Here is a 576716-nt window from a genome sequence, read left to right as displayed (position 1 = left end):
GCCTTATGTTCTTTATATTTAAAGATGTATCAAAGCATTCTTAACAGGAGTCCTATTCAGCGGAAAGGGTGAATGTGCAGAGAAATCGTCCAGGTATTCCCTTTGGAAAAGCTATTCCTTTGGATACTTGTTCTTATCCATTTCCCATTCTATTGGGTCTAAGTTTCCCTTAGTTTCCCTTCCGTTTTGGATCATTATAATTGATGTTAATTCTCTCCCATTTGCTTCAATAGAACTTTCGGGAAAAAGTTGCATTAACCTCTTTATATTTATAGCTGGTTCAAAGGTTCCGTAACAGCAATCCTTTTCAGTCTAAAAAGTTTTTCTCCAAAGCAATGTTCCGGCTATTTCCTTTTGAAGAAATAATTCCCTTACTTACTTGTTTTCCTCTATGTCACATTCTATTGAGTCTAATTTTCCCTTTGTTTCTTTTGTAGTTTGGGATATTATAGTTGATATCAATTCTCTGGCATTTGCTTCAATAGAATTTTTGTGCACAATGCATTATCTTCTTTATATTTAAAGCTGTTTCACAGGATTCTTAACAGGAGTCCTATTCAGCAGAAAGGGTGAAAGTGCTGAGAAATCTTCCAGGTATTCCCTATTGAAAACTCCATTCCTTTGAATACATGTTCCTCTCCATTTCCCATTCTATTGGGTCTAGGTTTCCCTTAGTTTCCCTTCCATTTCCAGTCATTATAATTGATGTTAATTCTCTCCCATTTGCTTCAATGGAACTTTCTTTACAAGTTTCATCAAATTCTTTATATTTAAAGCTTGATCAAAGGTTACGTAACAGCAATCCTTTTCAGTCTAAAAAGTTTAAGTTTAAAGAAATGATCCAGTTATTTCCTTTCAAAAAACAATTCCTTTTCTTCCTTGTTCTTCGCTATTTCACATTCCATTGAGTCTAGTTTTCCCTTTTTTCCTTTTGCAGTTTGGGATATTATAGTTGATATCAATTCTCTCATATTTGGTTCAATGAAACTTTCTGTGCACAATGTATTATCTTCTTTATATTTAAGCTGGATCAAAGGCTTTTTAACAGGAGTCCTATTAAGTGGAAAGAGTTAATTGCAGAAAAATCTTCCAGTTATTCCCTTTTGAATAATCCATTCCTTTGGATACTTGTTCTTCTCCATTTCCCATTCTGTTGGGTCTAGTTTTCCCTTAGTTTCCCTTCCATTTCGGATCATGATGTTAATTCTCTCCCATTTGCTTCAATGGAACTTTCTGTACAAGTTACATCAACTTCTTTATATTTAAAGCTTGATCAAAGGTTACATAACAGTAATCCTTTTCAGTCTAAAAAGTTTAAGTTTAAAGAAAAGATCCAGTTATTCCCTTTCAAAAAACAATTCCTTTTCTTCCTTGTTCTTTGCTATTTCACATTCCATTGAGTCTAGTTATCCCTTTTTTCCTTTTGCAGTTTGGGATATTATAGTTGATATCAATTCTCTCATATTTGCTTCAATTAAACTTTCTGTGCACAATGTATTATCTTCTTTACATTTAAGCTGGATCAAACGCTTTTTAACAGGAGTCCTATTAAGTGGAAAGAGTGAATTGCAGAAAAATCTTCCAGTTGTTTCCTTTTGAAAAATCCATTCCTCTGGATACTTGTTCTTCTCCATTTCCCATTCTATGGGGTCTAGGTTGCCCTTACTTTCCCTTGCATTTTGGATCATTATAATTGATGTTAATTCGCTCCCATATGCTTCAGTGGAACTTTCCATACAAGTTGCATTAACCTCTTTATATTTAAAGCTTCATCAAGGGTTTTGTAACAGCAATCCTTTTCAGTCTAAAAATTTTTTGTCCAAAGCAATGATCCGGTTATTCCCTTATGAAAAAACAATTCCTTTTCTTACTTGTGCTTGCCTACTTCACATTCTATTGAGTCTAGTTTTCCTTTGTTTAGTTTGCAGTTTGGGATGTGAGAGTTGATACCAATTGTCTCGTATTTTCATCAATGGAACTTTTTTGGAACAATGCATTACCTTCTTTATATTTAATGCTAGATCAAAGGATTCTTAACAGAATCCTATTCAGTGGAAAGAAAGAATTGGAGACAAGTCCTCCAGTTATTCCCTTTTGAAAAATTCAGGCTTTTGGATACTTGTTCTCTATTTCCCCCTCTATTGAGTCGTTTTCCCTTTGATTCCTGTGCATTTTCAATCCTTATACTTGATGTTAATCCTCTCCCATTTTATTCAGTGGAACTTTTTGTAAATGATTCATTATCTTCTTTATATTTAAAGCTTGATCAAAGGTTTTGTAACTGCAATCCTTTTCAGTCTAAAAAGTTTCTGTCCAAAGCAATGTTCTGGTTATTCCCATACTAAGAAACAATTCAGTTTCTTAGATGTTCTTCTCTACTCCACATTCTATTGAGTCTAGATTTAAATTGTTTCTTTTGCAGTTTGAGATGTTAGAGTTGATACCAATTCTCTTGTATTTTCATCAATGGAACTTTTTTGGTACAATGCATTACCTTCTTTATATTTAATGCTAGATCAAAGGAATCTTAACAGAATCCTCTTTAGCAGAAAGAGTGAATTGCAGACAAATCTTCCAGTTATTCCCTTTTCAAAAATCCATGCCTTTGGATACTTGTTCTTCTTTATTTCCCCTTCTATTGAGTAAACTTTTCCCGTTGATTCCTGTGCATTTTGGATCATTATAGCTGATATTAATTCTCTACCATTTGATTCAGTGGATCTTTCTCTACAAGGTGCATTATCTTTTTTATATTTAAAGCTTGATCAAAGGTTTTGTAACAGCAATCCTTTTCAGTCTAAAAAGTTTTTGTCCAAAGCAATATTCCGGTTATTCCCTTACAAAAAAACAATTAATTTTCTTACTTGTGCTTGCCTACTTCACATTGTATTGAGTCTAGTTTTCCCTCTGTTTCTTTTGCAGTTTGGCATATTAGAGTTGATCAATTCTCTCGTATTTTCATCAATGGAACATTTTTGGTACAATGCATTACCTTCTTTATATTTAATGCTGGATCATAGGATTCTTAACAGAATGCTATTCAGCGGAAAGAGTGAATTGCAGACAAATCTTCCAGTTATTCCCTTTTGAAAAATCCATTCCTTTGGATACTTTTTCTTTTCTATTTCCCCTTCTATGTAGTGAAGTTTTCCCTTTGATGTTAATTCTCTCCCATTTGCTTCAATGGAACGTTCTGTACAAGTTGCATTAACTTCTTTATATTTAAAACTTGATCAAAGGTTTCATAACAGCAATCATTTTCAGGCTAAAAATTTTTGTCCAAAGCAATCTTTCGGTTATTTCCTTTTGAATAAAAAATTCCCTTACTTACTTGTTCTTCTCTATTTCACATTCCATTGAGTCTAATTTTCCCTTGGTTTCTTTTTCAGTTTGGGATATTATAGTTGATATCAATTCTCTCGCATTTGCTTCAATAAAAATTTTTTGCACAATGCATTATCTTCTTTATATTTAAAGCTGTATCAAAGGATTATTAACAGGACTCCAATTCAGCGGAACTTGTGAATGTGCAGAGCAGTCCTCCAGTTATTCCCTTCTGAAAAATCCATTCATTTGCTTACTTGTTCTTCTCTATTACCCATTCTATTGAGTCTAGGTTTCACTTTGCATCCCTTGCATTTGGGATCTTATAAGTGATGTTAATTCTCTCCCATTTGCTTCAGTTGAACTTTCTGTACAAGTTGCATTATCTTCTTTATACTTAAAGCTTGATCACAAGTTTCATAACAGCAATCGTTTTCAGTCTAAATACTTTACGTCCAAAGAAATGATCCAATTATTCCCTTTCGAAAAAACAATTCCTTTTCTTACTTGTTCTTCTCTATTTCACAATCTATTGATTCTAGTTTTGCCTTTGTTTTTTTTTTTTTTTTTTTTTTTTTTTTTTTAACATTTTAGGATATTATTCTTGATATCAATTCTCTCGTGTTTGCTTCAATGAAACTTTTTGTGCACAATGCATTATCTTCTTTATATTGAAGCTCGATCAAATGTGTCTTAACAGGAATCCTTTTAAGTGGAAAGAGTGAATTGCAGAGAAATCTTCCAGTTATTTCCTTTTAAAAAATCCATTCCTTTTGATACTTGTTCTTCTCTATTTCCCCTTCTATGTAGTCAAGTTTTCCCTTTGATGTAAATTCTCTCCCATTTGATTCAATGGAACTTTCCATACAAGATGCATTAACCTCTTTATATTTAAAGCTTGATCAAAGGTTTTGCAAAAGCAATCCTTTTCAGTCTAAAAAGTTTTTGTCCAAAGCAATGTTCCAGTTATTTCCTTTTGAAGAAAAAATTCACTTACTTACTTGTTCTCCTCTAAGTCAACTTCTATTGAGGCTAATTTTCCCTTTGTTTCTTTTGCAGTTTGGGATATTATAGTTGATATAAATTCTCTGGCATTTCTTTCAATAGAATTTTTGTGCACAATGTATTACCTTCTTAATATTTAATGCCATATCAAAGGATTCTTATTCAGCAGAAAGGGTGAATGTGCAGAGAAATCTTATAGTTATTTCCTTTTGAAAAATCCATTCGTTTGGATACTTGTTCTTCTCTATTTCCCCTTCTATGTAGTCAAGTTTTCCCTTTGATGTAAATTCTCACCCATTTGCTTCAGTTGAACTTTCTGTACAAGTTGCATTATCTTCTTTATATTTAAAGCTTTATCAAAGCTTTCATAACAGCAATCCTTTTCAGTCTAAAAATTTTTTGTCCAAAGCAATGTTGCGGTTATTTCCTTTTGAAGAATAAATTCTCTTACTTACTTGTTCTTCTCTATTTCACATTCTATTGAGGCTAATTTTCCCTTTGTTTCTTTTGCAGTTTGGGATATTATAGTTGTTATCTCTCGCATTTGCTTCAATAGAATTTTTGTGCACAATGCATTATCTTCTTTATATTTAAAGCTGTATGAAAGGATTCCTAACAGGGTCTTATTAAGCGGAAAGGGTGAATGTGCAGAGAAATCTTCCCGGTATTCCCTTTTGAAAAATCCATTCCTTTGGATACTTGTTCTTCTCCATTTCCCATTCTATTGGGTCTAGGTTTCCCTTAGTTTCCCTTCTATTTTGGATCACTATAATTGAGGCTAATTCCCTCCCTTTTGCTTCAATGGAACTTTCTTTACAAGTTGCATTAACTTCTTTATATTTAAAGCTTGATCAAAGGTTTCTCAACAGCAATCCTTTTCAGGCTAAAATTTTTTGTCGAAAGCAATGTTCTGGTGATTTCCTTTTGAAGAAAAAATTCCCTTACTTACTTGTTCTCTTCTATGTCACATTATATTGATGTTAATTCTCTCCCATTTGCTTCAATGGAACTTTTTTGGTACAATGCATTACCTTCTTTATATTTAATGCTAGATCAAAGGAATCTTAACACAATCCTATTCAGTGGAAAGAGTGAATAGCAGACAAAACTTCCAGTTATTCGCTTTTGAAAAATCCATGCCTTTGGATACTAATGCTTCTCTATTTCCCCTTCTGTTGTGTCAACTTTTCCCTTTGATTCCTGTGTATTTTGGATCAATATAGTTGATGTTAATTCTCTCCCATTTGATTCAGTGGAACTTTCTATACAAGGTGCATTATCTTTTATATATTTGAAGCTTGATCAAAGTTTTTGTAAAAGCAATCCTTTGCAGTCTAAAAAGTTTTTGTCCAAAGCAATGATCCGGTTATTCCCTTATGAAAAAAACAATTCCTTTTCTTACTGTTTCTCTATTTCACATTCTATTGAGTCTAGTTTTCCCTTTTTTTCTTTTACAGTTGGGGATATTAGAGTTGATCTCATTTCTCTCGTATTTGCATCAATGGAACTTTTTTGGTACAATGCATTACCTTCTTTATATTTAATGCTGGATCAAAGGATTCTTAACAGAATGCTATTCAGTGGAAAGAGTCAATTGCAGACAAATCTTCCAGTTATTCCCTTTTGAAAATTTTATGTTTTTAGACAATTGGTCTTCTCTACTTCCCCTTCTATTGAGTCAACTTTTCCCTTTGATTCCTGTGCATTTTGGATCCTTATAGTTGATGTTAATTCTCTCCCATTTGATTCAGTGGATCTTTCTATACAAGGTGCATTATCTTTTTTTATATTTTAAGCTTCATCAAAGATTTTGTAACAGCAATCCTTTGCAGTCCTAAACAGTTATTGTGTAAAGCAATGATCCGGTTATTCTCTTATGAAAAAACAATTCCTTTTCTTACTTACATTCTATTGAGTCTAGTTTTCCCTTTTTTTCTTTTACAGTTGGGGATATTAGAGTTGATCTCATTTCTCTCGTATTTGCATCAATGGAATTTTTTTGGTACAATGCATTACCTTCTTTATATTTAATGCTGGATCAAAAGGATTCTTAACAGAATGCTATTCAGCGGAAACAGTCAATTGCAGACAAATCTTCCAGTTATTCCCTTTTGAAAATTTTATGCCTTTACACAAGGTGCATTATCTTTTTTATATTTAAAGCTTCAGCAAAGGTTTTGTAACAGCAATCCTTTGCAGTCTAAACAGTTTTTGTGCAAAGCAATGATCCGGTTATTCTCTTATGAAAAAACAATTCCTTTTCTTACTCACTTTCTATTGAGTCTAGTTTTCCCTTTTTTTCTTTTACAGTTGGGGATATTAGAGTTGATCTCAATTCTCTCGTATTTGCATCAATGGAAGTTTTTTGGTACAATGCATTACCTTCTTTATATTTAATGCTGGATCAAAGGATTCTTAACAGAATGCTATTCAGCGGAAACAGTCAATTGCAGACAAATCTTCCAGTTATTCCCTTTTGAAAATTTTATGCCTTTACACAATTGGTCTTCTCTACTTCCCCTTCTATTGAGTCAACTTTTCCCTTTGATTCCTGAATATTTTGGATCCTTATAATTGATGTTAATTCTCTCCCATTTGATTCAGTGGATCTTTCTATACAAGGTGTATTATCTTTTTTATATTTTAAGCTTCATCAAAGGTTTTGTAACAGCAATCCTTTGCAGTCTAAAAAGTTTTTGTCCAAAGCAATGATCCGGTTATTCCCTTACGAAAAAACAATTCCTTTTTTTACTTGTCCTTCTCTACTTCACATTCTATTGAGTGTAGTTTTCCTTTGTTCTTTTGCAGTTCGGGATGTTAGAGTTGATACCAATTCTCTCTTATTTTCATCAATGGAACTTTTTTGGTACAATGCATTACCTTCTTTATATTTAATGGTAGATCAAAGGAATCTTAACAGAATCCTATTCAGCGGAAAGAGTGAATTGCAGACAAATCTTCCAGTTATTCCCTTTTGAAAAATCGATGCTTTTGGATACTTGTTCTCTATTTCCCCCTCTATTGAGTCGTTTTCCCTTTGATTTCTGTGCATTTTGGATCCTTATAGTTGATGTTAATCTTCTGCCATTCGATTTAGTGGAACTTTCTGTAAATGATTCATTATCTTCTTTATATTTACAGCTTGATGAAAGGTTTTGTAACAGCAATCCTGTTCAGTCTAAAAAGTGTCTGTCCAAAGCAATCTTCCGGTGATTCCCATATGAAAAAAACCATTCTTTTTCTTCTTTGTTCTTCTCTATTTCACATTCTATTGAGACTAGTTTTCCTTTGTTTCTTTTGCAGTTTGGGATGTTAGAGTTGATACCAATTCTCTTGGATTATCATCAATGGAACTTTTTTGGTACAATGCATTACCATCTTTATATTTAATGCTAGATCCAAGGAATCTTAACAGAATCCTATTCAGCAGAAAGAGTGAATTGCAGACAAATCTTCCAGTTATTCCCTTTTGAAAAATCCATGCCTTTGGATACTTGTTCTTCTCTACTTCTGCATCTATTGAGTCAGAGTTTCCCTTTGATTCCTGTGCATTTTGCATCCGTATAGTTGATGTTACTTCTCTCCCAATTGATTCAGTTGAACTTTCTATACAAGCTGCATTATCTTTTTTATATTTAAAGCTTTATCAAAGGTTTTGTAACAGCAATCCTTTCAGTCTAAAAAGTTTTTCTCCAAAGCAATGTTCTTGTGATTCCCTTACGAAAAAAAAAAAAAACAATTCCTTTTCTTAGTTATTCTTCTCTATTTCACATTCTATTGAGTCTAGTTTTCCCTTTGTTTCTTTTGCAGTTTGGGATATTGTAGTTGATACCAATTCTCTTGTATTTACTTCATTGGAACTTTTTTGGTACAATGCATTACCTTCTTTATATTTAATGCTAGATCAAAGGAATCTTAACAGAATCCAATTCACTGGGGGTGTAGCCGACATAGGCAATCCAGGCTTTTACCTCGGGGTAGTTAAGAGATTGAAGAGTGGGCGGGGTGGTAACTCATAGTGCCTGGCTCAGCTGGCTGAAGGCTGTGGAACAGAAGTCCCAGAGAAGCGGAACCTTTGAACTAGGGACCTCGGTTTCTGGCAGACACTTCCCAGTTTAAGCGCAGGGGATTTTCACGTCACCTGCTGCTGACATCTACGCCCGACCGGGAGGCATAGGCAAGGCTTTGAGTCGCCTTTACTGTTCAGTCTCAACCTCAGGGAAGCCGCTAAAACACAGCGCCCTCAGGGCACAGCAGTGCTGATCACCTCTGAGGCACTTCCAGGGAGGGAGTGGGGAACTCTCTCCCAGAGCTCTCTCTTAGCTCAGGCCAGGGGCCCCTGCATCCATCTGGTCTAGGAGGAAGCTGGTAAAGAAATAAATAAATAATTTCCTACCCCAGGGACAGACCCCAAAAGATTTTTTAAGTATGAGCAAGAAGGCCAAAAAAACCATAGATTCCTTCTACACAGAGAAAGAGTGGGTATCCAACCACGAGGAAGTTAACAGCAGAGAGTCAGCAGATAACAACCTAAAGGGGAAGGATTCCTGCCCCCCATCACATAACTATCTCCTTGAAGAGACTATTAAAAAGTTAAGAGAGTTTGAAGAAAAATGGGGAAAGGAAAGGGAAGCTATGATAGAGAATAACAACGTCCTGAAATTGGAGTTGGAAAAAATAAAGAATTCACAGGAGATGCAGGGAAACAAAATTAGTGAATTAGAAAAGGTAAAAAAATCACAGGAAAGTAGGATTTCTCAATTGGAGAAGATAAAAAAGTCTCAAGAAAATAGGATTTCTGAATTGGAGAAGATAAAAAAGTCCCAAGAAAATAGGATATCTGAATTGAAAGAAGAAAATAATTTTCAAAAAAAAAATTAGGGAAATGGAAAAAAATTCAATAGAGCAAAATAGCTCATTTAAAAACGAAATTGGGCATTTACAAAAAGAACTAAAAACTGTGAATGAAGAAAATAACTCCTTAAAATTCAGGATGGAACAAATAGAAATGAATGATTCATTGAGAACCCAAGAATCAGTCAAACAAAACAAAAAAAAAAAAAAAAATGAAAAGCTGGAGAATAACGTCAAATACTTACTGGGAAAATCTATAGACCTGGAAAATAGATCTAGGAGAGATAATCTGCAGATCATTGGACTTCCCGAAAACTATGACCAAAAAAAGAGCCTAGATTCTATTTTACAGGAAATTATCAAAGAGAACTGTCCAGAGATAATAGAAACAGAGGGGAAAGTAGATGTTGAAAGAATTCGTCGAACTCCTTCTGAAATAGACCCTAAAAAAAGAACACCACGGAATATTGTGGCTAAACTGCAGAATTACCACACAAAGGAGAAAATCTTGCAAGCAGCTAGAAAAAAAAACAATTTAAATACCAAGGTGCCACAATAAGGGTCACACAAGATCTGGCTGCCTCCACATTAAAAGATAGAAGGGCCTGGAACCTGATATTCCAAAAAGCAAAAGATCAAGGATTGCAACCAAGCATAAACTACTCAGCTAAGTTTATCATCTTTTTCCATGGAAGAAGATGGTCATTCAATGAAATAGAGGAATTCCATTTTTTTCTAAGAAAAAAACCAGACTTAAACAAAAAATTTGATCTACATCCACAAGACTGAAGAGAAACAGAAAAAGGTACACAGAACCCTTGAGAATTATATCTCTGTTGTGGGTATATAGAAAGTAAGCATGGATAATTTGATTTTACTGATATAAAAGAAAAAAAAAGAAGGGGGTGTAGTAAAGGGAAGGGGGTAGTATCAGAAAAAGGGGAGGGAGTGAAAAAAAGAGGGAAACTACATCCCAGGAAGAGGCATAGAAAATACACCATATCTGAGGGAATTTAGAGAGGGGGAGAATCATTGTGTAAATCTTACTCTCATCAGAAGAGGCTCAAAGAGTAAATAATTGTCATATTTGTTTTTCAGAGAATTCTCTCTCATCTCATTAAAAGGGGGGAGAGGAAAAGGGAAAAGGAAAAGGAGAATAAGGGAAGGGACGTGCAGGGAGGGGGGAGGTATACTAAAAAAAAAAAAAAAGGGAGGGCTGCGCATCACAAGGGGGGGTCTATAAATTGAATATTGGGGAAGGGGTTTAGGGGGGTCAAGGAAAAAAGCATAATCTGGGGATATGATGGCAGGAAATACAGAATTAGTAATTTTAACTGTAAATGTGAATGGGATGAACGCTCCCATCAAACGGAGATGGATAGCAGACTGGATCAAAAACAAGACTTTTCTAGATTCCTTTCTAGAGCCTCATGCTAGAAAAAAGTTTTCCTAGGCTCTTTTCTGGATCCTCTTTCTAGGAAAAACCCTTTTCAAGATTCTTTTCTAGAGCCTCAATCTAAAAAAACGTTCTTTTCTAGAATGTTTTATGGATCATTTCTTCTAAAATCATGGTTTTTTTTTTTTTTTTTTTTTGTTAGATTCTTTTCTGGAGCCTCATTCAAGAAAAAAAATTTTAAATACGTTTCTAGTTATTCCCTTTAGAAAAGACACTTTTCTAGATTCTTTTTGAAAACCTCAATTTCAATAAACTTTTCTGCATCCTCTCTCTAGAAAGAATTCTTTACTAGACCTTTTCTAGAGCCTCACTTAGAAAACATTGTTTTTCAGATCTTTTATCTAGAAACCAGTGTTTTCTAGATTCTTTGCTAGAACCTCATGCTAGAAAATTTTTTGCTGGATTCTTTTGTGGAACTTCACTCTAGAAACAACTCTTTTCTAAATTATTTTCTAGAGCCTCAATCTAAAAAAAAACCGTTCTTTTCTAGATTCTTTTATGGATAATTTCTTCTGAAATCATTTTTTTTTTTTTGTTAGAGTCTTTCCTGGAGTCTCATTCAAGAAAACATTTTTTAGATACTTTTCTAGTTATTCCCTTTAGAAAAGACACTTTTCTAGATTCTTTTCGAAAACCTGAATTTCTAAAATAATCTTTTCTAGGAACTTTTCTAGATACTTTCTCTAGAAAAAATTCTTTTCGAGATAATTTTCTAGAGCCTCAATCTAGAAAACATTTTTTTGTGGATCCTCTCTCTAGAAAAAAACACTTTTTTAGATTCTTTTCTAGAGTCTCAACCTAAAAACGTTCCTTTCTAGATTCTTTTATGGATAACTCTCTTAAAAGAAAGTTTTTTAGATTCTTTTTTGGAGCCTCATTCTAGAAAATTTTTTTCTAGATACGTTTCTAGTTCTTCTCTCTAGAAACATGTCTTTTCTAGATGATTTTCTAGAACTTCAATCTAGAGAAAAATCTTTTGTAGAAACTTTTTTGCATCCTCCTTCTAGAAAGAATTCTTTACTAGATCCTTTTCTAGAGCCTCAACTTTGAAAACATAGTTTTCTAGATCTATCTAGAAACAAGTCTTTTCTAGATTCCTTTCTAGAGCCTCATGGTAGAAAAAAGTTTTTCTAGGCTCTTTTCTGGATCCTCTTTCTAGGAAAAACTCTTTTCAAGATTCTTTTCTAGAGCCTCAATCTTAAAAAACGTTCTTTTCTAGAATGTTTTATGGATCATTTCTTCTGAAATCATGTTTTTTTTGTTAGATTCTTTTCTGGAGCCTCATTCCAGAAAAAAAAATTAAAATACTTTTCTACTTATTCTCTTTTTAAACAGATACATTTCTAGAATTTTTTCAAAAACCTCAATCTAGAAAAAAAAATCTTTTCTTGGAAATTTTCTCTATCCTCTCTCGTGAAGCAATTCTTTTCTAGATGCTTTTCTAGAGCCTCAATCTAGAAAACATTTTTTCTGGATCCTCTCTCTAGAAAAAACACTTTTCTAGATTCTTTTCTAGAGTCTCTATTTAAAAAAAGTTGTTTTCTAGATTCTTTTATGGATAACTCTCTTAGAAGAAAGATCTGTAGATTCCTTTATAGAGCCTCATTCTAGAAAATGTTTTTTTCTAGATATGTTTCTAGTTGTCTCTAGAAACATGTCTTTTCTAAATGATTTTCTAGAACTTCAATCTAGAGAAAAATCTTTTGTAGAAACTTTTCTGCATCCTCCTTCTAGAAAGAATTCCTTACTAGATCCTTTTCTAGAGCCTCAACATTGAAAACATAGTTTTCTAGATCTTCTATCTAGAAACAAGTCTTTTCTAGATTCCTTTCTAGAGCCTCATGCTAGAAAAAGGTTTTCTAGGCTCTTTTCTGGATCCTCTTTCTAGGAAAAACTCTTTTCAAGATTCTTTTCTAGAGCCTCAATCTTAAAAAACGTTCTTTTCTAGAATGTTTTATGGATCATTTCTTCTGAAATCATGTTTTTTTTGTTAGATTCTTTTCTGGAGCCTCATTCCAGAAAAAAAAAAATAAAATACTTTTCTACTTATTTATTCTCTTTTTAAACAGATACATTTCTAGAATTTTTTCAAAAACCTCAATCTAGAAAAAAAAATCTTTTCTTGGAAATTTTCTCTATCCTCTCTCGTGAAGCAATTCTTTTCTAGATGCTTTTCTAGAGCCTCAATCTAGAAAACATTTTTTCTGGATCCTCTCTCTAGAAAAAACACTTTTCTAGATTCTTTTCTAGAGTCTCTATTTAAAAAAAGTTGTTTTCTAGATTCTTTTATGGATAACTCTCTTAGAAGAAAGATCTGTAGATTCCTTTATAGAGCCTCATTCTAGAAAATGTTTTTTTCTAGATATGTTTCTAGTTGTCTCTAGAAACATGTCTTTTCTAAATGATTTTCTAGAACTTCAATCTAGAGAAAAATATTTTGTAGAAACTTTTCTGCATCCTCCTTCTAGAAAGAATTCCTTACTAGATCCTTTTCTAGAGCCTCAACTTTGAAAACATAGTTTTCTAGATCTTCTATCTAGAAACAAGTCTTTTCTAGATTCCTTTCTAGAGCCTCATGCTAGAAAAAGGTTTTCTAGGCTCTTTTCTGGATCCTCTTTCTAGGAAAAACCCTTTTCAAGATTCTTTTCTAGAGCCTCAATCTGAAAAAACGTTCTTTTCTAGAATGTTTTATGGATCATTTCTTCTGAAATCATGGTTTTTTTTTTTTTTTTTTTTTTTTTTTTTTTTTTTTTTTTTTTTGTTAGATTCTTTTCTGGAGCCTCATTCCAGAAAAAAAATTTAAATACTTTTCTACTTATTCTCTTTTTAAACAGATACATTTCTAGAATTTTTTTCAAAAACCTCAATCTAGAAAAAAAAAAATCTTTTCTTGGAAATTTTCTCTATCCTCTCTCGTGAAACAATTCTTTTCTAGATCCTTTTCTAGAGCCTCAATCTAGAAAACAATTTTTCTGGATCCTCTCTCTAGAAAAAACACTTTTCTAGATTCTTTTCTAGAATATCTTCCTAAAAAAAACGTTCTTTTCTAGGTTCTTTTATGGATAACTCTCTTAGAAGAAAGATCTGTAGATTTCTTTTTAGAGCCTCATTCTAGCAAAATTTTTTCTAGATACGTTTCTAGTTCTCTCTAGAAACATGTCTTTTCTTGATGATTTTCTAGAACTTCAATCTAGAGAAAAATCTTTTGTAGAAACTTTTCTGCATCCTCCCTCTAGTAAGAATTCTTTACTAGATCCTTTTCTAGAGCCTCAACTTTGAAAACAAAGTTTTCTAGATCTTCTATCTAGAAACAAGTCTTTTCTAGATTCTTTTCTAGAGACTTATGCTAGAAAAACTTTTTTCTAGGCTCTTTTCTGGATCCTCTGTCTAGAAAAAACTCTTTTCTAGATTTTTTCTAGAGCCTCAATCTAAAAAACGTTATTTTCTGGATTCTTTTATGGATCATTTCTTCTGAAAAAATGTTTTATTTATTTTTTGCTGTTAGATTCTTTTCTGGAGCCTCATTCATGAAAACATTTTTAGATGCTTTTAAAGAGTTTTTCCTAGGAAGAGGACCCAGAAAAGAGCCTAGAAAAACTTTTTTCTAGCATGAGGCTCTAGAAAGGAATCTAGAAAAGACTTGTTTCTTGATAGATCTAGAAAACTATGTTTTCAAAGTTGAGGCTCTAGAAAAGGATCTAGTAAAGAATGTTTTTTAGAAGGAGGATGCAGAAAAGTTTCTACAAAAGATATTTCTCTAGATTGAAGTTCTAGAAAATCATCTAGAAAAGACATGTTTCTAGAGAGAAGAACTAGAAATGTATCTAGAAAAAAATTTTCTGGGATGAGGCTCTCAAAAAGAATCTACAAATCTTTCTTTTAAGAGAGTTATCCATAAAAGAATCTAGAAAGGAACGTTTTTAGGTTGAGAGTCTAGAAAAGAATCTAGAAAAGTGTTTTTTCTAGAGAGAGAATCCAGAAAAAAATGTTTTCTACATTGAGGCTCTAGAAAATGATCTAGAAAAGAATTGTTTCTAGAGAAAGTATCTAGAAAAGTTCCTAGAAAAGATTTTTTTCGAAATTGAGGTTTTCGAAAAGAATCTAGAAAAGTGTCTTTTCTAAAGAGAATAACTAGAAAAGTATCTAAAAATGTTTTCTTGAATGAGCCTCCAGAAAAGAATCTAACAGTAAAAAATAAATAAAACATTTTTTCAGAAGAAATGATCCATAAATGAATCTAGAAAAGAGTTTTTCTTAGACAGAGAATCCAGAAAAGAGCCTAGAAAAACCTTTTTCTAGGATAAGTCTCTAGAAAAGAATCTAGAAAAGACTTGTTTCTAGATAGAAGATCTAGAAAAATATGTTTTCAAAGTTGAGGCTCTAGAAAAGTACCTAGTAAAGAATTTTTACTAGAGGTAGGATGCAGAAATGTTTCTACAAAAGATTTTTCTCTAGATTGAAATTCTAGAAAATCATCTAGAAAAGACATGTTTCTAGAGAGAACTAGAAATGTATCTAGAAAAAATTTTTCTAGAATGAGGCTCTAAAAAGGAATCTACAGATCTTTCTTCTAAGAGTTATCCATAAAAGAATCTAGAAAAGAACGTTTTTTTAGGAAGAGACTCTAGAAAAGAATCTAGAAAAGTGTTTTTTCTAGAGAGAGGATCCAGAAAAAATGTTTTCTAGGATCTGTTTAAAAAGAGAATATGTAGAAAAGTATTTAAAATTTTTTTCTTGAATGAGGCTCCAGAAAAGAATCTAACAACAACAACAAAAAAACCCCCATGATTTCAGAAGAAATGATCCATAAAACATTCTAGAACAGAACGTTTTTTTGGATTGAGGCTCAAGAAAAGAATCTTGAAAAGGGTTTTTCCTAGAAAGAGGATCCAGAAAAGAACCTAGAAAAACTTTTTTCTAGCATGAGGCTCTAGAAAGGAATCTAGAAAAGACTTGTTTCTAGATAGAAGATCTAGAAAACTATGTTTTCAAAGTTGAGGCTCTAGAAAAGGATCTAGTAAGGAATTCTTTCTAGAAGGAGGATGCAGAAAAGTTTCTACAAAAGATTTTTCTCTAGATTGAAGTTCTAGAAAATCATTTAGAAAAGACATGTTTCTCGAGAGAACTAGAAACGTATCTAGAAAAAAAAATTTTTGAATGAGGCTCTAAAAAGGAATCTACAGATCTTTCTTCTAAGAGAGTTATCCATAAACGAATCTAGAAAAGAACTTTTTTTAAATAGAGACTCTAGAAAAGAATCTAGAAAAGTGTTTTTTCTAGAGAGAGGATCCAGAAAAAATGTTTTCTAGATTGTGGCTCTAGAAAAGCATCTAGAAAAGAATTTCTTCACGAGAGAGGATAGAGAAAATTTCCAAGAAAAGATTTTTTTTTCTAGATTGAGGTTTTTGAAAAAATTCTAGAAATGTATCTATTTAAAAAGAGAATAAATAAGTAGAAAAGTATTTAATTTTTTTTTCTGGAATGAGGCTCCAGAAAAGAATCTAACAAAAAAAACATGATTTCAGAAGAAATGATCCATAAAACATTCTAGAAAAGAATGTTTTTTTTAGATTGAGGCTCTAGAAAAGAATCTTGAAAAGAGTTTTTCCTAGAAAGAGAATCCAGAAAAGAGCCTAATAAAACTTTTTTCTAGCATGAGGCTATAGAAAGGAATCTAGAAAAGACTTGTTTCTAGATAGAAGATCTAGAAAACTATGTTTTCAAAGTTGAGGCTCTAGAAAAGGATCTAGTAAAGAATTCTTTCTAGAAGGAGGATGCAAAAAAGTTTCTACAAAAGATTTTTCTCTAGATTGAAGTTCTAGAAAATCATCTAGAAAAGACATGTTTCTAAAGAGAAGAACTAGAAACGTATCTAGAAAAAAATTTTCTAGAATGAGGCTCCAAAAAAGAATCTACAAATCTTTTTTTTAAGAGAGTTATCCATAAAAGAATCTAGAAAGGAACGTTTTTAGCTTGAGACTCTAGAAAAGAATCTAGAAAAGTGTTTTTTCTAGAGAGAGGATCCAGAAAAAAATGTTTTCTAGATTGAGGCTCTAGAAAATGATCTAGAAAAGGATTGTTTCTAGAGAAAGTATCTAGAAAAGTTCCTAGAAAAGATTTTTTTCGAAATTGAGGTTTTCGAAAAGAATCTAGAAATGTGTCTTTTCTAAAGGGAATAACTAGAAAAGTATCTTAAAAATGTTTTCTTGAATGAGACTCCAGGAAAGAATCTAACAAAAAAAAAAAAAAAAAAAAAAAACATGATTTTAGAAGAAATCATCCATAAAAGAATCTAGAAAAGAACGTTTTTTTTTTTAGATTGAGGCTCTAAAAAAGAATCTAGAAAAGAGTTGTTTCTAGAGAGAAGTTCCACAAAAGAATCCAGCAAAAAATTTTCTTGCTGAGAAAGAGATTCAAGGAATTAGAGTAGGAAATGAAGAAATCAAATTGTCACTTTTTGCAGATGACATGATGGTATACTTAGAGAACCCCAAAGACTCTGCTAAAAAGCTATTAAAAATAATTCAGAATATTAGCAAAGTTGCAGGATACAAAATAAATCCACATAAATCCTCAGGATTTTTATACATTACCAACTCAATCCAACAGCAAGAGATACAAAGAGAAATTCCATTCAAAATAACAGTCGATAGTATAAAATATTTGGGAATATATCTACCAAAGGACAGTCAGGAATTATATGAGCAAAATTACAAAACACTTGCCACAAAAATAAAGTCAGATTTAAATAATTTGAAAGACATTCAGTGTTCTTGGATAGGCCGAGCAAATATAATAAAGATGACAATACTCCCCAAACTAATCTATTTATTTAGTGCTATACCAATCAGACTCCTAAGAAACTATTTTAATGACCTAGAAAAAATAACAACAAAATTCATATGGAAGAATAAAAGGTGGAGGGAACTAATGGGAACTAATGAAAAAAAAGTCAGAGGAAGGTGGTCTAAGTGTACCTGATTTAAAGCTATATTATAAAGCAACAGTCACCAAAACCACTTGGTATTGGCTAAGAAATAGACTAGTTGATCAGTGGCATAGGTTCACAGGGCAAGATAAAAATAGCAATCTAATCTTTGACAAACCCAAAGATCCCAAATTTTGGGATAAGAATTCATTATTTGACAAAAACTGCTGGGAAAACTGGAAATTAGTATAGCAGAAAGTAGGCATGGACCCACATTTAACACCACATACTAAGATTAGATCAAAATGGGTCCAAGATTTAGGCATAAAGAACGAAAGCCTAAATAAATTGGAGGAACATGGGATGGTTTACCTCTCAGACTTCTGGAGGAGGAAGGAGTTTGGGTCCAATGGATTATTTCTTTGGACGTAAAGTTTTTAAGCTGACAACGATTGCTGTTACCAATCCTTTCATCAAGCTTTAAATATTGCAGAAATTAATGCAACTTGTACCGAAAGTACCACTGAAGCAAATTGGAGAGAATTAACACCACAGGGAAAACTGCACTATATAGAAGGGGAAAAAGAGAAGAACAAGTTTCCAAAGGAATGGATTTTTCAAAAGGAAATAACTGGAGGATTTCTCTGAAATTCACTCTTTCCACTTAATAGGACGCCTCTTATGAAGCCTTTGATCCAGCTTAAATATAAAGAAGATAATGCATTGTGCACAAAATGTTTCATTGAAGCAAATATGAGCGAATTAATATCAACTATAATATCCCAAAATGCAAAAGTAACAAAGGGAAAACCATAATCAATAGAATGTGAAATAGAGAAGAATAAGTACGAAATGGAATTGTTTATTCGAAAGGGAATAACTGGATCATTTCTTTGAACGTAAATTTCATGACTTAAAAGGATGGCTGTTACAAAAGCTTTGATCCAGCTTTAAATATAAAGAAGTTAATGCAACTTGTACAGAAAGTTCCATTGAATAAATTTGAGAGAATTAACATCGAAAAGAAAACTTGATTACATAGAAAAGGAAATAGAGAAGAACAAGTATCCAAAAGAAATGTTTTTTTCAAAAGGAAATGCCTGGAAGATTTCTCTGCAATTCACTCTTTACACTTAATAGGACGCCTTTTATGAAGCCTTTGATCAAGCTTAAATATAAAGAAGATAAGGCATTGTGCACAAAAATTTCTATTGAAGCAAATGCCAGATAATTGATATCAACAATAATATCACAAAATGGAAAAGAAGCAAAGGGAAAACTAGACTCAATAGAATGAGAAATAGAGAAGAACAAGTAAGAAAAGGAATTGTTTTTTCGCAAGGGAATAACTGGATCATTTCTTTGAACTTAAATTTTATCACTTAAAAGGATTGCTGTTTCAAAACATTTGATGAAGCTTTAAATATAGAGAAGTTAATGCCACTTGTATAGAAAGTTCCATTGAATCAAATTTGAGAGAATTAACATCAAGTATAATGATCCCAAATGCAAGGGAAACAAAGCGAAACCTAGACCCAATAGAATGGGTAATAGGGAAGAACAAGTAAGCAAAGGAATGGACTTTTCAAAAGTCAACAACTGGAAGACTACTCTGCACATTCACCCTTTCCGCTGAATAAGATTCCTTTGACACAGCTTTAAATATAAAGTAGTTAATGAATTGTGTACAAAAATTCTATTGAAGCAAATGCCAGATAATTGATATCAAAAATAATATCCCAAAATGGAAAAGAAGCAAAGGGAAAACTAGACTCAATAGAAAGTGAAATAGAGAAGAACAAGTAAGAAAAGGAATTGTTTTTTCACAAGGGAATAACAGGATCATTTCTTTAGACGTAAATTTTATGACTTAAAAGGATTGCTGTTACAAAACCTTTGATCAAGCTTTAAATATAAAGAATTTAATGCAACTTGTACAGAAAGTTCCATTGAATCAAATTTGAGAGAATTAACATCAAAGGGGAAAGTTGACTACATAGAAAAGGAAATAGAGAAGAACAAGTATCCAAAAGGAATGGATTTTTCAAAAGGAAATAATTGGAAGATTTCTCTGCAATTCACTATTTCCACTTAATAGGACGGCTTTTATGAAGCCTTTAATCCAGCTTAAATATAAAGAAGATAATGCATTGTGCACAAAAAGTTCTATTGAAGCAAATACGAGAGAATTGATATCAACAATAATATCCCAAAATGGAAAAAAAGCAAAGGGAAAACTAGACTCAATAGAATGTGAAATAGAGAAGAACAAGTAAGAAAAGGAATTGATTTTTCCAAAGGGAATAACTGGATCATTTCTTTAGACGTAAATTTTATGGCTTAAAAGGATTGCTGTTACAAAACCTTTGATCAAGCTTTAAATATAAAGAATTTAATGCAACTTGTACAGAAAGTTCCATTGAATCAAATTTGAGAGAATTAACATCAAAGGGAAAAGTTTACTACATAGAAAAGGAAATAGAGAAGAACAAGTATCCAAAAGGAATGTTTTTTTCAAAAGGGAATGACTGGAAGATTTCTCTGAAATTCACTATTTCCACTTAATAGGACGCCTCTTATGAAGCCTTTAATCCAGCTTAAATATAAAGAAGATAATGCATTGTGCACAAAAAGTTCTCTTGAAGCAAATACGAGAGAATTGATAGCAACAATAATATCCCAAAATGGAAAAGAAGCAGAGAAAACAAGACTCAAGAGAATGTGAAATAGAGAAGAACAAGTAAGAAAAAGGAATTGTTTCTTTGAAAGGGAATAACTGGATCATTTCTTTGAACGTAAATTTTATGACTTAAAAGGATTGCTGTTACAAAACCTTTGATCAAGTTTTAAATATAAGGAAGTTAATGCAACTTGTACAGAAAGTTCCATTGAATCAAATTTGAGAGAATTAACATCAAAGGGAAAACTTGACTACATAGAAAAGGAAATAGAGAAGAACAAGTATGCAAAAGGAATGGATTTTTCAAAAGGAAATAACTGGAAGATTTTTCTGCAATTAACTCTTTCCACTTAATAGGACGCCTGTTATGAAGCCTTTGATCCAGCTTAAATATAAAGAAGATAATGCATTGTGCACAAAATGTTCTATTGAAGCAAATACGAGAAAATTGATACCAACAATAATATCCTAAAATGGAAAAGAAGCAAAGGGAAAACTAGACTCAATAGAATGTGAACTAGAGAAGAACAAGTAAGAAAAGGAATTGTTTTTTCCAAAGGGAATAACTGGATCATTTCTTTGGACGTAAAGTATTTAGACTGAAAACGATTGCTGTTATGAAACTTATGATCAAGCTTTAAATATGAAGAAGATAATGCAACTTGGACAAAAAGTTCTACTGAAACAAATGGGAGAGAATTAACATCACTTACAATGATCCCAAATGCAAGGGAAACAAAAGGAAACCTAGACTCAATAAAATGGGTAATAGAGAAAAACAAGTAAGCAAAGGAATGGATTTCTCAAAAGGGAATAACTGGAGGACTGCTCTGCACATTCACAATTTCCGCCGAATTGGAGCCCTGTTAATAATCCTTTGATACAACTTTAAATATAAAGAAGTTAATGGAACTTGTATAGAAAGTTCCACTGAAGCAAATGGGAGAGAATTTACATCAAAGGGAAAACGTGACTATATAGAAGGGGAAAAAGAGAAGAACAAGTATCCAAAGGAATGGATTTTTCAAAAGGAAATAACTGGAAGATTTCTCTGCAATTCACTCTTTCCACTTAATAGGACGCCTGTTATGAAGCCTTTGATCCAGCTAAAATATAAAGAAGATAATGCATTGTGCACAAAATGTTTCCTTGAAGCAAATATAAGAGAATTGATATCAACTATAATATCCCAAACTGCAAAAGGAACAAAGGGAAAACTAGACTCAATAGAAAGTGAAATAGAGAAGAACAAGTAAGCAAAGGAATTGTTTTGTCGAAAGGGAATAACTGGATAATTTCTTTGAACGTAAATTTTATGACTGAAAAGGATTGCTGTTACAAAACCTTTGATCAAGCTTTAAATATAAAGAAGTTATTGTAACTTGTACAGAAAGTTCCACTGAATCAAATTTGAGAGAATTAACATCAAAGGGAAAACTGAACTACATAGAAAAGGAAATAGAGAAGAAAAAGTATCCAAAAGGAATGGATTTTTTAAAAGGAAATACCTGGAAGATTTCTCTGCAATTCACTCTTTCCACTTAATAGGACGCCTGTTATGAAGCCTTTGATCCAGCTAAAATATAAAGAAGATAATGCATTGTGCACAAAATGTTTCCTTGAAGCAAATATGAGAGAATTGATATCAACTATAATATCCCAAAATGCAAAGGGAACAAAGGGAAAACTAGACTCAATAGAATGTGAAATAGAGAAGAACAAGTGAGAAAAGAAATTGTTTCTTTGAAAGGGAATAACTGGATCATTTCTTTGAACGTAAATTTTATGACTTAAAAGGATTGCTGTTACAAAACCTTTGATCAAGCTTTACATATAAAGAAGTTATTGTAACTTGTACAGAAAGTTCCACTGAATCAAATTTGAGAGAATTAACATCAAAGGGAAAACTGAACTACATAGAAAAGGAAATAGAGAAGAACAAGTATGCAAAAGGAATGGATTTTTCAAAAGGAAATAACTGGAAGATTTCTCTGCAATTCACTCTTTCCACTTAATAGGACGCCTGTAATGAAGCCTTTGATCCAGCTAAAATATAAAGAAGATAATGCATTGTGCACAAAATGGTTCATTGAAACAAATATGAGAGAATTGATATCAACTATAATATCCCCAAATGCAAAAGGAACAAAGGGAAAACTAGACTCAATAGAATATGAAATAGAGAAGAACAAGTAAGCAAAGGAATTGTTTCTTTGAAAGGGAATAACTGGATCATTTCTTTGAACGTAAATTTTATGACTGAAAAGGATTGCTGTTACAAAACCTTTGATCAAGCTTTACATATAAAGAAGTTATTGTAACTTGTACGGAAAGTTCCATTGAATCAAATTTGAGAGAATTAACATCAAAGGGAAAACTTAACTACATAGAAAAGGAAATAGAGAAGAACAAGTATCCAAAGGAATGGATCTTTCAATAGGGAATAATTCAAAGATTTCTCAACCCAGTCACCCTTTCCACTGTATAGGATTGTTGTTAAGAATCCTTTGGTACAGTTTGAATATAAGGAAGATAATGCATTGTGTACAAAACTTCTATTGAAGGAAATGCGAGAGAATTGATATCAACTATAATATCCCAATCTGCAAAAGAAACAAAGGGAAAACTAGACTCAGAATCTGAAATAGAGAAGAACAAGTAAGAAAAGGAATTGTTTTTTCATACAGGAATAACAGGAACCTCGCTTTGGACAAAACATTTTCAGACTGAAAAGGATTGCTGTTATGAATCCTTTAATCAATCTTTAAATATAAAGAAGATTATGCAACTTTTAAAGAAAGTTCCATTGAAGCAAATGGGAGAGAATTTAAATCAATTACAATGATCTGAAATGCAAGGGAAACAAAGGGAAACCTAGATTCAATAGAATGGGAAATAGAGAAGAACACATATCCAAAGGAATGGAATTTTCAATAGGAAATAACTTGAAGATTTCTCAACCCAGTCACCCTTTCCACTGTATAGGATTGTTGTTAAGAATCCTTTGGTACAGTTAGAATATAAGGAAGATAATGCATTGTGTACAAAACTTCTATTGAAGGAAATGCGAGAGAATTGATATAAATTATAATATCAAAAAAACAGTAAAAGAAGCAAAGGGAAAACTAGACTCAGAATGTGAAAAAGTAAAGAACAAGTAAGAAAAGGGATTGTTTTTTCATACAAGAATAACAGGAACATTGCTTTGGACAAAACATTTTCAGACGGAAATAGATTGCTGTCACGAATCCTTTGATCAATCTTTAAACATAATGAAGATGATGCAATTTGAACAGAAAGTTTCACTGAAGGAAATGGCAGAGAATTTACATCAAGTATAATGATCCCAAATGCAAGAGAAACAACGGGAAACCCAGACTCAATAGAATGGGAAAAAAAGAACAAGAATCCAAAGGAATGGATTTTTCAATAGGGAATAACTGGAAGATTTCTCTACCCATTCACCCTTTCCACTGTATAGGACTCCTATTAAGAATCCTTTCATGCAGTTTAAATATAAAGAAGATAATGCATTGTGCACAAAACTTCTAGTGAAGGAAATGCGAGAGAATTGATATCAACTATATTTTCCCAAACTGCAAAAGAAACAAAGGGAAAACTAGACTCAGAATGTGAAATAGAGAAGAACAAGTAAAAACACCAATTGTTTTTTGGTACTGGAATAACCGGAACATTCTTTTGGACAAAACCTTTTTCAGACTGAAAAGGATTGCTGTTACGAATCCTTTGATCAATCTTAAAATATAAAGAAGATTATGCAAATTGTAAAGAAAGTTCCATTGAAGCAAATGGGAGAGAATTTAAACCAATTACAATCATTTGAAATGCAAGGCAAACAAAGTGAAACCTAATAGAATGGGAAAATAGACAACAAATATCCAAAGGAATGGAATTTTCAATAGGAAATAAATTGAAGATTTCTCAACCCAGTCACCCTGTCCACTGTATAGGACTGTTGTTAAGAATCCTTTGGTACAGTTTGAATATAAGGAAGATAATGCATTGTGTACAAAACTTCTATTGAAGGAAATGCGAGAGAATTGATATCAACTATAATATCCCAAACAGTAAAAGAAGCAATTGGAAAACTGGACTCAGAATGTGAATTAGTAAAGAACAAGTAAGAAAAGGAATTGTTTTTTCATACAGGAATAACAGGAACATTGCTTTGGTCTAAATATTTTCAGACTGAAAAGGATTGCTGTTACGAACCCTTTAATCAATCTTTAAATATAATGAAGATGATGCAATTTGAACAGAAAGTTTCACTGAAGGAAATGGCAGAGAATTTACATCAAGTATAATGATCCCAAATGCAAGAGAAACAAAGGGAAAACTAGACTCAATAGAATGGGAAATAGAGAAGAACAAGTATCCAAAGGAATGGATTTTTCAATAGGGAATAACTGGAAGATTTCTCAACCCAATCACCCTTTACACTGAATAGGACTCCTATTAATAATCCTTTCATGCAGTTTAAATATAAAGAAGATAATGCATTGTGCACAAAACTTCCATTGAAGCAAATGGAGAAAATTGATATCAACTATAATTTCCCAAATTGCAAAAGAAACAAAGGGAAAACTAGACTCAATAATATGTGAAAATAGAGAAGAACAAGTAAGAAAACCAATTGTTTGTTGGTACTGGAATAAACGGAACATTCCTTTGGACAAAACCTTTTTCAGACTGAAAAGGATTGCTGTTACGAATCTTTTGATCAATCTTTAAATATAAAGAAGATTATGCAACTTGTAAAGAAAGTTCCATTGAAGCAAATGGGAGAGAATTTAATCAATTACAATGATCTGAAATGCAAGGGAAAAAAACTGAAACCTAGACTCAATAAAATGGGAAATAGAGAAGAAAAAGTATCCAAAGGAATGGATTTATCAAAAGGGAATAACTGGAAGATTTCTGTACCCATTCACCCTTTCCACTGTATAGTACTCCTATTAAGAAACCTTTCATACAATTTAAATATAAAGAAGATAATGCATTGTGCACAAAACTTCTAGTGAAGGAAATGCGAGAGAATTGATATCAAGTATAATATCCCAAACTGCAAAAGAAACAAGGGGAAAACTAGACTCAGAATGTGAAATAGAGAAGAACAAGTAAGAAAACCAATTGTTTTTTGGTACTGGAATAACCGGAACATTCCTTTGGACAAAACCTTTTTCAGACTGAAAAGGATTGCTCTTACGAATCCTTTGATCAGTCTTTAAATATAAAGAAGATTATGCAACTTGTAAAGAAAGTTCCATTGAAGCAAATGGGAGAGATTTTAAATCAATTACAATGATCTGAAATGCAAGGGAAACAAAGGGAAACCTAGACTCAATAGAATTGGAAATAGAGCAGAACACATATCCAAAGGAATGGAATTTTCAATAGGAAATAACTTGAAGATTTCTCTACCCAGTCACCCTTTCCACTGTATAGGACTGTTGTTAAGAATCCTTTGGTGCAGTTAGAATATAAGGAAGATAATGCATTGTGTACAAAACTTCTATTGAAGGAAATGCGAGAGAATTGATATAAATTATAATATCAAAAAAAGAGTAAAAGAAGCAAATGGAAAACTAGACTCAGAATGTGAAATAGTAAAGAACAAGTAAGAAAAGGAATTGTTTTTTCATACAAGAATAACAGGAACATTGCTTTGGACAAAACATTTTCAGACGGAAAAGGATTGCTGTTACGAATCCTTTGATCAATCTTTAAACATAATGAAGATGATGCAATTTGAACAGAAAGTTTCACTGAAGGAAATGGCAGAGAATTTACATCAAGTATAATGATCCCAAATGCAAGAGAAACAACGGGAAACCCAGACTCAATAGAATGGGAAAAAAAGAAGAACAAGAATCCAAAGGAATGGATTTTTCAATAGGGAATAACTGGAAGATTTCTCTACCCATTCACCCTTTCCACTGTATAGGACTCCTATTAAGAATCCTTTCATGCAGTTTAAATATAAAGAAGATAATGCATTGTGCACAAAACTTCTAGTGAAGGAAATGCGAGAGAATTGATATCAACTATATTTTCCCAAACTGCAAAAGAAACAAAGGGAAAACTAGACTCAGAATGTGAAATAGAGAAGAACAAGTAAAAACACCAATTGTTTTTTGGTACTGGAATAACCGGAACATTCTTTTGGACAAAACCTTTTTCAGACTGAAAAGGATTGCTGTTACGAATCCTTTGATCAATCTTAAAATATAAAGAAGATTATGCAAATTGTAAAGAAAGTTCCATTGAAGCAAATGGGAGAGAATTTAAACCAATTACAATCATTTGAAATGCAAGGCAAACAAAGTGAAACCTAATAGAATGGGAAAATAGACAACAAATATCCAAAGGAATGGAATTTTCAATAGGAAATAAATTGAAGATTTCTCAACCCAGTCACCCTGTCCACTGTATAGGACTGTTGTTAAGAATCCTTTGGTACAGTTTGAATATAAGGAAGATAATGCATTGTGTACAAAACTTCTATTGAAGGAAATGCGAGAGAATTGATATCAACTATAATATCCCAAACAGTAAAAGAAGCAATTGGAAAACTGGACTCAGAATGTGAATTAGTAAAGAACAAGTAAGAAAAGGAATTGTTTTTTCATACAGGAATAACAGGAACATTGCTTTGGTCTAAATATTTTCAGACTGAAAAGGATTGCTGTTACGAACCCTTTAATCAATCTTTAAATATAATGAAGATGATGCAATTTGAACAGAAAGTTTCACTGAAGGAAATGGCAGAGAATTTACATCAAGTATAATGATCCCAAATGCAAGAGAAACAAAGGGAAAACTAGACTCAATAGAATGGGAAATAGAGAAGAACAAGTATCCAAAGGAATGGATTTTTCAATAGGGAATAACTGGAAGATTTCTCAACCCAATCACCCTTTACACTGAATAGGACTCCTATTAATAATCCTTTCATGCAGTTTAAATATAAAGAAGATAATGCATTGTGCACAAAACTTCCATTGAAGCAAATGGAGAAAATTGATATCAACTATAATTTCCCAAATTGCAAAAGAAACAAAGGGAAAACTAGACTCAATAATATGTGAAAATAGAGAAGAACAAGTAAGAAAACCAATTGTTTGTTGGTACTGGAATAAACGGAACATTCCTTTGGACAAAACCTTTTTCAGACTGAAAAGGATTGCTGTTACGAATCTTTTGATCAATCTTTAAATATAAAGAAGATTATGCAACTTGTAAAGAAAGTTCCATTGAAGCAAATGGGAGAGAATTTAATCAATTACAATGATCTGAAATGCAAGGGAAAAAAACTGAAACCTAGACTCAATAAAATGGGAAATAGAGAAGAAAAAGTATCCAAAGGAATGGATTTATCAAAAGGGAATAACTGGAAGATTTCTGTACCCATTCACCCTTTCCACTGTATAGTACTCCTATTAAGAAACCTTTCATACAATTTAAATATAAAGAAGATAATGCATTGTGCACAAAACTTCTAGTGAAGGAAATGCGAGAGAATTGATATCAAGTATAATATCCCAAACTGCAAAAGAAACAAGGGGAAAACTAGACTCAGAATGTGAAATAGAGAAGAACAAGTAAGAAAACCAATTGTTTTTTGGTACTGGAATAACCGGAACATTCCTTTGGACAAAACCTTTTTCAGACTGAAAAGGATTGCTCTTACGAATCCTTTGATCAGTCTTTAAATATAAAGAAGATTATGCAACTTGTAAAGAAAGTTCCATTGAAGCAAATGGGAGAGATTTTAAATCAATTACAATGATCTGAAATGCAAGGGAAACAAAGGGAAACCTAGACTCAATAGAATTGGAAATAGAGCAGAACACATATCCAAAGGAATGGAATTTTCAATAGGAAATAACTTGAAGATTTCTCTACCCAGTCACCCTTTCCACTGTATAGGACTGTTGTTAAGAATCCTTTGGTGCAGTTAGAATATAAGGAAGATAATGCATTGTGTACAAAACTTCTATTGAAGGAAATGCGAGAGAATTGATATAAATTATAATATCAAAAAAAGAGTAAAAGAAGCAAATGGAAAACTAGACTCAGAATGTGAAATAGTAAAGAACAAGTAAGAAAAGGAATTGTTTTTTCATACAAGAATAACAGGAACATTGCTTTGGACAAAACATTTTCAGACGGAAAAGGATTGCTGTTACGAATCCTTTGATCAATCTTTAAACATAATGAAGATGATGCAATTTGAACAGAAAGTTTCACTGAAGGAAATGGCAGAGAATTTACATCAAGTATAATGATCCCAAATGCAAGAGAAACAACGGGAAACCCAGACTCAATAGAATGGGAAAAAAAGAAGAACAAGAATCCAAAGGAATGGATTTTTCAATAGGGAATAACTGGAAGATTTCTCTACCCATTCACCCTTTCCACTGTATAGGACTCCTATTAAGAATCCTTTCATGCAGTTTAAATATAAAGAAGATAATGCATTGTGCACAAAACTTCTAGTGAAGGAAATGCGAGAGAATTGATATCAACTATATTTTCCCAAACTGCAAAAGAAACAAAGGGAAAACTAGACTCAGAATGTGAAATAGAGAAGAACAAGTAAAAACACCAATTGTTTTTTGGTACTGGAATAACCGGAACATTCCTTTGGACAAAACCTTTTTCAGACTGAAAAGGATTGCTGTTACGAATCCTTTGATCAATCTTAAAATATAAAGAAGATTATGCAAATTGTAAAGAAAGTTCCATTGAAGCAAATGGGAGAGAATTTAAACCAATTACAATCATTTGAAATGCAAGGCAAACAAAATGAAACCTAATAGAATGGGAAAATAGACAACAAATATCCAAAGGAATGGAATTTTCAATAGGAAATAAATTGAAGATTTCTCAACCCAGTCACCCTGTCCACTGTATAGGACTGTTGTTAAGAATCCTTTGGTACAGTTTGAATATAAGGAAGATAATGCATTGTGTACAAAACTTCTATTGAAGGAAATGCGAGAGAATTGATATCAACTATAATATCCCAAACAGTAAAAGAAGCAATTGGAAAACTGGACTCAGAATGTGAATTAGTAAAGAACAAGTAAGAAAAGGAATTGTTTTTTCATACAGGAATAACAGGAACATTGCTTTGGTCTAAATATTTTCAGACTGAAAAGGATTGCTGTTACGAACCCTTTGATCAATCTTTAAATATAATGAAGATGATGCAATTTGAACAGAAAGTTTCACTGAAGGAAATGGCAGAGAATTTACATCAAGTATAATGATCCCAAATGCAAGAGAAACAAAGGGAAAACTAGACTCAATAGAATGGGAAATAGAGAAGAACAAGTATCCAAAGGAATGGATTTTTCAATAGGGAATAACTGGAAGATTTCTCAACCCAATCACCCTTTACACTGAATAGGACTCCTATTAATAATCCTTTCATGCAGTTTAAATATAAAGAAGATAATGCATTGTGCACAAAACTTCCATTGAAGCAAATGGAGAAAATTGATATCAACTATAATTTCCCAAATTGCAAAAGAAACAAAGGGAAAACTAGACTCAATAATATGTGAAAATAGAGAAGAACAAGTAAGAAAACCAATTGTTTGTTGGTACTGGAATAAACGGAACATTCCTTTGGACAAAACCTTTTTCAGACTGAAAAGGATTGCTGTTACGAATCTTTTGATCAATCTTTAAATATAAAGAAGATTATGCAACTTGTAAAGAAAGTTCCATTGAAGCAAATGGGAGAGAATTTAATCAATTACAATGATCTGAAATGCAAGGGAAAAAAACTGAAACCTAGACTCAATAAAATGGGAAATAGAGAAGAAAAAGTATCCAAAGGAATGGATTTATCAAAAGGGAATAACTGGAAGATTTCTGTACCCATTCACCCTTTCCACTGTATAGTACTCCTATTAAGAAACCTTTCATACAATTTAAATATAAAGAAGATAATGCATTGTGCACAAAACTTCTAGTGAAGGAAATGCGAGAGAATTGATATCAAGTATAATATCCCAAACTGCAAAAGAAACAAGGGGAAAACTAGACTCAGAATGTGAAATAGAGAAGAACAAGTAAGAAAACCAATTGTTTTTTGGTACTGGAATAACCGGAACATTCCTTTGGACAAAACCTTTTTCAGACTGAAAAGGATTGCTCTTACGAATCCTTTGATCAGTCTTTAAATATAAAGAAGATTATGCAACTTGTAAAGAAAGTTCCATTGAAGCAAATGGGAGAGATTTTAAATCAATTACAATGATCTGAAATGCAAGGGAAACAAAGGGAAACCTAGACTCAATAGAATTGGAAATAGAGCAGAACACATATCCAAAGGAATGGAATTTTCAATAGGAAATAACTTGAAGATTTCTCTACCCAGTCACCCTTTCCACTGTATAGGACTGTTGTTAAGAATCCTTTGGTGCAGTTAGAATATAAGGAAGATAATGCATTGTGTACAAAACTTCTATTGAAGGAAATGCGAGAGAATTGATATAAATTATAATATCAAAAAAAGAGTAAAAGAAGCAAATGGAAAACTAGACTCAGAATGTGAAATAGTAAAGAACAAGTAAGAAAAGGAATTGTTTTTTCATACAAGAATAACAGGAACATTGCTTTGGACAAAACATTTTCAGACGGAAAAGGATTGCTGTTACGAATCCTTTGATCAATCTTTAAACATAATGAAGATGATGCAATTTGAACAGAAAGTTTCACTGAAGGAAATGGCAGAGAATTTACATCAAGTATAATGATCCCAAATGCAAGAGAAACAACGGGAAACCCAGACTCAATAGAATGGGAAAAAAAGAAGAACAAGAATCCAAAGGAATGGATTTTTCAATAGGGAATAACTGGAAGATTTCTCTACCCATTCACCCTTTCCACTGTATAGGACTCCTATTAAGAATCCTTTCATGCAGTTTAAATATAAAGAAGATAATGCATTGTGCACAAAACTTCTAGTGAAGGAAATGCGAGAGAATTGATATCAACTATATTTTCCCAAACTGCAAAAGAAACAAAGGGAAAACTAGACTCAGAATGTGAAATAGAGAAGAACAAGTAAAAACACCAATTGTTTTTTGGTACTGGAATAACCGGAACATTCCTTTGGACAAAACCTTTTTCAGACTGAAAAGGATTGCTGTTACGAATCCTTTGATCAATCTTAAAATATAAAGAAGATTATGCAAATTGTAAAGAAAGTTCCATTGAAGCAAATGGGAGAGAATTTAAACCAATTACAATCATTTGAAATGCAAGGCAAACAAAATGAAACCTAATAGAATGGGAAAATAGACAACAAATATCCAAAGGAATGGAATTTTCAATAGGAAATAAATTGAAGATTTCTCAACCCAGTCACCCTGTCCACTGTATAGGACTGTTGTTAAGAATCCTTTGGTACAGTTTGAATATAAGGAAGATAATGCATTGTGTACAAAACTTCTATTGAAGGAAATGCGAGAGAATTGATATCAACTATAATATCCCAAACAGTAAAAGAAGCAATTGGAAAACTGGACTCAGAATGTGAATTAGTAAAGAACAAGTAAGAAAAGGAATTGTTTTTTCATACAGGAATAACAGGAACATTGCTTTGGTCTAAATATTTTCAGACTGAAAAGGATTGCTGTTACGAACCCTTTGATCAATCTTTAAATATAATGAAGATGATGCAACTTGTAACAGAAAGTTTCACTGAAGGAAATGGCAGAGAATTTACATCAAGTATAATGATCCCAAATGCAAGAGAAACAAAGGGAAAACTAGACTCAATAGAATGGGAAATAGAGAAGAACAAGTATCCAAAGGAATGGATTTTTCAATAGGGAATAACTGGAAGATTTCTCAACCCAATCACCCTTTACACTGAATAGGACTCCTATTAATAATCCTTTCATGCAGTTTAAATATAAAGAAGATAATGCATTGTGCACAAAACTTCCATTGAAGCAAATGGAGAAAATTGATATCAACTATAATTTCCCAAATTGCAAAAGAAACAAAGGGAAAACTAGACTCAATAATATGTGAAAATAGAGAAGAACAAGTAAGAAAACCAATTGTTTGTTGGTACTGGAATAAACGGAACATTCCTTTGGACAAAACCTTTTTCAGACTGAAAAGGATTGCTGTTACGAATCTTTTGATCAATCTTTAAATATAAAGAAGATTATGCAACTTGTAAAGAAAGTTCCATTGAAGCAAATGGGAGAGAATTTAATCAATTACAATGATCTGAAATGCAAGGGAAAAAAACTGAAACCTAGACTCAATAAAATGGGAAATAGAGAAGAAAAAGTATCCAAAGGAATGGATTTATCAAAAGGGAATAACTGGAAGATTTCTGTACCCATTCACCCTTTCCACTGTATAGTACTCCTATTAAGAAACCTTTCATACAATTTAAATATAAAGAAGATAATGCATTGTGCACAAATATTCTAGTGAAGGAAATGCGAGAGAATTGATATCAAGTATAATATCCCAAACTGCAAAAGAAACAAGGGGAAAACTAGACTCAATAGAATTGGAAATAGAGCAGAACACATATCCAAAGGAATGGAATTTTCAATAGGAAATAACTTGAAGATTTCTCTACCCAGTCACCCTTTCCACTGTATAGGACTGTTGTTAAGAATCCTTTGGTACAGTTAGAATATAAGGAAGATAATGCATTGTGTACAAAACTTCTATTGAAGGAAATGCGAGAGAATTGATATCAACTATGATATCCCAAACAGTAAAAGAAGCAAATGGAAAACTAGACTCAGAATGTAAATAGTAAAGAACAAGTAAAAAAAGGAATTGTTTTTTCAAACAGGAATAACAGGAACATTGCTTTGGCCTAAATATTTTCAGACTGAAAAGGATTGCTGTTACGAACCCTTTGAACAATCTTTAAATATAATGAAGATGATGCAACTTGTACAGAACGTTCCATTGAAGCAAATGGGAGGCAATTTACATCAAGTATAATGATCCCAAATGCAAGAGAAACAAAGGGAAACCCAGACTCAATAGAATGGGAAATAGAGAAGAACAAGATATCCAAAGGAATGGATTTTTCAATAGGGAATAACTGGAAGATTTCTCTACCCATTCACCCTTTCCACTGTATAGGACTCCTAATAAGAATCCTTTCATACAATTTTAATATAAAGAAGATAAAGCATTGTGCACAAAACTTCCATTGAAGCAAATGGAGTAAATTGATATCAACTATAATATCTCAAACTGCAAAAGAAACAAGGGGAAAACTAGACTCAGAATGTGAAATAGAGAAGAACAAGTAAGAAAACCAATTGTTTTTTGGTACTGGAATAACCGGAACATTCCTTTGGACAAAACCTTTTTCAGACTGAAAAATATTGCTGTTACGAATCCTTTGATCAATCTTTAAATATAATGAAGATGATGCAACTTGTACAGAACGTTCCATTGAAGCAAATGGGAGGCAATTTACATCAAGTATAATGATCCCAAATGCAAGGGAAACAAAGTGAAACCTAGACTCAATAGAATGGGAAATAGAGAAGAACAAATATCCAAAGGAATGGAATTTTCAATATGAAATAACTTGAAGATTTCGCAACACAGTCACCCTTTCCAATGTATAGGACTGTTGTTTAGAATCCTTTGGTACAGTTTGAATATAAGGAAGATAAAGCATTGTGTACAAAACTTCTATTGAAGGAAATTTGAGAGAATTCATATCAACTATAATATCCCAAACAGTAAAAGAAGCAAATGGAAAACTAGACTCAGAATGTGATAAGAGTAAAGAACAAGTAAGAAAAGGAATTGTTTTTTCATACAGGAATAACAGGAACATCGGTTTGGACAAAATATTTTCAGACTCAAAAGGATTGCTGTTACGAAACCTTTGAACAATCTTTAAATATAATGAAGATGATGCAACTTGTACAGAACGTTCCATTGAAGCAAATGGGAGGCAATTTACATCAAGTATAATGATCCCAAATGCAAGAGAAACAAAGGGAAACCCAGACTCAATAGAATGGGAAATAAAGAAGAACAAGAATCCAAAGGAATGGATTTTTCATTAGGGAATAACTGGAATATTTCTCTACCCATTCACCCTTTCCACTGTATAGGACTCCTAATAAGAATCCTTTCATACAATTTTAATATAAAGAAGATAAAGCATTGTGCACAAAACTTCCATTGAAGCAAATGGAGAAAATAGATATCAACTATAATATCTCAAACTGAAAAAGAAACAAGGGGAAAACTAGACTCAGAATGTGAAATACAGAAGAACAAGTAAGAAAACCAATTGTTTTTTGGTACTGGAATAACCGGAACATTCCTTTGGACAAAAACTTTTTCAGACTGAAAAGGATTGCAGTTAAGAATCCTTTGATCAATCTTTAAGTATAAAGAAGATTATGCAACTTGTAAAGAAAGTTCCATTGAAGCAAATGGGAGAGAATTTAAATCAATTACAATGATCTGAAATGCAAGGGAAACAAAGTGAAACCTAGACTCAATAGAATGGGAAATAGAGAGAACAAATATCCAAAGGAATGGAATTTTCAATAGGAAATAACTTGAAGATTTCCCAACCCAGTCACCCTTTCCACTGTATAGGACTGTTGTTAAGAATCCTTTGGTACAGTTTGAATATAAGGAAGATAATGCATTGTGTACAAAACTTCTATTGAAGGAAATGCGAGAGAATTGATATCAACTATAATATTCCAAACAGTAAAAGAAGCAAATGGAAAACTAGACTCAGAATGTGAGTAAAGAACAAGTAAGAAAAGGAATTGTTTTTTCATACAGGAATAACAGGAACATCGGTTTGGACAAAATATTTTCAGACTGAAAAGCATTGCTGTTACGAATCCTTTGATCAATCTTTAAATATAATGAAGATGATGCAACTTGAACAGAAAGTTTCACTGAAGGAAATGGAGAGAATTTACATCAAGTATAATGATCCCAAATGCAAGAGAAACAAAGGGAAACCCAGACTCAATAGAATGGGAAATAAAGAAGAACAAGAATCCAAAGGAATGGATTTTTCAATAGGGAATAACTGGAAGATTTCTCTACCCATTCACCCTTTCCACTGTATAGGACTCCTAATAAGAATCCTTTCATACAATTTTAATATAAAGAAGATAAAGCATTGTGCACAAAACTTCCATTGAAGCAAATGGAGAAAATTGATATCAACTATAATATCTCAAACTGCAAAAGAAACAAATGGAAAACTAGACTCAGTAGAATGTAAAATAGTGAAGAACAAGTAAGAAAACCAATTGTTTTTTGGTACTGGAATAACCGAAACATTCCTTTGGACAAAACCTTTTTCAGACTGAAAAGGATTGCTGTTACGAATCCTTTGATCAATCTTTAAATATAAAGAAGATTATGCAACTTGTAAAGAAAGTTCCATTGAAGCAAATGGGAGAGAATTTAAATCAATTACAGTGATCTGAAATGCAAGGGAAACAAAGGGAAACCTAGACTCAATACAATGGGAAATTGAAAAGAACACATATCCAAAGGAATGGATTTTCAATAGGAAATAACTTGAAGATTTCTCTACCCAGTCACCCTTTCCACTGTATAGGACAGTTGTTAAGAATCCTTTGGTACAGTTAGAATATAAGGAAGATAATGCATTGTGTACAAAACTTCTATTGAAGGAAATGCGAGAGAATTGATATAAATTATAATATCAAAAAAAGAGTAAAAGAAGCAAATGGAAAACTAGACTCAGAATGTAAATTAGTAAAGAACAAGTAAGAAAAGGAATTGTTTTTTCATACAAGAATAACAGGAACATTGCTTTGGACAAAATATTTTCAGACGGAAAAGGATTGCTGTTACGAATCCTTTGATCAATCTTTAAATATAAGGAAGATGATGAAACTTGAACAGAAAGTTTCACTGAAGGAAATGGCAGAGAATTTACATCAAGTATAATGATCCCAAATGCAAGAGAAACAAAGGGAAACCCAGACTCAATAGAATGGGAAATAAAGAAGAACAAGAATCCAAAGGAATGGATTTTTCAATAGGGAATAACTGGAATATTTCTCTACCCATTCACCCTTTCCACTGTATAGGACTCCTAATAAGAATCCTTTCATACAATTTTAATATAAAGAAGATAAAGCATTGTGCACAAAACTTCCATTGAAGCAAATGGAGAAAATAGATATCAACTATAATATCTCAAACTGAAAAAGAAACAAGGGGAAAACTAGACTCAGAATGTGAAATACAGAAGAACAAGTAAGAAAACCAATTGTTTTTTGGTACTGGAATAACCGGAACATTCCTTTGGACAAAAACTTTTTCAGACTGAAAAGGATTGCAGTTAAGAATCCTTTGATCAATCTTTAAGTATAAAGAAGATTATGCAACTTGTAAAGAAAGTTCCATTGAAGCAAATGGGAGAGAATTTAAATCAATTACAATGATCTGAAATGCAAGGGAAACAAAGTGAAACCTAGACTCAATAGAATGGGAAATAGAGCAGAACAAATATCCAAAGGAATGGAATTTTCAATAGGAAATAACTTGAAGATTTCCCAACCCAGTCACCCTTTCCACTGTATAGGACTGTTGTTAAGAATCCTTTGGTACAGTTTGAATATAAGGAAGATAATGCATTGTGTACAAAACTTCTATTGAAGGAAATGCGAGAGAATTGATATCAACTATAATATTCCAAACAGTAAAAGAAGCAAATGGAAAACTAGACTCAGAATGTGATAGAGTAAAGAACAAGTAAGAAAAGGAATTGTTTTTTCATACAGGAATAACAGGAACATCGGTTTGGACAAAATATTTTCAGACTGAAAAGCATTGCTGTTACGAATCCTTTGATCAATCTTTAAATATAATGAAGATGATGCAACTTGAACAGAAAGTTTCACTGAAGGAAATGGCAGAGAATTTACATCAAGTATAATGATCCCAAATGCAAGAGAAACAAAGGGAAACCCAGACTCAATAGAATGGGAAATAAAGAAGAACAAGAATCCAAAGGAATGGATTTTTCAATAGGGAATAACTGGAAGATTTCTCTACCCATTCACCCTTTCCACTGTATAGGAATCCTAATAAGAATCCTTTCATACAATTTTAATATAAAGAAGATAAAGCATTGTGCACAAAACTTCCATTGAAGCAAATGGAGAAAATTGATATCAACTATAATATCTCAAACTGCAAAAGAAACAAATGGAAAACTAGACTCAGTAGAATGTAAAATAGTGAAGAACAAGTAAGAAAACCAATTGTTTTTTGGTACTGGAATAACCGGAACATTCCTTTGGACAAAACCTTTTTCAGACTGAAAAGGATTGCTGTTACGAATCCTTTGATCAATCTTTAAATATAAAGAAGATTATGCAACTTGTAAAGAAAGTTCCATTGAAGCAAATGGGAGAGAATTTAAATCAATTACAGTGATCTGAAATGCAAGGGAAACAAAGGGAAACCTAGACTCAATACAATGGGAAATTGAAAAGAACACATATCCAAAGGAATGGATTTTCAATAGGAAATAACTTGAAGATTTCTCTACCCAGTCACCCTTTCCACTGTATAGGACAGTTGTTAAGAATCCTTTGGTACAGTTAGAATATAAGGAAGTTAATGCATTGTGTACAAAACTTCTATTGAAGGAAATGCGAGAGAATTGATATAAATTATAATATCAAAAAAAGAGTAAAAGAAGCAAATGGAAAACTAGACTCAGAATGTAAATTAGTAAAGAACAAGTAAGAAAAGGAATTGTTTTTTCATACAAGAATAACAGGAACATTGCTTTGGACAAAATATTTTCAGACGGAAAAGGATTGCTGTTACGAATCCTTTGATCAATCTTTAAATATAAGGAAGATGATGAAACTTGAACAGAAAGTTTCACTGAAGGAAATGGCAGAGAATTTACATCAAGTATAATGATCCCAAATGCAAGAGAAACAAAGGGAAACCCAGACTCAATAGAATGGGAAATAAAGAAGAACAAGAATCCAAAGGAATGGATTTTTCAATAGGGAATAACTGGAAGATTTCTCTACCCATTCACCCTTTCCACTGTATAGGACTCCTAATAAGAATCCTTTCATACAATTTTAATATAAAGAAGATAAAGCATTGTGCACAAAACTTCCATTGAAGCAAATGGAGAAAATTGATATCAACTATAATATCTCAAACTGCAAAAGAAACAAATGGAAAACTAGACTCAGTAGAATGTAAAATAGAGAAGAACAAGTAAGAAAACCAATTGTTTTTTGGTACTGGAATAACCGGAACATTCCTTTGGACAAAACCTTTTTCAGACTGAAAAGGATTGCTGTTACGAATCCTTTGATCAATCTTTAAATATAAAGAAGATTATGCAACTTGTAAAGAAAGTTCCATTGAAGCAAATGGGAGAGAATTTAAATCAATTACAGTGATCTGAAATGCAAGGGAAACAAAGGGAAACCTAGACTCAATACAATGGGAAATTGAAAAGAACACATATCCAAAGGAATGGATTTTCAATAGGAAATAACTTGAAGATTTCTCTACCCAGTCACCCTTTCCACTGTATAGGACAGTTGTTAAGAATCCTTTGGTACAGTTAGAATATAAGGAAGTTAATGCATTGTGTACAAAACTTCTATTGAAGGAAATGCGAGAGAATTGATATAAATTATAATATCAAAAAAAGAGTAAAAGAAGCAAATGGAAAACTAGACTCAGAATGTAAATTAGTAAAGAACAAGTAAGAAAAGGAATTGTTTTTTCATACAGGAATAACAGGAACATTGCTTTGGACAAAACATTTTCAGACGGAAAAGGATTGCTGTTACGAATCCTTTGATCAATCTTTAAATATAAGGAAGATGATGAAACTTGTACAGAAATTTCCATTGAAGCAAGTGGGAGGAAATTTACATCAAGTATAATGATCCCAAATGCAAGGGAAACAAAGTGAAACCTAAACTCAATAGAATGGGAAATAGAGAATCCAAAGGAATGGAATTTTCAATACGAAATAACTTGAAGATTTCGCAACACAGTCACCCTTTCCACTGTATAGGACTGTTGTTAAGAATCCTTTGGTACAGTTTGAATATAAGGAAGATAATGCATTGTGTACAAAACTTCTATTGAAGGAAATTTGAGAGAATTGATATCAACTATAATATCCCAAACAGTAAAAGAAGCAAATGGAAAACTAGACTCAGAATGTGATAAGAGTAAAGAACAAGTAAGAAAAGGAATTGTTTTTTCATACAGGAATAACAGGAACATCGGTTTGGACAAAATATTTTCAGACTGAAAAGGATTGCTGTTACGAACCCTTTGAAAAATCTTTAAATATAATGAAGATGATGCAACTTGTACAGAACGTTCCATTGAAGCAAATGGGAGGCAATTTACATCAAGTATAATGATCCCAAATGTAAGAGAAACAAAGGGAAACCCAGACTCAATAGAATGGGAAATAAAGAAGAACAAGAATCCAAAGGAATGGATTTTTCATTAGGGAATAACTGGAAGATTTCTCTACCCATTCACCCTTTCCACTGTATAGGACTCCTAATAAGAATCCTTTCATACAATTTTAATATAAAGAAGATAAAGCATTGTGCACAAAACTTCCATTGAAGCAAATGGAGAAAATAGATATCAACTATAATATCTCAAACTGAAAAAGAAACAAGGGGAAAACTAGACTCAGAATGTGAAATACAGAAGAACAAGTAAGAAAACCAATTGTTTTTTGGTACTGGAATAACCGGAACATTCCTTTGGACAAAAACTTTTTCAGACTGAAAAGGATTGCAGTTAAGAATCCTTTGATCAATCTTGAAGTATAAAGAAGATTATGCAACTTGTAAAGAAAGTTCCATTGAAGCAAATGGGAGAGAATTTAAATCAATTACAATGATCTGAAATGCAAGGGAAACAAAGTGAAACCTAGACTCAATAGAATGGGAAATAGAGCAGAACAAATATCCAAAGGAATGGAATTTTCAATAGGAAATAACTTGAAGATTTCCCAACCCAGTCACCCTTTCCACTGTATAGGACTGTTGTTAAGAATCCTTTGGTACAGTTTGAATATAAGGAAGATAATGCATTGTGTACAAAACTTCTATTGAAGGAAATGCGAGAGAATTGATATCAACTATAATATTCCAAACAGTAAAAGAAGCAAATGGAAAACTAGACTCAGAATGTGATAGAGTAAAGAACAAGTAAGAAAAGGAATTGTTTTTTCATACAGGAATAACAGGAACATCGGTTTGGACAAAATATTTTCAGACTGAAAAGCATTGCTGTTACGAATCCTTTGATCAATCTTTAAATATAATGAAGATGATGCAACTTGAACAGAAAGTTTCACTGAAGGAAATGGCAGAGAATTTACATCAAGTATAATGATCCCAAATGCAAGAGAAACAAAGGGAAACCCAGACTCAATAGAATGGGAAATAAAGAAGAACAAGAATCCAAAGGAATGGATTTTTCAATAGGGAATAACTGGAAGATTTCTCTACCCATTCACCCTTTCCACTGTATAGGACTCCTAATAAGAATCCTTTCATACAATTTTAATATAAAGAAGATAAAGCATTGTGCACAAAACTTCCATTGAAGCAAATGGAGAAAATTGATATCAACTATAATATCTCAAACTGCAAAAGAAACAAATGGAAAACTAGACTCAGTAGAATGTAAAATAGAGAAGAACAAGTAAGAAAACCAATTGTTTTTTGGTACTGGAATAACCGGAACATTCCTTTGGACAAAACCTTTTTCAGACTGAAAAGGATTGCTGTTACGAATCCTTTGATCAATCTTTAAATATAAAGAAGATTATGCAACTTGTAAAGAAAGTTCCATTGAAGCAAATGGGAGAGAATTTAAATCAATTACAGTGATCTGAAATGCAAGGGAAACAAAGGGAAACCTAGACTCAATACAATGGGAAATTGAAAAGAACACATATCCAAAGGAATGGATTTTCAATAGGAAATAACTTGAAGATTTCTCTACCCAGTCACCCTTTCCACTGTATAGGACAGTTGTTAAGAATCCTTTGGTACAGTTAGAATATAAGGAAGTTAATGCATTGTGTACAAAACTTCTATTGAAGGAAATGCGAGAGAATTGATATAAATTATAATATCAAAAAAAGAGTAAAAGAAGCAAATGGAAAACTAGACTCAGAATGTAAATTAGTAAAGAACAAGTAAGAAAAGGAATTGTTTTTTCATACAAGAATAACAGGAACATTGCTTTGGACAAAATATTTTCAGACGGAAAAGGATTGCTGTTACGAATCCTTTGATCAATCTTTAAATATAAGGAAGATGATGAAACTTGAACAGAAAGTTTCACTGAAGGAAATGGCAGAGAATTTACATCAAGTATAATGATCCCAAATGCAAGAGAAACAAAGGGAAACCCAGACTTAATAGAATGGGAAATAAAGAAGAACAAGAATCCAAAGGAATGGATTTTTCAATAGGGAATAACTGGAAGATTTCTCTACCCATTCACCCTTTCCACTGTATAGGACTCCTAATAAGAATCCTTTCATACAATTTTAATATAAAGAAGATAAAGCATTGTGCACAAAACTTCCATTGAAGCAAATGGAGAAAATTGATATCAACTATAATATCTCAAACTGCAAAAGAAACAAATGGAAAACTAGACTCAGTAGAATGTAAAATAGAGAAGAACAAGTAAGAAAACCAATTGTTTTTTGGTACTGGAATAACCGAAACATTCCTTTGGACAAAACCTTTTTCAGACTGAAAAGGATTGCTGTTACGAATCCTTTGATCAATCTTTAAATATAAAGAAGATTATGCAACTTGTAAAGAAAGTTCCATTGAAGCAAATGGGAGAGAATTTAAATCAATTACAGTGATCTGAAATGCAAGGGAAACAAAGGGAAACCTAGACTCAATACATTGGGAAATTGAAAAGAACACATATCCAAAGGAATGGATTTTCAATAGGAAATAACTTGAAGATTTCTCTACCCAGTCACCCTTTCCACTGTATAGGACAGTTGTTAAGAATCCTTTGGTACAGTTAGAATATAAGGAAGATAATGCATTGTGTACAAAACTTCTATTGAAGGAAATGCGAGAGAATTGATATAAATTATAATATCAAAAAAAGAGTAAAAGAAGCAAATGGAAAACTAGACTCAGAATGTAAATTAGTAAAGAACAAGTAAGAAAAGGAATTGTTTTTTCATACAAGAATAACAGGAACATTGCTTTGGACAAAATATTTTCAGACGGAAAAGGATTGCTGTTACGAATCCTTTGATCAATCTTTAAATATAAGGAAGATGATGAAACTTGTACAGAAATTTCCTTTGAAGCAAGTGGGAGGCAATTTACATCAAGTATAATGATCCCAAATGCAAGGGAAACAAAGTGAAACCTAAACTCAATAGAATGGGAAATAGAGAATCCAAAGGAATGGAATTTTCAATACAAAATAACTTGAAGATTTCGCAACACAGTCACCCTTTCCACTGTATAGGACTGTTGTTAAGAATCCTTTGGTACAGTTTGAATATAAGGAAGATAATGCATTGTGTACAAAACTTCTATTGAAGGAAATGCGAGAGAATTGATATCAACTATGATATCCCAAACAATAAAAGAAGCAAATGGAAAACTAGACTCAGAATGTAAATTAGTAAAGAACAAGTAAAAAAAGGAATTGTTTTTTCAAACAGGAATAACAGGAACATTGCTTTGGCCTAAATATTTTCAGACTGAAAAGGATTGCTGTTACGAACCCTTTGATCAATCTTTAAATATAATGAAGATGATGCAACTTGTACAGAACATTCCATTGAAGCAAATGAGAGGCAATTTACATCAAGTATAATGATCCCAAATGCAAGGGAAACAAAGTGAAACCTAGACTCAATAGAATGGGAAATAGAGAAGAACAAATATCCAAAGGAATGGAATTTTCAATAAGAAATAACTTGACGATTTCGCAACACAGTCACCCTTTCCAATGTATATGACTGTTGTTAAGAATCCTTTGGTACAGTGTGAATATAAGGAAGATAAAGCATTGTGTACAAAACTTCAATTGAAGGAAATTTGAGAGAATTGATATCAACTATAATATCCCAAACAGTAAAAGAAGCAAATGGAAAACTAGACTCAGAATGTGATAAGAGTAAAGAACAAGTAAGAAAAGGAATTGTTTTTTCATACAGGAATAACAGGAACATCGGTTTGGACAAAATATTTTCAGACTGAAAAGCATTGCTGTTACGAACCCTTTGAAAAATCTTTAAATATAATGAAGATGATGCAACTTGTACAGAACGTTCCATTGAAGCAAATGGGAGGCAATTTACATCAAGTATAATGATCCCAAATGTAAGAGAAACAAAGGGAAACCCAGACTCAATAGAATGGGAAATAAAGAAGAACAAGAATCAAAAGGAATGGATTTTTCATTAGGGAATAACTGGAAGATTTCTCTACCCATTCACCCTTTCCACTGTATAGGACTCCTAATAAGAATCCTTTCATACAATTTTAATATAAAGAAGATAAAGCATTGTGCACAAAACTTCCATTGAAGCAAATGGAGAAAATTGATATCAACTATAATATCTCAAACTGCAAAAGAAACAAATGGAAAACTAGACTCAGTAGAATGTGAAATAGAGAAGAACAAGTAAGAAAACCAATTGTTTTTTGGTACTGGAATAACCGAAACATTCCTTTGGACAAAACCTTTTTCAGACTGAAAAGGATTGCTGTTACGAATCCTTTGATCAATCTTTAAATATAAAGAAGATTATGCAACTTGTAAAGAAAGTTCCATTGAAGCAAATGGGAGAGAATTTAAATCAATTACAATGATCTGAAATGCAAGGGAAACAAAGGGAAACCTAGACTCAATAGAATGGGAAATTGAAAAGAACACATATCCAAAGGAATGGATTTTCAATAGGAAATAACTTGAAGATTTCTCTACCCAGTCACCCTTTCCACTGTATAGGACTGTTGTTTAGAATCCTTTGGTACAGTTTGAATATAAGGAAGATAAAGCATTGTGTACAAAACTTCTATTGAAGGAAATTTGAGAGAATTGATATCAACTATAATATCCCAAACAGTAAATAAGCAAATGGAAAACTAGACTCAGAATGTGATAGAGTAAAGAACAAGTAAGAAAAGGAATTGTTTTTTCATACAGGAATAACAGGAACATCGGTTTGGACAAAATATTTTCAGACTGAAAAGCATTGCTGTTACGAATCCTTTGATCAATCTTTAAATATAATGAAGATGATGCAACTTGAACAGAAAATTTCACTGAAGGAAATGGCAGAGAATTTACATCAAGTATAATGATCCCAAATGCAAGGGAAACAAAGTGAAACCTAGACTCAATAGAATGGGAAATAGAGCAGAACAAATATACAAAGGAATGGAATTTTCAATATGAAATAACTTGAAGATTTCTCTACCCAGTCACCCTTTCCACTGTATAGGACTGTTGTTTAGAATCCTTTGGTACAGTTTGAATATAAGGAAGATAAAGCATTGTGTACAAAACTTCTATTGAAGGAAATTTGAGAGAATTGATATCAACTATAATATCCCAAACAGTAAATAAGCAAATGGAAAACTAGACTCAGAATGTGATAGAGTAAAGAACAAGTAAGAAAAGGAATTGTTTTTTCATACAGGAATAACAGGAACATCGGTTTGGACAAAATATTTTCAGACTGAAAAGCATTGCTTTTACGAATCCTTTGATCAATCTTTAAATATAATGAAGATGATGCAACTTGAACAGAAAGTTTCACTGAAGGAAATGGCAGAGAATTTACATCAAGTATAATGATCCCAAATGCAAGAGAAACAAAGGGAAACCCAGACTCAATAGAATGGGAAATAAAGAAGAACAAGAATCCAAAGGAATGGATTTTTCAATAGGGAATAACTGGAAGATTTCTCTACCCATTCACCCTTTCCACTGTATAGGACTCCTAATAAGAATCCTTTCATACAATTTTAATATAAAGAAGATAAAGCATTGTGCACAAAACTTCCATTGAAGCAAATGGAGAAAATTGATATCAACTATAATATCTCAAACTGCAAAAGAAACAAATGGAAAACTAGACTCAGTAGAATGTGAAATAGAGAAGAATAAGTAAGACAACCAATTGTTTTTTGGTACTGGAATAACCGAAACATTCCTTTGGACAAAACCTTTTTCAGACTGAAAAGGATTGCTGTTACGAATCCTTTGATCAATCTTTAAATATAAAGAAGAATATGCAACTTGTAAAGAAAGTTCCATTGAAGCAAATGGGAGAGAATTTAAATCAATTACAATGATCTGAAATGCAAGGGAAACAAAGGGAAACCTAGACTCAATAGAATGGGAAATTGAAAAGAACACATATCCAAAGGAATGGAATTATGAATAGGAAATAACTTGAAGATTTCTCTACCCAGTCACCCATTCCACTGTATAGGACTGTTGTTTAGAATCCTTTGGTACAGTTTGAATATAAGGAAGATAAAGCATTGTGTACAAAACTTCTATTGAAGGAAATTTGAGAGAATTGATATCAACTATAATATCCCAAACAGTAAATAAGCAAATGGAAAACTAGACTCAGAATGTGATAGAGTAAAGAACAAGTAAGAAAAGGAATTGTTTTTTCATACAGGAATAACAGGAACATCGGTTTGGACAAAATATTTTCAGACTGAAAAGCATTGCTGTTACGAATCCTTTGATCAATCTTTAAATATAATGAAGATGATGCAACTTGAACAGAAAGTTTCACTGAAGGAAATGGCAGAGAATTTACATCAAGTATAATGATCCCAAATGCAAGGGAAACAAAGTGAAACCCAGACTCAATAGAATGGAAAATAAAGAACAAGAATCCAAATGAATGGATTTTTCAATAGGGAATAACTGGAATATTTCTCTACCCATTCACCCTTTCCACTGTATAGGACTCCTAATAAGAATCCTTTCATACAATTTTAATATAAAGAAGATAAAGCATTGTGCACAAAACTTCCATTGAAGCAAATGGAGAAAATTGATATCAACTATAATATCTCAAACTGCAAAAGAAACAAGGGGAAAACTAGACTCAGAATGTGAAATAGAGAAGAACAAGTAAGAAAACCAATTGTTTTTTGGTACTGGAATAACCGGAACATTCCTTTGGACAAAACCTTTTTCAGACTGAAAAATATTGCTGTTATGAATCCTTTGATCAATCTTTAAATATAATGAAGATGATGCAACTTGTACAGAACGTTCCATTGAAGCAAATGGGAGGCAATTTACATCAAGTATAATGATCCCAAATGCAAGGGAAACAAAGTGAAACCTAGACTCAATAGAATGGGAAATAGAGAAGAACAAATATCCAAAGGAATGGAATTTTCAATATGAAATAACTTGAAGATTTCGCAACACAGTCACCCTTTCCAATGTATAGGACTGTTGTTTAGAATCCTTTGGTACAGTTTGAATATAAGGAAGATAAAGCATTGTGTACAAAACTTCTATTGAAGGAAATTTGAGAGAATTGATATCAACTATAATATCCCAAACAGTAAATAAGCAAATGGAAAACTAGACTCAGAATGTGATAGAGTAAAGAACAAGTAAGAAAAGGAATTGTTTTTTCATACAGGAATAACAGGAACATCGGTTTGGACAAAATATTTTCAGACTGAAAAGCATTGCTGTTACGAATCCTTTGATCAATCTTTAAATATAATGAAGATGATGCAACTTGAACAGAAAGTTTCACTGAAGGAAATGGCAGAGAATTTACATCAAGTATAATGATCCCAAATGCAAGAGAAACAAAGGGAAACCCAGACTCAATAGAATGGGAAATAAAGAAGAACAAGAATCCAAAGGAATGGATTTTTCAATAGGGAATAACTGGAAGATTTCTCTACCCATTCACCCTTTCCACTGTGTAGGACTCCTAATAAGAATCCTTTCATACAATTTTAATATAAAGAAGATAAAGCATTGTGCACAAAACTTCCATTGAAGCAAATGGAGAAAATTGATATCAACTATAATATCTCAAACTGCAAAAGAAACAAATGGAAAACTAGACTCAGTAGAATGTGAAATAGAGAAGAATAAGTAAGAAAACCAATTGTTTTTTGGTACTGGAATAACCGAAACATTCCTTTGGACAAAACCTTTTTCAGACTGAAAAGGATTGCTGTTACGAATCCTTTGATCAATCTTTAAATATAAAGAAGATTATGCAACTTGTAAAGAAAGTTCCATTGAAGCAAATGGGAGAGAATTTAAATCAATTACAATGATCTGAAATGCAAGGGAAACAAAGGGAAACCTAGACTCAATAGAATGGGAAATTGAAAAGAACACATATCCAAAGGAATGGAATTATCAATAGGAAATAACTTGAAGATTTCTCTACCCAGTCACCCTTTCCACTGTATAGGACTGTTGTTAAGAATCCTTTGGTACAGTTAGAATATAAGGAAGATAATGCATTGTGTACAAAACTTCTATTGAAGGAAATGCGAGAGAATTGATATCAACTATAATATCCCAAACAGTAAAAGAAGCAAATGGAAAACTAGACTCAGAATGTAAATTAGTAAAGAACAAGTAAGAAAAGGAATTGTTTTTTCATACAGGAATAACAGGAACATCGGTTTGGACAAAATATTTTCAGACTGAAAAGGATTGCTGTTACGAACTCTTTGAACAATCTTTAAATATAATGAAGATGATGCAACTTGTACAGAACGTTCCATTGAAGCAAATGGGAGGCAATTTACATCAAGTATAATGATCCCAAATGTAAGAGAAACAAAGGGAAACCCAGACTCAATAGAATGGGAAATAAAGAACAAGAATCCAAATGAATGGATTTTTCAATAGGGAATAACTGGAATATTTCTCTACCCATTCACCCTTTCCACTGTATAGGACTCCTAATAAGAATCCTTTCATACAATTTTAATATAAAGAAGATAAAGCATTGTGCACAAAACTTCCATTGAAGCAAATGGAGAAAATTGATATCAACTATAATATCTCAAACTGCAAAAGAAACAAGGGGAAAACTAGACTCAGAATGTGAAATAGAGAAGAACAAGTAAGAAAACCAATTGTTTTTTGGTACTGGAATAACCGGAACATTCCTTTGGACAAAACCTTTTTCAGACTGAAAAATATTGCTGTTACGAATCCTTTGATCAATCTTTAAATATAATGAAGATGATGCAACTTGTACAGAACGTTCCATTGAAGCAAATGGGAGGCAATTTACATCAAGTATAATGATCCCAAATGCAAGGGAAACAAAGTGAAACCTAGACTCAATAGAATGGGAAATAGAGAAGAACAAATATCCAAAGGAATGGAATTTTCAATATGAAATAACTTGAAGATTTCGCAACACAGTCACCCTTTCCAATGTATAGGACTGTTGTTTAGAATCCTTTGGTACAGTTTGAATATAAGGAAGATAAAGCATTGTGTACAAAACTTCTATTGAAGGAAATTTGAGAGAATTGATATCAACTATAATATCCCAAACAGTAAATAAGCAAATGGAAAACTAGACTCAGAATGTGATAGAGTAAAGAACAAGTAAGAAAAGGAATTGTTTTTTCATACAGGAATAACAGGAACATCGGTTTGGACAAAATATTTTCAGACTGAAAAGCATTGCTGTTACGAATCCTTTGATCAATCTTTAAATATAATGAAGATGATGCAACTTGAACAGAAAGTTTCACTGAAGGAAATGGCAGAGAATTTACATCAAGTATAATGATCCCAAATGCAAGAGAAACAAAGGGAAACCCAGACTCAATAGAATGGGAAATAAAGAAGAACAAGAATCCAAAGGAATGGATTTTTCAATAGGGAATAACTGGAAGATTTCTCTACCCATTCACCCTTTCCACTGTGTAGGACTCCTAATAAGAATCCTTTCATACAATTTTAATATAAAGAAGATAAAGCATTGTGCACAAAACTTCCATTGAAGCAAATGGAGAAAATTGATATCAACTATAATATCTCAAACTGCAAAAGAAACAAATGGAAAACTAGACTCAGTAGAATGTGAAATAGAGAAGAATAAGTAAGAAAACCAATTGTTTTTTGGTACTGGAATAACCGAAACATTCCTTTGGACAAAACCTTTTTCAGACTGAAAAGGATTGCTGTTACGAATCCTTTGATCAATCTTTAAATATAAAGAAGATTATGCAACTTGTAAAGAAAGTTCCATTGAAGCAAATGGGAGAGAATTTAAATCAATTACAATGATCTGAAATGCAAGGGAAACAAAGGGAAACCTAGACTCAATAGAATGGGAAATTGAAAAGAACACATATCCAAAGGAATGGAATTATGAATAGGAAATAACTTGAAGATTTCTCTACCCAGTCACCCTTTCCACTGTATAGGACTGTTGTTAAGAATCCTTTGGTACAGTTAGAATATAAGGAAGATAATGCATTGTGTACAAAACTTCTATTGAAGGAAATGCGAGAGAATTGATATCAACTATGATATTCCAAACAGTAAAAGAAGCAAATGGAAAACTAGACTCAGAATGTAAATTAGTAAAGAACAAGTAAAAAAAGGAATTGTTATTTCAAACAGGAATAACAGGAACATTGCTTTGGCCTAAATATTTTCAGACTGAAAAGGATTGCTGTTACGAACCCTTTGAACAATCTTTAAATATAATGAAGATGATGCAACTTGTACAGAATGTTCCATTGAAGCAAATGGGAGGCAATTTACATCAAGTATAATGATCCCAAATGCAAGAGAAACAAAGGGAAACCCAGACTCAATAGAATGGGAAATAAAGAAGAACAAGAATCCAAAGGAATGGATTTTTCAATAGGGAATAACTGGAAGATTTCTCTACCCATTCACCCTTTCCACTTTATAGGACTCCTAATAAGAATCCTTTCATACAATTTTAATATAAGGAAGATAATGCATTGTGTACAAAACTTCTATTGAAGGAAATGCGAGAGAATTGATATCAACTATGATATCCCAAACAGTAAAAGAAGCAAATGGAAAACTAGACTCAGAATGTAAATTAGTAAAAAACAAGTAAAAAAAGGAATTGTTTTTTCAAACAGGAATAACAGGAACATTGCTTTGGCCTAAATATTTTCAGACTGAAAAGGATTGCTGTTACGAACCCTTTGATCAATCTTTAAATATAATGAAGATGATGCAACTTGTACAGAACATTCCATTGAAGCATATGGGAGGCAATTTACATCAAGTATAATGATCCCAAATGCAAGGGAAACAAAGTGAAACCTAGACTCAATAGAATGGGAAATAGAGCAGAACAAATATCCAAAGGAATGGAATTTTCAATAGGAAATAACTTGAAGATTTCCCAACCCAGTCACCCTTTCCAATGTATATGACTGTTGTTAAGAATCCTTTGGTACAGTGTGAATATAAGGAAGATAAAGCATTGTGTACAAAACTTCAATTGAAGGAAATTTGAGAGAATTGATATCAACTATAATATCCCAAACAGTAAAAGAAGCAAATGGAAAACTAGACTCAGAATGTGATAAGAGTAAAGAACAAGTAAGAAAAGTTATTGTTTTTTCATACAGGAATAACAGGAACATCGGTTTGGACAAAATATTTTCAGACTGAAAAGGATTGCTGTTACGAACCCTTTGAAAAATCTTTAAATATAATGAAGATGATGCAACTTGTACAGAACTTTCCATTGAAGCAAATGGGAGGCAATTTACATCAAGTATAATGATCCCAAATGCAAGAGAAACAAAGGGAAACCCAGACTCAATAGAATGGGAAATAAAGAACAAGAATCCAAAGGAATGGATTTTTCATTAGGGAATAACTGGAAGATTTCTCTACCCATTCACCCTTTCCACTGTATAGGACTCCTAATAAGAATCCTTTCATACAATTTTAATATAAAGAAGATAAAGCATTGTGCACAAAACTTCCATTGAAGCAAATGGAGAAAATTGATATCAACTATAATATCTCAAACTGCAAAAGAAACAAATGGAAAACTAGACTCAGAATGTGAAATACAGAAGAACAAGTAAGAAAACCAATTGTTTTTTGGTACTGGAACAACCGGAACATACAATTTTAATATAAGGAAGATAATGCATTGTGTACAAAACTTCTATTGAAGGAAATGCGAGAGAATTGATATCAACTATGATATCCCAAACAGTAAAAGAAGCAAATGGAAAACTAGACTCAGAATGTAAATTAGTAAAAAACAAGTAAAAAAAGGAATTGTTTTTTCAAACAGGAATAACAGGAACATTGCTTTGGCCTAAATATTTTCAGACTGAAAAGGATTGCTGTTACGAACCCTTTGATCAATCTTTAAATATAATGAAGATGATGCAACTTGTACAGAACATTCCATTGAAGCATATGGGAGGCAATTTACATCAAGTATAATGATCCCAAATGCAAGGGAAACAAAGTGAAACCTAGACTCAATAGAATGGGAAATAGAGAAGAACAAATATCCAAAGGAATGGAATTTTCAATATGAAATAACTTGAAGATTTCGCAACACAGTCACCCTTTCCAATGTATATGACTGTTGTTAAGAATCCTTTGGTACAGTGTGAATATAAGGAAGATAAAGCATTGTGTACAAAACTTCAATTGAAGGAAATTTGAGAGAATTGATATCAACTATAATATCCCAAACAGTAAAAGAAGCAAATGGAAAACTAGACTCAGAATGTGATAAGAGTAAAGAACAAGTAAGAAAAGTTATTGTTTTTTCATACAGGAATAACAGGAACATCGGTTTGGACAAAATATTTTCAGACTGAAAAGGATTGCTGTTACGAACCCTTTGAAAAATCTTTAAATATAATGAAGATGATGCAACTTGTACAGAACTTTCCATTGAAGCAAATGGGAGGCAATTTACATCAAGTATAATGATCCCAAATGCAAGAGAAACAAAGGGAAACCCAGACTCAATAGAATGGGAAATAAAGAACAAGAATCCAAAGGAATGGATTTTTCATTAGGGAATAACTGGAAGATTTCTCTACCCATTCACCCTTTCCACTGTATAGGACTCCTAATAAGAATCCTTTCATACAATTTTAATATAAAGAAGATAAAGCATTGTGCACAAAACTTCCATTGAAGCAAATGGAGAAAATAGATATCAACTATAATATCTCAAACTGAAAAAGAAACAAGGGGAAAACTAGACTCAGAATGTGAAATACAGAAGAACAAGTAAGAAAACCAATTGTTTTTTGGTACTGGAACAACCGGAACATTCCTTTGGACAAAACCTTTTTCAGACTGAAAAATATTGCTGTTACGAATCCTTTGATCAATCTTTAAATATAATGAAGATGATGCAACTTGTACAGAACGTTCCATTGAAGCAAATGGGAGAGAATTTAAATCAATTACAATGATCTGAAATGCAAGGGAAACAAAGGGAAACCTAGACTCAATAGAATGGGAAATTGAAAAGAACACATATCCAAAGGAATGGAATTATCAATAGGAAATAACTTGAAGATTTCTCTACCCAGTCACCCTTTCCACTGTATAGGACTGTTGTTAAGAATCCTTTGGTACAGTTAGAATATAAGGATGATAATGCATTGTGTACAAAACTTCTATTGAAGGAAATGCGAGAGAATTGATATCAACTATGATATCCCAAACAGTAAAAGAAGCAAATGGAAAACTAGACTCAGAATGTAAATTAGTAAAGAACAAGTAAAAAAAGGAATTGTTTTTTCAAACAGGAATAACAGGAACATTGCTTTGGCCTAAATATTTTCAGACTGAAAAGGATTGCTGTTACGAACCCTTTGAACAATCTTTAAATATAATGAAGATGATGCAACTTGTACAGAACGTTCCATTGAAGCAAATGGGAGGCAATTTACATCAAGTATAATGATCCCAAATGCAAGAGAAACAAAGGGAAACCCAGACTCAATAGAATGGGAAATAAAGAAGAACAAGAATCCAAAGGAATGGATTTTTCAATAGGGAATAACTGGAAGATTTCTCTACCCATTCACCCTTTCCACTGTATAGGACTCCTAATAAGAATCCTTTCATACAATTTTAATATAAAGAAGATAAAGCATTGTGCACAAAACTTCCATTGAAGCAAATGGAGTAAATTGATATCAACTATAATATCTCAAACTGCAAAAGAAACAAGGGGAAAACTAGACTCAGAATGTGAAATAGAGAAGAACAAGTAAGAAAACCAATTGTTTTTTGGTACTGGAATAACCGGAACATTCCTTTGGACAAAACCTTTTTCAGACTGAAAAATATTGCTGTTACGAATCCTTTGATCAATCTTTAAATATAATGAAGATGATGCAACTTGTACAGAACGTTCCATTGAAGCAAATGGGAGGCAATTTACATCAAGTATAATGATCCCAAATGCAAGGGAAACAAAGTGAAACCTAGACTCAATAGAATGGGAAATAGAGAAGAACAAATATCCAAAGGAATGGAATTTTCAATATGAAATAACTTGAAGATTTCGCAACACAGTCACCCTTTCCAATGTATAGGACTGTTGTTTAGAATCCTTTGGTACAGTTTGAATATAAGGAAGATAAAGCATTGTGTACAAAACTTCTATTGAAGGAAATTTGAGAGAATTCATATCAACTATAATATCCCAAACAGTAAAAGAAGCAAATGGAAAACTAGACTCAGAATGTAAATTAGTAAAGAACAAGTAAAAAAAGGAATTGTTTTTTCAAACAGGAATAACAGGAACATTGCTTTGGCCTAAATATTTTCAGACTGAAAAGGATTGCTGTTACGAACCCTTTGAACAATCTTTAAATATAATGAAGATGATGCAACTTGTACAGAACGTTCCATTGAAGCAAATGGGAGGCAATTTACATCAAGTATAATGATCCCAAATGCAAGAGAAACAAAGGGAAACCCAGACTCAATAGAATGGGAAATAAAGAAGAACAAGAATCCAAAGGAATGGATTTTTCAATAGGGAATAACTGGAAGATTTCTCTACCCATTCACCCTTTCCACTGTATAGGATTCCTAATAAGAATCTTTCATACAATTTTAATATAAAGAAGATAAAGCATTGTGCACAAAACTTCCATTGAAGCAAATGGAGAAAATTGATATCAACTATAATATCTCAAACTGCAAAAGAAACAAGGGGAAAACTAGACTCAGAATGTGAAATAGAGAAGAACAAGTAAGAAAACCAATTGTTTTTTGGTACTGGAATAACCGGAACATTCCTTTGGACAAAACCTTTTTCAGACTGAAAAATATTGCTGTTACGAATCCTTTGATCAATCTTTAAATATAATGAAGATGATGCAACTTGTACAGAACGTTCCATTGAAGCAAATGGGAGGCAATTTACATCAAGTATAATGATCCCAAATGCAAGGGAAACAAAGTGAAACCTAGACTCAATAGAATGGGAAATAGAGAAGAACAAATATCCAAAGGAATGGAATTTTCAATATGAAATAACTTTAAGATTTCGCAACACAGTCACCCTTTCCAATGTATAGGACTGTTGTTTAGAATCCTTTGGTACAGTTTGAATATAAGGAAGATAAAGCATTGTGTACAAAACTTCTATTGAAGGAAATTTGAGAGAATTGATATCAACTATAATATCCCAAACAGTAAATAAGCAAATGGAAAACTAGACTCAGAATGTGATAAAGAACAAGTAAGAAAAGGAATTGTTTTTTCATACAGGAATAACAGGAACATCGGTTTGGACAAAATATTTTCAGACTGAAAAGCATTGCTGTTACGAATCCTTTGATCAATCTTCAAATATAATGAAGATGATGCAACTTGAACAGAAAGTTTCACTGAAGGAAATGGCAGAGAATTTACATCAAGTATAATGATCCCAAATGCAAGAGAAACAAAGGGAAACCCAGACTCAATAGAATGGGAAATAAAGAAGAACAAGAATCCAAAGGAATGGATTTTTCAATAGGGAATAACTGGAAGATTTCTCTACCCATTCACCCTTTCCACTGTATAGGACTCCTAATAAGAATCCTTTCATACAATTTTAATATAAAGAAGATAAAGCATTGTGCACAAAACTTCCATTGAAGCAAATGGAGAAAATTGATATCAACTATAATATCTCAAACTGCAAAAGAAACAAGGGGAAAACTAGACTCAGAATGTGAAATAGAGAAGAACAAGTAAGAAAACCAATTGTTTTTTGGTACTGGAACAACCGGAACATTCCTTTGGACAAAACCTTTTTCAGACTGAAAAATATTGCTGTTACGAATCCTTTGATCAATCTTTAAATATAATGAAGATGATGCAACTTGAACAGAAAGTTTCACTGAAGGAAATGGCAGAGAATTTACATCAAGTATAATGATCCCAAATGCAAGAGAAACAAAGGGAAACCCAGACTCAATAGAATGGGAAATAAAGAAGAACAAGAATCCAAAGGAATGGATTTTTCAATAGGGAATAACTGGAAGATTTCTCTACCCATTCATCCTTTCCACTGTATAGGACTCCTAATAAGAATCCTTTCATACAATTTTAATATAAAGAAGATAAAGCATTGTGCACAAAACTTCCATTGAAGCAAATGGAGAAAATTGATATCAACTATAATATCTCAAACTGCAAAAGAAACAAATGGAAAACTAGACTCAGTAGAATGTGAAATAGAGAAGAATAAGTAAGAAAACCAATTGTTTTTTGGTACTGGAATAACCGAAACATTCCTTTGGACAAAACCTTTTTCAGACTGAAAAGGATTGCTGTTACGAATCCTTTGATCAATCTTTAAATATAAAGAAGATTATGCAACTTGTAAAGAAAGTTCCATTGAAGCAAATGGGAGAGAATTTAAATCAATTACAATGATCTGAAATGCAAGGGAAACAAAGGGAAACCTAGACTCAATAGAATGGGAAATTGAAAAGAACACATATCCAAAGGAATGGAATTATCAATAGGAAATAACTTGAAGATTTCTCTACCCAGTCACCCTTTCCACTGTATAGGACTGTTGTTAAGAATCCTTTGGTACAGTTAGAATATAAGGAAGATAATGCATTGTGTACAAAACTTCTATTGAAGGAAATGCGAGAGAATTGATATCAACTATGATATCCCAAACAGTAAAAGAAGCAAATGGAAAACTAGACTCAGAATGTAAATTAGTAAAGAACAAGTAAAAAAAGGAATTGTTTTTTCAAACAGGAATAACAGGAACATTGCTTTGGCCTAAATATTTTCAGACTGAAAAGGATTGCTGTTACGAACCCTTTGAGCAATCTTTAAATATAATGAAGATGATGCAACTTGTACAGAACGTTCCATTGAAGCAAATGGGAGGCAATTTACATCAAGTATAATGATCCCAAATGCAAGAGAAACAAAGGGAAACCCAGACTCAATAGAATGGGAAATAAAGAAGAACAAGAATCCAAAGGAATGGATTTTTCAATAGGGAATAACTGGAAGATTTCTCTACCCATTCACCCTTTCCACTGTATAGGACTCCTAATAAGAATCCTTTCATACAATTTTAATATAAAGAAGATAAAGCATTGTGCACAAAACTTCCATTGAAGCAAATGGAGTAAATTGATATCAACTATAATATCTCAAACTGCAAAAGAAACAAGGGGAAAACTAGACTCAGAATGTGAAATAGAGAAGAACAAGTAAGAAAACCAATTGTTTTTTGGTACTGGAATAACCGGAACATTCCTTTGGACAAAACCTTTTTCAGACTGAAAAATATTGCTGTTACGAATCCTTTGATCAATCTTTAAATATAATGAAGATGATGCAACTTGTACAGAACGTTCCATTGAAGCAAATGGGAGGCAATTTACATCAAGTATAATGATCCCAAATGCAAGGGAAACAAAGTGAAACCTAGACTCAATAGAATGGGAAATAGAGAAGAACAAATATCCAAAGGAATGGAATTTTCAATATGAAATAACTTTAAGATTTCGCAACACAGTCACCCTTTCCAATGTATAGGACTGTTGTTTAGAATCCTTTGGTACAGTTTGAATATAAGGAAGATAAAGCATTGTGTACAAAACTTCTATTGAAGGAAATTTGAGAGAATTGATATCAACTATAATATCCCAAACAGTAAATAAGCAAATGGAAAACTAGACTCAGAATGTGATAAAGAACAAGTAAGAAAAGGAATTGTTTTTTCATACAGGAATAACAGGAACATCGGTTTGGACAAAATATTTTCAGACTGAAAAGCATTGCTGTTACGAATCCTTTGATCAATCTTCAAATATAATGAAGATGATGCAACTTGAACAGAAAGTTTCACTGAAGGAAATGGCAGAGAATTTACATCAAGTATAATGATCCCAAATGCAAGAGAAACAAAGGGAAACCCAGACTCAATAGAATGGGAAATAAAGAAGAACAAGAATCCAAAGGAATGGATTTTTCAATAGGGAATAACTGGAAGATTTCTCTACCCATTCACCCTTTCCACTGTATAGGACTCCTAATAAGAATCCTTTCATACAATTTTAATATAAAGAAGATAAAGCATTGTGCACAAAACTTCCATTGAAGCAAATGGAGAAAATTGATATCAACTATAATATCTCAAACTGCAAAAGAAACAAGGGGAAAACTAGACTCAGAATGTGAAATAGAGAAGAACAAGTAAGAAAACCAATTGTTTTTTGGTACTGGAACAACCGGAACATTCCTTTGGACAAAACCTTTTTCAGACTGAAAAATATTGCTGTTACGAATCCTTTGATCAATCTTTAAATATAATGAAGATGATGCAACTTGAACAGAAAGTTTCACTGAAGGAAATGGCAGAGAATTTACATCAAGTATAATGATCCCAAATGCAAGAGAAACAAAGGGAAACCCAGACTCAATAGAATGGGAAATAAAGAAGAACAAGAATCCAAAGGAATGGATTTTTCAATAGGGAATAACTGGAAGATTTCTCTACCCATTCATCCTTTCCACTGTATAGGACTCCTAATAAGAATCCTTTCATACAATTTTAATATAAAGAAGATAAAGCATTGTGCACAAAACTTCCATTGAAGCAAATGGAGAAAATTGATATCAACTATAATATCTCAAACTGCAAAAGAAACAAATGGAAAACTAGACTCAGTAGAATGTGAAATAGAGAAGAATAAGTAAGAAAACCAATTGTTTTTTGGTACTGGAATAACCGAAACATTCCTTTGGACAAAACCTTTTTCAGACTGAAAAGGATTGCTGTTACGAATCCTTTGATCAATCTTTAAATATAAAGAAGATTATGCAACTTGTAAAGAAAGTTCCATTGAAGCAAATGGGAGAGAATTTAAATCAATTACAATGATCTGAAATGCAAGGGAAACAAAGGGAAACCTAGACTCAATAGAATGGGAAATTGAAAAGAACACATATCCAAAGGAATGGAATTATCAATAGGAAATAACTTGAAGATTTCTCTACCCAGTCACCCTTTCCACTGTATAGGACTGTTGTTAAGAATCCTTTGGTACAGTTAGAATATAAGGAAGATAATGCATTGTGTACAAAACTTCTATTGAAGGAAATGCGAGAGAATTGATATCAACTATGATATCCCAAACAGTAAAAGAAGCAAATGGAAAACTAGACTCAGAATGTAAATTAGTAAAGAACAAGTAAAAAAAGGAATTGTTTTTTCAAACAGGAATAACAGGAACATTGCTTTGGCCTAAATATTTTCAGACTGAAAAGGATTGCTGTTACGAACCCTTTGAGCAATCTTTAAATATAATGAAGATGATGCAACTTGTACAGAACGTTCCATTGAAGCAAATGGGAGGCAATTTACATCAAGTATAATGATCCCAAATGCAAGAGAAACAAAGGGAAACCCAGACTCAATAGAATGGGAAATAAAGAAGAACAAGAATCCAAAGGAATGGATTTTTCAATAGGGAATAACTGGAAGATTTCTCTACCCATTCACCCTTTCCACTGTATAGGACTCCTAATAAGAATCCTTTCATACAATTTTAATATAAAGAAGATAAAGCATTGTGCACAAAACTTCCATTGAAGCAAATGGAGTAAATTGATATCAACTATAATATCTCAAACTGCAAAAGAAACAAGGGGAAAACTAGACTCAGAATGTGAAATAGAGAAGAACAAGTAAGAAAACCAATTGTTTTTTGGTACTGGAATAACCGGAACATTCCTTTGGACAAAACCTTTTTCAGACTGAAAAATATTGCTGTTACGAATCCTTTGATCAATCTTTAAATATAATGAAGATGATGCAACTTGTACAGAACGTTCCATTGAAGCAAATGGGAGGCAATTTACATCAAGTATAATGATCCCAAATGCAAGGGAAACAAAGTGAAACCTAGACTCAATAGAATGGGAAATAGAGAAGAACAAATATCCAAAGGAATGGAATTTTCAATATGAAATAACTTGAAGATTTCGCAACACAGTCACCCTTTCCAATGTATAGGACTGTTGTTTAGAATCCTTTGGTACAGTTTGAATATAAGGAAGATAAAGCATTGTGTACAAAACTTCTATTGAAGGAAATTTGAGAGAATTCATATCAACTATAATATCCCAAACAGTAAATAAGCAAATGGAAAACTAGACTCAGAATGTGATAAAGAACAAGTAAGAAAAGGAATTGTTTTTTCATACAGGAATAACAGGAACATCGGTTTGGACAAAATATTTTCAGACTGAAAAGCATTGCTGTTACGAATCCTTTGATCAATCTTCAAATATAATGAAGATGATGCAACTTGAACAGAAAGTTTCACTGAAGGAAATGGCAGAGAATTTACATCAAGTATAATGATCCCAAATGCAAGAGAAACAAAGGGAAACCCAGACTCAATAGAATGGGAAATAAAGAAGAACAAGAATCCAAAGGAATGGATTTTTCAATAGGGAATAACTGGAAGATTTCTCTACCCATTCACCCTTTCCACTGTATAGGACTCCTAATAAGAATCCTTTCATACAATTTTAATATAAAGAAGATAAAGCATTGTGCACAAAACTTCCATTGAAGCAAATGGAGAAAATTGATATCAACTATAATATCTCAAACTGCAAAAGAAACAAATGGAAAACTAGACTCAGTAGAATGTGAAATAGAGAAGAATAAGTAAGAAAACCAATTGTTTTTTGGTACTGGAATAACCGAAACATTCCTTTGGACAAAACCTTTTTCAGACTGAAAAGGATTGCTGTTACGAATCCTTTGATCAATCTTTAAATATAAAGAAGATTATGCAACTTGTAAAGAAAGTTCCATTGAAGCAAATGGGAGAGAATTTAAATCAATTACAATGATCTGAAATGCAAGGGAAACAAAGGGAAACCTAGACTCAATAGAATGGGAAATTGAAAAGAACACATATCCAAAGGAATGGAATTATCAATAGGAAATAACTTGAAGATTTCTCTACCCAGTCACCCTTTCCACTGTATAGGACTGTTGTTAAGAATCCTTTGGTACAGTTAGAATATAAGGAAGATAATGCATTGTGTACAAAACTTCTATTGAAGGAAATGCGAGAGAATTGATATCAACTATGATATCCCAAACAGTAAAAGAAGCAAATGGAAAACTAGACTCAGAATGTAAATTAGTAAAGAACAAGTAAAAAAAGGAATTGTTTTTTCAAACAGGAATAACAGGAACATTGCTTTGGCCTAAATATTTTCAGACTGAAAAGGATTGCTGTTACGAACCCTTTGAACAATCTTTAAATATAATGAAGATGATGCAACTTGTACAGAACGTTCCATTGAAGCAAATGGGAGGCAATTTACATCAAGTATAATGATCCCAAATGCAAGAGAAACAAAGGGAAACCCAGACTCAATAGAATGGGAAATAAAGAAGAACAAGAATCCAAAGGAATGGATTTTTCAATAGGGAATAACTGGAAGATTTCTCTACCCATTCACCCTTTCCACTGTATAGGACTCCTAATAAGAATCTTTCATACAATTTTAATATAAAGAAGATAAAGCATTGTGCACAAAACTTCCATTGAAGCAAATGGAGTAAATTGATATCAACTATAATATCTCAAACTGCAAAAGAAACAAGGGGAAAACTAGACTCAGAATGTGAAATAGAGAAGAACAAGTAAGAAAACCAATTGTTTTTTGGTACTGGAATAACCGGAACATTCCTTTGGACAAAACCTTTTTCAGACTGAAAAATATTGCTGTTACGAATCCTTTGATCAATCTTTAAATATAATGAAGATGATGCAACTTGTACAGAACGTTCCATTGAAGCAAATGGGAGGCAATTTACATCAAGTATAATGATCCCAAATGCAAGGGAAACAAAGTGAAACCTAGACTCAATAGAATGGGAAATAGAGAAGAACAAATATCCAAAGGAATGGAATTTTCAATATGAAATAACTTGAAGATTTCGCAACACAGTCACCCTTTCCAATGTATAGGACTGTTGTTTAGAATCCTTTGGTACAGTTTGAATATAAGGAAGATAAAGCATTGTGTACAAAACTTCTATTGAAGGAAATTTGAGAGAATTGATATCAACTATAATATCCCAAACAGTAAATAAGCAAATGGAAAACTAGACTCAGAATGTGATAAAGAACAAGTAAGAAAAGGAATTGTTTTTTCATACAGGAATAACAGGAACATCGGTTTGGACAAAATATTTTCAGACTGAAAAGCATTGCTGTTACGAATCCTTTGATCAATCTTTAAATATAATGAAGATGATGCAACTTGAACAGAAAGTTTCACTGAAGGAAATGGCAGAGAATTTACATCAAGTATAATGATCCCAAATGCAAGAGAAACAAAGGGAAACCCAGACTCAATAGAATGGGAAATAAAGAAGAACAAGAATCCAAAGGAATGGATTTTTCAATAGGGAATAACTGGAAGATTTCTCTACCCATTCACCCTTTCCACTGTATAGGACTCCTAATAAGAATCCTTTCATACAATTTTATTATAAAGAAGATAAAGCATTGTGCACAAAACTTCCATTGAAGCAAATGGAGTAAATTGATATCAACTATAATATCTCAAACTGCAAAAGAAACAAGGGGAAAACTAGACTCAGAATGTGAAATAGAGAAGAACAAGTAAGAAAACCAATTGTTTTTTGGTACTGGAATAACCGGAACATTCCTTTGGACAAAACCTTTTTCAGACTGAAAAATATTGCTGTTACGAATCCTTTGATCAATCTTTAAATATAATGAAGATGATGCAACTTGTACAGAACGTTCCATTGAAGCAAATGGGAGGCAATTTACATCAAGTATAATGATCCCAAATGCAAGGGAAACAAAGTGAAACCTAGACTCAATAGAATGGGAAATAGAGAAGAACAAATATCCAAAGGAATGGAATTTTCAATATGAAATAACTTGAAGATTTCGCAACACAGTCACCCTTTCCAATGTATAGGACTGTTGTTTAGAATCCTTTGGTACAGTTTGAATATAAGGAAGATAAAGCATTGTGTACAAAACTTCTATTGAAGGAAATTTGAGAGAATTCATATCAACTATAATATCCCAAACAGTAAATAAGCAAATGGAAAACTAGACTCAGAATGTGATAAAGAACAAGTAAGAAAAGGAATTGTTTTTTCATACAGGAATAAAGGGAACATCGGTTTGGACAAAATATTTTCAGACTGAAAAGCATTGCTGTTACGAATCCTTTGATCAATCTTCAAATATAATGAAGATGATGCAACTTGAACAGAAAGTTTCACTGAAGGAAATGGCAGAGAATTTACATCAAGTATAATGATCCCAAATGCAAGAGAAACAAAGGGAAACCCAGACTCAATAGAATGGGAAATAAAGAAGAACAAGAATCCAAAGGAATGGATTTTTCAATAGGGAATAACTGGAAGATTTCTCTACCCATTCACCCTTTCCACTGTATAGGACTCCTAATAAGAATCCTTTCATACAATTTTAATATAAAGAAGATAAAGCATTGTGCACAAAACTTCCATTGAAGCAAATGGAGAAAATTGATATCAACTATAATATCTCAAACTGCAAAAGAAACAAATGGAAAACTAGACTCAGTAGAATGTGAAATAGAGAAGAATAAGTAAGAAAACCAATTGTTTTTTGGTACTGGAATAACCGAAACATTCCTTTGGACAAAACCTTTTTCAGACTGAAAAGGATTGCTGTTACGAATCCTTTGATCAATCTTTAAATATAAAGAAGATTATGCAACTTGTAAAGAAAGTTCCATTGAAGCAAATGGGAGAGAATTTAAATCAATTACAATGATCTGAAATGCAAGGGAAACAAAGGGAAACCTAGACTCAATAGAATGGGAAATTGAAAAGAACACATATCCAAAGGAATGGAATTATCAATAGGAAATAACTTGAAGATTTCTCTACCCAGTCACCCTTTCCACTGTATAGGACTGTTGTTAAGAATCCTTTGGTACAGTTAGAATATAAGGAAGATAATGCATTGTGTACAAAACTTCTATTGAAGGAAATGCGAGAGAATTGATATCAACTATGATATCCCAAACAGTAAAAGAAGCAAATGGAAAACTAGACTCAGAATGTAAATTAGTAAAGAACAAGTAAAAAAAGGAATTGTTTTTTCAAACAGGAATAACAGGAACATTGCTTTGGCCTAAATATTTTCAGACTGAAAAGGATTGCTGTTACGAACCCTTTGAACAATCTTTAAATATAATGAAGATGATGCAACTTGTACAGAACGTTCCATTGAAGCAAATGGGAGGCAATTTACATCAAGTATAATGATCCCAAATGCAAGAGAAACAAAGGGAAACCCAGACTCAATAGAATGGGAAATAAAGAAGAACAAGAATCCAAAGGAATGGATTTTTCAATAGGGAATAACTGGAAGATTTCTCTACCCATTCACCCTTTCCACTGTATAGGACTCCTAATAAGAATCTTTCATACAATTTTAATATAAAGAAGATAAAGCATTGTGCACAAAACTTCCATTGAAGCAAATGGAGTAAATTGATATCAACTATAATATCTCAAACTGCAAAAGAAACAAGGGGAAAACTAGACTCAGAATGTGAAATAGAGAAGAACAAGTAAGAAAACCAATTGTTTTTTGGTACTGGAATAACCGGAACATTCCTTTGGACAAAACCTTTTTCAGACTGAAAAATATTGCTGTTACGAATCCTTTGATCAATCTTTAAATATAATGAAGATGATGCAACTTGTACAGAACGTTCCATTGAAGCAAATGGGAGGCAATTTACATCAAGTATAATGATCCCAAATGCAAGGGAAACAAAGTGAAACCTAGACTCAATAGAATGGGAAATAGAGAAGAACAAATATCCAAAGGAATGGAATTTTCAATATGAAATAACTTTAAGATTTCGCAACACAGTCACCCTTTCCAATGTATAGGACTGTTGTTTAGAATCCTTTGGTACAGTTTGAATATAAGGAAGATAAAGCATTGTGTACAAAACTTCTATTGAAGGAAATTTGAGAGAATTGATATCAACTATAATATCCCAAACAGTAAATAAGCAAATGGAAAACTAGACTCAGAATGTGATAAAGAACAAGTAAGAAAAGGAATTGTTTTTTCATACAGGAATAACAGGAACATCGGTTTGGACAAAATATTTTCAGACTGAAAAGCATTGCTGTTACGAATCCTTTGATCAATCTTTAAATATAATGAAGATGATGCAACTTGAACAGAAAGTTTCACTGAAGGAAATGGCAGAGAATTTACATCAAGTATAATGATCCCAAATGCAAGAGAAACAAAGGGAAACCCAGACTCAATAGAATGGGAAATAAAGAAGAACAAGAATCCAAAGGAATGGATTTTTCAATAGGGAATAACTGGAAGATTTCTCTACCCATTCACCCTTTCCACTGTATAGGACTCCTAATAAGAATCTTTCATACAATTTTAATATAAAGAAGATAAAGCATTGTGCACAAAACTTCCATTGAAGCAAATGGAGTAAATTGATATCAACTATAATATCTCAAACTGCAAAAGAAACAAGGGGAAAACTAGACTCAGAATGTGAAATAGAGAAGAACAAGTAAGAAAACCAATTGTTTTTTGGTACTGGAATAACCGGAACATTCCTTTGGACAAAACCTTTTTCAGACTGAAAAATATTGCTGTTACGAATCCTTTGATCAATCTTTAAATATAATGAAGATGATGCAACTTGTACAGAACGTTCCATTGAAGCAAATGGGAGGCAATTTACATCAAGTATAATGATCCCAAATGCAAGGGAAACAAAGTGAAACCTAGACTCAATAGAATGGGAAATAGAGAAGAACAAATATCCAAAGGAATGGAATTTTCAATATGAAATAACTTGAAGATTTCGCAACACAGTCACCCTTTCCAATGTATAGGACTGTTGTTTAGAATCCTTTGGTACAGTTTGAATATAAGGAAGATAAAGCATTGTGTACAAAACTTCTATTGAAGGAAATTTGAGAGAATTGATATCAACTATAATATCCCAAACAGTAAATAAGCAAATGGAAAACTAGACTCAGAATGTGATAAAGAACAAGTAAGAAAAGGAATTGTTTTTTCATACAGGAATAACAGGAACATCGGTTTGGACAAAATATTTTCAGACTGAAAAGCATTGCTGTTACGAATCCTTTGATCAATCTTCAAATATAATGAAGATGATGCAACTTGAACAGAAAGTTTCACTGAAGGAAATGGCAGAGAATTTACATCAAGTATAATGATCCCAAATGCAAGAGAAACAAAGGGAAACCCAGACTCAATAGAATGGGAAATAAAGAAGAACAAGAATCCAAAGGAATGGATTTTTCAATAGGGAATAACTGGAAGATTTCTCTACCCATTCACCCTTTCCACTGTATAGGACTCCTAATAAGAATCCTTTCATACAATTTTAATATAAAGAAGATAAAGCATTGTGCACAAAACTTCCATTGAAGCAAATGGAGAAAATTGATATCAACTATAATATCTCAAACTGCAAAAGAAACAAGGGGAAAACTAGACTCAGAATGTGAAATAGAGAAGAACAAGTAAGAAAACCAATTGTTTTTTGGTACTGGAATAACCGGAACATTCCTTTGGACAAAACCTTTTTCAGACTGAAAAGGATTGCTGTTACGAATCCTTTGATCAATCTTTAAATATAATGAAGATGATGCAACTTGAACAGAAAGTTTCACTGAAGGAAATGGCAGAGAATTTACATCAAGTATAATGATCCCAAATGCAAGAGAAACAAAGGGAAACCCAGACTCAATAGAATGGGAAATAAAGAACAAGAATCCAAAGGAATGGATTTTCCAATAAGGAATAACTGGAAGATTTCTCTACCCATTCATCCTTTCCACTGTATAGGACTCCTAATAAGAATCCTTTCATACAATTTTAATATAAAGAAGATAAAGCATTGTGCACAAAACTTCCATTGAAGCAAATGGAGAAAATAGATATCAACTATAATATCTCAAACTGCAAAAGAAACAAATGGAAAACTAGACTCAGTAGAATGTGAAATAGAGAAGTATAAGTAAGAAAACAAATTTTTTTTTGGTACTGGAATAACCGAAACATTCCTTTGGACAAAACCTTTTTCAGACTGAAAAGGATTGCTGTTACGAATCCTTTGATCAATCTTTAAATATAAAGAAGATTATGCAACTTGTAAAGAAAGTTCCATTGAAGCAAATGGGAGAGAATTTAAATCAATTACAATGATCTGAAATGCAAGGGAAACAAAGGGAAACCTAGACTCAATAGAATGGGAAATTGAAAAGAACACATATCCAAAGGAATGGAATTATCAATAGGAAATAACTTGAAGATTTCTCTACCCAGTCACCCTTTCCACTGTATAGGACTGTTGTTTAGAATCCTTTGGTACAGTTTGAATATAAGGAAGATAAAGCATTGTGTACAAAACTTCTATTGAAGGAAATTTGAGAGAATTGATATCAACTATAATATCCCAAACAGTAAATAAGCAAATGGAAAACTAGACTCAGAATGTGATAGAGTAAAGAACAAGTAAGAAAAGGAATTGTTTTTTCATACAGGAATAACAGGAACATCGGTTTGGACAAAATATTTTCAGACTGAAAAGCATTGCTGTTACGAATCCTTTGATCAATCTTCAAATATAATGAAGATGATGCAACTTGAACAGAAAGTTTCACTGAAGGAAATGGCAGAGAATTTACATCAAGTATAATGATCCCAAATGCAAGAGAAACAAAGGGAAACCCAGACTCAATAGAATGGGAAATAAAGAAGAACAAGAATCCAAAGGAATGGATTTTTCAATAGGGAATAACTGGAAGATTTCTCTACCCATTCACCCTTTCCACTGTATAGGACTCCTAATAAGAATCCTTTCATACAATTTTAATATAAAGAAGATAAAGCATTGTGCACAAAACTTCCATTGAAGCAAATGGAGAAAATTGATATCAACTATAATATCTCAAACTGCAAAAGAAACAAATGGAAAACTAGACTCAGTAGAATGTGAAATAGAGAAGAATAAGTAAGAAAACCAATTGTTTTTTGGTACTGGAATAACCGAAACATTCCTTTGGACAAAACCTTTTTCAGACTGAAAAGGATTGCTGTTACGAATCCTTTGATCAATCTTTAAATATAAAGAAGATTATGCAACTTGTAAAGAAAGTTCCATTGAAGCAAATGGGAGAGAATTTAAATCAATTACAATGATCTGAAATGCAAGGGAAACAAAGGGAAACCTAGACTCAATAGAATGGGAAATTGAAAAGAACACATATCCAAAGGAATGGAATTATCAATAGGAAATAACTTGAAGATTTCTCTACCCAGTCACCCTTTCCACTGTATAGGACTGTTGTTAAGAATCCTTTGGTACAGTTAGAATATAAGGATGATAATGCATTGTGTACAAAACTTCTATTGAAGGAAATGCGAGAGAATTGATATCAACTATGATATCCCAAACAGTAAAAGAAGCAAATGGAAAACTAGACTCAGAATGTAAATTAGTAAAGAACAAGTAAAAAAAGGAATTGTTTTTTCAAACAGGAATAACAGGAACATTGCTTTGGCCTAAATATTTTAAGACTGAAAAGGATTGCTGTTACGAACCCTTTGAACAATCTTTAAATATAATGAAGATGATGCAACTTGTACAGAACGTTCCATTGAAGCAAATGGGAGGCAATTTACATCAAGTATAATGATCCCAAATGCAAGAGAAACAAAGGGAAACCCAGACTCAATAGAATGGGAAATAAAGAAGAACAAGAATCCAAAGGAATGGATTTTTCAATAGGGAATAACTGGAAGATTTCTCTACCCATTCACCCTTTCCACTGTATAGGACTCCTAATAAGAATCCTTTCATACAATTTTAATATAAAGAAGATAAAGCATTGTGCACAAAACTTCCATTGAAGCAAATGGAGTAAATTGATATCAACTATAATATCTCAAACTGCAAAAGAAACAAGGGGAAAACTAGACTCAGAATGTGAAATAGAGAAGAACAAGTAAGAAAACCAATTGTTTTTTGGTACTGGAATAACCGGAACATTCCTTTGGACAAAACCTTTTTCAGACTGAAAAATATTGCTGTTACGAATCCTTTGATCAATCTTTAAATATAAAGAAGATTATGCAACTTGTAAAGAAAGTTCCATTGAAGCAAATGGGAGGCAATTTACATCAAGTATAATGATCCCAAATGCAAGGGAAACAAAGTGAAACCTAGACTCAATAGAATGGGAAATAGAGAAGAACAAATATCCAAAGGAATGGAATTTTCAATATGAAATAACTTGAAGATTTCGCAACACAGTCACCCTTTCCAATGTATAGGACTGTTGTTTAGAATCCTTTGGTACAGTTTGAATATAAGGAAGATAAAGCATTGTGTACAAAACTTCTATTGAAGGAAATTTGAGAGAATTGATATCAACTATAATATCCCAAACAGTAAATAAGCAAATGGAAAACTAGACTCAGAATGTGATAGAGTAAAGAACAAGTAAGAAAAGGAATTGTTTTTTCATACAGGAATAACAGGAACATCGGTTTGGACAAAATATTTTCAGACTGAAAAGCATTGCTGTTACGAATCCTTTGATCAATCTTCAAATATAATGAAGATGATGCAACTTGAACAGAAAGTTTCACTGAAGGAAATGGCAGAGAATTTACATCAAGTATAATGATCCCAAATGCAAGAGAAACAAAGGGAAACCCAGACTCAATAGAATGGGAAATAAAGAAGAACAAGAATCCAAAGGAATGGATTTTTCAATAGGGAATAACTGGAAGATTTCTCTACCCATTCACCCTTTCCACTGTATAGGACTCCTAATAAGAATCCTTTCATACAATTTTAATATAAAGAAGATAAAGCATTGTGCACAAAACTTCCATTGAAGCAAATGGAGAAAATTGATATCAACTATAATATCTCAAACTGCAAAAGAAACAAATGGAAAACTAGACTCAGTAGAATGTGAAATAGAGAATAAGTAAGAAAACCAATTGTTTTTTGGTACTGGAATAACCGAAACATTCCTTTGGACAAAACCTTTTTCAGACTGAAAAGGATTGCTGTTACGAATCCTTTGATCAATCTTTAAATATAAAGAAGATTATGCAACTTGTACAGAACGTTCCATTGAAGCAAATGGGAGAGAATTTAAATCAATTACAATGATCTGAAATGCAAGGGAAACAAAGGGAAACCTAGACTCAATAGAATGGGAAATTGAAAAGAACACATATCCAAAGGAATGGAATTATCAATAGGAAATAACTTGAAGATTTCTCTACCCAGTCACCCTTTCCACTGTATAGGACTGTTAAGAATCCTTTGGTACAGTTAGAATATAAGGAAGATAATGCATTGTGTACAAAACTTCTATTGAAGGAAATGCGAGAGAATTGATATCAACTATGATATCCCAAACAGTAAAAGAAGCAAATGGAAAACTAGACTCAGAATGTAAATTAGTAAAGAACAAGTAAAAAAAGGAATTGTTTTTTCAAACAGGAATAACAGGAACATTGCTTTGGCCTAAATATTTTCAGACTGAAAAGGATTGCTGTTACGAACCCTTTGAACAATCTTTAAATATAATGAAGATGATGCAACTTGTACAGAACGTTCCATTGAAGCAAATGGGAGGCAATTTACATCAAGTATAATGATCCCAAATGCAAGAGAAACAAAGGGAAACCCAGACTCAATAGAATGGGAAATAAAGAAGAACAAGAATCCAAAGGAATGGATTTTTCAATAGGGAATAACTGGAAGATTTCTCTACCCATTCACCCTTTCCACTGTATAGGACTCCTAATAAGAATCCTTTCATACAATTTTAATATAAAGAAGATAAAGCATTGTGCACAAAACTTCCATTGAAGCAAATGGAGAAAATTGATATCAACTATAATATCTCAAACTGCAAAAGAAACAAGGGGAAAACTAGACTCAGAATGTGAAATAGAGAAGAACAAGTAAGAAAACCAATTGTTTTTTGGTACTGGAATAACCGGAACATTCCTTTGGACAAAACCTTTTTCAGACTGAAAAATATTGCTGTTACGAATCCTTTGATCAATCTTTAAATATAATGAAGATGATGCAACTTGTACAGAACGTTCCATTGAAGCAAATGGGAGGCAATTTACATCAAGTATAATGATCCCAAATGCAAGGGAAACAAAGTGAAACCTAGACTCAATAGAATGGGAAATAGAGAAGAACAAATATCCAAAGGAATGGAATTTTCAATATGAAATAACTTGAAGATTTCGCAACACAGTCACCCTTTCCAATGTATAGGACTGTTGTTTAGAATCCTTTGGTACAGTTTGAATATAAGGAAGATAAAGCATTGTGTACAAAACTTCTATTGAAGGAAATTTGAGAGAATTGATATCAACTATAATATCCCAAACAGTAAATAAGCAAATGGAAAACTAGACTCAGAATGTGATAGAGTAAAGAACAAGTAAGAAAAGGAATTGTTTTTTCATACAGGAATAACAGGAACATCGGTTTGGACAAAATATTTTCAGACTGAAAAGCATTGCTGTTACGAATCCTTTGATCAATCTTCAAATATAATGAAGATGATGCAACTTGAACAGAAAGTTTCACTGAAGGAAATGGCAGAGAATTTACATCAAGTATAATGATCCCAAATGCAAGAGAAACAAAGGGAAACCCAGACTCAATAGAATGGGAAATAAAGAAGAACAAGAATCCAAAGGAATGGATTTTTCAATAGGGAATAACTGGAAGATTTCTCTACCCATTCACCCTTTCCACTGTATAGGACTCCTAATAAGAATCCTTTCATACAATTTTAATATAAAGAAGATAAAGCATTGTGCACAAAACTTCCATTGAAGCAAATGGAGAAAATTGATATCAACTATAATATCTCAAACTGCAAAAGAAACAAATGGAAAACTAGACTCAGTAGAATGTGAAATAGAGAAGAATAAGTAAGAAAACCAATTGTTTTTTGGTACTGGAATAACCGAAACATTCCTTTGGACAAAACCTTTTTCAGACTGAAAAGGATTGCTGTTACGAATCCTTTGATCAATCTTTAAATATAAAGAAGATTATGCAACTTGTACAGAACGTTCCATTGAAGCAAATGGGAGAGAATTTAAATCAATTACAATGATCTGAAATGCAAGGGAAACAAAGGGAAACCTAGACTCAATAGAATGGGAAATTGAAAAGAACACATATCCAAAGGAATGGAATTATCAATAGGAAATAACTTGAAGATTTCTCTACCCAGTCACCCTTTCCACTGTATAGGACTGTTAAGAATCCTTTGGTACAGTTAGAATATAAGGAAGATAATGCATTGTGTACAAAACTTCTATTGAAGGAAATGCGAGAGAATTGATATCAACTATGATATCCCAAACAGTAAAAGAAGCAAATGGAAAACTAGACTCAGAATGTAAATTAGTAAAGAACAAGTAAAAAAAGGAATTGTTTTTTCAAACAGGAATAACAGGAACATTGCTTTGGCCTAAATATTTTCAGACTGAAAAGGATTGCTGTTACGAACCCTTTGAACAATCTTTAAATATAATGAAGATGATGCAACTTGTACAGAACGTTCCATTGAAGCAAATGGGAGGCAATTTACATCAAGTATAATGATCCCAAATGCAAGAGAAACAAAGGGAAACCCAGACTCAATAGAATGGGAAATAAAGAAGAACAAGAATCCAAAGGAATGGATTTTTCAATAGGGAATAACTGGAAGATTTCTCTACCCATTCACCCTTTCCACTGTATAGGACTCCTAATAAGAATCCTTTCATACAATTTTAATATAAAGAAGATAAAGCATTGTGCACAAAACTTCCATTGAAGCAAATGGAGAAAATTGATATCAACTATAATATCTCAAACTGCAAAAGAAACAAGGGGAAAACTAGACTCAGAATGTGAAATAGAGAAGAACAAGTAAGAAAACCAATTGTTTTTTGGTACTGGAATAACCGGAACATTCCTTTGGACAAAACCTTTTTCAGACTGAAAAATATTGCTGTTACGAATCCTTTGATCAATCTTTAAATATAATGAAGATGATGCAACTTGTACAGAACGTTCCATTGAAGCAAATGGGAGGCAATTTACATCAAGTATAATGATCCCAAATGCAAGGGAAACAAAGTGAAACCTAGACTCAATAGAATGGGAAATAGAGAAGAACAAATATCCAAAGGAATGGAATTTTCAATATGAAATAACTTGAAGATTTCGCAACACAGTCACCCTTTCCAATGTATAGGACTGTTGTTTAGAATCCTTTGGTACAGTTTGAATATAAGGAAGATAAAGCATTGTGTACAAAACTTCTATTGAAGGAAATTTGAGAGAATTGATATCAACTATAATATCCCAAACAGTAAATAAGCAAATGGAAAACTAGACTCAGAATGTGATAGAGTAAAGAACAAGTAAGAAAAGGAATTGTTTTTTCATACAGGAATAACAGGAACATCGGTTTGGACAAAATATTTTCAGACTGAAAAGCATTGCTGTTACGAATCCTTTGATCAATCTTCAAATATAATGAAGATGATGCAACTTGAACAGAAAGTTTCACTGAAGGAAATGGCAGAGAATTTACATCAAGTATAATGATCCCAAATGCAAGAGAAACAAAGGGAAACCCAGACTCAATAGAATGGGAAATAAAGAAGAACAAGAATCCAAAGGAATGGATTTTTCAATAGGGAATAACTGGAAGATTTCTCTACCCATTCACACTTTCCACTGTATAGGACTCCTAATAAGAATCCTTTCATACAATTTTAATATAAAGAAGATAAAGCATTGTGCACAAAACTTCCATTGAAGCAAATGGAGAAAATTGATATCAACTATAATATCTCAAACTGCAAAAGAAACAAATGGAAAACTAGACTCAGTAGAATGTGAAATAGAGAAGAATAAGTAAGAAAACCAATTGTTTTTTGGTACTGGAATAACCGAAACATTCCTTTGGACAAAACCTTTTTCAGACTGAAAAGGATTGCTGTTACGAATCCTTTGATCAATCTTTAAATATAAAGAAGATTATGCAACTTGTACAGAACGTTCCATTGAAGCAAATGGGAGAGAATTTAAATCAATTACAATGATCTGAAATGCAAGGGAAACAAAGGGAAACCTAGACTCAATAGAATGGGAAATTGAAAAGAACACATATCCAAAGGAATGGAATTATCAATAGGAAATAACTTGAAGATTTCTCTACCCAGTCACCCTTTCCACTGTATAGGACTGTTAAGAATCCTTTGGTACAGTTAGAATATAAGGAAGATAATGCATTGTGTACAAAACTTCTATTGAAGGAAATGCGAGAGAATTGATATCAACTATGATATCCCAAACAGTAAAAGAAGCAAATGGAAAACTAGACTCAGAATGTAAATTAGTAAAGAACAAGTAAAAAAAGGAATTGTTTTTTCAAACAGGAATAACAGGAACATTGCTTTGGCCTAAATATTTTCAGACTGAAAAGGATTGCTGTTACGAACCCTTTGAACAATCTTTAAATATAATGAAGATGATGCAACTTGTACAGAACGTTCCATTGAAGCAAATGGGAGGCAATTTACATCAAGTATAATGATCCCAAATGCAAGAGAAACAAAGGGAAACCCAGACTCAATAGAATGGGAAATAAAGAAGAACAAGAATCCAAAGGAATGGATTTTTCAATAGGGAATAACTGGAAGATTTCTCTACCCATTCACCCTTTCCACTGTATAGGACTCCTAATAAGAATCCTTTCATACAATTTTAATATAAAGAAGATAAAGCATTGTGCACAAAACTTCCATTGAAGCAAATGGAGAAAATTGATATCAACTATAATATCTCAAACTGCAAAAGAAACAAGGGGAAAACTAGACTCAGAATGTGAAATAGAGAAGAACAAGTAAGAAAACCAATTGTTTTTTGGTACTGGAATAACCGGAACATTCCTTTGGACAAAACCTTTTTCAGACTGAAAAATATTGCTGTTACGAATCCTTTGATCAATCTTTAAATATAATGAAGATGATGCAACTTGTACAGAACGTTCCATTGAAGCAAATGGGAGGCAATTTACATCAAGTATAATGATCCCAAATGCAAGGGAAACAAAGTGAAACCTAGACTCAATAGAATGGGAAATAGAGAAGAACAAATATCCAAAGGAATGGAATTTTCAATATGAAATAACTTGAAGATTTCGCAACACAGTCACCCTTTCCAATGTATAGGACTGTTGTTTAGAATCCTTTGGTACAGTTTGAATGTAAGGAAGATAAAGCATTGTGTACAAAACTTCTATTGAAGGAAATTTGAGAGAATTGATATCAACTATAATATCCCAAACAGTAAATAAGCAAATGGAAAACTAGACTCAGAATGTGATAGAGTAAAGAACAAGTAAGAAAAGGAATTGTTTTTTCATACAGGAATAACAGGAACATCGGTTTGGACAAAATATTTTCAGACTGAAAAGCATTGCTGTTACGAACTCTTTGATCAATCTTCAAATATAATGAAGATGATGCAACTTGAACAGAAAGTTTCACTGAAGGAAATGGCAGAGAATTTACATCAAGTATAATGATCCCAAATGCAAGAGAAACAAAGGAAAACCCAGACTCAATAGAATGGGAAATAAAGAAGAACAAGAATCCAAAGGAATGGATTTTTCAATAGGGAATAACTGGAAGATTTCTCTACCCATTCACCCTTTCCACTGTATAGGACTCCTAATAAGAATCCTTTCATACAATTTTAATATAAAGAAGATAAAGCATTGTGCACAAAACTTCCATTGAAGCAAATGGAGAAAATTGATATCAACTATAATATCTCAAACTGCAAAAGAAACAAATGGAAAACTAGACTCAGTAGAATGTGAAATAGAGAAGAATAAGTAAGAAAACCAATTGTTTTTTGGTACTGGAATAACCGAAACATTCCTTTGGACAAAACCTTTTTCAGACTGAAAAGGATTGCTGTTACGAATCCTTTGATCAATCTTTAAATATAAAGAAGATTATGCAACTTGTAAAGAAAGTTCCATTGAAGCAAATGGGAGAGAATTTAAATCAATTACAATGATCTGAAATGCAAGGGAAACAAAGGGAAACCTAGACTCAATAGAATGGGAAATTGAAAAGAACACATATCCAAAGGAATGGAATTATCAATAGGAAATAACTTGAAGATTTCTCTACCCAGTCACCCTTTCCACTGTATAGGACTGTTGTTAAGAATCCTTTGGTACAGTTAGAATATAAGGATGATAATGCATTGTGTACAAAACTTCTATTGAAGGAAATGCGAGAGAATTGATATCAACTATGATATCCCAAACAGTAAAAGAAGCAAATGGAAAACTAGACTCAGAATGTAAATTAGTAAAGAACAAGTAAAAAAAGGAATTGTTTTTTCAAACAGGAATAACAGGAACATTGCTTTGGCCTAAATATTTTAAGACTGAAAAGGATTGCTGTTACGAACCCTTTGAACAATCTTTAAATATAATGAAGATGATGCAACTTGTACAGAACGTTCCATTGAAGCAAATGGGAGGCAATTTACATCAAGTATAATGATCCCAAATGCAAGAGAAACAAAGGGAAACCCAGACTCAATAGAATGGGAAATAAAGAAGAACAAGAATCCAAAGGAATGGATTTTTCAATAGGGAATAACTGGAAGATTTCTCTACCCATTCACCCTTTCCACTGTATAGGACTCCTAATAAGAATCCTTTCATACAATTTTAATATAAAGAAGATAAAGCATTGTGCACAAAACTTCCATTGAAGCAAATGGAGTAAATTGATATCAACTATAATATCTCAAACTGCAAAAGAAACAAGGGGAAAACTAGACTCAGAATGTGAAATAGAGAAGAACAAGTAAGAAAACCAATTGTTTTTTGGTACTGGAATAACCGGAACATTCCTTTGGACAAAACCTTTTTCAGACTGAAAAATATTGCTGTTACGAATCCTTTGATCAATCTTTAAATATAATGAAGATGATGCAACTTGTACAGAACGTTCCATTGAAGCAAATGGGAGGCAATTTACATCAAGTATAATGATCCCAAATGCAAGGGAAACAAAGTGAAACCTAGACTCAATAGAATGGGAAATAGAGAAGAACAAATATCCAAAGGAATGGAATTTTCAATATGAAATAACTTGAAGATTTCGCAACACAGTCACCCTTTCCAATGTATAGGACTGTTGTTTAGAATCCTTTGGTACAGTTTGAATATAAGGAAGATAAAGCATTGTGTACAAAACTTCTATTGAAGGAAATTTGAGAGAATTGATATCAACTATAATATCCCAAACAGTAAATAAGCAAATGGAAAACTAGACTCAGAATGTGATAAAGAACAAGTAAGAAAAGGAATTGTTTTTTCATACAGGAATAACAGGAACATCGGTTTGGACAAAATATTTTCAGACTGAAAAGCATTGCTGTTACGAATCCTTTGATCAATCTTTAAATATAATGAAGATGATGCAACTTGAACAGAAAGTTTCACTGAAGGAAATGGCAGAGAATTTACATCAAGTATAATGATCCCAAATGCAAGAGAAACAAAGGGAAACCCAGACTCAATAGAATGGGAAATAAAGAAGAACAAGAATCCAAAGGAATGGATTTTTCAATAGGGAATAACTGGAAGATTTCTCTACCCATTCACCCTTTCCACTGTATAGGACTCCTAATAAGAATCCTTTCATACAATTTTAATATAAAGAAGATAAAGCATTGTGCACAAAACTTCCATTGAAGCAAATGGAGAAAATTGATATCAACTATAATATCTCAAACTGCAAAAGAAACAAATGGAAAACTAGACTCAGTAGAATGTGTAATAGAGAAGAATAAGTAAGAAAACCAATTGTTTTTTGGTACTGGAATAACCGAAACATTCCTTTGGACAAAACCTTTTTCAGACTGAAAAGGATTGCTGTTACGAATCCTTTGATCAATCTTTAAATATAAAGAAGATTATGCAACTTGTAAAGAAAGTTCCATTGAAGCAAATGGGAGAGAATTTAAATCAATTACAATGATCTGAAATGCAAGGGAAACAAAGGGAAACCTAGACTCAATAGAATGGGAAATTGAAAAGAACACATATCCAAAGGAATGGAATTATCAACAGGAAATAACTTGAAGATTTCTCTACCCAGTCACCCTTTCCACTGTATAGGACTGTTGTTAAGAATCCTTTGGTACAGTTAGAATATAAGGAAGATAATGCATTGTGTACAAAACTTCTATTGAAGGAAATGCGAGAGAATTGATATCAACTATAATATCCCAAACAGTAAAAGAAGCAAATGGAAAACTAGACTCAGAATGTAAATTAGTAAAGAACAAGTAAGAAAAGGAATTGTTTTTTCATACAGGAATAACAGGAACATCGGTTTGGACAAAATAGTTTCAGACTGAAAAGGATTGCTGTTACGAACTCTTTGAACAATTTTTAAATATAATGAAGATGATGCAACTTGTACAGAACGTTCCATTGAAGCAAATGGGAGGCAATTTACATCAAGTATAATGATCCCAAATGTAAGAGAAACAAAGAGAAACCCAGACTCAATAGAATGGGAAATAAAGAACAAGAATCCAAAGGAATGGATTTTTCAATAGGGAATAACTGGAAGATTTCTCTACCCATTCACCCTTTCCACTGTATAGGACTCCTAATAAGAATCCTTTCATACAATTTTAATATAAAGAAGATAAAGCATTGTGCACAAAACTTCCATTGAAGCAAATGGAGAAAATTGATATCAACTATAATATCTCAAACTGCAAAAGAAACAAGGGGAAAACTAGACTCAGAATGTGAAATAGAGAAGAACAAGTAAGAAAACCAATTGTTTTTTGGTACTGGAATAACCGGAACATTCCTTTGGACAAAACCTTTTTCAGACTGAAAAATATTGCTGTTACGAATCCTTTGATCAATCTTTAAATATAATGAAGATGATGCAACTTGTACAGAACGTTCCATTGAAGCAAATGGGAGGCAATTTACATCAAGTATAATGATCCCAAATGCAAGGGAAACAAAGTGAAACCTAGACTCAATAGAATGGGAAATAGAGAAGAACAAATATCCAAAGGAATGGAATTTTCAATATGAAATAACTTGAAGATTTCGCAACACAGTCACCCTTTCCAATGTATAGGACTGTTGTTTAGAATCCTTTGGTACAGTTTGAATATAAGGAAGATAAAGCATTGTGTACAAAACTTCTATTGAAGGAAATTTGAGAGAATTGATATCAACTATAATATCCCAAACAGTAAATAAGCAAATGGAAAACTAGACTCAGAATGTGATAAAGAACAAGTAAGAAAAGGAATTGTTTTTTCATACAGGAATAACAGGAACATCGGTTTGGACAAAATATTTTCAGACTGAAAAGCATTGCTGTTACGAATCCTTTGATCAATCTTCAAATATAATGAAGATGATGCAACTTGAACAGAAAGTTTCACTGAAGGAAATGGCAGAGAATTTACATCAAGTATAATGATCCCAAATGCAAGAGAAACAAAGGGAAACCCAGACACAATAGAATGGGAAATAAAGAAGAACAAGAATCCAAAGGAATGGATTTTTCAATAGGGAATAACTGGAAGATTTCTCTACCCATTCACCCTTTCCACTGTATAGGACTCCTAATAAGAATCCTTTCATACAATTTTAATATAAAGAAGATAAAGCATTGTGCACAAAACTTCCATTGAAGCAAATGGAGAAAATTGATATCAACTATAATATCTCAAACTGCAAAAGAAACAAGGGGAAAACTAGACTCAGAATGTGAAATAGAGAAGAACAAGTAAGAAAACCAATTGTTTTTTGGTACTGGAACAACCGGAACATTCCTTTGGACAAAACCTTTTTCAGACTGAAAAATATTGCTGTTACGAATCCTTTGATCAATCTTTAAATATAATGAAGATGATGCAACTTGAACAGAAAGTTTCACTGAAGGAAATGGCAGAGAATTTACATCAAGTATAATGATCCCAAATGCAAGAGAAACAAAGGGAAACCCAGACTCAATAGAATGGGAAATAAAGAAGAATAAGAATCCAAAGGAATGGATTTTTCAATAGGGAATAACTGGAAGATTTCTCTACCCATTCATCCTTTCCACTGTATAGGACTCCTAATAAGAATCCTTTCATACAATTTTAATATAAAGAAGATAAAGCATTGTGCACAAAACTTCCATTGAAGCAAATGGAGAAAATTGATATCAACTATAATATCTCAAACTGCAAAAGAAACAAATGGAAAACTAGACTCAGTAGAATGTGAAATAGAGAAGAATAAGTAAGAAAACCAATTGTTTTTTGGTACTGGAATAACCGAAACATTCCTTTGGACAAAACCTTTTTCAGACTGAAAAGGATTGCTGTTACGAATCCTTTGATCAATCTTTAAATATAAAGAAGATTATGCAACTTGTAAAGAAAGTTCCATTGAAGCAAATGGGAGAGAATTTAAATCAATTACAATGATCTGAAATGCAAGGGAAACAAAGGGAAACCTAGACTCAATAGAATGGGAAATTGAAAAGAACACATATCCAAAGGAATGGAATTATCAATAGGAAATAACTTGAAGATTTCTCTACCCAGTCACCCTTTCCACTGTATAGGACTGTTGTTAAGAATCCTTTGGTACAGTTAGAATATAAGGAAGATAATGCATTGTGTACAAAACTTCTATTGAAGGAAATGCGAGAGAATTGATATCAACTATGATATCCCAAACAGTAAAAGAAGCAAATGGAAAACTAGACTCAGAATGTAAATTAGTAAAGAACAAGTAAAAAAAGGAATTGTTTTTTCAAACAGGAATAACAGGAACATTGCTTTGGCCTAAATATTTTCAGACTGAAAAGGATTGCTGTTACGAACCCTTTGAACAATCTTTAAATATAATGAAGATGATGCAACTTGTACAGAACGTTCCATTGAAGCAAATGGGAGGCAATTTACATCAAGTATAATGATCCCAAATGCAAGAGAAACAAAGGGAAACCCAGACTCAATAGAATGGGAAATAAAGAAGAACAAGAATCCAAAGGAATGGATTTTTCAATAGGGAATAACTGGAAGATTTCTCTACCCATTCACCCTTTCCACTGTATAGGACTCCTAATAAGAATCCTTTCATACAATTTTAATATAAAGAAGATAAAGCATTGTGCACAAAACTTCCATTGAAGCAAATGGAGTAAATTGATATCAACTATAATATCTCAAACTGCAAAAGAAACAAGGGGAAAACTAGACTCAGAATGTGAAATAGAGAAGAACAAGTAAGAAAACCAATTGTTTTTTGGTACTGGAATAACCGGAACATTCCTTTGGACAAAACCTTTTTCAGACTGAAAAATATTGCTGTTACGAATCCTTTGATCAATCTTTAAATATAATGAAGATGATGCAACTTGTACAGAACGTTCCATTGAAGCAAATGGGAGGCAATTTACATCAAGTATAATGATCCCAAATGCAAGGGAAACAAAGTGAAACCTAGACTCAATAGAATGGGAAATAGAGAAGAACAAATATCCAAAGGAATGGAATTTTCAATATGAAATAACTTGAAGATTTCGCAACACAGTCACCCTTTCCAATGTATAGGACTGTTGTTTAGAATCCTTTGGTACAGTTTGAATATAAGGAAGATAAAGCATTGTGTACAAAACTTCTATTGAAGGAAATTTGAGAGAATTGATATCAACTATAATATCCCAAACAGTAAATAAGCAAATGGAAAACTAGACTCAGAATGTGATAAAGAACAAGTAAGAAAAGGAATTGTTTTTTCATACAGGAATAACAGGAACATCGGTTTGGACAAAATATTTTCAGACTGAAAAGCATTGCTGTTACGAATCCTTTGATCAATCTTCAAATATAATGAAGATGATGCAACTTGAACAGAAAGTTTCACTGAAGGAAATGGCAGAGAATTTACATCAAGTATAATGATCCCAAATGCAAGAGAAACAAAGGGAAACCCAGACTCAATAGAATGGGAAATAAAGAAGAACAAGAATCCAAAGGAATGGATTTTTCAATAGGGAATAACTGGAAGATTTCTCTACCCATTCACCCTTTCCACTGTATAGGACTCCTAATAAGAATCCTTTCATACAATTTTAATATAAAGAAGATAAAGCATTGTGCACAAAACTTCCATTGAAGCAAATGGAGAAAATTGATATCAACTATAATATCTCAAACTGCAAAAGAAACAAATGGAAAACTAGACTCAGTAGAATGTGAAATAGAGAAGTATAAGTAAGAAAACCAATTTTTTTTTGGTACTGGAATAACCGAAACATTCCTTTGGACAAAACCTTTTTCAGACTGAAAAGGATTGCTGTTACGAATCCTTTGATCAATCTTTAAATATAAAGAAGATTATGCAACTTGTAAAGAAAGTTCCATTGAAGCAAATGGGAGAGAATTTAAATCAATTACAATGATCTGAAATGCAAGGGAAACAAAGGGAAACCTAGACTCAATAGAATGGGAAATTGAAAAGAACACATATCCAAAGGAATGGAATTATCAATAGGAAATAACTTGAAGATTTCTCTACCCAGTCACCCTTTCCACTGTATAGGACTGTTGTTAAGAATCCTTTGGTACAGTTAGAATATAAGGAAGATAATGCATTGTGTACAAAACTTCTATTGAAGGAAATGCGAGAGAATTGATATCAACTATGATATCCCAAACAGTAAAAGAAGCAAATGGAAAACTAGACTCAGAATGTAAATTAGTAAAGAACAAGTAAAAAAAGGAATTGTTTTTTCAAACAGGAATAACAGGAACATTGCTTTGGCCTAAATATTTTCAGACTGAAAAGGATTGCTGTTACGAACCCTTTGAACAATCTTTAAATATAATGAAGATGATGCAACTTGTACAGAACGTTCCATTGAAGCAAATGGGAGGCAATTTACATCAAGTATAATGATCCCAAATGCAAGAGAAACAAAGGGAAACCCAGACTCAATAGAATGGGAAATAAAGAAGAACAAGAATCCAAAGGAATGGATTTTTCAATAGGGAATAACTGGAAGATTTCTCTACCCATTCACCCTTTCCACTGTATAGGACTCCTAATAAGAATCCTTTCATACAATTTTAATATAAAGAAGATAAAGCATTGTGCACAAAACTTCCATTGAAGCAAATGGAGTAAATTGATATCAACTATAATATCTCAAACTGCAAAAGAAACAAGGGGAAAACTAGACTCAGAATGTGAAATAGAGAAGAACAAGTAAGAAAACCAATTGTTTTTTGGTACTGGAATAACCGGAACATTCCTTTGGACAAAACCTTTTTCAGACTGAAAAATATTGCTGTTACGAATCCTTTGATCAATCTTTAAATATAATGAAGATGATGCAACTTGTACAGAACGTTCCATTGAAGCAAATGGGAGGCAATTTACATCAAGTATAATGATCCCAAATGCAAGGGAAACAAAGTGAAACCTAGACTCAATAGAATGGGAAATAGAGAAGAACAAATATCCAAAGGAATGGAATTTTCAATATGAAATAACTTGAAGATTTCGCAACACAGTCACCCTTTCCAATGTATAGGACTGTTGTTTAGAATCCTTTGGTACAGTTTGAATATAAGGAAGATAAAGCATTGTGTACAAAACTTCTATTGAAGGAAATTTGAGAGAATTCATATCAACTATAATATCCCAAACAGTAAATAAGCAAATGGAAAACTAGACTCAGAATGTGATAAAGAACAAGTAAGAAAAGGAATTGTTTTTTCATACAGGAATAACAGGAACATCGGTTTGGACAAAATATTTTCAGACTGAAAAGCATTGCTGTTACGAATCCTTTGATCAATCTTCAAATATAATGAAGATGATGCAACTTGAACAGAAAGTTTCACTGAAGGAAATGGCAGAGAATTTACATCAAGTATAATGATCCCAAATGCAAGAGAAACAAAGGGAAACCCAGACTCAATAGAATGGGAAATAAAGAAGAACAAGAATCCAAAGGAATGGATTTTTCAATAGGGAATAACTGGAAGATTTCTCTACCCATTCACCCTTTCCACTGTATAGGACTCCTAATAAGAATCCTTTCATACAATTTTAATATAAAGAAGATAAAGCATTGTGCACAAAACTTCCATTGAAGCAAATGGAGAAAATTGATATCAACTATAATATCTCAAACTGCAAAAGAAACAAATGGAAAACTAGACTCAGTAGAATGTGAAATAGAGAAGAATAAGTAAGAAAACCAATTGTTTTTTGGTACTGGAATAACCGAAACATTCCTTTGGACAAAACCTTTTTCAGACTGAAAAGGATTGCTGTTACGAATCCTTTGATCAATCTTTAAATATAAAGAAGATTATGCAACTTGTAAAGAAAGTTCCATTGAAGCAAATGGGAGAGAATTTAAATCAATTACAATGATCTGAAATGCAAGGGAAACAAAGGGAAACCTAGACTCAATAGAATGGGAAATTGAAAAGAACACATATCCAAAGGAATGGAATTATCAATAGGAAATAACTTGAAGATTTCTCTACCCAGTCACCCTTTCCACTGTATAGGACTGTTGTTAAGAATCCTTTGGTACAGTTAGAATATAAGGAAGATAATGCATTGTGTACAAAACTTCTATTGAAGGAAATGCGAGAGAATTGATATCAACTATGATATCCCAAACAGTAAAAGAAGCAAATGGAAAACTAGACTCAGAATGTAAATTAGTAAAGAACAAGTAAAAAAAGGAATTGTTTTTTCAAACAGGAATAACAGGAACATTGCTTTGGCCTAAATATTTTCAGACTGAAAAGGATTGCTGTTACGAACCCTTTGAACAATCTTTAAATATAATGAAGATGATGCAACTTGTACAGAACGTTCCATTGAAGCAAATGGGAGGCAATTTACATCAAGTATAATGATCCCAAATGCAAGAGAAACAAAGGGAAACCCAGACTCAATAGAATGGGAAATAAAGAAGAACAAGAATCCAAAGGAATGGATTTTTCAATAGGGAATAACTGGAAGATTTCTCTACCCATTCACCCTTTCCACTGTATAGGACTCCTAATAAGAATCCTTTCATACAATTTTAATATAAAGAAGATAAAGCATTGTGCACAAAACTTCCATTGAAGCAAATGGAGAAAATTGATATCAACTATAATATCTCAAACTGCAAAAGAAACAAGGGGAAAACTAGACTCAGAATGTGAAATAGAGAAGAACAAGTAAGAAAACCAATTGTTTTTTGGTACTGGAATAACCGAAACATTCCTTTGGACAAAACCTTTTTCAGACTGAAAAATATTGCTGTTACGAATCCTTTGATCAATCTTTAAATATAATGAAGATGATGCAACTTGAACAGAACGTTCCATTGAAGCAAATGGGAGGCAATTTACATCAAGTATAATGATCCCAAATGCAAGAGAAACAAAGGGAAACCCAGACTCAATAGAATGGGAAATAAAGAACAAGAATCCAAAGGAATGGATTTTCCAATAGGGAATAACTGGAAGATTTCTCTACCCAGTCACCCTTTCCACTGTATAGGACTGTTGTTAAGAATCCTTTGGTACAGTTAGAATATAAGGAAGATAATGCATTGTGTACAAAACTTCTATTGAAGGAAATGCGAGAGAATTGATATCAACTATAATATCCCAAACAGTAAAAGAAGCAAATGGAAAACTAGACTCAGAATGTAAATTAGTAAAGAACAAGTAAGAAAAGGAATTGTTTTTTCATACAGGAATAACAGGAACATCGGTTTGGACAAAATATTTTCAGACTGAAAAGGATTGCTGTTACGAACTCTTTGAACAATCTTTAAATATAATGAAAATGATGCAACTTGTACAGAACGTTCCATTGAAGCAAATGGGAGGCAATTTACATCAAGTATAATGATCCCAAATGTAAGAGAAACAAAGGGAAACCCAGACTCAATAGAATGGGAAATAAAGAACAAGAATCCAAATGAATGGATTTTTCAATAGGGAATAACTGGAAGATTTCTCTACCCATTCACCCTTTCCACTGTATAGGACTCCTAATAAGAATCCTTTCATACAATTTTAATATAAAGAAGATAAAGCATTGTGCACAAAACTTCCATTGAAGCAAATGGAGAAAATTGATATCAACTATAATATCTCAAACTGCAAAAGAAACAAGGGGAAAACTAGACTCAGAATGTGAAATAGAGAAGAACAAGTAAGAAAACCAATTGCTTTTTGGTACTGGAATAACCGGAACATTCCTTTGGACAAAACCTTTTTCAGACTGAAAAATATTGCTGTTACGAATCCTTTGATCAATCTTTAAATATAATGAAGATGATGCAACTTGTACAGAACGTTCCATTGAAGCAAATGGGAGGCAATTTACATCAAGTATAATGATCCCAAATGCAAGGGAAACAAAGTGAAACCTAGACTCAATAGAATGGGAAATAGAGCAGAACAAATATCCAAAGGAATGGAATTTTCAATATGAAATAACTTGAAGATTTCGCAACAGAGTCACCCTTTCCACTGTATAGGACTGTTGTTTAGAATCCTTTGGTACAGTTTGAATATAAGGAAGATAAAGCATTGTGTACAAAACTTCTATTGAAGAAAATTTGAGAGAATTGATATCAACTATGATATCCCAAACAGTAAAAGAAGCAAATGGAAAACTAGACTCAGAATGTGATAAAGAACAAGTAAGAAAAGGAATTGTTTTTTCATACAGGAATAACAGGAACATCGGTTTGGACAAAATATTTTCAGACTGAAAAGCATTGCTGTTACGAATCCTTTGATCAATCTTTAAATATAATGAAGATGATGCAACTTGAACAGAAAGTTTCACTGAAGGAAATGGCAGAGAATTTACATCAAGTATAATGATCCCAAATGCAAGAGAAACAAAGGGAAACCCAGACTCAATAGAATGGGAAATAAAGAAGAACAAGAATCCAAAGGAATGGATTTTTCAATAGGGAATAACTGGAAGATTTCTCTACCCATTCACCCTTTCCACTGTATAGGACTCCTAATAAGAATCCTTTCATACAATTTTAATATAAAGAAGATAAAGCATTGTGCACAAAACTTCCATTGAAGCAAATGGAGAAAATTGATATCAACTATAATATCTCAAACTGCAAAAGAAACAAGGGGAAAACTAGACTCAGAATGTGAAATAGAGAAGAACAAGTAAGAAAACCAATTGTTTTTTGGTACTGGAATAACCGGAACATTCCTTTGGACAAAACCTTTTTCAGACTGAAAAATATTGCTGTTACGAATCCTTTGATCAATCTTTAAATATAATGAAGATGATGCAACTTGTACAGAACGTTCCATTGAAGCAAATGGGAGGCAATTTACATCAAGTATAATGATCCCAAATGCAAGGGAAACAAAGTGAAACCTAGACTCAATAGAATGGGAAATAGAGCAGAACAAATATCCAAAGGAATGGAATTTTCAATATGAAATAACTTGAAGATTTCGCAACAGAGTCACCCTTTCCACTGTATAGGACTGTTGTTTAGAATCCTTTGGTACAGTTTGAATATAAGGAAGATAAAGCATTGTGTACAAAACTTCTATTGAAGAAAATTTGAGAGAATTGATATCAACTATGATATCCCAAACAGTAAAAGAAGCAAATGGAAAACTAGACTCAGAATGTGATAAAGAACAAGTAAGAAAAGGAATTGTTTTTTCATACAGGAATAACAGGAACATCGGTTTGGACAAAATATTTTCAGACTGAAAAGCATTGCTGTTACGAATCCTTTGATCAATCTTTAAATATAATGAAGATGATGCAACTTGAACAGAAAGTTTCACTGAAGGAAATGGCAGAGAATTTACATCAAGTATAATGATCCCAAATGCAAGAGAAACAAAGGGAAACCCAGACTCAATAGAATGGGAAATAAAGAAGAACAAGAATCCAAAGGAATGGATTTTTCAATAGGGAATAACTGGAAGATTTCTCTACCCATTCACCCTTTCCACTGTATAGGACTCCTAATAAGAATCCTTTCATACAATTTTAATATAAAGAAGATAAAGCATTGTGCACAAAACTTCCATTGAAGCAAATGGAGAAAATTGATATCAACTATAATATCTCAAACTGCAAAAGAAACAAGGGGAAAACTAGACTCAGAATGTGAAATAGAGAAGAACAAGTAAGAAAACCAATTGTTTTTTGGTACTGGAATAACCGGAACATTCCTTTGGACAAAACCTTTTTCAGACTGAAAAATATTGCTGTTACGAATCCTTTGATCAATCTTTAAATATAATGAAGATGATGCAACTTGTACAGAACGTTCCATTGAAGCAAATGGGAGGCAATTTACATCAAGTATAATGATCCCAAATGCAAAGAAACAAAGTGAAACCTAGACTCAATAGAATGGGAAATAGAGAAGAACAAATATCCAAAGGAATGGAATTTTCAATATGAAATAACTTGAAGATTTCTCTACCCAGTCACCCTTTCCACTGTATAGGACTGTTGTTAAGAATCCTTTGGTACAGTTAGAATATAAGGAAGATAATGCATTGTGTACAAAACTTCTATTGAAGGAAATGCGAGAGAATTGATATCAACTATGATATCCCAAACAGTAAAAGAAGCAAATGGAAAACTAGACTCAGAATGTAAATTAGTAAAGAACAAGTAAAAAAAGGAATTGTTTTTTCAAACAGGAATAACAGGAACATTGCTTTGGCCTAAATATTTTCAGACTGAAAAGGATTGCTGTTACGAACCCTTTGAACAATCTTTAAATATAATGAAGATGATGCAACTTGTACAGAACGTTCCATTGAAGCAAATGGGAGGCAATTTACATCAAGTATAATGATCCCAAATGCAAGAGAAACAAAGGGAAACCCAGACTCAATAGAATGGGAAATAAAGAAGAACAAGAATCCAAAGGAATGGATTTTTCAATAGGGAATAACTGGAAGATTTCTCTACCCATTCACCCTTTCCACTGTATAGGACTCCTAATAAGAATCCTTTCATACAATTTTAATATAAAGAAGATAAAGCATTGTGCACAAAACTTCCATTGAAGCAAATGGAGAAAATTGATATCAACTATAATATCTCAAACTGCAAAAGAAACAAGGGGAAAACTAGACTCAGAATGTGAAATAGAGAAGAACAAGTAAGAAAACCAATTGTTTTTTGGTACTGGAATAACCGAAACATTCCTTTGGACAAAACCTTTTTCAGACTGAAAAATATTGCTGTTACGAATCCTTTGATCAATCTTTAAATATAATGAAGATGATGCAACTTGAACAGAACGTTCCATTGAAGCAAATGGGAGGCAATTTACATCAAGTATAATGATCCCAAATGCAAGAGAAACAAAGGGAAACCCAGACTCAATAGAATGGGAAATAAAGAACAAGAATCCAAAGGAATGGATTTTCCAATAGGGAATAACTGGAAGATTTCTCTACCCAGTCACCCTTTCCACTGTATAGGACTGTTGTTAAGAATCCTTTGGTACAGTTAGAATATAAGGAAGATAATGCATTGTGTACAAAACTTCTATTGAAGGAAATGCGAGAGAATTGATATCAACTATAATATCCCAAACAGTAAAAGAAGCAAATGGAAAACTAGACTCAGAATGTAAATTAGTAAAGAACAAGTAAGAAAAGGAATTGTTTTTTCATACAGGAATAACAGGAACATCGGTTTGGACAAAATATTTTCAGACTGAAAAGGATTGCTGTTACGAACTCTTTGAACAATCTTTAAATATAATGAAAATGATGCAACTTGTACAGAACGTTCCATTGAAGCAAATGGGAGGCAATTTACATCAAGTATAATGATCCCAAATGTAAGAGAAACAAAGGGAAACCCAGACTCAATAGAATGGGAAATAAAGAACAAGAATCCAAATGAATGGATTTTTCAATAGGGAATAACTGGAAGATTTCTCTACCCATTCACCCTTTCCACTGTATAGGACTCCTAATAAGAATCCTTTCATACAATTTTAATATAAAGAAGATAAAGCATTGTGCACAAAACTTCCATTGAAGCAAATGGAGAAAATTGATATCAACTATAATATCTCAAACTGCAAAAGAAACAAGGGGAAAACTAGACTCAGAATGTGAAATAGAGAAGAACAAGTAAGAAAACCAATTGCTTTTTGGTACTGGAATAACCGGAACATTCCTTTGGACAAAACCTTTTTCAGACTGAAAAATATTGCTGTTACGAATCCTTTGATCAATCTTTAAATATAATGAAGATGATGCAACTTGTACAGAACGTTCCATTGAAGCAAATGGGAGGCAATTTACATCAAGTATAATGATCCCAAATGCAAGGGAAACAAAGTGAAACCTAGACTCAATAGAATGGGAAATAGAGCAGAACAAATATCCAAAGGAATGGAATTTTCAATATGAAATAACTTGAAGATTTCGCAACAGAGTCACCCTTTCCACTGTATAGGACTGTTGTTTAGAATCCTTTGGTACAGTTTGAATATAAGGAAGATAAAGCATTGTGTACAAAACTTCTATTGAAGAAAATTTGAGAGAATTGATATCAACTATGATATCCCAAACAGTAAAAGAAGCAAATGGAAAACTAGACTCAGAATGTGATAAAGAACAAGTAAGAAAAGGAATTGTTTTTTCATACAGGAATAACAGGAACATCGGTTTGGACAAAATATTTTCAGACTGAAAAGCATTGCTGTTACGAATCCTTTGATCAATCTTTAAATATAATGAAGATGATGCAACTTGAACAGAAAGTTTCACTGAAGGAAATGGCAGAGAATTTACATCAAGTATAATGATCCCAAATGCAAGAGAAACAAAGGGAAACCCAGACTCAATAGAATGGGAAATAAAGAAGAACAAGAATCCAAAGGAATGGATTTTTCAATAGGGAATAACTGGAAGATTTCTCTACCCATTCACCCTTTCCACTGTATAGGACTCCTAATAAGAATCCTTTCATACAATTTTAATATAAAGAAGATAAAGCATTGTGCACAAAACTTCCATTGAAGCAAATGGAGAAAATTGATATCAACTATAATATCTCAAACTGCAAAAGAAACAAGGGGAAAACTAGACTCAGAATGTGAAATAGAGAAGAACAAGTAAGAAAACCAATTGTTTTTTGGTACTGGAATAACCGGAACATTCCTTTGGACAAAACCTTTTTCAGACTGAAAAATATTGCTGTTACGAATCCTTTGATCAATCTTTAAATATAATGAAGATGATGCAACTTGTACAGAACGTTCCATTGAAGCAAATGGGAGGCAATTTACATCAAGTATAATGATCCCAAATGCAAGGGAAACAAAGTGAAACCTAGACTCAATAGAATGGGAAATAGAGCAGAACAAATATCCAAAGGAATGGAATTTTCAATATGAAATAACTTGAAGATTTCGCAACAGAGTCACCCTTTCCACTGTATAGGACTGTTGTTTAGAATCCTTTGGTACAGTTTGAATATAAGGAAGATAAAGCATTGTGTACAAAACTTCTATTGAAGAAAATTTGAGAGAATTGATATCAACTATGATATCCCAAACAGTAAAAGAAGCAAATGGAAAACTAGACTCAGAATGTGATAAAGAACAAGTAAGAAAAGGAATTGTTTTTTCATACAGGAATAACAGGAACATCGGTTTGGACAAAATATTTTCAGACTGAAAAGCATTGCTGTTACGAATCCTTTGATCAATCTTTAAATATAATGAAGATGATGCAACTTGAACAGAAAGTTTCACTGAAGGAAATGGCAGAGAATTTACATCAAGTATAATGATCCCAAATGCAAGAGAAACAAAGGGAAACCCAGACTCAATAGAATGGGAAATAAAGAAGAACAAGAATCCAAAGGAATGGATTTTTCAATAGGGAATAACTGGAAGATTTCTCTACCCATTCACCCTTTCCACTGTATAGGACTCCTAATAAGAATCCTTTCATACAATTTTAATATAAAGAAGATAAAGCATTGTGCACAAAACTTCCATTGAAGCAAATGGAGAAAATTGATATCAACTATAATATCTCAAACTGCAAAAGAAACAAGGGGAAAACTAGACTCAGAATGTGAAATAGAGAAGAACAAGTAAGAAAACCAATTGTTTTTTGGTACTGGAATAACCGGAACATTCCTTTGGACAAAACCTTTTTCAGACTGAAAAATATTGCTGTTACGAATCCTTTGATCAATCTTTAAATATAATGAAGATGATGCAACTTGTACAGAACGTTCCATTGAAGCAAATGGGAGGCAATTTACATCAAGTATAATGATCCCAAATGCAAAGAAACAAAGTGAAACCTAGACTCAATAGAATGGGAAATAGAGAAGAACAAATATCCAAAGGAATGGAATTTTCAATATGAAATAACTTGAAGATTTCGCAACACAGTCACCCCTTCCAATGTATAGGACTGTTGTTTAGAATCCTTTGGTACAGTTTGAATATAAGGAAGATAAAGCATTGTGTACAAAACTTCTATTGAAGGAAATTTGAGAGAATTGATATCAACTATAATATCCCAAACAGTAAATAAGCAAATGGAAAACTAGACTCAGAATGTGATAAAGAACAAGTAAGAAAAGGAATTGTTTTTTCATACAGGAATAACAGGAACATCGGTTTGGACAAAATATTTTCAGACTGAAAAGCATTGCTGTTACGAATCCTTTGATCAATCTTTAAATATAATGAAGATGATGCAACTTGAACAGAAAGTTTCACTGAAGGAAATCGCAGAGAATTTACATCAAGTATAATGATCCCAAATGCAAGAGAAACAAAGGGAAACCCAGACTCAATAGAATGGGAAATAAAGAAGAATATATATGTATAGGACTCCTAATAAGAATCCTTTCATACAATTTTAATATAAAGAAGATAAAGCATTGTGCACAAAACTTCCATTGAAGCAAATGGAGAAAATTGATATCAACTATAATATCTCAAACTGCAAAAGAAACAAATGGAAAACTAGACTCAGTAGAATGTGAAATAGAGAAGTATAAGTAAGAAAACCAATTTTTTTTTGGTACTGGAATAACCGAAACATTCCTTTGGACAAAACCTTTTTCAGACTGAAAAGGATTGCTGTTACGAATCCTTTGATCAATCTTTAAATATAAAGAAGATTATGCAACTTGAAAGAAAGTTCCATTGAAGCAAATGGGAGAGAATTTAAATCAATTACAATGATCTGAAATGCAAGGGAAACAAAGGGAAACCTAGACTCAATAGAATGGGAAATTGAAAAGAACACATATCCAAAGGAATGGAATTATCAATAGGAAATAACTTGAAGATTTCTCTACCCAGTCACCCTTTCCACTGTATAGGACTGTTGTTAAGAATCCTTTGGTACAGTTAGAATATAAGGAAGATAATGCATTGTGTACAAAACTTCTATTGAAGGAAATGCGAGAGAATTGATATCAACTATAATATCCCAAACAGTAAAAGAAGCAAATGGAAAACTAGACTCAGAATGTAAATTAGTAAAGAACAAGTAAGAAAAGGAATTGTTTTTTCATACAGGAATAACAGGAACATCGGTTTGGACAAAATATTTTCAGACTGAAAAGGATTGCTGTTACGAACTCTTTGAACAATCTTTAAATATAATGAAAATGATGCAACTTGTACAGAACGTTCCATTGAAGCAAATGGGAGGCAATTTACATCAAGTATAATGATCCCAAATGTAAGAGAAACAAAGGGAAACCCAGACTCAATAGAATGGGAAATAAAGAACAAGAATCCAAATGAATGGATTTTTCAATAGGGAATAACTGGAAGATTTCTCTACCCATTCACCCTTTCCACTGTATAGGACTCCTAATAAGAATCCTTTCATACAATTTTAATATAAAGAAGATAAAGCATTGTGCACAAAACTTCCATTGAAGCAAATGGAGAAAATTGATATCAACTATAATATCTAAAACTGCAAAAGAAACAAGGGGAAAACTAGACTCAGAATGTGAAATAGAGAAGAACAAGTAAGAAAACCAATTGTTTTTTGGTACTGGAATAACCGGAACATTCCTTTGGACAAAACCTTTTTCAGACTGAAAAATATTGCTGTTACGAATCCTTTGATCAATCTTTAAATATAATGAAGATGATGCAACTTGTACAGAACGTTCCATTGAAGCAAATGGGAGGCAATTTACATCAAGTATAATGATCCCAAATGCAAGGGAAACAAAGTGAAACCTAGACTCAATAGAATGGGAAATAGAGCAGAACAAATATCCAAAGGAATGGAATTTTCAATATGAAATAACTTGAAGATTTCGCAACAGAGTCACCCTTTCCACTGTATAGGACTGTTGTTTAGAATCCTTTGGTACAGTTTGAATATAAGGAAGATAAAGCATTGTGTACAAAACTTCTATTGAAGAAAATTTGAGAGAATTGATATCAACTATGATATCCCAAACAGTAAAAGAAGCAAATGGAAAACTAGACTCAGAATGTGATAAAGAACAAGTAAGAAAAGGAATTGTTTTTTCATACAGGAATAACAGGAACATCGGTTTGGACAAAATATTTTCAGACTGAAAAGCATTGCTGTTACGAATCCTTTGATCAATCTTTAAATATAATGAAGATGATGCAACTTGAACAGAAAGTTTCACTGAAGGAAATGGCAGAGAATTTACATCAAGTATAATGATCCCAAATGCAAGAGAAACAAAGGGAAACCCAGACTCAATAGAATGGGAAATAAAGAAGAACAAGAATCCAAAGGAATGGATTTTTCAATAGGGAATAACTGGAAGATTTCTCTACCCATTCACCCTTTCCACTGTATAGGACTCCTAATAAGAATCCTTTCATACAATTTTAATATAAAGAAGATAAAGCATTGTGCACAAAACTTCCATTGAAGCAAATGGAGAAAATTGATATCAACTATAATATCTCAAACTGCAAAAGAAACAAGGGGAAAACTAGACTCAGAATGTGAAATAGAGAAGAACAAGTAAGAAAACCAATTGTTTTTTGGTACTGGAATAACCGGAACATTCCTTTGGACAAAACCTTTTTCAGACTGAAAAATATTGCTGTTACGAATCCTTTGATCAATCTTTAAATATAATGAAGATGATGCAACTTGTACAGAAAACGTTCATTGAAGCAAATGGGAGGCAATTTACATCAAGTATAATGATCCCAAATGCAAGGGAAACAAAGTGAAACCTAGACTCAATAGAATGGGAAATAGAGCAGAACAAATATCCAAAGGAATGGAATTTTCAATATGAAATAACTTGAAGATTTCGCAACAGAGTCACCCTTTCCACTGTATAGGACTGTTGTTTAGAATCCTTTGGTACAGTTTGAATATAAGGAAGATAAAGCATTGTGTACAAAACTTCTATTGAAGGAAATTTGAGAGAATTGATATCAACTATGATATCCCAAACAGTAAAAGAAGCAAATGGAAAACTAGACTCAGAATGTGATAAAGAACAAGTAAGAAAAGGAATTGTTTTTTCATACAGGAATAACAGGAACATCGGTTTGGACAAAATATTTTCAGACTGAAAAGCATTGCTGTTACGAATCCTTTGATCAATCTTTAAATATAATGAAGATGATGCAACTTGAACAGAAAGTTTCACTGAAGGAAATGGCAGAGAATTTACATCAAGTATAATGATCCCAAATGCAAGAGAAACAAAGGGAAACCCAGACTCAATAGAATGGGAAATAAAGAAGAAAAAGAATCCAAAGGAATGGATTTTTCAATAGGGAATAACTGGAAGATTTCTCTACCCATTCACCCTTTCCACTGTATAGGACTCCTAATAAGAATCCTTTCATACAATTTTAATATAAAGAAGATAAAGCATTGTGCACAAAACTTCCATTGAAGCAAATGGAGAAAATTGATATCAACTATAATATCTCAAACTGCAAAAGAAACAAGGGGAAAACTAGACTCAGAATGTGAAATAGAGAAGAACAAGTAAGAAAACCAATTGTTTTTTGGTACTGGAATAACCGGAACATTCCTTTGGACAAAACCTTTTTCAGACTGAAAAATATTGCTGTTACGAATCCTTTGATCAATCTTTAAATATAATGAAGATGATGCAACTTGTACAGAACGTTCCATTGAAGCAAATGGGAGGCAATTTACATCAAGTATAATGATCCCAAATGCAAGGGAAACAAAGTGAAACCTAGACTCAATAGAATGGGAAATAGAGCAGAACAAATATCCAAAGGAATGGAATTTTCAATATGAAATAACTTGAAGATTTCGCAACAGAGTCACCCTTTCCACTGTATAGGACTGTTGTTTAGAATCCTTTGGTACAGTTTGAATATAAGGAAGATAAAGCATTGTGTACAAAACTTCTATTGAAGAAAATTTGAGAGAATTGATATCAACTATGATATCCCAAACAGTAAAAGAAGCAAATGGAAAACTAGACTCAGAATGTGATAAAGAACAAGTAAGAAAAGGAATTGTTTTTTCATACAGGAATAACAGGAACATCGGTTTGGACAAAATATTTTCAGACTGAAAAGCATTGCTGTTACGAATCCTTTGATCAATCTTTAAATATAATGAAGATGATGCAACTTGAACAGAAAGTTTCACTGAAGGAAATGGCAGAGAATTTACATCAAGTATAATGATCCCAAATGCAAGAGAAACAAAGGGAAACCCAGACTCAATAGAATGGGAAATAAAGAAGAACAAGAATCCAAAGGAATGGATTTTTCAATAGGGAATAACTGGAAGATTTCTCTACCCATTCACCCTTTCCACTGTATAGGACTCCTAATAAGAATCCTTTCATACAATTTTAATATAAAGAAGATAAAGCATTGTGCACAAAACTTCCATTGAAGCAAATGGAGAAAATTGATATCAACTATAATATCTCAAACTGCAAAAGAAACAAGGGGAAAACTAGACTCAGAATGTGAAATAGAGAAGAACAAGTAAGAAAACCAATTGTTTTTTGGTACTGGAATAACCGGAACATTCCTTTGGACAAAACCTTTTTCAGACTGAAAAATATTGCTGTTACGAATCCTTTGATCAATCTTTAAATATAATGAAGATGATGCAACTTGTACAGAACGTTCCATTGAAGCAAATGGGAGGCAATTTACATCAAGTATAATGATCCCAAATGCAAAGAAACAAAGTGAAACCTAGACTCAATAGAATGGGAAATAGAGAAGAACAAATATCCAAAGGAATGGAATTTTCAATATGAAATAACTTGAAGATTTCGCAACACAGTCACCCCTTCCAATGTATAGGACTGTTGTTTAGAATCCTTTGGTACAGTTTGAATATAAGGAAGATAAAGCATTGTGTACAAAACTTCTATTGAAGGAAATTTGAGAGAATTGATATCAACTATAATATCCCAAACAGTAAATAAGCAAATGGAAAACTAGACTCAGAATGTGATAAAGAACAAGTAAGAAAAGGAATTGTTTTTTCATACAGGAATAACAGGAACATCGGTTTGGACAAAATATTTTCAGACTGAAAAGCATTGCTGTTACGAATCCTTTGATCAATCTTTAAATATAATGAAGATGATGCAACTTGAACAGAAAGTTTCACTGAAGGAAATCGCAGAGAATTTACATCAAGTATAATGATCCCAAATGCAAGAGAAACAAAGGGAAACCCAGACTCAATAGAATGGGAAATAAAGAAGAATATATATGTATAGGACTCCTAATAAGAATCCTTTCATACAATTTTAATATAAAGAAGATAAAGCATTGTGCACAAAACTTCCATTGAAGCAAATGGAGAAAATTGATATCAACTATAATATCTCAAACTGCAAAAGAAACAAGGGGAAAACTAGACTCAGAATGTGAAATAGAGAAGAACAAGTAAGAAAACCAATTGTTTTTTGGTACTGGAATAACCGGAACATTCCTTTGGACAAAACCTTTTTCAGACTGAAAAATATTGCTGTTACGAATCCTTTGATCAATCTTTAAATATAATGAAGATGATGCAACTTGTACAGAAAACGTTCATTGAAGCAAATGGGAGGCAATTTACATCAAGTATAATGATCCCAAATGCAAGGGAAACAAAGTGAAACCTAGACTCAATAGAATGGGAAATAGAGCAGAACAAATATCCAAAGGAATGGAATTTTCAATATGAAATAACTTGAAGATTTCGCAACAGAGTCACCCTTTCCACTGTATAGGACTGTTGTTTAGAATCCTTTGGTACAGTTTGAATATAAGGAAGATAAAGCATTGTGTACAAAACTTCTATTGAAGGAAATTTGAGAGAATTGATATCAACTATGATATCCGAAACAGTAAAAGAAGCAAATGGAAAACTAGACTCAGAATGTGATAAAGAACAAGTAAGAAAAGGAATTGTTTTTTCATACAGGAATAACAGGAACATCGGTTTGGACAAAATATTTTCAGACTGAAAAGGATTGCTGTTACGAACTCTTTGAACAATCTTTAAATATAATGAAGATGATGCAACTTGTACAGAACGTTCCATTGAAGCAAATGGGAGGCAATTTACATCAAGTATAATGATCCCAAATGTAAGAGAAACAAAGGGAAACCCAGACTCAATAGAATGGGAAATAAAGAACAAGAATCCAAATGAATGGATTTTTCAATAGGGAATAACTGGAAGATTTCTCTACCCATTCACCCTTTCCACTGTATAGGACTCCTAATAAGAATCCTTTCATACAATTTTAATATAAAGAAGATAAAGCATTGTGCACAAAACTTCCATTGAAGCAAATGGAGAAAATTGATATCAACTATAATATCTCAAACTGCAAAAGAAACAAGGGGAAAACTAGACTCAGAATGTGAAATAGAGAAGAACAAGTAAGAAAACCAATTGTTTTTTGGTACTGGAATAACCGGAACATTCCTTTGGACAAAACCTTTTTCAGACTGAAAAATATTGCTGTTACGAATCCTTTGATCAATCTTTAAATATAATGAAGATGATGCAACTTGTACAGAACGTTCCATTGAAGCAAATGGGAGGCAATTTACATCAAGTATAATGATCCCAAATGCAAGGGAAACAAAGTGAAACCTAGACTCAATAGAATGGGAAATAGAGCAGAACAAATATCCAAAGGAATGGAATTTTCAATATGAAATAACTTGAAGATTTCGCAACAGAGTCACCCTTTCCACTGTATAGGACTGTTGTTTAGAATCCTTTGGTACAGTTTGAATATAAGGAAGATAAAGCATTGTGTACAAAACTTCTATTGAAGAAAATTTGAGAGAATTGATATCAACTATGATATCCCAAACAGTAAAAGAAGCAAATGGAAAACTAGACTCAGAATGTGATAAAGAACAAGTAAGAAAAGGAATTGTTTTTTCATACAGGAATAACAGGAACATCGGTTTGGACAAAATATTTTCAGACTGAAAAGCATTGCTGTTACGAATCCTTTGATCAATCTTTAAATATAATGAAGATGATGCAACTTGAACAGAAAGTTTCACTGAAGGAAATGGCAGAGAATTTACATCAAGTATAATGATCCCAAATGCAAGAGAAACAAAGGGAAACCCAGACTCAATAGAATGGGAAATAAAGAAGAACAAGAATCCAAAGGAATGGATTTTTCAATAGGGAATAACTGGAAGATTTCTCTACCCATTCACCCTTTCCACTGTATAGGACTCCTAATAAGAATCCTTTCATACAATTTTAATATAAAGAAGATAAAGCATTGTGCACAAAACTTCCATTGAAGCAAATGGAGAAAATTGATATCAACTATAATATCTCAAACTGCAAAAGAAACAAGGGGAAAACTAGACTCAGAATGTGAAATAGAGAAGAACAAGTAAGAAAACCAATTGTTTTTTGGTACTGGAATAACCGGAACATTCCTTTGGACAAAACCTTTTTCAGACTGAAAAATATTGCTGTTACGAATCCTTTGATCAATCTTTAAATATAATGAAGATGATGCAACTTGTACAGAAAACGTTCATTGAAGCAAATGGGAGGCAATTTACATCAAGTATAATGATCCCAAATGCAAGGGAAACAAAGTGAAACCTAGACTCAATAGAATGGGAAATAGAGCAGAACAAATATCCAAAGGAATGGAATTTTCAATATGAAATAACTTGAAGATTTCGCAACAGAGTCACCCTTTCCACTGTATAGGACTGTTGTTTAGAATCCTTTGGTACAGTTTGAATATAAGGAAGATAAAGCATTGTGTACAAAACTTCTATTGAAGGAAATTTGAGAGAATTGATATCAACTATGATATCCCAAACAGTAAAAGAAGCAAATGGAAAACTAGACTCAGAATGTGATAAAGAACAAGTAAGAAAAGGAATTGTTTTTTCATACAGGAATAACAGGAACATCGGTTTGGACAAAATATTTTCAGACTGAAAAGCATTGCTGTTACGAATCCTTTGATCAATCTTTAAATATAATGAAGATGATGCAACTTGAACAGAAAGTTTCACTGAAGGAAATGGCAGAGAATTTACATCAAGTATAATGATCCCAAATGCAAGAGAAACAAAGGGAAACCCAGACTCAATAGAATGGGAAATAAAGAAGAACAAGAATCCAAAGGAATGGATTTTTCAATAGGGAATAACTGGAAGATTTCTCTACCCATTCACCCTTTCCACTGTATAGGACTCCTAATAAGAATCCTTTCATACAATTTTAATATAAAGAAGATAAAGCATTGTGCACAAAACTTCCATTGAAGCAAATGGAGAAAATTGATATCAACTATAATATCTCAAACTGCAAAAGAAACAAGGGGAAAACTAGACTCAGAATGTGAAATAGAGAAGAACAAGTAAGAAAACCAATTGTTTTTTGGTACTGGAATAACCGGAACATTCCTTTGGACAAAACCTTTTTCAGACTGAAAAATATTGCTGTTACGAATCCTTTGATCAATCTTTAAATATAATGAAGATGATGCAACTTGTACAGAACGTTCCATTGAAGCAAATGGGAGGCAATTTACATCAAGTATAATGATCCCAAATGCAAGGGAAACAAAGTGAAACCTAGACTCAATAGAATGGGAAATAGAGCAGAACAAATATCCAAAGGAATGGAATTTTCAATATGAAATAACTTGAAGATTTCGCAACAGAGTCACCCTTTCCACTGTATAGGACTGTTGTTTAGAATCCTTTGGTACAGTTTGAATATAAGGAAGATAAAGCATTGTGTACAAAACTTCTATTGAAGAAAATTTGAGAGAATTGATATCAACTATGATATCCCAAACAGTAAAAGAAGCAAATGGAAAACTAGACTCAGAATGTGATAAAGAACAAGTAAGAAAAGGAATTGTTTTTTCATACAGGAATAACAGGAACATCGGTTTGGACAAAATATTTTCAGACTGAAAAGCATTGCTGTTACGAATCCTTTGATCAATCTTTAAATATAATGAAGATGATGCAACTTGAACAGAAAGTTTCACTGAAGGAAATGGCAGAGAATTTACATCAAGTATAATGATCCCAAATGCAAGAGAAACAAAGGGAAACCCAGACTCAATAGAATGGGAAATAAAGAAGAACAAGAATCCAAAGGAATGGATTTTTCAATAGGGAATAACTGGAAGATTTCTCTACCCATTCACCCTTTCCACTGTATAGGACTCCTAATAAGAATCCTTTCATACAATTTTAATATAAAGAAGATAAAGCATTGTGCACAAAACTTCCATTGAAGCAAATGGAGAAAATTGATATCAACTATAATATCTCAAACTGCAAAAGAAACAAGGGGAAAACTAGACTCAGAATGTGAAATAGAGAAGAACAAGTAAGAAAACCAATTGTTTTTTGGTACTGGAATAACCGGAACATTCCTTTGGACAAAACCTTTTTCAGACTGAAAAATATTGCTGTTACGAATCCTTTGATCAATCTTTAAATATAATGAAGATGATGCAACTTGTACAGAACGTTCCATTGAAGCAAATGGGAGGCAATTTACATCAAGTATAATGATCCCAAATGCAAAGAAACAAAGTGAAACCTAGACTCAATAGAATGGGAAATAGAGAAGAACAAATATCCAAAGGAATGGAATTTTCAATATGAAATAACTTGAAGATTTCGCAACACAGTCACCCCTTCCAATGTATAGGACTGTTGTTTAGAATCCTTTGGTACAGTTTGAATATAAGGAAGATAAAGCATTGTGTACAAAACTTCTATTGAAGGAAATTTGAGAGAATTGATATCAACTATAATATCCCAAACAGTAAATAAGCAAATGGAAAACTAGACTCAGAATGTGATAAAGAACAAGTAAGAAAAGGAATTGTTTTTTCATACAGGAATAACAGGAACATCGGTTTGGACAAAATATTTTCAGACTGAAAAGCATTGCTGTTACGAATCCTTTGATCAATCTTTAAATATAATGAAGATGATGCAACTTGAACAGAAAGTTTCACTGAAGGAAATCGCAGAGAATTTACATCAAGTATAATGATCCCAAATGCAAGAGAAACAAAGGGAAACCCAGACTCAATAGAATGGGAAATAAAGAAGAATATATATGTATAGGACTCCTAATAAGAATCCTTTCATACAATTTTAATATAAAGAAGATAAAGCATTGTGCACAAAACTTCCATTGAAGCAAATGGAGAAAATTGATATCAACTATAATATCTCAAACTGCAAAAGAAACAAGGGGAAAACTAGACTCAGAATGTGAAATAGAGAAGAACAAGTAAGAAAACCAATTGTTTTTTGGTACTGGAATAACCGGAACATTCCTTTGGACAAAACCTTTTTCAGACTGAAAAATATTGCTGTTACGAATCCTTTGATCAATCTTTAAATATAATGAAGATGATGCAACTTGTACAGAAAACGTTCATTGAAGCAAATGGGAGGCAATTTACATCAAGTATAATGATCCCAAATGCAAGGGAAACAAAGTGAAACCTAGACTCAATAGAATGGGAAATAGAGCAGAACAAATATCCAAAGGAATGGAATTTTCAATATGAAATAACTTGAAGATTTCGCAACAGAGTCACCCTTTCCACTGTATAGGACTGTTGTTTAGAATCCTTTGGTACAGTTTGAATATAAGGAAGATAAAGCATTGTGTACAAAACTTCTATTGAAGGAAATTTGAGAGAATTGATATCAACTATGATATCCCAAACAGTAAAAGAAGCAAATGGAAAACTAGACTCAGAATGTGATAAAGAACAAGTAAGAAAAGGAATTGTTTTTTCATACAGGAATAACAGGAACATCGGTTTGGACAAAATATTTTCAGACTGAAAAGCATTGCTGTTACGAATCCTTTGATCAATCTTTAAATATAATGAAGATGATGCAACTTGAACAGAAAGTTTCACTGAAGGAAATGGCAGAGAATTTACATCAAGTATAATGATCCCAAATGCAAGAGAAACAAAGGGAAACCCAGACTCAATAGAATGGGAAATAAAGAAGAACAAGAATCCAAAGGAATGGATTTTTCAATAGGGAATAACTGGAAGATTTCTCTACCCATTCACCCTTTCCACTGTATAGGACTCCTAATAAGAATCCTTTCATACAATTTTAATATAAAGAAGATAAAGCATTGTGCACAAAACTTCCATTGAAGCAAATGGAGAAAATTGATATCAACTATAATATCTCAAACTGCAAAAGAAACAAGGGGAAAACTAGACTCAGAATGTGAAATAGAGAAGAACAAGTAAGAAAACCAATTGTTTTTTGGTACTGGAATAACCGGAACATTCCTTTGGACAAAACCTTTTTCAGACTGAAAAATATTGCTGTTACGAATCCTTTGATCAATCTTTAAATATAATGAAGATGATGCAACTTGTACAGAACGTTCCATTGAAGCAAATGGGAGGCAATTTACATCAAGTATAATGATCCCAAATGCAAAGGAAACAAAGTGAAACCTAGACTCAATAGAATGGGAAATAGAGAAGAACAAATATCCAAAGGAATGGAATTTTCAATATGAAATAACTTGAAGATTTCGCAACACAGTCACCCCTTCCAATGTATAGGACTGTTGTTTAGAATCCTTTGGTACAGTTTGAATATAAGGAAGATAAAGCATTGTGTACAAAACTTCTATTGAAGGAAATTTGAGAGAATTGATATCAACTATAATATCCCAAACAGTAAATAAGCAAATGGAAAACTAGACTCAGAATGTGATAAAGAACAAGTAAGAAAAGGAATTGTTTTTTCATACAGGAATAACAGGAACATCGGTTTGGACAAAATATTTTCAGACTGAAAAGCATTGCTGTTACGAATCCTTTGATCAATCTTTAAATATAATGAAGATGATGCAACTTGAACAGAAAGTTTCACTGAAGGAAATCGCAGAGAATTTACATCAAGTATAATGATCCCAAATGCAAGAGAAACAAAGGGAAACCCAGACTCAATAGAATGGGAAATAAAGAAGAATATATATGTATAGGACTCCTAATAAGAATCCTTTCATACAATTTTAATATAAAGGAGATAAAGCATTGTGCACAAAACTTCCATTGAAGCAAATGGAGAAAATTGATATCAACTATAATATCTCAAACTGCAAAAGAAACAAATGGAAAACTAGACTCAGTAGAATGTGAAATAGAGAAGTATAAGTAAGAAAACCAATTTTTTTTTGGTACTGGAATAACCGAAACATTCCTTTGGACAAAACCTTTTTCAGACTGAAAAGGATTGCTGTTACGAATCCTTTGATCAATCTTTAAATATAAAGAAGATTATGCAACTTGTAAAGAAAGTTCCATTGAAGCAAATGGGAGAGAATTTAAATCAATTACAATGATCTGAAATGCAAGGGAAACAAAGGGAAACCTAGACTCAATAGAATGGGAAATTGAAAAGAACACATATCCAAAGGAATGGAATTATCAATAGGAAATAACTTGAAGATTTCTCTACCCAGTCACCCTTTCCACTGTATAGGACTGTTGTTAAGAATCCTTTGGTACAGTTAGAATATAAGGAAGATAATGCATTGTGTACAAAACTTCTATTGAAGGAAATGCGAGAGAATTGATATCAACTATGATATCCCAAACAGTAAAAGAAGCAAATGGAAAACTAGACTCAGAATGTAAATTAGTAAAGAACAAGTAAAAAAAGGAATTGTTTTTTCAAACAGGAATAACAGGAACATTGCTTTGGCCTAAATATTTTCAGACTGAAAAGGATTGCTGTTACGAACCCTTTGAACAATCTTTAAATATAATGAAGATGATGCAACTTGTACAGAACGTTCCATTGAAGCAAATGGGAGGCAATTTACATCAAGTATAATGATCCCAAATGCAAGAGAAACAAAGGGAAACCCAGACTCAATAGAATGGGAAATAAAGAAGAACAAGAATCCAAAAGAATGGATTTTTCAATAGGGAATAACTGGAAGATTTCTCTACCCATTCACCCTTTCCACTGTATAGGACTCCTAATAAGAATCCTTTCATACAATTTTAATATAAAGAAGATAAAGCATTGTGCACAAAACTTCCATTGAAGCAAATGGAGTAAATTGATATCAACTATAATATCTCAAACTGCAAAAGAAACAAGGGGAAAACTAGACTCAGAATGTGAAATAGAGAAGAACAAGTAAGAAAACCAATTGTTTTTTGGTACTGGAATAACCGGAACATTCCTTTGGACAAAACCTTTTTCAGACTGAAAAATATTGCTGTTACGAATCCTTTGATCAATCTTTAAATATAATGAAGATGATGCAACTTGTACAGAACGTTCCATTGAAGCAAATGGGAGGCAATTTACATCAAGTATAATGATCCCAAATGCAAGGGAAACAAAGTGAAACCTAGACTCAATAGAATGGGAAATAGAGAAGAACAAATATCCAAAGGAATGGAATTTTCAATATGAAATAACTTGAAGATTTCGCAACACAGTCACCCTTTCCAATGTATAGGACTGTTGTTTAGAATCCTTTGGTACAGTTTGAATATAAGGAAGATAAAGCATTGTGTACAAAACTTCTATTGAAGGAAATTTGAGAGAATTGATATCAACTATAATATCCCAAACAGTAAATAAGCAAATGGAAAACTAGACTCAGAATGTGATAAAGAACAAGTAAGAAAAGGAATTGTTTTTTCATACAGGAATAACAGGAACATCGGTTTGGACAAAATATTTTCAGACTGAAAAGCATTGCTGTTACGAATCCTTTGATCAATCTTCAAATATAATGAAGATGATGCAACTTGAACAGAAAGTTTCACTGAAGGAAATGGCAGAGAATTTACATCAAGTATAATGATCCCAAATGCAAGAGAAACAAAGGAAAACCCAGACTCAATAGAATGGGAAATAAAGAAGAACAAGAATCCAAAGGAATGGATTTTTCAATAGGTAATAACTGGAAGATTTCTCTACCCATTCACCCTTTCCACTGTATAGGACTCCTAATAAGAATCCTTTCATACAATTTTAATATAAAGAAGATAAAGCATTGTGCACAAAACTTCCATTGAAGCAAATGGAGAAAATTGATATCAACTATAATATCTCAAACTGCAAAAGAAACAAATGGAAAACTAGACTCAGTAGAATGTGAAATAGAGAAGAATAAGTAAGAAAACCAATTGTTTTTTGGTACTGGAATAACCGAAACATTCCTTTGGACAAAACCTTTTTCAGACTGAAAAGGATTGCTGTTACGAATCCTTTGATCAATCTTTAAATATAAAGAAGATTATGCAACTTGTAAAGAAAGTTCCATTGAAGCAAATGGGAGAGAATTTAAATCAATTACAATGATCTGAAATGCAAGGGAAACAAAGGGAAACCTAGACTCAATAGAATGGGAAATTGAAAAGAACACATATCCAAAGGAATGGAATTATCAATAGGAAATAACTTGAAGATTTCTCTACCCAGTCACCCTTTCCACTGTATAGGACTGTTGTTAAGAATCCTTTGGTACAGTTAGAATATAAGGAAGATAATGCATTGTGTACAAAACTTCTATTGAAGGAAATGCGAGAGAATTGATATCAACTATGATATCCCAAACAGTAAAAGAAGCAAATGGAAAACTAGACTCAGAATGTAAATTAGTAAAGAACAAGTAAAAAAAGGAATTGTTTTTTCAAACAGGAATAACAGGAACATTGCTTTGGCCTAAATATTTTCAGACTGAAAAGGATTGCTGTTACGAACCCTTTGAACAATCTTTAAATATAATGAAGATGATGCAACTTGTACAGAACGTTCCATTGAAGCAAATGGGAGGCAATTTACATCAAGTATAATGATCCCAAATGCAAGAGAAACAAAGGGAAACCCAGACTCAATAGAATGGGAAATAAAGAAGAACAAGAATCCAAAGGAATGGATTTTTCAATAGGGAATAACTGGAAGATTTCTCTACCCATTCACCCTTTCCACTGTATAGGACTCCTAATAAGAATCCTTTCATACAATTTTAATATAAAGAAGATAAAGCATTGTGCACAAAACTTCCATTGAAGCAAATGGAGAAAATTGATATCAACTATAATATCTCAAACTGCAAAAGAAACAAGGGGAAAACTAGACTCAGAATGTGAAATAGAGAAGAACAAGTAAGAAAACCAATTGTTTTTTGGTACTGGAATAACCGAAACATTCCTTTGGACAAAACCTTTTTCAGACTGAAAAATATTGCTGTTACGAATCCTTTGATCAATCTTTAAATATAATGAAGATGATGCAACTTGAACAGAAAGTTTCACTGAAGGAAATGGCAGAGAATTTACATCAAGTATAATGATCCCAAATGCAAGAGAAACAAAGGGAAACCCAGACTCAATAGAATGGGAAATAAAGAACAAGAATCCAAAGGAATGGATTTTCCAATAGGGAATAACTGGAAGATTTCTCTACCCATTCATCCTTTCCACTGTATAGGACTCCTAATAAGAATCCTTTCATACAATTTTAATATAAAGAAGATAAAGCATTGTGCACAAAACTTCCATTGAAGCAAATGGAGAAAATTGATATCAACTATAATATCTCAAACTGCAAAAGAAACAAATGGAAAACTAGACTCAGTAGAATGTGAAATAGAGAAGAATAAGTAAAAAAACCAATTGTTTTTTGGTACTGGAATAACCGAAACATTCCTTTGGACAAAACCTTTTTCAGACTGAAAAGGATTGCTGTTACGAATCCTTTGATCAATCTTTAAATATAAAGAAGATTATGCAACTTGTAAAGAAAGTTCCATTGAAGCAAATGGGAGAGAATTTAAATCAATTACAATGATCTGAAATGCAAGGGAAACAAAGGGAAACCTAGACTCAATAGAATGGGAAATAGAGCAGAACAAATATCCAAAGGAATGGAATTTTCAATATGAAATAACTTGAAGATTTCGCAACAGAGTCACCCTTTCCACTGTATAGGACTGTTGTTTAGAATCCTTTGGTACAGTTTGAATATAAGGAAGATAAAGCATTGTGTACAAAACTTCTATTGAAGAAAATTTGAGAGAATTGATATCAACTATGATATCCCAAACAGTAAAAGAAGCAAATGGAAAACTAGACTCAGAATGTGATAAAGAACAAGTAAGAAAAGGAATTGTTTTTTCATACAGGAATAACAGGAACATCGGTTTGGACAAAATATTTTCAGACTGAAAAGCATTGCTGTTACGAATCCTTTGATCAATCTTTAAATATAATGAAGATGATGCAACTTGAACAGAAAGTTTCACTGAAGGAAATGGCAGAGAATTTACATCAAGTATAATGATCCCAAATGCAAGAGAAACAAAGGGAAACCCAGACTCAATAGAATGGGAAATAAAGAAGAACAAGAATCCAAAGGAATGGATTTTTCAATAGGGAATAACTGGAAGATTTCTCTACCCATTCACCCTTTCCACTGTATAGGACTCCTAATAAGAATCCTTTCATACAATTTTAATATAAAGAAGATAAAGCATTGTGCACAAAACTTCCATTGAAGCAAATGGAGAAAATTGATATCAACTATAATATCTCAAACTGCAAAAGAAACAAGGGGAAAACTAGACTCAGAATGTGAAATAGAGAAGAACAAGTAAGAAAACCAATTGTTTTTTGGTACTGGAATAACCGGAACATTCCTTTGGACAAAACCTTTTTCAGACTGAAAAATATTGCTGTTACGAATCCTTTGATCAATCTTTAAATATAATGAAGATGATGCAACTTGTACAGAACGTTCCATTGAAGCAAATGGGAGGCAATTTACATCAAGTATAATGATCCCAAATGCAAAGGAAACAAAGTGAAACCTAGACTCAATAGAATGGGAAATAGAGAAGAACAAATATCCAAAGGAATGGAATTTTCAATATGAAATAACTTGAAGATTTCGCAACACAGTCACCCCTTCCAATGTATAGGACTGTTGTTTAGAATCCTTTGGTACAGTTTGAATATAAGGAAGATAAAGCATTGTGTACAAAACTTCTATTGAAGGAAATTTGAGAGAATTGATATCAACTATAATATCCCAAACAGTAAATAAGCAAATGGAAAACTAGACTCAGAATGTGATAAAGAACAAGTAAGAAAAGGAATTGTTTTTTCATACAGGAATAACAGGAACATCGGTTTGGACAAAATATTTTCAGACTGAAAAGCATTGCTGTTACGAATCCTTTGATCAATCTTTAAATATAATGAAGATGATGCAACTTGAACAGAAAGTTTCACTGAAGGAAATCGCAGAGAATTTACATCAAGTATAATGATCCCAAATGCAAGAGAAACAAAGGGAAACCCAGACTCAATAGAATGGGAAATAAAGAAGAATATATATGTATAGGACTCCTAATAAGAATCCTTTCATACAATTTTAATATAAAGAAGATAAAGCATTGTGCACAAAACTTCCATTGAAGCAAATGGAGAAAATTGATATCAACTATAATATCTCAAACTGCAAAAGAAACAAATGGAAAACTAGACTCAGTAGAATGTGAAATAGAGAAGTATAAGTAAGAAAACCAATTTTTTTTTGGTACTGGAATAACCGAAACATTCCTTTGGACAAAACCTTTTTCAGACTGAAAAGGATTGCTGTTACGAATCCTTTGATCAATCTTTAAATATAAAGAAGATTATGCAACTTGTAAAGAAAGTTCCATTGAAGCAAATGGGAGAGAATTTAAATCAATTACAATGATCTGAAATGCAAGGGAAACAAAGGGAAACCTAGACTCAATAGAATGGGAAATAGAGAAGAACAAATATCCAAAGGAATGGAATTTTCAATATGAAATAACTTGAAGATTTCGCAACACAGTCACCCTTTCCAATGTATAGGACTGTTGTTTAGAATCCTTTGGTACAGTTTGAATATAAGGAAGATAAAGCATTGTGTACAAAACTTCTATTGAAGGAAATTTGAGAGAATTGATATCAACTATAATATCCCAAACAGTAAATAAGCAAATGGAAAACTAGACTCAGAATGTGATAAAGAACAAGTAAGAAAAGGAATTGTTTTTTCATACAGGAATAACAGGAACATCGGTTTGGACAAAATATTTTCAGACTGAAAAGCATTGCTGTTACGAACTCTTTGATCAATCTTCAAATATAATGAAGATGATGCAACTTGAACAGAAAGTTTCACTGAAGGAAATGGCAGAGAATTTACATCAAGTATAATGATCCCAAATGCAAGAGAAACAAAGGAAAACCCAGACTCAATAGAATGGGAAATAAAGAAGAACAAGAATCCAAAGGAATGGATTTTTCAATAGGGAATAACTGGAAGATTTCTCTACCCATTCACCCTTTCCACTGTATAGGACTCCTAATAAGAATCCTTTCATACAATTTTAATATAAAGAAGATAAAGCATTGTGCACAAAACTTCCATTGAAGCAAATGGAGAAAATTGATATCAACTATAATATCTCAAACTGCAAAAGAAACAAATGGAAAACTAGACTCAGTAGAATGTGAAATAGAGAAGAATAAGTAAGAAAACCAATTGTTTTTTGGTACTGGAATAACCGAAACATTCCTTTGGACAAAACCTTTTTCAGACTGAAAAGGATTGCTGTTACGAATCCTTTGATCAATCTTTAAATATAAAGAAGATTATGCAACTTGTAAAGAAAGTTCCATTGAAGCAAATGGGAGAGAATTTAAATCAATTACAATGATCTGAAATGCAAGGGAAACAAAGGGAAACCTAGACTCAATAGAATGGGAAATTGAAAAGAACACATATCCAAAGGAATGGAATTATCAATAGGAAATAACTTGAAGATTTCTCTACCCAGTCACCCTTTCCACTGTATAGGACTGTTGTTAAGAATCCTTTGGTACAGTTAGAATATAAGGAAGATAATGCATTGTGTACAAAACTTCTATTGAAGGAAATGCGAGAGAATTGATATCAACTATGATATCCCAAACAGTAAAAGAAGCAAATGGAAAACTAGACTCAGAATGTAAATTAGTAAAGAACAAGTAAAAAAAGGAATTGTTTTTTCAAACAGGAATAACAGGAACATTGCTTTGGCCTAAATATTTTCAGACTGAAAAGGATTGCTGTTACGAACCCTTTGAACAATCTTTAAATATAATGAAGATGATGCAACTTGTACAGAACGTTCCATTGAAGCAAATGGGAGGCAATTTACATCAAGTATAATGATCCCAAATGCAAGAGAAACAAAGGGAAACCCAGACTCAATAGAATGGGAAATAAAGAAGAACAAGAATCCAAAGGAATGGATTTTTCAATAGGGAATAACTGGAAGATTTCTCTACCCATTCACCCTTTCCACTGTATAGGACTCCTAATAAGAATCCTTTCATACAATTTTAATATAAAGAAGATAAAGCATTGTGCACAAAACTTCCATTGAAGCAAATGGAGAAAATTGATATCAACTATAATATCTCAAACTGCAAAAGAAACAAGGGGAAAACTAGACTCAGAATGTGAAATAGAGAAGAACAAGTAAGAAAACCAATTGTTTTTTGGTACTGGAATAACCGAAACATTCCTTTGGACAAAACCTTTTTCAGACTGAAAAATATTGCTGTTACGAATCCTTTGATCAATCTTTAAATATAATGAAGATGATGCAACTTGAACAGAAAGTTTCACTGAAGGAAATGGCAGAGAATTTACATCAAGTATAATGATCCCAAATGCAAGAGAAACAAAGGGAAACCCAGACTCAATAGAATGGGAAATAAAGAACAAGAATCCAAAGGAATGGATTTTCCAATAGGGAATAACTGGAAGATTTCTCTACCCATTCATCCTTTCCACTGTATAGGACTCCTAATAAGAATCCTTTCATACAATTTTAATATAAAGAAGATAAAGCATTGTGCACAAAACTTCCATTGAAGCAAATGGAGAAAATTGATATCAACTATAATATCTCAAACTGCAAAAGAAACAAATGGAAAACTAGACTCAGTAGAATGTGAAATAGAGAAGAATAAGTAAAAAAACCAATTGTTTTTTGGTACTGGAATAACCGAAACATTCCTTTGGACAAAACCTTTTTCAGACTGAAAAGGATTGCTGTTACGAATCCTTTGATCAATCTTTAAATATAAAGAAGATTATGCAACTTGTAAAGAAAGTTCCATTGAAGCAAATGGGAGAGAATTTAAATCAATTACAATGATCTGAAATGCAAGGGAAACAAAGGGAAACCTAGACTCAATAGAATGGGAAATTGAAAAGAACACATATCCAAAGGAATGGAATTATCAATAGGAAATAACTTGAAGATTTCTCTACCCAGTCACCCTTTCCACTGTATAGGACTGTTGTTAAGAATCCTTTGGTACAGTTAGAATATAAGGAAGATATTGCAATGTGTACAAAACTTCTATTGAAGGAAATGGGAGAGAATTGATATCAACTATGATATCCCAAACAGTAAAAGAAGCAAATGGAAAACTAGACTCAGAATGTAAATTAGTAAAGAACAAGTAAAAAAAGGAATTGTTTTTTCAAACAGGAATAACAGGAACATTGCTTTGGCCTAAATATTTTCAGACTGAAAAGGATTGCTGTTACGAACCCTTTGAACAATCTTTAAATATAATGAAGATGATGCAACTTGTACAGAACGTTCCATTGAAGCAAATGGGAGGCAATTTACATCAAGTATAATGATCCCAAATGCAAGAGAAACAAAGGGAAACCCAGACTCAATAGAATGGGAAATAAAGAAGAACAAGAATCCAAAGGAATGGATTTTTCAATAGGGAATAACTGGAAGATTTCTCTACCCATTCACCCTTTCCACTGTATAGGACTCCTAATAAGAATCCTTTCATACAATTTTAATATAAAGAAGATAAAGCATTGTGCACAAAACTTCCATTGAAGCAAATGGAGAAAATTGATATCAACTATAATATCTCAAACTGCAAAAGAAACAAGGGGAAAACTAGACTCAGAATGTGAAATAGAGAAGAACAAGTAAGAAAACCAATTGTTTTTTGGTACTGGAATAACCGGAACATTCCTTTGGACAAAACCTTTTTCAGACTGAAAAATATTGCTGTTACGAATCCTTTGATCAATCTTTAAATATAATGAAGATGATGCAACTTGAACAGAAAGTTTCACTGAAGGAAATGGCAGAGAATTTACATCAAGTATAATGATCCCAAATGCAAGAGAAACAAAGGGAAACCCAGACTCAATAGAATGGGAAATAAAGAAGAACAAGAATCCAAAGGAATGGATTTTTCAATAGGGAATAACTGGAAGATTTCTCTACCCATTCACCCTTTCCACTGTATAGGACTCCTAATAAGAATCCTTTCATACAATTTTAATATAAAGAAGATAAAGCATTGTGCACAAAACTTCCATTGAAGCAAATGGAGAAAATTGATATCAACTATAATATCTCAAACTGCAAAAGAAACAAGGGGAAAACTAGACTCAGAATGTGAAATAGAGAAGAACAAGTAAGAAAACCAATTGTTTTTTGGTACTGGAATAACCGGAACATTCCTTTGGACAAAACCTTTTTCAGACTGAAAAATATTGCTGTTACGAATCCTTTGATCAATCTTTAAATATAATGAAGATGATGCAACTTGTACAGAACGTTCCATTGAAGCAAATGGGAGGCAATTTACATCAAGTATAATGATCCCAAATGCAAGGGAAACAAAGTGAAACCTAGACTCAATAGAATGGGAAATAGAGCAGAACAAATATCCAAAGGAATGGAATTTTCAATATGAAATAACTTGAAGATTTCGCAACAGAGTCACCCTTTCCACTGTATAGGACTGTTGTTTAGAATCCTTTGGTACAGTTTGAATATAAGGAAGATAAAGCATTGTGTACAAAACTTCTATTGAAGAAAATTTGAGAGAATTGATATCAACTATGATATCCCAAACAGTAAAAGAAGCAAATGGAAAACTAGACTCAGAATGTGATAAAGAACAAGTAAGAAAAGGAATTGTTTTTTCATACAGGAATAACAGGAACATCGGTTTGGACAAAATATTTTCAGACTGAAAAGCATTGCTGTTACGAATCCTTTGATCAATCTTTAAATATAATGAAGATGATGCAACTTGAACAGAAAGTTTCACTGAAGGAAATGGCAGAGAATTTACATCAAGTATAATGATCCCAAATGCAAGAGAAACAAAGGGAAACCCAGACTCAATAGAATGGGAAATAAAGAAGAACAAGAATCCAAAAGAATGGATTTTTCAATAGGGAATAACTGGAAGATTTCTCTACCCATTCACCCTTTCCACTGTATAGGACTCCTAATAAGAATCCTTTCATACAATTTTAATATAAAGAAGATAAAGCATTGTGCACAAAACTTCCATTGAAGCAAATGGAGAAAATTGATATCAACTATAATATCTCAAACTGCAAAAGAAACAAGGGGAAAACTAGACTCAGAATGTGAAATAGAGAAGAACAAGTAAGAAAACCAATTGTTTTTTGGTACTGGAATAACCGGAACATTCCTTTGGACAAAACCTTTTTCAGACTGAAAAATATTGCTGTTACGAATCCTTTGATCAATCTTTAAATATAATGAAGATGATGCAACTTGTACAGAACGTTCCATTGAAGCAAATGGGAGGCAATTTACATCAAGTATAATGATCCCAAATGCAAAGAAACAAAGTGAAACCTAGACTCAATAGAATGGGAAATAGAGAAGAACAAATATCCAAAGGAATGGAATTTTCAATATGAAATAACTTGAAGATTTCGCAACACAGTCACCCCTTCCAATGTATAGGACTGTTGTTTAGAATCCTTTGGTACAGTTTGAATATAAGGAAGATAAAGCATTGTGTACAAAACTTCTATTGAAGGAAATTTGAGAGAATTGATATCAACTATAATATCCCAAACAGTAAATAAGCAAATGGAAAACTAGACTCAGAATGTGATAAAGAACAAGTAAGAAAAGATATTGTTTTTTCATACAGGAATAACAGGAACATCGGTTTGGACAAAATATTTTCAGACTGAAAAGCATTGCTGTTACGAATCCTTTGATCAATCTTTAAATATAATGAAGATGATGCAACTTGAACAGAAAGTTTCACTGAAGGAAATCGCAGAGAATTTACATCAAGTATAATGATCCCAAATGCAAGAGAAACAAAGGGAAACCCAGACTCAATAGAATGGGAAATAAAGAAGAATATATATGTATAGGACTCCTAATAAGAATCCTTTCATACAATTTTAATATAAAGAAGATAAAGCATTGTGCACAAAACTTCCATTGAAGCAAATGGAGAAAATTGATATCAACTATAATATCTCAAACTGCAAAAGAAACAAATGGAAAACTAGACTCAGTAGAATGTGAAATAGAGAAGTATAAGTAAGAAAACCAATTTTTTTTTGGTACTGGAATAACCGAAACATTCCTTTGGACAAAACCTTTTTCAGACTGAAAAGGATTGCTGTTACGAATCCTTTGATCAATCTTTAAATATAAAGAAGATTATGCAACTTGAAAGAAAGTTCCATTGAAGCAAATGGGAGAGAATTTAAATCAATTACAATGATCTGAAATGCAAGGGAAACAAAGGGAAACCTAGACTCAATAGAATGGGAAATTGAAAAGAACACATATCCAAAGGAATGGAATTATCAATAGGAAATAACTTGAAGATTTCTCTACCCAGTCACCCTTTCCACTGTATAGGACTGTTGTTAAGAATCCTTTGGTACAGTTAGAATATAAGGAAGATAATGCATTGTGTACAAAACTTCTATTGAAGGAAATGCGAGAGAATTGATATCAACTATAATATCCCAAACAGTAAAAGAAGCAAATGGAAAACTAGACTCAGAATGTAAATTAGTAAAGAACAAGTAAGAAAAGGAATTGTTTTTTCATACAGGAATAACAGGAACATCGGTTTGGACAAAATATTTTCAGACTGAAAAGGATTGCTGTTACGAACTCTTTGAACAATCTTTAAATATAATGAAGATGATGCAACTTGTACAGAACGTTCCATTGAAGCAAATGGGAGGCAATTTACATCAAGTATAATGATCCCAAATGTAAGAGAAACAAAGGGAAACCCAGACTCAATAGAATGGGAAATAAAGAACAAGAATCCAAATGAATGGATTTTTCAATAGGGAATAACTGGAAGATTTCTCTACCCATTCACCCTTTCCACTGTATAGGACTCCTAATAAGAATCCTTTCATACAATTTTAATATAAAGAAGATAAAGCATTGTGCACAAAACTTCCATTGAAGCAAATGGAGAAAATTGATATCAACTATAATATCTCAAACTGCAAAAGAAACAAGGGGAAAACTAGACTCAGAATGTGAAATAGAGAAGAACAAGTAAGAAAACCAATTGTTTTTTGGTACTGGAATAACCGGAACATTCCTTTGGACAAAACCTTTTTCAGACTGAAAAATATTGCTGTTACGAATCCTTTGATCAATCTTTAAATATAATGAAGATGATGCAACTTGTACAGAACGTTCCATTGAAGCAAATGGGAGGCAATTTACATCAAGTATAATGATCCCAAATGCAAGGGAAACAAAGTGAAACCTAGACTCAATAGAATGGGAAATAGAGCAGAACAAATATCCAAAGGAATGGAATTTTCAATATGAAATAACTTGAAGATTTCGCAACAGAGTCACCCTTTCCACTGTATAGGACTGTTGTTTAGAATCCTTTGGTACAGTTTGAATATAAGGAAGATAAAGCATTGTGTACAAAACTTCTATTGAAGAAAATTTGAGAGAATTGATATCAACTATGATATCCCAAACAGTAAAAGAAGCAAATGGAAAACTAGACTCAGAATGTGATAAAGAACAAGTAAGAAAAGGAATTGTTTTTTCATACAGGAATAACAGGAACATCGGTTTGGACAAAATATTTTCAGACTGAAAAGCATTGCTGTTACGAATCCTTTGATCAATCTTTAAATATAATGAAGATGATGCAACTTGAACAGAAAGTTTCACTGAAGGAAATGGCAGAGAATTTACATCAAGTATAATGATCCCAAATGCAAGAGAAACAAAGGGAAACCCAGACTCAATAGAATGGGAAATAAAGAAGAACAAGAATCCAAAGGAATGGATTTTTCAATAGGGAATAACTGGAAGATTTCTCTACCCATTCACCCTTTCCACTGTATAGGACTCCTAATAAGAATCCTTTCATACAATTTTAATATAAAGAAGATAAAGCATTGTGCACAAAACTTCCATTGAAGCAAATGGAGAAAATTGATATCAACTATAATATCTCAAACTGCAAAAGAAACAAGGGGAAAACTAGACTCAGAATGTGAAATAGAGAAGAACAAGTAAGAAAACCAATTGTTTTTTGGTACTGGAATAACCGGAACATTCCTTTGGACAAAACCTTTTTCAGACTGAAAAATATTGCTGTTACGAATCCTTTGATCAATCTTTAAATATAATGAAGATGATGCAACTTGTACAGAACGTTCCATTGAAGCAAATGGGAGGCAATTTACATCAAGTATAATGATCCCAAATGCAAGGGAAACAAAGTGAAACCTAGACTCAATAGAATGGGAAATAGAGCAGAACAAATATCCAAAGGAATGGAATTTTCAATATGAAATAACTTGAAGATTTCGCAACAGAATCACCCTTTCCACTGTATAGGACTGTTGTTTAGAATCCTTTGGTACAGTTTGAATATAAGGAAGATAAAGCATTGTGTACAAAACTTCTATTGAAGAAAATTTGAGAGAATTGATATCAACTATGATATCCCAAACAGTAAAAGAAGCAAATGGAAAACTAGACTCAGAATGTGATAAAGAACAAGTAAGAAAAGGAATTGTTTTTTCATACAGGAATAACAGGAACATCGGTTTGGACAAAATATTTTCAGACTGAAAAGCATTGCTGTTACGAATCCTTTGATCAATCTTTAAATATAATGAAGATGATGCAACTTGAACAGAAAGTTTCACTGAAGGAAATCGCAGAGAATTTACATCAAGTATAATGATCCCAAATGCAAGAGAAACAAAGGGAAACCCAGACTCAATAGAATGGGAAATAAAGAAGAATATATATGTATAGGACTCCTAATAAGAATCCTTTCATACAATTTTAATATAAAGAAGATAAAGCATTGTGCACAAAACTTCCATTGAAGCAAATGGAGAAAATTGATATCAACTATAATATCTCAAACTGCAAAAGAAACAAATGGAAAACTAGACTCAGTAGAATGTGAAATAGAGAAGTATAAGTAAGAAAACCAATTTTTTTTTGGTACTGGAATAACCGAAACATTCCTTTGGACAAAACCTTTTTCAGACTGAAAAGGATTGCTGTTACGAATCCTTTGATCAATCTTTAAATATAAAGAAGATTATGCAACTTGTAAAGAAAGTTCCATTGAAGCAAATGGGAGAGAATTTAAATCAATTACAATGATCTGAAATGCAAGGGAAACAAAGGGAAACCTAGACTCAATAGAATGGGAAATTGAAAAGAACACATATCCAAAGGAATGGAATTATCAATAGGAAATAACTTGAAGATTTCTCTACCCAGTCACCCTTTCCACTGTATAGGACTGTTGTTAAGAATCCTTTGGTACAGTTAGAATATAAGGAAGATAATGCATTGTGTACAAAACTTCTATTGAAGGAAATGCGAGAGAATTGATATCAACTATGATATCCCAAACAGTAAAAGAAGCAAATGGAAAACTAGACTCAGAATGTAAATTAGTAAAGAACAAGTAAAAAAAGGAATTGTTTTTTCAAACAGGAATAACAGGAACATTGCTTTGGCCTAAATATTTTCAGACTGAAAAGGATTGCTGTTACGAACCCTTTGAACAATCTTTAAATATAATGAAGATGATGCAACTTGTACAGAACGTTCCATTGAAGCAAATGGGAGGCAATTTACATCAAGTATAATGATCCCAAATGCAAGAGAAACAAAGGGAAACCCAGACTCAATAGAATGGGAAATAAAGAAGAACAAGAATCCAAAAGAATGGATTTTTCAATAGGGAATAACTGGAAGATTTCTCTACCCATTCACCCTTTCCACTGTATAGGACTCCTAATAAGAATCCTTTCATACAATTTTAATATAAAGAAGATAAAGCATTGTGCACAAAACTTCCATTGAAGCAAATGGAGTAAATTGATATCAACTATAATATCTCAAACTGCAAAAGAAACAAGGGGAAAACTAGACTCAGAATGTGAAATAGAGAAGAACAAGTAAGAAAACCAATTGTTTTTTGGTACTGGAATAACCGGAACATTCCTTTGGACAAAACCTTTTTCAGACTGAAAAATATTGCTGTTACGAATCCTTTGATCAATCTTTAAATATAATGAAGATGATGCAACTTGTACAGAACGTTCCATTGAAGCAAATGGGAGGCAATTTACATCAAGTATAATGATCCCAAATGCAAGGGAAACAAAGTGAAACCTAGACTCAATAGAATGGGAAATAGAGAAGAACAAATATCCAAAGGAATGGAATTTTCAATATGAAATAACTTGAAGATTTCGCAACACAGTCACCCTTTCCAATGTATAGGACTGTTGTTTAGAATCCTTTGGTACAGTTTGAATATAAGGAAGATAAAGCATTGTGTACAAAACTTCTATTGAAGGAAATTTGAGAGAATTGATATCAACTATAATATCCCAAACAGTAAATAAGCAAATGGAAAACTAGACTCAGAATGTGATAAAGAACAAGTAAGAAAAGGAATTGTTTTTTCATACAGGAATAACAGGAACATCGGTTTGGACAAAATATTTTCAGACTGAAAAGCATTGCTGTTACGAATCCTTTGATCAATCTTCAAATATAATGAAGATGATGCAACTTGAACAGAAAGTTTCACTGAAGGAAATGGCAGAGAATTTACATCAAGTATAATGATCCCAAATGCAAGAGAAACAAAGGAAAACCCAGACTCAATAGAATGGGAAATAAAGAAGAACAAGAATCCAAAGGAATGGATTTTTCAATAGGGAATAACTGGAAGATTTCTCTACCCATTCACCCTTTCCACTGTATAGGACTCCTAATAAGAATCCTTTCATACAATTTTAATATAAAGAAGATAAAGCATTGTGCACAAAACTTCCATTGAAGCAAATGGAGAAAATTGATATCAACTATAATATCTCAAACTGCAAAAGAAACAAATGGAAAACTAGACTCAGTAGAATGTGAAATAGAGAAGAATAAGTAAGAAAACCAATTGTTTTTTGGTACTGGAATAACCGAAACATTCCTTTGGACAAAACCTTTTTCAGACTGAAAAGGATTGCTGTTACGAATCCTTTGATCAATCTTTAAATATAAAGAAGATTATGCAACTTGTAAAGAAAGTTCCATTGAAGCAAATGGGAGAGAATTTAAATCAATTACAATGATCTGAAATGCAAGGGAAACAAAGGGAAACCTAGACTCAATAGAATGGGAAATTGAAAAGAACACATATCCAAAGGAATGGAATTATCAATAGGAAATAACTTGAAGATTTCTCTACCCAGTCACCCTTTCCACTGTATAGGACTGTTGTTAAGAATCCTTTGGTACAGTTAGAATATAAGGAAGATAATGCATTGTGTACAAAACTTCTATTGAAGGAAATGCGAGAGAATTGATATCAACTATGATATCCCAAACAGTAAAAGAAGCAAATGGAAAACTAGACTCAGAATGTAAATTAGTAAAGAACAAGTAAAAAAAGGAATTGTTTTTTCAAACAGGAATAACAGGAACATTGCTTTGGCCTAAATATTTTCAGACTGAAAAGGATTGCTGTTACGAACCCTTTGAACAATCTTTAAATATAATGAAGATGATGCAACTTGTACAGAACGTTCCATTGAAGCAAATGGGAGGCAATTTACATCAAGTATAATGATCCCAAATGTAAGAGAAACAAAGGGAAACCCAGACTCAATAGAATGGGAAATAAAGAACAAGAATCCAAATGAATGGATTTTTCAATAGGGAATAACTGGAAGATTTCTCTACCCATTCACCCTTTCCACTGTATAGGACTCCTAATAAGAATCCTTTCATACAATTTTAATATAAAGAAGATAAAGCATTGTGCACAAAACTTCCATTGAAGCAAATGGAGAAAATTGATATCAACTATAATATCTCAAACTGCAAAAGAAACAAGGGGAAAACTAGACTCAGAATGTTAAATAGAGAAGAACAAGTAAGAAAACCAATTGTTTTTTGGTACTGGAACAACCGGAACATTCCTTTGGACAAAACCTTTTTCAGACTGAAAAATATTGCTGTTACGAATCCTTTGATCAATCTTTAAATATAATGAAGATGATGCAACTTGAACAGAAAGTTTCACTGAAGGAAATCGCAGAGAATTTACATCAAGTATAATGATCCCAAATGCAAGAGAAACAAAGGGAAACCCAGACTCAATAGAATGGGAAATAAAGAAGAATATATATGTATAGGACTCCTAATAAGAATCCTTTCATACAATTTTAATATAAAGAAGATAAAGCATTGTGCACAAAACTTCCATTGAAGCAAATGGAGAAAATTGATATCAACTATAATATCTCAAACTGCAAAAGAAACAAATGGAAAACTAGACTCAGTAGAATGGGAAATAGAGAAGAACAAATATCCAAAGGAATGGAATTTTCAATATGAAATAACTTGAAGATTTCGCAACACAGTCACCCCTTCCAATGTATAGGACTGTTGTTTAGAATCCTTTGGTACAGTTTGAATATAAGGAAGATAAAGCATTGTGTACAAAACTTCTATTGAAGGAAATTTGAGAGAATTGATATCAACTATAATATCCCAAACAGTAAATAAGCAAATGGAAAACTAGACTCAGAATGTGATAAAGAACAAGTAAGAAAAGGAATTGTTTTTTCATACAGGAATAACAGGAACATCGGTTTGGACAAAATATTTTCAGACTGAAAAGCATTGCTGTTACGAATCCTTTGATCAATCTTTAAATATAATGAAGATGATGCAACTTGAACAGAAAGTTTCACTGAAGGAAATCGCAGAGAATTTACATCAAGTATAATGATCCCAAATGCAAGAGAAACAAAGGGAAACCCAGACTCAATAGAATGGGAAATAAAGAAGAATATATATGTATAGGACTCCTAATAAGAATCCTTTCATACAATTTTAATATAAAGAAGATAAAGCATTGTGCACAAAACTTCCATTGAAGCAAATGGAGAAAATTGATATCAACTATAATATCTCAAACTGCAAAAGAAACAAATGGAAAACTAGACTCAGTAGAATGTGAAATAGAGAAGTATAAGTAAGAAAACCAATTTTTTTTTGGTACTGGAATAACCGAAACATTCCTTTGGACAAAACCTTTTTCAGACTGAAAAGGATTGCTGTTACGAATCCTTTGATCAATCTTTAAATATAAAGAAGATTATGCAACTTGAAAGAAAGTTCCATTGAAGCAAATGGGAGAGAATTTAAATCAATTACAATGATCTGAAATGCAAGGGAAACAAAGGGAAACCTAGACTCAATAGAATGGGAAATTGAAAAGAACACATATCCAAAGGAATGGAATTATCAATAGGAAATAACTTGAAGATTTCTCTACCCAGTCACCCTTTCCACTGTATAGGACTGTTGTTAAGAATCCTTTGGTACAGTTAGAATATAAGGAAGATAATGCATTGTGTACAAAACTTCTATTGAAGGAAATGCGAGAGAATTGATATCAACTATAATATCCCAAACAGTAAAAGAAGCAAATGGAAAACTAGACTCAGAATGTAAATTAGTAAAGAACAAGTAAGAAAAGGAATTGTTTTTTCATACAGGAATAACAGGAACATCGGTTTGGACAAAATATTTTCAGACTGAAAAGGATTGCTGTTACGAACTCTTTGAACAATCTTTAAATATAATGAAAATGATGCAACTTGTACAGAACGTTCCATTGAAGCAAATGGGAGGCAATTTACATCAAGTATAATGATCCCAAATGTAAGAGAAACAAAGGGAAACCCAGACTCAATAGAATGGGAAATAAAGAACAAGAATCCAAATGAATGGATTTTTCAATAGGGAATAACTGGAAGATTTCTCTACCCATTCACCCTTTCCACTGTATAGGACTCCTAATAAGAATCCTTTCATACAATTTTAATATAAAGAAGATAAAGCATTGTGCACAAAACTTCCATTGAAGCAAATGGAGAAAATTGATATCAACTATAATATCTCAAACTGCAAAAGAAACAAGGGGAAAACTAGACTCAGAATGTGAAATAGAGAAGAACAAGTAAGAAAACCAATTGTTTTTTGGTACTGGAATAACCGGAACATTCCTTTGGACAAAACCTTTTTCAGACTGAAAAATATTGCTGTTACGAATCCTTTGATCAATCTTTAAATATAATGAAGATGATGCAACTTGTACAGAACGTTCCATTGAAGCAAATGGGAGGCAATTTACATCAAGTATAATGATCCCAAATGCAAGGGAAACAAAGTGAAACCTAGACTCAATAGAATGGGAAATAGAGCAGAACAAATATCCAAAGGAATGGAATTTTCAATATGAAATAACTTGAAGATTTCGCAACAGAGTCACCCTTTCCACTGTATAGGACTGTTGTTTAGAATCCTTTGGTACAGTTTGAATATAAGGAAGATAAAGCATTGTGTACAAAACTTCTATTGAAGAAAATTTGAGAGAATTGATATCAACTATGATATCCCAAACAGTAAAAGAAGCAAATGGAAAACTAGACTCAGAATGTGATAAAGAACAAGTAAGAAAAGGAATTGTTTTTTCATACAGGAATAACAGGAACATCGGTTTGGACAAAATATTTTCAGACTGAAAAGCATTGCTGTTACGAATCCTTTGATCAATCTTTAAATATAATGAAGATGATGCAACTTGAACAGAAAGTTTCACTGAAGGAAATGGCAGAGAATTTACATCAAGTATAATGATCCCAAATGCAAGAGAAACAAAGGGAAACCCAGACTCAATAGAATGGGAAATAAAGAAGAACAAGAATCCAAAGGAATGGATTTTTCAATAGGGAATAACTGGAAGATTTCTCTACCCATTCACCCTTTCCACTGTATAGGACTCCTAATAAGAATCCTTTCATACAATTTTAATATAAAGAAGATAAAGCATTGTGCACAAAACTTCCATTGAAGCAAATGGAGAAAATTGATATCAACTATAATATCTCAAACTGCAAAAGAAACAAGGGGAAAACTAGACTCAGAATGTGAAATAGAGAAGAACAAGTAAGAAAACCAATTGTTTTTTGGTACTGGAATAACCGGAACATTCCTTTGGACAAAACCTTTTTCAGACTGAAAAATATTGCTGTTACGAATCCTTTGATCAATCTTTAAATATAATGAAGATGATGCAACTTGTACAGAACGTTCCATTGAAGCAAATGGGAGGCAATTTACATCAAGTATAATGATCCCAAATGCAAGGGAAACAAAGTGAAACCTAGACTCAATAGAATGGGAAATAGAGCAGAACAAATATCCAAAGGAATGGAATTTTCAATATGAAATAACTTGAAGATTTCGCAACAGAGTCACCCTTTCCACTGTATAGGACTGTTGTTTAGAATCCTTTGGTACAGTTTGAATATAAGGAAGATAAAGCATTGTGTACAAAACTTCTATTGAAGAAAATTTGAGAGAATTGATATCAACTATGATATCCCAAACAGTAAAAGAAGCAAATGGAAAACTAGACTCAGAATGTGATAAAGAACAAGTAAGAAAAGGAATTGTTTTTTCATACAGGAATAACAGGAACATCGGTTTGGACAAAATATTTTCAGACTGAAAAGCATTGCTGTTACGAATCCTTTGATCAATCTTTAAATATAATGAAGATGATGCAACTTGAACAGAAAGTTTCACTGAAGGAAATCGCAGAGAATTTACATCAAGTATAATGATCCCAAATGCAAGAGAAACAAAGGGAAACCCAGACTCAATAGAATGGGAAATAAAGAAGAATATATATGTATAGGACTCCTAATAAGAATCCTTTCATACAATTTTAATATAAAGAAGATAAAGCATTGTGCACAAAACTTCCATTGAAGCAAATGGAGAAAATTGATATCAACTATAATATCTCAAACTGCAAAAGAAACAAATGGAAAACTAGACTCAGTAGAATGTGAAATAGAGAAGTATAAGTAAGAAAACCAATTTTTTTTTGGTACTGGAATAACCGAAACATTCCTTTGGACAAAACCTTTTTCAGACTGAAAAGGATTGCTGTTACGAATCCTTTGATCAATCTTTAAATATAAAGAAGATTATGCAACTTGTAAAGAAAGTTCCATTGAAGCAAATGGGAGAGAATTTAAATCAATTACAATGATCTGAAATGCAAGGGAAACAAAGGGAAACCTAGACTCAATAGAATGGGAAATTGAAAAGAACACATATCCAAAGGAATGGAATTATCAATAGGAAATAACTTGAAGATTTCTCTACCCAGTCACCCTTTCCACTGTATAGGACTGTTGTTAAGAATCCTTTGGTACAGTTAGAATATAAGGAAGATAATGCATTGTGTACAAAACTTCTATTGAAGGAAATGCGAGAGAATTGATATCAACTATGATATCCCAAACAGTAAAAGAAGCAAATGGAAAACTAGACTCAGAATGTAAATTAGTAAAGAACAAGTAAAAAAAGGAATTGTTTTTTCAAACAGGAATAACAGGAACATTGCTTTGGCCTAAATATTTTCAGACTGAAAAGGATTGCTGTTACGAACCCTTTGAACAATCTTTAAATATAATGAAGATGATGCAACTTGTACAGAACGTTCCATTGAAGCAAATGGGAGGCAATTTACATCAAGTATAATGATCCCAAATGCAAGAGAAACAAAGGGAAACCCAGACTCAATAGAATGGGAAATAAAGAAGAACAAGAATCCAAAAGAATGGATTTTTCAATAGGGAATAACTGGAAGATTTCTCTACCCATTCACCCTTTCCACTGTATAGGACTCCTAATAAGAATCCTTTCATACAATTTTAATATAAAGAAGATAAAGCATTGTGCACAAAACTTCCATTGAAGCAAATGGAGTAAATTGATATCAACTATAATATCTCAAACTGCAAAAGAAACAAGGGGAAAACTAGACTCAGAATGTGAAATAGAGAAGAACAAGTAAGAAAACCAATTGTTTTTTGGTACTGGAATAACCGGAACATTCCTTTGGACAAAACCTTTTTCAGACTGAAAAATATTGCTGTTACGAATCCTTTGATCAATCTTTAAATATAATGAAGATGATGCAACTTGTACAGAACGTTCCATTGAAGCAAATGGGAGGCAATTTACATCAAGTATAATGATCCCAAATGCAAGGGAAACAAAGTGAAACCTAGACTCAATAGAATGGGAAATAGAGAAGAACAAATATCCAAAGGAATGGAATTTTCAATATGAAATAACTTGAAGATTTCGCAACACAGTCACCCTTTCCAATGTATAGGACTGTTGTTTAGAATCCTTTGGTACAGTTTGAATATAAGGAAGATAAAGCATTGTGTACAAAACTTCTATTGAAGGAAATTTGAGAGAATTGATATCAACTATAATATCCCAAACAGTAAATAAGCAAATGGAAAACTAGACTCAGAATGTGATAAAGAACAAGTAAGAAAAGGAATTGTTTTTTCATACAGGAATAACAGGAACATCGGTTTGGACAAAATATTTTCAGACTGAAAAGCATTGCTGTTACGAATCCTTTGATCAATCTTCAAATATAATGAAGATGATGCAACTTGAACAGAAAGTTTCACTGAAGGAAATGGCAGAGAATTTACATCAAGTATAATGATCCCAAATGCAAGAGAAACAAAGGAAAACCCAGACTCAATAGAATGGGAAATAAAGAAGAACAAGAATCCAAAGGAATGGATTTTTCAATAGGGAATAACTGGAAGATTTCTCTACCCATTCACCCTTTCCACTGTATAGGACTCCTAATAAGAATCCTTTCATACAATTTTAATATAAAGAAGATAAAGCATTGTGCACAAAACTTCCATTGAAGCAAATGGAGAAAATTGATATCAACTATAATATCTCAAACTGCAAAAGAAACAAATGGAAAACTAGACTCAGTAGAATGTGAAATAGAGAAGAATAAGTAAGAAAACCAATTGTTTTTTGGTACTGGAATAACCGAAACATTCCTTTGGACAAAACCTTTTTCAGACTGAAAAGGATTGCTGTTACGAATCCTTTGATCAATCTTTAAATATAAAGAAGATTATGCAACTTGTAAAGAAAGTTCCATTGAAGCAAATGGGAGAGAATTTAAATCAATTACAATGATCTGAAATGCAAGGGAAACAAAGGGAAACCTAGACTCAATAGAATGGGAAATTGAAAAGAACACATATCCAAAGGAATGGAATTATCAATAGGAAATAACTTGAAGATTTCTCTACCCAGTCACCCTTTCCACTGTATAGGACTGTTGTTAAGAATCCTTTGGTACAGTTAGAATATAAGGAAGATAATGCATTGTGTACAAAACTTCTATTGAAGGAAATGCGAGAGAATTGATATCAACTATGATATCCCAAACAGTAAAAGAAGCAAATGGAAAACTAGACTCAGAATGTAAATTAGTAAAGAACAAGTAAAAAAAGGAATTGTTTTTTCAAACAGGAATAACAGGAACATTGCTTTGGCCTAAATATTTTCAGACTGAAAAGGATTGCTGTTACGAACCCTTTGAACAATCTTTAAATATAATGAAGATGATGCAACTTGTACAGAACGTTCCATTGAAGCAAATGGGAGGCAATTTACATCAAGTATAATGATCCCAAATGCAAGAGAAACAAAGGGAAACCCAGACTCAATAGAATGGGAAATAAAGAAGAACAAGAATCCAAAGGAATGGATTTTTCAATAGGGAATAACTGGAAGATTTCTCTACCCATTCACCCTTTCCACTGTATAGGACTCCTAATAAGAATCCTTTCATACAATTTTAATATAAAGAAGATAAAGCATTGTGCACAAAACTTCCATTGAAGCAAATGGAGAAAATTGATATCAACTATAATATCTCAAACTGCAAAAGAAACAAGGGGAAAACTAGACTCAGAATGTGAAATAGAGAAGAACAAGTAAGAAAACCAATTGTTTTTTGGTACTGGAATAACCGAAACATTCCTTTGGACAAAACCTTTTTCAGACTGAAAAATATTGCTGTTACGAATCCTTTGATCAATCTTTAAATATAATGAAGATGATGCAACTTGAACAGAAAGTTTCACTGAAGGAAATGGCAGAGAATTTACATCAAGTATAATGATCCCAAATGCAAGAGAAACAAAGGGAAACCCAGACTCAATAGAATGGGAAATAAAGAACAAGAATCCAAAGGAATGGATTTTCCAATAGGGAATAACTGGAAGATTTCTCTACCCATTCATCCTTTCCACTGTATAGGACTCCTAATAAGAATCCTTTCATACAATTTTAATATAAAGAAGATAAAGCATTGTGCACAAAACTTCCATTGAAGCAAATGGAGAAAATTGATATCAACTATAATATCTCAAACTGCAAAAGAAACAAATGGAAAACTAGACTCAGTAGAATGTGAAATAGAGAAGAATAAGTAAAAAAACCAATTGTTTTTTGGTACTGGAATAACCGAAACATTCCTTTGGACAAAACCTTTTTCAGACTGAAAAGGATTGCTGTTACGAATCCTTTGATCAATCTTTAAATATAAAGAAGATTATGCAACTTGTAAAGAAAGTTCCATTGAAGCAAATGGGAGAGAATTTAAATCAATTACAATGATCTGAAATGCAAGGGAAACAAAGGGAAACCTAGACTCAATAGAATGGGAAATTGAAAAGAACACATATCCAAAGGAATGGAATTATCAATAGGAAATAACTTGAAGATTTCTCTACCCAGTCACCCTTTCCACTGTATAGGACTGTTGTTAAGAATCCTTTGGTACAGTTAGAATATAAGGAAGATAATGCATTGTGTACAAAACTTCTATTGAAGGAAATGCGAGAGAATTGATATCAACTATGATATCCCAAACAGTAAAAGAAGCAAATGGAAAACTAGACTCAGAATGTAAATTAGTAAAGAACAAGTAAAAAAAGGAATTGTTTTTTCAAACAGGAATAACAGGAACATTGCTTTGGCCTAAATATTTTCAGACTGAAAAGGATTGCTGTTACGAACCCTTTGAACAATCTTTAAATATAATGAAGATGATGCAACTTGTACAGAACGTTCCATTGAAGCAAATGGGAGGCAATTTACATCAAGTATAATGATCCCAAATGCAAGAGAAACAAAGGGAAACCCAGACTCAATAGAATGGGAAATAAAGAAGAACAAGAATCCAAAGGAATGGATTTTTCAATAGGGAATAACTGGAAGATTTCTCTACCCATTCACCCTTTCCACTGTATAGGACTCCTAATAAGAATCCTTTCATACAATTTTAATATAAAGAAGATAAAGCATTGTGCACAAAACTTCCATTGAAGCAAATGGAGAAAATTGATATCAACTATAATATCTCAAACTGCAAAAGAAACAAGGGGAAAACTAGACTCAGAATGTGAAATAGAGAAGAACAAGTAAGAAAACCAATTGTTTTTTGGTACTGGAACAACCGGAACATTCCTTTGGACAAAACCTTTTTCAGACTGAAAAATATTGCTGTTACGAATCCTTTGATCAATCTTTAAATATAATGAAGATGATGCAACTTGAACAGAAAGTTTCACTGAAGGAAATCGCAGAGAATTTACATCAAGTATAATGATCCCAAATGCAAGAGAAACAAAGGGAAACCCAGACTCAATAGAATGGGAAATAAAGAAGAATATATATGTATAGGACTCCTAATAAGAATCCTTTCATACAATTTTAATATAAAGAAGATAAAGCATTGTGCACAAAACTTCCATTGAAGCAAATGGAGAAAATTGATATCAACTATAATATCTCAAACTGCAAAAGAAACAAATGGAAAACTAGACTCAGTAGAATGTGAAATAGAGAAGTATAAGTAAGAAAACCAATTTTTTTTTGGTACTGGAATAACCGAAACATTCCTTTGGACAAAACCTTTTTCAGACTGAAAAGGATTGCTGTTACGAATCCTTTGATCAATCTTTAAATATAAAGAAGATTATGCAACTTGTAAAGAAAGTTCCATTGAAGCAAATGGGAGAGAATTTAAATCAATTACAATGATCTGAAATGCAAGGGAAACAAAGGGAAACCTAGACTCAATAGAATGGGAAATTGAAAAGAACACATATCCAAAGGAATGGAATTATCAATAGGAAATAACTTGAAGATTTCTCTACCCAGTCACCCTTTCCACTGTATAGGACTGTTGTTAAGAATCCTTTGGTACAGTTAGAATATAAGGAAGATAATGCATTGTGTACAAAACTTCTATTGAAGGAAATGCGAGAGAATTGATATCAACTATGATATCCCAAACAGTAAAAGAAGCAAATGGAAAACTAGACTCAGAATGTAAATTAGTAAAGAACAAGTAAAAAAAGGAATTGTTTTTTCAAACAGGAATAACAGGAACATTGCTTTGGCCTAAATATTTTCAGACTGAAAAGGATTGCTGTTACGAACCCTTTGAACAATCTTTAAATATAATGAAGATGATGCAACTTGTACAGAACGTTCCATTGAAGCAAATGGGAGGCAATTTACATCAAGTATAATGATCCCAAATGCAAGAGAAACAAAGGGAAACCCAGACTCAATAGAATGGGAAATAAAGAAGAACAAGAATCCAAAAGAATGGATTTTTCAATAGGGAATAACTGGAAGATTTCTCTACCCATTCACCCTTTCCACTGTATAGGACTCCTAATAAGAATCCTTTCATACAATTTTAATATAAAGAAGATAAAGCATTGTGCACAAAACTTCCATTGAAGCAAATGGAGTAAATTGATATCAACTATAATATCTCAAACTGCAAAAGAAACAAGGGGAAAACTAGACTCAGAATGTGAAATAGAGAAGAACAAGTAAGAAAACCAATTGTTTTTTGGTACTGGAATAACCGGAACATTCCTTTGGACAAAACCTTTTTCAGACTGAAAAATATTGCTGTTACGAATCCTTTGATCAATCTTTAAATATAATGAAGATGATGCAACTTGTACAGAACGTTCCATTGAAGCAAATGGGAGGCAATTTACATCAAGTATAATGATCCCAAATGCAAGGGAAACAAAGTGAAACCTAGACTCAATAGAATGGGAAATAGAGAAGAACAAATATCCAAAGGAATGGAATTTTCAATATGAAATAACTTGAAGATTTCGCAACACAGTCACCCTTTCCAATGTATAGGACTGTTGTTTAGAATCCTTTGGTACAGTTTGAATATAAGGAAGATAAAGCATTGTGTACAAAACTTCTATTGAAGGAAATTTGAGAGAATTGATATCAACTATAATATCCCAAACAGTAAATAAGCAAATGGAAAACTAGACTCAGAATGTGATAAAGAACAAGTAAGAAAAGGAATTGTTTTTTCATACAGGAATAACAGGAACATCGGTTTGGACAAAATATTTTCAGACTGAAAAGCATTGCTGTTACGAATCCTTTGATCAATCTTCAAATATAATGAAGATGATGCAACTTGAACAGAAAGTTTCACTGAAGGAAATGGCAGAGAATTTACATCAAGTATAATGATCCCAAATGCAAGAGAAACAAAGGAAAACCCAGACTCAATAGAATGGGAAATAAAGAAGAACAAGAATCCAAAGGAATGGATTTTTCAATAGGGAATAACTGGAAGATTTCTCTACCCATTCACCCTTTCCACTGTATAGGACTCCTAATAAGAATCCTTTCATACAATTTTAATATAAAGAAGATAAAGCATTGTGCACAAAACTTCCATTGAAGCAAATGGAGAAAATTGATATCAACTATAATATCTCAAACTGCAAAAGAAACAAATGGAAAACTAGACTCAGTAGAATGTGAAATAGAGAAGAATAAGTAAGAAAACCAATTGTTTTTTGGTACTGGAATAACCGAAACATTCCTTTGGACAAAACCTTTTTCAGACTGAAAAGGATTGCTGTTACGAATCCTTTGATCAATCTTTAAATATAAAGAAGATTATGCAACTTGTAAAGAAAGTTCCATTGAAGCAAATGGGAGAGAATTTAAATCAATTACAATGATCTGAAATGCAAGGGAAACAAAGGGAAACCTAGACTCAATAGAATGGGAAATTGAAAAGAACACATATCCAAAGGAATGGAATTATCAATAGGAAATAACTTGAAGATTTCTCTACCCAGTCACCCTTTCCACTGTATAGGACTGTTGTTAAGAATCCTTTGGTACAGTTAGAATATAAGGAAGATAATGCATTGTGTACAAAACTTCTATTGAAGGAAATGCGAGAGAATTGATATCAACTATGATATCCCAAACAGTAAAAGAAGCAAATGGAAAACTAGACTCAGAATGTAAATTAGTAAAGAACAAGTAAAAAAAGGAATTGTTTTTTCAAACAGGAATAACAGGAACATTGCTTTGGCCTAAATATTTTCAGACTGAAAAGGATTGCTGTTACGAACCCTTTGAACAATCTTTAAATATAATGAAGATGATGCAACTTGTACAGAACGTTCCATTGAAGCAAATGGGAGGCAATTTACATCAAGTATAATGATCCCAAATGTAAGAGAAACAAAGGGAAACCCAGACTCAATAGAATGGGAAATAAAGAACAAGAATCCAAATGAATGGATTTTTCAATAGGGAATAACTGGAAGATTTCTCTACCCATTCACCCTTTCCACTGTATAGGACTCCTAATAAGAATCCTTTCATACAATTTTAATATAAAGAAGATAAAGCATTGTGCACAAAACTTCCATTGAAGCAAATGGAGAAAATTGATATCAACTATAATATCTCAAACTGCAAAAGAAACAAGGGGAAAACTAGACTCAGAATGTTAAATAGAGAAGAACAAGTAAGAAAACCAATTGTTTTTTGGTACTGGAACAACCGGAACATTCCTTTGGACAAAACCTTTTTCAGACTGAAAAATATTGCTGTTACGAATCCTTTGATCAATCTTTAAATATAATGAAGATGATGCAACTTGAACAGAAAGTTTCACTGAAGGAAATCGCAGAGAATTTACATCAAGTATAATGATCCCAAATGCAAGAGAAACAAAGGGAAACCCAGACTCAATAGAATGGGAAATAAAGAAGAATATATATGTATAGGACTCCTAATAAGAATCCTTTCATACAATTTTAATATAAAGAAGATAAAGCATTGTGCACAAAACTTCCATTGAAGCAAATGGAGAAAATTGATATCAACTATAATATCTCAAACTGCAAAAGAAACAAATGGAAAACTAGACTCAGTAGAATGGGAAATAGAGAAGAACAAATATCCAAAGGAATGGAATTTTCAATATGAAATAACTTGAAGATTTCGCAACACAGTCACCCCTTCCAATGTATAGGACTGTTGTTTAGAATCCTTTGGTACAGTTTGAATATAAGGAAGATAAAGCATTGTGTACAAAACTTCTATTGAAGGAAATTTGAGAGAATTGATATCAACTATAATATCCCAAACAGTAAATAAGCAAATGGAAAACTAGACTCAGAATGTGATAAAGAACAAGTAAGAAAAGGAATTGTTTTTTCATACAGGAATAACAGGAACATCGGTTTGGACAAAATATTTTCAGACTGAAAAGCATTGCTGTTACGAATCCTTTGATCAATCTTTAAATATAATGAAGATGATGCAACTTGAACAGAAAGTTTCACTGAAGGAAATCGCAGAGAATTTACATCAAGTATAATGATCCCAAATGCAAGAGAAACAAAGGGAAACCCAGACTCAATAGAATGGGAAATAAAGAAGAATATATATGTATAGGACTCCTAATAAGAATCCTTTCATACAATTTTAATATAAAGAAGATAAAGCATTGTGCACAAAACTTCCATTGAAGCAAATGGAGAAAATTGATATCAACTATAATATCTCAAACTGCAAAAGAAACAAATGGAAAACTAGACTCAGTAGAATGTGAAATAGAGAAGTATAAGTAAGAAAACCAATTTTTTTTTGGTACTGGAATAACCGAAACATTCCTTTGGACAAAACCTTTTTCAGACTGAAAAGGATTGCTGTTACGAATCCTTTGATCAATCTTTAAATATAAAGAAGATTATGCAACTTGAAAGAAAGTTCCATTGAAGCAAATGGGAGAGAATTTAAATCAATTACAATGATCTGAAATGCAAGGGAAACAAAGGGAAACCTAGACTCAATAGAATGGGAAATTGAAAAGAACACATATCCAAAGGAATGGAATTATCAATAGGAAATAACTTGAAGATTTCTCTACCCAGTCACCCTTTCCACTGTATAGGACTGTTGTTAAGAATCCTTTGGTACAGTTAGAATATAAGGAAGATAATGCATTGTGTACAAAACTTCTATTGAAGGAAATGCGAGAGAATTGATATCAACTATAATATCCCAAACAGTAAAAGAAGCAAATGGAAAACTAGACTCAGAATGTAAATTAGTAAAGAACAAGTAAGAAAAGGAATTGTTTTTTCATACAGGAATAACAGGAACATCGGTTTGGACAAAATATTTTCAGACTGAAAAGGATTGCTGTTACGAACTCTTTGAACAATCTTTAAATATAATGAAAATGATGCAACTTGTACAGAACGTTCCATTGAAGCAAATGGGAGGCAATTTACATCAAGTATAATGATCCCAAATGTAAGAGAAACAAAGGGAAACCCAGACTCAATAGAATGGGAAATAAAGAACAAGAATCCAAATGAATGGATTTTTCAATAGGGAATAACTGGAAGATTTCTCTACCCATTCACCCTTTCCACTGTATAGGACTCCTAATAAGAATCCTTTCATACAATTTTAATATAAAGAAGATAAAGCATTGTGCACAAAACTTCCATTGAAGCAAATGGAGAAAATTGATATCAACTATAATATCTCAAACTGCAAAAGAAACAAGGGGAAAACTAGACTCAGAATGTGAAATAGAGAAGAACAAGTAAGAAAACCAATTGTTTTTTGGTACTGGAATAACCGGAACATTCCTTTGGACAAAACCTTTTTCAGACTGAAAAATATTGCTGTTACGAATCCTTTGATCAATCTTTAAATATAATGAAGATGATGCAACTTGTACAGAACGTTCCATTGAAGCAAATGGGAGGCAATTTACATCAAGTATAATGATCCCAAATGCAAGGGAAACAAAGTGAAACCTAGACTCAATAGAATGGGAAATAGAGCAGAACAAATATCCAAAGGAATGGAATTTTCAATATGAAATAACTTGAAGATTTCGCAACAGAGTCACCCTTTCCACTGTATAGGACTGTTGTTTAGAATCCTTTGGTACAGTTTGAATATAAGGAAGATAAAGCATTGTGTACAAAACTTCTATTGAAGAAAATTTGAGAGAATTGATATCAACTATGATATCCCAAACAGTAAAAGAAGCAAATGGAAAACTAGACTCAGAATGTGATAAAGAACAAGTAAGAAAAGGAATTGTTTTTTCATACAGGAATAACAGGAACATCGGTTTGGACAAAATATTTTCAGACTGAAAAGCATTGCTGTTACGAATCCTTTGATCAATCTTTAAATATAATGAAGATGATGCAACTTGAACAGAAAGTTTCACTGAAGGAAATGGCAGAGAATTTACATCAAGTATAATGATCCCAAATGCAAGAGAAACAAAGGGAAACCCAGACTCAATAGAATGGGAAATAAAGAAGAACAAGAATCCAAAGGAATGGATTTTTCAATAGGGAATAACTGGAAGATTTCTCTACCCATTCACCCTTTCCACTGTATAGGACTCCTAATAAGAATCCTTTCATACAATTTTAATATAAAGAAGATAAAGCATTGTGCACAAAACTTCCATTGAAGCAAATGGAGAAAATTGATATCAACTATAATATCTCAAACTGCAAAAGAAACAAGGGGAAAACTAGACTCAGAATGTGAAATAGAGAAGAACAAGTAAGAAAACCAATTGTTTTTTGGTACTGGAATAACCGGAACATTCCTTTGGACAAAACCTTTTTCAGACTGAAAAATATTGCTGTTACGAATCCTTTGATCAATCTTTAAATATAATGAAGATGATGCAACTTGTACAGAACGTTCCATTGAAGCAAATGGGAGGCAATTTACATCAAGTATAATGATCCCAAATGCAAGGGAAACAAAGTGAAACCTAGACTCAATAGAATGGGAAATAGAGCAGAACAAATATCCAAAGGAATGGAATTTTCAATATGAAATAACTTGAAGATTTCGCAACAGAGTCACCCTTTCCACTGTATAGGACTGTTGTTTAGAATCCTTTGGTACAGTTTGAATATAAGGAAGATAAAGCATTGTGTACAAAACTTCTATTGAAGAAAATTTGAGAGAATTGATATCAACTATGATATCCCAAACAGTAAAAGAAGCAAATGGAAAACTAGACTCAGAATGTGATAAAGAACAAGTAAGAAAAGGAATTGTTTTTTCATACAGGAATAACAGGAACATCGGTTTGGACAAAATATTTTCAGACTGAAAAGCATTGCTGTTACGAATCCTTTGATCAATCTTTAAATATAATGAAGATGATGCAACTTGAACAGAAAGTTTCACTGAAGGAAATGGCAGAGAATTTACATCAAGTATAATGATCCCAAATGCAAGAGAAACAAAGGGAAACCCAGACTCAATAGAATGGGAAATAAAGAAGAACAAGAATCCAAAGGAATGGATTTTTCAATAGGGAATAACTGGAAGATTTCTCTACCCATTCACCCTTTCCACTGTATAGGACTCCTAATAAGAATCCTTTCATACAATTTTAATATAAAGAAGATAAAGCATTGTGCACAAAACTTCCATTGAAGCAAATGGAGAAAATTGATATCAACTATAATATCTCAAACTGCAAAAGAAACAAGGGGAAAACTAGACTCAGAATGTGAAATAGAGAAGAACAAGTAAGAAAACCAATTGTTTTTTGGTACTGGAATAACCGGAACATTCCTTTGGACAAAACCTTTTTCAGACTGAAAAATATTGCTGTTACGAATCCTTTGATCAATCTTTAAATATAATGAAGATGATGCAACTTGTACAGAACGTTCCATTGAAGCAAATGGGAGGCAATTTACATCAAGTATAATGATCCCAAATGCAAGGGAAACAAAGTGAAACCTAGACTCAATAGAATGGGAAATAGAGCAGAACAAATATCCAAAGGAATGGAATTTTCAATATGAAATAACTTGAAGATTTCGCAACAGAGTCACCCTTTCCACTGTATAGGACTGTTGTTTAGAATCCTTTGGTACAGTTTGAATATAAGGAAGATAAAGCATTGTGTACAAAACTTCTATTGAAGAAAATTTGAGAGAATTGATATCAACTATGATATCCCAAACAGTAAAAGAAGCAAATGGAAAACTAGACTCAGAATGTGATAAAGAACAAGTAAGAAAAGGAATTGTTTTTTCATACAGGAATAACAGGAACATCGGTTTGGACAAAATATTTTCAGACTGAAAAGCATTGCTGTTACGAATCCTTTGATCAATCTTTAAATATAATGAAGATGATGCAACTTGAACAGAAAGTTTCACTGAAGGAAATCGCAGAGAATTTACATCAAGTATAATGATCCCAAATGCAAGAGAAACAAAGGGAAACCCAGACTCAATAGAATGGGAAATAAAGAAGAATATATATGTATAGGACTCCTAATAAGAATCCTTTCATACAATTTTAATATAAAGAAGATAAAGCATTGTGCACAAAACTTCCATTGAAGCAAATGGAGAAAATTGATATCAACTATAATATCTCAAACTGCAAAAGAAACAAATGGAAAACTAGACTCAGTAGAATGTGAAATAGAGAAGTATAAGTAAGAAAACCAATTTTTTTTTGGTACTGGAATAACCGAAACATTCCTTTGGACAAAACCTTTTTCAGACTGAAAAGGATTGCTGTTACGAATCCTTTGATCAATCTTTAAATATAAAGAAGATTATGCAACTTGTAAAGAAAGTTCCATTGAAGCAAATGGGAGAGAATTTAAATCAATTACAATGATCTGAAATGCAAGGGAAACAAAGGGAAACCTAGACTCAATAGAATGGGAAATTGAAAAGAACACATATCCAAAGGAATGGAATTATCAATAGGAAATAACTTGAAGATTTCTCTACCCAGTCACCCTTTCCACTGTATAGGACTGTTGTTAAGAATCCTTTGGTACAGTTAGAATATAAGGAAGATAATGCATTGTGTACAAAACTTCTATTGAAGGAAATGCGAGAGAATTGATATCAACTATGATATCCCAAACAGTAAAAGAAGCAAATGGAAAACTAGACTCAGAATGTAAATTAGTAAAGAACAAGTAAAAAAAGGAATTGTTTTTTCAAACAGGAATAACAGGAACATTGCTTTGGCCTAAATATTTTCAGACTGAAAAGGATTGCTGTTACGAACCCTTTGAACAATCTTTAAATATAATGAAGATGATGCAACTTGTACAGAACGTTCCATTGAAGCAAATGGGAGGCAATTTACATCAAGTATAATGATCCCAAATGCAAGAGAAACAAAGGGAAACCCAGACTCAATAGAATGGGAAATAAAGAAGAACAAGAATCCAAAAGAATGGATTTTTCAATAGGGAATAACTGGAAGATTTCTCTACCCATTCACCCTTTCCACTGTATAGGACTCCTAATAAGAATCCTTTCATACAATTTTAATATAAAGAAGATAAAGCATTGTGCACAAAACTTCCATTGAAGCAAATGGAGTAAATTGATATCAACTATAATATCTCAAACTGCAAAAGAAACAAGGGGAAAACTAGACTCAGAATGTGAAATAGAGAAGAACAAGTAAGAAAACCAATTGTTTTTTGGTACTGGAATAACCGGAACATTCCTTTGGACAAAACCTTTTTCAGACTGAAAAATATTGCTGTTACGAATCCTTTGATCAATCTTTAAATATAATGAAGATGATGCAACTTGTACAGAACGTTCCATTGAAGCAAATGGGAGGCAATTTACATCAAGTATAATGATCCCAAATGCAAGGGAAACAAAGTGAAACCTAGACTCAATAGAATGGGAAATAGAGAAGAACAAATATCCAAAGGAATGGAATTTTCAATATGAAATAACTTGAAGATTTCGCAACACAGTCACCCTTTCCAATGTATAGGACTGTTGTTTAGAATCCTTTGGTACAGTTTGAATATAAGGAAGATAAAGCATTGTGTACAAAACTTCTATTGAAGGAAATTTGAGAGAATTGATATCAACTATAATATCCCAAACAGTAAATAAGCAAATGGAAAACTAGACTCAGAATGTGATAAAGAACAAGTAAGAAAAGGAATTGTTTTTTCATACAGGAATAACAGGAACATCGGTTTGGACAAAATATTTTCAGACTGAAAAGCATTGCTGTTACGAATCCTTTGATCAATCTTCAAATATAATGAAGATGATGCAACTTGAACAGAAAGTTTCACTGAAGGAAATGGCAGAGAATTTACATCAAGTATAATGATCCCAAATGCAAGAGAAACAAAGGAAAACCCAGACTCAATAGAATGGGAAATAAAGAAGAACAAGAATCCAAAGGAATGGATTTTTCAATAGGGAATAACTGGAAGATTTCTCTACCCATTCACCCTTTCCACTGTATAGGACTCCTAATAAGAATCCTTTCATACAATTTTAATATAAAGAAGATAAAGCATTGTGCACAAAACTTCCATTGAAGCAAATGGAGAAAATTGATATCAACTATAATATCTCAAACTGCAAAAGAAACAAATGGAAAACTAGACTCAGTAGAATGTGAAATAGAGAAGAATAAGTAAGAAAACCAATTGTTTTTTGGTACTGGAATAACCGAAACATTCCTTTGGACAAAACCTTTTTCAGACTGAAAAGGATTGCTGTTACGAATCCTTTGATCAATCTTTAAATATAAAGAAGATTATGCAACTTGTAAAGAAAGTTCCATTGAAGCAAATGGGAGAGAATTTAAATCAATTACAATGATCTGAAATGCAAGGGAAACAAAGGGAAACCTAGACTCAATAGAATGGGAAATTGAAAAGAACACATATCCAAAGGAATGGAATTATCAATAGGAAATAACTTGAAGATTTCTCTACCCAGTCACCCTTTCCACTGTATAGGACTGTTGTTAAGAATCCTTTGGTACAGTTAGAATATAAGGAAGATAATGCATTGTGTACAAAACTTCTATTGAAGGAAATGCGAGAGAATTGATATCAACTATGATATCCCAAACAGTAAAAGAAGCAAATGGAAAACTAGACTCAGAATGTAAATTAGTAAAGAACAAGTAAAAAAAGGAATTGTTTTTTCAAACAGGAATAACAGGAACATTGCTTTGGCCTAAATATTTTCAGACTGAAAAGGATTGCTGTTACGAACCCTTTGAACAATCTTTAAATATAATGAAGATGATGCAACTTGTACAGAACGTTCCATTGAAGCAAATGGGAGGCAATTTACATCAAGTATAATGATCCCAAATGCAAGAGAAACAAAGGGAAACCCAGACTCAATAGAATGGGAAATAAAGAAGAACAAGAATCCAAAGGAATGGATTTTTCAATAGGGAATAACTGGAAGATTTCTCTACCCATTCACCCTTTCCACTGTATAGGACTCCTAATAAGAATCCTTTCATACAATTTTAATATAAAGAAGATAAAGCATTGTGCACAAAACTTCCATTGAAGCAAATGGAGAAAATTGATATCAACTATAATATCTCAAACTGCAAAAGAAACAAGGGGAAAACTAGACTCAGAATGTGAAATAGAGAAGAACAAGTAAGAAAACCAATTGTTTTTTGGTACTGGAATAACCGAAACATTCCTTTGGACAAAACCTTTTTCAGACTGAAAAATATTGCTGTTACGAATCCTTTGATCAATCTTTAAATATAATGAAGATGATGCAACTTGAACAGAAAGTTTCACTGAAGGAAATGGCAGAGAATTTACATCAAGTATAATGATCCCAAATGCAAGAGAAACAAAGGGAAACCCAGACTCAATAGAATGGGAAATAAAGAACAAGAATCCAAAGGAATGGATTTTCCAATAGGGAATAACTGGAAGATTTCTCTACCCATTCATCCTTTCCACTGTATAGGACTCCTAATAAGAATCCTTTCATACAATTTTAATATAAAGAAGATAAAGCATTGTGCACAAAACTTCCATTGAAGCAAATGGAGAAAATTGATATCAACTATAATATCTCAAACTGCAAAAGAAACAAATGGAAAACTAGACTCAGTAGAATGTGAAATAGAGAAGAATAAGTAAAAAAACCAATTGTTTTTTGGTACTGGAATAACCGAAACATTCCTTTGGACAAAACCTTTTTCAGACTGAAAAGGATTGCTGTTACGAATCCTTTGATCAATCTTTAAATATAAAGAAGATTATGCAACTTGTAAAGAAAGTTCCATTGAAGCAAATGGGAGAGAATTTAAATCAATTACAATGATCTGAAATGCAAGGGAAACAAAGGGAAACCTAGACTCAATAGAATGGGAAATTGAAAAGAACACATATCCAAAGGAATGGAATTATCAATAGGAAATAACTTGAAGATTTCTCTACCCAGTCACCCTTTCCACTGTATAGGACTGTTGTTAAGAATCCTTTGGTACAGTTAGAATATAAGGAAGATAATGCATTGTGTACAAAACTTCTATTGAAGGAAATGCGAGAGAATTGATATCAACTATGATATCCCAAACAGTAAAAGAAGCAAATGGAAAACTAGACTCAGAATGTAAATTAGTAAAGAACAAGTAAAAAAAGGAATTGTTTTTTCAAACAGGAATAACAGGAACATTGCTTTGGCCTAAATATTTTCAGACTGAAAAGGATTGCTGTTACGAACCCTTTGAACAATCTTTAAATATAATGAAGATGATGCAACTTGTACAGAACGTTCCATTGAAGCAAATGGGAGGCAATTTACATCAAGTATAATGATCCCAAATGCAAGAGAAACAAAGGGAAACCCAGACTCAATAGAATGGGAAATAAAGAAGAACAAGAATCCAAAGGAATGGATTTTTCAATAGGGAATAACTGGAAGATTTCTCTACCCATTCACCCTTTCCACTGTATAGGACTCCTAATAAGAATCCTTTCATACAATTTTAATATAAAGAAGATAAAGCATTGTGCACAAAACTTCCATTGAAGCAAATGGAGAAAATTGATATCAACTATAATATCTCAAACTGCAAAAGAAACAAGGGGAAAACTAGACTCAGAATGTGAAATAGAGAAGAACAAGTAAGAAAACCAATTGTTTTTTGGTACTGGAACAACCGGAACATTCCTTTGGACAAAACCTTTTTCAGACTGAAAAATATTGCTGTTACGAATCCTTTGATCAATCTTTAAATATAATGAAGATGATGCAACTTGAACAGAAAGTTTCACTGAAGGAAATCGCAGAGAATTTACATCAAGTATAATGATCCCAAATGCAAGAGAAACAAAGGGAAACCCAGACTCAATAGAATGGGAAATAAAGAAGAATATATATGTATAGGACTCCTAATAAGAATCCTTTCATACAATTTTAATATAAAGAAGATAAAGCATTGTGCACAAAACTTCCATTGAAGCAAATGGAGAAAATTGATATCAACTATAATATCTCAAACTGCAAAAGAAACAAATGGAAAACTAGACTCAGTAGAATGTGAAATAGAGAAGTATAAGTAAGAAAACCAATTTTTTTTTGGTACTGGAATAACCGAAACATTCCTTTGGACAAAACCTTTTTCAGACTGAAAAGGATTGCTGTTACGAATCCTTTGATCAATCTTTAAATATAAAGAAGATTATGCAACTTGTAAAGAAAGTTCCATTGAAGCAAATGGGAGAGAATTTAAATCAATTACAATGATCTGAAATGCAAGGGAAACAAAGGGAAACCTAGACTCAATAGAATGGGAAATTGAAAAGAACACATATCCAAAGGAATGGAATTATCAATAGGAAATAACTTGAAGATTTCTCTACCCAGTCACCCTTTCCACTGTATAGGACTGTTGTTAAGAATCCTTTGGTACAGTTAGAATATAAGGAAGATAATGCATTGTGTACAAAACTTCTATTGAAGGAAATGCGAGAGAATTGATATCAACTATAATATCCCAAACAGTAAAAGAAGCAAATGGAAAACTAGACTCAGAATGTAAATTAGTAAAGAACAAGTAAGAAAAGGAATTGTTTTTTCATACAGGAATAACAGGAACATCGGTTTGGACAAAATATTTTCAGACTGAAAAGGATTGCTGTTACGAACTCTTTGAACAATCTTTAAATATAATGAAGATGATGCAACTTGTACAGAACGTTCCATTGAAGCAAATGGGAGGCAATTTACATCAAGTATAATGATCCCAAATGCAAGAGAAACAAAGGGAAACCCAGACTCAATAGAATGGGAAATAAAGAAGAACAAGAATCCAAAGGAATGGATTTTTCAATAGGGAATAACTGGAAGATTTCTCTACCCATTCACCCATTCCACTGTATAGGACTCCTAATAAGAATCCTTTCATACAATTTTAATATAAAGAAGATAAAGCATTGTGCACAAAACTTCCATTGAAGCAAATGGAGTAAATTGATATCAACTATAATATCTCAAACTGCAAAAGAAACAAGGGGAAAACTAGACTCAGAATGTGAAATAGAGAAGAACAAGTAAGAAAACCAATTGTTTTTTGGTACTGGAATAACCGGAACATTCCTTTGGACAAAACCTTTTTCAGACTGAAAAATATTGCTGTTACGAATCCTTTGATCAATCTTTAAATATAATGAAGATGATGCAACTTGTACAGAACGTTCCATTGAAGCAAATGGGAGGCAATTTACATCAAGTATAATGATCCCAAATGCAAGGGAAACAAAGTGAAACCTAGACTCAATAGAATGGGAAATAGAGCAGAACAAATATCCAAAGGAATGGAATTTTCAATATGAAATAACTTGAAGATTTCGCAACACAGTCACCCTTTCCAATGTATAGGACTGTTGTTTAGAATCCTTTGGTACAGTTTGAATATAAGGAAGATAAAGCATTGTGTACAAAACTTCTATTGAAGGAAATTTGAGAGAATTGATATCAACTATAATATCCCAAACAGTAAATAAGCAAATGGAAAACTAGACTCAGAATGTGATAGAGTAAAGAACAAGTAAGAAAAGGAATTGTTTTTTCATACAGGAATAACAGGAACATCGGTTTGGACAAAATATTTTCAGACTGAAAAGCATTGCTGTTACGAATCCTTTGATCAATCTTCAAATATAATGAAGATGATGCAACTTGAACAGAAAGTTTCACTGAAGGAAATGGCAGAGAATTTACATCAAGTATAATGATCCCAAATGCAAGAGAAACAAAGGGAAACCCAGACTCAATAGAATGGGAAATAAAGAAGAACAAGAATCCAAAGGAATGGATTTTTCAATAGGGAATAACTGGAAGATTTCTCTACCCATTCACCCTTTCCACTGTATAGGACTCCTAATAAGAATCCTTTCATACAATTTTAATATAAAGAAGATAAAGCATTGTGCACAAAACTTCCATTGAAGCAAATGGAGTAAATTGATATCAACTATAATATCTCAAACTGCAAAAGAAACAAGGGGAAAACTAGACTCAGAATGTGAAATAGAGAAGAACAAGTAAGAAAACCAATTGTTTTTTGGTACTGGAATAACCGGAACATTCCTTTGGACAAAACCTTTTTCAGACTGAAAAATATTGCTGTTACGAATCCTTTGATCAATCTTTAAATATAATGAAGATGATGCAACTTGTACAGAACGTTCCATTGAAGCAAATGGGAGGCAATTTACATCAAGTATAATGATCCCAAATGCAAGGGAAACAAAGTGAAACCTAGACTCAATAGAATGGGAAATAGAGCAGAACAAATATCCAAAGGAATGGAATTTTCAATATGAAATAACTTGAAGATTTCGCAACACAGTCACCCTTTCCAATGTATAGGACTGTTGTTTAGAATCCTTTGGTACAGTTTGAATATAAGGAAGATAAAGCATTGTGTACAAAACTTCTATTGAAGGAAATTTGAGAGAATTGATATCAACTATAATATCCCAAACAGTAAATAAGCAAATGGAAAACTAGACTCAGAATGTGATAGAGTAAAGAACAAGTAAGAAAAGGAATTGTTTTTTCATACAGGAATAACAGGAACATCGGTTTGGACAAAATATTTTCAGACTGAAAAGCATTGCTGTTACGAATCCTTTGATCAATCTTCAAATATAATGAAGATGATGCAACTTGAACAGAAAGTTTCACTGAAGGAAATGGCAGAGAATTTACATCAAGTATAATGATCCCAAATGCAAGAGAAACAAAGGGAAACCCAGACTCAATAGAATGGGAAATAAAGAAGAACAAGAATCCAAAGGAATGGATTTTTCAATAGGGAATAACTGGAAGATTTCTCTACCCATTCACCCTTTCCACTGTATAGGACTCCTAATAAGAATCCTTTCATACAATTTTAATATAAAGAAGATAAAGCATTGTGCACAAAACTTCCATTGAAGCAAATGGAGAAAATTGATATCAACTATAATATCTCAAACTGCAAAAGAAACAAATGGAAAACTAGACTCAGTAGAATGTGAAATAGAGAAGAATAAGTAAGAAAACCAATTGTTTTTTGGTACTGGAATAACCGAAACATTCCTTTGGACAAAACCTTTTTCAGACTGAAAAGGATTGCTGTTACGAATCCTTTGATCAATCTTTAAATATAAAGAAGATTATGCAACTTGTAAAGAAAGTTCCATTGAAGCAAATGGGAGAGAATTTAAATCAATTACAATGATCTGAAATGCAAGGGAAACAAAGGGAAACCTAGACTCAATAGAATGGGAAATTGAAAAGAACACATATCCAAAGGAATGGAATTATCAATAGGAAATAACTTGAAGATTTCTCTACCCAGTCACCCTTTCCACTGTATAGGACTGTTGTTAAGAATCCTTTGGTACAGTTAGAATATAAGGATGATAATGCATTGTGTACAAAACTTCTATTGAAGGAAATGCGAGAGAATTGATATCAACTATGATATCCCAAACAGTAAAAGAAGCAAATGGAAAACTAGACTCAGAATGTAAATTAGTAAAGAACAAGTAAAAAAAGGAATTGTTTTTTCAAACAGGAATAACAGGAACATTGCTTTGGCCTAAATATTTTAAGACTGAAAAGGATTGCTGTTACGAACCCTTTGAACAATCTTTAAATATAATGAAGATGATGCAACTTGTACAGAACGTTCCATTGAAGCAAATGGGAGGCAATTTACATCAAGTATAATGATCCCAAATGCAAGAGAAACAAAGGGAAACCCAGACTCAATAGAATGGGAAATAAAGAAGAACAAGAATCCAAAGGAATGGATTTTTCAATAGGGAATAACTGGAAGATTTCTCTACCCATTCACCCTTTCCACTGTATAGGACTCCTAATAAGAATCCTTTCATACAATTTTAATATAAAGAAGATAAAGCATTGTGCACAAAACTTCCATTGAAGCAAATGGAGTAAATTGATATCAACTATAATATCTCAAACTGCAAAAGAAACAAGGGGAAAACTAGACTCAGAATGTGAAATAGAGAAGAACAAGTAAGAAAACCAATTGTTTTTTGGTACTGGAATAACCGGAACATTCCTTTGGACAAAACCTTTTTCAGACTGAAAAATATTGCTGTTACGAATCCTTTGATCAATCTTTAAATATAATGAAGATGATGCAACTTGTACAGAACGTTCCATTGAAGCAAATGGGAGGCAATTTACATCAAGTATAATGATCCCAAATGCAAGGGAAACAAAGTGAAACCTAGACTCAATAGAATGGGAAATAGAGCAGAACAAATATCCAAAGGAATGGAATTTTCAATATGAAATAACTTGAAGATTTCGCAACACAGTCACCCTTTCCAATGTATAGGACTGTTGTTTAGAATCCTTTGGTACATTTTGAATATAAGGAAGATAAAGCATTGTGTACAAAACTTCTATTGAAGGAAATTTGAGAGAATTGATATCAACTATAATATCCCAAACAGTAAATAAGCAAATGGAAAACTAGACTCAGAATGTGATAGAGTAAAGAACAAGTAAGAAAAGGAATTGTTTTTTCATACAGGAATAACAGGAACATCGGTTTGGACAAAATATTTTCAGACTGAAAAGCATTGCTGTTACGAATCCTTTGATCAATCTTCAAATATAATGAAGATGATGCAACTTGAACAGAAAGTTTCACTGAAGGAAATGGCAGAGAATTTACATCAAGTATAATGATCCCAAATGCAAGAGAAACAAAGGGAAACCCAGACTCAATAGAATGGGAAATAAAGAAGAACAAGAATCCAAAGGAATGGATTTTTCAATAGGGAATAACTGGAAGATTTCTCTACCCATTCACCCTTTCCACTGTATAGGACTCCTAATAAGAATCCTTTCATACAATTTTAATATAAAGAAGATAAAGCATTGTGCACAAAACTTCCATTGAAGCAAATGGAGAAAATTGATATCAACTATAATATCTCAAACTGCAAAAGAAACAAGGGGAAAACTAGACTCAGAATGTGAAATAGAGAAGAACAAGTAAGAAAACCAATTGTTTTTTGGTACTGGAATAACCGGAACATTCCTTTGGACAAAACCTTTTTCAGACTGAAAAATATTGCTGTTACGAATCCTTTGATCAATCTTTAAATATAATGAAGATGATGCAACTTGAACAGAAAGTTTCACTGAAAGAAATGGCAGAGAATTTACATCAAGTATAATGATCCCAAATGCAAGAGAAACAAAGGGAAACCCAGACTCAATAGAATGGGAAATAAAGAAGAACAAGAATCCAAAGGAATGGATTTTTCAATAGGGAATAACTGGAAGATTTCTCTACCCATTCACCCTTTCCACTGTATAGGACTCCTAATAAGAATCCTTTCATACAATTTTAATATAAAGAAGATAAAGCATTGTGCACAAAACTTCCATTGAAGCAAATGGAGAAAATTGATATCAACTATAATATCTCAAACTGCAAAAGAAACAAATGGAAAACTAGACTCAGTAGAATGTGAAATAGAGAAGAATAAGTAAGAAAACCAATTGTTTTTTGGTACTGGAATAACCGAAACATTCCTTTGGACAAAACCTTTTTCAGACTGAAAAGGATTGCTGTTACGAATCCTTTGATCAATCTTTAAATATAAAGAAGATTATGCAACTTGTAAAGAAAGTTCCATTGAAGCAAATGGGAGAGAATTTAAATCAATTACAATGATCTGAAATGCAAGGGAAACAAAGGGAAACCTAGACTCAATAGAATGGGAAATTGAAAAGAACACATATCCAAAGGAATGGAATTATCAATAGGAAATAACTTGAAGATTTCTCTACCCAGTCACCCTTTCCACTGTATAGGACTGTTGTTAAGAATCCTTTGGTACAGTTAGAATATAAGGAAGATAATGCATTGTGTACAAAACTTCTATTGAAGGAAATGCGAGAGAATTGATATCAACTATGATATCCCAAACAGTAAAAGAAGCAAATGGAAAACTAGACTCAGAATGTAAATTAGTAAAGAACAAGTAATAAAAGGAATTGTTTTTTCAAACAGGAATAACAGGAACATTGCTTTGGACAAAATATTTTCAGACTGAAAAGGATTGCTGTTACGAACCCTTTGAACAATCTTTAAATATAATGAAGATGATGCAACTTGTACAGAACGTTCCATTGAAGCAAATGGGAGGCAATTTACATCAAGTATAATGATCCCAAATGCAAGAGAAACAAAGGGAAACCCAGACTCAATAGAATGGGAAATAAAGAAGAACAAGAATCCAAAGGAATGGATTTTTCAATAGGGAATAACTGGAAGATTTCTCTACCCATTCACCCATTCCACTGTATAGGACTCCTAATAAGAATCCTTTCATACAATTTTAATATAAAGAAGATAAAGCATTGTGCACAAAACTTCCATTGAAGCAAATGGAGTAAATTGATATCAACTATAATATCTCAAACTGCAAAAGAAACAAGGGGAAAACTAGACTCAGAATGTGAAATAGAGAAGAACAAGTAAGAAAACCAATTGTTTTTTGGTACTGGAATAACCGGAACATTCCTTTGGACAAAACCTTTTTCAGACTGAAAAATATTGCTGTTACGAATCCTTTGATCAATCTTTAAATATAATGAAGATGATGCAACTTGTACAGAACGTTCCATTGAAGCAAATGGGAGGCAATTTACATCAAGTATAATGATCCCAAATGCAAGGGAAACAAAGTGAAACCTAGACTCAATAGAATGGGAAATAGAGCAGAACAAATATCCAAAGGAATGGAATTTTCAATATGAAATAACTTGAAGATTTCGCAACACAGTCACCCTTTCCAATGTATAGGACTGTTGTTTAGAATCCTTTGGTACAGTTTGAATATAAGGAAGATAAAGCATTGTGTACAAAACTTCTATTGAAGGAAATTTGAGAGAATTGATATCAACTATAATATCCCAAACAGTAAATAAGCAAATGGAAAACTAGACTCAGAATGTGATAGAGTAAAGAACAAGTAAGAAAAGGAATTGTTTTTTCATACAGGAATAACAGGAACATCGGTTTGGACAAAATATTTTCAGACTGAAAAGCATTGCTGTTACGAATCCTTTGATCAATCTTCAAATATAATGAAGATGATGCAACTTGAACAGAAAGTTTCACTGAAGGAAATGGCAGAGAATTTACATCAAGTATAATGATCCCAAATGCAAGAGAAACAAAGGGAAACCCAGACTCAATAGAATGGGAAATAAAGAAGAACAAGAATCCAAAGGAATGGATTTTTCAATAGGGAATAACTGGAAGATTTCTCTACCCATTCACCCTTTCCACTGTATAGGACTCCTAATAAGAATCCTTTCATACAATTTTAATATAAAGAAGATAAAGCATTGTGCACAAAACTTCCATTGAAGCAAATGGAGAAAATTGATATCAACTATAATATCTCAAACTGCAAAAGAAACAAATGGAAAACTAGACTCAGTAGAATGTGAAATAGAGAAGAATAAGTAAGAAAACCAATTGTTTTTTGGTACTGGAATAACCGAAACATTCCTTTGGACAAAACCTTTTTCAGACTGAAAAGGATTGCTGTTACGAATCCTTTGATCAATCTTTAAATATAAAGAAGATTATGCAACTTGTAAATAAAGTTCCATTGAAGCAAATGGGAGAGAATTTAAATCAATTACAATGATCTGAAATGCAAGGGAAACAAAGGGAAACCTAGACTCAATAGAATGGGAAATTGAAAAGAACACATATCCAAAGGAATGGAATTATCAATAGGAAATAACTTGAAGATTTCTCTACCCAGTCACCCTTTCCACTGTATAGGACTGTTGTTAAGAATCCTTTGGTACAGTTAGAATATAAGGATGATAATGCATTGTGTACAAAACTTCTATTGAAGGAAATGCGAGAGAATTGATATCAACTATGATATCCCAAACAGTAAAAGAAGCAAATGGAAAACTAGACTCAGAATGTAAATTAGTAAAGAACAAGTAAAAAAAGGAATTGTTTTTTCAAACAGGAATAACAGGAACATTGCTTTGGCCTAAATATTTTCAGACTGAAAAGGATTGCTGTTACGAACCCTTTGAACAATCTTTAAATATAATGAAGATGATGCAACTTGTACAGAACGTTCCATTGAAGCAAATGGGAGGCAATTTACATCAAGTATAATGATCCCAAATGCAAGAGAAACAAAGGGAAACCCAGACTCAATAGAATGGGAAATAAAGAAGAACAAGAATCCAAAGGAATGGATTTTTCAATAGGGAATAACTGGAAGATTTCTCTACCCATTCACCCTTTCCACTGTATAGGACTCCTAATAAGAATCCTTTCATACAATTTTAATATAAAGAAGATAAAGCATTGTGCACAAAACTTCCATTGAAGCAAATGGAGTAAATTGATATCAACTATAATATCTCAAACTGCAAAAGAAACAAGGGGAAAACTAGACTCAGAATGTGAAATAGAGAAGAACAAGTAAGAAAACCAATTGTTTTTTGGTACTGAAATAACCGGAACATTCCTTTGGACAAAACCTTTTTCAGACTGAAAAATATTGCTGTTACGAATCCTTTGATCAATCTTTAAATATAATGAAGATGATGCAACTTGTACAGAACGTTCCATTGAAGCAAATGGGAGGCAATTTACATCAAGTATAATGATCCCAAATGCAAGGGAAACAAAGTGAAACCTAGACTCAATAGAATGGGAAATAGAGAAGAACAAATATCCAAAGGAATGGAATTTTCAATATGAAATAACTTGAAGATTTCGCAACACAGTCACCCTTTCCAATGTATAGGACTGTTGTTTAGAATCCTTTGGTACAGTTTGAATATAAGGAAGATAAAGCATTGTGTACAAAACTTCTATTGAAGGAAATTTGAGAGAATTGATATCAACTATAATATCCCAAACAGTAAATAAGCAAATGGAAAACTAGACTCAGAATGTGATAGAGTAAAGAACAAGTAAGAAAAGGAATTGTTTTTTTATACAGGAATAACAGGAACATCGGTTTGGACAAAATATTTTCAGACTGAAAAGCATTGCTGTTACGAATCCTTTGATCAATCTTCAAATATAATGAAGATGATGCAACTTGAACAGAAAGTTTCACTGAAGGAAATGGCAGAGAATTTACATCAAGTATAATGATCCCAAATGCAAGAGAAACAAAGGGAAACCCAGACTCAATAGAATGGGAAATAAAGAAGAACAAGAATCCAAAGGAATGGATTTTTCAATAGGGAATAACTGGAAGATTTCTCTACCCATTCACCCTTTCCACTGTATAGGACTCCTAATAAGAATCCTTTCATACAATTTTAATATAAAGAAGATAAAGCATTGTGCACAAAACTTCCATTGAAGCAAATGGAGAAAATTGATATCAACTATAATATCTCAAACTGCAAAAGAAACAAATGGAAAACTAGACTCAGTAGAATGTGAAATAGAGAAGAATAAGTAAGAAAACCAATTGTTTTTTGGTACTGGAATAACCGAAACATTCCTTTGGACAAAACCTTTTTCAGACTGAAAAGGATTGCTGTTACGAATCCTTTGATCAATCTTTAAATATAAAGAAGATTATGCAACTTGTAAAGAAAGTTCCATTGAAGCAAATGGGAGAGAATTTAAATCAATTACAATGATCTGAAATGCAAGGGAAACAAAGGGAAACCTAGACTCAATAGAATGGGAAATTGAAAAGAACACATATCCAAAGGAATGGAATTATCAATAGGAAATAACGAAGATTTCTCTACCCAGTCACCCTTTCCACTGTATAGGACTGTTGTTAAGAATCCTTTGGTACAGTTAGAATATAAGGATGATAATGCATTGTGTACAAAACTTCTATTGAAGGAAATGCGAGAGAATTGATATCAACTATGATATCCCAAACAGTAAAAGAAGCAAATGGAAAACTAGACTCAGAATGTAAATTAGTAAAGAACAAGTAAAAAAAGGAATTGTTTTTTCAAACAGGAATAACAGGAACATTGCTTTGGCCTAAATATTTTCAGACTGAAAAGGATTGCTGTTACGAACCCTTTGAACAATCTTTAAATATAATGAAGATGATGCAACTTGTACAGAACGTTCCATTGAAGCAAATGGGAGGCAATTTACATCAAGTATAATGATCCCAAATGCAAGAGAAACAAAGGGAAACCCAGACTCAATAGAATGGGAAATAAAGAAGAACAAGAATCCAAAGGAATGGATTTTTCAATAGGGAATAACTGGAAGATTTCTCTACCCATTCACCCTTTCCACTGTATAGGACTCCTAATAAGAATCCTTTCATACAATTTTAATATAAAGAAGATAAAGCATTGTGCACAAAACTTCCATTGAAGCAAATGGAGTAAATTGATATCAACTATAATATCTCAAACTGCAAAAGAAACAAGGGGAAAACTAGACTCAGAATGTGAAATAGAGAAGAACAAGTAAGAAAACCAATTGTTTTTTGGTACTGAAATAACCGGAACATTCCTTTGGACAAAACCTTTTTCAGACTGAAAAATATTGCTGTTACGAATCCTTTGATCAATCTTTAAATATAATGAAGATGATGCAACTTGTACAGAACGTTCCATTGAAGCAAATGGGAGGCAATTTACATCAAGTATAATGATCCCAAATGCAAGGGAAACAAAGTGAAACCTAGACTCAATAGAATGGGAAATAGAGAAGAACAAATATCCAAAGGAATGGAATTTTCAATATGAAATAACTTGAAGATTTCGCAACACAGTCACCCTTTCCAATGTATAGGACTGTTGTTTAGAATCCTTTGGTACAGTTTGAATATAAGGAAGATAAAGCATTGTGTACAAAACTTCTATTGAAGGAAATTTGAGAGAATTGATATCAACTATAATATCCCAAACAGTAAATAAGCAAATGGAAAACTAGACTCAGAATGTGATAGAGTAAAGAACAAGTAAGAAAAGGAATTGTTTTTTCATACAGGAATAACAGGAACATCGGTTTGGACAAAATATTTTCAGACTGAAAAGCATTGCTGTTACGAATCCTTTGATCAATCTTCAAATATAATGAAGATGATGCAACTTGAACAGAAAGTTTCACTGAAGGAAATGGCAGAGAATTTACATCAAGTATAATGATCCCAAATGCAAGAGAAACAAAGGGAAACCCAGACTCAATAGAATGGGAAATAAAGAAGAACAAGAATCCAAAGGAATGGATTTTTCAATAGGGAATAACTGGAAGATTTCTCTACCCATTCACCCTTTCCACTGTATAGGACTCCTAATAAGAATACTTTCATACAATTTTAATATAAAGAAGATAAAGCATTGTGCACAAAACTTCCATTGAAGCAAATGGAGAAAATTGATATCAACTATAATATCTCAAACTGCAAAAGAAACAAGGGGAAAACTAGACTCAGAATGTGAAATAGAGAAGAACAAGTAAGAAAACCAATTGTTTTTTGGTACTGGAATAACCGGAACATTCCTTTGGACAAAACCTTTTTCAGACTGAAAAATATTGCTGTTACGAATCCTTTGATCAATCTTTAAATATAATGAAGATGATGCAACTTGTACAGAACGTTCCATTGAAGCAAATGGGAGGCAATTTACATCAAGTATAATGATCCCAAATGGAAGGGAAACAAAGGGAAACCCAGACTCAATAGAATGGGAAATAGAGCAGAACAAATATCCAAAGGAATGGAATTTTCAATATGAAATAACTTGAAGATTTCGCAACACAGTCACCCTTTCCACTGTATAGGACTGTTGTTTAGAATCCTTTGGTACAGTTTGAATATAAGGAAGATAAAGCATTGTGTACAAAACTTCTATTGAAGGAAATTTGAGAGAATTGATATCAACTATAATATCCCAAACAGTAAATAAGCAAATGGAAAACTAGACTCAGAATGTGATAGAGTAAAGAACAAGTAAGAAAAGGAATTGTTTTTTCATACAGGAATAACAGGAACATCGGTTTGGACAAAATATTTTCAGACTGAAAAGCATTGCTGTTACGAATCCTTTGATCAATCTTTAAATATAATGAAGATGATGCAACTTGAACAGAAAGTTTCATTGAAGGAAATGGCAGAGAATTTACATCAAGTATAATGATCCCAAATACAAGAGAAACAAAGGGAAACCCAGACTCAATAGAATGGGAAATAAAGAAGAACAAGAATCCAAAGGAATGGATTTTTCAATAGGGAATAACTGGAAGATTTCTCTACCCATTCACCCTTTCCACTGTATAGGACTCCTAATAAGAATCCTTTCATACAATTTTAATATAAAGAAGATAAAGCATTGTGCACAAAACTTCCATTGAAGCAAATGGAGAAAATTGATATCAACTATAATATCTCAAACTGCAAAAGAAACAAATGGAAAACTAGACTCAGAATGTGAAATAGAGAAGAACAAGTAAGAAAACCAATTGTTTTTTGGTACTGGAATAACCGGAACATTCCTTTGGACAAAACCTTTTTCAGACTGAAAAATATTGCTGTTACGAATCCTTTGATCAATCTTTAAATATAATGAAGATGATGCAACTTGTACAGAACGTTCCATTGAAGCAAATGGGAGGCAATTTACATCAAGTATAATGATCCCAAATGGAAGGGAAACAAAGGGAAACCCAGACTCAATAGAATGGGAAATAGAGCAGAACAAATATCCAAAGGAATGGAATTTTCAATATGAAATAACTTGAAGATTTCGCAACACAGTCACCCTTTCCACTGTATAGGACTGTTGTTTAGAATCCTTTGGTACAGTTTGAATATAAGGAAGATAAAGCATTGTGTACAAAACTTCTATTGAAGAAAATTTGAGAGAATTGATATCAACTATGATATCCCAAACAGTAAAAGAAGCAAATGGAAAACTAGACTCAGAATGTGATAAAGAACAAGTAAGAAAAGGAATTGTTTTTTCATACAGGAATAACAGGAACATCGGTTTGGACAAAATATTTTCAGACTGAAAAGCATTGCTGTTACGAATCCTTTGATCAATCTTTAAATATAATGAAGATGATGCAACTTGAACAGAAAGTTTCACTGAAGGAAATGGCAGAGAATTTACATCAAGTATAATGATCCCAAATGCAAGAGAAACAAAGGGAAACCCAGACTCAATAGAATGGGAAATAAAGAAGAACAAGAATCCAAAGGAATGGATTTTTCAATAGGGAATAACTGGAAGATTTCTCTACCCATTCACCCTTTCCACTGTATAGGACTCCTAATAAGAATCCTTTCATACAATTTTAATATAAAGAAGATAAAGCATTGTGCACAAAACTTCCATTGAAGCAAATGGAGAAAATTGATATCAACTATAATATCTCAAACTGCAAAAGAAACAAATGGAAAACTAGACTCAGTAGAATGTGAAATAGAGAAGAATAAGTAAGAAAACCAATTGTTTTTTGGTACTGGAATAACCGAAACATTCCTTTGGACAAAACCTTTTTCAGACTGAAAAGGATTGCTGTTACGAATCCTTTGATCAATCTTTAAATATAAAGAAGATTATGCAACTTGTAAAGAAAGTTCCATTGAAGCAAATGGGAGAGAATTTAAATCAATTACAATGATCTGAAATGCAAGGGAAACAAAGGGAAACCTAGACTCAATAGAATGGGAAATTGAAAAGAACACATATCCAAAGGAATGGAATTATCAATAGGAAATAACTTGAAGATTTCTCTACCCAGTCACCCTTTCCACTGTATAGGACTGTTGTTAAGAATCCTTTGGTACAGTTAGAATATAAGGAAGATAATGCATTGTGTACAAAACTTCTATTGAAGGAAATGCGAGAGAATTGATATCAACTATGATATCCCAAACAGTAAAAGAAGCAAATGGAAAACTAGACTCAGAATGTAAATTAGTAAAGAACAAGTAAAAAAAGGAATTGTTTTTTCAAACAGGAATAACAGGAACATTGCTTTGGCCTAAATATTTTCAGACTGAAAAGGATTGCTGTTACGAACCCTTTGAACAATCTTTAAATATAATGAAGATGATGCAACTTGTACAGAACGTTCCATTGAAGCAAATGGGAGGCAATTTACATCAAGTATAATGATCCCAAATGCAAGAGAAACAAAGGGAAACCCAGACTCAATAGAATGGGAAATAAAGAAGAACAAGAATCCAAAGGAATGGATTTTTCAATAGGGAATAACTGGAAGATTTCTCTACCCATTCACCCTTTCCACTGTATAGGACTCCTAATAAGAATCCTTTCATACAATTTTAATATAAAGAAGATAAAGCATTGTGCACAAAACTTCCATTGAAGCAAATGGAGTAAATTGATATCAACTATAATATCTCAAACTGCAAAAGAAACAAGGGGAAAACTAGACTCAGAATGTGAAATAGAGAAGAACAAGTAAGAAAACCAATTGTTTTTTGGTACTGAAATAACCGGAACATTCCTTTGGACAAAACCTTTTTCAGACTGAAAAATATTGCTGTTACGAATCCTTTGATCAATCTTTAAATATAATGAAGATGATGCAACTTGTACAGAACGTTCCATTGAAGCAAATGGGAGGCAATTTACATCAAGTATAATGATCCCAAATGCAAGGGAAACAAAGTGAAACCTAGACTCAATAGAATGGGAAATAGAGAAGAACAAATATCCAAAGGAATGGAATTTTCAATATGAAATAACTTGAAGATTTCGCAACACAGTCACCCTTTCCAATGTATAGGACTGTTGTTTAGAATCCTTTGGTACAGTTTGAATATAAGGAAGATAAAGCATTGTGTACAAAACTTCTATTGAAGGAAATTTGAGAGAATTGATATCAACTATAATATCCCAAACAGTAAATAAGCAAATGGAAAACTAGACTCAGAATGTGATAGAGTAAAGAACAAGTAAGAAAAGGAATTGTTTTTTCATACAGGAATAACAGGAACATCGGTTTGGACAAAATATTTTCAGACTGAAAAGCATTGCTGTTACGAATCCTTTGATCAATCTTCAAATATAATGAAGATGATGCAACTTGAACAGAAAGTTTCACTGAAGGAAATGGCAGAGAATTTACATCAAGTATAATGATCCCAAATGCAAGAGAAACAAAGGGAAACCCAGACTCAATAGAATGGGAAATAAAGAAGAACAAGAATCCAAAGGAATGGATTTTTCAATAGGGAATAACTGGAAGATTTCTCTACCCATTCACCCTTTCCACTGTATAGGACTCCTAATAAGAATACTTTCATACAATTTTAATATAAAGAAGATAAAGCATTGTGCACAAAACTTCCATTGAAGCAAATGGAGAAAATTGATATCAACTATAATATCTCAAACTGCAAAAGAAACAAGGGGAAAACTAGACTCAGAATGTGAAATAGAGAAGAACAAGTAAGAAAACCAATTGTTTTTTGGTACTGGAATAACCGGAACATTCCTTTGGACAAAACCTTTTTCAGACTGAAAAATATTGCTGTTACGAATCCTTTGATCAATCTTTAAATATAATGAAGATGATGCAACTTGTACAGAACGTTCCATTGAAGCAAATGGGAGGCAATTTACATCAAGTATAATGATCCCAAATGGAAGGGAAACAAAGGGAAACCCAGACTCAATAGAATGGGAAATAGAGCAGAACAAATATCCAAAGGAATGGAATTTTCAATATGAAATAACTTGAAGATTTCGCAACACAGTCACCCTTTCCACTGTATAGGACTGTTGTTTAGAATCCTTTGGTACAGTTTGAATATAAGGAAGATAAAGCATTGTGTACAAAACTTCTATTGAAGGAAATTTGAGAGAATTGATATCAACTATAATATCCCAAACAGTAAATAAGCAAATGGAAAACTAGACTCAGAATGTGATAGAGTAAAGAACAAGTAAGAAAAGGAATTGTTTTTTCATACAGGAATAACAGGAACATCGGTTTGGACAAAATATTTTCAGACTGAAAAGCATTGCTGTTACGAATCCTTTGATCAATCTTTAAATATAATGAAGATGATGCAACTTGAACAGAAAGTTTCATTGAAGGAAATGGCAGAGAATTTACATCAAGTATAATGATCCCAAATACAAGAGAAACAAAGGGAAACCCAGACTCAATAGAATGGGAAATAAAGAAGAACAAGAATCCAAAGGAATGGATTTTTCAATAGGGAATAACTGGAAGATTTCTCTACCCATTCACCCTTTCCACTGTATAGGACTCCTAATAAGAATCCTTTCATACAATTTTAATATAAAGAAGATAAAGCATTGTGCACAAAACTTCCATTGAAGCAAATGGAGAAAATTGATATCAACTATAATATCTCAAACTGCAAAAGAAACAAATGGAAAACTAGACTCAGAATGTGAAATAGAGAAGAACAAGTAAGAAAACCAATTGTTTTTTGGTACTGGAATAACCGGAACATTCCTTTGGACAAAACCTTTTTCAGACTGAAAAATATTGCTGTTACGAATCCTTTGATCAATCTTTAAATATAATGAAGATGATGCAACTTGTACAGAACGTTCCATTGAAGCAAATGGGAGGCAATTTACATCAAGTATAATGATCCCAAATGGAAGGGAAACAAAGGGAAACCCAGACTCAATAGAATGGGAAATAGAGCAGAACAAATATCCAAAGGAATGGAATTTTCAATATGAAATAACTTGAAGATTTCGCAACACAGTCACCCTTTCCACTGTATAGGACTGTTGTTTAGAATCCTTTGGTACAGTTTGAATATAAGGAAGATAAAGCATTGTGTACAAAACTTCTATTGAAGGAAATTTGAGAGAATTGATATCAACTATAATATCCCAAACAGTAAATAAGCAAATGGAAAACTAGACTCAGAATGTGATAAAGAACAAGTAAGAAAAGGAATTGTTTTTTCATACAGGAATAACAGGAACATCGGTTTGGACAAAATATTTTCAGACTGAAAAGCATTGCTGTTACGAATCCTTTGATCAATCTTCAAATATAATGAAGATGATGCAACTTGAACAGAAAGTTTCACTGAAGGAAATGGCAGAGAATTTACATCAAGTATAATGATCCCAAATGCAAGAGAAACAAAGGGAAACCCAGACTCAATAGAATGGGAAATAAAGAAGAACAAGAATCCAAAGGAATGGATTTTTCAATAGGGAATAACTGGAAGATTTCTCTACCCATTCACCCTTTCCACTGTATAGGACTCCTAATAAGAATCCTTTCATACAATTTTAATATAAAGAAGATAAAGCATTGTGCACAAAACTTCCATTGAAGTAAATGGAGAAAATTGATATCAACTATAATATCTCAAACTGCAAAAGAAACAAATGGAAAACTAGACTCAGTAGAATGTGAAATAGAGAAGAATAAGTAAGAAAACCAATTGTTTTTTGGTACTGGAATAACCGAAACATTCCTTTGGACAAAACCTTTTTCAGACTGAAAAGGATTGCTGTTACGAATCCTTTGATCAATCTTTAAATATAAAGAAGATTATGCAACTTGTAAAGAAAGTTCCATTGAAGCAAATGGGAGAGAATTTAAATCAATTACAATGATCTGAAATGCAAGGGAAACAAAGGGAAACCTAGACTCAATAGAATGGGAAATTGAAAAGAACACATATCCAAAGGAATGGAATTATCAATAGGAAATAACTTGAAGATTTCTCTACCCAGTCACCCTTTCCACTGTATAGGACTGTTGTTAAGAATCCTTTGGTACAGTTAGAATATAAGGAAGATAATGCATTGTGTACAAAACTTCTATTGAAGGAAATGCGAGAGAATTGATATCAACTATGATATCCCAAACAGTAAAAGAAGCAAATGGAAAACTAGACTCAGAATGTAAATTAGTAAAGAACAAGTAAAAAAAGGAATTGTTTTTTCAAACAGGAATAACAGGAACATTGCTTTGGCCTAAATATTTTCAGACTGAAAAGGATTGCTGTTACGAACCCTTTGAACAATCTTTAAATATAATGAAGATGATGCAACTTGTACAGAACGTTCCATTGAAGCAAATGGGAGGCAATTTACATCAAGTATAATGATCCCAAATGCAAGAGAAACAAAGGGAAACCCAGACTCAATAGAATGGGAAATAAAGAAGAACAAGAATCCAAAGGAATGGATTTTTCAATAGGGAATAACTGGAAGATTTCTCTACCCATTCACCCTTTCCACTGTATAGGACTCCTAATAAGAATCCTTTCATACAATTTTAATATAAAGAAGATAAAGCATTGTGCACAAAACTTCCATTGAAGCAAATGGAGTAAATTGATATCAACTATAATATCTCAAACTGCAAAAGAAACAAGGGGAAAACTAGACTCAGAATGTGAAATAGAGAAGAACAAGTAAGAAAACCAATTGTTTTTTGGTACTGGAATAACCGGAACATTCCTTTGGACAAAACCTTTTTCAGACTGAAAAATATTGCTGTTACGAATCCTTTGATCAATCTTTAAATATAATGAAGATGATGCAACTTGTACAGAACGTTCCATTGAAGCAAATGGGAGGCAATTTACATCAAGTATAATGATCCCAAATGCAAGGGAAACAAAGTGAAACCTAGACTCAATAGAATGGGAAATAGAGCAGAACAAATATCCAAAGGAATGGAATTTTCAATATGAAATAACTTGAAGATTTCGCAACACAGTCACCCTTTCCAATGTATAGGACTGTTGTTTAGAATCCTTTGGTACATTTTGAATATAAGGAAGATAAAGCATTGTGTACAAAACTTCTATTGAAGGAAATTTGAGAGAATTGATATCAACTATAATATCCCAAACAGTAAATAAGCAAATGGAAAACTAGACTCAGAATGTGATAGAGTAAAGAACAAGTAAGAAAAGGAATTGTTTTTTCATACAGGAATAACAGGAACATCGGTTTGGACAAAATATTTTCAGACTGAAAAGCATTGCTGTTACGAATCCTTTGATCAATCTTCAAATATAATGAAGATGATGCAACTTGAACAGAAAGTTTCACTGAAGGAAATGGCAGAGAATTTACATCAAGTATAATGATCCCAAATGCAAGAGAAACAAAGGGAAACCCAGACTCAATAGAATGGGAAATAAAGAAGAACAAGAATCCAAAGGAATGGATTTTTCAATAGGGAATAACTGGAAGATTTCTCTACCCATTCACCCTTTCCACTGTATAGGACTCCTAATAAGAATCCTTTCATACAATTTTAATATAAAGAAGATAAAGCATTGTGCACAAAACTTCCATTGAAGCAAATGGAGAAAATTGATATCAACTATAATATCTCAAACTGCAAAAGAAACAAATGGAAAACTAGACTCAGTAGAATGTGAAATAGAGAAGAATAAGTAAGAAAACCAATTGTTTTTTGGTACTGGAATAACCGAAACATTCCTTTGGACAAAACCTTTTTCAGACTGAAAAGGATTGCTGTTACGAATCCTTTGATCAATCTTTAAATATAAAGAAGATTATGCAACTTGTAAAGAAAGTTCCATTGAAGCAAATGGGAGAGAATTTAAATCAATTACAATGATCTGAAATGCAAGGGAAACAAAGGGAAACCTAGACTCAATAGAATGGGAAATTGAAAAGAACACATATCCAAAGGAATGGAATTATCAATAGGAAATAACTTGAAGATTTCTCTACCCAGTCACCCTTTCCACTGTATAGGACTGTTGTTAAGAATCCTTTGGTACAGTTAGAATATAAGGATGATAATGCATTGTGTACAAAACTTCTATTGAAGGAAATGCGAGAGAATTGATATCAACTATGATATCCCAAACAGTAAAAGAAGCAAATGGAAAACTAGACTCAGAATGTAAATTAGTAAAGAACAAGTAAAAAAAGGAATTGTTTTTTCAAACAGGAATAACAGGAACATTGCTTTGGCCTAAATATTTTAAGACTGAAAAGGATTGCTGTTACGAACCCTTTGAACAATCTTTAAATATAATGAAGATGATGCAACTTGTACAGAACGTTCCATTGAAGCAAATGGGAGGCAATTTACATCAAGTATAATGATCCCAAATGCAAGAGAAACAAAGGGAAACCCAGACTCAATAGAATGGGAAATAAAGAAGAACAAGAATCCAAAGGAATGGATTTTTCAATAGGGAATAACTGGAAGATTTCTCTACCCATTCACCCTTTCCACTGTATAGGACTCCTAATAAGAATCCTTTCATACAATTTTAATATAAAGAAGATAAAGCATTGTGCACAAAACTTCCATTGAAGCAAATGGAGTAAATTGATATCAACTATAATATCTCAAACTGCAAAAGAAACAAGGGGAAAACTAGACTCAGAATGTGAAATAGAGAAGAACAAGTAAGAAAACCAATTGTTTTTTGGTACTGGAATAACCGGAACATTCCTTTGGACAAAACCTTTTTCAGACTGAAAAATATTGCTGTTACGAATCCTTTGATCAATCTTTAAATATAATGAAGATGATGCAACTTGTACAGAACGTTCCATTGAAGCAAATGGTAGGCAATTTACATCAAGTATAATGATCCCAAATGCAAGGGAAACAAAGTGAAACCTAGACTCAATAGAATGGGAAATAGAGCAGAACAAATATCCAAAGGAATGGAATTTTCAATATGAAATAACTTGAAGATTTCGCAACACAGTCACCCTTTCCAATGTATAGGACTGTTGTTTAGAATCCTTTGGTACATTTTGAATATAAGGAAGATAAAGCATTGTGTACAAAACTTCTATTGAAGGAAATTTGAGAGAATTGATATCAACTATAATATCCCAAACAGTAAATAAGCAAATGGAAAACTAGACTCAGAATGTGATAGAGTAAAGAACAAGTAAGAAAAGGAATTGTTTTTTCATACAGGAATAACAGGAACATCGGTTTGGACAAAATATTTTCAGACTGAAAAGCATTGCTGTTACGAATCCTTTGATCAATCTTTAAATATAATGAAGATGATGCAACTTGAACAGAAAGTTTCATTGAAGGAAATGGCAGAGAATTTACATCAAGTATAATGATCCCAAATACAAGAGAAACAAAGGGAAACCCAGACTCAATAGAATGGGAAATAAAGAAGAACAAGAATCCAAAGGAATGGATTTTTCAATAGGGAATAACTGGAAGATTTCTCTACCCATTCACCCTTTCCACTGTATAGGACTCCTAATAAGAATCCTTTCATACAATTTTAATATAAAGAAGATAAAGCATTGTGCACAAAACTTCCATTGAAGCAAATGGAGAAAATTGATATCAACTATAATATCTCAAACTGCAAAAGAAACAAATGGAAAACTAGACTCAGAATGTGAAATAGAGAAGAACAAGTAAGAAAACCAATTGTTTTTTGGTACTGGAATAACCGGAACATTCCTTTGGACAAAACCTTTTTCAGACTGAAAAATATTGCTGTTACGAATCCTTTGATCAATCTTTAAATATAATGAAGATGATGCAACTTGTACAGAACGTTCCATTGAAGCAAATGGGAGGCAATTTACATCAAGTATAATGATCCCAAATGGAAGGGAAACAAAGGGAAACCCAGACTCAATAGAATGGGAAATAGAGCAGAACAAATATCCAAAGGAATGGAATTTTCAATATGAAATAACTTGAAGATTTCGCAACACAGTCACCCTTTCCACTGTATAGGACTGTTGTTTAGAATCCTTTGGTACAGTTTGAATATAAGGAAGATAAAGCATTGTGTACAAAACTTCTATTGAAGAAAATTTGAGAGAATTGATATCAACTATGATATCCCAAACAGTAAAAGAAGCAAATGGAAAACTAGACTCAGAATGTGATAAAGAACAAGTAAGAAAAGGAATTGTTTTTTCATACAGGAATAACAGGAACATCGGTTTGGACAAAATATTTTCAGACTGAAAAGCATTGCTGTTACGAATCCTTTGATCAATCTTTAAATATAATGAAGATGATGCAACTTGAACAGAAAGTTTCACTGAAGGAAATGGCAGAGAATTTACATCAAGTATAATGATCCCAAATGCAAGAGAAACAAAGGGAAACCCAGACTCAATAGAATGGGAAATAAAGAAGAACAAGAATCCAAAGGAATGGATTTTTCAATAGGGAATAACTGGAAGATTTCTCTACCCATTCACCCTTTCCACTGTATAGGACTCCTAATAAGAATCCTTTCATACAATTTTAATATAAAGAAGATAAAGCATTGTGCACAAAACTTCCATTGAAGCAAATGGAGAAAATTGATATCAACTATAATATCTCAAACTGCAAAAGAAACAAATGGAAAACTAGACTCAGTAGAATGTGAAATAGAGAAGAATAAGTAAGAAAACCAATTGTTTTTTGGTACTGGAATAACCGAAACATTCCTTTGGACAAAACCTTTTTCAGACTGAAAAGGATTGCTGTTACGAATCCTTTGATCAATCTTTAAATATAAAGAAGATTATGCAACTTGTAAAGAAAGTTCCATTGAAGCAAATGGGAGAGAATTTAAATCAATTACAATGATCTGAAATGCAAGGGAAACAAAGGGAAACCTAGACTCAATAGAATGGGAAATTGAAAAGAACACATATCCAAAGGAATGGAATTATCAATAGGAAATAACTTGAAGATTTCTCTACCCAGTCACCCTTTCCACTGTATAGGACTGTTGTTAAGAATCCTTTGGTACAGTTAGAATATAAGGAAGATAATGCATTGTGTACAAAACTTCTATTGAAGGAAATGCGAGAGAATTGATATCAACTATGATATCCCAAACAGTAAAAGAAGCAAATGGAAAACTAGACTCAGAATGTAAATTAGTAAAGAACAAGTAAAAAAAGGAATTGTTTTTTCAAACAGGAATAACAGGAACATTGCTTTGGCCTAAATATTTTCAGACTGAAAAGGATTGCTGTTACGAACCCTTTGAACAATCTTTAAATATAATGAAGATGATGCAACTTGTACAGAACGTTCCATTGAAGCAAATGGGAGGCAATTTACATCAAGTATAATGATCCCAAATGCAAGAGAAACAAAGGGAAACCCAGACTCAATAGAATGGGAAATAAAGAAGAACAAGAATCCAAAGGAATGGATTTTTCAATAGGGAATAACTGGAAGATTTCTCTACCCATTCACCCTTTCCACTGTATAGGACTCCTAATAAGAATCCTTTCATACAATTTTAATATAAAGAAGATAAAGCATTGTGCACAAAACTTCCATTGAAGCAAATGGAGTAAATTGATATCAACTATAATATCTCAAACTGCAAAAGAAACAAGGGGAAAACTAGACTCAGAATGTGAAATAGAGAAGAACAAGTAAGAAAACCAATTGTTTTTTGGTACTGAAATAACCGGAACATTCCTTTGGACAAAACCTTTTTCAGACTGAAAAATATTGCTGTTACGAATCCTTTGATCAATCTTTAAATATAATGAAGATGATGCAACTTGTACAGAACGTTCCATTGAAGCAAATGGGAGGCAATTTACATCAAGTATAATGATCCCAAATGCAAGGGAAACAAAGTGAAACCTAGACTCAATAGAATGGGAAATAGAGAAGAACAAATATCCAAAGGAATGGAATTTTCAATATGAAATAACTTGAAGATTTCGCAACACAGTCACCCTTTCCAATGTATAGGACTGTTGTTTAGAATCCTTTGGTACAGTTTGAATATAAGGAAGATAAAGCATTGTGTACAAAACTTCTATTGAAGGAAATTTGAGAGAATTGATATCAACTATAATATCCCAAACAGTAAATAAGCAAATGGAAAACTAGACTCAGAATGTGATAGAGTAAAGAACAAGTAAGAAAAGGAATTGTTTTTTCATACAGGAATAACAGGAACATCGGTTTGGACAAAATATTTTCAGACTGAAAAGCATTGCTGTTACGAATCCTTTGATCAATCTTCAAATATAATGAAGATGATGCAACTTGAACAGAAAGTTTCACTGAAGGAAATGGCAGAGAATTTACATCAAGTATAATGATCCCAAATGCAAGAGAAACAAAGGGAAACCCAGACTCAATAGAATGGGAAATAAAGAAGAACAAGAATCCAAAGGAATGGATTTTTCAATAGGGAATAACTGGAAGATTTCTCTACCCATTCACCCTTTCCACTGTATAGGACTCCTAATAAGAATACTTTCATACAATTTTAATATAAAGAAGATAAAGCATTGTGCACAAAACTTCCATTGAAGCAAATGGAGAAAATTGATATCAACTATAATATCTCAAACTGCAAAAGAAACAAGGGGAAAACTAGACTCAGAATGTGAAATAGAGAAGAACAAGTAAGAAAACCAATTGTTTTTTGGTACTGGAATAACCGGAACATTCCTTTGGACAAAACCTTTTTCAGACTGAAAAATATTGCTGTTACGAATCCTTTGATCAATCTTTAAATATAATGAAGATGATGCAACTTGTACAGAACGTTCCATTGAAGCAAATGGGAGGCAATTTACATCAAGTATAATGATCCCAAATGGAAGGGAAACAAAGGGAAACCCAGACTCAATAGAATGGGAAATAGAGCAGAACAAATATCCAAAGGAATGGAATTTTCAATATGAAATAACTTGAAGATTTCGCAACACAGTCACCCTTTCCACTGTATAGGACTGTTGTTTAGAATCCTTTGGTACAGTTTGAATATAAGGAAGATAAAGCATTGTGTACAAAACTTCTATTGAAGGAAATTTGAGAGAATTGATATCAACTATAATATCCCAAACAGTAAATAAGCAAATGGAAAACTAGACTCAGAATGTGATAGAGTAAAGAACAAGTAAGAAAAGGAATTGTTTTTTCATACAGGAATAACAGGAACATCGGTTTGGACAAAATATTTTCAGACTGAAAAGCATTGCTGTTACGAATCCTTTGATCAATCTTTAAATATAATGAAGATGATGCAACTTGAACAGAAAGTTTCATTGAAGGAAATGGCAGAGAATTTACATCAAGTATAATGATCCCAAATACAAGAGAAACAAAGGGAAACCCAGACTCAATAGAATGGGAAATAAAGAAGAACAAGAATCCAAAGGAATGGATTTTTCAATAGGGAATAACTGGAAGATTTCTCTACCCATTCACCCTTTCCACTGTATAGGACTCCTAATAAGAATCCTTTCATACAATTTTAATATAAAGAAGATAAAGCATTGTGCACAAAACTTCCATTGAAGCAAATGGAGAAAATTGATATCAACTATAATATCTCAAACTGCAAAAGAAACAAATGGAAAACTAGACTCAGAATGTGAAATAGAGAAGAACAAGTAAGAAAACCAATTGTTTTTTGGTACTGGAATAACCGGAACATTCCTTTGGACAAAACCTTTTTCAGACTGAAAAATATTGCTGTTACGAATCCTTTGATCAATCTTTAAATATAATGAAGATGATGCAACTTGTACAGAACGTTCCATTGAAGCAAATGGGAGGCAATTTACATCAAGTATAATGATCCCAAATGGAAGGGAAACAAAGGGAAACCCAGACTCAATAGAATGGGAAATAGAGCAGAACAAATATCCAAAGGAATGGAATTTTCAATATGAAATAACTTGAAGATTTCGCAACACAGTCACCCTTTCCACTGTATAGGACTGTTGTTTAGAATCCTTTGGTACAGTTTGAATATAAGGAAGATAAAGCATTGTGTACAAAACTTCTATTGAAGGAAATTTGAGAGAATTGATATCAACTATAATATCCCAAACAGTAAATAAGCAAATGGAAAACTAGACTCAGAATGTGATAAAGAACAAGTAAGAAAAGGAATTGTTTTTTCATACAGGAATAACAGGAACATCGGTTTGGACAAAATATTTTCAGACTGAAAAGCATTGCTGTTACGAATCCTTTGATCAATCTTCAAATATAATGAAGATGATGCAACTTGAACAGAAAGTTTCACTGAAGGAAATGGCAGAGAATTTACATCAAGTATAATGATCCCAAATGCAAGAGAAACAAAGGGAAACCCAGACTCAATAGAATGGGAAATAAAGAAGAACAAGAATCCAAAGGAATGGATTTTTCAATAGGGAATAACTGGAAGATTTCTCTACCCATTCACCCTTTCCACTGTATAGGACTCCTAATAAGAATCCTTTCATACAATTTTAATATAAAGAAGATAAAGCATTGTGCACAAAACTTCCATTGAAGTAAATGGAGAAAATTGATATCAACTATAATATCTCAAACTGCAAAAGAAACAAATGGAAAACTAGACTCAGTAGAATGTGAAATAGAGAAGAATAAGTAAGAAAACCAATTGTTTTTTGGTACTGGAATAACCGAAACATTCCTTTGGACAAAACCTTTTTCAGACTGAAAAGGATTGCTGTTACGAATCCTTTGATCAATCTTTAAATATAAAGAAGATTATGCAACTTGTAAAGAAAGTTCCATTGAAGCAAATGGGAGAGAATTTAAATCAATTACAATGATCTGAAATGCAAGGGAAACAAAGGGAAACCTAGACTCAATAGAATGGGAAATTGAAAAGAACACATATCCAAAGGAATGGAATTATCAATAGGAAATAACTTGAAGATTTCTCTACCCAGTCACCCTTTCCACTGTATAGGACTGTTGTTAAGAATCCTTTGGTACAGTTAGAATATAAGGAAGATAATGCATTGTGTACAAAACTTCTATTGAAGGAAATGCGAGAGAATTGATATCAACTATGATATCCCAAACAGTAAAAGAAGCAAATGGAAAACTAGACTCAGAATGTAAATTAGTAAAGAACAAGTAAAAAAAGGAATTGTTTTTTCAAACAGGAATAACAGGAACATTGCTTTGGCCTAAATATTTTCAGACTGAAAAGGATTGCTGTTACGAACCCTTTGAACAATCTTTAAATATAATGAAGATGATGCAACTTGTACAGAACGTTCCATTGAAGCAAATGGGAGGCAATTTACATCAAGTATAATGATCCCAAATGCAAGAGAAACAAAGGGAAACCCAGACTCAATAGAATGGGAAATAAAGAAGAACAAGAATCCAAAGGAATGGATTTTTCAATAGGGAATAACTGGAAGATTTCTCTACCCATTCACCCTTTCCACTGTATAGGACTCCTAATAAGAATCCTTTCATACAATTTTAATATAAAGAAGATAAAGCATTGTGCACAAAACTTCCATTGAAGCAAATGGAGTAAATTGATATCAACTATAATATCTCAAACTGCAAAAGAAACAAGGGGAAAACTAGACTCAGAATGTGAAATAGAGAAGAACAAGTAAGAAAACCAATTGTTTTTTGGTACTGGAATAACCGGAACATTCCTTTGGACAAAACCTTTTTCAGACTGAAAAATATTGCTGTTACGAATCCTTTGATCAATCTTTAAATATAATGAAGATGATGCAACTTGTACAGAACGTTCCATTGAAGCAAATGGGAGGCAATTTACATCAAGTATAATGATCCCAAATGCAAGGGAAACAAAGTGAAACCTAGACTCAATAGAATGGGAAATAGAGCAGAACAAATATCCAAAGGAATGGAATTTTCAATATGAAATAACTTGAAGATTTCGCAACACAGTCACCCTTTCCAATGTATAGGACTGTTGTTTAGAATCCTTTGGTACATTTTGAATATAAGGAAGATAAAGCATTGTGTACAAAACTTCTATTGAAGGAAATTTGAGAGAATTGATATCAACTATAATATCCCAAACAGTAAATAAGCAAATGGAAAACTAGACTCAGAATGTGATAGAGTAAAGAACAAGTAAGAAAAGGAATTGTTTTTTCATACAGGAATAACAGGAACATCGGTTTGGACAAAATATTTTCAGACTGAAAAGCATTGCTGTTACGAATCCTTTGATCAATCTTCAAATATAATGAAGATGATGCAACTTGAACAGAAAGTTTCACTGAAGGAAATGGCAGAGAATTTACATCAAGTATAATGATCCCAAATGCAAGAGAAACAAAGGGAAACCCAGACTCAATAGAATGGGAAATAAAGAAGAACAAGAATCCAAAGGAATGGATTTTTCAATAGGGAATAACTGGAAGATTTCTCTACCCATTCACCCTTTCCACTGTATAGGACTCCTAATAAGAATCCTTTCATACAATTTTAATATAAAGAAGATAAAGCATTGTGCACAAAACTTCCATTGAAGCAAATGGAGAAAATTGATATCAACTATAATATCTCAAACTGCAAAAGAAACAAATGGAAAACTAGACTCAGTAGAATGTGAAATAGAGAAGAATAAGTAAGAAAACCAATTGTTTTTTGGTACTGGAATAACCGAAACATTCCTTTGGACAAAACCTTTTTCAGACTGAAAAGGATTGCTGTTACGAATCCTTTGATCAATCTTTAAATATAAAGAAGATTATGCAACTTGTAAAGAAAGTTCCATTGAAGCAAATGGGAGAGAATTTAAATCAATTACAATGATCTGAAATGCAAGGGAAACAAAGGGAAACCTAGACTCAATAGAATGGGAAATTGAAAAGAACACATATCCAAAGGAATGGAATTATCAATAGGAAATAACTTGAAGATTTCTCTACCCAGTCACCCTTTCCACTGTATAGGACTGTTGTTAAGAATCCTTTGGTACAGTTAGAATATAAGGATGATAATGCATTGTGTACAAAACTTCTATTGAAGGAAATGCGAGAGAATTGATATCAACTATGATATCCCAAACAGTAAAAGAAGCAAATGGAAAACTAGACTCAGAATGTAAATTAGTAAAGAACAAGTAAAAAAAGGAATTGTTTTTTCAAACAGGAATAACAGGAACATTGCTTTGGCCTAAATATTTTAAGACTGAAAAGGATTGCTGTTACGAACCCTTTGAACAATCTTTAAATATAATGAAGATGATGCAACTTGTACAGAACGTTCCATTGAAGCAAATGGGAGGCAATTTACATCAAGTATAATGATCCCAAATGCAAGAGAAACAAAGGGAAACCCAGACTCAATAGAATGGGAAATAAAGAAGAACAAGAATCCAAAGGAATGGATTTTTCAATAGGGAATAACTGGAAGATTTCTCTACCCATTCACCCTTTCCACTGTATAGGACTCCTAATAAGAATCCTTTCATACAATTTTAATATAAAGAAGATAAAGCATTGTGCACAAAACTTCCATTGAAGCAAATGGAGTAAATTGATATCAACTATAATATCTCAAACTGCAAAAGAAACAAGGGGAAAACTAGACTCAGAATGTGAAATAGAGAAGAACAAGTAAGAAAACCAATTGTTTTTTGGTACTGGAATAACCGGAACATTCCTTTGGACAAAACCTTTTTCAGACTGAAAAATATTGCTGTTACGAATCCTTTGATCAATCTTTAAATATAATGAAGATGATGCAACTTGTACAGAACGTTCCATTGAAGCAAATGGTAGGCAATTTACATCAAGTATAATGATCCCAAATGCAAGGGAAACAAAGTGAAACCTAGACTCAATAGAATGGGAAATAGAGCAGAACAAATATCCAAAGGAATGGAATTTTCAATATGAAATAACTTGAAGATTTCGCAACACAGTCACCCTTTCCAATGTATAGGACTGTTGTTTAGAATCCTTTGGTACATTTTGAATATAAGGAAGATAAAGCATTGTGTACAAAACTTCTATTGAAGGAAATTTGAGAGAATTGATATCAACTATAATATCCCAAACAGTAAATAAGCAAATGGAAAACTAGACTCAGAATGTGATAGAGTAAAGAACAAGTAAGAAAAGGAATTGTTTTTTCATACAGGAATAACAGGAACATCGGTTTGGACAAAATATTTTCAGACTGAAAAGCATTGCTGTTACGAATCCTTTGATCAATCTTCAAATATAATGAAGATGATGCAACTTGAACAGAAAGTTTCACTGAAGGAAATGGCAGAGAATTTACATCAAGTATAATGATCCCAAATGCAAGAGAAACAAAGGGAAACCCAGACTCAATAGAATGGGAAATAAAGAAGAACAAGAATCCAAAGGAATGGATTTTTCAATAGGGAATAACTGGAAGATTTCTCTACCCATTCACCCTTTCCACTGTATAGGACTCCTAATAAGAATCTTTCATACAATTTTAATATAAAGAAGATAAAGCATTGTGCACAAAACTTCCATTGAAGCAAATGGAGTAAATTGATATCAACTATAATATCTCAAACTGCAAAAGAAACAAGGGGAAAACTAGACTCAGAATGTGAAATAGAGAAGAACAAGTAAGAAAACCAATTGTTTTTTGGTACTGGAATAACCGGAACATTCCTTTGGACAAAACCTTTTTCAGACTGAAAAATATTGCTGTTACGAATCCTTTGATCAATCTTTAAATATAATGAAGATGATGCAACTTGTACAGAACGTTCCATTGAAGCAAATGGGAGGCAATTTACATCAAGTATAATGATCCCAAATGGAAGGGAAACAAAGGGAAACCCAGACTCAATAGAATGGGAAATAGAGCAGAACAAATATCCAAAGGAATGGAATTTTCAATATGAAATAACTTGAAGATTTCGCAACACAGTCACCCTTTCCACTGTATAGGACTGTTGTTTAGAATCCTTTGGTACAGTTTGAATATAAGGAAGATAAAGCATTGTGTACAAAACTTCTATTGAAGGAAATTTGAGAGAATTGATATCAACTATAATATCCCAAACAGTAAATAAGCAAATGGAAAACTAGACTCAGAATGTGATAAAGAACAAGTAAGAAAAGGAATTGTTTTTTCATACAGGAATAACAGGAACATCGGTTTGGACAAAATATTTTCAGACTGAAAAGCATTGCTGTTACGAATCCTTTGATCAATCTTCAAATATAATGAAGATGATGCAACTTGAACAGAAAGTTTCACTGAAGGAAATGGCAGAGAATTTACATCAAGTATAATGATCCCAAATGCAAGAGAAATAAAGGGAAACCCAGACTCAATAGAATGGGAAATAAAGAAGAACAAGAATCCAAAGGAATGGATTTTTCAATAGGGAATAACTGGAAGATTTCTCTACCCATTCACCCTTTCCACTGTATAGGACTCCTAATAAGAATCCTTTCATACAATTTTAATATAAAGAAGATAAAGCATTGTGCACAAAACTTCCATTGAAGTAAATGGAGAAAATTGATATCAACTATAATATCTCAAACTGCAAAAGAAACAAATGGAAAACTAGACTCAGTAGAATGTGAAATAGAGAAGAATAAGTAAGAAAACCAATTGTTTTTTGGTACTGGAATAACCGAAACATTCCTTTGGACAAAACCTTTTTCAGACTGAAAAGGATTGCTGTTACGAATCCTTTGATCAATCTTTAAATATAAAGAAGATTATGCAACTTGTAAAGAAAGTTCCATTGAAGCAAATGGGAGAGAATTTAAATCAATTACAATGATCTGAAATGCAAGGGAAACAAAGGGAAACCTAGACTCAATAGAATGGGAAATTGAAAAGAACACATATCCAAAGGAATGGAATTATCAATAGGAAATAACTTGAAGATTTCTCTACCCAGTCACCCTTTCCACTGTATAGGACTGTTGTTAAGAATCCTTTGGTACAGTTAGAATATAAGGAAGATAATGCATTGTGTACAAAACTTCTATTGAAGGAAATGCGAGAGAATTGATATCAACTATGATATCCCAAACAGTAAAAGAAGCAAATGGAAAACTAGACTCAGAATGTAAATTAGTAAAGAACAAGTAAAAAAAGGAATTGTTTTTTCAAACAGGAATAACAGGAACATTGCTTTGGCCTAAATATTTTCAGACTGAAAAGGATTGCTGTTACGAACCCTTTGAACAATCTTTAAATATAATGAAGATGATGCAACTTGTACAGAACGTTCCATTGAAGCAAATGGGAGGCAATTTACATCAAGTATAATGATCCCAAATGCAAGAGAAACAAAGGGAAACCCAGACTCAATAGAATGGGAAATAAAGAAGAACAAGAATCCAAAGGAATGGATTTTTCAATAGGGAATAACTGGAAGATTTCTCTACCCATTCACCCATTCCACTGTATAGGACTCCTAATAAGAATCCTTTCATACAATTTTAATATAAAGAAGATAAAGCATTGTGCACAAAACTTCCATTGAAGCAAATGGAGTAAATTGATATCAACTATAATATCTCAAACTGCAAAAGAAACAAGGGGAAAACTAGACTCAGAATGTGAAATAGAGAAGAACAAGTAAGAAAACCAATTGTTTTTTGGTACTGGAATAACCGGAACATTCCTTTGGACAAAACCTTTTTCAGACTGAAAAATATTGCTGTTACGAATCCTTTGATCAATCTTTAAATATAATGAAGATGATGCAACTTGTACAGAACGTTCCATTGAAGCAAATGGGAGGCAATTTACATCAAGTATAATGATCCCAAATGCAAGGGAAACAAAGTGAAACCTAGACTCAATAGAATGGGAAATAGAGCAGAACAAATATCCAAAGGAATGGAATTTTCAATATGAAATAACTTGAAGATTTCGCAACACAGTCACCCTTTCCAATGTATAGGACTGTTGTTTAGAATCCTTTGGTACATTTTGAATATAAGGAAGATAAAGCATTGTGTACAAAACTTCTATTGAAGGAAATTTGAGAGAATTGATATCAACTATAATATCCCAAACAGTAAATAAGCAAATGGAAAACTAGACTCAGAATGTGATAGAGTAAAGAACAAGTAAGAAAAGGAATTGTTTTTTCATACAGGAATAACAGGAACATCGGTTTGGACAAAATATTTTCAGACTGAAAAGCATTGCTGTTACGAATCCTTTGATCAATCTTCAAATATAATGAAGATGATGCAACTTGAACAGAAAGTTTCACTGAAGGAAATGGCAGAGAATTTACATCAAGTATAATGATCCCAAATGCAAGAGAAACAAAGGGAAACCCAGACTCAATAGAATGGGAAATAAAGAAGAACAAGAATCCAAAGGAATGGATTTTTCAATAGGGAATAACTGGAAGATTTCTCTACCCATTCACCCTTTCCACTGTATAGGACTCCTAATAAGAATCCTTTCATACAATTTTAATATAAAGAAGATAAAGCATTGTGCACAAAACTTCCATTGAAGCAAATGGAGAAAATTGATATCAACTATAATATCTCAAACTGCAAAAGAAACAAATGGAAAACTAGACTCAGTAGAATGTGAAATAGAGAAGAATAAGTAAGAAAACCAATTGTTTTTTGGTACTGGAATAACCGAAACATTCCTTTGGACAAAACCTTTTTCAGACTGAAAAGGATTGCTGTTACGAATCCTTTGATCAATCTTTAAATATAAAGAAGATTATGCAACTTGTAAAGAAAGTTCCATTGAAGCAAATGGGAGAGAATTTAAATCAATTACAATGATCTGAAATGCAAGGGAAACAAAGGGAAACCTAGACTCAATAGAATGGGAAATTGAAAAGAACACATATCCAAAGGAATGGAATTATCAATAGGAAATAACTTGAAGATTTCTCTACCCAGTCACCCTTTCCACTGTATAGGACTGTTGTTAAGAATCCTTTGGTACAGTTAGAATATAAGGATGATAATGCATTGTGTACAAAACTTCTATTGAAGGAAATGCGAGAGAATTGATATCAACTATGATATCCCAAACAGTAAAAGAAGCAAATGGAAAACTAGACTCAGAATGTAAATTAGTAAAGAACAAGTAAAAAAAGGAATTGTTTTTTCAAACAGGAATAACAGGAACATTGCTTTGGCCTAAATATTTTAAGACTGAAAAGGATTGCTGTTACGAACCCTTTGAACAATCTTTAAATATAATGAAGATGATGCAACTTGTACAGAACGTTCCATTGAAGCAAATGGGAGGCAATTTACATCAAGTATAATGATCCCAAATGCAAGAGAAACAAAGGGAAACCCAGACTCAATAGAATGGGAAATAAAGAAGAACAAGAATCCAAAGGAATGGATTTTTCAATAGGGAATAACTGGAAGATTTCTCTACCCATTCACCCTTTCCACTGTATAGGACTCCTAATAAGAATCCTTTCATACAATTTTAATATAAAGAAGATAAAGCATTGTGCACAAAACTTCCATTGAAGCAAATGGAGTAAATTGATATCAACTATAATATCTCAAACTGCAAAAGAAACAAGGGGAAAACTAGACTCAGAATGTGAAATAGAGAAGAACAAGTAAGAAAACCAATTGTTTTTTGGTACTGGAATAACCGGAACATTCCTTTGGACAAAACCTTTTTCAGACTGAAAAATATTGCTGTTACGAATCCTTTGATCAATCTTTAAATATAATGAAGATGATGCAACTTGTACAGAACGTTCCATTGAAGCAAATGGGAGGCAATTTACATCAAGTATAATGATCCCAAATGCAAGGGAAACAAAGTGAAACCTAGACTCAATAGAATGGGAAATAGAGCAGAACAAATATCCAAAGGAATGGAATTTTCAATATGAAATAACTTGAAGATTTCGCAACACAGTCACCCTTTCCAATGTATAGGACTGTTGTTTAGAATCCTTTGGTACATTTTGAATATAAGGAAGATAAAGCATTGTGTACAAAACTTCTATTGAAGGAAATTTGAGAGAATTGATATCAACTATAATATCCCAAACAGTAAATAAGCAAATGGAAAACTAGACTCAGAATGTGGTAGAGTAAAGAACAAGTAAGAAAAGGAATTGTTTTTTCATACAGGAATAACAGGAACATCGGTTTGGACAAAATATTTTCAGACTGAAAAGCATTGCTGTTACGAATCCTTTGATCAATCTTCAAATATAATGAAGATGATGCAACTTGAACAGAAAGTTTCACTGAAGGAAATGGCAGAGAATTTACATCAAGTATAATGATCCCAAATGCAAGAGAAACAAAGGGAAACCCAGACTCAATAGAATGGGAAATAAAGAAGAACAAGAATCCAAAGGAATGGATTTTTCAATAGGGAATAACTGGAAGATTTCTCTAACCATTCACCCTTTCCACTGTATAGGACTCCTAATAAGAATCCTTTCATACAATTTTAATATAAAGAAGAAAAAGCATTGTGCACAAAACTTCCATTGAAGCAAATGGAGAAAATTGATATCAACTATAATATCTCAAACTGCAAAAGAAACAAGGGGAAAACTAGACTCAGAATGTGAAATAGAGAAGAACAAGTAAGAAAACCAATTGTTTTTTGGTACTGGAATAACCGGAACATTCCTTTGGACAAAACCTTTTTCAGACTGAAAAATATTGCTGTTACGAATCCTTTGATCAATCTTTAAATATAATGAAGATGATGCAACTTGAACAGAAAGTTTCACTGAAGGAAATGGCAGAGAATTTACATCAAGTATAATGATCCCAAATGCAAGAGAAACAAAGGGAAACCCAGACTCAATAGAATGGGAAATAAAGAAGAACAAGAATCCAAAGGAATGGATTTTTCAATAGGGAATAACTGGAAGATTTCTCTACCCATTCACCCTTTCCACTGTATAGGACTCCTAATAAGAATCCTTTCATACAATTTTAATATAAAGAAGATAAAGCATTGTGCACAAAACTTCCATTGAAGCAAATGGAGAAAATTGATATCAACTATAATATCTCAAACTGCAAAAGAAACAAATGGAAAACTAGACTCAGTAGAATGTGAAATAGAGAAGAATAAGTAAGAAAACCAATTGTTTTTTGGTACTGGAATAACCGAAACATTCCTTTGGACAAAACCTTTTTCAGACTGAAAAGGATTGCTGTTACGAATCCTTTGATCAATCTTTAAATATAAAGAAGATTATGCAACTTGTAAAGAAAGTTCCATTGAAGCAAATGGGAGAGAATTTAAATCAATTACAATGATCTGAAATGCAAGGGAAACAAAGGGAAACCTAGACTCAATAGAATGGGAAATTGAAAAGAACACATATCCAAAGGAATGGAATTATCAATAGGAAATAACTTGAAGATTTCTCTACCCAGTCACCCTTTCCACTGTATAGGACTGTTGTTAAGAATCCTTTGGTACAGTTAGAATATAAGGAAGATAATGCATTGTGTACAAAACTTCTATTGAAGGAAATGCGAGAGAATTGATATCAACTATGATATCCCAAACAGTAAAAGAAGCAAATGGAAAACTAGACTCAGAATGTAAATTAGTAAAGAACAAGTAAAAAAAGGAATTGTTTTTTCAAACAGGAATAACAGGAACATTGCTTTGGCCTAAATATTTTCAGACTGAAAAGGATTGCTGTTACGAACCCTTTGAACAATCTTTAAATATAATGAAGATGATGCAACTTGTACAGAACGTTCCATTGAAGCAAATGGGAGGCAATTTACATCAAGTATAATGATCCCAAATGCAAGAGAAACAAAGGGAAACCCAGACTCAATAGAATGGGAAATAAAGAAGAACAAGAATCCAAAGGAATGGATTTTTCAATAGGGAATAACTGGAAGATTTCTCTACCCATTCACCCATTCCACTGTATAGGACTCCTAATAAGAATCCTTTCATACAATTTTAATATAAAGAAGATAAAGCATTGTGCACAAAACTTCCATTGAAGCAAATGGAGTAAATTGATATCAACTATAATATCTCAAACTGCAAAAGAAACAAGGGGAAAACTAGACTCAGAATGTGAAATAGAGAAGAACAAGTAAGAAAACCAATTGTTTTTTGGTACTGGAATAACCGGAACATTCCTTTGGACAAAACCTTTTTCAGACTGAAAAATATTGCTGTTACGAATCCTTTGATCAATCTTTAAATATAATGAAGATGATGCAACTTGTACAGAACGTTCCATTGAAGCAAATGGGAGGCAATTTACATCAAGTATAATGATCCCAAATGCAAGGGAAACAAAGTGAAACCTAGACTCAATAGAATGGGAAATAGAGCAGAACAAATATCCAAAGGAATGGAATTTTCAATATGAAATAACTTGAAGATTTCGCAACACAGTCACCCTTTCCAATGTATAGGACTGTTGTTTAGAATCCTTTGGTACATTTTGAATATAAGGAAGATAAAGCATTGTGTACAAAACTTCTATTGAAGGAAATTTGAGAGAATTGATATCAACTATAATATCCCAAACAGTAAATAAGCAAATGGAAAACTAGACTCAGAATGTGATAGAGTAAAGAACAAGTAAGAAAAGGAATTGTTTTTTCATACAGGAATAACAGGAACATCGGTTTGGACAAAATATTTTCAGACTGAAAAGCATTGCTGTTACGAATCCTTTGATCAATCTTCAAATATAATGAAGATGATGCAACTTGAACAGAAAGTTTCACTGAAGGAAATGGCAGAGAATTTACATCAAGTATAATGATCCCAAATGCAAGAGAAACAAAGGGAAACCCAGACTCAATAGAATGGGAAATAAAGAAGAACAAGAATCCAAAGGAATGGATTTTTCAATAGGGAATAACTGGAAGATTTCTCTACCCATTCACCCTTTCCACTGTATAGGACTCCTAATAAGAATCCTTTCATACAATTTTAATATAAAGAAGATAAAGCATTGTGCACAAAACTTCCATTGAAGCAAATGGAGAAAATTGATATCAACTATAATATCTCAAACTGCAAAAGAAACAAATGGAAAACTAGACTCAGTAGAATGTGAAATAGAGAAGAATAAGTAAGAAAACCAATTGTTTTTTGGTACTGGAATAACCGAAACATTCCTTTGGACAAAACCTTTTTCAGACTGAAAAGGATTGCTGTTACGAATCCTTTGATCAATCTTTAAATATAAAGAAGATTATGCAACTTGTAAAGAAAGTTCCATTGAAGCAAATGGGAGAGAATTTAAATCAATTACAATGATCTGAAATGCAAGGGAAACAAAGGGAAACCTAGACTCAATAGAATGGGAAATTGAAAAGAACACATATCCAAAGGAATGGAATTATCAATAGGAAATAACTTGAAGATTTCTCTACCCAGTCACCCTTTCCACTGTATAGGACTGTTGTTAAGAATCCTTTGGTACAGTTAGAATATAAGGATGATAATGCATTGTGTACAAAACTTCTATTGAAGGAAATGCGAGAGAATTGATATCAACTATGATATCCCAAACAGTAAAAGAAGCAAATGGAAAACTAGACTCAGAATGTAAATTAGTAAAGAACAAGTAAAAAAAGGAATTGTTTTTTCAAACAGGAATAACAGGAACATTGCTTTGGCCTAAATATTTTCAGACTGAAAAGGATTGCTGTTACGAACCCTTTGAACAATCTTTAAATATAATGAAGATGATGCAACTTGTACAGAACGTTCCATTGAAGCAAATGGGAGGCAATTTACATCAAGTATAATGATCCCAAATGCAAGAGAAACAAAGGGAAACCCAGACTCAATAGAATGGGAAATAAAGAAGAACAAGAATCCAAAGGAATGGATTTTTCAATAGGGAATAACTGGAAGATTTCTCTACCCATTCACCCATTCCACTGTATAGGACTCCTAATAAGAATCCTTTCATACAATTTTAATATAAAGAAGATAAAGCATTGTGCACAAAACTTCCATTGAAGCAAATGGAGTAAATTGATATCAACTATAATATCTCAAACTGCAAAAGAAACAAGGGGAAAACTAGACTCAGAATGTGAAATAGAGAAGAACAAGTAAGAAAACCAATTGTTTTTTGGTACTGGAATAACCGGAACATTCCTTTGGACAAAACCTTTTTCAGACTGAAAAATATTGCTGTTACGAATCCTTTGATCAATCTTTAAATATAATGAAGATGATGCAACTTGTACAGAACGTTCCATTGAAGCAAATGGGAGGCAATTTACATCAAGTATAATGATCCCAAATGCAAGGGAAACAAAGTGAAACCTAGACTCAATAGAATGGGAAATAGAGCAGAACAAATATCCAAAGGAATGGAATTTTCAATATGAAATAACTTGAAGATTTCGCAACACAGTCACCCTTTCCAATGTATAGGACTGTTGTTTAGAATCCTTTGGTACATTTTGAATATAAGGAAGATAAAGCATTGTGTACAAAACTTCTATTGAAGGAAATTTGAGAGAATTGATATCAACTATAATATCCCAAACAGTAAATAAGCAAATGGAAAACTAGACTCAGAATGTGATAGAGTAAAGAACAAGTAAGAAAAGGAATTGTTTTTTCATACAGGAATAACAGGAACATCGGTTTGGACAAAATATTTTCAGACTGAAAAGCATTGCTGTTACGAATCCTTTGATCAATCTTCAAATATAATGAAGATGATGCAACTTGAACAGAAAGTTTCACTGAAGGAAATGGCAGAGAATTTACATCAAGTATAATGATCCCAAATGCAAGAGAAACAAAGGGAAACCCAGACTCAATAGAATGGGAAATAAAGAAGAACAAGAATCCAAAGGAATGGATTTTTCAATAGGGAATAACTGGAAGATTTCTCTACCCATTCACCCTTTCCACTGTATAGGACTCCTAATAAGAATCCTTTCATACAATTTTAATATAAAGAAGATAAAGCATTGTGCACAAAACTTCCATTGAAGCAAATGGAGAAAATTGATATCAACTATAATATCTCAAACTGCAAAAGAAACAAATGGAAAACTAGACTCAGTAGAATGTGAAATAGAGAAGAATAAGTAAGAAAACCAATTGTTTTTTGGTACTGGAATAACCGAAACATTCCTTTGGACAAAACCTTTTTCAGACTGAAAAGGATTGCTGTTACGAATCCTTTGATCAATCTTTAAATATAAAGAAGATTATGCAACTTGTAAAGAAAGTTCCATTGAAGCAAATGGGAGAGAATTTAAATCAATTACAATGATCTGAAATGCAAGGGAAACAAAGGGAAACCTAGACTCAATAGAATGGGAAATTGAAAAGAACACATATCCAAAGGAATGGAATTATCAATAGGAAATAACTTGAAGATTTCTCTACCCAGTCACCCTTTCCACTGTATAGGACTGTTGTTAAGAATCCTTTGGTACAGTTAGAATATAAGGATGATAATGCATTGTGTACAAAACTTCTATTGAAGGAAATGCGAGAGAATTGATATCAACTATGATATCCCAAACAGTAAAAGAAGCAAATGGAAAACTAGACTCAGAATGTAAATTAGTAAAGAACAAGTAAAAAAAGGAATTGTTTTTTCAAACAGGAATAACAGGAACATTGCTTTGGCCTAAATATTTTCAGACTGAAAAGGATTGCTGTTACGAACCCTTTGAACAATCTTTAAATATAATGAAGATGATGCAACTTGTACAGAACGTTCCATTGAAGCAAATGGGAGGCAATTTACATCAAGTATAATGATCCCAAATGCAAGAGAAACAAAGGGAAACCCAGACTCAATAGAATGGGAAATAAAGAAGAACAAGAATCCAAAGGAATGGATTTTTCAATAGGGAATAACTGGAAGATTTCTCTACCCATTCACCCTTTCCACTGTATAGGACTCCTAATAAGAATCCTTTCATACAATTTTAATATAAAGAAGATAAAGCATTGTGCACAAAACTTCCATTGAAGCAAATGGAGTAAATTGATATCAACTATAATATCTCAAACTGCAAAAGAAACAAGGGGAAAACTAGACTCAGAATGTGAAATAGAGAAGAACAAGTAAGAAAACCAATTGTTTTTTGGTACTGGAATAACCGGAACATTCCTTTGGACAAAACCTTTTTCAGACTGAAAAATATTGCTGTTACGAATCCTTTGATCAATCTTTAAATATAATGAAGATGATGCAACTTGTACAGAACGTTCCATTGAAGCAAATGGGAGGCAATTTACATCAAGTATAATGATCCCAAATGCAAGGGAAACAAAGTGAAACCTAGACTCAATAGAATGGGAAATAGAGCAGAACAAATATCCAAAGGAATGGAATTTTCAATATGAAATAACTTGAAGATTTCGCAACACAGTCACCCTTTCCAATGTATAGGACTGTTGTTTAGAATCCTTTGGTACAGTTTGAATATAAGGAAGATAAAGCATTGTGTACAAAACTTCTATTGAAGGAAATTTGAGAGAATTGATATCAACTATAATATCCCAAACAGTAAATAAGCAAATGGAAAACTAGACTCAGAATGTGATAGAGTAAAGAACAAGTAAGAAAAGGAATTGTTTTTTCATACAGGAATAACAGGAACATCGGTTTGGACAAAATATTTTCAGACTGAAAAGCATTGCTGTTACGAATCCTTTGATCAATCTTCAAATATAATGAAGATGATGCAACTTGAACAGAAAGTTTCACTGAAGGAAATGGCAGAGAATTTACATCAAGTATAATGATCCCAAATGCAAGAGAAACAAAGGGAAACCCAGACTCAATAGAATGGGAAATAAAGAAGAACAAGAATCCAAAGGAATGGATTTTTCAATAGGGAATAACTGGAAGATTTCTCTACCCATTCACCCTTTCCACTGTATAGGACTCCTAATAAGAATCCTTTCATACAATTTTAATATAAAGAAGATAAAGCATTGTGCACAAAACTTCCATTGAAGCAAATGGAGAAAATTGATATCAACTATAATATCTCAAACTGCAAAAGAAACAAATGGAAAACTAGACTCAGTAGAATGTGAAATAGAGAAGAATAAGTAAGAAAACCAATTGTTTTTTGGTACTGGAATAACCGAAACATTCCTTTGGACAAAACCTTTTTCAGACTGAAAAGGATTGCTGTTACGAATCCTTTGATCAATCTTTAAATATAAAGAAGATTATGCAACTTGTAAAGAAAGTTCCATTGAAGCAAATGGGAGAGAATTTAAATCAATTACAATGATCTGAAATGCAAGGGAAACAAAGGGAAACCTAGACTCAATAGAATGGGAAATTGAAAAGAACACATATCCAAAGGAATGGAATTATCAATAGGAAATAACTTGAAGATTTCTCTACCCAGTCACCCTTTCCACTGTATAGGACTGTTGTTAAGAATCCTTTGGTACAGTTAGAATATAAGGAAGATAATGCATTGTGTACAAAACTTCTATTGAAGGAAATGCGAGAGAATTGATATCAACTATGATATCCCAAACAGTAAAAGAAGCAAATGGAAAACTAGACTCAGAATGTAAATTAGTAAAGAACAAGTAAAAAAAGGAATTGTTTTTTCAAACAGGAATAACAGGAACATTGCTTTGGCCTAAATATTTTCAGACTGAAAAGGATTGCTGTTACGAACCCTTTGAACAATCTTTAAATATAATGAAGATGATGCAACTTGTACAGAACGTTCCATTGAAGCAAATGGGAGGCAATTTACATCAAGTATAATGATCCCAAATGCAAGAGAAACAAAGGGAAACCCAGACTCAATAGAATGGGAAATAAAGAAGAACAAGAATCCAAAGGAATGGATTTTTCAATAGGGAATAACTGGAAGATTTCTCTACCCATTCACCCATTCCACTGTATAGGACTCCTAATAAGAATCCTTTCATACAATTTTAATATAAAGAAGATAAAGCATTGTGCACAAAACTTCCATTGAAGCAAATGGAGTAAATTGATATCAACTATAATATCTCAAACTGCAAAAGAAACAAGGGGAAAACTAGACTCAGAATGTGAAATAGAGAAGAACAAGTAAGAAAACCAATTGTTTTTTGGTACTGGAATAACCGGAACATTCCTTTGGACAAAACCTTTTTCAGACTGAAAAATATTGCTGTTACGAATCCTTTGATCAATCTTTAAATATAATGAAGATGATGCAACTTGTACAGAACGTTCCATTGAAGCAAATGGGAGGCAATTTACATCAAGTATAATGATCCCAAATGCAAGGGAAACAAAGTGAAACCTAGACTCAATAGAATGGGAAATAGAGCAGAACAAATATCCAAAGGAATGGAATTTTCAATATGAAATAACTTGAAGATTTCGCAACACAGTCACCCTTTCCAATGTATAGGACTGTTGTTTAGAATCCTTTGGTACATTTTGAATATAAGGAAGATAAAGCATTGTGTACAAAACTTCTATTGAAGGAAATTTGAGAGAATTGATATCAACTATAATATCCCAAACAGTAAATAAGCAAATGGAAAACTAGACTCAGAATGTGATAGAGTAAAGAACAAGTAAGAAAAGGAATTGTTTTTTCATACAGGAATAACAGGAACATCGGTTTGGACAAAATATTTTCAGACTGAAAAGCATTGCTGTTACGAATCCTTTGATCAATCTTCAAATATAATGAAGATGATGCAACTTGAACAGAAAGTTTCACTGAAGGAAATGGCAGAGAATTTACATCAAGTATAATGATCCCAAATGCAAGAGAAACAAAGGGAAACCCAGACTCAATAGAATGGGAAATAAAGAAGAACAAGAATCCAAAGGAATGGATTTTTCAATAGGGAATAACTGGAAGATTTCTCTACCCATTCACCCTTTCCACTGTATAGGACTCCTAATAAGAATCCTTTCATACAATTTTAATATAAAGAAGATAAAGCATTGTGCACAAAACTTCCATTGAAGCAAATGGAGAAAATTGATATCAACTATAATATCTCAAACTGCAAAAGAAACAAATGGAAAACTAGACTCAGTAGAATGTGAAATAGAGAAGAATAAGTAAGAAAACCAATTGTTTTTTGGTACTGGAATAACCGAAACATTCCTTTGGACAAAACCTTTTTCAGACTGAAAAGGATTGCTGTTACGAATCCTTTGATCAATCTTTAAATATAAAGAAGATTATGCAACTTGTAAAGAAAGTTCCATTGAAGCAAATGGGAGAGAATTTAAATCAATTACAATGATCTGAAATGCAAGGGAAACAAAGGGAAACCTAGACTCAATAGAATGGGAAATTGAAAAGAACACATATCCAAAGGAATGGAATTATCAATAGGAAATAACTTGAAGATTTCTCTACCCAGTCACCCTTTCCACTGTATAGGACTGTTGTTAAGAATCCTTTGGTACAGTTAGAATATAAGGAAGATAATGCATTGTGTACAAAACTTCTATTGAAGGAAATGCGAGAGAATTGATATCAACTATGATATCCCAAACAGTAAAAGAAGCAAATGGAAAACTAGACTCAGAATGTAAATTAGTAAAGAACAAGTAAAAAAAGGAATTGTTTTTTCAAACAGGAATAACAGGAACATTGCTTTGGCCTAAATATTTTCAGACTGAAAAGGATTGCTGTTACGAACCCTTTGAACAATCTTTAAATATAATGAAGATGATGCAACTTGTACAGAACGTTCCATTGAAGCAAATGGGAGGCAATTTACATCAAGTATAATGATCCCAAATGCAAGAGAAACAAAGGGAAACCCAGACTCAATAGAATGGGAAATAAAGAAGAACAAGAATCCAAAGGAATGGATTTTTCAATAGGGAATAACTGGAAGATTTCTCTACCCATTCACCCATTCCACTGTATAGGACTCCTAATAAGAATCCTTTCATACAATTTTAATATAAAGAAGATAAAGCATTGTGCACAAAACTTCCATTGAAGCAAATGGAGTAAATTGATATCAACTATAATATCTCAAACTGCAAAAGAAACAAGGGGAAAACTAGACTCAGAATGTGAAATAGAGAAGAACAAGTAAGAAAACCAATTGTTTTTTGGTACTGGAATAACCGGAACATTCCTTTGGACAAAACCTTTTTCAGACTGAAAAATATTGCTGTTACGAATCCTTTGATCAATCTTTAAATATAATGAAGATGATGCAACTTGTACAGAACGTTCCATTGAAGCAAATGGGAGGCAATTTACATCAAGTATAATGATCCCAAATGCAAGGGAAACAAAGTGAAACCTAGACTCAATAGAATGGGAAATAGAGCAGAACAAATATCCAAAGGAATGGAATTTTCAATATGAAATAACTTGAAGATTTCGCAACACAGTCACCCTTTCCAATGTATAGGACTGTTGTTTAGAATCCTTTGGTACATTTTGAATATAAGGAAGATAAAGCATTGTGTACAAAACTTCTATTGAAGGAAATTTGAGAGAATTGATATCAACTATAATATCCCAAACAGTAAATAAGCAAATGGAAAACTAGACTCAGAATGTGATAGAGTAAAGAACAAGTAAGAAAAGGAATTGTTTTTTCATACAGGAATAACAGGAACATCGGTTTGGACAAAATATTTTCAGACTGAAAAGCATTGCTGTTACGAATCCTTTGATCAATCTTCAAATATAATGAAGATGATGCAACTTGAACAGAAAGTTTCACTGAAGGAAATGGCAGAGAATTTACATCAAGTATAATGATCCCAAATGCAAGAGAAACAAAGGGAAACCCAGACTCAATAGAATGGGAAATAAAGAAGAACAAGAATCCAAAGGAATGGATTTTTCAATAGGGAATAACTGGAAGATTTCTCTACCCATTCACCCTTTCCACTGTATAGGACTCCTAATAAGAATCCTTTCATACAATTTTAATATAAAGAAGATAAAGCATTGTGCACAAAACTTCCATTGAAGCAAATGGAGAAAATTGATATCAACTATAATATCTCAAACTGCAAAAGAAACAAATGGAAAACTAGACTCAGTAGAATGTGAAATAGAGAAGAATAAGTAAGAAAACCAATTGTTTTTTGGTACTGGAATAACCGAAACATTCCTTTGGACAAAACCTTTTTCAGACTGAAAAGGATTGCTGTTACGAATCCTTTGATCAATCTTTAAATATAAAGAAGATTATGCAACTTGTAAAGAAAGTTCCATTGAAGCAAATGGGAGAGAATTTAAATCAATTACAATGATCTGAAATGCAAGGGAAACAAAGGGAAACCTAGACTCAATAGAATGGGAAATTGAAAAGAACACATATCCAAAGGAATGGAATTATCAATAGGAAATAACTTGAAGATTTCTCTACCCAGTCACCCTTTCCACTGTATAGGACTGTTGTTAAGAATCCTTTGGTACAGTTAGAATATAAGGAAGATAATGCATTGTGTACAAAACTTCTATTGAAGGAAATGCGAGAGAATTGATATCAACTATGATATCCCAAACAGTAAAAGAAGCAAATGGAAAACTAGACTCAGAATGTAAATTAGTAAAGAACAAGTAAAAAAAGGAATTGTTTTTTCAAACAGGAATAACAGGAACATTGCTTTGGCCTAAATATTTTAAGACTGAAAAGGATTGCTGTTACGAACCCTTTGAACAATCTTTAAATATAATGAAGATGATGCAACTTGTACAGAACGTTCCATTGAAGCAAATGGGAGGCAATTTACATCAAGTATAATGATCCCAAATGCAAGAGAAACAAAGGGAAACCCAGACTCAATAGAATGGGAAATAAAGAAGAACAAGAATCCAAAGGAATGGATTTTTCAATAGGGAATAACTGGAAGATTTCTCTACCCATTCACCCTTTCCACTGTATAGGACTCCTAATAAGAATCCTTTCATACAATTTTAATATAAAGAAGATAAAGCATTGTGCACAAAACTTCCATTGAAGCAAATGGAGTAAATTGATATCAACTATAATATCTCAAACTGCAAAAGAAACAAGGGGAAAACTAGACTCAGAATGTGAAATAGAGAAGAACAAGTAAGAAAACCAATTGTTTTTTGGTACTGGAATAACCGGAACATTCCTTTGGACAAAACCTTTTTCAGACTGAAAAATATTGCTGTTACGAATCCTTTGATCAATCTTTAAATATAATGAAGATGATGCAACTTGTACAGAACGTTCCATTGAAGCAAATGGGAGGCAATTTACATCAAGTATAATGATCCCAAATGCAAGGGAAACAAAGTGAAACCTAGACTCAATAGAATGGGAAATAGAGCAGAACAAATATCCAAAGGAATGGAATTTTCAATATGAAATAACTTGAAGATTTCGCAACACAGTCACCCTTTCCAATGTATAGGACTGTTGTTTAGAATCCTTTGGTACATTTTGAATATAAGGAAGATAAAGCATTGTGTACAAAACTTCTATTGAAGGAAATTTGAGAGAATTGATATCAACTATAATATCCCAAACAGTAAATAAGCAAATGGAAAACTAGACTCAGAATGTGATAGAGTAAAGAACAAGTAAGAAAAGGAATTGTTTTTTCATACAGGAATAACAGGAACATCGGTTTGGACAAAATATTTTCAGACTGAAAAGCATTGCTGTTACGAATCCTTTGATCAATCTTCAAATATAATGAAGATGATGCAACTTGAACAGAAAGTTTCACTGAAGGAAATGGCAGAGAATTTACATCAAGTATAATGATCCCAAATGCAAGAGAAACAAAGGGAAACCCAGACTCAATAGAATGGGAAATAAAGAAGAACAAGAATCCAAAGGAATGGATTTTTCAATAGGGAATAACTGGAAGATTTCTCTAACCATTCACCCTTTCCACTGTATAGGACTCCTAATAAGAATCCTTTCATACAATTTTAATATAAAGAAGATAAAGCATTGTGCACAAAACTTCCATTGAAGCAAATGGAGAAAATTGATATCAACTATAATATCTCAAACTGCAAAAGAAACAAATGGAAAACTAGACTCAGTAGAATGTGAAATAGAGAAGAATAAGTAAGAAAACCAATTGTTTTTTGGTACTGGAATAACCGAAACATTCCTTTGGACAAAACCTTTTTCAGACTGAAAAGGATTGCTGTTACGAATCCTTTGATCAATCTTTAAATATAAAGAAGATTATGCAACTTGTAAAGAAAGTTCCATTGAAGCAAATGGGAGAGAATTTAAATCAATTACAATGATCTGAAATGCAAGGGAAACAAAGGGAAACCTAGACTCAATAGAATGGGAAATTGAAAAGAACACATATCCAAAGGAATGGAATTATCAATAGGAAATAACTTGAAGATTTCTCTACCCAGTCACCCTTTCCACTGTATAGGACTGTTGTTAAGAATCCTTTGGTACAGTTAGAATATAAGGATGATAATGCATTGTGTACAAAACTTCTATTGAAGGAAATGCGAGAGAATTGATATCAACTATGATATCCCAAACAGTAAAAGAAGCAAATGGAAAACTAGACTCAGAATGTAAATTAGTAAAGAACAAGTAAAAAAAGGAATTGTTTTTTCAAACAGGAATAACAGGAACATTGCTTTGGCCTAAATATTTTCAGACTGAAAAGGATTGCTGTTACGAACCCTTTGAACAATCTTTAAATATAATGAAGATGATGCAACTTGTACAGAACGTTCCATTGAAGCAAATGGGAGGCAATTTACATCAAGTATAATGATCCCAAATGCAAGAGAAACAAAGGGAAACCCAGACTCAATAGAATGGGAAATAAAGAAGAACAAGAATCCAAAGGAATGGATTTTTCAATAGGGAATAACTGGAAGATTTCTCTACCCATTCACCCTTTCCACTGTATAGGACTCCTAATAAGAATCCTTTCATACAATTTTAATATAAAGAAGATAAAGCATTGTGCACAAAACTTCCATTGAAGCAAATGGAGTAAATTGATATCAACTATAATATCTCAAACTGCAAAAGAAACAAGGGGAAAACTAGACTCAGAATGTGAAATAGAGAAGAACAAGTAAGAAAACCAATTGTTTTTTGGTACTGGAATAACCGGAACATTCCTTTGGACAAAACCTTTTTCAGACTGAAAAATATTGCTGTTACGAATCCTTTGATCAATCTTTAAATATAATGAAGATGATGCAACTTGTACAGAACGTTCCATTGAAGCAAATGGGAGGCAATTTACATCAAGTATAATGATCCCAAATGCAAGGGAAACAAAGTGAAACCTAGACTCAATAGAATGGGAAATAGTGCAGAACAAATATCCAAAGGAATGGAATTTTCAATATGAAATAACTTGAAGATTTCGCAACACAGTCACCCTTTCCAATGTATAGGACTGTTGTTTAGAATCCTTTGGTACAGTTTGAATATAAGGAAGATAAAGCATTGTGTACAAAACTTCTATTGAAGGAAATTTGAGAGAATTGATATCAACTATAATATCCCAAACAGTAAATAAGCAAATGGAAAACTAGACTCAGAATGTGATAGAGTAAAGAACAAGTAAGAAAAGGAATTGTTTTTTCATACAGGAATAACAGGAACATCGGTTTGGACAAAATATTTTCAGACTGAAAAGCATTGCTGTTACGAATCCTTTGATCAATCTTCAAATATAATGAAGATGATGCAACTTGAACAGAAAGTTTCACTGAAGGAAATGGCAGAGAATTTACATCAAGTATAATGATCCCAAATGCAAGAGAAACAAAGGGAAACCCAGACTCAATAGAATGGGAAATAAAGAAGAACAAGAATCCAAAGGAATGGATTTTTCAATAGGGAATAACTGGAAGATTTCTCTACCCATTCACCCTTTCCACTGTATAGGACTCCTAATAAGAATCCTTTCATACAATTTTAATATAAAGAAGATAAAGCATTGTGCACAAAACTTCCATTGAAGCAAATGGAGAAAATTGATATCAACTATAATATCTCAAACTGCAAAAGAAACAAATGGAAAACTAGACTCAGTAGAATGTGAAATAGAGAAGAATAAGTAAGAAAACCAATTGTTTTTTGGTACTGGAATAACCGAAACATTCCTTTGGACAAAACCTTTTTCAGACTGAAAAGGATTGCTGTTACGAATCCTTTGATCAATCTTTAAATATAAAGAAGATTATGCAACTTGTAAAGAAAGTTCCATTGAAGCAAATGGGAGAGAATTTAAATCAATTACAATGATCTGAAATGCAAGGGAAACAAAGGGAAACCTAGACTCAATAGAATGGGAAATTGAAAAGAACACATATCCAAAGGAATGGAATTATCAATAGGAAATAACTTGAAGATTTCTCTACCCAGTCACCCTTTCCACTGTATAGGACTGTTGTTAAGAATCCTTTGGTACAGTTAGAATATAAGGAAGATAATGCATTGTGTACAAAACTTCTATTGAAGGAAATGCGAGAGAATTGATATCAACTATGATATCCCAAACAGTAAAAGAAGCAAATGGAAAACTAGACTCAGAATGTAAATTAGTAAAGAACAAGTAAAAAAAGGAATTGTTTTTTCAAACAGGAATAACAGGAACATTGCTTTGGCCTAAATATTTTCAGACTGAAAAGGATTGCTGTTACGAACCCTTTGAACAATCTTTAAATATAATGAAGATGATGCAACTTGTACAGAACGTTCCATTGAAGCAAATGGGAGGCAATTTACATCAAGTATAATGATCCCAAATGCAAGAGAAACAAAGGGAAACCCAGACTCAATAGAATGGGAAATAAAGAAGAACAAGAATCCAAAGGAATGGATTTTTCAATAGGGAATAACTGGAAGATTTCTCTACCCATTCACCCATTCCACTGTATAGGACTCCTAATAAGAATCCTTTCATACAATTTTAATATAAAGAAGATAAAGCATTGTGCACAAAACTTCCATTGAAGCAAATGGAGTAAATTGATATCAACTATAATATCTCAAACTGCAAAAGAAACAAGGGGAAAACTAGACTCAGAATGTGAAATAGAGAAGAACAAGTAAGAAAACCAATTGTTTTTTGGTACTGGAATAACCGGAACATTCCTTTGGACAAAACCTTTTTCAGACTGAAAAATATTGCTGTTACGAATCCTTTGATCAATCTTTAAATATAATGAAGATGATGCAACTTGTACAGAACGTTCCATTGAAGCAAATGGGAGGCAATTTACATCAAGTATAATGATCCCAAATGCAAGGGAAACAAAGTGAAACCTAGACTCAATAGAATGGGAAATAGAGCAGAACAAATATCCAAAGGAATGGAATTTTCAATATGAAATAACTTGAAGATTTCGCAACACAGTCACCCTTTCCAATGTATAGGACTGTTGTTTAGAATCCTTTGGTACATTTTGAATATAAGGAAGATAAAGCATTGTGTACAAAACTTCTATTGAAGGAAATTTGAGAGAATTGATATCAACTATAATATCCCAAACAGTAAATAAGCAAATGGAAAACTAGACTCAGAATGTGATAGAGTAAAGAACAAGTAAGAAAAGGAATTGTTTTTTCATACAGGAATAACAGGAACATCGGTTTGGACAAAATATTTTCAGACTGAAAAGCATTGCTGTTACGAATCCTTTGATCAATCTTCAAATATAATGAAGATGATGCAACTTGAACAGAAAGTTTCACTGAAGGAAATGGCAGAGAATTTACATCAAGTATAATGATCCCAAATGCAAGAGAAACAAAGGGAAACCCAGACTCAATAGAATGGGAAATAAAGAAGAACAAGAATCCAAAGGAATGGATTTTTCAATAGGGAATAACTGGAAGATTTCTCTACCCATTCACCCTTTCCACTGTATAGGACTCCTAATAAGAATCCTTTCATACAATTTTAATATAAAGAAGATAAAGCATTGTGCACAAAACTTCCATTGAAGCAAATGGAGAAAATTGATATCAACTATAATATCTCAAACTGCAAAAGAAACAAATGGAAAACTAGACTCAGTAGAATGTGAAATAGAGAAGAATAAGTAAGAAAACCAATTGTTTTTTGGTACTGGAATAACCGAAACATTCCTTTGGACAAAACCTTTTTCAGACTGAAAAGGATTGCTGTTACGAATCCTTTGATCAATCTTTAAATATAAAGAAGATTATGCAACTTGTAAAGAAAGTTCCATTGAAGCAAATGGGAGAGAATTTAAATCAATTACAATGATCTGAAATGCAAGGGAAACAAAGGGAAACCTAGACTCAATAGAATGGGAAATTGAAAAGAACACATATCCAAAGGAATGGAATTATCAATAGGAAATAACTTGAAGATTTCTCTACCCAGTCACCCTTTCCACTGTATAGGACTGTTGTTAAGAATCCTTTGGTACAGTTAGAATATAAGGATGATAATGCATTGTGTACAAAACTTCTATTGAAGGAAATGCGAGAGAATTGATATCAACTATGATATCCCAAACAGTAAAAGAAGCAAATGGAAAACTAGACTCAGAATGTAAATTAGTAAAGAACAAGTAAAAAAAGGAATTGTTTTTTCAAACAGGAATAACAGGAACATTGCTTTGGCCTAAATATTTTCAGACTGAAAAGGATTGCTGTTACGAACCCTTTGAACAATCTTTAAATATAATGAAGATGATGCAACTTGTACAGAACGTTCCATTGAAGCAAATGGGAGGCAATTTACATCAAGTATAATGATCCCAAATGCAAGAGAAACAAAGGGAAACCCAGACTCAATAGAATGGGAAATAAAGAAGAACAAGAATCCAAAGGAATGGATTTTTCAATAGGGAATAACTGGAAGATTTCTCTACCCATTCACCCTTTCCACTGTATAGGACTCCTAATAAGAATCCTTTCATACAATTTTAATATAAAGAAGATAAAGCATTGTGCACAAAACTTCCATTGAAGCAAATGGAGTAAATTGATATCAACTATAATATCTCAAACTGCAAAAGAAACAAGGGGAAAACTAGACTCAGAATGTGAAATAGAGAAGAACAAGTAAGAAAACCAATTGTTTTTTGGTACTGGAATAACCGGAACATTCCTTTGGACAAAACCTTTTTCAGACTGAAAAATATTGCTGTTACGAATCCTTTGATCAATCTTTAAATATAATGAAGATGATGCAACTTGTACAGAACGTTCCATTGAAGCAAATGGGAGGCAATTTACATCAAGTATAATGATCCCAAATGCAAGGGAAACAAAGTGAAACCTAGACTCAATAGAATGGGAAATAGAGCAGAACAAATATCCAAAGGAATGGAATTTTCAATATGAAATAACTTGAAGATTTCGCAACACAGTCACCCTTTCCAATGTATAGGACTGTTGTTTAGAATCCTTTGGTACATTTTGAATATAAGGAAGATAAAGCATTGTGTACAAAACTTCTATTGAAGGAAATTTGAGAGAATTGATATCAACTATAATATCCCAAACAGTAAATAAGCAAATGGAAAACTAGACTCAGAATGTGATAGAGTAAAGAACAAGTAAGAAAAGGAATTGTTTTTTCATACAGGAATAACAGGAACATCGGTTTGGACAAAATATTTTCAGACTGAAAAGCATTGCTGTTACGAATCCTTTGATCAATCTTCAAATATAATGAAGATGATGCAACTTGAACAGAAAGTTTCACTGAAGGAAATGGCAGAGAATTTACATCAAGTATAATGATCCCAAATGCAAGAGAAACAAAGGGAAACCCAGACTCAATAGAATGGGAAATAAAGAAGAACAAGAATCCAAAGGAATGGATTTTTCAATAGGGAATAACTGGAAGATTTCTCTACCCATTCACCCTTTCCACTGTATAGGACTCCTAATAAGAATCCTTTCATACAATTTTAATATAAAGAAGATAAAGCATTGTGCACAAAACTTCCATTGAAGCAAATGGAGAAAATTGATATCAACTATAATATCTCAAACTGCAAAAGAAACAAATGGAAAACTAGACTCAGTAGAATGTGAAATAGAGAAGAATAAGTAAGAAAACCAATTGTTTTTTGGTACTGGAATAACCGAAACATTCCTTTGGACAAAACCTTTTTCAGACTGAAAAGGATTGCTGTTACGAATCCTTTGATCAATCTTTAAATATAAAGAAGATTATGCAACTTGTAAAGAAAGTTCCATTGAAGCAAATGGGAGAGAATTTAAATCAATTACAATGATCTGAAATGCAAGGGAAACAAAGGGAAACCTAGACTCAATAGAATGGGAAATTGAAAAGAACACATATCCAAAGGAATGGAATTATCAATAGGAAATAACTTGAAGATTTCTCTACCCAGTCACCCTTTCCACTGTATAGGACTGTTGTTAAGAATCCTTTGGTACAGTTAGAATATAAGGATGATAATGCATTGTGTACAAAACTTCTATTGAAGGAAATGCGAGAGAATTGATATCAACTATGATATCCCAAACAGTAAAAGAAGCAAATGGAAAACTAGACTCAGAATGTAAATTAGTAAAGAACAAGTAAAAAAAGGAATTGTTTTTTCAAACAGGAATAACAGGAACATTGCTTTGGCCTAAATATTTTCAGACTGAAAAGGATTGCTGTTACGAACCCTTTGAACAATCTTTAAATATAATGAAGATGATGCAACTTGTACAGAACGTTCCATTGAAGCAAATGGGAGGCAATTTACATCAAGTATAATGATCCCAAATGCAAGAGAAACAAAGGGAAACCCAGACTCAATAGAATGGGAAATAAAGAAGAACAAGAATCCAAAGGAATGGATTTTTCAATAGGGAATAACTGGAAGATTTCTCTACCCATTCACCCTTTCCACTGTATAGGACTCCTAATAAGAATCCTTTCATACAATTTTAATATAAAGAAGATAAAGCATTGTGCACAAAACTTCCATTGAAGCAAATGGAGTAAATTGATATCAACTATAATATCTCAAACTGCAAAAGAAACAAGGGGAAAACTAGACTCAGAATGTGAAATAGAGAAGAACAAGTAAGAAAACCAATTGTTTTTTGGTACTGGAATAACCGGAACATTCCTTTGGACAAAACCTTTTTCAGACTGAAAAATATTGCTGTTACGAATCCTTTGATCAATCTTTAAATATAATGAAGATGATGCAACTTGTACAGAACGTTCCATTGAAGCAAATGGGAGGCAATTTACATCAAGTATAATGATCCCAAATGCAAGGGAAACAAAGTGAAACCTAGACTCAATAGAATGGGAAATAGAGCAGAACAAATATCCAAAGGAATGGAATTTTCAATATGAAATAACTTGAAGATTTCGCAACACAGTCACCCTTTCCAATGTATAGGACTGTTGTTTAGAATCCTTTGGTACATTTTGAATATAAGGAAGATAAAGCATTGTGTACAAAACTTCTATTGAAGGAAATTTGAGAGAATTGATATCAACTATAATATCCCAAACAGTAAATAAGCAAATGGAAAACTAGACTCAGAATGTGATAGAGTAAAGAACAAGTAAGAAAAGGAATTGTTTTTTCATACAGGAATAACAGGAACATCGGTTTGGACAAAATATTTTCAGACTGAAAAGCATTGCTGTTACGAATCCTTTGATCAATCTTCAAATATAATGAAGATGATGCAACTTGAACAGAAAGTTTCACTGAAGGAAATGGCAGAGAATTTACATCAAGTATAATGATCCCAAATGCAAGAGAAACAAAGGGAAACCCAGACTCAATAGAATGGGAAATAAAGAAGAACAAGAATCCAAAGGAATGGATTTTTCAATAGGGAATAACTGGAAGATTTCTCTAACCATTCACCCTTTCCACTGTATAGGACTCCTAATAAGAATCCTTTCATACAATTTTAATATAAAGAAGAAAAAGCATTGTGCACAAAACTTCCATTGAAGCAAATGGAGAAAATTGATATCAACTATAATATCTCAAACTGCAAAAGAAACAAGGGGAAAACTAGACTCAGAATGTGAAATAGAGAAGAACAAGTAAGAAAACCAATTGTTTTTTGGTACTGGAATAACCGGAACATTCCTTTGGACAAAACCTTTTTCAGACTGAAAAATATTGCTGTTACGAATCCTTTGATCAATCTTTAAATATAATGAAGATGATGCAACTTGAACAGAAAGTTTCACTGAAGGAAATGGCAGAGAATTTACATCAAGTATAATGATCCCAAATGCAAGAGAAACAAAGGGAAACCCAGACTCAATAGAATGGGAAATAAAGAAGAACAAGAATCCAAAGGAATGGATTTTTCAATAGGGAATAACTGGAAGATTTCTCTACCCATTCACCCTTTCCACTGTATAGGACTCCTAATAAGAATCCTTTCATACAATTTTAATATAAAGAAGATAAAGCATTGTGCACAAAACTTCCATTGAAGCAAATGGAGAAAATTGATATCAACTATAATATCTCAAACTGCAAAAGAAACAAATGGAAAACTAGACTCAGTAGAATGTGAAATAGAGAAGAATAAGTAAGAAAACCAATTGTTTTTTGGTACTGGAATAACCGAAACATTCCTTTGGACAAAACCTTTTTCAGACTGAAAAGGATTGCTGTTACGAATCCTTTGATCAATCTTTAAATATAAAGAAGATTATGCAACTTGTAAAGAAAGTTCCATTGAAGCAAATGGGAGAGAATTTAAATCAATTACAATGATCTGAAATGCAAGGGAAACAAAGGGAAACCTAGACTCAATAGAATGGGAAATTGAAAAGAACACATATCCAAAGGAATGGAATTATCAATAGGAAATAACTTGAAGATTTCTCTACCCAGTCACCCTTTCCACTGTATAGGACTGTTGTTAAGAATCCTTTGGTACAGTTAGAATATAAGGAAGATAATGCATTGTGTACAAAACTTCTATTGAAGGAAATGCGAGAGAATTGATATCAACTATGATATCCCAAACAGTAAAAGAAGCAAATGGAAAACTAGACTCAGAATGTAAATTAGTAAAGAACAAGTAAAAAAAGGAATTGTTTTTTCAAACAGGAATAACAGGAACATTGCTTTGGCCTAAATATTTTCAGACTGAAAAGGATTGCTGTTACGAACCCTTTGAACAATCTTTAAATATAATGAAGATGATGCAACTTGTACAGAACGTTCCATTGAAGCAAATGGGAGGCAATTTACATCAAGTATAATGATCCCAAATGCAAGAGAAACAAAGGGAAACCCAGACTCAATAGAATGGGAAATAAAGAAGAACAAGAATCCAAAGGAATGGATTTTTCAATAGGGAATAACTGGAAGATTTCTCTACCCATTCACCCATTCCACTGTATAGGACTCCTAATAAGAATCCTTTCATACAATTTTAATATAAAGAAGATAAAGCATTGTGCACAAAACTTCCATTGAAGCAAATGGAGTAAATTGATATCAACTATAATATCTCAAACTGCAAAAGAAACAAGGGGAAAACTAGACTCAGAATGTGAAATAGAGAAGAACAAGTAAGAAAACCAATTGTTTTTTGGTACTGGAATAACCGGAACATTCCTTTGGACAAAACCTTTTTCAGACTGAAAAATATTGCTGTTACGAATCCTTTGATCAATCTTTAAATATAATGAAGATGATGCAACTTGTACAGAACGTTCCATTGAAGCAAATGGGAGGCAATTTACATCAAGTATAATGATCCCAAATGCAAGGGAAACAAAGTGAAACCTAGACTCAATAGAATGGGAAATAGAGCAGAACAAATATCCAAAGGAATGGAATTTTCAATATGAAATAACTTGAAGATTTCGCAACACAGTCACCCTTTCCAATGTATAGGACTGTTGTTTAGAATCCTTTGGTACATTTTGAATATAAGGAAGATAAAGCATTGTGTACAAAACTTCTATTGAAGGAAATTTGAGAGAATTGATATCAACTATAATATCCCAAACAGTAAATAAGCAAATGGAAAACTAGACTCAGAATGTGATAGAGTAAAGAACAAGTAAGAAAAGGAATTGTTTTTTCATACAGGAATAACAGGAACATCGGTTTGGACAAAATATTTTCAGACTGAAAAGCATTGCTGTTACGAATCCTTTGATCAATCTTCAAATATAATGAAGATGATGCAACTTGAACAGAAAGTTTCACTGAAGGAAATGGCAGAGAATTTACATCAAGTATAATGATCCCAAATGCAAGAGAAACAAAGGGAAACCCAGACTCAATAGAATGGGAAATAAAGAAGAACAAGAATCCAAAGGAATGGATTTTTCAATAGGGAATAACTGAAAGATTTCTCTACCCATTCACCCTTTCCACTGTATAGGACTCCTAATAAGAATCCTTTCATACAATTTTAATATAAAGAAGATAAAGCATTGTGCACAAAACTTCCATTGAAGCAAATGGAGAAAATTGATATCAACTATAATATCTCAAACTGCAAAAGAAACAAATGGAAAACTAGACTCAGTAGAATGTGAAATAGAGAAGAATAAGTAAGAAAACCAATTGTTTTTTGGTACTGGAATAACCGAAACATTCCTTTGGACAAAACCTTTTTCAGACTGAAAAGGATTGCTGTTACGAATCCTTTGATCAATCTTTAAATATAAAGAAGATTATGCAACTTGTAAAGAAAGTTCCATTGAAGCAAATGGGAGAGAATTTAAATCAATTACAATGATCTGAAATGCAAGGGAAACAAAGGGAAACCTAGACTCAATAGAATGGGAAATTGAAAAGAACACATATCCAAAGGAATGGAATTATCAATAGGAAATAACTTGAAGATTTCTCTACCCAGTCACCCTTTCCACTGTATAGGACTGTTGTTAAGAATCCTTTGGTACAGTTAGAATATAAGGAAGATAATGCATTGTGTACAAAACTTCTATTGAAGGAAATGCGAGAGAATTGATATCAACTATGATATCCCAAACAGTAAAAGAAGCAAATGGAAAACTAGACTCAGAATGTAAATTAGTAAAGAACAAGTAAAAAAAGGAATTGTTTTTTCAAACAGGAATAACAGGAACATTGCTTTGGCCTAAATATTTTCAGACTGAAAAGGATTGCTGTTACGAACCCTTTGAACAATCTTTAAATATAATGAAGATGATGCAACTTGTACAGAACGTTCCATTGAAGCAAATGGGAGGCAATTTACATCAAGTATAATGATCCCAAATGCAAGAGAAACAAAGGGAAACCCAGACTCAATAGAATGGGAAATAAAGAAGAACAAGAATCCAAAGGAATGGATTTTTCAATAGGGAATAACTGGAAGATTTCTCTACCCATTCACCCATTCCACTGTATAGGACTCCTAATAAGAATCCTTTCATACAATTTTAATATAAAGAAGATAAAGCATTGTGCACAAAACTTCCATTGAAGCAAATGGAGTAAATTGATATCAACTATAATATCTCAAACTGCAAAAGAAACAAGGGGAAAACTAGACTCAGAATGTGAAATAGAGAAGAACAAGTAAGAAAACCAATTGTTTTTTGGTACTGGAATAACCGGAACATTCCTTTGGACAAAACCTTTTTCAGACTGAAAAATATTGCTGTTACGAATCCTTTGATCAATCTTTAAATATAATGAAGATGATGCAACTTGTACAGAACGTTCCATTGAAGCAAATGGGAGGCAATTTACATCAAGTATAATGATCCCAAATGCAAGGGAAACAAAGTGAAACCTAGACTCAATAGAATGGGAAATAGAGCAGAACAAATATCCAAAGGAATGGAATTTTCAATATGAAATAACTTGAAGATTTCGCAACACAGTCACCCTTTCCAATGTATAGGACTGTTGTTTAGAATCCTTTGGTACATTTTGAATATAAGGAAGATAAAGCATTGTGTACAAAACTTCTATTGAAGGAAATTTGAGAGAATTGATATCAACTATAATATCCCAAACAGTAAATAAGCAAATGGAAAACTAGACTCAGAATGTGATAGAGTAAAGAACAAGTAAGAAAAGGAATTGTTTTTTCATACAGGAATAACAGGAACATCGGTTTGGACAAAATATTTTCAGACTGAAAAGCATTGCTGTTACGAATCCTTTGATCAATCTTCAAATATAATGAAGATGATGCAACTTGAACAGAAAGTTTCACTGAAGGAAATGGCAGAGAATTTACATCAAGTATAATGATCCCAAATGCAAGAGAAACAAAGGGAAACCCAGACTCAATAGAATGGGAAATAAAGAAGAACAAGAATCCAAAGGAATGGATTTTTCAATAGGGAATAACTGGAAGATTTCTCTACCCATTCACCCTTTCCACTGTATAGGACTCCTAATAAGAATCCTTTCATACAATTTTAATATAAAGAAGATAAAGCATTGTGCACAAAACTTCCATTGAAGCAAATGGAGAAAATTGATATCAACTATAATATCTCAAACTGCAAAAGAAACAAATGGAAAACTAGACTCAGTAGAATGTGAAATAGAGAAGAATAAGTAAGAAAACCAATTGTTTTTTGGTACTGGAATAACCGAAACATTCCTTTGGACAAAACCTTTTTCAGACTGAAAAGGATTGCTGTTACGAATCCTTTGATCAATCTTTAAATATAAAGAAGATTATGCAACTTGTAAAGAAAGTTCCATTGAAGCAAATGGGAGAGAATTTAAATCAATTACAATGATCTGAAATGCAAGGGAAACAAAGGGAAACCTAGACTCAATAGAATGGGAAATTGAAAAGAACACATATCCAAAGGAATGGAATTATCAATAGGAAATAACTTGAAGATTTCTCTACCCAGTCACCCTTTCCACTGTATAGGACTGTTGTTAAGAATCCTTTGGTACAGTTAGAATATAAGGATGATAATGCATTGTGTACAAAACTTCTATTGAAGGAAATGCGAGAGAATTGATATCAACTATGATATCCCAAACAGTAAAAGAAGCAAATGGAAAACTAGACTCAGAATGTAAATTAGTAAAGAACAAGTAAAAAAAGGAATTGTTTTTTCAAACAGGAATAACAGGAACATTGCTTTGGCCTAAATATTTTAAGACTGAAAAGGATTGCTGTTACGAACCCTTTGAACAATCTTTAAATATAATGAAGATGATGCAACTTGTACAGAACGTTCCATTGAAGCAAATGGGAGGCAATTTACATCAAGTATAATGATCCCAAATGCAAGAGAAACAAAGGGAAACCCAGACTCAATAGAATGGGAAATAAAGAAGAACAAGAATCCAAAGGAATGGATTTTTCAATAGGGAATAACTGGAAGATTTCTCTACCCATTCACCCTTTCCACTGTATAGGACTCCTAATAAGAATCCTTTCATACAATTTTAATATAAAGAAGATAAAGCATTGTGCACAAAACTTCCATTGAAGCAAATGGAGTAAATTGATATCAACTATAATATCTCAAACTGCAAAAGAAACAAGGGGAAAACTAGACTCAGAATGTGAAATAGAGAAGAACAAGTAAGAAAACCAATTGTTTTTTGGTACTGGAATAACCGGAACATTCCTTTGGACAAAACCTTTTTCAGACTGAAAAATATTGCTGTTACGAATCCTTTGATCAATCTTTAAATATAATGAAGATGATGCAACTTGTACAGAACGTTCCATTGAAGCAAATGGGAGGCAATTTACATCAAGTATAATGATCCCAAATGCAAGGGAAACAAAGTGAAACCTAGACTCAATAGAATGGGAAATAGAGCAGAACAAATATCCAAAGGAATGGAATTTTCAATATGAAATAACTTGAAGATTTCGCAACACAGTCACCCTTTCCAATGTATAGGACTGTTGTTTAGAATCCTTTGGTACATTTTGAATATAAGGAAGATAAAGCATTGTGTACAAAACTTCTATTGAAGGAAATTTGAGAGAATTGATATCAACTATAATATCCCAAACAGTAAATAAGCAAATGGAAAACTAGACTCAGAATGTGATAGAGTAAAGAACAAGTAAGAAAAGGAATTGTTTTTTCATACAGGAATAACAGGAACATCGGTTTGGACAAAATATTTTCAGACTGAAAAGCATTGCTGTTACGAATCCTTTGATCAATCTTCAAATATAATGAAGATGATGCAACTTGAACAGAAAGTTTCACTGAAGGAAATGGCAGAGAATTTACATCAAGTATAATGATCCCAAATGCAAGAGAAACAAAGGGAAACCCAGACTCAATAGAATGGGAAATAAAGAAGAACAAGAATCCAAAGGAATGGATTTTTCAATAGGGAATAACTGGAAGATTTCTCTAACCATTCACCCTTTCCACTGTATAGGACTCCTAATAAGAATCCTTTCATACAATTTTAATATAAAGAAGAAAAAGCATTGTGCACAAAACTTCCATTGAAGCAAATGGAGAAAATTGATATCAACTATAATATCTCAAACTGCAAAAGAAACAAGGGGAAAACTAGACTCAGAATGTGAAATAGAGAAGAACAAGTAAGAAAACCAATTGTTTTTTGGTACTGGAATAACCGGAACATTCCTTTGGACAAAACCTTTTTCAGACTGAAAAATATTGCTGTTACGAATCCTTTGATCAATCTTTAAATATAATGAAGATGATGCAACTTGAACAGAAAGTTTCACTGAAGGAAATGGCAGAGAATTTACATCAAGTATAATGATCCCAAATGCAAGAGAAACAAAGGGAAACCCAGACTCAATAGAATGGGAAATAAAGAAGAACAAGAATCCAAAGGAATGGATTTTTCAATAGGGAATAACTGGAAGATTTCTCTACCCATTCACCCTTTCCACTGTATAGGACTCCTAATAAGAATCCTTTCATACAATTTTAATATAAAGAAGATAAAGCATTGTGCACAAAACTTCCATTGAAGCAAATGGAGAAAATTGATATCAACTATAATATCTCAAACTGCAAAAGAAACAAATGGAAAACTAGACTCAGTAGAATGTGAAATAGAGAAGAATAAGTAAGAAAACCAATTGTTTTTTGGTACTGGAATAACCGAAACATTCCTTTGGACAAAACCTTTTTCAGACTGAAAAGGATTGCTGTTACGAATCCTTTGATCAATCTTTAAATATAAAGAAGATTATGCAACTTGTAAAGAAAGTTCCATTGAAGCAAATGGGAGAGAATTTAAATCAATTACAATGATCTGAAATGCAAGGGAAACAAAGGGAAACCTAGACTCAATAGAATGGGAAATTGAAAAGAACACATATCCAAAGGAATGGAATTATCAATAGGAAATAACTTGAAGATTTCTCTACCCAGTCACCCTTTCCACTGTATAGGACTGTTGTTAAGAATCCTTTGGTACAGTTAGAATATAAGGAAGATAATGCATTGTGTACAAAACTTCTATTGAAGGAAATGCGAGAGAATTGATATCAACTATGATATCCCAAACAGTAAAAGAAGCAAATGGAAAACTAGACTCAGAATGTAAATTAGTAAAGAACAAGTAAAAAAAGGAATTGTTTTTTCAAACAGGAATAACAGGAACATTGCTTTGGCCTAAATATTTTCAGACTGAAAAGGATTGCTGTTACGAACCCTTTGAACAATCTTTAAATATAATGAAGATGATGCAACTTGTACAGAACGTTCCATTGAAGCAAATGGGAGGCAATTTACATCAAGTATAATGATCCCAAATGCAAGAGAAACAAAGGGAAACCCAGACTCAATAGAATGGGAAATAAAGAAGAACAAGAATCCAAAGGAATGGATTTTTCAATAGGGAATAACTGGAAGATTTCTCTACCCATTCACCCATTCCACTGTATAGGACTCCTAATAAGAATCCTTTCATACAATTTTAATATAAAGAAGATAAAGCATTGTGCACAAAACTTCCATTGAAGCAAATGGAGTAAATTGATATCAACTATAATATCTCAAACTGCAAAAGAAACAAGGGGAAAACTAGACTCAGAATGTGAAATAGAGAAGAACAAGTAAGAAAACCAATTGTTTTTTGGTACTGGAATAACCGGAACATTCCTTTGGACAAAACCTTTTTCAGACTGAAAAATATTGCTGTTACGAATCCTTTGATCAATCTTTAAATATAATGAAGATGATGCAACTTGTACAGAACGTTCCATTGAAGCAAATGGGAGGCAATTTACATCAAGTATAATGATCCCAAATGCAAGGGAAACAAAGTGAAACCTAGACTCAATAGAATGGGAAATAGAGCAGAACAAATATCCAAAGGAATGGAATTTTCAATATGAAATAACTTGAAGATTTCGCAACACAGTCACCCTTTCCAATGTATAGGACTGTTGTTTAGAATCCTTTGGTACATTTTGAATATAAGGAAGATAAAGCATTGTGTACAAAACTTCTATTGAAGGAAATTTGAGAGAATTGATATCAACTATAATATCCCAAACAGTAAATAAGCAAATGGAAAACTAGACTCAGAATGTGATAGAGTAAAGAACAAGTAAGAAAAGGAATTGTTTTTTCATACAGGAATAACAGGAACATCGGTTTGGACAAAATATTTTCAGACTGAAAAGCATTGCTGTTACGAATCCTTTGATCAATCTTCAAATATAATGAAGATGATGCAACTTGAACAGAAAGTTTCACTGAAGGAAATGGCAGAGAATTTACATCAAGTATAATGATCCCAAATGCAAGAGAAACAAAGGGAAACCCAGACTCAATAGAATGGGAAATAAAGAAGAACAAGAATCCAAAGGAATGGATTTTTCAATAGGGAATAACTGGAAGATTTCTCTACCCATTCACCCTTTCCACTGTATAGGACTCCTAATAAGAATCCTTTCATACAATTTTAATATAAAGAAGATAAAGCATTGTGCACAAAACTTCCATTGAAGCAAATGGAGAAAATTGATATCAACTATAATATCTCAAACTGCAAAAGAAACAAATGGAAAACTAGACTCAGTAGAATGTGAAATAGAGAAGAATAAGTAAGAAAACCAATTGTTTTTTGGTACTGGAATAACCGAAACATTCCTTTGGACAAAACCTTTTTCAGACTGAAAAGGATTGCTGTTACGAATCCTTTGATCAATCTTTAAATATAAAGAAGATTATGCAACTTGTAAAGAAAGTTCCATTGAAGCAAATGGGAGAGAATTTAAATCAATTACAATGATCTGAAATGCAAGGGAAACAAAGGGAAACCTAGACTCAATAGAATGGGAAATTGAAAAGAACACATATCCAAAGGAATGGAATTATCAATAGGAAATAACTTGAAGATTTCTCTACCCAGTCACCCTTTCCACTGTATAGGACTGTTGTTAAGAATCCTTTGGTACAGTTAGAATATAAGGAAGATAATGCATTGTGTACAAAACTTCTATTGAAGGAAATGCGAGAGAATTGATATCAACTATGATATCCCAAACAGTAAAAGAAGCAAATGGAAAACTAGACTCAGAATGTAAATTAGTAAAGAACAAGTAAAAAAAGGAATTGTTTTTTCAAACAGGAATAACAGGAACATTGCTTTGGCCTAAATATTTTCAGACTGAAAAGGATTGCTGTTACGAACCCTTTGAACAATCTTTAAATATAATGAAGATGATGCAACTTGTACAGAACGTTCCATTGAAGCAAATGGGAGGCAATTTACATCAAGTATAATGATCCCAAATGCAAGAGAAACAAAGGGAAACCCAGACTCAATAGAATGGGAAATAAAGAAGAACAAGAATCCAAAGGAATGGATTTTTCAATAGGGAATAACTGGAAGATTTCTCTACCCATTCACCCATTCCACTGTATAGGACTCCTAATAAGAATCCTTTCATACAATTTTAATATAAAGAAGATAAAGCATTGTGCACAAAACTTCCATTGAAGCAAATGGAGTAAATTGATATCAACTATAATATCTCAAACTGCAAAAGAAACAAGGGGAAAACTAGACTCAGAATGTGAAATAGAGAAGAACAAGTAAGAAAACCAATTGTTTTTTGGTACTGGAATAACCGGAACATTCCTTTGGACAAAACCTTTTTCAGACTGAAAAATATTGCTGTTACGAATCCTTTGATCAATCTTTAAATATAATGAAGATGATGCAACTTGTACAGAACGTTCCATTGAAGCAAATGGGAGGCAATTTACATCAAGTATAATGATCCCAAATGCAAGGGAAACAAAGTGAAACCTAGACTCAATAGAATGGGAAATAGAGCAGAACAAATATCCAAAGGAATGGAATTTTCAATATGAAATAACTTGAAGATTTCGCAACACAGTCACCCTTTCCAATGTATAGGACTGTTGTTTAGAATCCTTTGGTACATTTTGAATATAAGGAAGATAAAGCATTGTGTACAAAACTTCTATTGAAGGAAATTTGAGAGAATTGATATCAACTATAATATCCCAAACAGTAAATAAGCAAATGGAAAACTAGACTCAGAATGTGATAGAGTAAAGAACAAGTAAGAAAAGGAATTGTTTTTTCATACAGGAATAACAGGAACATCGGTTTGGACAAAATATTTTCAGACTGAAAAGCATTGCTGTTACGAATCCTTTGATCAATCTTCAAATATAATGAAGATGATGCAACTTGAACAGAAAGTTTCACTGAAGGAAATGGCAGAGAATTTACATCAAGTATAATGATCCCAAATGCAAGAGAAACAAAGGGAAACCCAGACTCAATAGAATGGGAAATAAAGAAGAACAAGAATCCAAAGGAATGGATTTTTCAATAGGGAATAACTGGAAGATTTCTCTACCCATTCACCCTTTCCACTGTATAGGACTCCTAATAAGAATCCTTTCATACAATTTTAATATAAAGAAGATAAAGCATTGTGCACAAAACTTCCATTGAAGCAAATGGAGAAAATTGATATCAACTATAATATCTCAAACTGCAAAAGAAACAAATGGAAAACTAGACTCAGTAGAATGTGAAATAGAGAAGAATAAGTAAGAAAACCAATTGTTTTTTGGTACTGGAATAACCGAAACATTCCTTTGGACAAAACCTTTTTCAGACTGAAAAGGATTGCTGTTACGAATCCTTTGATCAATCTTTAAATATAAAGAAGATTATGCAACTTGTAAAGAAAGTTCCATTGAAGCAAATGGGAGAGAATTTAAATCAATTACAATGATCTGAAATGCAAGGGAAACAAAGGGAAACCTAGACTCAATAGAATGGGAAATTGAAAAGAACACATATCCAAAGGAATGGAATTATCAATAGGAAATAACTTGAAGATTTCTCTACCCAGTCACCCTTTCCACTGTATAGGACTGTTGTTAAGAATCCTTTGGTACAGTTAGAATATAAGGATGATAATGCATTGTGTACAAAACTTCTATTGAAGGAAATGCGAGAGAATTGATATCAACTATGATATCCCAAACAGTAAAAGAAGCAAATGGAAAACTAGACTCAGAATGTAAATTAGTAAAGAACAAGTAAAAAAAGGAATTGTTTTTTCAAACAGGAATAACAGGAACATTGCTTTGGCCTAAATATTTTCAGACTGAAAAGGATTGCTGTTACGAACCCTTTGAACAATCTTTAAATATAATGAAGATGATGCAACTTGTACAGAACGTTCCATTGAAGCAAATGGGAGGCAATTTACATCAAGTATAATGATCCCAAATGCAAGAGAAACAAAGGGAAACCCAGACTCAATAGAATGGGAAATAAAGAAGAACAAGAATCCAAAGGAATGGATTTTTCAATAGGGAATAACTGGAAGATTTCTCTACCCATTCACCCTTTCCACTGTATAGGACTCCTAATAAGAATCCTTTCATACAATTTTAATATAAAGAAGATAAAGCATTGTGCACAAAACTTCCATTGAAGCAAATGGAGTAAATTGATATCAACTATAATATCTCAAACTGCAAAAGAAACAAGGGGAAAACTAGACTCAGAATGTGAAATAGAGAAGAACAAGTAAGAAAACCAATTGTTTTTTGGTACTGGAATAACCGGAACATTCCTTTGGACAAAACCTTTTTCAGACTGAAAAATATTGCTGTTACGAATCCTTTGATCAATCTTTAAATATAATGAAGATGATGCAACTTGTACAGAACGTTCCATTGAAGCAAATGGGAGGCAATTTACATCAAGTATAATGATCCCAAATGCAAGGGAAACAAAGTGAAACCTAGACTCAATAGAATGGGAAATAGAGCAGAACAAATATCCAAAGGAATGGAATTTTCAATATGAAATAACTTGAAGATTTCGCAACACAGTCACCCTTTCCAATGTATAGGACTGTTGTTTAGAATCCTTTGGTACAGTTTGAATATAAGGAAGATAAAGCATTGTGTACAAAACTTCTATTGAAGGAAATTTGAGAGAATTGATATCAACTATAATATCCCAAACAGTAAATAAGCAAATGGAAAACTAGACTCAGAATGTGATAGAGTAAAGAACAAGTAAGAAAAGGAATTGTTTTTTCATACAGGAATAACAGGAACATCGGTTTGGACAAAATATTTTCAGACTGAAAAGCATTGCTGTTACGAATCCTTTGATCAATCTTCAAATATAATGAAGATGATGCAACTTGAACAGAAAGTTTCACTGAAGGAAATGGCAGAGAATTTACATCAAGTATAATGATCCCAAATGCAAGAGAAACAAAGGGAAACCCAGACTCAATAGAATGGGAAATAAAGAAGAACAAGAATCCAAAGGAATGGATTTTTCAATAGGGAATAACTGGAAGATTTCTCTACCCATTCACCCTTTCCACTGTATAGGACTCCTAATAAGAATCCTTTCATACAATTTTAATATAAAGAAGATAAAGCATTGTGCACAAAACTTCCATTGAAGCAAATGGAGAAAATTGATATCAACTATAATATCTCAAACTGCAAAAGAAACAAATGGAAAACTAGACTCAGTAGAATGTGAAATAGAGAAGAATAAGTAAGAAAACCAATTGTTTTTTGGTACTGGAATAACCGAAACATTCCTTTGGACAAAACCTTTTTCAGACTGAAAAGGATTGCTGTTACGAATCCTTTGATCAATCTTTAAATATAAAGAAGATTATGCAACTTGTAAAGAAAGTTCCATTGAAGCAAATGGGAGAGAATTTAAATCAATTACAATGATCTGAAATGCAAGGGAAACAAAGGGAAACCTAGACTCAATAGAATGGGAAATTGAAAAGAACACATATCCAAAGGAATGGAATTATCAATAGGAAATAACTTGAAGATTTCTCTACCCAGTCACCCTTTCCACTGTATAGGACTGTTGTTAAGAATCCTTTGGTACAGTTAGAATATAAGGATGATAATGCATTGTGTACAAAACTTCTATTGAAGGAAATGCGAGAGAATTGATATCAACTATGATATCCCAAACAGTAAAAGAAGCAAATGGAAAACTAGACTCAGAATGTAAATTAGTAAAGAACAAGTAAAAAAAGGAATTGTTTTTTCAAACAGGAATAACAGGAACATTGCTTTGGCCTAAATATTTTCAGACTGAAAAGGATTGCTGTTACGAACCCTTTGAACAATCTTTAAATATAATGAAGATGATGCAACTTGTACAGAACGTTCCATTGAAGCAAATGGGAGGCAATTTACATCAAGTATAATGATCCCAAATGCAAGAGAAACAAAGGGAAACCCAGACTCAATAGAATGGGAAATAAAGAAGAACAAGAATCCAAAGGAATGGATTTTTCAATAGGGAATAACTGGAAGATTTCTCTACCCATTCACCCTTTCCACTGTATAGGACTCCTAATAAGAATCCTTTCATACAATTTTAATATAAAGAAGATAAAGCATTGTGCACAAAACTTCCATTGAAGCAAATGGAGTAAATTGATATCAACTATAATATCTCAAACTGCAAAAGAAACAAGGGGAAAACTAGACTCAGAATGTGAAATAGAGAAGAACAAGTAAGAAAACCAATTGTTTTTTGGTACTGGAATAACCGGAACATTCCTTTGGACAAAACCTTTTTCAGACTGAAAAATATTGCTGTTACGAATCCTTTGATCAATCTTTAAATATAATGAAGATGATGCAACTTGTACAGAACGTTCCATTGAAGCAAATGGGAGGCAATTTACATCAAGTATAATGATCCCAAATGCAAGGGAAACAAAGTGAAACCTAGACTCAATAGAATGGGAAATAGAGCAGAACAAATATCCAAAGGAATGGAATTTTCAATAGGAAATAACTTGAAGATTTCGCAACACAGTCACCCTTTCCAATGTATAGGACTGTTGTTTAGAATCCTTTGGTACATTTTGAATATAAGGAAGATAAAGCATTGTGTACAAAACTTCTATTGAAGGAAATTTGAGAGAATTGATATCAACTATAATATCCCAAACAGTAAATAAGCAAATGGAAAACTAGACTCAGAATGTGATAGAGTAAAGAACAAGTAAGAAAAGGAATTGTTTTTTCATACAGGAATAACAGGAACATCGGTTTGGACAAAATATTTTCAGACTGAAAAGCATTGCTGTTACGAATCCTTTGATCAATCTTCAAATATAATGAAGATGATGCAACTTGAACAGAAAGTTTCACTGAAGGAAATGGCAGAGAATTTACATCAAGTATAATGATCCCAAATGCAAGAGAAACAAAGGGAAACCCAGACTCAATAGAATGGGAAATAAAGAAGAACAAGAATCCAAAGGAATGGATTTTTCAATAGGGAATAACTGGAAGATTTCTCTACCCATTCACCCTTTCCACTGTATAGGACTCCTAATAAGAATCCTTTCATACAATTTTAATATAAAGAAGATAAAGCATTGTGCACAAAACTTCCATTGAAGCAAATGGAGAAAATTGATATCAACTATAATATCTCAAACTGCAAAAGAAACAAATGGAAAACTAGACTCAGTAGAATGTGAAATAGAGAAGAATAAGTAAGAAAACCAATTGTTTTTTGGTACTGGAATAACCGAAACATTCCTTTGGACAAAACCTTTTTCAGACTGAAAAGGATTGCTGTTACGAATCCTTTGATCAATCTTTAAATATAAAGAAGATTATGCAACTTGTAAAGAAAGTTCCATTGAAGCAAATGGGAGAGAATTTAAATCAATTACAATGATCTGAAATGCAAGGGAAACAAAGGGAAACCTAGACTCAATAGAATGGGAAATTGAAAAGAACACATATCCAAAGGAATGGAATTATCAATAGGAAATAACTTGAAGATTTCTCTACCCAGTCACCCTTTCCACTGTATAGGACTGTTGTTAAGAATCCTTTGGTACAGTTAGAATATAAGGATGATAATGCATTGTGTACAAAACTTCTATTGAAGGAAATGCGAGAGAATTGATATCAACTATGATATCCCAAACAGTAAAAGAAGCAAATGGAAAACTAGACTCAGAATGTAAATTAGTAAAGAACAAGTAAAAAAAGGAATTGTTTTTTCAAACAGGAATAACAGGAACATTGCTTTGGCCTAAATATTTTCAGACTGAAAAGGATTGCTGTTACGAACCCTTTGAACAATCTTTAAATATAATGAAGATGATGCAACTTGTACAGAACGTTCCATTGAAGCAAATGGGAGGCAATTTACATCAAGTATAATGATCCCAAATGCAAGAGAAACAAAGGGAAACCCAGACTCAATAGAATGGGAAATAAAGAAGAACAAGAATCCAAAGGAATGGATTTTTCAATAGGGAATAACTGGAAGATTTCTCTACCCATTCACCCTTTCCACTGTATAGGACTCCTAATAAGAATCCTTTCATACAATTTTAATATAAAGAAGATAAAGCATTGTGCACAAAACTTCCATTGAAGCAAATGGAGTAAATTGATATCAACTATAATATCTCAAACTGCAAAAGAAACAAGGGGAAAACTAGACTCAGAATGTGAAATAGAGAAGAACAAGTAAGAAAACCAATTGTTTTTTGGTACTGGAATAACCGGAACATTCCTTTGGACAAAACCTTTTTCAGACTGAAAAATATTGCTGTTACGAATTCTTTGATCAATCTTTAAATATAATGAAGATGATGCAACTTGTACAGAACGTTCCATTGAAGCAAATGGGAGGCAATTTACATCAAGTATAATGATCCCAAATGCAAGGGAAACAAAGTGAAACCTAGACTCAATAGAATGGGAAATAGAGAAGAACAAATATCCAAAGGAATGGAATTTTCAATATGAAATAACGTGAAGATTTCGCAACACAGTCACCCTTTCCAATGTATAGGACTGTTGTTTAGAATCCTTTGGTACAGTTTAAATATAAGGAAGATAAAGCATTGTGTACAAAACTTCTATTGAAGGAAATTTGAGAGAATTGATATCAACTATAATATCCCAAACAGTAAATAAGCAAATGGAAAACTAGACTCAGAATGTGATAGAGTAAAGAACAAGTAAGAAAAGGAATTGTTTTTTCATACAGGAATAACAGGAACATCGGTTTGGACAAAATATTTTCAGACTGAAAAGCATTGCTGTTACGAATCCTTTGATCAATCTTCAAATATAATGAAGATGATGCAACTTGAACAGAAAGTTTCACTGAAGGAAATGGCAGAGAATTTACATCAAGTATAATGATCCCAAATGCAAGAGAAACAAAGGGAAACCCAGACTCAATAGAATGGGAAATAAAGAAGAACAAGAATCCAAAGGAATGGATTTTTCAATAGGGAATAACTGGAAGATTTCTCTACCCATTCACCCTTTCCACTGTATAGGACTCCTAATAAGAATCCTTTCATACAATTTTAATATAAAGAAGATAAAGCATTGTGCACAAAACTTCCATTGAAGCAAATGGAGAAAATTGATATCAACTATAATATCTCAAACTGCAAAAGAAACAAATGGAAAACTAGACTCAGTAGAATGTGAAATAGAGAAGAATAAGTAAGAAAACCAATTGTTTTTTGGTACTGGAATAACCGAAACATTCCTTTGGACAAAACCTTTTTCAGACTGAAAAGGATTGCTGTTACGAATCCTTTGATCAATCTTTAAATATAAAGAAGATTATGCAACTTGTAAAGAAAGTTCCATTGAAGCAAATGGGAGAGAATTTAAATCAATTACAATGATCTGAAATGCAAGGGAAACAAAGGGAAACCTAGACTCAATAGAATGGGAAATTGAAAAGAACACATATCCAAAGGAATGGAATTATCACTGGAAATAACTTGAAGATTTCTCTACCCAGTCACCCTTTCCACTGTATAGGACTGTTGTTAAGAATCCTTTGGTACAGTTAGAATATAAGGAAGATAATGCATTGTGTACAAAACTTCTATTGAAGGAAATGCGAGAGAATTGATATCAACTATGATATCCCAAACAGTAAAAGAAGCAAATGGAAAACTAGACTCAGAATGTAAATTAGTAAAGAACAAGTAAAAAAAGGAATTGTTTTTTCAAACAGGAATAACAGGAACATTGCTTTGGCCTAAATATTTTCAGACTGAAAAGGATTGCTGTTACGAACCCTTTGAACAATCTTTAAATATAATGAAGATGATGCAACTTGTACAGAACGTTCCATTGAAGCAAATGGGAGGCAATTTACATCAAGTATAATGATCCCAAATGCAAGAGAAACAAAGGGAAACCCAGACTCAATAGAATGGGAAATAAAGAAGAACAAGAATCCAAAGGAATGGATTTTTCAATAGGGAATAACTGGAAGATTTCTCTACCCATTCACCCTTTCCACTGTATAGGACTCCTAATAAGAATCCTTTCATACAATTTTAATATAAAGAAGATAAAGCATTGTGCACAAAACTTCCATTGAAGCAAATGGAGTAAATTGATATCAACTATAATATCTCAAACTCCAAAAGAAACAAGGGGAAAACTAGACTCAGAATGTGAAATAGAGAAGAACAAGTAAGAAAACCAATTGTTTTTTGGTACTGGAATAACCGGAACATTCCTTTGGACAAAACCTTTTTCAGACTGAAAAATATTGCTGTTACGAATCCTTTGATCAATCTTTAAATATAATGAAGATGATGCAACTTGTACAGAACGTTCCATTGAAGCAAATGGGAGGCAATTTACATCAAGTATAATGATCCCAAATGCAAGGGAAACAAAGTGAAACCTAGACTCAATAGAATGGGAAATAGAGAAGAACAAATATCCAAAGGAATGGAATTTTCAATATGAAATAACTTGAAGATTTCGCAACACAGTCACCCTTTCCAATGTATAGGACTGTTGTTTAGAATCCTTTGGTACAGTTTGAATATAAGGAAGATAAAGCATTGTGTACAAAACTTCTATTGAAGGAAATTTGAGAGAATTGATATCAACTATAATATCCCAAACAGTAAATAAGCAAATGGAAAACTAGACTCAGAATGTGATAGAGTAAAGAACAAGTAAGAAAAGGAATTGTTTTTTCATACAGGAATAACAGGAACATCGGTTTGGACAAAATATTTTCAGACTGAAAAGCATTGCTGTTACGAATCCTTTGATCAATCTTCAAATATAATGAAGATGATGCAACTTGAACAGAAAGTTTCACTGAAGGAAATGGCAGAGAATTTACATCAAGTATAATGATCCCAAATGCAAGAGAAACAAAGGGAAACCCAGACTCAATAGAATGGGAAATAAAGAAGAACAAGAATCCAAAGGAATGGATTTTTCAATAGGGAATAACTGGAAGATTTCTCTACCCATTCACCCTTTCCACTGTATAGGACTCCTAATAAGAATCCTTTCATACAATTTTAATATAAAGAAGATAAAGCATTGTGCACAAAACTTCCATTGAAGCAAATGGAGAAAATTGATATCAACTATAATATCTCAAACTGCAAAAGAAACAAATGGAAAACTAGACTCAGTAGAATGTGAAATAGAGAAGAATAAGTAAGAAAACCAATTGTTTTTTGGTACTGGAATAACCGAAACATTCCTTTGGACAAAACCTTTTTCAGACTGAAAAGGATTGCTGTTACGAATCCTTTGATCAATCTTTAAATATAAAGAAGATTATGCAACTTGTAAAGAAAGTTCCATTGAAGCAAATGGGAGAGAATTTAAATCAATTACAATGATCTGAAATGCAAGGGAAACAAAGGGAAACCTAGACTCAATAGAATGGGAAATTGAAAAGAACACATATCCAAAGGAATGGAATTATCACTGGAAATAACTTGAAGATTTCTCTACCCAGTCACCCTTTCCACTGTATAGGACTGTTGTTAAGAATCCTTTGGTACAGTTAGAATATAAGGAAGATAATGCATTGTGTACAAAACTTCTATTGAAGGAAATGCGAGAGAATTGATATCAACTATGATATCCCAAACAGTAAAAGAAGCAAATGGAAAACTAGACTCAGAATGTAAATTAGTAAAGAACAAGTAAAAAAAGGAATTGTTTTTTCAAACAGGAATAACAGGAACATTGCTTTGGCCTAAATATTTTCAGACTGAAAAGGATTGCTGTTACGAACCCTTTGAACAATCTTTAAATATAATGAAGATGATGCAACTTGTACAGAACGTTCCATTGAAGCAAATGGGAGGCAATTTACATCAAGTATAATGATCCCAAATGCAAGAGAAACAAAGGGAAACCCAGACTCAATAGAATGGGAAATAAAGAAGAACAAGAATCCAAAGGAATGGATTTTTCAATAGGGAATAACTGGAAGATTTCTCTACCCATTCACCCTTTCCACTGTATAGGACTCCTAATAAGAATCCTTTCATACAATTTTAATATAAAGAAGATAAAGCATTGTGCACAAAACTTCCATTGAAGCAAATGGAGTAAATTGATATCAACTATAATATCTCAAACTGCAAAAGAAACAAGGGGAAAACTAGACTCAGAATGTGAAATAGAGAAGAACAAGTAAGAAAACCAATTGTTTTTTGGTACTGGAATAACCGGAACATTCCTTTGGACAAAACCTTTTTCAGACTGAAAAATATTGCTGTTACGAATTCTTTGATCAATCTTTAAATATAATGAAGATGATGCAACTTGTACAGAACGTTCCATTGAAGCAAATGGGAGGCAATTTACATCAAGTATAATGATCCCAAATGCAAGGGAAACAAAGTGAAACCTAGACTCAATAGAATGGGAAATAGAGAAGAACAAATATCCAAAGGAATGGAATTTTCAATATGAAATAACGTGAAGATTTCGCAACACAGTCACCCTTTCCAATGTATAGGACTGTTGTTTAGAATCCTTTGGTACAGTTTGAATATAAGGAAGATAAAGCATTGTGTACAAAACTTCTATTGAAGGAAATTTGAGAGAATTGATATCAACTATAATATCCCAAACAGTAAATAAGCAAATGGAAAACTAGACTCAGAATGTGATAGAGTAAAGAACAAGTAAGAAAAGGAATTGTTTTTTCATACAGGAATAACAGGAACATCGGTTTGGACAAAATATTTTCAGACTGAAAAGCATTGCTGTTACGAATCCTTTGATCAATCTTCAAATATAATGAAGATGATGCAACTTGAACAGAAAGTTTCACTGAAGGAAATGGCAGAGAATTTACATCAAGTATAATGATCCCAAATGCAAGAGAAACAAAGGGAAACCCAGACTCAATAGAATGGGAAATAAAGAAGAACAAGAATCCAAAGGAATGGATTTTTCAATAGGGAATAACTGGAAGATTTCTCTACCCATTCACCCTTTCCACTGTATAGGACTCCTAATAAGAATCCTTTCATACAATTTTAATATAAAGAAGATAAAGCATTGTGCACAAAACTTCCATTGAAGCAAATGGAGAAAATTGATATCAACTATAATATCTCAAACTGCAAAAGAAACAAATGGAAAACTAGACTCAGTAGAATGTGAAATAGAGAAGAATAAGTAAGAAAACCAATTGTTTTTTGGTACTGGAATAACCGAAACATTCCTTTGGACAAAACCTTTTTCAGACTGAAAAGGATTGCTGTTACGAATCCTTTGATCAATCTTTAAATATAAAGAAGATTATGCAACTTGTAAAGAAAGTTCCATTGAAGCAAATGGGAGAGAATTTAAATCAATTACAATGATCTGAAATGCAAGGGAAACAAAGGGAAACCTAGACTCAATAGAATGGGAAATTGAAAAGAACACATATCCAAAGGAATGGAATTATCACTGGAAATAACTTGAAGATTTCTCTACCCAGTCACCCTTTCCACTGTATAGGACTGTTGTTAAGAATCCTTTGGTACAGTTAGAATATAAGGAAGATAATGCATTGTGTACAAAACTTCTATTGAAGGAAATGCGAGAGAATTGATATCAACTATGATATCCCAAACAGTAAAAGAAGCAAATGGAAAACTAGACTCAGAATGTAAATTAGTAAAGAACAAGTAAAAAAAGGAATTGTTTTTTCAAACAGGAATAACAGGAACATTGCTTTGGCCTAAATATTTTCAGACTGAAAAGGATTGCTGTTACGAACCCTTTGAACAATCTTTAAATATAATGAAGATGATGCAACTTGTACAGAACGTTCCATTGAAGCAAATGGGAGGCAATTTACATCAAGTATAATGATCCCAAATGCAAGAGAAACAAAGGGAAACCCAGACTCAATAGAATGGGAAATAAAGAAGAACAAGAATCCAAAGGAATGGATTTTTCAATAGGGAATAACTGGAAGATTTCTCTACCCATTCACCCTTTCCACTGTATAGGACTCCTAATAAGAATCCTTTCATACAATTTTAATATAAAGAAGATAAAGCATTGTGCACAAAACTTCCATTGAAGCAAATGGAGTAAATTGATATCAACTATAATATCTCAAACTCCAAAAGAAACAAGGGGAAAACTAGACTCAGAATGTGAAATAGAGAAGAACAAGTAAGAAAACCAATTGTTTTTTGGTACTGGAATAACCGGAACATTCCTTTGGACAAAACCTTTTTCAGACTGAAAAATATTGCTGTTACGAATCCTTTGATCAATCTTTAAATATAATGAAGATGATGCAACTTGTACAGAACGTTCCATTGAAGCAAATGGGAGGCAATTTACATCAAGTATAATGATCCCAAATGCAAGGGAAACAAAGTGAAACCTAGACTCAATAGAATGGGAAATAGAGAAGAACAAATATCCAAAGGAATGGAATTTTCAATATGAAATAACTTGAAGATTTCGCAACACAGTCACCCTTTCCAATGTATAGGACTGTTGTTTAGAATCCTTTGGTACAGTTTGAATATAAGGAAGATAAAGCATTGTGTACAAAACTTCTATTGAAGGAAATTTGAGAGAATTGATATCAACTATAATATCCCAAACAGTAAATAAGCAAATGGAAAACTAGACTCAGAATGTGATAGAGTAAAGAACAAGTAAGAAAAGGAATTGTTTTTTCATACAGGAATAACAGGAACATCGGTTTGGACAAAATATTTTCAGACTGAAAAGCATTGCTGTTACGAATCCTTTGATCAATCTTCAAATATAATGAAGATGATGCAACTTGAACAGAAAGTTTCACTGAAGGAAATGGCAGAGAATTTACATCAAGTATAATGATCCCAAATGCAAGAGAAACAAAGGGAAACCCAGACTCAATAGAATGGGAAATAAAGAAGAACAAGAATCCAAAGGAATGGATTTTTCAATAGGGAATAACTGGAAGATTTCTCTACCCATTCACCCTTTCCACTGTATAGGACTCCTAATAAGAATCCTTTCATACAATTTTAATATAAAGAAGATAAAGCATTGTGCACAAAACTTCCATTGAAGCAAATGGAGAAAATTGATATCAACTATAATATCTCAAACTGCAAAAGAAACAAATGGAAAACTAGACTCAGTAGAATGTGAAATAGAGAAGAATAAGTAAGAAAACCAATTGTTTTTTGGTACTGGAATAACCGAAACATTCCTTTGGACAAAACCTTTTTCAGACTGAAAAGGATTGCTGTTACGAATCCTTTGATCAATCTTTAAATATAAAGAAGATTATGCAACTTGTAAAGAAAGTTCCATTGAAGCAAATGGGAGAGAATTTAAATCAATTACAATGATCTGAAATGCAAGGGAAACAAAGGGAAACCTAGACTCAATAGAATGGGAAATTGAAAAGAACACATATCCAAAGGAATGGAATTATCACTGGAAATAACTTGAAGATTTCTCTACCCAGTCACCCTTTCCACTGTATAGGACTGTTGTTAAGAATCCTTTGGTACAGTTAGAATATAAGGAAGATAATGCATTGTGTACAAAACTTCTATTGAAGGAAATGCGAGAGAATTGATATCAACTATGATATCCCAAACAGTAAAAGAAGCAAATGGAAAACTAGACTCAGAATGTAAATTAGTAAAGAACAAGTAAAAAAAGGAATTGTTTTTTCAAACAGGAATAACAGGAACATTGCTTTGGCCTAAATATTTTCAGACTGAAAAGGATTGCTGTTACGAACCCTTTGAACAATCTTTAAATATAATGAAGATGATGCAACTTGTACAGAACGTTCCATTGAAGCAAATGGGAGGCAATTTACATCAAGTATAATGATCCCAAATGCAAGAGAAACAAAGGGAAACCCAGACTCAATAGAATGGGAAATAAAGAAGAACAAGAATCCAAAGGAATGGATTTTTCAATAGGGAATAACTGGAAGATTTCTCTACCCATTCACCCTTTCCACTGTATAGGACTCCTAATAAGAATCCTTTCATACAATTTTAATATAAAGAAGATAAAGCATTGTGCACAAAACTTCCATTGAAGCAAATGGAGTAAATTGATATCAACTATAATATCTCAAACTCCAAAAGAAACAAGGGGAAAACTAGACTCAGAATGTGAAATAGAGAAGAACAAGTAAGAAAACCAATTGTTTTTTGGTACTGGAATAACCGGAACATTCCTTTGGACAAAACCTTTTTCAGACTGAAAAATATTGCTGTTACGAATCCTTTGATCAATCTTTAAATATAATGAAGATGATGCAACTTGTACAGAACGTTCCATTGAAGCAAATGGGAGGCAATTTACATCAAGTATAATGATCCCAAATGCAAGGGAAACAAAGTGAAACCTAGACTCAATAGAATGGGAAATAGAGAAGAACAAATATCCAAAGGAATGGAATTTTCAATAGGAAATAACTTGAAGATTTCGCAACACAGTCACCCTTTCCAATGTATAGGACTGTTGTTTAGAATCCTTTGGTACATTTTGAATATAAGGAAGATAAAGCATTGTGTACAAAACTTCTATTGAAGGAAATTTGAGAGAATTGATATCAACTATAATATCCCAAACAGTAAATAAGCAAATGGAAAACTAGACTCAGAATGTGATAGAGTAAAGAACAAGTAAGAAAAGGAATTGTTTTTTCATACAGGAATAACAGGAACATCGGTTTGGACAAAATATTTTCAGACTGAAAAGCATTGCTGTTACGAATCCTTTGATCAATCTTCAAATATAATGAAGATGATGCAACTTGAACAGAAAGTTTCACTGAAGGAAATGGCAGAGAATTTACATCAAGTATAATGATCCCAAATGCAAGAGAAACAAAGGGAAACCCAGACTCAATAGAATGGGAAATAAAGAAGAACAAGAATCCAAAGGAATGGATTTTTCAATAGGGAATAACTGGAAGATTTCTCTACCCATTCACCCTTTCCACTGTATAGGACTCCTAATAAGAATCCTTTCATACAATTTTAATATAAAGAAGATAAAGCATTGTGCACAAAACTTCCATTGAAGCAAATGGAGAAAATTGATATCAACTATAATATCTCAAACTGCAAAAGAAACAAATGGAAAACTAGACTCAGTAGAATGTGAAATAGAGAAGAATAAGTAAGAAAACCAATTGTTTTTTGGTACTGGAATAACCGAAACATTCCTTTGGACAAAACCTTTTTCAGACTGAAAAGGATTGCTGTTACGAATCCTTTGATCAATCTTTAAATATAAAGAAGATTATGCAACTTGTAAAGAAAGTTCCATTGAAGCAAATGGGAGAGAATTTAAATCAATTACAATGATCTGAAATGCAAGGGAAACAAAGGGAAACCTAGACTCAATAGAATGGGAAATTGAAAAGAACACATATCCAAAGGAATGGAATTATCACTGGAAATAACTTGAAGATTTCTCTACCCAGTCACCCTTTCCACTGTATAGGACTGTTGTTAAGAATCCTTTGGTACAGTTAGAATATAAGGAAGATAATGCATTGTGTACAAAACTTCTATTGAAGGAAATGCGAGAGAATTGATATCAACTATGATATCCCAAACAGTAAAAGAAGCAAATGGAAAACTAGACTCAGAATGTAAATTAGTAAAGAACAAGTAAAAAAAGGAATTGTTTTTTCAAACAGGAATAACAGGAACATTGCTTTGGCCTAAATATTTTCAGACTGAAAAGGATTGCTGTTACGAACCCTTTGAACAATCTTTAAATATAATGAAGATGATGCAACTTGTACAGAACGTTCCATTGAAGCAAATGGGAGGCAATTTACATCAAGTATAATGATCCCAAATGCAAGAGAAACAAAGGGAAACCCAGACTCAATAGAATGGGAAATAAAGAAGAACAAGAATCCAAAGGAATGGATTTTTCAATAGGGAATAACTGGAAGATTTCTCTACCCATTCACCCTTTCCACTGTATAGGACTCCTAATAAGAATCCTTTCATACAATTTTAATATAAAGAAGATAAAGCATTGTGCACAAAACTTCCATTGAAGCAAATGGAGTAAATTGATATCAACTATAATATCTCAAACTGCAAAAGAAACAAGGGGAAAACTAGACTCAGAATGTGAAATAGAGAAGAACAAGTAAGAAAACCAATTGTTTTTTGGTACTGGAATAACCGGAACATTCCTTTGGACAAAACCTTTTTCAGACTGAAAAATATTGCTGTTACGAATCCTTTGATCAATCTTTAAATATAATGAAGATGATGCAACTTGTACAGAACGTTCCATTGAAGCAAATGGGAGGCAATTTACATCAAGTATAATGATCCCAAATGCAAGGGAAACAAAGTGAAACCTAGACTCAATAGAATGGGAAATAGAGCAGAACAAATATCCAAAGGAATGGAATTTTCAATAGGAAATAACTTGAAGATTTCGCAACACAGTCACCCTTTCCAATGTATAGGACTGTTGTTTAGAATCCTTTGGTACATTTTGAATATAAGGAAGATAAAGCATTGTGTACAAAACTTCTATTGAAGGAAATTTGAGAGAATTGATATCAACTATAATATCCCAAACAGTAAATAAGCAAATGGAAAACTAGACTCAGAATGTGATAGAGTAAAGAACAAGTAAGAAAAGGAATTGTTTTTTCATACAGGAATAACAGGAACATCGGTTTGGACAAAATATTTTCAGACTGAAAAGCATTGCTGTTACGAATCCTTTGATCAATCTTCAAATATAATGAAGATGATGCAACTTGAACAGAAAGTTTCACTGAAGGAAATGGCAGAGAATTTACATCAAGTATAATGATCCCAAATGCAAGAGAAACAAAGGGAAACCCAGACTCAATAGAATGGGAAATAAAGAAGAACAAGAATCCAAAGGAATGGATTTTTCAATAGGGAATAACTGGAAGATTTCTCTACCCATTCACCCTTTCCACTGTATAGGACTCCTAATAAGAATCCTTTCATACAATTTTAATATAAAGAAGATAAAGCATTGTGCACAAAACTTCCATTGAAGCAAATGGAGAAAATTGATATCAACTATAATATCTCAAACTGCAAAAGAAACAAATGGAAAACTAGACTCAGTAGAATGTGAAATAGAGAAGAATAAGTAAGAAAACCAATTGTTTTTTGGTACTGGAATAACCGAAACATTCCTTTGGACAAAACCTTTTTCAGACTGAAAAGGATTGCTGTTACGAATCCTTTGATCAATCTTTAAATATAAAGAAGATTATGCAACTTGTAAAGAAAGTTCCATTGAAGCAAATGGGAGAGAATTTAAATCAATTACAATGATCTGAAATGCAAGGGAAACAAAGGGAAACCTAGACTCAATAGAATGGGAAATTGAAAAGAACACATATCCAAAGGAATGGAATTATCACTGGAAATAACTTGAAGATTTCTCTACCCAGTCACCCTTTCCACTGTATAGGACTGTTGTTAAGAATCCTTTGGTACAGTTAGAATATAAGGAAGATAATGCATTGTGTACAAAACTTCTATTGAAGGAAATGCGAGAGAATTGATATCAACTATGATATCCCAAACAGTAAAAGAAGCAAATGGAAAACTAGACTCAGAATGTAAATTAGTAAAGAACAAGTAAAAAAAGGAATTGTTTTTTCAAACAGGAATAACAGGAACATTGCTTTGGCCTAAATATTTTCAGACTGAAAAGGATTGCTGTTACGAACCCTTTGAACAATCTTTAAATATAATGAAGATGATGCAACTTGTACAGAACGTTCCATTGAAGCAAATGGGAGGCAATTTACATCAAGTATAATGATCCCAAATGCAAGAGAAACAAAGGGAAACCCAGACTCAATAGAATGGGAAATAAAGAAGAACAAGAATCCAAAGGAATGGATTTTTCAATAGGGAATAACTGGAAGATTTCTCTACCCATTCACCCTTTCCACTGTATAGGACTCCTAATAAGAATCCTTTCATACAATTTTAATATAAAGAAGATAAAGCATTGTGCACAAAACTTCCATTGAAGCAAATGGAGTAAATTGATATCAACTATAATATCTCAAACTCCAAAAGAAACAAGGGGAAAACTAGACTCAGAATGTGAAATAGAGAAGAACAAGTAAGAAAACCAATTGTTTTTTGGTACTGGAATAACCGGAACATTCCTTTGGACAAAACCTTTTTCAGACTGAAAAATATTGCTGTTACGAATCCTTTGATCAATCTTTAAATATAATGAAGATGATGCAACTTGTACAGAACGTTCCATTGAAGCAAATGGGAGGCAATTTACATCAAGTATAATGATCCCAAATGCAAGGGAAACAAAGTGAAACCTAGACTCAATAGAATGGGAAATAGAGAAGAACAAATATCCAAAGGAATGGAATTTTCAATATGAAATAACTTGAAGATTTCGAAACACAGTCACCCTTTCCAATGTATAGGACTGTTGTTTAGAATCCTTTGGTACAGTTTGAATATAAGGAAGATAAAGCATTGTGTACAAAACTTCTATTGAAGGAAATTTGAGAGAATTGATATCAACTATAATATCCCAAACAGTAAATAAGCAAATGGAAAACTAGACTCAGAATGTGATAGAGTAAAGAACAAGTAAGAAAAGGAATTGTTTTTTCATACAGGAATAACAGGAACATCGGTTTGGACAAAATATTTTCAGACTGAAAAGCATTGCTGTTACGAATCCTTTGATCAATCTTCAAATATAATGAAGATGATGCAACTTGAACAGAAAGTTTCACTGAAGGAAATGGCAGAGAATTTACATCAAGTATAATGATCCCAAATGCAAGAGAAACAAAGGGAAACCCAGACTCAATAGAATGGGAAATAAAGAAGAACAAGAATCCAAAGGAATGGATTTTTCAATAGGGAATAACTGGAAGATTTCTCTACCCATTCACCCTTTCCACTGTATAGGACTCCTAATAAGAATCCTTTCATACAATTTTAATATAAAGAAGATAAAGCATTGTGCACAAAACTTCCATTGAAGCAAATGGAGAAAATTGATATCAACTATAATATCTCAAACTGCAAAAGAAACAAATGGAAAACTAGACTCAGTAGAATGTGAAATAGAGAAGAATAAGTAAGAAAACCAATTGTTTTTTGGTACTGGAATAACCGAAACATTCCTTTGGACAAAACCTTTTTCAGACTGAAAAGGATTGCTGTTACGAATCCTTTGATCAATCTTTAAATATAAAGAAGATTATGCAACTTGTAAAGAAAGTTCCATTGAAGCAAATGGGAGAGAATTTAAATCAATTACAATGATCTGAAATGCAAGGGAAACAAAGGGAAACCTAGACTCAATAGAATGGGAAATTGAAAAGAACACATATCCAAAGGAATGGAATTATCACTGGAAATAACTTGAAGATTTCTCTACCCAGTCACCCTTTCCACTGTATAGGACTGTTGTTAAGAATCCTTTGGTACAGTTAGAATATAAGGAAGATAATGCATTGTGTACAAAACTTCTATTGAAGGAAATGCGAGAGAATTGATATCAACTATGATATCCCAAACAGTAAAAGAAGCAAATGGAAAACTAGACTCAGAATGTAAATTAGTAAAGAACAAGTAAAAAAAGGAATTGTTTTTTCAAACAGGAATAACAGGAACATTGCTTTGGCCTAAATATTTTCAGACTGAAAAGGATTGCTGTTACGAACCCTTTGAACAATCTTTAAATATAATGAAGATGATGCAACTTGTACAGAACGTTCCATTGAAGCAAATGGGAGGCAATTTACATCAAGTATAATGATCCCAAATGCAAGAGAAACAAAGGGAAACCCAGACTCAATAGAATGGGAAATAAAGAAGAACAAGAATCCAAAGGAATGGATTTTTCAATAGGGAATAACTGGAAGATTTCTCTACCCATTCACCCTTTCCACTGTATAGGACTCCTAATAAGAATCCTTTCATACAATTTTAATATAAAGAAGATAAAGCATTGTGCACAAAACTTCCATTGAAGCAAATGGAGTAAATTGATATCAACTATAATATCTCAAACTGCAAAAGAAACAAGGGGAAAACTAGACTCAGAATGTGAAATAGAGAAGAACAAGTAAGAAAACCAATTGTTTTTTGGTACTGGAATAACCGGAACATTCCTTTGGACAAAACCTTTTTCAGACTGAAAAATATTGCTGTTACGAATCCTTTGATCAATCTTTAAATATAATGAAGATGATGCAACTTGTACAGAACGTTCCATTGAAGCAAATGGGAGGCAATTTACATCAAGTATAATGATCCCAAATGCAAGGGAAACAAAGTGAAACCTAGACTCAATAGAATGGGAAATAGAGAAGAACAAATATCCAAAGGAATGGAATTTTCAATATGAAATAACTTGAAGATTTCGCAACACAGTCACCCTTTCCAATGTATAGGACTGTTGTTTAGAATCCTTTGGTACAGTTTGAATATAAGGAAGATAAAGCATTGTGTACAAAACTTCTATTGAAGGAAATTTGAGAGAATTGATATCAACTATAATATCCCAAACAGTAAATAAGCAAATGGAAAACTAGACTCAGAATGTGATAGAGTAAAGAACAAGTAAGAAAAGGAATTGTTTTTTCATACAGGAATAACAGGAACATCGGTTTGGACAAAATATTTTCAGACTGAAAAGCATTGCTGTTACGAATCCTTTGATCAATCTTCAAATATAATGAAGATGATGCAACTTGAACAGAAAGTTTCACTGAAGGAAATGGCAGAGAATTTACATCAAGTATAATGATCCCAAATGCAAGAGAAACAAAGGGAAACCCAGACTCAATAGAATGGGAAATAAAGAAGAACAAGAATCCAAAGGAATGGATTTTTCAATAGGGAATAACTGGAAGATTTCTCTACCCATTCACCCTTTCCACTGTATAGGACTCCTAATAAGAATCCTTTCATACAATTTTAATATAAAGAAGATAAAGCATTGTGCACAAAACTTCCATTGAAGCAAATGGAGAAAATTGATATCAACTATAATATCTCAAACTGCAAAAGAAACAAATGGAAAACTAGACTCAGTAGAATGTGAAATAGAGAAGAATAAGTAAGAAAACCAATTGTTTTTTGGTACTGGAATAACCGAAACATTCCTTTGGACAAAACCTTTTTCAGACTGAAAAGGATTGCTGTTACGAATCCTTTGATCAATCTTTAAATATAAAGAAGATTATGCAACTTGTAAAGAAAGTTCCATTGAAGCAAATGGGAGAGAATTTAAATCAATTACAATGATCTGAAATGCAAGGGAAACAAAGGGAAACCTAGACTCAATAGAATGGGAAATTGAAAAGAACACATATCCAAAGGAATGGAATTATCAATAGGAAATAACTTGAAGATTTCTCTACCCAGTCACCCTTTCCACTGTATAGGACTGTTGTTAAGAATCCTTTGGTACAGTTAGAATATAAGGATGATAATGCATTGTGTACAAAACTTCTATTGAAGGAAATGCGAGAGAATTGATATCAACTATGATATCCCAAACAGTAAAAGAAGCAAATGGAAAACTAGACTCAGAATGTAAATTAGTAAAGAACAAGTAAAAAAAGGAATTGTTTTTTCAAACAGGAATAACAGGAACATTGCTTTGGCCTAAATATTTTAAGACTGAAAAGGATTGCTGTTACGAACCCTTTGAACAATCTTTAAATATAATGAAGATGATGCAACTTGTACAGAACGTTCCATTGAAGCAAATGGGAGGCAATTTACATCAAGTATAATGATCCCAAATGCAAGAGAAACAAAGGGAAACCCAGACTCAATAGAATGGGAAATAAAGAAGAACAAGAATCCAAAGGAATGGATTTTTCAATAGGGAATAACTGGAAGATTTCTCTACCCATTCACCCTTTCCACTGTATAGGACTCCTAATAAGAATCCTTTCATACAATTTTAATATAAAGAAGATAAAGCATTGTGCACAAAACTTCCATTGAAGCAAATGGAGTAAATTGATATCAACTATAATATCTCAAACTGCAAAAGAAACAAGGGGAAAACTAGACTCAGAATGTGAAATAGAGAAGAACAAGTAAGAAAACCAATTGTTTTTTGGTACTGGAATAACCGGAACATTCCTTTGGACAAAACCTTTTTCAGACTGAAAAATATTGCTGTTACGAATCCTTTGATCAATCTTTAAATATAATGAAGATGATGCAACTTGTACAGAACGTTCCATTGAAGAAAATGGGAGGCAATTTACATCAAGTATAATGATCCCAAATGCAAGGGAAACAAAGTGAAACCTAGACTCAATAGAATGGGAAATAGAGAAGAACAAATATCCAAAGGAATGGAATTTTCAATATGAAATAACTTGAAGATTTCGCAACACAGTCACCCTTTCCAATGTATAGGACTGTTGTTTAGAATCCTTTGGTACAGTTTGAATATAAGGAAGATAAAGCATTGTGTACAAAACTTCTATTGAAGGAAATTTGAGAGAATTGATATCAACTATAATATCCCAAACAGTAAATAAGCAAATGGAAAACTAGACTCAGAATGTGATAGAGTAAAGAACAAGTAAGAAAAGGAATTGTTTTTTCATACAGGAATAACAGGAACATCGGTTTGGACAAAATATTTTCAGACTGAAAAGCATTGCTGTTACGAATCCTTTGATCAATCTTCAAATATAATGAAGATGATGCAACTTGAACAGAAAGTTTCACTGAAGGAAATGGCAGAGAATTTACATCAAGTATAATGATCCCAAATGCAAGAGAAACAAAGGGAAACCCAGACTCAATAGAATGGGAAATAAAGAAGAACAAGAATCCAAAGGAATGGATTTTTCAATAGGGAATAACTGGAAGATTTCTCTACCCATTCACCCTTTCCACTGTATAGGACTCCTAATAAGAATCCTTTCATACAATTTTAATATAAAGAAGATAAAGCATTGTGCACAAAACTTCCATTGAAGCAAATGGAGAAAATTGATATCAACTATAATATCTCAAACTGCAAAAGAAACAAGGGGAAAACTAGACTCAGAATGTGAAATAGAGAAGAACAAGTAAGAAAACCAATTGTTTTTTGGTACTGGAACAACCGGAACATTCCTTTGGACAAAACCTTTTTCAGACTGAAAAATATTGCTGTTACGAATCCTTTGATCAATCTTTAAATATAATGAAGATGATGCAACTTGAACAGAAAGTTTCACTGAAGGAAATGGCAGAGAATTTACATCAAGTATAATGATCCCAAATGCAAGAGAAACAAAGGGAAACCCAGACTCAATAGAATGGGAAATAAAGAAGAACAAGAATCCAAAGGAATGGATTTTTCAATAGGGAATAACTGGAAGATTTCTCTACCCATTCATCCTTTCCACTGTATAGGACTCCTAATAAGAATCCTTTCATACAATTTTAATATAAAGAAGATAAAGCATTGTGTACAAAACTTCTATTGAAGGAAATTTGAGAGAATTGATATCAACTATAATATCCCAAACAGTAAATAAGCAAATGGAAAACTAGACTCAGAATGTGATAGAGTAAAGAACAAGTAAGAAAAGGAATTGTTTTTTCATACAGGAATAACAGGAACATCGGTTTGGACAAAATATTTTCAGACTGAAAAGCATTGCTGTTACGAATCCTTTGATCAATCTTCAAATATAATGAAGATGATGCAACTTGAACAGAAAGTTTCACTGAAGGAAATGGCAGAGAATTTACATCAAGTATAATGATCCCAAATGCAAGAGAAACAAAGGGAAACCCAGACTCAATAGAATGGGAAATAAAGAAGAACAAGAATCCAAAGGAATGGATTTTTCAATAGGGAATAACTGGAAGATTTCTCTACCCATTCACCCTTTCCACTGTATAGGACTCCTAATAAGAATCCTTTCATACAATTTTAATATAAAGAAGATAAAGCATTGTGCACAAAACTTCCATTGAAGCAAATGGAGAAAATTGATATCAACTATAATATCTCAAACTGCAAAAGAAACAAATGGAAAACTAGACTCAGTAGAATGTGAAATAGAGAAGAATAAGTAAGAAAACCAATTGTTTTTTGGTACTGGAATAACCGAAACATTCCTTTGGACAAAACCTTTTTCAGACTGAAAAGGATTGCTGTTACGAATCCTTTGATCAATCTTTAAATATAAAGAAGATTATGCAACTTGTAAAGAAAGTTCCATTGAAGCAAATGGGAGAGAATTTAAATCAATTACAATGATCTGAAATGCAAGGGAAACAAAGGGAAACCTAGACTCAATAGAATGGGAAATTGAAAAGAACACATATCCAAAGGAATGGAATTATCAATAGGAAATAACTTGAAGATTTCTCTACCCAGTCACCCTTTCCACTGTATAGGACTGTTGTTAAGAATCCTTTGGTACAGTTAGAATATAAGGATGATAATGCATTGTGTACAAAACTTCTATTGAAGGAAATGCGAGAGAATTGATATCAACTATGATATCCCAAACAGTAAAAGAAGCAAATGGAAAACTAGACTCAGAATGTAAATTAGTAAAGAACAAGTAAAAAAAGGAATTGTTTTTTCAAACAGGAATAACAGGAACATTGCTTTGGCCTAAATATTTTAAGACTGAAAAGGATTGCTGTTACGAACCCTTTGAACAATCTTTAAATATAATGAAGATGATGCAACTTGTACAGAACGTTCCATTGAAGCAAATGGGAGGCAATTTACATCAAGTATAATGATCCCAAATGCAAGAGAAACAAAGGGAAACCCAGACTCAATAGAATGGGAAATAAAGAAGAACAAGAATCCAAAGGAATGGATTTTTCAATAGGGAATAACTGGAAGATTTCTCTACCCATTCACCCTTTCCACTGTATAGGACTCCTAATAAGAATCCTTTCATACAATTTTAATATAAAGAAGATAAAGCATTGTGCACAAAACTTCCATTGAAGCAAATGGAGTAAATTGATATCAACTATAATATCTCAAACTGCAAAAGAAACAAGGGGAAAACTAGACTCAGAATGTGAAATAGAGAAGAACAAGTAAGAAAACCAATTGTTTTTTGGTACTGGAATAACCGGAACATTCCTTTGGACAAAACCTTTTTCAGACTGAAAAATATTGCTGTTACGAATCCTTTGATCAATCTTTAAATATAATGAAGATGATGCAACTTGTACAGAACGTTCCATTGAAGAAAATGGGAGGCAATTTACATCAAGTATAATGATCCCAAATGCAAGGGAAACAAAGTGAAACCTAGACTCAATAGAATGGGAAATAGAGAAGAACAAATATCCAAAGGAATGGAATTTTCAATATGAAATAACTTGAAGATTTCGCAACACAGTCACCCTTTCCAATGTATAGGACTGTTGTTTAGAATCCTTTGGTACAGTTTGAATATAAGGAAGATAAAGCATTGTGTACAAAACTTCTATTGAAGGAAATTTGAGAGAATTGATATCAACTATAATATCCCAAACAGTAAATAAGCAAATGGAAAACTAGACTCAGAATGTGATAGAGTAAAGAACAAGTAAGAAAAGGAATTGTTTTTTCATACAGGAATAACAGGAACATCGGTTTGGACAAAATATTTTCAGACTGAAAAGCATTGCTGTTACGAATCCTTTGATCAATCTTCAAATATAATGAAGATGATGCAACTTGAACAGAAAGTTTCACTGAAGGAAATGGCAGAGAATTTACATCAAGTATAATGATCCCAAATGCAAGAGAAACAAAGGGAAACCCAGACTCAATAGAATGGGAAATAAAGAAGAACAAGAATCCAAAGGAATGGATTTTTCAATAGGGAATAACTGGAAGATTTCTCTACCCATTCACCCTTTCCACTGTATAGGACTCCTAATAAGAATCCTTTCATACAATTTTAATATAAAGAAGATAAAGCATTGTGCACAAAACTTCCATTGAAGCAAATGGAGAAAATTGATATCAACTATAATATCTCAAACTGCAAAAGAAACAAGGGGAAAACTAGACTCAGAATGTGAAATAGAGAAGAACAAGTAAGAAAACCAATTGTTTTTTGGTACTGGAACAACCGGAACATTCCTTTGGACAAAACCTTTTTCAGACTGAAAAATATTGCTGTTACGAATCCTTTGATCAATCTTTAAATATAATGAAGATGATGCAACTTGAACAGAAAGTTTCACTGAAGGAAATGGCAGAGAATTTACATCAAGTATAATGATCCCAAATGCAAGAGAAACAAAGGGAAACCCAGACTCAATAGAATGGGAAATAAAGAAGAACAAGAATCCAAAGGAATGGATTTTTCAATAGGGAATAACTGGAAGATTTCTCTACCCATTCATCCTTTCCACTGTATAGGACTCCTAATAAGAATCCTTTCATACAATTTTAATATAAAGAAGATAAAGCATTGTGTACAAAACTTCTATTGAAGGAAATTTGAGAGAATTGATATCAACTATAATATCCCAAACAGTAAATAAGCAAATGGAAAACTAGACTCAGAATGTGATAGAGTAAAGAACAAGTAAGAAAAGGAATTGTTTTTTCATACAGGAATAACAGGAACATCGGTTTGGACAAAATATTTTCAGACTGAAAAGCATTGCTGTTACGAATCCTTTGATCAATCTTCAAATATAATGAAGATGATGCAACTTGAACAGAAAGTTTCACTGAAGGAAATGGCAGAGAATTTACATCAAGTATAATGATCCCAAATGCAAGAGAAACAAAGGGAAACCCAGACTCAATAGAATGGGAAATAAAGAAGAACAAGAATCCAAAGGAATGGATTTTTCAATAGGGAATAACTGGAAGATTTCTCTACCCATTCACCCTTTCCACTGTATAGGACTCCTAATAAGAATCCTTTCATACAATTTTAATATAAAGAAGATAAAGCATTGTGCACAAAACTTCCATTGAAGCAAATGGAGAAAATTGATATCAACTATAATATCTCAAACTGCAAAAGAAACAAATGGAAAACTAGACTCAGTAGAATGTGAAATAGAGAAGAATAAGTAAGAAAACCAATTGTTTTTTGGTACTGGAATAACCGAAACATTCCTTTGGACAAAACCTTTTTCAGACTGAAAAGGATTGCTGTTACGAATCCTTTGATCAATCTTTAAATATAAAGAAGATTATGCAACTTGTAAAGAAAGTTCCATTGAAGCAAATGGGAGAGAATTTAAATCAATTACAATGATCTGAAATGCAAGGGAAACAAAGGGAAACCTAGACTCAATAGAATGGGAAATTGAAAAGAACACATATCCAAAGGAATGGAATTATCAATAGGAAATAACTTGAAGATTTCTCTACCCAGTCACCCTTTCCACTGTATAGGACTGTTGTTAAGAATCCTTTGGTACAGTTAGAATATAAGGATGATAATGCATTGTGTACAAAACTTCTATTGAAGGAAATGCGAGAGAATTGATATCAACTATGATATCCCAAACAGTAAAAGAAGCAAATGGAAAACTAGACTCAGAATGTAAATTAGTAAAGAACAAGTAAAAAAAGGAATTGTTTTTTCAAACAGGAATAACAGGAAGATTGCTTTGGCCTAAATATTTTAAGACTGAAAAGGATTGCTGTTACGAACCCTTTGAACAATCTTTAAATATAATGAAGATGATGCAACTTGTACAGAACGTTCCATTGAAGCAAATGGGAGGCAATTTACATCAAGTATAATGATCCCAAATGCAAGAGAAACAAAGGGAAACCCAGACTCAATAGAATGGGAAATAAAGAAGAACAAGAATCCAAAGGAATGGATTTTTCAATAGGGAATAACTGGAAGATTTCTCTACCCATTCACCCTTTCCACTGTATAGGACTCCTAATAAGAATCCTTTCATACAATTTTAATATAAAGAAGATAAAGCATTGTGCACAAAACTTCCATTGAAGCAAATGGAGAAAATTGATATCAACTATAATATCTCAAACTGCAAAAGAAACAAGGGGAAAACTAGACTCAGAATGTGAAATAGAGAAGAACAAGTAAGAAAACCAATTGTTTTTTGGTACTGGAATAACCGGAACATTCCTTTGGACAAAACCTTTTTCAGACTGAAAAATATTGCTGTTACGAATCCTTTGATCAATCTTTAAATATAATGAAGATGATGCAACTTGTACAGAACGTTCCATTGAAGCAAATGGGAGGCAATTTACATCAAGTATAATGATCCCAAATGCAAGGGAAACAAAGTGAAACCTAGACTCAATAGAATGGGAAATAGAGAAGAACAAATATCCAAAGGAATGGAATTTTCAATATGAAATAACTTGAAGATTTCGCAACACAGTCACCCTTTCCAATGTATAGGACTGTTGTTTAGAATCCTTTGGTACAGTTTGAATATAAGGAAGATAAAGCATTGTGTACAAAACTTCTATTGAAGGAAATTTGAGAGAATTGATATCAACTATAATATCCCAAACAGTAAATAAGCAAATGGAAAACTAGACTCAGAATGTGATAAAGAACAAGTAAGAAAAGGAATTGTTTTTTCATACAGGAATAACAGGAACATCGGTTTGGACAAAATATTTTCAGACTGAAAAGCATTGCTGTTACGAATCCTTTGATCAATCTTCAAATATAATGAAGATGATGCAACTTGAACAGAAAGTTTCACTGAAGGAAATGGCAGAGAATTTACATCAAGTATAATGATCCCAAATGCAAGAGAAACAAAGGGAAACCCAGACTCAATAGAATGGGAAATAAAGAAGAACAAGAATCCAAAGGAATGGATTTTTCAATAGGGAATAACTGGAAGATTTCTCTACCCATTCACCCTTTCCACTGTATAGGACTCCTAATAAGAATCCTTTCATACAATTTTAATATAAAGAAGATAAAGCATTGTGCACAAAACTTCCATTGAAGCAAATGGAGAAAATTGATATCAACTATAATATCTCAAACTGCAAAAGAAACAAGGGGAAAACTAGACTCAGAATGTGAAATAGAGAAGAACAAGTAAGAAAACCAATTGTTTTTTGGTACTGGAACAACCGGAACATTCCTTTGGACAAAACCTTTTTCAGACTGAAAAATATTGCTGTTACGAATCCTTTGATCAATCTTTAAATATAATGAAGATGATGCAACTTGAACAGAAAGTTTCACTGAAGGAAATGGCAGAGAATTTACATCAAGTATAATGATCCCAAATGCAAGAGAAACAAAGGGAAACCCAGACTCAATAGAATGGGAAATAAAGAAGAACAAGAATCCAAAGGAATGGATTTTTCAATAGGGAATAACTGGAAGATTTCTCTACCCATTCATCCTTTCCACTGTATAGGACTCCTAATAAGAATCCTTTCATACAATTTTAATATAAAGAAGATAAAGCATTGTGCACAAAACTTCCATTGAAGCAAATGGAGAAAATTGATATCAACTATAATATCTCAAACTGCAAAAGAAACAAATGGAAAACTAGACTCAGTAGAATGTGAAATAGAGAAGAATAAGTAAGAAAACCAATTGTTTTTTGGTACTGGAATAACCGAAACATTCCTTTTGACAAAACCTTTTTCAGACTGAAAAGGATTGCTGTTACGAATCCTTTGATCAATCTTTAAATATAAAGAAGATTATGCAACTTGTAAAGAAAGTTCCATTGAAGCAAATGGGAGAGAATTTAAATCAATTACAATGATCTGAAATGCAAGGGAAACAAAGGGAAACCTAGACTCAATAGAATGGGAAATTGAAAAGAACACATATCCAAAGGAATGGAATTATCAATAGGAAATAACTTGAAGATTTCTCTACCCAGTCACCCTTTCCACTGTATAGGACTGTTGTTAAGAATCCTTTGGTACAGTTAGAATATAAGGAAGATAATGCATTGGGTACAAAACTTCTATTGAAGGAAATGCGAGAGAATTGATATCAACTATGATATCCCAAACAGTAAAAGAAGCAAATGGAAAACTAGACTCAGAATGTAAATTAGTAAAGAACAAGTAAAAAAAGGAATTGTTTTTTCAAACAGGAATAACAGGAACATTGCTTTGGCCTAAATATTTTCAGACTGAAAAGGATTGCTGTTACGAACCCTTTGAACAATCTTTAAATATAATGAAGATGATGCAACTTGTACAGAACGTTCCATTGAAGCAAATGGGAGGCAATTTACATCAAGTATAATGATCCCAAATGCAAGAGAAACAAAGGGAAACCCAGACTCAATAGAATGGGAAATAAAGAAGAACAAGAATCCAAAGGAATGGATTTTTCAATAGGGAATAACTGGAAGATTTCTCTACCCATTCACCCTTTCCACTGTATAGGACTCCTAATAAGAATCCTTTCATACAATTTTAATATAAAGAAGATAAAGCATTGTGCACAAAACTTCCATTGAAGCAAATGGAGTAAATTGATATCAACTATAATATCTCAAACTGCAAAAGAAACAAGGGGAAAACTAGACTCAGAATGTGAAATAGAGAAGAACAAGTAAGAAAACCAATTGTTTTTTGGTACTGGAATAACCGGAACATTCCTTTGGACAAAACCTTTTTCAGACTGAAAAATATTGCTGTTACGAATCCTTTGATCAATCTTTAAATATAATGAAGATGATGCAACTTGTACAGAACGTTCCATTGAAGCAAATGGGAGGCAATTTACATCAAGTATAATGATCCCAAATGCAAGGGAAACAAAGTGAAACCTAGACTCAATAGAATGGGAAATAGAGAAGAACAAATATCCAAAGGAATGGAATTTTCAATATGAAATAACTTGAAGATTTCGCAACACAGTCACCCTTTCCAATGTATAGGACTGTTGTTTAGAATCCTTTGGTACAGTTTGAATATAAGGAAGATAAAGCATTGTGTACAAAACTTCTATTGAAGGAAATTTGAGAGAATTGATATCAACTATAATATCCCAAACAGTAAATAAGCAAATGGAAAACTAGACTCAGAATGTGATAAAGAACAAGTAAGAAAAGGAATTGTTTTTTCATACAGGAATAACAGGAACATCGGTTTGGACAAAATATTTTCAGACTGAAAAGCATTGCTGTTACGAATCCTTTGATCAATCTTCAAATATAATGAAGATGATGCAACTTGAACAGAAAGTTTCACTGAAGGAAATGGCAGAGAATTTACATCAAGTATAATGATCCCAAATGCAAGAGAAAAAAAGGGAAACCCAGACTCAATAGAATGGGAAATAAAGAAGAACAAGAATCCAAAGGAATGGATTTTTCAATAGGGAATAACTGGAAGATTTCTCTACCCATTCACCCTTTCCACTGTATAGGACTCCTAATAAGAATCCTTTCATACAATTTTAATATAAAGAAGATAAAGCATTGTGCACAAAACTTCCATTGAAGCAAATGGAGAAAATTGATATCAACTATAATATCTCAAACTGCAAAAGAAACAAGGGGAAAACTAGACTCAGAATGTGAAATAGAGAAGAACAAGTAAGAAAACCAATTGTTTTTTGGTACTGGAATAACCGGAACATTCCTTTGGACAAAACCTTTTTCAGACTGAAAAATATTGCTGTTACGAATCCTTTGATCAATCTTTAAATATAATGAAGATGATGCAACTTGAACAGAAAGTTTCACTGAAGGAAATGGCAGAGAATTTACATCAAGTATAATGATCCCAAATGCAAGAGAAACAAAGGGAAACCCAGACTCAATAGAATGGGAAATAAAGAAGAACAAGAATCCAAAGGAATGGATTTTTCAATAGGGAATAACTGGAAGATTTCTCTACCCATTCACCCTTTCCACTGTATAGGACTCCTAATAAGAATCCTTTCATACAATTTTAATATAAAGAAGATAAAGCATTGTGCACAAAACTTCCATTGAAGCAAATGGAGAAAATTGATATCAACTATAATATCTCAAACTGCAAAAGAAACAAATGGAAAACTAGACTCAGTAGAATGTGAAATAGAGAAGAATAAGTAAGAAAACCAATTGTTTTTTGGTACTGGAATAACCGAAACATTCCTTTGGACAAAACCTTTTTCAGACTGAAAAGGATTGCTGTTACGAATCCTTTGATCAATCTTTAAATATAAAGAAGATTATGCAACTTGTAAAGAAAGTTCCATTGAAGCAAATGGGAGAGAATTTAAATCAATTACAATGATCTGAAATGCAAGGGAAACAAAGGGAAACCTAGACTCAATAGAATGGGAAATTGAAAAGAACACATATCCAAAGGAATGGAATTATCAATAGGAAATAACTTGAAGATTTCTCTACCCAGTCACCCTTTCCACTGTATAGGACTGTTGTTAAGAATCCTTTGGTACAGTTAGAATATAAGGAAGATAATGCATTGTGTACAAAACTTCTATTGAAGGAAATGCGAGAGAATTGATATCAACTATGATATCCCAAACAGTAAAAGAAGCAAATGGAAAACTAGACTCAGAATGTAAATTAGTAAAGAACAAGTAAAAAAAGGAATTGTTTTTTCAAACAGGAATAACAGGAACATTGCTTTGGCCTAAATATTTTCAGACTGAAAAGGATTGCTGTTACGAACCCTTTGAACAATCTTTAAATATAATGAAGATGATGCAACTTGTACAGAACGTTCCATTGAAGCAAATGGGAGGCAATTTACATCAAGTATAATGATCCCAAATGCAAGAGAAACAAAGGGAAACCCAGACTCAATAGAATGGGAAATAAAGAAGAACAAGAATCCAAAGGAATGGATTTTTCAATAGGGAATAACTGGAAGATTTCTCTACCCATTCACCCTTTCCACTGTATAGGACTCCTAATAAGAATCCTTTCATACAATTTTAATATAAAGAAGATAAAGCATTGTGCACAAAACTTCCATTGAAGCAAATGGAGAAAATTGATATCAACTATAATATCTCAAACTGCAAAAGAAACAAGGGGAAAACTAGACTCAGAATGTGAAATAGAGAAGAACAAGTAAGAAAACCAATTGTTTTTTGGTACTGGAATAACCGGAACATTCCTTTGGACAAAACCTTTTTCAGACTGAAAAATATTGCTGTTACGAATCCTTTGATCAATCTTTAAATATAATGAAGATGATGCAACTTGTACAGAACGTTCCATTGAAGCAAATGGGAGGCAATTTACATCAAGTATAATGATCCCAAATGCAAGGGAAACAAAGTGAAACCTAGACTCAATAGAATGGGAAATAGAGAAGAACAAATATCCAAAGGAATGGAATTTTCAATATGAAATAACTTGAAGATTTCGCAACACAGTCACCCTTTCCAATGTATAGGACTGTTGTTTAGAATCCTTTGGTATAGTTTGAATATAAGGAAGATAAAGCATTGTGTACAAAACTATTGAAGGAAATTTGAGAGAATTGATATCAACTATAATATCCCAAACAGTAAATAAGCAAATGGAAAACTAGACTCAGAATGTGATAAAGAACAAGTAAGAAAAGGAATTGTTTTTTCATACAGGAATAACAGGAACATCGGTTTGGACAAAATATTTTAAGACTGAAAAGCATTGCTGTTACGAATCCTTTGATCAATCTTCAAATATAATGAAGATGATGCAACTTGAACAGAAAGTTTCACTGAAGGAAATGGCAGAGAATTTACATCAAGTATAATGATCCCAAATGCAAGAGAAACAAAGGGAAACCCAGACTCAATAGAATGGGAAATAAAGAAGAACAAGAATCCAAAGGAATGGATTTTTCAATAGGGAATAACTGGAAGATTTGTCTACCCATTCACCCTTTCCACTGTATAGGACTCCTAATAAGAATCCTTTCATACAATTTTAATATAAAGAAGATAAAGCATTGTGCACAAAACTTCCATTGAAGCAAATGGAGAAAATTGATATCAACTATAATATCTCAAACTGCAAAAGAAACAAGGGGAAAACTAGACTCAGAATGTGAAATAGAGAAGAACAAGTAAGAAAACCAATTGTTTTTTGGTACTGGAACAACCGGAACATTCCTTTGGACAAAACCTTTTTCAGACTGAAAAATATTGCTGTTACGAATCCTTTGATCAATCTTTAAATATAATGAAGATGATGCAACTTGAACAGAAAGTTTCACTGAAGGAAATGGCAGAGAATTTACATCAAGTATAATGATCCCAAATGCAAGAGAAACAAAGGGAAACCCAGACTCAATAGAATGGGAAATAAAGAAGAACAAGAATCCAAAGGAATGGATTTTTCAATAGGGAATAACTGGAAGATTTCTCTACCCATTCATCCTTTCCACTGTATAGGACTCCTAATAAGAATCCTTTCATACAATTTTAATATAAAGAAGATAAAGCATTGTGCACAAAACTTCCATTGAAGCAAATGGAGAAAATTGATATCAACTATAATATCTCAAACTGCAAAAGAAACAAATGGAAAACTAGACTCAGTAGAATGTGAAATAGAGAAGAATAAGTAAGAAAACCAATTGTTTTTTGGTACTGGAATAACCGAAACATTCCTTTGGACAAAACCTTTTTCAGACTGAAAAGGATTGCTGTTACGAATCCTTTGATCAATCTTTAAATATAAAGAAGATTATGCAACTTGTAAAGAAAGTTCCATTGAAGCAAATGGGAGAGAATTTAAATCAATTACAATGATCTGAAATGCAAGGGAAACAAAGGGAAACCTAGACTCAATAGAATGGGAAATTGAAAAGAACACATATCCAAAGGAATGGAATTATCAATAGGAAATAACTTGAAGATTTCTCTACCCAGTCACCCTTTCCACTGTATAGGACTGTTGTTAAGAATCCTTTGGTACAGTTAGAATATAAGGAAGATAATGCATTGTGTACAAAACTTCTATTGAAGGAAATGCGAGAGAATTGATATCAACTATGATATCCCAAACAGTAAAAGAAGCAAATGGAAAACTAGACTCAGAATGTAAATTAGTAAAGAACAAGTAAAAAAAGGAATTGTTTTTTCAAACAGGAATAACAGGAACATTGCTTTGGCCTAAATATTTTCAGACTGAAAAGGATTGCTGTTACGAACCCTTTGAACAATCTTTAAATATAATGAAGATGATGCAACTTGTACAGAACGTTCCATTGAAGCAAATGGGAGGCAATTTACATCAAGTATAATGATCCCAAATGCAAGAGAAACAAAGGGAAACCCAGACTCAATAGAATGGGAAATAAAGAAGAACAAATATCCAAAGGAATGGAATTTTCAATATGAAATAACTTGAAGATTTCGCAACACAGTCACCCTTTCCAATGTATAGGACTGTTGTTTAGAATCCTTTGGTATAGTTTGAATATAAGGAAGATAAAGCATTGTGTACAAAACTTCTATTGAAGGAAATTTGAGAGAATTGATATCAACTATAATATCCCAAACAGTAAATAAGCAAATGGAAAACTAGACTCAGAATGTGATAAAGAACAAGTAAGAAAAGGAATTGTTTTTTCATACAGGAATAACAGGAACATCGGTTTGGACAAAATATTTTCAGACTGAAAAGCATTGCTGTTACGAATCCTTTGATCAATCTTCAAATATAATGAAGATGATGCAACTTGAACAGAAAGTTTCACTGAAGGAAATGGCAGAGAATTTACATCAAGTATAATGATCCCAAATGCAAGAGAAACAAAGGGAAACCCAGACTCAATAGAATGGGAAATAAAGAAGAACAAGAATCCAAAGGAATGGATTTTTCAATAGGGAATAACTGGAAGATTTCTCTACCCATTCACCCTTTCCACTGTATAGGACTCCTAATAAGAATCCTTTCATACAATTTTAATATAAAGAAGATAAAGCATTGTGCACAAAACTTCCATTGAAGCAAATGGAGAAAATTGATATCAACTATAATATCTCAAACTGCAAAAGAAACAAGGGGAAAACTAGACTCAGAATGTGAAATAGAGAAGAACAAGTAAGAAAACCAATTGTTTTTTGGTACTGGAACAACCGGAACATTCCTTTGGACAAAACCTTTTTCAGACTGAAAAATATTGCTGTTACGAATCCTTTGATCAATCTTTAAATATAATGAAGATGATGCAACTTGAACAGAAAGTTTCACTGAAGGAAATGGCAGAGAATTTACATCAAGTATAATGATCCCAAATGCAAGAGAAACAAAGGGAAACCCAGACTCAATAGAATGGGAAATAAAGAAGAACAAGAATCCAAAGGAATGGATTTTTCAATAGGGAATAACTGGAAGATTTCTCTACCCATTCATCCTTTCCACTGTATAGGACTCCTAATAAGAATCCTTTCATACAATTTTAATATAAAGAAGATAAAGCATTGTGCACAAAACTTCCATTGAAGCAAATGGAGAAAATTGATATCAACTATAATATCTCAAACTGCAAAAGAAACAAATGGAAAACTAGACTCAGTAGAATGTGAAATAGAGAAGAATAAGTAAGAAAACCAATTGTTTTTTGGTACTGGAATAACCGAAACATTCCTTTGGACAAAACCTTTTTCAGACTGAAAAGGATTGCTGTTACGAATCCTTTGATCAATCTTTAAATATAAAGAAGATTATGCAACTTGTAAAGAAAGTTCCATTGAAGCAAATGGGAGAGAATTTAAATCAATTACAATGATCTGAAATGCAAGGGAAACAAAGGGAAACCTAGACTCAATAGAATGGGAAATTGAAAAGAACACATATCCAAAGGAATGGAATAATCAATAGGAAATAACTTGAAGATTTCTCTACCCAGTCACCCTTTCCACTGTATAGGACTGTTGTTAAGAATCCTTTGGTACAGTTAGAATATAAGGAAGATAATGCATTGTGTACAAAACTTCTATTGAAGGAAATGCGAGAGAATTGATATCAACTATGATATCCCAAACAGTAAAAGAAGCAAATGGAAAACTAGACTCAGAATGTAAATTAGTAAAGAACAAGTAAAAAAAGGAATTGTTTTTTCAAACAGGAATAACAGGAACATTGCTTTGGCCTAAATATTTTCAGACTGAAAAGGATTGCTGTTACGAACCCTTTGAACAATCTTTAAATATAATGAAGATGATGCAACTTGTACAGAACGTTCCATTGAAGCAAATGGGAGGCAATTTACATCAAGTATAATGATCCCAAATGCAAGAGAAACAAAGGGAAACCCAGACTCAATAGAATGGGAAATAAAGAAGAACAAGAATCCAAAGGAATGGATTTTTCAATAGGGAATAACTGGAAGATTTCTCTACCCATTCACCCTTTCCACTGTATAGGACTCCTAATAAGAATCCTTTCATACAATTTTAATATAAAGAAGATAAAGCATTGTGCACAAAACTTCCATTGAAGCAAATGGAGTAAATTGATATCAACTATAATATCTCAAACTGCAAAAGAAACAAGGGGAAAACTAGACTCAGAATGTGAAATAGAGAAGAACAAGTAAGAAAACCAATTGTTTTTTGGTACTGGAATAACCGGAACATTCCTTTGGACAAAACCTTTTTCAGACTGAAAAATATTGCTGTTACGAATCCTTTGATCAATCTTTAAATATAATGAAGATGATGCAACTTGTACAGAACGTTCCATTGAAGCAAATGGGAGGCAATTTACATCAAGTATAATGATCCCAAATGCAAGGGAAACAAAGTGAAACCTAGACTCAATAGAATGGGAAATAGAGAAGAACAAATATCCAAAGGAATGGAATTTTCAATATGAAATAACTTGAAGATTTCGCAACACAGTCACCCTTTCCAATGTATAGGACTGTTGTTTAGAATCCTTTGGTACAGTTTGAATATAAGGAAGATAAAGCATTGTGTACAAAACTTCTATTGAAGGAAATTTGAGAGAATTGATATCAACTATAATATCCCAAACAGTAAATAAGCAAATGGAAAACTAGACTCAGAATGTGATAAAGAACAAGTAAGAAAAGGAATTGTTTTTTCATACAGGAATAACAGGAACATCGGTTTGGACAAAATATTTTCAGACTGAAAAGCATTGCTGTTACGAATCCTTTGATCAATCTTCAAATATAATGAAGATGATGCAACTTGAACAGAAAGTTTCACTGAAGGAAATGGCAGAGAATTTACATCAAGTATAATGATCCCAAATGCAAGAGAAACAAAGGGAAACCCAGACTCAATAGAATGGGAAATAAAGAAGAACAAGAATCCAAAGGAATGGATTTTTCAATAGGGAATAACTGGAAGATTTCTCTACCCATTCACCCTTTCCACTGTATAGGACTCCTAATAAGAATCCTTTCATACAATTTTAATATAAAGAAGATAAAGCATTGTGCACAAAACTTCCATTGAAGCAAATGGAGAAAATTGATATCAACTATAATATCTCAAACTGCAAAAGAAACAAGGGGAAAACTAGACTCAGAATGTGAAATAGAGAAGAACAAGTAAGAAAACCAATTGTTTTTTGGTACTGGAATAACCGGAACATTCCTTTGGACAAAACCTTTTTCAGACTGAAAAATATTGCTGTTACGAATCCTTTGATCAATCTTTAAATATAATGAAGATGATGCAACTTGAACAGAAAGTTTCACTGAAGGAAATGGCAGAGAATTTACATCAAGTATAATGATCCCAAATGCAAGAGAAACAAAGGGAAACCCAGACTCAATAGAATGGGAAATAAAGAAGAACAAGAATCCAAAGGAATGGATTTTTCAATAGGGAATAACTGGAAGATTTCTCTACCCATTCACCCTTTCCACTGTATAGGACTCCTAATAAGAATCCTTTCATACAATTTTAATATAAAGAAGATAAAGCATTGTGCACAAAACTTCCATTGAAGCAAATGGAGAAAATTGATATCAACTATAATATCTCAAACTGCAAAAGAAACAAATGGAAAACTAGACTCAGTAGAATGTGAAATAGAGAAGAATAAGTAAGAAAACCAATTGTTTTTTGGTACTGGAATAACCGAAACATTCCTTTGGACAAAACCTTTTTCAGACTGAAAAGGATTGCTGTTACGAATCCTTTGATCAATCTTTAAATATAAAGAAGATTATGCAACTTGTAAAGAAAGTTCCATTGAAGCAAATGGGAGAGAATTTAAATCAATTACAATGATCTGAAATGCAAGGGAAACAAAGGGAAACCTAGACTCAATAGAATGGGAAATTGAAAAGAACACATATCCAAAGGAATGGAATTATCAATAGGAAATAACTTGAAGATTTCTCTACCCAGTCACCCTTTCCACTGTATAGGACTGTTGTTAAGAATCCTTTGGTACAGTTAGAATATAAGGAAGATAATGCATTGTGTACAAAACTTCTATTGAAGGAAATGCGAGAGAATTGATATCAACTATGATATCCCAAACAGTAAAAGAAGCAAATGGAAAACTAGACTCAGAATGTAAATTAGTAAAGAACAAGTAAAAAAAGGAATTGTTTTTTCAAACAGGAATAACAGGAACATTGCTTTGGCCTAAATATTTTCAGACTGAAAAGGATTGCTGTTACGAACCCTTTGAACAATCTTTAAATATAATGAAGATGATGCAACTTGTACAGAACGTTCCATTGAAGCAAATGGGAGGCAATTTACATCAAGTATAATGATCCCAAATGCAAGAGAAACAAAGGGAAACCCAGACTCAATAGAATGGGAAATAAAGAAGAACAAGAATCCAAAGGAATGGATTTTTCAATAGGGAATAACTGGAAGATTTCTCTACCCATTCACCCTTTCCACTGTATAGGACTCCTAATAAGAATCCTTTCATACAATTTTAATATAAAGAAGATAAAGCATTGTGCACAAAACTTCCATTGAAGCAAATGGAGAAAATTGATATCAACTATAATATCTCAAACTGCAAAAGAAACAAGGGGAAAACTAGACTCAGAATGTGAAATAGAGAAGAACAAGTAAGAAAACCAATTGTTTTTTGGTACTGGAATAACCGGAACATTCCTTTGGACAAAACCTTTTTCAGACTGAAAAATATTGCTGTTACGAATCCTTTGATCAATCTTTAAATATAATGAAGATGATGCAACTTGTACAGAACGTTCCATTGAAGCAAATGGGAGGCAATTTACATCAAGTATAATGATCCCAAATGCAAGGGAAACAAAGTGAAACCTAGACTCAATAGAATGGGAAATAGAGAAGAACAAATATCCAAAGGAATGGAATTTTCAATATGAAATAACTTGAAGATTTCGCAACACAGTCACCCTTTCCAATGTATAGGACTGTTGTTTAGAATCCTTTGGTATAGTTTGAATATAAGGAAGATAAAGCATTGTGTACAAAACTATTGAAGGAAATTTGAGAGAATTGATATCAACTATAATATCCCAAACAGTAAATAAGCAAATGGAAAACTAGACTCAGAATGTGATAAAGAACAAGTAAGAAAAGGAATTGTTTTTTCATACAGGAATAACAGGAACATCGGTTTGGACAAAATATTTTAAGACTGAAAAGCATTGCTGTTACGAATCCTTTGATCAATCTTCAAATATAATGAAGATGATGCAACTTGAACAGAAAGTTTCACTGAAGGAAATGGCAGAGAATTTACATCAAGTATAATGATCCCAAATGCAAGAGAAACAAAGGGAAACCCAGACTCAATAGAATGGGAAATAAAGAAGAACAAGAATCCAAAGGAATGGATTTTTCAATAGGGAATAACTGGAAGATTTGTCTACCCATTCACCCTTTCCACTGTATAGGACTCCTAATAAGAATCCTTTCATACAATTTTAATATAAAGAAGATAAAGCATTGTGCACAAAACTTCCATTGAAGCAAATGGAGAAAATTGATATCAACTATAATATCTCAAACTGCAAAAGAAACAAGGGGAAAACTAGACTCAGAATGTGAAATAGAGAAGAACAAGTAAGAAAACCAATTGTTTTTTGGTACTGGAACAACCGGAACATTCCTTTGGACAAAACCTTTTTCAGACTGAAAAATATTGCTGTTACGAATCCTTTGATCAATCTTTAAATATAATGAAGATGATGCAACTTGAACAGAAAGTTTCACTGAAGGAAATGGCAGAGAATTTACATCAAGTATAATGATCCCAAATGCAAGAGAAACAAAGGGAAACCCAGACTCAATAGAATGGGAAATAAAGAAGAACAAGAATCCAAAGGAATGGATTTTTCAATAGGGAATAACTGGAAGATTTCTCTACCCATTCATCCTTTCCACTGTATAGGACTCCTAATAAGAATCCTTTCATACAATTTTAATATAAAGAAGATAAAGCATTGTGCACAAAACTTCCATTGAAGCAAATGGAGAAAATTGATATCAACTATAATATCTCAAACTGCAAAAGAAACAAATGGAAAACTAGACTCAGTAGAATGTGAAATAGAGAAGAATAAGTAAGAAAACCAATTGTTTTTTGGTACTGGAATAACCGAAACATTCCTTTGGACAAAACCTTTTTCAGACTGAAAAGGATTGCTGTTACGAATCCTTTGATCAATCTTTAAATATAAAGAAGATTATGCAACTTGTAAAGAAAGTTCCATTGAAGCAAATGGGAGAGAATTTAAATCAATTACAATGATCTGAAATGCAAGGGAAACAAAGGGAAACCTAGACTCAATAGAATGGGAAATTGAAAAGAACACATATCCAAAGGAATGGAATTATCAATAGGAAATAACTTGAAGATTTCTCTACCCAGTCACCCTTTCCACTGTATAGGACTGTTGTTAAGAATCCTTTGGTACAGTTAGAATATAAGGAAGATAATGCATTGTGTACAAAACTTCTATTGAAGGAAATGCGAGAGAATTGATATCAACTATGATATCCCAAACAGTAAAAGAAGCAAATGGAAAACTAGACTCAGAATGTAAATTAGTAAAGAACAAGTAAAAAAAGGAATTGTTTTTTCAAACAGGAATAACAGGAACATTGCTTTGGCCTAAATATTTTCAGACTGAAAAGGATTGCTGTTACGAACCCTTTGAACAATCTTTAAATATAATGAAGATGATGCAACTTGTACAGAACGTTCCATTGAAGCAAATGGGAGGCAATTTACATCAAGTATAATGATCCCAAATGCAAGAGAAACAAAGGGAAACCCAGACTCAATAGAATGGGAAATAAAGAAGAACAAATATCCAAAGGAATGGAATTTTCAATATGAAATAACTTGAAGATTTCGCAACACAGTCACCCTTTCCAATGTATAGGACTGTTGTTTAGAATCCTTTGGTATAGTTTGAATATAAGGAAGATAAAGCATTGTGTACAAAACTTCTATTGAAGGAAATTTGAGAGAATTGATATCAACTATAATATCCCAAACAGTAAATAAGCAAATGGAAAACTAGACTCAGAATGTGATAAAGAACAAGTAAGAAAAGGAATTGTTTTTTCATACAGGAATAACAGGAACATCGGTTTGGACAAAATATTTTCAGACTGAAAAGCATTGCTGTTACGAATCCTTTGATCAATCTTCAAATATAATGAAGATGATGCAACTTGAACAGAAAGTTTCACTGAAGGAAATGGCAGAGAATTTACATCAAGTATAATGATCCCAAATGCAAGAGAAACAAAGGGAAACCCAGACTCAATAGAATGGGAAATAAAGAAGAACAAGAATCCAAAGGAATGGATTTTTCAATAGGGAATAACTGGAAGATTTCTCTACCCATTCACCCTTTCCACTGTATAGGACTCCTAATAAGAATCCTTTCATACAATTTTAATATAAAGAAGATAAAGCATTGTGCACAAAACTTCCATTGAAGCAAATGGAGAAAATTGATATCAACTATAATATCTCAAACTGCAAAAGAAACAAGGGGAAAACTAGACTCAGAATGTGAAATAGAGAAGAACAAGTAAGAAAACCAATTGTTTTTTGGTACTGGAACAACCGGAACATTCCTTTGGACAAAACCTTTTTCAGACTGAAAAATATTGCTGTTACGAATCCTTTGATCAATCTTTAAATATAATGAAGATGATGCAACTTGAACAGAAAGTTTCACTGAAGGAAATGGCAGAGAATTTACATCAAGTATAATGATCCCAAATGCAAGAGAAACAAAGGGAAACCCAGACTCAATAGAATGGGAAATAAAGAAGAACAAGAATCCAAAGGAATGGATTTTTCAATAGGGAATAACTGGAAGATTTCTCTACCCATTCATCCTTTCCACTGTATAGGACTCCTAATAAGAATCCTTTCATACAATTTTAATATAAAGAAGATAAAGCATTGTGCACAAAACTTCCATTGAAGCAAATGGAGAAAATTGATATCAACTATAATATCTCAAACTGCAAAAGAAACAAATGGAAAACTAGACTCAGTAGAATGTGAAATAGAGAAGAATAAGTAAGAAAACCAATTGTTTTTTGGTACTGGAATAACCGAAACATTCCTTTGGACAAAACCTTTTTCAGACTGAAAAGGATTGCTGTTACGAATCCTTTGATCAATCTTTAAATATAAAGAAGATTATGCAACTTGTAAAGAAAGTTCCATTGAAGCAAATGGGAGAGAATTTAAATCAATTACAATGATCTGAAATGCAAGGGAAACAAAGGGAAACCTAGACTCAATAGAATGGGAAATTGAAAAGAACACATATCCAAAGGAATGGAATAATCAATAGGAAATAACTTGAAGATTTCTCTACCCAGTCACCCTTTCCACTGTATAGGACTGTTGTTAAGAATCCTTTGGTACAGTTAGAATATAAGGAAGATAATGCATTGTGTACAAAACTTCTATTGAAGGAAATGCGAGAGAATTGATATCAACTATGATATCCCAAACAGTAAAAGAAGCAAATGGAAAACTAGACTCAGAATGTAAATTAGTAAAGAACAAGTAAAAAAAGGAATTGTTTTTTCAAACAGGAATAACAGGAACATTGCTTTGGCCTAAATATTTTCAGACTGAAAAGGATTGCTGTTACGAACCCTTTGAACAATCTTTAAATATAATGAAGATGATGCAACTTGTACAGAACGTTCCATTGAAGCAAATGGGAGGCAATTTACATCAAGTATAATGATCCCAAATGCAAGAGAAACAAAGGGAAACCCAGACTCAATAGAATGGGAAATAAAGAAGAACAAGAATCCAAAGGAATGGATTTTTCAATAGGGAATAACTGGAAGATTTCTCTACCCATTCACCCTTTCCACTGTATAGGACTCCTAATAAGAATCCTTTCATACAATTTTAATATAAAGAAGATAAAGCATTGTGCACAAAACTTCCATTGAAGCAAATGGAGTAAATTGATATCAACTATAATATCTCAAACTGCAAAAGAAACAAGGGGAAAACTAGACTCAGAATGTGAAATAGAGAAGAACAAGTAAGAAAACCAATTGTTTTTTGGTACTGGAATAACCGGAACATTCCTTTGGACAAAACCTTTTTCAGACTGAAAAATATTGCTGTTACGAATCCTTTGATCAATCTTTAAATATAATGAAGATGATGCAACTTGTACAGAACGTTCCATTGAAGCAAATGGGAGGCAATTTACATCAAGTATAATGATCCCAAATGCAAGGGAAACAAAGTGAAACCTAGACTCAATAGAATGGGAAATAGAGAAGAACAAATATCCAAAGGAATGGAATTTTCAATATGAAATAACTTGAAGATTTCGCAACACAGTCACCCTTTCCAATGTATAGGACTGTTGTTTAGAATCCTTTGGTACAGTTTGAATATAAGGAAGATAAAGCATTGTGTACAAAACTTCTATTGAAGGAAATTTGAGAGAATTGATATCAACTATAATATCCCAAACAGTAAATAAGCAAATGGAAAACTAGACTCAGAATGTGATAAAGAACAAGTAAGAAAAGGAATTGTTTTTTCATACAGGAATAACAGGAACATCGGTTTGGACAAAATATTTTCAGACTGAAAAGCATTGCTGTTACGAATCCTTTGATCAATCTTCAAATATAATGAAGATGATGCAACTTGAACAGAAAGTTTCACTGAAGGAAATGGCAGAGAATTTACATCAAGTATAATGATCCCAAATGCAAGAGAAACAAAGGGAAACCCAGACTCAATAGAATGGGAAATAAAGAAGAACAAGAATCCAAAGGAATGGATTTTTCAATAGGGAATAACTGGAAGATTTCTCTACCCATTCACCCTTTCCACTGTATAGGACTCCTAATAAGAATCCTTTCATACAATTTTAATATAAAGAAGATAAAGCATTGTGCACAAAACTTCCATTGAAGCAAATGGAGAAAATTGATATCAACTATAATATCTCAAACTGCAAAAGAAACAAGGGGAAAACTAGACTCAGAATGTGAAATAGAGAAGAACAAGTAAGAAAACCAATTGTTTTTTGGTACTGGAATAACCGGAACATTCCTTTGGACAAAACCTTTTTCAGACTGAAAAATATTGCTGTTACGAATCCTTTGATCAATCTTTAAATATAATGAAGATGATGCAACTTGAACAGAAAGTTTCACTGAAGGAAATGGCAGAGAATTTACATCAAGTATAATGATCCCAAATGCAAGAGAAACAAAGGGAAACCCAGACTCAATAGAATGGGAAATAAAGAAGAACAAGAATCCAAAGGAATGGATTTTTCAATAGGGAATAACTGGAAGATTTCTCTACCCATTCACCCTTTCCACTGTATAGGACTCCTAATAAGAATCCTTTCATACAATTTTAATATAAAGAAGATAAAGCATTGTGCACAAAACTTCCATTGAAGCAAATGGAGAAAATTGATATCAACTATAATATCTCAAACTGCAAAAGAAACAAATGGAAAACTAGACTCAGTAGAATGTGAAATAGAGAAGAATAAGTAAGAAAACCAATTGTTTTTTGGTACTGGAATAACCGAAACATTCCTTTGGACAAAACCTTTTTCAGACTAAAAAGGATTGCTGTTACGAATCCTTTGATCAATCTTTAAATATAAAGAAGATTATGCAACTTGTAAAGAAAGTTCCATTGAAGCAAATGGGAGAGAATTTAAATCAATTACAATGATCTGAAATGCAAGGGAAACAAAGGGAAACCTAGACTCAATAGAATGGGAAATTGAAAAGAACACATATCCAAAGGAATGGAATTATCAATAGGAAATAACTTGAAGATTTCTCTACCCAGTCACCCTTTCCACTGTATAGGACTGTTGTTAAGAATCCTTTGGTACAGTTAGAATATAAGGAAGATAATGCATTGTGTACAAAACTTCTATTGAAGGAAATGCGAGAGAATTGATATCAACTATGATATCCCAAACAGTAAAAGAAGCAAATGGAAAACTAGACTCAGAATGTAAATTAGTAAAGAACAAGTAAAAAAAGGAATTGTTTTTTCAAACAGGAATAACAGGAACATTGCTTTGGCCTAAATATTTTCAGACTGAAAAGGATTGCTGTTACGAACCCTTTGAACAATCTTTAAATATAATGAAGATGATGCAACTTGTACAGAACGTTCCATTGAAGCAAATGGGAGGCAATTTACATCAAGTATAATGATCCCAAATGCAAGAGAAACAAAGGGAAACCCAGACTCAATAGAATGGGAAATAAAGAAGAACAAGAATCCAAAGGAATGGATTTTTCAATAGGGAATAACTGGAAGATTTCTCTACCCATTCACCCTTTCCACTGTATAGGACTCCTAATAAGAATCCTTTCATACAATTTTAATATAAAGAAGATAAAGCATTGTGCACAAAACTTCCATTGAAGCAAATGGAGTAAATTGATATCAACTATAATATCTCAAACTGCAAAAGAAACAAGGGGAAAACTAGACTCAGAATGTGAAATAGAGAAGAACAAGTAAGAAAACCAATTGTTTTTTGGTACTGGAATAACCGGAACATTCCTTTGGACAAAACCTTTTTCAGACTGAATAATATTGCTGTTACGAATCCTTTGATCAATCTTTAAATATAATGAAGATGATGCAACTTGTACAGAACGTTCCATTGAAGCAAATGGGAGGCAATTTACATCAAGTATAATGATCCCAAATGCAAGGGAAACAAAGTGAAACCTAGACTCAATAGAATGGGAAATAGAGAAGAACAAATATCCAAAGGAATGGAATTTTCAATATGAAATAACTTGAAGATTTCGAAACACAGTCACCCTTTCCAATGTATAGGACTGTTGTTTAGAATCCTTTGGTACAGTTTGAATATAAGGAAGATAAAGCATTGTGTACAAAACTTCTATTGAAGGAAATTTGAGAGAATTGATATCAACTATAATATCCCAAACAGTAAATAAGCAAATGGAAAACTAGACTCAGAATGTGATAAAGAACAAGTAAGAAAAGGAATTGTTTTTTCATACAGGAATAACAGGAACATCGGTTTGGACAAAATATTTTCAGACTGAAAAGCATTGCTGTTACGAATCCTTTGATCAATCTTCAAATATAATATAGATGATGCAACTTGAACAGAAAGTTTCACTGAAGGAAATGGCAGAGAATTTACATCAAGTATAATGATCCCAAATGCAAGAGAAACAAAGGGAAACCCAGACTCAATAAAATGGGAAATAGAGAAGAAAAAGTATCCAAAGGAATGGATTTATCAAAAGGGAATAACTGGAAGATTTCTCTACACATTCACCATTTCCACTGTATAGGACTCCTATTAAGAATCCTTTCATAAAATTTAAATATAAAGAAGACAATGCATTGTGCACAAAACTTCGGAGAATTGATATCAAGTATAATATCCCAAACTGCAAAAAAAACAAGGGGAAAACTAGACTCAGAATGGGAAATAGAGAAGAACAAGTAAGAAAACCAATTGTTTTTTGGTACTGGAATAACCGGAACATTGCTTTGGCCGAAACATTTTCAGACTGAAAAGGATTGCTGTTACGAACCCTTTGATCAATCTTTAAATATAATGAAGATGATGCAACTTGTAAAGAAAGTTCCATTGATGCAAATGGGAGAGAATTTAAATCAATTACAATGATCCCAAATGGAAGGGAAACAAAGTGAAACCTAGACTCAATAAAATGGGAAATAGAGAAGAAAAAGTATCCAAAGGAATGGATTTATAAAAAGGGAATAACTCGAAGATTTCTCTACACATTCACCCTTTCCACTGTATAGGACTCCTATTAAGAATCCTTTCATACACTTTAAATATAAAGAAGATACCGCATTGTGCACAAAACTTCTATTGAAGGAAATGCGAGAGAATTGATATCAAGTATAATATCCCAAACTGCCATAGAAACAAGGGGAAAACTAGACTCAGAATGTGAAATAGAGAAGAACAAGTAAGAAAACCAATTGTTTTTTGGTACTGGAATAACCGGAACATTCCTTTGGACAAAACCGTTTTCAGACTGAAAAATATTGCTGTTACGAATCCTGTGATCAATCTTTAAATATAAAGAAGATTATGCAACTTGTAAAGAAAGTTCCATTGAAGCAAAAGGGAGAGAATTTAAATCAATTACAATGATCAGAAATGCAAGGGAAACAAAGTGAAACCTAGACTCAATAGAATGGGAAATAGAGAAAAAAATATATCCAAAGCAATGGAACTTTCAATAGGAAAGAACTTGAAGATTTCGCAACCCAGTCACCCTTTCCACTGTATAGGACTCTTGTTAAGAATCCTTTGGTACAGTTTGAATATAAGGAAGATAATGCATTGTGTACAAAACTTCTATTGAAGGAAATGCGAGAGAATTGATATCAACTATGATTTCCCAAATAGTAAAAGAAGCAAATGGAAAACTAAACTCAGAATGTGAATTAATAAAGAACAAGTAAGAAAAGGAATTGTTTTTTCATACAGGAATAACGGGAACATTGCTTTGGCCTAAACATTTTCAGACTTAAAAGTATTGCTGTTACGAACCCTTTGATCAATCTTTAAATATAATGAAGATGATGCAACTTGTAAAGAATGTTCCTTTGAAGAAAATGGGAGAGAATTTAAATCAATTACAATGATCCCAAATGGAAGGGAAACAAAGTGAAACCTAGACTCAATAAAATGGGAAATAGAGAAGAAAAAGTATCCAAAGGAATGGATTTATCAAAAGGGAATAACTGGAAGATTTCTCTAGCCATTCAGCCTTTCCACTGTATTGGACCCCTATTAAGAATACTTTCATACAATTTAAATATAAAGAAGATAATGCATTGTGCACAAAACTTCTATTGAAGGAAATGCGAGAGAATTGATATCAAGTATAATATCCCAAACTGCAAAAGAAACAAGGGGAAAACTAGACTCAGAATGTGAAATAGAGAAGAACAAGTAAGAAAACCAATTGTTTTTTGGTACTGGAATAACAGGAACATTGCTTTGGCCTAAACATTTTCAGACTGAAAAGGATTGCTGTTGCGAACCCTTTGATCAATCTTTAAATATAATGAAGATGATGCAACTTGTAAAGAAAGTTCCATTGAAGCAAAAGGGAGAGAATTTAAATCAATTACAATGATCAGAAATGCAAGGGAAACAAAGTGAAACCTAGACTCAATAGAATGGGAAATAGAGAAAAAAATATATCCAAAGGAATGGAATTTTCAATACGAAATAACTTGAAGATTTCGCAACCCAGTCACCCTTTCCACTGTATAGGACTGTTGTTAAGAATCCTTTGGTACAGTTTGAATATAAGGAAGATAATGCATTGTGTACCAAACTTCTATTGAAGGAAATGCGAGAGAATTGATATCAATATGATTTCCCAAATAGTAAAAGAAGCAAATGGAAAACTAGACTCAGAATGTGAAATAATAAAGAACAAGTAAGAAAAGGAATTTTTTTTTTCATACAGGAATAACGGGAACATTGCTTTGGCCTAAACATTTTCAGACTGAAAAGGATTGCTGTTACGAACTATTGATCAATCTTTAAATATAAAGAAGATTATGCAACTTGTAAAGAAAGTTCCATTGAAGCAAATGGGAGAGAATTTATATCAATTACAATGATCTGAAATGCAAGGGAAACAAAGTGAAACGTAGACTCAATAAATTGGGAAATAGAGAAGAAAAAGTATCCAAAGGAATGGATTTATCAAAAGGGAATAACTGGAAGATTTCTCTACACATTCACCCTTTCCACTGTATAGGACTCCTATTAAGAATCCTTTCATAAAATTTAAATATAAAGAAGACAATGCATTGTGCACAAAACTTCTATTGAAGGAAATGCGAGAGAATTGATATCAAGTATAATATGCCAAAATGCAAAAGAAACAAGGGGAAAACTAGACTCAGAATGTGAAATAGAGAAGAACACGTAGGAAAACCAATTGTTTTTTGGTACTGGAATAACCGGAACATTCCTATGGACAAAGCCGTTTTCAGACTGAAAAGGATTGCTGTTACAAATGTTTTGATCAATCTTTAAATGTAACGAAGATTATGCAACTTGTAAAGAAAGTTCCATTGAAGCAAATGGGAGAGAATTTAAATCAATTACAATGATCCCAAATGGAAGGGAAACAAAGTGAAATCTAGACTCAATAAAATGGGAAATAGAGAAGAAAAAGTATCCAAAGGAATGGATTTATCAAAAGGGAATAACTGGAAGATTTCTCTACACATTCACCCTTTCCACTGTATAGGACTACTATTAAGAATCCTTTCATAAAATTTAAATATAAAGAAGACAATGCATTGTGCACAAAACTTCTATTGAAGGAAATGCGAGAGAATTGATATCAAGTATAATATGCCAAAATGCAAAAGAAACAAGGGGAAAACTAGACTCAGAATGTGAAATAGAGAAGAACACGTAGGAAAACCAATTGTTTTTTGGTACTGGAATAACCGGAACATTCCTATGGACAAAGCCGTTTTCAGACTGAAAAGGATTGCTGTTACAAATGTTTTGATCAATCTTTAAATATAACGAAGATTATGCAACTTGTAAAGAAAGTTCCATTGAAGCAAATGGGAGAGAATTTAAATCAATTACAATGATCTGAAATGCAAGGGAAACAAAGTGAAACCTAGACTCAATAAATTGGGAAATAGAGAAGAAAAAGTATCCAAAGGAATGGATTTATCAAAAGGGAATAACTGGAAGATTTCTCTACACATTCACCCTTTCCACTGTATAGGACTACTATTAAGAATCCTTTCATAAAATTTAAATATAAAGAAGACAATGCATAGTGCACAAAACTTCTATTGAAGGAAATGCGAGAGAATTGATATCAAGTATAATATCCCAAACTGCAAAAGAAACAAGGGGAAAACTAGACTCAGAATGTGAAATAGAGAAGAACAAGTAAGAAAACCAATTGTTTTTTGGTACTGGAATAACCGGAACATTCCTTTGGACAAAACCGTTTTCAGACTGAAAAATATTGCTGTTACGAATCCTGTGATCAATCTTTAAATATAAAGAAGATTATGCAACTTGTAAAGAAAGTTCCATTGAAGCAAAAGGGAGAGAATTTAAATCAATTACAATGATCAGAAATGCAAGGGAAACAAAGTGAAACCTAGACTCAATAGAATGGGAAATAGAGAAAAAAATATATCCAAAGCAATGGAACTTTCAATAGGAAAGAACTTGAAGATTTCGCAACCCAGTCACCCTTTCCACTGTATAGGACTCTTGTTAAGAATCCTTTGGTACAGTTTGAATATAAGGAAGATAATGCATTGTGTACAAAACTTCTATTGAAGGAAATGCGAGAGAATTGATATCAATATGATTTCCCAAATAGTAAAAGAAGCAAATGGAAAACTAGACTCAGAATGTGAATTAATAAAGAACAAGTAAGAAAAGGAATTGTTTTTTCATACAGGAATAACGGGAACATTGCTTTGGCCTAAACATTTTCAGACTTAAAAGTATTGCTGTTACGAACCCTTTGATCAATCTTTAAATATAATGAAGATGATGCAACTTGTAAAGAATGTTCCTTTGAAGAAAATGGGAGAGAATTTAAATCAATTACAATGATCCCAAATGGAAGGGAAACAAAGTGAAACCTAGACTCAATAAAATGGGAAATAGAGAAGAAAAAGTATCCAAAGGAATGGATTTATCAAAAGGGAATAACTGGAAGATTTCTCTAGCCATTCAGCCTTTCCACTGTATTGGACCCCTATTAAGAATACTTTCATACAATTTAAATATAAAGAAGATAATGCATTGTGCACAAAACTTCTATTGAAGGAAATGCGAGAGAATTGATATCAAGTATAATATCCCAAACTGCAAAAGAAACAAGGGGAAAACTAGACTCAGAATGTGAAATAGAGAAGAACAAGTAAGAAAACCAATTGTTTTTTGGTACTGGAATAACAGGAACATTGCTTTGGCCTAAACATTTTCAGACTGAAAAGGATTGCTGTTGCGAACCCTTTGATCAATCTTTAAATATAATGAAGATGATGCAACTTGTAAAGAAAGTTCCATTGAAGCAAAAGGGAGAGAATTTAAATCAATTACAATGATCAGAAATGCAAGGGAAACAAAGTGAAACCTAGACTCAATAGAATGGGAAATAGAGAAAAAAATATATCCAAAGGAATGGAATTTTCAATACGAAATAACTTGAAGATTTCGCAACCCAGTCACCCTTTCCACTGTATAGGACTGTTGTTAAGAATCCTTTGGTACAGTTTGAATATAAGGAAGATAATGCATTGTGTACCAAACTTCTATTGAAGGAAATGCGAGAGAATTGATATCAATATGATTTCCCAAATAGTAAAAGAAGCAAATGGAAAACTAGACTCAGAATGTGAAATAATAAAGAACAAGTAAGAAAAGGAATTTTTTTTTTCATACAGGAATAACGGGAACATTGCTTTGGCCTAAACATTTTCAGACTGAAAAGGATTGCTGTTACGAACTATTGATCAATCTTTAAATATAAAGAAGATTATGCAACTTGTAAAGAAAGTTCCATTGAAGCAAATGGGAGAGAATTTAAATCAATTACAATGATCTGAAATGCAAGGGAAACAAAGGGAAACCTAGACTGAATAGAATGGGAAATTGAAAAGAACACATATCCAAAGGAATGGAATTATCAATAGGAAATAACTTGAAGATTTCTCTACCCAGTCACCCTTTCCACTGTATAGGACTGTTGTTAAGAATCCTTTGGTACAGTTAGAATATAAGGAAGATAATGAATTGTGTACAAAACTTCTATTGAAGGAAATGCGAGAGAATTGATATCAACTATGATATCCCAAACAGTAAAAGAAGCAAATGGAAAACTAGACTCAGAATGTAAATTAGTAAAGAACAAGTAAAAAAAGGAATTGTTTTTTCAAACAGGAATAACAGGAACATTGCTTTGGCCTAAATATTTTCAGACTGAAAAGGATTGCTGTTACGAACCCTTTGAACAATCTTTAAATATAATGAAGATGATGCAACTTGTACAGAACGTTCCATTGAAGCAAATGGGAGGCAATTTACATCAAGTATAATGATCCCAAATGCAAGAGAAACAAAGGGAAACCCAGACTCAATAGAATGGGAAATAAAGAAGAACAAGAATCCAAAGGAATGGATTTTTCAATAGGGAAAAACTGGAAGATTTCTCTACCCATTCACCCTTTCCACTGTATAGGACTCCTAATAAGAATCCTTTCATACAATTTTAATATAAAGAAGATAAAGCATTGTGCACAAAACTTCCATTGAAGCAAATGGAGAAAATTGATATCAACTATAATATCTCAAACTGCAAAAGAAACAAGGGGAAAACTAGACTCAGAATGTGAAATAGAGAAGAACAAGTAAGAAAACCAATTGTTTTTTGGTACTGGAATAACCGGAACATTCCTTTGGACAAAACCTTTTTCAGACTGAAAAATATTGCTGTTACGAATCCTTTGATCAATCTTTAAATATAATGAAGATGATGCAACTTGTACAGAACGTTCCATTGAAGCAAATGGGAGGCAATTTACATCAAGTATAATGATCCCAAATGCAAGGGAAACAAAGTGAAACCTAGACTCAATAGAATGGGAAATAGAGAAGAACAAATATCCAAAGGAATGGAATTTTCAATATGAAATAACTTGAAGATTTCGCAACACAGTCACCCTTTCCAATGTATAGGACTGTTGTTTAGAATCCTTTGGTATAGTTTGAATATAAGGAAGATAAAGCATTGTGTACAAAACTATTGAAGGAAATTTGAGAGAATTGATATCAACTATAATATCCCAAACAGTAAATAAGCAAATGGAAAACTAGACTCAGAATGTGATAAAGAACAAGTAAGAAAAGGAATTGTTTTTTCATACAGGAATAACAGGAACATCGGTTTGGACAAAATATTTTAAGACTGAAAAGCATTGCTGTTACGAATCCTTTGATCAATCTTCAAATATAATGAAGATGATGCAACTTGAACAGAAAGTTTCACTGAAGGAAATGGCAGAGAATTTACATCAAGTATAATGATCCCAAATGCAAGAGAAACAAAGGGAAACCCAGACTCAATAGAATGGGAAATAAAGAAGAACAAGAATCCAAAGGAATGGATTTTTCAATAGGGAATAACTGGAAGATTTGTCTACCCATTCACCCTTTCCACTGTATAGGACTCCTAATAAGAATCCTTTCATACAATTTTAATATAAAGAAGATAAAGCATTGTGCACAAAACTTCCATTGAAGCAAATGGAGAAAATTGATATCAACTATAATATCTCAAACTGCAAAAGAAACAAGGGGAAAACTAGACTCAGAATGTGAAATAGAGAAGAACAAGTAAGAAAACCAATTGTTTTTTGGTACTGGAACAACCGGAACATTCCTTTGGACAAAACCTTTTTCAGACTGAAAAATATTGCTGTTACGAATCCTTTGATCAATCTTTAAATATAATGAAGATGATGCAACTTGAACAGAAAGTTTCACTGAAGGAAATGGCAGAGAATTTACATCAAGTATAATGATCCCAAATGCAAGAGAAACAAAGGGAAACCCAGACTCAATAGAATGGGAAATAAAGAAGAACAAGAATCCAAAGGAATGGATTTTTCAATAGGGAATAACTGGAAGATTTCTCTACCCATTCATCCTTTCCACTGTATAGGACTCCTAATAAGAATCCTTTCATACAATTTTAATATAAAGAAGATAAAGCATTGTGCACAAAACTTCCATTGAAGCAAATGGAGAAAATTGATATCAACTATAATATCTCAAACTGCAAAAGAAACAAATGGAAAACTAGACTCAGTAGAATGTGAAATAGAGAAGAATAAGTAAGAAAACCAATTGTTTTTTGGTACTGGAATAACCGAAACATTCCTTTGGACAAAACCTTTTTCAGACTGAAAAGGATTGCTGTTACGAATCCTTTGATCAATCTTTAAATATAAAGAAGATTATGCAACTTGTAAAGAAAGTTCCATTGAAGCAAATGGGAGAGAATTTAAATCAATTACAATGATCTGAAATGCAAGGGAAACAAAGGGAAACCTAGACTCAATAGAATGGGAAATTGAAAAGAACACATATCCAAAGGAATGGAATTATCAATAGGAAATAACTTGAAGATTTCTCTACCCAGTCACCCTTTCCACTGTATAGGACTGTTGTTAAGAATCCTTTGGTACAGTTAGAATATAAGGAAGATAATGCATTGTGTACAAAACTTCTATTGAAGGAAATGCGAGAGAATTGATATCAACTATGATATCCCAAACAGTAAAAGAAGCAAATGGAAAACTAGACTCAGAATGTAAATTAGTAAAGAACAAGTAAAAAAAGGAATTGTTTTTTCAAACAGGAATAACAGGAACATTGCTTTGGCCTAAATATTTTCAGACTGAAAAGGATTGCTGTTACGAACCCTTTGAACAATCTTTAAATATAATGAAGATGATGCAACTTGTACAGAACGTTCCATTGAAGCAAATGGGAGGCAATTTACATCAAGTATAATGATCCCAAATGCAAGAGAAACAAAGGGAAACCCAGACTCAATAGAATGGGAAATAAAGAAGAACAAATATCCAAAGGAATGGAATTTTCAATATGAAATAACTTGAAGATTTCGCAACACAGTCACCCTTTCCAATGTATAGGACTGTTGTTTAGAATCCTTTGGTATAGTTTGAATATAAGGAAGATAAAGCATTGTGTACAAAACTTCTATTGAAGGAAATTTGAGAGAATTGATATCAACTATAATATCCCAAACAGTAAATAAGCAAATGGAAAACTAGACTCAGAATGTGATAAAGAACAAGTAAGAAAAGGAATTGTTTTTTCATACAGGAATAACAGGAACATCGGTTTGGACAAAATATTTTCAGACTGAAAAGCATTGCTGTTACGAATCCTTTGATCAATCTTCAAATATAATGAAGATGATGCAACTTGAACAGAAAGTTTCACTGAAGGAAATGGCAGAGAATTTACATCAAGTATAATGATCCCAAATGCAAGAGAAACAAAGGGAAACCCAGACTCAATAGAATGGGAAATAAAGAAGAACAAGAATCCAAAGGAATGGATTTTTCAATAGGGAATAACTGGAAGATTTCTCTACCCATTCACCCTTTCCACTGTATAGGACTCCTAATAAGAATCCTTTCATACAATTTTAATATAAAGAAGATAAAGCATTGTGCACAAAACTTCCATTGAAGCAAATGGAGAAAATTGATATCAACTATAATATCTCAAACTGCAAAAGAAACAAGGGGAAAACTAGACTCAGAATGTGAAATAGAGAAGAACAAGTAAGAAAACCAATTGTTTTTTGGTACTGGAACAACCGGAACATTCCTTTGGACAAAACCTTTTTCAGACTGAAAAATATTGCTGTTACGAATCCTTTGATCAATCTTTAAATATAATGAAGATGATGCAACTTGAACAGAAAGTTTCACTGAAGGAAATGGCAGAGAATTTACATCAAGTATAATGATCCCAAATGCAAGAGAAACAAAGGGAAACCCAGACTCAATAGAATGGGAAATAAAGAAGAACAAGAATCCAAAGGAATGGATTTTTCAATAGGGAATAACTGGAAGATTTCTCTACCCATTCATCCTTTCCACTGTATAGGACTCCTAATAAGAATCCTTTCATACAATTTTAATATAAAGAAGATAAAGCATTGTGCACAAAACTTCCATTGAAGCAAATGGAGAAAATTGATATCAACTATAATATCTCAAACTGCAAAAGAAACAAGGGGAAAACTAGACTCAGTAGAATGTGAAATAGAGAAGAATAAGTAAGAAAACCAATTGTTTTTTGGTACTGGAATAACCGAAACATTCCTTTGGACAAAACCTTTTTCAGACTGAAAAGGATTGCTGTTACGAATCCTTTGATCAATCTTTAAATATAAAGAAGATTATGCAACTTGTAAAGAAAGTTCCATTGAAGCAAATGGGAGAGAATTTAAATCAATTACAGTGATCTGAAATGCAAGGGAAACAAAGGGAAACCTAGACTCAATAGAATGGGAAATTGAAAAGAACACATATCCAAAGGAATGGAATAATCAATAGGAAATAACTTGAAGATTTCTCTACCCAGTCACCCTTTCCACTGTATAGGACTGTTGTTAAGAATCCTTTGGTACAGTTAGAATATAAGGAAGATAATGCATTGTGTACAAAACTTCTATTGAAGGAAATGCGAGAGAATTGATATCAACTATGATATCCCAAACAGTAAAAGAAGCAAATGGAAAACTAGACTCAGAATGTAAATTAGTAAAGAACAAGTAAAAAAAGGAATTGTTTTTTCAAACAGGAATAACAGGAACATTGCTTTGGCCTAAATATTTTCAGACTGAAAAGGATTGCTGTTACGAACCCTTTGAACAATCTTTAAATATAATGAAGATGATGCAACTTGTACAGAACGTTCCATTGAAGCAAATGGGAGGCAATTTACATCAAGTATAATGATCCCAAATGCAAGAGAAACAAAGGGAAACCCAGACTCAATAGAATGGGAAATAAAGAAGAACAAGAATCCAAAGGAATGGATTTTTCAATAGGGAATAACTGGAAGATTTCTCTACCCATTCACCCTTTCCACTGTATAGGACTCCTAATAAGAATCCTTTCATACAATTTTAATATAAAGAAGATAAAGCATTGTGCACAAAACTTCCATTGAAGCAAATGGAGTAAATTGATATCAACTATAATATCTCAAACTGCAAAAGAAACAAGGGGAAAACTAGACTCAGAATGTGAAATAGAGAAGAACAAGTAAGAAAACCAATTGTTTTTTGGTACTGGAATAACCGGAACATTCCTTTGGACAAAACCTTTTTCAGACTGAAAAATATTGCTGTTACGAATCCTTTGATCAATCTTTAAATATAATGAAGATGATGCAACTTGTACAGAACGTTCCATTGAAGCAAATGGGAGGCAATTTACATCAAGTATAATGATCCCAAATGCAAGGGAAACAAAGTGAAACCTAGACTCAATAGAATGGGAAATAGAGAAGAACAAATATCCAAAGGAATGGAATTTTCAATATGAAATAACTTGAAGATTTCGCAACACAGTCACCCTTTCCAATGTATAGGACTGTTGTTTAGAATCCTTTGGTACAGTTTGAATATAAGGAAGATAAAGCATTGTGTACAAAACTTCTATTGAAGGAAATTTGAGAGAATTGATATCAACTATAATATCCCAAACAGTAAATAAGCAAATGGAAAACTAGACTCAGAATGTGATAAAGAACAAGTAAGAAAAGGAATTGTTTTTTCATACAGGAATAACAGGAACATCGGTTTGGACAAAATATTTTCAGACTGAAAAGCATTGCTGTTACGAATCCTTTGATCAATCTTCAAATATAATGAAGATGATGCAACTTGAACAGAAAGTTTCACTGAAGGAAATGGCAGAGAATTTACATCAAGTATAATGATCCCAAATGCAAGAGAAACAAAGGGAAACCCAGACTCAATAGAATGGGAAATAAAGAAGAACAAGAATCCAAAGGAATGGATTTTTCAATAGGGAATAACTGGAAGATTTCTCTACCCATTCACCCTTTCCACTGTATAGGACTCCTAATAAGAATCCTTTCATACAATTTTAATATAAAGAAGATAAAGCATTGTGCACAAAACTTCCATTGAAGCAAATGGAGAAAATTGATATCAACTATAATATCTCAAACTGCAAAAGAAACAAGGGGAAAACTAGACTCAGAATGTGAAATAGAGAAGAACAAGTAAGAAAACCAATTGTTTTTTGGTACTGGAATAACCGGAACATTCCTTTGGACAAAACCTTTTTCAGACTGAAAAATATTGCTGTTACGAATCCTTTGATCAATCTTTAAATATAATGAAGATGATGCAACTTGAACAGAAAGTTTCACTGAAGGAAATGGCAGAGAATTTACATCAAGTATAATGATCCCAAATGCAAGAGAAACAAAGGGAAACCCAGACTCAATAGAATGGGAAATAAAGAAGAACAAGAATCCAAAGGAATGGATTTTTCAATAGCGAATAACTGGAAGATTTCTCTACCCATTCACCCTTTCCACTGTATAGGACTCCTAATAAGAATCCTTTCATACAATTTTAATATAAAGAAGATAAAGCATTGTGCACAAAACTTCCATTGAAGCAAATGGAGAAAATTGATATCAACTATAATATCTCAAACTGCAAAAGAAACAAATGGAAAACTAGACTCAGTAGAATGTGAAATAGAGAAGAATAAGTAAGAAAACCAATTGTTTTTTGGTACTGGAATAACCGAAACATTCCTTTGGACAAAACCTTTTTCAGACTGAAAAGGATTGCTGTTACGAATCCTTTGATCAATCTTTAAATATAAAGAAGATTATGCAACTTGTAAAGAAAGTTCCATTGAAGCAAATGGGAGAGAATTTAAATCAATTACAATGATCTGAAATGCAAGGGAAACAAAGGGAAACCTAGACTCAATAGAATGGGAAATTGAAAAGAACACATATCCAAAGGAATGGAATTATCAATAGGAAATAACTTGAAGATTTCTCTACCCAGTCACCCTTTCCACTGTATAGGACTGTTGTTAAGAATCCTTTGGTACAGTTAGAATATAAGGAAGATAATGCATTGTGTACAAAACTTCTATTGAAGGAAATGCGAGAGAATTGATATCAACTATGATATCCCAAACAGTAAAAGAAGCAAATGGAAAACTAGACTCAGAATGTAAATTAGTAAAGAACAAGTAAAAAAAGGAATTGTTTTTTCAAACAGGAATAACAGGAACATTGCTTTGGCCTAAATATTTTCAGACTGAAAAGGATTGCTGTTACGAACCCTTTGAACAATCTTTAAATATAATGAAGATGATGCAACTTGTACAGAACGTTCCATTGAAGCAAATGGGAGGCAATTTACATCAAGTATAATGATCCCAAATGCAAGAGAAACAAAGGGAAACCCAGACTCAATAGAATGGGAAATAAAGAAGAACAAGAATCCAAAGGAATGGATTTTTCAATAGGGAATAACTGGAAGATTTCTCTACCCATTCACCCTTTCCACTGTATAGGACTCCTAATAAGAATCCTTTCATACAATTTTAATATAAAGAAGATAAAGCATTGTGCACAAAACTTCCATTGAAGCAAATGGAGTAAATTGATATCAACTATAATATCTCAAACTGCAAAAGAAACAAGGGGAAAACTAGACTCAGAATGTGAAATAGAGAAGAACAAGTAAGAAAACCAATTGTTTTTTGGTACTGGAATAACCGGAACATTCCTTTGGACAAAACCTTTTTCAGACTGAAAAATATTGCTGTTACGAATCCTTTGATCAATCTTTAAATATAATGAAGATGATGCAACTTGTACAGAACGTTCCATTGAAGCAAATGGGAGGCAATTTACATCAAGTATAATGATCCCAAATGCAAGGGAAACAAAGTGAAACCTAGACTCAATAGAATGGGAAATAGAGAAGAACAAATATCCAAAGGAATGGAATTTTCAATATGAAATAACTTGAAGATTTCGAAACACAGTCACCCTTTCCAATGTATTGGACTGTTGTTTAGAATCCTTTGGTACAGTTTGAATATAAGGAAGATAAAGCATTGTGTACAAAACTTCTATTGAAGGAAATTTGAGAGAATTGATATCAACTATAATATCCCAAACAGTAAATAAGCAAATGGAAAACTAGACTCAGAATGTGATAAAGAACAAGTAAGAAAAGGAATTGTTTTTTCATACAGGAATAACAGGAACATCGGTTTGGACAAAATATTTTCAGACTGAAAAGCATTGCTGTTACGAATCCTTTGATCAATCTTCAAATATAATATAGATGATGCAACTTGAACAGAAAGTTTCACTGAAGGAAATGGCAGAGAATTTACATCAAGTATAATGATCCCAAATGCAAGAGAAACAAAGGGAAACCCAGACTCAATAAAATGGGAAATAGAGAAGAAAAAGTATCCAAAGGAATGGATTTATCAAAAGGGAATAACTGGAAGATTTCTCTACACATTCACCATTTCCACTGTATAGGACTCCTAATAAGAATCCTTTCATAAAATTTAAATATAAAGAAGACAATGCATTGTGCACAAAACTTCGGAGAATTGATATCAAGTATAATATCCCAAACTGCAAAAAAAACAAGGGGAAAACTAGACTCAGAATGGGAAATAGAGAAGAACAAGTAAGAAAACCAATTGTTTTTTGGTACTGGAATAACCGGAACATTGCTTTGGCCGAAACATTTTCAGACTGAAAAGGATTGCTGTTACGAACCCTTTGATCAATCTTTAAATATAATGAAGATGATGCAACTTGTAAAGAAAGTTCCATTGATGCAAATGGGAGAGAATTTAAATCAATTACAATGATCCCAAATGGAAGGGAAACAAAGTGAAACCTAGACTCAATAAAATGGGAAATAGAGAAGAAAAAGTATCCAAAGGAATGGATTTATAAAAAGGGAATAACTCGAAGATTTCTCTACACATTCACCCTTTCCACTGTATAGGACTCCTATTAAGAATCCTTTCATACACTTTAAATATAAAGAAGATACCGCATTGTGCACAAAACTTCTATTGAAGGAAATGCGAGAGAATTGATATCAAGTATAATATCCCAAACTGCCATAGAAACAAGGGGAAAACTAGACTCAGAATGTGAAATAGAGAAGAACAAGTAAGAAAACCAATTGTTTTTTGGTACTGGAATAACCGGAACATTCCTTTGGACAAAACCGTTTTCAGACTGAAAAATATTGCTGTTACGAATCCTGTGATCAATCTTTAAATATAAAGAAGATTATGCAACTTGTAAAGAAAGTTCCATTGAAGCAAAAGGGAGAGAATTTAAATCAATTACAATGATCAGAAATGCAAGGGAAACAAAGTGAAACCTAGACTCAATAGAATGGGAAATAGAGAAAAAAATATATCCAAAGCAATGGAACTTTCAATAGGAAAGAACTTGAAGATTTCGCAACCCAGTCACCCTTTCCACTGTATAGGACTCTTGTTAAGAATCCTTTGGTACAGTTTGAATATAAGGAAGATAATGCATTGTGTACAAAACTTCTATTGAAGGAAATGCGAGAGAATTGATATCAACTATGATTTCCCAAATAGTAAAAGAAGCAAATGGAAAACTAAACTCAGAATGTGAATTAATAAAGAACAAGTAAGAAAAGGAATTGTTTTTTCATACAGGAATAACGGGAACATTGCTTTGGCCTAAACATTTTCAGACTTAAAAGTATTGCTGTTACGAACCCTTTGATCAATCTTTAAATATAATGAAGATGATGCAACTTGTAAAGAATGTTCCTTTGAAGAAAATGGGAGAGAATTTAAATCAATTACAATGATCCCAAATGGAAGGGAAACAAAGTGAAACCTAGACTCAATAAAATGGGAAATAGAGAAGAAAAAGTATCCAAAGGAATGGATTTATCAAAAGGGAATAACTGGAAGATTTCTCTAGCCATTCAGCCTTTCCACTGTATTGGACCCCTATTAAGAATACTTTCATACAATTTAAATATAAAGAAGATAATGCATTGTGCACAAAACTTCTATTGAAGGAAATGCGAGAGAATTGATATCAAGTATAATATCCCAAACTGCAAAAGAAACAAGGGGAAAACTAGACTCAGAATGTGAAATAGAGAAGAACAAGTAAGAAAACCAATTGTTTTTTGGTACTGGAATAACAGGAACATTGCTTTGGCCTAAACATTTTCAGACTGAAAAGGATTGCTGTTGCGAACCCTTTGATCAATCTTTAAATATAATGAAGATGATGCAACTTGTAAAGAAAGTTCCATTGAAGCAAAAGGGAGAGAATTTAAATCAATTACAATGATCAGAAATGCAAGGGAAACAAAGTGAAACCTAGACTCAATAGAATGGGAAATAGAGAAAAAAATATATCCAAAGGAATGGAATTTTCAATACGAAATAACTTGAAGATTTCGCAACCCAGTCACCCTTTCCACTGTATAGGACTGTTGTTAAGAATCCTTTGGTACAGTTTGAATATAAGGAAGATAATGCATTGTGTACCAAACTTCTATTGAAGGAAATGCGAGAGAATTGATATCAATATGATTTCCCAAATAGTAAAAGAAGCAAATGGAAAACTAGACTCAGAATGTGAAATAATAAAGAACAAGTAAGAAAAGGAATTTTTTTTTTCATACAGGAATAACGGGAACATTGCTTTGGCCTAAACATTTTCAGACTGAAAAGGATTGCTGTTACGAACTATTGATCAATCTTTAAATATAAAGAAGATTATGCAACTTGTAAAGAAAGTTCCATTGAAGCAAATGGGAGAGAATTTATATCAATTACAATGATCTGAAATGCAAGGGAAACAAAGTGAAACGTAGACTCAATAAATTGGGAAATAGAGAAGAAAAAGTATCCAAAGGAATGGATTTATCAAAAGGGAATAACTGGAAGATTTCTCTACACATTCACCCTTTCCACTGTATAGGACTCCTATTAAGAATCCTTTCATAAAATTTAAATATAAAGAAGACAATGCATTGTGCACAAAACTTCTATTGAAGGAAATGCGAGAGAATTGATATCAAGTATAATATGCCAAAATGCAAAAGAAACAAGGGGAAAACTAGACTCAGAATGTGAAATAGAGAAGAACACGTAGGAAAACCAATTGTTTTTTGGTACTGGAATAACCGGAACATTCCTATGGACAAAGCCGTTTTCAGACTGAAAAGGATTGCTGTTACAAATGTTTTGATCAATCTTTAAATGTAACGAAGATTATGCAACTTGTAAAGAAAGTTCCATTGAAGCAAATGGGAGAGAATTTAAATCAATTACAATGATCCCAAATGGAAGGGAAACAAAGTGAAATCTAGACTCAATAAAATGGGAAATAGAGAAGATAAAGTATCCAAAGGAATGGATTTATCAAAAGGGAATAACTGGAAGATTTCTCTACACATTCACCCTTTCCACTGTATAGGACTACTATTAAGAATCCTTTCATAAAATTTAAATATAAAGAAGACAATGCATAGTGCACAAAACTTCTATTGAAGGAAATGCGAGAGAATTGATATCAAGTATAATATCCCAAACTGCAAAAGAAACAAGGGGAAAACTAGACTCCGAATGTGAAATAGAGAAGAACAAGTAAGAAAACCAATTGTTTTTTGGTACTGGAATAACCGGAACATTCCTTTGGACAAAACCGTTTTCAGACTGAAAAATATTGCTGTTACGAATCCTGTGATCAATCTTTAAATATAAAGAAGATTATGCAACTTGTAAAGAAAGTTCCATTGAAGCAAAAGGGAGAGAATTTAAATCAATTACAATGATCAGAAATGCAAGGGAAACAAAGTGAAACCTAGACTCAATAGAATGGGAAATAGAGAAAAAAATATATCCAAAGCAATGGAACTTTCAATAGGAAAGAACTTGAAGATTTCGCAACCCAGTCACCCTTTCCACTGTATAGGACTCTTGTTAAGAATCCTTTGGTACAGTTTGAATATAAGGAACATAATGCATTGTGTACAAAACTTCTATTGAAGGAAATGCGAGAGAATTGATATCAATATGATTTCCCAAATAGTAAAAGAAGCAAATGGAAAACTAGACTCAGAATGTGAATTAATAAAGAACAAGTAAGAAAAGGAATTGTTTTTTCATACAGGAATAACGGGAACATTGCTTTGGCCTAAACATTTTCAGACTTAAAAGTATTGCTGTTACGAACCCTTTGATCAATCTTTAAATATAATGAAGATGATGCAACTTGTAAAGAATGTTCCTTTGAAGAAAATGGGAGAGAATTTAAATCAATTACAATGATCCCAAATGGAAGGGAAACAAAGTGAAACCTAGACTCAATAAAATGGGAAATAGAGAAGAAAAAGTATCCAAAGGAATGGATTTATCAAAAGGGAATAACTGGAAGATTTCTCTAGCCATTCAGCCTTTCCACTGTATTGGACCCCTATTAAGAATACTTTCATACAATTTAAATATAAAGAAGATAATGCATTGTGCACAAAACTTCTATTGAAGGAAATGCGAGAGAATTGATATCAAGTATAATATCCCAAACTGCAAAAGAAACAAGGGGAAAACTAGACTCAGAATGTGAAATAGAGAAGAACAAGTAAGAAAACCAATTGTTTTTTGGTACTGGAATAACAGGAACATTGCTTTGGCCTAAACATTTTCAGACTGAAAAGGATTGCTGTTGCGAACCCTTTGATCAATCTTTAAATATAATGAAGATGATGCAACTTGTAAAGAAAGTTCCATTGAAGCAAAAGGGAGAGAATTTAAATCAATTACAATGATCAGAAATGCAAGGGAAACAAAGTGAAACCTAGACTCAATAGAATGGGAAATAGAGAAAAAAATATATCCAAAGGAATGGAATTTTCAATACGAAATAACTTGAAGATTTCGCAACCCAGTCACCCTTTCCACTGTATAGGACTGTTGTTAAGAATCCTTTGGTACAGTTTGAATATAAGGAAGATAATGCATTGTGTACCAAACTTCTATTGAAGGAAATGCGAGAGAATTGATATCAATATGATTTCCCAAATAGTAAAAGAAGCAAATGGAAAACTAGACTCAGAATGTGAAATAATAAAGAACAAGTAAGAAAAGGAATTTTTTTTTTCATACAGGAATAACGGGAACATTGCTTTGGCCTAAACATTTTCAGACTGAAAAGGATTGCTGTTACGAACTATTGATCAATCTTTAAATATAAAGAAGATTATGCAACTTGTAAAGAAAGTTCCATTGAAGCAAATGGGAGAGAATTTATATCAATTACAATGATCTGAAATGCAAGGGAAACAAAGTGAAACGTAGACTCAATAAATTGGGAAATAGAGAAGAAAAAGTATCCAAAGGAATGGATTTATCAAAAGGGAATAACTGGAAGATTTCTCTACACATTCACCCTTTCCACTGTATAGGACTCCTATTAAGAATCCTTTCATAAAATTTAAATATAAAGAAGACAATGCATTGTGCACAAAACTTCTATTGAAGGAAATGCGAGAGAATTGATATCAAGTATAATATGCCAAAATGCAAAAGAAACAAGGGGAAAACTAGACTCAGAATGTGAAATAGAGAAGAACACGTAGGAAAACCAATTGTTTTTTGGTACTGGAATAACCGGAACATTCCTATGGACAAAGCCGTTTTCAGACTGAAAAGGATTGCTGTTACAAATGTTTTGATCAATCTTTAAATGTAACGAAGATTATGCAACTTGTAAAGAAAGTTCCATTGAAGCAAATGGGAGAGAATTTAAATCAATTACAATGATCCCAAATGGAAGGGAAACAAAGTGAAATCTAGACTCAATAAAATGGGAAATAGAGAAGAAAAAGTATCCAAAGGAATGGATTTATAAAAAGGGAATAACTGGAAGATTTCTCTACACATTCACCCTTTCCACTGTATAGGACTACTATTAAGAATCCTTTCATAAAATTTAAATATAAAGAAGACAGTGCATAGTGCACAAAACTTCTATTGAAGGAAATGCGAGAGAATTGATATCAAGTATAATATCCCAAACTGCAAAAGAAACAAGGGGAAAACTAGACTCCGAATGTGAAATAGAGAAGAACAAGTAAGAAAACCAATTGTTTTTTGGTACTGGAATAACCGGAACATTCCTTTGGACAAAACCGTTTTCAGACTGAAAAATATTGCTGTTACGAATCCTGTGATCAATCTTTAAATATAAAGAAGATTATGCAACTTGTAAAGAAAGTTCCATTGAAGCAAAAGGGAGAGAATTTAAATCAATTACAATGATCAGAAATGCAAGGGAAACAAAGTGAAACCTAGACTCAATAGAATGGGAAATAGAGAAAAAAATATATCCAAAGCAATGGAACTTTCAATAGCAAAGAACTTGAAGATTTCGCAACCCAGTCACCCTTTCCACTGTATAGGACTCTTGTTAAGAATCCTTTGGTACAGTTTGAATATAAGGAAGATAATGCATTGTGTACAAAACTTCTATTGAAGGAAATGCGAGAGAATTGATATCAATATGATTTCCCAAATAGTAAAAGAAGCAAATGGAAAACTAGACTCAGAATGTGAATTAATAAAGAACAAGTAAGAAAAGGAATTGTTTTTTCATACAGGAATAACGGGAACATTGCTTTGGCCTATACATTTTCAGACTTAAAAGTATTGCTGTTACGAACCCTTTGATCAATCTTTAAATATAATGAAGATGATGCAACTTGTAAAGAATGTTCCTTTGAAGAAAATGGGAGAGAATTTAAATCAATTACAATGATCCCAAATGGAAGGGAAACAAAGTGAAACCTAGACTCAATAAAATGGGAAATAGAGAAGAAAAAGTATCCAAAGGAATGGATTTATCAAAAGGGAATAACTGGAAGATTTCTCTAGCCATTCAGCCTTTCCACTGTATTGGACCCCTATTAAGAATACTTTCATACAATTTAAATATAAAGAAGATAATGCATTGTGCACAAAACTTCTATTGAAGGAAATGCGAGAGAATTGATATCAAGTATAATATCCCAAACTGCAAAAGAAACAAGGGGAAAACTAGACTCAGAATGTGAAATAGAGAAGAACAAGTAAGAAAACCAATTGTTTTTTGGTACTGGAATAACAGGAACATTGCTTTGGCCTAAACATTTTCAGACTGAAAAGGATTGCTGTTGCGAACCCTTTGATCAATCTTTAAATATAATGAAGATGATGCAACTTGTAAAGAAAGTTCCATTGAAGCAAAAGGGAGAGAATTTAAATCAATTACAATGATCAGAAATGCAAGGGAAACAAAGTGAAACCTAGACTCAATAGAATGGGAAATAGAGAAAAAAATATATCCAAAGGAATGGAATTTTCAATACGAAATAACTTGAAGATTTCGCAACCCAGTCACCCTTTCCACTGTATAGGACTGTTGTTAAGAATCCTTTGGTACAGTTTGAATATAAGGAAGATAATGCATTGTGTACCAAACTTCTATTGAAGGAAATGCGAGAGAATTGATATCAATATGATTTCCCAAATAGTAAAAGAAGCAAATGGAAAACTAGACTCAGAATGTGAAATAATAAAGAACAAGTAAGAAAAGGAATTTTTTTTTTCATACAGGAATAACGGGAACATTGCTTTGGCCTAAACATTTTCAGACTGAAAAGGATTGCTGTTACGAACTATTGATCAATCTTTAAATATAAAGAAGATTATGCAACTTGTAAAGAAAGTTCCATTGAAGCAAATGGGAGAGAATTTATATCAATTACAATGATCTGAAATGCAAGGGAAACAAAGTGAAACGTAGACTCAATAAATTGGGAAATAGAGAAGAAAAAGTATCCAAAGGAATGGATTTATCAAAAGGGAATAACTGGAAGATTTCTCTACACATTCACCCTTTCCACTGTATAGGACTCCTATTAAGAATCCTTTCATAAAATTTAAATATAAAGAAGACAATGCATTGTGCACAAAACTTCTATTGAAGGAAATGCGAGAGAATTGATATCAAGTATAATATGCCAAAATGCAAAAGAAACAAGGGGAAAACTAGACTCAGAATGTGAAATAGAGAAGAACACGTAGGAAAACCAATTGTTTTTTGGTACTGGAATAACCGGAACATTCCTATGGACAAAGCCGTTTTCAGACTGAAAAGGATTGCTGTTACAAATGTTTTGATCAATCTTTAAATGTAACGAAGATTATGCAACTTGTAAAGAAAGTTCCATTGAAGCAAATGGGAGAGAATTTATATCAATTACAATGATCTGAAATGCAAGGGAAACAAAGTGAAACGTAGACTCAATAAATTGGGAAATAGAGAAGAAAAAGTATCCAAAGGAATGGATTTATCAAAAGGGAATAACTGGAAGATTTCTCTACACATTCACCCTTTCCACTGTATAGGACTCCTATTAAGAATCCTTTCATAAAATTTAAATATAAAGAAGACAATGCATTGTGCACAAAACTTCTATTGAAGGAAATGCGAGAGAATTGATATCAAGTATAATATGCCAAAATGCAAAAGAAACAAGGGGAAAACTAGACTCAGAATGTGAAATAGAGAAGAACACGTAGGAAAACCAATTGTTTTTTGGTACTGGAATAACCGGAACATTCCTATGGACAAAGCCGTTTTCAGACTGAAAAGGATTGCTGTTACAAATGTTTTGATCAATCTTTAAATGTAACGAAGATTATGCAACTTGTAAAGAAAGTTCCATTGAAGCAAATGGGAGAGAATTTAAATCAATTACAATGATCCCAAATGGAAGGGAAACAAAGTGAAATCTAGACTCAATAAAATGGGAAATAGAGAAGAAAAAGTATCCAAAGGAATGGATTTATCAAAAGGGAATAACTGGAAGATTTCTCTACACATTCACCCTTTCCACTGTATAGGACTACTATTAAGAATCCTTTCATAAAATTTAAATATAAAGAAGACAATGCATAGTGCACAAAACTTCTATTGAAGGAAATGCGAGAGAATTGATATCAAGTATAATATCCCAAACTGCAAAAGAAACAAGGGGAAAACTAGACTCCGAATGTGAAATAGAGAAGAACAAGTAAGAAAACCAATTGTTTTTTGGTACTGGAATAACCGGAACATTCCTTTGGACAAAACCGTTTTCAGACTGAAAAATATTGCTGTTACGAATCCTGTGATCAATCTTTAAATATAAAGAAGATTATGCAACTTGTAAAGAAAGTTCCATTGAAGCAAAAGGGAGAGAATTTAAATCAATTACAATGATCAGAAATGCAAGGGAAACAAAGTGAAACCTAGACTCAATAGAATGGGAAATAGAGAAAAAAATATATCCAAAGCAATGGAACTTTCAATAGGAAAGAACTTGAAGATTTCGCAACCCAGTCACCCTTTCCACTGTATAGGACTCTTGTTAAGAATCCTTTGGTACAGTTTGAATATAAGGAACATAATGCATTGTGTACAAAACTTCTATTGAAGGAAATGCGAGAGAATTGATATCAATATGATTTCCCAAATAGTAAAAGAAGCAAATGGAAAACTAGACTCAGAATGTGAATTAATAAAGAACAAGTAAGAAAAGGAATTGTTTTTTCATACAGGAATAACGGGAACATTGCTTTGGCCTAAACATTTTCAGACTTAAAAGTATTGCTGTTACGAACCCTTTGATCAATCTTTAAATATAATGAAGATGATGCAACTTGTAAAGAATGTTCCTTTGAAGAAAATGGGAGAGAATTTAAATCAATTACAATGATCCCAAATGGAAGGGAAACAAAGTGAAACCTAGACTCAATAAAATGGGAAATAGAGAAGAAAAAGTATCCAAAGGAATGGATTTATCAAAAGGGAATAACTGGAAGATTTCTCTAGCCATTCAGCCTTTCCACTGTATTGGACCCCTATTAAGAATACTTTCATACAATTTAAATATAAAGAAGATAATGCATTGTGCACAAAACTTCTATTGAAGGAAATGCGAGAGAATTGATATCAAGTATAATATCCCAAACTGCAAAAGAAACAAGGGGAAAACTAGACTCAGAATGTGAAATAGAGAAGAACAAGTAAGAAAACCAATTGTTTTTTGGTACTGGAATAACAGGAACATTGCTTTGGCCTAAACATTTTCAGACTGAAAAGGATTGCTGTTGCGAACCCTTTGATCAATCTTTAAATATAATGAAGATGATGCAACTTGTAAAGAAAGTTCCATTGAAGCAAAAGGGAGAGAATTTAAATCAATTACAATGATCAGAAATGCAAGGGAAACAAAGTGAAACCTAGACTCAATAGAATGGGAAATAGAGAAAAAAATATATCCAAAGGAATGGAATTTTCAATACGAAATAACTTGAAGATTTCGCAACCCAGTCACCCTTTCCACTGTATAGGACTGTTGTTAAGAATCCTTTGGTACAGTTTGAATATAAGGAAGATAATGCATTGTGTACCAAACTTCTATTGAAGGAAATGCGAGAGAATTGATATCAATATGATTTCCCAAATAGTAAAAGAAGCAAATGGAAAACTAGACTCAGAATGTGAAATAATAAAGAACAAGTAAGAAAAGGAATTTTTTTTTTTCATACAGGAATAACGGGAACATTGCTTTGGCCTAAACATTTTCAGACTGAAAAGGATTGCTGTTACGAACTATTGATCAATCTTTAAATATAAAGAAGATTATGCAACTTGTAAAGAAAGTTCCATTGAAGCAAATGGGAGAGAATTTATATCAATTACAATGATCTGAAATGCAAGGGAAACAAAGTGAAACGTAGACTCAATAAATTGGGAAATAGAGAAGAAAAAGTATCCAAAGGAATGGATTTATCAAAAGGGAATAACTGGAAGATTTCTCTACACATTCACCCTTTCCACTGTATAGGACTCCTATTAAGAATCCTTTCATAAAATTTAAATATAAAGAAGACAATGCATTGTGCACAAAACTTCTATTGAAGGAAATGCGAGAGAATTGATATCAAGTATAATATGCCAAAATGCAAAAGAAACAAGGGGAAAACTAGACTCAGAATGTGAAATAGAGAAGAACACGTAGGAAAACCAATTGTTTTTTGGTACTGGAATAACCGGAACATTCCTATGGACAAAGCCGTTTTCAGACTGAAAAGGATTGCTGTTACAAATGTTTTGATCAATCTTTAAATGTAACGAAGATTATGCAACTTGTAAAGAAAGTTCCATTGAAGCAAATGGGAGAGAATTTAAATCAATTACAATGATCCCAAATGGAAGGGAAACAAAGTGAAATCTAGACTCAATAAAATGGGAAATAGAGAAGAAAAAGTATCCAAAGGAATGGATTTATCAAAAGGGAATAACTGGAAGATTTCTCTACACATTCACCCTTTCCACTGTATAGGACTACTATTAAGAATCCTTTCATAAAATTTAAATATAAAGAAGACAGTGCATAGTGCACAAAACTTCTATTGAAGGAAATGCGAGAGAATTGATATCAAGTATAATATCCCAAACTGCAAAAGAAACAAGGGGAAAACTAGACTCCGAATGTGAAATAGAGAAGAACAAGTAAGAAAACCAATTGTTTTTTGGTACTGGAATAACCGGAACATTCCTTTGGACAAAACCGTTTTCAGACTGAAAAATATTGCTGTTACGAATCCTGTGATCAATCTTTAAATATAAAGAAGATTATGCAACTTGTAAAGAAAGTTCCATTGAAGCAAAAGGGAGAGAATTTAAATCAATTACAATGATCAGAAATGCAAGGGAAACAAAGTGAAACCTAGACTCAATAGAATGGGAAATAGAGAAAAAAATATATCCAAAGCAATGGAACTTTCAATAGCAAAGAACTTGAAGATTTCGCAACCCAGTCACCCTTTCCACTGTATAGGACTCTTGTTAAGAATCCTTTGGTACAGTTTGAATATAAGGAAGATAATGCATTGTGTACAAAACTTCTATTGAAGGAAATGCGAGAGAATTGATATCAATATGATTTCCCAAATAGTAAAAGAAGCAAATGGAAAACTAGACTCAGAATGTGAATTAATAAAGAACAAGTAAGAAAAGGAATTGTTTTTTCATACAGGAATAACGGGAACATTGCTTTGGCCTATACATTTTCAGACTTAAAAGTATTGCTGTTACGAACCCTTTGATCAATCTTTAAATATAATGAAGATGATGCAACTTGTAAAGAATGTTCCTTTGAAGAAAATGGGAGAGAATTTAAATCAATTACAATGATCCCAAATGGAAGGGAAACAAAGTGAAACCTAGACTCAATAAAATGGGAAATAGAGAAGAAAAAGTATCCAAAGGAATGGATTTATCAAAAGGGAATAACTGGAAGATTTCTCTAGCCATTCAGCCTTTCCACTGTATTGGACCCCTATTAAGAATACTTTCATACAATTTAAATATAAAGAAGATAATGCATTGTGCACAAAACTTCTATTGAAGGAAATGCGAGAGAATTGATATCAAGTATAATATCCCAAACTGCAAAAGAAACAAGGGGAAAACTAGACTCAGAATGTGAAATAGAGAAGAACAAGTAAGAAAACCAATTGTTTTTTGGTACTGGAATAACAGGAACATTGCTTTGGCCTAAACATTTTCAGACTGAAAAGGATTGCTGTTGCGAACCCTTTGATCAATCTTTAAATATAATGAAGATGATGCAACTTGTAAAGAAAGTTCCATTGAAGCAAAAGGGAGAGAATTTAAATCAATTACAATGATCAGAAATACAAGGGAAACAAAGTGAAACCTAGACTCAATAGAATGGGAAATAGAGAAAAAAATATATCCAAAGGAATGGAATTTTCAATACGAAATAACTTGAAGATTTCGCAACCCAGTCACCCTTTCCACTGTATAGGACTGTTGTTAAGAATCCTTTGGTACAGTTTGAATATAAGGAAGATAATGCATTGTGTACCAAACTTCTATTGAAGGAAATGCGAGAGAATTGATATCAATATGATTTCCCAAATAGTAAAAGAAGCAAATGGAAAACTAGACTCAGAATGTGAAATAATAAAGAACAAGTAAGAAAAGGAATTTTTTTTTTCATACAGGAATAACGGGAACATTGCTTTGGCCTAAACATTTTCAGACTGAAAAGGATTGCTGTTACGAACTATTGATCAATCTTTAAATATAAAGAAGATTATGCAACTTGTAAAGAAAGTTCCATTGAAGCAAATGGGAGAGAATTTATATCAATTACAATGATCTGAAATGCAAGGGAAACAAAGTGAAACGTAGACTCAATAAATTGGGAAATAGAGAAGAAAAAGTATCCAAAGGAATGGATTTATCAAAAGGGAATAACTGGAAGATTTCTCTACACATTCACCCTTTCCACTGTATAGGACTCCTATTAAGAATCCTTTCATAAAATTTAAATATAAAGAAGACAATGCATTGTGCACAAAACTTCTATTGAAGGAAATGCGAGAGAATTGATATCAAGTATAATATGCCAAAATGCAAAAGAAACAAGGGGAAAACTAGACTCAGAATGTGAAATAGAGAAGAACACGTAGGAAAACCAATTGTTTTTTGGTACTGGAATAACCGGAACATTCCTATGGACAAAGCCGTTTTCAGACTGAAAAGGATTGCTGTTACAAATGTTTTGATCAATCTTTAAATATAACGAAGATTATGCAACTTGTAAAGAAAGTTCCATTGAAGCAAATGGGAGAGAATTTAAATCAATTACAATGATCTGAAATGCAAGGGAAACAAAGTGAAACCTAGACTCAATAAATTGGGAAATAGAGAAGAAAAAGTATCCAAAGGAATGGATTTATCAAAAGGGAATAACTGGAAGATTTCTCTACACATTCACCCTTTCCACTGTATAGGACTACTATTAAGAATCCTTTCATAAAATTTAAATATAAAGAAGACAATGCATAGTGCACAAAACTTCTATTGAAGGAAATGCGAGAGAATTGATATCAAGTATAATATCCCAAACTGCAAAAGAAACAAGGGGAAAACTAGACTCAGAATGTGAAATAGAGAAGAACAAGTAAGAAAACCAATTGTTTTTTGGTACTGGAATAACCGGAACATTCCTTTGGACAAAACCGTTTTCAGACTGAAAAATATTGCTGTTACGAATCCTGTGATCAATCTTTAAATATAAAGAAGATTATGCAACTTGTAAAGAAAGTTCCATTGAAGCAAAAGGGAGAGAATTTAAATCAATTACAATGATCAGAAATGCAAGGGAAACAAAGTGAAACCTAGACTCAATAGAATGGGAAATAGAGAAAAAAATATATCCAAAGCAATGGAACTTTCAATAGGAAAGAACTTGAAGATTTCGCAACCCAGTCACCCTTTCCACTGTATAGGACTCTTGTTAAGAATCCTTTGGTACAGTTTGAATATAAGGAAGATAATGCATTGTGTACAAAACTTCTATTGAAGGAAATGCGAGAGAATTGATATCAATATGATTTCCCAAATAGTAAAAGAAGCAAATGGAAAACTAGACTCAGAATGTGAATTAATAAAGAACAAGTAAGAAAAGGAATTGTTTTTTCATACAGGAATAACGGGAACATTGCTTTGGCCTAAACATTTTCAGACTTAAAAGTATTGCTGTTACGAACCCTTTGATCAATCTTTAAATATAATGAAGATGATGCAACTTGTAAAGAATGTTCCTTTGAAGAAAATGGGAGAGAATTTAAATCAATTACAATGATCCCAAATGGAAGGGAAACAAAGTGAAACCTAGACTCAATAAAATGGGAAATAGAGAAGAAAAAGTATCCAAAGGAATGGATTTATCAAAAGGGAATAACTGGAAGATTTCTCTAGCCATTCAGCCTTTCCACTGTATTGGACCCCTATTAAGAATACTTTCATACAATTTAAATATAAAGAAGATAATGCATTGTGCACAAAACTTCTATTGAAGGAAATGCGAGAGAATTGATATCAAGTATAATATCCCAAACTGCAAAAGAAACAAGGGGAAAACTAGACTCAGAATGTGAAATAGAGAAGAACAAGTAAGAAAACCAATTGTTTTTTGGTACTGGAATAACAGGAACATTGCTTTGGCCTAAACATTTTCAGACTGAAAAGGATTGCTGTTGCGAACCCTTTGATCAATCTTTAAATATAATGAAGATGATGCAACTTGTAAAGAAAGTTCCATTGAAGCAAAAGGGAGAGAATTTAAATCAATTACAATGATCAGAAATGCAAGGGAAACAAAGTGAAACCTAGACTCAATAGAATGGGAAATAGAGAAAAAAATATATCCAAAGGAATGGAATTTTCAATACGAAATAACTTGAAGATTTCGCAACCCAGTCACCCTTTCCACTGTATAGGACTGTTGTTAAGAATCCTTTGGTACAGTTTGAATATAAGGAAGATAATGCATTGTGTACCAAACTTCTATTGAAGGAAATGCGAGAGAATTGATATCAATATGATTTCCCAAATAGTAAAAGAAGCAAATGGAAAACTAGACTCAGAATGTGAAATAATAAAGAACAAGTAAGAAAAGGAATTTTTTTTTTCATACAGGAATAACGGGAACATTGCTTTGGCCTAAACATTTTCAGACTGAAAAGGATTGCTGTTACGAACTATTGATCAATCTTTAAATATAAAGAAGATTATGCAACTTGTAAAGAAAGTTCCATTGAAGCAAATGGGAGAGAATTTATATCAATTACAATGATCTGAAATGCAAGGGAAACAAAGTGAAACGTAGACTCAATAAATTGGGAAATAGAGAAGAAAAAGTATCCAAAGGAATGGATTTATCAAAAGGGAATAACTGGAAGATTTCTCTACACATTCACCCTTTCCACTGTATAGGACTCCTATTAAGAATCCTTTCATAAAATTTAAATATAAAGAAGACAATGCATTGTGCACAAAACTTCTATTGAAGGAAATGCGAGAGAATTGATATCAAGTATAATATGCCAAAATGCAAAAGAAACAAGGGGAAAACTAGACTCAGAATGTGAAATAGAGAAGAACACGTAGGAAAACCAATTGTTTTTTGGTACTGGAATAACCGGAACATTCCTATGGACAAAGCCGTTTTCAGACTGAAAAGGATTGCTGTTACAAATGTTTTGATCAATCTTTAAATATAACGAAGATTATGCAACTTGTAAAGAAAGTTCCATTGAAGCAAATGGGAGAGAATTTAAATCAATTACAATGATCTGAAATGCAAGGGAAACAAAGTGAAACCTAGACTCAATAAATTGGGAAATAGAGAAGAAAAAGTATCCAAAGGAATGGATTTATCAAAAGGGAATAACTGGAAGATTTCTCTACACATTCACCCTTTCCACTGTATAGGACTACTATTAAGAATCCTTTCATAAAATTTAAATATAAAGAAGACAGTGCATAGTGCACAAAACTTCTATTGAAGGAAATGCGAGAGAATTGATATCAAGTATAATATCCCAAACTGCAAAAGAAACAAGGGGAAAACTAGACTCCGAATGTGAAATAGAGAAGAACAAGTAAGAAAACCAATTGTTTTTTGGTACTGGAATAACCGGAACATTCCTTTGGACAAAACCGTTTTCAGACTGAAAAATATTGCTGTTACGAATCCTGTGATCAATCTTTAAATATAAAGAAGATTATGCAACTTGTAAAGAAAGTTCCATTGAAGCAAAAGGGAGAGAATTTAAATCAATTACAATGATCAGAAATGCAAGGGAAACAAAGTGAAACCTAGACTCAATAGAATGGGAAATAGAGAAAAAAATATATCCAAAGCAATGGAACTTTCAATAGGAAAGAACTTGAAGATTTCGCAACCCAGTCACCCTTTCCACTGTATAGGACTCTTGTTAAGAATCCTTTGGTACAGTTTGAATATAAGGAAGATAATGCATTGTGTACAAAACTTCTATTGAAGGAAATGCGAGAGAATTGATATCAATATGATTTCCCAAATAGTAAAAGAAGCAAATGGAAAACTAGACTCAGAATGTGAATTAATAAAGAACAAGTAAGAAAAGGAATTGTTTTTTCATACAGGAATAACGGGAACATTGCTTTGGCCTAAACATTTTCAGACTTAAAAGTATTGCTGTTACGAACCCTTTGATCAATCTTTAAATATAATGAAGATGATGCAACTTGTAAAGAATGTTCCTTTGAAGAAAATGGGAGAGAATTTAAATCAATTACAATGATCCCAAATGGAAGGGAAACAAAGTGAAACCTAGACTCAATAAAATGGGAAATAGAGAAGAAAAAGTATCCAAAGGAATGGATTTATCAAAAGGGAATAACTGGAAGATTTCTCTAGCCATTCAGCCTTTCCACTGTATTGGACCCCTATTAAGAATACTTTCATACAATTTAAATATAAAGAAGATAATGCATTGTGCACAAAACTTCTATTGAAGGAAATGCGAGAGAATTGATATCAAGTATAATATCCCAAACTGCAAAAGAAACAAGGGGAAAACTAGACTCAGAATGTGAAATAGAGAAGAACAAGTAAGAAAACCAATTGTTTTTTGGTACTGGAATAACAGGAACATTGCTTTGGCCTAAACATTTTCAGACTGAAAAGGATTGCTGTTGCGAACCCTTTGATCAATCTTTAAATATAATGAAGATGATGCAACTTGTAAAGAAAGTTCCATTGAAGCAAAAGGGAGAGAATTTAAATCAATTACAATGATCAGAAATGCAAGGGAAACAAAGTGAAACCTAGACTCAATAGAATGGGAAATAGAGAAAAAAATATATCCAAAGGAATGGAATTTTCAATACGAAATAACTTGAAGATTTCGCAACCCAGTCACCCTTTCCACTGTATAGGACTGTTGTTAAGAATCCTTTGGTACAGTTTGAATATAAGGAAGATAATGCATTGTGTACCAAACTTCTATTGAAGGAAATGCGAGAGAATTGATATCAATATGATTTCCCAAATAGTAAAAGAAGCAAATGGAAAACTAGACTCAGAATGTGAAATAATAAAGAACAAGTAAGAAAAGGAATTTTTTTTTTCATACAGGAATAACGGGAACATTGCTTTGGCCTAAACATTTTCAGACTGAAAAGGATTGCTGTTACGAACTATTGATCAATCTTTAAATATAAAGAAGATTATGCAACTTGTAAAGAAAGTTCCATTGAAGCAAATGGGAGAGAATTTATATCAATTACAATGATCTGAAATGCAAGGGAAACAAAGTGAAACGTAGACTCAATAAATTGGGAAATAGAGAAGAAAAAGTATCCAAAGGAATGGATTTATCAAAAGGGAATAACTGGAAGATTTCTCTACACATTCACCCTTTCCACTGTATAGGACTCCTATTAAGAATCCTTTCATAAAATTTAAATATAAAGAAGACAATGCATTGTGCACAAAACTTCTATTGAAGGAAATGCGAGAGAATTGATATCAAGTATAATATGCCAAAATGCAAAAGAAACAAGGGGAAAACTAGACTCAGAATGTGAAATAGAGAAGAACACGTAGGAAAACCAATTGTTTTTTGGTACTGGAATAACCGGAACATTCCTATGGACAAAGCCGTTTTCAGACTGAAAAGGATTGCTGTTACAAATGTTTTGATCAATCTTTAAATATAACGAAGATTATGCAACTTGTAAAGAAAGTTCCATTGAAGCAAATGGGAGAGAATTTAAATCAATTACAATGATCTGAAATGCAAGGGAAACAAAGTGAAACCTAGACTCAATAAATTGGGAAATAGAGAAGAAAAAGTATCCAAAGGAATGGATTTATCAAAAGGGAATAACTGGAAGATTTCTCTACACATTCACCCTTTCCACTGTATAGGACTACTATTAAGAATCCTTTCATAAAATTTAAATATAAAGAAGACAGTGCATAGTGCACAAAACTTCTATTGAAGGAAATGCGAGAGAATTGATATCAAGTATAATATCCCAAACTGCAAAAGAAACAAGGGGAAAACTAGACTCCGAATGTGAAATAGAGAAGAACAAGTAAGAAAACCAATTGTTTTTTGGTACTGGAATAACCGGAACATTCCTTTGGACAAAACCGTTTTCAGACTGAAAAATATTGCTGTTACGAACCCTTTGATCAATCTTTAAATATAATGAAGATGATGCAACTTGTAAAGAAAGTTCCATTGAAGCAAAAGGGAGAGAATTTAAATCAATTACAATGATCAGAAATGCAAGGGAAACAAAGTGAAACCTAGACTCAATAGAATGGGAAATAGAGAAAAAAAATATATCCAAAGCAATGGAACTTTCAATAGGAAAGAACTTGAAGATTTCGCAACCCAGTCACCCTTTCCACTGTATAGGACTCTTGTTAAGAATCCTTTGGTACAGTTTGAATATAAGGAAGATAATGCATTGTGTACAAAACTTCTATTGAAGGAAATGCGAGAGAATTGATATCAATATGATTTCCCAAATAGTAAAAGAAGCAAATGGAAAACTAGACTCAGAATGTGAATTAATAAAGAACAAGTAAGAAAAGGAATTGTTTTTTCATACAGGAATAACGGGAACATTGCTTTGGCCTAAACATTTTCAGACTGAAAAGGATTGCTGTTACGAACTATTGATCAATCTTTAAATATAAAGAAGATTATGCAACTTGTAAAGAAAGTTCCATTGAAGCAAATGGGAGAGAATTTAAATCAATTACAATGATCTGAAATGCAAGGGAAACAAAGTGAAACCTAGACTCAATAAATTGGGAAATAGAGAAGAAAAAGTATCCAAAGGAATGGATTTATCAAAAGGGAATAACTGGAAGATTTCTCTACACATTCACCCTTTCCACTGTATAGGACTACTATTAAGAATCCTTTCATAAAATTTAAATATAAAGAAGACAATGCATAGTGCACAAAACTTCTATTGAAGGAAATGCGAGAGAATTGATATCAAGTATAATATCCCAAACTGCAAAAGAAACAAGGGGAAAACTAGACTCAGAATGTGAAATAGAGAAGAACAAGTAAGAAAACCAATTGTTTTTTGGTACTGGAATAACCGGAACATTCCTTTGGACAAAACCGTTTTCAGACTGAAAAATATTGCTGTTACGAATCCTGTGATCAATCTTTAAATATAAAGAAGATTATGCAACTTGTAAAGAAAGTTCCATTGAAGCAAAAGGGAGAGAATTTAAATCAATTACAATGATCAGAAATGCAAGGGAAACAAAGTGAAACCTAGACTCAATAGAATGGGAAATAGAGAAAAAAATATATCCAAAGCAATGGAACTTTCAATAGGAAAGAACTTGAAGATTTCGCAACCCAGTCACCCTTTCCACTGTATAGGACTCTTGTTAAGAATCCTTTGGTACAGTTTGAATATAAGGAAGATAATGCATTGTGTACAAAACTTCTATTGAAGGAAATGCGAGAGAATTGATATCAATATGATTTCCCAAATAGTAAAAGAAGCAAATGGAAAACTAGACTCAGAATGTGAATTAATAAAGAACAAGTAAGAAAAGGAATTGTTTTTTCATACAGGAATAACGGGAACATTGCTTTGGCCTAAACATTTTCAGACTTAAAAGTATTGCTGTTACGAACCCTTTGATCAATCTTTAAATATAATGAAGATGATGCAACTTGTAAAGAATGTTCCTTTGAAGAAAATGGGAGAGAATTTAAATCAATTACAATGATCCCAAATGGAAGGGAAACAAAGTGAAACCTAGACTCAATAAAATGGGAAATAGAGAAGAAAAAGTATCCAAAGGAATGGATTTATCAAAAGGGAATAACTGGAAGATTTCTCTAGCCATTCAGCCTTTCCACTGTATTGGACCCCTATTAAGAATACTTTCATACAATTTAAATATAAAGAAGATAATGCATTGTGCACAAAACTTCTATTGAAGGAAATGCGAGAGAATTGATATCAAGTATAATATCCCAAACTGCAAAAGAAACAAGGGGAAAACTAGACTCAGAATGTGAAATAGAGAAGAACAAGTAAGAAAACCAATTGTTTTTTGGTACTGGAATAACAGGAACATTGCTTTGGCCTAAACATTTTCAGACTGAAAAGGATTGCTGTTGCGAACCCTTTGATCAATCTTTAAATATAATGAAGATGATGCAACTTGTAAAGAAAGTTCCATTGAAGCAAAAGGGAGAGAATTTAAATCAATTACAATGATCAGAAATGCAAGGGAAACAAAGTGAAACCTAGACTCAATAGAATGGGAAATAGAGAAAAAAATATATCCAAAGGAATGGAATTTTCAATACGAAATAACTTGAAGATTTCGCAACCCAGTCACCCTTTCCACTGTATAGGACTGTTGTTAAGAATCCTTTGGTACAGTTTGAATATAAGGAAGATAATGCATTGTGTACCAAACTTCTATTGAAGGAAATGCGAGAGAATTGATATCAATATGATTTCCCAAATAGTAAAAGAAGCAAATGGAAAACTAGACTCAGAATGTGAAATAATAAAGAACAAGTAAGAAAAGGAATTTTTTTTTTCATACAGGAATAACGGGAACATTGCTTTGGCCTAAACATTTTCAGACTGAAAAGGATTGCTGTTACGAACTATTGATCAATCTTTAAATATAAAGAAGATTATGCAACTTGTAAAGAAAGTTCCATTGAAGCAAATGGGAGAGAATTTATATCAATTACAATGATCTGAAATGCAAGGGAAACAAAGTGAAACGTAGACTCAATAAATTGGGAAATAGAGAAGAAAAAGTATCCAAAGGAATGGATTTATCAAAAGGGAATAACTGGAAGATTTCTCTACACATTCACCCTTTCCACTGTATAGGACTCCTATTAAGAATCCTTTCATAAAATTTAAATATAAAGAAGACAATGCATTGTGCACAAAACTTCTATTGAAGGAAATGCGAGAGAATTGATATCAAGTATAATATGCCAAAATGCAAAAGAAACAAGGGGAAAACTAGACTCAGAATGTGAAATAGAGAAGAACACGTAGGAAAACCAATTGTTTTTTGGTACTGGAATAACCGGAACATTCCTATGGACAAAGCCGTTTTCAGACTGAAAAGGATTGCTGTTACAAATGTTTTGATCAATCTTTAAATATAACGAAGATTATGCAACTTGTAAAGAAAGTTCCATTGAAGCAAATGGGAGAGAATTTAAATCAATTACAATGATCTGAAATGCAAGGGAAACAAAGTGAAACCTAGACTCAATAAATTGGGAAATAGAGAAGAAAAAGTATCCAAAGGAATGGATTTATCAAAAGGGAATAACTGGAAGATTTCTCTACACATTCACCCTTTCCACTGTATAGGACTACTATTAAGAATCCTTTCATAAAATTTAAATATAAAGAAGACAGTGCATAGTGCACAAAACTTCTATTGAAGGAAATGCGAGAGAATTGATATCAAGTATAATATCCCAAACTGCAAAAGAAACAAGGGGAAAACTAGACTCCGAATGTGAAATAGAGAAGAACAAGTAAGAAAACCAATTGTTTTTTGGTACTGGAATAACCGGAACATTCCTTTGGACAAAACCGTTTTCAGACTGAAAAATATTGCTGTTACGAATCCTGTGATCAATCTTTAAATATAAAGAAGATTATGCAACTTGTAAAGAAAGTTCCATTGAAGCAAAAGGGAGAGAATTTAAATCAATTACAATGATCAGAAATGCAAGGGAAACAAAGTGAAACCTAGACTCAATAGAATGGGAAATAGAGAAAAAAATATATCCAAAGCAATGGAACTTTCAATAGGAAAGAACTTGAAGATTTCGCAACCCAGTCACCCTTTCCACTGTATAGGACTCTTGTTAAGAATCCTTTGGTACAGTTTGAATATAAGGAAGATAATGCATTGTGTACAAAACTTCTATTGAAGGAAATGCGAGAGAATTGATATCAATATGATTTCCCAAATAGTAAAAGAAGCAAATGGAAAACTAGACTCAGAATGTGAATTAATAAAGAACAAGTAAGAAAAGGAATTGTTTTTTCATACAGGAATAACGGGAACATTGCTTTGGCCTAAACATTTTCAGACTTAAAAGTATTGCTGTTACGAACCCTTTGATCAATCTTTAAATATAATGAAGATGATGCAACTTGTAAAGAATGTTCCTTTGAAGAAAATGGGAGAGAATTTAAATCAATTACAATGATCCCAAATGGAAGGGAAACAAAGTGAAACCTAGACTCAATAAAATGGGAAATAGAGAAGAAAAAGTATCCAAAGGAATGGATTTATCAAAAGGGAATAACTGGAAGATTTCTCTAGCCATTCAGCCTTTCCACTGTATTGGACCCCTATTAAGAATACTTTCATACAATTTAAATATAAAGAAGATAATGCATTGTGCACAAAACTTCTATTGAAGGAAATGCGAGAGAATTGATATCAAGTATAATATCCCAAACTGCAAAAGAAACAAGGGGAAAACTAGACTCAGAATGTGAAATAGAGAAGAACAAGTAAGAAAACCAATTGTTTTTTGGTACTGGAATAACAGGAACATTGCTTTGGCCTAAACATTTTCAGACTGAAAAGGATTGCTGTTGCGAACCCTTTGATCAATCTTTAAATATAATGAAGATGATGCAACTTGTAAAGAAAGTTCCATTGAAGCAAAAGGGAGAGAATTTAAATCAATTACAATGATCAGAAATGCAAGGGAAACAAAGTGAAACCTAGACTCAATAGAATGGGAAATAGAGAAAAAAATATATCCAAAGGAATGGAATTTTCAATACGAAATAACTTGAAGATTTCGCAACCCAGTCACCCTTTCCACTGTATAGGACTGTTGTTAAGAATCCTTTGGTACAGTTTGAATATAAGGAAGATAATGCATTGTGTACCAAACTTCTATTGAAGGAAATGCGAGAGAATTGATATCAATATGATTTCCCAAATAGTAAAAGAAGCAAATGGAAAACTAGACTCAGAATGTGAAATAATAAAGAACAAGTAAGAAAAGGAATTTTTTTTTTCATACAGGAATAACGGGAACATTGCTTTGGCCTAAACATTTTCAGACTGAAAAGGATTGCTGTTACGAACTATTGATCAATCTTTAAATATAAAGAAGATTATGCAACTTGTAAAGAAAGTTCCATTGAAGCAAATGGGAGAGAATTTATATCAATTACAATGATCTGAAATGCAAGGGAAACAAAGTGAAACGTAGACTCAATAAATTGGGAAATAGAGAAGAAAAAGTATCCAAAGGAATGGATTTATCAAAAGGGAATAACTGGAAGATTTCTCTACACATTCACCCTTTCCACTGTATAGGACTCCTATTAAGAATCCTTTCATAAAATTTAAATATAAAGAAGACAATGCATTGTGCACAAAACTTCTATTGAAGGAAATGCGAGAGAATTGATATCAAGTATAATATGCCAAAATGCAAAAGAAACAAGGGGAAAACTAGACTCAGAATGTGAAATAGAGAAGAACACGTAGGAAAACCAATTGTTTTTTGGTACTGGAATAACCGGAACATTCCTATGGACAAAGCCGTTTTCAGACTGAAAAGGATTGCTGTTACAAATGTTTTGATCAATCTTTAAATATAACGAAGATTATGCAACTTGTAAAGAAAGTTCCATTGAAGCAAATGGGAGAGAATTTAAATCAATTACAATGATCTGAAATGCAAGGGAAACAAAGTGAAACCTAGACTCAATAAATTGGGAAATAGAGAAGAAAAAGTATCCAAAGGAATGGATTTATCAAAAGGGAATAACTGGAAGATTTCTCTACACATTCACCCTTTCCACTGTATAGGACTACTATTAAGAATCCTTTCATAAAATTTAAATATAAAGAAGACAGTGCATAGTGCACAAAACTTCTATTGAAGGAAATGCGAGAGAATTGATATCAAGTATAATATCCCAAACTGCAAAAGAAACAAGGGGAAAACTAGACTCCGAATGTGAAATAGAGAAGAACAAGTAAGAAAACCAATTGTTTTTTGGTACTGGAATAACCGGAACATTCCTTTGGACAAAACCGTTTTCAGACTGAAAAATATTGCTGTTACGAATCCTGTGATCAATCTTTAAATATAAAGAAGATTATGCAACTTGTAAAGAAAGTTCCATTGAAGCAAAAGGGAGAGAATTTAAATCAATTACAATGATCAGAAATGCAAGGGAAACAAAGTGAAACCTAGACTCAATAGAATGGGAAATAGAGAAAAAAATATATCCAAAGCAATGGAACTTTCAATAGGAAAGAACTTGAAGATTTCGCAACCCAGTCACCCTTTCCACTGTATAGGACTCTTGTTAAGAATCCTTTGGTACAGTTTGAATATAAGGAAGATAATGCATTGTGTACAAAACTTCTATTGAAGGAAATGCGAGAGAATTGATATCAATATGATTTCCCAAATAGTAAAAGAAGCAAATGGAAAACTAGACTCAGAATGTGAATTAATAAAGAACAAGTAAGAAAAGGAATTGTTTTTTCATACAGGAATAACGGGAACATTGCTTTGGCCTAAACATTTTCAGACTGAAAAGGATTGCTGTTACGAACTATTGATCAATCTTTAAATATAAAGAAGATTATGCAACTTGTAAAGAAAGTTCCATTGAAGCAAATGGGAGAGAATTTAAATCAATTACAATGATCTGAAATGCAAGGGAAACAAAGTGAAACCTAGACTCAATAAATTGGGAAATAGAGAAGAAAAAGTATCCAAAGGAATGGATTTATCAAAAGGGAATAACTGGAAGATTTCTCTACACATTCACCCTTTCCACTGTATAGGACTACTATTAAGAATCCTTTCATAAAATTTAAATATAAAGAAGACAATGCATAGTGCACAAAACTTCTATTGAAGGAAATGCGAGAGAATTGATATCAAGTATAATATCCCAAACTGCAAAAGAAACAAGGGGAAAACTAGACTCAGAATGTGAAATAGAGAAGAACAAGTAAGAAAACCAATTGTTTTTTGGTACTGGAATAACCGGAACATTCCTTTGGACAAAACCGTTTTCAGACTGAAAAATATTGCTGTTACGAATCCTGTGATCAATCTTTAAATATAAAGAAGATTATGCAACTTGTAAAGAAAGTTCCATTGAAGCAAAAGGGAGAGAATTTAAATCAATTACAATGATCAGAAATGCAAGGGAAACAAAGTGAAACCTAGACTCAATAGAATGGGAAATAGAGAAAAAAATATATCCAAAGCAATGGAACTTTCAATAGGAAAGAACTTGAAGATTTCGCAACCCAGTCACCCTTTCCACTGTATAGGACTCTTGTTAAGAATCCTTTGGTACAGTTTGAATATAAGGAAGATAATGCATTGTGTACAAAACTTCTATTGAAGGAAATGCGAGAGAATTGATATCAATATGATTTCCCAAATAGTAAAAGAAGCAAATGGAAAACTAGACTCAGAATGTGAATTAATAAAGAACAAGTAAGAAAAGGAATTGTTTTTTCATACAGGAATAACGGGAACATTGCTTTGGCCTAAACATTTTCAGACTTAAAAGTATTGCTGTTACGAACCCTTTGATCAATCTTTAAATATAATGAAGATGATGCAACTTGTAAAGAATGTTCCTTTGAAGAAAATGGGAGAGAATTTAAATCAATTACAATGATCCCAAATGGAAGGGAAACAAAGTGAAACCTAGACTCAATAAAATGGGAAATAGAGAAGAAAAAGTATCCAAAGGAATGGATTTATCAAAAGGGAATAACTGGAAGATTTCTCTAGCCATTCAGCCTTTCCACTGTATTGGACCCCTATTAAGAATACTTTCATACAATTTAAATATAAAGAAGATAATGCATTGTGCACAAAACTTCTATTGAAGGAAATGCGAGAGAATTGATATCAAGTATAATATCCCAAACTGCAAAAGAAACAAGGGGAAAACTAGACTCAGAATGTGAAATAGAGAAGAACAAGTAAGAAAACCAATTGTTTTTTGGTACTGGAATAACAGGAACATTGCTTTGGCCTAAACATTTTCAGACTGAAAAGGATTGCTGTTGCGAACCCTTTGATCAATCTTTAAATATAATGAAGATGATGCAACTTGTAAAGAAAGTTCCATTGAAGCAAAAGGGAGAGAATTTAAATCAATTACAATGATCAGAAATGCAAGGGAAACAAAGTGAAACCTAGACTCAATAGAATGGGAAATAGAGAAAAAAATATATCCAAAGGAATGGAATTTTCAATACGAAATAACTTGAAGATTTCGCAACCCAGTCACCCTTTCCACTGTATAGGACTGTTGTTAAGAATCCTTTGGTACAGTTTGAATATAAGGAAGATAATGCATTGTGTACCAAACTTCTATTGAAGGAAATGCGAGAGAATTGATATCAATATGATTTCCCAAATAGTAAAAGAAGCAAATGGAAAACTAGACTCAGAATGTGAAATAATAAAGAACAAGTAAGAAAAGGAATTTTTTTTTTCATACAGGAATAACGGGAACATTGCTTTGGCCTAAACATTTTCAGACTGAAAAGGATTGCTGTTACGAACTATTGATCAATCTTTAAATATAAAGAAGATTATGCAACTTGTAAAGAAAGTTCCATTGAAGCAAATGGGAGAGAATTTATATCAATTACAATGATCTGAAATGCAAGGGAAACAAAGTGAAACGTAGACTCAATAAATTGGGAAATAGAGAAGAAAAAGTATCCAAAGGAATGGATTTATCAAAAGGGAATAACTGGAAGATTTCTCTACACATTCACCCTTTCCACTGTATAGGACTCCTATTAAGAATCCTTTCATAAAATTTAAATATAAAGAAGACAATGCATTGTGCACAAAACTTCTATTGAAGGAAATGCGAGAGAATTGATATCAAGTATAATATGCCAAAATGCAAAAGAAACAAGGGGAAAACTAGACTCAGAATGTGAAATAGAGAAGAACACGTAGGAAAACCAATTGTTTTTTGGTACTGGAATAACCGGAACATTCCTATGGACAAAGCCGTTTTCAGACTGAAAAGGATTGCTGTTACAAATGTTTTGATCAATCTTTAAATATAACGAAGATTATGCAACTTGTAAAGAAAGTTCCATTGAAGCAAATGGGAGAGAATTTAAATCAATTACAATGATCTGAAATGCAAGGGAAACAAAGTGAAACCTAGACTCAATAAATTGGGAAATAGAGAAGAAAAAGTATCCAAAGGAATGGATTTATCAAAAGGGAATAACTGGAAGATTTCTCTACACATTCACCCTTTCCACTGTATAGGACTACTATTAAGAATCCTTTCATAAAATTTAAATATAAAGAAGACAGTGCATAGTGCACAAAACTTCTATTGAAGGAAATGCGAGAGAATTGATATCAAGTATAATATCCCAAACTGCAAAAGAAACAAGGGGAAAACTAGACTCCGAATGTGAAATAGAGAAGAACAAGTAAGAAAACCAATTGTTTTTTGGTACTGGAATAACCGGAACATTCCTTTGGACAAAACCGTTTTCAGACTGAAAAATATTGCTGTTACGAATCCTGTGATCAATCTTTAAATATAAAGAAGATTATGCAACTTGTAAAGAAAGTTCCATTGAAGCAAAAGGGAGAGAATTTAAATCAATTACAATGATCAGAAATGCAAGGGAAACAAAGTGAAACCTAGACTCAATAGAATGGGAAATAGAGAAAAAAATATATCCAAAGCAATGGAACTTTCAATAGGAAAGAACTTGAAGATTTCGCAACCCAGTCACCCTTTCCACTGTATAGGACTCTTGTTAAGAATCCTTTGGTACAGTTTGAATATAAGGAAGATAATGCATTGTGTACCAAACTTCTATTGAAGGAAATGCGAGAGAATTGATATCAATATGATTTCCCAAATAGTAAAAGAAGCAAATGGAAAACTAGACTCAGAATGTGAATTAATAAAGAACAAGTAAGAAAAGGAATTGTTTTTTCATACAGGAATAACGGGAACATTGCTTTGGCCTAAACATTTTCAGACTTAAAAGTATTGCTGTTACGAACCCTTTGATCAATCTTTAAATATAATGAAGATGATGCAACTTGTAAAGAATGTTCCTTTGAAGAAAATGGGAGAGAATTTAAATCAATTACAATGATCCCAAATGGAAGGGAAACAAAGTGAAACCTAGACTCAATAAAATGGGAAATAGAGAAGAAAAAGTATCCAAAGGAATGGATTTATCAAAAGGGAATAACTGGAAGATTTCTCTAGCCATTCAGCCTTTCCACTGTATTGGACCCCTATTAAGAATACTTTCATACAATTTAAATATAAAGAAGATAATGCATTGTGCACAAAACTTCTATTGAAGGAAATGCGAGAGAATTGATATCAAGTATAATATCCCAAACTGCAAAAGAAACAAGGGGAAAACTAGACTCAGAATGTGAAATAGAGAAGAACAAGTAAGAAAACCAATTGTTTTTTGGTACTGGAATAACAGGAACATTGCTTTGGCCTAAACATTTTCAGACTGAAAAGGATTGCTGTTGCGAACCCTTTGATCAATCTTTAAATATAATGAAGATGATGCAACTTGTAAAGAAAGTTCCATTGAAGCAAAAGGGAGAGAATTTAAATCAATTACAATGATCAGAAATGCAAGGGAAACAAAGTGAAACCTAGACTCAATAGAATGGGAAATAGAGAAAAAAATATATCCAAAGGAATGGAATTTTCAATACGAAATAACTTGAAGATTTCGCAACCCAGTCACCCTTTCCACTGTATAGGACTGTTGTTAAGAATCCTTTGGTACAGTTTGAATATAAGGAAGATAATGCATTGTGTACCAAACTTCTATTGAAGGAAATGCGAGAGAATTGATATCAATATGATTTCCCAAATAGTAAAAGAAGCAAATGGAAAACTAGACTCAGAATGTGAAATAATAAAGAACAAGTAAGAAAAGGAATTTTTTTTTTCATACAGGAATAACGGGAACATTGCTTTGGCCTAAACATTTTCAGACTGAAAAGGATTGCTGTTACGAACTATTGATCAATCTTTAAATATAAAGAAGATTATGCAACTTGTAAAGAAAGTTCCATTGAAGCAAATGGGAGAGAATTTATATCAATTACAATGATCTGAAATGCAAGGGAAACAAAGTGAAACGTAGACTCAATAAATTGGGAAATAGAGAAGAAAAAGTATCCAAAGGAATGGATTTATCAAAAGGGAATAACTGGAAGATTTCTCTACACATTCACCCTTTCCACTGTATAGGACTCCTATTAAGAATCCTTTCATAAAATTTAAATATAAAGAAGACAATGCATTGTGCACAAAACTTCTATTGAAGGAAATGCGAGAGAATTGATATCAAGTATAATATGCCAAAATGCAAAAGAAACAAGGGGAAAACTAGACTCAGAATGTGAAATAGAGAAGAACACGTAGGAAAACCAATTGTTTTTTGGTACTGGAATAACCGGAACATTCCTATGGACAAAGCCGTTTTCAGACTGAAAAGGATTGCTGTTACAAATGTTTTGATCAATCTTTAAATATAACGAAGATTATGCAACTTGTAAAGAAAGTTCCATTGAAGCAAATGGGAGAGAATTTAAATCAATTACAATGATCTGAAATGCAAGGGAAACAAAGTGAAACCTAGACTCAATAAATTGGGAAATAGAGAAGAAAAAGTATCCAAAGGAATGGATTTATCAAAAGGGAATAACTGGAAGATTTCTCTAGCCATTCAGCCTTTCCACTGTATAGGACTACTATTAAGAATCCTTTCATAAAATTTAAATATAAAGAAGATAATGCATTGTGCACAAAACTTCTATTGAAGGAAATGCGAGAGAATTGATATCAAGTATAATATCCCAAACTGCAAAAGAAACAAGGGGAAAACTAGACTCAGAATGTGAAATAGAGAAGAACAAGTAAGAAAACCAATTGTTTTTTGGTACTGGAATAACCGGAACATTCCTTTGGACAAAACCGTTTTCAGACTGAAAAATATTGCTGTTACGAATCCTGTGATCAATCTTTAAATATAAAGAAGATTATGCAACTTGTAAAGAAAGTTCCATTGAAGCAAAAGGGAGAGAATTTAAATCAATTACAATGATCAGAAATGCAAGGGAAACAAAGTGAAACCTAGACTCAATAGAATGGGAAATAGAGAAAAAAATATATCCAAAGCAATGGAATTTTCAATACGAAATAACTTGAAGATTTCGCAACCCAGTCACCCTTTCCACTGTAGAGGACTGTTGTTAAGAATCCTTTCGTAAAGTTTGAATATAAGGAAGAGAATGCATTGTGTACAAAACTTCTATTGAAGGAAATGCGAGAGAATTGATATCAATATGATTTCCCAAATAGTAAAAGAAGCAAATGGAAAACTAGACTCAGAATGTGAATTAGTAAAGAACAAGTAAGAAAAGGAATTGTTTTTTCATACAGGAATAACAGGAACATTGCTTTGGCCTAAACATTTTCAGACTGAAAAGGATTGCTGTTACGAACCCTTTGATCAATCTTTAAATATAATGAAGATGATGCAACTTGTAAAGAAAGTTCCATTGAAGCAAATGGGAGAGAATTTAAATCAATTACAATGATCCCAAATGGAAGGGAAACAAAGTGAAACCTAGACTCAATAAAATGGGAAATAGAGAAGAAAAAGTATCCAAAGGAATGGATTTATAAAAAGGGAATAACTCGAAGATTTCTCTACACATTCACCCTTTCCACTGTATAGGACTCCTATTAAGAATCCTTTCATACACTTTAAATATAAAGAAGATAACGCATTGTGCACAAAACTTCTATTGAAGGAAATGGGAGAGAATTGATATCAAGTATAATATCCCAAACTGCAAAAGAAACAAGGGGAAAACTAGACTCAGAATGTGAAATAGAGAAGAACAGGTAAGAAAACCAATTGTTTTTTGGTACTGGAATAACCGGAACATTCCTTTGGACAAAACCGTTTTCAGACTGAAAAATATTGCTGTTACGAATCCTGTGATCAATCTTTAAATATAAAGAAGATTATGCAACTTGTAAAGAAAGTTCCATTGAAGCAAAAGGGAGAGAATTTAAATCAATTACAATGATCAGAAATGCAAGGGAAACAAAGTGAAACCTAGACTCAATAGAATGGGAAATAGAGAAAAAAATATATCCAAAGCAATGGAACTTTCAATAGGAAAGAACTTGAAGATTTCGCAACCCAGTCACCCTTTCCACTGTATAGGACTCTTGTTAAGAATCCTTTGGTACAGTTTGAATATAAGGAAGATAATGCATTGTGTACCAAACTTCTATTGAAGGAAATGCGAGAGAATTGATATCAAACTATGATTTCCCAAATAGTAAAAGAAGCAAATGGAAAACTAGACTCAGAATGTGAATTAGTAAAGAACAAGTAAGAAAAGGAATTGTTTTTTCATACAGGAATAACAGGAACATTGCTTTGGCCTAAACATTTTCAGACTGAAAAGGATTGCTGTTACGAACCCTTTGATCAATCTTTAAATATAATGAAGATGATGCAACTTGTAAAGAAAGTTCCATTGAAGCAAATGGGAGAGAATTTAAATCAATTACAATGATCCCAAATGGAAGGGAAACAAAGTGAAACCTAGACTCAATAAAATGGGAAATAGAGAAGAAAAAGTATCCAAAGGAATGGATTTATCAAAAGGGAATAACTGGAAGATTTCTCTACACATTCACCCTTTCCACTGTATTGGACCCCTATTAAGAATACTTTCATACAATTTAAATATAAAGAAGATAATGCATTGTGCACAAAACTTCTATTGAAGGAAATGCGAGAGAATTGATATCAAGTATAATATGCCAAAATTCAAAAGAAACAAGGGGAAAACTAGACTCAGAATATGAAATAGAGAAGAACACGTAGGAAAACCAATTGTTTTTTGGTACTGGAATAACCGGAACATTCCTATGGACAAAGCCGTTTTCAGACTGAAAAGGATTGCTGTTATGAATGTTTTGATCAATCTTTAAATATAACGAAGATTATGCAACTTGTAAAGAAAGTTCCATTGAAGCAAATGGGAGAGAATTTAAATCAATTACAATGATCTGAAATGCAAGGGAAACAAAGTGAAACCTAGACTCAATAAATTGGGAAATAGAGAAAAAAATATATCCAAAGGAATGGAATTTTCAATACGAAATAACTTGAAGATTTCGCAACCCAGTCACCCTTTCCACTGTATAGGACTGTTGTTAAGAATCCTTTGGTACAGTTTGAATATAAGGAAGATAATGCATTGTGTACAAAACTTCTATTGAAGGAAATGCGAGAGAATTGATATCAATATGATTTCCCAAATAGTAAAAGAAGCAAATGGAAAACTAGACTCAGAATGTGAAATAATAAAGAACAAGTAAGAAAAGGAATTGTTTTTTCATACAGGAATAACGGGAACATTGCTTTGGCCTAAACATTTTCAGACTGAAAAGGATTGCTGTTACGAACCCTTTGATCAATCTTTAAATATAATGAAGATGATGCAACTTGTACAGAAAGTTCCATTGAAGCAAATGGGAGAGAATTTATATCAATTACCATGATCTGAAATGCAAGGGAAACAAAGTGAAACGTAGACTCAATAAATTGGGAAATAGAGAAGAAAAAGTATCCAAAGGAATGGATTTATCAAAAGGGAATAACTGGAAGATTTCTCTACACATTCACCCTTTCCACTGTATAGGACTCCTATTAAGAATCCTTTCATAAAATTTAAATATAAAGAAGACAATGCATTGTGCACAAAACTTCTATTGAAGGAAATGCGAGAGAATTGATATCAAGTATAATATGCCAAAATCCAAAAGAAACAAGGGGAAAACTAGACTCAGAATGTGAAATAGAGAAGAACACGTAGGAAAACCAATTGTTTTTTGGTACTGGAATAACCGGAACATTCCTATGGACAAAGCCGTTTTCAGACTGAAAAGGATTGCTGTTACAAATGTTTTGATCAATCTTTAAATATAACGAAGATTATGCAACTTGTAAAGAAAGTTCCATTGAAGCAAATGGGAGAGAATTTAAATCAATTACAATGATCTGAAATGCAAGGGAAACAAAGTGAAACGTAGACTCAATAAATTGGGAAATAGAGAAGAAAAAGTATCCAAAGGAATGGATTTATCAAAAGGGAATAACTGGAAGATTTCTCTACACATTCACCCTTTCCACTGTATAGGACTCCTTTTAAGAATCCTTTCATAAAATTTAAATATAAAGAAGACAATGCATAGTGCACAAAACTTCTATTGAAGGAAATGCGAGAGAATTGATATCAAGTATAATATGCCAAAATCCAAAAGAAACAAGGGGAAAACTAGACTCAGAATGTGAAATACAGAAGAACACGTAGGAAAACCAATTGTTTTTTGGTACTGGAATAACCGGAACATTCCTATGGACAAAGCCGTTTTCAGACTGAAAAGGATTGCTGTTACAAATGTTTTGATCAATCTTTAAATATAACGAAGATTATGCAACTTTTAAAGAAAGTTCCATTGAAGCAAATGGGAGAGAATTTAAATCAATTACAATGATCTGAAATGCAAGGGAAACAAAGTGAAACCTAGACTCAATAAATTGGGAAATAGAGAAGAAAAAGTATCCAAAGGAATGGATTTATAAAAAGGGAATAACTGGAAGATTTCTCTACACATTCACCCTTTCCACTGTATAGGACTCCTATTAAGAATCCTTTCATAAAATTTAAATATAAAGAAGACAATGCATAGTGCACAAAACTTCTATTGAAGGAAAGGCGAGAGAATTGATATCAAGTATAATATCCCAAACTGCAAAAGAAACAAGGGGAAAACTAGACTCCGAATGTGAAATAGAGAAGAACAAGTAAGAAAACCAATTGTTTTTTGGTACTGGAATAACCGGAACATTCCTTTGGACAAAACCGTTTTCAGACTGAAAAATATTGCTGTTATGAATCCTTTGATCAATCTTTAAATATAAAGAAGATTATGCAACTTGTAAAGAAAGTTCCATTGAAGCAAAAGGGAGAGAATTTAAATCAATTACAATGATCAGAAATGCAAGGGAAACAAAGTGAAACCTAGACTCAATAGAATGGGAAATAGAGAAAAAAATATATCCAAAGGAATGGAATTTTCAATACGAAATAACTTGAAGATTTCGCAACCCAGTCACCCTTTCCACTGTATAGGACTGTTGTTAAGAATCCTTTGGTACAGTTTGAATATAAGGAAGATAATGCATTGTGTACAAAACTTCTATTGAAGGAAATGCGAGAGAATTGATATCAATATGATTTCCCAAATAGTAAAAGAAGCAAATGGAAAACTAGACTCAGAATGTGAATTAGTAAAGAACAAGTAAGAAAAGGAATTGTTTTTTCATACAGGAATAACAGGAACATTGTTTTGGCCTAAACATTTTCAGACTGAAAAGGATTGCTCTTACGAACCCTTTGATCAATCTTTAAATATAATGGAGATGATGCAACTTGTAAAGAAAGTTCCATTGAAGCAAATGGGAGAGAATTTAAATCAATTACAATGATCCCAAATGGAAGGGAAACAAAGTGAAACCTAGACTCAATAAAATGGGAAATAGAGAAGAAAAAGTATCCAAAGGAATGGATTTATAAAAAGGGAATAACTCGAAGATTTCTCTACACATTCACCCTTTCCACTGTATAGGACTCCTATTAAGAATCCTTTCATACATTTTAAATATAAAGAAGATAACGCATTGTGCACAAAACTTCTATTGAAGGAAATGGGAGAGAATTGATATCAAGTATAATATCCCAAACTGCAAAAGAAACAAGGGGAAAACTAGACTCAGAATGTGAAATAGAGAAGAACAAGTAAGAAAACCAATTGTTTTTTGGTACTGGAATAACCGGAACATTCCTTTGGACAAAACCGTTTTCAGACTGAAAAGGATTGCTGTTACGAATGTTTTGATCAATCTTTAAATATAACGAAGATTATGCAACTTGTAAAGAAAGTTCCATTGAAGCAAAAGGGAGAGAATTTAAATCAATTACAATGATCAGAAATGCAAGGGAAACAAAGTGAAACCTAGACTCAATAGAATGGGAAATAGAGAAAAAAATATATCCAAAGCAATGGAACTTTCAATAGGAAATAACTTGAAGATTTCGCAACCCAGTCACCCTTTCCACTGTATAGGACTGTTGTTAAGAATCCTTTGGTACAGTTTGAATATAAGGAAGATAATGCATTGTGTACAAAACTTCTATTGAAGGAAATGCGAGAGAATTGATATCAATATGATTTCCCAAATAGTAAAAGAAGCAAATGGAAAACTAGACTCAGAATGTGAATTAGTAAAGAACAAGTAAGAAAAGGAATTGTTTTTTCATACAGGAATAACAGGAACATTGCTTTGGCCTAAACATTTTCAGACTGAAAAGGATTGCTGTTACGAACCCTTTGATCAATCTTTAAATATAATGAAGATGATGCAACTTGTAAAGAAAGTTCCATTGAAGCAAATGGGAGAGAATTTAAATCAATTACAATGATCCCAAATGGAAGGGAAACAAAGTGAAACCTAGACTCAATAAAATGGGAAATAGAGAAGAAAAAGTATCCAAAGGAATGGATTTATCAAAAGGGAATAACTGGAAGATTTCTCTACACATTCACCCTTTCCACTGTATTGGACCCCTATTAAGAATACTTTCATACAATTTAAATATAAAGAATATAATGCATTGTGCACAAAACTTCTATTGAAGGAAATGCGAGAGAATTGATATCAAGTATTATATGCCAAAATTCAAAAGAAACAAGGGGAAAACTAGACTCAGAATATGAAATAGAGAAGAACACGTAGGAAAACCAATTGTTTTTTGGTACTGGAATAACCGGAACATTCCTATGGACAAAGCCGTTTTCAGACTGAAAAGGATTGCTGTTATGAATGTTTTGATCAATCTTTAAATATAACGAAGATTATGCAACTTGTAAAGAAAGTTCCATTGAAGCAAATGGGAGAGAATTTAAATCAATTACAATGATCTGAAATGCAAGGGAAACAAAGTGAAACCTAGACTCAATAAATTGGGAAATAGAGAAAAAAATATATCCAAAGGAATGGAATTTTCAATACGAAATAACTTGAAGATTTCGCAACCCAGTCACCCTTTCCACTGTATAGGACTGTTGTTAAGAATCCTTTGGTACAGTTTGAATATAAGGAAGATAATGCATTGTGTACAAAACTTCTATTGAAGGAAATGCGAGAGAATTGATATCAATATGATTTCCCAAATAGTAAAAGAAGCAAATGGAAAACTAGACTCAGAATGTGAAATAATAAAGAACAAGTAAGAAAAGGAATTGTTTTTTCATACAGGAATAACGGGAACATTGCTTTGGCCTAAACATTTTCAGACTGAAAAGGATTGCTGTTACGAACTATTGATCAATCTTTAAATATAATGAAGATGATGCAACTTGTACAGAAAGTTCCATTGAAGCAAATGGGAGAGAATTTATATCAATTACAATGATCTGAAATGCAAGGGAAACAAAGTGAAACGTAGACTCAATAAATTGGGAAATAGAGAAGAAAAAGTATCCAAAGGAATGGATTTATCAAAAGGGAATAACTGGAAGATTTCTCTACACATTCACCCTTTCCACTGTATAGGACTCCTATTAAGAATCCTTTCATAAAATTTAAATATAAAGAAGACAATGCATTGTGCACAAAACTTCTATTGAAGGAAATGCGAGAGAATTGATATCAAGTATAATATGCCAAAATCCAAAAGAAACAAGGGGAAAACTAGACTCAGAATGTGAAATAGAGAAGAACACGTAGGAAAACCAATTGTTTTTTGGTACTGGAATAACCGGAACATTCCTATGGACAAAGCCGTTTTCAGACTGAAAAGGATTGCTGTTACAAATGTTTTGATCAATCTTTAAATATAACGAAGATTATGCAACTTGTAAAGAAAGTTCCATTGAAGCAAATGGGAGAGAATTTAAATCAATTACAATGATCTGAAATGCAAGGGAAACAAAGTGAAACCTAGACTCAATAAATTGGGAAATAGAGAAGAAAAAGTATCCAAAGGAATGGATTTATAAAAAGGGAATAACTCGAAGATTTCTCTACACATTCACCCTTTCCACTGTATAGGACTCCTATTAAGAATCCTTTCATACATTTTAAATATAAAGAAGATAACGCATTGTGCACAAAACTTCTATTGAAGGAAATGGGAGAGAATTGATATCAAGTATAATATCCCAAACTGCAAAAGAAACAAGGGGAAAACTAGACTCAGAATGTGAAATAGAGAAGAACAAGTAAGAAAACCAATTGTTTTTTGGTACTGGAATAACCGGAACATTCCTTTGGACAAAACCGTTTTCAGACTGAAAAGGATTGCTGTTACGAATGTTTTGATCAATCTTTAAATATAACGAAGATTATGCAACTTGTAAAGAAAGTTCCATTGAAGCAAAAGGGAGAGAATTTAAATCAATTACAATGATCAGAAATGCAAGGGAAACAAAGTGAAACCTAGACTCAATAGAATGGGAAATAGAGAAAAAAATATATCCAAAGCAATGGAACTTTCAATAGGAAATAACTTGAAGATTTCGCAACCCAGTCACCCTTTCCACTGTATAGGACTGTTGTTAAGAATCCTTTGGTACAGTTTGAATATAAGGAAGATAATGCATTGTGTACAAAACTTCTATTGAAGGAAATGCGAGAGAATTGATATCAATATGATTTCCCAAATAGTAAAAGAAGCAAATGGAAAACTAGACTCAGAATGTGAATTAGTAAAGACCAAGTAAGAAAAGGAATTGTTTTTTCATACAGGAATAACAGGAACATTGCTTTGGCCTAAACATTTTCAGACTGAAAAGGATTGCTGTTACGAACCCTTTGATCAATCTTTAAATATAATGAAGATGATGCAACTTGTAAAGAAAGTTCCATTGAAGCAAATGGGAGAGAATTTAAATCAATTACAATGATCCCAAATGGAAGGGAAACAAAGTGAAACCTAGACTCAATAAAATGGGAAATAGAGAAGAAAAAGTATCCAAAGGAATGGATTTATCAAAAGGGAATAACTGGAAGATTTCTCTACACATTCACCCTTTCCACTGTATTGGACCCCTATTAAGAATACTTTCATACAATTTAAATATAAAGAAGATAATGCATTGTGCACAAAACTTCTATTGAAGGAAATGCGAGAGAATTGATATCAAGTATAATATGCCAAAATTCAAAAGAAACAAGGGGAAAACTAGACTCAGAATATGAAATAGAGAAGAACACGTAGGAAAACCAATTGTTTTTTGGTACTGGAATAACCGGAACATTCCTATGGACAAAGCCGTTTTCAGACTGAAAAGGATTGCTGTTATGAATGTTTTGATCAATCTTTAAATATAACGAAGATTATGCAACTTGTAAAGAAAGTTCCATTGAAGCAAATGGGAGAGAATTTAAATCAATTACAATGATCTGAAATGCAAGGGAAACAAAGTGAAACCTAGACTCAATAAATTGGGAAATAGAGAAAAAAATATATCCAAAGGAATGGAATTTTCAATACGAAATAACTTGAAGATTTCGCAACCCAGTCACCCTTTCCACTGTATAGGACTGTTGTTAAGAATCCTTTGGTACAGTTTGAATATAAGGAAGATAATACATTGTGTACAAAACTTCTATTGAAGGAAATGCGAGAGAATTGATATCAATATGATTTCGCAAATAGTAAAAGAAGCAAATGGAAAACTAGACTCAGAATGTGAAATAATAAAGAACAAGTAAGAAAAGGAATTGTTTTTTCATACAGGAATAACGGGAACATTGCTTTGGCCTAAACATTTTCAGACTGAAAAGGATTGCTGTTACGAACCCTTTGATCAATCTTTAAATATAAAGAAGATTATGCAACTTGTAAAGAAAGTTCCATTGAAGCAAATGAGAGAGAATTTATATCAATTACAATGATCTGAAATGCAAGGGAAACAAAGTGAAACGTAGACTCAATAAATTGGGAAATAGAGAAGAAAAAGTATCCAAAGGAATGGATTTATCAAAAGGGAATAACTGGAAGATTTCTCTACACATTCACCCTTTCCACTGTATAGGACTCCTATTAAGAATCCTTTCATAAAATTTAAATATAAAGAAGACAATGCATTGTGCACAAAACTTCTATTGAAGGAAATGCGAGAGAATTGATATCAAGTATAATATGCCAAAATCCAAAAGAAACAAGGGGAAAACTAGACTCAGAATGTGAAATAGAGAAGAACACGTAGGAAAACCAATTGTTTTTTGGTACTGGAATAACCGGAACATTCCTATGGACAAAGCCGTTTTCAGACTGAAAAGGATTGCTGTTACAAATGTTTTGATCAATCTTTAAATATAACGAAGATTATGCAACTTGTAAAGAAAGTTCCATTGAAGCAAATGGGAGAGAATTTAAATCAATTACAATGATCTGAAATGCAAGGGAAACAAAGTGAAACCTAGACTCAATAAATTGGGAAATAGAGAAGAAAAAGTATCCAAAGGAATGGATTTATCAAAAGGGAATAACTGGAAGATTTCTCTACACATTCACCCTTTCCACTGTATAGGACTCCTATTAAGAATCCTTTCATAAAATTTAAATATAAAGAAGACAATGCATAGTGCACAAAACTTCTATTGAAGGAAATGCGAGAGAATTGATATCAAGTATAATATCCCAAACTGCAAAAGAAACAAGGGGAAAACTAGATTCCGAATGTGAAATAGAGAAGAACAAGTAAGAAAACCAATTGTTTTTTGGTACTGGAATAACCGGAACATTCCTTTGGACAAAACCGTTTTCAGACTGAAAAATATTGCTGTTACGAATCCTTTGATCAATCTTTAAATATAAAGAAGATTATGCAACTTGTAAAGAAAGTTCCATTGAAGCAAAAGGGAGAGAATTTAAATCAATTACAATGATCAGAAATGCAAGGGAAACAAAGTGAAACCTAGACTCAATAGAATGGGAAATAGAGAAAAAAATATATCCAAAGGAATGGAATTTTCAATACGAAATAACTTGAAGATTTCGCAACCCAGTCACCCTTTCCACTGTATAGGACTGTTGTTAAGAATCCTTTGGTACAGTTTGAATATAAGGAAGATAATGCATTGTGTACAAAACTTCTATTGAAGGAAATGCGAGAGAATTGATATCAATATGATTTCCCAAATAGTAAAAGAAGCAAATGGAAAACTAGACTCAGAATGTGAATTAGTAAAGAACAAGTAAGAAAAGGAATTGTTTTTTCATACAGGAATAACAGTAACATTGTTTTGGCCTAAACATTTTCAGACTGAAAAGGATTGCTCTTACGAACCCTTTGATCAATCTTTAAATATAATGAAGATGATGCAACTTGTAAAGAAAGTTCCATTGAAGCAAATGGGAGAGAATTTAAATCAATTACAATGATCCCAAATGGAAGGGAAACAAAGTGAAACCTAGACTCAATAAAATGGGAAATAGAGAAGAAAAAGTATCCAAAGGAATGGATTTATAAAAAGGGAATAACTCGAAGATTTCTCTACACATTCACCCTTTCCACTGTATAGGACTCCTATTAAGAATCCTTTCATACACTTTAAATATAAAGAAGATAACGCATTGTGCACAAAACTTCTATTGAAGGAAATGGGAGAGAATTGATATCAAGTATAATATCCCAAACTGCAAAAGAAACAAGGGGAAAACTAGACTCAGAATGTGAAATAGAGAAGAACAAGTAAGAAAACCAATTGTTTTTTGGTACTGGAATAACCGGAACATTCCTTTGGACAAAACCGTTTTCAGACTGAAAAGGATTGCTGTTACGAATGTTTTGATCAATCTTTAAATATAACGAAGATTATGCAACTTGTAAAGAAAGTTCCATTGAAGCAAAAGGGAGAGAATTTAAATCAATTACAATGATCAGAAATGCAAGGGAAACAAAGTGAAACCTAGACTCAATAGAATGGGAAATAGAGAAAAAAATATATCCAAAGCAATGGAACTTTCAATAGGAAATAACTTGAAGATTTCGCAACCCAGTCACCCTTTCCACTGTATAGGACTGTTGTTAAGAATCCTTTGGTACAGTTTGAATATAAGGAAGATAATGCATTGTGTACAAAACTTCTATTGAAGGAAATGCGAGAGAATTGATATCAATATGATTTCCCAAATAGTAAAAGAAGCAAATGGAAAACTAGACTCAGAATGTGAATTAGTAAAGAACAAGTAAGAAAAGGAATTGTTTTTTCATACAGGAATAACAGGAACATTGCTTTGGCCTAAACATTTTCAGACTGAAAAGGATTGCGGTTACGAACCCTTTGATCAATCTTTAAATATAATGAAGATGATGCAACTTGTAAAGAAAGTTCCATTGAAGCAAATGGGAGAGAATTTAAATCAATTACAATGATCCCAAATGGAAGGGAAACAAAGTGAAACCTAGACTCAATAAAATGGGAAATAGAGAAGAAAAAGTATCCAAAGGAATGGATTTATAAAAAGGGAATAACTCGAAGATTTCTCTACACATTCACCCTTTCCACTGTATAGGACTCCTATTAAGAATCCTTTCATACACTTTAAATATAAAGAAGATAACGCATTGTGCACAAAACTTCTATTGAAGGAAATGCGAGAGAATTGATATCAAGTATAATATCCCAAACTGCAAAAGAAACAAGGGGAAAACTAGACTCAGAATGTGAAATAGAGAAGAACAAGTAAGAAAACCAATTGTTTTTTGGTACTGGAATAACCGGAACATTCCTTTGGACAAAACCGTTTTCAGACTGAAAAATATTGCTGTTACGAATCCTTTGATCAATCTTTAAATATAAAGAAGATTATGCAACTTGTAAAGAAAGTTCCATTGAAGCAAAAGGGAGAGAATTTAAATCAATTACAATGATCAGAAATGCAAGGGAAACAAAGTGAAACCTAGACTCAATAGAATGGGAAATAGAGAAAAAAATATATCCAAAGGAATGGAATTTTCAATACGAAATAACTTGAAGATTTCGCAACCCAGTCACCCTTTCCAATGTATAGGACTGTTGTTAAGAATCCTTTGGTACAGTTTGAATATAAGGAAGATAATGCATTGTGTACAAAACTTCTATTGAAGGAAATGCGAGAGAATTGATATCAATATGATTTCCCAAATAGTAAAAGAAGCAAATGGAAAACTAGACTCAGAATGTGAATTAGTAAAGAACAAGTAAGAAAAGGAATTGTTTTTTTCATACAGGAATAACAGGAACATTGCTTTGGCCTAAACATTTTCAGACTGAAAAGGATTGCTGTTACGAACCCTTTGATCAATCTTTAAATATAATGAAGATGATGCAACTTGTAAAGAAAGTTCCATTGAAGCAAATGGGAGAGAATTTAAATCAATTACAATGATCCCAAATGGAAGGGAAACAAAGTGAAACCTAGACTCAATAAAATGGGAAATAGAGAAGAAAAAGTATCCAAAGGAATGGATTTATCAAAAGGGAATAACTGGAAGATTTCTCTACACATTCACCCTTTCCACTGTATTGGACCCCTATTAAGAATACTTTCATACAATTTAAATATAAAGAAGATAATGCATTGTGCACAAAACTTCTATTGAAGGAAATGCGAGAGAATTGATATCAAGTATAATATGCCAAAATTCAAAAGAAACAAGGGGAAAACTAGACTCAGAATATGAAATAGAGAAGAACACGTAGGAAAACCAATTGTTTTTTGGTACTGGAATAACCGGAACATTCCTATGGACAAAGCCGTTTTCAGACTGAAAAGGATTGCTGTTATGAATGTTTTGATCAATCTTTAAATATAACGAAGATTATGCAACTTGTAAAGAAAGTTCCATTGAAGCAAAAGGGAGAGAATTTAAATCAATTACAATGATCAGAAATGCAAGGGAAACAAAGTGAAACCTAGACTCAATAGAATGGGAAATAGAGAAAAAAATATATCCAAAGCAATGGAACTTTCAATAGGAAATAACTTGAAGATTTCACAACCCAGTCACCCTTTCCACTGTATAGGACTGTTGTTAAGAATCCTTTGGTACAGTTTGAATATAAGGAAGATAATGCATTGTGTACAAAACTTCTATTGAAGGAAATGCGAGAGAATTGATATCAATATGATTTCGCAAATAGTAAAAGAAGCAAATGGAAAACTAGACTCAGAATGTGAAATAATAAAGAACAAGTAAGAAAAGGAATTGTTTTTTCATACAGGAATAACGGGAACATTGCTTTGGCCTAAACATTTTCAGACTGAAAAGGATTGCTGTTACGAACCCTTTGATCAATCTTTAAATATAAAGAAGATTATGCAACTTGTAAAGAAAGTTCCATTGAAGCAAATGGGAGAGAATTTATATCAATTACAATGATCTGAAATGCAAGGGAAACAAAGTGAAACGTAGACTCAATAAATTGGGAAATAGAGAAGAAAAAGTATCCAAAGGAATGGATTTATCAAAAGGGAATAACTGGAAGGTTTCTCTACACATTCACCCTTTCCACTGTATAGGACTCCTATTAAGAATCCTTTCATAAAATTTAAATATAAAGAAGACAATGCATTGTGCACAAAACTTCTATTGAAGGAAATGCGAGAGAATTGATATCAAGTATAATATGCCAAAATCCAAAAGAAACAAGGGGAAAACTAGACTCAGAATGTGAAATAGAGAAGAACACGTAGGAAAACCAATTGTTTTTTGGTACTGGAATAACCGGAACATTCCTATGGACAAAGCCGTTTTCAGACTGAAAAGGATTGCTGTTACGAATGTTTTGATCAATCTTTAAATATAACGAAGATTATGCAACTTGTAAAGAAAGTTCCATTGAAGCAAATGGGAGAGAATTTAAATCAATTACAATGATCTGAAATGCAAGGGAAACAAAGTGAAACCTAGACTCAATAAATTGGGAAATAGAGAAGAAAAAGTATCCAAAGGAATGGATTTATCAAAAGGGAATAATTCGAAGATTTCTCTACACATTCACCCTTTCCACTGTATAGGACTCCTATTAAGAATCCTTTCATAAAATTTAAATATAAAGAAGACAATGCATAGTGCACAAAACTTCTATTGAAGGAAATGCGAGAGAATTGATATCAAGTATAATATCCCAAACTGCAAAAGAAACAAGGGGAAAACTAGACTCAGAATGTGAAATAGAGAAGAACAAGTAAGAAAACCAATTGTTTTTTGGTACTGGAATAACCGGAACATTCCTTTGGACAAAACCGTTTTCAGACTGAAAAATATTGCTGTTACGAATCCTTTGATCAATCTTTAAATATAAAGAAGATTATGCAACTTGTAAAGAAAGTTCCATTGAAGCAAAAGGGAGAGAATTTAAATCAATTACAATGATCAGAAATGCAAGGGAAACAAAGTGAAACCTAGACTCAATAGAATGGGAAATAGAGAAAAAAATATATCCAAAGCAATGGAACTTTCAATAGGAAATAACTTGAAGATTTCGCAACCCAGTCACCCTTTCCACTGTATAGGACTGTTGTTAAGAATCCTTTGGTACAGTTTGAATATAAGGAAGATAATGCATTGTGTACAAAACTTCTATTGAAGGAAATGCGAGAGAATTGATATCAACTATGATTTCCCAAATAGTAAAAGAAGCAAATGGAAAACTAGACTCAGAATGTGAATTAGTAAAGAACAAGTAAGAAAAGGAATTGTTTTTTCATACAGGAATAACAGGAACATTGCTTTGGCCTAAACATTTTCAGACTGAAAAGGATTGCTGTTACGAACCCTTTGATCAATCTTTAAATATAATGAAGATGATGCAACTTGTAAAGAAAGTTCCATTGAAGCAAATGGGAGAGAATTTAAATCAATTACAATGATCCCAAATGGAAGGGAAACAAAGTGAAACCTAGACTCAATAAAATGGGAAAGAGAGAAGAAAAAGTATCCAAAGGAATGGATTTATAAAAAGGGAATAACTCGAAGATTTCTCTACACATTCACCCTTTCCACTGTATAGGACTCCTATTAAGAATCCTTTCATACACTTTAAATATAAAGAAGATAACGCATTGTGCACAAAACTTCTATTGAAGGAAATGGGAGAGAATTGATATCAAGTATAATATCCCAAACTGCAAAAGAAACAAGGGGAAAACTAGACTCAGAATGTGAAATAGAGAAGAACAAGTAAGAAAACCAATTGTTTTTTGGTACTGGAATAACCGGAACATTCCTTTGGACAAAACCGTTTTCAGACTGAAAAGGATTGCTGTTAGGAATCCTGTGATCAATCTTTAAATATAAAGAAGATTATGCAACTTGTAAAGAAAGTTCCATTGAAGCAAAAGGGAGAGAATTTAAATCAATTACAATGATCAGAAATGCAAGGGAAACAAAGTGAAACCTAGACTCAATAGAATGGGAAATAGAGAAAAAAATATATCCAAAGCAATGGAACTTTCAATAGGAAATAACTTGAAGATTTCGCAACCCAGTCACCCTTTCCACTGTATAGGACTGTTGTTAAGAATCCTTTGGTACAGTTTGAATATAAGGAAGATAATGCATTGTGTACAAAACTTCTATTGAAGGAAATGCGAGAGAATTGATATCAATATGATTTCCCAAATAGTAAAAGAAGCAAATGGAAAACTAGACTCAGAATGTGAATTAGTAAAGACCAAGTAAGAAAAGGAATTGTTTTTTCATACAGGAATAACAGGAACATTGCTTTGGCCTAAACATTTTCAGACTGAAAAGGATTGCTGTTACGAACCCTTTGATCAATCTTTAAATATAATGAAGATGATGCAACTTGTAAAGAAAGTTCCATTGAAGCAAATGGGAGAGAATTTAAATCAATTACAATGATCCCAAATGGAAGGGAAACAAAGTGAAACCTAGACTCAATAAAATGGGAAATAGAGAAGAAAAAGTATCCAAAGGAATGGATTTATAAAAAGGGAATAACTCGAAGATTTCTCTACACATTCACACTTTCCACTGTATAGGACTCCTATTAAGAATCCTTTCATACACTTTAAATATAAAGAAGATAACGCATTGTGCACAAAACTTCTATTGAAGGAAATGGGAGAGAATTGATATCAAGTATAATATCCCAAACTGCAAAAGAAACAAGGGGAAAACTAGACTCAGAATGTGAAATAGAGAAGAACAAGTAAGAAAACCAATTGTTTTTTGGTACTGTAATAACCGGAACATTCCTTTGGACAAAACCGTTTTCAGACTGAAAAATATTGCTGTTACGAATCCTGTGATCAATCTTTAAATATAAAGATTATGCAACTTGTAAAGAAAGTTCCATTGAAGCAAAAGGGAGAGAATTTAAATCAATTACAATGATCAGAAATGCAAGGGAAACAAAGTGAAACCTAGACTCAATAAATTGGGAAATAGAGAAGAAAAAGTATCCAAAGGAATGGAACTTTCAATAGGAAATAACTTGAAGATTTCGCAACCCAGTCACCCTTTCCACTGTATAGGACTGTTGTTAAGAATCCTTTGGTACAGTTTGAATATAAGGAAGATAATGCATTGTGTACAAAACTTCTATTGAAGGAAATGCGAGAGAATTGATATCAACTATGATTTCCCAAGTAGTAAAAGAAGCAAATGGAAAACTAGACTCAGAATGTGAATTAATAAAGAACAAGTAAGAAAAGGAATTGTTTTTTCATACAGGAATAACGGGAACATTGCTTTGGCCTAAACATTTTCAGACTGAAAAGGATTGCTGTTACGAACCCTTTGATCAATCTTTAAATATAATGAAGATGATGCAACTTGTAAAGAAAGTTCCTTTGAAGAAAATGGGAGAGAATTTAAATCAATTACAACGATCCCAAATGGAAGGGAAACAAATTGAAACCTAGACTCAATAAAATGGGAAATAGAGAAGAAAAAGTATCCAAAGGAATGGATTTATAAAAAGGGAATAACTCGAAGATTTCTCTACACATTCACCCTTTCCACTGTATAGGACTCCTATTAAGAATACTTTCATACAATTTAAATATAAAGAAGATAATGCATTGTGCACAAAACTTCTATTGAAGGAAATGCGAGAGAATTGATAGCAAATATAATATCCCAAACTGCAAAAGAAACAAGGGGAAAACTAGACTCAGAATGTGAAATAGAGAAGAACACGTAGGAAAACCAATTGTTTTTTGGTACTGGAATAACCGGAACATTCCTATGGACAAAGCCGTTTTCAGACTGAAAAGGATTGCTGTTACGAATGTTTTGATCAATCTTTAAATATAACGAAGATTATGCAACTTGTAAAGAAAGTTCCATTGAAGCAAATGGGAGAGAATTTAAATCAATTACAATGATCTGAAATGCAAGGGAAACAAAGTGAAACCTAGACTCAATAAATTGGGAAATAGAGAAGAAAAAGTATCCAAAGGAATGGATTTATCAAAATGGAATAACTGGAAGATTTCTCTACACATTCACCCTTTCCACTGTATAGGACTCCTATTAAGAATCCTTTCATAAAATTTAAATATAAAGAAGACAATGCATAGTGCACAAAACTTCTATTGAAGGAAATGCGAGAGAATTGATATCAAGTATAATATCCCAAACTGCAAAAGAAACAAGGGGAAAACTAGACTCAGAATGTGAAATAGAGAAGAACAAGTAAGAAAACCAATTGTTTTTTGGTACTGGAATAACCGGAACATTCCTTTGGACAAAACCGTTTTCAGACTGAAAAATATTGCTGTTACGAATCCTTTGATCAATCTTTAAATATAAAGAAGATGATGCAACTTGTAAAGAAAGTTCCATTGAAGCAAAAGGGAGAGAATTTAAATCAATTACAATGATCAGAAATGCAAGGGAAACAAAGTGAAACCTAGACTCAATAAAATGGGAAATAGAGAAGAAAAAGTATCCAAAGGAATGGATTTATAAAAAGGGAATAACTCGAGGATTTCTCTACACATTCACCCTTTCCACTGTATAGGACTCCTATTAAGAATCCTTTCATACACTTTAAATATAAAGAAGATAACGCATTGTGCACAAAACTTCTATTGAAGGAAATGGGAGAGAATTGATATCAAGTATAATATCCCAAACTGCAAAAGAAACAAGGGGAAAACTAGACTCAGAATGTGAAATAGAGAAGAACAAGTAAGAAAACCAATTGTTTTTTGGTACTGGAATAACCGGAACATTCCTTTGGACAAAACCGTTTTCAGACTGAAAAATATTGCTGTTACGAATCCTGTGATCAATCTTTAAATATAAAGAAGATTATGCAACTTGTAAAGAAAGTTCCATTGAAGCAAAAGGGAGAGAATTTAAATCAATTACAATGATCAGAAATGCAAGGGAAACAAAGTGAAACCTAGACTCAATAAATTGGGAAATAGAGAAGAAAAAGTATCCAAAGGAATGGAACTTTCAATAGGAAATAACTTGAAGATTTCGCAACCCAGTCACCCTTTCCACTGTATAGGACTGTTGTTAATCATCCTTTGGTACAGTTTGAATATAAGGAAGATAATGCATTGTGTACAAAACTTCTATTGAAGGAAATGCGAGAGAATTGATATCAACTATGATTTCCCAAATAGTAAAAGAAGCAAATGGAAAACTAGACTCAGAATGTGAATTAGTAAAGACCAAGTAAGAAAAGGAATTGTTTTTTCATACAGGAATAACAGGAACATTGCTTTGGCCTAAACATTTTCAGACTGAAAAGGATTGCTGTTACGAACCCTTTGATCAATCTTTAAATATAATGAAGATGATGCAACTTGTAAAGAAAGTTCCATTGAAGCAAATGGGAGAGAATTTAAATCAATTACAATGATCCCAAATGGAAGGGAAACAAAGTGAAACCTAGACTCAATAAAATGGGAAAGAGAGAAGAAAAAGTATCCAAAGGAATGGATTTATAAAAAGGGAATAACTCGAAGATTTCTCTACACATTCACCCTTTCCACTGTATAGGACTCCTATTAAGAATCCTTATATACACTTTAAATATAAAGAAGATAACGCATTGTGCACAAAACTTCTATTGAAGGAAATGGGAGAGAATTGATATCAAGTATAATATCCCAAACTGCAAAAGAAACAAGGGGAAAACTAGACTCAGAATGTGAAATAGAGAAGAACAAGTAAGAAAACCAATTGTTTTTTGGTACTGGAATAACCGGAACATTCCTTTGGACAAAACCGTTTTCAGACTGAAAAGGATTGCTGTTAGGAATCCTGTGATCAATCTTTAAATATAAAGAAGATTATGCAACTTGTAAAGAAAGTTCCATTGAAGCAAAAGGGAGAGAATTTAAATCAATTACAATGATCAGAAATGCAAGGGAAACAAAGTGAAACCTAGACTCAATAGAATGGGAAATAGAGAAAAAAATATATTCAAAGCAATGGAACTTTCAATAGGAAATAACTTGAAGATTTCGCAACCCAGTCACCCTTTCCACTGTATAGGACTGTTGTTAAGAATCCTTTGGTACAGTTTGAATATAAGGAAGATAATGCATTGTGTACAAAACTTCTATTGAAGGAAATGCGAGAGAATTGATATCAATATGATTTCCCAAATAGTAAAAGAAGCAAATGGAAAACTAGACTCAGAATGTGAATTAGTAAAGACCAAGTAAGAAAAGGAATTGTTTTTTCATACAGGAATAACAGGAACATTGCTTTGGCCTAAACATTTTCAGACTGAAAAGGATTGCTGTTACGAACCCTTTGATCAATCTTTAAATATAATGAAGATGATGCAACTTGTAAAGAAAGTTCCATTGAAGCAAATGGGAGAGAATTTAAATCAATTACAATGATCCCAAATGGAAGGGAAACAAAGTGAAACCTAGACTCAATAAAATGGGAAATAGAGAAGAAAAAGTATCCAAAGGAATGGATTTATAAAAAGGGAATAACTCGAAGATTTCTCTACACATTCACACTTTCCACTGTATAGGACTCCTATTAAGAATCCTTTCATACACTTTAAATATAAAGAAGATAACGCATTGTGCACAAAACTTCTATTGAAGGAAATGGGAGAGAATTGATATCAAGTATAATATCCCAAACTGCAAAAGAAACAAGGGGAAAACTAGACTCAGAATGTGAAATAGAGAAGAACAAGTAAGAAAACCAATTGTTTTTTGGTACTGTAATAACCGGAACATTCCTTTGGACAAAACCGTTTTCAGACTGAAAAATATTGCTGTTACGAATCCTGTGATCAATCTTTAAATATAAAGATTATGCAACTTGTAAAGAAAGTTCCATTGAAGCAAAAGGGAGAGAATTTAAATCAATTACAATGATCAGAAATGCAAGGGAAACAAAGTGAAACCTAGACTCAATAAATTGGGAAATAGAGAAGAAAAAGTATCCAAAGGAATGGAACTTTCAATAGGAAATAACTTGAAGATTTCGCAACCCAGTCACCCTTTCCACTGTATAGGACTGTTGTTAAGAATCCTTTGGTACAGTTTGAATATAAGGAAGATAATGCATTGTGTACAAAACTTCTATTGAAGGAAATGCGAGAGAATTGATATCAACTATGATTTCCCAAGTAGTAAAAGAAGCAAATGGAAAACTAGACTCAGAATGTGAATTAATAAAGAACAAGTAAGAAAAGGAATTGTTTTTTCATACAGGAATAACGGGAACATTGCTTTGGCCTAAACATTTTCAGACTGAAAAGGATTGCTGTTACGAACCCTTTGATCAATCTTTAAATATAATGAAGATGATGCAACTTGTAAAGAAAGTTCCTTTGAAGAAAATGGGAGAGAATTTAAATCAATTACAACGATCCCAAATGGAAGGGAAACAAATTGAAACCTAGACTCAATAAAATGGGAAATAGAGAAGAAAAAGTATCCAAAGGAATGGATTTATAAAAAGGGAATAACTCGAAGATTTCTCTACACATTCACCCTTTCCACTGTATAGGACTCCTATTAAGAATACTTTCATACAATTTAAATATAAAGAAGATAATGCATTGTGCACAAAACTTCTATTGAAGGAAATGCGAGAGAATTGATAGCAAATATAATATCCCAAACTGCAAAAGAAACAAGGGGAAAACTAGACTCAGAATGTGAAATAGAGAAGAACACGTAGGAAAACCAATTGTTTTTTGGTACTGGAATAACCGGAACATTCCTATGGACAAAGCCGTTTTCAGACTGAAAAGGATTGCTGTTACGAATGTTTTGATCAATCTTTAAATATAACGAAGATTATGCAACTTGTAAAGAAAGTTCCATTGAAGCAAATGGGAGAGAATTTAAATCAATTACAATGATCTGAAATGCAAGGGAAACAAAGTGAAACCTAGACTCAATAAATTGGGAAATAGAGAAGAAAAAGTATCCAAAGGAATGGATTTATCAAAATGGAATAACTGGAAGATTTCTCTACACATTCACCCTTTCCACTGTATAGGACTCCTATTAAGAATCCTTTCATAAAATTTAAATATAAAGAAGACAATGCATAGTGCACAAAACTTCTATTGAAGGAAATGCGAGAGAATTGATATCAAGTATAATATCCCAAACTGCAAAAGAAACAAGGGGAAAACTAGACTCAGAATGTGAAATAGAGAAGAACAAGTAAGAAAACCAATTGTTTTTTGGTACTGGAATAACCGGAACATTCCTTTGGACAAAACCGTTTTCAGACTGAAAAATATTGCTGTTACGAATCCTTTGATCAATCTTTAAATATAAAGAAGATGATGCAACTTGTAAAGAAAGTTCCATTGAAGCAAAAGGGAGAGAATTTAAATCAATTACAATGATCAGAAATGCAAGGGAAACAAAGTGAAACCTAGACTCAATAAAATGGGAAATAGAGAAGAAAAAGTATCCAAAGGAATGGATTTATAAAAAGGGAATAACTCGAGGATTTCTCTACACATTCACCCTTTCCACTGTATAGGACTCCTATTAAGAATCCTTTCATACACTTTAAATATAAAGAAGATAACGCATTGTGCACAAAACTTCTATTGAAGGAAATGGGAGAGAATTGATATCAAGTATAATATCCCAAACTGCAAAAGAAACAAGGGGAAAACTAGACTCAGAATGTGAAATAGAGAAGAACAAGTAAGAAAACCAATTGTTTTTTGGTACTGGAATAACCGGAACATTCCTTTGGACAAAACCGTTTTCAGACTGAAAAATATTGCTGTTACGAATCCTGTGATCAATCTTTAAATATAAAGAAGATTATGCAACTTGTAAAGAAAGTTCCATTGAAGCAAAAGGGAGAGAATTTAAATCAATTACAATGATCAGAAATGCAAGGGAAACAAAGTGAAACCTAGACTCAATAAATTGGGAAATAGAGAAGAAAAAGTATCCAAAGGAATGGAACTTTCAATAGGAAATAACTTGAAGATTTCGCAACCCAGTCACCCTTTCCACTGTATAGGACTGTTGTTAATCATCCTTTGGTACAGTTTGAATATAAGGAAGATAATGCATTGTGTACAAAACTTCTATTGAAGGAAATGCGAGAGAATTGATATCAACTATGATTTCCCAAATAGTAAAAGAAGCAAATGGAAAACTAGACTCAGAATGTGAATTAATAAAGAACAAGTAAGAAAAGGAATTGTTTTTTCATACAGGAATAACGGGAACATTGCTTTGGCCTAAACATTTTCAGACTGAAAAGGATTGCTGTTACGAACCCTTTGATCAATCTTTAAATATAATGAAGATGATGCAACTTGTAAAGAAAGTTCCATTGAAGCAAATGGGAGAGAATTTAAATCAATTACAATGATCTGAAATGCAAGGGAAACAAAGTGAAACCTAGACTCAATAAATTGGGAAATAGAGAAGAAAAAGTATCCAAACGAATGGATTTATCAAAAGGGAATAACTGGAAGATTTCTCTACACATTCACCCTTTCCACTGTATAGGACTCCTATTAAGAATCCTTTCATAAAATTTAAATATAAAGAAGACAATGCATAGTGCACAAAACTTCTATTGAAGGAAATGCGAGAGAATTGATATCAAGTATAATATCCCAAACTGCAAAAGAAACAAGGGGAAAACTAGACTCAGAATGTGAAATAGAGAAGAACAAGTAAGAAAACCAATTGTTTTTTGGTACTGGAATAACCGGAACATTCCTTTGGACAAAACCGTTTTCAGACTGAAAAATATTGCTGTTACGAATCCTTTGATCAATCTTTAAATATAAAGAAGATGATGCAACTTGTAAAGAAAGTTCCATTGAAGCAAAAGGGAGAGAATTTAAATCAATTACAATGATCAGAAATGCAAGGGAAACAAAGTGAAACCTAGACTCAATAAAATGGGAAATAGAGAAGAAAAAGTATCCAAAGGAATGGATTTATAAAAAGGGAATAACTCGAGGATTTCTCTACACATTCACCCTTTCCACTGTATAGGACTCCTATTAAGAATCCTTTCATACACTTTAAATATAAAGAAGATAACGCATTGTGCACAAAACTTCTATTGAAGGAAATGGGAGAGAATTGATATCAAGTATAATATCCCAAACTGCAAAAGAAACAAGAAGAAAACTAGACTCAGAATGTGAAATAGAGAAGAACAAGTAAGAAAACCAATTGTTTTTTGGTACTGGAATAACCGGAACATTCCTTTGGACAAAACCGTTTTCAGACTGAAAAATATTGCTCTTACGAATCCTGTGATCAATCTTTAAATATAAAGAAGATTATGCAACTTGTAAAGAAAGTTCCATTGAAGCAAAAGGGAGAGAATTTAAATCAATTACAATGATCAGAAATGCAAGGGAAACAAAGTGAAACCTAGACTCAATAGAATGGGAAATAGAGAAAAAAATATATCCAAAGCAATGGAACTTTCAATAGGAAATAACTTGAAGATTTCACAACCCAGTCACCCTTTCCACTGTATAGGACTGTTGTTAAGAATCCTTTGGTACAGTTTGAATATAAGGAAGATAATGCATTGTGTACAAAACTTCTATTGAAGGAAATGCGAGAGAATTGATATCAATATGATTTCGCAAATAGTAAAAGAAGCAAATGGAAAACTAGACTCAGAATGTGAAATAATAAAGAACAAGTAAGAAAAGGAATTGTTTTTTCATACAGGAATAACGGGAACATTGCTTTGGCCTAAACATTTTCAGACTGAAAAGGATTGCTGTTACGAACCCTTTGATCAATCTTTAAATATAAAGAAGATTATGCAACTTGTAAAGAAAGTTCCATTGAAGCAAATGGGAGAGAATTTATATCAATTACAATGATCTGAAATGCAAGGGAAACAAAGTGAAACGTAGACTCAATAAATTGGGAAATAGAGAAGAAAAAGTATCCAAAGGAATGGATTTATCAAAAGGGAATAACTGGAAGGTTTCTCTACACATTCACCCTTTACACTGTATAGGACTCCTATTAAGAATCCTTTCATAAAATTTAAATATAAAGAAGACAATGCATTGTGCACAAAACTTCTATTGAAGGAAATGCGAGAGAATTGATATCAAGTATAATATGCCAAAATCCAAAAGAAACAAGGGGAAAACTAGACTCAGAATGTGAAATAGAGAAGAACACGTAGGAAAACCAATTGTTTTTTGGTACTGGAATAACCGGAACATTCCTATGGACAAAGCCGTTTTCAGACTGAAAAGGATTGCTGTTACGAATGTTTTGATCAATCTTTAAATATAACGAAGATTATGCAACTTGTAAAGAAAGTTCCATTGAAGCAAATGGGAGAGAATTTAAATCAATTACAATGATCTGAAATGCAAGGGAAACAAAGTGAAACCTAGACTCAATAAATTGGGAAATAGAGAAGAAAAAGTATCCAAAGGAATGGATTTATCAAAAGGGAATAACTCGAAGATTTCTCTACACATTCACCCTTTCCACTGTATAGGACTCCTATTAAGAATCCTTTCATAAAATTTAAATATAAAGAAGACAATGCATAGTGCACAAAACTTCTATTGAAGGAAATGCGAGAGAATTGATATCAAGTATAATATCCCAAACTGCAAAAGAAACAAGGGGAAAACTAGACTCAGAATGTGAAATAGAGAAGAACAAGTAAGAAAACCAATTGTTTTTTGGTACTGGAATAACCGGAACATTCCTTTGGACAAAACCGTTTTCAGACTGAAAAATATTGCTGTTACGAATCCTTTGATCAATCTTTAAATATAAAGAAGATTATGCAACTTGTAAAGAAAGTTCCATTGAAGCAAAAGGGAGAGAATTTAAATCAATTACAATGATCAGAAATGCAAGGGAAACAAAGTGAAACCTAGACTCAATAGAATGGGAAATAGAGAAAAAAATATATCCAAAGCAATGGAACTTTCAATAGGAAATAACTTGAAGATTTCGCAACCCAGTCACCCTTTCCACTGTATAGGACTGTTGTTAAGAATCCTTTGGTACAGTTTGAATATAAGGAAGATAATGCATTGTGTACAAAACTTCTATTGAAGGAAATGCGAGAGAATTGATATCAACTATGATTTCCCAAATAGTAAAAGAAGCAAATGGAAAACTAGACTCAGAATGTGAATTAGTAAAGAACAAGTAAGAAAAGGAATTGTTTTTTCATACAGGAATAACAGGAACATTGCTTTGGCCTAAACATTTTCAGACTGAAAAGGATTGCTGTTACGAACCCTTTGATCAATCTTTAAATATAATGAAGATGATGCAACTTGTAAAGAAAGTTCCATTGAAGCAAATGGGAGAGAATTTAAATCAATTACAATGATCCCAAATGGAAGGGAAACAAAGTGAAACCTAGACTCAATAAAATGGGAAAGAGAGAAGAAAAAGTATCCAAAGGAATGGATTTATAAAAAGGGAATAACTCGAAGATTTCTCTACACATTCACCCTTTCCACTGTATAGGACTCCTATTAAGAATCCTTTCATACACTTTAAATATAAAGAAGATAACGCATTGTGCACAAAACTTCTATTGAAGGAAATGGGAGAGAATTGATATCAAGTATAATATCCCAAACTGCAAAAGAAACAAGGGGAAAACTAGACTCAGAATGTGAAATAGAGAAGAACAAGTAAGAAAACCAATTGTTTTTTGGTACTGGAATAACCGGAACATTCCTTTGGACAAAACCGTTTTCAGACTGAAAAGGATTGCTGTTAGGAATCCTGTGATCAATCTTTAAATATAAAGAAGATTATGCAACTTGTAAAGAAAGTTCCATTGAAGCAAAAGGGAGAGAATTTAAATCAATTACAATGATCAGAAATGCAAGGGAAACAAAGTGAAACCTAGACTCAATAGAATGGGAAATAGAGAAAAAAATATATCCAAAGCAATGGAACTTTCAATAGGAAATAACTTGAAGATTTCGCAACCCAGTCACCCTTTCCACTGTATAGGACTGTTGTTAAGAATCCTTTGGTACAGTTTGAATATAAGGAAGATAATGCATTGTGTACAAAACTTCTATTGAAGGAAATGCGAGAGAATTGATATCAATATGATTTCCCAAATAGTAAAAGAAGCAAATGGAAAACTAGACTCAGAATGTGAATTAGTAAAGACCAAGTAAGAAAAGGAATTGTTTTTTCATACAGGAATAACAGGAACATTGCTTTGGCCTAAACATTTTCAGACTGAAAAGGATTGCTGTTACGAACCCTTTGATCAATCTTTAAATATAATGAAGATGATGCAACTTGTAAAGAAAGTTCCATTGAAGCAAATGGGAGAGAATTTAAATCAATTACAATGATCCCAAATGGAAGGGAAACAAAGTGAAACCTAGACTCAATAAAATGGGAAATAGAGAAGAAAAAGTATCCAAAGGAATGGATTTATAAAAAGGGAATAACTCGAAGATTTCTCTACACATTCACACTTTCCACTGTATAGGACTCCTATTAAGAATCCTTTCATACACTTTAAATATAAAGAAGATAACGCATTGTGCACAAAACTTCTATTGAAGGAAATGGGAGAGAATTGATATCAAGTATAATATCCCAAACTGCAAAAGAAACAAGGGGAAAACTAGACTCAGAATGTGAAATAGAGAAGAACAAGTAAGAAAACCAATTGTTTTTTGGTACTGGAATAACCGGAACATTCCTTTGGACAAAACCGTTTTCAGACTGAAAAATATTGCTGTTACGAATCCTGTGATCAATCTTTAAATATAAAGATTATGCAACTTGTAAAGAAAGTTCCATTGAAGCAAAAGGGAGAGAATTTAAATCAATTACAATGATCAGAAATGCAAGGGAAACAAAGTGAAACCTAGACTCAATAAATTGGGAAATAGAGAAGAAAAAGTATCCAAAGGAATGGAACTTTCAATAGGAAATAACTTGAAGATTTCGCAACCCAGTCACCCTTTCCACTGTATAGGACTGTTGTTAAGAATCCTTTGGTACAGTTTGAATATAAGGAAGATAATGCATTGTGTACAAAACTTCTATTGAAGGAAATGCGAGAGAATTGATATCAACTATGATTTCCCAAGTAGTAAAAGAAGCAAATGGAAAACTAGACTCAGAATGTGAATTAATAAAGAACAAGTAAGAAAAGGAATTGTTTTTTCATACAGGAATAACGGGAACATTGCTTTGGCCTAAACATTTTCAGACTGAAAAGGATTGCTGTTACGAACCCTTTGATCAATCTTTAAATATAATGAAGATGATGCAACTTGTAAAGAAAGTTCCTTTGAAGAAAATGGGAGAGAATTTAAATCAATTACAACGATCCCAAATGGAAGGGAAACAAATTGAAACCTAGACTCAATAAAATGGGAAATAGAGAAGAAAAAGTATCCAAAGGAATGGATTTATAAAAAGGGAATAACTCGAAGATTTCTCTACACATTCACCCTTTCCACTGTATAGGACTCCTATTAAGAATACTTTCATACAATTTAAATATAAAGAAGATAATGCATTGTGCACAAAACTTCTATTGAAGGAAATGCGAGAGAATTGATAGCAAATATAATATCCCAAACTGCAAAAGAAACAAGGGGAAAACTAGACTCAGAATGTGAAATAGAGAAGAACACGTAGGAAAACCAATTGTTTTTTGGTACTGGAATAACCGGAACATTCCTATGGACAAAGCCGTTTTCAGACTGAAAAGGATTGCTGTTACGAATGTTTTGATCAATCTTTAAATATAACGAAGATTATGCAACTTGTAAAGAAAGTTCCATTGAAGCAAATGGGAGAGAATTTAAATCAATTACAATGATCTGAAATGCAAGGGAAACAAAGTGAAACCTAGACTCAATAAATTGGGAAATAGAGAAGAAAAAGTATCCAAAGGAATGGATTTATCAAAATGGAATAACTGGAAGATTTCTCTACACATTCACCCTTTCCACTGTATAGGACTCCTATTAAGAATCCTTTCATAAAATTTAAATATAAAGAAGACAATGCATAGTGCACAAAACTTCTATTGAAGGAAATGCGAGAGAATTGATATCAAGTATAATATCCCAAACTGCAAAAGAAACAAGGGGAAAACTAGACTCAGAATGTGAAATAGAGAAGAACAAGTAAGAAAACCAATTGTTTTTTGGTACTGGAATAACCGGAACATTCCTTTGGACAAAACCGTTTTCAGACTGAAAAATATTGCTGTTACGAATCCTTTGATCAATCTTTAAATATAAAGAAGATGATGCAACTTGTAAAGAAAGTTCCATTGAAGCAAAAGGGAGAGAATTTAAATCAATTACAATGATCAGAAATGCAAGGGAAACAAAGTGAAACCTAGACTCAATAAAATGGGAAATAGAGAAGAAAAAGTATCCAAAGGAATGGATTTATAAAAAGGGAATAACTCGAGGATTTCTCTACACATTCACCCTTTCCACTGTATAGGACTCCTATTAAGAATCCTTTCATACACTTTAAATATAAAGAATATAACGCATTGTGCACAAAACTTCTATTGAAGGAAATGGGAGAGAATTGATATCAAGTATAATATCCCAAACTGCAAAAGAAACAAGGGGAAAACTAGACTCAGAATGTGAAATAGAGAAGAACAAGTAAGAAAACCAATTGTTTTTTGGTACTGGAATAACCGGAACATTCCTTTGGACAAAACCGTTTTCAGACTGAAAAATATTGCTGTTACGAATCCTGTGATCAATCTTTAAATATAAAGAAGATTATGCAACTTGTAAAGAAAGTTCCATTGAAGCAAAAGGGAGAGAATTTAAATCAATTACAATGATCAGAAATGCAAGGGAAACAAAGTGAAACCTAGACTCAATAGAATGGGAAATAGAGAAAAAAATATATCCAAAGCAATGGAACTTTCAATAGGAAATAACTTGAAGATTTCGCAACCCAGTCACCCTTTCCACTGTATAGGACTGTTGTTAAGAATCCTTTGGTACAGTTTGAATATAAGGAAGATAATGCATTGTGTACAAAACTTCTATTGAAGGAAATGCGAGAGAATTGATATCAATATGATTTCCCAAATAGTAAAAGAAGCAAATGGAAAACTAGACTCAGAATGTGAATTAATAAAGAACAAGTAAGAAAAGGAATTGTTTTTTCATACAGGAATAACGGGAACATTGCTTTGGCCTAAACATTTTCAGACTGAAAAGGATTGCTGTTACGAACCCTTTGATCAATCTTTAAATATAATGAAGATGATGCAACTTGTAAAGAAAGTTCCATTGAAGCAAATGGGAGAGAATTTAAATCAATTACAATGATCTGAAATGCAAGGGAAACAAAGTGAAACCTAGACTCAATAAATTGGGAAATAGAGAAGAAAAAGTATCCAAAGGAATGGATTTATAAAAAGGGAATAACTCGAAGATTTCTCTACACATTCACCCTTTCCACTGTATAGGACTCCTATTAAGAATCCTTATATACACTTTAAATATAAAGAAGATAACGCATTGTGCACAAAACTTCTATTGAAGGAAATGGGAGAGAATTGATATCAAGTATAATATCCCAAACTGCAAAAGAAACAAGGGGAAAACTAGACTCAGAATGTGAAATAGAGAAGAACAAGTAAGAAAACCAATTGTTTTTTGGTACTGGAATAACCGGAACATTCCTTTGGACAAAACCGTTTTCAGACTGAAAAATATTGCTGTTACGAATCCTGTGATCAATCTTTAAATATAAAGAAGATTATGCAACTTGTAAAGAAAGTTCCATTGAAGCAAAAGGGAGAGAATTTAAATCAATTACAATGATCAGAAATGCAAGGGAAACAAAGTGAAACCTAGACTCAATAAATTGGGAAATAGAGAAGAAAAAGTATCCAAAGGAATGGAACTTTCAATAGGAAATAACTTGAAGATTTCCGAACCCAGTCACCCTTTCCACTGTATAGGACTGTTGTTAAGAATCCTTTGGTACAGTTTGAATATAAGGAAGATAATGCATTGTGTACAAAACTTCTATTGAAGGAAATGCGAGAGAATTGATATCAACTATGATTTCCCAAATAGTAAAAGAAGCAAATGGAAAACTAGACTCAGAATGTGAATTAATAAAGAACAAGTAAGAAAAGGAATTGTTTTTTCATACAGGAATAACGGGAACATTGCTTTGGCCTAAACATTTTCAGACTGAAAAGGATTGCTGTTACGAACCCTTTGATCAATCTTTAAATATAATGAAGATGATGCAACTTGTAAAGAAAGTTCCATTGAAGCAAATGGGAGAGAATTTAAATCAATTACAATGATCTGAAATGCAAGGGAAACAAAGTGCAACCTAGACTCAATAAATTGGGAAATAGAGAAGAAAAAGTATCCAAAGGAATGGATTTATCAAAAGGGAATAACTGGAAGATTTCTCTACACATTCACCCTTTCCACTGTATAGGACTCCTATTAAGAATCCTTTCATAAAATTTAAATATAAAGAAGACAATGCATAGTGCACAAAACTTCTATTGAAGGAAATGGGAGAGAATTGATATCAAGTATAATATCCCAAACTGCAAAAGAAACAAGGGGAAAACTAGACTCAGAATGTGAAATAGAGAAGAACAAGTAAGAAAACCAATTGTTTTTTGGTACTGGAATAACCGGAACATTCCTTTGGACAAAACCGTTTTCAGACTGAAAAATATTGCTGTTACGAATCCTTTGATCAATCTTTAAATATAAAGAAGATGATGCAACTTGTAAAGAAAGTTCCATTGAAGCAAAAGGGAGAGAATTTAAATCAATTACAATGATCAGAAATGCAAGGGAAACAAAGTGAAACCTAGACTCAATAAAATGGGAAATAGAGAAGAAAAAGTATCCAAAGGAATGGATTTATAAAAAGGGAATAACTCGAGGATTTCTCTACACATTCACCCTTTCCACTGTATAGGACTCCTATTAAGAATCCTTTCATACACTTTAAATATAAAGAAGATAACGCATTGTGCACAAAACTTCTATTGAAGGAAATGGGAGAGAATTGATATCAAGTATAATATCCCAAACTGCAAAAGAAACAAGGGGAAAACTAGACTCAGAATGTGAAATAGAGAAGAACAAGTAAGAAAACCAATTGTTTTTTGGTACTGGAATAACCGGAACATTCCTTTGGACAAAACCGTTTTCAGACTGAAAAATATTGCTGTTACGAATCCTGTGATCAATCTTTAAATATAAAGAAGATTATGCAACTTGTAAAGAAAGTTCCATTGAAGCAAAAGGGAGAGAATTTAAATCAATTACAATGATCAGAAATGCAAGGGAAACAAAGTGAAACCTAGACTCAATAGAATGGGAAATAGAGAAAAAAATATATCCAAAGCAATGGAACTTTCAATAGGAAATAACTTGAAGATTTCACAACCCAGTCACCCTTTCCACTGTATAGGACTGTTGTTAAGAATCCTTTGGTACAGTTTGAATATAAGGAAGATAATGCATTGTGTACAAAACTTCTATTGAAGGAAATGCGAGAGAATTGATATCAATATGATTTCCGAAATATTAAAAGAAGCAAATGGAAAACTAGACTCAGAATGTGAATTAGTAAAGACCAAGTAAGAAAAGGAATTGTTTTTTCATACAGGAATAACAGGAACATTGCTTTGGCCTAAACATTTTCAGACTGAAAAGGATTGCTGTTACGAACCCTTTGATCAATCTTTAAATATAATGAAGATGATGCAACTTGTAAAGAAAGTTCCATTGAAGCAAATGGGAGAGAATTTAAATCAATTACAATGATCAGAAATGCAAGGGAAACAAAGTGAAACCTAGACTCAATAGAATGGGAAATAGAGAAGAAAAAGTATCCAAAGGAATGGATTTATAAAAAGGGAATAACTCGAAGATTTCTCTACACATTCACCCTTTCCACTGTATAGGACTCCTATTAAGAATCCTTTCATACACTTTAAATATAAAGAAGATAACGCATTGTGCACAAAAGTTCTATTGAAGGAAATGGGAGAGAATTGATATCAAGTATAATATCCCAAACTGCAAAAGAAACAAGGGGAAAACTAGACTCAGAATGTGAAATAGAGAAGAACAAGTAAGAAAACCAATTGTTTTTTGGTACTGGAATAACCGGAACATTCCTTTGGACAAAACCGTTTTCAGACTGAAAAATATTGCTGTTAGGAATCCTGTGATCAATCTTTAAATATAAAGAAGATGATGCAACTTGTAAAGAAAGTTCCATTGAAGCAAAAGGGAGAGAATTTAAATCAATTACAATGATCAGAAATGCAAGGGAAACAAAGTGAAACCTAGACTCAATAGAATGGGAAATAGAGAAAAAAATATATCCAAAGCAATGGAACTTTCAATAGGAAATAACTTGAAGATTTCGCAACCCAGTCACCCTTTCCACTGTATAGGACTGTTGTTAAGAATCCTTTGGTACAGTTTGAATATAAGGAAGATAATGCATTGTGTACAAAACTTCTATTGAAGGAAATGCGAGAGAATTGATATCAATATGATTTCCCAAATAGTAAAAGAAGCAAATGGAAAACTAGACTCAGAATGTGAATTAGTAAAGACCAAGTAAGAAAAGGAATTGTTTTTTCATACAGGAATAACAGGAACATTGCTTTGGCCTAAACATTTTCAGACTGAAAAGGATTGCTGTTACGAACCCTTTGATCAATCTTTAAATATAATGAAGATGATGCAACTTGTAAAGAAAGTTCCATTGAAGCAAATGGGAGAGAATTTAAATCAATTACAATGATCCCAAATGGAAGGGAAACAAAGTGAAACCTAGACTCAATAAAATGGGAAATAGAGAAGAAAAAGTATCCAAAGGAATGGATTTATAAAAAGGGAATAACTCGAAGATTTCTCTACACATTCACCCTTTCCACTGTATAGGACTCCTATTAAGAATCCTTATATACACTTTAAATATAAAGAAGATAACGCATTGTGCACAAAACTTCTATTGAAGGAAATGGGAGAGAATTGATATCAAGTATAATATCCCAAACTGCAAAAGAAACAAGGGGAAAACTAGACTCAGAATGTGAAATAGAGAAGAACAAGTAAGAAAACCAATTGTTTTTTGGTACTGGAATAACCGGAACATTCCTTTGGACAAAACCGTTTTCAGACTGAAAAATATTGCTGTTACGAATCCTGTGATCAATCTTTAAATATAAAGAAGATTATGCAACTTGTAAAGAAAGTTCCATTGAAGCAAAAGGGAGAGAATTTAAATCAATTACAATGATCAGAAATGCAAGGGAAACAAAGTGAAACCTAGACTCAATAAATTGGGAAATAGAGAAGAAAAAGTATCCAAAGGAATGGAACTTTCAATAGGAAATAACTTGAAGATTTCCGAACCCAGTCACCCTTTCCACTGTATAGGACTGTTGTTAAGAATCCTTTGGTACAGTTTGAATATAAGGAAGATAATGCATTGTGTACAAAACTTCTATTGAAGGAAATGCGAGAGAATTGATATCAACTATGATTTCCCAAATAGTAAAAGAAGCAAATGGAAAACTAGACTCAGAATGTGAATTAATAAAGAACAAGTAAGAAAAGGAATTGTTTTTTCATACAGGAATAACGGGAACATTGCTTTGGCCTAAACATTTTCAGACTGAAAAGGATTGCTGTTACGAACCCTTTGATCAATCTTTAAATATAATGAAGATGATGCAACTTGTAAAGAAAGTTCCATTGAAGCAAATGGGAGAGAATTTAAATCAATTACAATGATCTGAAATGCAAGGGAAACAAAGTGCAACCTAGACTCAATAAATTGGGAAATAGAGAAGAAAAAGTATCCAAAGGAATGGATTTATCAAAAGGGAATAACTGGAAGATTTCTCTACACATTCACCCTTTCCACTGTATAGGACTCCTATTAAGAATCCTTTCATAAAATTTAAATATAAAGAAGACAATGCATAGTGCACAAAACTTCTATTGAAGGAAATGGGAGAGAATTGATATCAAGTATAATATCCCAAACTGCAAAAGAAACAAGGGGAAAACTAGACTCAGAATGTGAAATAGAGAAGAACAAGTAAGAAAACCAATTGTTTTTTGGTACTGGAATAACCGGAACATTCCTTTGGACAAAACCGTTTTCAGACTGAAAAATATTGCTGTTACGAATCCTTTGATCAATCTTTAAATATAAAGAAGATGATGCAACTTGTAAAGAAAGTTCCATTGAAGCAAAAGGGAGAGAATTTAAATCAATTACAATGATCAGAAATGCAAGGGAAACAAAGTGAAACCTAGACTCAATAAAATGGGAAATAGAGAAGAAAAAGTATCCAAAGGAATGGATTTATAAAAAGGGAATAACTCGAGGATTTCTCTACACATTCACCCTTTCCACTGTATAGGACTCCTATTAAGAATCCTTTCATACACTTTAAATATAAAGAAGATAACGCATTGTGCACAAAACTTCTATTGAAGGAAATGGGAGAGAATTGATATCAAGTATAATATCCCAAACTGCAAAAGAAACAAGGGGAAAACTAGACTCAGAATGTGAAATAGAGAAGAACAAGTAAGAAAACCAATTGTTTTTTGGTACTGGAATAACCGGAACATTCCTTTGGACAAAACCGTTTTCAGACTGAAAAATATTGCTGTTACGAATCCTGTGATCAATCTTTAAATATAAAGAAGATTATGCAACTTGTAAAGAAAGTTCCATTGAAGCAAAAGGGAGAGAATTTAAATCAATTACAATGATCAGAAATGCAAGGGAAACAAAGTGAAACCTAGACTCAATAGAATGGGAAATAGAGAAAAAAATATATCCAAAGCAATGGAACTTTCAATAGGAAATAACTTGAAGATTTCACAACCCAGTCACCCTTTCCACTGTATAGGACTGTTGTTAAGAATCCTTTGGTACAGTTTGAATATAAGGAAGATAATGCATTGTGTACAAAACTTCTATTGAAGGAAATGCGAGAGAATTGATATCAATATGATTTCCGAAATATTAAAAGAAGCAAATGGAAAACTAGACTCAGAATGTGAATTAGTAAAGACCAAGTAAGAAAAGGAATTGTTTTTTCATACAGGAATAACAGGAACATTGCTTTGGCCTAAACATTTTCAGACTGAAAAGGATTGCTGTTACGAACCCTTTGATCAATCTTTAAATATAATGAAGATGATGCAACTTGTAAAGAAAGTTCCATTGAAGCAAATGGGAGAGAATTTAAATCAATTACAATGATCAGAAATGCAAGGGAAACAAAGTGAAACCTAGACTCAATAGAATGGGAAATAGAGAAGAAAAAGTATCCAAAGGAATGGATTTATAAAAAGGGAATAACTCGAAGATTTCTCTACACATTCACCCTTTCCACTGTATAGGACTCCTATTAAGAATCCTTTCATACACTTTAAATATAAAGAAGATAACGCATTGTGCACAAAAGTTCTATTGAAGGAAATGGGAGAGAATTGATATCAAGTATAATATCCCAAACTGCAAAAGAAACAAGGGGAAAACTAGACTCAGAATGTGAAATAGAGAAGAACAAGTAAGAAAACCAATTGTTTTTTGGTACTGGAATAACCGGAACATTCCTTTGGACAAAACCGTTTTCAGACTGAAAAATATTGCTGTTAGGAATCCTGTGATCAATCTTTAAATATAAAGAAGATGATGCAACTTGTAAAGAAAGTTCCATTGAAGCAAAAGGGAGAGAATTTAAATCAATTACAATGATCAGAAATGCAAGGGAAACAAAGTGAAACCTAGACTCAATAGAATGGGAAATAGAGAAAAAAATATATCCAAAGCAATGGAACTTTCAATAGGAAATAACTTGAAGATTTCGCAACCCAGTCACCCTTTCCACTGTATAGGACTGTTGTTAAGAATCCTTTGGTACAGTTTGAATATAAGGAAGATAATGCATTGTGTACAAAACTTCTATTGAAGGAAATGCGAGAGAATTGATATCAATATGATTTCCCAAATAGTAAAAGAAGCAAATGGAAAACTAGACTCAGAATGTGAATTAGTAAAGACCAAGTAAGAAAAGGAATTGTTTTTTCATACAGGAATAACAGGAACATTGCTTTGGCCTAAACATTTTCAGACTGAAAAGGATTGCTGTTACGAACCCTTTGATCAATCTTTAAATATAATGAAGATGATGCAACTTGTAAAGAAAGTTCCATTGAAGCAAATGGGAGAGAATTTAAATCAATTACAATGATCCCAAATGGAAGGGAAACAAAGTGAAACCTAGACTCAATAAAATGGGAAATAGAGAAGAAAAAGTATCCAAAGGAATGGATTTATAAAAAGGGAATAACTCGAAGATTTCTCTACACATTCACCCTTTCCACTGTATAGGACTCCTATTAAGAATCCTTATATACACTTTAAATATAAAGAAGATAACGCATTGTGCACAAAACTTCTATTGAAGGAAATGGGAGAGAATTGATATCAAGTATAATATCCCAAACTGCAAAAGAAACAAGGGGAAAACTAGACTCAGAATGTGAAATAGAGAAGAACAAGTAAGAAAACCAATTGTTTTTTGGTACTGGAATAACCGGAACATTCCTTTGGACAAAACCGTTTTCAGACTGAAAAATATTGCTGTTACGAATCCTGTGATCAATCTTTAAATATAAAGAAGATTATGCAACTTGTAAAGAAAGTTCCATTGAAGCAAAAGGGAGAGAATTTAAATCAATTACAATGATCAGAAATGCAAGGGAAACAAAGTGAAACCTAGACTCAATAAATTGGGAAATAGAGAAGAAAAAGTATCCAAAGGAATGGAACTTTCAATAGGAAATAACTTGAAGATTTCGCAACCCAGTCACCCTTTCCACTGTATAGGACTGTTGTTAAGAATCCTTTGGTACAGTTTGAATATAAGGAAGATAATGCATTGTGTACAAAACTTCTATTGAAGGAAATGCGAGAGAATTGATATCAACTATGATTTCCCAAATAGTAAAAGAAGCAAATGGAAAACTAGACTCAGAATGTGAATTAATAAAGAACAAGTAAGAAAAGGAATTGTTTTTTCATACAGGAATAACGGGAACATTGCTTTGGCCTAAACATTTTCAGACTGAAAAGGATTGCTGTTACGAACCCTTTGATCAATCTTTAAATATAATGAAGATGATGCAACTTGTAAAGAAAGTTCCATTGAAGCAAATGGGAGAGAATTTAAATCAATTACAATGATCTGAAATGCAAGGGAAACAAAGTGAAACCTAGACTCAATAAATTGGGAAATAGAGAAGAAAAAGTATCCAAAGGAATGGATTTATCAAAAGGGAATAACTGGAAGATTTCTCTACACATTCACCCTTTCCACTGTATAGGACTCCTATTAAGAATCCTTTCATAAAATTTAAATATAAAGAAGACAATGCATAGTGCACAAAACTTCTATTGAAGGAAATGCGAGAGAATTGATATCAAGTATAATATCCCAAACTGCAAAAGAAACAAGGGGAAAACTAGACTCAGAATGTGAAATAGAGAAGAACAAGTAAGAAAACCAATTGTTTTTTGGTACTGGAATAACCGGAACATTCCTTTGGACAAAACCGTTTTCAGACTGAAAAATATTGCTGTTACGAATCCTTTGATCAATCTTTAAATATAAAGAAGATGATGCAACTTGTAAAGAAAGTTCCATTGAAGCAAAAGGGAGAGAATTTAAATCAATTACAATGATCAGAAATGCAAGGGAAACAAAGTGAAACCTAGACTCAATAAAATGGGAAATAGAGAAGAAAAAGTATCCAAAGGAATGGATTTATAAAAAGGGAATAACTCGAGGATTTCTCTACACATTCACCCTTTCCACTGTATAGGACTCCTATTAAGAAACCTTTCATACACTTTAAATATAAAGAAGATAACGCATTGTGCACAAAACTTCTATTGAAGGAAATGGGAGAGAATTGATATCAAGTATAATATCTGCTTGAGCTCCTCGTCTTCTCTCAGAACTTACTTCATGACAAGCCTCTGACTTAATGCTTGACCCAGAAAGAAATCCACAAATTATCACCAAGAGAAGACATCCTTGAAAGTCGCCAGAAAAGGTCTGTGTTTGTTCGGGGGAGGGTCAATCAGACTGGGCGCAGACTGAGGGCAGACAGCCAGAGCAAGACAGGCAGCTCACACAGCTCAGACCGGAGGGGGAGGGGTGTGATCTCTGCCGTTTCTGTGAAAGGGCTTTTGCCCCAGTGTGGATGCTCCGTCTTGGCAGCAAGCCAGGAGCGGTGGAGAGGGTGTAAACACTGGAGGTGAAGATTAAAACCCCAGAAAGCCAGCGTCTCTCAGAGCCCGGCCACCCCCAACCCCCACCTGGACTGACTTGGTGCGTTCTCGGAGCCTCAGAGCACAGACTCAGTACAGTCATTGCTGTTCTGTTAGTGGCTCTCTGCTGCCCTACCCCCAGTCTGTAGAGGAAGCCCATTAATACCATCCAGCCCCATCCCCCGCAAAACAGACCAATTGTTTCTCTTGTCAGTTTGTTTTCTTTGATTCCTACTCTGACAAAATGAACAAAAAATTCAAAAGGGCTCTAACCATTGACAGCTTCTGTGTGGAGAGGGAGCAGACTTCAAATGCTGAGGAGACTAGGAACAGACTGTCCCCAGATGTATCCCCTGGGAGGGATATAAGCTGCTCCTCAATACAAAAGAACCTCATAGAGGAAATCAAAAAGGCTCTCACAAGAGAGCTGGAAGAGAAATGGGAAAAGGAAAGGGAAGCTTGGCAAGAGAGCCTGGAGAAGTCATCCCATGCATTCAAAGACAGAATGGATAAAGAAATCAAATCATTGAGAAACAGGATTAGTGAGCTGGAAAAGGTAAACAACTCCAAGGAAAACAGGATTAGAGAGCTGGAAAAAGAAATCAGCTCTCTAAAAAATACAATGGAAAAAAATTCCATAGAAGATAAAAACTCAATTGGACAATTACAAAGAGATATAAAAAAAGTGAGTGAAGAAAATACATCATTGAAAATTAGACTGGAACAAGTAGAAATGAATGACTCAAGGAGAAACCAAGAGGGAGTCAAGCAAAACCAGAGAAATGAGACAATTGAAAAGACTGTCAAGTACCTTACCAGAAAGACAACAGACCTGGAAAACAGATCCAGGAGAGACAATTTGAGAATAATCGGACTCCCTGAAAAATGGGAGGAAAAAAAGAGCTTGGACACCATTTTCGAGGAAATTATCAAAGAGAACTGCCCAGACGTTTTGGAAACAGAGGGTAAAATAGACATTGAGAAAATTCATCGATCACCTACTGAAAGGGACCCTAAAATCAAAACGCCAAGAAATATAGTGGCCAAGTTCAAGAACCATCAGACAAAGGAAAAGATATTGGAAGCTGCTAGAAAAAAACAATTCAGATATGGAGGATCCACAATAAGGATAACACAGGATCTAGCAGCGTCCACATTAAAAGAACGCAGGGCCTGGAACATGATATTCCGAAAGGCTAAGGAACTTGGTATGCAGCCAAGAATAACTTACCCAGCAAGAATGAGCATCATTTTCCAGGGAAGAAGATGGACATTTAACGAAATAAATGAATTCCATCTATTTTTGATGAAAAAACCAGACCTACATAAAAGGTTTGATCTTCAAATACAGAACTCAAGAGACTTCTAAAAAAGGTAAAAAGAAATCTTGAGAACTATACTTCTGTCAAAAAAATATGGAAAGAACATATGTACAATTTGTCTTAGAAACTAGAGGTGGAAAGGAAATTATATCATAAAAAAGTGTAAAGTGGTGGTACTACATCTCATGAAGAGGCAAAGGTAACCTATTATATCTGAGAGAAAGAAAGGAGGGAGATGAACATAGCGTGTATCAATAGACATATTCGATTTATGGTGAAACTTCTTCCACTTCATTGAAAAGTGAAAGGGAAGGAGTAAGCTAAGGGGAAGGGAATACAGTAATTTCGAGGAAAAGGGATAAAATAAGGGGAGGATCTTTAAGGTGGGGGAGGGATCCTAAAAAGGGAGGGCTGTGAAAAGCAAGTGGTGTTTACCAGTTTAATACTGGATAGGAGGGTAAAAGGGAAGGAAAGGGGAAAAGCATAAGCAGGGGTTAATAGGATGGCAAGCAATATAGAATTAGTCCTTCTAACCATAAATGTGAATGGGGCAAACTGCCTCATAAAGAGGAAGCAGTTAGCAGACTGGATTAAAAGTCAGAATCCTACTATATGTTGTTTACAGGAAACACACCTGAAACAGGATGAGACATTCAAACTAAAAGTAAAAGGGTGGAGCAGAATCTATTATGCTTCAGGCAAAACCAAAAAAGCAGGAGTAGCCATCCTCATCTCAGATCAAGCAAAAACAAAAATTGATCTAATTAAAAGAGATAAGGAAGGGCATTATATCCTGCTAAAGGGAAGCATCAATAGTGAAGCAGTATCAATATTAAACATGTATGCACCAAGTGGTGCAGCATCTAAATTCTTAAAAGAGAAATTAAGAGAGCTGCAAGAGGAAATAGATAGCAAAACTATAATAGCGGGAGATCTCAACCTTGCACTATCAGAATTAGATAAATCAAACCACAAAATAAATAAGAAAGAAGTCAAAGAGGTAAATAGAATACTAGAAAAGTTTGATATGATAGATCTTTGGCGAAAGCTAAATGGAGACAGAAAGGAATATACTTTCTTCTCAGCAGTTCATGGAACCTATACAAAAATTGATCATATACTAGGGCATAAAAACCTCAAAATCAAATGCAGTAAGGCAGAAATAGTAAATGCATCCTTTTCAGACCATAATGCAATCAAAATAACATTTAATAAAAAGCCAGGGGAAAATAGACCAAAAAATAATTGGAAACTAAATAATCTTATACTAAAGAATGATTGGGTAAAACAGCAAATCATAGACATAATTAATAACTTCACCCAAGAAAATGACAATAATGAGACATCATACCAAAATGTGTGGGATACAGCCAAAGCAGTAATTAGGGGAAGTTTTATATCTCTACAGGCCTACCTGCATAAAATAGAGAAAGAGAGGGCCAACGAATTGGGTTTACAACTAAAATTGCTAGAAAAGGAACAAATTAAAAACCCCCAGACAAACACAAAACTTGAAATTCAAAAAATAAAAGGTGAGATTAATAAAATTGAAAGTAAAAAAACTATTGAATTAATTAATAAAACTAAGAGTTGGTTTTATGAAAAAACCAACAAAATAGACAAACCCTTAGTAAACCTGATTAAAAAAAGGAAAGAGAAAAAGCAAATTGATAGTCTTGAAAATGAAAAGGGTGAACTCACCACTAATGAAGAGGAAATTAGAACAATAGTTAGGAGCTACTTTGCTCAACTTTATGCCGATAAATTTGATAACTTAAATGAAATGGAAGAATACCTTCAAAAATATAGCTTGCCCAGATTAACAGAGGAAGAAGTAAGTAGTCTAAATAGTCCCATCTCAGAAAAAGAAATAGACCAAGCTATTAACCAACTTCCTAAGAAAAAGTCCCCAGGACCAGATGGATTTACAGGTGAATTCTACCAAACATTTAAAGAACAACTAACTCCAATGCTATGTAAACTATTTGAAAAAATAGGGATTGAAGGAGTCCTACCAAATTCCTTTTATGACACAGACATGGTACTGATACTTAAACCAGGTAGATCGAAAACTGAGAAAGAAAACTATAGACCAATTTCCTTAATGAATATTGATGCTAAAATCTTAAATAAGATATTAGCAAATAGACTTCAGAAAATCATCCCCAGGATAATACACTATGACCAAGTGGGATTTATACCAGGAATGCAGGGCTGGTTTAATATTAGGAAAACTATTAGTATAATTGACCATATTAATAATCAAATTAATAAAAACCATATGATCATCTCAATAGATGCAGAAAAGGCATTTGATAAAATCCAACATCCATTCCTACTAAAAACGCTTGAGAGTATAGGAATAAATGGACTATTCCTTAAAATAATAAGGAGCATATATTTAAAACCTTCAGTAAACATCATATGTAATGGTGATAAACTAGAACCTTTCCCTGTAAGATCAGGAGTGAAACAAGGTTGCCCACTATCACCATTACTATTCAATATAGTACTAGAAACTCTAGCCTTGGCAATAAGAGCCGAGAAAGAGATCCAAGGAATTAGAGTAGGAAATGAAGAAATCAAATTGTCACTTTTCGCAGATGACATGATGGTATACTTAGAGAACCCCAAAGACTCTGCTAAAAAGCTATTAGAAATAATTCAGAATTTTAGCAAAGTCGCAGGATACAAAATAAATCCACATAAATCCTCAGGATTTTTATACATTACCAACACAATCCAACAGCAAGAGATACAAAGAGAAATTCCATTCAAAATAACAGTCGATAGTATCAAATATTTGGGAATATATCTACCAAAGGAGAGTCAGGAATTATATGAGCAAAATTACAAAACACTTGCCACAAAAATAAAGTCAGATTTAAATCATTGGAAAGACATTCAGTGTTCTTGGATAGGCCGAGCGAATATAATAAAGATGACAATACTCCCCAAACTAATCTATTTATTTAGTGCTATACCAATCAGACTCCCAAGAAACTATTTTAATGACCTAGAAAAAATAACAACAAAATTCATATGGAAGAATAAAAGGTCGAGAATTGCAAGGGAACTAATGAAAAAAAAGTCAGAGGAAGGTGGACTAAGTGTACCTGATTTAAAGCTATATTATAAAGCAACAGTCACCAAAACCATTTGGTATTGGCTAAGAAATAGACTAGTTGATCAGTGGCATAGGTTAGGTTCACAGGACAAGATAGTGAATAAAAATAGCAATCTAATCTTTGACAAACCCAAAGATCCCAAATTTTGGGATAAGAATTCATTATTTGACAAAAACTGCTGGGAAAACTGGAAATTAGTATGGCAGAAACTAGGCATGGACCCACATTTAACACCACATACTAAGATTAGATCAAAATGGGTCCAAGATTTAGGCATAAAGAACGAAATCATAAATAAATTGGAGGAACATGGGATGGTTTACCTCTCAGACTTGTGGAGGAGGAAGGAGTTTGTGTCCAAGGGAGAACTAGAGACCATTATTGATCACAAAATAGAACATTTTGATTACACCAAATTAAAAAGTTTCTGCACAAACAAAACTAATGCAAACAAGATTAGAAGGGAAGTAACAAATTGGGAAAAAATTTTTACAGTTAAAGGTTCTGATAAAGGCCTCATCTCCAAAATATACAGAGAATTGACTTTAATCTATAAGAAATCAAGCCATTCTCCAATTGATAAATGGTCAAAGGATATGAACAGACAATTTTCAGATGATGAAATTAAAACTATTTCCACTCATATGAAAGAGTGTTCCAAATCACTATTGATCAGAGAAATGCAAATTAAGACAACTCTGAGGTATCATTACACACCTGTCAGATTGGCTAAGATGACAGGAACAAATAACGATGAATGTTGGAGGGGCTGTGGGAAAACTGGGACACTGATGCATTGTTGGTGGAGTTGTGAAAGAATCCAACCATTCTGGAGAGCAATCTGGAATTATGCCCAAAAAGTTATCAAAATGTGCATACCCTTTGACCCAGCCATACTACTACTGGGCTTATACCCCAAGGAACTACTAGAGAAGGGAAAGGGTCCTGTATGTGCCAAAATGTTTGTGGCAGCCCTTTTCATAGTGGCTAGAAGCTGGAAGATGAATGGATGTCCATCAATTGGAGAATGGTTGGGTAAACTATGGTATATGAATGTTATGGAATATTATTGTTCTATAAGAAATGACCAACAGGAGAAATATAGAGAGGCTTGGAGAGACTTACATCAACTGATGCTGAGTGAAACGAGCAGAACCAGAAGATCATTATACACTTCAACAATGATACTGTACGAGGATGTATGCTGATGGAAGTGGATTTCTTCAACATAGAGAAGAGCTAATCCAATTCCAATTGATTAATGATGGAAAGAACCAGCTACATCCAGAAAAGGAACAATGGGAAATGAATGTAAACTGTTATTTTTACCTTCTGAATCCAATTCTTCCTGTGCAACAAAAAATTCGGTTCTACACACATATATTGTATCTAAATTATACTGTAATATATTTAACATATATAAGACTGCTTGCCATCTGGGGGAGGGGCTTGGGGGAGGAAGGGAAAAAATCTGAATAGAAGTAAGTGCAAGGGATAATGTTGTAAAAAATTACCCATGCATATGTACTGTCAAAAAATGTTATAATTATAAAATAAAATAAAAATAAATAAATATAAAAAAAAAAAAAAGAAACTAAAAAAAAAAAAAAAAAAAAAAAAAAAGAATCCTTTCATACACTTTAAATATAAAGAAGACAATGCATTGTGTACAAAACTTCTATTGAAGGAAATGGGAGAGAATTGATATCAAGTATAATATCCCAAACTGCAAAAGAAACAAGGGGAAAACTAGACTCAGAATGTGAAATAGAGAAGAACAAGTAAGAAAACCAATTGTTTTTTGGTACTGGAATAACCGGAACATTCCTTTGGACAAAACCGTTTTCAGACTGAAAAATATTGCTGTTACGAATCCTGTGATCAATCTTTAAATATAAAGAAGATTATGCAACTTGTAAAGAAAGTTCCATTGAAGCAAAAGGGAGAGAATTTAAATCAATTACAATGATCAGAAATGCAAGGGAAACAAAGTGAAACCTAGACTCAATAGAATGGGAAATAGAGAAAAAAATATATCCAAAGCAATGGAACTTTCAATAGGAAATAACTTGAAGATTTCACAACCCAGTCACCCTTTCCACTGTATAGGACTGTTGTTAAGAATCCTTTGGTACAGTTTGAATATAAGGAAGATAATGCATTGTGTACAAAACTTCTATTGAAGGAAATGCGAGAGAATTGATATCAATATGATTTCCCAAATATTAAAAGAAGCAAATGGAAAACTAGACTCAGAATGTGAATTAGTAAAGACCAAGTAAGAAAAGGAATTGTTTTTTCATACAGGAATAACAGGAACATTGCTTTGGCCTAAACATTTTCAGACTGAAAAGGATTGCTGTTACGAACCCTTTGATCAATCTTTAAATATAATGAAGATGATGCAACTTGTAAAGAAAGTTCCATTGAAGCAAATGGGAGAGAATTTAAATCAATTACAATGATCAGAAATGCAAGGGAAACAAAGTGAAACCTAGACTCAATAGAATGGGAAATAGAGAAGAAAAAGTATCCAAAGGAATGGATTTATAAAAAGGGAATAACTCGAAGATTTCTCTACACATTCACCCTTTCCACTGTATAGGACTCCTATTAAGAATCCTTTCATACACTTTAAATATAAAGAAGATAACGCATTGTGCACAAAACTTCTATTGAAGGAAATGGGAGAGAATTGATATCAAGTATAATATCCCAAACTGCAAAAGAAACAAGGGGAAAACTAGACTCAGAATGTGAAATAGAGAAGAACAAGTAAGAAAACCAATTGTTTTTTGGTACTGGAATAACCGGAACATTCCTTTGGACAAAACCGTTTTCAGACTGAAAAGGATTGCTGTTACGAATGTTTTGATCAATCTTTAAATATAAAGAAGATTATGCAACTTGTAAAGAAAGTTCCATTGAAGCAAAAGGGAGAGAATTTAAATCAATTACAATGATCAGAAATGCAAGGGAAACAAAGTGAAACCTAGACTCAATAGAATGGGAAACAGAGAAAAAAATATATCCAAAGCAATGGAACTTTCAATAGGAAATAACTTGAAGATTTCGCAACCCAGTCACCCTTTCCACTGTATAGGACTGTTGTTAAGAATCCTTTGGTACAGTTTGAATATAAGGAAGATAATGCATTGTGTACAAAACTTCTATTGAAGGAAATGCGAGAGCATTGATATCAATATGATTTCCCAAATAGTAAAAGAAGCAAATGGAAAACTAGACTCAGAATGTGAATTAGTAAAGAACAAGTAAGAAAAGGAATTGTTTTTTCATACAGGAATAACAGGAACATTGCTTTGGCCTAAACATTTTCAGACTGAAAAGGATTGCTGTTACGAACCCTTTGATCAATCTTTAAATATAATGAAGATGATGCAACTTGTAAAGAAAGTTCCATTGAAGCAAAAGGGAGAGAATTTAAATCAATTACAATGATCAGAAATGCAAGGGAAACAAAGTGAAACCTAGACTCAATAGAATGGGAAATAGAGAAAAAAATATATCCAAAGAATGGAATTTTCAATACGAAATAACTTGAAGATTTCGCAACCCAGTCACCCTTTCCATTGTATAGGACTGTTGTTAAGAATCCTTTGGTACAGTTTGAATATAAGGAAGATAATGCATTGTGTACAAAACTTCTATTGAAGGAAATGCGAGAGAATTGATATCAATATGATTTCCCAAATAGTAAAAGAAGCAAATGGAAAACTAGACTCAGAATGTGAATTAGTAAAGAACAAGTAAGAAAAGGAATTGTTTTTTCATACAGGAATAACAGGAACATTGTTTTGGCCTAAACATTTTCAGACTGAAAAGGATTGCTGTTACGAACCATTTGATCAATCTTTAAATATAATGAAGATGATGCAACTTGTAAAGAAAGTTCCATTGAAGCAAATGGGAGAGAATTTAAATCAATTACAATGATCCCAAATGGAAGGGAAACAAAGTGAAACCTAGACTCAATAAATTGGGAAATAGAGAAGAAAAAGTATCCAAAGGAATGGATTTATAAAAAGGGAATAACTCGAAGATTTCTCTACACATTCACCCTTTCCACTGTATAGGACCCCTATTAAGAATCCTTTCATAAAATTTAAATATAAAGAAGACAATGCATTGTGTACAAAACTTCTATTGAAGGAAATGGGAGAGAATTGATATCAAGTATAATATCCCAAACTGCAAAAGAAACAAGGGGAAAACTAGACTCAGAATGTGAAATAGAGAAGAACAAGTAAGAAAACCAATTGTTTTTTGGTACTGGAATAACCGGAACATTCCTTTGGACAAAACCGTTTTCAGACTGAAAAATATTGCTGTTACGAATCCTGTGATCAATCTTTAAAGAAGATTATGCAACTTGTAAAGAAAGTTCCATTGAAGCAAAAGGGAGAGAATTTAAATCAATTACAATGATCAGAAATGCAAGGGAAACAAAGTGAAACCTAGACTCAATAAATTGGGAAATAGAGAAGAAAAAGTATCCAAAGGAATGGAACTTTCAATAGGAAATAACTTGAAGATTTCGCAACCCAGTCACCCTTTCCACTGTATAGGACTGTTGTTAAGAATCCTTTGGTACAGTTTGAATATAAGGAAGATAATGCATTGTGTACAAAACTTCTATTGAAGGAAATGCGAGAGAATTGATATCAACTATGATTTCCCAAATAGTAAAAGAAGCAAATGGAAAACTAGACTCAGAATGTGAATTAATAAAGAACAAGTAAGAAAAGGAATTGTTTTTTCATACAGGAATAACGGGAACATTGCTTTGGCCTAAACATTTTCAGACTGAAAAGGATTGCTGTTACGAACCCTTTGATCAATCTTTAAATATAATGAAGATGATGCGACTTGTAAAGAAAGTTCCTTTGAAGAAAATGGGAGAGAATTTAAATCAATTACAACGATCCCAAATGGAAGGGAAACAAAGTGAAACCTAGACTCAATAAAATGGGAAATAGAGAAGAAAAAGTATCCAAAGGAATGGATTTATAAAAAGGGAATAACTCGAAGATTTCTCTACACATTCACCCTTTCCACTGTATAGGACTCCTATTAAGAATACTTTCATACAATTTAAATATAAAGAAGATAATGCATTGTGCACAAAACTTCTATTGAAGGAAATGCGAGAGAATTGATAGCAAATATAATATCCCAAACTACAAAAGAAACAAGGGGAAAACTAGACTCAGAATGTGAAATAGAGAAGAACACGTAGGAAAACCAATTGTTTTTTGGTACTGGAATAACCGGAACATTCCTATGGACAAAGCCGTTTTCAGACTGAAAAGGATTGCTGTTACGAATGTTTTGATCAATCTTTAAATATAACGAAGATTATGCAACTTGTAAAGAAAGTTCCATTGAAGCAAATAGGAGAGAATTTAAATCAATTACAATGATCTGAAATGCAAGGGAAACAAAGTGAAACCTAGACTCAATAAAATGGGAAATAGAGAAGAAAAAGTATCCAAAGGAATGGATTTATCAAAAGGGAATAACTGGAAGATTTCTCTACACATTCACCCTTTCCACTGTATAGGACACCTATTAAGAATCCTTTCATAAAATTTAAATATAAAGAAGACAATGCATAGTGCACAAAACTTCTATTGAAGGAAATGCGAGAGAATTGATATCAAGTATAATATCCCAAACTGCAAAAGAAACAAGGGGAAAACTAGACTCAGAATGTGAAATAGAGAAGAACAAGTAAGAAAACCAATTGTTTTTTGGTACTGGAATAACCGGAACATTCCTTTGGACAAAACCGTTTTCAGACTGAAAAATATTGCTGTTACGAATCCTTTGATCAATCTTTAAATATAAAGAAGATTATGCAACTTGTAAAGAAAGTTCCATTGAAGCAAAAGGGAGAGAATTTAAATCAATTACAATGATCAGAAATGCAAGGGAAACAAAGTGAAACCTAGACTCAATAGAATGGGAAATAGAGAAAAAAATATATCCAAAGGAATGGAATTTTCAATACGAAATAACTTGAAGATTTCGCAACCCAGTCACCCTTTCCACTGTATAGGACTGTTGTTAAGAATCCTTTGGTACAGTTTGAATATAAGGAAGATAATGCATTGTGTACAAAACTTCTATTGAAGGAAATGCGAGAGAATTGATATCAATATGATTTCCCAAATAGTAAAAGAAGCAAATGGAAAACTAGACTCAGAATGTGAATTAGTAAAGAACAAGTAAGAAAAGGAATTGTTTTTTCATACAGGAATAACAGGAACATTGCTTTGGCCTAAACATTTTCAGACTGAAAAGGATTGCTGTTACGAACCCTTTGATCAATCTTTAAATATAATGAAGATGATGCAACTTGTAAAGAAAGTTCCATTGAAGCAAATGGGAGAGAATTTAAATCAATTACAATGATCCCAAATGGAAGGGAAACAAAGTGAAACCTAGACTCAATAAAATGGGAAATAGAGAAGAAACAGTATCCAAAGGAATGGATTTATAAAAAGGGAATAACTCGAAGATTTCTCTACACATTCAACCTTTCAACTGTATAGGACTCCTATTAAGAATTCTTTCATACACTTTAAATATAAAGAAGATAACGCATTGTGCACAAAACTTCTATTGAAGGAAATGGGAGAGAATTGATATCAAGTATAATATCCCAAACTGCAAAAGAAACAAGGGGAAAACTAGACTCAGAATGTGAAATAGAGAAGAACAAGTAAGAAAACCAATTGTTTTTTGGTACTGGAATAACCGGAACATTCCTTTGGACAAAACCGTTTTCAGACTGAAAAGGATTGCTGTTACGAACCCTTTGATCAATCTTTAAATATAATGAAGATGATGCAACTTGTAAAGAAAGTTCCATTGAAGCAAAAGGGAGAGAATTTAAATCAATTACAATGATCAGAAATGCAAGGGAAACAAAGTGAAACCTAGACTCAATAGAATGGGAAATATAGAAAAAAATATATCCAAAGGAATGGAATTTTCAATACGAAATAACTTGAAGATTTCGCAACCCAGTCACCCTTTCCATTGTATAGGACTGTTGTTAAGAATCCTTTGGTACAGTTTGAATATAAGGAAGATAATGCATTGTGTACAAAACTTCTATTGAAGGAAATGCGAGAGAATTGATATCAATATGATTTCCCAAATAGTAAAAGAAGCAAATGGAAAACTAGACTCAGAATGTGAATTAGTAAAGAACAAGTAAGAAAAGGAATTGTTTTTTCATACAGGAATAACAGGAACATTGTTTTGGCCTAAACATTTTCAGACTGAAAAGGATTGCTGTTACGAACCCTTTGATCAATCTTTAAATATAATGAAGATGATGCAACTTGTAAAGAAAGTTCCATTGAAGCAAATGGGAGAGAATTTAAATCAATTACAATGATCCCAAATGGAAGGGAAACAAAGTGAAACCTAGACTCAATAAATTGGGAAATAGAGAAGAAAAAGTATCCAAAGGAATGGATTTATAAAAAGGGAATAACTCGAAGATTTCTCTACACATTCACCCTTTCCATTGTATAGGACCCCTATTAAGAATCCTTTCATAAAATTTAAATATAAAGAAGACAATGCATTGTGTACAAAACTTCTATTGAAGGAAATGGGAGAGAATTGATATCAAGTATAATATCCCAAACTGCAAAAGAAACAAGGGGAAAACTAGACTCAGAATGTGAAATAGAGAAGAACAAGTAAGAAAACCAATTGTTTTTTGGTACTGGAATAACCGGAACATTCCTTTGGACAAAACCGTTTTCAGACTGAAAAATATTGCTGTTACGAATCCTGTGATCAATCTTTAAAGAAGATTATGCAACTTGTAAAGAAAGTTCCATTGAAGCAAAAGGGAGAGAATTTAAATCAATTACAATGATCAGAAATGCAAGGGAAACAAAGTGAAACCTAGACTCAATAAATTGGGAAATAGAGAAGAAAAAGTATCCAAAGGAATGGAACTTTCAATAGGAAATAACTTGAAGATTTCGCAACCCAGTCACCCTTTCCACTGTATAGGACTGTTGTTAAGAATCCTTTGGTACAGTTTGAATATAAGGAAGATAATGCATTGTGTACAAAACTTCTATTGAAGGAAATGCGAGAGAATTGATATCAACTATGATTTCCCAAATAGTAAAAGAAGCAAATGGAAAACTAGACTCAGAATGTGAATTAATAAAGAACAAGTAAGAAAAGGAATTGTTTTTTCATACAGGAATAACGGGAACATTGCTTTGGCCTAAACATTTTCAGACTGAAAAGGATTGCTGTTACGAACCCTTTGATCAATCTTTAAATATAATGAAGATGATGCGACTTGTAAAGAAAGTTCCTTTGAAGAAAATGGGAGAGAATTTAAATCAATTACAACGATCCCAAATGGAAGGGAAACAAAGTGAAACCTAGACTCAATAAAATGGGAAATAGAGAAGAAAAAGTATCCAAAGGAATGGATTTATCAAAAGGGAATAACTCGAAGATTTCTCTACACATTCACCCTTTCCACTGTATAGGACCCCTATTAAGAATCCTTTCATAAAATTTAAATATAAAGAAGACAATGCATTGTGTACAAAACTTCTATTGAAGGAAATGCGAGAGAATTGATATCAAGTATAATATCCCAAACTGCAAAAGAAACAAGGGGAAAACTAGACTCAGAATGTGAAATAGAGAAGAACAAGTAAGAAAACTAATTCTTTTTTGGTACTGGAATAACCGGAACATTCCTTTGGACAAAGCCGGTTTCAGACTGAAAAATATTGCTGTTACGAATCCTTTGATCAATCTTTAAATATAAAGAAGATTATGCAACTTGTAAAGAAAGTTCCATTGAAGCAAAAGGGAGAGAATTTAAATCAATTCCAATGATCAGAAATGCAAGGGAAACAATGTGAAACCTAGACTCAATAGAATGGGAAATAGAGAAGAAAAAATATCCAAAGGAATGGAATTTTCAAAACGAAATAACTTGAATATTTCGCAACCCAGTCACCCTTTCCACTGTATAGGACTGTTGTTAAGAATCCTTTGGTACAGTTTGAATATAAGGAAGATAATGCACTGTGTACAAAACTTCTATTGAAGGAAATGCGAGAGAATTGATATCAACTATGATTTCCCAAATAGTAAAAGAAGCAAATGGAAAACTAGACTCAGAATGTGAGTTAGTAAAGAACAAGTAAGAAAAGGAATTGTTTTTTCATACAGGAATAACGGGAACATTGCTTTGGCCTAAACATTTTAGGACTGAAAAGGATTGCTGTTACGAACCCTTTGATCAATCTTTAAATATAATGAAGATGATGCGACTTGTAAAGAAAGTTCCATTGAAGCAAATGGGAGAGAATTTAAATCAATTACAATGATCCCAAATGGAAGGGAAACAAAGTGAAACCTAGACTCAATAAAATGGGAAATAGAGAAGAAAAAGTATCCAAAGGAATGGATTTATAAAAAGGGAATAACTCGAAGATTTCTCTACACATTCACCCTTTCCACTGTATAGGACTCCTATTAAGAATCCTTTCATACACTTTAAATATAAAGAAGATAACGCATTGTGCACAAAACTTCTATTGAAGGAAATGCGAGAGAATTGATATCAACTATGATTTCCCAAATCGTAAAAGAAGCAAATGGAAAACTAGACTCAGAATGTGAATTAGTAAAGAACAAGTAAGAAAAGGAATTGTTTTTTCATACAGGAATAACGGGAACATTGCTTTGGCCTAAACATTTTAGGACTGAAAAGGATTGCTGTTACGAACCCTTTGATCAATCTTTAAATATAATGAAGATGATGCAACTTGTAAAGAAAGTTCCATTGAAGCAAATGGGAGAGAATTTAAATCAATTACAATGATCCCAAATGGAAGGTAAACAAAGTGAAACCTAGACTCAATAAAATGGGAAATAGAGAAGAAAAAGTATCCAAAGGAATGGATTTTCCCAAAGGAAATAACTGGATCTATTGCCTGCACATTCACTCATTCCATTGTTTAGGATTCCTGTTAAGAATCCTTTGATCAGCTTTAAATATAAAGAAGATGATGGATTTTACACAAAATGTTCCATTGAAGCCAATAGGAGAGAATTATCTTGAACTATAATGTTCCTAAATGAAAAGGAAACAAATGTAAAACTAGACTCAATAGAATGGGAAGTAGAGAGGAACAAATATCCAAAGGAATGGATTTTCCCAAAGGAAATAACTGGAACTATTGCCTTCACATTCACTCATTCCACTATATCGATCCCTGTTAAGAATCATTTGATCAACTTTAGATATAAGGAAGATGATGGATTTTGCCCAAAAAGTTCCAATGAAGCCAATAGGAGAGAATTATCATCAGCTATAAAGTACCTAAATGAAAAGGAAACAAAGGGAAAACTAGACTCAATAGAATGGGAAGTAGAGAGGAACAAGTATCAAAAGGAATGGATTTTCCCAAAGGAAATAACTGGAACTATTGCCTGCATATTCACTCATTTCACTGTATAGGATTCCTGTTAAGAATCCTTTGAACCCCCAACCAAAAATTAAACTCGAAATACAAAAATTAAAAGGAGAAATCAATAAAATTGAAAGTAAAAAAACTATTGAATTAATAAATAAAACCAAGAGTTGGTTTTATGAAAAAGCCAATAAAATAGATAAACCTTTGGTAAATTTGATCAAAAAAAAGAAAGAGGAAAATCAAATTGATAGTCTTACAAATGAAAAGGGGGATCTTTCCACCAATGAAGAGGAAATTAGAGAAATAATAAGGAGTTACTTTGCCCAACTTTATGCCAATAAATTTGATAACTTAAGTGAAATGGATGACTTTCTCCAAAAATATAGGCTCCCTAGATTAACAGAGGAGGAGATAAATTGCTTAAATAGTCCCATTTCAGAAAAGAAATAGAACAAGCTATTAATCAACTCCCCAGGAAAAAATCCCCAGGGCCAGATGGATTCACATGTGAATTCTACCAAACATTTAAAGAACAATTAGCCCCAATGTTATATAAATTATTTGAAAAAATAGGGGATGAAGGAGTCCTACCAAACTCCTTTTATGACACAGACATGGTACTGATACCTAAACCTGGTAGATCGAAAACTGAGAAAGAAAATTATAGACCAATCTCCTTAATGAATATTGATGCTAAAATCTTAAATAAGATATTAGCAAAAAGACTTCAGAAAATCATCTCCAAGATAATACACTATGATCAAGTAGGATTTATTCCAGGAATGCAGGGCTGGTTTAATATTAGGAAAACTATTAATATAATTGACCATATTAATAATCAAATTAATAAGAACCATATGATCATCTCAATAGATGCAGAAAAAGCATTTGACAAAATCCAACATCCATTCCTACTAAAAACTCTTGAGAGTATAGGAATAAATGGATTATTCCTTAGAATAATCAGGAGTATATATTTAAGACCGTCAGTAAGCATAATATGCAATAGAAATAAACTGCAACCTTTCCCAGTAAGATCAGGAGTGAAACAAGGTTGCCCACTATCACCATTACTATTCAATATAGTACTAGAAACGCTAGCCTCGGCAATAAGAGCCGAGAAAGAGATTCAAGGAATTAGAGTAGGAAATGAGGAAATCAAACTATCACTTTTTGCAGATGACATGATGGTATACTTAGAGAACCCCAAAGACTCTGCTAAAAAGCTACTAGAAATAATTCAAAATTTCAGCAAAGTGGCAGGATACAAAATAAATCCACATAAATCCTCGGCATTTTTATATATCACTAACAAAATGCAACAGCAAGAGATACAAAGAGAAATTCCATTCCAAACAAATGTTGAGAGTATAAAATATTTGGGAATCCATCTACCAAAGAAAAGTCAGGAATTATATGAGAAAAATTACAAAACACTTGCCACAAAAATAAAGTCAGATTTAAATAATTGGAAAGACATTCAGTGCTCTTGGATAGGCCGAGCGAATATAATAAAGATGACAATACTCCCCAAACTAATCTATTTATTTAGTGCTATACCAATCAGACTCCCAAGAAACTATTTTAATGACCTAGAAAAAATAACAACAAAATTCATATGGAAGAATAAAAGGTCAAGAATTGCAAGGGAACTAATGAAAAAAAACTCAGAGGAAGGTGGTCTAAGTGTACCTGATCTAAAGCTATATTATATAGCAGCAGTCACCAAAACCATTTGGTATTGGCTACGAAATAGACCGGTAGATCAGTGGAACAGATTAGATACAAAGGACAAAAAAGGATACATCTATAGCAATCTAATCTTTGACAAACCCAAAGATTCCAACATTAGGGATAAAAATTCATTATTCGGAAAAAACTGTTGGGAAAACTGGAAATTAGTATGGCAGAAATTAGATATGGATCCACACTTAACACCATATACCAAGATAAGATCAAAATGGGTCCATGATTTAGGCATAAAGAGGGAGATAATAAATAGATTAGAGGAACAGAGGATAATCTACCTCTCAGACTTGTGGAGGAGGAAGGAATTTATGACCAGAGGAGAACTAGAGATCATTATTGATCACAAAATAGAAGATTTTGATTACATCAAACTAAAAAGTTTCTGTACAAATAATACTAATGCAAACAAGATTAGAAGGGAAGTAACAAATTGGGAAAATATTTTTAAAAACAAAGGTTCTGACAAAGGTCTCATTTCCAAAATATATAGAGAACTGACCCAAATTTATAAGAAACCGAACCATTCTCCAATTGATAAATGGTCAAAGGATATGAACAGACAATTCTCAGAGGAAGAAATTGAAACTATATCCACTCACATGAAAGAGTGTTCCAAATCACTACTGATCAGAGAAATGCAAATTAAGACCACTCTGAGATACCACTACACACCTGTCAGATTGGCTAAGATGACAGGAACAAATAATGACAAATGTTGGAGGGGATGTGGGGAAACTGGGACACTAATACATTGCTGGTGGAGTTGTGAAAGAATCCAGCCATTCTGGAGAGCAATCTGGAATTATGCCCAAAAAGTTATCAAACTGTGCATACCCTTTGACCCAGCAGCGCTACTACTGGGATTATATCCCAAAGAAATACTAAAGAGCGGAAAGAGACATATATGTGCCAAAATGTTTGTGGCAGCTCTTTTTGTTGTAGCTAGTAACTGGAGGATGAATGGATGTCCATCAGTTGGAGAATGGTTGGGTAAATTGTGGTATATGAAGGTTATGGAATATTATTGCTCGGTAAGAAATGACCAGCAGGAGGAATATAGAGAGGCCTGGAGAGACTTAAATCAACTGATGCTGAGTGAAATGAGCAGAACCAGAAGATCACTGTACACTTCAACAACAATGCTGTATGAGGATGTATTCTGATGGAAGTGGAAATCTTCAACATAAAGAAGATCCAACTCACTTCCAGTTGATCAATGATGGACAGAGGTAGCTGCACCCAGAGAAGAAACACTGGGAGGGGAATGAAAATTGTTAGCACTAATATCTGTCTGCCCAGGTTGCATGTACCTTCGGATTCTAATGTTTATTGTGCAACAAGAAAGTGATATTCGCACACATGTATTGTACCTAGACTATATTGTAACACATGTAAAATGTATGGTATTGCCTGTCGTCGGGGGGAGGGAATAGAGGGAGGGGGGGTAAATTGGAAAAATGAATACAAGGGATAATATTATAAAATATATATATATATATATATATATATATATATATAAAATAAATAAATAAATAAATAAATAAAGATGCTGCTTTCTTTATCAAAAAAAAAAAAAAAAAAAAAAAAAAAAGAATCCTTTGATCAGATTTAGATATAAAGAAGATGATGGATTTTGCCCAAAATGTTCCATTGAAGCCAATAGGAGAGAATTATCATCAACTATAATGTTCCCAAATGAAAGGAAACAAGGGAAAAGTAGACACAATAGAATGGGAAATAGAGAGGAACTAGTATCCAATGGAATGGATTTTCCCAAAGGAAATAACTGGAACTATTGCCTGCATATTCACTCATTCCACTGTATAGGATTCCTGTTAAGAATCCTTTGATCAGATTTAGATATAAAGAAGATGATGGATTTTGCCCAAAATGTTCCGTTGAAGCCAATAGGAGAGAATTATCATCAACTATAATGTTCCTAAATGCAAAGGAAACAAAGGGAAAAGTAGACTCAATAGAATGGGAAATAGAGAGGAACTAGTATCCAAAGGAATGGATTTTCCCAAAGGAAATAACTGGACCTATTGCCTTCACATTCACTCATTCCACTGTTTAGGATTCCTGTTAAGAATCCTTTGATCAGCTTTAGATATAAGGAAGATGATGGTTTTGCCCAAAAGTTCCATTGAAGTCAATAGGAGAGAATTATCATCAATTATAATGTTCCTCAATGCAAAGGAAACAAAGGGAAAATTAGACTCAATAGAATGGGAAATAGAGAGGAACTAGTATCCAAAGGAATGGATTTTCCCAAAGGAAATAACTGGAACTATTGCCTGCACATTCACTCATTCCACTGTATCGATCCCTGTTAAGAATACTTTGATCAGCTTTAGATATAAGGAAGTTGATGGATTTTGCCCAAATAGTTCCATTAAAGCAAATAGGAGAGAATTAACATCAACTATAAATTACCCAATTGAAGAGGAAACAAGAGGAAAACTAGACTCAATAGAATTGGTAATAGAGAGGAACAAGTATCCAAAGGAATGGATTTTCCCAAAGGAAATAACTGGACCTATTGCCTTCACATTCACTCATTCCACTGTTTAGGATTCCTGTTAAGAATCCTTTGATCAGCTTTAGATATAAGGAAGATGATGGATTTTGCCCAAAAGCTTCCATTGAAGCCAATAGGAGAGAATTGTCTTCACGTATAATGTTCCTCAATGCAAAGGAAAGAAAGGGAAAAGTAGACTCAATAGAATGGGAAATAGAGAGGAACTAGTATCCAAAGGAATGGATTTTGCCAAAGGGAATAAATGGATCTATTGCCTGCATATTCTCTCATTCCACTGTATAGGATCCCTGTTAATAATCTTTTGATCAGCTTTAAATATAAAGAAGATGATGGATTTTGCGCAAAAAGTTCCATTGAAGTCAATGGGAGAGAATTATCATCAACTATAAATTACCCAATTGAAGTGGAATCAAGAGGAACACTAGACTCAATAGAATGGGAAATAGAGAGGAACAAGTATCCAAAGGAATGGATTTTCCCAAAGGAAATAACTGGATCTATTGCCTGCACATTCACTCATTCCATTGTTTAGGATTCCTGTTAAGAAACCTTTGATCAGATTTAGATATAAAGAAGATGATGAATTGCGCCCAAAATGTTCCATTGAAGCCAATAGGAGAGAATTATCATCAACTATAATGTTCCTAAATGCAAAGGAAACAAGAGGAACACTAGACTCAATAGAATGGGAAATAGAGAGGAATTAGTTTCCAAAGGAATGGATTTTCCCAAAGGAAATAACTGGAACTGTTGCCTGCACATTCACTCATTCCACTATATAGAATTCCTGGTATGAATCCTTTGATCAGCTTTAGATATAAAGAAGATGATGGATTTTGCCGAAAATGTTCCATTGAAGCCAATAGGAGAGAATTATCTTCAAGTATAATGTTCCTAAATGCAAAACAAACAAAGGGAAAAGTAGACTCAATAGAATGGTAAATAGAGAGGAACAAGTATCCAAAGGAATGGATATTCCCAAAGGAAATAACTGGAATTATTGCCTGCACATTCACTCATTCCACTGTATCGATCCCTGTTAAGAATACTTTGATCAGCTTTAGATAAAAGGAAGTTTATGGATTTTGCCCATAAAGTTCCATTGAAGCAAATAGGAATGAATTAACATCAACTATAAATCACCGAATTGAAGAGGAAACAAGAGGAAAAGTAGACTAAATAGAATTGGAAATAGAGAGGAACAAGTATCCAAAGGAATGGATTTTCCCAAAGGAAATAACGGAACTATTGCTTGCACATTCAGTCATTCCACTGTATAGAATTCCTGTTAAGAATCCTTTGATCAGCTTTAGATATAAAGAAGATGATGGATTTTGCCCAAAATGTTCCATTGAAGCCAATAGGAGAGAATTATCATCAACTATAAAGTTCCTAATTGAAAAGGAAACAAAGGGAAAACTAGACTCAATAGAATGGAAAATAGAGAGGAACAAGTATCCGAAGGAATGGATTTTGCCTAAGGAAATAACTGGAACTATTCCCTGCACATTCACTCATTCCAATCTAAAGGATTCCTGTTAAGAATCCCTTGAGCAGCTTTAGATATACAGAAGATAATGCATCTTGTACAGAAAGTCCAGTTGAAGCAAATAGGAGAGAATTAACATCAACTATAAAGTTCCTAATTGAAAAGGAAACAAAGGGAAAACTAGACTCAATAGAATGGGAAATAGAGAGCAACAAGTATCCGAAGGAATGGATTTTCCTAAAGGAAATAACTGAAACTATTGACTGCACATTCACTCATTCCACTCTAAAGGATTCCTGTTAAGAATCCCTTGATCAGCTTTAGATATACAGAAGATAATGCATCTTGTACAGAAAGTCCAGTTGAAGCAAATAGGCGAGAATTAACATCAACTATAAAGTTCCTAATTGAAAAGGAAACATCAAGGACACTAGCCTCTATGGAATGGGAAATAGAGAGGAACAAGTATCCGAAGGAATGGATTTTCCCTAAGGAAATAACTGGAACTATTGTCTGCACATTCTCTCATTCCACTGTAAAGGATTCCTGTTAAGAATCCCTTGATCAGCTTTAGATATACAGAAGATAATGCATCTTGTACAGAAAGTCCAGTTGAAGCAAATAGTATTTCATTAACATCAACTATAAAGTTCCTAATTGAAAAGGAAACATCAGGCACACTAGCCTCAATAGATTGGGAAATAGAGAGGAACTATTATCCGAAGGAATGGATTTTCCCTAAGGAAATAACTGGAACTATTCCCTGCACATTCACTCATTCCACTCTAAAGGATTCCTGTTAAGAATACCTTGATCAGCTTTAGATATACAGAAGATAATGCATCTTGTACAGAAAGTCCAGTTGAAGCAAATGGGATTTAATTAACATCAACTATAAAGGTCCTAATTGAAAAGGAAACAAAGGGAAAACTAGACTCAATAGAATGGGAAATAGAGTGGAACAAGTATCCACAGGAAGGGATTTTCCTAAAGGAAATAACTGGAACTATTGCCTGCACATTCACTCATTCCACTGTAAAGGATTCCTGTTAAGAATCCCTTGATCGGGGCGGAGCCAAGATGGCGGAGAGGAAACACACGACTCAGTGAACGTCCTCACTCCCTCACAACCAATTAGATAATTTAAGTCTCAAAATTAGCTCAGGACTGATAGATACCACAAGGACTGGAAGCACGACTTACCAGCTGAAGAGAATCTGGAGTTTCAACAGGAAAGGTCAGTTCTCAGGGGAGGAATAAGAAAGACCAGCACAGACGGTGGGGTAGGGGCACACTGCGCCCATTGCGCTGGGAGGGGCTCTGGGATCAGAGAAGCCACTGAGGTAAAGGAATCTGGCACAGGCTGTTAGCTCTTCTCTGCTAATTATTTAGCAGTTCAGAAGAGAAAGCCAAAATATTTTAAAACTCAGATTAGATTTTCCCCGGACCCTGGGGGTGACTCAGGCACAGATCTCGGCATCAGGTGGTGTGGCCTCAGCTACCTCCTGAGAATAGTTAAGAGACTGACAAGTGGGTGGATACGGCCCAAGGCAACACACACTGCCTAGCTTAGCTGGAGGGAGTGGAACTCAGCTCCAGGAAGTCCCAGAGAGGCGGAACCTTTGAACTAGGGACCGAGGTTTCTGGCAGACACTTCCAGTTTGAGCGCAGGGGCTTCTTACGTCACCTGCTGCAGACACCCACTCCCCACCCGGACACATAGGCTGGGCTTCTTGCTGTCTTCACTATTCTACGCCCTCGAAGCACAGTAGTGCTAATCACCTCTGAGGCACTCCCAGGGAGAGGGTGGGGAACTCTCTCCCAGAGCTCTCTCTTAGCTCAGGCTCAGGAGCCGCTGCATCCATCCGGTCTGGGAGGAAGCTGGTAAAGAAGTAAATAATTTCCTACCCCAGAGACAGACCCCAAAAGATTTTTTTTAAGTATGAGCAAAAAAGCTAGAAAAACCATAGATTCCTTCTATACAGAGAAAGAGCGGGTATCCAACCCCGAGGAAGTTGACAGCAGAGAATCAGATAACAACCTAAAGGGGAACGATTCCTGCCCCCCATCACATAACTCTCTCCTAGAAGAAGCTCTTAAGAAATTGAGGGAGATCGAAGAAAAATGGGGAAAAGAAAGGGAAGTTATGATAGAGAACAACAACGTCCTGAAATTGGAGTTGGAAAAAATAAAGAATTCACAGGAGATGCAGGGAAACAAAATTAGTGAATTAGAAAAGGTTAAAAAAACACAGGAAAGTAGGATTTCTGAATTGGAAAAGATAAAAAAGTCTCAAGAAAATAGAATTTCTGAATTGGAAAAAGAAAATAATTCTCAAAAAAAAAAATTAGGGAAATGGAAAAAAACTCAATAGAGCAAAATAATTCATTTAAAAACGAAATTGGGCATTTACAAAAAGAACTAAAAACTGTGAAAGAAGAAAATAACTCCTTAAAAGTCAGGATGGAACAAATAGAAATGAATGACTCACAGAGAACCCAAGAATCAGTCAAACAAAACAAAAAAAATGAGAAGCTGGAGAACAACGTCAAATACTTACTGGGAAAATCTATAGACCTGGAAAATAGATCTAGGAGAGATAATGTGCGGATTATTGGACTTCCAGAAAACTATGACCAAAAAAAGAGCCTAGATTCTATTTTACAGGAAATTATCAAAGAGAACTGTCCAGAGATAATAGAAACAGAAGGGAAAGTAGATGTGGAAAGAATTCATCGAACTCCTTCTGAAATAGACCCTAACAAAAGAACACCACGGAATATTGTGGCTAAGCTGCAGAATTACCACACAAAGGAGAAAATCCTGCAAGCAGTAGAAAAAAACAATTTAAATACCAAGGTGCCACAATAAGGGTCACCCAAGATCTGGCTGCCTCCACATTAAAAGATAGAAGGGCCTGGAACCTGATATTCCGTAAGGCAAAAGATCAAGGACTGCAACCAAGAATGAACTACCCAGCTAAGTTTAGCATCTTTTTCCATGGAAGAAGATGGTCATTCAATGAAACAGAGGAATTCTATATGTTTCTAAGAAAAAAACCAGACTTAAACAAAAAATTTGATCTACATCCACAAGACTGAAGAGAAACAGAAAAAGGTACACAGAACCCTTGAGAACTGTAACTTTGTTGTGGGTATATAAAAAATACTCAAGGATAATTTGATTTTACTGATATAAAAGAAAAAAAGGGGGGTGTGGTAAAGGGAAGGAGGTCGGTTCAGAAAAAGGGGAAGGAGTGATAAAAAGAGGGAAACTACATCCCAGGAAGAGACATAGAAAATACACCATATCTGAGGGAACTTAGTGAGGGGGAGAATCATTGTGTGAATCTTACTCTCATCAGAAGAGGCTCAAAGAGTAAATAATTAACATATTTGTTTTTCAGAGAATTTTCTCTCACCTCATTAAAAGGGGGGAGAGGAAAAGGGGAAAGGAAAAGGAGAATAAGTGAAGGGACTTGGAGGGAGGGGGGAGGGATCCTAAAAAAAAAAAAAAAAAAAAAAGAGGGAGGGTTGCGCGTCACAAGGGGGGTCTGTAAATTAAATATCGGGGAGGGGGATCAGGGGGGTCAAGGGAAAAAAGTATAATCTGGGGATAATACGATGGCAGGAAATACAGAATTAGTAATTTTAACTGTAAATGTAAATGGGATGAACGATCCCATCAAACGGAGACGGATAGTAGATTGGATCAAAAAGCAGAACCCTACAATATGTTGCCTACAGGAAACACACTTAAAGCAGGGAGATACATACAGAGTAAAGGTAAAAGGTTGGAACAGAGCCTATTATGCTTCAGGTAAAGCCAAAAAAGCAGGGGTAGCTATCCTTATCTCAGATCAAGCAAAAGCAGAAGTAGATCTTGTTAAAAAAGATAAGGAAGGAAACTATATCCTGCTGAAAGGTAGCATAAATAATGAAGCCATATCAATACTAAACATATATGCACCAAGTGGTATAGCATCTAACTTTCTAAAGGAAAAGTTAAGAGAACTGCAAGAAGAAATAGACAGTAAAACTATAATAGTGGGAGATCTCAACCTTGCACTCTCAGATTTAGACAAATCAAACCACAAAACAAACAAGAAAGAAATTAAAAAAGTAAATAGAACATTAGAAAAACTAGGTATGATAGACCTTTGGAGAAAACTGAATGGCAATAGGAAGGAATATACTTTCTTCTCAGCAGTTCATGGATCCTATACAAAAATTGACCATATATTAGGACATAAAGATCTCAAAATTAAATGTAGGAAGGCAGAAATAATAAATGCCTTCTTCTCAGATCACAATGCAATAAAAGCTACATTCAGTAAAAAGTTAGGGGTAAATAGACCAAAAAGTAATTGGAAACTGAATAATCTCATCTTAAAGAATGACTGGGTGAAAGAGCAAATTATAGAAACAATTAACAATTTCACCCAAGATAATGATAATGATGAGACATCATATCAAAATCTTTGGGATGCAGCTAAAGCAGTAATAAGGGGAAATTTTATATCTTTAGAGGCTTATTTGAAGAAAATTGAGAAAGAGAAGATTAACGAATTGGGCTTACAACTTAAAAGGCTAGAAAAAGACCAAATTATAAACCCCCAACCAAAAATTAAACTCGAAATACAAAAATTAAAAGGAGAAATCAATAAAATTGAAAGTAAAAAAACTATTGAATTAATAAATAAAACCAAGAGTTGGTTTTATGAAAAAGCCAATAAAATAGATAAACCTTTGGTAAATTTGATCAAAAAAAAGAAAGAGGAAAATCAAATTGATAGTCTTACAAATGAAAAGGGGGATCTTTCCACCAATGAAGAGGAAATTAGAGAAATAATAAGGAGTTACTTTGCCCAACTTTATGCCAATAAATTTGATAACTTAAGTGAAATGGATGACTTTCTCCAAAAATATAGGCTCCCTAGATTAACAGAGGAGGAGATAAATTGCTTAAATAGTCCCATTTCAGAAAAAGAAATAGAACAAGCTATTAATCAACTCCCCAGGAAAAAATCCCCAGGGCCAGATGGATTCACATGTGAATTCTACCAAACATTTAAAGAACAATTAGCCCCAATGTTATATAAATTATTTGAAAAAATAGGGGATGAAGGAGTCCTACCAAACTCCTTTTATGACACAGACATGGTACTGATACCTAAACCTGGTAGATCGAAAACTGAGAAAGAAAATTATAGACCAATCTCCTTAATGAATACTGATGCTAAAATCTTAAATAAGATATTAGCAAAAAGACTTCAGAAAATCATCTCCAAGATAATACACTATGATCAAGTAGGATTTATTCCAGGAATGCAGGGCTGGTTTAATATTAGGAAAACTATTAATATAATTGACCATATTAATAATCAAATTAATAAGAACCATATGATCATCTCAATAGATGCAGAAAAAGCATTTGACAAAATCCAACATCCATTCCTACTAAAAACTGTTGAGAGTATAGGAATAAATGGATTATTCCTTAGAATAATCAGGAGTATATATTTAAGACCGTCAGTAAGCATAATATGCAATAGAAATAAACTGCAACCTTTCCCAGTAAGATCAGGAGTGAAACAAGGTTGCCCACTATCACCATTACTATTCAATATAGTACTAGAAACGCTAGCCTCGGCAATAAGAGCCGAGAAAGAGATTCAAGGAATTAGAGTAGGAAATGAGGAAATCAAACTATCACTTTTTGCAGATGACATGATGGTATACTTAGAGAACCCCAAAGACTCTGCTAAAAAGCTACTAGAAATAATTCAAAATTTCAGCAAAGTGGCAGGATACAAAATAAATCCACATAAATCCTCGGCATTTTTATATATCAACAACAAAATGCAACAGCAAGAGATACAAAGAGAAATTCCATTCCAAACAAATGTTGAGAGTATAAAATATTTGGGAATCCATCTACCAAAGAAAAGTCAGGAATTATATGAGAAAAATTACAAAACACTTGCCACAAAAATAAAATCAGATTTAAATAATTGGAAAGACATTCAGTGCTCTTGGATAGGCCGAGCGAATATAATAAAGATGACAATACTCCCCAAACTAATCTATTTATTTAGTGCTATACCAATCAGACTCCCAAGAAACTATTTTAATGACCTAGAAAAAATAACAACAAAATTCATATGGAAGAATAAAAGGTCAAGAATTGCAAGGGAACTAATGAAAAAAAACTCAGAGGAAGGTGGTCTAAGTGTACCTGATCTAAAGCTATATTATATAGCAGCAGTCACCAAAACCATTTGGTATTGGCTACGAAATAGACCGGTAGATCAGTGGAACAGATTAGATACAAAGGACAAAAAAGGGTACATCTATAGCAATCTAATCTTTGACAAACCCAAAGATTCCAACATTAGGGATAAAAATTCATTATTCGGAAAAAACTGTTGGGAAAACTGGAAATTAGTATGGCAGAAATTAGATATGGATCCACACTTAACACCATATACCAAGATAAGATCAAAATGGGTCCATGATTTAGGCATAAAGAGGGAGATAATAAATAGATTAGAGGAACAGAGGATAATCTACCTCTCAGACTTGTGGAGGAGGAAGGAATTTATGACCAGAGGAGAACTAGAGATCATTATTGATCACAAAATAGAAGATTTTGATTACATCAAACTAAAAAGTTTCTGTACAAATAATACTAATGCAAACAAGATTGTAACAAATTGGGAAAATATTTTTAAAAACAAAAGTTCTGACAAAGGTCTCATTTCCAAAATATTTAGAGAACTGACCCTAATTTATAAGAAACCGAACCATTCTCCAATTGATAAATGGTCAAAGGATATGAACAGACAATTCTCAGAGGAAGAAATTGAAACTATATCCACTCACATGAAAGAGTGTTCCAAATCACTACTGATCAGAGAAATGCAAATTAAGACCACTCTGAGATACCACTACACACCTGTCAGATTGGCTAAGATGACAGGAACAAATAATGACAAATGTTGGAGGGGATGTGGGGAAACTGGGACACTAATACATTGCTGGTGGAGTTGTGAAAGAATCCAGCCATTCTGGAGAGCAATCTGGAATTATGCCCAAAAAGTTATCAAACTGTGCATACCCTTTGACCCAGCAGCGCTACTACTGGGATTATATCCCAAAGAAATACTAAAGAGCAGAAAGAGACATATATATGCCAAAATGTTTGTGGCAGCTCTTTTTGTTGTAGCTAGAAACTGGAGGATGAATGGATGTCCATCAGTTGGAGAATGGTTGGGTAAATTGTGGTATATGAAGGTTATGGAATATTATTGCTCGGTAAGAAATGACCAGCAGGAGGAATATAGAGAGGCCTGGAGAGACTTAAATCAACTGATGCTGAGTGAAATGAGCAGAACCAGAAGATCACTGTACACTTCAACAACAATACTGTATGAGGATGTATTCTGATGGAAGTGGAAATCTTCAACATAAAGAAGATCCAACTCACTTCCAGTTGATCAATGATGGACAGAGGTAGCTGCACCCAGAGAAGAAACACTGGGAGGGGAATGAAAATTGTTAGCACTAATATCTGTCTGCCCAGGTTGCATGTACCTTCGGATTCTAATGTTTATTGTGCAACAAGAAAATGATATTCGCACACATGTATTGTACCTAGACTATATTGTAACACATGTAAAATGTATGGTATTGCCTGTCGTCGGGGGGAGGGAATAGAGGGAGGGAGGGTAAATTGGAAAAATGAATACAAGGGATAATATTATAAAATATATATATATATATAATAAAAAAAAAAGAATACTTTGATCAGCTTTAGATATAAGGAAGATGATGGATTTTGCCCAAAAAGTTCCATTGAAGCCAATAGGAGAGAATGATTATCAACTATAATGTTCCTAAATGAAAAGGAAACAAGAGGAACACTAGACTCAATAGAATGGGAAATAGAGAGGAATTAGTTTCCAAAGGAATGGATTTTCCCAAAGGAAATAACTGGAACTGTTGCCTGCACATTCACTCATTCCACTGTATCGATCCCTGTTAAGAATCCTTTGATCAGCTTTAGATATAAGGAAGATGATGGATTTTGCCCAAAAAGTTCCATTGAAGCCAATAGGAGATTATTATCTTCAAGTATAATATTCCTAAATGCAAAGGAAACAAAGGGAAATATAGACTCAATAGAATGGGAAATAGAGAGGAACCAGTATCCAAAGGAATGGATTTTCCCAAAGGAAATAACTGGAACTATTGCCTGCACATTCACTCATTCCACTATATCGATCCCTGTTAAGAATCATTTGATCAGCTTTAGATATAAGGAAGATGATGGATTTTGCCCAAAAGGTTCCATTGAAGCCAATAGGAGAGAATTGTCTTCAAGTATAATGTTCCTCAAGGCAAAGGAAAGAAAGGGAAAACTAGACTCAATAGAATGGGAAATAGTGAGGAATTAGTATCCAAAGGAATGGATTTTGCCAAAGGGAATAAATGGATCACTTGCCTGCATATTCACTCATTCCACTGTATAGGATCCCTGTTAATAATCTTTTGATCAGCTTTAAATATAAGGAAGATTAAGGATTTTGCGCAAAAAGTTCCATTGAAGTCAATAGGAGAGAATTATCATCAACTATAAATTACCCAATTGAAGCAGAAACAAGAGGAACACTAGACTCAATAGAATGGGAAATAGAGAGGAACAAGTATCCAAAGGAATGGATTTTCCCAAAGGAAATAACTGGATCTGTTGCCTGCACATTCACTCATTCCATTGTATCGATCCCTGTTAAGAATGCTTTGAACAGATTTAGATATAAAGAAGATGATGGATTTTGCCCAAAATGTTCCATTGAAGTCAATAGGAGAGAATTATCATCAACTATAATGTTCCTAAATGAAAAGGAAACAAAGGGAAAACTAGACTCCATAGAATGGGAAATAGAGAGGAACCAGTATTTAAAGGAATAGATTTTCCCAAAGGAAATAATTGGAACTATTGCCTACACATTCAATAATTCCACTGTATAGGATTCCTGTGTAAGATTCCTTTGATCAGCTTTAGATGTAAGGAAGATGATGGGTTTTGCCCAAAAAGTTCCATTAAAACCAATAGGAGAGAATTATCTTCAAGTATAATGTTGCTAAATGCAAAAGAAACAAAGGGAAATATAGACTCAATAGAATGGGAAATAGAGAGGAACCAGTATCCAAAGGAATGGATTTTCCCAAAGGAAATAACTGGAACTATTGCCTGCACATTCACTCATTCCACTGTATCGATCCCTGTTAAGAATCATTTGATCAGCCTTAAATATAAGGAAGATGATGGATTTTGCCCAAAAAGTTCCATTGAAGCAAATAGGACGAGAATTAACATCAACTATAAAGTTCCCAATTGAAGAGGAAACAAGAGGAACACAAGACTCAATAGAATTGGAAATAAAGAGGAACAAGTATCCAAAGGAATGGTTTTTACCAAATAGAATAATTGGAACTATTGCCTACATATTAAATAATTCCACTGTATAGGATTCCTGTTAAGAATTCTTTGATCAGATTCAGATATAAAGAAGATGATGGATTTTGCCCAAAATTGTCCATTGAAGCCAAAAGGAGAGAATAATTATCAACTATAATGTTCCTAAATGCAAAGGAAACAAGAGGAACACTAGACTCAATAGAATGGGAACTAGAGAGGAATTAGTTTCCAAAGGAATGGATTTTCCCAAAGGAAATAACTGGAACTGTGGCCTGCACATTCACTCATTCCACTGTATCGATCCCTGTTAAGAATCCTTTGATCAGCTTTAGATATAAAGAAGATGATGGATTTTGCCCAAAATGTTCCATTGAAGTCAATAGGAGAGAATTATCATCAACTATAATGTTCCTAAATGCAAAGGAAACAAGGGGAAAACTAGACTCAATAGAATGGGAAATAGAGAGGAATTAGTTTCCAAAGGAATGGATTTTCCCAAAGGAAATAACTGGAACTGTTGCCTGCACATTCACTCATTCCACTGTATCGATCCCTGTTAAGAATCCTTTGATCAGCTTTAGATATAAGGAAGATGATGGATTTTGCCCAAAAAGTTCCATTGAAGCCAATAGGAGATTATTATCTTCAAGTATAATGTTCCTAAATGCAAAGGAAACAAAGGGAAATATAGACTCAATAGAATGGGAAATAGAGAGGAACAGTTTCCAAAGGAATGGATTTTCCCCAAGGAAATTATTGGAACTATTGCCTACACAGTAAATAATTCCACTGTATAGGATTCCTATGTAAATTCCTTTGATCAGCTTTAGATATAAGGAAGATGATGGATTTTGCCCCAAAAGTTCCATTAAAACCAATAGGAGAGAATTATCATCAACTATAATTTTCCTAAATGCAAAAGAAACAAAGGGAAAACTAGACTCAATAGAATGGGAAGTAGAGAGGAACAAATATCCAAAGGAATGGATTTTCCCAAAGGAAATAACTGGAACTATTGCCTTCACATTCACTCATTCCACTCTATCGATCCCAGTCAAGAATCATTTGATCAGCTTTAGATATAAGGAAGATGATGGATTTTGCCCAAAAAGTTCCAATGAAGCCAATAGGAGAGAATTATCATCAACTATAAAGTACCTAAATGAAAAGGAAACAAAGGGAAAACTAGACTCAATAGAATTGGAAATAGAGAGGAACAAGTATCCAAAGGAATGGATTTTCCCAAAGGAAATAATTGGAAATATTGCCTACACATTAAATAAGTCCACTGTATAGGATTCCTGTGTAAGATTCCTTTGATCAGCTTTAGATATAAGGAAGATGAGGGATTTTGCCCAAAAAGTTCCATTGAAGCCAATAGGAGAGAATTATCTTCAAGTATAATGTTGCTAAATGCAAAAGGAAACAAAGGAAAATATAGACTCGATAGAATGGGAAATAGAGAGGAACCAGTATCCAAAGGAATGGATTTTCCCAAAGGAAATAACTGGAACTATTGCCTACACATTCACTCATTCCACTGTATAGGATTCCTGTGTAAATTCCTTTGATCAGCTTTAGATATAAGGAAGATGATGGATTTTGCCCAAAAAGTTCCATTAAAACCAATAGGAGAGAATTATCATCAACTATAATTTTCCTAAATGCAAAAGAAACAAAGGGAAAACTAGACTCAATAGAATGGGAAGTAGAGAGGAACAAATATCCAAAGGAATGGATTTTCCCAAAGGAAATAACTGGAACTATTGCCTTCACATTCACTCATTCCACTCTATCGATCCCTGTCAAGAATCATTTGATCAGCTTTAGATATAAGGAAGATGATGGATTTTGCCCAAAAAGTTCCATTAAAACCAATAGGAGAGAATTATCATCAACTATAATGTTCCTAAATGCAAAAGAAACAAAGGGAAAAGTAGACTCCATAGAATGGGAAGTAGAGAGGAACCATTATCCAAAGGAATGGATTTTCCCAAAGGAAATAACTGGAACTATTGCCTACACATTAAATAATTCCACTGTATAGGATTCCTGTGTGGATTCCTTTGATCAGCTTTAGATATAAGGAAGATGAGGGATTTTGCCCAAAAAGTTCCATTGAAGCCAATAGGAGAGAATTATCTTCAAGTATAATGTTGCTAAATGCAAAGGAAACAAAGGGAAATATAGACTCAATAGAATGGGAAATAGAGAGGAACCAGTATCCAAAGGAATGGATTTTCCCAAAGGAAATAATTGGAACTATTGCCTACACATTAAATAATTCCACGGTATAGGATTCCTGTGTAAATTCCTTTGATCAGCTTTAGATGTAAGGAAGATGATGGGTTTTGCCCAAAAAGTTCCATTAAAACCAATAGGAGAGAATTATCTTCAAGTATAATGTTGCTAAATGCAAAAGAAACAAAGGGAAATATAGACTCAATAGAATGGGAAATAGAGAGGAACCAGTATCCAAAGGAATGGATTTTCCCAAAGGAAATAACTGGAACTATTGCCTGCACATTCACTCATTCCACTGTATCGATCCCTGTTAAGAATCATTTGATCAGCCTTAAATATAAGGAAGATGATGGATTTTGCCCAAAAAGTTCCATTGAAGCCAATAGGACGAGAATTATCATCAACTATAATGTTCCCAATTGAAAGGAAACAAGAGGAACACAAGACTCAATAGAATTGGAAATAAAGAGGAACAAGTATCCAAAGGAATGGTTTTTACCAAATAGAATAATTGGAACTATTGCCTACATATTAAATAATTCCACTGTATAGGATTCCTGTTAAGAATTCTTTGATCAGATTCAGATATAAAGAAGATGATGGATTTTGCCCAAAATTGTCCATTGAAGCCAAAAGGAGAGAATAATTATCAACTATAATGTTCCTAAATGCAAAGGAAACAAGAGGAACACTAGACTCAATAGAATGGGAACTAGAGAGGAATTAGTTTCCAAAGGAATGGATTTTCCCAAAGGAAATAACTGGAACTGTGGCCTGCACATTCACTCATTCCACTGTATCGATCCCTGTTAAGAATCCTTTGATCAGCTTTAGATATAAAGAAGATGATGGATTTTGCCCAAAATGTTCCATTGAAGTCAATAGGAGAGAATTATCATCAACTATAATGTTCCTAAATGCAAAGGAAACAAGGGGAAAACTAGACTCAATAGAATGGGAAATAGAGAGGAATTAGTTTCCAAAGGAATGGATTTTCCCAAAGGAAATAACTGGAACTGTTGCCTGCACATTCACTCATTCCACTGTATCGATCCCTGTTAAGAATCCTTTGATCAGCTTTAGATATAAGGAAGATGATGGATTTTGCCCAAAAAGTTCCATTGAAGCCAATAGGAGATTATTATCTTCAAGTATAATGTTCCTAAATGCAAAGGAAACAAAGGGAAATATAGACTCAATAGAATGGGAAATAGAGAGGAACCAGTATCCAAAGGAATGGATTTTCCCCAAGGAAATTATTGGAACTATTGCCTACACAGTAAATAATTCCACTGTATAGGATTCCTATGTAAATTCCTTTGATCAGCTTTAGATATAAGGAAGATGATGGATTTTGCCCCAAAAGTTCCATTAAAACCAATAGGAGAGAATTATCATCAACTATAATTTTCCTAAATGCAAAAGAAACAAAGGGAAAACTAGACTCAATAGAATGGGAAGTAGAGAGGAACAAATATCCAAAGGAATGGATTTTCCCAAAGGAAATAACTGGAACTATTGCCTTCACATTCACTCATTCCACTCTATCGATCCCAGTCAAGAATCATTTGATCAGCTTTAGATATAAGGAAGATGATGGATTTTGCCCAAAAAGTTCCAATGAAGCCAATAGGAGAGAATTATCATCAACTATAAAGTACCTAAATGAAAAGGAAACAAAGGGAAAACTAGACTCAATAGAATTGGAAATAGAGAGGAACAAGTATCCAAAGGAATGGATTTTCCCAAAGGAAATAATTGGAAATATTGCCTACACATTAAATAAGTCCACTGTATAGGATTCCTGTGTAAGATTCCTTTGATCAGCTTTAGATATAAGGAAGATGAGGGATTTTGCCCAAAAAGTTCCATTGAAGCCAATAGGAGAGAATTATCTTCAAGTATAATGTTGCTAAATGCAAAAGGAAACAAAGGAAAATATAGACTCGATAGAATGGGAAATAGAGAGGAACCAGTATCCAAAGGAATGGATTTTCCCAAAGGAAATAACTGGAACTATTGCCTACACATTCACTCATTCCACTGTATAGGATTCCTGTGTAAATTCCTTTGATCAGCTTTAGATATAAGGAAGATGATGGATTTTGCCCAAAAAGTTCCATTAAAACCAATAGGAGAGAATTATCATCAACTATAATTTTCCTAAATGCAAAAGAAACAAAGGGAAAACTAGACTCAATAGAATGGGAAGTAGAGAGGAACAAATATCCAAAGGAATGGATTTTCCCAAAGGAAATAACTGGAACTATTGCCTTCACATTCACTCATTCCACTCTATCGATCCCTGTCAAGAATCATTTGATCAGCTTTAGATATAAGGAAGATGATGGATTTTGCCCAAAAAGTTCCATTAAAACCAATAGGAGAGAATTATCATCAACTATAATGTTCCTAAATGCAAAAGAAACAAAGGGAAAACTAGACTCAATAGAATTGGAAATAGAGAGGAACAAGTATCCAAAGGAATGGATTTTCCCAAAGGAAATAACTGGAACTATTGCCTACACATTAAATAATTCCACTGTATAGGATTCCTGTGTAAGATTCCTTTGATCAGCTTTAGATATAAGGAAGATGAGGGATTTTGCCCAAAAAGTTCCATTGAAGCCAATAGGAGAGAATTATCTTCAAGTATAATGTTGCTAAATGCAAAGGAAACAAAGGGAAATATAGACTCAATAGAATGGGAAATAGAGAGGAACCAGTATCCAAAGGAATGGATTTTCCCAAAGGAAATAATTGGAACTATTGCCTACACATTCACTCATTCCACTGTATCGATCCCTGTTAAGAATCCTATGATCAGCCTTAAATATAAGGAAGATGAAGGATTTTGCCCAAAAAGTTCCATTGAAGCAAATAGGACGAGAATTAACATCAACTATAAAGTTCCCAATTGAAGAGGAAACAAGAGGAACACAAGACTCAAAAGAATTGGAAATAGAGAGGAACAAGTATCCAAAGGAATGGTTTTTACCAAAGAGAATAATTGGAAGTATTGCCTACATATTAAATAATTCCACTGTATAGGATTCCTGTTAAGAATTCTTTGATCAGATTCAGATATAAAGAAGATGATGGATTTTGCCCAAAATTGTCCATTGAAGCCAAAAGGAGAGAATAATTATCAACTACAATGTTCCTAAATGCAAAGAAAACAAGAGGAACACTAGACTCAATAGAATGGGAACTAGAGAGGAATTAGTTTCCAAAGGAATGGATTTTCCCAAAGGAAATAACTGGAACTGTGGCCTGCACATTCACTCATTCCACTGTATCGATCCCTGTTAAGAATCCTTTGATCAGCTTTAGATATAAAGAAGATGATGGATTTTGCCCAAAATGTTCCATTGAAGTCAATAGGAGAGAATTATCATCAACTATAATGTTCCTAAATGCAAAGGAAACAAAGAGGAACACTAGACTCAATAGAATGGGAAATAGAGAGGAATTAGTTTCCAAAGGAATGGATGTTCCCAAAGGAAATAACTAGAACTGTTGCCTGCACATTCACTCATTCCACTCTATCGATCCCTGTTAAGAATCATTTGATCAGCTTTAGATATAAGGAAGATGATGGATTTTGCCCAAAAAGTTCCAATGAAGCCAATAGGAGAGAATTATCATCAACTATAAAGTATCTAAATGAAAAGGACACAAAGGGAAAACTAGACTCAATAGAATGGGAAATAGAAAGGAACAAGTATCCAAAGGAATGGATTTTCCCAAAGGAAATAATTGGAACTATTGCCTACACATTAAATAATTCCACTGTATAGGATTCCTGTGTAGATTCCTTTGATCAGCTTGAGATATAGGGAAGATGAGGGATTTTGCCCAAAAAGTTCCATTGAAGCCAATAGGAGAGAATTATCTTCAAGTATAATGTTGCTAAATGCAAAAGGAAACAAAGGAAAATATAGACTCGATAGAATGGGAAATAGAGAGGAACCAGTATCCAAAGGAATGGATTTTCCCAAAGGAAATAACTGGAACTATTGCCTACACATTCACTCATTCCACTGTATAGGATTCCTGTGTAAATTCCTTTGATCAGCTTTAGATATAAGGAAGATGATGGATTTTGCCCAAAAAGTTCCATTAAAACCAATAGGAGAGAATTATCATCAACTATAATTTTCCTAAATGCAAAAGAAACAAAGGGAAAACTAGACTCAATAGAATGGGAAGTAGAGAGGAACAAATATCCAAAGGAATGGATTTTCCCAAAGGAAATAACTGGAACTATTGCCTTCACATTCACTCATTCCACTCTATCGATCCCTGTCAAGAATCATTTGATCAGCTTTAGATATAAGGAAGATGATGGATTTTGCCCAAAAAGTTCCATTAAAACCAATAGGGGAGAATTATCATCAACTATAATGTTCCTAAATGCAAAAGAAACAAAGGGAAAAGTAGACTCCATAGAATGGGAAGTAGAGAGGAACCATTATCCAAAGGAATGGATTTTCCCAAAGGAAATAACTGGAACTATTGCCTACACATTAAATAATTCCACTGTATAGGATTCCTGTGTGGATTCCTTTGATCAGCTTTAGATATACGGAAGATGAGGGATTTTGCCCAAAAAGTTCCATTGAAGCCAATAGGAGAGAATTATCTTCAAGTATAATGTTGCTAAATGCAAAGGAAACAAAGGGAAATATAGACTCAATAGAATGGGAAATAGAGAGGAACCAGTATCCAAAGGAATGGATTTTCCCAAAGGAAATAATTGGAACTATTGCCTACACATTCACTCATTCCACTGTATCGATCCCTGTTAAGAATCCTTTGATCAGCCTTAAATATAAGGAAGATGAAGGATTTTGCCCAAAAAGTTCCATTGAAGCAAATAAACGAGAATTAACATCAATTATAAAGTTCCCAATTGAAGAGGAAACAAAGAGGAATACAAGACTCAATAGAATTGGAAATAGAGAGGAACAAGTATCCAAAGGAATGGTTTTTACCAAAGAGAATAATTGGAACTATTGCCTACATATTAAATAATTCCACTGTATAGGATTCCTGTTAAGAATTCTTTGATCAGATTCAGATATAAAGAAGATGATGGATTTTGCCCAAAATTGTCCATTGAAGCCAAAAGGAGAGAATTATTATCAACTATAATGTTCCTAAATGCAAAGGAAACAAAGGGAAAACTAGACTCAATAGAATGGGAAATAGAGAGGAACTAGAATCCAAAGGAATGGATTTTCCCAAAGGAAATAACTGGAACTGTTGCCTGCACGTTCACTCATTCCACTGTATCGATCCCTGTTAAGAATCCTTTGATCAGCTTTAGATATGAAGGAAGATGATGGATTTTGCCCCAAAATGTTCCATTGAAGTCAATAGGAGAGAATTATCATCAACTATAATGTTCCTAAATGCAAAGGAAACAAGGGGAAAACTAGACTCAATAGAATGGGAAATAGAGAGGAATTAGTTTCCAAAGGAATGGATGTTCCCAAAGGAAATAACTAGAACTGTTGCCTGCACGTTCACTCATTCCACTGTATCGATCCCTGTTAAGAATCCTTTGATCAGCTTTAGATATGAAGGAAGATGATGGATTTTGCCCCAAAATGTTCCATTGAAGTCAATAGGAGAGAATTATCATCAACTATAATGTTCCTAAATGCAAAGGAAACAAAGAGGAACACTAGACTCAATAGAATGGGAAATAGAGAGGAATTAGTTTCCAAAGGAATGGATGTTCCCAAAGGAAATAACTAGAACTGTTGCCTGCACATTCACTCATTCCACTCTATCGATCCCTGTTAAGAATCATTTGATCAGCTTTAGATATAAGGAAGATGATGGATTTTGCCCAAAAAGTTCCAATGAAGCCAATAGGAGAGAATTATCATCAACTATAAAGTATCTAAATGAAAAGGACACAAAGGGAAAACTAGACTCAATAGAATGGGAAATAGAAAGGAACAAGTATCCAAAGGAATGGATTTTCCCAAAGGAAATAATTGGAACTATTGCCTACACATTAAATAATTCCACTGTATAGGATTCCTGTGTAGATTCCTTTGATCAGCTTGAGATATAGGGAAGATGAGGGATTTTGCCCAAAAAGTTCCATTGAAGCCAATAGGAGAGAATTATCTTCAAGTATAATGTTGCTAAATGCAAAAGGAAACAAAGGAAAATATAGACTCGATAGAATGGGAAATAGAGAGGAACCAGTATCCAAAGGAATGGATTTTCCCAAAGGAAATAACTGGAACTATTGCCTACACATTCACTCATTCCACTGTATAGGATTCCTGTGTAAATTCCTTTGATCAGCTTTAGATATAAGGAAGATGATGGATTTTGCCCAAAAAGTTCCATTAAAACCAATAGGAGAGAATTATCATCAACTATAATTTTCCTAAATGCAAAAGAAACAAAGGGAAAACTAGACTCAATAGAATGGGAAGTAGAGAGGAACAAATATCCAAAGGAATGGATTTTCCCAAAGGAAATAACTGGAACTATTGCCTTCACATTCACTCATTCCACTCTATCGATCCCTGTCAAGAATCATTTGATCAGCTTTAGATATAAGGAAGATGATGGATTTTGCCCAAAAAGTTCCATTAAAACCAATAGGGGAGAATTATCATCAACTATAATGTTCCTAAATGCAAAAGAAACAAAGGGAAAAGTAGACTCCATAGAATGGGAAGTAGAGAGGAACCATTATCCAAAGGAATGGATTTTCCCAAAGGAAATAACTGGAACTATTGCCTACACATTAAATAATTCCACTGTATAGGATTCCTGTGTAAGATTCCTTTGATCAGCTTTAGATATACGGAAGATGAGGGATTTTGCCCAAAAAGTTCCATTGAAGCCAATAGGAGAGAATTATCTTCAAGTATAATGTTGCTAAATGCAAAGGAAACAAAGGGAAATATAGACTCAATAGAATGGGAAATAGAGAGGAACCAGTATCCAAAGGAATGGATTTTCCCAAAGGAAATAATTGGAACTATTGCCTACACATTCACTCATTCCACTGTATCGATCCCTGTTAAGAATCCTTTGATCAGCCTTAAATATAAGGAAGATGAAGGATTTTGCCCAAAAAGTTCCATTGAAGCAAATAAACGAGAATTAACATCAATTATAAAGTTCCCAATTGAAGAGGAAACAAGAGGAATACAAGACTCAATAGAATTGGAAATAGAGAGGAACAAGTATCCAAAGGAATGGTTTTTACCAAAGAGAATAATTGGAACTATTGCCTACATATTAAATAATTCCACTGTATAGGATTCCTGTTAAGAATTCTTTGATCAGATTCAGATATAAAGAAGATGATGGATTTTGCCCAAAATTGTCCATTGAAGCCAAAAGGAGAGAATTATTATCAACTATAATGTTCCTAAATGCAAAGGAAACAAAGGGAAAACTAGACTCAATAGAATGGGAAATAGAGAGGAACTAGAATCCAAAGGAATGGATTTTCCCAAAGGAAATAACTGGAACTGTTGCCTGCACGTTCACTCATTCCACTGTATCGATCCCTGTTAAGAATCCTTTGATCAGCTTTAGATATGAAGGAAGATGATGGATTTTGCCCAAAATGTTCCATTGAAGTCAATAGGAGAGAATTATCATCAACTATAATGTTCCTAAATGCAAAGGAAACAAGGGGAAAACTAGACTCAATAGAATGGGAAATAGAGAGGAATTAGTTTCCAAAGGAATGGATGTTCCCAAAGGAAATAACTAGAACTGTTGCCTGCACGTTCACTCATTCCACTGTATCGATCCCTGTTAAGAATCCTTTGATCAGCTTTAGATATGAAGGAAGATGATGGATTTTGCCCCAAAATGTTCCATTGAAGTCAATAGGAGAGAATTATCATCAACTATAATGTTCCTAAATGCAAAGGAAACAAGGGGAAAACTAGACTCAATAGAATGGGAAATAGAGAGGAATTAGTTTCCAAAGGAATGGATGTTCCCAAAGGAAATAACTAGAACTGTTGCCTGCACATTCACTCATTCCACTCTATCGATCCCTGTTAAGAATCATTTGATCAGCTTTAGATATAAGGAAGATGATGGATTTTGCCCAAAAAGTTCCAATGAAGCCAATAGGAGAGAATTATCTTCAAGTATAATGTTGCTAAATGCAAAGGAAACAAAGGGAAATATAGACTCAATAGAATTGGAAATAGAGAGGAACAACTATCCAAAGGAATGGTTTTTACCAAAGAGAATAATTGGAACTATTGCCTACATATTAAATAATTCCACTGTATAGGATTCCTGTTAAGAATCCTTTGATCAGATTTAGATATAAAGAAGATGATGGATTTTGCCCAAAATTGTCCATTGAAGCCAATAGGAGAGAATTATCTTCAAGTATAATGTTGCTAAATGCAAAGGAAACAAAGGGAAATATAGACTCAATAGAATTGGAAATAGAGAGGAACCAGTATCCAAAGGAATGGATTTTCCCAAAGGAAATAACTGGAATTATTGCCTGCACATTCACTCATTCCACTGTATCGATCCCTGTTAAGAATCCTTTGATCAGCCTTAAATATAAGGAAGATGATGGATTTTGCCCATAAAGTTCCATTGAAGCAAATAGACGAGAATTAACATCAACTATAAAGTTCCGAATTGAAGACGAAACAAGAGGAACACAAGACTCAATAGAATTGGAAATAGAGAGGAACAACTATCCAAAGGAATGGTTTTTACCAAAGAGAATAATTGGAACTATTACCTACATATTAAATAATTCCACTGTATAGGATTCCTGTTAAGAATCCTTTGATCAGATTTAGATATAAAGAAGATGATGGATTTTGCCCAAAATTGTCCATTGAAGCCAATAGGAGAGAATTATCTTCAAGTATAATGTTCCTAAATGCAAAGGAAACAAAGGGAAAACTAGACTCAATAGATTGGGAAATAGAGAGGAACTAGAATCCAAAGGAATGGATTTTCCCAAAGGAAATAACCTGGAACTGTTGCCTGCACAGTTCACTCATTCCACTGTATTGATCCCTGTTAAGAATACTTTGATCAGCTTTAGATATAAGGAAGATGATGGATTTTGCCCAAAAAGTTCCATTGAAGCAAATAGGACGAGAATTAACATCAACTATAAAGTTCCCAATTGAAGAGGAAACAAGAGGAACACAAGACTCAAAAGAATTGGAAATAGAGAGGAACAAGTATCCAAAGGAATGGATTTTCCCAAAGGAAATAATTGGAACTATTGCCTACACATTAAATAATTCCACTGTATAGGATTCCTGTGTGGATTCCTTTGATCAGCTTTAGATATAAGGAAGATGAGGGATTTTGCCCAAAAAGTTCCATTGAAGCCAATAGGAGAGAATTATCTTCAAGTATAATGTTGCTAAATGCAAAGGAAACAAAGGGAAATATAGACTCAATAGAATTGGAAATAGAGAGGAACAAGTTCCAAAGGAATGGATTTTACCAAAGGAGAATAACTGGAACTATTGCCTACATATTAAATAATTCCACTGTATAGGATTCCTGTTAAGAATCCTTTGATCAGATTTAGATATAAAGAAGATGATGGATTTTGCCCAAAATTGTCCATTGAAGCCAATAGGAGAGAATTATCTTCAAGTATAATGTTGCTAAATGCAAAGGAAACAAAGGGAAATATAGACTCAATAGAATTGGAAATAGAGAGGAACCAGTATCCAAAGGAATGGATTTTCCCAAAGGAAATAACTGGAATTATTGCCTGCACATTCACTCATTCCACTGTATCGATCCCTGTTAAGAATCCTTTGATCAGCCTTAAATATAAGGAAGATGATGGATTTTGCCCATAAAGTTCCATTGAAGCAAATAGACGAGAATTAACATCAACTATAAAGTTCCGAATTGAAGACGAAACAAGAGGAACACAAGACTCAATAGAATTGGAAATAGAGAGGAACAACTATCCAAAGGAATGGTTTTTACCAAAGAGAATAATTGGAACTATTGCCTACATATTAAATAATTCCACTGTATAGGATTGCTGTTAAGAATCCTTTGATCAGATTTAGATATAAAGAAGATGATGGATTTTGCCCAAAATTGTCCATTGAAGCCAATAGGAGAGAATTATCTTCAAGTATAATGTTCCTAAGTGCAAAGGAAACAAAGGGAAAACTAGACTCAATAGATTGGGAAATAGAGAGGAACTAGAATCCAAAGGAATGGATTTTCCCAAAGGAAATAACCTGGAACTATTGCCTGCACAGTTCACTCATTCCACTGTATCGATCCCTGTTAAGAATACTTTGATCAGCTTTAGATATAAGGAAGATGATGGATTTTGCCCAAAAAGTTCCATTGAAGCAAATAGGACGAGAATTAACATCAACTATAAAGTTCCCAATTGAAGAGGAAACAAGAGGAACACAAGACTCAAAAGAATTGGAAATAGAGAGGAACAAGTATCCAAAGGAATGGTTTTTACCAAAGAGAATAATTGGAACTATTGCCTACATATTAAATAATTCCACTGTATAGGATTCCTGTTAAGAATTCTTTGATCAGATTCAGATATAAAGAAGATGATGGATTTTGCCCAAAATTGTCCATTGAAGCCAAAAGGAGAGAATAATTATCAACTATAATGTTCCTAAATGCAAAGGAAACAAGAGGAACACTAGACTCAATAGAATGGGAACTAGAGAGGAATTAGTTTCCAAAGGAATGGATTTTCCCAAAGGAAATAACTGGAACTGTGGCCTGCACATTCACTCGTTCCACTGTATCGATCCCTGTTAAGAATCCTTTGATCAGCTTTAGATATAAAGAAGATGATGGATTTTGCCCAAAATGTTCCATTGAAGTCAATAGGAGAGAATTATCATCAACTATAATGTTCCTAAATGCAAAGGAAACAAGGGAAAACTGGACTCAATAGAATGGGAAATAGAGAGGAATTAGTTTCCAAAGGAATGGATATTCCCAAAGGAAATAACTAGAACTGTTGCCTGCACATTCACTCATTCCACTCTATCGATCCCTGTTAAGAATCATTTGATCAGCTTTAGATATAAGGAAGATGATGGATTTTGCCCAAAAAGTTCCAATGAAGCCAATAGGAGAGAATTATCTTCAAGTATAATGTTGCTAAATGCAAAGGAAACAAAGGGAAATATAGACTCAATAGAATTGGAAATAGAGAGGAACAACAATCCAAAGGAATGGTTTTTACCAAAGAGAATAATTGGAACTATTGCCTACATATTAAATAATTCCACTGTATAGGATTCCTGTTAAGAATCCTTTGATCAGATTTAGATATAAAGAAGATGATGGATTTTGCCCAAAATTGTTCCATTGAAGCCAATAGGAGAGAATTATCTTCAAGTATAATGTTGCTAAATGCAAAGGAAACAAAGGGAAATATAGACTCAATAGAATTGGAAATAGAGAGGAACCAGTATCCAAAGGAATGGATTTTCCCAAAGGAAATAACTGGAATTATTGCCTGCACATTCACTCATTCCACTGTATCGATCCCTGTTAAGAATCCTTTGATCAGCCTTAAATATAAGGAAGATGATGGATTTTGCCCATAAAGTTCCATTGAAGCAAATAGACGAGAATTAACATCAACTATAAAGTTCCGAATTGAAGACGAAACAAGAGGAACACAAGACTCAATAGAATTGGAAATAGAGAGGAACAACTATCCAAAGGAATGGTTTTTACCAAAGAGAATAATTGGAACTATTGCCTACATATTAAATAATTCCACTGTATAGGATTCCTGTGTAGATTCCTTTGATCAGCTTTAGATATAAGGAAGATGAGGGATTTTGCCCAAAAAGTTCCATTAAAACCAATAGGAGAGAATTATCATCAACTATAATTTTCCTAAATGCAAAAGAAACAAAGGGAAAACTAGACTCAATAGAATGGGAAGTAGAGAGGAACAAATATCCAAAGGAATGGATTTTCCCAAAGGAAATAACTGGAACTATTGCCTTCACATTCACTCATTCCACTCTATCGATCCCTGTCAAGAATCATTTGATCAGCTTTAGATATAAGGAAGATGATGGATTTTGCCCAAAAAGTTCCATTAAAACCAATAGGGGAGAATTATCATCAACTATAATGTTCCTAAATGCAAAAGAAACAAAGGGAAAAGTAGACTCCATAGAATGGGAAGTAGAGAGGAACCATTATCCAAAGGAATGGATTTTCCCAAAGGAAATAACTGGAACTATTGCCTACACATTAAATAATTCCACTGTATAGGATTCCTGTGTAAGATTCCTTTGATCAGCTTTAGATATACGGAAGATGAGGGATTTTGCCCAAAAAGTTCCATTGAAGCCAATAGGAGAGAATTATCTTCAAGTATAATGTTGCTAAATGCAAAGGAAACAAAGGGAAATATAGACTCAATAGAATGGGAAATAGAGAGGAACCAGTATCCAAAGGAATGGATTTTCCCAAAGGAAATAATTGGAACTATTGCCTACACATTCACTCATTCCACTGTATCGATCCCTGTTAAGAATCCTTTGATCAGCCTTAAATATAAGGAAGATGAAGGATTTTGCCCAAAAAGTTCCATTGAAGCAAATAAACGAGAATTAACATCAATTATAAAGTTCCCAATTGAAGAGGAAACAAGAGGAATACAAGACTCAATAGAATTGGAAATAGAGAGGAACAAGTATCCAAAGGAATGGTTTTTACCAAAGAGAATAATTGGAACTATTGCCTACATATTAAATAATTCCACTGTATAGGATTCCTGTTAAGAATTCTTTGATCAGATTCAGATATAAAGAAGATGATGGATTTTGCCCAAAATTGTCCATTGAAGCCAAAAGGAGAGAATTATTATCAACTATAATGTTCCTAAATGCAAAGGAAACAAAGGGAAAACTAGACTCAATAGAATGGGAAATAGAGAGGAACTAGAATCCAAAGGAATGGATTTTCCCAAAGGAAATAACTGGAACTGTTGCCTGCACGTTCACTCATTCCACTGTATCGATCCCTGTTAAGAATCCTTTGATCAGCTTTAGATATGAAGGAAGATGATGGATTTTGCCCAAAATGTTCCATTGAAGTCAATAGGAGAGAATTATCATCAACTATAATGTTCCTAAATGCAAAGGAAACAAGGGGAAAACTAGACTCAATAGAATGGGAAATAGAGAGGAATTAGTTTCCAAAGGAATGGATGTTCCCAAAGGAAATAACTAGAACTGTTGCCTGCACGTTCACTCATTCCACTGTATCGATCCCTGTTAAGAATCCTTTGATCAGCTTTAGATATAAGAAGATGATGGATTTTGCCCAAAATGTTCCATTGAAGTCAATAGGAGAGAATTATCATCAACTATAATGTTCCTAAATGCAAAGGAAACAAGAGGAACACTAGACTCAATAGAATGGGAAATAGAGAGGAATTAGTTTCCAAAGGAATGGATGTTCCCAAAGGAAATAACTAGAACTGTTGCCTGCACATTCACTCATTCCACTCTATCGATCCCTGTTAAGAATCATTTGATCAGCTTTAGATATAAGGAAGATGATGGATTTTGCCCAAAAAGTTCCAATGAAGCCAATAGGAGAGAATTATCATCAACTATAAAGTATCTAAATGAAAAGGACACAAAGGGAAAACTAGACTCAATAGAATGGGAAATAGAAAGGAACAAGTATCCAAAGGAATGGATTTTCCCAAAGGAAATAATTGGAACTATTGCCTACACATTAAATAATTCCACTGTATAGGATTCCTGTGTAGATTCCTTTGATCAGCTTGAGATATAGGGAAGATGACGGATTTTGCCCAAAAAGTTCCATTGAAGCCAATAGGAGAGAATTATCTTCAAGTATAATGTTGCTAAATGCAAAAGGAAACAAAGGAAAATATAGACTCGATAGAATGGGAAATAGAGAGGAACCAGTATCCAAAGGAATGGATTTTCCCAAAGGAAATAACTGGAACTATTGCCTACACATTCACTCATTCCACTGTATAGGATTCCTGTGTAAATTCCTTTGATCAGCTTTAGATATAAGGAAGATGATGGATTTTGCCCAAAAAGTTCCATTAAAACCAATAGGAGAGAATTATCATCAACTATAATTTTCCTAAATGCAAAAGAAACAAAGGGAAAACTAGACTCAATAGAATGGGAAGTAGAGAGGAACAAATATCCAAAGGAATGGATTTTCCCAAAGGAAATAACTGGAACTATTGCCTTCACATTCACTCATTCCACTCTATCGATCCCTGTCAAGAATCATTTGATCAGCTTTAGATATAAGGAAGATGATGGATTTTGCCCAAAAAGTTCCATTAAAACCAATAGGGGAGAATTATCATCAACTATAATGTTCCTAAATGCAAAAGAAACAAAGGGAAAAGTAGACTCCATAGAATGGGAAGTAGAGAGGAACCATTATCCAAAGGAATGGATTTTCCCAAAGGAAATAACTGGAACTATTGCCTACACATTAAATAATTCCACTGTATAGGATTCCTGTGTAAGATTCCTTTGATCAGCTTTAGATATACGGAAGATGAGGGATTTTGCCCAAAAAGTTCCATTGAAGCCAATAGGAGAGAATTATCTTCAAGTATAATGTTGCTAAATGCAAAGGAAACAAAGGGAAATATAGACTCAATAGAATGGGAAATAGAGAGGAACCAGTATCCAAAGGAATGGATTTTCCCAAAGGAAATAATTGGAACTATTGCCTACACATTCACTCATTCCACTGTATCGATCCCTGTTAAGAATCCTTTGATCAGCCTTAAATATAAGGAAGATGAAGGATTTTGCCCAAAAAGTTCCATTGAAGCAAATAAACGAGAATTAACATCAATTATAAAGTTCCCAATTGAAGAGGAAACAAGAGGAATACAAGACTCAATAGAATTGGAAATAGAGAGGAACAAGTATCCAAAGGAATGGTTTTTACCAAAGAGAATAATTGGAACTATTGCCTACATATTAAATAATTCCACTGTATAGGATTCCTGTTAAGAATTCTTTGATCAGATTCAGATATAAAGAAGATGATGGATTTTGCCCAAAATTGTCCATTGAAGCCAAAAGGAGAGAATTATTATCAACTATAATGTTCCTAAATGCAAAGGAAACAAAGGGAAAACTAGACTCAATAGAATGGGAAATAGAGAGGAACTAGAATCCAAAGGAATGGATTTTCCCAAAGGAAATAACTGGAACTGTTGCCTGCACGTTCACTCATTCCACTGTATCGATCCCTGTTAAGAATCCTTTGATCAGCTTTAGATATGAAGAAGATGATGGATTTTGCCCAAAATGTTCCATTGAAGTCAATAGGAGAGAATTATCTTCAAGTATAATGTTGCTAAATGCAAAGGAAACAAAGGGAAATATAGACTCAATAGAATTGGAAATAGAGAGGAACAACTATCCAAAGGAATGGTTTTTACCAAAGAGAATAATTGGAACTATTGCCTACATATTAAATAATTCCACTGTATAGGATTCCTGTTAAGAATCCTTTGATCAGATTTAGATATAAAGAAGATGATGGATTTTGCCCAAAATTGTCCATTGAAGCCAATAGGAGAGAATTATCTTCAAGTATAATGTTGCTAAATGCAAAGGAAACAAAGGGAAATATAGACTCAATAGAATTGGAAATAGAGAGGAACCAGTATCCAAAGGAATGGATTTTCCCAAAGGAAATAACTGGAATTATTGCCTGCACATTCACTCATTCCACTGTATCGATCCCTGTTAAGAATCCTTTGATCAGCCTTAAATATAAGGAAGATGATGGATTTTGCCCATAAAGTTCCATTGAAGCAAATAGACGAGAATTAACATCAACTATAAAGTTCCGAATTGAAGACGAAACAAGAGGAACACAAGACTCAATAGAATTGGAAATAGAGAGGAACAACTATCCAAAGGAATGGTTTTTACCAAAGAGAATAATTGGAACTATTGCCTACATATTAAATAATTCCACTGTATAGGATTCCTGTTAAGAATCCTTTGATCAGATTTAGATATAAAGAAGATGATGGATTTTGCCCAAAATTGTCCATTGAAGCCAATAGGAGAGAATTATCTTCAAGTATAATGTTCCTAAATGCAAAGGAAACAAAGGGAAAACTAGACTCAATAGATTGGGAAATAGAGAGGAACTAGAATCCAAAGGAATGGATTTTCCCAAAGGAAAAACTGGAACAATTGTCTGCAAGTTCACTCATTCCACTGTATTGATCCCTGTTAAGAATACTTTGATCAGCTTTAGATATAAGGAAGATGATGGATTTTGCCCAAAAAGTTCCATTGAAGCAAATAGACGAGAATTAACATCAACTATAAAGTTCCCAATTGAAGAGGAAACAAGAGGAACACAAGACTCAAAAGAATTGGAAATAGAGAGGAACAAGTATCCAAAGGAATGGATTTTCCCAAAGGAAATAATTGGAACTATTGCCTACACATTAAATAATTCCACTGTATAGGATTCCTGTGTGGATTCCTTTGATCAGCTTTAGATATAAGGAAGATGAGGGATTTTGCCCAAAAAGTTCCATTGAAGCCAATAGGAGAGAATTATCTTCAAGTATAATGTTGCTAAATGCAAAGGAAACAAAGGGAAATATAGACTCAATAGAATTGGAAATAGAGAGGAACAACTATCCAAAGGAATGGTTTTTACCAAAGAGAATAATTGCAACTATTGCCTACATATTAAATAATTCCACTGTATAGGATTCCTGTTAAGAATCCTTTGATCAGATTTAGATATAAAGAAGATGATGGATTTTGCCCAAAATTGTCCATTGAAGCCAATAGGAGAGAATTATCTTCAAGTATAATGTTGCTAAATGCAAAGGAAACAAAGGGAAATATAGACTCAATAGAATTGGAAATAGAGAGGAACCAGTATCCAAAGGAATGGATTTTCCCAAAGGAAATAACTGGAATTATTGCCTGCACATTCACTCATTCCACTGTATCGATCCCTGTTAAGAATCCTTTGATCAGCCTTAAATATAAGGAAGATGATGGATTTTGCCCATAAAGTTCCATTGAAGCAAATAGACGAGAATTAACATCAACTATAAAGTTCCGAATTGAAGACGAAACAAGAGGAACACAAGACTCAATAGAATTGGAAATAGAGAGGAACAACTATCCAAAGGAATGGTTTTTACCAAAGAGAATAATTGGAACTATTGCCTACATATTAAATAATTCCACTGTATAGGATTCCTGTTAAGAATCCTTTGATCAGATTTAGATATAAAGAAGATGATGGATTTTGCCCAAAATTGTCCATTGAAGCCAATAGGAGAGAATTATCTTCAAGTATAATGTTCCTAAGTGCAAAGGAAACAAAGGGAAAACTAGACTCAATAGATTGGGAAATAGAGAGGAACTAGAATCCAAAGGAATGGATTTTCCCAAAGGAAAAACCTGGAACAATTGTCTGCAAGTTCACTCATTCCACTGTATCGATCCCTGTTAAGAATACTTTGATCAGCTTTAGATATAAGGAAGATGATGGATTTTGCCCAAAAAGTTCCATTGAAGCAAATAGACGAGAATTAACATCAACTATAAAGTTCCCAATTGAAGAGGAAACAAGAGGAACACAAGACTCAAAAGAATTGGAAATAGAGAGGAACAAGTATCCAAAGGAATGGTTTTTACCAAAGAGAATAATTGGAACTATTGCCTACATATTAAATAATTCCACTGTATAGGATTCCTGTTAAGAATTCTTTGATCAGATTCAGATATAAAGAAGATGATGGATTTTGCCCAAAATTGTCCATTGAAGCCAAAAGGAGAGAATAATTATCAACTATAATGTTCCTAAATGCAAAGGAAACAAGAGGAACACTAGACTCAATAGAATGGGAACTAGAGAGGAATTAGTTTCCAAAGGAATGGATTTTCCCAAAGGAAATAACTGGAACTGTGGCCTGCACATTCACTCGTTCCACTGTATCGATCCCTGTTAAGAATCCTTTGATCAGCTTTAGATATAAAGAAGATGATGGATTTTGCCCAAAATGTTCCATTGAAGTCAATAGGAGAGAATTATCATCAACTATAATGTTCCTAAATGCAAAGGAAACAAGAGGAACACTGGACTCAATAGAATGGGAAATAGAGAGGAATTAGTTTCCAAAGGAATGGATATTCCCAAAGGAAATAACTAGAACTGTTGCCTGCACATTCACTCATTCCACTCTATCGATCCCTGTTAAGAATCATTTGATCAGCTTTAGATATAAGGAAGATGATGGATTTTGCCCAAAAAGTTCCAATGAAGCCAATAGGAGAGAATTATCTTCAAGTATAATGTTGCTAAATGCAAAGGAAACAAAGGGAAATATAGACTCAATAGAATTGGAAATAGAGAGGAACAACAATCCAAAGGAATGGTTTTTACCAAAGAGAATAATTGGAACTATTGCCTACATATTAAATAATTCCACTGTATAGGATTCCTGTTAAGAATCCTTTGATCAGATTTAGATATAAAGAAGATGATGGATTTTGCCCAAAATTGTCCATTGAAGCCAATAGGAGAGAATTATCTTCAAGTATAATGTTGCTAAATGCAAAGGAAACAAAGGGAAATATAGACTCAATAGAATTGGAAATAGAGAGGAACCAGTATCCAAAGGAATGGATTTTCCCAAAGGAAATAACTGGAATTATTGCCTGCACATTCACTCATTCCACTGTATCGATCCCTGTTAAGAATCCTTTGATCAGCCTTAAATATAAGGAAGATGATGGATTTTGCCCATAAAGTTCCATTGAAGCAAATAGACGAGAATTAACATCAACTATAAAGTTCCGAATTGAAGACGAAACAAGAGGAACACAAGACTCAATAGAATTGGAAATAGAGAGGAACAACTATCCAAAGGAATGGTTTTTACCAAAGAGAATAATTGGAACTATTGCCTACATATTAAATAATTCCACTGTATAGGATTCCTGTGTAGATTCCTTTGATCAGCTTTAGATATAAGGAAGATGAGGGATTTTGCCCAAAAAGTTCCTTTGAAGCCAATAGGAGAGAATTATCTTCAAGTATAATGTTGCTAAATGCAAAGGAAACAAAGGGAAATATAGACTCAATTGAATGGGAAATAGAGAGGAACCAGTATCCAAAGGAATGGATTTTCCCAAAGGAAATAACTAGAACTATTGCCTGCACATTCACTCATTCCACTGTATCGATCCCTGTTAAGAATCCTTTGATCAGCCTTAAATATAAGGAAGATGATGGATTTTGCCCATAAAGTTCCATTGAAGCAAATAGAAGAGAATTAACATCAACTATAAAGTTCCCAATTGAAGAGGAAACAAGAGGAACACAAGACTCAATAGAATTGGAAATAGAGAGGAACAACTATCCAAAGGAATGGTTTTTACCAAAGAGAATAATTGGAACTATTGCCTACATATTAAATAATTCCACTGTATAGGATTCCTGTTAAGAATCCTTTGATCAGATTTAGATATAAAGAAGATGAGGGATTTTGCCCAAAATTGTCCATTGAAGCCAATAGGAGAGAATTATCTTCAAGTATAATGTTCGTAAATGCAAAGGAAACAAAGGGAAAACTAGACTCAATAGATTGGGAAATAGAGAGGAACTAGAATCCAAAGGAATGGATTTTCCCAAAGGAAAAACCTGGAACAATTGTCTGCAAGTTCACTCATTCCACTGTATCGATCCCTGTTAAGAATACTTTGATCAGCTTTAGATATAAGGAAGATGATGGATTTTGCCCAAAAAGTTCCATTGAAGCAAATAGACGAGAATTAACATCAACGATAAAGTTCCCAATTGAAGAGGAAACAAGAGGAACACAAGACACAAAAGAATTGGAAATAGAGAGGAACAAGTATCCAAAGGAATGGTTTTTACCAAAGAGAATAATTGGAACTATTGCCTACATATTAAATAATTCCACTGTATAGGATTCCTGTTAAGAATTCTTTGATCAGATTCAGATATAAAGAAGATGATGGATTTTGCCCAAAATTGTCCATTGAAGCCTGAGGTATCATTACACACCTGTCAGATTGGCTAAGATGACAGTAACAAATAATGATGAATGTTGGAGGGGCTGTGGGAAAACTGGGACACTGATGCATTGTTGGTGGAGTTGTGAAAGAATCCAACCATTCTGGAGAGCAATCTGGAATTATGCCCAAAAAGTTATCAAAATGTGCATACCCTTTGACCCAGCCATACTACTACTGGGCTTATACCCCAAGGAACTACTAGAAAAGGGAAAGGGTCCTGTATGTGCCAAAATGTTTGTGGCAGCCCTTTTCATAGTGGCTAGAAACTGGAAGATGAATGGATGTCCATCAATTGGAGAATGGTTGGGTAAACTATGGTATATGAATGTTATGGAATATTATTGTTCTATAAGAAATGACCAACAGGAGAAATACAGAGAGGCTTGGAGAGACTTACATCAACTGATGCTGAGTGAAACGAGCAGAACCAGAAGATCATTATACACTTCAACAATGATACTGTACGAGGATGTATGCTGATGGAAGTGGATTTCTTCAACATAGAGAAGAGCTAATCCAATTCCAATTGATTAATGATGGACAGAACCAGCTACATCCAGAAAAGGAACACTGGGAAATGAATGTAAACTGTTATTTTTACCTTCTGAATCCAATTCTTCCTGTGCAACAAAAAATTCGGTTCTACACACATATATTGTATCTAAATTATACTGTAATATATTTAACATATATAAGACTGCTTGCCATCTGGGGGAGGGGGTTGGGGGAGGAAGGGAAAAAATCTGAATAGAAGTAAGTGCAAGGGATAATGTTGTAAAAAATTACCCATGCATATGTACTGTCAAAAAATGTTATAATTATAAAATAAAATAAAAAATTAAAAAAAAAAAAAAAAAAAAAAAAAAAAAGAATCCTTTGATCAGATTCAGATATAAAGAAGATGATGGATTTTGCCCAAAATTGTCCATTGAAGCCAAAAGGAGAGAATTATTATCAACTATAATGTTCCTAAATGCAAAGGAAACAAAGGGAAAACTAGACTCAATAGAATGGGAAATAGAGAGGAACTAGAATCCAAAGGAATGGATTTTCCCAAAGGAAATAACTGGAACTGTGGCCTGCACGTTCACTCATTCCACTGTATCGATCCCTGTTAAGAATCCTTTGATAAGCTTTAGATATGAAGAAGATGATGGATTTTGCCCAAAATGTTCCATTGAAGTCAATAGGAGAGAATTATCATCAACTATAATGTTCCTAAATGCAAAGGAAACAAGGGGAAAACTAGACTCAATAGAATGGGAAATAGAGAGGAATTAGTTTCCAAAGGAATGAATGTTCCCAAAGGAAATAACTAGAACTGTTGCCTGCACATTCACTCATTCCACTCTATCGATCCCTGTTAAGAATCATTTGATCAGCTTTAGATATAAGGAAGATGATGGATTTTGCCCAAAAAGTTCCAATGAAGCCAATAGGAGAGAATTATCTTCAAGTATAATGTTGCTAAATGCAAAGGAAACAAAGGGAAATATAGACTCAATAGAATTGGAAATAGAGAGGAACAACTATCCAAAGGAATGGTTTTTACCAAAGAGAATAATTGGAACTATTGCCTACATATTAAATAATTCCACTGTATAGGATTCCTGTTAAGAATCCTTTGATCAGATTTAGATATAAAGAAGATGATGGATTTTGCCCAAAATTGTCCATTGAAGCCAATAGGAGAGAATTATCTTCAAGTATAATGTTTCTAAATGCAAAGGAAACAAAGGGAAATATAGACTCAATAGAATTGGAAATAGAGAGGAACCAGTATCCAAAGGAATGGATTTTCCCAAAGGAAAAACCTGGAACAATTGTCTGCAAGTTCACTCATTCCACTGTATCGATCCCTGTTAAGAATACTTTGATAAGCTTTAGATATAAGGAAGATGATGGATTTTGCCCAAAAAGTTCCATTGAAGCAAATAGACGAGAATTAACATCAACGATAAAGTTCCCAATTGAAGAGGAAACAAGAGGAACACAAGACTCAAAAGAATTGGAAATAGAGAGGAACAAGTATCCTAAGGAATGGTTTTTACCAAAGAGAATAATTGGAACTATTGCCTACATATTAAATAATTCCACTGTATAGGATTCCTGTTAAGAATTCTTTGATCAGATTCAGATATAAAGAAGATGATGGATTTTGCCCAAAATTGTCCATTGAAGCCAAAAGGAGAGAATTATTATCAACTATAATGTTCCTAAATGCAAAGGAAACAAAGGGAAAACTAGACTCAATAGAATGGGAAATAGAGAGGAACTAGAATCCAAAGGAATGGATTTTCCCAAAGGAAATAACTGGAACTGTGGCCTGCACGTTCACTCATTCCACTGTATCGATCCCTGTTAAGAATCCTTTGATCAGCTTTAGATATGAAGAAGATGATGGATTTTGCCCAAAATGTTCCATTGAAGTCAATAGGAGAGAATTATCATCAACTATAATGTTCCTAAATGCAAAGGAAACAAGGGGAAAACTAGACTCAATAGAATGGGAAATAGAGAGGAACAAGTATCCAAAGGAATGGATTTTCCAATAGGAAATAATTGGAACTATTGCCTACACATTAAATAATTCCACTGTATAGGATTCCTGTGTAGATTCCTTTGATCAGCTTTAGATATAAGGAAGATGAGGGATTTTGCCCAAAAAGTTCCATTGAAGCCAATAGTAGAGAATTATCTTCAAGTATGATGTTGCTAAATGCAAAGGAAACAAAGGGAAATATAGACTCAATAGAATGGGAAATAGAGAGGAACCAGTATCCAAAGGAATGGATTTTCCCAAAGGAAATAACTGGAATTATTGCCTGCACATTCACTCACTCCACTGTATCGATCCCTGTTAAGAATCCTTTGATCAGCCTTAAATATAAGATAGATGATGGATTTTGCCCAAAAAGTTCCATTGAAGCAAATAGACGAGAATTAACATCAACTATAAAGTTCCCAATTGAAGAGGAAACAAGAGGAACACAAGACTCAAAAGAATTGGAAATAGAGAGGAACAAGTATCCAAAGGAATGGTTTTTACCAAAGAGAATAATTGGAACTATTGCCTACATATTAAATAATTCCACTGTATAGGATTCCTGTTAAGAATTCTTTGATCAGATTCAGATATAAAGAAGATGATGGATTTTGCCCAAAATTGTCCATTGAAGCCAAAAGGAGAGAATAATTATCAACTACAATGTTCCTAAATGCAAAGGAAACAAGAGGAACACTAGACTCAATAGAATGGGAACTAGAGAGGAATTAGTTTCCAAAGGAATGGATTTTCCCAAAGGAAATAACTGGAACTGTGGCCTGCACATTCACTCATTCCACTGTATCGATCCCTGTTAAGAATCCTTTGATCAGCTTTAGATATAAAGAAGATGATGGATTTTGCCCAAAATGTTCCATTGAAGTCAATAGGAGAGAATTATCATCAACTATAATGTTCCTAAATGCAAAGGAAACAAGAGGAACACTAGACTCAATAGAATGGGAAATAGAGAGGAATTAGTTTCCAAAGGAATGGATGTTCCCAAAGGAAATAACTAGAACTGTTGCCTGCACATTCACTCATTCCACTCTATCGATCCCTGTTAAGAATCATTTGATCAGCTTTAGATATAAGGAAGATGATGGATTTTGCTCAAAAAGTTCCAATGAAGCCAATAGGAGAGAATTATCATCAACTATAAAGTATCTAAATGAAAAGGACACAAAGGGAAAACTAGACTCAATAGAATGGGAAATAGAAAGGAACAAGTATCCAAAGGAATGGATTTTCCCAAAGGAAATAATTGGAACTATTGCCTACACATTAAATAATTCCACTGTATAGGATTCCTGTGTAGATTCCTTTGATCAGCTTTAGATATAGGGAAGATGAGGGACTTTGCCCAAAAAGTTCCATTGAAGCCAATAGGAGAGAATTATCTTCAAGTATAATGTTGCTAAATGCAAAAGGAAACAAAGGAAAATATAGACTCAATAGAATGGGAAATAGAGAGGAACCAGTATCCAAAGGAATGGATTTTCCCAAAGGAAATAACTGGAACTATTGCCTACACATTCACTCATTCCACTGTATAGGATTCCTGTGTAAATTCCTTTGATCAGCTTTAGATATAAGGAAGATGATGGATTTTGCCCAAAAAGTTCCATTAAAACCAATAGGAGAGAATTATCATCAACTATAATTTTCCTAAATGCAAAAGAAACAAAGGGAAAACTAGACTCAATAGAATGGGAAGTAGAGAGGAACAAATATCCAAAGGAATGGATTTTCCCAAAGGAAATAACTGGAACTATTGCCTTCACATTCACTCATTCCACTCTATCGATCCCTGTTAAGAATCCTTTGATCAGCCTTAAATATAAGGAAGATGAAGGATTTTGCCCAAAAAGTTCCATTGAAGCAAATAAACGAGAATTAACATCAATTATAAAGTTCCCAATTGAAGAGGAAACAAGAGGAATACAAGACTCAATAGAATTGGAAATAGAGAGGAACAAGTATCCAAAGGAATGGTTTTTACCAAAGAGAATAATTGGAACTATTGCCTACATATTAAATAATTCCACTGTATAGGATTCCTGTTAAGAATCCTTTGATCAGATTCAGATATAAAGAAGATGATGGATTTTGCCCAAAATTGTCCATTGAAGCCAAAAGGAGAGAATTATTATCAACTATAATGTTCCTAAATGCAAAGGAAACAAAGGGAAAACTAGACTCAATAGAATGGGAAATAGAGAGGAACTAGAATCCAAAGGAATGGATTTTCCCAAAGGAAATAACTGGAACTGTGGCCTGCACGTTCACTCATTCCACTGTATCGATCCCTGTTAAGAATCCTTTGATAAGCTTTAGATATGAAGAAGATGATGGATTTTGCCCAAAATGTTCCATTGAAGTCAATAGGAGAGAATTATCATCAACTATAATGTTCCTAAATGCAAAGGAAACAAGGGGAAAACTAGACTCAATAGAATGGGAAATAGAGAGGAATTAGTTTCCAAAGGAATGGATGTTCCCAAAGGAAATAACTAGAACTGTTGCCTGCACATTCACTCATTCCACTCTATCGATCCCTGTTAAGAATCATTTGATCAGCTTTAGATATAAGGAAGATGATGGATTTTGCCCAAAAAGTTCCAATGAAGCCAATAGGAGAGAATTATCTTCAAGTATAATGTTGCTAAATGCAAAGGAAACAAAGGGAAATATAGACTCAATAGAATTGGAAATAGAGAGGAACAACTATCCAAAGGAATGGTTTTTACCAAAGAGAATAATTGGAACTATTGCCTACATATTAAATAATTCCACTGTATAGGATTCCTGTTAAGAATCCTTTGATCAGATTTAGATATAAAGAAGATGATGGATTTTGCCCAAAATTGTCCATTGAAGCCAATAGGAGAGAATTATCTTCAAGTATAATGTTGCTAAATGCAAAGGAAACAAAGGGAAATATAGACTCAATAGAATTGGAAATAGAGAGGAACCAGTATCCAAAGGAATGGATTTTCCCAAAGGAAATAACCTGGAACTATTGCCTGCACAGTTCACTCATTCCACTGTATCGATCCCTGTTAAGAATACTTTGATAAGCTTTAGATATAAGGAAGATGATGGATTTTGCCCAAAAAGTTCCATTGAAGCAAATAGACGAGAATTAACATCAACGATAAAGTTCCCAATTGAAGAGGAAACAAGAGGAACACAAGACTCAAAAGAATTGGAAATAGAGAGGAACAAGTATCCAAAGGAATGGTTTTTACCAAAGAGAATAATTGGAACTATTGCCTACATATTAAATAATTCCACTGTATAGGATTCCTGTGTAGATTCCTTTGATCAGCTTTAGATATAAGGAAGATGAGGGATTTTGCCCAAAAAGTTCCTTTGAAGCCAATAGGAGAGAATTATCTTCAAGTATAATGTTGCTAAATGCAAAGGAAACAAAGGGAAATATAGACTCAATTGAATGGGAAATAGAGAGGAACCAGTATCCAAAGGAATGGATTTTCCCAAAGGAAATAACTAGAACTATTGCCTGCACATTCACTCATTCCACTGTATCGATCCCTGTTAAGAATCCTTTGATCAGCCTTAAATATAAGGAAGATGATGGATTTTGCCCAAAAAGTTCCATTGAAGCCAAATAGGACGAGAATTAACATCAACTATAAAGTTCCCAATTGAAGAGGAAACAAGAGGAACACAAGACTCAAAAGAATTGGAAATAGAGAGGAACAAGTATCCAAAGGAATGGTTTTTACCAAAGAGAATAATTGGAACTATTGCCTACATATTAAATAATTCCACTGTATAGGATTCCTGTTAAGAATCCTTTGATCAGCCGTAAATATAAGGAAGATGATGGATTTTGCCCAAAAAGTTCCATTGAAGCAAATAGACAAGAATTAACATCAACTATAAAGTTCCCAATTGAAGAGGAAACAAGAGGAACACAAGACTCAATAGAATTGGAAATAGAGAGGAACAAATATCCAAAGGAATGGATTTTCCCAAAGGAAATAACTGGACCTATTGCATTCACATTCACTCATTCCACTGTTTAGGATTCCTGTTAAGAATCCTCTGATCAGATTTAGATATAAGGAAGATGATGGATTTTGCCCAAAAGGTTCCATTGAAGCCAATAGGAGAGAATTGTCTTCAAGTATAATGTTCCTCAATGCAAAGGAAAGAAAGGGAAAACTAGACTCAATAGAATGGGAAATAGTGAGGAATAAGTATCCAAAGGAATGGATTTTGCCAAAGGGAATAAATGGATCTATTGCCTGCATATTCACTCATTCCACTGTATAGGATCCCTGTTAATAATGTTTTGATCAGCTTTAAATATAAGGAAGATCATGGATTTTGCGCAAAAAGTTCCATTGAAGTCAATAGGAGACAATTATCATCAACTATAAATTACCCAATTGAAGCGGAAACAAGAGGAACACTAGACTCAATAGAATGGGAAATAGACAGGAACAAGTATCCAAAGGAATGGATTTTCCCAAAGGAAATAATTGGAACTATTGCCTACACATTAAATAATTCCACTGTATAGGATTCCTGTGTAAATTCCTTTGATCAGCTTTAGATATAAGGAAGATGATGGATTTTGCCCAAAAAGTTCCATTAAAACCAATAGGAGAGAATTATCTTCAAGTATAATGTTGCTAAATGCAAAAGAAAAAAAGGGAAATATAGACACAATAGAATGGGAAATAGAGAGGAACCAGTATCCAAAGGAATGGATTTTCCCAAAGGAAATAACTGGAACTATTGCCTGCACATTCACTCATTCCACTGTATCGATCCCTGTTAAGAATCCTTTGATCAGCCTTAAATATAAGGAAGATGATGGATTTTGCCCATAATGTTCCAATGAAGCAAATAGACGAGAAATAACATCAACTATAAAGTTCCCAATTGAAAGGAAACAAGAGGAACACAAGACTCAATAGAATTGGAAATAGAGAGGAACAACTATCCAAAGGAATGGTTTTTACAAAAGAGAATAATTGGAACTATTGCCTACATATTAAATAATTCCACTGTATAGGATTCCTGTTAAGAATCCTTTGATCAGATTTAGATATAAAGAAGATGATGGATTTTGCCCAAAAAGTGTCCATTGAAGCCAATAGGAGAGAATTATCTTCAAGTATAATGTTCCTAAATGCAAAGGAAACAAAGGGAAAACTAGACTCAATAGAAAGGGAAATAGAGAGGAACTAGAATCCAAAGGAATGGATTTTCCCAAAGGAAATACCTGGACTTATTGCCTGCACGTTCACTCATTCCACTGTATGGATCCCTGTTAAGAATACTTTGATCAGCTTTAGATATAAGGAAGATGATGGATTTTGCCCAAAAAGTTCCATTGAAGCCAATAGGAGAGAATTATTATCAACTATAAAGTTCCCAATTGAAGAGGAAACAAGAGGAACACAAGACTCAAAAGAATTGGAAATAGAGAGGAACAAGTATCCAAAGGAATGGTTTTTACCAAAGAGAATAATTGGAACTATTGCCTACATATTAAATAATTCCACTGTATAGGATTCCTGTTAAGAATCCTTTGATCAGCCGTAAATATAAGGAAGATGATGGATTTTGCCCAAAAAGTTCCATTGAAGCAAATAGACAAGAATTAACATCAACTATAAAGTTCCCAATTGAAGAGGAAACAAGAGGAACACAAGACTCAATAGAATTGGAAATAGAGAGGAACAAATATCCAAAGGAATGGATTTTCCCAAAGGAAATAACTGGACCTATTGCATTCACATTCACTCATTCCACTGTTTAGGATTCCTGTTAAGAATCCTCTGATCAGATTTAGATATAAGGAAGATGATGGATTTTGCCCAAAAGGTTCCATTGAAGCCAATAGGAGAGAATTGTCTTCAAGTATAATGTTCCTCAATGCAAAGGAAAGAAAGGGAAAACTAGACTCAATAGAATGGGAAATAGTGAGGAATTAGTATCCAAAGGAATGGATTTTGCCAAAGGGAATAAATGGATCTATTGCCTGCATATTCACTCATTCCACTGTATAGGATCCCTGTTAATAATGTTTTGATCAGCTTTAAATATAAGGAAGATCATGGATTTTGCGCAAAAAGTTCCATTGAAGTCAATAGGAGACAATTATCATCAACTATAAATTACCCAATTGAAGCGGAAACAAGAGGAACACTAGACTCAATAGAATGGGAAATAGACAGGAACAAGTATCCAAAGGAATGGATTTTCCCAAAGGAAATAATTGGAACTATTGCCTACACATTAAATAATTCCACTGTATAGGATTCCTGTGTAAATTCCTTTGATCAGCTTTAGATATAAGGAAGATGATGGATTTTGCCCAAAAAGTTCCATTAAAACCAATAGGAGAGAATTATCTTCAAGTATAATGTTGCTAAATGCAAAAGAAAAAAAGGGAAATATAGACACAATAGAATGGGAAATAGAGAGGAACCAGTATCCAAAGGAATGGATTTTCCCAAAGGAAATAACTGGAACTATTGCCTGCACATTCACTCATTCCACTGTATCGATCCCTGTTAAGAATCCTTTGATCAGCCTTAAATATAAGGAAGATGATGGATTTTGCCCATAAAGTTCCAATGAAGCAAATAGACGAGAATTATCATCAACTATAAAGTTCCCAATTGAAAGGAAACAAGAGGAACACAAGACTCAATAGAATTGGAAATAGAGAGGAACAACTATCCAAAGGAATGGTTTTTACCAAAGAGAATAATTGGAACTATTGCCTACATATTAAATAATTCCACTGTATAGGATTCCTGTTAAGAATCCTTTGATCAGATTTAGATATAAAGAAGATGATGGATTTTGCCCAAAATTGTCCATTGAAGCCAATAGGAGAGAATTATCTTCAAGTATAATGTTCCTAAATGCAAAGGAAATAAAGGGAAAACTAGACTCAATAGAAAGGGAAATAGAGAGGAACTAGAATCCAAAGGAATGGATTTTCCCAAAGGAAATAACTGGAACTTATTGCCTGCACGTTCACTCATTCCACTGTATGGATCCCTGTTAAGAATACTTTGATCAGCTTTAGATATAAGGAAGATGATGGATTTTGCCCAAAAAGTTCCATTGAAGCCAATAGGAGAGAATTATTATCAACTATAATGTTCCTAAATGCAAAGGAAACAAGAGGAACACTAGACTCAATAGAATGGGAAATAGAGAGGAATTAGTTTCCAAAGGAATGGATGTTCCCAAAGGAAATAACTAGAACTGTTGCCTGCACATTCACTCATTCCACTCTATCGATCCCTGTTAAGAATCATTAGATCAGCTTTAGATATAAGGAAGATGATGGATTTTGCCCAAAAAGTTCCAATGAAGCCAATAGGAGAGAATTATCATCAACTATAAAGTATCTAAATGAAAAGGAAACAAAGGGAAAACTAGACTCAATAGAATGGGAAATAGAGAGGAACAAGTATCCAAAGGAATGGATTTTCCCAAAGGAAATAATTGGAACTATTGCCTACACATTAAATAATTCCACTGTATAGGATTCCTGTGTAGATTCCTTTGATCAGCTTTAGATATAAGGAAGATGAGGGATTTTGCCCAAAAAGTTCCATTGAAGCCAATAGGAGAGAATTATCTTCAAGTATAATGTTGCTAAATGCAAAGGAAACAAAGGGAAATATAGACTCGATAGAATGGGAAATAGAGAGGAACTAGAATCCAAAGGAATGGATTTTCCCAAAGGAAATAACTGGAACTATTGCCTGAAAATTCACTCATTCCAATGTATCGATCCCTGTTAAGAATCCTTTGATCAGCTTTAGATATAAGGAAGATGATGGATTTTGCCCAAAAAGTGTCCATTGAAGCCAATAGGAGATTATTATCTTCAAGTATAATATTCCTAAATGCACAGGAAACAAAGGGAAATATAGACTCAATAGAATGGGAAATAGAGAGGAACCAGTATCCAAAGGAATGGATTTTCCCAAAGGAAATAACTGGAACTATTGCCTGCACATTCACTCATTCCACTATATCGATCCCTGTTAAGAATCATTTGATCAGCTTTAGATATAAGGAAGATGATGGATTTTGCCCAAAAAGTTCCATTGAAGCCAATAGGAGAGAATGATTATTAACTATAATGTTCCTAAATGCAAAGGAAACAAGAGGAACACTAGACTCAATAGAATGGGAATTAGAGAGGAATTAGTTTCCAAAGGAATGGATTTTCCCAAAGGAAATAACTGGATCTATTGCCTGCACATTCACTCATTCCACTGTATCGATCCCTTTTAAGAATCCTTTGATCAGCTTTAGATATAAAGAAGATGATGGATTTTGACCAAAATGTTCCATTGAAGTCAATAGGAGAGAATTATCATCAACTATAATGTTCCTAAATGCAAAGGAAACAAGGGGAAAACTAGACTCAATAGAATGGGAAATAGAGAGGAATTAGTTTCCAAAGGAATGGATGTTCCCAAAGGAAATAACTAGAACTGTTGCCTGCACATTCACTCATTCCACTCTATCGATCCCTGTTAAGAATCATTAGATCAGCTTTAGATATAAGGAAGATGATGGATTTTGCCCAAAAAGTTCCAATGAAGCCAATAGGAGAGAATTATCATCAACTATAAAGTATCTAAATGAAAAGGAAACAAAGGGAAAACTAGACTCAATAGAATGGGAAATAGAGAGGAACAAGTATCCAAAGGAATGGATTTTCCCAAAGGAAATAATTGGAACTATTGCCTACACATTAAATAATTCCACTGTATAGGATTCCTGTGTAGATTCCTTTGATCAGCTTTAGATATAAGGAAGATGAGGGATTTTGCCCAAAAAGTTCCATTGAAGCCAATAGGAGAGAATTATCTTCAAGTATAATGTTGCTAAATGCAAAGGAAACAAAGGGAAATATAGACTCAATAGAATGGGAAATAGAGAGGAACTAGAATCCAAAGGAATGGATTTTCCCAAAGGAAATAACTGGAACTATTGCCTGAAAATTCACTCATTCCAATGTATCGATCCCTGTTAAGAATCCTTTGATCAGCTTTAGATATAAGGAAGATGATGGATTTTGCCCAAAAAGTGTCCATTGAAGCCAATAGGAGATTATTATCTTCAAGTATAATATTCCTAAATGCACAGGAAACAAAGGGAAATATAGACTCAATAGAATGGGAAATAGAGAGGAACCAGTATCCAAAGGAATGGATTTTCCCAAAGGAAATAACTGGAACTATTGCCTGCACATTCACTCATTCCACTATATCGATCCCTGTTAAGAATCATTTGATCAGCTTTAGATATAAGGAAGATGATGGATTTTGCCCAAAAAGTTCCATTGAAGCCAATAGGAGAGAATGATTATTAACTATAATGTTCCTAAATGCAAAGGAAACAAGAGGAACACTAGACTCAATAGAATGGGAATTAGAGAGGAATTAGTTTCCAAAGGAATGGATTTTCCCAAAGGAAATAACTGGATCTATTGCCTGCACATTCACTCATTCCACTGTATCGATCCCTTTTAAGAATCCTTTGATCAGCTTTAGATATAAAGAAGATGATGGATTTTGACCAAAATGTTCCATTGAAGTCAATAGGAGAGAATTATCATCAACTATAATGTTCCTAAATGCAAAGGAAACAAGGGGAAAACTAGACTCAATAGAATGGGAAATAGAGAGGAATTAGTTTCCAAAGGAATGGATTTTCCCAAAGGAAATAACTGGAACTGTTGCCTGCACATTCACTCATTCCACTGTATCGATCCCTGTTAAGAATCCTTTGATCAGCTTTAGATATAAGGAAGATGATGGATTTTGCCCAAAAAGTTCCATTGAAGCCAATAGGAGATTATTATCTTCAAGTATAATGTTCCTAAATGCAAAGGAAACAAAGGGAAATATAGACTCAATAGAATGGGAAATAGAGAGGAACCAGTATCCAAAGGAATGGATTTTCCCAAAGGAAATAATTGGAACTATTGCCTACACATTAAATAATTCCACTGTATAGGACTCCTGTGTAAATTCCTTTGATCAGCTTTAGATATAAGGAAGATGATGGATTTTGCCCAAAAAGTTCCATTGAAGCAAATAGTAGAGAATTATCTTCAAGTATAATGTTGCTAAATGCAAAGGAAACAAAGGGAAATATAGACTCAATAGAATGGGAAATAGAGAGGAACCAGTATCCAAAGGAATGGATTTTCCCAAAGGAAATAACTGGAAATGTTGCCTGCACATTCGCTCATTCCACTATATCGATCCCTGTTAAGAATCCTTTGATCAGCTTTAGATATAAGGAAGATGATGGATTTTGCCCAAAAAGTTCCATTGAAGCCAATAGGAGAGAATTATCATCAACTAGAAATTACCCAATCTAAGTGGAAACAAGAGGAACACAAGACTCAATAGAATTGGAAATAGAGAGGAACAAATATCCAAAGGAATGGATTTTCCCAAAGGAAATAACTGGACCTATTGCATTCACATTCACTCATTCCACTGTTTAGGATTCCTGTTAAGAATCCTCTGATCAGATTTAGATATAAGGAAGATGATGAATTTTGCCCAAAAGGTTCCATTGAAGCCAATAGGAGAGAATTGTCTTCAAGTATAATGTTCCTCAATGCAAAGGAAAGAAAGGGAAAACTAGACTCAATAGAATGGGAAATAGTGAGGAATTAGTATCCAAAGGAATGGATTTTGCCAAAGGGAATAAATGGCCTGCATATTCACTCATTCCACTGTATAGGATCCCTGTTAATAATGTTTTGATCAGCTTTAAATATAAGGAAGATCATGGATTTTGCGCAAAAAGTTCCATTAAAGTCAATAGGAGAGAATTATCATCAACTATAAATGTTCCTAATTGAAAGGAAACAAGGGAAAACTAGACTCAATAGAATGGGAAATAGACAGGAACAAGTATCCAAAGGAATGGATTTTCCCAAAGGAAATAACTGGATCTATTGCCTGCACATTCACTCTTTCCATTGTATCGATCCCTGTTAAGAATGCTTTGATCAGATTTAGATATAAAGAAGATGATGGATTTTGCCCAAAATGTTCCATTGAAGTCAATAGGAGAGAATTATCATCAACTATAAAGTACCTAAATGAAAAGGAAACAAAGGGAAAACTAGATTCCATAGAATGGGAAATAGAGAGGAACAAGTATCCAAAGGAATGGATTTTCCCAAAGGAAATAATTGGAACTATTGCCTACACATTAAATAATTCCACTGTATAGGATTCTTGTGTAGATTCCTTTGATCAGCTTTAGATATACGGAAGATGAGGGATTTTGCCCAAAAAGTTCCATTGAAGCCAATAGGAGAGAATTATCTTCAAGTATAATGTTGCTAAATGCAAAGGAAACAAAGGGAAATATAGACTCAATAGAATGGGAAATAGAGAGGAACCAGTATCCAAAGGAATGGATTTTCCCAAAGGAGATAACTAGAACTATTGCCTGCACATTCACTCATTCCACTGTATCGATCCCTGTTAAGAATCCTTTGATCAGCCTTAAATATAAGGAAGATGAAGGATTTTGCCCAAAAAGTTCCATTGAAGCAAATAAACGAGAATTAACATCAATTATAAAGTTCCTAAATGAAAGGAAACAAGGGAAAACTAGACTCAATAGAATTGGAAATAGAGAGGAACAAGTATCCAAAGGAATGGTTTTTACCAAAGAGAATAATTGGAACTATTGCCTACATATTAAATAATTCAACTGTATAGGATTCCTGTTAAGAATTCTTTGATCAGATTCAGATACAAAGAAGATGATGGATTTTGCCCAAAATTGTCCATTGAAGCCAAAAGGAGAGAATTATTATCAACTATAATGTTCCTAAATGCAAAGGAAACAAAGCGAAAACTAGACTCAATAGAATGGGAAATAGAGAGGAACTAGAATCCAAAGGAATGGATTTTCCCAAAGGAAATAACTTGAACTGTGGCCTGCACATTCACTCATTCCACTGTATCGATCGCTGTTAAGAATCCTTTGATCAGCTTTAGATATGAAGAAGATGATGGATTTTGCCCAAAATGTTCCATTGAAGTCAATAGGAGAGAATTATCATCAACTATAATGTTCCTAAATGCAAAGGAAACAAGGGGAAAACTAGACTCAATAGAATGGGAAATAGAGAGGAACAAGTATCCAAAGGAATGGATTTTCCCAATAGGAAATAATTGGAACTATTGCCTACACATTAAATAATTCCACTGTATAGGATTCCTGTGTAGAATCCTTTGATCAGCTTTAGATATAAGGAAGATGAGGGATTTTGCCCAAAAAGTTCCATTGAAGCCAATAGTAGAGAATTATCTTCAAGTATGATGTTGCTAAATGCAAAGGAAACAAAGGGAAATATAGACTCAATAGAATGGGAAATAGAGAGGAACCAGTATCCAAAGGAATGGATTTTCCCAAAGGAAATAACTGGAATTATTGCCTGCACATTCACTCACTCCATTGTATCGATCCCTGTTAAGAATTTTTTGATCAGCCTTAAATATAAGATAGATGATGGATTTTGCCCAAAAAGTTCCATTGAAGCAAATAGACGAGAATTAACATCAACTATAAAGTTCCCAATTGAAGAGGAAACAAGAGGAACACAAGACTCAAAAGAATTGGAAATAGAGAGGAACAAGTATCCAAAGGAATGGTTTTTACCAAAGAGAATAATTGGAACTATTGCCTACATATTAAATAATTCCACTGTATAGGATTCCTGTTAAGAATTCTTTGATCAGATTCAGATATAAAGAAGATGATGGATTTTGCCCAAAATTGTCCATTGAAGCCAAAAGGAGAGAATAATTATCAACTATAATGTTCCTAAATGCAAAGGAAACAAGAGGAACACTAGACTCAATAGAATGGGAACTAGAGAGGAATTAGTTTCCAAAGGAATGGATTTTCCCAAAGGAAATAACTGGAACTGTGGCTTGCACATTCACTCATTCCACTGTATCGATCCCTGTTAAGAATCCTTCGATCAGCTTTAGATATAAAGAAGATGATTGATTATGCCCAAAATGTTCCATTGAAGTCAATAGGAGAGAATTATCATCAACTATAAAGTATCTAAATGAAAAGGACACAAAGGGAAAACTAGACTCAATAGAATGGGAAATAGAAAGGAACAAGTATCCAAAGGAATGGATTTTCCCAAAGGAAATAATTGGAACTATTGCCTACACATTAAATAATTCCACTGTATAGGATTCCTGTGTAGATTCCTTTGATCAGCTTTAGATATAAGGAAGATGATGGATTTTGCCCAAAAAGTTCCATTGAAGCCAATAGGAGAGAATTATCTTCAAGTATAATGTTGCTAAATGCAAAGGAAACAAAGGGAAATATAGACTCAATAGAATGGGAAATAGAGAGGAACCATTATCCAAAGGAATGGATTTTCCCAAAGGAAATAACTGGAACTATTGCCTGCACATTCACTAATTCCACTGTATCGATCGCTATTAAAAATCCTTTGATCAGCCTTAAATATAAGGAAGATGAAGGATTTTGCCCAAAAAGTTCCATTGAAGCAAATAAACGAGAATTAACATCAATTATAAAGTTCCTAAATGAAAGGAAACAAGGGAAAACTAGACTCAATAGAATTGGAAATAGAGAGGAACAAGTATCCAAAGGAATGGTTTTTACCAAAGAGAATAATTGGAACTATTGCCTACATATTAAATAATTCCACTGTATAGGATTCCTGTTAAGAATTCTTTGATCAGATTCAGATATAAAGAAGATGATGGATTTTGCCCAAAATTGTCCATTGAAGCCAAAAGGAGAGAATTATTATCAACTATAATGTTCCTAAATGCAAAGGAAACAAAGGGAAAACTAGACTCAATAGAATGGGAAATAGAGAGGAACTAGAATCCAAAGGAATGGATTTTCCCCAAGGAAATAACTGGAACTGTGGCCTGCACGTTCACTCATTCCACTGTATCGATCCCTGTTAAGAATCCTTTGATCAGCTTTAGATATGAAGGAAGATGATGGATTTTGCCCAAAATGTTCCATTGAAGTCAATAGGAGAGAATTATCATCAACTATAATGTTCCTAAATGCAAAGGAAACAAGGGGAAAACTAGACTCAATAGAATGGGAAATAGAGAGGAACATGTATCCAAAGGAATGGATTTTCCAATAGGAAATAATTGGAACTATTGCCTACACATTAAATAATTCCACTGTATAGGATTCCTGTTAGATTCCTTTGATCAGCTTTAGATATAAGGAAGATGAGGGATTTTGCCCAAAAAGTTCCATTGAAGCCAATAGTAGAGAATAATCTTCAAGTATGATGTTGCTAAATGCAAAGGAAACAAAGGGAAATATAGACTCAATAGAATGGGAAATAGAGAGGAACCAGTATCCAAAGGAATGGATTTTCCCAAAGGAAATAACTGGAACTATTGCCTGCACATTCACTCACTCCACTGTATCGATCCCTGTTAAGAATCCTTTGATCAGCCTTAGATATAAGAAGATGATGGATTTTGCCCAAAAAGTTCCATTGAAGCAAATAGACGAGAATTAACATCAACTATAAAGTTCCCAATTGAAGAGGAAACAAGAGGAACACAAGACTCAAAAGAATTGGAAATAGAGAGGAACAAGTATCCAAAGGAATGGTTTTTACCAAAGAGAATAATTGGAACTATTGCCTACATATTAAATAATTCCACTGTATAGGATTCCTGTTAAGAATTCTTTGATCAGATTCAGATATAAAGAAGATGATGGATTTTGCCCAAAATTGTCCATTGAAGCCAAAAGGAGAGAATAATTATCAACTATAATGTTCCTAAATGCAAAGGAAACAAGAGGAACACTAGACTCAATAGAATGGGAACTAGAGAGGAATTAGTTTCCAAAGGAATGTATTTTCCCAAAGGAAATAACTGGAACTGTGGCCTGCACATTCACTCATTCCACTGTATCGATCCCTGTTAAGAATCCTTTGATCAGCTTTAGATATAAAGAAGATGATGGATTTTGCCCAAAATGTTCCATTGAAGTCAATAGGAGAGAATTATCATCAACTATAATGTTCCTAAATGCAAAGGAAACAAGGGAAAACTGGACTCAATAGAATGGGAAATAGAGAGGAATTAGTTTCCAAAGGAATGGATGTTCCCAAAGGAAATAACTAGAACTGTTGCCTGCACATTCACTCATTCCACTCTATCGATCCCTGTTAAGAATCATTTGATCAGCTTTAAATATAAGGAAGATGATGGATTTTGCCCAAAAAGTTCCAATGAAGCCAATAGGAGAGAATTATCATCAACTATAAAGTATCTAAATGAAAAGGACACAAAGGGAAAACTAGACTCAAGAGAATGGGAAATAGAAAGGAACAAGTATCCAAAGGAATGGATTTTCCCAAAGGAAATAATTGGAACTATTGCCTACACATTAAATAATTCCACTGTATAGGATTCCTGTTAGATTCCTTTGATCAGCTTTAGATATAGGGAAGATGAGGGATTTTGCCCAAAAAGTTCCATTAAAGCCAATAGGAGAGAATTATCTTTAAGTATAATGTTGCTAAATGCAAAGGAAACAAAGGGAAATATAGACTCAATAGAATGGGAAATAGAGAGGAACCATTATCCAAAGGAATGGATTTTCCCAAAGGAAATAACTGGAACTATTGCCTGCACATTCACTAATTCCACTGTATCGATCGCTATTAAAAATCCTTTGATCAGCCTTAAATATAAGGAAGATGAAGGATTTTGCCCAAAAAGTTCCATTGAAGCAAATAAACGAGAATTAACATCAATTATAAAGTTCCCAATTGAAGAGGAAACAAGAGGAATACAAGACTCAATAGAATTGGAAATAGAGAGGAACAAGTATCCAAAGGAATGGTTTTTACCAAAGAGAATAATTGGAACTATTGCCTACATATTAAATAATTCCACTGTATAGGATTCCTGTTAAGAATTCTTTGATCAGATTCAGATATAAAGAAGATGATGGATTTTGCCCAAAATTGTCCATTGAAGCCAAAAGGAGAGAATTATTATCAACTATAATGTTCCTAAATGCAAAGGAAACAAAGGGAAAACTAGACTCAATAGAATGGGAAATAGAGAGGAACTAGAATCCAAAGGAATGGATTTTCCCCAAGGAAATAACTGGAACTGTGGCCTGCACGTTCACTCATTCCACTGTATCGATCCCTGTTAAGAATCCTTTGATCAGCTTTAGATATGAAGGAAGATGATGGATTTTGCCCAAAATGTTCCATTGAAGTCAATAGGAGAGAATTATCATCAACTATAATGTTCCTAAATGCAAAGGAAACAAGGGGAAAACTAGACTCAATAGAATGGGAAATAGAGAGGAACATGTATCCAAAGGAATGGATTTTCCAATAGGAAATAATTGGAACTATTGCCTACACATTAAATAATTCCACTGTATAGGATTCCTGTGTAGATTCCTTTGATCAGCTTTAGATATAAGGAAGATGAGGGATTTTGCCCAAAAAGTTCCATTGAAGCCAATAGTAGAGAATTATCTTCAAGTATGATGTTGCTAAATGCAAAGGAAACAAAGGGAAATATAGACTCAATAGAATGGGAAATAGAGAGGAACCAGTATCCAAAGGAATGGATTTTCCCAAAGGAAATAACTGGAACTATTGCCTGCACATTCACTCACTCCACTGTATCGATCCCTGTTAAGAATCCTTTGATCAGCCTTAAATATAAGAAGATGATGGATTTTGCCCAAAAAGTTCCATTGAAGCAAATAGACGAGAATTAACATCAACTATAAAGTTCCCAATTGAAGAGGAAACAAGAGGAACACAAGACTCAAAAGAATTGGAAATAGAGAGGAACAAGTATCCAAAGGAATGGTTTTTACCAAAGAGAATAATTGGAACTATTGCCTACATATTAAATAATTCCACTGTATAGGATTCCTGTTAAGAATTCTTTGATCAGATTCAGATATAAAGAAGATGATGGATTTTGCCCAAAATTGTCCATTGAAGCCAAAAGGAGAGAATAATTATCAACTATAATGTTCCTAAATGCAAAGGAAACAAGAGGAACACTAGACTCAATAGAATGGGAACTAGAGAGGAATTAGTTTCCAAAGGAATGTATTTTCCCAAAGGAAATAACTGGAACTGTGGCCTGCACATTCACTCATTCCACTGTATCGATCCCTGTTAAGAATCCTTTGATCAGCTTTAGATATAAAGAAGATGATGGATTTTGCCCAAAATGTTCCATTGAAGTCAATAGGAGAGAATTATCATCAACTATAATGTTCCTAAATGCAAAGGAAACAAGGGAAAACTGGACTCAATAGAATGGGAAATAGAGAGGAATTAGTTTCCAAAGGAATGGATGTTCCCAAAGGAAATAACTAGAACTGTTGCCTGCACATTCACTCATTCCACTCTATCGATCCCTGTTAAGAATCATTTGATCAGCTTTAAATATAAGGAAGATGATGGATTTTGCCCAAAAAGTTCCAATGAAGCCAATAGGAGAGAATTATCATCAACTATAAAGTATCTAAATGAAAAGGACACAAAGGGAAAACTAGACTCAAGAGAATGGGAAATAGAAAGGAACAAGTATCCAAAGGAATGGATTTTCCCAAAGGAAATAATTGGAACTATTGCCTACACATTAAATAATTCCACTGTATAGGATTCCTGTTAGATTCCTTTGATCAGCTTTAGATATAGGGAAGATGAGGGATTTTGCCCAAAAAGTTCCATTAAAGCCAATAGGAGAGAATTATCTTTAAGTATAATGTTGCTAAATGCAAAGGAAACAAAGGGAAATATAGACTCAATAGAATGGGAAATAGAGAGGAACCATTATCCAAAGGAATGGATTTTCCCAAAGGAAATAACTGGAACTATTGCCTGCACATTCACTAATTCCACTGTATCGATCGCTATTAAAAATCCTTTGATCAGCCTTAAATATAAGGAAGATGATGGATTTTGCCCATAAAGTTCCATTGAAGCAAATAGACGAGAATTAACACCAACTATAAAGTTCCCAATTGAAGAGGAAACAAGAGGAACACAAGACTCAATAGAATTGGAAATAGAGAGGAACAAGTATCCAAAGGAATGGTTTTTATCAAAGAGAATAATTGGAACTATTGCCTACATATTAAATGATTCCACTGTATAGGATTCCTGTTAAGAATCCTTTGATCAGATTTAGATAAAAAGAACATGATGGATTTTGCCCAAAAAGTTCCATTGAAGACAATAGGAGAGAATTATTATCAACTATAATGTTCCTAAATGCAAAGGAAACAAGAGGAACACTAGACTCAATAGAATGGTAAATAGAGAGGAATTAGTTTCCAAAGGAATGGATGTTCCCAAAGGAAATAACTAGAACTGTTGCCTGCACATTCACTCATTCCACTCTATCGATCCCTGTTAAGAATCATTTGATCAGCTTTAGATATAAGGAAGATGATGGATTTTGCCCAAAAAGTTCCACTGAAGCCAATAGGAGAGAATTATCATCAACTATAATGTTCCTAAATGAAAAGGAAACAAAGGGAAAACTAGACTCAATAGGATGGGAAATAGAGAGGAACCAGTATTTAAAGGAATGGATTTTCCCAAAGGAAATAATTGGAACTATTGCCTACACATTAAATAATTCCACTATATAGGATTCCTGTGTAAATTCCTTTGATCATCTTTAGATATAAGGAAGATGATGGTTTTATCCCAAAAAGTTCCATTAAAACCAATAGGAGAGAATTATCATCAACTATAATGTTCCTAAATGCAAAAGAAACAAAGGGAAAAGTAGACTCAATAGAATGGGAAGTAGAGAGGAACAAATATCCAAAGGAATGGATTTTCCCAAAGGAAATAACTGGAACTATTGCCTTCACATTCACTCATTCCACTTTATCGATACCTGTTAAGAATCATTTGTTCAGCTTTAGATATAAGGAAGATGATGGATTTTGCCCAAAAAGTTCCAATGAAGCCAATAGGAGAGAATTATCATCAACTATAAAGTACCTAAATGAAAAGGAAACAAAGGGAAAACTAGACTCAATAGAATTGGAAATAGAGAGGAACAAGTATCCAAAGGAATGGATTTTCCCAAAGGAAATAATTGGAAATATTGCCTACACATTAAATAAGTCCACTGTATAGGATTCCTGTGTGGATTCCTTTGATCAGCTTTAGATATAAGGAAGATGAGGGATTTTGCCCAAAAAGTTCCATTGAAGCCAATAGGAGAGAATTATCTTCAAGTATAATGTTGCTAAATGCAAAAGGAAACAAAGGAAAATATAGACTCAATAGAATGGGAAATAGAGAGGAACCAGTATCCAAAGGAATGGATTTTCCCAAAGGAAATAACTGGAACTATTGCCTACACATTCACTCATTCCACTGTATAGGATTCCTGTGTAAATTCCTTTGATCAGCTTTAGATATAAGGAAGATGATGGATTTTGCCCAAAAAGTTCCATTAAAACCAATAGGAGAGAATTATCATCAACTATAATTTTCCTAAATGCAAAAGAAACAAAGGGAAAACTAGACTCAATAGAATGGGAAGTAGAGAGGAACAAATATCCAAAGGAATGGATTTTCCCAAAGGAAATAACTGGAACTATTGCCTTCACATTCACTCATTCCACTCTATCGATCCCTGTCAAGAATCATTTGATCAGCTTTAGATATAAGGAAGATGATGGATTTTGCCCAAAAAGTTCCATTAAAACCAATAGGAGAGAATTATCATCAACTATAATGTTCCTAAATGCAAAAGAAACAAAGGGAAAAGTAGACTCCATAGAATGGGAAGTAGAGAGGAACCATTATCCAAAGGAATGGATTTTCCCAAAGGAAATAACTGGAACTATTGCCTACACATTAAATAATTCCACTGTATAGGATTCCTGTGTGGATTCCTTTGATCAGATTCAGATATAAAGAAGATGATGGATTTTGCCCAAAATTGTCCATTGAAGCCAAAAGGAGAGAATTATTATCAACTATAATGTTCCTAAATGCAAAGGAAACAAAGGGAAAACTAGACTCAATAGAATGGGAAATAGAGAGGAACTAGAATCCAAAGGAATGGATTTTCCCAAAGGAAATAACTAGAACTGTGGCTTGCACATTCACTCATTCCACTGTATCGATCCCTGTTAAGAATCCTTCGATCAGCTTTAGATATAAAGAAGATGATTGATTATGCCCAAAATGTTCCATTGAAGTCAATAGGAGAGAATTATCATCAACTATAATGTTCCTAAATGCAAAGGAAACAAAGGAACACTAGACTCAATAGAATGGGAAATAGAGAGGAATTAGTTTCCAAAGGAATGGATGTTCCCAAAGGAAATAACTAGAACTGTTGCCTGCACATTCACTCATTCCACTCTATCGATCCCTGTTAAGAATCATTTGATCAGCTTTAGATATAAGGAAGATGATGGATTTTGCCCAAAAAGTTCCAATGAAGCCAATAGGAGAGAATTATCATCAACTATAAAGTATCTAAATGAAAAGGACACAAAGGGAAAACTAGACTCAATAGAATGGGAAATAGAAAGGAACAAGTATCCAAAGGAATGGATTTTCCCAAAGGAAATAATTGGAACTATTGCCTACACATTAAATAATTCCACTGTATAGGATTCCTGTGTAGATTCCTTTGATCAGCTTTAGATATAAGGAAGATGAGGGATTTTGCCCAAAAAGTTCCATTGAAGCCAATAGGAGAGAATTATCTTCAAGTATAATGTTGCTAAATGCAAAGGAAACAAAGGGAAATATAGACTCAATAGAATGGGAAATAGAGAGGAACCATTATCCAAAGGAATGGATTTTCCCAAAGGAAATAACTGGAACTATTGCCTGCACATTCACTAATTCCACTGTATCGATCGCTATTAAAAATCCTTTGATCAGCCTTAAATATAAGGAAGATGAAGGATTTTGCCCAAAAAGTTCCATTGAAGCAAATAAACGAGAATTAACATCAATTATAAAGTTCCTAAATGAAAGGAAACAAGGGAAAACTAGACTCAATAGAATTGGAAATAGAGAGGAACAAGTATCCAAAGGAATGGTTTTTACCAAAGAGAATAATTGGAACTATTGCCTACATATTAAATAATTCCACTGTATAGGATTCCTGTTAAGAATTCTTTGATCAGATTCAGATATAAAGAAGATGATGGATTTTGCCCAAAATTGTCCATTGAAGCCAAAAGGAGAGAATTATTATCAACTATAATGTTCCTAAATGCAAAGGAAACAAAGGGAAAACTAGACTCAATAGAATGGGAAATAGAGAGGAACTAGAATCCAAAGGAATGGATTTTCCCCAAGGAAATAACTGGAACTGTGGCCTGCACGTTCACTCATTCCACTGTATCGATCCCTGTTAAGAATCCTTTGATCAGCTTTAGATATGAAGGAAGATGATGGATTTTGCCCAAAATGTTCCATTGAAGTCAATAGGAGAGAATTATCATCAACTATAATGTTCCTAAATGCAAAGGAAACAAGGGGAAAACTAGACTCAATAGAATGGGAAATAGAGAGGAACATGTATCCAAAGGAATGGATTTTCCAATAGGAAATAATTGGAACTATTGCCTACACATTAAATAATTCCACTGTATAGGATTCCTGTGTAGATTCCTTTGATCAGCTTTAGATATAAGGAAGATGAGGGATTTTGCCCAAAAAGTTCCATTGAAGCCAATAGTAGAGAATTATCTTCAAGTATGATGTTGCTAAATGCAAAGGAAACAAAGGGAAATATAGACTCAATAGAATGGGAAATAGAGAGGAACCAGTATCCAAAGGAATGGATTTTCCCAAAGGAAATAACTGGAACTATTGCCTGCACATTCACTCACTCCACTGTATCGATCCCTGTTAAGAATCCTTTGATCAGCCTTAAATATAAGATAGATGATGGATTTTGCCCAAAAAGTTCCATTGAAGCAAATAGACGAGAATTAACATCAACTATAAAGTTCCCAATTGAAGAGGAAACAAGAGGAACACAAGACTCAAAAGAATTGGAAATAGAGAGGAACAAGTATCCAAAGGAATGGTTTTTACCAAAGAGAATAATTGGAACTATTGCCTACATATTAAATAATTCCACTGTATAGGATTCCTGTTAAGAATTCTTTGATCAGATTCAGATATAAAGAAGATGATGGATTTTGCCCAAAATTGTCCATTGAAGCCAAAAGGAGAGAATAATTATCAACTATAATGTTCCTAAATGCAAAGGAAACAAGAGGAACACTAGACTCAATAGAATGGGAACTAGAGAGGAATTAGTTTCCAAAGGAATGTATTTTCCCAAAGGAAATAACTGGAACTGTGGCCTGCACATTCACTCATTCCACTGTATCGATCCCTGTTAAGAATCCTTTGATCAGCTTTAGATATAAAGAAGATGATGGATTTTGCCCAAAATGTTCCATTGAAGTCAATAGGAGAGAATTATCATCAACTATAATGTTCCTAAATGCAAAGGAAACAAGGGAAAACTGGACTCAATAGAATGGGAAATAGAGAGGAATTAGTTTCCAAAGGAATGGATGTTCCCAAAGGAAATAACTAGAACTGTTGCCTGCACATTCACTCATTCCACTCTATCGATCCCTGTTAAGAATCATTTGATCAGCTTTAAATATAAGGAAGATGATGGATTTTGCCCAAAAAGTTCCAATGAAGCCAATAGGAGAGAATTATCATCAACTATAAAGTATCTAAATGAAAAGGACACAAAGGGAAAACTAGACTCAATAGAATGGGAAATAGAAAGGAACAAGTATCCAAAGGAATGGATTTTCCCAAAGGAAATAATTGGAACTATTGCCTACACATTAAATAATTCCACTGTATAGGATTCCTGTGTAGATTCCTTTGATCAGCTTTAGATATAGGGAAGATGAGGGATTTTGCCCAAAAAGTTCCATTAAAGCCAATAGGAGAGAATTATCTTCAAGTATAATGTTGCTAAATGCAAAGGAAACAAAGGGAAATATAGACTCAATAGAATGGGAAATAGAGAGGAACCATTATCCAAAGGAATGGATTTTCCCAAAGGAAATAACTGGAACTATTGCCTGCACATTCACTAATTCCACTGTATCGATCGCTATTAAAAATCCTTTGATCAGCCTTAAATATAAGGAAGATGATGGATTTTGCCCAAAAAGTTCCATTGAAGCCAATAGAGAGAATTATCATCAACTATAATGTTCCCAATTGAAAGGAAACAAGAGGAACACAAGACTCAATAGAATTGGAAATAGAGAGGAACAAGTATCCAAAGGAATGGTTTTTATCAAAGAGAATAATTGGAACTATTGCCTACATATTAAATGATTCCACTGTATAGGATTCCTGTTAAGAATCCTTTGATCAGATTTAGATAAAAAGAACATGATGGATTTTGCCCAAAAAGTTCCATTGAAGACAATAGGAGAGAATTATTATCAACTATAATGTTCCTAAATGCAAAGGAAACAAAGGGAAAACTAGACTCAATAGAATGGGAAATAGAGAGGAACTAGAATCCAAAGGAATGGATTTTCCCAAAGGAAATAACTGGAACTGTGGCCTGCACGTTCACTCATTCCACTGTATCGATCCCTGTTAAGAATCCTTTGATCAGCTTTAGATATGAAGGAAGATGATGGATTTTGCCCAAAATGTTCCATTGAAGTCAATAGGAGAGAATTATCATCAACTATAATGTTCCTAAATGCAAAGGAAACAAGGGGAAAACTAGACTCAATAGAATGGGAAATAGAGAGGAATTAGTTTCCAAAGGAATGGATGTTCCCAAAGGAAATAACTAGAACTGTTGCCTGCACATTCACTCATTCCACTCTATCGATCCCTGTTAAGAATCATTTGATCAGCTTTAGATATAAGGAAGATGATGGATTTTGCCCAAAAAGTTCCAATGAAGCCAATAGGAGAGAATTATCTTCAAGTATAATGTTGCTAAATGCAAAGGAAACAAAGGGAAATATAGACTCAATAGAATTGGAAATAGAGAGGAACAACTATCCAAAGGAATGGTTTTTACCAAAGAGAATAATTGGAACTATTGCCTACATATTAAATAATTCCACTGTATAGGATTCCTGTTAAGAATCCTTTGATCAGATTTAGATATAAAGAAGATGATGGATTTTGCCCAAAATTGTTCCATTGAAGCCAATAGGAGAGAATTATCTTCAAGTATAATGTTGCTAAATGCAAAGGAAACAAAGGGAAATATAGACTCAATAGAATTGGAAATAGAGAGGAACCAGTATCCAAAGGAATGGATTTTCCCAAAGGAAATAAGCTGGAACTATTGCCTGCACAGTTCACTCATTCCACTGTATCGATCCCTGTTAAGAATACTTTGATCAGCTTTAGATATAAGGAAGATGATGGATTTTGCCCAAAAAGTTCCATTGAAGCAAATAGGACGAGAATTAACATCAACTATAAAGTTCCCAATTGAAGAGGAAACAAGAGGAACACAAGACTCAAAAGAATTGGAAATAGAGAGGAACAAGTATCCAAAGGAATGGATTTTCCCAAAGGAAATAATTGGAACTATTGCCTACACATTAAATAATTCCACTGTATAGGATTCCTGTGTGGATTCCTTTGATCAGCTTTAGATATAAGGAAGATGAGGGATTTTGCCCAAAAAGTTCCATTGAAGCCAATAGGAGAGAATTATCTTCAAGTATAATGTTGCTAAATGCAAAGGAAACAAAGGGAAATATAGACTCAATAGAATTGGAAATAGAGAGGAACAACTATCCAAAGGAATGGTTTTTACCAAAGAGAATAATTGCAACTATTGCCTACATATTAAATAATTCCACTGTATAGGATTCCTGTTAAGAATCCTTTGATCAGATTTAGATATAAAGAAGATGATGGATTTTGCCCAAAATTGTCCATTGAAGCCAATAGGAGAGAATTATCTTCAAGTATAATGTTCCTAAATGCAAAGGAAACAAAGGGAAAACTAGACTCAATAGATTGGGAAATAGAGAGGAACTAGAATCCAAAGGAATGGATTTTCCCAAAGGAAAAACCTGGAACAATTGTCTGCAAGTTCACTCATTCCACTGTATCGATCCCTGTTAAGAATACTTTGATCAGCTTTAGATATAAGGAAGATGATGGATTTTGCCCAAAAAGTTCCATTGAAGCAAATAGGACGAGAATTAACATCAACTATAAAGTTCCCAATTGAAGAGGAAACAAGAGGAACACAAGACTCAAAAGAATTGGAAATAGAGAGGAACAAGTATCCAAAGGAATGGATTTTCCCAAAGGAAATAATTGGAACTATTGCCTACACATTAAATAATTCCACTGTATAGGATTCCTGTGTGGATTCCTTTGATCAGCTTTAGATATAAGGAAGATGAGGGATTTTGCCCAAAAAGTTCCATTGAAGCCAATAGGAGAGAATTATCTTCAAGTATAATGTTGCTAAATGCAAAGGAAACAAAGGGAAATATAGACTCAATAGAATTGGAAATAGAGAGGAACAACTATCCAAAGGAATGGTTTTTACCAAAGAGAATAATTGCAACTATTGCCTACATATTAAATAATTCCACTGTAAAGGATTCCTGTTAAGAATCCTTTGATCAGATTTAGATATAAAGAAGATGATGGATTTTGCCCAAAATTGTCCATTGAAGCCAATAGGAGAGAATTATCTTCAAGTATAATGTTGCTAAATGCAAAGGAAACAAAGGGAAATATAGACTCAATAGAATTGGAAATAGAGAGGAACCAGTATCCAAAGGAATGGATTTTCCCAAAGGAAATAACTGGAATTATTGCCTGCACATTCACTCATTCCACTGTATCGATCCCTGTTAAGAATCCTTTGATCAGCCTTAAATATAAGGAAGATGATGGATTTTGCCCATAAAGTTCCATTGAAGCAAATAGACGAGAATTAACATCAACTATAAAGTTCCGAATTGAAGACGAAACAAGAGGAACACAAGACTCAATAGAATTGGAAATAGAGAGGAACAACTATCCAAAGGAATGGTTTTTACCAAAGAGAATAATTGGAACTATTGCCTACATATTAAATAATTCCACTGTATAGGATTCCTGTTAAGAATCCTTTGATCAGATTTAGATATAAAGAAGATGATGGATTTTGCCCAAAATTGTTCCATTGAAGCCAATAGGAGAGAATTATCTTCAAGTATAATGTTCCTAAGTGCAAAGGAAACAAAGGGAAAACTAGACTCAATAGATTGGGAAATAGAGAGGAACTAGAATCCAAAGGAATGGATTTTCCCAAAGGAAAAACCTGGAACAATTGTCTGCAAGTTCACTCATTCCACTGTATCGATCCCTGTTAAGAATACTTTGATCAGCTTTAGATATAAGGAAGATGATGGATTTTGCCCAAAAAGTTCCATTGAAGCAAATAGACGAGAATTAACATCAACGATAAAGTTCTCAATTGAAGAGGAAAGAAGAGGAACACAAGACTCAAAAGAATTGGAAATAGAGAGGAACAAGTATCCAAAGGAATGGTTTTTACCAAAGAGAATAATTGGAACTATTGCCTACATATTAAATAATTCCACTGTATAGGATTCCTGTTAAGAATTCTTTGATCAGATTCAGATATAAAGAAGATGATGGATTTTGCCCAAAATTGTCCATTGAAGCCAAAAGGAGAGAATAATTATCAACTACAATGTTCCTAAATGCAAAGGAAACAAGAGGAACACTAGACTCAATAGAATGGGAACTAGAGAGGAATTAGTTTCCAAAGGAATGGATTTTCCCAAAGGAAATAACTGGAACTGTGGCCTGCACATTCACTCATTCCACTGTATCGATCCCTGTTAAGAATCCTTTGATCAGCTTTAGATATAAAGAAGATGATGGATTTTGCCCAAAATGTTCCATTGAAGTCAATAGGAGAGAATTATCATCAACTATAATGTTCCTAAATGCAAAGGAAACAAGAGGAACACTAGACTCAATAGAATGGGAAATAGAGAGGAATTAGTTTCCAAAGGAATGGATGTTCCCAAAGGAAATAACTAGAACTGTTGCCTGCACATTCACTCATTCCACTCTATCGATCCCTGTTAACAATCATTTGATCAGCTTTAGATATAAGGAAGATGATGGATTTTGCCCAAAAAGTTCCAATGAAGCCAATAGGAGAGAATTATCATCAACTATAAAGTATCTAAATGAAAAGGACACAAAGGGAAAACTAGACTCAATAGAATGGGAAATAGAAAGGAACAAGTATCCAAAGGAATGGATTTTCCCAAAGGAAATAATTGGAACTATTGCCTACACATTAAATAATTCCACTGTATAGGATTCCTGTGTAGATTCCTTTGATCAGCTTTAGATATAGGGAAGATGAGGGATTTTGCCCAAAAAGTTCCATTGAAGCCAATAGGAGAGAATTATCTTCAAGTATAATGTTGCTAAATGCAAAAGGAAACAAAGGAAAATATAGACTCGATAGAATGGGAAATAGAGAGGAACCAGTATCCAAAGGAATGGATTTTCCCAAAGGAAATAACTGGAACTATTGCCTACACATTCACTCATTCCACTGTATAGGATTCCTGTGTAAATTCCTTTGATCAGCTTTAGATATAAGGAAGATGATGGATTTTGCCCAAAAAGTTCCATTAAAACCAATAGGAGAGAATTATCATCAACTATAATTTTCCTAAATGCAAAAGAAACAAAGGGAAAACTAGACTCAATAGAATGGGAAGTAGAGAGGAACAAATATCCAAAGGAATGGATTTTCCCAAAGGAAATAACTGGAACTATTGCCTTCACATTCACTCATTCCACTCTATCGATCCCTGTCAAGAATCATTTGATCAGCTTTAGATATAAGGAAGATGATGGATTTTGCCCAAAAAGTTCCATTAAAACCAATAGGAGAGAATTATCATCAACTATAATGTTCCTAAATGCAAAAGAAACAAAGGGAAAAGTAGACTCCATAGAATGGGAAGTAGAGAGGAACCATTATCCAAAGGAATGGATTTTCCCAAAGGAAATAACTGGAACTATTGCCTACACATTAAATAATTCCACTGTATAGGATTCCTGTGTGGATTCCTTTGATCAGCTTTAGATATACGGAAGATGAGGGATTTTGCCCAAAAAGTTCCATTGAAGCCAATAGGAGAGAATTATCTTCAAGTATAATGTTGCTAAATGCAAAGGAAACAAAGGGAAATATAGACTCAATAGAATGGGAAATAGAGAGGAACCAGTATCCAAAGGAATGGATTTTCCCAAAGGAAATAATTGGAACTATTGCCTACACATTCACTCATTCCACTGTATCGATCCCTGTTAAGAATCCTTTGATCAGCCTTAAATATAAGGAAGATGAAGGATTTTGCCCAAAAAGTTCCATTGAAGCAAATAAACGAGAATTAACATCAATTATAAAGTTCCCAATTGAAGAGGAAACAAGAGGAATACAAGACTCAATAGAATTGGAAATAGAGAGGAACAAGTATCCAAAGGAATGGTTTTTACCAAAGAGAATAATTGGAACTATTGCCTACATATTAAATAATTCCACTGTATAGGATTCCTGTTAAGAATTCTTTGATCAGATTCATATATAAAGAAGATGATGGATTTTGCCCAAAATTGTCCATTGAAGCCAAAAGGAGAGAATTATTATCAACTATAATGTTCCTAAATGCAAAGGAAACAAAGGGAAAACTAGACTCAATAGAATGGGAAATAGAGAGGAACTAGAATCCAAAGGAATGGATTTTCCCAAAGGAAATAACTGGAACTGTGGCCTGCACGTTCACTCATTCCACTGTATCGATCCCTGTTAAGAATCCTTTGATCAGCTTTAGATATAAGAAGATGATGGATTTTGCCCAAAATGTTCCATTGAAGTCAATAGGAGAGAATTATCATCAACTATAATGTTCCTAAATGCAAAGGAAACAAGGGGAAAACTAGACTCAATAGAATGGGAAATAGAGAGGAATTAGTTTCCAAAGGAATGGATGTTCCCAAAGGAAATAACTAGAACTGTTGCCTGCACATTCACTCATTCCACTCTATCGATCCCTGTTAAGAATCATTTGATCAGCTTTAGATATAAGGAAGATGATGGATTTTGCCCAAAAAGTTCCAATGAAGCCAATAGGAGAGAATTATCTTCAAGTATAATGTTGCTAAATGCAAAGGAAACAAAGGGAAATATAGACTCAATAGAATTGGAAATAGAGAGGAACAACTATCCAAAGGAATGGTTTTTACCAAAGAGAATAATTGGAACTATTGCCTACATATTAAATAATTCCACTGTATAGGATTCCTGTTAAGAATCCTTTGATCAGATTTAGATATAAAGAAGATGATGGATTTTGCCCAAAATTGTCCATTGAAGCCAATAGGAGAGAATTATCTTCAAGTATAATGTTGCTAAATGCAAAGGAAACAAAGGGAAATATAGACTCAATAGAATTGGAAATAGAGAGGAACCAGTATCCAAAGGAATGGATTTTCCCAAAGGAAAAACCTGGAACAATTGTCTGCAAGTTCACTCATTCCACTGTATCGATCCCTGTTAAGAATACTTTGATCAGCTTTAGATATAAGGAAGATGATGGATTTTGCCCAAAAAGTTCCATTGAAGCAAATAGACGAGAATTAACATCAACTATAAAGTTCCCAATTGAAGAGGAAACAAGAGGAACACAAGACTCAAAAGAATTGGAAATAGAGAGGAACAAGTATCCAAAGGAATGGATTTTCCCAAAGGAAATAATTGGAACTATTGCCTACACATTAAATAATTCCACTGTATAGGATTCCTGTGTGGATTCCTTTGATCAGCTTTAGATATAAGGAAGATGAGGGATTTTGCCCAAAAAGTTCCATTGAAGCCAATAGGAGAGAATTATCTTCAAGTATAATGTTGCTAAATGCAAAGGAAACAAAGGGAAATATAGACTCAATAGAATTGGAAATAGAGAGGAACAACTATCCAAAGGAATGGTTTTTACCAAAGAGAATAATTGCAACTATTGCCTACATATTAAATAATTCCACTGTATAGGATTCCTGTTAAGAATCCTTTGATCAGATTTAGATATAAAGAAGATGATGGATTTTGCCCAAAATTGTCCATTGAAGCCAATAGGAGAGAATTATCTTCAAGTATAATGTTGCTAAATGCAAAGGAAACAAAGGGAAATATAGACTCAATAGAATTGGAAATAGAGAGGAACCAGTATCCAAAGGAATGGATTTTCCCAAAGGAAATAACTGGAATTATTGCCTGCACATTCACTCATTCCACTGTATCGATCCCTGTTAAGAATCCTTTGATCAGCCTTAAATATAAGGAAGATGATGGATTTTGCCCATAAAGTTCCATTGAAGCAAATAGACGAGAATTAACATCAACTATAAAGTTCCGAATTGAAGACGAAACAAGAGGAACACAAGACTCAATAGAATTGGAAATAGAGAGGAACAACTATCCAAAGGAATGGTTTTTACCAAAGAGAATAATTGGAACTATTGCCTACATATTAAATAATTCCACTGTATAGGATTCCTGTTAAGAATCCTTTGATCAGATTTAGATATAAAGAAGATGATGGATTTTGCCCAAAATTGTCCATTGAAGCCAATAGGAGAGAATTATCTTCAAGTATAATGTTCCTAAATGCAAAGGAAACAAAGGGAAAACTAGACTCAATAGATTGGGAAATAGAGAGGAACTAGAATCCAAAGGAATGGATTTTCCCAAAGGAAAAACCTGGAACAATTGTCTGCAAGTTCACTCATTCCACTGTATCGATCCCTGTTAAGAATACTTTGATCAGCTTTAGATATAAGGAAGATGATGGATTTTGCCCAAAAAGTTCCATTGAAGCAAATAGACGAGAATTAACATCAACTATAAAGTTCCCAATTGAAGAGGAAACAAGAGGAACACAAGACTCAAAAGAATTGGAAATAGAGAGGAACAAGTATCCAAAGGAATGGATTTTCCCAAAGGAAATAATTGGAACTATTGCCTACACATTAAATAATTCCACAGTATAGGATTCCTGTGTGGATTCCTTTGATCAGCTTTAGATATAAGGAAGATGAGGGATTTTGCCCAAAATTGTCCATTGAAGCCAATAGGAGAGAATTATCTTCAAGTATAATGTTGCTAAATGCAAAGGAAACAAAGGGAAATATAGACTCAATAGAATTGGAAATAGAGAGGAACAACTATCCAAAGGAATGGTTTTTACCAAAGAGAATAATTGCAACTATTGCCTACATATTAAATAATTCCACTGTAAAGGATTCCTGTTAAGAATCCTTTGATCAGATTTAGATATAAAGAAGATGATGGATTTTGCCCAAAATTGTTCCATTGAAGCCAATAGGAGAGAATTATCTTCAAGTATAATGTTGCTAAATGCAAAGGAAACAAAGGGAAATATAGACTCAATAGAATTGGAAATAGAGAGGAACCAGTATCCAAAGGAATGGATTTTCCCAAAGGAAATAACTGGAATTATTGCCTGCACATTCACTCATTCCACTGTATCGATCCCTGTTAAGAATCCTTTGATCAGCCTTAAATATAAGGAAGATGATGGATTTTGCCCATAAAGTTCCATTGAAGCAAATAGACGAGAATTAACATCAACTATAAAGTTCCGAATTGAAGACGAAACAAGAGGAACACAAGACTCAATAGAATTGGAAATAGAGAGGAACAACTATCCAAAGGAATGGTTTTTACCAAAGAGAATAATTGGAACTATTGCCTACATATTAAATAATTCCACTGTATAGGATTCCTGTTAAGAATCCTTTGATCAGATTTAGATATAAAGAAGATGATGGATTTTGCCCAAAATTGTCCATTGAAGCCAATAGGAGAGAATTATCTTCAAGTATAATGTTCCTAAGTGCAAAGGAAACAAAGGGAAAACTAGACTCAATAGATTGGGAAATAGAGAGGAACTAGAATCCAAAGGAATGGATTTTCCCAAAGGAAAAACCTGGAACAATTGTCTGCAAGTTCACTCATTCCACTGTATCGATCCCTGTTAAGAATACTTTGATCAGCTTTAGATATAAGGAAGATGATGGATTTTGCCCAAAAAGTTCCATTGAAGCAAATAGACGAGAATTAACATCAACGATAAAGTTCTCAATTGAAGAGGAAAGAAGAGGAACACAAGACTCAAAAGAATTGGAAATAGAGAGGAACAAGTATCCAAAGGAATGGTTTTTACCAAAGAGAATAATTGGAACTATTGCCTACATATTAAATAATTCCACTGTATAGGATTCCTGTTAAGAATTCTTTGATCAGATTCAGATATAAAGAAGATGATGGATTTTGCCCAAAATTGTCCATTGAAGCCAAAAGGAGAGAATAATTATCAACTATAATGTTCCTAAATGCAAAGGAAACAAGAGGAACACTAGACTCAATAGAATGGGAACTAGAGAGGAATTAGTTTCCAAAGGAATGGATTTTCCCAAAGGAAATAACTGGAACTGTGGCCTGCACATTCACTCGTTCCACTGTATCGATCCCTGTTAAGAATCCTTTGATCAGCTTTAGATATAAAGAAGATGATGGATTTTGCCCAAAATGTTCCATTGAAGTCAATAGGAGAGAATTATCATCAACTATAATGTTCCTAAATGCAAAGGAAACAAGAGGAACACTGGACTCAATAGAATGGGAAATAGAGAGGAATTAGTTTCCAAAGGAATGGATATTCCCAAAGGAAATAACTAGAACTGTTGCCTGCACATTCACTCATTCCACTCTATCGATCCCTGTTAAGAATCATTTGATCAGCTTTAGATATAAGGAAGATGATGGATTTTGCCCAAAAAGTTCCAATGAAGCCAATAGGAGAGAATTATCTTCAAGTATAATGTTGCTAAATGCAAAGGAAACAAAGGGAAATATAGACTCAATAGAATTGGAAATAGAGAGGAACAACTATCCAAAGGAATGGTTTTTACCAAAGAGAATAATTGGAACTATTGCCTACATATTAAATAATTCCACTGTAAAGGATTCCTGTTAAGAATCCTTTGATCAGATTTAGATATAAAGAAGATGATGGATTTTGCCCAAAATTGTCCATTGAAGCCAATAGGAGAGAATTATCTTCAAGTATAATGTTGCTAAATGCAAAGGAAACAAAGGGAAATATAGACTCAATAGAATGGGAAATAGAGAGGAACCAGTATCCAAAGGAATGGATTTTCCCAAAGGAAATAACTGGAATTATTGCCTGCACATTCACTCATTCCACTGTATCGATCCCTGTTAAGAATCCTTTGATCAGCCTTAAATATAAGGAAGATGATGGATTTTGCCCATAAAGTTCCATTGAAGCAAATAGACGAGAATTAACATCAACTATAAAGTTCCGAATTGAAGACGAAACAAGAGGAACACAAGACTCAATAGAATTGGAAATAGAGAGGAACAACTATCCAAAGGAATGGTTTTTACCAAAGAGAATAATTGGAACTATTGCCTACATATTAAATAATTCCACTGTATAGGATTCCTGTTAAGAATCCTTTGATCAGATTTAGATATAAAGAAGATGATGGATTTTGCCCAAAATTGTCCATTGAAGCCAATAGGAGAGAATTATCTTCAAGTATAATGTTCCTAAATGCAAAGGAAACAAAGGGAAAACTAGACTCAATAGATTGGGAAATAGAGAGGAACTAGAATCCAAAGGAATGGATTTTCCCAAAGGAAAAACCTGGAACAATTGTCTGCAAGTTCACTCATTCCACTGTATCGATCCCTGTTAAGAATACTTTGATCAGCTTTAGATATAAGGAAGATGATGGATTTTGCCCAAAAAGTTCCATTGAAGCAAATAGACGAGAATTAACATCAACTATAAAGTTCCCAATTGAAGAGGAAACAAGAGGAACACAAGACTCAAAAGAATTGGAAATAGAGAGGAACAAGTATCCAAAGGAATGGATTTTCCCAAAGGAAATAATTGGAACTATTGCCTACACATTAAATAATTCCACTGTATAGGATTCCTGTGTGGATTCCTTTGATCAGCTTTAGATATAAGGAAGATGAGGGATTTTGCCCAAAATTGTCCATTGAAGCCAATAGGAGAGAATTATCTTCAAGTATAATGTTGCTAAATGCAAAGGAAACAAAGGGAAATATAGACTCAATAGAATTGGAAATAGAGAGGAACAACTATCCAAAGGAATGGTTTTTACCAAAGAGAATAATTGCAACTATTGCCTACATATTAAATAATTCCACTGTAAAGGATTCCTGTTAAGAATCCTTTGATCAGATTTAGATATAAAGAAGATGATGGATTTTGCCCAAAATTGTCCATTGAAGCCAATAGGAGAGAATTATCTTCAAGTATAATGTTGCTAAATGCAAAGGAAACAAAGGGAAATATAGACTCAATAGAATTGGAAATAGAGAGGAACCAGTATCCAAAGGAATGGATTTTCCCAAAGGAAATAACTGGAATTATTGCCTGCACATTCACTCATTCCACTGTATCGATCCCTGTTAAGAATCCTTTGATCAGCCTTAAATATAAGGAAGATGATGGATTTTGCCCATAAAGTTCCATTGAAGCAAATAGACGAGAATTAACATCAACTATAAAGTTCCGAATTGAAGACGAAACAAGAGGAACACAAGACTCAATAGAATTGGAAATAGAGAGGAACAACTATCCAAAGGAATGGTTTTTACCAAAGAGAATAATTGGAACTATTGCCTACATATTAAATAATTCCACTGTATAGGATTCCTGTTAAGAATCCTTTGATCAGATTTAGATATAAAGAAGATGATGGATTTTGCCCAAAATTGTCCATTGAAGCCAATAGGAGAGAATTATCTTCAAGTATAATGTTCCTAAATGCAAAGGAAACAAAGGGAAAACTAGACTCAATAGATTGGGAAATAGAGAGGAAATAGAATCCAAAGGAATGGATTTTCCCAAAGGAAAAACCTGGAACAATTGTCTGCAAGTTCACTCATTCCACTGTATCGATCCCTGTTAAGAATACTTTGATCAGCTTTAGATATAAGGAAGATGATGGATTTTGCCCAAAAAGTTCCATTGAAGCAAATAGACGAGAATTAACATCAACTATAAAGTTCCCAATTGAAGAGGAAACAAGAGGAACACAAGACTCAAAAGAATTGGAAATAGAGAGGAACAAGTATCCAAAGGAATGGATTTTCCCAAAGGAAATAATTGGAACTATTGCCTACACATTAAATAATTCCACTGTATAGGATTCCTGTGTGGATTCCTTTGATCAGCTTTAGATATAAGGAAGATGAGGGATTTTGCCCAAAAAGTTCCATTGAAGCCAATAGGAGAGAATTATCTTCAAGTATAATGTTGCTAAATGCAAAGGAAACAAAGGGAAATATAGACTCAATAGAATTGGAAATAGAGAGGAACCAGTATCCAAAGGAATGGATTTTCCCAAAGGAAATAACTGGAATTATTGCCTGCACATTCACTCATTCCACTGTATCGATCCCTGTTAAGAATCCTTTGATCAGCCTTAAATATAAGGAAGATGATGGATTTTGCCCATAAAGTTCCATTGAAGCAAATAGACGAGAATTAACATCAACTATAAAGTTCCGAATTGAAGACGAAACAAGAGGAACACAAGACTCAATAGAATTGGAAATAGAGAGGAACAACTATCCAAAGGAATGGTTTTTACCAAAGAGAATAATTGGAACTATTGCCTACATATTAAATAATTCCACTGTATAGGATTCCTGTTAAGAATCCTTTGATCAGATTTAGATATAAAGAAGATGATGGATTTTGCCCAAAATTGTCCATTGAAGCCAATAGGAGAGAATTATCTTCAAGTATAATGTTCCTAAGTGCAAAGGAAACAAAGGGAAAACTAGACTCAATAGATTGGGAAATAGAGAGGAACTAGAATCCAAAGGAATGGATTTTCCCAAAGGAAAAACCTGGAACAATTGTCTGCAAGTTCACTCATTCCACTGTATCGATCCCTGTTAAGAATACTTTGATCAGCTTTAGATATAAGGAAGATGATGGATTTTGCCCAAAAAGTTCCATTGAAGCAAATAGACGAGAATTAACATCAACGATAAAGTTCTCAATTGAAGAGGAAAGAAGAGGAACACAAGACTCAAAAGAATTGGAAATAGAGAGGAACAAGTATCCAAAGGAATGGTTTTTACCAAAGAGAATAATTGGAACTATTGCCTACATATTAAATAATTCCACTGTATAGGATTCCTGTTAAGAATTCTTTGATCAGATTCAGATATAAAGAAGATGATGGATTTTGCCCAAAATTGTCCATTGAAGCCAAAAGGAGAGAATAATTATCAACTATAATGTTCCTAAATGCAAAGGAAACAAGAGGAACACTAGACTCAATAGAATGGGAACTAGAGAGGAATTAGTTTCCAAAGGAATGGATTTTCCCAAAGGAAATAACTGGAACTGTGGCCTGCACATTCACTCGTTCCACTGTATCGATCCCTGTTAAGAATCCTTTGATCAGCTTTAGATATAAAGAAGATGATGGATTTTGCCCAAAATGTTCCATTGAAGTCAATAGGAGAGAATTATCATCAACTATAATGTTCCTAAATGCAAAGGAAACAAGAGGAACACTGGACTCAATAGAATGGGAAATAGAGAGGAATTAGTTTCCAAAGGAATGGATATTCCCAAAGGAAATAACTAGAACTGTTGCCTGCACATTCACTCATTCCACTCTATCGATCCCTGTTAAGAATCATTTGATCAGCTTTAGATATAAGGAAGATGATGGATTTTGCCCAAAAAGTTCCAATGAAGCCAATAGGAGAGAATTATCTTCAAGTATAATGTTGCTAAATGCAAAGGAAACAAAGGGAAATATAGACTCAATAGAATTGGAAATAGAGAGGAACAACTATCCAAAGGAATGGTTTTTACCAAAGAGAATAATTGGAACTATTACCTACATATTAAATAATTCCACTGTATAGGATTCCTGTTAAGAATCCTTTGATCAGATTTAGATATAAAGAAGATGATGGATTTTGCCCAAAATTGTCCATTGAAGCCAATAGGAGAGAATTATCTTCAAGTATAATGTTGCTAAATGCAAAGGAAACAAAGGGAAATATAGACTCAATAGAATTGGAAATAGAGAGGAACCAGTATCCAAAGGAATGGATTTTCCCAAAGGAAATAACTGGAATTATTGCCTGCACATTCACTCATTCCACTGTATCGATCCCTGTTAAGAATCCTTTGATCAGCCTTAAATATAAGGAAGATGATGGATTTTGCCCATAAAGTTCCATTGAAGCAAATAGACGAGAATTAACATCAACTATAAAGTTCCGAATTGAAGACGAAACAAGAGGAACACAAGACTCAATAGAATTGGAAATAGAGAGGAACAACTATCCAAAGGAATGGTTTTTACCAAAGAGAATAATTGGAACTATTGCCTACATATTAAATAATTCCACTGTATAGGATTCCTGTGTAGATTCCTTTGATCAGCTTTAGATATAAGGAAGATGAGGGATTTTGCCCAAAAAGTTCCTTTGAAGCCAATAGGAGAGAATTATCTTCAAGTATAATGTTGCTAAATGCAAAGGAAACAAAGGGAAATATAGACTCAATTGAATGGGAAATAGAGAGGAACCAGTATCCAAAGGAATGGATTTTCCCAAAGGAAATAACTAGAACTATTGCCTGCACATTCACTCATTCCACTGTATCGATCCCTGTTAAGAATCCTTTGATCAGCCTTAAATATAAGGAAGATGATGGATTTTGCCCATAAAGTTCCATTGAAGCAAATAGAAGAGAATTAACATCAACTATAAAGTTCCCAATTGAAGAGGAAACAAGAGGAACACAAGACTCAATAGAATTGGAAATAGAGAGGAACAACTATCCAAAGGAATGGTTTTTACCAAAGAGAATAATTGGAACTATTGCCTACATATTAAATAATTCCACTGTATAGGATTCCTGTTAAGAATCCTTTGATCAGATTTAGATATAAAGAAGATGAGGGATTTTGCCCAAAATTGTCCATTGAAGCCAATAGGAGAGAATTATCTTCAAGTATAATGTTCCTAAATGCAAAGGAAACAAAGGGAAAACTAGACTCAATAGATTGGGAAATAGAGAGGAACTAGAATCCAAAGGAATGGATTTTCCCAAAGGAAAAACCTGGAACAATTGTCTGCAAGTTCACTCATTCCACTGTATCGATCCCTGTTAAGAATCCTATGATCAGCCTTAAATATAAGGAAGATGAAGGATTTTACCCAAAAAGTTCCATTGAAGCAAATAGACGAGAATTAACATCAACTATAAAGTACCTAAATGAAAAGGAAACAAAGGGAAAACTAGACTCAATAGAATTTGAAATAGAGAGGAACAAGTATCCAAAGGAATGGATTTTCCCAAAGGAAATAATTGGAAATATTGCCTACACATTAAATAAGTCCACTGTATAGGATTCCTGTGTGGATTCCTTTGATCAGCTTTAGATATAAGGAAGATGAGGGATTTTGCCCAAAAAGTTCCATTGAAGCCAATAGGAGAGAATTATCTTCAAGTATAATGTTGCTAAATGCAAAAGGAAACAAAGGAAAATATAGACTCAATAGAATGGGAAATAGAGAGGAACCAGTATCCAAAGGAATGGATTTTCCCAAAGGAAATAACTGGAACTATTGCCTACACATTCACTCATTCCACTGTATAGGATCCCTGTTAAGAATCATTTGATCAGCTTTAGATATAAGGAAGATGATGGATTTTGCCCAAAAAGTTCCACTGAAGCCAATAGGAGAGAATTATCATCAACTATAATGTTCCTAAATGAAAAGGAAACAAAGGGAAAACTAGACTCAATAGGATGGGAAATAGAGAGGAACCAGTATTTAAAGGAATGGATTTTCCCAAAGGAAATAATTGGAACTATTGCCTACACATTAAATAATTCCACTATATAGGATTCCTGTGTAAATTCCTTTGATCATCTTTAGATACAAGGAAGATGATGGTTTTATCCCAAAAAGTTCCATTAAAACCAATAGGAGAGAATTATCATCAACTATAATGTTCCTAAATGCAAAAGAAACAAAGGGAAAAGTAGACTCAATAGAATGGGAAGTAGAGAGGAACAAATATCCAAAGGAATGGATTTTCCCAAAGGAAATAACTGGAACTATTGCCTTCACATTCACTCATTCCACTTTATCGATACCTGTTAAGAATCATTTGTTCAGCTTTAGATATAAGGAAGATGATGGATTTTGCCCAAAAAGTTCCAATGAAGCCAATAGGAGAGAATTATCATCAACTATAAAGTACCTAAATGAAAAGGAAACAAAGGGAAAACTAGACTCAATAGAATTTGAAATAGAGAGGAACAAGTATCCAAAGGAATGGATTTTCCCAAAGGAAATAATTGGAAATATTGCCTACACATTAAATAAGTCCACTGTATAGGATTCCTGTGTGGATTCCTTTGATCAGCTTTAGATATAAGGAAGATGAGGGATTTTGCCCAAAAAGTTCCATTGAAGCCAATAGGAGAGAATTATCTTCAAGTATAATGTTGCTAAATGCAAAAGGAAACAAAGGAAAATATAGACTCAATAGAATGGGAAATAGAGAGGAACCAGTATCCAAAGGAATGGATTTTCCCAAAGGAAATAACTGGAACTATTGCCTACACATTCACTCATTCCACTGTATAGGATTCCTGTGTAAATTCCTTTGATCAGCTTTAGATATAAGGAAGATGATGGATTTTGCCCAAAAAGTTCCATTAAAACCAATAGGAGAGAATTATCATCAACTATAATTTTCTTAAATGCAAAAGAAACAAAGGGAAAACTAGACTCAATAGAATGGGAAGTAGAGAGGAACAAATATCCAAAGGAATGGATTTTCCCAAAGGAAATAACTGGAACTATTGCCTTCACATTCACTCATTCCACTCTATCGATCCCTGTCAAGAATCATTTGATCAGCTTTAGATATAAGGAAGATGATGGATTTTGCCCAAAAAGTTCCATTAAAACCAATAGGAGAGAATTATCATCAACTATAATGTTCCTAAATGCAAAAGAAACAAAGGGAAAAGTAGATTCCATAGAATGGGAAGTAGAGAGGAACCATTATCCAAAGGAATGGATTTTCCCAAAGGAAATAACTGGAACTATTGCCTACACATTAAATAATTCCACTGTATAGGATTCCTGTGTGGATTCCTTTGATCAGCTTTAGATATAAGGAAGATGAGGGATTTTGCCCAAAAAGTTCCATTGAAGCCAATAGGAGAGAATTATCTTCAAGTATAATGTTGCTAAATGCAAAGGAAACAAAGGGAAATATAGACTCAATAGAATGGGAAATAGAGAGGAACCAGTATCCAAAGGAATGGATTTTCCCAAAGGAAATAATTGGAACTATTGCCTACACATTCACTCATTCCACTGTATCGATCCCTGTTAAGAATCCTATGATCAGCCTTAAATATAAGGAAGATGAAGGATTTTGCCCAAAAAGTTCCATTGAAGCAAATAGACGAGAATTAACATCAACTATAAAGTTCCCAATTGAAGAGGAAACAAGAGGAACACAAGACTCAAAAGAATTGGAAATAGAGAGGAACAAGTATCCAAAGGAATGGTTTTTACCAAAGAGAATAATTGGAACTATTGCCTACATATTAAATAATTCCACTGTATAGGATTCCTGTTAAGAATTCTTTGATCAGATTCAGATATAAAGAAGATGATGGATTTTGCCCAAAATTGTCCATTGAAGCCAAAAGGAGAGAATAATTATCAACTACAATGTTCCTAAATGCAAAGGAAACAAGAGGAACACTAGACTCAATAGAATGGGAACTAGAGAGGAATTAGTTTCCAAAGGAATGGATTTTCCCAAAGGAAATAACTGGAACTGTGGCCTGCACATTCACTCATTCCACTGTATCGATCCCTGTTAAGAATCCTTTGATCAGCTTTAGATATAAAGAAGATGATGGATTTTGCCCAAAATGTTCCATTGAAGTCAATAGGAGAGAATTATCATCAACTATAATGTTCCTAAATGCAAAGGAAACAAGAGGAACACTAGACTCAATAGAATGGGAAATAGAGAGGAATTAGTTTCCAAAGGAATGGATGTTCCCAAAGGAAATAACTAGAACTGTTGCCTGCACATTCACTCATTCCACTCTATCGATCCCTGTTAACAATCATTTGATCAGCTTTAGATATAAGGAAGATGATGGATTTTGCCCAAAAAGTTCCAATGAAGCCAATAGGAGAGAATTATCATCAACTATAAAGTATCTAAATGAAAAGGACACAAAGGGAAAACTAGACTCAATAGAATGGGAAATAGAAAGGAACAAGTATCCAAAGGAATGGATTTTCCCAAAGGAAATAATTGGAACTATTGCCTACACATTAAATAATTCCACTGTATAGGATTCCTGTGTAGATTCCTTTGATCAGCTTTAGATATAGGGAAGATGAGGGATTTTGCCCAAAAAGTTCCATTGAAGCCAATAGGAGAGAATTATCTTCAAGTATAATGTTGCTAAATGCAAAAGGAAACAAAGGAAAATATAGACTCGATAGAATGGGAAATAGAGAGGAACCAGTATCCAAAGGAATGGATTTTCCCAAAGGAAATAACTGGAACTATTGCCTACACATTCACTCATTCCACTGTATAGGATTCCTGTGTAAATTCCTTTGATCAGCTTTAGATATAAGGAAGATGATGGATTTTGCCCAAAAAGTTCCATTAAAACCAATAGGAGAGAATTATCATCAACTATAATTTTCCTAAATGCAAAAGAAACAAAGGGAAAACTAGACTCAATAGAATGGGAAGTAGAGAGGAACAAATATCCAAAGGAATGGATTTTCCCAAAGGAAATAACTGGAACTATTGCCTTCACATTCACTCATTCCACTCTATCGATCCCTGTCAAGAATCATTTGATCAGCTTTAGATATAAGGAAGATGATGGATTTTGCCCAAAAAGTTCCATTAAAACCAATAGGAGAGAATTATCATCAACTATAATGTTCCTAAATGCAAAAGAAACAAAGGGAAAAGTAGACTCCATAGAATGGGAAGTAGAGAGGAACCATTATCCAAAGGAATGGATTTTCCCAAAGGAAATAACTGGAACTATTGCCTACACATTAAATAATTCCACTGTATAGGATTCCTGTGTGGATTCCTTTGATCAGCTTTAGATATACGGAAGATGAGGGATTTTGCCCAAAAAGTTCCATTGAAGCCAATAGGAGAGAATTATCTTCAAGTATAATGTTGCTAAATGCAAAGGAAACAAAGGGAAATATAGACTCAATAGAATGGGAAATAGAGAGGAACCAGTATCCAAAGGAATGGATTTTCCCAAAGGAAATAATTGGAACTATTGCCTACACATTCACTCATTCCACTGTATCGATCCCTGTTAAGAATCCTTTGATCAGCCTTAAATATAAGGAAGATGAAGGATTTTGCCCAAAAAGTTCCATTGAAGCAAATAAACGAGAATTAACATCAATTATAAAGTTCCCAATTGAAGAGGAAACAAGAGGAATACAAGACTCAATAGAATTGGAAATAGAGAGGAACAAGTATCCAAAGGAATGGTTTTTACCAAAGAGAATAATTGGAACTATTGCCTACATATTAAATAATTCCACTGTATAGGATTCCTGTTAAGAATTCTTTGATCAGATTCATATATAAAGAAGATGATGGATTTTGCCCAAAATTGTCCATTGAAGCCAAAAGGAGAGAATTATTATCAACTATAATGTTCCTAAATGCAAAGGAAACAAAGGGAAAACTAGACTCAATAGAATGGGAAATAGAGAGGAACTAGAATCCAAAGGAATGGATTTTCCCAAAGGAAATAACTGGAACTGTGGCCTGCACGTTCACTCATTCCACTGTATCGATCCCTGTTAAGAATCCTTTGATCAGCTTTAGATATGAAGAAGATGATGGATTTTGCCCAAAATGTTCCATTGAAGTCAATAGGAGAGAATTATCATCAACTATAATGTTCCTAAATGCAAAGGAAACAAGGGGAAAACTAGACTCAATAGAATGGGAAATAGAGAGGAATTAGTTTCCAAAGGAATGGATGTTCCCAAAGGAAATAACTAGAACTGTTGCCTGCACATTCACTCATTCCACTCTATCGATCCCTGTTAAGAATCATTTGATCAGCTTTAGATATAAGGAAGATGATGGATTTTGCCCAAAAAGTTCCAATGAAGCCAATAGGAGAGAATTATCTTCAAGTATAATGTTGCTAAATGCAAAGGAAACAAAGGGAAATATAGACTCAATAGAATTGGAAATAGAGAGGAACAACTATCCAAAGGAATGGTTTTTACCAAAGAGAATAATTGGAACTATTGCCTACATATTAAATAATTCCACTGTATAGGATTCCTGTTAAGAATCCTTTGATCAGATTTAGATATAAAGAAGATGATGGATTTTGCCCAAAATTGTCCATTGAAGCCAATAGGAGAGAATTATCTTCAAGTATAATGTTGCTAAATGCAAAGGAAACAAAGGGAAATATAGACTCAATAGAATTGGAAATAGAGAGGAACCAGTATCCAAAGGAATGGATTTTCCCAAAGGAAAAACCTGGAACAATTGTCTGCAAGTTCACTCATTCCACTGTATCGATCCCTGTTAAGAATACTTTGATCAGCTTTAGATATAAGGAAGATGATGGATTTTGCCCAAAAAGTTCCATTGAAGCAAATAGACGAGAATTAACATCAACTATAAAGTTCCCAATTGAAGAGGAAACAAGAGGAACACAAGACTCAAAAGAATTGGAAATAGAGAGGAACAAGTATCCAAAGGAATGGATTTTCCCAAAGGAAATAATTGGAACTATTGCCTACACATTAAATAATTCCACTGTATAGGATTCCTGTGTGGATTCCTTTGATCAGCTTTAGATATAAGGAAGATGAGGGATTTTGCCCAAAAAGTTCCATTGAAGCCAATAGGAGAGAATTATCTTCAAGTATAATGTTGCTAAATGCAAAGGAAACAAAGGGAAATATAGACTCAATAGAATTGGAAATAGAGAGGAACAACTATCCAAAGGAATGGTTTTTACCAAAGAGAATAATTGCAACTATTGCCTACATATTAAATAATTCCACTGTATAGGATTCCTGTTAAGAATCCTTTGATCAGATTTAGATATAAAGAAGATGATGGATTTTGCCCAAAATTGTCCATTGAAGCCAATAGGAGAGAATTATTATCAACTATAATGTTGCTAAATGCAAAGGAAACAAAGGGAAATATAGACTCAATAGAATTGGAAATAGAGAGGAACCAGTATCCAAAGGAATGGATTTTCCCAAAGGAAATAACTGGAATTATTGCCTGCACATTCACTCATTCCACTGTATCGATCCCTGTTAAGAATCCTTTGATCAGCCTTAAATATAAGGAAGATGAAGGATTTTGCCCAAAAAGTTCCATTGAAGCAAATAAACGAGAATTAACATCAATTATAAAGTTCCCAATTGAAGAGGAAACAAGAGGAATACAAGACTCAATAGAATTGGAAATAGAGAGGAACAAGTATCCAAAGGAATGGTTTTTACCAAAGAGAATAATTGGAACTATTGCCTACATATTAAATAATTCCACTGTATAGGATTCCTGTTAAGAATTCTTTGATCAGATTCATATATAAAGAAGATGATGGATTTTGCCCAAAATTGTCCATTGAAGCCAAAAGGAGAGAATTATTATCAACTATAATGTTCCTAAATGCAAAGGAAACAAAGGGAAAACTAGACTCAATAGAATGGGAAATAGAGAGGAACTAGAATCCAAAGGAATGGATTTTCCCAAAGGAAATAACTGGAACTGTGGCCTGCACGTTCACTCATTCCACTGTATCGATCCCTGTTAAGAATCCTTTGATCAGCTTTAGATATGAAGAAGATGATGGATTTTGCCCAAAATGTTCCATTGAAGTCAATAGGAGAGAATTATCATCAACTATAATGTTCCTAAATGCAAAGGAAACAAGGGGAAAACTAGACTCAATAGAATGGGAAATAGAGAGGAATTAGTTTCCAAAGGAATGGATGTTCCCAAAGGAAATAACTAGAACTGTTGCCTGCACATTCACTCATTCCACTCTATCGATCCCTGTTAAGAATCATTTGATCAGCTTTAGATATAAGGAAGATGATGGATTTTGCCCAAAAAGTTCCAATGAAGCCAATAGGAGAGAATTATCTTCAAGTATAATGTTGCTAAATGCAAAGGAAACAAAGGGAAATATAGACTCAATAGAATTGGAAATAGAGAGGAACAACTATCCAAAGGAATGGTTTTTACCAAAGAGAATAATTGGAACTATTGCCTACATATTAAATAATTCCACTGTATAGGATTCCTGTTAAGAATCCTTTGATCAGATTTAGATATAAAGAAGATGATGGATTTTGCCCAAAATTGTCCATTGAAGCCAATAGGAGAGAATTATCTTCAAGTATAATGTTGCTAAATGCAAAGGAAACAAAGGGAAATATAGACTCAATAGAATTGGAAATAGAGAGGAACCAGTATCCAAAGGAATGGATTTTCCCAAAGGAAAACCTGGAACAATTGTCTGCAAGTTCACTCATTCCACTGTATCGATCCCTGTTAAGAATACTTTGATCAGCTTTAGATATAAGGAAGATGATGGATTTTGCCCAAAAAGTTCCATTGAAGCAAATAGACGAGAATTAACATCAACTATAAAGTTCCCAATTGAAGAGGAAACAAGAGGAACACAAGACTCAAAAGAATTGGAAATAGAGAGGAACAAGTATCCAAAGGAATGGATTTTCCCAAAGGAAATAATTGGAACTATTGCCTACACATTAAATAATTCCACTGTATAGGATTCCTGTGTGGATTCCTTTGATCAGCTTTAGATATAAGGAAGATGAGGGATTTTGCCCAAAAAGTTCCATTGAAGCCAATAGGAGAGAATTATCTTCAAGTATAATGTTGCTAAATGCAAAGGAAACAAAGGGAAATATAGACTCAATAGAATTGGAAATAGAGAGGAACAACTATCCAAAGGAATGGTTTTTACCAAAGAGAATAATTGCAACTATTGCCTACATATTAAATAATTCCACTGTATAGGATTCCTGTTAAGAATCCTTTGATCAGATTTAGATATAAAGAAGATGATGGATTTTGCCCAAAATTGTCCATTGAAGCCAATAGGAGAGAATTATCTTCAAGTATAATGTTGCTAAATGCAAAGGAAACAAAGGGAAATATAGACTCAATAGAATTGGAAATAGAGAGGAACCAGTATCCAAAGGAATGGATTTTCCCAAAGGAAATAACTGGAATTATTGCCTGCACATTCACTCATTCCACTGTATCGATCCCTGTTAAGAATCCTTTGATCAGCCTTAAATATAAGGAAGATGATGGATTTTGCCCATAAAGTTCCATTGAAGCAAATAGACGAGAATTAACATCAACTATAAAGTTCCGAATTGAAGACGAAACAAGAGGAACACAAGACTCAATAGAATTGGAAATAGAGAGGAACAACTATCCAAAGGAATGGTTTTTACCAAAGAGAATAATTGGAACTATTGCCTACATATTAAATAATTCCACTGTATAGGATTCCTGTTAAGAATCCTTTGATCAGATTTAGATATAAAGAAGATGATGGATTTTGCCCAAAATTGTCCATTGAAGCCAATAGGAGAGAATTATCTTCAAGTATAATGTTCCTAAATGCAAAGGAAACAAAGGGAAAACTAGACTCAATAGATTGGGAAATAGAGAGGAACTAGAATCCAAAGGAATGGATTTTCCCAAAGGAAAAACCTGGAACAATTGTCTGCAAGTTCACTCATTCCACTGTATCGATCCCTGTTAAGAATACTTTGATCAGCTTTAGATATAAGGAAGATGATGGATTTTGCCCAAAAAGTTCCATTGAAGCAAATAGACGAGAATTAACATCAACTATAAAGTTCCCAATTGAAGAGGAAACAAGAGGAACACAAGACTCAAAAGAATTGGAAATAGAGAGGAACAAGTATCCAAAGGAATGGATTTTCCCAAAGGAAATAATTGGAACTATTGCCTACACATTAAATAATTCCACTGTATAGGATTCCTGTGTGGATTCCTTTGATCAGCTTTAGATATAAGGAAGATGAGGGATTTTGCCCAAAAAGTTCCATTGAAGCCAATAGGAGAGAATTATCTTCAAGTATAATGTTGCTAAATGCAAAGGAAACAAAGGGAAATATAGACTCAATAGAATTGGAAATAGAGAGGAACAACTATCCAAAGGAATGGTTTTTACCAAAGAGAATAATTGCAACTATTGCCTACATATTAAATAATTCCACTGTAAAGGATTCCTGTTAAGAATCCTTTGATCAGATTTAGATATAAAGAAGATGATGGATTTTGCCCAAAATTGTCCATTGAAGCCAATAGGAGAGAATTATCTTCAAGTATAATGTTGCTAAATGCAAAGGAAACAAAGGGAAATATAGACTCAATAGAATTGGAAATAGAGAGGAACCAGTATCCAAAGGAATGGATTTTCCCAAAGGAAATAACTGGAATTATTGCCTGCACATTCACTCATTCCACTGTATCGATCCCTGTTAAGAATCCTTTGATCAGCCTTAAATATAAGGAAGATGATGGATTTTGCCCATAAAGTTCCATTGAAGCAAATAGACGAGAATTAACATCAACTATAAAGTTCCGAATTGAAGACGAAACAAGAGGAACACAAGACTCAATAGAATTGGAAATAGAGAGGAACAACTATCCAAAGGAATGGTTTTTACCAAAGAGAATAATTGGAACTATTGCCTACATATTAAATAATTCCACTGTATAGGATTCCTGTGTAGATTCCTTTGATCAGATTTAGATATAAAGAAGATGATGGATTTTGCCCAAAATTGTCCATTGAAGCCAATAGGAGAGAATTATCTTCAAGTATAATGTTGCTAAATGCAAAGGAAACAAAGGGAAATATAGACTCAATAGAATTGGAAATAGAGAGGAACCAGTATCCAAAGGAATGGATTTTCCCAAAGGAAATAACTGGAATTATTGCCTGCACATTCACTCATTCCACTGTATCGATCCCTGTTAAGAATCCTTTGATCAGCCTTAAATATAAGGAAGATGATGGATTTTGCCCATAAAGTTCCATTGAAGCAAATAGACGAGAATTAACATCAACTATAAAGTTCCGAATTGAAGACGAAACAAGAGGAACACAAGACTCAATAGAATTGGAAATAGAGAGGAACAACTATCCAAAGGAATGGTTTTTACCAAAGAGAATAATTGGAACTATTGCCTACATATTAAATAATTCCACTGTATAGGATTCCTGTTAAGAATCCTTTGATCAGATTTAGATATAAAGAAGATGATGGATTTTGCCCAAAATTGTCCATTGAAGCCAATAGGAGAGAATTATCTTCAAGTATAATGTTCCTAAGTGCAAAGGAAACAAAGGGAAAACTAGACTCAATAGATTGGGAAATAGAGAGGAACTAGAATCCAAAGGAATGGATTTTCCCAAAGGAAAAACCTGGAACAATTGTCTGCAAGTTCACTCATTCCACTGTATCGATCCCTGTTAAGAATACTTTGATCAGCTTTAGATATAAGGAAGATGATGGATTTTGCCCAAAAAGTTCCATTGAAGCAAATAGACGAGAATTAACATCAACGATAAAGTTCTCAATTGAAGAGGAAAGAAGAGGAACACAAGACTCAAAAGAATTGGAAATAGAGAGGAACAAGTATCCAAAGGAATGGTTTTTACCAAAGAGAATAATTGGAACTATTGCCTACATATTAAATAATTCCACTGTATAGGATTCCTGTTAAGAATTCTTTGATCAGATTCAGATATAAAGAAGATGATGGATTTTGCCCAAAATTGTCCATTGAAGCCAAAAGGAGAGAATAATTATCAACTATAATGTTCCTAAATGCAAAGGAAACAAGAGGAACACTAGACTCAATAGAATGGGAACTAGAGAGGAATTAGTTTCCAAAGGAATGGATTTTCCCAAAGGAAATAACTGGAACTGTGGCCTGCACATTCACTCGTTCCACTGTATCGATCCCTGTTAAGAATCCTTTGATCAGCTTTAGATATAAAGAAGATGATGGATTTTGCCCAAAATGTTCCATTGAAGTCAATAGGAGAGAATTATCATCAACTATAATGTTCCTAAATGCAAAGGAAACAAGAGGAACACTGGACTCAATAGAATGGGAAATAGAGAGGAATTAGTTTCCAAAGGAATGGATATTCCCAAAGGAAATAACTAGAACTGTTGCCTGCACATTCACTCATTCCACTCTATCGATCCCTGTTAAGAATCATTTGATCAGCTTTAGATATAAGGAAGATGATGGATTTTGCCCAAAAAGTTCCAATGAAGCCAATAGGAGAGAATTATCTTCAAGTATAATTTTGCTAAATGCAAAGGAAACAAAGGGAAATATAGACTCAATAGAATTGGAAATAGAGAGGAACAACTATCCAAAGGAATGGTTTTTACCAAAGAGAATAATTGGAACTATTACCTACATATTAAATAATTCCACTGTATAGGATTCCTGTTAAGAATCCTTTGATCAGATTTAGATATAAAGAAGATGATGGATTTTGCCCAAAATTGTCCATTGAAGCCAATAGGAGAGAATTATCTTCAAGTATAATGTTGCTAAATGCAAAGGAAACAAAGGGAAATATAGACTCAATAGAATTGGAAATAGAGAGGAACCAGTATCCAAAGGAATGGATTTTCCCAAAGGAAATAACTGGAATTATTGCCTGCACATTCACTCATTCCACTGTATCGATCCCTGTTAAGAATCCTTTGATCAGCCTTAAATATAAGGAAGATGATGGATTTTGCCCATAAAGTTCCATTGAAGCAAATAGACGAGAATTAACATCAACTATAAAGTTCCGAATTGAAGACGAAACAAGAGGAACACAAGACTCAATAGAATTGGAAATAGAGAGGAACAACTATCCAAAGGAATGGTTTTTACCAAAGAGAATAATTGGAACTATTGCCTACATATTAAATAATTCCACTGTATAGGATTCCTGTGTAGATTCCTTTGATCAGCTTTAGATATAAGGAAGATGAGGGATTTTGCCCAAAAAGTTCCTTTGAAGCCAATAGGAGAGAATTATCTTCAAGTATAATGTTGCTAAATGCAAAGGAAACAAAGGGAAATATAGACTCAATTGAATGGGAAATAGAGAGGAACCAGTATCCAAAGGAATGGATTTTCCCAAAGGAAATAACTAGAACTATTGCCTGCACATTCACTCATTCCACTGTATCGATCCCTGTTAAGAATCCTTTGATCAGCCTTAAATATAAGGAAGATGATGGATTTTGCCCATAAAGTTCCATTGAAGCAAATAGAAGAGAATTAACATCAACTATAAAGTTCCCAATTGAAGAGGAAACAAGAGGAACACAAGACTCAATAGAATTGGAAATAGAGAGGAACAACTATCCAAAGGAATGGTTTTTACCAAAGAGAATAATTGGAACTATTGCCTACATATTAAATAATTCCACTGTATAGGATTCCTGTTAAGAATCCTTTGATCAGATTTAGATATAAAGAAGATGAGGGATTTTGCCCAAAATTGTCCATTGAAGCCAATAGGAGAGAATTATCTTCAAGTATAATGTTCCTAAATGCAAAGGAAACAAAGGGAAAACTAGACTCAATAGATTGGGAAATAGAGAGGAACTAGAATCCAAAGGAATGGATTTTCCCAAAGGAAAAACCTGGAACAATTGTCTGCAAGTTCACTCATTCCACTGTATCGATCCCTGTTAAGAATCCTATGATCAGCCTTAAATATAAGGAAGATGAAGGATTTTACCCAAAAAGTTCCATTGAAGCAAATAGACGAGAATTAACATCAACTATAAAGTACCTAAATGAAAAGGAAACAAAGGGAAAACTAGACTCAATAGAATTTGAAATAGAGAGGAACAAGTATCCAAAGGAATGGATTTTCCCAAAGGAAATAATTGGAAATATTGCCTACACATTAAATAAGTCCACTGTATAGGATTCCTGTGTGGATTCCTTTGATCAGCTTTAGATATAAGGAAGATGAGGGATTTTGCCCAAAAAGTTCCATTGAAGCCAATAGGAGAGAATTATCTTCAAGTATAATGTTGCTAAATGCAAAAGGAAACAAAGGAAAATATAGACTCAATAGAATGGGAAATAGAGAGGAACCAGTATCCAAAGGAATGGATTTTCCCAAAGGAAATAACTGGAACTATTGCCTACACATTCACTCATTCCACTGTATAGGATCCCTGTTAAGAATCATTTGATCAGCTTTAGATATAAGGAAGATGATGGATTTTGCCCAAAAAGTTCCACTGAAGCCAATAGGAGAGAATTATCATCAACTATAATGTTCCTAAATGAAAAGGAAACAAAGGGAAAACTAGACTCAATAGGATGGGAAATAGAGAGGAACCAGTATTTAAAGGAATGGATTTTCCCAAAGGAAATAATTGGAACTATTGCCTACACATTAAATAATTCCACTATATAGGATTCCTGTGTAAATTCCTTTGATCATCTTTAGATACAAGGAAGATGATGGTTTTATCCCAAAAAGTTCCATTAAAACCAATAGGAGAGAATTATCATCAACTATAATGTTCCTAAATGCAAAAGAAACAAAGGGAAAAGTAGACTCAATAGAATGGGAAGTAGAGAGGAACAAATATCCAAAGGAATGGATTTTCCCAAAGGAAATAACTGGAACTATTGCCTTCACATTCACTCATTCCACTTTATCGATACCTGTTAAGAATCATTTGTTCAGCTTTAGATATAAGGAAGATGATGGATTTTGCCCAAAAAGTTCCAATGAAGCCAATAGGAGAGAATTATCATCAACTATAAAGTACCTAAATGAAAAGGAAACAAAGGGAAAACTAGACTCAATAGAATTTGAAATAGAGAGGAACAAGTATCCAAAGGAATGGATTTTCCCAAAGGAAATAATTGGAAATATTGCCTACACATTAAATAAGTCCACTGTATAGGATTCCTGTGTGGATTCCTTTGATCAGCTTTAGATATAAGGAAGATGAGGGATTTTGCCCAAAAAGTTCCATTGAAGCCAATAGGAGAGAATTATCTTCAAGTATAATGTTGCTAAATGCAAAAGGAAACAAAGGAAAATATAGACTCAATAGAATGGGAAATAGAGAGGAACCAGTATCCAAAGGAATGGATTTTCCCAAAGGAAATAACTGGAACTATTGCCTACACATTCACTCATTCCACTGTATAGGATTCCTGTGTAAATTCCTTTGATCAGCTTTAGATATAAGGAAGATGATGGATTTTGCCCAAAAAGTTCCATTAAAACCTATAGGAGAGAATTATCATCAACTATAATTTTCCTAAATGCAAAAGAAACAAAGGGAAAACTAGACTCAATAGAATGGGAAGTAGAGAGGAACAAATATCCAAAGGAATGGATTTTCCCAAAGGAAATAACTGGAACTATTGCCTTCACATTCACTCATTCCACTCTATCGATCCCTGTCAAGAATCATTTGATCAGCTTTAGATATAAGGAAGATGATGGATTTTGCCCAAAAAGTTCCATTAAAACCAATAGGAGAGAATTATCATCAACTATAATGTTCCTAAATGCAAAAGAAACAAAGGGAAAAGTAGACTCCATAGAATGGGAAGTAGAGAGGAACCATTATCCAAAGGAATGGATTTTCCCAAAGGAAATAACTGGAACTATTGCCTACACATTAAATAATTCCACTGTATAGGATTCCTGTGTGGATTCCTTTGATCAGCTTTAGATATAAGGAAGATGAGGGATTTTGCCCAAAAAGTTCCATTGAAGCCAATAGGAGAGAATTATCTTCAAGTATAATGTTGCTAAATGCAAAGGAAACAAAGGGAAATATAGACTCAATAGAATGGGAAATAGAGAGGAACCAGTATCCAAAGTAATGGATTTTCCCAAAGGAAATAATTGGAACTATTGCCTACACATTCACTCATTCCACTGTATCGATCCCTGTTAAGAATCCTATGATCAGCCTTAAATATAAGGAAGATGAAGGATTTTGCCCAAAAAGTTCCATTGAAGCAAATAGACGAGAATTAACATCAACTATAAAGTTCCCAATTGAAGAGGAAACAAGAGGAACACAAGACTCAAAAGAATTGGAAATAGAGAGGAACAAGTATCCAAAGGAATGGTTTTTACCAAAGAGAATAATTGGAACTATTGCCTACATATTAAATAATTCCACTGTATAGGATTCCTGTTAAGAATTCTTTGATCAGATTCAGATATAAAGAAGATGATGGATTTTGCCCAAAATTGTCCATTGAAGCCAAAAGGAGAGAATAATTATCAACTACAATGTTCCTAAATGCAAAGGAAACAAGAGGAACACTAGACTCAATAGAATGGGAACTAGAGAGGAATTAGTTTCCAAAGGAATGGATTTTCCCAAAGGAAATAACTGGAACTGTGGCCTGCACATTCACTCATTCCACTGTATCGATCCCTGTTAAGAATCCTTTGATCAGCTTTAGATATAAAGAAGATGATGGATTTTGCCCAAAATGTTCCATTGAAGTCAATAGGAGAGAATTATCATCAACTATAATGTTCCTAAATGCAAAGGAAACAAGAGGAACACTAGACTCAATAGAATGGGAAATAGAGAGGAATTAGTTTCCAAAGGAATGGATGTTCCCAAAGGAAATAACTAGAACTGTTGCCTGCACATTCACTCATTCCACTCTATCGATCCCTGTTAACAATCATTTGATCAGCTTTAGATATAAGGAAGATGATGGATTTTGCCCAAAAAGTTCCAATGAAGCCAATAGGAGAGAATTATCATCAACTATAAAGTATCTAAATGAAAAGGACACAAAGGGAAAACTAGACTCAATAGAATGGGAAATAGAAAGGAACAAGTATCCAAAGGAATGGATTTTCCCAAAGGAAATAATTGGAACTATTGCCTACACATTAAATAATTCCACTGTATAGGATTCCTGTGTAGATTCCTTTGATCAGCTTTAGATATAGGGAAGATGAGGGATTTTGCCCAAAAAGTTCCATTGAAGCCAATAGGAGAGAATTATCTTCAAGTATAATGTTGCTAAATGCAAAAGGAAACAAAGGAAAATATAGACTCAATAGAATGGGAAATAGAGAGGAACCAGTATCCAAAGGAATGGATTTTCCCAAAGGAAATAACTGGAACTATTGCCTACACATTCACTCATTCCACTGTATAGGATTCCTGTGTAAATTCCTTTGATCAGCTTTAGATATAAGGAAGATGATGGATTTTGCCCAAAAAGTTCCATTAAAACCAATAGGAGAGAATTATCATCAACTATAATTTTCCTAAATGCAAAAGAAACAAAGGGAAAACTAGACTCAATAGAATGGGAAGTAGAGAGGAACAAATATCCAAAGGAATGGATTTTCCCAAAGGAAATAACTGGAACTATTGCCTTCACATTCACTCATTCCACTCTATCGATCCCTGTCAAGAATCATTTGATCAGCTTTAGATATAAGGAAGATGATGGATTTTGCCCAAAAAGTTCCATTAAAACCAATAGGAGAGAATTATCATCAACTATAATGTTCCTAAATGCAAAAGAAACAAAGGGAAAAGTAGACTCCATAGAATGGGAAGTAGAGAGGAACCATTATCCAAAGGAATGGATTTTCCCAAAGGAAATAACTGGAACTATTGCCTACACATTAAATAATTCCACTGTATAGGATTCCTGTGTGGATTCCTTTGATCAGCTTTAGATATAAGGAAGATGAGGGATTTTGCCCAAAAAGTTCCATTGAAGCCAATAGGAGAGAATTATCTTCAAGTATAATGTTGCTAAATGCAAAGGAAACAAAGGGAAATATAGACTCAATAGAATGGGAAATAGAGAGGAACCAGTATCCAAAGGAATGGATTTTCCCAAAGGAAATAATTGGAACTATTGCCTACACATTCACTCATTCCACTGTATCGATCCCTGTTAAGAATCCTATGATCAGCCTTAAATATAAGGAAGATGAAGGATTTTGCCCAAAAAGTTCCATTGAAGCAAATAGACGAGAATTAACATCAACTATAAAGTTCCCAATTGAAGAGGAAACAAGAGGAACACAAGACTCAAAAGAATTGGAAATAGAGAGGAACAAGTATCCAAAGGAATGGTTTTTACCAAAGAGAATAATTGGAACTATTGCCTACATATTAAATAATTCCACTGTATAGGATTCCTGTTAAGAATTCTTGGATCAGATTCAGATATAAAGAAGATGATGGATTTTGCCCAAAATTGTCCATTGAAGCCAAAAGGAGAGAATAATTATCAACTACAATGTTCCTAAATGCAAAGGAAACAAGAGGAACACTAGACTCAATAGAATGGGAACTAGAGAGGAATTAGTTTCCAAAGGAATGGATTTTCCCAAAGGAAATAACTGGAACTGTGGCCTGCACATTCACTCATTCCACTGTATCGATCCCTGTTAAGAATCCTTTGATCAGCTTTAGATATAAAGAAGATGATGGATTTTGCCCAAAATGTTCCATTGAAGTCAATAGGAGAGAATTATCATCAACTATAATGTTCCTAAATGCAAAGGAAACAAGAGGAACACTAGACTCAATAGAATGGGAAATAGAGAGGAATTAGTTTCCAAAGGAATGGATGTTCCCAAAGGAAATAACTAGAACTGTTGCCTGCACATTCACTCATTCCACTCTATCGATCCCTGTTAACAATCATTTGATCAGCTTTAGATATAAGGAAGATGATGGATTTTGCCCAAAAAGTTCCAATGAAGCCAATAGGAGAGAATTATCATCAACTATAAAGTATCTAAATGAAAAGGACACAAAGGGAAAACTAGACTCAATAGAATGGGAAATAGAAAGGAACAAGTATCCAAAGGAATGGATTTTCCCAAAGGAAATAATTGGAACTATTGCCTACACATTAAATAATTCCACTGTATAGGATTCCTGTGTAGATTCCTTTGATCAGCTTTAGATATAGGGAAGATGAGGGATTTTGCCCAAAAAGTTCCATTGAAGCCAATAGGAGAGAATTATCTTCAAGTATAATGTTGCTAAATGCAAAAGGAAACAAAGGAAAATATAGACTCGATAGAATGGGAAATAGAGAGGAACCAGTATCCAAAGGAATGGATTTTCCCAAAGGAAATAACTGGAACTATTGCCTACACATTCACTCATTCCACTGTATAGGATTCCTGTGTAAATTCCTTTGATCAGCTTTAGATATAAGGAAGATGATGGATTTTGCCCATAAAGTTCCATTGAAGCAAATAGAAGAGAATTAACATCAACTATAAAGTTCCCAATTGAAGAGGAAACAAGAGGAACACAAGACTCAATAGAATTGGAAATAGAGAGGAACAACTATCCAAAGGAATGGTTTTTACCAAAGAGAATAATTGGAACTATTGCCTACATATTAAATAATTCCACTGTAAAGGATTCCTGTTAAGAATCCTTTGATCAGATTTAGATATAAAGAAGATGATGGATTTTGCCCAAAATTGTCCATTGAAGCCAATAGGAGAGAATTATCTTCAAGTATAATGTTGCTAAATGCAAAGGAAACAAAGGGAAATATAGACTCAATAGAATTGGAAATAGAGAGGAACCAGTATCCAAAGGAATGGATTTTCCCAAAGGAAATAACTGGAATTATTGCCTGCACATTCACTCATTCCACTGTATCGATCCCTGTTAAGAATCCTTTGATCAGCCTTAAATATAAGGAAGATGATGGATTTTGCCCATAAAGTTCCATTGAAGCAAATAGACGAGAATTAACATCAACTATAAAGTTCCGAATTGAAGACGAAACAAGAGGAACACAAGACTCAATAGAATTGGAAATAGAGAGGAACAACTATCCAAAGGAATGGTTTTTACCAAAGAGAATAATTGGAACTATTGCCTACATATTAAATAATTCCACTGTATAGGATTCCTGTTAAGAATCCTTTGATCAGATTTAGATATAAAGAAGATGATGGATTTTGCCCAAAATTGTCCATTGAAGCCAATAGGAGAGAATTATCTTCAAGTATAATGTTCCTAAGCGCAAAGGAAACAAAGGGAAAACTAGACTCAATAGATTGGGAAATAGAGAGGAACTAGAATCCAAAGGAATGGATTTTCCCAAAGGAAAAACCTGGAACAATTGTCTGCAAGTTCACTCATTCCACTGTATCGATCCCTGTTAAGAATACTTTGATCAGCTTTAGATATAAGGAAGATGATGGATTTTGCCCAAAAAGTTCCATTGAAGCAAATAGACGAGAATTAACATCAACGATAAAGTTCCCAATTGAAGAGGAAAGAAGAGGAACACAAGACTCAAAAGAATTGGAAATAGAGAGGAACAAGTATCCAAAGGAATGGTTTTTACCAAAGAGAATAATTGGAACTATTGCCTACATATTAAATAATTCCACTGTATAGGATTCCTGTTAAGAATTCTTTGATCAGATTCAGATATAAAGAAGATGATGGATTTTGCCCAAAATTGTCCATTGAAGCCAAAAGGAGAGAATAATTATCAACTATAATGTTCCTAAATGCAAAGGAAACAAGAGGAACACTAGACTCAATAGAATGGGAACTAGAGAGGAATTAGTTTCCAAAGGAATGGATTTTCCCAAAGGAAATAACTGGAACTGTGGCCTGCACATTCACTCGTTCCACTGTATCGATCCCTGTTAAGAATCCTTTGATCAGCTTTAGATATAAAGAAGATGATGGATTTTGCCCAAAATGTTCCATTGAAGTCAATAGGAGAGAATTATCATCAACTATAATGTTCCTAAATGCAAAGGAAACAAGAGGAACACTGGACTCAATAGAATGGGAAATAGAGAGGAATTAGTTTCCAAAGGAATGGATATTCCCAAAGGAAATAACTAGAACTGTTGCCTGCACATTCACTCATTCCACTCTATCGATCCCTGTTAAGAATCATTTGATCAGCTTTAGATATAAGGAAGATGATGGATTTTGCCCAAAAAGTTCCAATGAAGCCAATAGGAGAGAATTATCTTCAAGTATAATGTTGCTAAATGCAAAGGAAACAAAGGGAAATATAGACTCAATAGAATTGGAAATAGAGAGGAACAACTATCCAAAGGAATGGTTTTTACCAAAGAGAATAATTGGAACTATTGCCTACATATTAAATAATTCCACTGTAAAGGATTCCTGTTAAGAATCCTTTGATCAGATTTAGATATAAAGAAGATGATGGATTTTGCCCAAAATTGTCCATTGAAGCCAATAGGAGAGAATTATCTTCAAGTATAATGTTGCTAAATGCAAAGGAAACAAAGGGAAATATAGACTCAATAGAATGGGAAATAGAGAGGAACCAGTATCCAAAGGAATGGATTTTCCCAAAGGAAATAACTGGAATTATTGCCTGCACATTCACTCATTCCACTGTATCGATCCCTGTTAAGAATCCTTTGATCAGCCTTAAATATAAGGAAGATGATGGATTTTGCCCATAAAGTTCCATTGAAGCAAATAGACGAGAATTAACATCAACTATAAAGTTCCGAATTGAAGACGAAACAAGAGGAACACAAGACTCAATAGAATTGGAAATAGAGAGGAACAACTATCCAAAGGAATGGTTTTTACCAAAGAGAATAATTGGAACTATTGCCTACATATTAAATAATTCCACTGTATAGGATTCCTGTTAAGAATCCTTTGATCAGATTTAGATATAAAGAAGATGATGGATTTTGCCCAAAATTGTCCATTGAAGCCAATAGGAGAGAATTATCTTCAAGTATAATGTTCCTAAATGCAAAGGAAACAAAGGGAAAACTAGACTCAATAGATTGGGAAATAGAGAGGAAATAGAATCCAAAGGAATGGATTTTCCCAAAGGAAAAACCTGGAACAATTGTCTGCAAGTTCACTCATTCCACTGTATCGATCCCTGTTAAGAATACTTTGATCAGCTTTAGATATAAGGAAGATGATGGATTTTGCCCAAAAAGTTCCATTGAAGCAAATAGACGAGAATTAACATCAACTATAAAGTTCCCAATTGAAGAGGAAACAAGAGGAACACAAGACTCAAAAGAATTGGAAATAGAGAGGAACAAGTATCCAAAGGAATGGATTTTCCCAAAGGAAATAATTGGAACTATTGCCTACACATTAAATAATTCCACTGTATAGGATTCCTGTGTGGATTCCTTTGATCAGCTTTAGATATAAGGAAGATGAGGGATTTTGCCCAAAAAGTTCCATTGAAGCCAATAGGAGAGAATTATCTTCAAGTATAATGTTGCTAAATGCAAAGGAAACAAAGGGAAATATAGACTCAATAGAATTGGAAATAGAGAGGAACAACTATCCAAAGGAATGGTTTTTACCAAAGAGAATAATTGCAACTATTGCCTACATATTAAATAATTCCACTGTAAAGGATTCCTGTTAAGAATCCTTTGATCAGATTTAGATATAAAGAAGATGATGGATTTTGCCCAAAATTGTCCATTGAAGCCAATAGGAGAGAATTATCTTCAAGTATAATGTTGCTAAATGCAAAGGAAACAAAGGGAAATATAGACTCAATAGAATTGGAAATAGAGAGGAACCAGTATCCAAAGGAATGGATTTTCCCAAAGGAAAAACCTGGAACAATTGTCTGCAAGTTCACTCATTCCACTGTATCGATCCCTGTTAAGAATACTTTGATCAGCTTTAGATATAAGGAAGATGAGGGATTTTGCCCAAAAAGTTCCATTGAAGCCAATAGGAGAGAATTATCTTCAAGTATAATGTTGCTAAATGCAAAGGAAACAAAGGGAAATATAGACTCAATAGAATTGGAAATAGAGAGGAACAACTATCCAAAGGAATGGTTTTTACCAAAGAGAATAATTGCAACTATTGCCTACATATTAAATAATTCCACTGTAAAGGATTCCTGTTAAGAATCCTTTGATCAGATTTAGATATAAAGAAGATGATGGATTTTGCCCAAAATTGTCCATTGAAGCCAATAGGAGAGAATTATCTTCAAGTATAATGTTGCTAAATGCAAAGGAAACAAAGGGAAATATAGACTCAATAGAATTGGAAATAGAGAGGAACCAGTATCCAAAGGAATGGATTTTCCCAAAGGAAAAACCTGGAACAATTGTCTGCAAGTTCACTCATTCCACTGTATCGATCCCTGTTAAGAATACTTTGATCAGCTTTAGATATAAGGAAGATGATGGATTTTGCCCAAAAAGTTCCATTGAAGCAAATAGACGAGAATTAACATCAACGATAAAGTTCCCAATTGAAGAGGAAACAAGAGGAACACAAGACTCAAAAGAATTGGAAATAGAGAGGAACAAGTATCCAAAGGAATGGTTTTTACCAAAGAGAATAATTGGAACTATTGCCTACATATTAAATAATTCTACTGTATAGGATTCCTGTGTAGATTCCTTTGATCAACTTTAGATATAAGGAAGATGAGGGATTTTGCCCAAAAAGTTCCTTTGAAGCCAATAGGAGAGAATTATCTTCAAGTATAATGTTGCTAAATGCAAAGGAAACAAAGGGAAATATAGACTCAATTGAATGGGAAATAGAGAGGAACCAGTATCCAAAGGAATGGATTTTCCTAAAGGAAATAACTAGAACTATTGCCTGCACATTCACTAATTCCACTGTATCGATCCCTGTTAAGAATCCTTTGATCAGCCTTAAATATAAGGAAGATGATGGATTTTGCCCATAAAGTTCCATTGAAGCAAATAGACGAGAATTAACATCAACTATAAAGTTCCCAATTGAAGAGGAAACAAGAGGAACACAAGACTCAATAGAATTGGAAATAGAGAGGAACAACTATCCAAAGGAATGGTTTTTACCAAAGAGAATAATTGGAACTATTGCCTACATATTAAATAATTCCACTGTATAGGATTCCTGTTAAGAATCCTTTGATCAGATTTAGATATAAAGAAGATGAGGGATTTTGCCCAAAATTGTCCATTGAAGCCAATAGGAGAGAATTATCTTCAAGTATAATGTTCCTAAATGCAAAGGAAACAAAGGGAAAACTAGACTCAATAGATTGGGAAATAGAGAGGAACTAGAATCCAAAGGAATGGATTTTCCCAAAGGAAAAACCTGGAACAATTGTCTGCAAGTTCACTCATTCCACTGTATCGATCCCTGTTAAGAATACTTTGATCAGCTTTAGATATAAGGAAGATGATGGATTTTGCCCAAAAAGTTCCATTGAAGCAAATAGACGAGAATTAACATCAACGATAAAGTTCCCAATTGAAGAGGAAAGAAGAGGAACACAAGACTCAAAAGAATTGGAAATAGAGAGGAACAAGTATCCAAAGGAATGGTTTTTACCAAAGAGAATAATTGGAACTATTGCCTACATATTAAATAATTCCACTGTATAGGATTCCTGTTAAGAATTCTTTGATCAGATTCAGATATAAAGAAGATGATGGATTTTGCCCAAAATTGTCCATTGAAGCCAAAAGGAGAGAATAATTATCAACTATAATGTTCCTAAATGCAAAGGAAACAAGAGGAACACTAGACTCAATAGAATGGGAACTAGAGAGGAATTAGTTTCCAAAGGAATGGATTTTCCCAAAGGAAATAACTGGAACTGTGGCCTGCACATTCACTCGTTCCACTGTATCGATCCCTGTTAAGAATCCTTTGATCAGCTTTAGATATAAAGAAGATGATGGATTTTGCCCAAAATGTTCCATTGAAGTCAATAGGAGAGAATTATCATCAACTATAATGTTCCTAAATGCAAAGGAAACAAGAGGAACACTGGACTCAATAGAATGGGAAATAGAGAGGAATTAGTTTCCAAAGGAATGGATATTCCCAAAGGAAATAACTAGAACTGTTGCCTGCACATTCACTCATTCCACTCTATCGATCCCTGTTAAGAATCATTTGATCAGCTTTAGATATAAGGAAGATGATGGATTTTGCCCAAAAAGTTCCAATGAAGCCAATAGGAGAGAATTATCTTCAAGTATAATGTTGCTAAATGCAAAGGAAACAAAGGGAAATATAGACTCAATAGAATTGGAAATAGAGAGGAACAACTATCCAAAGGAATGGTTTTTACCAAAGAGAATAATTGGAACTATTGCCTACATATTAAATAATTCCACTGTAAAGGATTCCTGTTAAGAATCCTTTGATCAGATTTAGATATAAAGAAGATGATGGATTTTGCCCAAAATTGTCCATTGAAGCCAATAGGAGAGAATTATCTTCAAGTATAATGTTGCTAAATGCAAAGGAAACAAAGGGAAATATAGACTCAATAGAATGGGAAATAGAGAGGAACCAGTATCCAAAGGAATGGATTTTCCCAAAGGAAATAACTGGAATTATTGCCTGCACATTCACTCATTCCACTGTATCGATCCCTGTTAAGAATCCTTTGATCAGCCTTAAATATAAGGAAGATGATGGATTTTGCCCATAAAGTTCCATTGAAGCAAATAGACGAGAATTAACATCAACTATAAAGTTCCGAATTGAAGACGAAACAAGAGGAACACAAGACTCAATAGAATTGGAAATAGAGAGGAACAACTATCCAAAGGAATGGTTTTTACCAAAGAGAATAATTGGAACTATTGCCTACATATTAAATAATTCCACTGTATAGGATTCCTGTTAAGAATCCTTTGATCAGATTTAGATATAAAGAAGATGATGGATTTTGCCCAAAATTGTCCATTGAAGCCAATAGGAGAGAATTATCTTCAAGTATAATGTTCCTAAATGCAAAGGAAACAAAGGGAAAACTAGACTCAATAGATTGGGAAATAGAGAGGAAATAGAATCCAAAGGAATGGATTTTCCCAAAGGAAAAACCTGGAACAATTGTCTGCAAGTTCACTCATTCCACTGTATCGATCCCTGTTAAGAATACTTTGATCAGCTTTAGATATAAGGAAGATGATGGATTTTGCCCAAAAAGTTCCATTGAAGCAAATAGACGAGAATTAACATCAACTATAAAGTTCCCAATTGAAGAGGAAACAAGAGGAACACAAGACTCAAAAGAATTGGAAATAGAGAGGAACAAGTATCCAAAGGAATGGATTTTCCCAAAGGAAATAATTGGAACTATTGCCTACACATTAAATAATTCCACTGTATAGGATTCCTGTGTGGATTCCTTTGATCAGCTTTAGATATAAGGAAGATGAGGGATTTTGCCCAAAAAGTTCCATTGAAGCCAATAGGAGAGAATTATCTTCAAGTATAATGTTGCTAAATGCAAAGGAAACAAAGGGAAATATAGACTCAATAGAATTGGAAATAGAGAGGAACAACTATCCAAAGGAATGGTTTTTACCAAAGAGAATAATTGCAACTATTGCCTACATATTAAATAATTACACTGTAAAGGATTCCTGTTAAGAATCCTTTGATCAGATTTAGATATAAAGAAGATGATGGATTTTGCCCAAAATTGTCCATTGAAGCCAATAGGAGAGAATTATCTTCAAGTATAATGTTGCTAAATGCAAAGGAAACAAAGGGAAATATAGACTCAATAGAATTGGAAATAGAGAGGAACCAGTATCCAAAGGAATGGATTTTCCCAAAGGAAAAACCTGGAACAATTGTCTGCAAGTTCACTCATTCCACTGTATCGATCCCTGTTAAGAATACTTCGATCAGCTTTAGATATAAGGAAGATGATGGATTTTGCCCAAAAAGTTCCATTGAAGCAAATAGACGAGAATTAACATCAACGATAAAGTTCCCAATTGAAGAGGAAACAAGAGGAACACAAGACTCAAAAGAATTGGAAATAGAGAGGAACAAGTATCCAAAGGAATGGTTTTTACCAAAGAGAATAATTGGAACTATTGCCTACATATTAAATAATTCTACTGTATAGGATTCCTGTGTAGATTCCTTTGATCAACTTTAGATATAAGGAAGATGAGGGATTTTGCCCAAAAAGTTCCTTTGAAGCCAATAGGAGAGAATTATCTTCAAGTATAATGTTGCTAAATGCAAAGGAAACAAAGGGAAATATAGACTCAATTGAATGGGAAATAGAGAGGAACCAGTATCCAAAGGAATGGATTTTCCTAAAGGAAATAACTAGAACTATTGCCTGCACATTCACTAATTCCACTGTATCGATCCCTGTTAAGAATCCTTTGATCAGCCTTAAATATAAGGAAGATGATGGATTTTGCCCATAAAGTTCCATTGAAGCAAATAGACGAGAATTAACATCAACTATAAAGTTCCCAATTGAAGAGGAAACAAGAGGAACACAAGACTCAAAAGAATTGGAAATAGAGAGGAACAAGTATCCAAAGGAATGGTTTTTACCAAAGAGAATAATTGGAACTATTGCCTACATATTAAATAATTCCACTGTATAGGATTCCTGTTAAGAATCCTTTGATCAGATTTAGATATAAAGAAGATGATGGATTTTGCCCAAAATTGTCCATTGAAGCCAATAGGAGAGAATTATCTTCAAGTATAATGTTGCTAAATGCAAAGGAAACAAAGGGAAATATAGACTCAATAGAATTGGAAATAGAGAGGAACCAGTATCCAAAGGAATGGATTTTCCCAAAGGAAAAACCTGGAACAATTGTCTGCAAGTTCACTCATTCCACTGTATCGATCCCTGTTAAGAATACTTTGATCAGCTTTAGATATAAGGAAGATGATGGATTTTGCCCAAAAAGTTCCATTGAAGCAAATAGACGAGAATTAACATCAACGATAAAGTTCCCAATTGAAGAGGAAACAAGAGGAACACAAGACTCAAAAGAATTGGAAATAGAGAGGAACAAGTATCCAAAGGAATGGTTTTTACCAAAGAGAATAATTGGAACTATTGCCTACATATTAAATAATTCTACTGTATAGGATTCCTGTGTAGATTCCTTTGATCAACTTTAGATATAAGGAAGATGAGGGATTTTGCCCAAAAAGTTCCTTTGAAGCCAATAGGAGAGAATTATCTTCAAGTATAATGTTGCTAAATGCAAAGGAAACAAAGGGAAATATAGACTCAATTGAATGGGAAATAGAGAGGAACCAGTATCCAAAGGAATGGATTTTCCTAAAGGAAATAACTAGAACTATTGCCTGCACATTCACTAATTCCACTGTATCGATCCCTGTTAAGAATCCTTTGATCAGCCTTAAATATAAGGAAGATGATGGATTTTGCCCATAAAGTTCCATTGAAGCAAATAGACGAGAATTAACATCAACTATAAAGTTCCCAATTGAAGAGGAAACAAGAGGAACACAAGACTCAATAGAATTGGAAATAGAGAGGAACAACTATCCAAAGGAATGGTTTTTACCAAAGAGAATAATTGGAACTATTGCCTACATATTAAATAATTCCACTGTATAGGATTCCTGTTAAGAATCCTTTGATCAGATTTAGATATAAAGAAGATGAGGGATTTTGCCCAAAATTGTCCATTGAAGCCAATAGGAGAGAATTATCTTCAAGTATAATGTTCCTAAATGCAAAGGAAACAAAGGGAAAACTAGACTCAATAGATTGGGAAATAGAGAGGAACTAGAATCCAAAGGAATGGATTTTCCCAAAGGAAAAACCTGGAACAATTGTCTGCAAGTTCACTCATTCCACTGTATCGATCCCTGTTAAGAATACTTTGATCAGCTTTAGATATAAGGAAGATGATGGATTTTGCCCAAAAAGTTCCATTGAAGCAAATAGACGAGAATTAACATCAACGATAAAGTTCCCAATTGAAGAGGAAAGAAGAGGAACACAAGACTCAAAAGAATTGGAAATAGAGAGGAACAAGTATCCAAAGGAATGGTTTTTACCAAAGAGAATAATTGGAACTATTGCCTACATATTAAATAATTCCACTGTATAGGATTCCTGTTAAGAATTCTTTGATCAGATTCAGATATAAAGAAGATGATGGATTTTGCCCAAAATTGTCCATTGAAGCCAAAAGGAGAGAATAATTATCAACTATAATGTTCCTAAATGCAAAGGAAACAAGAGGAACACTAGACTCAATAGAATGGGAACTAGAGAGGAATTAGTTTCCAAAGGAATGGATTTTCCCAAAGGAAATAACTGGAACTGTGGCCTGCACATTCACTCGTTCCACTGTATCGATCCCTGTTAAGAATCCTTTGATCAGCTTTAGATATAAAGAAGATGATGGATTTTGCCCAAAATGTTCCATTGAAGTCAATAGGAGAGAATTATCATCAACTATAATGTTCCTAAATGCAAAGGAAACAAGAGGAACACTGGACTCAATAGAATGGGAAATAGAGAGGAATTAGTTTCCAAAGGAATGGATATTCCCAAAGGAAATAACTAGAACTGTTGCCTGCACATTCACTCATTCCACTCTATCGATCCCTGTTAAGAATCATTTGATCAGCTTTAGATATAAGGAAGATGATGGATTTTGCCCAAAAAGTTCCAATGAAGCCAATAGGAGAGAATTATCTTCAAGTATAATGTTGCTAAATGCAAAGGAAACAAAGGGAAATATAGACTCAATAGAATTGGAAATAGAGAGGAACAACTATCCAAAGGAATGGTTTTTACCAAAGAGAATAATTGGAACTATTGCCTACATATTAAATAATTCCACTGTAAAGGATTCCTGTTAAGAATCCTTTGATCAGATTTAGATATAAAGAAGATGATGGATTTTGCCCAAAATTGTCCATTGAAGCCAATAGGAGAGAATTATCTTCAAGTATAATGTTGCTAAATGCAAAGGAAACAAAGGGAAATATAGACTCAATAGAATGGGAAATAGAGAGGAACCAGTATCCAAAGGAATGGATTTTCCCAAAGGAAATAACTGGAATTATTGCCTGCACATTCACTCATTCCACTGTATCGATCCCTGTTAAGAATCCTTTGATCAGCCTTAAATATAAGGAAGATGATGGATTTTGCCCATAAAGTTCCATTGAAGCAAATAGACGAGAATTAACATCAACTATAAAGTTCCGAATTGAAGACGAAACAAGAGGAACACAAGACTCAATAGAATTGGAAATAGAGAGGAACAACTATCCAAAGGAATGGTTTTTACCAAAGAGAATAATTGGAACTATTGCCTACATATTAAATAATTCCACTGTATAGGATTCCTGTTAAGAATCCTTTGATCAGATTTAGATATAAAGAAGATGATGGATTTTGCCCAAAATTGTCCATTGAAGCCAATAGGAGAGAATTATCTTCAAGTATAATGTTCCTAAATGCAAAGGAAACAAAGGGAAAACTAGACTCAATAGATTGGGAAATAGAGAGGAAATAGAATCCAAAGGAATGGATTTTCCCAAAGGAAAAACCTGGAACAATTGTCTGCAAGTTCACTCATTCCACTGTATCGATCCCTGTTAAGAATACTTTGATCAGCTTTAGATATAAGGAAGATGATGGATTTTGCCCAAAAAGTTCCATTGAAGCAAATAGACGAGAATTAACATCAACTATAAAGTTCCCAATTGAAGAGGAAACAAGAGGAACACAAGACTCAAAAGAATTGGAAATAGAGAGGAACAAGTATCCAAAGGAATGGATTTTCCCAAAGGAAATAATTGGAACTATTGCCTACACATTAAATAATTCCACTGTATAGGATTCCTGTGTGGATTCCTTTGATCAGCTTTAGATATAAGGAAGATGAGGGATTTTGCCCAAAAAGTTCCATTGAAGCCAATAGGAGAGAATTATCTTCAAGTATAATGTTGCTAAATGCAAAGGAAACAAAGGGAAATATAGACTCAATAGAATTGGAAATAGAGAGGAACAACTATCCAAAGGAATGGTTTTTACCAAAGAGAATAATTGCAACTATTGCCTACATATTAAATAATTACACTGTAAAGGATTCCTGTTAAGAATCCTTTGATCAGATTTAGATATAAAGAAGATGATGGATTTTGCCCAAAATTGTCCATTGAAGCCAATAGGAGAGAATTATCTTCAAGTATAATGTTGCTAAATGCAAAGGAAACAAAGGGAAATATAGACTCAATAGAATTGGAAATAGAGAGGAACCAGTATCCAAAGGAATGGATTTTCCCAAAGGAAAAACCTGGAACAATTGTCTGCAAGTTCACTCATTCCACTGTATCGATCCCTGTTAAGAATACTTTGATCAGCTTTAGATATAAGGAAGATGATGGATTTTGCCCAAAAAGTTCCATTGAAGCAAATAGACGAGAATTAACATCAACGATAAAGTTCCCAATTGAAGAGGAAACAAGAGGAACACAAGACTCAAAAGAATTGGAAATAGAGAGGAACAAGTATCCAAAGGAATGGTTTTTACCAAAGAGAATAATTGGAACTATTGCCTACATATTAAATAATTCTACTGTATAGGATTCCTGTGTAGATTCCTTTGATCAACTTTAGATATAAGGAAGATGAGGGATTTTGCCCAAAAAGTTCCTTTGAAGCCAATAGGAGAGAATTATCTTCAAGTATAATGTTGCTAAATGCAAAGGAAACAAAGGGAAATATAGACTCAATTGAATGGGAAATAGAGAGGAACCAGTATCCAAAGGAATGGATTTTCCTAAAGGAAATAACTAGAACTATTGCCTGCACATTCACTAATTCCACTGTATCGATCCCTGTTAAGAATCCTTTGATCAGCCTTAAATATAAGGAAGATGATGGATTTTGCCCATAAAGTTCCATTGAAGCAAATAGACGAGAATTAACATCAACTATAAAGTTCCCAATTGAAGAGGAAACAAGAGGAACACAAGACTCAATAGAATTGGAAATAGAGAGGAACAACTATCCAAAGGAATGGTTTTTACCAAAGAGAATAATTGGAACTATTGCCTACATATTAAATAATTCCACTGTATAGGATTCCTGTTAAGAATCCTTTGATCAGATTTAGATATAAAGAAGATGAGGGATTTTGCCCAAAATTGTCCATTGAAGCCAATAGGAGAGAATTATCTTCAAGTATAATGTTCCTAAATGCAAAGGAAACAAAGGGAAAACTAGACTCAATAGATTGGGAAATAGAGAGGAACTAGAATCCAAAGGAATGGATTTTCCCAAAGGAAAAACCTGGAACAATTGTCTGCAAGTTCACTCATTCCACTGTATCGATCCCTGTTAAGAATACTTTGATCAGCTTTAGATATAAGGAAGATGATGGATTTTGCCCAAAAAGTTCCATTGAAGCAAATAGACGAGAATTAACATCAACTATAAAGTTCCCAATTGAAGAGGAAACAAGAGGAACACAAGACTCAAAAGAATTGGAAATAGAGAGGAACAAGTATCCAAAGGAATGGTTTTTACCAAAGAGAATAATTGGAACTATTGCCTACATATTAAATAATTCCACTGTATAGGATTCCTGTTAAGAATTCTTTGATCAGATTCAGATATAAAGAAGATGATGGATTTTGCCCAAAATTGTCCATTGAAGCCAAAAGTAGAGAATAATTATCAACTATAATGTTCCTAAATGCAAAGGAAACAAGAGGAACACTAGACTCAATAGAATGGGAACTAGAGAGGAATTAGTTTCCAAAGGAATGGATTTTCCCAAAGGAAATAACTGGAACTGTGGCCTGCACATTCACTCGTTCCACTGTATCGATCCCTGTTAAGAATCCTTTGATCAGCTTTAGATATAAAGAAGATGATGGATTTTAGCCCAAAATGTTCCATTGAAGTCAATAGGAGAGAATTATCATCAACTATAATGTTCCTAAATGCAAAGGAAACAAGAGGAACACTGGACTCAATAGAATGGGAAATAGAGAGGAATTAGTTTCCAAAGGAATGGATGTTCCCAAAGGAAATAACTAGAACTGTTGCCTGCACATTCACTCATTCCACTCTATCGATCCCTGTTAAGAATCATTTGATCAGCTTTAGATATAAGGAAGATGATGGATTTTGCCCAAAAAGGTCCAATGAAGCCAATAGGAGAGAATTATCATCAACTATAAAGTATCTAAATGAAAAGGAAACAAAGGGAAAACTAGACTCAATAGAATGGGAAATAGAAAGGAACAAGTATCCAAAGGAATGGATTTTCCCAAAGGAAATAATTGGAACTATTGCCTACACATTAAATAATTCCACTGTATAGGATTCCTGTGTGGATTCCTTTGATCAGCTTTAGATATAAGGAAGATGAGGGATTTTGCCCAAAAAGTTCCATTGAAGCCAATAGGAGAGAACTATCTTCAAGTATAATGTTGCTAAATGCAAAGGAAACAAAGGGAAATATAGACTCAATAGAATTGGAAATAGAGAGGAACAACTATCCAAAGGAATGGTTTTTACCAAAGAGAATAATTGGAACTATTGCCTACATATTAAATAATTCCACTGTATAGGATTCCTGTGTAGATTCCTTTGATCAGATTTAGATATAAAGAAGATGATGGATTTTGCCCAAAATTGTCCATTGAAGCCAATAGGAGAGAATTATCTTCAAGTATAATGTTGCTAAATGCAAAGGAAACAAAGGGAAATATAGACTCAATAGAATTGGAAATAGAGAGGAACCAGTATCCAAAGGAATGGATTTTCCCAAAGGAAATAACTGGAATTATTGCCTGCACATTCACTCATTCCACTGTATCGATCCCTGTTAAGAATCCTTTGATCAGCCTTAAATATAAGGAAGATGATGGATTTTGCCCATAAAGTTCCATTGAAGCAAATAGACGAGAATTAACATCAACTATAAAGTTCCGAATTGAAGACGAAACAAGAGGAACACAAGACTCAATAGAATTGGAAATAGAGAGGAACAACTATCCAAAGGAATGGTTTTTACCAAAGAGAATAATTGGAACTATTGCCTACATATTAAATAATTCCACTGTATAGGATTCCTGTTAAGAATCCTTTGATCAGATTTAGATATAAAGAAGATGATGGATTTTGCCCAAAATTGTCCATTGAAGCCAATAGGAGAGAATTATCTTCAAGTATAATGTTCCTAAGCGCAAAGGAAACAAAGGGAAAACTAGACTCAATAGATTGGGAAATAGAGAGGAACTAGAATCCAAAGGAATGGATTTTCCCAAAGGAAAAACCTGGAACAATTGTCTGCAAGTTCACTCATTCCACTGTATCGATCCCTGTTAAGAATACTTTGATCAGCTTTAGATATAAGGAAGATGATGGATTTTGCCCAAAAAGTTCCATTGAAGCAAATAGACGAGAATTAACATCAACGATAAAGTTCCCAATTGAAGAGGAAAGAAGAGGAACACAAGACTCAAAAGAATTGGAAATAGAGAGGAACAAGTATCCAAAGGAATGGTTTTTACCAAAGAGAATAATTGGAACTATTGCCTACATATTAAATAATTCCACTGTATAGGATTCCTGTTAAGAATTCTTTGATCAGATTCAGATATAAAGAAGATGATGGATTTTGCCCAAAATTGTCCATTGAAGCCAAAAGGAGAGAATAATTATCAACTATAATGTTCCTAAATGCAAAGGAAACAAGAGGAACACTAGACTCAATAGAATGGGAACTAGAGAGGAATTAGTTTCCAAAGGAATGGATTTTCCCAAAGGAAATAACTGGAACTGTGGCCTGCACATTCACTCGTTCCACTGTATCGATCCCTGTTAAGAATCCTTTGATCAGCTTTAGATATAAAGAAGATGATGGATTTTGCCCAAAATGTTCCATTGAAGTCAATAGGAGAGAATTATCATCAACTATAATGTTCCTAAATGCAAAGGAAACAAGAGGAACACTGGACTCAATAGAATGGGAAATAGAGAGGAATTAGTTTCCAAAGGAATGGATATTCCCAAAGGAAATAACTAGAACTGTTGCCTGCACATTCACTCATTCCACTCTATCGATCCCTGTTAAGAATCATTTGATCAGCTTTAGATATAAGGAAGATGATGGATTTTGCCCAAAAAGTTCCAATGAAGCCAATAGGAGAGAATTATCTTCAAGTATAATGTTGCTAAATGCAAAGGAAACAAAGGGAAATATAGACTCAATAGAATTGGAAATAGAGAGGAACAACTATCCAAAGGAATGGTTTTTACCAAAGAGAATAATTGGAACTATTGCCTACATATTAAATAATTCCACTGTATAGGATTCCTGTTAAGAATCCTTTGATCAGATTTAGATATAAAGAAGATGATGGATTTTGCCCAAAATTGTCCATTGAAGCCAATAGGAGAGAATTATCTTCAAGTATAATGTTGCTAAATGCAAAGGAAACAAAGGGAAATATAGACTCAATAGAATGGGAAATAGAGAGGAACCAGTATCCAAAGGAATGGATTTTCCCAAAGGAAATAACTGGAATTATTGCCTGCACATTCACTCATTCCACTGTATCGATCCCTGTTAAGAATCCTTTGATCAGCCTTAAATATAAGGAAGATGATGGATTTTGCCCATAAAGTTCCATTGAAGCAAATAGACGAGAATTAACATCAACTATAAAGTTCCGAATTGAAGACGAAACAAGAGGAACACAAGACTCAATAGAATTGGAAATAGAGAGGAACCAGTATCCAAAGGAATGGTTTTTACCAAAGAGAATAATTGGAACTATTGCCTACATATTAAATAATTCCACTGTATAGGATTCCTGTGTAGATTCCTTTGATCAGCTTTAGATATAAGGAAGATGAGGGATTTTGCCCAAAAAGTTCCTTTGAAGCCAATAGGAGAGAATTATCTTCAAGTATAATGTTGCTAAATGCAAAGGAAACAAAGGGAAATATAGACTCAATTGAATGGGAAATAGAGAGGAACCAGTATCCAAAGGAATGGATTTTCCCAAAGGAAATAACTAGAACTATTGCCTGCACATTCACTCATTCCACTGTATCGATCCCTGTTAAGAATCCTTTGATCAGCTTTAGATATAAAGAAGATGATGGATTTTGCCCAAAAAGTTCCATTGAAGCAAATAGACGAGAATTAACATCAACTATAAAGTTCCCAATTGAAGAGGAAACAAGAGGAACACAAGACTCAATAGAATTGGAAATAGAGAGGAACAACTATCCAAAGGAATGGTTTTTACCAAAGAGAATAATTGGAACTATTGCCTACATATTAAATAATTCCACTGTATAGGATTCCTGTTAAGAATCCTTTGATCAGATTTAGATATAAAGAAGATGAGGGATTTTGCCCAAAATTGTCCATTGAAGCCAATAGGAGAGAATTATCTTCAAGTATAATGTTCCTAAATGCAAAGGAAACAAAGGGAAAACTAGACTCAATAGATTGGGAAATAGAGAGGAACTAGAATCCAAAGGAATGGATTTTCCCAAAGGAAAAACCTGGAACAATTGTCTGAAAGTTCACTCATTCCACTGTATCGATCCCTGTTAAGAATACTTTGATCAGCTTTAGATATAAGGAAGATGATGGATTTTGCCCAAAAAGTTCCATTGAAGCAAATAGACGAGAATTAACATCAATTATAAAGTTCCCAATTGAAGAGGAAACAAGAGGAACACAAGACTCAAAAGAATTGGAAATAGAGAGGAACAAGTATCCAAAGGAATGGTTTTTACCAAAGAGAATAATTGGAACTATTGCCTACATATTAAATAATTCCACTGTATAGGATTCCTGTTAAGAATTCTTTGATCAGATTCAGATATAAAGAAGATGATGGATTTTGCCCAAAATTGTCCATTGAAGCCAAAAGGAGAGAATAATTATCAACTATAATGTTCCTAAATGCAAAAGAAACAAAGGGAAAACTAGACTCAATAGAATGGGAAGTAGAGAGGAACAAATATCCAAAGGAATGGATTTTCCCAAAGGAAATAACTGGAACTATTGCCTTCACATTCACTCATTCCACTCTATCGATCCCTGTCAAGAATCATTTGATCAGCTTTAGATATAGGGAAGATGATGGATTTTGCCCAAAAAGTTCCATTAAAACCAATAGGAGAGAATTATCATCAACTATAATGTTCCTAAATGCAAAAGAAACAAAGGGAAAAGTAGACTCCATAGAATGGGAAGTAGAGAGGAACCATTATCCAAAGGAATGGATTTTCCCAAAGGAAATAACTGGAACTATTGCCTACACATTAAATAATTCCACTGTATAGGATTCCTGTGTGGATTCCTTTGATCAGCTTTAGATATAAGGAAGATGAGGGATTTTGCCCAAAAAGTTCCATTGAAGCCAATAGGAGAGAATTATCTTCAAGTATAATGTTGCTAAATGCAAAGGAAACAAAGGGAAATATAGACTCAATAGAATGGGAAATAGAGAGGAACCAGTATCCAAAGGAATGGATTTTCCCAAAGGAAATAATTGGAACTATTGCCTACACATTCACTCATTCCACTGTATCGATCCCTGTTAAGAATCCTTTGATCAGCCTTAAATATAAGGAAGATGAAGGATTTTGCCCAAAAAGTTCCATTGAAGCAAATAAACGAGAATTAACATCAATTATAAAGTTCCCAATTGAAGAGGAAACAAGAGGAATACAAGACTCAAAAGAATTGGAAATAGAGAGGAACAAGTATCCAAAGGAATGGTTTTTACCAAAGAGAATAATTGGAACTATTGCCTACATATTAAATAATTCCACTGTATAGGATTCCTGTTAAGAATTCTTTGATCAGATTCAGATATAAAGAAGATGATGGATTTTGCCCAAAATTGTCCATTGAAGCCAAAAGGAGAGAATTATTATCAACTATAATGTTCCTAAATGCAAAGGAAACAAAGGGAAAACTAGACTCAATAGAATGGGAAATAGAGAGGAACTAGAATCCAAAGGAATGGATTTTCCCAAAGGAAATAACTGGAACTGTGGCCTGCACGTTCACTCATTCCACTGTATCGATCCCTGTTAAGAATCCTTTGATCAGCTTTAGATATGAAGAAGATGATGGATTTTGCCCAAAATGTTCCATTGAAGTCAATAGGAGAGAATTATCATCAACTATAATGTTCCTAAATGCAAAGGAAACAAGGGGAAAACTAGACTCAATAGAATGGGAAATAGAGAGGAACAAGTATCCAAAGGAATGGATTTTCCAATAGGAAATAATTGGAACTATTGCCTACACATTAAATAATTCCACTGTATAGGATTCCTGTGTAGATTCCTTTGATCAGCTTTAGATATAAGGAAGATGAGGGATTTTGCCCAAAAAGTTCCATTGAAGCCAATAGTAGAGAATTATCTTCAAGTATGATGTTGCTAAATGCAAAGGAAACAAAGGGAAATATAGACTCAATAGAATGGGAAATAGAGAGGAACCAGTATCCAAAGGAATGGATTTTCCCAAAGGAAATAACTGGAATTATTGCCTGCACATTCACTCACTCCACTGTATCGATCCCTGTTAAGAATCCTTTGATCAGCCTTAAATATAAGATAGATGATGGATTTTGCCCAAAAAGTTCCATTGAAGCAAATAGACGAGAATTAACATCAACTATAAAGTTCCCAATTGAAGAGGAAACAAGAGGAACACAAGACTCAAAAGAATTGGAAATAGAGAGGAACAAGTATCCAAAGGAATGGTTTTTACCAAAGAGAATAATTGGAACTATTGCCTACATATTAAATAATTCCACTGTATAGGATTCCTGTTAAGAATTCTTTGATCAGATTCAGATATAAAGAAGATGATGGATTTTGCCCAAAATTGTCCATTGAAGCCAAAAGGAGAGAATAATTATCAACTACAATGTTCCTAAATGCAAAGGAAACAAGAGGAACACTAGACTCAATAGAATGGGAACTAGAGAGGAATTAGTTTCCAAAGGAATGGATTTTCCCAAAGGAAATAACTGGAACTGTGGCCTGCACATTCACTCATTCCACTGTATCGATCCCTGTTAAGAATCCTTTGATCAGCTTTAGATATAAAGAAGATGATGGATTTTGCCCAAAAAGTTCCATTGAAGCAAATAGACGAGAATTAACATCAACTATAAAGTTCCCAATTGAAGAGGAAACAAGAGGAACACAAGACTCAAAAGAATTGGAAATAGAGAGGAACAAGTATCCAAAGGAATGGTTTTTACCAAAGAGAATAATTGGAACTATTGCCTACATATTAAATAATTCCACTGTATAGGATTCCTGTTAAGAATTCTTTGATCAGATTCAGATATAAAGAAGATGATGGATTTTGCCCAAAATTGTCCATTGAAGCCAAAAGGAGAGAATAATTATCAACTACAATGTTCCTAAATGCAAAGGAAACAAGAGGAACACTAGACTCAATAGAATGGGAACTAGAGAGGAATTAGTTTCCAAAGGAATGGATTTTCCCAAAGGAAATAACTGGAACTGTGGCCTGCACATTCACTCATTCCACTGTATCGATCCCTGTTAAGAATCCTTTGATCAGCTTTAGATATAAAGAAGATGATGGATTTTGCCCAAAATGTTCCATTGAAGTCAATAGGAGAGAATTATCATCAACTATAATGTTCCTAAATGCAAAGGAAACAAGAGGAACACTAGACTCAATAGAATGGGAAATAGAGAGGAATTAGTTTCCAAAGGAATGGATGTTCCCAAAGGAAATAACTAGAACTGTTGCCTGCACATTCACTCATTCCACTCTATCGATCCCTGTTAAGAATCATTTGATCAGCTTTAGATATAAGGAAGATGATGGATTTTGCTCAAAAAGTTCCAATGAAGCCAATAGGAGAGAATTATCATCAACTATAAAGTATCTAAATGAAAAGGACACAAAGGGAAAACTAGACTCAATAGAATGGGAAATAGAAAGGAACAAGTATCCAAAGGAAAGGATTTTCCCAAAGGAAATAATTGGAACTATTGCCTACACATTAAATAATTCCACTGTATAGGATTCCTGTGTAGATTCCTTTGATCAGCTTTAGATATAGGGAAGATGAGGGATTTTGCCCAAAAAGTTCCATTGAAGCCAATAGGAGAGAATTATCTTCAAGTATAATGTTGCTAAATGCAAAAGGAAACAAAGGAAAATATAGACTCAATAGAATGGGAAATAGAGAGGAACCAGTATCCAAAGGAATGGATTTTCCCAAAGGAAATAACTGGAAATATTGCCTACACATTCACTCATTCCACTGTATAGGATTCCTGTGTAAATTCCTTTGATCAGCTTTAGATATAAGGAAGATGATGGATTTTGCCCAAAAAGTTCCATTAAAACCAATAGGAGAGAATTATCATCAACTATAATTTTCCTAAATGCAAAAGAAACAAAGGGAAAACTAGACTCAATAGAATGGGAAGTAGAGAGGAACAAATATCCAAAGGAATGGATTTTCCAAAAGGAAATAACTGGAACTATTGCCTTCACATTCACTCATTCCACTCTATCGATCCCTGTCAAGAATCATTTGATCAGCTTTAGATATAAGGAAGATGATGGATTTTGCCCAAAAAGTTCCAATGAAGCCAATAGGAGAGAATTATCATCAACTATAAAGTATCTAAATGAAAAGGACACAAAGGGAAAACTAGACTCAATAGAATGGGAAATAGAAAGGAACAAGTATCCAAAGGAATGGATTTTCCCAAAGGAAATAATTGGAACTATTGCCTACACATTAAATAATTCCACTGTATAGGATTCCTGTGTAGATTCCTTTGATCAGCTTTAGATATAGGGAAGATGAGGGATTTTGCCCAAAAAGTTCCATTGAAGCCAATAGGAGAGAATTATCTTCAAGTATAATGTTGCTAAATGCAAAAGGAAACAAAGGAAAATATAGACTCGATAGAATGGGAAATAGAGAGGAACCAGTATCCAAAGGAATGGATTTTCCCAAAGGAAATAACTGGAACTATTGCCTACACATTCACTCATTCCACTGTATAGGATTCCTGTGTAAATTCCTTTGATCAGCTTTAGATATAAGGAAGATGATGGATTTTGCCCATAAAGTTCCATTGAAGCAAATAGAAGAGAATTAACATCAACTATAAAGTTCCCAATTGAAGAGGAAACAAGAGGAACACAAGACTCAATAGAATTGGAAATAGAGAGGAACAACTATCCAAAGGAATGGTTTTTACCAAAGAGAATAATTGGAACTATTGCCTACATATTAAATAATTCCACTGTAAAGGATTCCTGTTAAGAATCCTTTGATCAGATTTAGATATAAAGAAGATGATGGATTTTGCCCAAAATTGTCCATTGAAGCCAATAGGAGAGAATTATCTTCAAGTATAATGTTGCTAAATGCAAAGGAAACAAAGGGAAATATAGACTCAATAGAATTGGAAATAGAGAGGAACCAGTATCCAAAGGAATGGATTTTCCCAAAGGAAATAACTGGAATTATTGCCTGCACATTCACTCATTCCACTGTATCGATCCCTGTTAAGAATCCTTTGATCAGCCTTAAATATAAGGAAGATGATGGATTTTGCCCATAAAGTTCCATTGAAGCAAATAGACGAGAATTAACATCAACTATAAAGTTCCGAATTGAAGACGAAACAAGAGGAACACAAGACTCAATAGAATTGGAAATAGAGAGGAACAACTATCCAAAGGAATGGTTTTTACCAAAGAGAATAATTGGAACTATTGCCTACATATTAAATAATTCCACTGTATAGGATTCCTGTTAAGAATCCTTTGATCAGATTTAGATATAAAGAAGATGATGGATTTTGCCCAAAATTGTCCATTGAAGCCAATAGGAGAGAATTATCTTCAAGTATAATGTTCCTAAGCGCAAAGGAAACAAAGGGAAAACTAGACTCAATAGATTGGGAAATAGAGAGGAACTAGAATCCAAAGGAATGGATTTTCCCAAAGGAAAAACCTGGAACAATTGTCTGCAAGTTCACTCATTCCACTGTATCGATCCCTGTTAAGAATACTTTGATCAGCTTTAGATATAAGGAAGATGATGGATTTTGCCCAAAAAGTTCCATTGAAGCAAATAGACGAGAATTAACATCAACGATAAAGTTCCCAATTGAAGAGGAAAGAAGAGGAACACAAGACTCAAAAGAATTGGAAATAGAGAGGAACAAGTATCCAAAGGAATGGTTTTTACCAAAGAGAATAATTGGAACTATTGCCTACATATTAAATAATTCCACTGTATAGGATTCCTGTTAAGAATTCTTTGATCAGATTCAGATATAAAGAAGATGATGGATTTTGCCCAAAATTGTCCATTGAAGCCAAAAGGAGAGAATAATTATCAACTATAATGTTCCTAAATGCAAAGGAAACAAGAGGAACACTAGACTCAATAGAATGGGAACTAGAGAGGAATTAGTTTCCAAAGGAATGGATTTTCCCAAAGGAAATAACTGGAACTGTGGCCTGCACATTCACTCGTTCCACTGTATCGATCCCTGTTAAGAATCCTTTGATCAGCTTTAGATATAAAGAAGATGATGGATTTTGCCCAAAATGTTCCATTGAAGTCAATAGGAGAGAATTATCATCAACTATAATGTTCCTAAATGCAAAGGAAACAAGAGGAACACTGGACTCAATAGAATGGGAAATAGAGAGGAATTAGTTTCCAAAGGAATGGATATTCCCAAAGGAAATAACTAGAACTGTTGCCTGCACATTCACTCATTCCACTCTATCGATCCCTGTTAAGAATCATTTGATCAGCTTTAGATATAAGGAAGATGATGGATTTTGCCCAAAAAGTTCCAATGAAGCCAATAGGAGAGAATTATCTTCAAGTATAATGTTGCTAAATGCAAAGGAAACAAAGGGAAATATAGACTCAATAGAATTGGAAATAGAGAGGAACAACTATCCAAAGGAATGGTTTTTACCAAAGAGAATAATTGGAACTATTGCCTACATATTAAATAATTCCACTGTATAGGATTCCTGTTAAGAATCCTTTGATCAGATTTAGATATAAAGAAGATGATGGATTTTGCCCAAAATTGTCCATTGAAGCCAATAGGAGAGAATTATCTTCAAGTATAATGTTGCTAAATGCAAAGGAAACAAAGGGAAATATAGACTCAATAGAATGGGAAATAGAGAGGAACCAGTATCCAAAGGAATGGATTTTCCCAAAGGAAATAACTGGAATTATTGCCTGCACATTCACTCATTCCACTGTATCGATCCCTGTTAAGAATCCTTTGATCAGCCTTAAATATAAGGAAGATGATGGATTTTGCCCATAAAGTTCCATTGAAGCAAATAGACGAGAATTAACATCAACTATAAAGTTCCGAATTGAAGACGAAACAAGAGGAACACAAGACTCAATAGAATTGGAAATAGAGAGGAACCAGTATCCAAAGGAATGGTTTTTACCAAAGAGAATAATTGGAACTATTGCCTACATATTAAATAATTCCACTGTATAGGATTCCTGTGTAGATTCCTTTGATCAGCTTTAGATATAAGGAAGATGAGGGATTTTGCCCAAAAAGTTCCTTTGAAGCCAATAGGAGAGAATTATCTTCAAGTATAATGTTGCTAAATGCAAAGGAAACAAAGGGAAATATAGACTCAATTGAATGGGAAATAGAGAGGAACCAGTATCCAAAGGAATGGATTTTCCCAAAGGAAATAACTAGAACTATTGCCTGCACATTCACTCATTCCACTGTATCGATCCCTGTTAAGAATCCTTTGATCAGCTTTAGATATAAAGAAGATGATGGATTTTGCCCAAAAAGTTCCATTGAAGCAAATAGACGAGAATTAACATCAACTATAAAGTTCCCAATTGAAGAGGAAACAAGAGGAACACAAGACTCAATAGAATTGGAAATAGAGAGGAACAACTATCCAAAGGAATGGTTTTTACCAAAGAGAATAATTGGAACTATTGCCTACATATTAAATAATTCCACTGTATAGGATTCCTGTTAAGAATCCTTTGATCAGATTTAGATATAAAGAAGATGAGGGATTTTGCCCAAAATTGTCCATTGAAGCCAATAGGAGAGAATTATCTTCAAGTATAATGTTCCTAAATGCAAAGGAAACAAAGGGAAAACTAGACTCAATAGATTGGGAAATAGAGAGGAACTAGAATCCAAAGGAATGGATTTTCCCAAAGGAAAAACCTGGAACAATTGTCTGAAAGTTCACTCATTCCACTGTATCGATCCCTGTTAAGAATACTTTGATCAGCTTTAGATATAAGGAAGATGATGGATTTTGCCCAAAAAGTTCCATTGAAGCAAATAGACGAGAATTAACATCAATTATAAAGTTCCCAATTGAAGAGGAAACAAGAGGAACACAAGACTCAAAAGAATTGGAAATAGAGAGGAACAAGTATCCAAAGGAATGGTTTTTACCAAAGAGAATAATTGGAACTATTGCCTACATATTAAATAATTCCACTGTATAGGATTCCTGTTAAGAATTCTTTGATCAGATTCAGATATAAAGAAGATGATGGATTTTGCCCAAAATTGTCCATTGAAGCCAAAAGGAGAGAATAATTATCAACTATAATGTTCCTAAATGCAAAAGAAACAAAGGGAAAACTAGACTCAATAGAATGGGAAGTAGAGAGGAACAAATATCCAAAGGAATGGATTTTCCCAAAGGAAATAACTGGAACTATTGCCTTCACATTCACTCATTCCACTCTATCGATCCCTGTCAAGAATCATTTGATCAGCTTTAGATATAGGGAAGATGATGGATTTTGCCCAAAAAGTTCCATTAAAACCAATAGGAGAGAATTATCATCAACTATAATGTTCCTAAATGCAAAAGAAACAAAGGGAAAAGTAGACTCCATAGAATGGGAAGTAGAGAGGAACCATTATCCAAAGGAATGGATTTTCCCAAAGGAAATAACTGGAACTATTGCCTACACATTAAATAATTCCACTGTATAGGATTCCTGTGTGGATTCCTTTGATCAGCTTTAGATATAAGGAAGATGAGGGATTTTGCCCAAAAAGTTCCATTGAAGCCAATAGGAGAGAATTATCTTCAAGTATAATGTTGCTAAATGCAAAGGAAACAAAGGGAAATATAGACTCAATAGAATGGGAAATAGAGAGGAACCAGTATCCAAAGGAATGGATTTTCCCAAAGGAAATAATTGGAACTATTGCCTACACATTCACTCATTCCACTGTATCGATCCCTGTTAAGAATCCTTTGATCAGCCTTAAATATAAGGAAGATGAAGGATTTTGCCCAAAAAGTTCCATTGAAGCAAATAAACGAGAATTAACATCAATTATAAAGTTCCCAATTGAAGAGGAAACAAGAGGAATACAAGACTCAAAAGAATTGGAAATAGAGAGGAACAAGTATCCAAAGGAATGGTTTTTACCAAAGAGAATAATTGGAACTATTGCCTACATATTAAATAATTCCACTGTATAGGATTCCTGTTAAGAATTCTTTGATCAGATTCAGATATAAAGAAGATGATGGATTTTGCCCAAAATTGTCCATTGAAGCCAAAAGGAGAGAATTATTATCAACTATAATGTTCCTAAATGCAAAGGAAACAAAGGGAAAACTAGACTCAATAGAATGGGAAATAGAGAGGAACTAGAATCCAAAGGAATGGATTTTCCCAAAGGAAATAACTGGAACTGTGGCCTGCACGTTCACTCATTCCACTGTATCGATCCCTGTTAAGAATCCTTTGATCAGCTTTAGATATGAAGAAGATGATGGATTTTGCCCAAAATGTTCCATTGAAGTCAATAGGAGAGAATTATCATCAACTATAATGTTCCTAAATGCAAAGGAAACAAGGGGAAAACTAGACTCAATAGAATGGGAAATAGAGAGGAACAAGTATCCAAAGGAATGGATTTTCCAATAGGAAATAATTGGAACTATTGCCTACACATTAAATAATTCCACTGTATAGGATTCCTGTGTAGATTCCTTTGATCAGCTTTAGATATAAGGAAGATGAGGGATTTTGCCCAAAAAGTTCCATTGAAGCCAATAGTAGAGAATTATCTTCAAGTATGATGTTGCTAAATGCAAAGGAAACAAAGGGAAATATAGACTCAATAGAATGGGAAATAGAGAGGAACCAGTATCCAAAGGAATGGATTTTCCCAAAGGAAATAACTGGAATTATTGCCTGCACATTCACTCACTCCACTGTATCGATCCCTGTTAAGAATCCTTTGATCAGCCTTAAATATAAGATAGATGATGGATTTTGCCCAAAAAGTTCCATTGAAGCAAATAGACGAGAATTAACATCAACTATAAAGTTCCCAATTGAAGAGGAAACAAGAGGAACACAAGACTCAAAAGAATTGGAAATAGAGAGGAACAAGTATCCAAAGGAATGGTTTTTACCAAAGAGAATAATTGGAACTATTGCCTACATATTAAATAATTCCACTGTATAGGATTCCTGTTAAGAATTCTTTGATCAGATTCAGATATAAAGAAGATGATGGATTTTGCCCAAAATTGTCCATTGAAGCCAAAAGGAGAGAATAATTATCAACTACAATGTTCCTAAATGCAAAGGAAACAAGAGGAACACTAGACTCAATAGAATGGGAACTAGAGAGGAATTAGTTTCCAAAGGAATGGATTTTCCCAAAGGAAATAACTGGAACTGTGGCCTGCACATTCACTCATTCCACTGTATCGATCCCTGTTAAGAATCCTTTGATCAGCTTTAGATATAAAGAAGATGATGGATTTTGCCCAAAAAGTTCCATTGAAGCAAATAGACGAGAATTAACATCAACTATAAAGTTCCCAATTGAAGAGGAAACAAGAGGAACACAAGACTCAAAAGAATTGGAAATAGAGAGGAACAAGTATCCAAAGGAATGGTTTTTACCAAAGAGAATAATTGGAACTATTGCCTACATATTAAATAATTCCACTGTATAGGATTCCTGTTAAGAATTCTTTGATCAGATTCAGATATAAAGAAGATGATGGATTTTGCCCAAAATTGTCCATTGAAGCCAAAAGGAGAGAATAATTATCAACTACAATGTTCCTAAATGCAAAGGAAACAAGAGGAACACTAGACTCAATAGAATGGGAACTAGAGAGGAATTAGTTTCCAAAGGAATGGATTTTCCCAAAGGAAATAACTGGAACTGTGGCCTGCACATTCACTCATTCCACTGTATCGATCCCTGTTAAGAATCCTTTGATCAGCTTTAGATATAAAGAAGATGATGGATTTTGCCCAAAATGTTCCATTGAAGTCAATAGGAGAGAATTATCATCAACTATAATGTTCCTAAATGCAAAGGAAACAAGAGGAACACTAGACTCAATAGAATGGGAAATAGAGAGGAATTAGTTTCCAAAGGAATGGATGTTCCCAAAGGAAATAACTAGAACTGTTGCCTGCACATTCACTCATTCCACTCTATCGATCCCTGTTAAGAATCATTTGATCAGCTTTAGATATAAGGAAGATGATGGATTTTGCTCAAAAAGTTCCAATGAAGCCAATAGGAGAGAATTATCATCAACTATAAAGTATCTAAATGAAAAGGACACAAAGGGAAAACTAGACTCAATAGAATGGGAAATAGAAAGGAACAAGTATCCAAAGGAAAGGATTTTCCCAAAGGAAATAATTGGAACTATTGCCTACACATTAAATAATTCCACTGTATAGGATTCCTGTGTAGATTCCTTTGATCAGCTTTAGATATAGGGAAGATGAGGGATTTTGCCCAAAAAGTTCCATTGAAGCCAATAGGAGAGAATTATCTTCAAGTATAATGTTGCTAAATGCAAAAGGAAACAAAGGAAAATATAGACTCAATAGAATGGGAAATAGAGAGGAACCAGTATCCAAAGGAATGGATTTTCCCAAAGGAAATAACTGGAAATATTGCCTACACATTCACTCATTCCACTGTATAGGATTCCTGTGTAAATTCCTTTGATCAGCTTTAGATATAAGGAAGATGATGGATTTTGCCCAAAAAGTTCCATTAAAACCAATAGGAGAGAATTATCATCAACTATAATTTTCCTAAATGCAAAAGAAACAAAGGGAAAACTAGACTCAATAGAATGGGAAGTAGAGAGGAACAAATATCCAAAGGAATGGATTTTCCAAAAGGAAATAACTGGAACTATTGCCTTCACATTCACTCATTCCACTCTATCGATCCCTGTCAAGAATCATTTGATCAGCTTTAGATATAAGGAAGATGATGGATTTTGCCCAAAAAGTTCCAATGAAGCCAATAGGAGAGAATTATCATCAACTATAAAGTATCTAAATGAAAAGGACACAAAGGGAAAACTAGACTCAATAGAATGGGAAATAGAAAGGAACAAGTATCCAAAGGAATGGATTTTCCCAAAGGAAATAATTGGAACTATTGCCTACACATTAAATAATTCCACTGTATAGGATTCCTGTGTAGATTCCTTTGATCAGCTTTAGATATAGGGAAGATGAGGGATTTTGCCCAAAAAGTTCCATTGAAGCCAATAGGAGAGAATTATCTTCAAGTATAATGTTGCTAAATGCAAAAGGAAACAAAGGAAAATATAGACTCGATAGAATGGGAAATAGAGAGGAACCAGTATCCAAAGGAATGGATTTTCCCAAAGGAAATAACTGGAACTATTGCCTACACATTCACTCATTCCACTGTATAGGATTCCTGTGTAAATTCCTTTGATCAGCTTTAGATATAAGGAAGATGATGGATTTTGCCCATAAAGTTCCATTGAAGCAAATAGAAGAGAATTAACATCAACTATAAAGTTCCCAATTGAAGAGGAAACAAGAGGAACACAAGACTCAATAGAATTGGAAATAGAGAGGAACAACTATCCAAAGGAATGGTTTTTACCAAAGAGAATAATTGGAACTATTGCCTACATATTAAATAATTCCACTGTAAAGGATTCCTGTTAAGAATCCTTTGATCAGATTTAGATATAAAGAAGATGATGGATTTTGCCCAAAATTGTCCATTGAAGCCAATAGGAGAGAATTATCTTCAAGTATAATGTTGCTAAATGCAAAGGAAACAAAGGGAAATATAGACTCAATAGAATTGGAAATAGAGAGGAACCAGTATCCAAAGGAATGGATTTTCCCAAAGGAAATAACTGGAATTATTGCCTGCACATTCACTCATTCCACTGTATCGATCCCTGTTAAGAATCCTTTGATCAGCCTTAAATATAAGGAAGATGATGGATTTTGCCCATAAAGTTCCATTGAAGCAAATAGACGAGAATTAACATCAACTATAAAGTTCCGAATTGAAGACGAAACAAGAGGAACACAAGACTCAATAGAATTGGAAATAGAGAGGAACAACTATCCAAAGGAATGGTTTTTACCAAAGAGAATAATTGGAACTATTGCCTACATATTAAATAATTCCACTGTATAGGATTCCTGTTAAGAATCCTTTGATCAGATTTAGATATAAAGAAGATGATGGATTTTGCCCAAAATTGTCCATTGAAGCCAATAGGAGAGAATTATCTTCAAGTATAATGTTCCTAAGCGCAAAGGAAACAAAGGGAAAACTAGACTCAATAGATTGGGAAATAGAGAGGAAATAGAATCCAAAGGAATGGATTTTCCCAAAGGAAAAACCTGGAACAATTGTCTGCAAGTTCACTCATTCCACTGTATCGATCCCTGTTAAGAATACTTTGATCAGCTTTAGATATAAGGAAGATGATGGATTTTGCCCAAAAAGTTCCATTGAAGCAAATAGACGAGAATTAACATCAACTATAAAGTTCCCAATTGAAGAGGAAACAAGAGGAACACAAGACTCAAAAGAATTGGAAATAGAGAGGAACAAGTATCCAAAGGAATGGATTTTCCCAAAGGAAATAATTGGAACTATTGCCTACACATTAAATAATTCCACTGTATAGGATTCCTGTGTGGATTCCTTTGATCAGCTTTAGATATAAGGAAGATGAGGGATTTTGCCCAAAAAGTTCCATTGAAGCCAATAGGAGAGAATTATCTTCAAGTATAATGTTGCTAAATGCAAAGGAAACAAAGGGAAATATAGACTCAATAGAATTGGAAATAGAGAGGAACAACTATCCAAAGGAATGGTTTTTACCAAAGAGAATAATTGCAACTATTGCCTACATATTAAATAATTCCACTGTAAAGGATTCCTGTTAAGAATCCTTTGATCAGATTTAGATATAAAGAAGATGATGGATTTTGCCCAAAATTGTCCATTGAAGCCAATAGGAGAGAATTATCTTCAAGTATAATGTTGCTAAATGCAAAGGAAACAAAGGGAAATATAGACTCAATAGAATTGGAAATAGAGAGGAACCAGTATCCAAAGGAATGGATTTTCCCAAAGGAAAAACCTGGAACAATTGTCTGCAAGTTCACTCATTCCACTGTATCGATCCCTGTTAAGAATACTTTGATCAGCTTTAGATATAAGGAAGATGAGGGATTTTGCCCAAAAAGTTCCATTGAAGCCAATAGGAGAGAATTATCTTCAAGTATAATGTTGCTAAATGCAAAGGAAACAAAGGGAAATATAGACTCAATAGAATTGGAAATAGAGAGGAACAACTATCCAAAGGAATGGTTTTTACCAAAGAGAATAATTGCAACTATTGCCTACATATTAAATAATTCCACTGTAAAGGATTCCTGTTAAGAATCCTTTGATCAGATTTAGATATAAAGAAGATGATGGATTTTGCCCAAAATTGTCCATTGAAGCCAATAGGAGAGAATTATCTTCAAGTATAATGTTGCTAAATGCAAAGGAAACAAAGGGAAATATAGACTCAATAGAATTGGAAATAGAGAGGAACCAGTATCCAAAGGAATGGATTTTCCCAAAGGAAAAACCTGGAACAATTGTCTGCAAGTTCACTCATTCCACTGTATCGATCCCTGTTAAGAATACTTTGATCAGCTTTAGATATAAGGAAGATGATGGATTTTGCCCAAAAAGTTCCATTGAAGCAAATAGACGAGAATTAACATCAACGATAAAGTTCCCAATTGAAGAGGAAACAAGAGGAACACAAGACTCAAAAGAATTGGAAATAGAGAGGAACAAGTATCCAAAGGAATGGTTTTTACCAAAGAGAATAATTGGAACTATTGCCTACATATTAAATAATTCTACTGTATAGGATTCCTGTGTAGATTCCTTTGATCAACTTTAGATATAAGGAAGATGAGGGATTTTGCCCAAAAAGTTCCTTTGAAGCCAATAGGAGAGAATTATCTTCAAGTATAATGTTGCTAAATGCAAAGGAAACAAAGGGAAATATAGACTCAATTGAATGGGAAATAGAGAGGAACCAGTATCCAAAGGAATGGATTTTCCTAAAGGAAATAACTAGAACTATTGCCTGCACATTCACTAATTCCACTGTATCGATCCCTGTTAAGAATCCTTTGATCAGCCTTAAATATAAGGAAGATGATGGATTTTGCCCATAAAGTTCCATTGAAGCAAATAGACGAGAATTAACATCAACTATAAAGTTCCCAATTGAAGAGGAAACAAGAGGAACACAAGACTCAATAGAATTGGAAATAGAGAGGAACAACTATCCAAAGGAATGGTTTTTACCAAAGAGAATAATTGGAACTATTGCCTACATATTAAATAATTCCACTGTATAGGATTCCTGTTAAGAATCCTTTGATCAGATTTAGATATAAAGAAGATGAGGGATTTTGCCCAAAATTGTCCATTGAAGCCAATAGGAGAGAATTATCTTCAAGTATAATGTTCCTAAATGCAAAGGAAACAAAGGGAAAACTAGACTCAATAGATTGGGAAATAGAGAGGAACTAGAATCCAAAGGAATGGATTTTCCCAAAGGAAAAACCTGGAACAATTGTCTGCAAGTTCACTCATTCCACTGTATCGATCCCTGTTAAGAATACTTTGATCAGCTTTAGATATAAGGAAGATGATGGATTTTGCCCAAAAAGTTCCATTGAAGCAAATAGACGAGAATTAACATCAACGATAAAGTTCCCAATTGAAGAGGAAAGAAGAGGAACACAAGACTCAAAAGAATTGGAAATAGAGAGGAACAAGTATCCAAAGGAATGGTTTTTACCAAAGAGAATAATTGGAACTATTGCCTACATATTAAATAATTCCACTGTATAGGATTCCTGTTAAGAATTCTTTGATCAGATTCAGATATAAAGAAGATGATGGATTTTGCCCAAAATTGTCCATTGAAGCCAAAAGGAGAGAATAATTATCAACTATAATGTTCCTAAATGCAAAGGAAACAAGAGGAACACTAGACTCAATAGAATGGGAACTAGAGAGGAATTAGTTTCCAAAGGAATGGATTTTCCCAAAGGAAATAACTGGAACTGTGGCCTGCACATTCACTCGTTCCACTGTATCGATCCCTGTTAAGAATCCTTTGATCAGCTTTAGATATAAAGAAGATGATGGATTTTGCCCAAAATGTTCCATTGAAGTCAATAGGAGAGAATTATCATCAACTATAATGTTCCTAAATGCAAAGGAAACAAGAGGAACACTGGACTCAATAGAATGGGAAATAGAGAGGAATTAGTTTCCAAAGGAATGGATATTCCCAAAGGAAATAACTAGAACTGTTGCCTGCACATTCACTCATTCCACTCTATCGATCCCTGTTAAGAATCATTTGATCAGCTTTAGATATAAGGAAGATGATGGATTTTGCCCAAAAAGTTCCAATGAAGCCAATAGGAGAGAATTATCTTCAAGTATAATGTTGCTAAATGCAAAGGAAACAAAGGGAAATATAGACTCAATAGAATTGGAAATAGAGAGGAACAACTATCCAAAGGAATGGTTTTTACCAAAGAGAATAATTGGAACTATTGCCTACATATTAAATAATTCCACTGTAAAGGATTCCTGTTAAGAATCCTTTGATCAGATTTAGATATAAAGAAGATGATGGATTTTGCCCAAAATTGTCCATTGAAGCCAATAGGAGAGAATTATCTTCAAGTATAATGTTGCTAAATGCAAAGGAAACAAAGGGAAATATAGACTCAATAGAATGGGAAATAGAGAGGAACCAGTATCCAAAGGAATGGATTTTCCCAAAGGAAATAACTGGAATTATTGCCTGCACATTCACTCATTCCACTGTATCGATCCCTGTTAAGAATCCTTTGATCAGCCTTAAATATAAGGAAGATGATGGATTTTGCCCATAAAGTTCCATTGAAGCAAATAGACGAGAATTAACATCAACTATAAAGTTCCGAATTGAAGACGAAACAAGAGGAACACAAGACTCAATAGAATTGGAAATAGAGAGGAACAACTATCCAAAGGAATGGTTTTTACCAAAGAGAATAATTGGAACTATTGCCTACATATTAAATAATTCCACTGTATAGGATTCCTGTTAAGAATCCTTTGATCAGATTTAGATATAAAGAAGATGATGGATTTTGCCCAAAATTGTCCATTGAAGCCAATAGGAGAGAATTATCTTCAAGTATAATGTTCCTAAATGCAAAGGAAACAAAGGGAAAACTAGACTCAATAGATTGGGAAATAGAGAGGAAATAGAATCCAAAGGAATGGATTTTCCCAAAGGAAAAACCTGGAACAATTGTCTGCAAGTTCACTCATTCCACTGTATCGATCCCTGTTAAGAATACTTTGATCAGCTTTAGATATAAGGAAGATGATGGATTTTGCCCAAAAAGTTCCATTGAAGCAAATAGACGAGAATTAACATCAACTATAAAGTTCCCAATTGAAGAGGAAACAAGAGGAACACAAGACTCAAAAGAATTGGAAATAGAGAGGAACAAGTATCCAAAGGAATGGATTTTCCCAAAGGAAATAATTGGAACTATTGCCTACACATTAAATAATTCCACTGTATAGGATTCCTGTGTGGATTCCTTTGATCAGCTTTAGATATAAGGAAGATGAGGGATTTTGCCCAAAAAGTTCCATTGAAGCCAATAGGAGAGAATTATCTTCAAGTATAATGTTGCTAAATGCAAAGGAAACAAAGGGAAATATAGACTCAATAGAATTGGAAATAGAGAGGAACAACTATCCAAAGGAATGGTTTTTACCAAAGAGAATAATTGCAACTATTGCCTACATATTAAATAATTACACTGTAAAGGATTCCTGTTAAGAATCCTTTGATCAGATTTAGATATAAAGAAGATGATGGATTTTGCCCAAAATTGTCCATTGAAGCCAATAGGAGAGAATTATCTTCAAGTATAATGTTGCTAAATGCAAAGGAAACAAAGGGAAATATAGACTCAATAGAATTGGAAATAGAGAGGAACCAGTATCCAAAGGAATGGATTTTCCCAAAGGAAAAACCTGGAACAATTGTCTGCAAGTTCACTCATTCCACTGTATCGATCCCTGTTAAGAATACTTTGATCAGCTTTAGATATAAGGAAGATGATGGATTTTGCCCAAAAAGTTCCATTGAAGCAAATAGACGAGAATTAACATCAACGATAAAGTTCCCAATTGAAGAGGAAACAAGAGGAACACAAGACTCAAAAGAATTGGAAATAGAGAGGAACAAGTATCCAAAGGAATGGTTTTTACCAAAGAGAATAATTGGAACTATTGCCTACATATTAAATAATTCTACTGTATAGGATTCCTGTGTAGATTCCTTTGATCAACTTTAGATATAAGGAAGATGAGGGATTTTGCCCAAAAAGTTCCTTTGAAGCCAATAGGAGAGAATTATCTTCAAGTATAATGTTGCTAAATGCAAAGGAAACAAAGGGAAATATAGACTCAATTGAATGGGAAATAGAGAGGAACCAGTATCCAAAGGAATGGATTTTCCCAAAGGAAATAACTAGAACTATTGCCTGCACATTCACTCATTCCACTGTATCGATCCCTGTTAAGAATCCTTTGATCAGCCTTAAATATAAGGAAGATGATGGATTTTGCCCATAAAGTTCCATTGAAGCAAATAGACGAGAATTAACATCAACTATAAAGTTCCCAATTGAAGAGGAAACAAGAGGAACACAAGACTCAATAGAATTGGAAATAGAGAGGAACAACTATCCAAAGGAATGGTTTTTACCAAAGAGAATAATTGGAACTATTGCCTACATATTAAATAATTCCACTGTATAGGATTCCTGTTAAGAATCCTTTGATCAGATTTAGATATAAAGAAGATGAGGGATTTTGCCCAAAATTGTCCATTGAAGCCAATAGGAGAGAATTATCTTCAAGTATAATGTTCCTAAATGCAAAGGAAACAAAGGGAAAACTAGACTCAATAGATTGGGAAATAGAGAGGAACTAGAATCCAAAGGAATGGATTTTCCCAAAGGAAAAACCTGGAACAATTGTCTGCAAGTTCACTCATTCCACTGTATCGATCCCTGTTAAGAATACTTTGATCAGCTTTAGATATAAGGAAGATGATGGATTTTGCCCAAAAAGTTCCATTGAAGCAAATAGACGAGAATTAACATCAACGATAAAGTTCCCAATTGAAGAGGAAAGAAGAGGAACACAAGACTCAAAAGAATTGGAAATAGAGAGGAACAAGTATCCAAAGGAATGGTTTTTACCAAAGAGAATAATTGGAACTATTGCCTACATATTAAATAATTCCACTGTATAGGATTCCTGTTAAGAATTCTTTGATCAGATTCAGATATAAAGAAGATGATGGATTTTGCCCAAAATTGTCCATTGAAGCCAAAAGGAGAGAATAATTATCAACTATAATGTTCCTAAATGCAAAGGAAACAAGAGGAACACTAGACTCAATAGAATGGGAACTAGAGAGGAATTAGTTTCCAAAGGAATGGATTTTCCCAAAGGAAATAACTGGAACTGTGGCCTGCACATTCACTCGTTCCACTGTATCGATCCCTGTTAAGAATCCTTTGATCAGCTTTAGATATAAAGAAGATGATGGATTTTGCCCAAAATGTTCCATTGAAGTCAATAGGAGAGAATTATCATCAACTATAATGTTCCTAAATGCAAAGGAAACAAGAGGAACACTGGACTCAATAGAATGGGAAATAGAGAGGAATTAGTTTCCAAAGGAATGGATATTCCCAAAGGAAATAACTAGAACTGTTGCCTGCACATTCACTCATTCCACTCTATCGATCCCTGTTAAGAATCATTTGATCAGCTTTAGATATAAGGAAGATGATGGATTTTGCCCAAAAAGTTCCAATGAAGCCAATAGGAGAGAATTATCTTCAAGTATAATGTTGCTAAATGCAAAGGAAACAAAGGGAAATATAGACTCAATAGAATTGGAAATAGAGAGGAACAACTATCCAAAGGAATGGTTTTTACCAAAGAGAATAATTGGAACTATTGCCTACATATTAAATAATTCCACTGTAAAGGATTCCTGTTAAGAATCCTTTGATCAGATTTAGATATAAAGAAGATGATGGATTTTGCCCAAAATTGTCCATTGAAGCCAATAGGAGAGAATTATCTTCAAGTATAATGTTGCTAAATGCAAAGGAAACAAAGGGAAATATAGACTCAATAGAATGGGAAATAGAGAGGAACCAGTATCCAAAGGAATGGATTTTCCCAAAGGAAATAACTGGAATTATTGCCTGCACATTCACTCATTCCACTGTATCGATCCCTGTTAAGAATCCTTTGATCAGCCTTAAATATAAGGAAGATGATGGATTTTGCCCATAAAGTTCCATTGAAGCAAATAGACGAGAATTAACATCAACTATAAAGTTCCGAATTGAAGACGAAACAAGAGGAACACAAGACTCAATAGAATTGGAAATAGAGAGGAACAACTATCCAAAGGAATGGTTTTTACCAAAGAGAATAATTGGAACTATTGCCTACATATTAAATAATTCCACTGTATAGGATTCCTGTTAAGAATCCTTTGATCAGATTTAGATATAAAGAAGATGATGGATTTTGCCCAAAATTGTCCATTGAAGCCAATAGGAGAGAATTATCTTCAAGTATAATGTTCCTAAATGCAAAGGAAACAAAGGGAAAACTAGACTCAATAGATTGGGAAATAGAGAGGAAATAGAATCCAAAGGAATGGATTTTCCCAAAGGAAAAACCTGGAACAATTGTCTGCAAGTTCACTCATTCCACTGTATCGATCCCTGTTAAGAATACTTTGATCAGCTTTAGATATAAGGAAGATGATGGATTTTGCCCAAAAAGTTCCATTGAAGCAAATAGACGAGAATTAACATCAACTATAAAGTTCCCAATTGAAGAGGAAACAAGAGGAACACAAGACTCAAAAGAATTGGAAATAGAGAGGAACAAGTATCCAAAGGAATGGATTTTCCCAAAGGAAATAATTGGAACTATTGCCTACACATTAAATAATTCCACTGTATAGGATTCCTGTGTGGATTCCTTTGATCAGCTTTAGATATAAGGAAGATGAGGGATTTTGCCCAAAAAGTTCCATTGAAGCCAATAGGAGAGAATTATCTTCAAGTATAATGTTGCTAAATGCAAAGGAAACAAAGGGAAATATAGACTCAATAGAATTGGAAATAGAGAGGAACAACTATCCAAAGGAATGGTTTTTACCAAAGAGAATAATTGCAACTATTGCCTACATATTAAATAATTACACTGTAAAGGATTCCTGTTAAGAATCCTTTGATCAGATTTAGATATAAAGAAGATGATGGATTTTGCCCAAAATTGTCCATTGAAGCCAATAGGAGAGAATTATCTTCAAGTATAATGTTGCTAAATGCAAAGGAAACAAAGGGAAATATAGACTCAATAGAATTGGAAATAGAGAGGAACCAGTATCCAAAGGAATGGATTTTCCCAAAGGAAAAACCTGGAACAATTGTCTGCAAGTTCACTCATTCCACTGTATCGATCCCTGTTAAGAATACTTTGATCAGCTTTAGATATAAGGAAGATGATGGATTTTGCCCAAAAAGTTCCATTGAAGCAAATAGACGAGAATTAACATCAACGATAAAGTTCCCAATTGAAGAGGAAACAAGAGGAACACAAGACTCAAAAGAATTGGAAATAGAGAGGAACAAGTATCCAAAGGAATGGTTTTTACCAAAGAGAATAATTGGAACTATTGCCTACATATTAAATAATTCTACTGTATAGGATTCCTGTGTAGATTCCTTTGATCAACTTTAGATATAAGGAAGATGAGGGATTTTGCCCAAAAAGTTCCTTTGAAGCCAATAGGAGAGAATTATCTTCAAGTATAATGTTGCTAAATGCAAAGGAAACAAAGGGAAATATAGACTCAATTGAATGGGAAATAGAGAGGAACCAGTATCCAAAGGAATGGATTTTCCTAAAGGAAATAACTAGAACTATTGCCTGCACATTCACTAATTCCACTGTATCGATCCCTGTTAAGAATCCTTTGATCAGCCTTAAATATAAGGAAGATGATGGATTTTGCCCATAAAGTTCCATTGAAGCAAATAGACGAGAATTAACATCAACTATAAAGTTCCCAATTGAAGAGGAAACAAGAGGAACACAAGACTCAATAGAATTGGAAATAGAGAGGAACAACTATCCAAAGGAATGGTTTTTACCAAAGAGAATAATTGGAACTATTGCCTACATATTAAATAATTCCACTGTATAGGATTCCTGTTAAGAATCCTTTGATCAGATTTAGATATAAAGAAGATGAGGGATTTTGCCCAAAATTGTCCATTGAAGCCAATAGGAGAGAATTATCTTCAAGTATAATGTTCCTAAATGCAAAGGAAACAAAGGGAAAACTAGACTCAATAGATTGGGAAATAGAGAGGAACTAGAATCCAAAGGAATGGATTTTCCCAAAGGAAAAACCTGGAACAATTGTCTGCAAGTTCACTCATTCCACTGTATCGATCCCTGTTAAGAATACTTTGATCAGCTTTAGATATAAGGAAGATGATGGATTTTGCCCAAAAAGTTCCATTGAAGCAAATAGACGAGAATTAACATCAACTATAAAGTTCCCAATTGAAGAGGAAACAAGAGGAACACAAGACTCAAAAGAATTGGAAATAGAGAGGAACAAGTATCCAAAGGAATGGTTTTTACCAAAGAGAATAATTGGAACTATTGCCTACATATTAAATAATTCCACTGTATAGGATTCCTGTTAAGAATTCTTTGATCAGATTCAGATATAAAGAAGATGATGGATTTTGCCCAAAATTGTCCATTGAAGCCAAAAGTAGAGAATAATTATCAACTATAATGTTCCTAAATGCAAAGGAAACAAGAGGAACACTAGACTCAATAGAATGGGAACTAGAGAGGAATTAGTTTCCAAAGGAATGGATTTTCCCAAAGGAAATAACTGGAACTGTGGCCTGCACATTCACTCGTTCCACTGTATCGATCCCTGTTAAGAATCCTTTGATCAGCTTTAGATATAAAGAAGATGATGGATTTTAGCCCAAAATGTTCCATTGAAGTCAATAGGAGAGAATTATCATCAACTATAATGTTCCTAAATGCAAAGGAAACAAGAGGAACACTGGACTCAATAGAATGGGAAATAGAGAGGAATTAGTTTCCAAAGGAATGGATGTTCCCAAAGGAAATAACTAGAACTGTTGCCTGCACATTCACTCATTCCACTCTATCGATCCCTGTTAAGAATCATTTGATCAGCTTTAGATATAAGGAAGATGATGGATTTTGCCCAAAAAGGTCCAATGAAGCCAATAGGAGAGAATTATCATCAACTATAAAGTATCTAAATGAAAAGGAAACAAAGGGAAAACTAGACTCAATAGAATGGGAAATAGAAAGGAACAAGTATCCAAAGGAATGGATTTTCCCAAAGGAAATAATTGGAACTATTGCCTACACATTAAATAATTCCACTGTATAGGATTCCTGTGTGGATTCCTTTGATCAGCTTTAGATATAAGGAAGATGAGGGATTTTGCCCAAAAAGTTCCATTGAAGCCAATAGGAGAGAACTATCTTCAAGTATAATGTTGCTAAATGCAAAGGAAACAAAGGGAAATATAGACTCAATAGAATTGGAAATAGAGAGGAACAACTATCCAAAGGAATGGTTTTTACCAAAGAGAATAATTGGAACTATTGCCTACATATTAAATAATTCCACTGTATAGGATTCCTGTGTAGATTCCTTTGATCAGATTTAGATATAAAGAAGATGATGGATTTTGCCCAAAATTGTCCATTGAAGCCAATAGGAGAGAATTATCTTCAAGTATAATGTTGCTAAATGCAAAGGAAACAAAGGGAAATATAGACTCAATAGAATTGGAAATAGAGAGGAACCAGTATCCAAAGGAATGGATTTTCCCAAAGGAAATAACTGGAATTATTGCCTGCACATTCACTCATTCCACTGTATCGATCCCTGTTAAGAATCCTTTGATCAGCCTTAAATATAAGGAAGATGATGGATTTTGCCCATAAAGTTCCATTGAAGCAAATAGACGAGAATTAACATCAACTATAAAGTTCCGAATTGAAGACGAAACAAGAGGAACACAAGACTCAATAGAATTGGAAATAGAGAGGAACAACTATCCAAAGGAATGGTTTTTACCAAAGAGAATAATTGGAACTATTGCCTACATATTAAATAATTCCACTGTATAGGATTCCTGTTAAGAATCCTTTGATCAGATTTAGATATAAAGAAGATGATGGATTTTGCCCAAAATTGTCCATTGAAGCCAATAGGAGAGAATTATCTTCAAGTATAATGTTCCTAAGCGCAAAGGAAACAAAGGGAAAACTAGACTCAATAGATTGGGAAATAGAGAGGAACTAGAATCCAAAGGAATGGATTTTCCCAAAGGAAAAACCTGGAACAATTGTCTGCAAGTTCACTCATTCCACTGTATCGATCCCTGTTAAGAATACTTTGATCAGCTTTAGATATAAGGAAGATGATGGATTTTGCCCAAAAAGTTCCATTGAAGCAAATAGACGAGAATTAACATCAACGATAAAGTTCCCAATTGAAGAGGAAAGAAGAGGAACACAAGACTCAAAAGAATTGGAAATAGAGAGGAACAAGTATCCAAAGGAATGGTTTTTACCAAAGAGAATAATTGGAACTATTGCCTACATATTAAATAATTCCACTGTATAGGATTCCTGTTAAGAATTCTTTGATCAGATTCAGATATAAAGAAGATGATGGATTTTGCCCAAAATTGTCCATTGAAGCCAAAAGGAGAGAATAATTATCAACTATAATGTTCCTAAATGCAAAGGAAACAAGAGGAACACTAGACTCAATAGAATGGGAACTAGAGAGGAATTAGTTTCCAAAGGAATGGATTTTCCCAAAGGAAATAACTGGAACTGTGGCCTGCACATTCACTCGTTCCACTGTATCGATCCCTGTTAAGAATCCTTTGATCAGCTTTAGATATAAAGAAGATGATGGATTTTGCCCAAAATGTTCCATTGAAGTCAATAGGAGAGAATTATCATCAACTATAATGTTCCTAAATGCAAAGGAAACAAGAGGAACACTGGACTCAATAGAATGGGAAATAGAGAGGAATTAGTTTCCAAAGGAATGGATATTCCCAAAGGAAATAACTAGAACTGTTGCCTGCACATTCACTCATTCCACTCTATCGATCCCTGTTAAGAATCATTTGATCAGCTTTAGATATAAGGAAGATGATGGATTTTGCCCAAAAAGTTCCAATGAAGCCAATAGGAGAGAATTATCTTCAAGTATAATGTTGCTAAATGCAAAGGAAACAAAGGGAAATATAGACTCAATAGAATTGGAAATAGAGAGGAACAACTATCCAAAGGAATGGTTTTTACCAAAGAGAATAATTGGAACTATTGCCTACATATTAAATAATTCCACTGTATAGGATTCCTGTTAAGAATCCTTTGATCAGATTTAGATATAAAGAAGATGATGGATTTTGCCCAAAATTGTCCATTGAAGCCAATAGGAGAGAATTATCTTCAAGTATAATGTTGCTAAATGCAAAGAAAACAAAGGGAAATATAGACTCAATAGAATGGGAAATAGAGAGGAACCAGTATCCAAAGGAATGGATTTTCCCAAAGGAAATAACTGGAATTATTGCCTGCACATTCACTCATTCCACTGTATCGATCCCTGTTAAGAATCCTTTGATCAGCCTTAAATATAAGGAAGATGATGGATTTTGCCCATAAAGTTCCATTGAAGCAAATAGACGAGAATTAACATCAACTATAAAGTTCCGAATTGAAGACGAAACAAGAGGAACACAAGACTCAATAGAATTGGAAATAGAGAGGAACAACTATCCAAAGGAATGGTTTTTACCAAAGAGAATAATTGGAACTATTGCCTACATATTAAATAATTCCACTGTATAGGATTCCTGTGTAGATTCCTTTGATCAGCTTTAGATATAAGGAAGATGAGGGATTTTGCCCAAAAAGTTCCTTTGAAGCCAATAGGAGAGAATTATCTTCAAGTATAATGTTGCTAAATGCAAAGGAAACAAAGGGAAATATAGACTCAATTGAATGGGAAATAGAGAGGAACCAGTATCCAAAGGAATGGATTTTCCCAAAGGAAATAACTAGAACTATTGCCTGCACATTCACTCATTCCACTGTATCGATCCCTGTTAAGAATCCTTTGATCAGCCTTAAATATAAGGAAGATGATGGATTTTGCCCATAAAGTTCCATTGAAGCCAATAGAAGAGAATTAACATCAACTATAAAGTTCCCAATTGAAGAGGAAACAAGAGGAACACAAGACTCAATAGAATTGGAAATAGAGAGGAACAACTATCCAAAGGAATGGTTTTTACCAAAGAGAATAATTGGAACTATTGCCTACATATTAAATAATTCCACTGTATAGGATTCCTGTTAAGAATCCTTTGATCAGATTTAGATATAAAGAAGATGAGGGATTTTGCCCAAAATTGTCCATTGAAGCCAATAGGAGAGAATTATCTTCAAGTATAATGTTCCTAAATGCAAAGGAAACAAAGGGAAAACTAGACTCAATAGATTGGGAAATAGAGAGGAACTAGAATCCAAAGGAATGGATTTTCCCAAAGGAAAAACCTGGAACAATTGTCTGAAAGTTCACTCATTCCACTGTATCGATCCCTGTTAAGAATACTTTGATCAGCTTTAGATATAAGGAAGATGATGGATTTTGCCCAAAAAGTTCCATTGAAGCAAATAGACGAGAATTAACATCAACGATAAAGTTCCCAATTGAAGAGGAAACAAGAGGAACACAAGACTCAAAAGAATTGGAAATAGAGAGGAACAAGTATCCAAAGGAATGGTTTTTACCAAAGAGAATAATTGGAACTATTGCCTACATATTAAATAATTCCACTGTATAGGATTCCTGTTAAGAATTCTTTGATCAGATTCAGATATAAAGAAGATGATGGATTTTGCCTAAAATTGTCCATTGAAGCCAAAAGGAGAGAATAATTATCAACTATAATGTTCCTAAATGCAAAAGAAACAAAGGGAAAACTAGACTCAATAGAATGGGAAGTAGAGAGGAACAAATATCCAAAGGAATGGATTTTCCCAAAGGAAATAACTGGAACTATTGCCTTCACATTCACTCATTCCACTCTATCGATCCCTGTCAAGAATCATTTGATCAGCTTTAGATATAAGGAAGATGATGGATTTTGCCCAAAAAGTTCCATTAAAACCAATAGGAGAGAATTATCATCAACTATAATGTTCCTAAAAGCAAAAGAAACAAAGGGAAAAGTAGACTCCATAGAATGGGAAGTAGAGAGGAACCATTATCCAAAGGAATGGATTTTCCCAAAGGAAATAACTGGAACTATTGCCTACACATTAAATAATTCCACTGTATAGGATTCCTGTGTGGATTCCTTTGATCAGCTTTAGATATAAGGAAGATGAGGGATTTTGCCCAAAAAGTTCCATTGAAGCCAATAGGAGAGAATTATCTTCAAGTATAATGTTGCTAAATGCAAAGGAAACAAAGGGAAATATAGACTCAATAGAATGGGAAATAGAGAGGAACCAGTATCCAAAGGAATGGATTTTCCCAAAGGAAATAACTGGAATTATTGCCTGCACATTCACTCATTCCACTGTATCGATCCCTGTTAAGAATCCTTTGATCAGCCTTAAATATAAGGAAGATGATGGATTTTGCCCATAAAGTTCCATTGAAGCAAATAGACGAGAATTAACATCAACTATAAAGTTCCGAATTGAAGACGAAACAAGAGGAACACAAGACTCAATAGAATTGGAAATAGAGAGGAACAACTATCCAAAGGAATGGTTTTTACCAAAGAGAATAATTGGAACTATTGCCTACATATTAAATAATTCCACTGTATAGGATTCCTGTGTAGATTCCTTTGATCAGATTTAGATATAAAGAAGATGATGGATTTTGCCCAAAATTGTCCATTGAAGCCAATAGGAGAGAATTATCTTCAAGTATAATGTTGCTAAATGCAAAGGAAACAAAGGGAAATATAGACTCAATAGAATTGGAAATAGAGAGGAACCAGTATCCAAAGGAATGGATTTTCCCAAAGGAAATAACTGGAATTATTGCCTGCACATTCACTCATTCCACTGTATCGATCCCTGTTAAGAATCCTTTGATCAGCCTTAAATATAAGGAAGATGATGGATTTTGCCCATAAAGTTCCATTGAAGCAAATAGACGAGAATTAACATCAACTATAAAGTTCCGAATTGAAGACGAAACAAGAGGAACACAAGACTCAATAGAATTGGAAATAGAGAGGAACAACTATCCAAAGGAATGGTTTTTACCAAAGAGAATAATTGGAACTATTGCCTACATATTAAATAATTCCACTGTATAGGATTCCTGTTAAGAATCCTTTGATCAGATTTAGATATAAAGAAGATGATGGATTTTGCCCAAAATTGTCCATTGAAGCCAATAGGAGAGAATTATCTTCAAGTATAATGTTCCTAAGTGCAAAGGAAACAAAGGGAAAACTAGACTCAATAGATTGGGAAATAGAGAGGAACTAGAATCCAAAGGAATGGATTTTCCCAAAGGAAAAACCTGGAACAATTGTCTGCAAGTTCACTCATTCCACTGTATCGATCCCTGTTAAGAATACTTTGATCAGCTTTAGATATAAGGAAGATGATGGATTTTGCCCAAAAAGTTCCATTGAAGCAAATAGACGAGAATTAACATCAACGATAAAGTTCTCAATTGAAGAGGAAAGAAGAGGAACACAAGACTCAAAAGAATTGGAAATAGAGAGGAACAAGTATCCAAAGGAATGGTTTTTACCAAAGAGAATAATTGGAACTATTGCCTACATATTAAATAATTCCACTGTATAGGATTCCTGTTAAGAATTCTTTGATCAGATTCAGATATAAAGAAGATGATGGATTTTGCCCAAAATTGTCCATTGAAGCCAAAAGGAGAGAATAATTATCAACTATAATGTTCCTAAATGCAAAGGAAACAAGAGGAACACTAGACTCAATAGAATGGGAACTAGAGAGGAATTAGTTTCCAAAGGAATGGATTTTCCCAAAGGAAATAACTGGAACTGTGGCCTGCACATTCACTCGTTCCACTGTATCGATCCCTGTTAAGAATCCTTTGATCAGCTTTAGATATAAAGAAGATGATGGATTTTGCCCAAAATGTTCCATTGAAGTCAATAGGAGAGAATTATCATCAACTATAATGTTCCTAAATGCAAAGGAAACAAGAGGAACACTGGACTCAATAGAATGGGAAATAGAGAGGAATTAGTTTCCAAAGGAATGGATATTCCCAAAGGAAATAACTAGAACTGTTGCCTGCACATTCACTCATTCCACTCTATCGATCCCTGTTAAGAATCATTTGATCAGCTTTAGATATAAGGAAGATGATGGATTTTGCCCAAAAAGTTCCAATGAAGCCAATAGGAGAGAATTATCTTCAAGTATAATGTTGCTAAATGCAAAGGAAACAAAGGGAAATATAGACTCAATAGAATTGGAAATAGAGAGGAACAACTATCCAAAGGAATGGTTTTTACCAAAGAGAATAATTGGAACTATTGCCTACATATTAAATAATTCCACTGTATAGGATTCCTGTTAAGAATCCTTTGATCAGATTTAGATATAAAGAAGATGATGGATTTTGCCCAAAATTGTCCATTGAAGCCAATAGGAGAGAATTATCTTCAAGTATAATGTTGCTAAATGCAAAGGAAACAAAGGGAAATATAGACTCAATAGAATGGGAAATAGAGAGGAACCAGTATCCAAAGGAATGGATTTTCCCAAAGGAAATAACTGGAATTATTGCCTGCACATTCACTCATTCCACTGTATCGATCCCTGTTAAGAATCCTTTGATCAGCCTTAAATATAAGGAAGATGATGGATTTTGCCCATAAAGTTCCATTGAAGCAAATAGACGAGAATTAACATCAACTATAAAGTTCCGAATTGAAGACGAAACAAGAGGAACACAAGACTCAATAGAATTGGAAATAGAGAGGAACCAGTATCCAAAGGAATGGTTTTTACCAAAGAGAATAATTGGAACTATTGCCTACATATTAAATAATTCCACTGTATAGGATTCCTGTGTAGATTCCTTTGATCAGCTTTAGATATAAGGAAGATGAGGGATTTTGCCCAAAAAGTTCCTTTGAAGCCAATAGGAGAGAATTATCTTCAAGTATAATGTTGCTAAATGCAAAGGAAACAAAGGGAAATATAGACTCAATTGAATGGGAAATAGAGAGGAACCAGTATCCAAAGGAATGGATTTTCCCAAAGGAAATAACTAGAACTATTGCCTGCACATTCACTCATTCCACTGTATCGATCCCTGTTAAGAATCCTTTGATCAGCCTTAAATATAAGGAAGATGATGGATTTTGCCCATAAAGTTCCATTGAAGCAAATAGAAGAGAATTAACATCAACTATAAAGTTCCCAATTGAAGAGGAAACAAGAGGAACACAAGACTCAATAGAATTGGAAATAGAGAGGAACAACTATCCAAAGGAATGGTTTTTACCAAAGAGAATAATTGGAACTATTGCCTACATATTAAATAATTCCACTGTATAGGATTCCTGTTAAGAATCCTTTGATCAGATTTAGATATAAAGAAGATGAGGGATTTTGCCCAAAATTGTCCATTGAAGCCAATAGGAGAGAATTATCTTCAAGTATAATGTTCCTAAATGCAAAGGAAACAAAGGGAAAACTAGACTCAATAGATTGGGAAATAGAGAGGAACTAGAATCCAAAGGAATGGATTTTCCCAAAGGAAAAACCTGGAACAATTGTCTGAAAGTTCACTCATTCCACTGTATCGATCCCTGTTAAGAATACTTTGATCAGCTTTAGATATAAGGAAGATGATGGATTTTGCCCAAAAAGTTCCATTGAAGCAAATAGACGAGAATTAACATCAATTATAAAGTTCCCAATTGAAGAGGAAACAAGAGGAACACAAGACTCAAAAGAATTGGAAATAGAGAGGAACAAGTATCCAAAGGAATGGTTTTTACCAAAGAGAATAATTGGAACTATTGCCTACATATTAAATAATTCCACTGTATAGGATTCCTGTTAAGAATTCTTTGATCAGATTCAGATATAAAGAAGATGATGGATTTTGCCCAAAATTGTCCATTGAAGCCAAAAGGAGAGAATAATTATCAACTATAATGTTCCTAAATGCAAAAGAAACAAAGGGAAAACTAGACTCAATAGAATGGGAAGTAGAGAGGAACAAATATCCAAAGGAATGGATTTTCCCAAAGGAAATAACTGGAACTATTGCCTTCACATTCACTCATTCCACTCTATCGATCCCTGTCAAGAATCATTTGATCAGCTTTAGATATAGGGAAGATGATGGATTTTGCCCAAAAAGTTCCATTAAAACCAATAGGAGAGAATTATCATCAACTATAATGTTCCTAAATGCAAAAGAAACAAAGGGAAAAGTAGACTCCATAGAATGGGAAGTAGAGAGGAACCATTATCCAAAGGAATGGATTTTCCCAAAGGAAATAACTGGAACTATTGCCTACACATTAAATAATTCCACTGTATAGGATTCCTGTGTGGATTCCTTTGATCAGCTTTAGATATAAGGAAGATGAGGGATTTTGCCCAAAAAGTTCCATTGAAGCCAATAGGAGAGAATTATCTTCAAGTATAATGTTGCTAAATGCAAAGGAAACAAAGGGAAATATAGACTCAATAGAATGGGAAATAGAGAGGAACCAGTATCCAAAGGAATGGATTTTCCCAAAGGAAATAATTGGAACTATTGCCTACACATTCACTCATTCCACTGTATCGATCCCTGTTAAGAATCCTTTGATCAGCCTTAAATATAAGGAAGATGAAGGATTTTGCCCAAAAAGTTCCATTGAAGCAAATAAACGAGAATTAACATCAATTATAAAGTTCCCAATTGAAGAGGAAACAAGAGGAATACAAGACTCAAAAGAATTGGAAATAGAGAGGAACAAGTATCCAAAGGAATGGTTTTTACCAAAGAGAATAATTGGAACTATTGCCTACATATTAAATAATTCCACTGTATAGGATTCCTGTTAAGAATTCTTTGATCAGATTCAGATATAAAGAAGATGATGGATTTTGCCCAAAATTGTCCATTGAAGCCAAAAGGAGAGAATTATTATCAACTATAATGTTCCTAAATGCAAAGGAAACAAAGGGAAAACTAGACTCAATAGAATGGGAAATAGAGAGGAACTAGAATCCAAAGGAATGGATTTTCCCAAAGGAAATAACTGGAACTGTGGCCTGCACGTTCACTCATTCCACTGTATCGATCCCTGTTAAGAATCCTTTGATCAGCTTTAGATATGAAGAAGATGATGGATTTTGCCCAAAATGTTCCATTGAAGTCAATAGGAGAGAATTATCATCAACTATAATGTTCCTAAATGCAAAGGAAACAAGGGGAAAACTAGACTCAATAGAATGGGAAATAGAGAGGAACAAGTATCCAAAGGAATGGATTTTCCAATAGGAAATAATTGGAACTATTGCCTACACATTAAATAATTCCACTGTATAGGATTCCTGTGTAGATTCCTTTGATCAGCTTTAGATATAAGGAAGATGAGGGATTTTGCCCAAAAAGTTCCATTGAAGCCAATAGTAGAGAATTATCTTCAAGTATGATGTTGCTAAATGCAAAGGAAACAAAGGGAAATATAGACTCAATAGAATGGGAAATAGAGAGGAACCAGTATCCAAAGGAATGGATTTTCCCAAAGGAAATAACTGGAATTATTGCCTGCACATTCACTCACTCCACTGTATCGATCCCTGTTAAGAATCCTTTGATCAGCCTTAAATATAAGATAGATGATGGATTTTGCCCAAAAAGTTCCATTGAAGCAAATAGACGAGAATTAACATCAACTATAAAGTTCCCAATTGAAGAGGAAACAAGAGGAACACAAGACTCAAAAGAATTGGAAATAGAGAGGAACAAGTATCCAAAGGAATGGTTTTTACCAAAGAGAATAATTGGAACTATTGCCTACATATTAAATAATTCCACTGTATAGGATTCCTGTTAAGAATTCTTTGATCAGATTCAGATATAAAGAAGATGATGGATTTTGCCCAAAATTGTCCATTGAAGCCAAAAGGAGAGAATAATTATCAACTACAATGTTCCTAAATGCAAAGGAAACAAGAGGAACACTAGACTCAATAGAATGGGAACTAGAGAGGAATTAGTTTCCAAAGGAATGGATTTTCCCAAAGGAAATAACTGGAACTGTGGCCTGCACATTCACTCATTCCACTGTATCGATCCCTGTTAAGAATCCTTTGATCAGCTTTAGATATAAAGAAGATGATGGATTTTGCCCAAAAAGTTCCATTGAAGCAAATAGACGAGAATTAACATCAACTATAAAGTTCCCAATTGAAGAGGAAACAAGAGGAACACAAGACTCAAAAGAATTGGAAATAGAGAGGAACAAGTATCCAAAGGAATGGTTTTTACCAAAGAGAATAATTGGAACTATTGCCTACATATTAAATAATTCCACTGTATAGGATTCCTGTTAAGAATTCTTTGATCAGATTCAGATATAAAGAAGATGATGGATTTTGCCCAAAATTGTCCATTGAAGCCAAAAGGAGAGAATAATTATCAACTACAATGTTCCTAAATGCAAAGGAAACAAGAGGAACACTAGACTCAATAGAATGGGAACTAGAGAGGAATTAGTTTCCAAAGGAATGGATTTTCCCAAAGGAAATAACTGGAACTGTGGCCTGCACATTCACTCATTCCACTGTATCGATCCCTGTTAAGAATCCTTTGATCAGCTTTAGATATAAAGAAGATGATGGATTTTGCCCAAAATGTTCCATTGAAGTCAATAGGAGAGAATTATCATCAACTATAATGTTCCTAAATGCAAAGGAAACAAGAGGAACACTAGACTCAATAGAATGGGAAATAGAGAGGAATTAGTTTCCAAAGGAATGGATGTTCCCAAAGGAAATAACTAGAACTGTTGCCTGCACATTCACTCATTCCACTCTATCGATCCCTGTTAAGAATCATTTGATCAGCTTTAGATATAAGGAAGATGATGGATTTTGCTCAAAAAGTTCCAATGAAGCCAATAGGAGAGAATTATCATCAACTATAAAGTATCTAAATGAAAAGGACACAAAGGGAAAACTAGACTCAATAGAATGGGAAATAGAAAGGAACAAGTATCCAAAGGAAAGGATTTTCCCAAAGGAAATAATTGGAACTATTGCCTACACATTAAATAATTCCACTGTATAGGATTCCTGTGTAGATTCCTTTGATCAGCTTTAGATATAGGGAAGATGAGGGATTTTGCCCAAAAAGTTCCATTGAAGCCAATAGGAGAGAATTATCTTCAAGTATAATGTTGCTAAATGCAAAAGGAAACAAAGGAAAATATAGACTCAATAGAATGGGAAATAGAGAGGAACCAGTATCCAAAGGAATGGATTTTCCCAAAGGAAATAACTGGAAATATTGCCTACACATTCACTCATTCCACTGTATAGGATTCCTGTGTAAATTCCTTTGATCAGCTTTAGATATAAGGAAGATGATGGATTTTGCCCAAAAAGTTCCATTAAAACCAATAGGAGAGAATTATCATCAACTATAATTTTCCTAAATGCAAAAGAAACAAAGGGAAAACTAGACTCAATAGAATGGGAAGTAGAGAGGAACAAATATCCAAAGGAATGGATTTTCCAAAAGGAAATAACTGGAACTATTGCCTTCACATTCACTCATTCCACTCTATCGATCCCTGTCAAGAATCATTTGATCAGCTTTAGATATAAGGAAGATGATGGATTTTGCCCAAAAAGTTCCATTAAAACCAATAGGAGAGAATTATCATCAACTATAATGTTCCTAAATGCAAAAGAAACAAAGGGAAAAGTAGACTCCATAGAATGGGAAGTAGAGAGGAACTATTATCCCAAGGAATGGATTTTCCCAAAGGAAATAACTGGAACTATTGCCTACACATTAAATAATTCCACTGTATAGGATTGCTGTGTGGATTCCTTTGATCAGCTTTAGATATACGGAAGATGAGGGATTTTGCCCAAAAAGTTCCATTGAAGCCAATAGGAGAGAATTATCTTCAAGTATAATGTTGCTAAATGCAAAGGAAACAAAGGGAAATATAGACTCAATAGAATGGGAAATAGAGAGGAACCAGTATCCAAAGGAATGGATTTTCCCAAAGGAAATAATTGGAACTATTGCCTACACATTCACTCATTCCACTGTATCGATCCCTGTTAAGAATCCTTTGATCAGCCTTAAATATAAGGAAGATGAAGGATTTTGCCCAAAAAGTTCCATTGAAGCAAATAAACGAGAATTAACATCAATTATAAAGTTCCCAATTAAAGAGGAAACAAGAGGAATACAAGACTCAATAGAATTGGAAATAGAGAGGAACAAGTATCCAAAGGAATGGTTTTTACCAAAGAGAATAATTGGAACTATTGCCTACATATTAAATAATTCCACTGTATAGGATTCCTGTTAAGAATTCTTTGATCAGATTCAGATATAAAGAAGATGATGGATTTTGCCCAAAATTGTCCATTGAAGCCAAAAGGAGAGAATTATTATCAACTATAATGTTCCTAAATGCAAAGGAAACAAAGGGAAAACTAGACTCAATAGAATGGGAAATAGAGAGGAACTAGAATCCAAAGGAATGGATTTTCCCAAAGGAAATAACTGGAACTGTTGCCTGCACGTTCACTCATTCCACTGTATCGATCCCTGTTAAGAATCCTTTGATCAGCTTTAGATATGAAGAAGATGATGGATTTTGCCCAAAATGTTCCATTGAAGTCAATAGGAGGGAATTATCATCAACTATAATGTTCCTAAATGCAAAGGAAACAAGGGGAAAACTAGACTCAATAGAATGGGAAATAGAGAGGAACCATTATCCAAAGGAATGGATTTTCCCAAAGGAAATAACTGGAACTATTGCCTACACATTCACTCATTCCACACTATCGATCCCTGTTAAGAATCATTTGATCAGCTTTAGATATAAGGAAGATGAGGGATTTTGCCCAAAAAGTTCCATTGAAGCCAATAGGAGAGAATTATCTTCAAGTATAATGTTGCTAAATGCAAAGGAAACAAAGGGAAATATAGACTCAATAGAATGGGAAATAGAGAGGAACCAGTATCCAAAGGAATGGATTTTCCCAAAGGAAATAATTGGAACTATTGCCTACACATTCACTCATTCCACTGTATCGATCCCTGTTAAGAATCCTTTGATCAGCCTTAAATATAAGGAAGATGAAGGATTTTGCCCAAAAAGTTCCATTGAAGCAAATAAACGAGAATTAACATCAATTATAAAGTTCCCAATTGAAGAGGAAACAAGAGGAATACAAGACTCAATAGAATTGGAAATAGAGAGGAACAAGTATCCAAAGGAATGGTTTTTACCAAAGAGAATAATTGGAACTATTGCCTACATATTAAATAATTCCACTGTATAGGATTCCTGTTAAGAATTCTTTGATCAGATTCAGATATAAAGAAGATGATGGATTTTGCCCAAAATTGTCCATTGAAGCCAAAAGGAGAGAATTATTATCAACTATAATGTTCCTAAATGCAAAGGAAACAAAGGGAAAACTAGACTCAATAGAATGGGAAATAGAGAGGAACTAGAATCCAAAGGAATGGATTTTCCCAAAGGAAATAACTGGAACTGTGGCCTGCACGTTCACTCATTCCACTGTATCGATCCCTGTTAAGAATCCTTTGATCAGCTTTAGATATGAAGAAGATGATGGATTTTGCCCAAAATGTTCCATTGAAGTCAATAGGAGAGAATTATCATCAACTATAATGTTCCTAAATGCAAAGGAAACAAGGGGAAAACTAGACTCAATAGAATGGGAAATAGAGAGGAATTAGTTTCCAAAGGAATGGATGTTCCCAAAGGAAATAACTAGAACTGTTGCCTGCACATTCACTCATTCCACTCTATCGATCCCTGTTAAGAATCATTTGATCAGCTTTAGATATAAGGAAGATGATGGATTTTGCCCAAAAAGTTCCAATGAAGCCAATAGGAGAGAATTATCTTCAAGTATAATGTTGCTAAATGCAAAGGAAACAAAGGGAAATATAGACTCAATAGAATTGGAAATAGAGAGGAACAACTATCCAAAGGAATGGTTTTTACCAAAGAGAATAATTGGAACTATTGCCTACATATTAAATAATTCCACTGTATAGGATTCCTGTGTAGATTCCTTTGATCAGATTTAGATATAAAGAAGATGATGGATTTTGCCCAAAATTGTCCATTGAAGCCAATAGGAGAGAATTATCTTCAAGTATAATGTTGCTAAATGCAAAGGAAACAAAGGGAAATATAGACTCAATAGAATTGGAAATAGAGAGGAACCAGTATCCAAAGGAATGGATTTTCCCAAAGGAAAAACCTGGAACAATTGTCTGCAAGTTCACTCATTCCACTGTATCGATCCCTGTTAAGAATACTTTGATCAGCTTTAGATATAAGGAAGATGATGGATTTTGCCCAAAAAGTTCCATTGAAGCAAATAGACGAGAATTAACATCAACGATAAAGTTCCCAATTGAAGAGGAAACAAGAGGAACACAAGACTCAAAAGAATTGGAAATAGAGAGGAACAAGTATCCAAAGGAATGGTTTTTACCAAAGAGAATAATTGGAACTATTGCCTACATATTAAATAATTCCACTGTATAGGATTCCTGTGTAGATTCCTTTGATCAACTTTAGATATAAGGAAGATGAGGGATTTTGCCCAAAAAGTTCCTTTGAAGCCAATAGGAGAGAATTATCTTCAAGTATAATGTTGCTAAATGCAAAGGAAACAAAGGGAAATATAGACTCAATTGAATGGGAAATAGAGAGGAACCAGTATCCAAAGGAATGGATTTTCCTAAAGGAAATAACTAGAACTATTGCCTGCACATTCACTCATTCCACTGTATCGATCCCTGTTAAGAATCCTTTGATCAGCCTTAAATATAAGGAAGATGATGGATTTTGCCCATAAAGTTCCATTGAAGCAAATAGACGAGAATTAACATCAACTATAAAGTTCCGAATTGAAGACGAAACAAGAGGAACACAAGACTCAATAGAATTGGAAATAGAGAGGAACAACTATCCAAAGGAATGGTTTTTACCAAAGAGAATAATTGGAACTATTGCCTACATATTAAATAATTCCACTGTATAGGATTCCTGTTAAGAATCCTTTGATCAGATTTAGATATAAAGAAGATGATGGATTTTGCCCAAAATTGTCCATTGAAGCCAATAGGAGAGAATTATCTTCAAGTATAATGTTCCTAAATGCAAAGGAAACAAAGGGAAAACTAGACTCAATAGATTGGGAAATAGAGAGGAACTAGAATCCAAAGGAATGGATTTTCCCAAAGGAAAAACCTGGAACAATTGTCTGCAAGTTCACTCATTCCACTGTATCGATCCCTGTTAAGAATACTTTGATCAGCTTTAGATATAAGGAAGATGATGGATTTTGCCCAAAAAGTTCCATTGAAGCAAATAGACGAGAATTAACATCAACTATAAAGTTCCCAATTGAAGAGGAAACAAGAGGAACACAAGACTCAAAAGAATTGGAAATAGAGAGGAACAAGTATCCAAAGGAATGGTTTTTACCAAAGAGAATAATTGGAACTATTGCCTACATATTAAATAATTCCACTGTATAGGATTCCTGTTAAGAATTCTTTGATCAGATTCAGATATAAAGAAGATGATGGATTTTGCCCAAAATTGTCCATTGAAGCCAAAAGGAGAGAATAATTATCAACTATAATGTTCCTAAATGCAAAGGAAACAAGAGGAACACTAGACTCAATAGAATGGGAACTAGAGAGGAATTAGTTTCCAAAGGAATGGATTTTCCCAAAGGAAATAACTGGAACTGTGGCCTGCACGTTCACTCATTCCACTGTATCGATCCCTGTTAAGAATCCTTTGATCAGCTTTAGATATGAAGAAGATGATGGATTTTGCCCAAAATGTTCCATTGAAGTCAATAGGAGAGAATTATCATCAACTATAATGTTCCTAAATGCAAAGGAAACAAGGGGAAAACTAGACTCAATAGAATGGGAAATAGAGAGGAATTAGTTTCCAAAGGAATGGATGTTCCCAAAGGAAATAACTAGAACTGTTGCCTGCACATTCACTCATTCCACTCTATCGATCCCTGTTAAGAATCATTTGATCAGCTTTAGATATAAGGAAGATGATGGATTTTGCCCAAAAAGTTCCAATGAAGCCAATAGGAGAGAATTATCTTCAAGTATAATGTTGCTAAATGCAAAGGAAACAAAGGGAAATATAGACTCAATAGAATTGGAAATAGAGAGGAACAACTATCCAAAGGAATGGTTTTTACCAAAGAGAATAATTGGAACTATTGCCTACATATTAAATAATTCCACTGTATAGGATTCCTGTGTAGATTCCTTTGATCAGATTTAGATATAAAGAAGATGATGGATTTTGCCCAAAATTGTCCATTGAAGCCAATAGGAGAGAATTATCTTCAAGTATAATGTTGCTAAATGCAAAGGAAACAAAGGGAAATATAGACTCAATAGAATTGGAAATAGAGAGGAACCAGTATCCAAAGGAATGGATTTTCCCAAAGGAAAAACCTGGAACAATTGTCTGCAAGTTCACTCATTCCACTGTATCGATCCCTGTTAAGAATACTTTGATCAGCTTTAGATATAAGGAAGATGATGGATTTTGCCCAAAAAGTTCCATTGAAGCAAATAGACGAGAATTAACATCAACGATAAAGTTCCCAATTGAAGAGGAAACAAGAGGAACACAAGACTCAAAAGAATTGGAAATAGAGAGGAACAAGTATCCAAAGGAATGGTTTTTACCAAAGAGAATAATTGGAACTATTGCCTACATATTAAATAATTCCACTGTATAGGATTCCTGTGTAGATTCCTTTGATCAACTTTAGATATAAGGAAGATGAGGGATTTTGCCCAAAAAGTTCCTTTGAAGCCAATAGGAGAGAATTATCTTCAAGTATAATGTTGCTAAATGCAAAGGAAACAAAGGGAAATATAGACTCAATTGAATGGGAAATAGAGAGGAACCAGTATCCAAAGGAATGGATTTTCCTAAAGGAAATAACTAGAACTATTGCCTGCACATTCACTCATTCCACTGTATCGATCCCTGTTAAGAATCCTTTGATCAGCCTTAAATATAAGGAAGATGATGGATTTTGCCCATAAAGTTCCATTGAAGCAAATAGACGAGAATTAACATCAACTATAAAGTTCCGAATTGAAGACGAAACAAGAGGAACACAAGACTCAATAGAATTGGAAATAGAGAGGAACAACTATCCAAAGGAATGGTTTTTACCAAAGAGAATAATTGGAACTATTGCCTACATATTAAATAATTCCACTATATAGGATTCCTGTTAAGAATCCTTTGATCAGATTTAGATATAAAGAAGATGATGGATTTTGCCCAAAATTGTCCATTGAAGCCAATAGGAGAGAATTATCTTCAAGTATAATGTTCCTAAATGCAAAGGAAACAAAGGGAAAACTAGACTCAATAGATTGGGAAATAGAGAGGAACTAGAATCCAAAGGAATGGATTTTCCCAAAGGAAAAACCTGGAACAATTGTCTGCAAGTTCACTCATTCCACTGTATCGATCCCTGTTAAGAATACTTTGATCAGCTTTAGATATAAGGAAGATGATGGATTTTGCCCAAAAAGTTCCATTGAAGCAAATAGACGAGAATTAACATCAACTATAAAGTTCCCAATTGAAGAGGAAACAAGAGGAACACAAGACTCAAAAGAATTGGAAATAGAGAGGAACAAGTATCCAAAGGAATGGTTTTTACCAAAGAGAATAATTGGAACTATTGCCTACATATTAAATAATTCCACTGTATAGGATTCCTGTTAAGAATTCTTTGATCAGATTCAGATATAAAGAAGATGATGGATTTTGCCCAAAATTGTCCATTGAAGCCAAAAGGAGAGAATAATTATCAACTATAATGTTCCTAAATGCAAAGGAAACAAGAGGAACACTAGACTCAATAGAATGGGAACTAGAGAGGAATTAGTTTCCAAAGGAATGGATTTTCCCAAAGGAAATAACTGGAACTGTGGCCTGCACATTCACTCATTCCACTGTATCGATCCCTGTTAAGAATCCTTTGATCAGCTTTAGATATAAAGAAGATGATGGATTTTGCCCAAAATGTTCCATTGAAGTCAATAGGAGAGAATTATCATCAACTATAATGTTCCTAAATGCAAAGGAAACAAGAGGAACACTGGACTCAATAGAATGGGAAATAGAGAGGAATTAGTTTCCAAAGGAATGGATGTTCCCAAAGGAAATAACTAGAACTGTTGCCTGCACATTCACTCATTCCACTCTATCGATCCCTGTTAAGAATCATTTGATCAGCTTTAGATATAAGGAAGATGATGGATTTTGCCCAAAAAGTTCCAATGAATCCAATAGGAGAGAATTATCATCAACTATAAAGTATCTAAATGAAAAGGAAACAAAGGGAAAACTAGACTCAATAGAATGGGAAATAGAAAGGAACAAGTATCCAAAGGAATGGATTTTCCCAAAGGAAATAATTGGAACTATTGCCTACACATTAAATAATTCCACTGTATAGGATTCCTGTGTGGATTCCTTTGATCAGCTTTAGATATAAGGAAGATGAGGGATTTTGCCCAAAAAGTTCCATTGAAGCCAATAGGAGAGAATTATCTTCAAGTATAATGTTGCTAAATGCAAAGGAAACAAAGGGAAATATAGACTCAATAGAATTGGAAATAGAGAGGAACAACTATCCAAAGGAATGGTTTTTACCAAAGAGAATAATTGGAACTATTGCCTACATATTAAATAATTCCACTGTATAGGATTCCTGTTAAGAATCCTTTGATCAGATTTAGATATAAAGAAGATGATGGATTTTGCCCAAAATTGTCCATTGAAGCCAATAGGAGAGAATTATCTTCAAGTATAATGTTGCTAAATGCAAAGGAAACAAAGGGAAATATAGACTCAATAGAATTGGAAATAGAGAGGAACCAGTATCCAAAGGAATGGATTTTCCCAAAGGAAATAACTGGAATTATTGCCTGCACATTCACTCATTCCACTGTATCGATCCCTGTTAAGAATCCTTTGATCAGCCTTAAATATAAGGAAGATGATGGATTTTGCCCATAAAGTTCCATTGAAGCAAATAGACGAGAATTAACATCAACTATAAAGTTCCGAATTGAAGACGAAACAAGAGGAACACAAGACTCAATAGAATTGGAAATAGAGAGGAACAACTATCCAAAGGAATGGTTTTTACCAAAGAGAATAATTGGAACTATTGCCTACATGTTAAATAATTCCACTGTATAGGATTCCTGTGTAGATTCCTTTGATCAGCTTTAGATATAAGGAAGATGAGGGATTTTGCATAAAAAGTTCCTTTGAAGCCAATAGGAGAGAATTATCTTCAAGTATAATGTTGCTAAATGCAAAGGAAACAAAGGGAAATATAGACTCAATTGAATGGGAAATAGAGAGGAACCAGTATCCAAAGGAATGGATTTTCCCAAAGGAAATAACTAGAACTATTGCCTGCACATTCACTCATTCCACTGTATCAATCCCTGTTAAGAATCCTTTGATCAGCCTTAAATATAAGGAAGATGATGGATTTTGCCCATAAAGTTCCATTGAAGCAAATAGACGAGAATTAACATCAACTATAAAGTTCCCAATTGAAGAGGAAACAAGAGGAACACAAGACTCAATAGAATTTGAAATAGAGAGGAACAACTCTCCAAAGGAATGGTTTTTACCAAAGAATAATTGGAACTATTGCCTACATATTAAATAATTCCACTGTATAGGATTCCTGTTAAGAATCCTTTGATCAGATTTAGATATAAAGAAGATGATGGGTTTTGCCCAAAATTGTCCATTGAAGCCAATAGGAGAGAATTATCTTCAAGTATAATGTTCCTAAATGCAAAGGAAACAAAGGGAAAACTAGACTCAATAGATTGGGAAATAGAGAGGAACTAGAATCCAAAGGAATGGATTTTCCCAAAGGAAAAACCTGGAACAATTGTCTGCAAGTTCACTCATTCCACTGTATCGATCCCTGTTAAGAATACTTTGATCAGCTTTAGATATAAGGAAGATGATGGATTTTGCCCAAAAAGTTCCATTGAAGCAAATAGACGAGAATTAACATCAACTATAAAGTTCCCAATTGAAGAGGAAACAAGAGGAACACAAGACTCAAAAGAAATGGAAATAGAGAGGAACAAGCATCCAAAGGAATGGTTTTTACCAAAGAGAATAATTGGAACTATTGCCTACATATTAAATAATTCCACTGTATAGGATTCCTGTTAAGAATTCTTTGATCAGATTCAGATATAAAGAAGATGATGGATTTTGCCCAAAATTGTCCTTTGAAGCCAAAAGGAGAGAATAATTATCAACTATAATGTTCCTAAATGCAAAGGAAACAAGAGGAACACTAGACTCAATAGAATGGGAACTAGAGAGGAATTAGTTTCCAAAGGAATGGATTTTCCCAAAGGAAATAACTGGAACTGTGGCCTGCACATTCACTCATTCCACTGTATCGATCCCTGTTAAGAATCCTTTGATCAGCTTTAGATATAAAGAAGATGATGGATTTTGCCCAAAATGTTCCATTGAAGTCAATAGGAGAGAATTATCATCAACTATAATTTTCCTAAATGCAAAGAAAACAAGAGGAACACTGGACTCAATTGAATGGGAAATAGAGAGGAATTAGTTTCCAAAGGAATGGATGTTCCCAATGGAAATAACTAGAACTGTTGCCTGCACATTCACTCATTCCACTCTATCGATCCCTGTTAAGAATCATTTGATCAGCTTTAGATATAAGGAAGATGATGGATTTTGCCCAAAAAGTTCCAATGAAGCCAATAAGAGAGAATTATCATCAACTATAAAGTATCTAAATGAAAAGGAAACAAAGGGAAAACTAGACTCAATAGAATGGGAAATAGAAAGGAACAAGTATCCAAAGGAATGGATTTTCCCAAAGGAAATAATTGGAACTATTGCCTACACATTAAATAATTCCACTGTATAGGATTCCTGTGTGGATTCCTTTGATCAGCTTTAGATATAAGGAAGATGAGGGATTTTGCCCAAAAAGTTCCATTGAAGCCAATAGGAGAGAATTATCTTCAAGTATAATGTTGCTAAATGCAAAGGAAACAAAGGGAAATATAGACTCAATAGAATTGGAAATAGAGAGGAACAACTATCCAAAGGAATGGTTTTTACCAAAGAGAATAATTGCAACTATTGCCTACATATTAAATAATTCCACTGTATAGGATTCCTGTTAAGAATCCTTTGATCAGATTTAGATATAAAGAAGATGATGGATTTTGCCCAAAATTGTCCATTGAAGCCAATAGGAGAGAATTATCTTCAAGTATAATGTTGCTAAATGCAAAGGAAACAAAGGGAAATATAGACTCAATAGAATTGGAAATAGAGAGGAACCAGTATCCAAAGGAATGGATTTTCCCAAAGGAAATAACTGGAATTATTGCCTGCACATTCACTCATTCCACTGTATCGATCCCTGTTAAGAATCCTTTGATCAGCCTTAAATATAAGGAAGATGATGGATTTTGCCCATAAAGTTCCATTGAAGCAAATAGACGAGAATTAACATCAAGTATAAAGTTCCGAATTGAAGACGAAACAAGAGGAACACAAGACTCAATAGAATTGGAAATAGAGAGGAACAACTATCCAAAGGAATGGTTTTTACCAAAGAGAATAATTGGAACTATTGCCTACATATTAAATAATTCCACTGTATAGGATTCCTGTTAAGAATCCTTTGATCAGATTTAGATATAAAGAAGATGATGGATTTTGCCCAAAATTGTCCATTGAAGCCAATAGGAGAGAATTATCTTCAAGTATAATGTTCCTAAGTGCAAAGGAAACAAAGGGAAAACTAGACTCAATAGATTGGGAAATAGAGAGGAACTAGAATCCAAAGGAATGGATTTTCCCAAAGGAAAAACCTGGAACAATTGTCTGCAAGTTCACTCATTCCACTGTATCGATCCCTGTTAAGAATACTTTGATCAGCTTTAGATATAAGGAAGATGATGGATTTTGCCCAAAAAGTTCCATTGAAGCAAATAGACGAGAATTAACATCAACGATAAAGTTCTCAATTGAAGAGGAAAGAAGAGGAACACAAGACTCAAAAGAATTGGAAATAGAGAGGAACAAGTATCCAAAGGAATGGTTTTTACCAAAGAGAATAATTGGAACTATTGCCTACATATTAAATAATTCCACTGTATAGGATTCCTGTTAAGAATTCTTTGATCAGATTCAGATATAAAGAAGATGATGGATTTTGCCCAAAATTGTCCATTGAAGCCAAAAGGAGAGAATAATTATCAACTATAATGTTCCTAAATGCAAAGGAAACAAGAGGAACACTAGACTCAATAGAATGGGAACTAGAGAGGAATTAGTTTCCAAAGGAATGGATTTTCCCAAAGGAAATAACTGGAACTGTGGCCTGCACATTCACTCGTTCCACTGTATCGATCCCTGTTAAGAATCCTTTGATCAGCTTTAGATATAAAGAAGATGATGGATTTTGCCCAAAATGTTCCATTGAAGTCAATAGGAGAGAATTTTCATCAACTATAATGTTCCTAAATGCAAAGGAAACAAGAGGAACACTGGACTCAATAGAATGGGAAATAGAGAGGAATTAGTTTCCAAAGGAATGGATATTCCCAAAGGAAATAACTAGAACTGTTGCCTGCACATTCACTCATTCCACTCTATCGATCCCTGTTAAGAATCATTTGATCAGCTTTAGATATAAGGAAGATGATGGATTTTGCCCAAAAAGTTCCAATGAAGCCAATAGGAGAGAATTATCTTCAAGTATAATGTTGCTAAATGCAAAGGAAACAAAGGGAAATATAGACTCAATAGAATTGGAAATAGAGAGGAACAACTATCCAAAGGAATGGTTTTTACCAAAGAGAATAATTGGAACTATTGCCTACATATTAAATAATTCCACTGTATAGGATTCCTGTTAAGAATCCTTTGATCAGATTTAGATATAAAGAAGATGATGGATTTTGCCCAAAATTGTCCATTGAAGCCAATAGGAGAGAATTATCTTCAAGTATAATGTTGCTAAATGCAAAGGAAACAAAGGGAAATATAGACTCAATAGAATGGGAAATAGAGAGGAACCAGTATCCAAAGGAATGGATTTTCCCAAAGGAAATAACTGGAATTATTGCCTGCACATTCACTCATTCCACTGTATCGATCCCTGTTAAGAATCCTTTGATCAGCCTTAAATATAAGGAAGATGATGGATTTTGCCCATAAAGTTCCATTGAAGCAAATAGACGAGAATTAACATCAACTATAAAGTTCCGAATTGAAGACGAAACAAGAGGAACACAAGACTCAATAGAATTGGAAATAGAGAGGAACAACTATCCAAAGGAATGGTTTTTACCAAAGAGAATAATTGGAACTATTGCCTACATATTAAATAATTCCACTGTATAGGATTCCTGTGTAGATTCCTTTGATCAGATTTAGATATAAAGAAGATGATGGATTTTGCCCAAAATTGTCCATTGAAGCCAATAGGAGAGAATTATCTTCAAGTATAATGTTGCTAAATGCAAAGGAAACAAAGGGAAATATAGACTCAATAGAATTGGAAATAGAGAGGAACCAGTATCCAAAGGAATGGATTTTCCCAAAGGAAATAACTGGAATTATTGCCTGCACATTCACTCATTCCACTGTATCGATCCCTGTTAAGAATCCTTTGATCAGCCTTAAATATAAGGAAGATGATGGATTTTGCCCATAAAGTTCCATTGAAGCAAATAGACGAGAATTAACATCAACTATAAAGTTCCGAATTGAAGACGAAACAAGAGGAACACAAGACTCAATAGAATTGGAAATAGAGAGGAACAACTATCCAAAGGAATGGTTTTTACCAAAGAGAATAATTGGAACTATTGCCTACATATTAAATAATTCCACTGTATAGGATTCCTGTTAAGAATCCTTTGATCAGATTTAGATATAAAGAAGATGATGGATTTTGCCCAAAATTGTCCATTGAAGCCAATAGGAGAGAATTATCTTCAAGTATAATGTTCCTAAGTGCAAAGGAAACAAAGGGAAAACTAGACTCAATAGATTGGGAAATAGAGAGGAACTAGAATCCAAAGGAATGGATTTTCCCAAAGGAAAAACCTGGAACAATTGTCTGCAAGTTCACTCATTCCACTGTATCGATCCCTGTTAAGAATACTTTGATCAGCTTTAGATATAAGGAAGATGATGGATTTTGCCCAAAAAGTTCCATTGAAGCAAATAGACGAGAATTAACATCAACGATAAAGTTCTCAATTGAAGAGGAAAGAAGAGGAACACAAGACTCAAAAGAATTGGAAATAGAGAGGAACAAGTATCCAAAGGAATGGTTTTTACCAAAGAGAATAATTGGAACTATTGCCTACATATTAAATAATTCCACTGTATAGGATTCCTGTTAAGAATTCTTTGATCAGATTCAGATATAAAGAAGATGATGGATTTTGCCCAAAATTGTCCATTGAAGCCAAAAGGAGAGAATAATTATCAACTATAATGTTCCTAAATGCAAAGGAAACAAGAGGAACACTAGACTCAATAGAATGGGAACTAGAGAGGAATTAGTTTCCAAAGGAATGGATTTTCCCAAAGGAAATAACTGGAACTGTGGCCTGCACATTCACTCGTTCCACTGTATCGATCCCTGTTAAGAATCCTTTGATCAGCTTTAGATATAAAGAAGATGATGGATTTTGCCCAAAATGTTCCATTGAAGTCAATAGGAGAGAATTATCATCAACTATAATGTTCCTAAATGCAAAGGAAACAAGAGGAACACTGGACTCAATAGAATGGGAAATAGAGAGGAATTAGTTTCCAAAGGAATGGATATTCCCAAAGGAAATAACTAGAACTGTTGCCTGCACATTCACTCATTCCACTCTATCGATCCCTGTTAAGAATCATTTGATCAGCTTTAGATATAAGGAAGATGATGGATTTTGCCCAAAAAGTTCCAATGAAGCCAATAGGAGAGAATTATCTTCAAGTATAATGTTGCTAAATGCAAAGGAAACAAAGGGAAATATAGACTCAATGGAATTGGAAATAGAGAGGAACAACTATCCAAAGGAATGGTTTTTACCAAAGAGAATAATTGGAACTATTGCCTACATATTAAATAATTCCACTGTATAGGATTCCTGTTAAGAATCCTTTGATCAGATTTAGATATAAAGAAGATGATGGATTTTGCCCAAAATTGTCCATTGAAGCCAATAGGAGAGAATTATCTTCAAGTATAATATTGCTAAATGCAAAGGAAACAAAGGGAAATATAGACTCAATAGAATGGGAAATAGAGAGGAACCAGTATCCAAAGGAATGGATTTTCCCAAAGGAAATAACTGGAATTATTGCCTGCACATTCACTCATTCCACTGTATCGATCCCTGTTAAGAATCCTTTGATCAGCCTTAAATATAAGGAAGATGATGGATTTTGCCCATAAAGTTCCATTGAAGCAAATAGACGAGAATTAACATCAACTATAAAGTTCCGAATTGAAGACGAAACAAGAGGAACACAAGACTCAATAGAATTGGAAATAGAGAGGAACAACTATCCAAAGGAATGGTTTTTACCAAAGAGAATAATTGGAACTATTGCCTACATATTAAATAATTCCACTGTATAGGATTCCTGTGTAGATTCCTTTGATCAGATTTAGATATAAGGAAGATGAGGGATTTTGCCCAAAAAGTTCCTTTGAAGCCAATAGGAGAGAATTATCTTCAAGTATAATGTTGCTAAATGCAAAGGAAACAAAGGGAAATATAGACTCAATTGAATGGGAAATAGAGAGGAACCAGTATCCAAAGGAATGGATTTTCCCAAAGGAAATAACTAGAACTATTGCCTGCACATTCACTCATTCCACTGTATCGATCCCTGTTAAGAATCCTTTGATCAGCCTTAAATATAAGGAAGATGATGGATTTTGCCCATAAAGTTCCATTGAAGCAAATAGACGAGAATTAACATCAACTATAAAGTTCCGAATTGAAGACGAAACAAGAGGAACACTAGACTCAATAGAATGGGAACTAGAGAGGAATTAGTTTCCAAAGGAATGGATTTTCCCAAAGGAAATAACTGGAACTGTGGCCTGCACATTCACTCGTTCCACTGTATCGATCCCTGTTAAGAATCCTTTGATCAGCTTCAGATATAAAGAAGATGATGGATTTTGCCCAAAATGTTCCATTGAAGTCAATAGGAGAGAATTATCATCAACTATAATGTTCCTAAATGCAAAGGAAACAAGAGGAACACTGGACTCAATAGAATGGGAAATAGAGAGGAATTAGTTTCCAAAGGAATGGATATTCCCAAAGGAAATAACTAGAACTGTTGCCTGCACATTCACTCATTCCACTCTATCGATCCCTGTTAAGAATCATTTGATCAGCTTTAGATATAAGGAAGATGATGGATTTTGCCCAAAAAGTTCCAATGAAGCCAATAGGAGAGAATTATCTTCAAGTATAATGTTGCTAAATGCAAAGGAAACAAAGGGAAATATAGACTCAATAGAATTGGAAATAGAGAGGAACAACTATCCAAAGGAATGGTTTTTACCAAAGAGAATAATTGGAACTATTGCCTACATATTAAATAATTCCACTGTATAGGATTCCTGTTAAGAATCCTTTGATCAGATTCAGATATAAAGAAGATGATGGATTTTGCCTAAAATTGTCCATTGAAGCCAAAAGGAGAGAATAATTATCAACTATAATGTTCCTAAATGCAAAAGAAACAAAGGGAAAACTAGACTCAATAGAATGGGAAGTAGAGAGGAACAAATATCCAAAGGAATGGATTTTCCCAAAGGAAATAACTGGAACTATTGCCTTCACATTCACTCATTCCACTCTATCTATCCCTGTCAAGAATCATTTGATCAGCTTTAGATATAAGGAAGATGATGGATTTTGCCCAAAAAGTTCCATTAAAACCAATAGGAGAGAATTATCATCAACTATAATGTTCCTAAATGCAAAAGAAACAAAGGGAAAAGTAGACTCCATAGAATGGGAAGTAGAGAGGAACCATTATCCAAAGGAATGGATTTTCCCAAAGGAAATAACTGGAACTATTGCCTACACATTAAATAATTCCACTGTATAGGATTCCTGTGTGGATTCCTTTGATCAGGTTTAGATATAAGGAAGATGAGGGATTTTGCCCAAAAAGTTCCATTGAAGCCAATAGGAGAGAATTATCTTCAAGTATAATGTTCCTAAATGCAAAGGAAACAAGAGGAACACTAGACTCAATAGAATGGGAACTAGAGAGGAATTAGTTTCCAAAGGAATGGATTTTCCCAAAGGAAATAACTGGAACTGTGGCCTGCACATTCACTCGTTCCACTGTATCGATCCCTGTTAAGAATCCTTTGATCAGCCTTAAATATAAGGAAGATGATGGATTTTGCCCATAAAGTTCCATTGAAGCAAATAGACGAGAATTAACATCAACTATAAAGTTCCGAATTGAAGACGAAACAAGAGGAACACAAGACTCAATAGAATTGGAAATAGAGAGGAACAACTATCCAAAGGAATGGTTTTTACCAAAGAGAATAATTGGAACTATTGCCTACATATTAAATAATTCCACTGTATAGGATTCCTGTGTAGATTCCTTTGATCAGATTTAGATATAAGGAAGATGAGGGATTTTGCCCAAAAAGTTCCTTTGAAGCCAATAGGAGAGAATTATCTTCAAGTATAATGTTGCTAAATGCAAAGGAAACAAAGGGAAATATAGACTCAATTGAATGGGAAATAGAGAGGAACCAGTATCCAAAGGAATGGATTTTCCCAAAGGAAATAACTAGAACTATTGCCTGCACATTCACTCATTCCACTGTATCGATCCCTGTTAAGAATCCTTTGATCAGCCTTAAATATAAGGAAGATGATGGATTTTGCCCATAAAGTTCCATTGAAGCAAATAGAAGAGAATTAACATCAACTATAAAGTTCCGAATTGAAGACGAAACAAGAGGAACACAAGACTCAATAGAATTGGAAATAGAGAGGAACAACTATCCAAAGGAATGGTTTTTACCAAAGAGAATAATTGGAACTATTGCCTACATATTAAATAATTCCACTGTATAGGATTCCTGTGTAGATTCCTTTGATCAGATTTAGATATAAAGAAGATGATGGATTTTGCCCAAAATTGTCCATTGAAGCCAATAGGAGAGAATTATCTTCAAGTATAATGTTGCTAAATGCAAAGGAAACAAAGGGAAATATAGACTCAATAGAATTGGAAATAGAGAGGAACCAGTATCCAAAGGAATGGATTTTCCCAAAGGAAATAACTGGAATTATTGCCTGCACATTCACTCATTCCACTGTATCGATCCCTGTTAAGAATCCTTTGATCAGCCTTAAATATAAGGAAGATGATGGATTTTGCCCATAAAGTTCCATTGAAGCAAATAGACGAGAATTAACATCAACTATAAAGTTCCGAATTGAAGACGAAACAAGAGGAACACAAGACTCAATAGAATTGGAAATAGAGAGGAACAACTATCCAAAGGAATGGTTTTTACCAAAGAGAATAATTGGAACTATTGCCTACATGTTAAATAATTCCACTGTATAGGATTCCTGTGTAGATTCCTTTGATCAGATTTAGATATAAAGAAGATGATGGATTTTGCCCAAAATTGTCCATTGAAGCCAATAGGAGAGAATTATCTTCAAGTATAATGTTGCTAAATGCAAAGGAAACAAAGGGAAATATAGACTCAATAGAATTGGAAATAGAGAGGAACCAGTATCCAAAGGAATGGATTTTCCCAAAGGAAATAACTGGAATTATTGCCTGCACATTCACTCATTCCACTGTATCGATCCCTGTTAAGAATCCTTTGATCAGCCTTAAATATAAGGAAGATGATGGATTTTGCCCATAAAGTTCCATTGAAGCAAATAGACGAGAATTAACATCAACTATAAAGTTCCGAATTGAAGACGAAACAAGAGGAACACAAGACTCAATAGAATTGGAAATAGAGAGGAACAACTATCCAAAGGAATGGTTTTTACCAAAGAGAATAATTGGAACTATTGCCTACATATTAAATAATTCCACTGTATAGGATTCCTGTTAAGAATCCTTTGATCAGATTTAGATATAAAGAAGATGATGGATTTTGCCCAAAATTGTCCATTGAAGCCAATAGGAGAGAATTATCTTCAAGTATAATGTTCCTAAGTGCAAAGGAAACAAAGGGAAAACTAGACTCAATAGATTGGGAAATAGAGAGGAACTAGAATCCAAAGGAATGGATTTTCCCAAAGGAAAAACCTGGAACAATTGTCTGCAAGTTCACTCATTCCACTGTATCGATCCCTGTTAAGAATACTTTGATCAGCTTTAGATATAAGGAAGATGATGGATTTTGCCCAAAAAGTTCCATTGAAGCAAATAGACGAGAATTAACATCAACGATAAAGTTCTCAATTGAAGAGGAAAGAAGAGGAACACAAGACTCAAAAGAATTGGAAATAGAGAGGAACAAGTATCCAAAGGAATGGTTTTTACCAAAGAGAATAATTGGAACTATTGCCTACATATTAAATAATTCCACTGTATAGGATTCCTGTTAAGAATTCTTTGATCAGATTCAGATATAAAGAAGATGATGGATTTTGCCCAAAATTGTCCATTGAAGCCAAAAGGAGAGAATAATTATCAACTATAATGTTCCTAAATGCAAAGGAAACAAGAGGAACACTAGACTCAATAGAATGGGAACTAGAGAGGAATTAGTTTCCAAAGGAATGGATTTTCCCAAAGGAAATAACTGGAACTGTGGCCTGCACATTCACTCGTTCCACTGTATCGATCCCTGTTAAGAATCCTTTGATCAGCTTTAGATATAAAGAAGATGATGGATTTTGCCCAAAATGTTCCATTGAAGTCAATAGGAGAGAATTATCATCAACTATAATGTTCCTAAATGCAAAGGAAACAAGAGGAACACTGGACTCAATAGAATGGGAAATAGAGAGGAATTAGTTTCCAAAGGAATGGATATTCCCAAAGGAAATAACTAGAACTGTTGCCTGCACATTCACTCATTCCACTCTATCGATCCCTGTTAAGAATCATTTGATCAGCTTTAGATATAAGGAAGATGATGGATTTTGCCCAAAAAGTTCCAATGAAGCCAATAGGAGAGAATTATCTTCAAGTATAATGTTGCTAAATGCAAAGGAAACAAAGGGAAATATAGACTCAATAGAATTGGAAATAGAGAGGAACAACTATCCAAAGGAATGGTTTTTACCAAAGAGAATAATTGGAACTATTGCCTACATATTAAATAATTCCACTGTATAGGATTCCTGTTAAGAATCCTTTGATCAGATTTAGATATAAAGAAGATGATGGATTTTGCCCAAAATTGTCCATTGAAGCCAATAGGAGAGAATTATCTTCAAGTATAATGTTGCTAAATGCAAAGGAAACAAAGGGAAATATAGACTCAATAGAATGGGAAATAGAGAGGAACCAGTATCCAAAGGAATGGATTTTCCCAAAGGAAATAACTGGAATTATTGCCTGCACATTCACTCATTCCACTGTATCGATCCCTGTTAAGAATCCTTTGATCAGCCTTAAATATAAGGAAGATGATGGATTTTGCCCATAAAGTTCCATTGAAGCAAATAGACGAGAATTAACATCAACTATAAAGTTCCGAATTGAAGACGAAACAAGAGGAACACAAGACTCAATAGAATTGGAAATAGAGAGGAACAACTATCCAAAGGAATGGTTTTTACCAAAGAGAATAATTGGAACTATTGCCTACATATTAAATAATTCCACTGTATAGGATTCCTGTGTAGATTCCTTTGATCAGATTTAGATATAAGGAAGATGAGGGATTTTGCCCAAAAAGTTCCTTTGAAGCCAATAGGAGAGAATTATCTTCAAGTATAATGTTGCTAAATGCAAAGGAAACAAAGGGAAATATAGACTCAATTGAATGGGAAATAGAGAGGAACCAGTATCCAAAGGAATGGATTTTCCCAAAGGAAATAACTAGAACTATTGCCTGCACATTCACTCATTCCACTGTATCGATCCCTGTTAAGAATCCTTTGATCAGCCTTAAATATAAGGAAGATGATGGATTTTGCCCATAAAGTTCCATTGAAGCAAATAGAAGAGAATTAACATCAACTATAAAGTTCCCAATTGAAGAGGAAACAAGAGGAACACAAGACTCAATAGAATTGGAAATAGAGAGGAACAACTATCCAAAGGAATGGTTTTTACCAAAGAGAATAATTGGAACTATTGCCTACATATTAAATAATTCCACTGTATAGGATTCCTGTTAAGAATCCTTTGATCAGATTTAGATATAAAGAAGATGAGGGATTTTGCCCAAAATTGTCCATTGAAGCCAATAGGAGAGAATTATCTTCAAGTATAATGTTCCTAAATGCAAAGGAAACAAAGGGAAAACTAGACTCAATAGATTAGGAAATAGAGAGGAACTAGAATCCAAAGGAATGGATTTTCCCAAAGGAAAAACCTGGAACAATTGTCTGCAAGTTCACTCATTCCACTGTATCGATCCCTGTTAAGAATACTTTGATCAGCTTTAGATATAAGGAAGATGATGGATTTTGCCCAAAAAGTTCCATTGAAGCAAATAGACGAGAATTAACATCAACGATAAAGTTCCCAATTGAAGAGGAAACAAGAGGAACACAAGACTCAAAAGAATTGGAAATAGAGAGGAACAAGTATCCAAAGGAATGGTTTTTACCAAAGAGAATAATTGGAACTATTGCCTACATATTAAATAATTCCACTGTATAGGATTCCTGTTAAGAATTCTTTGATCAGATTCAGATATAAAGAAGATGATGGATTTTGCCTAAAATTGTCCATTGAAGCCAAAAGGAGAGAATAATTATCAACTATAATGTTCCTAAATGCAAAAGAAACAAAGGGAAAACTAGACTCAATAGAATGGGAAGTAGAGAGGAACAAATATCCAAAGGAATGGATTTTCCCAAAGGAAATAACTGGAACTATTGCCTTCACATTCACTCATTCCACTCTATCTATCCCTGTCAAGAATCATTTGATCAGCTTTAGATATAAGGAAGATGATGGATTTTGCCCAAAAAGTTCCATTAAAACCAATAGGAGAGAATTATCATCAACTATAATGTTCCTAAATGCAAAAGAAACAAAGGGAAAAGTAGACTCCATAGAATGGGAAGTAGAGAGGAACCATTATCCAAAGGAATGGATTTTCCCAAAGGAAATAACTGGAACTATTGCCTACACATTAAATAATTCCACTGTATAGGATTCCTGTGTGGATTCCTTTGATCAGCTTTAGATATAAGGAAGATGAGGGATTTTGCCCAAAAAGTTCCATTGAAGCCAATAGGAGAGAATTATCTTCAAGTATAATGTTGCTAAATGCAAAGGAAACAAAGGGAAATATAGACTCAATAGAATTGGAAATAGAGAGGAACCAGTATCCAAAGGAATGGATTTTCCCAAAGGAAATAACTGGAATTATTGCCTGCACATTCACTCATTCCACTGTATCGATCCCTGTTAAGAATCCTTTGATCAGCCTTAAATATAAGGAAGATGATGGATTTTGCCCATAAAGTTCCATTGAAGCAAATAGACGAGAATTAACATCAACTATAAAGTTCCGAATTGAAGACGAAACAAGAGGAACACAAGACTCAATAGAATTGGAAATAGAGAGGAACAACTATCCAAAGGAATGGTTTTTACCAAAGAGAATAATTGGAACTATTGCCTACATATTAAATAATTCCACTGTATAGGATTCCTGTGTAGATTCCTTTGATCAGATTTAGATATAAAGAAGATGATGGATTTTGCCCAAAATTGTCCATTGAAGCCAATAGGAGAGAATTATCTTCAAGTATAATGTTGCTAAATGCAAAGGAAACAAAGGGAAATATAGACTCAATAGAATTGGAAATAGAGAGGAACCAGTATCCAAAGGAATGGATTTTCCCAAAGGAAATAACTGGAATTATTGCCTGCACATTCACTCATTCCACTGTATCGATCCCTGTTAAGAATCCTTTGATCAGCCTTAAATATAAGGAAGATGATGGATTTTGCCCATAAAGTTCCATTGAAGCAAATAGACGAGAATTAACATCAACTATAAAGTTCCGAATTGAAGACGAAACAAGAGGAACACAAGACTCAATAGAATTGGAAATAGAGAGGAACAACTATCCAAAGGAATGGTTTTTACCAAAGAGAATAATTGGAACTATTGCCTACATATTAAATAATTCCACTGTATAGGATTCCTGTTAAGAATCCTTTGATCAGATTTAGATATAAAGAAGATGATGGATTTTGCCCAAAATTGTCCATTGAAGCCAATAGGAGAGAATTATCTTCAAGTATAATGTTCCTAAATGCAAAGGAAACAAAGGGAAAACTAGACTCAATAGATTGGGAAATAGAGAGGAACTAGAATCCAAAGGAATGGATTTTCCCAAAGGAAAAACCTGGAACAATTGTCTGCAAGTTCACTCATTCCACTGTATCGATCCCTGTTAAGAATACTTTGATCAGCTTTAGATATAAGGAAGATGATGGATTTTGCCCAAAAAGTTCCATTGAAGCAAATAGACGAGAATTAACATCAACTATAAAGTTCCCAATTGAAGAGGAAACAAGAGGAACACAAGACTCAAAAGAATTGGAAATAGAGAGGAACAAGTATCCAAAGGAATGGATTTTCCCAAAGGAAATAATTGGAACTATTGCCTACACATTAAATAATTCCACTGTATAGGATTCCTGTGTGGATTCCTTTGATCAGCTTTAGATATAAGGAAGATGAGGGATTTTGCCCAAAAAGTTCCATTGAAGCCAATAGGAGAGAATTATCTTCAAGTATAATGTTGCTAAATGCAAAGGAAACAAAGGGAAATATAGACTCAATAGAATTGGAAATAGAGAGGAACAACTATCCAAAGGAATGGTTTTTACCAAAGAGAATAATTGGAACTATTGCCTACATATTAAATAATTCCACTGTATAGGATTCCTGTTAAGAATTCTTTGATCAGATTCAGATATAAAGAAGATGATGGATTTTGCCCAAAATTGTCCATTGAAGCCAAAAGGAGAGAATAATTATCAACTATAATGTTCCTAAATGCAAAGGAAACAAGAGGAACACTAGACTCAATAGAATGGGAACTAGAGAGGAATTAGTTTCCAAAGGAATGGATTTTCCCAAAGGAAATAACTGGAACTGTGGCCTGCACATTCACTCGTTCCACTGTATCGATCCCTGTTAAGAATCCTTTGATCAGCTTTAGATATAAAGAAGATGATGGATTTTGCCCAAAATGTTCCATTGAAGTCAATAGGAGAGAATTATCATCAACTATAATGTTCCTAAATGCAAAGGAAACAAGAGGAACACTGGACTCAATAGAATGGGAAATAGAGAGGAATTAGTTTCCAAAGGAATGGATATTCCCAAAGGAAATAACTAGAACTGTTGCCTGCACATTCACTCATTCCACTCTATCGATCCCTGTTAAGAATCATTTGATCAGCTTTAGATATAAGGAAGATGATGGATTTTGCCCAAAAAGTTCCAATGAAGCCAATAGGAGAGAATTATCTTCAAGTATAATGTTGCTAAATGCAAAGGAAACAAAGGGAAATATAGACTCAATAGAATTGGAAATAGAGAGGAACAACTATCCAAAGGAATGGTTTTTACCAAAGAGAATAATTGGAACTATTGCCTACATATTAAATAATTCCACTGTATAGGATTCCTGTTAAGAATCCTTTGATCAGATTTAGATATAAAGAAGATGATGGATTTTGCCCAAAATTGTCCATTGAAGCCAATAGGAGAGAATTATCTTCAAGTATAATGTTGCTAAATGCAAAGGAAACAAAGGGAAATATAGACTCAATAGAATGGGAAATAGAGAGGAACCAGTATCCAAAGGAATGGATTTTCCCAAAGGAAATAACTGGAATTATTGCCTGCACATTCACTCATTCCACTGTATCGATCCCTGTTAAGAATCCTTTGATCAGCCTTAAATATAAGGAAGATGATGGATTTTGCCCATAAAGTTCCATTGAAGCAAATAGACGAGAATTAACATCAACTATAAAGTTCCGAATTGAAGACGAAACAAGAGGAACACAAGACTCAATAGAATTGGAAATAGAGAGGAACAACTATCCAAAGGAATGGTTTTTACCAAAGAGAATAATTGGAACTATTGCCTACATATTAAATAATTCCACTGTATAGGATTCCTGTGTAGATTCCTTTGATCAGATTTAGATATAAGGAAGATGAGGGATTTTGCCCAAAAAGTTCCTTTGAAGCCAATAGGAGAGAATTATCTTCAAGTATAATGTTGCTAAATGCAAAGGAAACAAAGGGAAATATAGACTCAATTGAATGGGAAATAGAGAGGAACCAGTATCCAAAGGAATGGATTTTCCCAAAGGAAATAACTAGAACTATTGCCTGCACATTCACTCATTCCACTGTATCGATCCCTGTTAAGAATCCTTTGATCAGCCTTAAATATAAGGAAGATGATGGATTTTGCCCATAAAGTTCCATTGAAGCAAATAGAAGAGAATTAACATCAACTATAAAGTTCCCAATTGAAGAGGAAACAAGAGGAACACAAGACTCAATAGAATTGGAAATAGAGAGGAACAACTATCCAAAGGAATGGTTTTTACCAAAGAGAATAATTGGAACTATTGCCTACATATTAAATAATTCCACTGTATAGGATTCCTGTTAAGAATCCTTTGATCAGATTTAGATATAAAGAAGATGAGGGATTTTGCCCAAAATTGTCCATTGAAGCCAATAGGAGAGAATTATCTTCAAGTATAATGTTCCTAAATGCAAAGGAAACAAAGGGAAAACTAGACTCAATAGATTAGGAAATAGAGAGGAACTAGAATCCAAAGGAATGGATTTTCCCAAAGGAAAAACCTGGAACAATTGTCTGCAAGTTCACTCATTCCACTGTATCGATCCCTGTTAAGAATACTTTGATCAGCTTTAGATATAAGGAAGATGATGGATTTTGCCCAAAAAGTTCCATTGAAGCAAATAGACGAGAATTAACATCAACGATAAAGTTCCCAATTGAAGAGGAAACAAGAGGAACACAAGACTCAAAAGAATTGGAAATAGAGAGGAACAAGTATCCAAAGGAATGGTTTTTACCAAAGAGAATAATTGGAACTATTGCCTACATATTAAATAATTCCACTGTATAGGATTCCTGTTAAGAATTCTTTGATCAGATTCAGATATAAAGAAGATGATGGATTTTGCCTAAAATTGTCCATTGAAGCCAAAAGGAGAGAATAATTATCAACTATAATGTTCCTAAATGCAAAAGAAACAAAGGGAAAACTAGACTCAATAGAATGGGAAGTAGAGAGGAACAAATATCCAAAGGAATGGATTTTCCCAAAGGAAATAACTGGAACTATTGCCTTCACATTCACTCATTCCACTCTATCTATCCCTGTCAAGAATCATTTGATCAGCTTTAGATATAAGGAAGATGATGGATTTTGCCCAAAAAGTTCCATTAAAACCAATAGGAGAGAATTATCATCAACTATAATGTTCCTAAATGCAAAAGAAACAAAGGGAAAAGTAGACTCCATAGAATGGGAAGTAGAGAGGAACCATTATCCAAAGGAATGGATTTTCCCAAAGGAAATAACTGGAACTATTGCCTACACATTAAATAATTCCACTGTATAGGATTCCTGTGTGGATTCCTTTGATCAGCTTTAGATATAAGGAAGATGAGGGATTTTGCCCAAAAAGTTCCATTGAAGCCAATAGGAGAGAATTATCTTCAAGTATAATGTTGCTAAATGCAAAGGAAACAAAGGGAAATATAGACTCAATAGAATTGGAAATAGAGAGGAACCAGTATCCAAAGGAATGGATTTTCCCAAAGGAAATAACTGGAATTATTGCCTGCACATTCACTCATTCCACTGTATCGATCCCTGTTAAGAATCCTTTGATCAGCCTTAAATATAAGGAAGATGATGGATTTTGCCCATAAAGTTCCATTGAAGCAAATAGACGAGAATTAACATCAACTATAAAGTTCCGAATTGAAGACGAAACAAGAGGAACACAAGACTCAATAGAATTGGAAATAGAGAGGAACAACTATCCAAAGGAATGGTTTTTACCAAAGAGAATAATTGGAACTATTGCCTACATATTAAATAATTCCACTGTATAGGATTCCTGTGTAGATTCCTTTGATCAGATTTAGATATAAAGAAGATGATGGATTTTGCCCAAAATTGTCCATTGAAGCCAATAGGAGAGAATTATCTTCAAGTATAATGTTGCTAAATGCAAAGGAAACAAAGGGAAATATAGACTCAATAGAATTGGAAATAGAGAGGAACCAGTATCCAAAGGAATGGATTTTCCCAAAGGAAATAACTGGAATTATTGCCTGCACATTCACTCATTCCACTGTATCGATCCCTGTTAAGAATCCTTTGATCAGCCTTAAATATAAGGAAGATGATGGATTTTGCCCATAAAGTTCCATTGAAGCAAATAGACGAGAATTAACATCAACTATAAAGTTCCGAATTGAAGACGAAACAAGAGGAACACAAGACTCAATAGAATTGGAAATAGAGAGGAACAACTATCCAAAGGAATGGTTTTTACCAAAGAGAATAATTGGAACTATTGCCTACATATTAAATAATTCCACTGTATAGGATTCCTGTTAAGAATCCTTTGATCAGATTTAGATATAAAGAAGATGATGGATTTTGCCCAAAATTGTCCATTGAAGCCAATAGGAGAGAATTATCTTCAAGTATAATGTTCCTAAATGCAAAGGAAACAAAGGGAAAACTAGACTCAATAGATTGGGAAATAGAGAGGAACTAGAATCCAAAGGAATGGATTTTCCCAAAGGAAAAACCTGGAACAATTGTCTGCAAGTTCACTCATTCCACTGTATCGATCCCTGTTAAGAATACTTTGATCAGCTTTAGATATAAGGAAGATGATGGATTTTGCCCAAAAAGTTCCATTGAAGCAAATAGACGAGAATTAACATCAACTATAAAGTTCCCAATTGAAGAGGAAACAAGAGGAACACAAGACTCAAAAGAATTGGAAATAGAGAGGAACAAGTATCCAAAGGAATGGATTTTCCCAAAGGAAATAATTGGAACTATTGCCTACACATTAAATAATTCCACTGTATAGGATTCCTGTGTGGATTCCTTTGATCAGCTTTAGATATAAGGAAGATGAGGGATTTTGCCCAAAAAGTTCCATTGAAGCCAATAGGAGAGAATTATCTTCAAGTATAATGTTGCTAAATGCAAAGGAAACAAAGGGAAATATAGACTCAATAGAATTGGAAATAGAGAGGAACAACTATCCAAAGGAATGGTTTTTACCAAAGAGAATAATTGGAACTATTGCCTACATATTAAATAATTCCACTGTATAGGATTCCTGTTAAGAATTCTTTGATCAGATTCAGATATAAAGAAGATGATGGATTTTGCCCAAAATTGTCCATTGAAGCCAAAAGGAGAGAATAATTATCAACTATAATGTTCCTAAATGCAAAGGAAACAAGAGGAACACTAGACTCAATAGAATGGGAACTAGAGAGGAATTAGTTTCCAAAGGAATGGATTTTCCCAAAGGAAATAACTGGAACTGTGGCCTGCACATTCACTCGTTCCACTGTATCGATCCCTGTTAAGAATCCTTTGATCAGCTTTAGATATAAAGAAGATGATGGATTTTGCCCAAAATGTTCCATTGAAGTCAATAGGAGAGAATTATCATCAACTATAATGTTCCTAAATGCAAAGGAAACAAGAGGAACACTGGACTCAATAGAATGGGAAATAGAGAGGAATTAGTTTCCAAAGGAATGGATATTCCCAAAGGAAATAACTAGAACTGTTGCCTGCACATTCACTCATTCCACTCTATCGATCCCTGTTAAGAATCATTTGATCAGCTTTAGATATAAGGAAGATGATGGATTTTGCCCAAAAAGTTCCAATGAAGCCAATAGGAGAGAATTATCTTCAAGTATAATGTTGCTAAATGCAAAGGAAACAAAGGGAAATATAGACTCAATAGAATTGGAAATAGAGAGGAACAACTATCCAAAGGAATGGTTTTTACCAAAGAGAATAATTGGAACTATTGCCTACATATTAAATAATTCCACTGTATAGGATTCCTGTTAAGAATCCTTTGATCAGATTTAGATATAAAGAAGATGATGGATTTTGCCCAAAATTGTCCATTGAAGCCAATAGGAGAGAATTATCTTCAAGTATAATGTTGCTAAATGCAAAGGAAACAAAGGGAAATATAGACTCAATAGAATGGGAAATAGAGAGGAACCAGTATCCAAAGGAATGGATTTTCCCAAAGGAAATAACTGGAATTATTGCCTGCACATTCACTCATTCCACTGTATCGATCCCTGTTAAGAATCCTTTGATCAGCCTTAAATATAAGGAAGATGATGGATTTTGCCCATAAAGTTCCATTGAAGCAAATAGACGAGAATTAACATCAACTATAAAGTTCCGAATTGAAGACGAAACAAGAGGAACACAAGACTCAATAGAATTGGAAATAGAGAGGAACAACTATCCAAAGGAATGGTTTTTACCAAAGAGAATAATTGGAACTATTGCCTACATATTAAATAATTCCACTGTATAGGATTCCTGTGTAGATTCCTTTGATCAGATTTAGATATAAGGAAGATGAGGGATTTTGCCCAAAAAGTTCCTTTGAAGCCAATAGGAGAGAATTATCTTCAAGTATAATGTTGCTAAATGCAAAGGAAACAAAGGGAAATATAGACTCAATTGAATGGGAAATAGAGAGGAACCAGTATCCAAAGGAATGGATTTTCCCAAAGGAAATAACTAGAACTATTGCCTGCACATTCACTCATTCCACTGTATCGATCCCTGTTAAGAATCCTTTGATCAGCCTTAAATATAAGGAAGATGATGGATTTTGCCCATAAAGTTCCATTGAAGCAAATAGAAGAGAATTAACATCAACTATAAAGTTCCCAATTGAAGAGGAAACAAGAGGAACACAAGACTCAATAGAATTGGAAATAGAGAGGAACAACTATCCAAAGGAATGGTTTTTACCAAAGAGAATAATTGGAACTATTGCCTACATATTAAATAATTCCACTGTATAGGATTCCTGTTAAGAATCCTTTGATCAGATTTAGATATAAAGAAGATGAGGGATTTTGCCCAAAATTGTCCATTGAAGCCAATAGGAGAGAATTATCTTCAAGTATAATGTTCCTAAATGCAAAGGAAACAAAGGGAAAACTAGACTCAATAGATTGGGAAATAGAGAGGAACTAGAATCCAAAGGAATGGATTTTCCCAAAGGAAAAACCTGGAACAATTGTCTGCAAGTTCACTCATTCCACTGTATCGATCCCTGTTAAGAATACTTTGATCAGCTTTAGATATAAGGAAGATGATGGATTTTGCCCAAAAAGTTCCATTGAAGCAAATAGACGAGAATTAACATCAACGATAAAGTTCCCAATTGAAGAGGAAACAAGAGGAACACAAGACTCAAAAGAATTGGAAATAGAGAGGAACAAGTATCCAAAGGAATGGTTTTTACCAAAGAGAATAATTGGAACTATTGCCTACATATTAAATAATTCCACTGTATAGGATTCCTGTTAAGAATTCTTTGATCAGATTCAGATATAAAGAAGATGATGGATTTTGCCTAAAATTGTCCATTGAAGCCAAAAGGAGAGAATAATTATCAACTATAATGTTCCTAAATGCAAAAGAAACAAAGGGAAAACTAGACTCAATAGAATGGGAAGTAGAGAGGAACAAATATCCAAAGGAATGGATTTTCCCAAAGGAAATAACTGGAACTATTGCCTTCACATTCACTCATTCCACTCTATCGATCCCTGTCAAGAATCATTTGATCAGCTTTAGATATAAGGAAGATGATGGATTTTGCCCAAAAAGTTCCATTAAAACCAATAGGAGAGAATTATCATCAACTATAATGTTCCTAAATGCAAAGGAAACAAAGGGAAAACTAGACTCAATAGATTGGGAAATAGAGAGGAACTAGAATCCAAAGGAATGGATTTTCCCAAAGGAAAAACCTGGAACAATTGCCTGCAAGTTCACTCATTCCACTGTATCGATCCCTGTTAAGAATACTTTGATCAGCTTTAGATATCAGGAAGATGATGGATTTTGCCGAAAAAGTTCCATTGAAGCCAATAGGAGAGAATTATTATCAACTATAATGTTCCTAAATGCAAAGGAAACAAGAGGAACACTAGACTCAATAGAATGGGAAATATAGAGGAATTAGTTTCCAAAGGAATGGATTTTCCCAAAGGAAATAACTGGAACTGTTGCCTGAACATTCACTCATTCCACTGTATCGATCCCTGTTAAGAATCCTTTGATCAGCTTTAGATATAAGGAAGATGATGGATTTTGCCCAAAAAGTTCCAATGAAGCCAATAGGAGAGAATTATCATCAACTATAAAGTATCTAAATGAAAAGGAAACAAAGGAAAAACTAGACTCAATAGAATGGGAAATAGAGAGGAACAAGTATCCAAAGGAATGGATTTTCCCAAAGGAAATAATTGGAACTATTGCCTACACATTAAATAATTCCACTGTATAGGATTCCTGTGTAGATTCCTTTGATCAGCTTTAGATATAAGGAAGATGAGGGATTTTGCCCAAAAAGTTCCATTGAAGCCAATAGGAGAGAATTATCTTCAAGTATAATGTTGCTAAATGCAAAGGAAACAAAGGGAAATATAGACTCAATAGAATGGGAAATAGAGAGGAACCATTATCCAAAGGAATGGATTTTCCCAAAGGAAATAACTGGAACTATTGCCTGCACATTCACTAATTCCACTGTATCGATCGCTATTAAAAATCCTTTGATCAGCCTTAAATATGAGGAAGATGATTGATTTTGCCCAAAAACTTCCATTGAAGCAAATAGACGAGAATTAACATCAACTATAAAGTTCCCAATTGAAGAGGAAACAAGAGGAACACAAGACTCAATAGAATTGGAAATAGAGAGTAACAAGTATCCAAAGGAATGGTTTTTATCAAAGAGAATAATTGGAACTATTGCCTACATATTAAATGATTCCACTGTATAGGATTCCTGTTAAGAATCCTTTGATCAGATTTAGATATAAAGAACATGACGGATTTTGCCCAAAAAGTTCCATTGAAGCCAATAGGAGAGAATTATTATCAACTATAATGTTCCTAAATGCAAAGGAAACAAGAGGAACACTAGACTCAATAGAATGGGAAATAGAGAGGAATTAGTTTCCAAAGGAATGGATGTTCCCAAAGGAAATAACTAGAACTGTTGCCTGCACATTCACTCATTCCACTCTATCGATCCCTGTTAAGAATCATTTGATCAGCTTTAGATATAAGGAAGATGATGGATTTTGCCCAAAAATGTTCCACTGAAGCCAATAGGAGAGAATTATCATCAACTATAATGTTCCTAAATGAAAAGGAAACAAAGGGAAAACTAGACTCAATAGGATGGGAAATAGAGAGGAACCAGTATTTAAAGGAATGGATTTTCCCAAAGGAAATAATTGGAACTATTGCCTACACATTAAATAATTCCACTATATAGGATTCCTGTGTAAATTCCTTTGATCAGCTTTAGATATAAGGAAGATGAGGGATTTTGCCCAAAAAGTTCCATTGAAGCCAATAGGAGAGAATTATCTTCAAGTATAATGTTGCTAAATGCAAAGGAAACAAAGGGAAATATAGACTCAATAGAATGGGAAGTAGAGAGGAACAAATATCCAAAGGAATGGATTTTCCCAAAGGAAATAACTGGAACTATTGCCTTCACATTCACTCATTCCACTCTATCGATACCTGTTAAGAATCATTTGTTCAGCTTTAGATATAAGGAAGATGATGGATTTTGCCCAAAAAGTTCCAATGAAGCCAATAGGAGAGAATTATCATCAACTATAAAGTACCTAAATGAAAAGGAAACAAAGGGAAAACTAGACTCAATAGAATGGGAAATAGAGAGGAACAAGTATCCAAAGGAATGGATTTTCCCAAAGGAAATAATTGGAACTATTCCCTACATATTAAATAATTCCACTGTATAGGATTCCTGTGTAGATTCCTTTGATCAGCTTTAGATATAAGGAAGATGAGGGATTTTGCCCAAAAAGTTCCATTGAAGCCAATAGGAGAGAATTATCTTCAAGTATAATGTTGCTAAATGCAAAGGAAACAAAGGGAAATATAGACTCAATAGAATGGGAAATAGAGAGGAACCAGTATCCAAAGGAATGGATTTTCCCAAAGGAAATAACTGGAACTATTGCCTGCACATTCACTCATTCCACTGTATCGATCCCTGTTAAGAATCCTTTGATCAGCCTTAAATATAAGGAAGATGATGGATTTTGCCCATAAAGTTCCATTGAAGCAAATAGACGAGAATTAACATCAACTATAAAGTTCCCAATTGAAGAGGAAACAAGAGGAACACAAGACTCAATAGAATTGGAAATAGAGAGGAACAAGTATCCAAAGGAATGGTTTTTATCAAAGAGAATATTTGGAACTATTGCCTACATATTAAATGATTCCACTGTATAGGATTCCTGTTAAGAATCCTTTGATCAGATTTAGATATAAAGAACATGACGGATTTTGCCCAAAAAGTTCCATTGAAGCCAATAGGAGAGAATTATTATCAACTATAATGTTCCTAAATGCAAAGGAAACAAGAGGAACACTAGACTCAATAGAATGGGAAATAGAGAGGAATTAGTTTCCAAAGGAATGGATGTTCCCAAAGGAAATAACTAGAACTGTTGCCTGCACATTCACTCATTCCACTCTATCGATCCCTGTTAAGAATCATTTGATCAGCTTTAGATATAAGGAAGATGATGGATTTTGCCCAAAAATGTTCCACTGAAGCCAATAGGAGAGAATTATCATCAACTATAATGTTCCTAAATGAAAAGGAAACAAAGGGAAAACTAGACTCAATAGGATGGGAAATAGAGAGGAACCAGTATTTAAAGGAATGGATTTTCCCAAAAGAAATAATTGGAACTATTGCCTACACATTAAACAATTCCACTATATAGGATTCCTGTGTAAATTCCTTTGATCAGCTTTAGATATAAGGAAGATGAGGGATTTTGCCCAAAAAGTTCCATTGAAGCCAATAGGAGAGAATTATCTTCAAGTATAATGTTGCTAAATGCAAAGGAAACAAAGGGAAATATAGACTCAATAGAATGGGAAGTAGAGAGGAACAAATATCCAAAGGAATGGATTTTCCCAAAGGAAATAACTGGAACTATTGCCTTCACATTCACTCATTCCACTCTATCGATACCTGTTAAGAATCATTTGTTCAGCTTTAGATATAAGGAAGATGATGGATTTTGCCCAAAAAGTTCCAATGAAGCCAATAGGAGAGAATTATCATCAACTATAAAGTACCTAAATGAAAAGGAAACAAAAGGAAAACTAGACTCAATAGAATGGGAAATAGAGAGGAACAAGTATCCAAAGGAATGGATTTTCCCAAAGGAAATAATTGGAACTATTCCCTACATATTAAATAATTCCACTGTATAGGATTCCTGTGTAGATTCCTTTGATCAGCTTTAGATATAAGGAAGATGAGGGATTTTGCCCAAAAAGTTCCATTGAAGCCAATAGGAGAGAATTATCTTCAAGTATAATGTTGCTAAATGCAAACGAAACAAAGGGAAATATAGACTCAATAGAATGGGAAATAGAGAGGAACCAGTATCCAAAGGAATGAATTTTCCCAAAGGAAATAACTGGAACTATTGCCTGCACATTCACTCATTCCACTGTATCGATCCCTGTTAAGAATCCTTTGATCAGCCTTAAATATAAGGAAGATGATGGATTTTGCCCATAAAGTTCCATTGAAGCAAATAGACGAGAATTAACATCAACTATAAAGTTCCCAATTGAAGAGGAAACAAGAGGAACACAAGACTCAATAGAATTGGAAATAGAGAGGAACAACTATCCAAAGGAATGGTTTTTACCAAAGAGAATAATTGGAACTATTGCCTACATATTAAATAATTCCACTGTATAGGATTCCTGTTAAGAATCCTTTGATCAGATTTAGATATAAAGAAGATGATGGATTTTGCCCAAAATTGTCCATTGAAGCCAATAGGAGAGAATTATCTTCAAGTATAATGTTCCTAAAGGCAAAGGAAACAAAGGGAAAACTAGACTCAATAGAAAGGGAAATAGAGAGGAACTAGAATCCAAAGGAATGGATTTTCCCAAAGGAAATACCTGGAATTATTGCCTGCACGTTCACTCATTCCAGTGTATGGATCCCTGTTAAGAATACTTTGATCAGCTTTAGATATAAGGAAGATGATGGATTTTGCCCAAAAAGTTCCATTGAAGCCAATAGGAGAGAATTATTATCAACTATAATGTTCTAAATGCAAAGGAAACAAGAGGAACACTAGACTCAATAGAATGGGAAATAGAGAGGAATTAGTTTCCAAAGGAATGGATGTTCCCAAAGGAAATAACTAGAACTGTTGCCTGCACATTCACTCATTCCACTCTATCGATCCCTGTTAAGAATCATTTGATCAGCTTTAGATATAGGAAGATGATGGATTTTGCCCAAAAAGTTCCAATGAAGCCAATAGGAGAGAATTATCATCAACTATAAAGTATCTAAATGAAAAGGAAACAAAGGAAAAACTAGACTCAATAGAATGGGAAATAGAGAGGAACAAGTATCCAAAGGAATGGATTTTCCCAAAGGAAATAATTGGAACTATTGCCTACACATTAAATAATTCCACTGTATAGGATTCCTGTTAGATTCCTTTGATCAGCTTTAGATATAAGGAAGATGAGGGATTTTGCCCAAAAAGTTCCATTGAAGCCAATAGGAGAGAATTATCTTCAAGTATAATGTTGCTAAATGCAAAGGAAACAAAGGGAAATATAGACTCAATAGAATGGGAAATAGAGAGGAACCATTATCCAAAGGAATGGATTTTCCCAAAGGAAATAACTGGAACTATTGCCTGCACATTCACTAATTCCACTGTATCGATCGCTATTAAAAATCCTTTGATCAGCCTTAAATATAAGGAAGATGATTGATTTTGCCCAAAAACTTCCATTGAAGCAAATAGACGAGAATTAACATCAACTATAAAGTTCCCAATTGAAGAGGAAACAAGAGGAACACAAGACTCAATAGAATTGGAAATAGAGAGGAACAAGTATCCAAAGGAATGGTTTTTATCAAAGAGAACAATTGGAACTATTGCCTACATATTAAATGATTCCACTGTATAGGATTCCTGTTAAGAATCCTTTGATCAGATTTAGATATAAAGAACATGACGGATTTTGCCCAAAAAGTTCCATTGAAGCCAATAGGAGAGAATTATTATCAACTATAATGTTCCTAAATGCAAAGGAAACAAGAGGGAACACTAGACTCAATAGAATGGGAAATAGAGAGGAATTAGTTTCCAAAGGAATGGATGTTCCCAAAGGAAATAACTAGAACTGTTGCCTGCACATTCACTCATTCCACTCTATCGATCCCTGTTAAGAATCATTTGATCAGCTTTAGATATAAGGAAGATGATGGATTTTGCCCAAAAATGTTCCACTGAAGCCAATAGGAGAGAATTATCATCAACTATAATGTTCCTAAATGAAAAGGAAACAAAGGGAAAACTAGACTCAATAGGATGGGAAATAGAGAGGAACCAGTATTTAAAGGAATGGATTTTCCCAAAGGAAATAATTGGAACTATTGCCTACACATTAAATAATTCCACTATATAGGATTCCTGTGTAAATTCCTTTGATCATCTTTAGATATAAGGAAGATGATGGATTTTGCCCAAAAAGTTCCATTAAAACCAATAGGAGAGAATTATCATCAACTATAATGTTCCTAAATGCAAAAGAAACAAAGGGAAAAGTAGACTCAATAGAATGGGAAGTAGAGAGGAACAAATATCCAAAGGAATGGATTTTCCCAAAGGAAATAACTGGAACTATTGCCTTCACATTCACTCATTCCACTCTATCGATACCTGTTAAGAATCATTTGTTCAGCTTTAGATATAAGGAAGATGATGGATTTTGCCCAAAAAGTTCCAATGAAGCCAATAGGAGAGAATTATCATCAACTATAAAGTACCTAAATGAAAAGGAAACAAAGGGAAAACTAGACTCAATAGAATGGGAAATAGAGAGGAACAAGTATCCAAAGGAATGGATTTTCCCAAAGGAAATAATTGGAACTATTCCCTACATATTAAATAATTCCACTGTATAGGATTCCTGTGTAGATTCCTTTGATCAGCTTTAGATATAAGGAAGATGAGGGATTTTGCCCAAAAAGTTCCATTGAAGCCAATAGGAGAGAATTATCTTCAAGTATAATGTTGCTAAATGCAAAGGAAACAAAGGGAAATATAGACTCAATAGAATGGGAAATAGAGAGGAACCAGTATCCAAAGGAATGGATTTTCCCAAAGGAAATAACTGGAACTATTGCCTGCACATTCACTAATTCCACTGTATCGATCGCTATTAAAAATCCTTTGATCAGCCTTAAATATAAGGAAGATGATTGATTTTGCCCAAAAACTTCCATTGAAGCAAATAGACGAGAATTAACATCAACTATAAAGTTCCCAATTGAAGAGGAAACAAGAGGAACACAAGACTCAATAGAATTGGAAATAGAGAGGAACAAGTATCCAAAGGAATGGTTTTTATCAAAGAGAACAATTGGAACTATTGCCTACATATTAAATGATTCCACTGTATAGGATTCCTGTTAAGAATCCTTTGATCAGATTTAGATATAAAGAACATGACGGATTTTGCCCAAAAAGTTCCATTGAAGCCAATAGGAGAGAATTATTATCAACTATAATGTTCCTAAATGCAAAGGAAACAAGAGGAACACTAGACTCAATAGAATGGGAAATAGAGAGGAATTAGTTTCCAAAGGAATGGATGTTCCCAAAGGAAATAACTAGAACTGTTGCCTGCACATTCACTCATTCCACTCTATCGATCCCTGTTAAGAATCATTTGATCAGCTTTAGATATAAGGAAGATGATGGATTTTGCCCAAAAATGTTCCACTGAAGCCAATAGGAGAGAATTATCATCAACTATAATGTTCCTAAATGAAAAGGAAACAAAGGGAAAACTAGACTCAATAGGATGGGAAATAGAGAGGAACCAGTATTTAAAGGAATGGATTTTCCCAAAGGAAATAATTGGAACTATTGCCTACACATTAAATAATTCCACTATATAGGATTCCTGTGTAAATTCCTTTGATCATCTTTAGATATAAGGAAGATGATGGATTTTGCCCAAAAAGTTCCATTAAAACCAATAGGAGAGAATTATCTTCAAGTATAATGTTGCTAAATGCAAAGGAAACAAAGGGAAATATAGACTCAATAGAATGGGAAGTAGAGAGGAACAAATATCCAAAGGAATGGATTTTCCCAAAGGAAATAACTGGAACTATTGCCTTCACATTCACTCATTCCACTCTATCGATACCTGTTAAGAATCATTTGTTCAGCTTTAGATATAAGGAAGATGATGGATTTTGCCCAAAAAGTTCCAATGAAGCCAATAGGAGAGAATTATCATCAACTATAAAGTACCTAAATGAAAAGGAAACAAAGGGAAAACTAGACTCAATAGAATGGGAAATAGAGAGGAACAAGTATCCAAAGGAATGGATTTTCCCAAAGGAAATAATTGGAACTATTCCCTACATATTAAATAATTCCACTGTATAGGATTCCTGTGTAGATTCCTTTGATCAGCTTTAGATATAAGGAAGATGAGGGATTTTGCCCAAAAAGTTCCATTGAAGCCAATAGGAGAGAATTATCTTCAAGTATAATGTTGCTAAATGCAAACGAAACAAAGGGAAATATAGACTCAATAGAATGGGAAATAGAGAGGAACCAGTATCCAAAGGAATGGATTTTCCCAAAGGAAATAACTGGAACTATTGCCTGCACATTCACTCATTCCACTGTATCGATCCCTGTTAAGAATCCTTTGATCAGCCTTAAATATAAGGAAGATGATGGATTTTGCCCATAAAGTTCCATTGAAGCAAATAGACGAGAATTAACATCAACTATAAAGTTCCCAATTGAAGAGGAAACAAGAGGAACACAAGACTCAATAGAATTGGAAATAGAGAGGAACAACTATCCAAAGGAATGGTTTTTATCAAAGAGAATAATTGGAACTATTGCCTACATATTAAATGATTCCACTGTATAGGATTCCTGTTAAGAATCCTTTGATCAGATTTAGATATAAAGAACATGACGGATTTTGCCCAAAAAGTTCCATTGAAGCCAATAGGAGAGAATTATTATCAACTATAATGTTCCTAAATGCAAAGGAAACAAGAGGAACACTAGACTCAATAGAATGGGAAATAGAGAGGAATTAGTTTCCAAAGGAATGGATGTTCCCAAAGGAAATAACTAGAACTGTTGCCTGCACATTCACTCATTCCACTCTATCGATCCCTGTTAAGAATCATTTGATCAGCTTTAGATATAAGGAAGATGATGGATTTTGCCCAAAAATGTTCCACTGAAGCCAATAGGAGAGAATTATCATCAACTATAATGTTCCTAAATGAAAAGGAAACAAAGGGAAAACTAGACTCAATAGGATGGGAAATAGAGAGGAACCAGTATTTAAAGGAATGGATTTTCCCAAAGGAAATAATTGGAACTATTGCCTACACATTAAATAATTCCACTATATAGGATTCCTGTGTAAATTCCTTTGATCATCTTTAGATATAAGGAAGATGATGGATTTTGCCCAAAAAGTTCCATTAAAACCAATAGGAGAGAATTATCATCAACTATAATGTTCCGAAATGCAAAAGAAACAAAGGGAAAAGTAGACTCAATAGAATGGGAAGTAGAGAGGAACAAATATCCAAAGGAATGGATTTTCCCAAAGGAAATAACTGGAACTATTGCCTTCACATTCACTCATTCCACTCTATCGATACCTGTTAAGAATCATTTGTTCAGCTTTAGATATAAGGAAGATGATGGATTTTGCCCAAAAAGTTCCAATGAAGCCAATAGGAGAGAATTATCATCAACTATAAAGTACCTAAATGAAAAGGAAACAAAGGGAAAACTAGACTCAATAGAATGGGAAATAGAGAGGAACAAGTATCCAAAGGAATGGATTTTCCCAAAGGAAATAATTGGAACTATTCCCTACATATTAAATAATTCCACTGTATAGGATTCCTGTGTAGATTCCTTTGATCAGCTTTAGATATAAGGAAGATGAGGGATTTTGCCCAAAAAGTTCCATTGAAGCCAATAGGAGAGAATTATCTTCAAGTATAATGTTGCTAAATGCAAAGGAAACAAAGGGAAATATAGACTCAATAGAATGGGAAATAGAGAGGAACCAGTATCCAAAGGAATGGATTTTCCCAAAGGAAATAACTGGAACTATTGCCTGCACATTCACTCATTCCACTGTATCGATCCCTGTTAAGAATCCTTTGATCAGCCTTAAATATAAGGAAGATGATGGATTTTGCCCATAAAGTTCCATTGAAGCAAATAGACGAGAATTAACATCAACTATAAAGTTCCCAATTGAAGAGGAAACAAGAGGAACACAAGACTCAATAGAATTGGAAATAGAGAGGAACAACTATCCAAAGGAATGGTTTTTATCAAAGAGAATAATTGGAACTATTGCCTACATATTAAATGATTCCACTGTATAGGATTCCTGTTAAGAATCCTTTGATCAGATTTAGATATAAAGAACATGACGGATTTTGCCCAAAAAGTTCCATTGAAGCCAATAGGAGAGAATTATTATCAACTATAATGTTCCTAAATGCAAAGGAAACAAGAGGAACACTAGACTCAATAGAATGGGAAATAGAGAGGAATTAGTTTCCAAAGGAATGGATGTTCCCAAAGGAAATAACTAGAACTGTTGCCTGCACATTCACTCATTCCACTCTATCGATCCCTGTTAAGAATCATTTGATCAGCTTTAGATATAAGGAAGATGATGGATTTTGCCCAAAAATGTTCCACTGAAGCCAATAGGAGAGAATTATCATCAACTATAATGTTCCTAAATGAAAAGGAAACAAAGGGAAAACTAGACTCAATAGGATGGGAAATAGAGAGGAACCAGTATTTAAAGGAATGGATTTTCCCAAAGGAAATAATTGGAACTATTGCCTACACATTAAATAATTCCACTATATAGGATTCCTGTGTAAATTCCTTTGATCATCTTTAGATATAAGGAAGATGATGGATTTTGCCCAAAAAGTTCCATTAAAACCAATAGGAGAGAATTATCATCAACTATAATGTTCCTAAATGCAAAAGAAACAAAGGGAAAAGTAGACTCAATAGAATGGGAAGTAGAGAGGAACAAATATCCAAAGGAATGGATTTTCCCAAAGGAAATAACTGGAACTATTGCCTTCACATTCACTCATTCCACTCTATCGATACCTGTTAAGAATCATTTGTTCAGCTTTAGATATAAGGAAGATGATGGATTTTGCCCAAAAAGTTCCAATGAAGCCAATAGGAGAGAATTATCATCAACTATAAAGTACCTAAATGAAAAGGAAACAAAGGGAAAACTAGACTCAATAGAATGGGAAATAGAGAGGAACAAGTATCCAAAGGAATGGATTTTCCCAAAGGAAATAATTGGAACTATTCCCTACATATTAAATAATTCCACTGTATAGGATTCCTGTGTAGATTCCTTTGATCAGCTTTAGATATAAGGAAGATGAGGGATTTTGCCCAAAAAGTTCCATTGAAGCCAATAGGAGAGAATTATCTTCAAGTATAATGTTGCTAAATGCAAAGGAAACAAAGGGAAATATAGACTCAATAGAATGGGAAATAGAGAGGAACCAGTATCCAAAGGAATGGATTTTCCCAAAGGAAATAACTGGAACTATTGCCTGCACATTCACTCATTCCACTGTATCGATCCCTGTTAAGAATCCTTTGATCAGCCTTAAATATAAGGAAGATGATGGATTTTGCCCATAAAGTTCCATTGAAGCAAATAGACGAGAATTAACATCAACTATAAAGTTCCCAATTGAAGAGGAAACAAGAGGAACACAAGACTCAATAGAATTGGAAATAGAGAGGAACAACTATCCAAAGGAATGGTTTTTATCAAAGAGAATAATTGGAACTATTGCCTACATATTAAATGATTCCACTGTATAGGATTCCTGTTAAGAATCCTTTGATCAGATTTAGATATAAAGAACATGACGGATTTTGCCCAAAAAGTTCCATTGAAGCCAATAGGAGAGAATTATCTATCAACTATAATGTTCCTAAATGCAAAGGAAACAAGAGGAACACTAGACTCAATAGAATGGGAAATAGAGAGGAATTAGTTTCCAAAGGAATGGATGTTCCCAAAGGAAATAACTAGAACTGTTGCCTGCACATTCACTCATTCCACTCTATCGATCCCTGTTAAGAATCATTTGATCAGCTTTAGATATAAGGAAGATGATGGATTTTGCCCAAAAATGTTCCACTGAAGCCAATAGGAGAGAATTATCATCAACTATAATGTTCCTAAATGAAAAGGAAACAAAGGGAAAACTAGACTCAATAGGATGGGAAATAGAGAGGAACCAGTATTTAAAGGAATGGATTTTCCCAAAGGAAATAATTGGAACTATTGCCTACACATTAAATAATTCCACTATATAGGATTCCTGTGTAAATTCCTTTGATCATCTTTAGATATAAGGAAGATGATGGATTTTGCCCAAAAAGTTCCATTAAAACCAATAGGAGAGAATTATCATCAACTATAATGTTCCTAAATGCAAAAGAAACAAAGGGAAAAGTAGACTCAATAGAATGGGAAGTAGAGAGGAACAAATATCCAAAGGAATGGATTTTCCCAAAGGAAATAACTGGAACTATTGCCTTCACATTCACTCATTCCACTCTATCGATACCTGTTAAGAATCATTTGTTCAGCTTTAGATATAAGGAAGATGATGGATTTTGCCCAAAAAGTTCCAATGAAGCCAATAGGAGAGAATTATCATCAACTATAAAGTACCTAAATGAAAAGGAAACAAAGGGAAAACTAGACTCAATAGAATGGGAAATAGAGAGGAACAAGTATCCAAAGGAATGGATTTTCCCAAAGGAAATAATTGGAACTATTCCCTACATATTAAATAATTCCACTGTATAGGATTCCTGTGTAGATTCCTTTGATCAGCTTTAGATATAAGGAAGATGAGGGATTTTGCCCAAAAAGTTCCATTGAAGCCAATAGGAGAGAATTATCTTCAAGTATAATGTTGCTAAATGCAAAGGAAACAAAGGGAAATATAGACTCAATAGAATGGGAAATAGAGAGGAACCAGTATCCAAAGGAATGGATTTTCCCAAAGGAAATAACTGGAACTATTGCCTGCACATTCACTCATTCCACTGTATCGATCCCTGTTAAGAATCCTTTGATAAGCCTTAAATATAAGGAAGATGATGGATTTTGCCCAAAAAGTTCCATTAAAACCAATAGGAGAGAATTATCATCAACTATAATGTTCCTAAATGCAAAAGAAACAAAGGGAAAAGTAGACTCAATAGAATGGGAAGTAGAGAGGAACAAATATCCAAAGGAATGGATTTTCCCAAAGGAAATAACTGGAACTATTGCCTTCACATTCACTCATTCCACTCTATCGATACCTGTTAAGAATCATTTGTTCAGCTTTAGATATAAGGAAGATGATGGATTTTGCCCAAAAAGTTCCAATGAAGCCAATAGGACAGAATTATCATCAACTATAAAGTACCTAAATGAAAAGGAAACAAAGGGAAAACTAGACTCAATAGAATGGGAAATAGAGAGGAACAAGTATCCAAAGGAATGGATTTTCCCAAAGGAAATAATTGGAACTATTCCCTACATATTAAATAATTCCACTGTATAGGATTCCTGTGTAGATTCCTTTGATCAGCTTTAGATATAAGGAAGATGAGGGATTTTGCCCAAAAAGTTCCATTGAAGCCAATAGGAGAGAATTATCTTCAAGTATAATGTTGCTAAATGCAAAGGAAACAAAGGGAAATATAGACTCAATAGAATGGGAAATAGAGAGGAACCAGTATCCAAAGGAATGGATTTTCCCAAAGGAAATAACTGGAACTATTGCCTGCACATTCACTCATTCCACTGTATCGATCCCTGTTAAGAATCCTTTGATCAGCCTTAAATATAAGGAAGATGATGGATTTTGCCCATAAAGTTCCATTGAAGCAAATAGACGAGAATTAACATCAACTATAAAGTTCCCAATTGAAGAGGAAACAAGAGGAACACAAGACTCAATAGAATTGGAAATAGAGAGGAACAACTATCCAAAGGAATGGTTTTTATCAAAGAGAATAATTGGAACTATTGCCTACATATTAAATGATTCCACTGTATAGGATTCCTGTTAAGAATCCTTTGATCAGATTTAGATATAAAGAACATGACGGATTTTGCCCAAAAAGTTCCATTGAAGCCAATAGGAGAGAATTATCTATCAACTATAATGTTCCTAAATGCAAAGGAAACAAGAGGAAACACTAGACTCAATAGAATGGGAAATAGAGAGGAATTAGTTTCCAAAGGAATGGATGTTCCCAAAGGAAATAACTAGAACTGTTGCCTGCACATTCACTCATTCCACTCTATCGATCCCTGTTAAGAATCATTTGATCAGCTTTAGATATAAGGAAGATGATGGATTTTGCCCAAAAATGTTCCACTGAAGCCAATAGGAGAGAATTATCATCAACTATAATGTTCCTAAATGAAAAGGAAACAAAGGGAAAACTAGACTCAATAGGATGGGAAATAGAGAGGAACCAGTATTTAAAGGAATGGATTTTCCCAAAGGAAATAATTGGAACTATTGCCTACACATTAAATAATTCCACTATATAGGATTCCTGTGTAAATTCCTTTGATCATCTTTAGATATAAGGAAGATGATGGATTTTGCCCAAAAAGTTCCATTAAAACCAATAGGAGAGAATTATCATCAACTATAATGTTCCTAAATGCAAAAGAAACAAAGGGAAAAGTAGACTCAATAGAATGGGAAGTAGAGAGGAACAAATATCCAAAGGAATGGATTTTCCCAAAGGAAATAACTGGAACTATTGCCTTCACATTCACTCATTCCACTCTATCGATACCTGTTAAGAATCATTTGTTCAGCTTTAGATATAAGGAAGATGATGGATTTTGCCCAAAAAGTTCCAATGAAGCCAATAGGAGAGAATTATCATCAACTATAAAGTACCTAAATGAAAAGGAAACAAAGGGAAAACTAGACTCAATAGAATGGGAAATAGAGAGGAACAAGTATCCAAAGGAATGGATTTTCCCAAAGGAAATAATTGGAACTATTCCCTACATATTAAATAATTCCACTGTATAGGATTCCTGTGTAGATTCCTTTGATCAGCTTTAGATATAAGGAAGATGAGGGATTTTGCCCAAAAAGTTCCATTGAAGCCAATAGGAGAGAATTATCTTCAAGTATAATGTTGCTAAATGCAAAGGAAACAAAGGGAAATATAGACTCAATAGAATGGGAAATAGAGAGGAACCAGTATCCAAAGGAATGGATTTTCCCAAAGGAAATAACTGGAACTATTGCCTGCACATTCACTCATTCCACTGTATCGATCCCTGTTAAGAATCCTTTGATCAGCCTTAAATATAAGGAAGATGATGGATTTTGCCCATAAAGTTCCATTGAAGCAAATAGACGAGAATTAACATCAACTATAAAGTTCCCAATTGAAGAGGAAACAAGAGGAACACAAGACTCAATAGAATTGGAAATAGAGAGGAACAACTATCCAAAGGAATGGTTTTTACCAAAGAGAATAATTGGAACTATTGCCTACATATTAAATAATTCCACTGTATAGGATTCCTGTTAAGAATCCTTTGATCAGATTTAGATATAAAGAAGATGATGGATTTTGCCCAAAATTGTTCCATTGAAGCCAATAGGAGAGAATTATCTTCAAGTATAATGTTCCTAAAGGCAAAGGAAACAAAGGGAAAACTAGACTCAATAGAAAGGGAAATAGAGAGGAACTAGAATCCAAAGGAATGGATTTTCCCAAAGGAAATACCTGGAATTATTGCCCGCACGTTCACTCATTCCAGTGTATGGATCCCTGTTAAGAATACTTTGATCAGCTTTAGATATAAGGAAGATGATGGATTTTGCCCAAAAAGTTCCATTGAAGCCAATAGGAGAGAATTATTATCAACTATAATGTTTCTAAATGCAAAGGAAACAAGAGGAACACTAGACTCAATAGAATGGGAAATAGAGAGGAATTAGTTTCCAAAGGAATGGATGTTCCCAAAGGAAATAACTAGAACTGTTGCCTGCACATTCACTCATTCCACTCTATCGATCCCTGTTAAGAATCATTTGATCAGCTTTAGATATTAGGAAGATGATGGATTTTGCCCAAAAAGTTCCAATGAAGCCAATAGGAGAGAATTATCATCAACTATAAAGTATCTAAATGAAAAGGAAACAAAGGAAAAACTAGACTCAATAGAATGGGAAATAGAGAGGAACAAGTATCCAAAGGAATGGATTTTCCCAAAGGAAATAATTGGAACTATTGCCTACACATTAAATAATTCCACTGTATAGGATTCCTGTGTAGATTCCTTTGATCAGCTTTAGATATAAGGAAGATGAGGGATTTTGCCCAAAAAGTTCCATTGAAGCCAATAGGAGAGAATTATCTTCAAGTATAATGTTGCTAAATGCAAAGGAAACAAAGGGAAATATAGACTCAATAGAATGGGAAATAGAGAGGAACCATTATCCAAAGGAATGGATTTTCCCAAAGTTAATAACTGGAACTATTGCCTGCACATTCACTAATTCCACTGTATCGATCGCTATTAAAAATCCTTTGATCAGCCTTAAATATAAGGAAGATGATTGATTTTGCCCAAAAACTTCCATTGAAGCAAATAGACGAGAATTAACATCAACTATAAAGTTCCCAATTGAAGAGGAAACAAGAGGAACACAAGACTCAATAGAATTGGAAATAGAGAGGAACAAGTATCCAAAGGAATGGTTTTTATCAAAGAGAATAATTGGAACTATTGCCTACATATTAAATGATTCCACTGTATAGGATTCCTGTTAAGAATCCTTTGATCAGATTTAGATATAAAGAACATGACGGATTTTGCCCAAAAAGTTCCATTGAAGCCAATAGGAGAGAATTATCTATCAACTATAATGTTCCTAAATGCAAAGGAAACAAGAGTTACACTAGACTCAATAGAATGGGAAATAGAGAGGAATTAGTTTCCAAAGGAATGGATGTTCCCAAAGGAAATAACTAGAACTGTTGCCTGCACATTCACTCATTCCACTCTATCGATCCCTGTTAAGAATCATTTGATCAGCTTTAGATATAAGGAAGATGATGGATTTTTGCCCAAAAATGTTCCACTGAAGCCAATAGGAGAGAATTATCATCAACTATAATGTTCCTAAATGAAAAGGAAACAAAGGGAAAACTAGACTCAATAGGATGGGAAATAGAGAGGAACCAGTATTTAAAGGAATGGATTTTCCCAAAGGAAATAATTGGAACTATTGCCTACACATTAAATAATTCCACTATATAGGATTCCTGTGTAAATTCCTTTGATCATCTTTAGATATAAGGAAGATGATGGATTTTGCCCAAAAAGTTCCATTGAACCAATAGGAGAGAATTATCATCAACTATAATGTTCCTAAATGCAAAAGAAACAAAGGGAAAAGTAGACTCAATAGAATGGGAAGTAGAGAGGAACAAATATCCAAAGGAATGGATTTTCCCAAAGGAAATAACTGGAACTATTGCCTTCACATTCACTCATTCCACTCTATCGATACCTGTTAAGAATCATTTGTTCAGCTTTAGATATAAGGAAGATGATGGATTTTGCCCAAAAAGTTCCAATGAAGCCAATAGGAGAGAATTATCATCAACTATAAAGTACCTAAATGAAAAGGAAACAAAGGGAAAACTAGACTCAATAGAATGGGAAATAGAGAGGAACAAGTATCCAAAGGAATGGATTTTCCCAAAGGAAATAATTGGAACTATTCCCTACATATTAAATAATTCCACTGTATAGGATTCCTGTGTAGATTCCTTTGATCAGCTTTAGATATAAGGAAGATGAGGGATTTTGCCCAAAAAGTTCCATTGAAGCCAATAGGAGAGAATTATCTTCAAGTATAATGTTGCTAAATGCAAAGGAAACAAAGGGAAATATAGACTCAATAGAATGGGAAATAGAGAGGAACCAGTATCCAAAGGAATGGATTTTCCCAAAGGAAATAACTGGAACTATTGCCTGCACATTCACTCATTCCACTGTATCGATCCCTGTTAAGAATCCTTTGATCAGCCTTAAATATAAGGAAGATGATGGATTTTGCCCATAAAGTTCCATTGAAGCAAATAGACGAGAATTAACATCAACTATAAAGTTCCCAATTGAAGAGGAAACAAGAGGAACACAAGACTCAATAGAATTGGAAATAGAGAGGAACAACTATCCAAAGGAATGGTTTTTATCAAAGAGAATAATTGGAACTATTGCCTACATATTAAATGATTCCACTGTATAGGATTCCTGTTAAGAATCCTTTGATCAGATTTAGATATAAAGAACATGACGGATTTTGCCCAAAAAGTTCCATTGAAGCCAATAGGAGAGAATTATTATCAACTATAATGTTCCTAAATGCAAAGGAAACAAGAGGAACACTAGACTCAATAGAATGGGAAATAGAGAGGAATTAGTTTCCAAAGGAATGGATGTTCCCAAAGGAAATAACTAGAACTGTTGCCTGCACATTCACTCATTCCACTCTATCGATCCCTGTTAAGAATCATTTGATCAGCTTTAGATATAAGGAAGATGATGGATTTTGCCCAAAAATGTTCCACTGAAGCCAATAGGAGAGAATTATCATCAACTATAATGTTCCTAAATGAAAAGGAAACAAAGGGAAAACTAGACTCAATAGGATGGGAAATAGAGAGGAACCAGTATTTAAAGGAATGGATTTTCCCAAAGGAAATAATTGGAACTATTGCCTACACATTAAATAATTCCACTATATAGGATTCCTGTGTAAATTCCTTTGATCATCTTTAGATATAAGGAAGATGATGGATTTTGCCCAAAAAGTTCCATTAAAACCAATAGGAGAGAATTATCATCAACTATAATGTTCCTAAATGCAAAAGAAACAAAGGGAAAAGTAGACTCAATAGAATGGGAAGTAGAGAGGAACAAATATCCAAAGGAATGGATTTTCCCAAAGGAAATAACTGGAACTATTGCCTTCACATTCACTCATTCCACTCTATCGATACCTGTTAAGAATCATTTGTTCAGCTTTAGATATAAGGAAGATGATGGATTTTGCCCAAAAAGTTCCAATGAAGCCAATAGGAGAGAATTATCATCAACTATAAAGTACCTAAATGAAAAGGAAACAAAGGGAAAACTAGACTCAATAGAATGGGAAATAGAGAGGAACAAGTATCCAAAGGAATGGATTTTCCCAAAGGAAATAATTGGAACTATTCCCTACATATTAAATAATTCCACTGTATAGGATTCCTGTGTAGATTCCTTTGATCAGCTTTAGATATAAGGAAGATGAGGGATTTTGCCCAAAAAGTTCCATTGAAGCCAATAGGAGAGAATTATCTTCAAGTATAATGTTGCTAAATGCAAAGGAAACAAAGGGAAATATAGACTCAATAGAATGGGAAATAGAGAGGAACCAGTATCCAAAGGAATGGATTTTCCCAAAGGAAATAACTGGAACTATTGCCTGCACATTCACTCATTCCACTGTATCGATCCCTGTTAAGAATCCTTTGATCAGCCTTAAATATAAGGAAGATGATGGATTTTGCCCATAAAGTTCCATTGAAGCAAATAGACGAGAATTAACATCAACTATAAAGTTCCCAATTGAAGAGGAAACAAGAGGAACACAAGACTCAATAGAATTGGAAATAGAGAGGAACAACTATCCAAAGGAATGGTTTTTATCAAAGAGAATAATTGGAACTATTGCCTACATATTAAATGATTCCACTGTATAGGATTCCTGTTAAGAATCCTTTGATCAGATTTAGATATAAAGAACATGACGGATTTTGCCCAAAAAGTTCCATTGAAGCCAATAGGAGAGAATTATCTATCAACTATAATGTTCCTAAATGCAAAGGAAACAAGAGGAACACTAGACTCAATAGAATGGGAAATAGAGAGGAATTAGTTTCCAAAGGAATGGATGTTCCCAAAGGAAATAACTAGAACTGTTGCCTGCACATTCACTCATTCCACTCTATCGATCCCTGTTAAGAATCATTTGATCAGCTTTAGATATAAGGAAGATGATGGATTTTGCCCAAAAATGTTCCACTGAAGCCAATAGGAGAGAATTATCATCAACTATAATGTTCCTAAATGAAAAGGAAACAAAGGGAAAACTAGACTCAATAGGATGGGAAATAGAGAGGAACCAGTATTTAAAGGAATGGATTTTCCCAAAGGAAATAATTGGAACTATTGCCTACACATTAAATAATTCCACTATATAGGATTCCTGTGTAAATTCCTTTGATCATCTTTAGATATAAGGAAGATGATGGATTTTGCCCAAAAAGTTCCATTAAAACCAATAGGAGAGAATTATCATCAACTATAATGTTCCTAAATGCAAAAGAAACAAAGGGAAAAGTAGACTCAATAGAATGGGAAGTAGAGAGGAACAAATATCCAAAGGAATGGATTTTCCCAAAGGAAATAACTGGAACTATTGCCTTCACATTCACTCATTCCACTCTATCGATACCTGTTAAGAATCATTTGTTCAGCTTTAGATATAAGGAAGATGATGGATTTTGCCCAAAAAGTTCCAATGAAGCCAATAGGAGAGAATTATCATCAACTATAAAGTACCTAAATGAAAAGGAAACAAAGGGAAAACTAGACTCAATAGAATGGGAAATAGAGAGGAACAAGTATCCAAAGGAATGGATTTTCCCAAAGGAAATAATTGGAACTATTCCCTACATATTAAATAATTCCACTGTATAGGATTCCTGTGTAGATTCCTTTGATCAGCTTTAGATATAAGGAAGATGAGGGATTTTGCCCAAAAAGTTCCATTGAAGCCAATAGGAGAGAATTATCTTCAAGTATAATGTTGCTAAATGCAAAGGAAACAAAGGGAAATATAGACTCAATAGAATGGGAAATAGAGAGGAACCAGTATCCAAAGGAATGGATTTTCCCAAAGGAAATAACTGGAACTATTGCCTGCACATTCACTCATTCCACTGTATCGATCCCTGTTAAGAATCCTTTGATAAGCCTTAAATATAAGGAAGATGATGGATTTTGCCCAAAAAGTTCCATTAAAACCAATAGGAGAGAATTATCATCAACTATAATGTTCCTAAATGCAAAAGAAACAAAGGGAAAAGTAGACTCAATAGAATGGGAAGTAGAGAGGAACAAATATCCAAAGGAATGGATTTTCCCAAAGGAAATAACTGGAACTATTGCCTTCACATTCACTCATTCCACTCTATCGATACCTGTTAAGAATCATTTGTTCAGCTTTAGATATAAGGAAGATGATGGATTTTGCCCAAAAAGTTCCAATGAAGCCAATAGGAGAGAATTATCATCAACTATAAAGTACCTAAATGAAAAGGAAACAAAGGGAAAACTAGACTCAATAGAATGGGAAATAGAGAGGAACAAGTATCCAAAGGAATGAATTTTCCCAAAGGAAATAATTGGAACTATTCCCTACATATTAAATAATTCCACTGTATAGGATTCCTGTGTAGATTCCTTTGATCAGCTTTAGATATAAGGAAGATGAGGGATTTTGCCCAAAAAGTTCCATTGAAGCCAATAGGAGAGAATTATCTTCAAGTATAATGTTGCTAAATGCAAAGGAAACAAAGGGAAATATAGACTCAATAGAATGGGAAATAGAGAGGAACCAGTATCCAAAGGAATGGATTTTCCCAAAGGAAATAACTGGAACTATTGCCTGCACATTCACTCATTCCACTGTATCGATCCCTGTTAAGAATCCTTTGATCAGCCTTAAATATAAGGAAGATGATGGATTTTGCCCATAAAGTTCCATTGAAGCAAATAGACGAGAATTAACATCAACTATAAAGTTCCCAATTGAAGAGGAAACAAGAGGAACACAAGACTCAATAGAATTGGAAATAGAGAGGAACAACTATCCAAAGGAATGGTTTTTATCAAAGAGAATAATTGGAACTATTGCCTACATATTAAATGATTCCACTGTATAGGATTCCTGTTAAGAATCCTTTGATCAGATTTAGATATAAAGAACATGACGGATTTTGCCCAAAAAGTTCCATTGAAGCCAATAGGAGAGAATTATCTATCAACTATAATGTTCCTAAATGCAAAGGAAACAAGAGGAACACTAGACTCAATAGAATGGGAAATAGAGAGGAATTAGTTTCCAAAGGAATGGATGTTCCCAAAGGAAATAACTAGAACTGTTGCCTGCACATTCACTCATTCCACTCTATCGATCCCTGTTAAGAATCATTTGATCAGCTTTAGATATAAGGAAGATGATGGATTTTGCCCAAAAATGTTCCACTGAAGCCAATAGGAGAGAATTATCATCAACTATAATGTTCCTAAATGAAAAGGAAACAAAGGGAAAACTAGACTCAATAGGATGGGAAATAGAGAGGAACCAGTATTTAAAGGAATGGATTTTCCCAAAGGAAATAATTGGAACTATTGCCTACACATTAAATAATTCCACTATATAGGATTCCTGTGTAAATTCCTTTGATCATCTTTAGATATAAGGAAGATGATGGATTTTGCCCAAAAAGTTCCATTAAAACCAATAGGAGAGAATTATCATCAACTATAATGTTCCTAAATGCAAAAGAAACAAAGGGAAAAGTAGACTCAATAGAATGGGAAGTAGAGAGGAACAAATATCCAAAGGAATGGATTTTCCCAAAGGAAATAACTGGAACTATTGCCTTCACATTCACTCATTCCACTCTATCGATACCTGTTAAGAATCATTTGTTCAGCTTTAGATATAAGGAAGATGATGGATTTTGCCCAAAAAGTTCCAATGAAGCCAATAGGAGAGAATTATCATCAACTATAAAGTACCTAAATGAAAAGGAAACAAAGGGAAAACTAGACTCAATAGAATGGGAAATAGAGAGGAACAAGTATCCAAAGGAATGGATTTTCCCAAAGGAAATAATTGGAACTATTCCCTACATATTAAATAATTCCACTGTATAGGATTCCTGTGTAGATTCCTTTGATCAGCTTTAGATATAAGGAAGATGAGGGATTTTGCCCAAAAAGTTCCATTGAAGCCAATAGGAGAGAATTATCTTCAAGTATAATGTTGCTAAATGCAAAGGAAACAAAGGGAAATATAGACTCAATAGAATGGGAAATAGAGAGGAACCAGTATCCAAAGGAATGGATTTTCCCAAAGGAAATAACTGGAACTATTGCCTGCACATTCACTCATTCCACTGTATCGATCCCTGTTAAGAATCCTTTGATCAGCCTTAAATATAAGGAAGATGATGGATTTTGCCCATAAAGTTCCATTGAAGCAAATAGACGAGAATTAACATCAACTATAAAGTTCCCAATTGAAGAGGAAACAAGAGGAACACAAGACTCAATAGAATTGGAAATAGAGAGGAACAACTATCCAAAGGAATGGTTTTTACCAAAGAGAATAATTGGAACTATTGCCTACATATTAAATAATTCCACTGTATAGGATTCCTGTTAAGAATCCTTTGATCAGATTTAGATATAAAGAAGATGATGGATTTTGCCCAAAATTGTCCATTGAAGCCAATAGGAGAGAATTATCTTCAAGTATAATGTTCCTAAAGGCAAAGGAAACAAAGGGAAAACTAGACTCAATAGAAAGGGAAATAGAGAGGAACTAGAATCCAAAGGAATGGATTTTCCCAAAGGAAATACCTGGAATTATTGCCCGCACGTTCACTCATTCCAGTGTATGGATCCCTGTTAAGAATACTTTGATCAGCTTTAGATATAAGGAAGATGATGGATTTTGCCCAAAAAGTTCCATTGAAGCCAATAGGAGAGAATTATTATCAACTATAATGTTTCTAAATGCAAAGGAAACAAGAGGAACACTAGACTCAATAGAATGGGAAATAGAGAGGAATTAGTTTCCAAAGGAATGGATGTTCCCAAAGGAAATAACTAGAACTGTTGCCTGCACATTCACTCATTCCACTCTATCGATCCCTGTTAAGAATCATTTGATCAGCTTTAGATATTAGGAAGATGATGGATTTTGCCCAAAAAGTTCCAATGAAGCCAATAGGAGAGAATTATCATCAACTATAAAGTATCTAAATGAAAAGGAAACAAAGGAAAAACTAGACTCAATAGAATGGGAAATAGAGAGGAACAAGTATCCAAAGGAATGGATTTTCCCAAAGGAAATAATTGGAACTATTGCCTACACATTAAATAATTCCACTGTATAGGATTCCTGTTAGATTCCTTTGATCAGCTTTAGATATAAGGAAGATGAGGGATTTTGCCCAAAAAGTTCCATTGAAGCCAATAGGAGAGAATTATCTTCAAGTATAATGTTGCTAAATGCAAAGGAAACAAAGGGAAATATAGACTCAATAGAATGGGAAATAGAGAGGAACCATTATCCAAAGGAATGGATTTTCCCAAAGGAAATAACTGGAACTATTGCCTGCACATTCACTAATTCCACTGTATCGATCGCTATTAAAAATCCTTTGATCAGCCTTAAATATAAGGAAGATGATTGATTTTGCCCAAAAACTTCCATTGAAGCAAATAGACGAGAATTAACATCAACTATAAAGTTCCCAATTGAAGAGGAAACAAGAGGAACACAAGACTCAATAGAATTGGAAATAGAGAGGAACAAGTATCCAAAGGAATGGTTTTTATCAAAGAGAATAATTGGAACTATTGCCTACATATTAAATGATTCCACTGTATAGGATTCCTGTTAAGAATCCTTTGATCAGATTTAGATATAAAGAACATGACGGATTTTGCCCAAAAAGTTCCATTGAAGCCAATAGGAGAGAATTATTATCAACTATAATGTTCCTAAATGCAAAGGAAACAAGAGGAACACTAGACTCAATAGAATGGGAAATAGAGAGGAATTAGTTTCCAAAGGAATGGATGTTCCCAAAGGAAATAACTAGAACTGTTGCCTGCACATTCACTCATTCCACTCTATCGATCCCTGTTAAGAATCATTTGATCAGCTTTAGATATAAGGAAGATGATGGATTTTTGCCCAAAAATGTTCCATTGAAGCCAATAGGAGAGAATTATCATCAACTATAATGTTCCTAAATGAAAAGGAAACAAAGGGAAAACTAGACTCAATAGGATGGGAAATAGAGAGGAACCAGTATTTAAAGGAATGGATTTTCCCAAAGGAAATAATTGGAACTATTGCCTACACATTAAATAATTCCACTATATAGGATTCCTGTGTAAATTCCTTTGATCATCTTTAGATATAAGGAAGATGATGGATTTTGCCCAAAAAGTTCCATTAAAACCAATAGGAGAGAATTATCATCAACTATAATGTTCCTAAATGCAAAAGAAACAAAGGGAAAAGTAGACTCAATAGAATGGGAAGTAGAGAGGAACAAATATCCAAAGGAATGGATTTTCCCAAAGGAAATAACTGGAACTATTGCCTTCACATTCACTCATTCCACTCTATCGATACCTGTTAAGAATCATTTGTTCAGCTTTAGATATAAGGAAGATGATGGATTTTGCCCAAAAAGTTCCAATGAAGCCAATAGGAGAGAATTATCATCAACTATAAAGTACCTAAATGAAAAGGAAACAAAGGGAAAACTAGACTCAATAGAATGGGAAATAGAGAGGAACAAGTATCCAAAGGAATGGATTTTCCCAAAGGAAATAATTGGAACTATTCCCTACATATTAAATAATTCCACTGTATAGGATTCCTGTGTAGAATCCTTTGATCAGCTTTAGATATAAGGAAGATGAGGGATTTTGCCCAAAAAGTTCCATTGAAGCCAATAGGAGAGAATTATCTTCAAGTATAATGTTGCTAAATGCAAAGGAAACAAAGGGAAATATAGACTCAATAGAATGGGAAATAGAGAGGAACCAGTATCCAAAGGAATGGATTTTCCCAAAGGAAATAACTGGAACTATTGCCTGCACATTCACTCATTCCACTGTATCGATCCCTGTTAAGAATCCTTTGATCAGCCTTAAATATAAGGAAGATGATGGATTTTGCCCATAAAGTTCCATTGAAGCAAATAGACGAGAATTAACATCAACTATAAAGTTCCCAATTGAAGAGGAAACAAGAGGAACACAAGACTCAATAGAATTGGAAATAGAGAGGAACAACTATCCAAAGGAATGGTTTTTACCAAAGAGAATAATTGGAACTATTGCCTACATATTAAATAATTCCACTGTATAGGATTCCTGTTAAGAATCCTTTGATCAGATTTAGATATAAAGAAGATGATGGATTTTGCCCAAAATTGTTCCATTGAAGCCAATAGGAGAGAATTATCTTCAAGTATAATGTTCCTAAAGGCAAAGGAAACAAAGGGAAAACTAGACTCAATAGAAAGGGAAATAGAGAGGAACTAGAATCCAAAGGAATGGATTTTCCCAAAGGAAATACCTGGAATTATTGCCCGCACGTTCACTCATTCCAGTGTATGGATCCCTGTTAAGAATACTTTGATCAGCTTTAGATATAAGGAAGATGATGGATTTTGCCCAAAAAGTTCCATTGAAGCCAATAGGAGAGAATTATTATCAACTATAATGTTTCTAAATGCAAAGGAAACAAGAGGAACACTAGACTCAATAGAATGGGAAATAGAGAGGAATTAGTTTCCAAAGGAATGGATGTTCCCAAAGGAAATAACTAGAACTGTTGCCTGCACATTCACTCATTCCACTCTATCGATCCCTGTTAAGAATCATTTGATCAGCTTTAGATATTAGGAAGATGATGGATTTTGCCCAAAAAGTTCCAATGAAGCCAATAGGAGAGAATTATCATCAACTATAAAGTATCTAAATGAAAAGGAAACAAAGGAAAAACTAGACTCAATAGAATGGGAAATAGAGAGGAACAAGTATCCAAAGGAATGGATTTTCCCAAAGGAAATAATTGGAACTATTGCCTACACATTAAATAATTCCACTGTATAGGATTCCTGTGTAGATTCCTTTGATCAGCTTTAGATATAAGGAAGATGAGGGATTTTGCCCAAAAAGTTCCATTGAAGCCAATAGGAGAGAATTATCTTCAAGTATAATGTTGCTAAATGCAAAGGAAACAAAGGGAAATATAGACTCAATAGAATGGGAAATAGAGAGGAACCATTATCCAAAGGAATGGATTTTCCCAAAGGAAATAACTGGAACTATTGCCTGCACATTCACTAATTCCACTGTATCGATCGCTATTAAAAATCCTTTGATCAGCCTTAAATATAAGGAAGATGATTGATTTTGCCCAAAAACTTCCATTGAAGCAAATAGACGAGAATTAACATCAACTATAAAGTTCCCAATTGAAGAGGAAACAAGAGGAACACAAGACTCAATAGAATTGGAAATAGAGAGGAACAAGTATCCAAAGGAATGGTTTTTATCAAAGAGAATAATTGGAACTATTGCCTACATATTAAATGATTCCACTGTATAGGATTCCTGTTAAGAATCCTTTGATCAGATTTAGATATAAAGAACATGACGGATTTTGCCCAAAAAGTTCCATTGAAGCCAATAGGAGAGAATTATTATCAACTATAATGTTCCTAAATGCAAAGGAAACAAGAGGAACACTAGACTCAATAGAATGGGAAATAGAGAGGAATTAGTTTCCAAAGGAATGGATGTTCCCAAAGGAAATAACTAGAACTGTTGCCTGCACATTCACTCATTCCACTCTATCGATCCCTGTTAAGAATCATTTGATCAGCTTTAGATATAAGGAAGATGATGGATTTTTTCCCAAAAATGTTCCACTGAAGCCAATAGGAGAGAATTATCATCAACTATAATGTTCCTAAATGAAAAGGAAACAAAGGGAAAACTAGACTCAATAGGATGGGAAATAGAGAGGAACCAGTATTTAAAGGAATGGATTTTCCCAAAGGAAATAATTGGAACTATTGCCTACACATTAAATAATTCCACTATATAGGATTCCTGTGTAAATTCCTTTGATCATCTTTAGATATAAGGAAGATGATGGATTTTGCCCAAAAAGTTCCATTAAAACCAATAGGAGAGAATTATCATCAACTATAATGTTCCTAAATGCAAAAGAAACAAAGGGAAAAGTAGACTCAATAGAATGGGAAGTAGAGAGGAACAAATATCCAAAGGAATGGATTTTCCCAAAGGAAATAACTGGAACTATTGCCTTCACATTCACTCATTCCACTCTATCGATACCTGTTAAGAATCATTTGTTCAGCTTTAGATATAAGGAAGATGATGGATTTTGCCCAAAAAGTTCCAATGAAGCCAATAGGAGAGAATTATCATCAACTATAAAGTACCTAAATGAAAAGGAAACAAAGGGAAAACTAGACTCAATAGAATGGGAAATAGAGAGGAACAAGTATCCAAAGGAATGGATTTTCCCAAAGGAAATAATTGGAACTATTCCCTACATATTAAATAATTCCACTGTATAGGATTCCTGTGTAGATTCCTTTGATCAGCTTTAGATATAAGGAAGATGAGGGATTTTGCCCAAAAAGTTCCATTGAAGCCAATAGGAGAGAATTATCTTCAAGTATAATGTTGCTAAATGCAAAGGAAACAAAGGGAAATATAGACTCAATAGAATGGGAAATAGAGAGGAACCAGTATCCAAAGGAATGGATTTTCCCAAAGGAAATAACTGGAACTATTGCCTGCACATTCACTCATTCCACTGTATCGATCCCTGTTAAGAATCCTTTGATCAGCCTTAAATATAAGGAAGATGATGGATTTTGCCCATAAAGTTCCATTGAAGCAAATAGACGAGAATTAACATCAACTATAAAGTTCCCAATTGAAGAGGAAACAAGAGGAACACAAGACTCAATAGAATTGGAAATAGAGAGGAACAACTATCCAAAGGAATGGTTTTTATCAAAGAGAATAATTGGAACTATTGCCTACATATTAAATGATTCCACTGTATAGGATTCCTGTTAAGAATCCTTTGATCAGATTTAGATATAAAGAACATGACGGATTTTGCCCAAAAAGTTCCATTGAAGCCAATAGGAGAGAATTATTATCAACTATAATGTTCCTAAATGCAAAGGAAACAAGAGGAACACTAGACTCAATAGAATGGGAAATAGAGAGGAATTAGTTTCCAAAGGAATGGATGTTCCCAAAGGAAATAACTAGAACTGTTGCCTGCACATTCACTCATTCCACTCTATCGATCCCTGTTAAGAATCATTTGATCAGCTTTAGATATAAGGAAGATGATGGATTTTGCCCAAAAATGTTCCACTGAAGCCAATAGGAGAGAATTATCATCAACTATAATGTTCCTAAATGAAAAGGAAACAAAGGGAAAACTAGACTCAATAGGATGGGAAATAGAGAGGAACCAGTATTTAAAGGAATGGATTTTCCCAAAGGAAATAATTGGAACTATTGCCTACACATTAAATAATTCCACTATATAGGATTCCTGTGTAAATTCCTTTGATCATCTTTAGATATAAGGAAGATGATGGATTTTGCCCAAAAAGTTCCATTAAAACCAATAGGAGAGAATTATCATCAACTATAATGTTCCTAAATGCAAAAGAAACAAAGGGAAAAGTAGACTCAATAGAATGGGAAGTAGAGAGGAACAAATATCCAAAGGAATGGATTTTCCCAAAGGAAATAACTGGAACTATTGCCTTCACATTCACTCATTCCACTCTATCGATACCTGTTAAGAATCATTTGTTCAGCTTTAGATATAAGGAAGATGATGGATTTTGCCCAAAAAGTTCCAATGAAGCCAATAGGAGAGAATTATCATCAACTATAAAGTACCTAAATGAAAAGGAAACAAAGGGAAAACTAGACTCAATAGAATGGGAAATAGAGAGGAACAAGTATCCAAAGGAATGGATTTTCCCAAAGGAAATAATTGGAACTATTCCCTACATATTAACTAATTCCACTGTATAGGATTCCTGTTAGATTCCTTTGATCAGCTTTAGATATAAGGAAGATGAGGGATTTTGCCCAAAAAGTTCCATTGAAGCCAATAGGAGAGAATTATCTTCAAGTATAATGTTGCTAAATGCAAAGGAAACAAAGGGAAATATAGACTCAATAGAATGGGAAATAGAGAGGAACCAGTATCCAAAGGAATGGATTTTCCCAAAGGAAATAACTGGAACTATTGCCTGCACATTCACTCATTCCACTGTATCGATCCCTGTTAAGAATCCTTTGATCAGCCTTAAATATAAGGAAGATGATGGATTTTGCCCATAAAGTTCCATTGAAGCAAATAGACGAGAATTAACATCAACTATAAAGTTCCCAATTGAAGAGGAAACAAGAGGAACACAAGACTCAATAGAATTGGAAATAGAGAGGAACAACTATCCAAAGGAATGGTTTTTATCAAAGAGAATAATTGGAACTATTGCCTACATATTAAATGATTCCACTGTATAGGATTCCTGTTAAGAATCCTTTGATCAGATTTAGATATAAAGAACATGACGGATTTTGCCCAAAAAGTTCCATTGAAGCCAATAGGAGAGAATTATCTATCAACTATAATGTTCCTAAATGCAAAGGAAACAAGAGGAACACTAGACTCAATAGAATGGGAAATAGAGAGGAATTAGTTTCCAAAGGAATGGATGTTCCCAAAGGAAATAACTAGAACTGTTGCCTGCACATTCACTCATTCCACTCTATCGATCCCTGTTAAGAATCATTTGATCAGCTTTAGATATAAGGAAGATGATGGATTTTGCCCAAAAATGTTCCACTGAAGCCAATAGGAGAGAATTATCATCAACTATAATGTTCCTAAATGAAAAGGAAACAAAGGGAAAACTAGACTCAATAGGATGGGAAATAGAGAGGAACCAGTATTTAAAGGAATGGATTTTCCCAAAGGAAATAATTGGAACTATTGCCTACACATTAAATAATTCCACTATATAGGATTCCTGTGTAAATTCCTTTGATCAGCTTTAGATATAAGGAAGATGATGGATTTTGCCCAAAAAGTTCCATTAAAACCAATAGGAGAGAATTATCATCAACTATAATGTTCCTAAATGCAAAAGAAACAAAGGGAAAAGTAGACTCAATAGAATGGGAAGTAGAGAGGAACAAATATCCAAAGGAATGGATTTTCCCAAAGGAAATAACTGGAACTATTGCCTTCACATTCACTCATTCCACTCTATCGATACCTGTTAAGAATCATTTGTTCAGCTTTAGATATAAGGAAGATGATGGATTTTGCCCAAAAAGTTCCAATGAAGCCAATAGGAGAGAATTATCATCAACTATAAAGTACCTAAATGAAAAGGAAACAAAGGGAAAACTAGACTCAATAGAATGGGAAATAGAGAGGAACAAGTATCCAAAGGAATGGATTTTCCCAAAGGAAATAATTGGAACTATTCCCTACATATTAAATAATTCCACTGTATAGGATTCCTGTGTAGATTCCTTTGATCAGCTTTAGATATAAGGAAGATGAGGGATTTTGCCCAAAAAGTTCCATTGAAGCCAATAGGAGAGAATTATCTTCAAGTATAATGTTGCTAAATGCAAAGGAAACAAAGGGAAATATAGACTCAATAGAATGGGAAATAGAGAGGAACCAGTATCCAAAGGAATGGATTTTCCCAAAGGAAATAACTGGAACTATTGCCTGCACATTCACTCATTCCACTGTATCGATCCCTGTTAAGAATCCTTTGATAAGCCTTAAATATAAGGAAGATGATGGATTTTGCCCAAAAAGTTCCATTAAAACCAATAGGAGAGAATTATCATCAACTATAATGTTCCTAAATGCAAAAGAAACAAAGGGAAAAGTAGACTCAATAGAATGGGAAGTAGAGAGGAACAAATATCCAAAGGAATGGATTTTCCCAAAGGAAATAACTGGAACTATTGCCTTCACATTCACTCATTCCACTCTATCGATACCTGTTAAGAATCATTTGTTCAGCTTTAGATATAAGGAAGATGATGGATTTTGCCCAAAAAGTTCCAATGAAGCCAATAGGAGAGAATTATCATCAACTATAAAGTACCTAAATGAAAAGGAAACAAAGGGAAAACTAGACTCAATAGAATGGGAAATAGAGAGGAACAAGTATCCAAAGGAATGAATTTTCCCAAAGGAAATAATTGGAACTATTCCCTACATATTAAATAATTCCACTGTATAGGATTCCTGTGTAGATTCCTTTGATCAGCTTTAGATATAAGGAAGATGAGGGATTTTGCCCAAAAAGTTCCATTGAAGCCAATAGGAGAGAATTATCTTCAAGTATAATGTTGCTAAATGCAAAGGAAACAAAGGGAAATATAGACTCAATAGAATGGGAAATAGAGAGGAACCAGTATCCAAAGGAATGGATTTTCCCAAAGGAAATAACTGGAACTATTGCCTGCACATTCACTCATTCCACTGTATCGATCCCTGTTAAGAATCCTTTGATCAGCCTTAAATATAAGGAAGATGATGGATTTTGCCCATAAAATTCCATTGAAGCAAATAGACGAGAATTAACATCAACTATAAAGTTCCCAATTGAAGAGGAAACAAGAGGAACACAAGACTCAATAGAATTGGAAATAGAGAGGAACAACTATCCAAAGGAATGGTTTTTATCAAAGAGAATAATTGGAACTATTGCCTACATATTAAATGATTCCACTGTATAGGATTCCTGTTAAGAATCCTTTGATCAGATTTAGATATAAAGAACATGACGGATTTTGCCCAAAAAGTTCCATTGAAGCCAATAGGAGAGAATTATCTATCAACTATAATGTTCCTAAATGCAAAGGAAACAAGAGGAACACTAGACTCAATAGAATGGGAAATAGAGAGGAATTAGTTTCCAAAGGAATGGATGTTCCCAAAGGAAATAACTAGAACTGTTGCCTGCACATTCACTCATTCCACTCTATCGATCCCTGTTAAGAATCATTTGATCAGCTTTAGATATAAGGAAGATGATGGATTTTGCCCAAAAATGTTCCACTGAAGCCAATAGGAGAGAATTATCATCAACTATAATGTTCCTAAATGAAAAGGAAACAAAGGGAAAACTAGACTCAATAGGATGGGAAATATAGAGGAACCAGTATTTAAAGGAATGGATTTTCCCAAAGGAAATAATTGGAACTATTGCCTACACATTAAATAATTCCACTATATAGGATTCCTGTGTAAATTCCTTTGATCATCTTTAGATATAAGGAAGATGATGGATTTTGCCCAAAAAGTTCCATTAAAACCAATAGGAGAGAATTATCATCAACTATAATGTTCCTAAATGCAAAAGAAACAAAGGGAAAAGTAGACTCAATAGAATGGGAAGTAGAGAGGAACAAATATCCAAAGGAATGGATTTTCCCAAAGGAAATAACTGGAACTATTGCCTTCACATTCACTCATTCCACTCTATCGATACCTGTTAAGAATCATTTGTTCAGCTTTAGATATAAGGAAGATGATGGATTTTGCCCAAAAAGTTCCAATGAAGCCAATAGGAGAGAATTATCATCAACTATAAAGTACCTAAATGAAAAGGAAACAAAGGGAAAACTAGACTCAATAGAATGGGAAATAGAGAGGAACAAGTATCCAAAGGAATGGATTTTCCCAAAGGAAATAATTGGAACTATTCCCTACATATTAAATAATTCCACTGTATAGGATTCCTGTGTAGATTCCTTTGATCAGCTTTAGATATAAGGAAGATGAGGGATTTTGCCCAAAAAGTTCCATTGAAGCCAATAGGAGAGAATTATCTTCAAGTATAATGTTGCTAAATGCAAAGGAAACAAAGGGAAATATAGACTCAATAGAATGGGAAATAGAGAGGAACCAGTATCCAAAGGAATGGATTTTCCCAAAGGAAATAACTGGAACTATTGCCTGCACATTCACTCATTCCACTGTATCGATCCCTGTTAAGAATCCTTTGATCAGCCTTAAATATAAGGAAGATGATGGATTTTGCCCATAAAGTTCCATTGAAGCAAATAGACGAGAATTAACATCAACTATAAAGTTCCCAATTGAAGAGGAAACAAGAGGAACACAAGACTCAATAGAATTGGAAATAGAGAGGAACAACTATCCAAAGGAATGGTTTTTATCAAAGAGAATAATTGGAACTATTGCCTACATATTAAATGATTCCACTGTATAGGATTCCTGTTAAGAATCCTTTGATCAGATTTAGATATAAAGAACATGACGGATTTTGCCCAAAAAGTTCCATTGAAGCCAATAGGAGAGAATTATTATCAACTATAATGTTCCTAAATGCAAAGGAAACAAGAGGAACACTAGACTCAATAGAATGGGAAATAGAGAGGAATTAGTTTCCAAAGGAATGGATGTTCCCAAAGGAAATAACTAGAACTGTTGCCTGCACATTCACTCATTCCACTCTATCGATCCCTGTTAAGAATCATTTGATCAGCTTTAGATATAAGGAAGATGATGGATTTTGCCCAAAAATGTTCCACTGAAGCCAATAGGAGAGAATTATCATCAACTATAATGTTCCTAAATGAAAAGGAAACAAAGGGAAAACTAGACTCAATAGGATGGGAAATAGAGAGGAACCAGTATTTAAAGGAATGGATTTTCCCAAAGGAAATAATTGGAACTATTGCCTACACATTAAATAATTCCACTATATAGGATTCCTGTGTAAATTCCTTTGATCAGCTTTAGATATAAGGAAGATGATGGATTTTGCCCAAAAAGTTCCATTAAAACCAATAGGAGAGAATTATCATCAACTATAATGTTCCGAAATGCAAAAGAAACAAAGGGAAAAGTAGACTCAATAGAATGGGAAGTAGAGAGGAACAAATATCCAAAGGAATGGATTTTCCCAAAGGAAATAACTGGAACTATTGCCTTCACATTCACTCATTCCACTCTATCGATACCTGTTAAGAATCATTTGTTCAGCTTTAGATATAAGGAAGATGATGGATTTTGCCCAAAAAGTTCCAATGAAGCCAATAGGAGAGAATTATCATCAACTATAAAGTACCTAAATGAAAAGGAAACAAAGGGAAAACTAGACTCAATAGAATGGGAAATAGAGAGGAACAAGTATCCAAAGGAATGGATTTTCCCAAAGGAAATAATTGGAACTATTCCCTACATATTAAATAATTCCACTGTATAGGATTCCTGTGTAGATTCCTTTGATCAGCTTTAGATATAAGGAAGATGAGGGATTTTGCCCAAAAAGTTCCATTGAAGCCAATAGGAGAGAATTATCTTCAAGTATAATGTTGCTAAATGCAAAGGAAACAAAGGGAAATATAGACTCAATAGAATGGGAAATAGAGAGGAACCAGTATCCAAAGGAATGGATTTTCCCAAAGGAAATAACTGGAACTATTGCCTGCACATTCACTCATTCCACTGTATCGATCCCTGTTAAGAATCCTTTGATCAGCCTTAAATATAAGGAAGATGATGGATTTTGCCCATAAAGTTCCATTGAAGCAAATAGACGAGAATTAACATCAACTATAAAGTTCCCAATTGAAGAGGAAACAAGAGGAACACAAGACTCAATAGAATTGGAAATAGAGAGGAACAACTATCCAAAGGAATGGTTTTTACCAAAGAGAATAATTGGAACTATTGCCTACATATTAAATGATTCCACTGTATAGGATTCCTGTTAAGAATCCTTTGATCAGATTTAGATATAAAGAAGATGATGGATTTTGCCCAAAATTGTCCATTGAAGCCAATAGGAGAGAATTATCTTCAAGTATAATGTTCCTAAAGGCAAAGGAAACAAAGGGAAAACTAGACTCAATAGAAAGGGAAATAGAGAGGAACTAGAATCCAAAGGAATGGATTTTCCCAAAGGAAATACCTGGAATTATTGCCCGCACGTTCACTCATTCCAGTGTATGGATCCCTGTTAAGAATACTTTGATCAGCTTTAGATATAAGGAAGATGATGGATTTTGCCCAAAAAGTTCCATTGAAGCCAATAGGAGAGAATTATCATCAACTATAATGTTTCTAAATGCAAAGGAAACAAGAGGAACACTAGACTCAATAGAATGGGAAATAGAGAGGAATTAGTTTCCAAAGGAATGGATGTTCCCAAAGGAAATAACTAGAACTGTTGCCTGCACATTCACTCATTCCACTCTATCGATCCCTGTTAAGAATCATTTGATCAGCTTTAGATATTAGGAAGATGATGGATTTTGCCCAAAAAGTTCCAATGAAGCCAATAGGAGAGAATTATCATCAACTATAAAGTATCTAAATGAAAAGGAAACAAAGGAAAAACTAGACTCAATAGAATGGGAAATAGAGAGGAACAAGTATCCAAAGGAATGGATTTTCCCAAAGGAAATAATTGGAACTATTGCCTACACATTAAATAATTCCACTGTATAGGATTCCTGTGTAGATTCCTTTGATCAGCTTTAGATATAAGGAAGATGAGGGATTTTGCCCAAAAAGTTCCATTGAAGCCAATAGGAGAGAATTATCTTCAAGTATAATGTTGCTAAATGCAAAGGAAACAAAGGGAAATATAGACTCAATAGAATGGGAAATAGAGAGGAACCATTATCCAAAGGAATGGATTTTCCCAAAGGAAATAACTGGAACTATTGCCTGCACATTCACTAATTCCACTGTATCGATCGCTATTAAAAATCCTTTGATCAGCCTTAAATATAAGGAAGATGATTGATTTTGCCCAAAAACTTCCATTGAAGCAAATAGACGAGAATTAACATCAACTATAAAGTTCCCAATTGAAGAGGAAACAAGAGGAACACAAGACTCAATAGAATTGGAAATAGAGAGGAACAAGTATCCAAAGGAATGGTTTTTATCAAAGAGAATAATTGGAACTATTGCCTACATATTAAATGATTCCACTGTATAGGATTCCTGTTAAGAATCCTTTGATCAGATTTAGATATAAAGAACATGACGGATTTTGCCCAAAAAGTTCCATTGAAGCCAATAGGAGAGAATTATTATCAACTATAATGTTCCTAAATGCAAAGGAAACAAGAGGAACACTAGACTCAATAGAATGGGAAATAGAGAGGAATTAGTTTCCAAAGGAATGGATGTTCCCAAAGGAAATAACTAGAACTGTTGCCTGCACATTCACTCATTCCACTCTATCGATCCCTGTTAAGAATCATTTGATCAGCTTTAGATATAAGGAAGATGATGGATTTTTGCCCAAAAATGTTCCATTGAAGCCAATAGGAGAGAATTATCATCAACTATAATGTTCCTAAATGAAAAGGAAACAAAGGGAAAACTAGATTCAATAGGATGGGAAATAGAGAGGAACCAGTATTTAAAGGAATGGATTTTCCCAAAGGAAATAATTGGAACTATTGCCTACACATTAAATAATTCCACTATATAGGATTCCTGTGTAAATTCCTTTGATCATCTTTAGATATAAGGAAGATGATGGATTTTGCCCAAAAAGTTCCATTAAAACCAATAGGAGAGAATTATCATCAACTATAATGTTCCTAAATGCAAAAGAAACAAAGGGAAAAGTAGACTCAATAGAATGGGAAGTAGAGAGGAACAAATATCCAAAGGAATGGATTTTCCCAAAGGAAATAACTGGAACTATTGCCTTCACATTCACTCATTCCACTCTATCGATCCTGTTAAGAATCATTTGTTCAGCTTTAGATATAAGGAAGATGATGGATTTTGCCCAAAAAGTTCCAATGAAGCCAATAGGAGAGAATTATCATCAACTATAAAGTACCTAAATGAAAAGGAAACAAAGGGAAAACTAGACTCAATAGAATGGGAAATAGAGAGGAACAAGTATCCAAAGGAATGGATTTTCCCAAAGGAAATAATTGGAACTATTCCCTACATATTAAATAATTCCACTGTATAGGATTCCTGTGTAGATTCCTTTGATCAGCTTTAGATATAAGGAAGATGAGGGATTTTGCCCAAAAAGTTCCATTGAAGCCAATAGGAGAGAATTATCTTCAAGTATAATGTTGCTAAATGCAAAGGAAACAAAGGGAAATATAGACTCAATAGAATGGGAAATAGAGAGGAACCAGTATCCAAAGGAATGGATTTTCCCAAAGGAAATAACTGGAACTATTGCCTGCACATTCACTCATTCCACTGTATCGATCCCTGTTAAGAATCCTTTGATCAGCCTTAAATATAAGGAAGATGATGGATTTTGCCCATAAAGTTCCATTGAAGCAAATAGACGAGAATTAACATCAACTATAAAGTTCCCAATTGAAGAGGAAACAAGAGGAACACAAGACTCAATAGAATTGGAAATAGAGAGGAACAACTATCCAAAGGAATGGTTTTTATCAAAGAGAATAATTGGAACTATTGCCTACATATTAAATGATTCCACTGTATAGGATTCCTGTTAAGAATCCTTTGATCAGATTTAGATATAAAGAACATGACGGATTTTGCCCAAAAAGTTCCATTGAAGCCAATAGGAGAGAATTATTATCAACTATAATGTTCCTAAATGCAAAGGAAACAAGAGGAACACTAGACTCAATAGAATGGGAAATAGAGAGGAATTAGTTTCCAAAGGAATGGATGTTCCCAAAGGAAATAACTAGAACTGTTGCCTGCACATTCACTCATTCCACTCTATCGATCCCTGTTAAGAATCATTTGATCAGCTTTAGATATAAGGAAGATGATGGATTTTGCCCAAAAATGTTCCACTGAAGCCAATAGGAGAGAATTATCATCAACTATAATGTTCCTAAATGAAAAGGAAACAAAGGGAAAACTAGACTCAATAGGATGGGAAATAGAGAGGAACCAGTATTTAAAGGAATGGATTTTCCCAAAGGAAATAATTGGAACTATTGCCTACACATTAAATAATTCCACTATATAGGATTCCTGTGTAAATTCCTTTGATCATCTTTAGATATAAGGAAGATGATGGATTTTGCCCAAAAAGTTCCATTAAAACCAATAGGAGAGAATTATCATCAACTATAATGTTCCTAAATGCAAAAGAAACAAAGGGAAAAGTAGACTCAATAGAATGGGAAGTAGAGAGGAACAAATATCCAAAGGAATGGATTTTCCCAAAGGAAATAACTGGAACTATTGCCTTCACATTCACTCATTCCACTCTATCGATACCTGTTAAGAATCATTTGTTCAGCTTTAGATATAAGGAAGATGATGGATTTTGCCCAAAAAGTTCCAATGAAGCCAATAGGAGAGAATTATCATCAACTATAAAGTACCTAAATGAAAAGGAAACAAAGGGAAAACTAGACTCAATAGAATGGGAAATAGAGAGGAACAAGTATCCAAAGGAATGGATTTTCCCAAAGGAAATAATTGGAACTATTCCCTACATATTAAATAATTCCACTGTATAGGATTCCTGTGTAGATTCCTTTGATCAGCTTTAGATATAAGGAAGATGAGGGATTTTGCCCAAAAAGTTCCATTGAAGCCAATAGGAGAGAATTATCTTCAAGTATAATGTTGCTAAATGCAAAGGAAACAAAGGGAAATATAGACTCAATAGAATGGGAAATAGAGAGGAACCAGTATCCAAAGGAATGGATTTTCCCAAAGGAAATAACTGGAACTATTGCCTGCACATTCACTCATTCCACTGTATCGATCCCTGTTAAGAATCCTTTGATCAGCCTTAAATATAAGGAAGATGATGGATTTTGCCCATAAAGTTCCATTGAAGCCAATAGACGAGAATTAACATCAACTATAAAGTTCCCAATTGAAGAGGAAACAAGAGGAACACAAGACTCAATAGAATTGGAAATAGAGAGGAACAACTATCCAAAGGAATGGTTTTTATCAAAGAGAATAATTGGAACTATTGCCTACATATTAAATGATTCCACTGTATAGGATTCCTGTTAAGAATCCTTTGATCAGATTTAGATATAAAGAACATGACGGATTTTGCCCAAAAAGTTCCATTGAAGCCAATAGGAGAGAATTATTATCAACTATAATGTTCCTAAATGAAAAGGAAACAAAGGGAAAACTAGACTCAATATTATGGGAAATAAAGAGGAACCAGTATTTAAAGGAATGGATTTTCCCAAAGGAAATAATTGGAACTATTGCCTACACATTAAATAATTCCACTATATAGGATTCCTGTGTAAATTCCTTTGATCAGCTTTAGATATAAGGAAGATGAGGGATTTTGCCCAAAAAGTTCCATTGAAGCCAATAGGAGAGAATTATCTTCAAGTATAATGTTCCGAAATGCAAAGGAAACATAGGGAAATATAGACTCAATAGAATGGGAAGTAGAGAGGAACAAATATCCAAAGGAATGGATTTTCCCAAACGAAATAACTGGAACTATTGCCTTCACATTCACTCATTCCACTCTATCGATACCTGTTAAGAATCATTTGTTCAGCTTTAGATATAAGGAAGATGATGGATTTTGCCCAAAAAGTTCCAATGAAGCCATTAGGAGAGAATTATCATCAACTATAAAGTACCTAAATGAAAAGGAAACAAAGGGAAAACTAGACTCAATAGAATGGGAAATAGAGAGGAACAAGTATCCAAAGGAATGGATTTTCCCAAAGGAAATAATTGGAACTATTCCCTACATATTAAATAATTCCACTGTATAGGATTCCTGTGTAGATTCCTTTGATCAGCTTTAGATATAAGGAAGATGAGGGATTTTGCCCAAAAAGTTCCATTGAAGCCAATAGGAGAGAATTATCTTCAAGTATAATGTTGCTAAATGCAAAGGAAACAAAGGGAAATATAGACTCAATAGAATGGGAAATAGAGAGGAACCAGTATCCAAAGGAATGGATTTTCCCAAAGGAAATAACTGGAACTATTGCCTGCACATTCACTCATTCCACTGTATCGATCCCTGTTAAGAATCCTTTGATCAGCCTTAAATATAAGGAAGATGATGGATTTTGCCCATAAAGTTCCATTGAAGCAAATAGACGAGAATTAACATCAACTATAAAGTTCCCAATTGAAGAGGAAACAAGAGGAACACAAGACTCAATAGAATTGGAAATAGAGAGGAACAACTATCCAAAGGAATGGTTTTTACCAAAGAGAATAATTGGAACTATTGCCTACATATTAAATAATTCCACTGTATAGGATTCCTGTTAAGAATCCTTTGATCAGATTTAGATATAAAGAAGATGATGGATTTTGCCCAAAATTGTCCATTGAAGCCAATAGGAGAGAATTATCTTCAAGTATAATGTTCCTAAATGCAAAGGAAACAAAGGGAAAACTAGACTCAATAGAAAGGGAAATAGAGAGGAACTAGAATCCAAAGGAATGGATTTTCCCAAAGGAAATACCTGGAATTATTGCCTGCACGTTCACTCATTCCAGTGTATGGATCCCTGTTAAGAATACTTTGATCAGCTTTAGATATAAGGAAGATGATGGATTTTGCCCAAAAAGTTCCATTGAAGCCAATAGGAGAGAATTATTATCAACTATAATGTTTCTAAATGCAAAGGAAACAAGAGGAACACTAGACTCAATAGAATGGGAAATAGAGAGGAATTAGTTTCCAAAGGAATGGATGTTCCCAAAGGAAATAACTAGAACTGTTGCCTGCACATTCACTCATTCCACTCTATCGATCCCTGTTAAGAATCATTTGATCAGCTTTAGATATAAGGAAGATGATGGATTTTGCCCAAAAAGTTCCAATGAAGCCAATAGGAGAGAATTATCATCAACTATAAAGTATCTAAATGAAAAGGAAACAAAGCAAAAACTAGACTCAATAGAATGGGAAATAGAGAGGAACAAGTATCCAAAGGAATGGATTTTCCCAAAGGAAATAATTGGAACTATTGCCTACACATTAAATAATTCCACTGTATAGGATTCCTGTGTAGATTCCTTTGATCAGCTTTAGATATAAGGAAGATGAGGGATTTTGCCCAAAAAGTTCCATTGAAGCCAATAGGAGAGAATTATCTTCAAGTATAATGTTGCTAAATGCAAAGGAAACAAAGGGAAATATAGACTCAATAGAATGGGAAATAGAGAGGAACCATTATCCAAAGGAATGGATTTTCCCAAAGGAAATAACTGGAACTATTGCCTGCACATTCACTAATTCCACTGTATCGATCGCTATTAAAAATCCTTTGATCAGCCTTAAATATAAGGAAGATGATTGATTTTGCCCAAAAACTTCCATTGAAGCAAATAGACGAGAATTAACATCAACTATAAAGTTCCCAATTGAAGAGGAAACAAGAGGAACACAAGACTCAATAGAATTGGAAATAGAGAGGAACAAGTATCCAAAGGAATGGTTTTTATCAAAGAGAATAATTGGAACTATTGCCTACATATTAAATGATTCCACTGTATAGGATTCCTGTTAAGAATCCTTTGATCAGATTTAGATATAAAGAACATGACGGATTTTGCCCAAAAAGTTCCATTGAAGCCAATAGGAGAGAATTATTATCAACTATAATGTTCCTAAATGCAAAGGAAACAAGAGGAACACTAGACTCAATAGAATGGGAAATGGAGAGGAATTAGTTTCCAAAGGAATGGATGTTCCCAAAGGAAATAACTAGAACTGTTGCCTGCACATTCACTCATTCCACTCTATCGATCCCTGTTAAGAATCATTTGATCAGCTTTAGATATAAGGAAGATGATGGATTTTGCCCAAAAATGTTCCACTGAAGCCAATAGGAGAGAATTATCATCAACTATAATGTTCCTAAATGAAAAGGAAACAAAGGGAAAACTAGACTC

Source organism: Sminthopsis crassicaudata, chromosome 4 (genome assembly GCF_048593235.1).
Source record: "Sminthopsis crassicaudata isolate SCR6 chromosome 4, ASM4859323v1, whole genome shotgun sequence".
Taxonomy (NCBI): Eukaryota; Metazoa; Chordata; class Mammalia; order Dasyuromorphia; family Dasyuridae; genus Sminthopsis; species Sminthopsis crassicaudata.
This window is presented reverse-complemented; position numbering follows the sequence as displayed.